The 554,097-nt window shown below is 44.0% G+C and overlaps 7 protein-coding genes and 1 pseudogene across 31 annotated transcripts in view; 6 read left to right on the top strand and 2 right to left on the bottom strand.

Annotated features, from left to right (window-relative positions):
• Positions 1–116,798: 116,798 nt before the first annotated feature.
• Positions 116,799–338,509, top strand: SCMH1 (Scm polycomb group protein homolog 1). 14 transcript variants are annotated; one of them, XM_050798418.1, is made up of 17 exons: positions 188,510–188,578; positions 189,036–189,059; positions 190,002–190,208; positions 190,752–190,934; positions 197,780–197,922; positions 198,829–198,899; positions 209,609–209,843; positions 225,662–225,750; positions 229,519–229,762; positions 291,119–291,351; positions 295,827–295,953; positions 317,151–317,351; positions 319,458–319,649; positions 328,531–328,710; positions 331,674–331,739; positions 337,008–337,150; positions 337,416–338,509. In XM_050798418.1, exons 5-17 carry the CDS (start codon positions 197,847–197,849, stop codon positions 337,539–337,541), a joined length of 1,983 nt encoding a protein of 660 aa, XP_050654375.1. In that variant the 5' UTR covers positions 188,510–188,578; positions 189,036–189,059; positions 190,002–190,208; positions 190,752–190,934; positions 197,780–197,846; the 3' UTR covers positions 337,542–338,509. The 14 variants fall into 14 exon arrangements, with proteins under 14 accessions (XP_050654344.1, XP_050654385.1, XP_050654458.1 ...); XM_050798387.1 differs by lacking the exons at positions 190,002–190,208; positions 190,752–190,934; positions 197,780–197,922 and adding exons at positions 116,799–117,045; positions 169,173–169,302; XM_050798397.1 differs by lacking the exons at positions 190,002–190,208; positions 190,752–190,934; positions 197,780–197,922 and adding exons at positions 159,157–160,286; positions 169,173–169,302.
• On the top strand, positions 275,144–284,627 carry LOC126960804 (tricarboxylate transport protein, mitochondrial-like). The gene has a single exon (XM_050800471.1). The coding sequence runs from the start codon at positions 277,909–277,911 to the stop codon at positions 278,632–278,634; it is 726 nt and encodes a 241-aa protein (XP_050656428.1). The 5' UTR covers positions 275,144–277,908; the 3' UTR covers positions 278,635–284,627.
• A 2,001-nt stretch (positions 338,510–340,510) lies between the features above and the next one.
• SLFNL1 (schlafen like 1) lies at positions 340,511–350,374 on the top strand. Of its 9 annotated transcripts, none has more exons than XM_050799671.1 (7): positions 340,511–344,788; positions 345,460–345,466; positions 345,552–345,730; positions 345,841–346,104; positions 347,866–348,381; positions 348,639–348,782; positions 349,787–350,374. In XM_050799671.1, exons 4-7 carry the CDS (start codon positions 345,895–345,897, stop codon positions 349,907–349,909), a joined length of 993 nt encoding a protein of 330 aa, XP_050655628.1. In that variant the 5' UTR covers positions 340,511–344,788; positions 345,460–345,466; positions 345,552–345,730; positions 345,841–345,894; the 3' UTR covers positions 349,910–350,374. The 9 variants fall into 9 exon arrangements, with proteins under 9 accessions (XP_050655628.1, XP_050655625.1, XP_050655608.1 ...); XM_050799668.1 differs by having other exon boundaries at positions 345,395–345,466; XM_050799651.1 differs by having other exon boundaries at positions 345,395–345,466; positions 345,552–346,104; positions 349,787–349,925; positions 350,241–350,374.
• Positions 350,375–353,383: 3,009 nt separating this feature from the next.
• CTPS1 (CTP synthase 1) lies at positions 353,384–386,319 on the bottom strand. Of its 3 annotated transcripts, none has more exons than XM_050798772.1 (19): positions 386,137–386,319; positions 382,520–382,698; positions 380,997–381,167; positions 378,521–378,621; positions 377,057–377,173; positions 374,526–374,609; positions 373,930–374,010; positions 369,408–369,559; positions 367,964–368,096; positions 364,415–364,503; positions 363,260–363,354; positions 362,343–362,405; positions 359,429–359,472; positions 357,982–358,078; positions 357,214–357,269; positions 357,035–357,131; positions 356,338–356,482; positions 355,697–355,790; positions 353,384–354,285 (listed from the first exon to the last, which is right to left on the bottom strand). In XM_050798772.1, the coding sequence occupies exons 2-18, from the start codon at positions 382,683–382,685 to the stop codon at positions 355,706–355,708; spliced, it is 1,776 nt and encodes a 591-aa protein (XP_050654729.1). In that variant the 5' UTR covers positions 382,686–382,698; positions 386,137–386,319; the 3' UTR covers positions 353,384–354,285; positions 355,697–355,705. The 3 variants fall into 3 exon arrangements, with proteins under 3 accessions (XP_050654729.1, XP_050654720.1, XP_050654710.1); XM_050798763.1 differs by lacking the exon at positions 386,137–386,319 and adding an exon at positions 385,418–385,683; XM_050798753.1 differs by lacking the exon at positions 386,137–386,319 and adding an exon at positions 383,982–384,112.
• A 46,039-nt stretch (positions 386,320–432,358) lies between these two features.
• LOC126960552 (serine/threonine-protein phosphatase 2A catalytic subunit alpha isoform-like) lies at positions 432,359–434,269 on the top strand (annotated as a pseudogene).
• A 55,227-nt stretch (positions 434,270–489,496) lies between these two features.
• On the top strand, positions 489,497–490,054 carry LOC126960989 (40S ribosomal protein S10-like). The gene has a single exon (XM_050800974.1). The coding sequence runs from the start codon at positions 489,507–489,509 to the stop codon at positions 489,996–489,998; it is 492 nt and encodes a 163-aa protein (XP_050656931.1). The 5' UTR covers positions 489,497–489,506; the 3' UTR covers positions 489,999–490,054.
• A 21,904-nt stretch (positions 490,055–511,958) lies between these two features.
• CITED4 (Cbp/p300 interacting transactivator with Glu/Asp rich carboxy-terminal domain 4) lies at positions 511,959–513,266 on the top strand. The gene has a single exon (XM_050800795.1). It carries the CDS (start codon positions 512,195–512,197, stop codon positions 512,747–512,749), a length of 555 nt encoding a protein of 184 aa, XP_050656752.1. The 5' UTR covers positions 511,959–512,194; the 3' UTR covers positions 512,750–513,266.
• Positions 513,267–534,596: 21,330 nt separating this feature from the next.
• Positions 534,597–554,097, bottom strand: part of KCNQ4 (potassium voltage-gated channel subfamily Q member 4) — a 56,751-nt gene continuing 37,250 nt past the window's right edge. The window contains exons 8-14 of one of the 2 annotated variants that reach the window (XM_050798587.1): positions 553,000–553,088; positions 551,134–551,295; positions 544,044–544,264; positions 541,888–541,987; positions 539,920–540,051; positions 537,253–537,382; positions 534,597–536,736 (exon numbers count right to left, since the gene is read on the bottom strand). In XM_050798587.1, coding sequence (XP_050654544.1) covers positions 536,524–536,736; positions 537,253–537,382; positions 539,920–540,051; positions 541,888–541,987; positions 544,044–544,264; positions 551,134–551,295; positions 553,000–553,088 — 1,047 coding nt within the window. In that variant the 3' untranslated portion in view covers positions 534,597–536,523. The remainder of the gene's footprint in view (positions 536,737–537,252; positions 537,383–539,919; positions 540,052–541,887; positions 541,988–544,043; positions 544,265–551,133; positions 551,296–552,999; positions 553,089–554,097) is intronic. The other variant, XM_050798577.1, reaches the window with a different exon arrangement.

Raw genomic sequence — 554,097 nt, 5'->3', positions numbered from 1 at the left:
CTAGGGGGCGGGGCCTTAACGTTCCCATTGGTCCGCGACTGGACTGTCCCGCCCATGGACTCAACAGGATCCCTCCCAGAAGCGCGTCACCGGTTATTGTTACAACCCGGGGTTTCCCGGGGCAACGGGATGGGCGGGGCTCAGGGCACTGGCCCCGCCTTCTACTCCGGAGAGGACTGCCCCGCCCTCTGTTTCTAGACCCCTGACGTTCTCAAGTCTCCGTTCCAGGAACCTGTCAGGGAGGATACTTGAACTCTACTTTTCTTTGTGCCCTGGACTGGGCTGGGGAAAAAGAATAGGTCAAGAATACTTGGGTTCTAGGCCAGGCTTTGCCACAATTCTCGCTCCTCCATCCGCAAACATGTTCTTCGTGGTGCCTGTGGGCATAGGTTTAGAGCTCCAGTTCTCAAAGTTTAACGCAGAGCAGAATCATCCCCTAGAGCCTGTTAACATTGTTGGACCCCAGCTCCAGAGTTTCTGATTCGGCAGGTCTGGGTTGGGGCCCCAGACTTTGTATTTCTAACCAGCTCCCGAGTGATGCATGAGAGACCACACTTTGCAAACCATTGTTTTAGAGTCTGTGGGAGGTTCTTACTACGGTTGTTGGAACAAGTACTTGTCTAAAGTTCACAGTGTTTGGGGAGAAGCTTCTTATTCAGTTCCTGGATATTTATTGAGTACCTCTGACGCACCAGGCACTGTCCAGGGCTCTACAGTGAGAGCAGCAACTGAAACAAATGAGGTCCCCTGCTGCATAGACTAGTCAGGAGTCAGATGCTAATCAGATCATCACATGAGCTCAGAAGGGCGAGGCTAGCTGAGAGGCTGGTCAGTCCGTGGCCTCATCCTACAGGCTGCTGAGCTAGGTTTCCCAGTCACCACTGCACCTGCTGGCCTTTGCTCAGGGTATTTGTCCCCTCTGCCTAGAACAGCATTTCCCCTCTGCAAGGCCCTCATCAGAGATTCTCCCACTCTTCAAAGCTCCGTGCAAATGTCAACTTAACCCTGACACCTTCTCTAGCCTCAATTCCGAACACTTTTTGTTCTCTGCTTGCCCAGACCGCTTATTGAGCTGCCAGCAACACCTTGTGCCCCTTTAGCACAATATTCCTATTTTGCCAACCAGGAAACCGAGGCCCAGAATGGACAGGTGACTTGCCCTGGTGGCATGGCCAGGACTGGAATCTCAAGCTCCTGACTTCTTTACCAGCCAGTACCTTGCTCCTGGGGAGGCCGGAGATGCAAAGGTCTCTGGGCAGTGGGAGGGCTGAGCCCAGGCCATGGGAGATGGCCTCCTTTCTCAAAAATTTCTTCCTTCCAGTTTAGGACATGAGGAGCAGGGCCAAGGGTAAGGGTAGGGGTGGGGCTGGAGGAGCCCCTCCTCATCCCCCAGGGTGGAAGCAGGTCTTGCTTGCAGATGCCTGGCATGGCATCTGCCTGAGTCACATCACAAGGCAAGGGTGGGCATGGCAAGTGCTGGCTGATGACCACCCCCCCCTCCCCGCCACCATCCATACACATACAGACATCCTGCAGGTGGTTCTGCTTAGAGTCACAAGGAGCCTGAAATCATTGCTGAATCCGCCTCCCCACCACCACATCACTCATATGCCCTCTATGCCTGGGGAGTCCACACTGGGAGCTGCCTGCCTAAGGGACCCTGGACACCGAGCAAGCCTCCTGGCAGTCTGCAGCTCTGGCCCAGCTCTGAGCTGTGAGACAGAGGCCTGCTGAGGGCCATACCAGTGCTGGGAGGATCCTTCGCTGGGGGCCCTGGCACAGGCTGCCACTGTGGGTCTGGGAAGCCAGGTTGGCAGAGATGCACTAGAGGCTGACTCAGGCTCTGTTCAGGCCCCTGCTCTGCCCAGTGTCCACAGCTGCTGCCTAGACTCTCCTCTGAGGCCCATGTCTCATACACTCAGCTCCTACACACACACACACACTCAGACTCACACCCAATAGTACACACTCACATTCTTCTTCACTCACAACTTGGCCCCTACTCACACATTCATTTTGAGGCAGTATAATGTAGCGATTAAGAGTAAGAGCATGGGCAAGTTACGTAACTGCTCAAAGTCACTCTTTCCTACTCTACAAATGACTACCATAATAGCACTACCTTCACAGGATATTTGAAAAATTAAATACGTTTATGAATGTGAGCACCAGGCTCAGAATAAGCGCACAATAAATGCTAGCTGTTTTTATTGCTGCTGTTGTGTGTACATATCTTCCCTTCCTACTTTGCCCAGCCCATACAGTACCACCTGCTCTTACCATGCACACACTCACAGCCGCTCACTCACGTAGGCTCTCTAACAAGCACACTCACCATGTGCCTCACACTTGTGTCCCAATTACACAGACCCATGGTTTCTACCTAGAGTTCCTTTGACCACCAGCTCTCACCCTTCCCTGCTCCCCCAGGCTGGCTCTCAATCTCCCATCCACCCTCCCTACCACGCCCACATTCATTTCTGTTCACAAACAAGCCCCCACTTGCTTCCCCTTTCATTCCTCCTTTTTCCACACACAGGCACATATTCTTCACTCACACCTCCCTGGACACTGGAACATGCTCACATTCCAGTGCACGCACGCTCACTTGCCCACAGGCAGATGGATGTGCGTGTTACCCACTCAACTCGTGCTTGGATCACAAAACTTGTACACATACACTCAAACAATCCCAGTGCATGCCTCAATACCTCAGCTGGCTTGCCCATTCCCAGTGAGGAGCGCACATCACACAATTCTCCTAACACACACTGCCATCGGCAGACACCCCCTGACCCGGGGCTACAGTGGCACTGCCCTCGCCCTCAAGAGACTGTCTCCTCCCTGTCACTTCCCCTCCTCCAGTCTCAGCTCCCCAGCCCCTCCCAGAGCCCAGAATAGCCCCTGCCACCACTGCTGCTGCCACCGCTGAGCCATCAGGGCCCGCCAGAGCCCGCTTCTCAGTGCTCGCTGCCAGCTCTCCCGGCTCACTCAGGGCAAGTGAGGACAGGAGGACGAGTTTCTGTGAGGCCTGATGGGCATAGCTGCACTGCATCCCTAACAGCCCCTTCCAGAGCCCACCTGGAAGAAGTCAGCCTCCTGGGATTGGCTGCTGCCACTTGCTCAGGTTTCACCTGTGTGCCCTGGTCCTCATACCCCTGATTGAAAGCAGAGAGGGCTGCCTCTCAGAGAAACCCAGGTCTGGGAAGGAAGAGGTTTGCTCAAGGAAGCGCAGTGAGTTAGGAACAGAGCCAGACCACAATCAACCCAGTCATTCCTAGCCCATCACGCGGGGGCTTGAGAAGACCCTCCCCTAAACCACATGGTTATCAAGAACCCACACCCTGCCAGCACTGAGCAGAGGCTGGTTGATATTTAATGCCACTGTTGCCAGGAAAAAAAGAATAGCACAGGAGTGATGTCTGGGGACACCTCTGGAGGGGAAGGGAAGGGGCTGGTGACCAGAGGAGGCCTCCAGGGCAGAAAGGGGGAGTGTCTGCAGAAGCCAGAGGGGATATCAGGACAGCTGGGAGCGCCTCCAGGACAGGCTCAGGCCTGGCCCCTGCAGGGACGGTGTTAGGGAGTGGGTGGGGCTGAGCTGAGGAGGCTCGGCTGAGGGCACAGTGCAGCAATGCAGCCCCTATGAGAAGACACAAGGCCCCTTCTGCGGCCTGCACAGACCACAGACCAGGCCTGGGCAGAGAGTTCTGCTGGCCCTGGGAGGCAGCTTACAGCAGCGACTGCTGGGTGCCCAAGAACATGGAGCCCAGGCCCCAAAGACCTTGTACCTTCCTTGTCCAGGAGGCTGTACCACTACTGTACTGGCAGCATAGAGAATGAATGCCAAAGTGAGCTCCTCTTACAGGCCAAGCCCATTCTGCACACCATCCCATTCAATCCTATATTCTTATCCCCATAAGGTTCCCCAAGCACTCACTAAGTGCTGGCCCCTGTGAAGCACCTGACAGGCATTACCCAAAAGAATCAGACTCCTAGGAGCAAGAACTGGGCACATCTCATTCATTGTTGTGTCTCTGGGTCCTAGAGCAGAGGCTGACACAGAGGAGACCTTCTGTAAATATTTGTTGAGTGAAGGGATGTGAGAAGAAATCACAACCACCTGAGAAGCAGAAACTATTATTCCCATTTTCTGGATGAGGAAAGTGAGACTGAGAGAAGGGAAGTGAGTAACTTACTTCCCTGGAAGTCAAACTAGAGTCTAGGTTTGCTTCTTGCATAGCACCGAGGAGCAGGGAAAAAATGAGCTTAGGGGCAAATAACTTCCCTTTTCTAAGTCTCAGTTTCCTCATCTGTGAAATGGGAATGGCTGTACTTACATCAAGATCCCATATGTGAAATGCCAAGCACAAAGCCCTGCAAAGAGTAAATGTCAAACATCACATGTCCTTTGTCCTCCTCCTCTGCCTTAGGTTTGTCCTGATAGTCTAAATTTCGGCAGGACCACAACTGGGATCTACAGTGCCTGTACGTCACTCTCCTTCTGTACCATGGGAAGGAGGTAGATTAATTTGTTAGGACTGCTGTGATAAAGTACCACAAACTGGGTGGCTTAAAACAATAGAAATGTATTGTCTCACAGTTCTGGAAGCTAGAAGTCTGAGATCAAGGTGTTGGCAGGACCACACTGTCTCTGAAGGCTCTAGGGGAGAATCCTTCCTTGCCTCTTCTAGCTCGGGCAGTTGCCGGCAATCCTGCATGTTTCTTGTCTTGTAGACGCATCACTCGAGTCTCTGCCTCCGTCTCAACGTGGTGTTCTTCCCTGCCTGTGCCTTCACATGGCAATCTCCTGTCCGCCTCTGTCTTTCCTCTTCTTATATTGACATCCGCCATATTGGATTTAGGGCCATTCCTTTCTAGAATGACCTCATTTTAACTTAGCTAATTATATCTGCAGATACTTTATTTTCAAACAAGGCTATATTCTGAGGTTCCTGGAAAGGCGTGAATTTTGGGGGGCCACTACAGAACCCAGTGCAAGAGATCTAATAGAAAACATGTAGGATTTGGAGATAGGCAGGTCCAGATTTGAATTCTCCTTCTTCACGAAGAAGCAATTTGACTTTGGCCTTCTCTGAGTCTTGTTTCTTATCCCGTAACGTGAGGACAACAACCTTGACCTCCCAGGGTTGTTGCAGGGAAAAGATAAGTGATGATTTGATGGCAGTGTCCGGCAGAATAAGACCTAGCATCTCACCATGGCCTCACTGCCAGCCATGTCCTGCCCAAATGTCCTCTCCTCTGGATTGCCCTGTCCCTGGGGCCTCCAACAGTGGCGTGAAAACACTGGGCTGCAGTATTCTGCTATTGGCCCTGCTCTTGGCTAAGTCACTTCTCTCTGGAGCTCTGTTTCCTGATCAGTCAAATGGGTGGAGGAGCTAGGCAGATACTCTCAAAGCTTCCATCTGAGGGTGATGTTCACAGAGTCTTGAGACCTCCTTGCAAAACACTAGTTTGGAACTCTAAAGACACAACCGTCACTATAAGAAGTCACTGAAAAGGGAGTGAGCTTTCTAGGAGAAAGTTACCCCTTCCAGCTTCTCTCCTCCCATCAGGCCCTCCCAATCCCCACCAGGTCATGGAGGCAGTGGACTTTCCCAAGTCAGTGAGCCTCCGCCTGTGAGGACCCTCCAGACTTACTGCTCTCCCCTTCGCTGCCATAGCCCCAGCGCTGGTAGGTGACTATGGAAGGAGGTAGCTAGTACCAGCTCCATTAAGGATCCGCTGTGTGGCCATGGAATGATTACTTACCTCAGTTTCCCCATCTGCAAAATGAAGATCACATCTATCCCACTCCCCCAGAGGAGGTACAAGAATGAGAGGAGATAATGAGGTAGGGAAGGAGCCATGTGGCCTCTGAAGAATTGTAAATATTTCTTTCTCTGGCTGACAGTTTGGCCTTGCCCCGTGTCCTCTAGATGTGTGGCCAGCGTCACCACCTCCTCAGCTTGACTCTTGGTCTCAGGGTCCCCCCGCACAGGGAACCCTGGTAGAGAGGCTGGCGCCTCCTGGTGAATTAAGATAATTAGAACCACCAGTCCTGCAGAAGTGGCTGACAGAGGAAGGGAGGGAGGAAAGGCCTCCTGTGTGCCAGGCACTGTGTTGTGTGCTCCCTCTTATTTAATCCTGAGAGCCACACTCCAGAGTAGCCAGAGCTATTCCCATTGCAGATGGGGAAACTGAGGCAGGACTCCTGAGGAAACTTCACAGTGCCATTGTGAGAATGATAATAATAATGACTGCTATGGTCAAAATGTTTAAGTCCCCCCCCAAATTAATATGTTAAAATCCTTACCCGAAAGATGATGGTATTAGAAGGTGGGGCCTTTGGGTGGTGATTAAGTCATGGGGCTGGACTTAATCCAGAATGGGATTTGTGCCCTTATAAAGAGGCCCTAGAGAGACCCCCTTCCCCTTCTGCCATGTGAGGTTGTGGCAGAAAGTTGAAGTCTATGAACTAGAATACAGGCCCTCACCAGACTGAATCTGCCAGTGCCTGGATCTTGGACTTCCCAGGCTCCAGAAAGGTGACAGACACATTTCTATTGATTATAAGCTACCCAGTTATAGCAGCCCAAGTGACTAAGACAATGATGAAGAAAACAATGTATCAAAGCACTTAGTAAGTGCACCCTTTATGCTAAATGAGTCCCTGGCTCTCACTTGATCCTAAATTAACCCTAGAGCCTGGGATTATTTTAGAAGGGACAGCAGAAGCTCAGAGAAGTAAAATAAATTTCCCCAGGTCACAGAGCCAGAACCTCAGCCCTGATTTTCCAGCCCCAAAGCCAACACTTTCATGGCTGCAGCTGCTTTCTCTCACCTGGTTGCTGCCTGCACAGGTGGGTGATGCCAAATAAGTGGGGCACAGACTTCCCAGGCCAAATGGAGCAGACAGGGTGGCAGGGAGGGGGCATGCCCTCTTCTCCCCTTTGTGTTGTGTGAAACATGCTTAGCCCACACCCTCAACTTCTACTTTTAATGACTGCAATTTAATACTTGGGTTAGAGTAAGTGAGGACAAGCCAAAAATGTGTTCCCCACCAATGCTGTCATCCTACCCTTTGTAAACTCTCATCAACCAGCCGATGGTCCCTCAGCTGGCCTGACCACCCTGGGACCTGGTTCCGGCCCCAGGCTGCTTTGCAGTCACTTCTCTGCTGCTCTTCTGGGTGCTAGGCATGACCTGATCTGGAACCCACCACAATGACCACAGCTCTTCCCCGCAGGGCCCAGGCCAGCCACGTGTGCTGCCCACATTCTCCCTGAAGCTGCCATTCAGAGGCACTCTCACCCAGTAGAAAGACCTCATGCCATGCATGCTTATCCTAAGCCTACCTGCCTAACATGCTGTTCCTGAACCTTCGTTTTTATCTCCAGATCTCCTGGCCTCTGTCCCTTAACATGGAGAATACAGGAATTGAGCCCAAAAGGCTTGGGTTAGAAACCCGGCTGTAACTCGGTGACCTTGGACATTTCATCTCCCTGAGCCTCAGTTCCTTAGCAGTAAGGCAGCATTGGCATTGGCAGCAACAGCACAGGACTATTGTGAGGATGATAATAATAATAATAATGACAGCCTGGATGCAGTGGCTTACGCCTAGAATCCCAGCACTTTGGGAGGCTGAGGTGGGTGGATCACTTGAGGTCAGGAGTTCGAGACCAGCCTGGCCAACATGCTCACGCCTATAATCCCAGCACTTTGGGAGCTCGAGGCGGCAGGATCACTTGAGCCCAGGAACTCCAGCCCAGCCCAGGCAACGTCTCTACAAAAAAATCAAAAAATTAGCCGGACACGGTGGCCCACGCCTGTGGTCCTAGCTACTCAGAAGGCTGAGGTGGGCCAGGCGCCGTGGCTCAAGCCCGTAATCCCAGCACTTTAGGTGAAACCCCGTCTCTAGTAAAAAATACAAAAATTAGGCAGGTGTGGTGGTGGGCGCCTGTAATCCCAGCTACTTGGGAAGCTGAGGCAGGAGAATCACTTGAACCTGGAAGGCAGAGGTTACAGCGAGCTGAGATCGTGCCATTGCACTCCAGCCTGGGTGACAGAGCAAGACTCTGTCTCAAAAAAAAAAAGAGACAAAATAAAATAACAATATTTCTCAAGAACATATTAAGTACAGCCTCCATGCTAAGTAATTCCATGGCTCTCACTTGATCCTTCATCAATCAGGAGATTATTTTACTGTCATCCCCATTTCACAGATGAAAAAAGGGAACCAGAAGTTCCTGGCACATAGTAGGCACTTGACAAGTGCTGCTTCTTTCTATGGTTTTTGGTTTTTCAACCATCTAAATTCATAAATTAAACCAACTATTCTCAAGCTGAGCCAGAGTACATAGCAGTTGTTCCTACCTGTGGCATCTGTAGGTGTCCAGCTTGCTCAGTGACTCTAGCTGGGCAAACGGATCACCCAGGCTGGCTCCTTGTTCTGAGATACCTCATCCAAAGATCTCACCCATCCAAACTCATAAAGAGCCTATGCTGGAGTCAGGAGATGTGGGCCCCTGGGCCAACTTGATCAGTGGTTTACTTAACTCCTCTGAGCCTCAGTTTCCTCTATTAATGTTGCAGAGAAGAGTAGTAGGAGTGGCACATAATAGGTGCATAATAAACTTTTGGCTTGACAACCTCTCCATATGCCTTAGTCATTTGAATGAGATATAATTAAAGACCAATTCAAAACACTGACCAGCCAAACACACAAGGGAGCCATAAACACAGTGAACAAATCAATAGAGAGGGGGTGGGCGAGCAAGCGCTCTCCTGATGTCACTGGATGGGCCCTCCGTCCCCACATTGCAATGTGTACAGATATTCTACCTTCTTGCCTGCTGGGAAGCACAGAGTTAAATCTTGTATCAACCACAGGAACTATTCTAAGTGTAAGTTTGTAGTTCATTCTCTTTTCCCATTGGATTACAAAGCTCTGACTTCTTTTCCTTACTTAATGGTTGTATTCTTATTTTATGTGTCATTTTATAAAAATCAGAATTTACCCAAATCCCCCCCCCCCGCTTTTTTTTGGAAGTAGAGGCATAAATGATGAGGGGAAAAGTAGCACAGATACAGGAAGTCAATCCACATATAGGGTGAGACAGAACTCAGGCAGCTTCCTCGCATCCCTGACAAATGCCTTTGAAAGTCAGCTTGCCTGTCACCTCTTCTAAGAAGCCTCCTTGGATCACTTTGGATATGACTTAGGTTTCTCCAGAGAAACAGAGCCAATTGGAGATAGATTAGACAGACATTGATTGATGGATGGGATAGATAGATAGATAGATAGATAGATAGATAGATAGATAGATAGATAGATAGATAGATAATGAGGAAACTGGCTCACACAATTATGGAGGCTGAGAAGTTCCACAGTCTGCTCTTGCAAGCTGGAGATCCAGGAGAGCCAGTGGTATTGTTTCCAGCCCAACCCCAAATGCCTGAGAACCAGGGGAACTGCTGGTATAAATGCCAGTCCAAGGGCAGGAGAAGACCAATGTCCCAGCTCAAGCAGCAGGCAGGTGGGAAGGAGACAAATCCTCTCCTTCCCACCTCTTTGTTCTAATCAGGCCTGCAACAGTTTGGATGATGCCCACCTACATTTGGGAGCTCAATCTACTTTACTGAGTCCACTAACTCAGAGGCTAATCTCATCTGGAAACACCCTCACAGACACACCCAGAAATAACATCTCATCTGGGCACCCCTTGGCCCAGTCAAGCTAACACATACAAGAAACCATCACAAATGTATCAGTCATTCCTCCTATGTTCCCGGTGCATGCTTCTCATTCTCACTCTCTGTTGTAATTACCTGTTTCCAGGCCTGTTTACAGTCTGTGAGTTTCTCTAGCCAGGGTCTTTGCCTCACTCGTTCCTCTGTCAGGCCCAGTGCAGGACCTGAATGGGAGATGGGAAGGAACAGGGAAAGGGAATACAAGAGGCTTCACAGAGGTGAAACATTTGAGCTAGGTCTTCCAGTAATTTTCTGAGCACCTATTATATGCTAGGCATGAAGTGTCCAAGAATAAGAATGCCATATCCATTAAAAAATGTATGTAGGCCAGGCATGGTGGCTCACACCTGGAATCCCAGCACTTTGGGAAGCTGAAGCAGGTGGATCCCTTGAGCTCAGGAGCTCGAGACCAGCCTGGACAACATGGCAAAACCCTGTCTCTACAAAAAAAATACAAAAATTAGCCAGGCTTGGTGGTGCGCACCTGTGGTCCCAGCTACTTGGAAGGCTGAAGTGGGAGGATCACTTGAGCCTAGGAGGTCAAGGATGCAGTGAGCCAGTGCACACTCCATGCTGGACAACAGAGTGAGACCCTGTCTCAAAAAAAAAGAGTACATAAAGGGCCTCCCGTAGTGACAGGCACATGATAGGAACTCAAGACGTGACAGCCATAGTTGTAATAGGAAAACACTGAAGGTCATCTGAAGGAGATTGTGCTATTGGCACAATTACACAGAGAAAAACTACACAGCCCTCAAAAGTAATAAGGTAGACTTCTATGGACTAACACAGAAAGGTGGTTCTAACGCAACACTCAGGAAGAAAGGAAGTGAAGGAAAAGTCACAGTGTCTATTGCATGCTAGGTGCCATGTGTCATATGATTACATGTCTGTAAATACTACACATGTGCATTATACTTGCATGTATATATGCACATATATAGACATTTCTGGAAGGATTCCCCAAATCTGTTAAGAGTAGTTAGTTCCAATCAAGAGTGATATTGGGGATTGGGGAAAGCCTCCCCTTTTACTTTAAATGGTTTTATATTGTTGAATATTTTTATAATAAATTTAAAAATAGCGAAGGAAAAAAGAAGAGTTGCTAGAGGAGGCATGTACTTGAGTTAATACTTTAATTAATGAATAAGTGCTCCAACCAGAGCCTCAGTGAAAAGCCCAGTGACTTGGTGAAGTGTGTGGTCCAGCAGCCTGGCCTTGTGACTTCCACCGCCCCAGGACAGGCCTGATGAGTGCAAGAGATAGGAAGACATGGAGTCTGATGGGGAGGGCCTTGGAGAAGGTCCCAGAGTCCCACACAAATCAGTGGTAGGGGAATTGGCCTCCCTTGAGAAGGGATGTGACTTGGGACCCCTGTGGAGTCACAGGGGTGGCCAGAGCTGCCTGAAGGTGAACGCTGTGCTCAGGAGGCTGGTCCTCTGCCAGAGCTGGGCCCTGATGGAGTCAGGAAGACAGGACCCAATGCTCTGAGATAAAGAGGGAGCCTTGGACATCACTGAGCCATTGCCCCTCCTCCCAGTGTGGGGAGGGGGTCAGGCACATGGGCAGGGGCAGAATTCAGGAATCATGATGTGGAGTAGCTGATTTCCCAGGCTCCCACATGGCTCCCCAGCAGGGAGGGCCTGATGAGTAGGGAGAGCATGAGTCTTAGAGAGAGACACAGGTGGTTTCGGAGCTGGACACACACCCTGTGAGACCCTAGGGTCTCAACTGCCTCCTCAGGAAAATGGAAGCAATAATGCCTCTCTTGAGGGTAATTGTGAGAGTTGGATTAGGTACGAAAGTGGCCAAAGGAAGTCTCTAACTGAAGTAGGACTTAATCCATGGTGTTAAGATGGGTATGAGGGGTGTCTTTAGGAGGGGGTGGGAATTCATGGATAGGGACAGGGTAGCTGGGGCTTTGGACTCTGGTCTTTAGGTCTCATGCATGATATACCTCAGAGAAGGAAATCTACACTCAGCCCCGGCAGTTAAGAACTTGGTCTGGAGTCAGTCTCCAGTGCAAATTCCATTCCCTCACTTCTAATCATATGGCCTCTCCAGGCCTGAGATCCTTCATCATAAAAATGGAGATAATAGTAGTTTCTACCTCACAGGTTTGTTATAAGACTTAAATGAATAAACTCTTGTAAATTACCTAGTACAGTGCCTGACATATTAGGGGTTGTAAGGCAAAGAGGCTCAAATCTTTTCCATCTGAGAGAAAAGGACCCAGAGTTCCCAGTGGACCTCAGGCTGTGGCTTAGAGAAGAGACTGTCAGAAGGAGGAGGTGTGTGACTTTGGTAACCACAGTGCAGAGTGGTGAAGAGAGCAAAGGCCTAAAAGTCAGACAGATGCAAGCCAAATACCAGCACCTCTACTTTCCAGCTGTACTTGTCTAAGCCTCAGTTTCCCTAACTAAAAAAAGTTGATTTTTGTGCCTGTTCGTGCTCTACTAGATATATTAAAGTGAAACTCCAGGCTGGGCACAGTGGCTTATACCTGTAATCTCAGTGCTTTGGGAGGCTGAGGCAGGCGGATCGCTTGAGCTCAGGAGTTTGGGACCAGCCTGGGCAACATAGCAAAACCCTGTCTTTACAAAAATTAGCTGAGCATGGTGGCACACACTTGTGGTCCCAGCTACTCAGGAGGCTGAAGTGAGAGGATAACCTGAGCCTAGAAGGTCGAGGCTGCAGTGAGCCATGATTGTGCCACTGCACTTCAGCCTGGGCAACAGAGTGAGACCCTGTTTCAACAAAAAATTAAAAAATAATAAAGTAAAACTCCAGATACCACATCACCGAAAGCTCCCCCCTTCATCTTTATTTGCCATAGCTCCTTATTTCTGACCACAGTCTCATGGGAGGAGTGAGCACTGGGCTTGGAGTCTCAAAGACTCGCCTTTCAATCCCAGGGCATCCCCGTCACCTGTGGGATTTTGAACAAATCTCTGCACTTGACAGACTCTCCATTTCCATGTCTGGGATAACGGAGAATTCCTCCTTCTTCACAGGGCTGGTGGGAGTGACAAGTGAGGCACTATGTGTGAACACGCCTTGCCCAGTGTCTGCAGAATGCTCGTCTTAGGATTAAATGTTCATTGTGACTTTTTCTTCACAAGCCTTTATTATTATTATTATTTGGATGCCTACATTTTACAGTCAGTTTAAGAACAACTTAGCTTTACTCTCCTTGACCAAATGAACACCCTGAAATGTGGAAAGCATACATACTCTGAGTCTGACAGGCCTGGTTTAGATCCTAGCTCTAGCTCTGTGTCCCTGGCCAAGTCACTTTGCCTTTCTGAGTCCTAATTGTCTTAGCTATAAGGTGGCATTGATAATATCTATTTCGGCTGGGCACGGTGGCTCACGCCTATAATCCCAGCACTTTGGGAGGCTGCGGCGGGCAGATCACTTGAGGTCAGGAGTTTGAGACGAGCCTGACCAACATGGTGAAACCCTGTCTCTACTAAAAATACAAAATAAATAAATAAATAAATAAATCAGCCAAGCATGGTGGTGAGTGCCTGTAGTCCCAGCTACTCCAGAGACTGAGGCACAAGAATCACTTGAACCGAGGAGGCAGAGGTTGCAGTGAGCCAAGATCACACCACTGCACCCCAGTCAGGGTGACAGAGCGAGACTCTGTCTCAAAAAACAAAACAAAACAAAACAAAAAAACCTACTTCACAGGATTGTCGTGAGGATGACAATGACAATAGTGGTAATAATAACAGGGGAGGGGCAACCACTATCAGAGTGGGACAGCTGTGGAGTGACAGATCAGACACCTGGGCAGGTAGAAGGGTCTTCATCTAGCAGGTCACCACCTGAAAAAAACACCTCGAAAGCTGCTGTCACCTGCCTGAGGGTGTCACCTGAGGGAGGAGTGGCAGTGAGGAAGGGCAGGCTTAGGGGCTGCAGCTTAAAACTGGGTTCCTGTGTAACCCTCTGCACATTGTCTCTCTTCACCGACAGCAGCTGCCTCCTGAAGCAGAGTCTCAGTTCAGCTGGGAAAGGTCTTTGGATGAGGTATGTCAGAACAAGAAGCCAGCCTGGGTGATCCGTTTGCCAAGCTAGAGTGACTGAGCAAGCTGGACACCTAGAGACGTCCCAGGTAGGAACAGCTGCCGTGTATGGTTGGTGGGAACGTAAATTAGTTCACCCATTGTGGAAGATGGTGTGGTGATTCCTCAGAGATCGAGGACCAGAAATACCATTGACACAGCAATCCCATTATGGGGTATATGCCCAAAGGAATAGAAATCATTCTGTTACAAAGATGCATGCACACATATGTTCATTGCAGCACCATTTACAATAGCAAAGACATAGAATCAACCCAAATGCCTATCAATGATAGACTGGATAAAGAAAATGTGGTACATATACACCATGGAATACTATGCAGCCATAAAAGGGAATAATATAATCTCCTTGGCAGGGACATGGATGGAGCTAGAAGTCATTATCCTCAGCAAACTAACACAGGAACAGAAAACCAAACACTGCATGTTCTCACTTAAAAGTGGGAGCTGAACAATGAGAACACATGGACACAGGGAGGGGAACAACACACACTGGAGCCTGTAGGGGGGTGGGTTGGAGGAGGGAGAGCATCAGGAAGAACAGCTAATGCCGGCTTCATACCTAGATAGGTGCAGCAGACCACTGTGGCACACATTTACCCATGTAACAAACCTGCACATCCCGCACAGGTACCCCAGAACCAAAAGTAAAAATTTTTAAAAAATAGACCTGGAAAAAAAAAGAGAATAGTGGATTTAATTTATGAATTTAGATAGTTGAGAAACCAAAAGCCATAGAAAGAACCAGCACTTGCCAAGTGCCTACCATGTGCCTGGAACTTCTGTTTCCCTCTTTTCATCTGTGAAATGGGAATGACAATCAAATAATGCCAACCTCTCCGGATTGATGAAGGATTAAGTGAGAGCCATGGAATCACTTAGCATGGAGGCTGCATTTTATAAGCCCTTGAGAAATATTAGTGCGTATTATTATAAGGCATGGGGCAGAGGGGAGGGGTGGTTAATGAGACAGAGATCACAAGAACGGGTGGATGCTTCAGAGGAAGATGATGGATTCAGTTGGAGTGAGCTGAGTTTGTGTGCCAGTGGGTCAGCCAGCGAAGAAGTCCATTTGGCAGGCAGTTGATATGGTGGTGGTCATGAGGCCACAGTCTGGAACCCTGGGCAAAGGTCTGGACAGGAGATGTAAATTTGGAAGTCTTTGGCACAGAGGTGGTGAAACCGTGACTGGTGGGGGGTGAAGACCCCAGGGGTGATGCTGGAGCAGAATATGAAAAGAACAGAGAGCCAAAGGGGGCTGCTGAGGAACACCAAGATGTTAGGGGGAACAGAGCCAGGGTAGACTGGAAGCTTCTGGGAAGGAGCAGCCAGTGAGCTCAGAAAGGGTGAACTCAAGAGAACCAGGAAGAGAGTGGTTAAAGAAGAAGGAACTAGTAAATAGCACATAGGTCATGGACAGGTCAAGAAATCAAAGGCCTAAAAGCACATGTTACAGTACATCCTTTCTCAGGCCAGTGCAGGCCAAAAAGTGAGGCAGTGACTGCCCTAAGTATACACTACCAGCTCCCAGCCAAGTGAGGCCAACCTGTAAAGCTCACGTAAGAACTGTGAGTCAGCCGGGGCCCTCAAAACGGAATCTCAAGGCTCTTGAAAGGCAATGTAGAGGAGGAGAGGGGCTCAACCTCTCTGCCTGAGATTGTGAAACCCTGGCAGGCCTCTAAGCAGCTCTGAGACAGTTTCCTCATCTGCAAAAAGGAGATCATATCCAAACTTTATATCAGGTTGTATAAGAATTGGATGACATCATAAGATACCCAGTATGCAATGGGCACTCAAAGGTTAGTGTTCTCTACTATTTCAATATAAAAATATTGATCCCTAATGATGGTCCTGAATTACTAAGAAAAAGTTACATTCAGGTCAATTGCCATCCTTTTGGAAACACAGGGAAGGATGTAATGTACTTTACAAAGATTCACAGTAGAAGTCACATCTGTCTTATTTTCGAAGATGGTTGGTCTTGGTGATAGGGTACCCCCGGCATGACCACCAGGCTCCCCTTCAGCACCACGATTCAGTGGCTTTTCCTAGAAGGAAACGGGCATCTGCCGATTAGCTCCCTGTTCAGAAGTCATGGGGAGCTTTCCTGACTAGTCCAGAAAGACCCAGATGGCTGGGGGATGAGAGGAAAGCCATGCAGAGCTCACAGAGGAGCCCCAGCGAGGGTTCAGGTTAGGAGAGTCCGGCTAAGTTGTTCTTAAAATGTCTGGTAAAGATCCAGTCACAGTTAACATTTACTCCAAGTACTGAGCCAGGCACGGTCACCTATCACATATCACACAGTCTCAGTTGTCACTGTCACCAACCTCAGGAGGAAGATGGAATTCTCCTCTATCTCACACATGGACACGGAGATTCTATCAAGTGAAGTGATTTTCTCAAAGTCACACAGGTGGCTCTTGGACGGGAAGGAGTGCCTGTGGTCAGGAAGGAGAAGTAAGCTGGATGTGAGGAGCTGGGGAGGAAGCCAATGAGGGAGGAAGCTGTGGGCAGTGTGATGTCTGGGTTTCACTTTAATACTTTCTAGCAGACAGTACCAGACACAGGGAGGGGCTGGGACCTGGCCTCACGACTACCACCATGAAGGGACCGCTCTGCAAGTGACAGACCAGACACCTGGGCAGGCAGAGGCGTTTCCGTCTAGCAGGAGCCCGCCACCTGCAGACACATATCAAAACACTGCCATCATTGTCCTTAGTCTATGACTTAGTGAAGGAGTCACGACAAGGAAGGGAAGAGGTTTGAGGGCTGCGTGCCTGAAATTGAGCCTCACTGGTATCCAATGGTGGCCAGGGGGGCAGAAGCAACCAACATACCAGCTGTGAGTCCACAAGGCCCTGGAGGAAGTCTCAGGGTCAAGTGGGAATGAAACGGAGATGAGAAAACCTACAACACTGGGCTTTGCAAGAAACATGTAACAGCACATGGGGAGCGACCCGGGGAGTTCCTGGTACCGAGCAGGCGCTGCTTTCTTCTTCTCACCTCGTGTTTGTCAGATGAGGATGCTGAGGCCTGGAAAGGAAGAGCGACATCACATACATAGTGAACTAGTGATGAAACCCAGACTGGGATCCCGACTGCCTGCCACCCAGAGGCCCCAACCCTTAGGCACTTGATGACCTGTTCCTCCTGAACCAGAGGGACGTGGCTGCAACACCACAGCAGTTCAGATCGTGTTAACAAACGTAGAGTCTGGACTGCACTGCCCAGCACTGGAGCCACTAGTTCCGTGGAGTCCCCGAGCACTTGAAACGTGGCTAGTCCAAGTGAGATGTTCTGTTAAGTATAAAAACACATCAGATTTGAACATTTTGTAGGAAAAAAGGTTTCAAGTATCTCACAAATGATTTTTGACCCTGATTACATGCTGAAATAATATTTTGACTGTATTTGGCTAAATGAAAATATTTTTAAGTTAATGTTACTGACTTCTTTTTACTTTTTAAAAAAGATGGATGCTTACTGATTATTTGTTTATTGAGATGGGATCTCACCCCATTGCCCAGGCTGGAGTTCAGTGAAACAATCATAGCTCACTGCAGCCTTGAACTACTGCGTGCCAGCAGTCCTCCCACCCCAGCCTCCCAAAGCACTGGGATTATAGGCGCATGCCACCAAGCCCAGATCCTTTTATTAAGGCAGCCACTAGAAAATTTAAAATTATACACGTGGCTCACCTTATATTATCACTGGACAGCACAGGTCTTGTAGTAGGAGATGGGGCTGTCCTCGCCTGTTCAGAGGACTGAGCTGAATTCTAGACTGCACATCTCAGGAGGCACCTAGGCAAAGAGGAGTAGATTCAGAGCCTGAGGAGGGTGGGGAAGGGACTCAGAATGAGGTCACGGTATTGCATAGCTCTAAGGGCACCACCCTTGGTATGGTCCAGCAGGCATATGAGCTATGTCATGTAAGGGACAGTTGAAGAAACTGGACATGTTCCACCTGGAGAGAAGACATGGAGAGGGGATGTGATCACTGTCTTCAAATAGCAAAGGACAGTCACGGGACACTGGGGACAGATGTGTTCTGTGTGGCTTCAAAGAGGAGAGCTGAGATTCAAGGCAGAGCTCCAGGGAGCAGACTTCCACTCTAAGGAAGGCCCAGGGCCCTCCAAAGCCAGGCTGTGCTTCCTTTTCGGGGGGCACAGAGAGGGAGGGAATGGCATTTGGGGCCCCTTGGCGGATTTGCCTTGGGAGGGGTGAAGCACAGAAGAAAGAAATGTGTTAGATTATCTGCAGTGGAAAAGGTCCTCACAGCTTGAGCCTCTGGGGCACCCCTGGGCTGGGTGGCTGCCCCAGGTAGGCCAAACAGAGGGTCTCTCTGAGGTTTCAGCCTAATAATAATAACACTACAAAACTGCTTATTGAGCATCTATTACATACCAGGGGACTTTACACATATGATTACTGTGTCTCTCGCCTACCCTGAGGAAGTGGGTACTATTTCCCAATTATTAGGTGGATAAGGAAACTGAGGCTCAGAGAGGAGGAATGCTTTATCCCAGGTTACACAGCCAGGATGAACTGGGATTTGAACCCAGTCTGGCTGATCCCAGGGCCCACAGGCATGGGGTGGCCTCCTCAGGAAGCGTAGAGGGGCAAGGGCCAGCTAGAGCCCTGGGGAAGCTGGGTTGGTTCTTCATGGGAAGCCAGAGCCCCACTGGGCTCTCCAATTAGCAAGAGCAGAGAAATCAGAGGCAGCAACAAGCTCTGCTAATGAGCTGCCACATTAAACAATGAGTCACACTTCCATACGGTGCCGCTCCAGCCCTAACCCGGAACAAACAAGCTGTGAGAAACAGTTTACAAAACAGCGAGGTGTGACTGTCTCCCTGCTGCCGCCCGCCGCTGCTGCCACCATCACGGCACTGCAGCCACCACCACGCCCACCGCCCATGGGCACACACAGGTGCAAGGGGCAGACCCGGGAGGGGGCTAAAGAGCCAGCCCTGACTTCTGAGCTCAGCGGGAGTACCCTTCTTTGGCAGTGACCCAGGCACAGACTCTCAGCTGCAGCTTCCACTGCATTCTAGCCATCTCCTGGGATGCAGGGATTCTGTCATTTGGTCACTCTGTGACCTAGGGCAAATGACTTAATCTCTCAGGGTCTCAGTTCTCTTATCTGTATTGCGGGGATAATAATATCTAGCTCATTCTTTAATTGTGGAGACTAAATGTGATCATCACATAAACCTACTACAGAGCCTGGCACAGAGGACTTATGCAGCAAACCCCCCCCCAACCCTTGCATCCTTCCCTTCTCCTGTATAGGGAATCCAGCTCAGAGCTAGTCTTGTAGAAATCCCCCATTCATGGTGTCTGCCCCTTTTCCTGACCTATATTTTATCTATTTGTGTCCCTGGCTTACCCCCTACTGAAATATGGGATCCTGTGAGCAGGGACTTGTCTTACTCATTTCCACACTCTCAACCCAGCACAGGAGGTGGCAGGGTGCAGTGGGAGGAGCATTAGGCATTAGGGACAACAACTGTGAGTTCAGATCACTCCTCTGACAGTTATTATCTGTGGGATCCTGAGCAGTTATGCTAAGAACCATTTAAGAGCCATTTATTGAACACTTCGCTGTGCCAGACCCAAATGCTTCATGTGTTCTATCCCATTTAATCCAAAGAGGGGTGTTACTGTCCCATCTCACCAACGAGGAAATAGGCTCTCAGAGCAGCTAGGTAGCATAGTGTGATGTCTTTGTAATGTGTCAACTAGGCTGAGCTGAACTACGTTTCCCAGAATTCCCTTTCCTGTATGTTTCAGGTTAGAATCCCCTAGTGGTTCTGTTTCTGTAATTGAAACCTGACTGATACACATAGCCAAGTTTCTGGAGTATGATAGTAATGGAGCTGGAGTTCAAAATGGGTGTTCCTGTCACCCAGCTGAAGATTGTTAACTACTCACTCTGATAATAATAGCTAATACACAGTAATTATGAGCCAGTTATATATTTACTCATTTAATTCCCCCAGCAATCCTATAGGTCATTTCTATCATTAGCAGCTCAATTCTTACAGGTGGGGAAACTGAGGCACAGAGAGGTTAATTTGCACAAGGTCACATAACTAAGAAGTGGGAAATCTGAGAGTTAAACCCAGATTGATTGGCCACACAGTCCATCTTTTTATCTGTTGCATTCTTCTACCTCTCAACTCTAGTATACTACAACTTAATCCCTAAGACTCAACTTTTCTCATCTATAAAATGGGGATAATCATACCTAATATGCAAGATACTTGTGATAATTAAGTGTGAAAATGTAGTTACAGGGCTTCCGGACAGAAGAAATAACAGGGAGTCGATTCACCCTCTCTCCTAAAGCAACTGAAAACCTAGATAAAATATATGAAACAACAGTTTTCAGACACTGAACATAAGGCAATACAAAACAGCAATTCCTCCGAGACAAGAAACTAATGAGGTAAGCCCTACACTTGCCAGCTTCTACCTGGGGAGAGTTTCCAGGCTGCAGCACAAGGAGTAGCATCCAAGCTATTATAGCTCCCTGAGTGGAGGAGACAGAACAGAGAGGCTGAGAGGCCAACGTGACTAGAGTTCACAGGGCAGAGAACTGGAGAGGAGAGCTTCTCAGAGAGAGAGCTCCAAAGATCTGCAGAGAGTCCTCTTCAAGCCTTCAGGTGAATATTGAACGGTATTTTTATGTGAGGAAACTACCTAGGTTTAAGAAAAGAATATCCCAAAGGAGCAGAGGAAACAGTTTCCAAAGACCTGGAGTGGTTTGCGTCCCTATCAACCAGAGTGGAAAACTTCATAAATCACAAAGCATCAAGTAGATTCCTGAAAAGGGCATTGCTTTAACAGTGGGAGGAAATGTAGTGGTCCTGCCTAAGAACGCTGCAAAGTGAGCCTCAAAAACTCAAACTTTTTTTTTTGAGACGGAGTCTCGCTCTGCCACCCAGACTGGAGTGCAGTGGCCGGATCTCAGCTCACTGCAAGCTCCGCCTCCCGGGTTCACACCATTCTCCTGCCTCAGCCTCCCGAGTAGTTGGGACTACAGGCGCCTGCCACCGCGCCCGGCTAGTTTTTTGTGTTTTTTAGTAGAGACGGGGTTTCACCGTGTTAGCCAGGATGGTCTCGATCTCCTGACCTCGTGATCCGCCCGTCTCGGCCTCCCAAAGTGCTGGGATTACAGGCTTGAGCCACGGCGCCCGGCCAACTCAAACTTTTCAAGTAACTTAACTGCACCCCAGAACAAAGTTTAACAATATTTATAGGAATATTAAAGTGGTCAGCACACGAGGTAAAGTTCATAATGTTTCACATCCAACAAAAAACTACTAGGCATGCAAAGAAACAGGAAAATACAACCGATAATGAGGATAAAAAAATTAAGCAATAGAAACATACCCAGCCAGATGTGGTGGCTCACGCCTGTAATCCTAGCGCTTTGGGAGGCCGAGGCAAGCAGATTACCTGAGGTCGAGAGTTCAAGACCAGCCTGGACAACATGGTGAAATCCTGTCTCTACTAAAAATACAAAAAATTAGCCAGGTGCAGTGGCACGCGCCTGTAATCCCAGCTATTCTGGAGGCTGATGCAGGAGAATTGCTTGAACCCAGAATTGCTTAACCTCCATTTGAACCCAGTGAAGGTTAATCACGCCACTGCACTCCAGCCTGGGCTACAGGGCGAGACTTCATCTAAAAAAAAAAAAAAAGAAAGAAAGAAACATACCCCTAAATAGCACAGAAGATAGAATTAGTATACAAGACATTAAAACAATTATAATAACTATATTCCATAAGCTTAGAAAACTAGAGTTAATGACTGATCTTGTTAAGTAGAGAAAAAGGGGGGAAAAGACCCAAATCAAACTTCTAGATGTAAAAAAAATACAATGTCTGCAATGAAAAATGACACTCGATGGCATTAACAGCAGATTTGAATTAACACAGAAGAAAGAACTAGTAAATTTGAAGACATAGCAATAGAAACTATTTAAAATAAAATACAGAAATATATATATAATTTTTTATATATATATATAAAATGAACAGCTCATCAATGAGCTGTGGGATAATTTTATGCAGTCTAACATATGTGTAGTTAGAGTCTCTCAAAGAGGAGAGGAGCATAAAAATATTTAAATAAATAACCAATAATTTCCCAAATTTGATACAACCATAAACCATGGATTCAAAAATACCAACAAACATCAAGCACCAAGGAATGTAATGATTAAATTGCTTAAAACCAGTAATAAAGAGAAAATCTGAAAAGTAGGAGAGAAAGAGACACATTATATACAAAAGAACAATGAATGACAGCAGACTTCTAATTGGAAATATTTCAAGCAAGAAGACAGTAGAATAACATCATTAAAGTACAGAAGGTAAAAAAATAACGAAAAAACCTGTCAACCCAGAATTCTGTATCCTGTGAAAATATATTTCAAAACAGAGGAGAAATGATTACTTTTTCCGAAATAAAAAGTTGAAAACATTCATCACTGGCAGACCTGATCTACAAGAAATGTTAAAGAAAGTCCCCAAGTCAGAAGGAAAAATGACACCAGATGGAAATTTTAATCTACACCAAGAAATAAAGGGACTCTGGAAAAGTAGTTATGTGAGAAAACATTGAATACTTTTTTATTTCAAAAGTATCTTTAAAAGATAATTTATTGGTTAAAGCAAAACAATAAGTATTCTGTGTTTATAACATATATAGAAATTAAGCACATGACAATAATAGCCTAAAGGTTGTGAAGGAGGAAAGAGAAGCTTGCTGTTGTAAGATTCGTACTCTATGTGAAGTGGTATAATATTACTCAAAGTGGTTTGGGATTGAGGATGTACACTATAAACCCAAAAGTAACCGCTAAAAAATAGTTGTATCTAATTAAGCTAATGAAGGAGATAAAATGAAATCACAAAATATCCAATCCAAAAAAGGCAGAAAAAGAGGGAAAAGGGAACAAACAATACATGGGACAAATAGCAAGCAAATAGCAAGAAGGTAGATTTAAACCTGATCAAATCAATAATCACATTCCATATAAATGGTCTAAATACCACAATTAAAAAGCCAAATTGTCAGATTGTTTATACAGGGCAAGATTCAACTCTATGTTGTGTGTAAGAAATCCACTTTAGGCTGGGCACAGCGGCTCATGCCTATAATTCCAGCAATTTGGGAGGCCGAGTTGGGCAGATCACTTGAGGCCAGGAGTTCAAGACCAGCCTGACCAACATGGCAAAACCCTGTCTCTACTAAAAATACAGAAATTAGCCGGGTGTGGTGGCTACCTGGGAGGCTGAGGCAGGAGAAGCGCTTGAATCCATGAGGCAGAGGTTGCAGTGAGCCGAGATTGTGCCACTGCACTCCAGCCTGGGCAACACAGTGAGACTCCCTCTCAAAAAAAAAAAAAAGAAATCCACTTTAAATATGAAATAAATAAATTAAAAGTAAAAATTATTAGTAAAGATGTACTGCACTAACAATAATCAACAGAAAACTGAAATGGCTATATTAATATAATGTAATACAAAGTAGATTTCAAGTAAAGAATATTACCAGTCATTATGAAAGAGTCATTTCATAATGATAAAATGTTTAGTTCATCAAGAAAATATAACAGACATTTATACACCTAATATATATAACAAACATTTTTTCCTAAATATAACAAACATTTATATACCTAATAGCAGAGTTTCAAAATACATTAAGTAAAACCTGATAGAATTACAAGGAAAAATGGATGGACAAATCTACAATTACAGTTGGAGATATAATTGACAGAACAAGCAGGCAGAAAATCAACAAGAATGTATAGTAAACTTGAACAACACTATCAACCAACTTAACTGACATTTATATAAAACACTTTACCCAACAACAGAAGAATATAAATTTTTCAGTGTACATGAAAACATTTATCAGGATAGACCATATTCTGACCATAAAACAAATTTCAATACATCTAAAATTAGTCAAAGTATGTTCTCTGACCACAGTGGAATTAAATTACAAATCAATAACAAAAAGGTATCTGGAAAATCCCCAAATAGTTGAGAACAAAATAAGATACTTTTAAATAACCTACAAGTTAAAAAAAAAATAAAAGAAATCAAAAGAGGCATTAGAAAGTATTTTGATCCAAGTGAAAATAAAAATGCAACATATCAGAATTTGTAGGGTACCACTAAAGCAGTACTTAGGGGGAAATTTATAGGACTAAACACCTATATTAGAAAAGAAGAAAGGTCTCAAATAGTGTTATCAGCTTCTATCTTAAGAAATAGAAAAAGGAAGAGTGCATTTAACCAAAATCAGCAGAAAAACAGAAATAATAAAGACCAGAGCAGAAATAAATGATATAGAAAAACAAAAAAGCAATAAAGAAAATCAATGCAATCAAAAGCTATGTGGTTTTTTTTCTTTTTCTTTTTTTTTTTTTTTAAGAAGATTAAATGACTTTTGGAAAAATACCAAGTGAATTGTCTGCAGCAGAGCACATGTTTTGGAGTCCAACAGACCAGATTTCAGTTACAGCTTGAGTGTTATTAATTACGTGATTTTGGATTGTCCATGCCTCGGTTTCCTCCTGCATAAAATGTACCTGCCTTGCTATTTCATACATTGCTGATGAGGGTAAAAATGTAAAAAATTTTAAATGCATTTTCCCTTTGACCCAACAGTCCCAGTTCTGGGAATTTATTCTACAAGAAACTATTTTTTTCTTTAACAGCTATTCTAAGATCTGATTCCCATACCACACAACTCACCCATTTAAAGTGTGTAAGTCAACAAATTTTAGTTTGTTTTCAGAGTTGTGCAACCTTTACCACAATTTATTTTAAAACATTTTCATCTCTCCCCTAAAATTCCATACCCATTAGGAGTCACTTCCATTTTCTACCACTTTCTCCAGCCTTAAGCAACCACTAATCTACTTTCTCTCTATATAGATTTGCCTATTCTGAACATGTTATATAAATGGAATCATACACGATCCTTCATGACTGGCCTCTTTCACTTAGCATAATGTTTTTAAGGTTCGTCCGTGTTGTAGCATGTATCAGTACTTCATTTCTTTTTATTGCCAAATAATATTTCATTGTATGAATATACGACGTTTATCCATTCATCAGCTGATGACGCTTCGATTATTTTTATTTTTTTGCTATTATGAATAATGCTGCTATGAACAATCATGTACAAGCTTTTGTGCAATTTTATGAACATGTTATTATTTCTCTTAGTTGTATACCTAGGATAATTTCTGGGTCACATGATAACTCCATGTTAACATTTTGAAGAACTTCCAAACTGTTTTCCAAAGTGGCTGTACCATTTTACATTCCCACCAGCAATGTATTGAAGTTCCAGTTTCTCCATATTCTCATTCATTGTCATGGACTAAATGTTTGTATCCCTTCAAAATGTATATGTTGAAGCTCTATGTCATTGTATTAGGGATAGGACCTGTAAGGAGGTGATAAAGGTTATACCTTTATCATAAAGGTGAGGCCCTAATATGGCTCTTATAAGTGCCCTTATAAGAAGAGGAAGATATTTATCAACCCATGCTCATAGCAGTATTACTCACAATAGCTACAGTGTGGAAGCACCCCAGGTGTCCATCAGTGGATGAATGGATAAGCAAAAGGTGATATGTCCATACAATGGAATATTCCTCAGCCCTAAAAAAGGAAGGTGATTCTGCAATATGTTATAACATGGATGAACCCTGAGGACATTATACTAGCGAAATAAGCCAGCCACAAAAAGACAAATTCTGTATGATTCCACTCACATAAGGTACTTAGACTGGTCAAAATCATAATGACAGAAAGTATAATGGTGGTTTCCAGGGGCTAGGGGGAAGTGGAAGTGGGGAGTTATTGTTTAATGGAGTTTCAATTTTTTAAGATGAAAAGAGTTATGGAGATGAATGGGGGTAATGGTTACACAACATTATGAATGTGTTTAATGCCACTGAACTACATGCTTTAAAATGGTTAAGATGGTAAATTTTATGTTGTATGTATTTTAGCACAATACAAATATTGGAAAAAAGCTGCCAATATATTATTTGTGATCTCATTCAAATATGCAATAAAAGTATAAAAACGTAATTTCAGGTTAGTGGTTAACCTGAGGAGAAGGAGCAGGAAGAGATGAAATTGGGCTTTAGCTGTACTTTTAATGTTTTTATTTTCTACAAAAAGAGAGAGTTCTGAAGTAAATGTGGCAAAATATCACATATTTGTTAAATCAAGTGAATGGGCTATATAGGGGTCAATTGTATTTTTCTGTACTTTACTGTATTCTTGAAATATTTCATAATTTGAAATCTAAAAATTAAGTTGATAAAAATAAAAGAGAAAGAGACACCAGCATACACTTATGTGCTCTCTCTCTGTCTCTCTCTGTCTCTCTCTCTCTCTCTACACATGCAGAGGAAAAAAGGGTCCCAGGTACTCAGTGTGATAGTGGTCCTCTACAGGCCAGGAAGAGAGGCCTCACCAGAAACCAAATCAGCCAGCACCTTGATCTTGGACTTCCCAGACTCCAGAACCATGAGAAATAACATTTCTGTTGTTTGAGCCAACTGGTCTGCAATATTTCGTTATAGCAGCTAAAATGAACTAAGACACTTGTTATTATGTGTCTTTTTGATTATAGCCATCCTAGTGAATGTACAGTATCTCACTGTGGTTTTGATTTGCATTTCCCTAATGAGTAATGATGGTGAGCATCTTTTTTGTGTGCTTATCATATCTTCTTTGGAGCAATGTCTGTTCAAATCTTTTGTCTATTTTTTCAGTTGAGTTATCTTTTTATTGTCAAGTCTACGGAAACTCCTGGTACTCATATTAAATGATACACACAAAGCCTGTTTGTTGCAACACTGTTTGTAATAGCAAACAGATTGGGAACAATCTTGGTCTTCATCACTGGGAACTGTAGTTTATCCATACAATGAAATATTATGCAGCTGTGAAAAAGAGAGAGAAAGGTCATGGAGTACTTTATGGAAAGTACCCCAGGATATATTGCTAAATGAATAAAAACAAGGAAGGTGTAGAACAGAACGTGTAGTATTCTTTTTTCTAAGAAGAGAGAAAAATAAAATATATTATTATTTGCTTACATTTTCTTTGCCTTTTTTTTTTCTTTTTGAGATGGAGTCTAGCTCTGTTACCAGGCTAGAGTGTAGTGGCGTGATCTCGGCTCACTGCAACCTCCACCTTCCAGGTTCAAGTGATTCCCCTGCCTCAGCCTTCAGAGTAGCTGGGACTACAGGCGTGCACCACCACACCAAGCTAATTTTTTTTCTTTTTTTTTAGTTTTAGCAGAGATGGGGTTTCACTGTGTTGGCCAGGATGGTCTCGATCTCCTAACCTCGTGATCCACCCACCTCAGCCTCCCACAGTGCTAGGATTACAGGTGTGAGCAACCATGCCCAGCCACTTATATTTTCATAAAGTACCATAGGAAGGACCCACAATAAATTTAAAAATGTGATTACCCATGTGATAGGAGGTGAGTTAACAGGAACAAGGATAAAACTGAAACTTTTTATTGTATATATTTGTGTATTATTTTGATTTTTGAACCTCTTAAATGTATTGCCCAAAACGACAAAAAAATTAAATTTGAAAAGCTTAAAATTTACATACAGTGACCAGCTCTTCATAGGTGCCTCCCTTGGGCGCAGGCCTGATTCTTTCCCCTGCAGATAGACGTCCTTCATGGCAGTATGAGACTGGGCCATGACCACACAAAGCTCCAAGCTTACGTCATTCTAGACCCCAGAGGAAAGATTAGCATTTTCCTGCCCAGTATTTGTAGATAAAAATCTCAAGGAAGGACTCTGATTGGCTCTGCTTCATCACATGCTCATTCCTGTGGCAAGAAGCAGCAACTGTAATTTACTGAGTCATCTGAGCCACAGCCACAGGAGTGGAGGGGATGAGGGGGTGTCACTTCTTCAAAGAGAAGAAGATGCTGTTATCAGAGGGGGATGGAATGCTGTACAGATCAAAACAACAGGCATCCACCCCAGCAAATGACAGTTCTTAGAGTGTGATACATGCCATGATATAGGTCAACACAGTGGGCTGTGGGAGCCGAGAGGAGGCAGCAGTCTAGCCAGGAAGCCTTCCTGGAAGCAGTGATGCTGTCTAGGTTTTAGGAGATGAGTAGGAGACCTTCATGGGAGAAGAGAAAATGTGGACAGTGTTTGAGGCAGAGAGAACAGCAACATGCAGAAAGATGCAGAGAAGGAAGGTGGCATTATGGGCTGAATTGTAACTCCCAAAAAAATCTTTTTTTTTTTTTTTGAGACAGAGTCTTGCTCTGTCGCCCAGGCTGGGGTGCAGTGGCACAATCTTGGCTCACTGCAACCTCCATCTCCCAGGTTCAAGCAATTCTTCTGCCTCAGCCTCCTCAGTAGCTGGGACTACAGGTGTGCGCCACCACGCCCAGCTAACTTTTTTGTAGCGGTGGGGTTTCACCATGTTGGCCAGGCTGGTCTCGAACTCCTGACCTCAGGTGATCTGCCTGCCTTCGTCTCCCAAAGTGCTGGGATTACTGGTGTGAGCCACTATGCCCAGCCCCAAAAATCATTTGTTGAAGCCCTAACCTAGGGTTCCTCAGAATGTGACTATATTTGGAGATAGGGCATTTAAAGAGGTGATTGATTTAAATTAGGCCCTAAGGTGGGCCCCAATCCAGTTTGACTAGTGTATTTATTTATTTATTTAGGAGGCAGAGTCTTGCTCTGCTACCCAGGCTGGAGTGCAGTGGCACGATCTCAGCTCACTGCAACCTCCACCTCCCAGGTTCAAGTGATTCTTGTACCTCAACCTCCCAAGTAACTGGGACTACAGGCATGCACCACTATACCCAGCTAAGTTTTGTATTTTTTGCAGAGACAAGGTTTTGCCATGTTGGCCAGGCTGGTCCTCGAATTCCTGGCCTCAGGTGATCCACCTACCTTGGTCTCCCAAAGTGCTGGGAGGACAGGCGTTAGCCACCGTCTCTGGCCTTGACTAGCGTCTTTATAAAAGGAGGAAATGTGGACTCAGAAAAAGATACCAGGGCTGGCTCTGTGTGCACAGAAGAAGATCATGTGAGGACACAGTGAGAAAGCAGCCCTCTGCAAGCCAAGGAGAGAGGCCTCAGGAGAAACCAAACCTGCCAACACCTTGATCTTGGCGTTCCAGCCTCTCCAGAATTGTGAGAAAATAAATTTCTGTTGTGTCAGCTACTCAACCTGTGTTATTTCATTATGGAAGACTAATTAATAAAGGTAGCATGATGCATTTAGTAAGACCTGGCTGTTCCATGGGCTGCAAGGTGCAAGGCAGGACTGGCAGGTTCTTGAGCAGGTCAGTGTTATAAGCACAGTTTTGGTCTGGGGAAACACATAGTTTAGTGGAAATAAAATTAGCTCATACTTCCTAAGTGTCTATTCTGCTAGACATTGTGCTAAGCTCTTTACATGCATTAACTTGTTGAATTTTCACAACACTCCTGTAAATACTGTTATCCTCCCAGTACAGTATAGAAAATTGGGCCACAGAGAGGTTAAGTGACTTGCCCAAGATCACACAGCAGACAAGTGATGGAGCTGGGATGGAACCCAGGTCTGTCTGACCCAATCCCTGAGAAAGAGGATTCTCAGGGTCTGGTGACTGCTTGGAAGTGGGTGGAAGTGGGTTGTGAAGGGGGACATGGACAGTGACTGAGGTTTTGAGCCTGAGTACCTGGTGGTGCCACAGACTTTGGGGGAATAATAATGGCATTTTTCCCAAAATACTCCTTAAATAATGGCTAATATTTTTGTTTTCCCGAAAATATTCAGCGCTCATAGCTACTGTTATCATCACAGCTCCGGGGAAGGTGGGGGCACTGTGCTCTCCTCCGGTCTTGCCGCTCCCAGAGCTCCTCCCCCAGTGTTCCTCACCATGGCAATCCCTCCAGGCTTTGGTCCCAGGCCCACTTCCTCCTGGAAGCCCTCCCTCTGTTGCGGCTCAGGGTTAGTCCTCTGATACTTGTTTGAGTGTCTCTGGGGAGCTGCTTGGTCCCCTGGGGTAGTTTGTGCATAGGAGGGAGTCCATTCATGTTCATGGTCTCCCTCCCTCCCTCCTCCCTTCCTTCCTTGTCCCTCTTCCTCTAGAAATCCACGTCATCCTTGCCATCAGACCTCTGCGACGATCCCACCTGGGTGACAAGAGACCCCAGTCCTCACTTCCAAGCACCCTCAGGCACATATTAGCTTACCTAAAAGCCAGTGACGAACTGGAATGGGTGAAGCAGTGGGTGTCGGAGGTGGGTCTCTGAGACCTTGGCGGGGCTGCAGCCCTGCTCCCTCCCGTGAGCTGTCTTGGCCTTAGCTTGGACCCCTTTGCTTCCTTCATATCTGGGGCCTGGCTTCTCTGAACTGTGAGGGTTCTTATTTCCTCCATGTGAGATTTACAGAGTAGGGAATGGGCTGATTGAATGTACAGACAACTCCTCGGGCCGGCCTGGCCTCTGCTAAGGGGTAGGGACCGATTAGGCACCTGCAATGCTGGGCCCTGTACTGAGCACACCCAGGAGAAAAGGGAAGGAGCAGGCAGCCCTCTGTTCTGGGAGGGGACAGCCTCAGGCTGAGGGCAGGGCAGGGAGGTGGGTGGGGGGAACTTGGGGCATAGCCTACTCCCATCTTCTGTGTCTCCATATGGAGAGGGACTAACAGGTTGCTCCCCAGCCTGAGGCCTGGGTCAGACCCAGTGGGGCACACTGTTGGGATGGATTAAGGAAATACTCTGCCAGGGACTTTCAAGCAGCCGCCTCCTGACCACCTGCCCTTCTCTGCCCTGTCTCTGTCACCCTGTCACACACTGTCACACTTATTAAATGAGATAATCTGAGTAAAGCACTTAGCATCCTGACTGGCAAGCAGTGAGCGCTGGATAAATGTGAGGCCCCCGCCCCCACCCAGTCTGTCTGCACATGCTGCATGCATGAGCCCTGGTGGCAGCACTGACACCCCCCTTATGCCCCAACTTGCAGAGACTCACAAACACCCACTCACGGGGGAACCCTTGTTCACATTATACACACCATCTCACCCCCACCGCATTTCTTTCTCTCCATTGAACTCCCTCAGCAGGCTCCTGGGCAGAGGACAAGCGGCCCCTGTGGCAAGGGCAGGACTGGGGAAGACACTTGCTCCCCGTGAGCCAGCCTGGTCCAGAGACTTAAATCTGTAAATCTGAACAAGCTGGAGAAGGGGCCTGGGGCTGGCAGGAAGGATGATGGAGGAGGCTGGAGATGAGCAAGCTGACGCCAGTCTCCTGACAGGGACCAGGAGAAAGCTGAAAGACAGGCTGGCCAGGGCCAGGGAATGGGAAGGATACAGAGAGGCATGCAGAGCCTCTACAGGACCAAAGTCAGCTAGGAGCATCGGTTGGCAATGGCCATCCCTAAACCACAAGGCCTCTTCCTCCTCAGGTCAGAAAGTAGGATCCTGAGGCTTAGTAGCCTAGGGCTGACCAGAGCCTGGGAGGGTTAGAGAGGAAGGGAGCAAGGACTTTGCCTGTTCCAATCTCCACCTCCAAGGGTCATGTATAAGAGCCCTTGGTCAGAGTCAGACATAGGCTTGGAAGAGACAGACAACATATGGAAATAAACAAAACTGGTAGCCTGGGTCATCAGAAGAGTGGGGGAAGGGAGGGGAGCCTGGGCTCCAACAGACACTCTATACCATCAGCACATGTCCACCACAGATTCCCTGCCCACATACAGACACACACAGCCCACACTCAATACCATCAGCACGTACCCACCACGGATTCCCTGCCCACATACAGACACACACAGCTCACACTCAATGCCATCAGCACACACCCACCACAGATTCCCTGCCCACAGACAGACACACGCAGTTTACACTCAGTACCATCAGCACACGCCCACGATGGACTCCTGCCCACATACAGACACACACAGCCCAGAGACATTACCCAGGTTGAACAGACCACCTAACAGCACACAGACACACTGAGCCACACAGTATTGACACCTCTCACCTATCTCTCATATCTGTATATGTACAGTATGCACAATAGTGCCACACTTGCACCAACAGCAAAGCACCCCAACATACGCTGGACATACACTCAAGCCAAAGCCTAACAGAGCCAGCAGAGATTCTCCCCCTGCCCAAATGGATAACCCAGAAATAGACACACATTTTCTTACAATGCAAATGTATACACACACACAGGTCCACATGCTCTCAGGGACATACACACACATACACTGCACATATGTGCCCCGACATGCAGATTCTGCTCCTTCTACTCAGATAGTCCTGGGTTTTCTTGTCTTTCTCCCCAGTGCCTTTCCTGATCTCTATTTCCATCCTGTACGTCTCTTCAAGACTTATTAGGCAAGACCCTGTCAGTCCATGGCTGGCCTCCTTGCCTCACCAAGGATGCAGGCACACACACATGCACGCATGCACACACACGCACACATTGCACATGGTCATGGGATGCCCTGGGGAGCAGCCTTAGCCCACAGGGAATTCTCCTGCCATGCTGGGCAGCAGGAAGATAGGGTAGGGACTTTACGGGGTGATGACCCTACCCCAGGATGGGGCCTCCTGGTTCCTTGTTGGACCTCCCAGCTGCTCTTACTGCTCTTGCTACTTATTTGCAGTTCCAGACCACCCTGTGCCTCTCCCGGCACCTTTGCCTTTGCACATGCAGTTCTCTGCCTAGAACGCCCTCCCTGCTCCAGCTGTCAGTGGCTGTCAGACTTTTGAATTTCATGGATCAGTTAAAAACTTCAAAAGAAAGTTTGGGGAATGATCGAAAGTTGCCAACTTTTCATTTCATTAGCAAAGATATTTAAAATATAACTACCACCCTCTAACCACCATCATTTCATAAAAAGGACGCTTTAATACCAACAAAGTAGGAAGGACATAATCTCAGGATAAAGAGTAATCCTTTACATTGAACACATTTAGCTTTACGTAAAACCCATTGTGTTGTCCTTTTTCTCATTTCACCCCATGAACCACTGGAAACTTTGTCACAGATCAGTGTTTCAAACCACGGAGTCCTCAAGTTCACCTTGGGCCTCCTCCAGGAAGCCTACCCCACAGTCACCCCCTGGCTCCCCCCAGCACCGGTCACTGTCTGCGGGACTCTGTTGCACTCTGCACATATAGCCACAATCATTATTGTTTACCAAGGGCCCACCCAGTTAAGCGCTGCCAGGTGCTTAACATGGATTATCCCATTTTATCCTCATAACCCTGAAAGGTGAACATTTTACAGATGAGAAACCATAAGTGGCTTCCCCCAATCCTGCAACCCCTGCTGGAGGCCTGATTGCTGGAGGGTGGTGGAAAGAATCGCAAAGACAGATCTGGCTGCTAATCCAGGCTCTCCATCCCTACTTGCATGATTTGGGCAAGTCATTTCACCAATCTGGATCTCAGTTTTATCATCCATGAAATAGGAACAATATTACCTACCTGGCAACACTGTCCTGAGGGAGTGCATGCAAATCTCCCAAGACAGCGTCTGGCACACAGAAGACACTGGAAAATGGGGCTGGGCCCCTCCCACATTCCCCGTTCTCCCCTCCCCAAGCCCAGTGACTTTCTCTACACCTCATTCTCCCAATTGTCCGTCTCCCTACCTCTCTTTCTCAGGCTCCTGTGTTAAACTCTATTGCTTGTCCCCTCCTCTAAAACTGGGAGTGGCCCAGGGAACAAGCCTTGGCCCTCTTCCCTCTTCTATCTAGTCTCCCTCACCAGCTGAGCTCATTCTGCCCCATGGCTTTAACTTCCTCCCTTCCTTCCTTCCCTTCCTCCCTCCCTCTTCTCTTTTCTGTTCTGTTCTGTTCTGTTCTGTTCTGTTCTGTTCTGTTTTCTTTTCTTTTCTTTTCTTTTCTTTTCTTTTCTTTTCTTTCCTTTCCTTTTCTTTTCTTTTCCTTACTGTGAGACAGGGTCTTGTTCTGTCACCCAGGCTGGAGTACAGTCATGGCTCAATGCAGCCTCAACTTCCCAGCTTAAGCATTCACCCACCTCAGCTTCTCAAGCAGCTTGGACTACAGGCTATGCCACCACAGCTGACTAATTTCTATGTTTTGTAGAGATGGGGTCACAGTATGTTGCCCTGGCTGGTCTCAAACTCCTGGGCACAAATGATCAGCCTCAGCCTCCCCAAGTGCTGGGATTACAGGCATGAGTCATCGCACCCGGCATCCCCTTGGCTCTAAATATCATCTACACATTGACTCTAAAATATAAATCTCCAGTCCTGATCTTTTCCCAGGATCCAAACCTATATATTCAACTGCCTACTTGACACCTCTCCATATGGCCTCATGGGTCTCCTAAACTTAGTACATATGAAACAGAGACTTGATTCCTCTCACCCCAAACCATTCCTCTACCAGTTGTTCCATCTCAGTAAGTCACACCATCATGGCCTAGTTGCTCAAGCTGACCAGCCTGGCCAACATGGTGAAACCCCATCTCAACTAAAAATATAAAACATAGTGGGCATGGTGGTGCACACCTGTAGTCCCAGCTACCTGGAGGCTGAGGCAGGAGAATCACTTGAACCCAGGAGGTGGAGGTTGTCATGAGCTGAGATCATACTTCTGCACTCCAGTTTGGGTAACAGAGTGAGATTCCATCCCAAGAAAAGAAAAAAAAAAAAAAAAGGGGAGAAGAAGAAGTGCACTTTCAAAGTGAAGTTCTAAGAAGCTTTGAAGCTTCTTCCCAGGCCTCTTGCAATCCTCATACTTGGAGACCCAAGCTGCTATGTAGGAAATCCAACCACCCTGAGGCTGCCATGCTGTGAGGGAACCTAAGCTTACAGAGAGGCCACCTGCAGAGGAGAGAAAGATGCCTAGTCAGCCTCCAATTGTTACATATCACAGACACCCTTGAGTCACCCCAGCTGAGGCCCCAGACATTGTGGGGCATAGATTAGCCATCTCCACTGTGGTCTGTCCTAATTCCTGACCCCAGAATCATGAGATATAATCACAACAAATTATTGTTTTAAGCCACTACTTTTCAGCATAGTTAGCTATAGAGAACTAGATAACCAGCAGGAGGATTACTCTGGGCTTGTAAAATTAGTTGGGGTATGTTCTCTCTCGTGTATTTTCTGAGAGTTTGTGTATGATTGGTATCATTTATTCCTTAAATATTTGATAGAATTTCCCAGTGAAACCATCTGGGTGGGAAATTTTTATATTATAAATTCAATTTCTTTAATAGATACCGTTTTCCAGATTTTCTATTTTCTCTTATAGAATAATCTTCATAAATGCCAATAAATTATACCACTACCCTTATGAAAGCCCTCAATGGCTTCCCTTTGCACAAAAAATGAAACCAAAGTCCCTTCCACAACCTATAAGGCTCTTTATGATCTAGCTCCTACCTACTTTTCTGATCTCACCTAGAATCACATTTCTAATATTTACAGGACTGATTCCTTAATATCATTCATTCATTCATTCATTCATTCAGTTTGTTAGTTATTAAGTTAGTTAGAGATGGGGTCTTGCTCTGTTACCCAGGCTGGAATGCAGTGGCACAATCATAGCTCACTGCAGCCTCAAACTCCTGGGCTCAAGCAATCCTCCTGCCTCAGCCTCCCAAAATGCTGAGACTTAATATCATTTACATTTCAGTTCAGGTGTCACCTCTTTAGGGAAGTCTTTTAGGCCAAGTCAAAATTACCCCCTCAATTGATCTGTTTCATATTATCTATTTAAAAAATTTTATATCACTTATCATTATCTGACATTATCTTTATTCTTAGTTAACTCATCTATTATTGCTATGTATTCACCACACCTTTTAGAATTTCAGGTCCATGTAGGCAGGGACCTTGCTGGTCTTATTCATGGCTGTGTGCTAGGAGCCTAAAACACATGGCCATAGAAGATGGTAACTACATATTTGCTGAATCGTTGACTTGTTGTGCTGGCCCCTGGCCCTGTGCTCTGCTGTGATTAGTCCCCAGACATGGTTAGCATCAGGTAAAGGAATGGGTAGAGTTTCTAGTGGCCACGCCTCCACAGTTTTTGTTTTTATTTTTATTTTTCCTCCTACCAGCCTCTGACTCCAGCCTGACTCTCTTGCCCATCACCAGCAATCAGGAGGCATCTTCAAGGCCATTTAGGAGAAGGGATCCAAGTGTAGCACCTGGACACAAAGCTGTGGCTACTCATTCTAGTTCAGAAGCCTCTGAGTCCATGAGTGTCTTTGAATAAATCACTTCCCCTCTGTCTCTCACCCGACACATTGTAGATGCTCAGTCATTCTCCAGTAAAGATCACTTGACTGTGGGATAGACCCACATTTATATAGTTCTAACTTACCCCAATACCCTTGTTATAGATGAGGAAACTGAGGCACAGAGAGGCTAAGTAGCTCCACTAATGCCACAGAGTGAAAAACTGGAAGTGTTGGAGTTCATAGATTTCCCCCTCGATTTATGATTCCACCAACAAGGGCATCAATTTCAGAAATTAACAGCTTCAAATGATGGCATCAAACCGGACGCCCCAGCAGCCCTCCGAAGTGCATCTCCAATTCAGGTTTATCTTCATTAAGCAAGTAATTCATTACCGGGCAGTAAGCATTCACATCAGAGAGAGAATATTAAAAAAGTAATTATATTTTTTCACAGTGAAGCTTTCTGGGTAAATTGTATGCAAATTGCTGTCTAAATCAGGCTGGCAGATCCCATGCAGGTCTCGGCACCATTTGGGGGAATATTTGGGAGGTTGGACTAGTCACTCTCTGCCCACTTTAGTGAGTGTCCAGCACAGAGTCTGGCATTGAGACAGAGAAGGTTTAAAAATAATAGTCTCTATGATTTCTTAACTTCATCAAAGCTTGGTTTCCCCATCTGTAAAATGGGGCTCTTCCTAGGACTCAATAAGGGAGTAGAGAGGACAGTCTCCAGCACAGGACCTGCCTCGCATGGACATGGGAGGCAGCTGACTTGGGAAATGGCAAGACAACTTCAAGGAGGAACACAGGGTTGTATCAATGAAGCACTGATACCTATGGGCCCAGAGAGAGGGTTGAGATAGCTGCTGGGTTAGGGCAGGGGATGCTGGGGTAAGGCAGTGGGCGCTCGTGAGGGATCAGGAGGCCTGGCTTTCTTCTCATCCTGGCTCAGCCACTAAGTCATGTGTGACCCTAAGTCCTCTGGGCTATGCTTAATACCCAGCCATCTTTAACTATGATAACAATCACCCACCAGGTGCACAGAACCACCATTGCTCCCAGGTCACCCTGACCTCTAACCTGTAGGAACTAGAAGGCCTATGCTTGAAAAGGGAGGCTTGAAGAGCAAAGACATCAATCCTCTCAGTTTACTGATGGGAAAAAGAAGCCCAGAGAAAGGCATGAGTGACTCAGAGTCACACACCAGGTAAGTGATGGAGTCAGAACCAGAAACCCAGGCCAGAGCAGCTCCAACCTGCACTGTCAGTACCCGTCTTGCCATGGGCACTTGCTGCCTGTTCTGGAAGCTGTTGCACATGTGGCTTTATCTCAGGGTTGGGAAGTGACCCCGGGCTTGGGTCTGAGAGAGGTTATTTCCCAACTGAATCTTAGTTTCTCCACTTGTCAGATTAAGCAGTTGGGAGAGACGTCTCTATGGAGCCCTCCCATGAGACTTACTAGGTAGGATTTTTAATGACATCCTTTCCCTTCCCCCATGGCAAAAACTCTGAGGAGAGCCAGGACTGCCCAGAGAACTAGGGGCAGAAGCGCTGGGCCTGGCTGAGGACACCTTTGTGCCAGTTCCCAGCCTACCTTGCCCACACACTGGCCACCAGCTGGTGGTGATGGTTTAGGAAGATGCACAGTGCCCTCTTGTGATGGGGGCCACCGATTACAGAGCTCCAATAGCCCAGGTCACAGGGCTAAGGCTATCCCAGAGGCTGTCTCCAACAGGCCCACACAAAGGTACAGCACCGGCACACAGAGCTGTTGGGAGCTGTGGCTATATCTGGAACTATAGTCACTAAAAGTCCAGCCAGGCACTGTGGCTCACACCTGTAATCCCAGCACTTTGGGAGGTGGGCGGATCACCTGAGGTCGGGAGTTCGAGACCAGCCTGTCCAACATGGAGAAACCCCATCTCTACTAAAAATACAAAATTAGCCGGGCGTGGTGGCACACGCCTATAATCCCAGCTACTCAGGAGGCTGAGGCAGGAGAATCGCTTGAACCTGGGAGGCAGAGGTTGCAGTGAGCCGAGATGACACCACTGCACTCCAGCCCGGACAAGAGTGAAACTCCATCTCAAAAAAAAAAAAAAAAAAAAAAAAGTCTAGCTCCATTCCAACTCACACTTGGGCTGGTACACACAGCTACACCCATGGGACATGCAGACAGGAACAGGTGTCCACAGCAGCCTGGCCAGATACGGCTATACCTGGCCAGATATGGCTGTTTGACGTTGACACACAGCCATCCACAACACCCAGCCACAGTTCAGCCTTGGGTAGTCACCCAGCAGTGGCGCACCACAGACACTGCATTACCCCATCACACCCAGACACCGGCCCCTCAGGGAGAACAGGTAACTCCTCTCTGTCCCAGCTGTTGCTCACAACCTTTCACCTGTGCAGACCGTCGGTTCCTCATTCATGGGTTACTTAAAAAGTCTTCCTGCCACCCGGGGACAGTCAGTTCCCAGGCTGCACACAGAAGCACCTGCTTCTGTGCATGTCCAGACACACGTTATGGCTGCTTCTATATTGGGGAGGCCCTTCTGTTCTCCTGTCTTGCTCAAGCATTGCTTTCGAGCATCCAGTCCTGCAGGGGATTTTAGAGACCAATCAAGGCACAGCTCCTGCCTTCTCCCGACCTTGACATCTCTGAGACACAGCCCCAGCAGCAAGTAATCCCGGGCCTTGCCAGTCAGGCCTCCTCCCACACCCTTCTCTGAGGCTGGGTTCGGGTGGGTTTAGGAATGAGCATGGGCTTGTGGAACTTTCTTCAGGCATGAAACCTTCCCAGGCACTGGGAGTTTCCTTTCTGACTGGCCTTTCTTTAACTTATCTTTCCAGAAGAAATGCAAGGCTCCCCTGGAAGCCTTTCCTGACCGTGCCTGTAGCACTGGCCCCTGGGTACAGCCATGGTCAAGCTTTGACCCAGGAGTCAGGAGCACCAGGTCGAAATCCTGGCTCCTATTCTAATTTCCTGAGTGACCCTGGGCCCATCTAGTCTTTTTTCTGGGCCTCAATTTCTTCTTCTGCACCATGAGGGCAGGGCGGGAGGACAGCATTGAACTCAGCTCAAAAGGACCCTCCAGTCTCATATTTCTCAAGCTGTGCTTTCCCCAAAGACAAGGACTGGTGACTGAGGCAGACAGAGCCAGACCCCACTCCCTGGTCACCTGCTCTAATGTTTTCCCCCCACCCTGGGCTGCTGACTGCAGACACCCCTGGCAAAGGCAGAGCAGAGCAGTGGAAGGCGCAGTGTCATCAGAATCAGAGAGAGTTGCAGGCACGCTGTGCTGCTTGAGGGTGGGTTCTGGACCTGCAGCTTCTTCGGCAGGGCCTGGTGTGCAGGCGTCACTTAACAAACATTTGCTAAAATTGAAACCAATTCACTCCTTCCTAGCTGTGTAGTCTTGGGCAGGGAATCCCATGTCTCTGAGCTTCACTGTCCTCCAGTGTAAGATGGAGATACCAGCTCATTCCCAGTTTTCTGTAGTCATGAGGATCCCTTGAGATGCTGCATCCCTCCAAAAGGCAAAGCTCTCGACCCAGCGGGAGCCCCACCAACAGGTTTCTCTTCCTCCTTCCCCTTCAAGCCTGCGTTCTCACTTGGCTGGCAGAGGAGTGGGACTCCTTAGAGCCCACTGGCCTTGGGGAAGAAGAGTTTGCCACAGGAACGGGTGGGAAAGCAGACAGAGGAGGGGCATGTGTGCCAGCATCCTGGAAATGAGTTTGGCCGGGTGGCAGCAGCCTGCTTCTCACTCTTGCCACACCGAAGGCCCCATAAGGCTCTGAGCAGGCAGCTGGGGTGGGAGGAAAAGAGAGGGAGGCAAACCCCTTCCCCCACAGATACATATAATCCTAGCCGCAGAGGTAAGGAGTCACCAGGTGTCCACCAAGGGAAGGGATCCCCTCTGAAGCAACTCCTCAGTCCTTCCCAGAGACACTTGCTCAGTGCCTTTTAAAACTGTGCATTCCCTGGCCAGGGAGCCCTCACTCTGCTGAGCTAAGCCTGCTCCCAGGCTGCCTGAGTGCATCTGCTCCTTCTGCTCATGACAGCCCAGGACATGCAGACCAGCCAGGTGCCCTGCCCTGGCCTCCACCTCCTAGTCCTCTGCAGGCCAGACAGCAGTGCAGCTGTTACTTCTACCACGTGGGTCTGAATCCTCTCACCCACTCTGATGTGTCCCCGTGTATCTAGGCACATGCACACAGATACACACACACACACACACTCCTACAGGGCCCCCAGGATCCAGTCCACCCAAGAAGGGCACAGCCACCCTCCCCTGCACAGGGGCTGCTCCCCTTCCTCTCCTGAGTCTCCACTGCTGCAGGACTGCCTTGAAAGACAGAGAGCAGGGGAGGTAGGGGGCCCTGAAAGGACACGTCTCCCACTGAGAGCCCTTCCTCTTCCCCACCCCCTGCCTTCTGCCACTTTCCTATGTCAGGGCCATGCTGATGACACCAGAGAATCCATCAAATGCCACCCCCATGTCAGGTCATGTCACAACATAATTAAAGCATTAGATCTTTGTGATGAAGCCGTTGCCATCAATTCTGAGAATGACTGATCCAATCTACAGAAAGGGAAAATTTCTCTCCGCCCGCCACAACTGCCGCAGCTGGCTTCCCCTCCCTGAGAAGGGAGACGGCGGTGCTTGTTCTATTTAGGGCTCCAGACCTCAGTCTGGGAGGCAGGAACTGAGCCATGTAGGGGGAGGGCCGGCCTTGGGGTGTGTGCCCGTCCTGCCTCTGGGCCACTGGGGAACAGCAGTGCCTAGAGGCCTGGGACTCCCTCAGGCCCAGTCACCGAGTCACTCTGACTTTGGGAAAGGCCCTCCCCACCTCTGGATTTCAGTGACCTCTTCTGTAAATGAAAAATGAGGAGGGGGAAGTTTGAAGGGTGGGAGGAAGGTGACTTGGTCTTTAATGACCATGGAGGTCAAAGCAGCAGGAGCATGGGGCCAGGTGGCTCAGGTTCTGATCCCAAATAACTGTTGCAGCTGTGGTCAAGTGAGTTCTCTTTTCTCCTTCCCCTCACCCACAGGAGGGGAAATTATTTCTGCCTCACAGGGATCTGGGGGAAATTAAAGGAGACAGGGAATGTGAAGGCCTAACAGAAAAGAAATACCCCACCCTCTTGGCATCTCCAGCCCCATGCCCTTCAGCTCCTGGCAGGCTCTTGGGCCCAAGATATTGGCCAAAGGCCTGAAGATTTAGGCCTGGCTTTTTTTTTTTTTTTTCAGGAATACTAAGTGTGGACACAAAAATACTGGATCTGCAGTGACAGAGGACAGATAGAAGAGATAGCACAGGCAGGAACAGAAGAGTTGTCTGTGTCACTTCTGAACTGAGATCACCATCAGGAGGTCTAGTGTAGTAGGAACAGGAGCCAGGCCTATGGGAATGAGAGGTCAGGGCTGACCTAAGAGAAAAGGAAAAGCACTGGGCCAAGACCGTCAGTCCGTGGCTGGCATGGCAGGTGAGAACAAGGTAAGTGGCAGAGCCTCCAGTCTGAGGGTGTTGGGGGGAGGTGGAGACAAAGGCAGAAGCAGGGAGACAAGAGTGGGACCACTGCAGTGACCCAGATAAAAGATGATAGTGGCTTGCACTGAGTTTCCTGAGGAGTTGAGAGATAACTCCAAGGTCTTTGGTCAGAGTCACTGAAGAGTTACCATTTTTGGAGCTGCCACTTGTCAAGTTTGAGTCGACTGTGGGAGAAGAAGGTTAGAGGTGGGAGTGCAGGGTTTGGTTAAAGTCTGAGATGCCTTATAGCCATCCAGGTGGAAATGAGCAAACCAATGGATGCACAATCTGGAGCTCAGGGCAGAGGCGTGTGCTGAAGAAATGCACCTGAGACTTGAGAGTCACTGGTGGAGAGAGTCCCTAGAACCATGAGCTTGCAGGAGATCCCTTGGGAAGTAAGGGTAGGCCAGGAGATGAGGGATAGAGACTGAGCCTGGAGCACCGACTGCAACATTAAGAAGGAAGGGAGCTGAGGAGGAACCAACAGTAGAGGCTGAGAGGGCTTGGTCGGGAAGGGAAGAGAAAAACCAGGCCAGTGTGGTGCCCTAGTTGAAAGGGTTCAGGGAGGAAGTGATCATCTGCTTTAAGGAAAATGACAGCCAGGTAAGATGAAGATTTAGAACTGGCTGATAATGACGAAGAGTAAATATTTGTTGAATGAACAAACAGGGAACAAACTGAAAACCCATCAACAGAACTGGGGCATTAGATGGAGTCTGGAATGGGACCTGGCCACGTGGGTAGAGAATAAGGGGATCCCAGTTCAGCAACAGCCAAGGAGCCTTGGGGTCCAGCATCCAGAGCCAGGTTGGATCCCCTAACCCCCTCCAGCCTCAGGCCAGGCAGGATCAGTCCTGGGAACTAGGGAGGAGACACACTGCTGGTGAGTCAGGCAATGATGGCTGTAGAGGGAGGTGGGCCTCAGAGGCCGGTGCAGCCTGAAGGTTGACTCTACACCACAGATTCAGAGTCAAGAGGCAGAGTTTAGATGTCACAAAGCCTGCTGAGATGTGTTCTGTGCCACGTACTGTGAGAAGCATAGAAGGGAGACTCCAAAGGCATAAAACAAGGTCTTTCCCAGAGAGACTCCCATCTAATGGGGGAAAGACAGAGGATGGGGAAGTGGAACACAGGATAATGGTATGTGCCGTCCTTGTACGATTCCTTTAAGTGCCCTGAGAAGCTTCTGGATCCCAGATCCTACCAGGACCCATGGAAAGAAAATCACCTTATATCCGAAGGGCTCTTCCTGGCCATCTAGGTTTTAAGTCTCTGGTTTCTGACCTCACTTCTTGATTCTCCTGTTTCTGGCCTGATCCTCTGGATATGACCCTTGGAATCCACATAAGTGCTGACACTTTAAGGCAGTCATTCAGTCCTTTGCACAGGCCCCTAAAGGTGGGCTGCACACTCCAACCGAGCTCCTGGCTGGCATGCTGGACAGCCACAGCTTGTTCTGAACCTGCCCCCATTCCAGTCCTATCCTGGTCCTGCTTCCATTGTGAGAGTGTATGGCAGACACACCCGACAGCAGTAGCTTCACTTAAGCATACCCGGAGAATTACCCCAGTGGGGGACGCACCGAATGTGTGTTTGGAGTTCTGAGCTAAGGAATCCAGGGAGTGGCCAACCCAGAGATTCATTCTTTATCTACGAGGAACATCTAAACCCCCAGCCTGTCCCATGGAATGCGGGCCCTACAGGGTATCCAGGCCCTTTGTTTTGGGTCCCTTTGTTTTGGGTTAAATGAAGGTGGCCAGGCGGAGGTTGTTAGGGGGAGGGTGCTAAGGGAAGGTGCTATATAAACTGCATGCTTTTCACAGGCGGTGTGGTTCTCCTTCCAGCCCACCCTGCCAGCCTGCTCTGTGTGTAAGTTCCCACTAATTAAACCCCATGTCTTGTTGGCTGGCTCTGAGTCTCTTCCTGGGCCTCTTGAACATGGCGCCATCCCTACTGGATTTAATAAGGGTCTGGCATGACAGCAAAATGTCTCAGGATCCTGGCTTTCTGGGCCACAGAACAAGCTCCTTCACTTCAGGCAACCTCAGCCAATGGACCCCACTCTAGGCAGCTCCTTCAGGCTCAATCTCCAGCCCCCAGATCTGCACCATAGTTGAATCTGAGCTCCTATGCCTTTGGGTCGGCTCTGTCAGGATCTGGTTCTCCTTCCTGGCCACTTGGCCTCTCTGCTCAGCTCTGGGCCCCTCCCACTCCCATCCCCTTGAGCAGCACTCCCACCCCGCCTGACCCAGCCCCAAGGCTGGAAGACAGATGGGTTGTGTTCTAGCAGTGCAGGGTGGGGTGGGGTGGGCAATGGCTGTGAGAGCACAGAAGGCAGAAGAATTGATTCTAGCCCAGGGGCTCTAAGGCTACTTCCTGAACACAGTGCATTTAGGCTGGTGGAGGCTGGGCGCTGGGGGTTGGGGGGTTGGACAAATGCAGATATCGTTGTTGGAGACACAGGAAGCCATCCTGGAGAAGGGGTGAGCATGGTCAAAGGCACAAGGTGCCAGGGAGAGGTCTGCTTGGGAAATGGAGTAGTGAGAAGCCTCTCAGGGTGGGGATGGGGCCTAGGGAGAGAAGGCTGGAAAGGGAGTACGTTACAGTCACCAGCTACAATCTGGAGGCTGCCAAGTGTGGCTTTCAGCAAGAAGCTCCCACCTCTTCCCACAGCCACAGCCAGCCCTGAGACAGACCAGATGCCTAGCAAAGACCTTTTAAGCTGCCCAGGTCTGGTGTTCCTGGCTCAGTGACCCAGTGCCTTCCCTCCAGGAGACACCTCAGTCAGTCTCTGAAGGCCCTTCCAGGTCCCTCAGGTTAAGACAAAGTCTAAGTCTCTGAATAATTTACTGTGGCCTGCATCTTCCTCTTAGCCTAGAGCAAGGGTCATGGAGGTTTGGGGAAAAAAAATGTAATCATCAGCTTAAAGATGATCTTGGAAGGGAAATCACATAAGGGAGAGAAGGAGAAGGCCAGGACTCCTGGCTTCTGTCCAGAGAATTGGGGTGGAGGAAGGGAGTCACTGATGGGACAGGGGTTGAGGAAGAGGACACGTAGACCTCAGGACACAGAATCAGGACTGGGACAGATCTCCAGGGCATCCAGGTCACTCCTGTACAATGCAGGAGTCCCTTCTTGTCCTCTTTACCAAGTGACTGTCCAACATCCATGTGCACACCTCCACTGATGGAGCACTCACTCTCTTGAAGTTGGCCATCTTATTCTTGGACAGCTCTGCATTCTCCTACATGTAAATCTGCAGTTCCAATCAAGGCCAGAGCTCTGTGCTCTTAGGCTCCACAGAAACAATTCCATTTCCCCCTTCACACTACAGCCTTGCAGAGATTGGAGAATGGTGACCTTGATGCCTGCCCGCTGAGGATTTTCTTTCTTACGAGGCTGCTGAACCAACTCGGGGCCATCCATCGGGCTTGTAGTCAAGTCTCGCATCTTGGGTCACCACCTGGAGGGTGTACAGAGTGGTGTTTGTGCCTGTGTGCCTATATTTTTTTTTTGCGCCTTGCACTCCACGCACACTTGTGGCTGGGGAGCTGCAGGTGTGCAGACTAGCTCTGTATCTGGGTGTAGGAAAAGCATTACTTCATATGAGCCTGGGCTGTGGCCATGTGTGAGTGAGCACATGGCCATGTGTGATTATTTATGACGGTGGCTGTGTGCGGGTAAGAGAGCGCATGACAGTCTGTGAGTGAAGGGCTGTGTGTATATGACAAACAGTCATCACAAGTGTGAGTGTGCAAGTGTGATTTTGCACATGAAGGACTGGCCGTACATGGATATGACCAGCCAGGTATGTGTGAGTTTTTGACACTGATTAGATTGTCTCTGAGTGTCTAGTTGTGACTGTGTGTGAAGAGTATATGTGTGACAGATTGCAATTTAATGCATATGTGAGACTGTGTTTGTGACAGATTGTAATTTAATGCACGTGTGAGACTGGCTGAGGCCGTGAGTGTGTGAGAGACTGGTTGCATGCGTGACTGTGCACCGGTGTGTGAGGATGTGGTTGTGTGTACGTGCTTGGATATATCAGTGTAGCTGTGTGTCAGCTAGTGGCTGTGTGTGCTTTTGTGGCTCTCTGTGTATGATGATGCAACGCATGACTGGGACTCCAGTGTGTGTGTGTGTGTGTCTGTGTGTGTGTGAATGGCAGTAGTTAAGTGCAAATGAAGGTGCCTGTGCTTGGAGGTGGAGGTGGGAAGGGCGAGGACGGTGCAGGATAAAAAGGGGACTTGCTCGAAAAGGTCTCCCTAACCCCATTTTAATCAGAAACAGAGCAGCTGTTAGTCTGAATAGACACTGCACAACGGCAGACGTCTTAATCTCTTCTGCATTGTGATTCACTCGGCGAAGCCCTATTACTCAGCTTTTGATAGGAGCTTACTTGTCTCAAGTGTTTTCATTATTGCCCTAATACTATCTATTAACATACTGGAGGGAGCTCGCTGCTGTCTGGAGCTGGCATCACTGGGCTTTTAAAGATTATGGGCCTTGCAAATACATAACGTTTTACTGCCTTGCAGACGTAATTCATTTGGGGTGGGGGGTAGCTCACGTAAATACATAGGTAAATAGATAACCGAGTGGGAGAGAGAGGGCGCTGGAGGGAGAAAGAAAATCTAGGATTCAAACGCGGCTGGCGTCTCTAGCTCAAATAATCGCCTTTTGGGAGGAGGGGCCAGACAGACATCTGTCTCATTGGGGGCAATTCTAGCCTCAAGTCCTTCAGCCCTGAGTATCTTGGGGTGGAGGCACAGTCTGATTCCACTCGAGAAGTAAGACCCTAGGCTTCTCTAAGGGGTGCTCAGAGGTGCACATTGGAGCAAGATGCAGGGAAGATCATGGGATCAGGAGTCCAGGGGCCCATGTTCCAACCCCAGTTCTGCAGCTGAGTTGCTGGATGACCTTTGTTTCCATCGCTTAACTGCAACACAAGAGTCTGAATTAGATGATCTAAAAAGCCAGCTCCAAAGTTCTCAGTTCTGGTGCCAGCAGGTGCTTGAATCACAATGATCAGGTTTAGCTCTATCAACCTGGAATCCTGAGGAAGAAATGGCTGAAGCTATGGCATCTCCAACATCTCAGAACTGGCAAAAAGCAAAAGAGTCATCTAGTCTAACCACCACCTCCCTTTAGCGTTCCTGTCGTGTGAGAGCAGACCTATAGTGACAGGGATCTCACTGCTTTCTTTTCCTTTTTACAACATATATTTCCTTGAAACAACAGAGACATAAAATGAAACATTCATATAAGCCCCCCATCCCAAACTAGAAATTGCAGCACGTGTCAATCAGAAAATTTTAAGGACTTTCTAGAAGATAAAAAAGCAGAGAGAATCAAATTTACAGAGGAAACCAGAATGGTTAAATCAGCACAGAAGAAATTGGCTAAAGAGATGTAAACTGTTCTTTTCAACAGAACCTTGGAGAAACTCCAAGTACAGGGAAGAAGGAGCAGGCCACAGCACGACCATCAGGTAAGGACTATTGAATAAGCCAATGGACCAGCTAGCCTCTTCCTCTCCCAACATACATGGAATGCCTGGCTATGGCTTTTGTCTCTGATCTTGAAGCCTTGTGAACTGAGTTCTGAGCAAAATGGAAGATCACCTTAGGAGGTGTAGTAATGGTTACACTGATGGCAATGAACCACATCTCTTAGTATTCACAGCCTTGTTGAGTCCCCTACGCATTGATCTTGCAATCGGCAATTTCACTTGCTTTGGTCAATGGTCCCTTAGCAAGCATAACGCAAGCAGAGGCTGGATAAGCACATGCACCCTGGAACTTGTCCTCTTGGGACCCAGCCATGGTCTGTAAGGAAGCCCACACTAGCCTCCTGGAGAAGGGCTCTGGAGGATAAAAAGCCCTGTGGAAAAAGAGGCCATCTAGTGGAGAAACTAGGTTCTTCAGCAGACGGCCAGCACGAAGGTCCCAAACATGTGCGTGAATTCTTGGGCCTTTCCACCCAATCCAACTGCCAGCTGAATGCAGCACCGTGAAAAAGGCAAGCCAATGCCACGTGGAACAGAAGAACAAGCCCAGGAAACTCATCAAATCAAAAGAAGTAATAAATTATTGTTGTTTTAAGGCACTAAGTTATGGAGAATTCTGTTATGTGGCACTAGACAGCTGATATAGGAGGGATGACTATCTGGGTGTTGAGGCCAGAGAAGCAGAACTGAGCTAAATTCCTGCAATGGATGCGAGAAAAGGGGGAAAAAGCAAAGCCAATGATACAGTGCTGCTCAGGACTTCACACACAGAGTAAAGTCTGCCTGACTTTGGCAATTGAGAGGCCTGCCTATGTGCTATTCCCTCATTCTTCCTCCCACTCTCCCTGGCACAGAGCTGCAGGCAGTCTCCCTTCAAGGAAAAGACCCATCCTGGAAGCAAGTCTACACAACTAGGAAAGAAACTGACTCCAGTCTCCTAAATACATTCGTCCACCTAGTTTTTAATTTATAAATCTGAATGAGCACCATGGATCACCAGATATTGGAAGCAAATCAAGAATATGAGAAAGACCAAGATGAAAAACCAGCATGATTCATCCTGGAGGAAATGGAGATAAGGTGGGAGACAGAAGGGAACTTTAAAGGAGTTCTAGGTCATATCCTCCCAGAGATCCAAAAGAAATTTGCTTTAATAAAATAAGAGTAGATGATTATGGAAAAGAAGCTATCAAAGAAGAGGAAATTATCCCTGAAAATTAAAAACATGAAGACAAGGTCAAGGAAATCTCCTAGAAGGTAGAGTGAAATTACAAAGAAATACAAAATATGAGAAAATTAAAGACCTACTATTTGCCTCATAGGGATTCTAGGCTGAGATAACAGAGAGACTAGAGGTGATGAAATAATTTAAAATATAATTTTTAAAGTATATTCCAGAGCTAGAGAAAGATCTGAGTCCTCAAACTATAAAAAGACCCACCAAATGCTAAGCAGAAAACACTGAAAAGACACACATCCTGGTGACATTTCTAAATTACAAAATAAAAACAAAATTCTCAATGCTTCTGCTTATTTTGAACCTACAATTCTGTATCAGCCAAACTATCAAGCATGAAAGCAAATCCAAGATATTTTCAGATAATAAAGGACAAAGAAAATTTACTATCCATGCACTGCTTCTGAAAAAATAATTACGTACAGCAGGAAACAAAAAAGAAACCTGAGAAACAGAATTTCATAGGGTTACAAAAATTTGAAAGAAACCAGTAAATATCTAAAGGTCTGGATAATATGTGAAAATGGATCTATAAAACCTCATACAGTGTTTAAGAAACTATTTCTTTTAAAAGTATAGGGATAAAGTAAAATAACATTTATAACTAAAGTTTCAACAAAGTATGAGCAGTAGGAGGAGATTTAAGACACTATTGGAAGAAAAAGTGCTTAAATGACTTTATTTAAAATGTAAGGCACTAGAAAAATAAAATACCAGAATGGCATACTATTCATGTAATAGTGTAATGTGTATGTTGTACAAATATATAATTTGCCAACAAACAGAGATAAATAGAAATAAAGAAAATTTGATCAAACAAAAAGCAGAGGAATAATTCAAACATATCAGAGATTGTAATAAAAGTTAATGGATTTGACTCTGCTATTAAACTACAGAGACTCTCAGAATCAAGAAAGAACCCTCACCAACATCCGTAAGTAGCTGTGCATACACTCAGGTTCACACACGATGCAGATATTTTTTAAAGTCACATTTAAAACAATACGATACAATAACAATTAAAAGAATGAAAAACGAGGCTAAGCGTGGTGGCTCACACCTGTAATCCCAGCACTTTGGGAGTCAGAGGCAGGTGGATCATGAGGTCAAGAATTTGAGACCAGCCTGACCAAGATAGTAAACCCTGTCTCTACTAAAAATACAAAAATTAGCCAGGTGTGGTGGCATGGACTTGTAATCCCAGCTACTCAGGAGGCTGAGGCAGGAGAATCGCTTGAACCCAGGAGGTGGAGATTGCAGTGAGCCAAGATTGTGCCACTGCACTCCAGCTTGGGTGACAGAGTGAGACTCTGTCTCAAAAAAAAAAAAAAAAAAAAAAAAAAAGAGAAATGAATATATGCTAACAAAATAAATGAAGGCATAGAAATATTAATATCAGATTAAATAGAATCTAAACAAAAACCCTACATGGAACAAAGGCGACTTTATAAAACATACAATCTACCAAGAAGTTATGACAATGCAGTGAGTTTCGTAGTAAACAATGGAATACTAAAATATAGAGACAAATAGCTTTAGAACAACAAAGAGAAAGTGAAACTTGCAGTGATACTTGATTTTTACAATATACCTCCCCAGAAATTGATAGATCAAGTAAACAATAAGTCAAGTGATAGGATAATTTGAATACAATAATTTAAAATTTTGGTGTGAGATTTATATAAAAATGTACTAAAGATACACCTTTACACATTCCTTTTTAATATCTATGGCACATTTACAAAAGTGGACAATTCATTAAAATTGGCCACAAGTGAAATCTTAATTCCAAAAAGTGAAAAACATATGGACTGCATTTTCTGACTACAATGTAAAAAGCTAGAATCGATGACAAAAGATAGCAAACCAACATGGCAACAACTTGGAAATTTATAAACACTATTCTATATAACTCTTGGGTTAAAGAGAAACTCAAAATTAAAACAACAGATTATTTTATAAATGAATGCTACTGACAGCACCTTGGGATGAAACCAGTTGTCAAGGCCAATGCAGTATTTGTAGAAAAATGTATAGCCTTGAATACATGTATTAGAAAACAGGAAAGAGGAATTGAATCCAAGCAGCTGGGAAAAAGAAAACTAGAAGGAAAAAAACTATAGAAAGAAGGAATTAATTGAGATAAAAGCAAAATTAATGAAACAAGAAACAAATGTAGACTTGGTAAATAAAACCGAATGTTGGCTTTTTCATTTAGTCATTCCCCTTATGGCTCACGAAGAGGTAAAAGTACTAATAACAATTTTTTAAAAGTCAGATCAGCAAAGATCTACTTCTAAAAATGGTATCAGTCCCACAATGGACTTAAGGGCGAGTTGTATCAAACTTTCTAGGAACAAATACTTTCTGTTATTTAAATTGTTACAGAGCTTAAAACAAATGCAGAAAACTTCCCAATCCCTTCTGCTGGGCTAGCACAACTGTAGTAGGCATCTGTTGTTTTTGCTCCTCATGTTCATTCATCCTTCGAGTAACCACACCCTGATTTTCCGTGGAGAGAACCCACTGTACCCCACTCTGTGTCTGTGCATTTCCAGGGAAGTTGACACCACCCCTAGTTCCAGAACTGGGCCCACAACCTTCAAAAAGCTTTGTTTTTCCCCATCACTGTGATTGATTCAGAGATGGGCATGTAATCTAACCAAGGGCAATGAAACCCAAGAGGTTTTTCAGTGACTTCTGGAAAAAAAGTTGCTCTTGAAACTAAGGCAGTAGATCCTGGAATAGCCATTTGCCTGCCATGTGTAGTCTGAGACTAAAGTGAACATAAAGGGAAAGCAGAACCAAGAGATGGAGAGAAAAACGAGCATTGATTACAGCATTTGAGCCCTGACTGCAGCCATGCCTGAAGTACACCCTACCCCCATACCCTTCAGCTCCATGAACCAATGTTTAAATCAGCCAGGGTTGTCATTTTCAATTGAAGCCACTAACCCTGACATACCAATGTGGAACAAAGATAACACACACGGGAAAGTATAGCCCAATCACAGTTACATAAATATATGACCCATAAATAAAATGGTAGCAAAGTTAATTTAGCTATACATTATAAAACCAATAAATCATGAGCAAATAGGTGTTTATCCCAAGAATTTAGCATAGATCTTAACATTACAAACAAAATTTTATTTTTAAAATTTACTATAGTGATACATTAAAGACAGAATACTAAATTATCATCTCTATAGATGATTTAAAAATTGTAATAAGCTTCCTTAGCCAGATAAAGGATCCAGAGATGGTCAGTTTTATGAGTCTACTTGGCTAAACTATAGTCCCAGTTATGCAATCAAACACTAACCTAGGTGTTGTGAGAATATTTTACAGCTGTGAGTGAAGTTCATAATGAGGTGACTTTAATTAAGGGAGATTATCTTAGACAACCTGGGTGAGCCTGATTCTATCAGGTGAAAGCCTTTATGAGCAGTATTGAGACTTTCCGGAAGAAATTCGACCTCTGGACTACAGTTACAGCTCAAGATCTTCCTGACTGCCTGCCCTATAAGTTTTGGACATGCCTATCCAGCCTCCTCAGTCATATAAACCAATTCTTGAAATAAATCTCTTAATATGTATGTCCTAGTGGTCGTTTGTCTGGTAGGACCCCAACTGATACAGGTCTATAACTGCAGCAAAACATACTTATCTGTGAGACCCAGAAAGCAAGCATTCCTTCTCAGGCAGGGACAAGACAAGATGTCCACTATGCCCAGCATTTTGAAGGGATAGTGTTAATCCATTCTCACACTACTATAAAGACATACCTGAGACCGGGTAATTTATAAAGGAAAGATGTTTAATTGCCTCATGGTTCTGTGGGCTGTACAGGCGTCAGCTACTTGAAAGGCCTCAGGAAACTTCCAATCATGGCAGAAGGGGAAGGGGAAGCAGGCATGCTCTTCACATGGACGCCAGGAGAGACAGCGAGCAAAGAGGGAAGTACTATACACTTTCAAACAACCAGATCTCATGAGAACTTACAGTCATGACAATAGCAAGGGGGAAATCTGCCCCCATGATCCAGTCACCTCCTACCAGGTCCCTCCCCCAACATTGGGGATTACAATTCAACATGAGACTTGGGTGGTGATATGGTTTGACTGTGTCCCCACTCAAATCTCATCTTGAATTGTAGTTCCCATAATCCACACGTGTCGTGGGAGGGACTTCCTAAGAGGTAATTGAATCATGGGGATGGTTACACCTATGCTGTTCTCATGATAGTGAGTTCTCACTTGATTTGATGGTTTTATAAGGGGCTTTTCCCTCCTTGCTCAGTACTTCTTGCCACCATGTGAAGAAGGATGTGTTTGCTTCCCTTTCCACCATGATTGTAAGTTTCCTGAGGCCTCCCCTGCCATGTGGAACTGTGAGTCAATTAAACCTCTTTTCTTTACAAATTACCCAGTCTTGGGTATGTCTTTATTAGTAGCATGAGAACGGACTAATGCCTGGCTAATACAGGTGGGGATACAGAGCCAAACCATATCAGATGGTTAGGGAGTGTTTTAATTGGAAGATACAGTAGACTGAATAATGTGCCTCCAAACTCCAAGATGTCCATATCCTAATCCCCAGAGCCTACGAATATGTTGCCCAACATGGCAAAAGAAACTCTGCTTGTATAAGAAAGTTAAGGATCTCGAGGGGAAAGATGATCCTGGATTATCCAACTAGACTCCATGCAATCACAAGGGTCCTTACAAGGGAAAGGAAGGAGGCAGGAGAGTCAGGATAAGAGCGATGTGGCCATGAGCCAAGGAATGTGGGTGGCCTCTGGAAAGTGGAAAAGTTACAAAAATGGATTCTACCCTAGAGCCCCCAGAAAGAATGCAGCCTTGTCAACCCATTTTGGACTTCAGATCTCTGGAATGATAAGATCGTAAATCTGTGCTGTTTTAAGCCACTAAATTTGTGGTAATTTGTTACAGCCACAGTTGGAGACTAATATAGAAGGTAGTATTTGAATGAAGACCTGAGGGAAGAGCAGGTGCAAGATAAGCAAGTATCTGGGAGAATAGGGCTTCAGATGGAAAGCAAGAGCAAAGGCCCCGTGGTAAGAATGCTAGAGGAACAGCAAAAGGGCAAGGTGCTCTGAGCAGCAGGGCCAGGGGGAGAGACCAGGAGATAGGTCAGCAAGGAGTGATGGGGATAAGGCCAGCCCACTGCGAGCCTGGTAAGTGATTGTAAAGGCTTTGGCTTTTACACTGGACAAGACACCAAGCCTTTTGAGAGCCGAGAGCAGAGCGGTGCACAATTTGACTTACATTTTAAAAGCACCACTGTCTGCTGTGGGTGACCAGGGATGAATTCACCATAAAGCTAATGAAGCTGAAATCCCAGAACTCTATGCTTGCACGGATCCCTTCCAAGACCCCAGTCATGCAATCGGGTGGTCATATGTTTTGTAAAATTTACAAAAGTAAGATATCTTAGCCACAATTAGTTAAGACCACTTCATCTCTTTCTTGACTTTTCTAGCATATCTTCTCTCGGTACTGGAGTGGGCACAAATATTTTTGGGATCCATTTAGGAAAAATTGAGCTGGGGATACCTTTTGCTGGAGTTTACTGAGATATATTTGTGTGGTTCACAGCTCTTTCTATGTTATTGGAAGTTATTACCAGCAGTCCTGGAGCAAGATTGGCTTCTAGGAGCCCTCCCACCGCCCACTCTATCGACATACCCAGGATATTGACGTGAGAGCTTTAATAGAGTGTTGTCAGCTCACAGAAGTTTTTAAATTAGTCACTGTACAAGAAAACTTGAAAAGCCCAGAAATCTTACCGCTCATATACAAAAGAATCTTGATAGAGCTTTCTCAGGTTTGACAATTCTAAAAATTTATCCAACTTTACCGTTAACAAATTGTGAAAGCAAAGGAAACTTTTCTAAGCTATTAATAATAATTTAAAAAATGAACTTTAATCAAATACAGTAGGGGAAACTTTTGTATTCTTTCTATTAAAAATGTATTACAGGCCAGGCACGGTGGCTCACACCTGTAATCCCAGCACTTTGGGAGGCCAAGGTGGGTGTATCACCTGAGATCAGGAGTTAGAGACCAGCCTGACCAACATGGCAAAACCCCGTCTCTATTAAAAATATAAAAATTAGCTGGGTGTGGTGGCACATGCCTGTAATCCCATCTACTAGGGAGGCTGAGATAGAAGAATCACTTGAACCCAGCAGATGGGGGTTGCAGTGAGCCAAGATCGCGCCACTGCACTCCAGCCTGGGCAACAGACTGAGACTCTGTCTCAAAAAAAAAAAGTGTTTCAAATCATGTCATACAAACAATGATGAAATAATATGAAGGCAAAAAATATAAGGGAAGAAGTAATATAGCAATATATCAAGCAATTAATTAATTAAAAATATTATGTTCTTTTTCTGGATTAGGTAAGGTATTTGTGGTATTGTCTGCTTTTAAAAATTTTGTGATTTTCTGTGATTTCTTTGTCATCTTAAATAGATATTTACTTTCATACCTAATTTACTGTTTTTCATTTTTTAATTATCAGTGAGGGCCACAAAAAATTGCATGCGCTTAAGGCCTCACAAGACCTGAATCCCCTGGGGAAGGGCATTTTATGGCTGGGGTTGTGTGCTAGTCCTTGGCGTCTTTGTTTGGATCCATTTCTTACCCTCCTCTTGCCCTATGGCGGGGAACTGACCCTGTGGCCTGTTTCCAGGGATCCTGTGTCTACTGCCTTTTGGCAGCATCTGACCAATGAGAGGCCAAAGGAGACGAGGGGGCTGGGAGAAGGGAGTATTGGCTCTTCCTTCCTCCTTTCTGTAGCTTAGTGGGCATCCCTGGCCTCTGCTTGCTGCCTCCAGCTCCTGTTAAATAGGCCCGCCTGGGTTTCAGCTTCTTTCGGAGTCCCTCTGGGTGTGGGTAATGCCACCTTTTCCTGTCATCTCTACAGCCTCGTGGTGGTCACCACTTCCTGCTGTTGAGGATCGCTGGGCGGCCTCCCCTCCCGTGTTTGGAATCTCAGCAATTCTGTCACCTTGTAACCAGTTTCCAGTATTGCATCCCTTCATGGAATGACTTCTGTTTTCCTAGGCAGATCATGATGGAAAGAAAGAGGTAAGGATCAAAATGGGGAGACCTGTTAGGGGATGAATGTAATCATCCAGGAGAGAAATGAAGGCAGCTTTTCCCAGAGTAACAGCTTTGGAGGTGATAAGAAGTGGTAGAGATAAATGATTTGCTTATAGATTGGATTTGGGAAGTAAGAGAAAGAGAAGGGTCAGAGATGACTGCAAGATATTTGACCTGAGCACCTAGAAGAACAGAGTTAGCCCTTAGTGAGGAGGTGCAGATTTGAGGGGATAGAAGGATCTGAGGAGTTTGCTTTTGGATGCTGGGTTTGAAATGCCTATGAAACATCAAGTTGAAGTTGTACATATGAGGCCTCTCAGGAAAGAGATTTATCTGAGAGGCAGATATACATTTGGGAGTTATCAGTGTAGAGATAGAAGCTCTGTGACCATCGATGACATTAATGGAGCAAGATAGAGAGGAGGTCCTGAACTGAACTGAACCCTGGAGTAAACCAGTGTTTAGAGACTGGGAAATGAAGAGAGTCCAGAGAGGTAGGAGGAGAACCAGAAGAGTGGTGTCCTGAAAGTCAAGTGAGGAAGGTGTGCCTATGAGAGGGGTCAGATGTGTCCAATTCTGCTGACAGGTCAAGTACAGTGAGGCCTGAGATTGACCAGCAAGTTCTGCAATATAGAAGTCATTGGTAAGTGACCCTGACAAGAGCAATTTCAGGAGAATGTTGGGGTTAAGAACTTGGAAGCAAATTTGTAAAGTTTGGCTGTAAAGTGAAGGAGATAAATGGTATAATAGCTGGAAATTAAAGTGGGTCATTTCCAAGTGGGGAGAGGAATATAAAAACATTTTATATATATATATGTATATATATATACGCACACACACATGCATACATATATACACATGCACACATATATAATAACTTTTTGTTAAAGTATAACATACATAGAAAGGAGTGCACAGATCATGAATGTACAACACAGAGAGTTTTCACAAGTTCACATATTAATGTAACCACTACCTAAATTAGGAAGAAAAACACTGCCAGCATCCCAGAGACTCCACATGCTCCTCTCTCAGGGGTTACCCACTCATTCCTTCTCAAAGGTAACCACTATTCTAACCAGAAGTTCACTGTTGTCTGCTTTGAAATTTATATAGTAGAATCACACAGTATAACTTCTTTCACTCAACATTGTTTGTGGGATAGATGTAGCAGCAATGCATTCATTTTCATTGACATATAATATACCTTTGTATGATTATTCCACAATTTATATATCTATCCTATTCTTTTGGGGTTTTTTTGTTTTTGTTTTTGAGATGCAGTCTCACTCTGTCGCCCAGGCTGGAGTGCAGTGGTGTGATCTCAGCTCACTGCAACCTCTGCCTCCTGGTTTCAAGCGATTCTCCTGCCTCAGCCTCCCATGAAGCTGGGATTACAGGCACCCACCACCACGCCCAGCTAATTTTTGTATTTTTTAGTAGGGATAGGGTTTTGCCATGTTGCCCACACTGGTCTCACGCTCCTGACTTCAGGTGATCTGCCCGCCTCAGCCTCCCGATTCTATTCTTGATAGATAGGCATTTGGCCTGTTTAATGATTGTGCTATAGTATTTAATGTTACTATGGATATGCTTCTACTTGTCTTTTGGTACACAAATGTATGCATTTCTGTTTGGTATATACCTACGTATGAAACTACTGGATCATAAGGAAAATTTATTTTTGGCTTTAGTAGACTTTTGCATTGTTGGAATCTGCCATTTGATACTGGAATACATTCTCAAATAAATGTAGTTATGTTATACATCATTTTAATGGGCATTTCTTGCTTTTTTCTTTTTTCTTTTGCTAATGACTTATTACTTCCTGTTTATTTTATGTTTATTTTAGACTGTGGAAATGATGTTAGTCAAAAAGCAAATTCAAGTGATTTTCTTATTCAAGTTCAAAATAGGTCATAAAGCAGCAGAGACGACTCACAACATCCATAACGCATTTGGCGCAGGAACTGCTAACGAACGTACAGCGCAGTGGTGGTTCAAGAAGTTTGCAAAGGATACGAGAGCCTTGAAAATGAGGTGTAGTGGGAGGTGGGAGGCCATCGGAAGATGACAACGACCAATGGAGAGCAATCATCGAAGCTGATCCCCTTACAACTACACGGGAAGTTGCTGAAGAACTCAATGTCGACCATTCTATGGTCATTCAGCATTTGAAGTAAGTTGGAAGGTAAAAAAGCTCAGTAAGTGGGTGCCTCACGAGCTAAGCAAAAACCAAAAAAATTGTCATTTTGAAGTGTTGTCTTCTCTTATTCTACGCAACAACAATGAACCATTTCTCAATCAGATTGTGAAATGCCATGAGAAGTGGATTTTATATGACAGCCGGCGATGACCAGCTCAGTGGTTGGACCGAGAAGAAACTCCAAAACACTTCCCAAAGCCAAACTCGCACCAAAAAAAGGTTATGATCACTGTTTGGTGTCTGCTGCTGGTCTGGGCCCAATTCTTCTGCACTACAATGCCCGATCACACGTTGCACAACCAATGCTTCAAAAGTTCAACAAATTGGACTACAAAATTTTGCCTCATCTGCCACATTCACCTGACCTCTCACCAACCAACTACCACTTCTTCAAGCATCTCAACAACGTTTTGAGGGAAGACACTCCACAATGAGCAGGATGCAGAAAATGCCTTCCAAGAGTTTGTCAAATTCCAAAAGACAGATTTTTATGCTACAGGAATAAATTTATTTCTGGTTGGCAAAAATGTGTTGATTGCAATGGTTCCTGTTTTGATTAATATAGATGTGTTTGAGCCTAGTTACAATGATTTAAAATTCATGGTTTGAAAGCACAATTACTTTTTGCACCAAAAAGTTTTGTACCAATTTCTGCTCCTACAGAAGGGCAATCCAGTTGTTCCCCATCCACCTGGTACTGTTATGAGCCTTTTAAATTTTGGCCATTCTGAAGAATGTATCATGGTGCCACACCATGGTTTTAATTTTCATTTCCTTGATGACCAATAAGGTTGAGCATATTTTCCTACAGTTCATGGCTATTTGGATATTTTATTTTATGAGGTGGTTGTTCAAGTCTTTTGAGGAGAGATAAGAAAGTGTTAAATGGGAGAGGAGAGTCAATGGATTATGGGCTTTACCTGCAACAGCAAGGGTCCACTTGAGCCTAGTGCCCATGAATTTAAGATGAGACTGGTCAGCCTGTCTTGTGCTTTTCTCCAAACTCATTCAGTTGCACAGGAAAAGCAGGGAGCATATGGACAATTGGAATTAACGATGGTCGAGAGTTGCCCAAGTGATGTGAGGAAGTAGGTAAAGGGCACAAGAGTTGAGGAAGTGTGCAAGGGAATGACAATGATGAACCGTAGAATAAAAGCTGGTTAGAGTGGAATATAAGGGCAATAAAAATGTAGAAGGGTCGCTAGATTATAGGTCCTGGTGGGTTGAAGAATTGTCAGAGTAGAAAAAGAGGAATGAGTTGGAAACATTAGAGGTGGCAATCTAAGAGGTAAATTGCTTACACTGAGGTTATAGCGATGTCAGAGCTATTGGTCATGATCAGATCTACAGCAAAACGATGGCTTTGAGTGGATGAAGCAGGGTGGAGGACCAGATTGTAGTGAAAGAGGAAGTCAAGGAACCAAGAGATCAAATGTTTCAGTCTGTTTTGTGCTGCTATAACAGAATACCTGGGACTGCATAATTCATAATGAACAGAAATTTAGCTGCATGCAGTGGCTCATACCTGTAATCCCAGCACTTTGAGAGGCCAAGGCAGGCAGATCACTTGAGACCAGGGAGTTCAAGACCAGCCTGGCCAACATGGTGAAACGCTGTCTCTTCTAAAAATACAAAAAATAACCAGGTGTGGTGGCACATGCCTGTAATCCCAGCTACCCAGGAGACTGAGGCATGAGAATCGCTTGAACCTGGGAGGTGGAGGTTGCAGTGAGCCAAGATGGCGACACTACACTCCAGCCTGGGTGACAGAGTCAGACTCCATCTCAAAAAAAAAAAAAAGTATTGGCTCACAGTTCTGGAGGATGGGAAGCCCAAGATCAAGGTGCCAACATCTTACAAGGACCTTCTTGTGTCATCATGTGGTGGAAGGCTAGAGGGTAAGAGAGAGTGAACCCACTTTTTCAAGCCTTTTTTAATAATGGCATTAATCCATTCATGATGGCTGTGCCCTCTTAATTACCTCTTAAAGGCCCCACCTCCCAACACTATCACATTGGGGATTAAGTTTCAACCTATTAATTTTGGAGGGGACACAAACATTCAAACCATAGCACCAAGGTACCAGACAATGATCTATTTGAATGTTGAAATTACCAAGAATTATGGCAGGATTACAACTGGAGAGAAGCTATTTAAATTTACCAGTAGAAAGCATTAGCAGAGGAATGAACATACACAGCAAAAGACCCATCTGTACATAGGAATCATCTTGTACATAGACATTCATAATTTAAATGAAATGATGTTTCAAAGTAGTGCAGAAATGATGGATTATGCCATAAATAGCATTGGAACAAGTGTCTATCCACTGGGAAAATAATACAATTTTACTTACTTGTTTCTCACACAATCTACAAGGGTAACTTTTAAATGGACTAAAAGAACTAAACATTAGAAACTATGAAATTACTAGAAGAAAATAAAGGAAAATGTTCTTATAATAGTGGGATAGAGAACATTTCCCTAAGCAAGATAGATCTGAGATCACAGAAAATGATAATAGTTAATATTTATTGCACCGTGTCCTGTGGTGATTACCATTCTAAGAACTTCTCATGTGTATTGATTCATTTAATCTTCACAACAACCCTATGCAGTAAGTACTCTTATCCTTGTTTTATGTAAGAAAACTGAAGCACAGAGAGGTTAGGTAACTTGCCGAAGTCACACAGCTAAGATAACTCCAGAACAAACTATAAATAACTGACATGTAACTATAAAACTTTTATATGACAGAAAAAAGTTAGTGAAGTTTAAAGAAAAAGGACAACTGGGAGGCAATATTTATATTACACATGTTATAACTTTTCTTTTTAAACAACTTTGAGATATGATTGACATACAATAAGCTTCACATATTTAAAGTGTACAACTTGATGAGTTTTGACATAAGTATACACCTGTGAAACCATCACCACAATGAAGAATGAGCATACTCATCACCCCTAAAAGTTATTTATAACTTTCCAATGATTATTTCCATGTCATACATACATAAGGAGTTACTACAAATCAATAAAGCAAAAAATAAAAATGGGCAAAGAGTATAACCAGGAATTCACAGTACAAGACACACAAATAGCTAATAATCATATGGAAATATGCGCAACCTTATCCCAGCACTTTGGGAGGCCAAGGTGGATGGATCACTTGAGGTCAGGAGTTCAAGACCAGCCTGACAAACATGGTGAAACCTAGTTTTTACTAAAAGTACAAAAATTAGCCGGGCGTGGTGGCATGCGCCTGTAGCCTCAGCTACTCAAGAGGCTGAGGTGGAAGGATCCCTTGAACCCAGGAGGTGGAGGTTGCAGTGAGCCGAGATCACGCCATTGCACTCCAGCCTGGGTGACAGAGTGAGACTTTGTCCCTACCCCCACCAAAAAAAAAAAAAAAAAAAAGAAAAGAAAAGAAAATATGTACAACCTCAGTTGCAGGGAATGGAAATTAAAATGATGGGTAGCATTTTAAAATGAGTGGTGAAACTTGGCAAGGTTGATGCTATCCATAGTTAGTTAAAAAGAGCAAAGTTCATGAGAGTTTGGCCACATGTGCTCTCTCATTTGCTGCAGTGACAATAGGTATTTGCATACATCTTTTTGGAATAAGACAGATGAACTCCACATCTAAAATACACACGACCTATTTCCTAATAGCTGCATTTTCTAAGAATCCAGCCTTCAGCAACAATCACATAATATGTGCCAAGGTATAATGCAGCACTTTAAATAGAAAAACATTAAAACACTGGTGGGGGGTGGGGAAGCCAAAACTCCCATTAATGATTAAGTAATATTTTCAATGGTATAAGCATACTCTGGAACATTACATAGCTATTAAAAAGAAGTGAGATTGCTACACAAACATAAGGAAGACTTTCACCTTTTATTCTATGTACTTTTGAATTATTTCCATTCTTAACAAGTAGTTTTAAAATAGTGAAAATGAAAAAAGTAGTGCATGCTTGTAGATAAACAAATTCATGTAATACAGAACTTTAGAGAGGAATATGTGGACATCCCTCCCATGTTTATTAATTCATGAAACTAAGAGCTAATTGTGTGCCAGAGATGAGCAAAGCATTGTCCCCGTCTGCACACAGCTTACCTTCTAATAGAAGAAAGGAAAAGCAAGTGTGTTATCTGCATGTAAAAATAGATACCTAATTTAGATTGGAAGGGACAAAAGGCCACTTTGGGAAAGTGAGAGTTAGCTGAAGCCTGAAGGATAAAGAAGAGTTCAGTGGTGGGCACAGTGGCTCATGCCTGTAATGCCAACACTTTGGGAGGTCAAGGCAGAAGGATGATTTGAAGCCAGGAGCTCAAAAGCAGCCTGGGAAACATAGAGAGACCTTGTCTCTACAAAAACTTTTTAAAAAATTAGCCAGTCATGGTGGCACCCACCTGTAGTCCCAGCTACTTAGGAGGCTGAGGCAGGAAGATCGCTTGAGCCCAGGAGTTAGAGACTACAGTGAGCTATGATCATGCCACTGCACTCCAGACTGGGCAACAGAGCCAGGCCTTGTCTTTTTTTTTTTTTTTTTTTTTAGTTAGCAGTAGGGAAGAGTAAATGGGAAAGAATCCATGAAGAGGAAGCAGTGCACAAAGGCTCCAAGGTAGAGGGCAGGACTGTGCGGTGCACAGGAGCACTGGAGGCCAAAAACAGGCCCTGCTCTGCATAAGGGAACATGAGGGAGAAAGAGGAGTCTGGATTTTCAAAGTCTGTTAGCTGCAGGACTATATGGTTTACATTCAGAAAAATTCACCTTTTTTAGGTAGACGGTTTGATGGATTTTGACAAATGTGAACACTTGTGAAACCACCACCGCAGTGAAGTCACAGAGCATTTCTGTCATCCCAGCAAGTTCTCTTGTGCCCCTTTGTACCTAAGCCCCATTCCCCGCTGCCAGCCCCTGCAACCACTGATCTGCCTTCTGTGACAGACCTTTTGCCTCTTCCAGAGATTGTCATAATGGACCTGTATACTACATAGCCTTTGGCCAAAGTTTCTTTGACTCAGTCTCTTTGCTATTCATCCATGCAGATGTGTGTATCTGTAGTTCATTCTGTCTTATTGCTGAGAAGTATTATAATGGAATGGTGTATGGATGCACCACAATAGGTTTGTTCAATTACGAGTTGATGGATGGGTTTGTTTTTTTCCAGTTTGGGACTATTATGAATACATCTGCCTGGGACATTTGCGTACAGGTCTTTGTGTGGATCTATCTTTTCATTTCTCTAAATACCTGAGTGGAATTGTTGGATCATATGGTAAGTGTATGTTTAACTCCCAAACTGTTTTCCAAAGTGGCTGTCCCATTTTGCATTCCCACCATTAATGTGTGTGATTTCTAGTGGTTCTCATTCTCAACAACATTTGATATTATCAGTTTTCTAAAAATTACTATTCCTTTAGCCATTCTAATATGTGTGTGGTGATATCTCATTGAGGTTTTAGTTTGCATTTCCCCAATGATTAATGTTGTTGAGCATATTTTCATATTCTTATTTACCATTTGTTTCTCTCTTTGACAAAATGAGCCTCAGAACTTTCAATTTACATTAAATTCTTTGTAAAACGTCAAAATGTGAAATAATAATTCATAATAAATGCATGTTAAATGAAGTTGGGGGCCAGGAGTCCTAGCTGCTCAGTGCTTCACTGCTGCCTGCCTTGCCCCCCTGCCAAATCCTGGCCTCTGAGAGGGCACCATGGAGCAGTGTTTCAATTACCAGACAAGGATCTTGCTAGCTAGTCTCCAAAGACAGCTCCCCAATGAGCTGTGGCTGAAAGTAGTCATGCTCTTGTGTATTCCCCTCCCACATTGAATTGGGACTGACCCTGTGTAACTAATAAAATGCAATAGAAGTGAGGCCTTGTGACTTCTGAGGCTAGGTCAGAAGAAGCCATAAAATGTCCACCTTGGTCGTCTAGAATGCCCACTCTGGGAGAAGCCAGTTGCCATGACATCCAACTATGCCAAGACCATATGCTATGAGAAAGTCCAAAGAAACCATATAGAGGAGCTGCATGGAGAAAAAGAGAGAGAGACAGCTGGCCAGCCACGATCTGTTCCAGCCATTCCAGCCCAGATGCCAGCCATATGAGTGAAAGAAGACGTCTTGAATGTCCAGTCCAGCCAAGCTTTCAGAGGACTCCAGCCCCAACCACCCTCTGATTACAATTCTACAAGGGTCTGAAAGGTAGAACTACCCATCAGAATCAACCCCAAGAACCATGAGGGACAATAAATGGTTGTTTTAAGTCCCTGAGTTTTGGAGTGGTTTGTTATGCAGCAATAGCTAACTGGCACATGGATGGTGCTCAGGTTTGGGGTCTGCCGACTTGGAAAGGTGGTAAGCCTGGGAACAAGAGAGAGGGCTGCTGGCTGTTGTCATGTTCCTTCTTTTTCCTTCTACATTCAAACTCCCTGGATATCATCTTATATCCTTACACTGTCAGTGCCAGAATTGTGGGTGGCTATGAGAAAACGGAGACTGGCAAGAAACAGGAACTGAGAAAGTCAAAGCAGATGCCAGGCCCAGGAATGAGCCCAACTCCAACAAAATATTAGGAACAGTAATTCTTTACATGTTAACAGTCCTTTGCAGTTTCTAAAGCACCCTGAGATGTGTTATTTGACCCTCATATCAGCTAGGGGATATGAGGGTCAAATAAGATAATACATTTTAGGGTGTTACTACCCCCATTTATTTAACTAGATAAAGAAATAGAGGTTACTCCCGTTTAACTAGATTAAAAAAAAAATAGAGGCTCAGGAAAGTTAAAGAGTTGCAGAGAGCATAGCCCTGGTGTATCGCATGCTGGGAGTTCTTGTTGGAATGAGGAAGAACCAGGATTAATTCACAACCAGCTTGGGTTGGAGACTGGAACAGTAAATTGCTTAGGTTAAGAACCCAGTGATTGGGTACAGTGGCTCACACCTGTAATCCCAGCACTTTGGGAGGCCGAAGCGGGTGGATCACCTGAGGTCAGGAGTTCAAGACCAGCCTGGCCAACATGGTGAAACCCTGTCTCTGCTAAAAATACAAAATTAGCTAGGTGTGATGGCACATGCCTGTAATCCCAGCTACTTGGGAGGTTGAGGCAGGAGAATCGCTTGAACCCAGGAGGCAGAGGTTGCAGTGAGCCAAGATCACACCATTGCACTCCAGCCTGGGTAATAAGAGCAAAACTCTGTCACAAAACAACAAAACAAAACACCTGGTAAGGGCAAAGCCAACGTTTAATTACTTACCGAGCACCTCTTGACACTAGACTACTTTCTTTGGACGCTTTGTGTACTCTTCTTAGTGACTATCTGTAAGGTAGATGCTATTACCATCCTTATTTTGCAACAGGTCTCTGACACCACCACTCAGAGATATTGCCCCCAACACTCACCACTTCAACCTATCATGTCTTCATAAGGGCATTACCAATTCTCTGAACACTGGTTCTGTAGCTGGAACCTAATGCCTACATGATGAGCACAGGGTTCTGGCTGGCCTTCTTACCCCTCCTGTGCACATTGGTGTCCTTACTGCCCTTGAGCCCATTGTGGTCATGTCATTTCTGGGCTCAGAGAGCATCAGGGGCTTCCAACAGACCAGGCTCCTCATCAACCACCCACCCATCAGCCCTGCCCAAAGCTCAGGACCAAGCCTGTCCCTAGTTGTAGAAGTCATTCATTCATACATTCAACAGATATTTGTCAAATGCCTAATGTGTGCCAAGCACCATTTAGGAAGGCCAGCAGAGCATACCATACAATAGACACCTTCCTTGACCTCAATAAGCCTGCAATCTAGCAAGGTATATAGACAACAAGTTCTCTGAGGGCACTAAGGAGATTTGTAGAGTGTACTGCAGAGTGAGGAGAAGGAGGCAGGGAAGTAAAAGGGAGAAAATTGAGAGAGCAGCATGTGCAAAGGCCCTGATGCAGGAAGGTACACTGCATATGCAAGGAGAGGAGAGAGAGCAACTCCTGACGAAGCTTACAAAGCAGACACTAGATCATACAGGGCTGCACAAGCCCTGTGAGGGATTTTAGTTTTGAAATGGGCATAGAAGGTGTTGGGACAGTGATGAGGTTTTGATTAGTAGCTTGAACTGTCCATTGATTCCACTAAGAGGATACAAAGCCTAATCTCAAATGACTGGATCCTAGGTTTGGTCTCCACATGTGGAGCTCTGGCCTTGACAAGTTGCCTGCAGCTCTGTCTTGCACCCACTACCCTCTGGCCCTGGTAGAAGCGTGGTGGAGCAGAGATAATTCATTGCCTACCCAGTATCAACCCGCTTGTTCCTAACAGGAGTCTGCTTGTGTTTAAGGATTCTTCTTCCTATATGGGGACTATATACTTCAGAGCAGCTAGGCCCAGGCCCAAGCCCAGGCCACCCCCAGGGAGGATCCTAGCTGGCATGAATCAGTACTGGCCGTCCCAGCCCCTTTGCCTGGTGCCTTTAGAATGGAAAAGTAAGGAGGAATATGACTAAGCATCTGATGGGGGCTTCTGGGAAAGGTTTCTCACCCAGAGATACCCAGAGGCAGAGTGGATTTTTTTCTCCCTGGCACTGTGGTGTCTGGGGATGCCTGGATCTGGGGCAGTTCTTTTGTGACTATGAAGGGAGCCATCCTAAGGACAGAGTCAGTACACTCAAGATAGCAACAAAAGACAGAACAAACCCAGGCCCTTGATGATATCATTGAGCCACCGTATGGAAGCTCAACCTCCCTCTCTGGAGGGAGTTCCTATTTTGACAAATAGTGCTTTTTTTTTTTTTTTTTTTTTTTTTTTGAGATAGAGTCTTACTCTGTCACCCAACTTGGAGTGCAATGGCACAATCTCGGCTCACTGCAACCTCTGCCTCCCGGGTTCAAGCAATTCTCAAGCCTCAGCCTCCTGAGTAGCTGGGATTACAGGCCTGTACCACCACACCTGGCTAATTTTTGTATTTTGAGTAGAGACGGGGTTTCACCATGTTGGCCAGGCTGGTCTCAAACTCCTGACCTCAGGTGATCCACCCACCTTGGCCTCCCAAAGTGCTGGGATTACAGGTGTGAGCCACCGAGCCTGGCCATGTTTTCTTATTTACGGCTGCTGAGTCGGAGATCTGTTACTAGCATCCAAAAGCATGCTGTATATCTGGACCCAGGTGCCCCCTGCTCCCTGCCTGAGCCTCTGAGCCTGACCCCTGTCCACACAAATTTGTGACGAGCACAGTGTAAGACTCCTGGCCACAGGACCCCTCTTACCTGCTAGAGCATTGTTGATGCTCAAGTTATGGCAACAAAGACTTCTTTCTCTCTCTTCCCCAGAAACCTCATTTTAGATCTTTCACCTCGTCTTGAATCTTGGATCCCTCAAATATAACTTGTACCTTTTGTGAATTACATTCCTGTTCCTGTAACTGGGGATAAACAGGCTCTGCCCAAGTCTTGGGTGCTCCCCAGCTCAGCTGCCCTTTTTCTGCCCCCACCCCCCGGCTTATTCAGCTAAAGATCAGACAGAAACTGTTCTACATGTTGAGCCTGGCAAGGCTATGAGGAAACTGAGTCAAGGTCAGGGCTTGAGAAGACTGGGAAGCAATGAGGAGGGAGATTGCAATATGATGGTTTAGTACTCAGAGCTTGGGAGGCAGGTCATGGAGGAAGGGAGTGTGCAGAAGCCTGTGTGGATGAAAAATGGGGCAGGCTGCCAGTGGAAGGCGCCCCCACCTAACACTCCCTTCCCCTTCCCATCAGCCCGCATCCAGTGTCACGTGTGGATTTCAAAGTTCTCCTTCAGTAAACCTAGACTCTCCACAGTTAGAGTGGTTCAGAATTTGACTCCAAGTCAACTAAATTCCAGTTAATTCAACATACAGATTGCCTACCCCTGCGCTAGGTACTAGAAATGCCTCAATGAATAAACAACCCCTGCCTTCTAGGAGCTCACTGTCATCAAAGTGGTTTGCTGTTCCTGCCCCAAGTCTTGCATAGTCTGTCCCTATCCCCACCATCCTTAAAATCATAAGATTCTCCTCTTCCCTCTGCATCCTTCTTTCCTTCTGATTCCCTTGAATATTCACCACTGCCAGGAAGAGTTCCCTGACTCTCACCCTCGGGTGCATCCAGCAACCCTTGGAAATTTCCTGTTGAGCTCTGTCTAGCTGGGTTTATAGCATGTATCGTTTCAGTCTTCAAACATGAGTGTGAGTGTGTGGGTGGGTGTGGGTGGATGGGTGAGTGTGTGTGTGCACGCGTGCTCACATAAATGTGTTTTCCTCATTCCAGCCAAATGCCACCATCCCAACGCATTGTCATCTGAATGCATTTGGAAGGCAGCCCAGGCCAATGCCCTCCTGCCCTTTACTGTCCTCTGAGCTCTTGTCCGGCTTTTCTAGATGTCTCTCCTTGATGTTCTGCCAAGACCTCAGACTCATTGCACCCAAAACTGTCCTTCCCAATCTGCTTTCACTCCTCTTTTCCCTTTCTTGATTTGTATCCACATCAGCCACCCAGACACACCAACTCAAGACCTCTAACTCATTCTCCAATAGACACAGTCTTGTATAGCCAGAAACTCAGTCTTGAAACTTGAGTTTCATCCTTGTGAAGAGCCACACCCAGTCCTATTTAACACAAAACTCACACTCCTACAACATTCACACAATTCAGTCACACAAAAATAAAATCAGAACCATACAGCGAGCTCTGCAAAAAGTCACTCTCCTGCATAGTCCCAGCAAGGCATGTATGGTGATAAATACATGCACACACTCACACATACACAGTCCTGGGTGACAAGCTTTTCACCAGGAACATCTGGGGAAATGAAACATCATAAAATCCAATCATCTTGAACCCAGACCCAGGACCTGAATCCATCAATCCTTCTGGGGAGGATGGCGGGCTTTGCCTTTCCCCTGTTCCTGACAGCCCTGTGATTTGTGCCTGCTCCATGGGTGCTGGTGCCATAATTCACCTTCAGTGCCCACAGGATAACTACCCAGCCTGGCATTTTGCCTGACACAGGCTCTGGATTTGCCTGTGCATGTCCTCCTGGCCTCACAGCCAAGCTGTGTCCCTCAGCTGGGGATGGCATGGGGATCTCAGGTCATATAAGGCTGTGTCTCCCAGGAAACAGCAAGGCTGCAGGGTGGACCACAGAGATGTTTCCATCACCCTGTGTCTTCCAGGATCCTCTGTGCGAGCACTTGGTCAGAGAACTCCAGGACAAACCCCTCTCTCTGCCTAGACCACACTCAAATCCAACCTGCCTTAAACAAATTGGCAAAGAGGATTCAAGCAGCCTGAACCTGGGGCATAGGCACCGATTGTGAGAATCCAGGCTTCTTCCTGCACAGGCAACCTGGAAGCTGCAGTTCCCATCACCTAGCCTTCCCTTTTCTCCATCGCCAACATACACACAGGCTGCCATGACTCTGGGCTGCCTTCCAAGGGGGTGCATCCTAAACCATCTCTGGGGGTCCCTGCCAGCACAAGTAGCAGCTTTGGTGAGAAAGACAAGATTGATTACATATATGTTGATGTGCTAGTATGGAGGGTCTGGATGAGTGGCTGGGGGGATAATAGGGGTGAGGTTAGAGGACAAAGATCCAAAGTTACAAGGCTATTGACTTCAAAATGGGAAGGACAGATTTTCTTCCTAATTTCTGAGATCTGGGAACAAGGCTGACTTGCACACGAAAGGCTCCTGAAGGGGCTTTGTAATACTGCAGGGCCTGGTTCATCTCACCCAGCACCCTCCCGAGTCTCCACCCATGAAGGGCAAGCAGAACTACAGTGAAGAGGGGTCCCCCCAGGGATTCACTCCTAACAGACTCTGCAGAATCCTGTCCAGAATTGCCCTTTGACCCATGAGCACCCCTTTCTGTCTGGGAACATTACTGATTTGCCCTTGTTCCTTCTCCAGTTCTCATTGGGGGAAAGATGGAAAATCAAATGTTGTCAGGATAACTGACCAACCATTTGGAAAACAATAAAGCTGGAATTGTCCTTCACTCTTTACACAGAAATAAACTCAAAAGGATAAAAACAAAGTGTAAAAAGTGAAACCACACGAGTACTAAAGCAAAGTGTGAATATTTGTATTATGGGCCTTTCTAAGCACAACACAAACTCTAAAAGCAGTAAGGGAAAAAACACTATAGACTTAACTGCATAAAAATCAAGTACTTATGCAGGACAAAAAATACATATGGTTGAAAGTCAGGATGAAGTAGAAAAATATAAGGAATACTGTCTTTAACATACGAAAGACCTCCCACAAATAAGAAAAATACAAATATTCCAATAGAGAAATGGGCGAAGAACATGATCAGACAACTCACAGATGAAGTAAGAATGTCCATCTGTCCATTAAGAACCAAGTACATGCGCTAGTTCAGTACTGATGAAAAATGCACGTGGAAGGAGGTATCAATTGTCACCTATAAGGTGGCAAAAGTTGTTTGTTTGTTTGTTTTTGTTTGTTCGTTCGTTTTTTTGTTGAGACAGAGTCTCACTCTATCGCCCCAGCTGGAGCGCAGTGGTGTGATCTTGGCTCACTGCTACCTCCGCCTCCTGGGTTCAAGCAATTCTCCTGCCTCAGCCTCCCCAGGAGCTGAGATTACAGGTGCCTGCCACTGTGCCCAGCTAATTTTGTATTTTTAGTAGAGATGGAGTTTCACCATGTTGCTAAGGCTGGTCCCGAACTCATGACCTTAGGTGATCCACCCACCTCAGTCTCCCAAATTTCTGGGATTACAGGCGTGAGGCACTGGGCCCAGTTTTTTTAAACTGACAATGGTGTAAGAAAGGGGGCTTTCTCCCACACTGCTGATGGTGGAAGAGATGTGGGAAGGTTCATTGTATCTGGAGGCAAGCAGGCCAATGTCCCCACAGCAATAGCTAATACATATAGCTTTTATGACACACCAGACATTGTTCTAAGTGCTTTGCATATTAGGAATTTATTTCATCCAAACAGTAATCTCATAAAGTAAATCCAGTTATTATTCCCATTTAACAGATGAGGAAACTGAAGCCCAAGAAGTTAAAGATAATTTTCCCAAGATCTTTTTGCTAGGAAATGGCAAAACTGTTATTGAATCCAGACATGTGACTCTCCTATGCTGTTCCATACCAAAATGTTAATTGTTCAAATCTTTTGTCCTAGAAATTTTACTTCTGGGAATTAATCTTAAGGACTCAATTAGGCAAGTACACAGAGATGTATACACAAGAATGTTGCTCTGTATGTCAAATATATCAGTGAAAAAATGGGAACAATATAAATGTTCAATAGGAAATCCATTGACTAAATTATGTTACTTCCATAAAACAGAATGCTATGCAACCATTAAAAAGTATGATGTATATTTATATTCACTGATATGGAAAGATTTCGACAACATATTGTTGAGTGGAAAAGCAGGTTGCAAAACAGCATGCATAGTATGATCCCATTTAGGTAAAATTATATATATATCACTCAAGATCTGAGAGGATGCTCACCAAACGCTAAAGGTTATTATCTTGAGATGGCAGGGATTTCAGGGAATTTTTATTTTCTCCTTTCTTCCTTTCTTGTGTTGTTTGGATTTTGTACAGTGAGCATATATTATCTTTGTAAACAGAAAAGGCAATTTTTTAAAATTAGCCTCCTGGAATTGGCATCTCCTTATTTGTATCTCTCAGTGCTTTGTTCAGCCAACCTGTAAAGAGACCCTACTACGTGTTAGGCACCAGTTAGGAGGAAAAAGAGAAACAGACACTTAGAAGGCATCAGGGGCAGAAGCAAGGCCACAGTGGCCAACATGGGGAGAGAGGCACATATGTCTGCCTGGTTGCAACAGGAGCCGGGCCAGAGGCAGAAAGGCAGAGAGAAGATGGACCAGCGAGGAGGAAAGACGAGGAGGTGCAGACCCAGGTACTTGGTATGAACGCCATGTCTTGGCTCCCAGGTTGGCTAATGCTGTCCTGTTAATGAAGTGAGTGATTAATAGCCAAGGGGATAGAGAGCTGGTATATGAGATTAATCCCAGTTAATGAATCCATTGTTAGCGGCATTAAATAGCAACAGGGGGGAGGGTGGAGGCAGCCTCCTCTCTCCTCTTGGCGCATCCAGACCTGGGCTGACTCTGCAGCCATGGGAGAGGGAGGCTTTTGGCATGTGGTGGGGAGAGAGTAGAGAACAGGAGGAAAAGAAAGGAGCATGTATCACATCCCTGCTGGAAATCAAGTGCTTTTGCACACGCTGTCTCCTGCTGAGCCTCAGGCAGGCGCACATCACCCCGATTTTGCTGGGCCACGGAGATGACAGCTTGCTCCTGTCCCTGGCTGCCGGATCCTCATCTGCCTGACTCCTGGCCAGGTTCTTACAATCAGGCCACACTCACTTTCGAGGGAAGCTGAGTGACAAGGTCCAGGAAGGGGGAATGAGAGCGAAAGAAGGGGAGTGAGGGTAAAAGAGGGGAAGTGGTCAGTAGCCACTGGAGACAGGTGAAGATGAAGGGACGTCGGAAGCTCTTCAGGAACCAGGACAGGAAGAGTCCTGTGGTGGAACATGGAGGCAGAGACAGAGTGGGCAGCAGAAGGGCTCGGGGAACAGCGGGAGCCCAGGGGTGAGGCAGCCTTGCCGGACATTACTTCCCTCCCAGACTTAAGTCTCAGGGGCATCCTGAGACAAGGCATCAAACAGGGACATCTGTCTGCCCAGCTGCCCCTGCCAGGTTTCCAGCTGACAACCTAGCGCCATCTGAGAGGACAGAAACCACTCACTCCTGCCTGCCCCAGGGCTTCTTCGGGGATAGATGGGACATTTCCCAATCCCTGCCTGTCTAGGCACTGTTCCTAAAAGCTGAAAACATGCTAATTTGTTTGACCATGAAAACCCTAAGCAATTGATGTTGTTGTTCCCATTTTATGGAAAAGGACACTGAGGCTCAGGGACAGACACTCTCGCCCAAGATCACATAGCAAGTTGGTGGGACAGCCTGGTTTGGAAACCGGTTCTACCTGGCTCCAGAATCTATGGTCTCGCTGCAAGTCTTTCTCCCCCTGGACCAGTCATCCTCAAAGTGTTGTCTCCCCAGAACCATGGGGCTGGGATTAGAAATCTATGTTTCCATAACCCTTAGTGCTTCTGAGAACCCCTGCCCTGCACAGGCTTCCCTGCCTGGATAGAAGAGAGCATCTTTCCCAGGGAGATGCCAGACAAGTCTCCTGAGAGGATACATCTTCCAGACCTACAAAGGCCAAAGCACCTAGGAGCCTCTTCTGTCCTCCAGCTGCACGCTCTCCCTGGGCGATATCATCCTATCCCATGGTTTTCCACAACATTTATATGCTGACAATGTCCCAATTTATAGCTCCAGTCCTGACATCTCCCCTGAATTTCCATCACATACATCCAGCTGCCCACCTAACATCTCCATTTAGATGTCTAAAGCCATCTCAAAATCAAAGTGAATCCTAATTGTCCCCAAACCTGCTCCTCCACCATCTTCCCCATCTCAGTAAATGGCACCGACATTTACCCAGTTGCTCATGACCAAAGTCGTGGAGTCATGCTTTACTCCTCCCTTTAGCTCATAGTCTACATTCAATCCAATAGGAAACCCTGTTGCTTCTGTTTTTGAAATATATTTCAAAGCTGACTGCCGTTTACCACCTCCATGCTGCCACTGTGCTCCGTCTTTCTCTTCTCACCTGGACGTGTACAGCAGCTTCCTAATTAACCCCTCAGCTCCCAGGCATGCTCCCTACAGTCTTATCTGCACTCCATGGCCAGAGTGATTGTTTTAAAACCTAACTCTGAGATGGTGTCACACCTCTGGTGAAATCCCACGAACGACTTCTCAACCCATTTAGAATTAAATCCACAGTCTTAGCTTTGACCTCCAAAGTCCCATATAATATACATGTCCATATCCTTCACTTCTCTCCAACCTCAGCCACTCTCTTACCACACCTGTTTTCTTTCCTTCCTCAACCCAGCCCCGCTTACAGCAAGCATGACCCCTACCCCCACCCCAGGGCCTTTGCACAGGCTATGCCTCTGCTCAGGATGGTCTACATGGGCTTCATTCAGTTCCCTGCTTAAAAGTCAGAGTGACCTGGCCAGGCATGGTGGCTCATGCCTGTAATCCCAGCACTTTGGGAGGCCAGCTAAGTTTTATATTTTTAGTAGAGACTGGGTTTTGCCATGTTGGCCAGACTGGTCTCAAATTCCTGGCCTCAAATCACCTGAGGCCTGGAATTTGAGACCAATCTGGCCAACATGGCGAAACCCCGTCTTTACTAAAAATATAAAAATTAGCTGGGTATGGTGGTGGGCACCTGTAGTCCCAGCTACTAGGGAGGCTGAGGCAGAAGAATTGCTTGAACCCAGGAGGTGGAGGTTTCAGTGAGCCGAGATCACACCACTGCACTCCAGCCTGGGCAACAAGAGCAAAACTTCATCTCAAAAAAAAAAAAAAAAAAAAAATTCAGAGTGACCTGTCCTACCACCTCCTCATGCTCTTGATCTCCTTACTCAGCTTTGTTTCCATATAGCACTCATTATCACCTGTCATAACCCCAAAGATTTGTTAGTTTCATTGTCTATCTCTCCTGTCAGGCTGGCTGTACACTGCATGGGGGCAGGGACTTTTCCTTCACTCAACAACCAGAATGGTGTCCACATGGAAGCTGTTCAATGAGTATTTGCTGAATGAATGAGTGAATGAATGAATTTCTCAGAATTTTTTCCTTACCTGAAAAATAGGCACATTCATCTCATAAAATTCCTGAGAAGACCAAATAAATACATTAAAATACCTAGCTCATGATTGGCATAATGTGGGTCCTAATCAAGGGTTTTTGTCACTTTTAGATCTTCTCTTCCCTCTGCTGCTGAAGAATCCATGCTGGCTCTGTGTCTCCTAGTACCTTGAGTGTGGGCCTGAACCTGACCAGGCTGGTAAAGGGTTGACTAGCGTTCACCAAGCATTGGCAAATAGGTAGACTGTGGTCAAGTCTATGTCTCATTGTCCCCTGGGAGAAACCGACAGCAATGAATTCACATCTGTATGATACCTTAGTTTCCTCTGTCCTGACATCAATCAATCTTCACCACCATCTAGTGAGATACCCACTATTATCCCATTTCCAGATGAGGACACTGACAATGCAAGTGATTTACCTAGCACTGTAGCTTCAGGATGTGGCCAAGATGGGAATCAGCCCCTAGACATCTGATGCCAAGACCTCTGCTCTTTCTCCTACCTCAGGACTTCCCTGCCTGGAGCGTACTTCCTCACTTCCGAGTTTTCACTTGCGTTTGGACTGCTCTCCTCTCTGCTTCAAGTCTCTGACTTCTCTTCATCTTCTGAGATCCAGCTTACCTTCCTCCTCCTCCTGGAAGCCCTCCTGACTCTCCCTCTCTCCTCCAAGCTTTTCTGGTACTAGATTCTATACTCTCTGCCCTGTTCTCCGATTGTCTCCTGTATGTTTTCTCTCATCAACTATAACAATAGTGACACAGAAGTTTTGTCTGTTTGTTTATTTTTATAAAGTCTCACTCTGTCGTCCAGGCTGGAGTGCAATGGCACTATCTCAGTTCACTGCAACCTCTGCTTCTTCTCCAGCTCAAGAGATTCTCATGCCTCAACCTCACGAGTAGCCGGGACTACAGGTGTGTGCCACCACGCCCGGCTAATTTTTATACTTTTAGTAGAGATGGGTATTTGCCATGTTGGCCAGGCTGCTCTTGAACCCCTGGCCTCAAATGATCCACCTGCCTCAGCATCGCAAAGTGCTGGGATTACAAGTGTGAGCCACCACGCCTGGCCAGAACTTTTCAATTACATTTGCTATACAGGCAAGCAGATGAGAGATACATAGAAGAAAAAAAATAAAAGTTCCCCTTCACTGCCTTGCTCCCCAGTCCCATTCCCACTGTCAACAGTCTAGCCTGACCATACATGCACTCACATGCTGAAAATCATGCCTAATAGATAGGATCATATTGTATCCATTCTTCAACTTGATTTTTTTCACTTAGCAACATGTCTTAGTGCGTGTGCCCTATCAGCACACATAGACGCCCTTTTTAAGAGCTGTAGGTCTATGGATGCACAATGACTCATTTAACTGCTTCTCTATTGGTGGGCATTGGGGTTGTTTCCAAGTTTCACTATTACAGGGCAGCCTGCAACAAACAATCCCATGTGTGCCTCTCTGAGCACATGTGTATTTCTATGGGAGAGAGAACCGGAAGTGAAGTCATGTGGGAGGATTGCCCCTTCAAAGAAGCAGAGTCCATTTACATTTCATCAGTGGCATGACACACCCACCCATTCCGTACTCTGAATTTACAAAGCAACTCCACAGCACCATCTTATTTGCCTTTCACAAGAACCCTGAGAGGTAGTAATGTTAGCACCATTTTACAGGTGAAGACTGGAATTCAACTCCATCCTGCCACTCTCCAGGGCTCAAACTCACATGTGGTCCTTCCTGCGGACAAGACAGGTCCCCAGACCCTGGGAGTGGAGGCAGTGGTGGGTGTGCGCTCAGGAGTCCCAGCAGGGTCATGAATATTAGAGGATCGTGGGGGATATTTGGGGTGGGGGGAGGGAGTATACAGGTGAGGGCACTTGGTAGGGGCTCAAAAGCCTGAGGAGGGGCTTTCTTCCCACTCCTTCCATGGCTCAGAGGAGCCTGGGCTCAGGCTGAGAAGCAGGGCTGCTATGTTGCCATGGAAACAGAGGGTTCCTCTCTTCCTCACAGCAGGAATCACGGTGATTGGGGGATGGGGGGTGGGAGGAGGACGTTTCCCTGGCAGCACCAAGGGTTGGAGCTAGGAGGCCGGTCATTCCTCTCCCTCCTCCCATTCCTCCCTTTCTCCTCCCCACCCCACTGTCCAGGCGGGCAGCCAGCAGGAGGTGTCAGTGGTGGGGCTGGTAGGGCTGGTATGCACCAGGAAGGGAGACACAGTCTGCTGTTGGGTGGGGTGAGGGGTCCGGGTCTTCCCAAAGAAGCTGCAGAAGGTCCCTGCTTTTAGGCATCCCAAGTGCATTAGGGGCACACATACACCCTGAGTGCTGCTAAGATACTTTCACAGGACAGAAGCCTCCTCTCACGGTCACTCAGAGAGTCACAGAGTCAACCCCACACTCCAGCCCAGCATGCCCAAGCTTACCTGAGGTACATGTGCATATGAACTTCTCAAAAACACACACACAGAGCCAACCACTTACAGGCAGAGTCACACACTGACATGCTTATACATGGATGGGCTTGCACCCTCAGTCACACACAGTCACACCTACACATACACACCGCATGCACCTGCTACCTGATGCATGCTTGTGATTACATATTTATGTGCGTGCAAATATGTGCATGCACACACGCACCTCCTTCTGCCTCTGTGAGTGATTCTCAGTTCCTGGAAACACTTTTCCTTTCTCTTCACGCGTCATCCTACTCACTCCTCCTCCTCTTCCCTGTGTCTCCCCCCACCCCACTGGCCCTCAGCTTGTCCTTGGCAGGAGCCCTGCCCTCTGAGCTTAGCCCTGGAAGGATATGCTGTCATTTCCAAGGCAGCAGAGTCTCAGATGTAGACAGCGCTCAGCCTTGAAGACACAGAAAGGGCTACGGTTGGTGTTGGCGGGGTGGGTGATGAGTTTAATACCCCACTCATCTCCCTCCCCTTCCAGATGATACTCCTGCCCGATCCTGCACTGAATTTAACAGCAGCAAAAGCCACCCCGCTTCCCAAACAGAACAAAAACCTCCTACAAGCTTGCCACAGTAAGTAAAATTGTGAATATCCAAATAACCATGATTAATAGTAACAGGCAGCTAAGTAGCTGTTTACTGAAGGCTTGAGCACCAAGTACTAAGTCCATGGTCCCACTTATTCCTTATATCAACCTTCTAGGTGCGGAGTGTTATATCCATTTCAGAGAAGGAACCTGAAGATTAAAGAGCTCATAGAACTTCCAAATGATGGAGATGGGCCTCAAACTCGGGTCTGCCAGATCTGGATGATTCCTAACCAAGGGCCCCCTAAACTTGCACTGCCAAGGTCGCATTCACTGAGCTCCTCACTGTGCAAGGGCACTTTGACAAGACAGCCAGAGTATCCACAGGTTGACTGACACCAGGAAAGCAGACACCTCCTGGTGGAAATGGAATACCAGACCTTCCTCTCCCTGGGGCCCTTTGCTCATTCTCTGCCTCCCACCTGAAGAACATTTGCTGCTCATCCCTGGGACTCTCATCCCTGCCCTGGATCTGGACTTTCTTTCAGCATCTCCTCTTCATGTCACCAGCTTGCTCAGCCTTCCAAATCCCCACTGCAAATCAATTCTTTTGCAGAGAATTATTCTAGTTCCATTTCCCTTCTGGCCCGCTCTGGCCAGACCCAGAGAGCAGTTTGGTACAACCACAATGGCTCATCAAAGTGTTATGCTAAACACAGCTCACTTAATTCCTAAGAGGAATTGTATTCTTGGTTACTATTTTTTTTTCTCTCCACTACACTGAGATAATATCCCCCTAGCTTTTTGAAGATAAAATGTTCTTTTTTTTTTTTTAAAGTGTTCATACTTGGCAAAATTTTAAGTTGCCAGACTCTATGGGTTCTCTTTTTTTCTTTAAATAAAATGGCCTGGGAACTAGTGATTGCCTACTAATCTAATCCAATCCCTCATTTTCACAGGCTGGAAAAATGAATCCAAGAGAAGAGGCTTAACTTGTCAAAGAATCAGCTTTATTTGTGAGCTGCACAGACTCTGAGGTCAAAAGACCTGGTTCGAAGGCAGCCCAGCTACTGTGTAGCTAGTAGTTTGCCACAGTTAGGAAGTCACCAGATCTGTGAGTCTCAGTTTCCTCATCTATAAAGTGGGTTGAGAATCAATTAAAATATTACATGGTTATCACTTTGAAACCATAAAATACTATCAAGTGTTAGCTGTCACCTAATTCTTCAACTGCAAAGCTGGAGCAGAAGCCAAGCCTCCTGACCCATGTCCTGTTATTCCTGTCTTCCTCGGTGTGTTCAAGCAGGACGAGGGTAAGCTGCAGAGTCAGAGACCTGGCTGGAACCCCAGCTCTACTGTTCACAAGCTGTGCAACTGTAGGAAGAATAACCCACATCCTCAGTGGTTCTTTATCTGCAAACAGGGGATGATCATAATAAATTTCTGGTTGATGGGATGAACTAAGTTAATATACAGGAAGGGGACTGCGCAGTGCCTAGCACATGGCTGGCTGACAATAAGTGGGTGTTCTCTCCCCTTCCCCTCAATCCTTTCCCCAGCTGTCATTCTCTGAATTTCCTCCATGGTGACCAATCTCTCACTTCCTTTGAAGGAGGATTTGATTTTGGAAAGAGCCCAAGGTCCCCGAGAGGCTTGACTGGCCAGGGAGGCAGCCAGTTAGTAATGAAGCCTGGGAAGGAACACCCTTTGGATGTGCAGATGAGTTTCAGCTCTACAGGGGAGAGGAAGAACTTCTGCAGTGGCTCAGGAGCCAGCTCAGAAGGAGGCCGGTCTCGCTGGGGGGCCTGCCAGTCCACCTCGAGGGAAGCAGGTCTGCATCTCCCAAGACTGGGGCCATCAAGTGCGGGCAGCTCCGAGGGGCTGGTTCTGGCCTTGATGACTGCCTCTCAGTTTTGCCGAGCCGGGTGTCAGAGCCAGAATGACACATCATCTCGTCTACTCCCTCGTGTGTGTTTTTTAATGAGGGAACTGAAGCCTTTCCTTCCTCGACCTGTTCCCCTGATGGACAGAAGGGAAGCTTCAAGTGCAACTCAGAATGTCCACGCTAGAAAGTGACTTTGGGGCCGGGTATGGTGGCTCACGCCTGTAATCCCAGCACTTTGGGAGGCCGAGGTGGGCGGATCACGAAGTCAGAAGATCGAGACCATCCTGGCTAAAACGGTGAAACCCGTCTCTACTAAAAATACAAATAAATTAGTCAGGCCCGGTGGCGGGCGCCTATGGTCCCAGCTACTTGGGAGGCTGAGGCAGGAGAATGGTGTGAACCCAGGAAGCAGAGCTTGTAGTGAGCCGAGATCGTGCCACTGCACTCCAGCCTGGGCGACAGAGCGAGACTCCGTCTCAAAAAAAAAAAAAAAAAGTGACCTTGGTGCTATCCAGCCCAGCCCTCCCCTTCTCCAACGTTCTCTTTCCTGCCCACCCCACTTTACAGGTAAGGGAAGCAAGGCCAGGGAGAGAAGAGCCATGAGCCCTAGGTGGCGACAGAGCTGCCAAACACCTACGTCTCCTCACCCTTGCCCTGTGTTTTTCCACTGCCCCGGGACACAGCTCTTCATATAAGAAGCAAATGATTGCTCCCTTGGCCTTTCCTGAGAGTGTCCACGGAGCAGGAAGGAGGGTAAGCCCAAAAGGAGATGCCGAAGGGGGTTGGGCCACCAGCTAGGAGAAATTGACCAAAATCAAAGCCGTGGCACTACATACTGTCTGCAGAGTCCTGCCAGGGAGCAACTTCTCCGCAGACAGCCCAGCTCCACAGCAGCTATTCCTGCCCTGACGATGACCGGGCAAGCCCCCCACTGTCTAACCTTCCACTTCCTCATCTGTGAAAGAGTGGGCGCTATACTGTATACACCCCTGGCCTTCATACCACAACTCCAGGGACTGCAGCCAGCACCCCACAGCAGGATCTGGTGGTCAGGGCAGCCAGAGTGCCCGGCATCACTAATCTCCACAGTGCCCATCGGAGGAACAGCAGGAATCCTCAGTGCAGGCTTTTACCTCAAACTTCCACTTTGCCCCTCTGTCTCCCCCAGATCTTCCAGCCCCCTTTGGCAGCAGCTGCTGGGAGCTCAGTCTGGGAAAACTGCACCACCTAGGGGCACTCAGCCCCCACTGCAGCCTGGTAGAGGAGGAAGGTGCGATCCAGGGTTCCCCTCTCCTCCCAGAGCTCTCCCAACCCTCCTCTGCCTTGGGGTCCTCACTGTCACCTTGAGAAGGGCAGACAGAGCAGGGATTTTGAAGACAGAGAAACTGAGAAGGTGAAGCAACAATGATGTGGCAGAGTTCAAACCAGAGCTCAGGCGTCCTGATTCTAGCAAGCTTTTTCTTCCCCCATCCCAACCTCCAGTCCAAGTGAACATCTAGGTGGGGTGACAGTTAACACGTAAGAGATTAGTAAAGGTCGGGCACAATGGCTCACACTTGTCATCCCAGCACTTTGGGAGGCCGAGGTGGGCAGATCACCTGAGGTCAGGAGTTCGAGACCAGCCTGACCAACATGGTGAAACCCCATCTCTACTAAAAATACACAAATTAGCCGGGCGTGGTGACAGGCACCTGTAAGCCCAGCTACTCAGGAGGCTGAGGCAGGAGGATCGCTTGAGCCTGGGAGGAGGAGGTTGTAGTGAGCGGAGATCGTACCCCTGCACTCCAGCCTGGGCAACAGAGCACGACTTCATCTCTGAGAAAGGCTGGGTACAGTGGCTCACTCCTGTCATCCCAGCACTTTGGGAGGCTGAGGCAGAAGGATTGCTTGAGGCCAGGAGTTTGAAACCAGTCTGGGCAACATAGTGAGACCTCTGTCTCTATAAAATTTTTTAAATAGTTTTTTTAAAAAAAGTTAAGTCTTCAACAATCACTCTTTGGTAGGACAAAGGTTATCTTAAATCACAGAGAAACTTTTTGTTTGCTTCAATAAGGATTTAGGATGGGACAGGTCTGACAACAGGCAGTGAAGTGGCCTTGTGGAAACACCAGGGGCTTTTAGGGTTAGGGTTAGGGTTAGGGTTTTGGGTGCCTGACAGACTGGGGACCAAGTCCTGGCTCTATCAGGAACACAGCTGGGCCATCCCTATCTCCCCTCCAGGAACAAGTCCCTGAACTAGCTGCAATGCAGGATTAACTTTCTTACTGATTTCTTGGGAGGATTATTAACAAATTATGTGACTCCTGACACATGGCTAGTGTCAGTAGGTCTGTCCTACATGCCACGGCTGGAACTGTCTCGTCTCTTCTCCACTCAGAACCCTCCACAAGCCTCCAAGCCCAGGGCAACAGCCAAAGTCCCCACTGTGACCTGCCTGCCTTTACCTCCCCCCCACCCAACCCCCACCGACAACCTTTCTCCTCCTTCTCCACCCACCAACCTCACTTCCTGCTCTGTCCCCTTCCCACCACCTACCACCCACCACTGGCCTTCTCGCTGTTCCTGAACACCCTGGGTATGGTGTTTGCTGCCCCCTCTGCCTGAAATAACACCCGCATAACCTGCTCCCTTACTGCCTTTGGGTTTTTACTCAAATGGCACCTTCCAAAGAGGTGCTCCCTATCTAAAATTTCAATATCCACCCTCCTCCACATGACCACTTCTTCCCCCTCAGCCTTTGTGACCATCTCACCTACTACATTGAATGTAATTCACTCATTTATTATCTCCTCCCATTTGATGTGCTCATTGCTGACTTCTTGGTATATAGTGGGAGCTTGGTAAACATTTTGTCAAATGTGTGGATGACTATTCAAATAATAATTTTTTTAAAAAAGAAAAAACTCTGACCTTCAATGCCCCTTGGAAACTCAGAAGATAGGTAACATGTATGATATTTTTCCATTTACAATATCTTTTCCTGTGAAATAATAAATGCTACCCCAGGACACTGTGAAAAGACAGGGAAGGGATGGCCATGCCCTTCACGGATAAGGAACCAGAAGCTCTGTGGATCGAAGGGCTTCTGCCCGGGTCTTCCTGCTGCTAAAAGCAAGATCCAGGAGAACCCAGTCTTCAGGCTGAGAGGCTGCAGAGCTGTCTTCCCACACTGCAGGTTCCGTGGAGCGGGGGACCTGGAAGTACTTATGCTGAAGCACTTGCTTGAAGTATTGTTCTTTGAATAGGCACAGTACTTAAGTGGCCACCCAGTCAGCTTTCAGAGGGCTATCCCAAGGAACAAGCAGAGCCTTTCTTAACATGCATGAAAGCTGACTGGGCACCAACTCTTGCCTTAGCAAAACCAAGAGACGAATCCAGGGCAGAGAATGCCAGACTGATCAAAGCAGCATGGCTAGCCTCCCAGAGCAGAAGCTGCTTCCACCAGAGGAGCCAAGTCATGGAGCAAAGAAAAGGGATGCTGAGATTGGATCCCAAATCCATTGGGAAATGGCCTTCCGCCCCCCGCAGGCCCCATTCCCCAGAGCCCCTCCTGTCCTGCCCACTCCCCACTCTGGGCCGGCTGCTGCAGGACGCTCAGCTCTGTGGATATGTTGGCTTGCCCCTCTCCCTAAGCCAGTGCTTCTCAACTAGGAGGAATCTGACAGGGACCATTTGGCAATGTCTGCAGACATCTTTGGTTGTCACAACTAGGGGGATGTTACTGGCATCTAGTGGGTAGAGGCCAGAGATGTGGCTACTTACAATGCACAGTGCCCCCAGGAATTATGCAGCCAAAGTGTCAATAGTACTAAGCGGAGAAACCATGCTCTGGACCATGAGTCCCTGGAGGGGTGGGAAGTGTCAGAGCCTTTTCTACACACCCAGGGCACAATGTGGCACCTGTAAAGACACCTGTAAGAGTTTGCTGATGGACACAGGCCAGGTCAGAAGAACTTTTGGTCTGTTCTGACTCTGGGAGTCTATGATTTAAACCCTCTGACTCTACCCTGCAGGTCTCACACTCCTCATTGGCAGGGCTGATGGCTCTGGGGCTGGAGGTCAGAGGCATCCGCAGGAGAAGGGGGTTCCCTGTGGCGCCATGTCTCCCTTAGGTTCACAGCCCCCAGCTCTGCCCCCACTCACACCTGTTCTCAGTGGTGATGCTGGGCTTTGGAATGAGACCAACATGAGTTCAAGTCTTATCTGTCCGTGCACTCACTCTGTGTGCTCTTGGGAGTCACTTCTCTTCCTCATCTGTAAGCCAGGGGCATAATCCCTGCTCTACCCCACTGGGGCTTTTGGGAATATTCATAAAGTGCTGAACCAGCATGAAGAAAATCTTACTACTGGAGGTGACAAGCTGGCAGGTTGCAGTTGGAGAATCCTGAGCTTCAGGGACCCCAGCTGGAGAAGACAGCTTCCTGAAGAATCTCTGCTTACCATGGCACCCGTCAAGCTACGGCCAACTGAGATGTCCCAGGAGCAGGAACCCCCACATCCACACCCACAGTCAGCAAGAGACCAGCCCCAATGAGGCAATCCAGAAGATGTCTCCCCAAAGGAACCCCATGTCGCACCGTAGAGAGAAAAAGGGAGCCAGCCAGGATTCTCACTTACACCCCACCCCCACAGCCATGTCCTAGCCAGTGTGAGGAGTCCCCAGTGGGCACCTACCACATTCTTGGCAGAGCTTCTGGACTGGAGGTCCAGGAGTCTGCCCCTCTCACCAGCAACCTCTGAACTCTATTCCAGAGGCCCTGATAGAGGCGAAAACCCTTAGTGAAAGGATGCGCCAAGCAGGGCATTCAAAGCCATGTGCCTCCATCCGATATTCCTATTCCATCTCCTGCCAGTCTCTTCAAATACCTACTGTCCCACCTCACCAGGACAATTTGCTGTTCCTAGAATTTTCTGGCACCTCACACCTCTGTGTCTACACGCTACTCTCTCCACCCAGGAATATCTTTCCCCATCTTGTTGGCCACATAAATTCCTTCTCACCTAGACCAACTTACATGTTAGGCCAGTGCCTGGGGCCAACGACACTGTTAGAGGTCCACAGAAATATTTTAATTTCTTTTAAAATTAGAAGAAAAGAATAAAATTTTAGGTCATAAACACGTTTTAATATGTAATATTAGGCTGGGCATGGTGACTCATGACTGTAATGCCAGCACTTTGGGAGGCTGAGGCAGGTGGATCACTTGAGGCCAGGAGTTCGAAACCAGCCTGATCAACACAGCAAAACCTGTCTCTACTAAAAATGCAAAAATTAGCTAGGTGTGGTGATACACTCCTGTAATCCCAGCTACTTGGGAGGCTGAGGCAGGAGAATCGCTTTAACCTCAGAGGCAGAGGTTGCAGTGAGCCAAGATCGTGTCACTGCACTCCAGCTTGGGCGACAGAGCAAGACTCTGTCTCAAAAAAAAAAAAAAAAAAAAGTAGTATTGATATATTTGTTTCTATACCAAGGAGGTTGTAAATATACCTTTTAGGGATGTGTGTGTGTGTATGTGTAGGAAAGGGCCCACAAAGTTAGAATGATTTAGGATGCAAGAAAATCATAATGTAGCCCTGTCCTCAACCTTCAAACCTTCCACACCCCCAACAAAACTGCCCTTTCTCTGCATCCCCCTATCCATCCATTGTTGTGCTCAGCACATGATATCACACTCATGTGCAAACCTGTCTTTCCTGTAGATGGTGAGCTCTGTAAGGAAAGGGGCTCTACCTTACACCTTCCCGTCACCCTTGCACCTAGCTCAGGCTAGCACATGGCAGGGACTCAGCAAAGGCTACTGAATTCAGCTGATGCTCCTTGGAACTAAGGAACAAAAGCTTTACTTCCTCAGGTCACACAATAACACAATAAACATCCATAGCAGAGCTGTCTCCAATCATGTATTCATGCAAATCTGCCCGTGATATGCCAGGCACTGGCCTAGGCAGCAAGAATCAGTCAGCATTAAGAAAACAAACACGATCCCTGCCCTCACAGAACTTCTGTTAGTACCTCTTGCCAGTCTCTACTCCTTATAATCTCCCATCATCTCCCCATCCTGCCCCACCACAGACATCCTCCCAATGCTGGGGGCAAGGAGAGAAAACAGTGAAACACAATCCTGCTTCCCCCACCTGCACCAGCCCCTCCCAGGCCCCACCACCTCTCCCAAAGGCACTGCATTCCTCTCTCTGTCTTCCCGGAAGGTGACTACTCCAGCTCCCGCATGCTCATTAATTTCACGCTCCGTCTCCTGTGTGACTGACCTACTTTCTGCTCTTTCCCCACGTGGCTGCCCAGTGTCTCTCCCACACCTGGGGCCGGGCTTCCCTCAACCGCTCCCTCTTCCCTGCAGCCAGGTGTTCCCTCTGAGGCCTCATCCTCCCTACCCCATTCCTGGAGCAGAGGTTTCCGTGGCCCTGGAGAAGGCAGTAACACAGGCCTTAAGTGGGCTCTCTGACTCTGGATTCAAATGTCAGCTCCCTCCCTCTCAGGTGCAGAGTGCTGAGCAAGCCACTGCCCAGTCTGAGCCTTCACTTCCTCATTTATAAATAAGCCTGCTATGCAAGATGGTTGTAAAAAGATGCCATTGGGAAAAGGATAAGCATCACAGGTATGGATTCAAAAATATCCCTTGTTGCAACCCCACCCAAGGGTCCCTGCCCCAGCTGGAATTCCACAATTTCCGAGGAAGCCCGCCACAGCCTCCTCTGCTCCAGGGGTTCTCCTGTCCTTCCCAGCCAAGCCCCTTTCTTTGCCTACTGTCCTCCTTCAAAGCTGTTCCGTGAAAGGGCCGTATATGAAAAGCACCCTCAAATACTGAAGGAGCCGAGAAACCAAAGGCAACAGACAGATCCAGTTTGTCAGTATTGTGAAATTGATTGTGGGAACTTATAGACAGAAGCATGGTCTTGGATGGCCACAAGATAGGTGGATCTCCACCCTGCAAGCCCCGAGACCCAGAGCTTCTATACCACAGGAAAAGGGTATGCGTGCTTCAGCAAGACTATTAAAGGTAGCCCTCTAAAACAGGCAAGATGCTGTATGTGTGATAGCTTATAATTTGTGTGGTAACATCAAGGTTGATGTTCTTACACGAAGGACAGTAAATAAAACAGGAATCAGGGACATTCAGAGGACTGGGGCTAATCAGAAGTCAACATGGCGGATTAGCATCCAAGATGGAGTCACTTTTGTCTCCACAGAGGCCAAGCACAGGGTGCTCCCTCTGAGCAGCCCTCCCATGTTCACCATATTCACCCCCCCCGATCCCCTCACACAGTGGCCTGTGTTTCTTTATACCTCCCACCTCACTCGGGGACAGACTTGAGGCAGGGCTTTTAATTGGTAATCCCATTTGGCATTCATCACAGAGACTTACATCTGGGTTTTTCTGGGAGAGCCCTAATGTCAAATAACCTGCATCTCGGAATAAAAACAACAGTAGCTAACATTGGCTGTGGGCTACTTTAGACAGGCACTTCACCAAGACTTTACACGAATCTATTTGTTCAATCCTTATGATGATCCTATGAAGTAGGTAATATTATTACTTCTGCTTTTCAGATGAGGAAACTGAGGCACAGAGAGGGAAAAAACTTGCCCAAGGTGCCCAAGGCACACAGGGCCCAACCCCAAACCATTACTGAAGCAGCTGAACTGTTAACTGCTGCTTGTATTCAGAACTGGCTCAAAAATCCCTTTGCAAAAAAAAAAAAAAAAACATGTCCCACACACTATATGTAACTTTCCATATGGCAAATAGGATTGTTGATCCTCTTCTCTCAGGCAGGAGTTAATGGCAGAGTTGAAGCTTCTAGAACTCCGTGCTCTTTCTAGTACATTGGGCTGGAACCAGGGAGCTCTGGGTTTCATGCACACGGTCTGGAAGGCCAGTGTCTGTGCTAGCTCCCGGCAGGGGTCAGAATGTGTGACTGCTCTGTGCACTGGGTGTGTGCTGGGAATGCAGGGGCCACAGGGATCATCTGATGAGGGGAAACAAGGACACTGTTTCACAGGATGAGGCAGTATCCCGCCTCGGAAATGCAGTGCATAGTTGTGGGGACATCAACCAGGACCTGCCCATTCTGCAAATCACATTTGAAAATATGGCCGGGGGGCAGGGACAAGGCAGCCATCAACTGCAATGCAGAGCATGGCTTTCCACCCACCTGGCAGGGGCCTGAGCTCAAGGAAAAGGGCCTGGACAGTGGTTTGCCCTTCCATGGAGTTATGGGGAACAGGAGGTGCTGAATCCCTATAACACCCCTTGAGTAAAGGGCTGTAGACATGACGTTTGTCCAATAGAGTTCATTTAGTTTTAATAATGCATATTTGTTTTCTGATTATAAAGATAAAATATGCTTATTGTGAACATCAAGAAAAATTTAAAAAGTCATCTGCAATCCCACTATTCAGAAATAAGAGCTAACACTTTGATTTTTTCTCTTAGCCATTTTTCCATGCCTGTGTATTTTTGTATCATCAGAGTTCTAACAGTGCCATATACCACTCTGAAAACTATCCAAACCATGATCTCTAATGACTTTGTAATGTCTGGTCATATAGGACATCCTATGATATATTTAATCATTCTCGTTGAATATTTAGATCACTTTCTATTAACCCCATTTCAAAACCGCAATGGCTGTTATAGGGCAAGAAGTTATACTGCCCAGTTACATACAATGAAGAAATAAATGAATAGGGTCAGTCCAGATGTTTAAGGGTGTGGACAGCCAGAGAGGGAAGTTTGGATCTGATGCCGTGGTCACCAATGGGGGTGGAAGGTCTTGAGCAGGCCATCAAAATGCTCTTTGAACCCTCCCAAGGTAGGTGCTACAGGGAAAGCCTTGGCTTTGAGAATGCAGGCAGAGGGGCACTCCCCACCGAGGACTGGCCTAAGGGACAAAGCTCAGCAGGAACCCTGGGGGAACTTGCCAACCTTGCTTCCCTGGTGGTGCAGGACTGAAAAAGGCACTCGCTCTACTTTTTACAGCATTCAAAAGCAGAACTGTCAAAAGCTGGCCCCCAAATGCTCATATTATGTGGGAGAAAGTCTTGGGGAGAAAATGAGGAAGGAGGGGAATTATGCAATTGAAAACATGTACCAATCCAGACAGAATAATGAAGCACAGACACAAGATTCTGCACTCAATGGAAATTGCATTTAGCCATGTTTTGTGGTTTGAGAAAGAGAGAGACTGACTCAGAGAGACAGATGGAGACACACAGGGTGAGGAGAAAGAGAGGGGAAAAAAGGAAAGAGACAGATGCAAACAGAGTCCGCAGCAGCCAGATGGAGTCCCACCGAGGAGAGGATTGGGAGCAGAGAGGCTTGGGGCAAATGGCTTTGTCTTCTCTCTGTCTCTCCTGTCTTTGCACCTGGGTCTTCAGAGGGTCAGCCCAGGGCCTAAGCCGCTTCAGACATGGGCAAGAAGGAAACCAGGAGACTTCCCTCCTCCTAACTGGAGGCTTGAGTTTGTTTTGATTTTTTTCTATTTTTTTTTAAACATTTTCCGTGTTTCCAAGTGTTTAAAAAACAGATCACCCACGGAATACTACTTAACAATAAAAAAGAATGAACTATGGATACACAGGACACCTTGGATGGATCTCATGGGCATTATGCTGAGTGAAAAACGTCAGTCTCAAAAGGTTTCACACAGAATGAGTCCATGTATATGACATTCTAGGAATGACAGCATTGTAGAAATGGGGAGCAGATTAGTAGTTGCCAGGGATTAGGGATGGTGGGAGAGAAGGCGGTGGCTGTGATTAAAAAGGGTAACATGAAGAAAACCTTTGTGGTGATGGAAAAGTTCTATATCTTGATTGCAGTGTGGTTATGTGAATCTATTCATGGGATAAAATGACAGTGAACTATACACACACAAGGTACCAATGTCAGTTTCCTGATTTTGATATGGTACCATTAGGGACAACTGAGTGAAGGTCATGGGAGCTCTCTGTATACCATTTTTGCAACCTCTTATGAACCTATAATTATTTTAAACTAAAAGTCACCCCCCCCAAAAAATGACAAAAAATAGATCATGTACTATTCTTATAGTCAAAAAGTTATCCTAAAATGTTAAGTAACACACAGATGAAAGCTAAAATAGTTATGACAAGATACCGTAATTGAAGGGTGATAATCCATATAGAAAGTCTTAAGCAAAAATCCACCCGGTTCAGAAGGCGGAAGAGAAACCAACGGGAGGATGTGGAGAGTGTGGTGGAGAGGGAAGTGCACTCTGCCTCTTCTTGGCTGTGTGACTTCGGTGGGTCACCTCACCTCTCTGGGCCCAGATTCCTCATCTGTACAATGAGTTGCTGTGCAGATGAAAGGAGACAGCACTTGTGAAGCAGACAACATTCAATAGATGTGAAGTCCCTTCCTTCCTCAAGCCAGCCAAGGGCCTTGACAAGTGCACTGGCCTGGGAGGCCCCTGCCTTCACCTGCTGGGACGAGGAAGGGAGGCTGGTGCTGAAAGGCCCTTAGAATCCCATATATGCCACCAAGCATGCTATAAAAGTTTTTCAGCCCTACAACAGTTGGGAAAAAATACCCATTTTTCCCTGAGAAGGTTTTTCTAGAATTATATTTATCTTTAAGAATAATTTTTAAGGCCATCACAAATGTGGTGGCAGTGAGAGAAAAATCGTATGGCTTCAAAACAGAAACAGACAAAAACAGTAATTCCATTAGTATTTTTAAATGGTAAAAGATGAAGATAAATCTTTCTGCTATGGTAACTGTAAAACACAAGAGACAACTCATGTTCTGTTTTGAAGGGCAGTCATGCTGGCAGGTGGGGGTCACCTGATCAGAACAGGCCATATAGGTAGGTGCACACACAGGGGTGACCTGAGGAGGTTTTGGGGAGCAATGGAGAAGACCGGCACTGCATGAACTCTGCAGGCTGAGAGCCACTAGGTTTGAGTGGCTGATTCACAGATGACACCCAAAAAAAGAATGATGTGCCTCAAGTCCTCAGGGCCTGCATGTGGCAGCTCAGGCCCTGCTTCTGGAAAGACATCAGCTTAGGGAGTGAGGCTGGCTTTCAGAGGAGCAATGTCTCCTCTTAGAACCGTGATAGCATTTCAACACTTTTCAGTGTACAAAATGCTTCTAGAGAGCTGTTTCCTTGGCTTCTCCCTCCTGCTTTCAGACTCCCTCCATCCAGGGCCCTGCCTGGTTCCCAGTGGAAGGTCAGCCATCGGCCGCTTCAGCTCCTCAGTGACAGCAGCCCACTCCTTGTTGGACAGCTCCTGTCGTCAGAAAGCTCTCCTCACCAGCCAGGTGTGATGTCTCTGACCCAGACAATCAACCCCACACACAGCCTGTCACTCCGCGATTTGAATTCCACGCCTGTACATTTTAAAGATGAAAACATCTTTATGAGTCCCTTGTTGAAATGCAAATATGGCCGTGAACACCTAAAGCCCCACGTCAGTGAAGACCTTTGAGGTGGAGTGTTGGCAGGAAGCCTTGTGATGGAGACTGGAGGCCAGGAGGTCCAAAGACACTTTTTACAGGGGCTCTTTATATCCTCCAGGGCCTGAGTCACCTTGGGGAATAAAAGAGAAGGATCCAGAAAGGCAGATTCCTTTCTTTCTTGTATCTGTAAGCCTGGATGCTGGGGGGAAAAAAAAATCCTATCTGCAGTCAGAGACTGTCTTCCCTGGGGAGATTCAAGGGTCCAGAAACTTCAGATCAAGATGGTGCTGTAAATTCATGCACCAAACTCACAGCAATTATATAAAAAGATAGATTCAAAACAGGAATAGCCATGCTCGAAATCAGAATCAACATTTTTGTGGATCAGAATTTCAACAGAAACACAAGGGGCTACATAATGTGGAAGCCAGGGGTCTGGCACCAGAAGCAGGGGAAGCAGCCAGGAGTTTGACTCCCTCACTGCATGAGGGGCTAAATGAGACCCTTGTGAGGCCAGGGCCAAACCTCATGATGCTGGTTCAGTGACTGGACATGTAAAATTCCCACCACCATTACAGGATGAAAGCCTTGAGTCAGCAGCTTAAAACCTGGCTCTAGACAGGGTCCCAGGAGTGTGGGGAGAAGCTATCAACCCACTAAGCAGAGTGAGTATGCACAGAAAAATAAGTCCCACTTAAGAAAAGCCTGCAAACTCAAATTCCAAAACACATGAGGAAGATGAATGCAGATGTAGACAGTCAACAAAACTAATAATTGGTACAATGAATCCACTACAGACAAAAGTAAAATAATAGAATTATCTGAAAACAATTTCAAAATAAATACGTTTAGGCTCTTCAAATAAAGTCAGGAATAACACCCATACATACAAAAGAATAATAAATTATAAATTAAAAACAAGCAGAAACTAAATAAAGCCATTTAGAAACACTGGGAATGAGAAACACAGTTGTTGAACTATACTGGAGAGACAGAATAAATCTAGATTACACATGGTAGAAGATAGGATTAATTATTTGGAAGCAAATGAACTGGGCATTCCACCTACGTTGCAACAAGAGATACATGATAGGAAAGAGCATTGTAGAAGTTAGATGAGGGGGAATACAGCAGACAAATTGCAGACACTGTTAATGCCCAGCCCATATTCCCTTGGCTGACCCCAGCAGTCACCTGAAGATGGGCTCTGTACACAATGACATCTTCCTGCATCTCTGCCTAAGTGTTTCTGGTCACGGGAGGATGCTCAGCTTGCACAAGGCCAGGTGAACTCCTGCGGGAGTTAGTTCCAAAAAAGACCCTCAACCAGTAGGGGCATTAGTTCATGATAAATACTCCAGCTTCCTTTCCCATTGGTAGGACAACTATGTGGCCTGTTTCACATAGTCTCCCACAGGCTCCACAGCGGGGCTGAGCCTCTGTTGGCCACCAGCAGCAAACTGCTCATGTTCAAATCTTTCACTGGCTTTTCTCCTTTTGTTGCCTCGCATCCCCACTTCTTCACTGCACTTCCCAAATAAACTACTAGCCTCCAAATCCTTCTCTTGGGCCCTGCTTTTGGGATACCCAAACTAAGAAAGCAAAATAACCATGGCTCAAGCAAAATACAAGTCCATTTCTCTCTCATGGAATGGTCCAGCACTAGGAAGTTTAAAGCTAAGAGGGCTGTTTCAGCTGGGCGCATTGGCTCACGCCTGTAGTCCCAGCACTTTAGGTGGCGGAGATGGGCGGATCACGAGGTCAGGAGATCGAGACCATCGATCTCCTGATGGTCTAACACTGAAATCCTGGCTCTACTGAAAGAAAAATACAAAAAATTAGCTGGGCATGGTGGTGGGCCCCTGTAGTCTCAGCTACTCAGGAGGCTGAGGCGGGAGAATGGCGTGAACCCGGGAGGTGGAGCTTGCAGTGAGCCGAGATAGCGCCACTGCACTCCAGCCTGGGTGACAGAGACACACTCTGTCTCAAAAAAAAAAGAAAAAAAAAAAAAACTAAGAGGGCAGTCCATCAAAACTCGGGCTCCTTCTATCTGACTTCTACCCTATGGTCCAAGATGGCTGCACCAACTCCAGCCAGCTCAGCACCAACTCCAGCCAGCTCATGTATTTTTCAGATAGTAGGAAGAAGGCAGAAAGAATAGCATACTACCCTGCTTAAAAGACATTACAAGGAAGTTCCACAAGACTCCTGGCTATACTCATTGTTCAGAACTCAGTTATATGCCCGTATGTAGCTAAGTGGAAGACTCAGAAATGTTGTGGTTTTTTTTTTTTTTTTTTTTTTTTTTTTTTTTGGAAACAGAGTTTTACTCTTGTTGCCAAGGCAGGAGTGCGGTGACGCGGTCTCAGCTCACTGCCACCTCGGCTTCCTGGGTTCAAGTGATTCTCCTGCCTCAGCCTCCCGAATAGCTGGAATTACAGGCACCCATCAGCATGCCCAGCTAATTTTTGTATTTTTGGTAGAGACGGGGTTTCACCATGTTGGCCAGGCTGGTCTCAAACTCCTGACCTCAGATGATCTGCCCACCTCAGCCTCCAAAAGTGCTGGGATTACAGGCATGAGCCACCATGCCCAGCCAAGAAATGTCATTTTTAACCCAAGTGGGCATGTGCCTAGCTGAAAGTTAGAGATTCTATTACTAAGGAAAAAGTGGAATAGACACTGGGAGACAACTGGCATTCTATAGAATGCCAAGCAGTTACGAAACACGGAGTAGAGACTGACAGACTGTTATGTAGGAGTTCCAGAACAGAGGGAGTGCAGGAGAAGCAAGATTACAGAAATAAGGACTGAGAATTGTCCAGAACGAGAGAAAGACATTGCTTATATTCAAAATATGCACTCAGTGCTGAACAGAACAAATAAATTTACACCTAGACACAGCGTAGTGAGACGATAGCATATCAAGAATAAAGAGAAAACATCAAGGCTATTGCAGTAAAAAAAGGCCTTAGATGTAGAGGAAAACTAATTACTCATTTATCAACCAGCAAATATGTATTGAGTGCTTTCTTCAAGTCACGTCTATTCTAGGGGTGGCCATCCAGTCCTGACCTAGACAAATAAGTTTAAATATCTATCATTTATTATCAGATAGGGATTGAGGCCCCCGGAGAAAAAATAAAGCAGAGCAAGGAATAAAAGTGATGGAGGGTGGGAGTGGGTAGGATGTCTTAGGGAAAATGCTCAGGGGAGGCCTCTCCATAACAGTTGAGCCGAGACCTGAATGAAGTGGCACAGCAAGTTATGCACATTTCCGGAGAAGAGCATCCCAAACAGCGAACAGCAAGTACCAAGGCCCTGAGGTGTAAATGTGCTTGTTATGTTCGAGAAACAGCAAGAAAGCCAGTGATCCAGCAGAGTGAACAGGGGTGGCAGAATAAGCAGGTTGTCTGGAGAAGACGTCTGGGCCAGATCTTATGTGTGGGGCCTTGGTGCAGCAGTGCGTTGGTGTCAACTCAGACTGGCTCTGTCTTGATTCTTTGCATCCCTTCTTAACTCTGAGCTCAGTGATATCAGCTTAGAAGCTTGAAATCGGCCATGGAGGGGAATATGCACCACAATTAACAAATGCTACAAATCAGGGCTCTCTGCCTCTGCGAACTGGTTGTTACCAGCACAGCACCGCTCGTAGTTGTGGTGAGAAATTCAGACGTTGTTTGAATTGGAATCAGAAGCATTGGAGAGTTTTGAATGGCAGAATACTGCAACTTGGTTTCCTTCTCACAAGATCACTGTAGAGAACAAAGCCTAGGGTGCAAGAATGGAAGCAGGGAAATGGATTAGGAGGTTGTTGGGGTGGACCAGTTGAAAAAGGAATGGGGACAGTCTAGGAAGGCTACGGGGAGGAGGCAGTTTTAATCTGGTGTTATATTTTCTGGTACGATCTCCCTTACATCCTATTTAGCCTCTGTTGATAGACTGATTCCACTGGCTAGGAGGAACATATTGTCCTGGAAAGAGCATGGGATTTAGAATTAGTGGGCCTGGATCTACTTCTCAATAGCATCCCTTGAGGAAATTATTTAACGTCTTTTGAGTCACAGTGTCCTGTGCGTAAAACTGAATACCTGAAAAGGTGGCTGTGAAGACTAAATGAGATAAGGAGTGTAAAATTCCCATTTATCCTCTGCTGGGGCAAAGAGCCCTCATCCTCAGCCCCCCAGGGTCCCTCCTGTAAAGATCCATGCCTAGAAGCACAAAGAATGAAACTGCCAGGATCAGATTCCCAGGGGCTGGTTGCTGGTCTCTGCCTGTTCCCAGGTGGGCCACCAGCGCCACCTCGTGTCCGGTCTGAGTTATTGCAGGCCAGCCTTTCCCTGGATGATGATTTGATCCTGAATCACCTCCGTTGCCAGATGCAGCCAACAGTGCATGAAGTGTCCTAACATTCATTGTCTGACCTGCCAACAAAGTGTGCTCTCTGCTCTCCCCCGAGCCTCCCCTGCATGTCAGTCTCACCTCCACATCCAGATTGTAGAGGGCACAGGGCCTGTGTCTTCAGCATCCATTCCTTTTACTTGAGCAATTACTTTGTGCCACTCATTCTGACATAACCCTTAAGGCAATTATATCCTTATTCCTTTTCTGGGGAAACTGAGGCCAAGACATAGAAAGTGACTTGCTTGAGATCACTGGGCAAACAATTGAGGTAAGATTTGATTCCAGGACTTCTCAATGCAAACCCAAGGTTTTTTCCCACAAAAACATCCAGCACAATGTGGGTACCCAGAAGATACTCAGTGGATCATTTCATTTTTTAGGCTTTTTTAAAGAAGTGAGGCAAAAATAACTGAACAGGAGCCAGGGGACCCATTCTTAGGACTCAGATTCAAGCTCTGTCTTTTACAACTTGCTGAATAACGTTGGTTGGATCTGGGTAACTCTGGGGCCTTCCGTACTCCATGAGGAAAGAAAAGGGATTGGACTAGGTGGTCCCGAAGTTTCCCTCGGGTCCTGATGTTTAACAGTGGCAAAGTTGAGGAGAGGGCTCTAGACAGGGGTTAAGATTGTGGGCTCTGAGGTCACTGCTTGGGTGAGTCCAAGCTTCACAATAGCTATGAGGCCTTCAGCAAGTTATTTATCTCAGCCTCTGTTTCCTTGTCTGGAAAATGAGGATGATGAGAGGAATCATCTCTACCTCATAGTGTTGCTCAGTTATCTATCTATTAGACCCTCTTAAAACTGTGCTTGGTACACAGTAGGTAATATATTTATGTTCATTTTTCAAAAATATTGATTCTGGCTGGGCGTGGTGGCTCATTGAGGGATGATGACATTGAGGGCCATCTGCTTCACTCAGTCCACCAATCCAAATGCTAATCTCTGCTAGTTAGACATATCCAGAAATAATGTTTCATCAACTATCAGGGCATCCTTTAGTACAGTCAAGTTGATATATAAAATTTACTATCACAAGATCTATGTGTAGATATAGACAGATAAAGCTGCCCACACATAGATACTATTATGGGATTATTCCCCAAGCAGTGGCATGGAGTTGTAAATAGAGCACAGAGATTGGGGTCAGGAGTTTCAAGTATTAGGGTGGGGAATTGTATGTATTGTGTAATAAATTGCCACAAACACAAAGTCTGGTAACAACACATGCTAGGTATCTAAAAGGTTCTATGGGTCAGGGATCTGAGCTAAGTCTTCTTCCCATGGTCTCACAAGACTACAATCAAGGTGTTTCCCAGGGCCAGAACCTTGTCTGAGGCTTGGCTAGGAAAGGATCTGCTTCCGTGCTCACTCAGGTTATTGGCAGAATTCAATTCCTTGTGGTGGTAGGCTTAAGAGCTTCAGTTTCTTGTTGGCTACCAGTCAGGGTCCACCCTCAGCTCCTAGAGATGCCACAGTTTCTTGGCGTGTGGCCTCCCAACATCGGCAGCCTGCCACATGGCAGCTTGCTTCTTCAAAACCAATGGAGAGGCACAGAGAGACTCAGCAAGACAAGTGCCACACTTTCATGTAATATACCCATGTCATCGCTGACATGGCACCATCTATCCCACCCACCTCATCACCTTTGCTGCATTCTACCAGTGAGAAGCAAGTCACAGCACCACTGTAGCCACCTCCCCACCACTCAAATGGAAGGAATTACAGAAAACCATGACATCAGCAGGTGGGATGGTGAGCGACCTCCCCAAGAGCCTGTCTGCCACAGGAACTGAGAGGAACCTTGTGAAGGATTTTCCTTGTGAGGCTAGTAGACACAGACTTGTGGGATAATAGAGCTCTGAGGAATCATGTCTCACCATTTCACATTACCTAGAAGAAAACAGAAATCCAGACAGCAAAGTCAGACTAGAATCCAGACCTTCTGACTTCCAGTTTCCAACATACTCTACTGGTTCCATTTCTACTTATTGTCAGGACTTTGAAGCCACAAGCTGGAAAGTTAGATGGCACTTTGAAGTTATAGCTCAGTGGATATTGGAATATCTTAGAATACCTTCAGAATAAATCCAAATCCTTAGCATAACATTCAAGGCCTTTTTTTTTTTTTTTTTTTTCTCACCTCTTGCCATTCTCCCCTGGTATGATGGCGCCATGTCAGCGATGACATGGGTACATTACGTGAAAGTATAGCATCTGTCAACAGAGAACTATTTGGTGCTTCCTGGTGGTGCCTCCCTCCCTTTACATATTCTCCACCAGCAATGCCCCTCATTTTCTATGCCTAGAAAATAAACAAAGCGGGAAGTGGCCAAGATGGCCAACTAGAAGCAGCTAGCGTGAGTGGCTCTCGCAGAGAGGTACAGAGGGGTGAGTAAATACAACACCTTCAACTGAAACATTCAGGTACTTGCATTGAGATTAATCAAGGAAACAATTTGACGCACAGAGAATGAAGAAAAGCAAGACAGGACGATGGCCCACTTGGGAACAACACAGAGCCCGGGGATCCTCCCTCGCCCAGGGAAGCTGTGAGTGAATGAGCGATCCTAGGAAACCATGCTTCTCCCACAGATATTTGCAAACCTCAGATCAGGAGATATCCTTATGAACCCACACAACTACAGCCTCCAGTCTTCTGTCTGACAGAGCTATGTGGAGTCTTGGTAGAGCAGCTGCTCAGGCATGCATAGAAACCCTGGAGCCTTAGATACTTGGGCTTTCCAGCAAAAGTAGCTGCAGCTCTAGCAAAGTGGGAGGTTAGACTCCTGTACATACCCATAGGAAGGAGGCTGAATCCAGGGAGCTAAGCAGAAACAGCCCACAGGCCCCACTTCCTTGGCACCTCACAAGATAAGACCCATTGGCTTGGAATTCCAGCAAGCTACCAATAGTGATTGCATCTCCCTAAGAAGGAGCTCCCCATGGGAGGGGTGGGCCGCCATCTTTGCTGTTCAGGCATCTTAGCCGTTCCAGCCTTCAGGCTTTGGAGAGTCTAAGCCAACCTGGGGCAGAAGAGATCCCCCAGTACAGAACAGCAGCTCTACCAAAGTGTAGCCCGACTGTTGCTTTAAGCAGGTACCCCATCCAATTCCTCCTCAGTGGGTGGGAACTTCCAACTGGGACCTCCAGCCACCCCTACCTGAGCTCTCCAGCCACCAGAGATCTGAATTCCCCCAGGACTGTGCTCTTAAAGGGAGGGGTGGGCCACCATATTTGATGTTTGGGTGACTTAGCTGTTCCAGCCTTTGGACTTCGGAGTGTCTGAAGCAACCAGGGGCTGAAATGGATGCCCTGCACAGCACAGATGCTACACCAAAACATGGTCAGACTGCTTTTTTTTTAGTAGGTCCTGATCTGATCCCATTCCTCCTTGCTGGGAAGAACCTCCCAACTGGGGTCCCCAGTCACTTCCTACAGGTGCCTTTGGGCCCACAACAGGCTTGTACCTCTCTGGGACAAAGCTCCCAGAGGGAGGGACTGGCTGCCATCTTTGCTATCTTATAGCCTTCACTGGTGACATCTCCTGGTTCTGGAAAATCCAAGGCAACTGGGAACTGGAGCAGGCCACAAGCATACTGCAGCAGCCCTGTGGAAAAGTAGCCAGAGTGTTAAGTGGGTGCCCATTCCCATATCTCCTCACCAGGCAGGTTCTTGAGGCCTGGGCCTCCAGCCATCCCCTGCCAGAGCTATCATACCAGTACCAACTCAGCAACTCCCTGCACAGAGCCTCCAGGGGCAACTGATAGCCTCTCAACTATGCCTCTGCAGTGGAACTGCCCTTGCCATCCTCGGACTAATGAATGGGCAAAGACCCTAAGTGCCTTATCCATACCTCCAAGCTGTAGTTGACCCAACGAGATGAGGCCAGTCCATCTCCTATGGGTCCCACACACCCACCACAGCTTGTCACCAGACAGGGAACCACTGGCTTCAGCCCATAGCACAAACCCTGCATCTTGGGCTGACTGCGCTGAGTGATTACTGACCTGCATTTCCCTGGGGTGGAGCCTCTAGGAGACAAGCAAACGATCCTTGGCCACAACTACTACTAAGATCTCTTCCTCTGTTGCCTCTAAGCTGGGGAAGAAACATTAACACTGAGATCTCCCCAGAGCTGCAGTGGGCAGCCCAGGAGTGTCAAGTCATGAGCTACAGCCAGCACTCAAGAAGGAGAGGAACCCACACTTTCAGAGCACTGAGAGGAAACACAGCTGCAAATCTTAGGAAACATAGGGGAGCCACACAACTAAGCAAAAGTCTACCAACTGACCAAGAATCCCAAATGCCACCTGCTGGCTCACACCCCAAAGCTCCAACACCAAAAATACCTCACTAACATATCCCCCTCTGAAACCAGAGACAAGAAGTCAACTTCAAATAAAGACCCTATGCAAAACCTTGACCCAGTAGAAAAATCCAGAAAAGAAGTCTATTTTCTGTACTCAATCTACACTGCAGTTAAAGGAACACTCACAATGCAGAGATGAGAAAGAACCAATGCAAAAACTCCAGTAACTCAAATGGCCAGTGTCATATGTCCTCCATAGGACTGCACCAGTTCTTCAACAAGAGTTTTTAACCTGGCCAAACTGGCTGGAATGACAGAAATTGCATTCTGAATATGGATAGGAACAAAAATAGGAACAAGGATGGCAAAACCCAATTCAAGGAAAATAAGAATTACAATAAAGTGATACAGGAGCTGAAGAACAGAATAGCTAGTACAAAAAAAGAACCTACTGAGTCTGACAGAATTGAATAGCACAATACAAGAATTTCACAACGCAATCACAAATGTTAACAGCAGAATAAACCAAGCTAAAGAAAGAATCTCAAAACTTGAAGACTAGTTCTCTGAAATCAGACAGAAAAAAATTAAGAAAAAAGAATAAAAAGGATTGAACAAAACCTCTGAGATGTATGGGATTATATAAAGAGGCCAGATATATGAATCATTGGCATTCCTGAAAGGGAGTGGGAGAAAGAAAATCAACTTGGAAAATATATTTCAGGATATCATCCATGAAAATTTCCCCAACTTTGTTCCTGAAAGATTCTATACAAGATCATCCCAAAGACACATTATCATCAGATTTTCCAAGGTCAGAATGAAAGAATGAATATTAAAGGCAGCTAGAGAGAAAGGGCAGGTCACCTACAAAGGGATCCCCATCAGGCTACCAGCAGACCTCTCTGAGCTGGAACCATACAAGCCAAAGGAGATTGGGGGCCTATATTCAACATTCTTAAAGAAAAAACTTCAACCAATCATTTCATATCCAGCCAAACTAAGCTTCCTCAGTGAAGGAGAAATAATACCCTTTTCCAATAAGCAAATGTTGAGGGACTTCATTACCACCAGACCTGCCTTATGAAAGGAGAACTAAATATAGAAAGGAAAGATCACTACCAGCTAATACAAAAACACACTTAAACACACAGACCAGTGTCACTCTAAAGCAATCACACAAATAAGCCAACATAATAACCAGCTAACAGCACAATGACAGGATCAAATCCATACATATAAATATGAACCTTGAATGTAAACAGACTAAATGCCCCATTTAAAAGGCACAGAGTGGCAAGCTGGATAAAAAAAAGTAAGACCCAATGGTATGCTGTCTTCAAGAGACCCATCTCACATGTAATGACACTCATGGCTCAAAATATTAATAAAGGGATGAAGAAAAATCTTCCAAGGAAACAGAAAACATAAAAAAGCAGGGGTTACAATCCTGATTTCAGACAAAACAGATTTCAAACCAACAAAGATCAAAAAAGACAAGCAAGTGCATTATGTAATGGTGAAGGGTTCAATTCAAGAAGACCTAATTATCCTAAATATATATGCCCCCAATGCAGCAGCACCCAGATTCATAAAGCAAGTTCTCAGAGACCTACAAAGAGACATAGACTCCCACACAATAATAGTGGGGGACTTCAACATTCCACTGACAGTATTAGATCATTGAGGCAGAAAATTAACAAAGATATTCAGGACCTAAACTCAGCATTGGACCAAATGGATCCAATAGACTTTTACAGAAGTCTCCATCCAAAAAGAACACAATATACATTCTTCTCATTGTCACATGGCACATACTCCAAAAATGACCACATAATTGGACATTAAACAATCCTCAACAAATGAAAAAAAAACTGAAATCATACCAAACACACTCTCAGACCACAGTGCAATAAAAGTAGAAGTCAACACAATGAAAATCGCTCAATTAAATGGAAATTACCATACAATTACCAGAAATTAAACATTGTATCCTGAATGACTTTTGGGTAAATAATGAAATTAAGGCAGAAATAAAGACGTTCTTTGAAAATAATGAGAACAAACATGTAACATACCAGAATCTCTGGCACACAGCTAAGACAGTGTTAAGAGAGAAATTTATAGCACTAAGTGCCCACATCAAAAAGGTAGGAAGATCTCAAGTTAACAACCTAACTTCACAACTGAAGAAATTCAAGAGGCAAGAACAAATCAACCCCAAAGCTAGCAGAATATGAGAAATAACAAAAATCAGAGCCGAACTGAAAATACCAAGACACAAAAAACTGTTCAAAAGATCAATGAATCCAGGAATTGGTTTTTTGAAAAAAATTTAATAAAGGAGACAGGCTACTAGCTAGACTAATTAAGAAGAAAAGAGAAAATCCAAATAAACATAATTAGAAATGACAAAGGGGTTACTACTGACCCCACAGAAATAAAAGCAACCATCAGAAACTACTATGAACACCTCTACACACACAAACTAGAAAACCTAGAAGACATGGATAAATTCCTGGATACATACACACTCCCAAGACTAAGCCAGGAAGAAACTGATTCCCTGAGCAGACCAATAACAGGTTCCAAAATTGAATCAGTAATAAATAGCCTACTGACCAAAAAAAAAAAAACAAAAAAAAAACAAAAAAAACCCAGGACCTGATGAATTCACAACTGAATTCTGTCAGATGTACAAAGAAGAGCTGGTACCATTCCTACAGCAAATATTCCAAAAAATTAAAGAGGAAGGACTTCTCAACTCATTCTATGAGGCCAGCATCATCTTGATACCAAAACCTGGTAGAGACACAACAAAAAAAGAAAACTTCAGCCCCAACATCCTTGATAAACATCAATGCAAAAATACTCAACAAAATACTTGCAAGCTTCATTCCTGGGATGGCAGGTTGGTTCAACATACAAAAGTCAATAAATGTGATTCATCACATAAGCAGAACTACAGACAAAAAACACATGATTATTTCAATAGATGCAGAAAAGGCTTCTGATAAAATTCAGCATCCCTTCATGTTAAAAACTCTCAATAAACTAGGTACTGAAGGAACAAACATCAAAATAATAACAGCCATCTATGACAAATCCACAGCCAACATTATCCTGAATGGCGAAAGCTGAAAGCATTCCTCTTGAAAACCAGCACGAGACAAGGATGCCATCTCTCACCACTTCTATTCAACATAGTATTGGAAGTCCTGGTCAAAGCAATCAGGCGAGAGAAAGAAAGGACATCCAAATAGAAAGAAAGGAAGTCAGACTATCTCTGTTTGCAGACAACATGATTCTTTTTTGTTTGTTTGTTTGTTTTGTTTTTTGAGACAGAGTCTCTCTCTGTCGCCCAGGCTGGAGTGCAGTGGCATGATCTCGGCTCACTTCAAGCTCCGCCTCCCAGGTTCACACCATTCTTCTGCCTCAGTCTCCAGAGTAGCTGGGACTACAGGTGCCCGCCACCATGCCTGGCTAATTTTTTGTGTGTGTTTTTAGGAGAGACGCGGTTTCACCATGTTAGCCAGGATGGTCTCGATTTCCTGACCTCGTGATCCACCCGCCTCGGCCTCCCAAAGTGCTGGGATTACAGGCGTGAGCTACCGCGCCCAGCCAACATGATTTGGTATCTAGAAAACCCCATAGTCTTGGCCTGTGAAAGCTCCTTCAGCTGATAAATAACTTCAGCAAAATTGCAGGATACAAAATCAATGTACAAAGATCACTAGCATTCCTATAAACCCACCAACTAAACTGATAGCCAAATTGGGTAGGCAATCCCATTTACAATTGCCACAAAAAAATAAAATAAAATACCTGGGAATACAGCTAACCAGGAAAGTGAAAGAGCTCTACAATGAGGATTACAAAACACTGCTCGAAGAAATCAAAGAAGACACAAACAAATGGAAAACCATTCCATGCTTACGGTTAGGAAGAATCAATATCATTAAAATGGCTATACTGCCCAAAGCAATTTACAGATTTAGTGCTATTCCTATCAAACTACCAACAACATTCTTCACAGAACTAGAAAAAAAATATTTTAAAATTTATATGGAACCAAAAAAGAACTCAAATAGCCAAGGCAATCCTAAGCAAAAATAACAAAGCTGATCATCCTGATACCAAAGCCTAGCAGAGACACAACAAAAAAAGAGAATTTTAGACCAATATCCCTGATGAACATCCATGCAAAAAATCCTCAATAAAATCCTGGCAAACCGAATCCAGCAGCACATTAAAAAGCTTATCCACCATGATCAAGTGGGCTTCATCCTTGGGATGCAAGTCTGGTTCAACATACGCAAATCAATAAACGTAATCCAGCATATAAACAGAACGAAAGACAAAAACCACATGATTATCTCAATAGATGCAGAAAAGGCCGTTGACAAAATTCAACAGCCCTTCATACTAAAAACTCTCAATAAATTCGGTATTGATGGAAAGTATCTCAAAATAATAAGAGCTATTTATGACAAACCCATAGCCAGTATCATACTGAATGGGCAAAAACTGGAAGCATTCCCTTTGAAAACTGGCACAAGACAGGGATGCCCTCTCTCACCACTCCTATTCAACATAGTGTTGGAAGTTCTGGCTAGGGCAATCAGGCAAGAGAAAGAAATAAAGGGTATTCAATTAGGAAAAGAAGAAGTCAAATTGTCCCTGTTTGCAGATGACATGATTGTATATTTAGAAAACCCCATCATCTCAGCCCAAAATCTCCTTAAGCTGATAAGCAACTTCAGCAAAGTCTCAGGATACAAAATTAATGTGCAAAAATCACAAGCATTCTTATACACCAGTAACAGACAAACAGAGAGCCAAATCGTGAATGAACTTCCATTCACAATTGCTTCAAAGAGAATAAAATACCTAGGAATCCAACTTACAAGGGATGTAAAGGACCTCTTCAAGGAGAACTACAAACCACTGCTCAGTGAAGTAAAAGAGGACACAAACAAATGGAAGAACATTCCATGCTCATGGATAGGAAGAATCAATATCATGAAAATGGCCATACTGCCCAGGGAATTTATAGATTCAATGCCATCCCCATCAAGCTACAAATGGCTTTCTTCACAGAATTGGAAAAAACTGCTTTAAAGTTCATATGGAACCAAAAAAGAGCCCGCATTGCCAAGACAATCCTAAGTCAAAAGAACAAAGCTGGAGGCATCACGCTACCTGACTTCAAACTATACTACAAGGCTACAGTAACCAAAACAGCATGGTACTGGTACCAAAACAGAGATATAGACCAATGGAACAGAATAGAGCCCTCAGAAATAATACCACACAGCTACAGCCATCTGATCTTTGACAAACCTGAGAAAAACAAGAAATGGGGAAAGGATTCCCTATTTAATAAATGGTGCTGGGAAAATTGGCTAGCCATAAGTAGAAAGCTGAAACTGGATCCTTTCCTTACTCCTTATACGAATATTAATTCAAGATGGATTAGAGACTTAAATGCTAGACCTAAAACCATAAAAACCCTAGAAGAAAACCTAGGGAATACCATTCAGGACATAGGCATGGGCAAGGACTTCATGTCTAAAACACCAAAAGCAATGGCAACAAAAGCCAAAATTGACAAATGCAATCTAATTAAACTAAAGAGCTTCTGCACAGCAAAAGAAAGTACCATCAGAGTGAACAGGCAACCTACAGAATGGGAGAAAATTTTTGCAATCTACTCATCTGACAAAGGGCTAATATCCAGAACCCACAAAGAACTCAAACAAATTTACAAGAAAAAAACAACCCCATCAAAAAGTGGGCAAAGGATATGAACAGACATTTCTCAAAAGAAGACATGCATACAGCTAACAGATACATGAAAAAATGCTCATCATCACTGGCCATCAGAGAAATGCAAATCAAAACCACAATGAGATACCATCTCACACCAGTTAGAACGGCAATCATTAAAAAGTCAGGAAACAACAGGTGATGGAGAGGATGTGGAGAAATAGGAACACTTTTACACTGTTGGTGGGATTGTAAACTGGTTCAACCATTGTGGAAAACAGTATGGCGATTCCTCAAGGATCTAGAACTAGAAATACCACATGACTCAGCCATCCCATTACTGAGTATATACCCAAAGGATTATAAATCATGCTGCTATAAAGACACATGCACATGTATGTTTATTGCAGCACTATTCACAATAGCAAAGACTTGGAATCAACCTAAATGTCCATCAGTGACAGACTGGATTAAGAAAATGTGGCACATATACACCATGGAATACTATGCAGCCATTAAAAAGGATGAGTTTGTGCCCTTTGTAGGGACATGGATGCAGCTGGAAACCATCATTCTCAGCAAACTATCGCAAGAACAGAAAACCAAACACCACGTGTTCTCACTCATAGGTGGGAATTGAACAATGAGATCACTTGGACTCTGGAAGGGGAACATCACACACCGGGGCCTATTATGGAGGGGGAAGGGGGGATGGATGGCATTGGGAGTTCTACCTGATGTAAATGATGAGTTGATGGGTGCTGACAAGTTGATGGGTGCAGCACACCAACATGGCACAAGTATACATATGTAACAATCCTGCACATTGTGCACATGTACCCTAGAACTAAAAGTATAAAAAAAAAAAAAAAAAGAACAAAGCTGGAGGAATCACATTACTCAACCTCAAGCTATACTACAAGGCTACAGTGACCAAAACGGCATGGTACTAATACAAAAACAGGCACATAGCCCAGTGGAACAGAATAGAGATTCCAGAAATGAGGTTGCACATCTACGACCAACTGATCTTTGAAAAAGCTGACAAAAGCAATGGGGAAAAGACTCCCTATTCAATAAATGGTGCTGGGACAACTGGATAGCCATATGTAGAAGATTGAAGCTGGACCCCTTCCTCACACCATATATGAAAATCAACTCAAGATGGACTAAAGACATAAATGTAAAACCCAAAACTAGAAAAACCCTAGAAGACAACCTAGACAATACCATCCTGGACATAGGAACGGGCAAAGATTTCAAGACAAAGACATTGAAAGCAATTGCAACGAAAGCAAAAATGGACAGATGGAATCTAATTGAACATAAGAGCTTCACAGCAAAAGAAACCATCAACAGACAACCTACAGAATGAGAGAAAATATTTGCAAATTATGCATCTGACAAAGGTCTAATATCCAGCATCTATAAAGAACTTAAACAAATTTATAAGAGAAAAACAAACAACCCCATTAAATAGTGGGTAAAGGACATGAGCAGACACTTCTCAAAAGAAGAAATAATGCAGCCAACAAACATATGAAACAAGCTCAATTATCACTGATCATTAAAAAAAATGCAAGTCAAAACCACAATGAGATACCATCTTATACCAGTCAGAAAGACTACTGTTAAAAAGTAAAAAAATAACAGATGCTGGTGAGGTTGTGGAGAAAACCCTTATACGCTGTTGGTGGGAGTGTAAATTAGTTCAACCATTGTGGAGAGCAGTATGGCAATTCCTCAAAGAGCTAAAAGCAGAACTACCATTTGATTCAGCAATCTCATTACTGGGTATATACCCAGAGGAATATAAAGCATTCTACCATAAAGACATATGCATGCAAATGTTCATTGCAACACTGTTCACAATAGCAAAGACATGAAATCAACCTAAATGCCCATGAATGACAGACTGGATTTAAAAAAAAATGTTGTACATATACACCACAGAATATTATGCAGCCATAAAAAAGAATGAGATCATGTTTTTTGCGGGAACATGAACAGGGCTGGAGGATATTATCCTTAGCAAACTAATGCAGGAATAGAAAACTAAACACTGCATGTTTCCACTTATAACTGGGAGCTGAATGAGAAGAATTTATGAACACAAAGAAGAAAACAACAGACACTGGGGTCTACTTGAGCAGGGAGGGTGGGAGGTGGGAGAGGAGCAGGAAAAATAACTATTGGGTACTGAGCTTAATACCTGGGTGAGGTAATAATATGTACAACTAACCCCCATGACACATGTTTATCTATGTAACAAACCCTGACATGTATCCCCAAACCTAAAATAAAAATTAAAAATAAACCAACAAAACAAATGGAAAAATAAAACTGCTTATCCTTTGAGTCTCAACTCAAATGCCACCTTCTTTGTGAAATCTTTCTTAATTCTTATAGGCAGAATTAATCCCTCCCTCCATTTTGCTCTTAGAATCTTGTACAGTTTCTGTATAGCCCTTTTCATATGTATGACAGTTGTTTTTGAATTCTGTCTCTCTTATGACATTAGGACCTTAAAGCAGGGTTGTTAGAATGATGTGGAACTAATTTGGTTTAAACAAGTCTATCATGCCAGCTGGCCCTGTCAAGAGACTATCAACAGCTTCTCCTGCTGAGCTGAGACACCAGCAAAGCTAATGAGAGTATTTATTTCAAAGCAGATGTCCCCAGAAGCTGATAGCAAGTCAAGGAAAGGCTAGCTCAATCCCCAGCACTGCTCCATATAGTAAATCTTTACTGATTGATTGAATAGGATTGTCATTCAAGAATAATTCAATCTCTTGTGTACAGTTAACCCTTGAACAACATGGGTTTGAACTGTATGGGTCCATTTTTACACAGACTTTTTTCAATACACTGAAAAATTGTTTGGAGGTTTGAGACAATCTGAAAAAACTCAGACAAACCACGTAGCCTAGAAATATCAAAAAATTTAAGAAAAAGTTTTATGTAATGAATGCATAAAATATATGTAGAAACGATTCTATTTTATCACTTATGACAACAAAATATATAAAAATCTATTGCAAAAAGTTAAAATTTGTCAAGCATGGTGTAATCCCAGAACTTTGGGAGGACTAGGTGAGAGGATCGCTTGAGCCCACGAGTTCAAGACCAGCCTTGGGCAACAAAGTGAGACCTCGTCTCTATGAAAAAATCAAAAAATTAGGCAGGCATGGTGGTGCATGCCTGTAGTCCCATCTACTCAAGAGGCTGAGGTGGGAGGATCACCTGAGCCCAGGAGATTGGAGTTGCAGTGAGCCGTGACTGCATCACTGCAAGCCAGCCTGGGCGACAGAGCAAGACCGTGTCTCAAAAAATAAAAAATAAATAAAACTTATCAAAACTTATGCACACAAACATTTACAGACCTTATGTACATAGTGCCATTTGCAGTTGAGAAAAATGTAAACAAACATAAAGATGCAGTATTAAATCATAACTACAAGAAGTTAACTGCAGTCCATAAGGTACTACTGTAATGATTTTGGAGCCACCTCCTATTGCCATTGCGGTGAGCTCAGCTGTTACGAGTATCCCTTAAAACAACCTATGACGCTAATCATCTCCATGTGAGCCATTCATCTCTCCAGTAAACTGCATATCGCAGTAAAAAGTGATCTCTTGCGGTTCTCAAGTATTTTTCTTCGTGTTTAGAACAATATCGTAAATCTTGAATAACGCCATGGGACCTATACGAAGTGCCACTAGTGATGCTGGAAGTGCTCCCAAGAAGCAGAGAAAAGTCAGGACGTGACAAGAAAAAGTTGAATTGCTTGATATGTGCTGCAGATTGATGTCTACAGCTGCAGTTGCATGCTATTTCAGACAGATGATTCACCTTGTAAACAGACAAAGTAAACTTATGGTATCAATAAATACAGTATAGTACTGTAAATGTATTTTCTCTGTTATATGATTTTCTTTTTCTTTTCTTTTTTTTTTTTTTTAAGACGGAGTCTCGCTCTGTTGCCCAGGCTGGAGTGCAGTGGTGCGATCTTGGCTCACTGCAAGCTCTGCCTTCCGGGTTCACGCCATTCTCCTGCCTCAGCCTCCCAAGTGCTGGGACTACAGACGCCCACCACCACGCCCGGCTAACTTTTTGTATTTTTAGTAGAGATGGGGTTTTACCATGTTAGCCAGGATGGTCTCAATCTCCTGACCTCGTGATCCGCCCGCCTTGGCCTCCCAAAGTGCTGGGATTACAGGCGTGAGCTACCACGCCCGGCCTGTTATATGATTTTCTTAATAACATTTTCTTTTCTATAGCTTATTTTATTGTAAGAGTGATAAGATTATGTTATGTAAGACTGATAGACTTTGTTATCAGTAAGGCTTCTGGTCAATAGTAGGCTATTAGTAGTTAAGTTTGGGGGGAGTAAAAAGTTATATGCAATTTTCGACTGTACAGGGGGTTGACGCCTCTAACCCCTACATTGTTCAAAGGCTAACTATATACAAAAGGCTGGGCTTATACTAAGAGTTCAGGTTACAGAGATAAGAAAAAGGAATGAACAATCAAAATCACAGGGGCTTGGGAAACAAACAAACCTGATTCAAAGCCAGACTAGTAATTTACTAGTTATATGATCTTGAGCAAGTTATTTAACTTCTCTGACCTAGTCTCATCAGTTAAAGAGGGGTAACAATACCTACACCATAAGGGTTGCAGTGTGGATTACATAAGACGATATACACACCTGGCACATTGCAGGTGCCCAATAAATGTTAGTGCTGTGCCCCTTATCAATTTGTAGACAATCAATAGTAACACAGGCAATAATTATCATACTCTATGATCAATGCTATAATGCTAAGGAAGCGTAGATGACAGAGGAACTTGTTTTATTGAGCAGAGAAGAAGAAAAGGGAAAACTTCAGAGGATGAGCAGGAGCTGGCCAGGAGGACCTTCTGAGGGAACAGTGTGGACCAACGCGTGGCTCTCCTGGCTCCAAGTCTTCCTTTTTGTCTACTTCCAGATGACGTGGCATCTAGGGCCTAAAGTGAGCCATCTCTTCCTTCTGTGACAGATGACTGACATTTTCATTTCTTTGCCATACTATAGAAAGTGTCTCCTCTCTCAACCAGAAATATGAACTAATCCAATTTGCAGATGAGTTAATGCTGAGACTTGAAATGCACTGAATTCCAAAGTTCTGATTCCAAGAAGAATGTCAAATGAGTATCACTCTCAATGCATGTGACACATTTAAAAAAATATATTTTAGGTGGATTTGATGCTGTTAAATTGAGACATAAACTGTGAGTGATATAGTTGCTGTGGGAACCCTTGAAATCTCCTAACATTTTTACATCCACAATTTCATGATCTCAATAACTTAAGACTCCCAGAATCCCAAAATGTTAGTAATAGAAGACCCCTTAGAGGCCCAACCTTCACATCTTCCTGATGGAGAAATGTACGCCAAGACACAAAGAATGACCTGTCCAAAGCTATATAGCAAAATCTTTAATTTCTGACACTGGAATGTAGGCCTCTAAGTTGGAAACCCAGCTCTCTTTCTCCTGTAGTATAGTTACTCCTGAAGGACTGTTTAGGGTAGGGTCTTTTTAATTGTACACTTCAGTAACAGATGTTCATTTTGAGGAAGATTCACTTCTTTTGGGGCCAATTGGTGCTTTTAACAAAGTCAAACCTCAGATTCTTAACCATCTCCATCATATATATATATAAGATATTTGATATACAATATATTAAGTATATATCATAATATATATCAAATATCTATCAAACCTCAGGTTCTTGACCATCTCCATAATACTATGACCTAAAGGTGACAGAATCATAGAGTAAGAATGAGGTTTTTTTTTTTTTTTTCTTTTTTTTTTTTTCTTTTTTTGAGACGGAGTCTCGCTCTGTCGCTCAGGCTGGAGTGCAGTGGCACAATCTCAGCTCACTGCAAGCTCTGTCTCCTGGGTTCATGCCATTCTCCTGCCTCAGCCTCCCGAGTAGCTGGTACTACAGGTGCCCACCACAACACCCGGCTAATTTTTTGTATTTTCAGTAGAGATGGGGTTTCACCGTGTTAGCCAGGATGGTCTCAATCTCCTGACCTTGTGATCCGTTTGCCTTGGCCTCCCAAAGTGCTGGGATTGCAGGCATGAGCCACCGTGCCCAGCCAAGAATGAGATTTTAGAGGTTGATCTGGTTCAATTCATCTTCTACCAAAGAAATACCCTTCTTAAATGTATCCAGTGATGTATTCATTTCCCCAAGAGAATTATCCCACTGTTTGCCCATGAATGCTAGCTTCATCAAGTAGAACTCTGTTTCTCTGTCTACTCTATCCATTAAGAGAAAGGGAAGGAAGGGAATGGTGTTCACTTACTGAGCAACATTTGGGTACTAGACACATGTTAGGGTCTTGGATATGTTATTTCACTTGATTCTTGAAACATCCCTCTAAAGTAGACGTTCAATTTACAAACTAAAAAAAAAATAGTTCAGAAAGTTTAAATAATGTGCCCAAATTTACCCATGGTCAGTGGAACAGTCAAGTTCACGGACTCTCTTTGGTATGCTGAGAGGTCTTGTCTTCCCTGCCTCCTGTCTCTCTTCAGTGTAGCTCTTTCAGCAGGCTGTGCTAGAGATTTCCTTTTAAAATAAAAATCTGCTTAAAGGCCTTTGATGGCTCTTCAATACCCACTCAAGGTAAATAGTTCAATACCCACTCAAGGTAAATAGTCCAAGCTCTTTAGCTTAATAATCAAGGCCCTTGACAATCTGGCTCCAATCAAATATTGCAGGCTCACTTCCGGCTTCTTTTCCGATGCATCCTAGGTTTTCCATGAGGATGCCTTTTTGTCTTTGTTCATGCTGTACTTGCTGCCTATGTGCCCTTCCCCTCCTTCTCTGCCTAAAAAAAAATCCTAGTTTTCCTTTAAGGTCCACCCAAATGTCACCTTCTTGGTGAAGTCTTCCCCAGTGTCTCTGGGTTCAATGAATCCTCCTCTGCCTTCTCCATATTACAGAGGACATTGTAAAGTCCTCTGTAATAGCCCCTTTTGCATTGTCATCGTCCTTCATAGACTAAGATCCTTAAAGACAAGGATTGTACTTTACATTTATTTGTATTCCCAGTTCCTGGCACATAATAGGAGTTCCATAGATATATGTGGAATAGAATTGAGGCCTAATCCTTTTCCACATGTTAGCCCTTCAATTATTTGAAGACCCTTCTAAGGCCTTGCCCTGCCCCACTCTACTCCTATTAATAGTTATTTCTTCTGCAGGCTAAATGTTCCCAACTCCTTTCAGCTGCTCCTTATAAGGTCTGATTTCCAGATTCCTTATCTGGTCATTTGCTTCTGGGTGATAATTTGTCAACATCATCCCTCTTTTAAAATATAATGCCTAGGATAAACTTAATAGCCCAAAGTCTGGCCATAGCAGAACAAAGTGAGGGGATTCCAATCTGTGATTCCAATCTATGACGTTTTCTTAGCCATTACTGTGTTCCAGGAAGCTCTGCCTACTCTATTTTCTTTCACTCTTCAATAATCTGGTGAGGTGGGTGTCATTTCTCCCATTTTACAGATGAGAACATAAGCCATCTGGTAAGGCACTTTGAGAATAAGTTAAAGTCACAATCCCAGAGCACAAAGGTAACTTGTGATCAACTGATACCTTCAGATCATTCTTACATCCACTGTTGTAAACTTATTATTTTTTCCAGTTACCAGCCAGCTAGTGACAGGCTTAAGGGCAACTGAGGACAAAAAGAATCAGTACCTTTAGAAGGGTGTGAAACCAAAGCGCAGAGAAAAGGCAGGTTGGATTAATGACCAACTTCCTAACAATAACAGCCTTTATCTAGGAGCTCAAACAGAGACTGGAATGTCTTAACCACACAGCTTCCTGGAACTATTTTTACTTTGTATTTTACAAGACGAGCAACAGCAGAAGCGTCTTAGATAAACAACAATGTTTGGGCTCAGCACATGTCTGAATCTGAACAGCCAGTGGGGCCCTGTGGTCACAAGGCAGATAATAAGGAGACTGCCTCTTTGGTCTGTGGCTTGGGTCTGAAAGGGTCCTACTGTGCACATTCATTCTATAAATATAGACTGATCACCAACTGTGGTCCAGGCATGGTGCGAGGTGCTGTGGATGTAATGAAGAAGAAAGACAGAGTTTCAATCTGTGGAGCTTACAGTCAGGTGAAAGAAAAGCATAAATGAAAATGATATGCACAGATCCTAGTAAATGCAATGATGAATGAAGGTGCCAGGCTACAAGGACAGCAAAAAGAGGGGCATTTAATTTATCCTGGGGTGAGGATGGAAGAGAAGGTATCAGAGGAAGTTCCTGGGGAAGGTAGTCTTAATTGATGTGTAGGACTTAACATGCTGAAGGCTCTTATGTATTTCAATGCATCCCCCCCACACCCCACAACACACATACTTTATTTAAGCATCAGAAACCATCTTTCCCATTTCCTTCACTATCTCTTCCACTGGGTCATCGACAACATGGTAACAAAAAACAAAACAAAAACTACTGTTTCCTCAACCGTCAGTGCCAGAATAATCACTCCTTTTTGCTGTACTGTAATGTAGAAAAGAGCAGACCTGGAGTTTCCTAGCATACCTCCTTTAAAAAAAAATACATCCTGATTAACTTGCCTATTTCTTCCCTCTCCATTGCCTCTGTATTTCTTGGCTTCCCCACACCTGTGACCCAAAGGTCACAGGGTCTGTCACAGCCCAATTCCATTCTCCAGTTGCCTCTTGGTTTTTAACCCCCCTTTTTAAAATCCAAACATTAAACAAATAATAACACCCATGTGTAATTAGCTCTTTAATTGAACAGCACAGAACTGTTAATACGTTGTGCTGTGCCCTGGGATATTAAATGGAATAAAAGAAAAGTACTATATTCGAGGAAACTACAGTCTAACTTGAAATACTACAATGGGATACATTTCACACAGAGATTTTTACTAAGTGACAGTGGAGAGGAGGGAGAAATGAGTTCTTCCTGAGAAGTGTCAGAGAAGTTCTGAGCTGGATCTAAAAAAGAAGCAGGAGGCCAGGTGTGGTGGCTCATGCCTGTAATCCCAGCACTTTGGGAGGCCAAGGAGGGTGGATCACGAGGTCAGCAGATTGAGACCATCCTGGCTAAAATGGTGAAACCCCGTCTCTACTAAAAATACAAAAAATTAGCCGGGCATGGTGGCAGGCACCTGCAGTCCCAGCTACTCGGGAGGCTGAGGCAGGAGATTGGCGTGAACCCAGGAGGCGGAGCTTGCAGTGAGCCGAGATCGCGCCACTGCACTCCAGCCTGGAAGACAGAGCGAGACTCCATCTCAAGAAAAAAAAAAAAAAAAAAAGCAGCAGGAATCCAAAGGACAATACGCATACTATTTATTTATTTATTTTTAGCAGATGTGGGAATATCACCCTCATGCCAAGACTTATCTAAGGCTACAGGTGTGAATAAGGTTCCTGATCTCAAGAAGCTTTCAGCCTAGAAAAGAGGTTTAGAAATATACCCCAATAATGGCAACATATATTGTGCCATGGACAGAGTTACAGAACAAACTGCTAGGGGAGTTCATAGAGAAAATGTTAAAGAGAACATTTCTCACTGGATGTAGTAGGCAGAATTCTAAGGTAGCCTCCTAGATTAACCTTCATGTACACCTTCTGCATAGTCCCTGAGACAGTGGCTATGATGAATTTTACTCCTGTGATTAGGGTATGTGATGTGGCACAGGTGACCTTAAAGTAGGAAGATTAGCTAGGTGGGTCTGACCTAATTACAAGTCTTTTAAAAGCTCACCGTGTTCTCTGACTGGTTGAAGAAGGGAAATCAGAGATATTTAATGAATGAGAGGATTGACATGAGGTTCTCTGTTGATGAGATAAAAGGGACCATGTGGCAAGGATCTGAGAGTGGTCTCCAACAGAGATCTGGCAAAACAATGTAGCTGTGGGATCCTAGTCCTACAGGGACATGAATTCTGCCAACAGCCTGAAGGAGCCTGGGGCAGACCTTTCCCTCGCAGAGCCTCTAGACATCTTGATTTCAGCCTATGACACCACGAGCAGAAAACCCAGCCACACCATGCCAGTTTTCTGACCTACACAACTGTGAGTAAATCAATGGGTGTTGCTTTAAGCTGCAAAATTTGGGCTAATTTGTTACGCAGGAATAGAAAACTGGTATGAGCACTTACAACACTGTGCTCTCATTAGCTATTGACATACTAGTTTCCCCAACTATGGGCTCCTTAGATTTAGGCTCTAATTATCCTTGTAACCTCAGGGCTCTTCATGAGACAGGTACTCCCCAAAACGCCATGGAATAAAAGTTTAAATTAGACACAGGGATGCAGATCAGAACCTGGATAGATTCTGACCATTTCCATTTCTCAAGAATGGGCAGACGGATACTGAGACCAACACCAGGATAAAAGGAGGCAGCCCCTCTTCAGTCCAATGCTCTAAGACCTATTCCAGAGGCAAGGCAAGTAACCCAGGCTCAGCTGTCCCGTCTGCTGCTCCAGCCTTGCTGAGGTGGACTTCCCTCCAAGGAGCATTGTTCATAGAAGTATCATTAACAAGACATTCCTGTGTGACCTGAAGATTGCCATGTTCTAAGTGATGCCACACCCACTCCACATCCAGCTCAGCAGAGGTTTCGGGGTTTATATTGCACTGTATTTTCAATAGCCAAAATAGAAGTCAAGACTTCGGTTTCCTAAGCTGCTAAAATGATGTGGTGGTTAAACTAATTGTGTGCCAGGCGCAGTGGTTCACGCCTGTAGTTCCAGCGCTTTGGGAGGCTGAGGCAGGAGGATCACTTGAGCCCAGTAATTTGAGGTTACAGTGAGCTACGATGGCGCCACTGCACTCCGACCTGGGGGACAAAGCGAGGCTCCACCTCTAATAAAACAAAAATAGAATTGTGTAGCCAACATTTTTGGTGGGCCTGAAAGAATGAGCCTGTGCACTCAGTGCGTACCTGTTGAAGGGATGACCGCAGGGACGACTGAGGACGCTGACACTCACTAGGGCATCCAAGCGCTAACTCGACTCTCACCTACCCTCTCGGTGCAGTGCTATCCTGTTGGAGAAGAGGCCCCTGGGTGGCGGTGCGAAGTAACTCGCCCAAAGTCACCACACGGCCAGCCACTAGCCGGGCGGGGGTCGCCAGAGGTGAGGGCCACGTCAGTCGGTCTTGGGGGCCCGACCGGTGGCTCCTCCACCAGCCCCACGCGGCCTCGGAGTGGGCTACTGGCAGCCCCGGGATTCGAATCCAAGTCCTCGTCCTCGCCCTCGCGCCCTCTCAGGCCTCAGTTTACCCATCTACAAGACGCGTACCCGAGAGCTAGCCCGGGCGCCAGGGGGGCCCCCGGACCGGGGTCTGCAGGCCGGCGGGGTAGGGGCGGGCCAGGTCCCTGCGCGCCCTCCCTCCTCCAGCGCGCCGCCCCGCCCCCCGCGCGAGCCCAACGGCCGAGGCGCGCGCCACCTCGCGGCGGGAGGCGCGGGGGAGGGGCCGGGGAGTCCCCGCCCCGCCCCCCGCCTCAGCAGCCTTCGCCAGCTCGGTGGAGCCCCCCGCCGCCCGCCCGCCGCTCTCCGGAGCCGCCCGCCCGCCCCCTTCCCGCGTCCCCGCTCCCTCCCTGCGTAGCGGAAACATGGCGGCGGGAAGGGAGTGAGCCGCCCCGCGCCCCCGCCGCGCCCGCAGGTAAGCGCCTCGCGGCCGCCTCCGCCCGCCTAAGAGCTTGCGCCCTGAGGGGCCGCCTGGGGCCAGAGGGCGGTGGCGGGACCTGCGCGGCCGCTGCGGCCGCCCCGCCGGGCCGGGTTAGCCTGTCCGTCTGTCTGGCCGGCCTGCCAGTCTGTGGTCCGCGCGGGGCCGGGCCCTCTTTCGGCCGTGTCAGCCGGGTCCCGAGCCCGGAGGCCGTTCTGCATCTGCGGTCGGGCGGGCGGGGCCCACGGTCCGGTCGCGGCCCTGACGCGGCTGGGACGGCCCGGGGGCCCCGGCACGGGAAACCCAAGGCCGGGGGCCCTTTGGAGGGTCGGCGTCAGGGTGGTCAGTGTGGGTCGCCGTGTCCTGGCCGGCGGGTGCGGGTGGGCCGGGGCAGGCTGGCTGGGGGCCGAGGGCCGGGCGGCGGCGCGACCCCGTCTGCGCTGGTCAGTCGGACACCTCCGGCGCCAGAGGTGGGAATGCCTGTGCTTCTGGCCGGCCGGGTCGCGTTCGGGGCAGGCAGGGACAGAGGTCGGCGGGGCGGCGTGGCCCCCACCGAGAGCAGGGGCGCCTAGGGCCCGGAGCTGTCAGCAGCGTCCTGGAGGCTGGGCCCCGGCCGGCCGACTCAGGTGTGCCGCCTGCCCCGGTGCCCCGCCGGAAACGGGCAGGGAGAGCGGCCCCGCACCGAAGTGAGCCAGCGGCCCAGGGGGCCAGACACGTGGGCACAGCTGTGGGCCAGCCCCGAAAGCATCGAAAGGGGTTTCCAGCCGATGGGTGAACTCCGGAATATCTCCTGACTGGAAGGGAATTTAAAAGTCATCTAGGGACTCTTTCTCCCATCCCCTGCCAAAGTATCTTTGAAAATCCCCAAATCCCCCCTGATAATTTGACGAGCCCGTTTGGAACCTCTTCCAGTGTTCCGAAGCGAATGTCTTTAAAGGAAACCCATTCTGTTCCTGGACAGATGTGCTTATAAGTTGAAAGAAACAGCTGGCTCCCATCCTTCCTAGTTCTTTTCCCTTATGGGCAGCTGTTAAGGTATCTGAAGATAGTAACCATGTCCCCTGAGTCTTCACTTCCACTTCCTTCAGTTGTTTCTCATCTGCTGTGGTTCTCTTAAACTGTCCTCTGGATGAGCTTTAGTTTCCCCCATATCACCTTAAAGGAGAGTTTCTTAAAAGTGAGCATGGAGGCAAAACCTACTAAGTTTCTCTACGAAACAGCCCCAAGGATTGACCTGCTTAAATCAAAAGTACTCTAGATTCCCTTCCTCATTTCTGTACTGTATTTTGAACTTAAAAAAAAAAAAAGAAAACATTTAGTAGTGTTTGTTCAAACAAACTAAAAGACATCTTATTTTGTGGAAATTTGGGGGTTTCCTTCCTTTTAAAAAATGTCTATAAACACTTTATCGAATGTGCTAATTAATGTACATCAAAATGTTTTATTAAAGTGTAATGTGCCATGCAAATAGAAGAGCTCTTTTTTTTTTTTTTTTTTTTTTTTTTTTTTTTAAACTCTGAGAAGGATTGAGACCCAGTTTAGTGCCAAACTGCAATTTTAATATTTGGTTGCAGAAGGAAATGCTTTATTACATTGAACTCTTTGCTCTATTTCTAACTGCAAGCAGAAGGCCCAAAGTTACTATGAAAAAGAACACTTTGTGTTGCTTACTTACCAACCTCCTAAACTCTTGCCTAAGCAACTCTGCAGGTTAGTAATGTTTTAAGCCCAGTAGAGATGAGATGGCCTTGTAGATAAAATGCCAAGCTCTTACATCTGGGATCCTGTTTAAGTACTAAGCAAAATTTCACTGTTTTTACAACTTAGACAAGCACATACCAGCAGTCAAAATTGGTTATTTTTGTTCTTATGCCTTCATTTTTTAGATTGGTCAGTAGTTTTGAACTTTGTAGCACATATGTCAAGTTTTGATTTTTGTGCAAATGCTGTTCCCTTTTATGTAAGTTGGGTAAACATTTGCATAGCACTATTCTCAGTGAAACTGTACAGATCCAGAGGAAAGGCCCTGATTCCTTCCTTGCAAAGGACTTGGAGTGAAAGGTAGAGGATACTTAACTGTGAGAAAGAATTGATGTGAATATCTCACTGAAAATTAAAAGACTTAGGCCTGGATGCAGGGGTTCGTGCCTGTAATTCCAGCACTTTGGAAAGGTGAGGCAGGTGACTGAGGCCAGGAGTTCTGGACCAGCCTGGGCAACATAGCAAGACCCTGTCTCTACAAAAAATAAAAATGAAAATATAGCTGGGCATGATGGTGCATGCCTGTAGTCTCAGCTACTCAGGAGGCTGAGGCAGGAGGACCGCTTGAGTCAAGGAGTTTGAGGCTTCAGTGAGCTATGATCACACCATAGCAAGTGACAGAATGAGACCCCCATCTTTTAAAAAAGAAAATTTAAACTTGGTATGTTCTAATCTTCACTGTACACTTATGTACCTACTATGGGTCAAGCACTATGCTATGTACTGTGCTTAGCACAAAGATTTCCAATCTCGTGGAGCTGGTAAATGGATTATCTCAGAATAAAAGGTGAGAACTACACATAGGTGAGATATGGGAGTAAAGGTTGCGAGTAAAGGTTACCCAAAGGTGAGTGCACTTAGACTAGCCTAGGAGTTAAAGGAAGGCTTTGGTAAGAGATGATATCTGACCCAAATCTTAAATGATAGGTAGGAGTAAGCTAGGCAAACATGAGCAGAAAGTGTCCTTCAAACAAAGAAAATAGCTTGAGCAAAGGCATCAATGTGAGAAAAGGAATAGCTTGCGTAGAGAACCACAAACAGTTTGGGACTGCTAGGAATATAACAATAGAGATATAAGTGGTAAGTTATAAGGCTGGAAATACGGGCAGAGGCCATGTCATGGTGGACCTTGTATGCATAAGTATCCTGAAATCAATTCAGTAGGTACTGTGTTTTTTTTTTTTTTTAATTTTTATTTAATTACAGAAAAGTGTCTATCAGACATGGTTGAAGTAACATTTTAAAAATGTGGTCGTAGGGATGAAGAGAAAGAAATGAATCTGAGAAAATGTATAAGGTTTTAATGATTGATTGTATGTGCAGGTGAGAGGGTGAGGAGTCCCGTGTGATGCTCAGGTTTTTGCCTTGGATGATTAATGGTATGTTGGTAATTTTAACTGAGACAGGAAACAATTAATGATGAGTTCATTTCTGGACTTGAAGATTTTGCAATTTCTTGAGTTAGATCAACGAGCAAATATAGTGGAAGTAAGCTGAGAAAAAAAAAGGTGTGGTCAGAAAGTGGAATATCGGAGTTGTCTGATATGGGATTGTTCTAGGTGACAGCGAGGTCTCTATGGGTAGCTAAAATACAGCAGAGGTGAAGGTCAGTAAAGCTGAGTATGACAAGGAATTGCGAGGCTAGTGTATTGAATGAGTCATCTGTGTGGAGAGTGAAGTGATTGAGGATGATGGGATGTGGGGAAGAGAGAAAGATGTGACCCAGGTGCAGTAAAGATAGGGGATTAATCAGGAGGGTGGTAGATGACAGATGAAGAGGTGGGGTAGAGAGTGATATAGCCAGATGGTGCAAACCTCGAAGGAGGAGGGGTTTTTAAACACAGAGTGAGAAGGTAATAGTTTTTTTTTTTTACTTTTCCTTCCTGGAAGCAGAGTTCTGATCTCTTTATCTTTATTTAGTACTCATATTAATCATTCTGTTTGCTCCGAAGAATCTGTTCTTAGTCTTGGAAAGTGGGGGGGCACATACCTCATATTGAATCCTTTCTGCTAATACTTAATGACAAAGGGCAGTGGAGGTTTTTTCCTCTGATGATCATTAGTGGGTGGGTAGGGATCAATCAGATAAAGCAGTGAGGAGATATACCCATGGTTTTCTAGACAGAATATAGTGGAAAGAGCCTAGGCTTTGGAGTTAGAAACACCAAAATTCAGATCTAGACTCTGTCATTTATGAACTTTATGACTGTAAACAAATTATTTAGCCTCTGTGAGCTCAGTGTCCTTATCTGTGAAAAAATTGTACTTCATAGGATATCACAAATATTACATGAAAAAATATATACATACATACCATACACATAAAATCACAAGAAAAGCAATTAGTGATTCATAGATACAAAGTAAATGTTAGTTTCTTTCTTCCTTTCTTTAAGGGGCTTATGCTCTGCTAGCTGAAATAAACCTTTTACATGCTTACCTAAATTATAAAATAGAACATAGTGAGTACTCTAAGGGAGGTAGTAGCAAAGTGATAAAGCAATTCAGAGGAGGGAGCTGTCATTTCTAAACATTTGGAAACAAGGTTGGGCTTCATTTTCAAAATGAATTTTACTTGGGCCATGAACCAATTTCAATAGAGTAAATAATTTAAGTAGAGATATAAAATAGGGAAAGCATAGGGTATGGTATCGTTGTTAAAAATTAACAGCTACTACAGGTTTGAGTATTGTATTTGTATAAGTTAATAGTAGGAAATATGGCTAGAGAGATAGGCTGGGGCCTTGGTATTAAAGATCCGAAACTGTGATGCAGTTTGGAGTTGATTCCGGATACATTAGGGAGCCACACATTGGATGTCCTCTTTCCCTACCTCAGTTTACTATCTGTAAAATATTTAGGCATCAATTCAGGAACTTCAAATTTTTGTTTGCAATAAGCCAAATAAGAAATCCCACACTTGAAAATAAGTTCCTGTGTAGACCAATTTTAGGTTAAAAAAATCTAAGATTTGTTTTGTAGTTGTAGGTTAATCTTTGCAATAATCTTATTTGATTGACAGGCTTAGTGAGGTTAAGAAACATACAAGATCTCACTGGTAGAAAGTGACCAAAGAAGCTCTAATTTCAAATTCTGTCTTTTTCATTCCACCATACTAATTAAGATTTGAAAGGAAACCTGAGTTCCTCAGGGTCACTAAAAATTAACTGCAGAACCCCGGCAGATCACTTTTACTTTGTCGTTTATAAAATGAAGGAAGATGTAGCTGTAAGGTTTAACTAAGATAAGGTGCAAAGTACTTTACATAATGTTGGTCACATATCAGGCCCTCAAATATTGGGTCTTTCTCTCCCCGTCTGTGAATGAGGGAATTTAACCACAGCATTGCAAGGCCTTAGTGTTAACTCTCTAGCCACCAGTAAACTGCTAGAACTAATTACATTTGGCCCTCTGTATCCATGGGTTCTGTATCTGTGTATTCAACCAACTATGGATTGAAAATATGGAAAAAAAGGGATGGTTGCATCTGTACTGAACATGTACAGACTTTTTTCTTGTCATTATTCCCTAAACGATAGTATAACAACTATTTACATAGCACTTGTATTGTGTTAGGTTTTATAAATAATCTAGAGATGTTAAAATGTATAGGAGGATGTGTGTAGATCATATGCAAATATGATTTTATATAGGGACCTGATCATCCCTGGAAATTGGTATCCAAAGGACTGGGGGGCCCTGAAACCTTTTGATAACCTTATAGCCAGATAAACCCAGCAAGACTTATCACCTGTTATCTTTATCCCAGAATCAAACAGTCTGTCTTCCGTACTGTTATTCTTGTTCTGACCTGGCTTCCTTTTACTCTCTTACAGCCCTGCTTTTTTGCTCCTTCCATTTGTTCTCTCAAACTCCTGTTTCCCTGTTTCCTACATTGTTAACCATTTTATTGGATGTCTCTTTGTGTGTCCTGGCCTTAAGTGGAAGCCAGGCTCTCTCCTGAGTCATGGAGAACATACTACTTCCTCTGTAGTCCTTTTAAATGAATGCGACTCATTCTCCTGCACCCCTCCCATCCCAAAGAAGAGAGGTGAGGATAACTGTGTTTTTTTACCCACCGCTATGTCTGGACCATTACTTCTCCATCTTCTTAAAACCCCTGTGCTCTTTGGCTATACACGCCCTTGGTTTCTGATATATTCTTATATAATATCTCTTAAGATGAAAATGCACATAAACTACAATCTAGCAATTCCACTCCTAGGTATATACCCTTTGGAAACTCTCCAATGTATGCATAAAGGGATGTTCAAAAATATTCATGCAACATTGCTACAAGCAAAATTTGAACTAATCTAAATGCCTGTCAATAAAAGAATGAAAATATTGTGGTATATTTACTTAATAGAATTCCATACAATAGTGAAATGAGTGAACTAAATCTATATAGAAACATGAGCAAATCTCACAAATAAGGGGTTGAATGAAAAAGGCGAGTTGCAGAACACATTTATATAAAGCTTAACATGCATGTATTATTTAGGGAGGCATACTTATGTAATAAAGAACTACATGGTAATTATAAATACCAAATTAAGGATAATAGGTGTCTCCAAAGGGTAAGTTGGGGAGAAAAGACCAGGAATAATGCAAAGAAGGGCACACAGGGAGCTTAAATTGAGTTAGTAAATGTTTTTCAATTGAGTTGTGGATATGTGGGTACTATTAATTATTCTTTATGCCTTTTTATATATCTGAACTTTCATTATATGTGTTTTTTGTTTGTTTGTTTTTTGGGACAGAGTCTCACTCTGTCTCGCAGGCTGGAGTGCAGTGGCGCGATATCGGCTCACCGCAGCCTCCAACTCCTGGATTCAAGCAATTCTGCCCCAGCCTCCTGAGAAGCTGGGATTACAGGCATGCACCACCACACTTGGCTAATTTTTGTATTTTTAGTAGAGACGGGGTTTCACCATGTTGGTCAGGCTGGTTTCAAACTCCTGACCATGTGATCTGCCTTGGCCTCCCAAATATATGTATATTTTTAAAGAATAGATAGCATTCCACTCTTGTTATGAGCATAATACAAGGAGGGAGGGGATAGCAGAAGTATAAAGAAATACTAATATTAGGGTGAATCATAAAATTTTTTTTTACCACTAATATTAGAGTGAATCATAAAATTTCTGTTTTTGTAAGTCTAAAGTGATTTTATATAGGCAGATTCAAGTGGCCTATTCAATCTAATTATAACTAATGTTCTGGTTGAAATATATTCAAAATGCACTGGGCGTGGTAACTCACACCTGTAATTCCAGCACTTTGGGAAGCCAGGGTGGTCAAATCTCTTGAGCCCAGGAGATTGAGACCAGCCTGGGCAACTTGGTGAAATCCTGTATCTGCAAAAAATACAAAAATAATCTTGGCATGGTGGAAACATATTCAAAGTACTATGGGAACACTAGGGCAGGAACAACTGATGGCCAAGGCAGAAGGAGGGAAGTGACATTTGGAAAGGTTCCAGAGAGAGAGAATGACATTTGAACTGAATGTTTTTTATTTTTTAAGTTTTTGTGAGAGACAGAGTTTTGCCGGGTGCAATGGCTCACGCCTGTAGTGCCAGCACTTTGGGAGGTTGAGGCGGACAGATCATGAGGTCAGGAGATCGAAACCATACTGGTTAACACGGTGAAACTCCATCTCTACTAAAAATACAAAAAATTAGCCAGGCGTGATGGCAGGTGCTTGTAGTCCCAGCTACTCGGGAGGCTGAGGCAGGAGAATGGTGTGAACCCGGAAGGCGGAGCTTGCAGTGAGCCGAGATCGTGCCAACTGCCCTCCAGCCTGGGCGACAGAGCGAGACTGCATCTCAAAAAAAAAAAAAAAAAAAAAAAGGAAAAAAAGAAACTTTGCTCCGTTGCCCAGGCTGGAGTGCAGTATTGTGATCATAGTTCAAGTAATCCTCCTGCCTCAACCTTCCAAGTAGCTAGGATTGCAGGTGTGTGCTCATGCCCAGATAATTTTTTAAAACTTTTCAAAATTGGGAACGATTGTATGTGGAATTATTTAAAAGAGCAGAAAGAAAAAAAATAGGGGTCTTGCTATGTTGTCAGGCTGTTCTCAAACTCCTAGCCTGAAGTAATCCTCCCACCTCGGCCTTCCAAAGTGCTGGAAATTACAGGCGTAAGCCACCATGCCTGGTTTTAAACTGAATCTTAAAGATTGAGAAGGAATTCACCAGATAGAGGGTGAGGAGATAAAAGAAACCCTTCCAGACAGGAAGAGGTAAAGACCCCTTTTTAGTGGGTGGAATCTGCCAGGTGGAATATGTGGAGGTTAAAGAAACACTAGAGGAAGAGACTAAGGAACAATAATAACAACACATACCTTTATAGTACTTACTAAACAAGCACCAAGTTAAGTAACCTGTGAAAGATCACAGGGATAGCAAGTGGTAGAGCCAGGATTTGAACTCTGGCAGTCTGAGTCTGCAGTCTGTGCTGTTGTCCAGTAAGCTATATTCTGAATCACATTACCATAAGCATAATCAGGAGAAAGTGATGTTTTGGATGCCTAGAGAACAACAGTAAGTTTCAAAAAGATAGGAATAGTCAGCAGTGTGAAAGGCCCTAAAGACATGAAATGGGAATCCTAAAAAGAGAAGATCATTGGATATTTAAAAAAAATAATAATTTTGCTCTAATTTACAGTAAGGAATACCAGGATGATAGAGATATGGATATCTCAGAATAATAGCGATTCAGTCTGTCAGTTTTGTGGGCCAGTGATTATAATTTCTTTTAATTGTGAAGAAGATATAATCAGGGACTGTTAAAAATAGATCATCTCCATATTTAAGTACTTGATATATTAACATGATAGAAAGACTTGATCTTCTGCTATCTATAGTCATCGTTACTCTTAGGTAACTATGATTGATAGGGACAATTTTGTTTATTCTTCTATACTTTCTGGTTTTTATAAAGAAAAAACTTAGCCTGCTAGTTTAGTGGATTTTTCAGAATGGGATGATATTCTAAAGAACAGTAGTAGTTCAATCCCAAATATTTCATAGACAAGAAGGTGAAAGAGACCTTATAAGCTGCATGGTATGTGGAAAGAGTTATATGGCTTGGTGATTAAGAGTCCTGATTCAAGTCCCAGTTTGCCACTCACTGGCTCTGTGGTTTGGGCAAGGAGTTGCAGTGAATGATTTCTAAGATCTCTTCTAACTGTCAAGTTCTGTAACTGTTAAGTCATTTATTCAGTAAAGAAACTGAGGCCTAAAGAAGGGACTTGTTTGTCCAGGGCCAAAAACCGGAATCTGGTTCTCTTGACTCTTGGTCCTGGATATCTGATGGAAGAATCATCAAACATTGGAGGAGCTGCCATGTATTAGACATGTACTAGGTGCTTGAAAAAACAAAAGGCATGTGAAATTGTTTCAGAATTCATTTGTCCAATTTGTGAAAGTAACAATCAGCATCTTCTGTGTTTGTTTATACATATGTTGCCTTATTCCAAAATGTATTTAAAGCAGACCTACTCTATATAAGGTACTGTACTAAGAAAGGAAATAACCCTTTTTTAGTATCTGTCAGATACGTTGAAATATATAGACATGTTATTTTTACCCACCTGCATATAGGTATTATCACCTCTATTTTATACATAAAGAAATTGAGACTTAGAGATAGCTGGCCAAGATTATGCAGTTTATAAGTGATAGGACTCGGTTTCAAGCCCAGACCAGCCTGACTTCAACCACAGTCTTCTTTTCATTTCACCATGTATGTGCCCCACAGCAGTGTTATATAATTCTGAGACTTTATCAGTACAGGAGGCAAGGTTTACCTGCAGGAATTGACACATATATTTTTGTCTGAATATATCTTCTATCTCACCAAACAATGTAGGCAAACAAAAGATCCCTGGATAGAAGAATGAAATGGTTTAGCAAATCAGAGTCATAATTATTTTTTAATTTGAGCATATATATGACTAGATTCCTTGTTAGGATCAGTGCTCATATTTTAATAAATCGTAACATTTCTGTACCCCTTCAACCTTTGGTTTGCATCCACTTTCTACTTTTCAACATTTACCAGCTACATACTAAGGATAAAAAGGTGCACTTTGGGAGGCCGAGGCGGGCAGATCACGAGGTCAGGAGATGGAGACCATCCTGGCTAACACGGTGAAACCCCGTCTCTATAAAAAAAAAAAAAAAAAATTAGCCGGACGTGGTGGCGGGTGCCTGTAGTCCCAGCTACTCAGGAGGCTGAGTCAGGAGAATGGCGTGAACCTGGGAGGCAGAGCTTTCAGTGAGCCGAGATCACACCACTGCACTCCAGCCTGGGCGACAGAGCAAGACTCCGTCTCAAAAAAAAAAAAAAAAAAAGATATGGTTTCTTCCCTCAGTGGGTTTTACTATTTAGGTGACAGGTGTAATAACTTTACCTAAGCTCTCTTCCTCCCCAAAAGCCATAACCTGAGTCTAATCATGAGAAAACATCAGATAATCCCAACTGAGGTACGTTTTATAAAATTTCTTTTTTTTTTTTTTGAGACAGAGTCTCGCACTATCACCCTGGCTGGTGTGCAGTATGTGTGACCTCAGCTCGCTGTAACCTCCACCTCCTGGTTCAAGCGATTCTCCTGCCTCAGCCTCCTGAGTAGCTAGGATTACAGGTGCCCACCACCACGCCCGGCTAATTTTTTGTATTTTTAGTGGAGACCGGGTTTCACTATATTGGCCGGGCTGTTCTTGAGCTCCTGACCTCATGATCCACCTGCCTCTGCTTCCCAAAGTGCTGGGATTACAGGCATGAGCCACCACGCCCAGCCTATAAAATTTCTAATACTCTACAAAACTGTTAAAGTCATCAATCAAACAAGGAAAGTCTGAGAAAGTGTCAGCCAAGAAGAGGCTAAGAAGACATAGTGACTAAATATAATGTAGCATAGTATACTGGATGGGGGTCCTGTCACAGAAAAGTAATCTTAAGTAAACATTAAGGAAGTCTGAATAAAGTGTGGACTTCAGTTAATAAGATATCAGTATTGGTTCATTAATTGTAACTGTCTTAATTTTATTTAATAATTGTCTTAATTTAATACTTAATTTAGGAGAGCTAAATAATTAAACATGAGGCCAAAGTACATAAGAAAGCAGCAGTCTTTTATTGCAAATATGCACACACTCTCGGGCGAGGTTCTCCGGTCCTCAGGTATGGGGCCAGGGAAGTCGCGCTGGGGCTCTCGGGTGAGGTTCTCCGGTCCACAAGTAGGAGGGGCTGAAGAAGTCACGCCGGCTCCTGCCGGCAGCGGACTTTTATGCATTGGTACTGGAAGGGGGAGAGCAGTGGGCGGGATAAGGGCGTGATAGGGGCGTCTCCATAGGCGTGGCAGGGTAAGTTTCCATCTCTTCGGATTGACATCACCTGGTGCATGCTCGGTTGATCTGCATCTTCCTGAGTGTGGGCTGCATTTTCCCGTGTGTGGGAAAGTTGGTGAGGAAGAAACCGGAAGCAACGTGGATTGGGCCTTCTTGTTCACCTTCCTCCATCTTGTCCTTTCTCCCTCACCCAAACAGTAACAAATACACCATACTAATGTAAAATGTTAGTAATAGGGGAAATGGTACAGGGTTTGGGAACTATCTGCAGTTTTTCTCTAAGTCTAAAACTGTTCTCATAGAAAAAGTTTATTTTTAAAAAGTTATAATAAAATTAGAGTAAGTTTAGATGTTATTTCTTTGAGATTTAATTAAAACCCATTTCTTCATAAAATGATGTGCGTAATTTAGTTGACTCATTTGATGCGACTGACAAACTGCAGTCTGTTGATAGATGCATTTGCCAGAATGTATACTAGGTGGATGTCATATGAACTTTTTCTGCCTCAGTCTCTTATGCATATAGTGTCAAAAACATGCCAAGTCCTAGTAATAGTGAATCGCAGTACAAAATAGACCACAGTTTGATCAGCCGTCTCGTAGCACATTTTAAAGATGGCCAACCTCTCAACATGGTATATAGAATTCTGTACTGTTCTGTTCTCAACTTTGATCCAGTCAATTCTGTGTTTTAGGGACTATCATTTGTGCCATTCCCACAAACCAATTTCTAATCATATGAGGTTCTTTAATTTGCAAGCAATAATAATCTACTCTGGTTAACTTTGTCTGTAGCAGAGTCCTAAACCTTGTTGAATATCAGAATCACCTGGAGATATTTTTAAAATTAAAAGTATCATGTGCCTATACACCATGGAATACTATGCAGCCATAAAAAAGGATGAGTTTGTGTCCTTTGTAGTGACATGGATGCAGCTGGAAACCATCACTCTCAGCAAACTATCACAAGAACAGAACACCAAACACCACATGTTCTCACTCATAGGTGGGAATTGAACAATGAGATCACTTGGACACAGGAAGGGGAACATCACACACACCAGGGCCTATTGTGGGGAGGGAGGAGGGGGGAGGGATAGCATTAGGAGATATACCTAATGTAAATGACGAGTTAATGGGTGCAGCACACCAACATGGCACATGTATGCATATGTAACAAATCTGCACGTTGTGCACATGTACTCTAGAACTTAAAGTATAATTAAAAAAAAATAAAAGAGATAGGGTACAAGAAATCTTCAAGTGTGAAAATCCTGATAGAATAAAAATAACTGTTACAACAACAACAACAAAAAAGGGTATTATTTGGAGTGGAATATTTTATTCTATTATTCTATACTAACTTATGCCAATAAACTGTCTACATTTATCAAAATAACTGAAAAAAAAAAGTACCATGTGCCAAAAAAATTATATTGAATTGGGATCTCTAAGGGGATAGAACATAGGAATTAATATTTTCTAAAAGCTCTTTAAGTAATTCTGATACTTACTTGTTGTTGCCAGTTTCAGTGAACAGCCCCCTAATTCATCTATTTGTTCAGGCCTAAAAACTGGGAATAGTTTCTTTAATTTTTTTTTTTTTTTTTTTTTTTAAGAAATAGGGTTTTGCTTTGTTGCTCAGGCTGGAGTGCAGTGACGCGATCATAGCTCACTGCTGCCTTGAACTCCCGGGCTCAGGGGATCCTCTTCCCTCATCTTTCTGAGTAGGTAAGACTACAGGCGTGTGCTGTGGAACCCAGCTAATTTTTAAATTTTTGTTTTATAGGGATAGGGTTTTGCCATCTTGCCCAAGCTAGTCTTGAACTCCTGGGCTCCAGTGATCCTCCTGCCTCAGCCTCCTGAAGTGCTGGGATGGTGCCTGGCTGGGAATCATTTGTTAAATTATCTTTTCTCCATTTTTAGTTCATTGCTGATACCCCTTAGGACTATATGCTAAATAGCTAATGAATCTTTCCACCCCTCCCCATCACCACTTCCTTTATTCTAGTCTAGGCCACCATAGTTCTTCTTTTGGACCATTATATCAACCCCCTAAATGGCTTTCGTTTGTTTACTTTTGTACCCTATCCTCCACCAATATGGTCACTACAGATCATATTATCTCTGCCTAAAATCCTTCAGTAGCTTTCCATTGCTTTGGATATACAAATGATATTTTTCCTTGTGGTCTACATGATATGGAGACTACCTTCTTAGCCTCACGTAGTGCCACCATCCCCTAGCTAAGTTCTAGTTACATTGGCCCCCATCTAATTTCCTGAAGATATGAAGCTCTTTCCTGTCTCTCAGACTTGGCACATACTGTTTCATCTGCCTGGGAGAGTCTTCCCCTGACTTTTGATTAATTTTTTTTTTTTTTTTTGAGAAGGAGTCTCGCTCTGTCGCCCAGGCTGGAGTGCAGTGGCGCGATCTCGGCTCACTGCAAGCTCCGCCTCCCAGGTTCACACCATTCTCCTGCCTCAGCCTCCCGAGTAGCTGGGACTACAGGCGCCTGCCACCAAGCCCGGCTAATTTTTTGTATTTTTGGTAGAGATGGGGTTTCACCGTGTTAGCCAGGATGGTCTGGATCTCCTGACCTCGTGATTCGCCCATCTCGGCCTCCCAAAGTGCTGGGATTACAGGCTTGAGCCACCGGGCCCGGCCTTGATTCATTCTTAAACATTACCTCCTCATAGAGACCATACTGACTGCCCTTCCACAGTCACTCTGTTTATTCTATTATAACACTTAATCACAATATGTAATTATTTATTTGCTTGTTAAATTCCATGAGGGCATGAGGGCAGGGGTCTTGCCAATCTTACTCTTTTTTTTTTTAATTATACTTTAAGTTCTAGGGTACATGTGCACAACTTGCAGGTTTGTTACATTTGTATACATGTGCCATGTTGGTTTGCTGCACCCATTAACTCGTCATTTATATTAGGTATTTCTTCTAATGCTATCCCTCCCCCACCCCCCGACCCTCTGATAGGCCCTGGTGTGTGATGTTCTCCTCCCTGTGTCCAGGTGTTCTCATTGTTCAGTTCCCACCTATGAGTGAGAACATGCGGTGTTTGGTTTTCTGTCCTTGTGATAGTTTGCTGACAATGATGGTTTCTAGCTTCATCCATGTCCCTACAAAGGTCATGAACTCATCCTTTTTCATGGCTACATAGTGTTCCATAGTGTATATGTATGACATTTTCTTAATCTAGTCTGTCATTGATGGACATTGGGTTGGTTCCAAGTCTTTGCTATTGTGAATAGTGTCGCATTGCCAATCTTATTCTTACATCTGACTCCTATCACAGTGCATGGCATATAATGGCATTCATTAAAAAGTTAAATGAATGAATGAATCTTTTTTTTTTTTTTTTTTTTGGTAGAGGGTTGGAGTTTTGCCTAGGCTGGAGTGCAATGGCACAATCTTGGCTCACTGCAACCTCCACCTCCTGGGTTTAAAGCGATTCTCCTGCCTCAGCCTCCCAAGTAGCTGGGATTACAGGCATGTGCCATCATGCCTAGCCAGTTTTTGTGTTTTTATTAGAGATAGGGTTTCACTGTGTTGGTCAGGCTGGTTTCGAACTCCTGACCTCAGGTGATCCACCTATCTTGGCCTCTGAATGAATGAATCTTAACTGCCACCAACCTGGTCCAAGCTTCTATCATCTCTCTTCTGAATTGCTATAGTTGCATCCAAACAGTTTGCCTGCAACTGCTGTGGGTCCCCTTCAGTCATTTTCCATGTTGCTTTCAGGGTTAAATATTTAAAATTTTAAGTCTGATGTTTATACTATTCTCCCTACCTTCCTTTTTTTTTTTTTTCCCGAGTCAGGATCTTGCTCTGTCACCCAGGCTTGAGTGCAGTGACGTGATCACGGCTCACTGCAGCCTCCTGAGTAGCTAGAACCACAGGTGCGCACCACCACACCCAGCTAATTTTTTTTTTTTTTATTTTGTAGAAATGGGGTCTCACCATGTTGCCAGGGCTAATCTTGAACTCCTAGGCTTAAGTGATCCGCCCATCTTAGCCTCCCAAAGTGCTGGGATTACAGGCGTGAGCCACCGTGCTTGGCTCCTTACATTCTTTATATGCTTCCTGCTTGTCTTAATGTAGCTTATAGAATGTTTTCTTTAATTATTTTTTAAATTGTGGTAAAATATATGTAACATAAAATTTACCATTTCAACCATTTTTAACAGTACTAAATATAGTCACATTGCTGCGCAACCATCATCACCATCCATCTCCAGAACTTGTTTCATTTTGTTAAACTGAAACTCTATCCATTAAACGATAATTATACCTTGTGGAGTCCCAGTAAGCAAGCAGCAATGAGGAAGGAGCCATAGGTAGGGGAGAACAATGAACAATTGTTCTGAGAGACGGCTAATCACAACCAACCACTGGCACAACTACCTTGTCCTCATAGCCCCCTCCAGTCCTCATAGCCCCCTGTAAAAACTTCCCTCCAGTCCTTTCCTGTTTGTAGACAGCACCTTCTCTGCTGTGCTGCCTGTTGCACCCTTGCAACATATTTTCATACTTTCTCTAATAAATCTGCCTTTTTTTTTTTTTGAGACAGAGTCTTGCACTGTCGCCCGGGCAGGAGTGCAGTGGCCCAATCTCAGCTCACCAGCTCACTGCAACCTCTGCCTCCAGGGTTCACAGGATTCTCCTGCCTCAGCCTCCTGAGTAGCTAGGATTACAGGTGCACACCACCATGCCTGGTTAATTTTTTGTATTTTTAGTAGAGATGGGGTTTTACTATGTTGGCCAGACTGCTCTCGAACTCCTGACCTCATCATCTGCCCACCTCAGCTTCCCAAAGTGCTAGGATTACAGGCATGAGCCACTGCGCCCAGCCAAATCTGCCTTTCTTTACCTGTAACTGTCTTGGTAAATTTCTTTACCACTTGCGACATAGGCCCCAGCTAGTTGCACCCATGGCATACATTCCTCCCTCCCTCCAACTCCTGGCAACCACCATTCTACTTTCTGTCTCTATGAATTTGACTGTAATTCTCCAACTTCATGTGAGTGGAATCATACAATGTTTTCGCTCTTGTCACTGGCTTGTATCACTCAGCATGTCTTCAAGGTTCATCTGTGTTGTAGCCTGTGTCAGAATTTCCTTTCTTTTAAAATTAAAGACTCAATAATATAATTTTTACATTAAATTTGAACAGAGTGACCATGGAAGGGCAGTTGGGGAGTGCTCTACGAGGAGGTGATTTTTTAGCTGAGAAAAAATAAACCAAAAGTCAAAGGAAGACACTGCCAGGCAGAGCAAACAGCATGTGGCAAGTCTCAGAGACAGGAAAGAGCCTCATATATTCAAGAATCAAAAAGGGAGCCAGTGTGACTGGAACTTAGCTAGGGGATTATGGCACCATATGAGGCTCAGAAGGTAGGCTTCATGTCATGTAGACCACAAGGGAAAATATCATTTGTATATCAGTGCAATGGAAAGCCACTGAAGGATTTTAAACCAGCAGAGCTAACATGATCTGTGGTGAGAGTGTTGGTGGGGGATGGGGAATGCAGAACTATCTGCTTTCTATGCATCAGCCTTTTAGTTCTGTGGGCTAGTCATGCCCCATCCCACCTTAGGGTTTTTTCTTATGATTGTTCCTTCTGCCTAGAATGCTCTCTCCCCTTCCTTGTCTATTCATTGTTTAGATTTCAGCGGAGACATAACTTCCTTAGGGAATCCTTCCTTAATCTCCCAGAATCTATTTAAAATAATCTCCATGTTGCACATTTCATAGTACCTTGTGAGTTTGCTTTGTAGTACTTATAGTAGTTTTTTAAATGAAGCCATATTTGTATTTTTGGGTTGATTAATACATGTCAGAATAGCAGGGACCATGTCTTCTGTTCAATATTGTATTCCGAGCACCTAGTATTTAAGTAGGTATTTCAGTAAATAATGTAACATATATAATAAGTAATATTAATATTTGTTGACTAAATGAATTTGAGTCTGGACCTTGATGGCTTAATGTCTTTCTAAAAATCTACTTCCATATCTAAGCCTTTCTTGACTACTTTCGCCTTTTTCTGTGAGCTTAAAAGTCTTTATTCATTGTTTGCCAGATGCTAAACATTTACAGAAGTAATCCTTATGTCATCTGAAATTTTCTTTTTTTTTTCATATTGCTTATGTTTTATATTTGCTAGTTGGTCTTTTCACTCTAAACAGCCACTAGAGTTATTTTTCTAACTTTCTAAGTTACAAATCTCATCATTTGCAGAAATTCTAGTGCATTTATCATCCCTTAAATGATATGTGGTGAAAGGAAAGTTTTATTTTCTGTTTGTCTCAGACTAATAATTTTGTAAGTGTAATAAAAATGAATTATTAGAAAGATGGAATTTTTGAAAAGATGAAGTGTAAACCTCAAAATCTTACTAGATTTAATGTCATAAAATTATTCTGTTAAATTGCTATAGGAAATTTCCAAGTATTTACTCTAAATTCTGTACTTTTCGCAAACAGGAAACAAACATTTTGCTGATGAAGACCACACATTGAATAGTAGCACCACTTAAGGTTTCTGTGCAGGGATACCAGGAGGTTCAGGGTGAGGCAGGGTGGACTCTGCCTCCTTGCTCCCCTTTCACCAGATAAGCTCTGTCTTTATTATTGTTGTATTTTACCTAACAATTTGTTTGCAGATGGTTCTTTGACCAAAAAAGGCTTAAAAACCGCTAGTCTGCCTGGCGTTTTAGAATGGCATTTAACATTCTTCATCATCTGATTGCAGCCCAGTTTTCTAATTCAGTCACTGCTTCTTGCTGTAGATCCTATTCTTGAACCACGTGTCGTTTTCCATAGGCCATCATACAAGCCCTTTTACTACTTATTACTTTTCTACTTTCCTTTACTTAGAATTGACTAAACTTTCCTCTCTGGGTTATGATGCATTCTCCAAGTTCTAATTGAAAAGTCACCTCCTGTGTGAAGCCTCTTCAATTCCTTTGGATGGAATTGGTCACTACTTTTAACATACCTGTGGTAACTATATACTACATTCTGTTAATCGTTAATGTATTTGCTTGTCTTTCTCATATAACATGGTTCTAGTCCTGTCTGTCTTTATATTCCCTAGCGCAGGGACTGGCACATACTCAATAAATGTTGATTGGATAAATTGGGAAAGTCATCAGTATTTGTACCTATCTCAGATATAAAAATGGAAGCTTTTTACTTGGTTTCAGGCAAACTATATGACTGCCTCCTTGCTCACTTCTCCTCACTTTGGGGACCTATCCCTGGATATTGAATATGATATATATACAAAGAGTGAAGTATGTGTCTTAGAAAATGCAAGTAATGAACCTCCTACCCAGGTTCTTGTGTAAACTTGCATTAAAGCTCTGTGTGTGTTGGAAGGTGCACTGAGAAAGTTAAAAGTGGATTATTAATGAAATTGTTTTGATTTAAAAATTTGGAATCTGATCCTTTAAATAGCACCCTTGTTTTGTTTTATTTTAATTGAATTTGTCCTTTCAGTTTTATGAGTGACCTTTAAGTTATCTCTTATTGCCAAGAAAAACTGCCCTCTGGAAAAAGTATAAGATTTAGGGTCACATGACCAAGATATTCTAATCCTAAATCCAGTGATTACTAGCTGTGTGACCTTTACAAGTCATATAAACTCTCTAAATCTTGTTTTCTTCATTTGTAATAAAGGGACAACTGACATTTGTCCTATGTACCCTACAGAATTGTGAGGGCCAAATGAAGGGAATGAAAGTACTGGTAAACCCCAGAAACAGCAAATACACATAAACCTTACAACAGAAATTGTGCTGTTTACTACCAGCTCTATGACTTCACACCAGTTAAATTATTTGTACCTCAGTTTATTCGCCTATAAAATGAGAATATTAATACCTGTATCATTGGGTTTATTGTGAGAATTAAGTTATTTATAAAAAAGTGTCTAGTAGATTGACCTGAGTGTGTGATTATCAGTCAATTTCCCTTTGCATTAGCATCATACCCTTTTCTAGCCTCCACCCTGAGTTAGGGTTTAATAGTAATAATTATAAGAAATGATAGTAATTGGAGATTATTTACTAAACACTAGTGTATGCTTAACTCTATGCTAGTTGCTATAGGGAAAATGGAGATACAGTAATCACTAATCCCTTACATTTCATTTCAGCTATTCAGTATTTAGCACTCACCATGTGTTAGATATAGGGGATAAAGAAATCAACACGAAGCAGCATTACCCCTCAAGGCTCATAATCTAGTAGAGGAATCAGACACAAATAAACTATAATATGGTATAGCACAATAATATAAATGTATACACTTCATGGAAGCGATAATGATTTTATCTGAGAGTATGAGGAAAGCCTCTATTCTATGCGAATTGGGTTTTAAAGGATGAGTAGAAATTTTTTAGGTTGGCTGAGGAGGTGAAAGAGGGGGCATCCAGATGGAAGGAATCAGCATATGCAGTGTTTGGAACTGTATAAATCGTTTATTACTGCTGTGTATTAAGGTTAAGAAGAGCTGACTAGAGGTGAGGCTGAAGAGTAGACAAGGGCTGGATCATCCGAGGATGATTTTTGTACCGTACTGAGGAATTTAAATGTCATTCTGTAGGCAAGAGGAGTCAGTGAAGGGTTTTAAGCAGAAAACAAAGACTATCCCTTGGGTGTTGTAGGAAAACCACTTTGATGGCCTTGCATATCACAGACCAGGGAGCTTTATAGATTACCCAAATGTTTTTATCTAATTCTCACAACAGGTCTTTGAAAGTTGGCAAGGCAGGAATTAATCCCATCTAATATATGATATATGAACCATTGAGAATTAAAGATGGCACTGGAAATTAGCTGGCGTCATATACAATCAGTACTTATTGAGCAGGGATTAAACCTAGGCCTTTTCCAAATCTAGTTTTATTTTTACAATATATTGAAAGATACGGTCCCTGCCCTAAATGAAATTTAACACTTGTCAGGGATGATTGAGGGATAATTTTCCTTAAAAAAAAAAAAAAAGATAAAATCATGACTTTCACACAAATATAGAATGAACAAAATTTTAACTTGTTAATGCATGTGGGAAACAGAAATATAGTACAAAGATGGCTCAGAGAGGACCCAAAGTACCGTATGTTTATTGTCAGGAAATGCTGAACTTAATTCACAAATGGTGACAAAACTCGTTAATACCCATAGGACAGTTATCAGTTGCATTACCTGGGCACAGTTTGCATTTCAATGGACAGGAATTATTTGCATTACTATGAGTTTTCAACAAGTTGAGATATTTCTTGACAAAGCTGTGAAATAGCCTAATTAAAGACAGACCAAGTAACACGTCTCCATACAATCAGGTAATCCTGGAAGTCTCCAGATTCCACTGATAGACTATGCAGTAATCTCTTTTGCCCATTTCAAAACCTCCCACGATTTTATCCAACAGGAATTTAGGACTAATTCTCAGAAAATTCAGGTTAGGGGATAAAGAAATAAACCTGAAGCAACCTCAGCCCACAAGACTCATAATCTAGTAGAGGAATCAGACATACAAATAAATTATAATACAATATAGTACAATAATATAAATGTATACACTTCATGAAAGAGATCATTTCATGTGGACCAGGATCTTCTCCAGTTTTCCCTATTACCGTCTCATCAGAAATCCAGGATTCTTAATCTCAACAAAAGTATCCTTTGAAAAATGACTGCATCATACAGTCCCATATGCAATGTCGGTTTCCATTCTCACTTTCTGTTTAGGTTACCTGCCTAGGACTCTTCTTGAGTGTTTGAATTACTGCTTTCCAGAAATGAAAATCTGCCTCCAAACCCACCAACCTAGTTGTTGGTGGACTGTAATACCCAAGTGAAAAAAGGCTTTAGGGTGTCAGGTGTCTGGATTTTCTAAGCAGTACTTCTGTAGAGTTCCTTGGCATAATGTCATCTTCCCCTTAGCACTGTGATATGTCTTCATACAGTCTCTTTTGCAGTATTATAGATGGTGCATTCCCAGGAAGCCTCATGTTATAAACAGTTAGTATAGTAATAGTTGTTTCAAGGGGTTTTTTTTTCCTATATGAAAGTAAAGGTGCTTATATAGCTGCAAGTATATAACTATAAAATCTAAAAATTTTGAGGAAATCCAGTGTTTGATTTTGTTTATCTTTTGCAAAAGAGTATTTCTTTGCCTGTCTTCACCAATATCACTTTATCACTTTTATTATACATTTTTCTGGCAAAGCACCAAGTCATTTAAAGCAGTTGTTTCATATTTGCAGTATTTCTTTTTCTCTTTTCCTTTCTTTCTTTAATTCCTTCATGCTGTCTTTCTTCTTCTTCCCTTCCCTTGTTTCCTTTTCTTCTTTCTCTTCCTTCCCTTCCCTCACTTTCTCCTTGTCTTCTTCCTTCTCTGTATTCCACATAAAGTATGTTAGAATGATGCAAATAATGTTTCCTAAAACCAGATATAGCTGTATCTCTTTGACTTAATGCTGCCAGTTTAAGATTATTTATCTGTTCATATCATCTGTAGATGGTTCTGCTCTCTCAAGACTTATCATTGCCTAATTGCTTAATGATGTCAATCTCCAGTCCTTTTGTTCCCTAGCTTTTTTTTTTTTTTTTTTTTTTTGAGACGGAGTCTTGCTCTGTCACCCAGGCTGGAGTTCAGTGGCGCAATCTCGGCTCACTGCAACCTCTGCCTCCCGGGTTTAAGCAATTCTCCTGCCTCAGCCTCCTGAATAGCTGGGACTACAGGTGCCCGCCACCACACCTGGCTAATTTTTTTTTTTTTTGAATTTTTAGTAGAGATAGGATTTCGCCATGTTGGCCAGGCTGGCCTTGAACTCCTGGCCTCTAGTGGTCCGCACAGCTTGGCTTCCCAAAGTGCTGGGATTATAGGCATGAGCCACTGCCCCTGGCCCCTAACCTTTTTTTTTTTTTTTTTTTTTGCTGTGAGCGTTTAGCCATGCCTTATTGAATTTTTGTGTCTGTGTGTCATAAAATATATATATAACAAAATTTATTATTTCATCCTTTTTTTTTTTTTTTTTTTTGGTAGAAATGGTGTCTTGCTATGTTGCCTAGGCTAGTCTTGAACTCCTGGGCCAAAGTGATCTTCTTACCTCAGCCACCCAAAGTGCTGTGCCTATTTTAACCATTTTTAAATGTACAGTTCTGTGGCATTAAGTACATTCACATTACTATGCAACCATCACCACCATCCACCTCCAGGTTGCTTTCATCTTCCCCAATTAAAACTGTACCCACTAAACAATAACTCCCTGTTTTCCACTTCCTCCAACTCCTGCAACCACTACTCTTACTTTCTATCTCTGAATTTGACTAAATGGGAACCTCATGTAAGAGGAATTATATAACATTTGTCATTTTGTGACTGCATGCAGTCTTGAAATTTGAAATACGGTATTGATGATGATGATGATGATGGTAATAATAATAATAATAATGGTTACCATTTATTTGGTATTGTTCTTTTGGCCACACATGCTATTTGTTTAATCTTTTCAATCTATGCCAATAAATGACTTTATTCATCCTCATTTGACAATTAAAGAAGATGAGACAAAGAGATTAAGTAATTAATCCAAGATAAAGAATTTAATCTGTGTTCTCTCTAAGATTTCTGCCTTCTATTACACCAAAAGTTGATGGTATTAGTCCTGGTTCCAACCTATGTCAAGATGGCATTGGAAAAGGACTGAGTATGCTTCATGGTTTCCTTCTCCTCTTATACACCAGTTTACCTTGTTCAGATTTCAAAAACGTGGCACAAGATATTTTCCAGTAAAAAGATATGAACTTTATTTTCAGACTCCTTTAGATTATGCACTCTTATCAAAAACAAGGACCATGTCTTCCATTTCTATATTTCTAGCATTGGCCTAGCATGTAGAAGTCACCAAAACATGTGTTAACGAAGCTAAACAAATTGTGTGCTCTGGGCCGGGCGCGGTGGCTCACGCCTGTAATCCCAGCACTTTGGGAGGCCGAGGCGGGCGGATCACAAGGTCAGGAGATCGAGACCACGGTGAAACCCCGTCTCTACTAAAAATACAAAAAAATTAGCCGGGCGCAGTTGTGGGCGCCTGTAGTCCCAGCTACTCGGGAGGCTGAGGCAGGAGAATGGCGTGAACCCGGGAGGCGGAGCTTGCAGTGAGCTGAGATCGCGCCACTGCACTCCAGCCTGGGCGACAGAGCGAGACTCCGTCTCAAAAAAAAAAAAATTGTGTGCTCTGAATCTGCTCCTCCTTTTCTATCCAGATGAGTTGGTTTTTGAGATAGAGATAGCTATAAGTATAGTTCCTGCTTTCAAGGAGCTTAGAGTCTAGTTAGAGATGAGACATTAAAAAATCACCATCATGAAACTCACTTTCTGTTTGAATTGGTTTTGCACTAAATATGTTGGCTTTAAAATGTATTTCAGTCATTTATAGGGCCTAGTTCACATAACATTTTTGGGGAAAATGAACTATTATTTCATGAGTCAAGGAATTGGACGTACTTCCTCTAAACACATATACATAAACTCTAGTAAAACTCCCTCAACCGCTTCCTGCCCACAATGCAATTGGTGTTTACTATATATGGGGTCAGTGAGGAGTGATTAAAGCAGGCCATGGGTCCTCCAACTGGGGATTGTGTCCTTGCCTTGCATGAGCAAATAAGTCCCAATCCCCAAATACCTGGCAAGTACCTTACCTCTTTTTCGTAATAGACATGTCACCATTCATCAGCTCAAAATTATTATTTTTAAGAGAAATAATGAAAAGCCCAATTCTACAAATGAGAAAAAGTTTATGTTGATTAATATATAATGTATGAAAAAGTGGTTATATGAAAGTCAAAGATCTGAAAGACCAAGTGACTTGTATCTTGTATAGTACTTTTTTTTTTTTTTTTTTTTTTTGTGAGATGGAGTCTTGCTCTGTTTCCCAGGCTGGAATGCAATGGCACAGTCTCAGCTCACTGCAACCTCTGCCTCACAGGTTCAAGTGATTCTCCTGCCTCAGCCTCCCGAGTAGCTGGGATTACAGGCACCTGCCACCATGCCTGGCTGTTTTTTTGTATTTTTAGTAGAGACAGGGTTTTGCCATGTTGGCCAGGCTTATCTCAAACTTCTGACCTCAAGTGATCTGCCCACCTCGGCTTCCCAAAATGCTGGGATTACAGGCATGAGCCACCGTGCCTGGCCATGTTTTTGTATTTGATACTTACTATTGAGTATACTGAGCTTCTATAGGACTTTCAATTATGGTATTCTGTTTTAACCCCAGCTATTCTGATGGCATCCGACGTATTTCAATTCAGTTCTGACACCAACCATCCAGAGTTAGAGTCAGACTCCACAAGTTTATGAGAGCGTGGCCTCCAACAAGACTTGCCCCATTTCAGATGCTGGTCTCAAAGTCAGATCCCCAGGCCACCCATACTTCTGACCAGCTGGCTACAAATTTGAGGAGTGCCCACAATCCTGTTCAGGTTTGACAATTGACTGGAACAACTCACAGAACTCATGAAAGTGCTGTTCTTATTATTACAGGCTTATTGTAAAAGATAACAAATCAGGGACAGCCAAATGAAGAGACACTTAGGGTGAGGCCTGGGAGAATCGCAGTTGCAGAACTTCTGTGCCCTCCTTCCATGGAATTGGGGCACATCACCCTTCTAGCATATCAGTGTGTTCACAGATTAGGAAGCAGCATTGAGCTTCAGTGTCAAGAGTTTTTATTAGGGTTTCATATGTAGGCATAATTGATAACTCAGTGTTCAGGCCCCCTCCCTTCCCCAGAGGTTGGGCTTGTTCAAAGCCCCAGCCCTCTAATCATATGGTTTGTTCTTCTGGTAACTAGCCCACATATTGAACCATCTGACTAACAGAAACTAAGGTGTGATCCCAGGGTCTTACGAATAATAAAGCTATTTATATCACTTGGAAAATTCCAGGGGTTTTAGAAGCTGTGTGCCAGGAACCTGGTACAAAGACCAGACAAATTATATAACACATGGTACATAAGAGAAAGTTTAGTGTAATGGTTAACAGTGGTTTAGTAGAAAGTTATTTCTTTTCCTCATGGGGTTGTGGTGAGGTTTAAATGCAGTCACCAGTGTAAAGCACTTAATACCATGCCTGGTATGTACTAAGTCTCAAATAGATATTAACTAGTATTAAGAGGTGTTTTAGTTTCCTAGGTTGCTGTAACAAAGTACCACAAATTGGTTGGCTAGAAAAACAGAAATTTATTCTCTCAGTCTGGAGGCTAGAAGTCTAAAATTAAGGTATTAACTAGGCCATGCTCCCTCAGAGACTCTGGGTAGAATCTTTTCTGGCCTTTTTCTAGCTCAGTCCTTGGTGTTCCTGGGCTTGCAGTTGTATTACTCCATTCTCTGACTCTGATGTCACATTGTGTTCTCCCTATGTATCTCTGTTTTCATATGGTCTTTAACTCTTAAGGACACCAGTCACACTGGATCATGGCTTACCCTAATGACCTCATCTTAACTTGTTTATATCTGCAAAGACCCTATTTCCAAGTAAGGGCAATTCACAGGTACCAGAGGCACACAATTTTAGGGACACAATTTAACACAGTTCACAATTTTGGCCCCCTAAAATTTTTGTTCTTCTCATGTGCAAAATATATCCATCCCATCCCAACATCTCCAAAAGCCTCAACTCCTTCCAGCATCAACTCTAAGTCCAAAATCCCATCTAAATGTAATCAACTCAAAAAGTTCCAAATTTCATCTTTTATATAATCTAAATCAGATATGAGTGAGCCTCTGGGTATAGTCCCTCCTGAACAAAATTTCTTCCCATCTGCTATGAAGCCTAGAAAACAAGTTGCTATTTGCTTCCAAGATACAATGGTAAGATAGGCATAGGAAAGACTTTGCCATTATGAAAGGGAGAAAATGGAAAGAATAAGGGAGTCACTGGTCTAAAGCAAGTTCATAACCCAGCAGGGAAAACTGCATTAGATTTCAGAGCCCGAGAATAATTCTGGCTTGATTCTCTGTCCTCTGGACTGCTGGGGCGGCCCTACCGCTTTAGCCTGAGAACGTCTCATTGGCCCAGACCTCTGCATCTGTGGCTTTGCCCTCAGAGCCAGTCTTCCTGTATGTCATTCCATCTCTGTCCATTTCAGTCATGGCTGGTAGTACTTTTGCTGGTATGAAATTCTCAAAAACCTCGTCAGTCTCCTGTGCAATGCGGGTCCAATCCATCTAACAAGAATGTTCTCCATATGTCTTTGCTACGTAACTGTATCTCTCTATTCCTGGCTTTTGCAGAGATGATTGACTGGGTTTGTGAATCACATGCAAATGATTGTCCAGCTGTACCCTTGCCTTGGCCTTGTTTCCAGAGCACACTATCTGGATAGGCAGATAATTTTCTTTCTTTCTTTTTTTTTTTTTTCTGAGATGGAGTTTTGCTCTGTCACCCAGGCTGGAGTGCAGTGGCGCGATCTTGGCTCACTGCAAACTCCACTTCCCAGGTTCACACCATTCTCCTGCCTCAGCCTCCCGCGTGGCTGGGACTATAGGCACCCGTCACCATGCCCAGCTAATTTGTATTTTTAGTAGAGTTGGGGTTTCACTGTGTTAGCCAGGATGGTCTGGATCTCCTGACCTCGTGATCTGCCCACCTCGGCCTCCCAAAGTGCTGGGATTACAGGCGTGAGCCACCGGGCCCGGCCAGCAGATAATTTTCTAAATTACCAAGTGCTGTTCCTTTTTTGCTTAATATTAATAGTTCATTCCTCAATTTATTTCTTTCCTCTCACACTTTATAAGCACCAAGGAGAACCCAGAACATACTTCCACACTTTGGTTAAAAATCTCCTCAGCCAAATATCCAAGTCTATCACTTGTAAGTTCTACTTTTCACCTAGCGGCTCAACATAATTCAGACAAGTTTGCTGCTGCTATGTAACAAGGTGTCCAATAACATGTTGATCATTTCCTTTGAAGGCTCTACGAGAAGCATCTTTAGTGCTCATATTTCTTCCAACTATCTGTTCAAGGAAATTTAGACTTTTTCTGTCAAGCATCTCAAAATTCTTTCAGCCCCTACCCGTTACCCCATTCCAAAGCCACTTATTTAAGTATTTGTTAGAGTAGTACACCACTCTTGGTACCAAAATCCGTATTAGTTTCCTGGCAGCTGCTAGAAGGTAGAAGAGACGGGGAAGGATCTTCAGAGAGAGCATGACTCTACTAACACTTTGATTTTGGACTTCTGGCCTCCACAACTATGAGAGAATAAATTTCTGTTGTTTTAAGATAGTCAGTTTAGAGTACTTTGTTATAGCAGCCCTGGGAAACTAAAATAGAGATGTTTCCTAGAGGTACTATAGTCATCAGTGCAAAGCAGTGAGTACAAAGTATCTTCCTCCATCCTCAGGTTTTCCTGCCATTTGTCTTTCTCTCCTTAGAGCATATTTGTGTCTAGTTGTACTATAAAGTTTACTTTTGCTATGTTAACAGCTTATGATTTGGCTTTATCTCAAGAGATCAGTCTTAAGTAGGGATGCTCTGGTGCCAAGAAGCCTTCAGCCTTCCAACCTTTGCAGGGGTGGGGGCTTTACTTTTACAGACTTCTTCTGCCAGAATGCCTAATTGTGGCTCTTGGTTTCCTCCTCATGCAAATTCTTGTAATGCCTGCCTTCATCATGGTGAAGGTAGAAGAGTCCTGGTGGTACTTCAGTTAGATAGGCAGCTGACCCATAATTGATTAATCATGTAATGAATCCTTGACTGTAACTTTTAACAGATAGCTATGTTTTTCAATTGAGTTATTTTTCAAAAACACAACTTTTGCCTACCTTAATGAGGAGTTATACTTTTTTGGATTTCCTTTAGTGCTGATCACAATGTTTGCAGATCTCTTAGAAGATGCTCCATAAAAATTGTTTTGCATTGAAGAAGGCTTATCCATGGCACTGCTAGTGAGAGACTAGCTCTAGTGATGAGTAAGAGATGTTAGTTGCCAGGGCTGTCATTTCAATTTGTCTTGGTTTTACTGAGCTCATTAACAAATTGCCACACTGGTAATATGAAAGTAATGAACCTTCTGGAGACCCAGCTGGGGCACAGAATGCTAACAGGGACCTTCAGGGCAACTGCCATTGTTGTACACAATGCAGTTAAAGGGTTTTAGGCTTTTTCCCCCTTTGAAACATTTATATTTGTAATATCCAGATCCTATGTTAACATTTGTATACTTTCTGAGTATATTAAATTGAGCTCAGCAAACATGGATCTGATGCCTGCTACTGTCAGGCAGTGTATTGGATCCCAGGGTTGTAAACATGAATGAGACATCCCTTAGGGCTTCATTATAAAATAGAGAGAAAAAGTGTGTAAACAAATAATTTTAATATGGTATTTAAATGCCATAAGTGTGGGTCAGATATAAATGTAGCATACAAGAGGAAATGATTGTCTAGAGAAAGGAGCAGGAAGGCTGAGGAAGGGGATTCATTGATTTCTGAGTTAAAATTTGAAGAATGGGTTATAGGTTGATGAGTTTGGTGCATAGTAGGAAAAGGGGCCTTATTGCAGATAAGTGGAGGGACTGCAAATCATTTGGAATAACTTAGGGAAATAAGATAAAGAGAAGATTGTCAGCCCTAGCTCCTGAAAAATTAAAATAAAATAAAATAAAATAAAATAAAATGAATAAAGACAAGAAGTAGATGAGGATGGAGACATAGTAAGGGGCCAAATCTTAAAGGATTTAGGTTTTGAAGTGTTATATATACTGTGCCAAGGGTTCTGGTGGATTTTATCTTGTAAGGTACATGGATCCATTGAAAGATTTTAAGCAGAGAAGCCACATGATCAAATTTTTATTTCAGAAGAGTTACTCTGGTTGTCTTTTATAGGATGGAATGGAAGTAAAGAGAGACCAATTAGAAAGCTATTTACTAATTCTCTGTAAGGAACAGCATAGTAGACTGCAAAAAGCATGACTTAGGTTGTTTCAAATCCCAATTCAGCCACCTACAAACTGTAACACTTAATTGTCTCTGAAGCTTCTTCATTAATGAAATGGGAATAATAGTAATGTCTCATTGGATATTATGAAAAAATCACAAAAAATAACATACACATGGAGTTGTTCCAAAGAGCTGAGTATAAATGCTAGCTGTTATATTTCAAATTCTGTTTTTCTTGAGTTTTAGGTAACTTATAACCAAGTTTAGCATTTTGAAGAAGCACTTTCATTTTCCTTCTACCATTCTGTTGCAATGAAATAGAAATCAAGACGTTTTCAAACACTTTATATTTACATTAAGATCCATATTTCAGGATTTACCAAACACTCAAAAAATAATATAACCAAAGCTTTTTCCTTTGGACACCCTGTCAGACCCTCATTTGGAGAATCAGGGTTGGTGTCTTTTTTTTTGAGTCAGGGTATAATGGGAAAAGATTGGAGCCCTGTTTCAACAAATGAGCTATTTAGCTGAGAAATAGCATCAGAGTATGTTCTGCCTCCGTTCCTGCAAGTATTTTTTTTTTTTTTTTTTTGAGACGGAGTCTCGCTCTGTCGCCCAGGCTGGAGTGCAGTGGCCGGATCTCGGCTCACTGCAAGCTCCGCCTCCCGGATTTACGCCATTCTCCTGCCTCAGCCTCCCGAGTAGCTGGGACTACAGGCGCCAGCCACCTCGCCCGGCTAGTTTTTTGTATTTTTTTTTTTTTCCTATTTAATAAGAATAATGTGAATAGTTGTCCTAGCCATTTTACATGTTTATTGTGAGGATCACATTCTTTAAGTAAATGTTTATTAAATAATTACTGTTCAAGGCCCTGTTTCAAAGAATGTAGAAATGAATCAGATCTAGATCCTAATTTCAAGTGAATTACTTGAAATGTAAAAGGTGTATACAAATAACTAATTCAAGTAAGACAATATATGAGTCAGATAATGTTGAAAATTATAAAGGACTTTGACACTTAAGTTATTTATATTTTGTATAATTATTATATATTGTTATATTTTTTAAAGTATATTTCATATTGCTCTCATTATTTAAAGCACCGCCCCAAGTAAAGCAGAGAGAGAGTCACTTTCTTGGATATCTGTAGAAAATAAATAATAAATATTTTTAGATTTCAGGTAGATTTAAAAACCTGTATACAGATTTTTATCCCAGGCTTACCCAGGCTTAATATTCACTGATACTCCAGTAACTTGGTTAAGTTAGTCTCTGAGCCTCAGGTGTGTGCATGTATGTGTGCGTGCATGTACCCATGTGTGTAATTGAGATAATACCATCTAGCTGATAGATTTATTGTGATGAGATGGTCATTATATGTAAAACAGTGCTAACAATACATGTTGGGTTTTTCTGTAGTCTCTTTGCTGTCACCTACTTACCTTTTCAGTGTTGCCCAGTATTGAGCTTTGAGACAGCAGCTTCATTGAAATAATGTAAATAATGTAAATAATAATGTAATTTTTGAAAAAAAAAAAAAAAAAGCTTAAGCAATTGTAGGGGAGGAAAATGTCTTTTCCTCACCTGTCCTAGGTTCATGGCTAAAGTCCCTATAACAAAAGACATATTAACAAGAGAAAAGCATAATCAGTGTTTTCTTAAGTTTTATGTGACACAGAAGGCTTCGTAAAGAAATGAAAACCTGAAGAAACAGTTAAACTTGTATATTTTTATGCTAGATGTGATAATGAAGTAGATAATTGGGGAGCAGTAGAATTGGACAAAGCAAGTATGATCTAATGGTAATAAGTGGGGGGTAATTTAGACCTGTTTGTTCAGATTCTTCTTGGTCTCTCTGTGTCTTTGGCTCCTTTCCTCTGGGAATCTGTCACATGAGGGTCTTACGACTTGCTTCTGGGAGAGTTCAGAAAACCCATAAAACCTGGGAAGGTTTTATGTCCTGCTACAAAGGAGGAGATGGAGGAAGGTGAAGGTTACCTTCCTGCTTCTGTTGTTTTCTCACATTCCTTCAGCTTAAAATATTTGGGGATTACCGTGTCCTGAAGCCCATCACAAACATAAAACAAAAGTGAAAGGATTTATAATGAAAAACATTATAGCCACAACCTAAATTTTACCGATACTTGTAAATATCACATATCTATGTGTCTTCCCTTTACCCACCAGCTGTATACAGATTTCTCTATTGATTTCTTTGGGACTTTTCTGTAAAAGGTTTATAACTAATTTGGAGGCTGAGAATGCAAATGCATTTCAAATATTTGTAATTAAATTGTACTTTAACAACTTACATTGCTTTTTACCTCTGATGAAATTTATTTACCAAGTTATTTATTATTTGGATCTATCTATACTATTTGTGTTCCTACACTCTCATTTGTAGCATGAATTCATTTACTGGCATACAGATCATCCATTGCATTATCCAGAGAATACCTTTAGTTAATCTTTTTTAATGTCATATTTATAGTAGGTTCTTTATATTAGTCCTTGTCTTTTTCTCCTGTGAAACTATATATCTTTTTTTCCCCAGAGTCTCACTTTGTTGCCCAAGCTGGAATAAAGTATGTATTTTTAAAAATTAATTTTAAAAAATGCTGCATATTTTGTGTCTAGTGGCAAACACTGCAGGTAAAAAGCTCTGTTTACATAGAGTGGGTTGCCAGCATGGTCTTAAAATCTTAGGTATCTCAATATTTTCTATCATGACCATTTCTTGTTTCTGAGCTTGGGTTGGTTGGTTTGTTTTTCAGGAAAATGGGACTATTTAATATGACCAAGGATTAAATACAGTCTTTTGCCTATGTTTGGTTAGAGCCTTTCAGCTTTGATTGATGTTCTCCATTATATGTTACAGAAATTTTTGTTTCTGGTTCTTTGATGGCACTCTTTCCTATTTTCTGGTACTGCAAAGTATATACTCATATTTGTAAATCTTCTTTTGTCATCACAATGCATATCTTTTAAATGAGTTTTAATTAGATAGAACATGTCTTTTTATTACATGGATTTCCTTAAGCTGTAAGGACTTCAAAGATTCAGAAAAATCTTTGAAAAGCTAAATTTTTTATTCTTATTTTTCTGAGTCTGCTTCCTAGGGAATGAAAAGCTAAATTGTATTCATGATTGTGTCTCTCAACTCCTTCCATCCACTCATTAACTTTATGTAATGATCCTGTTGAATTTGAGAGTGACTTACAAATACTAAAGTGCCCAATTGTTTTGTTTCATTTTTATTTATTATTTTATTATACTTTTAAGTTCTAGGGTACATGTGCACAACAAGCAGATTTGTTACCTAGGTATACATGTGCCATGTTGGTTTGCTGCACCCATCAACTCGTCATTTACATTAGGTATATCTCCTAATGCTATCCCTCCCCCATCCCCCACACCGTGACAGGCCTTGGGGTGTGATGTTCCCCATCCTGTGTCCAAGTGTTCTCATTGTTCAGTTCCCACCTATGAGTGAGAACATGTGCTGTTTCGTTCTCTGTCCTTGTGATAGTTTGCCCAGAATGATGGTTTCCAGCTGCATTCATGTCCCTGCAAAGGACATGAACTCATCCCTTTTTATGGCTGCATTGTATTCCATGGTGTATATGTACCACGTTTTCTTTATCCAGTCTGTCATTAATGGACATTTGGGTTGGTTCCAAGTCTTTGCTATTGTGAATAGTGCTGCATTAAATATATGTGTGCATGTGTCTTTATAGTAGCACACATATATTTTATAATCCTTTGGGTATATACCCAGTAATGGGATCACTGGGTCAAATGGTATTTCTGCTTTTAGATCCTTGAGGAATCACCACACTGTCTTCCACAATGGTTGAACTAATTTACACTCCCACCAACGGTGTAAAGGCGTTCCTGTTTCTCCACATCCTCTTCAGCATCTGTTGTTTCCTGACTTTTTAATTGCCATTCTAACTGGTGTGAGATGGTATCTCAGTGTGGTTTTGATTTGCATTTCTCCGATGACCAGTGATGATGAGCATTTTTCATGTGTCTGTGCTGTATAAATGTCTTCTTTTGAGAAGGGTCTGTTCATATTCTTTGCTCACTTTTTGATGGGGTTGTTTGTTTTTTTTTTTCTTGTAAATTTGTTTAAGTTCTTTGTAGATTCTGGATGTTAGCCCTTCGTCAGATGGATGGATTGCAGAAATTTTCTCCCATTCTGTAGGTTGCCTGTTCACTCTGATGGTACTTTCTTTTGCTGTGCAGAAGCTCTTTAGTTTAATTAGATCCCATTTGTCTAGTTTGGCTTTTCTTGCCATTGCTTCTGGTGTTTTAGTCACGAAGTCTTTGACCGGGCATGGTAGCTCACACCTGTAATCCCAGCACTTTGGGAGGCCGAGGCGGGCAGATCATGAGGTCAGGAGATTGAGACCATCCTGGCCAACATGGTGAAAGCCTGTCTCTATGAAAAACACAAAAATTAGCTGGGTGTGGTGGTGTGTGCCTGTAATCCCAGCTACTCAGGAGGCTGAGGCAGGAGAATCGCTTGAGTCAGGGAGGAGGAGGTTGCAGTGAGTTGAGATTGTGCCGTTGCACTCCAGCCTGAGCGACAGAGCAAGACTCCATCTTAAAAAAAAAAAAGTAAGTCATGAAGTCTTTGCCCATGCCTATATCCTGAATGATATTGCCTAGGTTTTCTTCTAGGGTTTTTATGGTTTTAGGTCTTAATTAATTTTTGTATAAGGTGTAAGAAAGGGATCCAATTTCAGCTTTCTACATATGGCTAGCCAGTTTTCCCAGCACCATTTATTAAATAGGGAATCCTTTCCCTATTTCTTGTTTTTGTCAGATTTGCCAAAGAGCAGATGGTTGTAGATGTGTGGTATTATTTCTGAGGCTTCTGTTCTGTTCCATTGGTCTATATGTCTGTTTTGGTACCAGTACCATGCTGTTTTGGTTACTGTAGTCTTGTAGTATAGTTTGAAGTCAGGTAGTGATGCCTCTAGCTTTGTTCTTTTTGCTTAGGATTGTCTTGGCTAAGCGGACTCTTTTTTGGTTCCATACGAACTTTAAAGTTGTTTTTTCCAATTCTGTGAAGAAAGTCATTTGTAGCTTGATGGGGATGGCATTGAATCTATAAATTACCTTGGGCAGTATGGCCATTTTCACGATATTGATTCTTCTTATCCATAAGCATGGAATGTTCTTCCATTTTTTTGTGTCCTCTTTTATTTCATTGAGCAGTGGTTTGTAGTTCTTCTTGAAGAGGTCCTTCACATCCCTTCTAAGTTGGATTCCTAGGTATTTTATTGTCTTTGTAGCAACTGTGAATGGGAATTCACTCATGATTTGCGTCTCTGTTTATCTATTATTGGTGTATAGGAATGCTTGTGATTTTTGCACATTGATTTTATATCCTGAGACTTTGCTGAAGTTGCTCATCAGCTTAAGGAGATTTTGGGCTGAGATGATGGGATTTTCTAAATAGACAATCACGTCGTCTACAAACAGACAATTTGACTTCTTCTTTTCCTGATTGAATACCCTTTATTTCTTTCTCTTGTCTGATTGCCCTGGCCAGAACTTCCAACACTATGTTGAATAGGACTGGTAAGAGAGGGCATCCTTGTCTTGTGCCAGTTTTCAAAGGGAATGCTTCCAGTTTTGCCCATTTAGTATGATATTGGCTGTGGATTTGTCATAAATAGGTCTTATTATTTTGAGATATGTTCCATCAATACAGAATTTATTGAGAGTTTTTAGCATGAAGGGCTGTTGAATTTTGTCAAAGGCCTTTTCTGCATCTATTGAGATAATCATGTGGTTTTTGTCATTGGTTCTGTTTATGTGATTGGTTACATTTATTGATTTGCATATGTTGAACCAGCCTTGCATCCAAGGGATGAAGCTGACTTGATTGTGGTGGATAAGCTTTTTAATGTGCTGCTGGATTCGGTTTGTGAGTATTTTATAGAGGATCTTTGTATCGATGTTCATCAGGGATATTGGTCTAAAATTCTCTTTTTTTGTTGTGTCTCTGCCAGGCTTTGGTATCAGGATGACGCTGGCCTCATAAAATGAGTTAGGGAGGATTCCCTCTTTTTCTATTGCTTGGAATAGTTTCAGAAGGAATGGTACTAGTTCCTCTTTGTACCTCTGGTAGAATTCAACTGTAAATCCATCTGGTCCTGGACTTTTTTTGGTTGGTAGCCTGTTAATTATTGCCTCAATTTCAGAGCCTGTTACTGGTCTATTCGGAGATTCAGCTTCTTCCTGGTTTAGTCTTGGGAGGGTGTATGTGTCCAGGAATTTATCCATTTCTTCTAGGTTTTCTAGTTTATTTGCATAGAGGTGTTTATAGTATTCTCTGGTGGTAGTTTATATTTCTGTAGGATCGGTGGTGATATCCCCTTTATCATTTTTTATTGCATTTATTTGATTCTTCTCTCTTCTTTACTAGTCTTGCTAGCGGTCTATCAATTTTGTTGATCTTTTCAAAAAACCAGTTCCTGGATTTATTGATTTTTTTGAAGGGTTTTTTGTGTTTCTCTCTCCTTCAGTTCTGCTCTGATCTTAGTTATTTCTTGCCTTCTGCTAGCTTTTGAATGTGTTTGCTCTTGCTTCTCTAGTTCTTTTAATTGTGATGTTAGGGTGTTGATTTTAGATCATTCCTGCTTTCTCTTTTGGGTATTTGATGCTATAAATTTCCCTCTACACACTGCTTTAAATGTGTCCCCGAGATTCTGGTACGTTGTGTCTTTGTTTTCATTGGTTTCAAAGAGCTTCTTTATTTCTGCCTTCATTTCATTATTTACCCAGTAGTCATTCAGGAGCAGGTTGTTCAGTTTCCATGTAATTGTGTGGTTTTGAGTGAGTTTCTTAATCCTGAGTTCTAATTTGATTATACTGTGGTCTCAGAGATAGTTTGTTGTTATTTCTGTTCTTTTACATTTGCTGAGGAGTGCTTTACTTCCAATTATGTGGTCACTTTTAGAATAAGTGTGATGTGGTGCTGAGAAGAATGTATATTCTGTTGATTTGGGGTGGAGAGTTCCGTAGATGTCTATTAGGTCCGCTTGGTGCAGAGCTGAGTTCAAATCCTGGATATCCTTGTTAACCTTCTGTCTTGTTGATCTAATATTGACAGTGGGTTATTAAAGTCTCCCATTATTGTGTGGGAGTCTAAGTCTCTTTGCAGGTCTCTAAGGACTTGCTTTGTGAATCTGGGTACTCCTATATTGGGTACATATATATTTAGGATAGTTAGCTCTTCTTGTTGAGTTGATCCCTTTACCATTATGTAATGGCCTGAGTCACAGAATACACATTTCACTGGAAGCCGCTTTTTGGTGAGAAAATAGGTAGTCTCAGAGTTTCCCAACCAGAAATGAGTGTCAAGGCAACTGCTTGAGTTGCTCATAGGAAGACAACTAATATAACTTGATAAGTTTCCTTATTTCAATTTTCTGTGAAGCCATAAAATCAGATACTTGCAGAGGTGAATGATGAGGAAACAGGCATGCAGCTGGTTTGCAGTAAATGTGGGACCCACCTGGGAAGGCACTAAGAGAACACTGAGTTCTAACCTTTTGTTTTTCTGTTGAGGAAATGGCAGCCCTGAGGAAGTGACTTCTCTGTGGTAGAATGAACCAGGCCAAATCTGGATCTTTCATCTCAGTTTCTTGATACAGAGAAACCATGTTTACCCTCAAGTTTGTAATTCTGTAGGATTCATACAAGACCCTGGATAATGCCATGGATTTATAACTCCCTCAGTTTTTAAAAGATAAGAATCTGAGACTTTAGAGGGGATTTACAGAATGGTTTATGGATGCTGTTCTGTCACTGAGCTCAAATTACTTTATTTACCCCTCTTCATGGCCCAGATAGTTGAGGATCTAATCTATTGTCAGGGCTCTTTGTCCAAGGAGATAGTTTTCTATATAGGATTCTAACCTACTAGACTCTAAGAGGTTAAAGTTGATCTTGAGATCTCCGGTCCCTTGTAACATTGACATCTTTCAACAGTCTGCTTAGGCAGTGTGTGAACTGATAAAAAAAAAAAAAAAAAAAAAAAAAGGTACAGATTAATAATCTCTTATCTGTCCCCAAAGCCATATGAGCGAGACTTCAGCTTTTCATTTTGTTACCATGAAAAGCCTTTATTAGGTGACTCCTGTTTATAGATGATGACATGCATTCAAATCTTTACTCCAGAAGACCTTAGGGAAAAAGCCATTCTAAGAATGTTCTGGAGAGCTACAGGATTGTTCCATTATAACTTTTAAAGATTATTTTAGTTGGAAATTATTTTAAAATGGATTGTACTCCTTCTTCCCTTTAATTTAGTTTAATGAGACTAAGTATGTGTATGTGTGTGTGTGTAAAGGATACAAAGTTCCATGGGTTTTTAGTATCTATTCCTAACTCTGTTTTCCTTACAAGCATTATTATTATTATTTATTTATATATATTTTTGAGACGAGTCTAGCTCTTACCCAGGCTGGAGTGCAGTGGTGCAATCTCAGCTCACTGCAAGCTCTGCCTCCCGGGTTCACGCCATTCTCCTGCCTCAACCTCCCGAGTAGCTGGGACTCCTCCTGAGTACCTGGGACTACAGGTGCCCCCCACCACACCTGGCTAATGTTTTTTGTATTTTTAGTAGAGACAGGGTTTCACCGTGTTAGCCAGGATGGTCTCGATCTCCTGATCTTGTGATCGGCCTCCCAAAGTGCTAGGATTATAGGCGTGAGCCACTGCACCTGGCCACAAGCATTATTTTTATAGAATTGTGAGGTTTCCAGGAATGTATACAGTTGTAAAAAAAAACACCTAGATTTAAGTCTGTGGATCACAGTCAAAAAAGATATGAAAGCCAGTGCCCTAGGTAGTTCCTTCCTTGCACTAACAATACTTTTTTACATTTAAGATTTGACTATTTGCCAAGCCTCTGTACATACACACTGTATATGGTCTATGATAAGTAAACTAGGGATGGTCTTCTTCTTGTTTTAAACTATACTAGGCAGGCATAAGGAAACCAAAAAGAGGATGGACTTTGAAATCAATCAATCTTTAATTTCAATTTTTATTTTAGATTCAGGGGGTACATGTGCAGGTTTGTTACAAGGGTATATTGCATGATGCTGAGGTTTAGGCTTCCATTGAATCCATCACCCAGATAGTGAACATAGTACCCAATAGGAAGTTTTCAGCACCCTCCCACCCCCACCCCCATTGTGGAGTCCCTAGTGTATGTTATTCTTACTTTTATATCCATGTGTACCTGATATTTAGCTCCCACTTATAAACGAGTACATGTGGTCCCAGAGTACCTTTAATATTAGCTTTTGCATGTAGAAGTTGAATGACCATGGGTACCTTAATCCTTAAGTTCCAAAGTTCAGCTTAAAAAAAAATCTACATGGGAACAGTAATGCCAGAATTGTTGGGTGCTTTAAGTCCAGTAATAAAAACACCTACCAGGAGCACAGTAGATGACTCTCACAAAACAAAATGTTGAGTGGAAGGAAGTGGACATAAAAGAGGCCATATGATGTAATTTCATTTAAATAACGTTCAAAACAGGCAAAACTAACCTATGGTGATAGAAGTCAAGACCATGGCTACTCTTGGGTGGAGGAGTAACTGGGAGGGGAGGGCACAGGGGATATATATTGAGGTGCTAGTAATGTGCTCTTTCTTGGTTTGGAGATACATTATAAAAACTCACTGAGCTGTTTTTTCTGAGACGGAGTCTCGCTCTGTCGCCCGGGCTGGAGTGCAGTGGCCGGATCTCAGCTCACTGCAAGCTCCGCCTCCCGGGTTTACGCCATTCTCCTGCCTCAGCCTCCCGAGTAGCTGGGATTACAGGCACCTGCCACCTCGCCTGGCGAGTTTTTTTTTTTTGTATTTTTTAGTAGCGACAGGATTTCACCGTGTTAGCCAGGATGGTCTCCATCTCCTGACCTCGTGATCCGCCTGTCCCGGCCTCCCAAAGTGCTGGGATTACAGGCTTGAGCCACTGCGCCCGGCCTCACTGAGCTTTTATACTTATGATTTATGCACTTTTGGGTAATAATGTTATAGTTTAATAAGAAGTTATTTTTAAAGTGCCTAATACATAGTTTATTCTCTTCTGCTATGATGGTTCTTTAGGTTAACAACATGAAAGTTTATTTTAACACAATGATCCTAGCCTCTTTTCCTTGTAATCTTTCCATTTCTTTGTTCTGTAATAGTCTCTTTTTCCTAATTCCAGTTTTATACCTTGGCATGTTTAATAAATATATACTGATGATAATCCCAGTTAGTATAGTTGGAGGAGCTTAGGTCAGTCAGTGCCTAACCTTGGGGTAGGCACTATTGCTTCCATTTTAAAGATGTAGAAATTGAGGTCCAGAGGTACTTAGTAACCTGTCCAAGTTTACATAGCTAGTGACAAAGTTGGTATTCAAGCCCAAAGCCCATCTGTACTGCATGCTATGTATAGATAGTAACATTATCCAGAGAAGGAATATGTTTATTAGAAGATAAACAGTTTGGAAACATGTTAACAGGAAGTCATAAAGAAAATTGATAGAGGACGACATTTAGGACTACCCAGGAAAAGGAATTCTGTGGCTCAAGATTGGATTTCTTGAAAGTCCCCATGAAGCTTTTTGTGTTCCTTTTGCAAGATGGCTGAATGAGGCTATCAAACACTGATGCACATCCACCTGTTGCCTTTTTTTAAAATTGTGGCAAAATATACACAACTTAAAGTTTACCATCTTAAGACATTAAGTACATTTATAATGTGTGTAGTTTTCACCATTATCCATCCCTAGAATTTTTTTTTATCATCCCAAACAGAAATTCTATACCCATTAAATATAACTCTCTTCTCTTCACCAGTTCCCTGGTAACCCTTATTCAACTTTCCATCTCTATAAATTTATGTATTATAGGTTCCTCATGTAAGTAGAATCGTACAGTAGTTGTCCTTCTGTATCTGACCAGTTTCACTTAGCATAGTGCCTTCAAGGTTCATCCATGTTGTCGCATTTATCAGAATTGCGTTCCTTTTTATGGCTGAATAATATTCTGTTGTATGTGTATACCATGTTTTGTTTATCCAATCATCTGTTGATGGACACTTAGATTGTTTCCCACTTTTGGCTATTGTGAATCATGCTTCTGTGAACATTGGTGTACAGGTGTCTGTTTGAATCCCTGCTTTCAATTCTTTTGGGTATATAACTAGGGATGGAATTGCTGGATCATGTGATAATTCCACATTTGACTTTTTGAAGAACTGCCAAACCGTTTTCCACAGCAGCCGTACCATTTTACATTCCCACCAGCAATGCTAACGGTTCCAATTTCCCCATATCCTCACCAACACTTGTTATTTTTCTTTTTTTCATAACAGCCATCCTAATAAGTGCGAAGTAGTATATCATTGTAGGTATTTTTGCATTTCTTTAATGATTATTGATGCTGAGCATCTTTTCATGTGGTTATTGGCCATCCGTATATCTTCTTTGGAGAATTGTCTTTTGCCCATTTTTGAATTGGGTTGTTCAAGTTTTTTGTTCTTGTTGTTGAATTATAGGAGTTCTGTGTATATTTTGGATATTGACAGACTACAAACATGATTTGCAAGTATTTTCTCTGATTCTGTGGGCTATCTTTTCACCCTCATGATAGTATCTTTTGATGCACAGAAGTTTTTCATTTTGGTGAAATCCAGTTTATCTGTTTTCTGTTTTGTTGCCTGTGTTTTATTTGTCATATCCTATAGTCATTGCCAAATCTAAAATGTTGAAGATTTTCCCCTATATTTTCTTCTAAGAGTTTTATAGTTTTAACTCTTATATGTATTTAAGTCTTTGGCACATTTTGAGTTAATTTTTTTTGTATATGGTATAAGGTAAGTATTCAGCTTCATTCTCCTGCATATGGATATTCAGTTTTCCCAGACTTGTTTGTTGAAGAGTGTCCTTTTCCCATTAAATGGTCTTGGGACTTTTATTGAAAATTTATTGACTATTTTTGAGCTCTCTGTTCTATTACATTGGTCTATTTATCCTTATGCCAATACTATACTATTTTGATTACTATAGCTTTGTAGTACGTTTTGGAATCAAAGTATAAGTTTTCTAACTTGGTTCTTTTTTTTAAGATTGTTTGAGCTATTTGAAATCCTTTAAGATTCTATGTGAATTTTAGGACAACTTTTTCTATTTGTGCAAAAATGCCATTTGGATTTTGATAGGGATTGCGTTGAATCTGTAGATTGCTTTGGATAGTATTGCCATCTTAACAATATTAGTCTTTCAGTTTATGAACACAGAGCAGAATATCTTTTCGTTTACTTACATCTTTAATTTGTTTCTGCAATATTTTGTAGTTTTCAGTGTACAAGTCTTTAGTCTTGGTTAAATTTATTCCTAAATATTTTATTCTTTTTGATACTATTTAAATGGAATTATTTTCTTAATTTTCTTTACACACTGTTCATTGCTAGTGTATAGAAAATGAACTAAACTTTGTGTGTGACTTTGTATCCTGCAGCTTTGCTGAATTCATTTATTAGCTCTTAACAGCTTTTTTGTGGAATGTTTAGGGTTTCCTACATATAAGATTATATCATCTGCAAACAGAGATCATTTCACTTCTTCCTTTCAAATCTGAATGCCTTTAATTCCTTTTTCTTGCCTAATTACTTTAGCTAGAACTTCCAGTGCTGTGTTTAATAGAAATGGTAAAAGTGGCTATCTTTGTCCTATTCCTAATCTTAGTAGGGGAAAAGCTTTCAGTCTTTCACCATTGAGTATAATATTAGCTGTGAGTTTTTTATATATGGCCTTTATTATGTTGAAGAAGTTCCCTTCTATTCTTAGTTTATTGAATATTTTCATTATAAAGCACATTAAATTTTAATTTTGTCAAATGCTTTCACTACATCGAGATTACCATGTGCCGTTGGTTTTTTTTTTTTTTTTTAACTTCATTCTATTTGTGGTATATTACACTGATTGATTTTCATGTGTTGAACCATCCTTATATTCTGGGAGTAAACCTCACTTGGTAATTGTGTATGCTTTTACTAATTGTGTATGCTCTTACTATGCTACTGAATTTTGTTTGCTAGTATTTTGTTGAGGATTTTTGCATTCTTAAGGGCTGTTTTTGAAATTAAAGTTTTATTGGAACACAGCCATGCCCATTCATTTCTGTATTATCTATGGCTACTTTCATGTTTCAACAGAGGCCACACGGCCTGCTAAGCTGCAAATATTTATTATCTGGCGTTTTTTTTTGTTTTGTTTTGTTTTGTTTTGTTTTGATGGAGTTTCACTCTTGTTGCCCAGGCTGGAGTGCAATGGCATGATCTCGGCTCACCACAACCTCCATCTCCCAGGTTCAAGTGATTCTCCTGCCTCAGCCTCCCTCGTAGATGGGATTACAGGCGTGCGCCACCAAGCCCAGCTAATTTTGTATTTTTAGTGGAGATGGGATTTCTCCATGTTGGTCAGGCTGGTCTTACACTTCCGACCTCAGGTGATCCACCCACCTTGGCCTCCCATAGTACTGGGATTATAGGCATGAGCCACCATGCCCAGCCTATCTGGCTCTTTATAGGAAAAGTTTGCCAACTTCTGAGTTAGGCAAATAACTCCTTACTCTGTTTCCGCACTGCCCAAGAAATCTGGTTCTCATTTGGATTCCTGTGTAGATGCACCTTTAAAGTTGAATGGCCCTGGTCACATACCAATAAATATTTTAGGCGGTTATATTCCTCACAGTAAATTAATAAATTAACATTCTAGTTTACCCATTATTGTTTATGACCTATAGCTGTATCCCCAAGAGTCTGTTCCATTTTTAACAGAATCAGGGTTCTGAACTCACAAAGCTGAGGAAAGTATCCTGGAAATTGGAAACTTAACCAAATTGCTGCCCTTGGGAAGCCTTGTCTGGGTATCCAGCCTTCTGGCTTCCTCTGATAAAATCTAATTTCACTGCATGTCTTCTTTGATCTACAGTAGTTCATATTTCTATTTTTTTCTATCTTTCACTTTTAGATTTCTACGTCGTACTAAGGAAGAATGATTTCCTATATGATATAGCCGAACTATGCAAAAATCAGATCCTTGAAAAGGTCAGAACCTGTATTTATACATAGTAGAAATAGAGAGTTATCCTCTATTTAGGCTATGTATGAATATATGTGTCACAAAAAACAGAGCAAATGAAAAAACTTACCCTTTCTTGACATTTTATTCTGCAATTTTTACAAATTATGTGTGTCTTTATTATCTGCAAACTACTCTACACATATTTATCTCATAAGTATGTGTACTGTTATTAATCCTGTTTTATAGAAACAGTAAAGGTGTAAGAGACTTACTCAAAATCGTGTAACTGATAGCTGTAAGATCAAGTCCCAGATCTTTTGCCTGTAAGTCTTAACCTTTCCACTACATCATAAGTTCGTAATCAGTATCAGAATTTAGTAGACATGTAAGTACGCAAGCTGTATGAACATTGGAAATAATGTATGTAAAAGTCTATGAAAAAGTGTTAAAATCCCTTTATGGATGTTAAGTATCATAAATAATTCAGATCTTGACCTTCAATATCTAACATATAATCTTTGAGATGATACCAGAGTCCTCAATATACAATATACCATTGGCTTAGTATGGCAAGCAAAATTCTTCACAAGGTGCCTCCTTTCTACTTTTCTAGCCTCAGCTCATTCAGTTTCTGTCATTGGTCCCTGTAGCTTACTTTGTCCCTTTTCATCTATAATAAATGGCTAGCATTGTCCAAACACATCGTCCATTTCCATTTCTGTATTCAATTCCACATAATTAGGAAGAATGCCTAAAATGCCTATTTGTCTTTCTTCTGATAATCCTAGCTCAACTTCATCTCCTCCATGAAGCTTTCCTCAACACTCCCCCACCTCTGGCAAAGTTAATCATTCCTTTCTGTTTTCCCAGAGCACTTTTTATAGCAAATCTCTGTATGGCAAAAATCATACGATGATTGTATATTTGAATTGCTATCGTTCCTACTAATCTGTGAGTTCTTTGTGAGCATGAACAGAGGCTTACACTTACTTGTCTTTGTGTCTTTAATATGTTACTACTAGGCTTAGATTTTGTTACTCAGCTCAGATACATTTTGTTTAATGAATGAAATAAAGGTTGCAGTTCTTTCCTTATAAGGATCTGTATGTACAGATATATAAGTGGGAAACTGACCACACAAAAATACCTAGAAACACATAAATATATGTAAAACGATATAGTGTATGCTTGAGGTAGAATACTGGAATGATCAGAGCCAGGTTGAGTTATTTAGGGAAGGATTCCTCTAGGTTAGTAGTTAGCAATCTATGGCCCACAGGCCAAATCCTTCTGCCACCAGTGTTTTGTAAATAGAGTTTTACTGGAACATAGCCATGTTCATTTGTTAGTGTATTATATGTCTGCCTTAATGCTATGATAACAGAATTGAGCAGTTGCAACAGAGACCATATGTCCTGTAAAACTGAAAATATTTGCCATCTGGCCCTTTACAGAAAAAGTTTGCCAACCCCTGGTCTAGGAATGGGCTTTTAATATGAAAAGAAGAGGAATGTGAATTGGTGAAGCATGAGTGTGCATCATAATTCAGTGAAAACCAGCCATAGTAGTAGGTATGCTGGGTAAGAAAGCTCCACTCCAATCCAGTTTGTCAGAGAGACCTATGCTGAAGAGATTAAATGTCAAGAATGTTTGGATTGAGAAAGAGGGAACACAAATCTAATGGAAAGAAATTTTGAAGTAAACACTCCGGGACTGCAGCAAAATAGTTTCCTAAATAGTAGCAAAGGATGATGATGAAGGAGAAGGAAGCAGCAACATAAATTAACATTGACTGAGTGTTTACTATGTGCCAGGTACTGTTCTAAGTGGTGTGTCTGTGTGTGTGTGTCCTATTTAATCCTCTCAACAACTAAATGAGATAATTGCTATTATCATCTTTATTTTGCTGCAGAGGAAACTCAGGCACAGGAGGTTAAGCTAACTTGGTCAAGTTAATACAACTGGTAAGTGATAGAACCAAATCTGAACCCAGGCTGTCGGGCTGCAGAGTCTTCATAATAGAGAAGGGGAAATCTGGAGATATTTGGTAAAAATACCCTTAAGCTTGGAGTAAGGTACTTAGTCCAAGTAATTGGGAAATGTGCTATCCCAACATGGTAAACAAATGAACAGACAATAAAAGAGTAATGATGGAAGGCAGGGTGTGCAATTCGAAGAGTGTACTATGAATTAGGCAGAATGGGCAGGGCAAGGAAACAGATACTTAAGACATGTTATATAGTCATACAGTAAGATACGTTGTATAGTCAGTCATTGCGTTTAACCTTGATGAGACCAGAAAGCAATTAACTTCTCCTTGCACACATGAAAGCTGTCCTAAAATACTTGAAGAGCTGGTATATCCAATTGAGATATAGATTAGCAGTGACTTTCAAGGAGGTAAGGGACATTCAACCTCCCCACAAAAATATACACACCTTAGAACCCCAAGAATATTATAATTGGTGAAGGTGTCAAGTCATAACACACACCATTCTCTCTCATTCTGTCTCCCTAAGAGAACTGGTTCCTGTCCAAGCCTGTATGACTGTTATGGTAAATATTTACCTCTTTGGACCATTTTTTAAAAAAAATACATATATATTGTATGTATGTTAAAGTAATACATATGCACTATGAAAATTTTGCCAGTAGAAGTATACCAAATGAAAACATTGGCTAGAGATGGTAGGATTGGAGATGGAAGGAGGAGGAGACATTAAACTAAATGACTTTCAACATTTCTTCCAAATCTATAGTTCTATGTTTATACCAGCAGAGTGGTTACCAAGCACAAAGGAAAAGACCGCAATGTGACTTTGACATGGTTGGCTTGAACAGAGGACAAAATGGTACAGGAGACAATCCAATATATGAAATCTAAATTTATAGAGCAGATTACTTTGCAGTGAACATTGAACTTATTTTTATAAAGATTGCTTTTAACTAGCCATTTTGGTATGTCCAAATATACTTAATTTTAATAAAAAATTTCATTTACACTTGTCAGTACTATATTTACTGTGTAAAATAAAGCAGGCACACATTGTTCATTATTTCAAAGAAGGAAGAGATTTCAGCCAAGTTCTTTCATGTTGTAGTAGCTACAGTGGAAATAATTGAGCTGGGCCTTGCCCATAAACCTGCAATATGATAGAACTTAAAAGGCGGCCAGGCACGGTGACTCACACCTGTAATCGCAGCACTTTGGGAGGCCAAGGTAAGAGGATTACTTGAGGCCAGGAATTCAAGACCAGCCTGGGTAACATAGTGAGACTTCGTCTGTACAAAAAATAAAAAAGTTAGCCAGGCGCATTGATGCACACTGGTAATCCTAGCCACGCAGGAAGCTGAGGTAGGAGGATTGCGTGAGTCCAGGAGTTTGAGGCTGCAGTGAGCTATGATCATTCCACTGTACTCCAGCCTGAGCAACAGGGTGAGACCTGTCTCTTAAAAAGTAACTAACTTAAAAGATACCTTAAGTATGTAAGTTATGTGAAGTGCCTACCACAGTGCCAGTAAATGGTAGATGAAGACACAGAAGAGAAAAAAGATGATGGTGGTGATGATACTATTGTTATGTCTTCTGTCCCCATATCACACTTATGTAAGGCTTCAGAGAGAAAGTTGGTATTGTATATATTTATATCCACACGTACATACACGCACACACATACTGTCCATGCTGCAAAACCTAAACTTGTACAGTGTTGTTTATAATAATGAAATCAGGACGCAGATTTGGAGTCTTAGATTTGGAAGGAACTTTAAAGATTACCCAGTCCAGCCTCCCTCTTCCTCCTGATGATTTAATATCTTCACCAATAGGTTATTTTACCTCTGCTTTCACATCCTTAGTGATGGCAAATTCATGCCTTTCCTTCCCGGAGAGCTTATCCCACTTTTGGATACAGAGCTCTGACTGGCAGAAAGTTCTTCCTAATAATGTGCTAAAGCTTATCTACCTATAGCTTCCACCCACTAGTTCTAACTCTCTCCCTTGGGGTAATATTGAACAAGTAGAGCACATCTCATCTCTCTCTTACATGAAATCCCTCCAGATATTTGCAAACAGTTCTCATGTTTCCCCTGAGTCTTTCCTTCTAGTTAACCTTCCCTAGTTTCTTAAATTTTCACTCTCCTTGTTGCTTTCCTTTAAATGAGATTGTGCATCTGTATCTCATTCAAAATACAGGACCTAGATTTAAACATAAAATCCTACTTCTGATGTGTTTGGACTGGCAGGAGTGGAACATCCGGGACTGTCATTGTCCTTATTCCAAATATTGACTGAAATAATGATGATGCTGTTGCATTATTTAATGACATCAGATCCGTATATGTCTGCTAGCAACTATGATTTGGCACTATAGGAACCACTGAACTTCTCTGTTCAAGAAGCATGAGCCCGAAGCATTCCAAAAAGCATTAGCTTCTCTTATGCTCTGCCTCACACCTCTGCAAGCTTCTGGAAAGGGTAAACATTATACATAGTTAAAGAATACTAGGACTGCCTGTAGGACAAAGGAAGTCATGGCATTTTCATTAGCCACTTATTGGTAGCTGGATTACTTGTTAAAGGAAGTACTGGTGTTCTCATGGGTTCTTCTCTGCATACACAAAGATGTATAGTTACTACAAAGTAAGGGAAGAGGGGGGAACACCAAAGAGATATGCTCCCTCTTCTTTGTTCATCTCTGCTACATGGAGGAGACAGGATTTATTGCTTTCTTTGAGAAAGAGATTGGCCAGTTTCCTTCCTCCCCCTTCTTCTGGTGGATCATTCCAGAAGAATATTACATCTCATCATACTTATCTCCTAATAAAGTAAAAGTAAATGAAGGAGAGCTGGGGGCAGAGAATCGGCTGAGATGTGCTAGGAATACTTGGCTGGGCACAGTGGCTCATGCCTTGTAATCCCAGCACTTTGGGAGGCCGAGACGGGTAGATCACCTGAGGTCAGGAGTTCGAGATCAGCCTGGCCAACATGACGAAACCCTGTCTCTACTAAAAATACAAAAAATTAGCCAGGCTTGGTGGCAGGCACCTGTAATCCCAGCTACTTGGGAGGCTGAGGTTCACTGGAACCCGCGAGGCAGAGGTTGCAGTGAGCCGAGATTGCGCCACTGTACTCCAGCCTGAGCAACAAGAGTGAAACTCTGTCTCAAAACAAAACAGCAACAACAAAAAAACTTGTTAATCAGAGAGTGGCTGATCAATGGCGCATGCCAGGCGAGTCCCCTGTCTGGTGCATCCCAGACGAATTCCCTGTGTCCTGCCTGCCTGTAGCTTGTCCTTCATTACCTCAGTGAGCAGATGTTCTGCTCACAGCTTTTCCATTTTAATTTCTGTGCATATTGGCATAGTATTATGATTTATCTAAAACTGAGAGTTCTGTCTTTTTGAGTTTTCAGAAGTACATTTGATGCATCTTTTTTTCTGTTTTCCAGTTTCCATTTCTAGGGGAAATATTCCTCCCTTCCTGTTCTTTGAAATACTTAACACGTATCTGGCATGTAGTAAACACTTAAAATGATAGTTATATATTAATAATTTGACTGTTGTTAATATACAAGTGATAATTTGTAACTAAGTTTTTAATTATATCTTAATATATGAAGAATTTTTTTCTACTTTTCCTTGCTTCAAGGGGTGGCCTGTTGTGATTGTTTTATTACATTTTGAAAGGATACTGCCATAGCCTTATGGATTTTTCTACTACCTATTATACTTCTTTCAATGACTTCCAGAAATACGGAGTCATTACATTCTCCAGATCTGCACTATGCAATGAGTAGCCACTACCATGTTTGTCTAATTAAATTTAAATTTAATAAAAATTAAATACAATAAAAAATGCACTCCATTGTACTAGCTACATTTCAAGTCCTAAATAGCCACATGTGGCTAGTGGCTCCCCATTGGACAACAGGAATATTGAACATTTCCATCATTGCCTTAAATTTTGAGAGGCTGAGGCTGGCAGATCCTTGAGGTCAGGAGTTTGAGACCAGCCTGGGCAACATGGCGAAACCCCATCTCTACTAAAAATACAAAAATTAACCAAGCATGGCGGCACATGCCTATAATCCCAGGTACTCTGGAGGCACTGCTTTGGATATTAGTAGTCTGCGTTCTTGTGCTCTTTTCTCAGAAATTGAAGTGGATATATTTTCTAGGGTATTCCTAAGACTAATCTCTTAATGCTTCAGGGTTCTAAACATGCATTTTGAGGATTCACGTTACTGTTCTTATTCCAACCCCTTAGTGCCATTACTATCTTTTGGAATAAATACAAGAACTTTCACATCCTCCAAGAAGATTATTTTATTTTGTTTATTTTGTTTATTTATTTATTTTGAGACGGAGTCTTGCTTTGTCGCCCAGGCTGGAGTGCAGTGGCGCAATCTCAGCTCACTACAAGCTCCGCCTCCCGGGTTCACGCCATTCTTCTGCCTCAGCCTCTCGAGTAGCTGGGACTACAGGTGCCCACCACCATGCCTGGCTAATTTTTTTTTTTGTATTTTTAGTAGAGAGGGAGTTTCACCACGTTAGCCAAGATGGTCTCGATTTCCTGACCTTGTGATCCGCCTGCCTCGGCCTCCCAAAGTGCTGGGATTACAGGTGTGAGCCACCACGCCTGGCCCTATTTTTATTTATTTACTTATTTTGAGACAGTGTTTCTCGCTGTTGCTGAGGCTGGAGTGCAGTGGTATGATCATAGCTCACTGCAGCCTTGACCTCCCAAGCTCAGGTGATCCTCCTGCCTTAACCTCCCAAGTAGCTGGAACTGTAGGTACACACACCACCATGCCTGGCTAATTTTTATATTTTTTTGTAGAGACGGGGTTTTACCATATTTCTGAGTCTCAAACTCATAGGCTCAAACAGTTCTCCTGCCTCAGCCTCCCAAAGTGCTGGAATTACAGACGTGAGCCACCATGCCCAGCCTTACCATAAATTTTAAAGGTCCCAGCCAACAATAAGAGAAAACAAAGGAAGAAGTGGCAAAGTAGAAGTAATTCTAGCAGATATTCCATAGAGTCGTCAGTCAAATTGCGAACACAGAATCCTTGGGTGCTAACTAGTAACAGGTGGTTGTAATGTTCCTTTTGTAAGTACGTTGTATTATTCGAGATCTGACTTTTCCTTGTGAGAAAGGTATTAAACAGCAGTTTTTTCTTTAATAATCCTTGGTATCCACATTGCACACTTTTTATTTTTATGTTTTTTTCTTTTGAGACAGGATCTCTATTGCCCAGGCTGGAGTGCAGTGGCGGGATCACAGCTTACTGCAGCCTCCTGGGCTCAACTCAGTCCTCCTACTTCTGTCTCCTGAGTAGCTGGGGCCACAGGCATGTACCCCATGCCCAGCTAAATTTTAAAAATTTTTTGTAGAGATGGGGTCTCACTGTGTTGCCCAGGCTGGTCTCAAACTCCTGAGTTCAGGCAATCCCCCCCACTTCAGCCTCCTAAAATACTGGGATTACAGGTGATCCTCCTGCCTTAACCTCCTTACAGGTATGAGCCACCACACCCAGCCGTTAAGCACTTTCAAAGCCATTTTTTGTTTGTTATTTACAGCAGCCCAGTGAAGCAGGTAGCATTGGGATTATTGTTCCTATTTGACTAATAAGAAAACTGAGATTCAGTTAAGTTACTGGCCTAAAGTCTTTTTTTTTTTTTTTTTTTTTTGACAAAGTCTCACTCTGTCGCCCAGGCTGGAGTGCAGTGGCATGATCTCTGCTCACTGCAACCTCTGCCTCCCGGGTTCAAGTGATTCTCATGCTTCAGCCTCCCGGGTAGCTGGGATTACAAGCATGTGCCACCATGCTTGGCTAATTTTTGTGTTTTTAGTAGAGATGGGGTTTCGCCATGTTGGCCAGGCTGGTCTTGAACCCCTGACCTCAAGGATCTGCCAGGCTCAGCCTCTCAAAGTGCTGGGACTACGGACGTGAGCCACCGTGTCCAGCCAAGTTACCTGCCTAACACTTAAAGGGAAAATAAACATTAAGGCAAGATAGAGTTGAGATTCAAATCAGGGTAAAATTTTAACGTCAAATTCAGTATGTTTTGTTTTGTTTTTACTTTGTTTTTGTTCTACTTTACTACCACTCTGACTGTAATAAAGAAAAGAGTGAAAGTTCTTTAGGGGAACTGAGGTACTCCCAAAGAATTGCTACAGTCCCATTTGTCCTGTGACCATGTGCTTGGGGTGCCATAACAGAATACCACAGACTGAGTGGCTTAAACAATAGAAATTTATATCCTCAAACTTCTGGGGGCTGGAAGTTCAGTGTCAAGATGCTGGCAGGAGAGGCTAGAGATGAGGTCTCTCTCCTTAGCTTACAGATGACACCTTCTTTCTGAGTCCTCATGTGGCATTTTTTTCTGTGTGGGAGAAAGAGATATCTCATGTCTCATCCTTTTGTTTTAAAGGAACCAATTATATCAGATTAGGGCCTCACCTGTATGACTTTATTTAACCTTAATTACCTCCTTAAATGCCCTGTCTCCAAATGTAGTCACATTGGGGGGTAGGGCTTTGACGTATGAATTTGGGGGAGACACAGTTCAGCGCATAACACAATGTTAATAGGTTTTTAGTGGCTTTTGATATTCTGGCTTAGCCTGGTTAGCTGGAAACTAAATTTAATATTTGCATGGGACCAAATGTAGCAAATATCTGTATTCTTTATTTCTGTGAATATAGAAGCTTAGCTAAATTCAACCTGTGGTACTTGCTGTAACGTACTTTGCAACTCCAGGATATTCTAATAGCAAAAAAATCTGTATCTAAATTTTCTACTTTTCTTATAATGTAGCCTAATTTGTTAATAATTAGAGATCTCAGTACTTTACAGGTAATAAATGTTCCTCTCCTTCCTCCCCACCCACCTTTTTTACAGATGGAGAAATTAGCATACAGAGAAACTGACTTGTCAGATGTCAGAGCAAGGTATTGGTGGATCCAGGGATAAATCCCAAACTTCTTAACTCCTAGACCGGTTTTTAGTCCATTGACTATGCAGCCTAATGGTAAGTATCTTTTTACCTTATCCTGGAAGTAAGAGGGATTAAGAGACCTAGCAAGGACTGGCTTTAAGGAATTCCTCACTACTAATTAGACTACTCGTTATCCTTTTCTTTATAGCCATGATGTCATTTTTGTCATTGGCATGAATTTTCCAGATTGGGAGAGGAGGTTTGAAGTTTTGCTTTTCAAATAGTTAAAAATATTTCTTGGTGGCTCATGCCTGTAATCCCAACACTTTGGGAGGCCAAGGTGGGCGGATCACCTGAGGTCGGGAGTTCGAGACCAGCCTGACCAACATGGAGAAACCCCATCTCTACTAAAAATACAAAACTGGCGGGCATGGTGGCACATGCCTGTAATCCCAGCTACTTGGGAGGCTGAGGCAGAATTGCTTGAACCCACGTGGCAGAGGTTGCTGTGAGCTGAGATCTCACTGTTGTACTCCAGCCTGGGCAGCAAGAGCAAAACGCCATCTCAAAAAAAAAAAAAAAAAAAAAAATCTGTAACAGTTTGGCTACATGATAAATAATTATTAAGAAAGGAAACTATTATTTAATGAATTTGTTCGCTGTGGCAACAGAAATACAATGCAAGCCACTTATGTAGTTTAAAGTTTTCTAGTAGCCACATTTAGAAAGGTAAAAAGAAGAAGGGGCATGGGGGCTCTCACCTGTAATCCCAGCACTTTGGGAGGCCAAGGTGGGCCAATTGCTTGAGCCCAGGAATTGGAGACCAGCCTGGGCAACATAGCGAAACCCCATTGCTGCAAAGAATACAGAAGCGTAGCCAGTCATGGTGGTGTGAGCCTGTAGTTCCAGCTACTAGGGAGGTCATAACACTTTATCACACTTAGGTAACTCTCTGTCTTCTAGACTAAGAGAGGGTGCCTTGTTGTTTTTTTAATCCTTATTACCTAACACAGGGCTGGAACTTAGATAGTCAGTGAATTTTTCGTTTGAAGCATGGATGAATGCAGTTTCAGTATGGAAATATCAAAAATTTTAAGAGTGTTATTTTGAAAATAGTAAGTTGGAAATGGAATTTAAATATCAAATTGTACAAGATTTAATAGGAAGCTACCCTCTTTAAACCTATAATATTACGTTCATTGATTCATTTTATTGACCTAGATATGTGAGATAGTAAGGAACATAAGACATAATCTTTACTAGCAAATAGTTCATAATTAAGATACACATGTGATCAAACACAAATACACACACATAAAATATAGATAGTTGCTACTATAATATCTCAGCTCCTGTAATATTGTTTGATGCTTAGTGAAACAGAATTTCAAGGTCGAATAGGGTCTTAGGAGTTTATCTAGTTATCTCCCTTTATAACCTGTGAATTTTTCTCTCAGCTTGGAAAAGTTTCAGCATCTTTGGTGATAAGTGGTCATTCAGCTTTTCTGCTTGTACATTTTAGTGTATAACCAGTCCTCTACCGGACAATTCTCATTGTCAGAAAGTCTCTCTCTGACATCTGCTTCCCTGTAGTGAATGCTTTGTCGAATGCCTCCAATCAAAAGACTACATTTTGTGAAATCCCTGGTGAGCATTCTAGTAGCAGGTAAACTAGAACAGGGGTTTTCTATCTGATTTGTTTAGTGATATATCTCCAGTGCCTAGAATAATGACTGGCAAACAGTGGTAATAAATGTTTGTTGAATGAATTAATCTAAACATAAGCAGGATTTAGAGCATTATTTCAATTCAGTTTTTTAATTGTCAGATTTACACCCTTTGTGGACTATTACATATCTTTCATTGCTGTTTCCTGATCGGTTCTTTGCCTCTATGGCACAGTTTAACTTATTGAGCCCTAAATTTGTCATCTGTAAGAAGATATTAATAGTACCTGAGGTGGAATATATGAAAATACCTGGCACTGGGCCTGGTATATATAGTAATGGTAAGTATTAGTTGAATCTGAAATGGAATCAGTGCAGCAACCTCTGAACCTCCCCTGACCCTGACATCCCAGGAATGCAAGTTTATTTTTTAAAATTAATTAATTTCAAGAAGTATGCATTAACACAGAATATACCATTTTAATAATATTAGTGTACAGTGACACTGAAGACATTCACATTGTTGTGCACCCATCACCATCATCAGTCTCTAGAACTTTTTTCATTTTGCAGAACTGCAACTGTACCCATTAAAAATGGTAAGTTCATTTTTAATATTAGCTTAGGTAAAGCATGACTGAAATGGTAAATCTGTAGTAGAAAAAATAATACATTCTAAAACTAAATATAAATTACATACTATCTGTAGTTTTAAGTTACCTGTTTTCAGTTATTGTTTATTAACTTGAATAATTGATATCTTACCATCTGGCTTCTAGGTATCATCCTCTATGTCACAATTGTTTTGATGAGAGTGTGCATTGAAATATTGACTTTTTAATATGGATAATTTTTCTCTCATTGCATAACGTTCTGCATGTAGTAAAAAGACAAGTTTTTTTTTGTTTTTTTTGTTTTTTTTTTTCTGCTTGCTGTGTGCCGAACTCTAGGAATACTGACTGGCTTAAGATTATTTAGCTCTGACACTCTGACAGGCATAAATGTAGGAGGTGGCACTACTACTTTGTTTAGGGCTGTCACCAGAAAGCTGTTACAAAATAATATTTGTCCTGGACTGTGAGGAACAAATAGGAATTTCCCAAATAGAGAAAAGGGGAAGGTCCAGAGGTATGAAAGAGTATGAGTTTGGATGCAGTTTACAGTTGTATGAGCTTGGAAAGAATATATGTCTGGATACAGTTTAGGGATTGATCCTTGAAGACTTTTAAATGGGCTAGTGACATGTTTTATCTGATTTGTATTTTAGAAAAATAATACTGATGTATGATTGGAAAGCAGTGAGAACAGACAAAGGAATTAAATAACTGTTTTTATTGATCAATGTGAGAGATAATGAAATCCTAAATTCTGAATAGGGGCAGGGGAGATTAAAGAGAAGAGATGGTTATTTTAGAGGTACAACTGACAGAATTGGATAACCAGTTGGATTTGGAGGGCAAGAGGGATTACAGGTTTCTGATTTGTTGTGTTAACTGGGATAGGGACTGCCAGAGAAGAAAGATAGAAACTGATTATTAAATAGTACCTGTGTACTATAATATACTCTGAAACATGGCCATTATTCTTAGAACACTTTGAAAACATGATAGGTGACTAGCTCCTTTTTTAATGTGTAGAATTCTGTCAGGTGCTGTATTCTCTTTATTTTGGGACAGTTGCCTGACTGAGGGACAGTTACCTGATTCACTGAGTAGTTTATGGCAGTAATTAAAAATTACACATTTTGTAATGCATTTGTTTCTTTTTCTTGAGTACTGCTTTCCATGTTTCAGTAGTTTGTACCAAGAGTCTATTTCTTCCTAGAAGCTAGAAGTTCCTTTTTCATTGTTCTTTTTTTTTTTTTTTTTGAGACAGAGTCTTGCTCTGTTTCCCAGACTGGAGTGCAGTGACATAATCCTGGCTCACTGCAGCCTGGACTTCCTGGGCTCAAGCAATCCTGCCATCGCAGCCTCTTAAGTAGCTGAAACCACAGGTTCCACGCCCAGCTAATTTTTTAATTTTTTTGTAGGGACGGGGTCTCACTATGTTGCTGAGGCTGGTCTCGAACTCCTGGGCTCAGTGAATCCTCCTGCCTTGCCTCCCAAAGTGCCGGGATAGCAGGCATGGGCCACTGAACTTTTTGAACCATTTGATGCCTTTCTGCCCTTAACTATTTGTTATTTTGTTCATTTTGCTGCATAACTGAATATGGATTTTGTTTTCTTTACTGGAATACTTCCTCTTTTCTTTCTTTTTCTCTTTTTTTTTTTTTTTTTGAGACAAGTCTTGCTCTGTTGCCCAAGCTAGACTAATTTTTTTAAATTGCATTGGTTACTTTTGAATACTGTTTTACTGATGATCTTTCAACCTGGTTTCTATTTGTTGTGGCTTCCTTTAATCAATTTTGTGTATACTGGTAGCTCATCTTTACTTAAGCAATATAGTACTAAAAACTTGTATGTAAATGGAATATATATTGTATGTTTAATTTTTAAGAATATATGTTTTCTAATTATGAAAAATTTTAAACATAAATTTAATCATGATCCCCTAATATATTTTTCAGTAATTTTAAAGCCTAATCTAGTTTTTAATCTTTACTAATGATTCAGAGGAAAACAGGCATAGCAGGCTACTAGAAAGACAGGGGATGTAAAAACCAGGAGAGAAGGCAAACAACTGGCCAATGTTGCTGGAATGTAGTAGAAAAGGGAGAAGTCATAACAGATAAGATTAGAGAGGTGGCAGGAATCAAATCCTGCATGGCTTTGTAAAGCACCCTTAACTGAGTATGAAGCTATTGGAGGTCCTTCAGAAGAGAAATGACCTTATCTGTTTTATGTTTTAAAATACTCATTTTGACCTAGTAGTTGGGTTCTCCCCCAAAACAGAAACAATGGGAGCTGGGTAGGTAGGTAGAGAGAGATTTATTGTGGGAATTGGCTCACAGGATTATAGAGGCTGAGAAATCCCATGATATACTATGTGTAAGCTGGTGCCATTAGTCTGAGTCCAAAGACCTAAGAATCAGGGAGCTGATGGTGTAACTCTGCCTTCAGTGCCAAAGACCTGAAAACCAGTGGGGAAGGCAGAGGGGGCTGTTGTAAGTCTTGGGATCTGAGGCTCAAGAACTAGGAGCTCCATTGTCTAAGGGCAGGATAAGATGGATATCCTAGCTCACAAAACGAGAGAATTCACTCTTCCTTCACCTTTTTGTGCTATTTGGACCCTCAGTGGATTGGATAATGCCCACACACATTGGTGAGAGCAATATTCTTTACTCAGTCTACTGATTCAAATGTTAATCTCTTCAAGAAATACAACCACAGATACACTCAGAAATAATATTTACCAGCTATCTGGGCATTCCTTAGCCCAGTTAAATTGACAAATAAAGTTAACCATCACAAGTACTCCTTTCAACTCAGCACCCATATGTATTTCCTTAAAGCCATATTTGATCTCCAAATGAAGATAGTAACAGGGTCATTATTCTACCTAACATAAACAGCTATCTTGCATACAACCGAAAACACACTAACCCCCTCCCCAGGAAAGTGAAGTTCTTCAGTGACGTTTACTCTTCTCCTGATAGTCTGTAACTTAAATATTATGATGTAAAATTAAAAACACTTAAATATTGATATAAAGTCAATACAAGTTTTGTTACATGATAAGAAAAGATAGGAAAGAACGCAAAGATATTTGCTTAATATGTGTATATATACAAACAAACATTCATAATGAAATAAGGAGGAAATACTCAGAACAATTATAGTTGTTTCTGTACTGGTCACATGGTTATTGCTGGTATTTATAACTTACCTATTCTGTATTTTTTTTTATTTTTATTTTTTTATTTTTGCCTTCTGCAAGAACCTCATGATTCTTTACCCAGCAGGGTGACCCAAAGGTTTGGCCCATTTGTAGTTCTGCCTGGATTGCGTTTTTGTAGTTATCCATTGGCCTTAATCACAGAGTGGAGTAATACTGAGAAACACCCTAAGGTATCTCCTGTATTCTAGACATACTCTTCAGTTCTTCCATTGTGGAGTAGTAGTTCAGTTTCTCCTTGATAGTCCGGATGAATCACCTCAGGCAACAACACCGCAACTCCCTCTTTACCTGTTGACTCAGAGGCGTGAGGAACCCAGAGTAGCTAGGTGGCAGTCTTAAAAAAAAAAAAAAAAATTGGAGATTTTTTGGTTTTGTCTTTTATTATTTTTAAACTGAAACATAATTGTACATATTTATTGGGTACAGTGTGATATTTCAATACATGTACATAATGTGTAATGATTGAATCGGTAATTAGCATATCAATCGCTTCAAACATTTATCATTTATTTGTGTTGGGAGCATTCAGAAATACGCTCTTTTTGCTGTTTGAAAATACACAATAAGTTCTAATTATAGTCACCTATAGTGCTGTAGAACACTATAACTTACTTCTTTTATTTAGCTGTACTTTTATATTTGTCCCCCTACCTCCCCTTTTTTCCCTTTAGTAACCACTATTCTGTCTACTATGAGGTCTACTTTTGTAGCTTCCACATATGACTGAAAACATGTGGTATTTCTCTTTCTGTGCCTGGCTTATTTCCTTAACCTGGTGTTCTACAAGCTAATCCATGCTGCCACAAATGACAGAATTTCATTCTTTTTATGGCTAAATAGTATCCCATTGTTTGTATATACCATATTTTCTTTATTTATCTAATGATGGACACTTTGGTTGATCCCTTATCTTGACTATTATGAATAGTGCTGCAATAAACATGGGAGTGCAGATAACTTTTTGACATACTGATTTCCTTCCCTATGGATATATACCCAGTATTGGAATTGCTGGATCACATGGTAGTATTCTTTTTAGATTTTTGAGGAACCTTCATCCTGTTTTCCGTAGTAGCTGTACTAATTTACTATACCACCAACAGTGAATAAGAATTCCCCTTTCTCCACAGTTTTGTCAGCATTTATTTTTGTCTTTTTAGTAGTAGCCACTGTAACTAGGGTAAAATGATATCTCATTGTGGTTTTGATTTGCATTTCCCTGATGATTAGTGATGCTGAGCATTTTTTCATATACCTGTTAGCCATTTCTGTGTCTTCTTTTGAGAGATATCTATTCAGCTCATTTGTTTATTTTTAAATCAGATTATTTGTTGTTTTGTGTTTTGGGGGGAGTTTTTTGGTTTTTGCTGTCGTTTGAGCTCCCTGCATATTCTAGATATTAATCCCTTGTTGGATGAATAGTTTACATATATTTCTCCGATTCTGCACTCTTTTCCCTCTGTTGATTGTTTCCTTTGCTGTGCAGAAGCTTTTTAGTTTGATATAATCTCATGATGTCTAATTGTGTAATTTTGCTTTTGTTGCCTTTGCTTTTGAGGTCTTCTCTATAAAATGTTTGCCCAAATCAATGTCTTGAAGCATTTCTCCTGTGTTTTTTTTTCTAGTAGTTTTATAGTTTCAGGCCTTCATTTAAGTCTTGATCTGTTTTTAATTGATTTTTGTACATGGTGAGAGGTCTAGTTTTATTTTTATGTACAGGGGTCTAGTTTAATTTTTCTGCATATGGATATCCTGTTTTCCCAGTGGAGAAAACTTTATTTCCCAGTGGAGAAAAACTTTATTTATTAAGGAGACTGTCCCTTCCCCAGTGAATGTTCTTGATGCCTTTCTCAAAAATCAGTTGGCTGTAAATACATGGATTTATTTCTGGGTTCTCTATTCTGGGTTCCATTGGTATATATGTGTGTTCTTATGCCAGTACCATGGTGTTTTGTTTACCATGTCTTTGTTATATATTTTGAAATCCAGTAGTGTGATGCCTCCAGCTTTGTTCTTTTTTGCTCAGGTTTGCTTTGGCTATTTGGAAACTTTTATGGTTCCATACAAATTTTAGAATTTTTTTCTATTTTTGTGAAGAATATCATTGGTATTTTGATAGGGATTGCATTGAATCTATAGACGACTTTTGGTAGTATGGTTATTTTAACAATATTAAGCCTTCCAATCCATGAACATGAGATATCTTTCTATTTGTTTGTGTCCTCTTCCATTTCTTTCATCAGTGTTCTGTGGTTTCCCTTGTAGAGATCTTTTACCTCCTTGGATAAATTTATTCGTAGGTTTTTTTTTTTTTAAATAGCTATTGTAAATGAGATTGCTTTCTTGATTTGTTTTGTTGTTGTTGTTGTTTTTACTAATTCATTGTTGGTTCAGTGCCACTGATTTTTATATGTTGATTTTGTGTCCTGCAGCTTTCCTGAATTTGTTTATCAGTTCTAAGAATTTTTTGGTAGAGCTTTTTTTTTTTTTTTTTTTTTTTTTTTTTTTTTTTTTTTTTTTTTTGATGGAGTCTTGCTCTATTGCCCAGGCTGGAGTGCAGTGGTATGAACATGGCTCACTGCAGCCTTAACCTCTCAATAGATCCTCCCACCTCAGCCTCCCAAGTAGTTGGGACCACAGGCATGTACCACCATCCTGGCTAACTTTTTGTATTTTTTGTAGAGATGGGGTCTTGCCATGTTGCCCAGGTTGGTCTTGAAGTTCTGGGCTCAAGTGATCCTTCTGTCTCACCCTCCCAAAGTGCTGGGATTACAGACGTGAGCCACCGCACCCAGCCGTCTTTCCCCTTAATACTGCTTTGGCTGTATCCCATAGGTTTGGGTATGTTATGTTTCTATTTTCATTTGTTTCAAGAAACTTTAAAATTTTCTTCTTAATTTCTTCATTGACCTATTGGTTTTTCAGGAACATGTTTAATTTCTTTGTATTTCTATGATTTTGAAAGTTCCTCTTGTTGTTGATTTCTATTTTTATTCCATTGTGGTCTGAAATGATACTTGATATGATTTCAGTTCTCTTAAATTTGGTGAGATTTACTTATGGTCTAATTTGGAGAATGTTCTATGTTCTGATGAAAAGAATGTATATTATACAGCTGTTGGAAGACAGTAAAAGTACTGTCACCTAGCTGGCACTGTAACTGCATCTTTTGTGTGTGTGTGTGTGTGTGTGTGTGCTTTTTTTTTTTTATTTTTAGTAGAGACGGGGTTTTACCACAAGGCCATTCCATAGTTCTGTCAAGCCAGCTGCTTCAGGATGATGCATGTTGAGATCGTTAATTCCATGAGCATAAGCTCATTGCCATACTTCTTTGTGTGGCTTCTTGGTCAGAAGCAGTGCTGTCTGTAATGGTGGATAAGGGATTTTGTGTGTCTGCAGTTGGTAGTTTTGACAGTAGAATTGCATGCAGGGAAGGCAAATCAATATCCAGAGTAAATGTCTATTCCAGCTGGACAAAATACTGTCCCTTCAATGAAGAAAGCAGTCCATTGTAATCAACCTGTCACTGGGTAGCTGGCTGATCACCCTGGGGAATAGTGCCATATCAGGGGCTCAGTGTTGATCTCTGCTGCTGGCAGATTGGACACTCAGCAATGGCCATCGCCAGATTGGCCTTGGTATGTGGAAGTCCATGCTGCTGAACTTATGCATAATTTCTATGCAAATAAGTAATGGAGGTGCCATTTACTGGGTTGGGGAAGACGAAAAGTAACAAGATGACAGAGGATGGCCTTCTGTTTTAGTCATGTTAAGTTCTTAATATCTGATTGATAACCATGTAGAGATGGCCTACAGGTGGTTGTATGTGAATGTGTGTGGGATTCTAAGATTCCAGTTCTGGAAATGTGAATTTGGAAGTGATCTTAATGGAGTGGTGAGCAGACATACCCTATTTGAATGAGGTGATAATATGGGGTAGTGAGGAGGCAATAACTGTGAGGTAGTCAAGAGGCAATAACTGCAGGTAACTCTTAAGTTTTCCTGTGAAGGAGAGCAAAGAAATAGAGGAATATAATAGGAGGGATATGTGTGGGATTAAGAGAAGGGTGTGAGGTTTTGTTTATTTTAGGTTTTCATTGATAGGAAATAATAGAGCAGTAAGAATGCTGGTGCAAATGATCTGTTAGAAAGGAGGTACTTGATAGTAGGATCAGCAATGTGGCAGAATAGGAAACTCCTGACTCTCCCTCCACCCATGGGTGCACCAAATAAATATCTATTCATGGATCAGTTCTCTGTCAGAGAAAGTCAGAGACTAGATGAAAAATTCCTACCCGTGGGGCAACTGAGGAAACATCCTCATCGAATGGGTAGGAAAAACTGAAGCACACTAGGGCCAGACCCCATCCTGGGCATTGTGCCATAAAATTGGGAAGGGAAGCCCCAACATCCAACTTCTCCCCATGGAGAGGAGGGTTTTAACCCCACATATAGCATCCTAACTTAAGATTCTTCATGGTCTGGTTCTTAATTCATCAACTCTGGGAGCAAAGGGGATTAGACATATGCAAGTCTTTCTAGACCACAGGAAAAAAGCAGCAGTTAGATATGGGCACTTAAGCACTTCAGAGCTTTCATCCCCCAGGAGCAATACATAGAAGGGACTTAAGAAATGAAGCCCCCTGTTTGCCCCCAGAAGGAGTTTATGACACACTATTCCGGCAGCTTTTTGGTTGTTTGGCTTCTAACTAACTTACATTGGGGGAGTTTAGGAGCAGTCAAATATTAACCCGCCACCAGCCTGGGAAGAGTTTGTCCACACATTGAATATCTCAGCTTACACAGCTTCCACCAAGGGTCTACATCCTAAACCTCTCAGCTCTGGGAGAAGAAGGGATTGGCCTATGCAGATCTCTAGACCTCTGCAGGAAAAAAGCAGCAGATTTATACGGGTACAGAAGCACATCCCTGGACTTTATTCCCCAGGAGAAGTGCAGAGAAGAAGCTTAAAATGTAGCCCCCGATTTTTCCGCAGAAGGGGTTTATGACATACTCTTCTGGTGACTACTTGCCAGCCTGGCTTCCAAATAACTTGCATTGAGGAATTAAAGGGGTAGACAGCTATTAACCTGACACCACCCTGATAAGCATATGTCCACATGAGTGCCCCAACTTTTACAGCTATCTCCCAAAGGATTACATCCTAAACATCTTAGCTCTGGGAGCCAAGGGGACTAGGCATAGATGAGTTTTTCTAGATCACAGAACAATGGGATGGCTTTAAATAGGTATACAAATACCTTCAGAGGTCATACCTCTTATGAGCAGTGCAGAAAGGAAGTAGGAACATGTAGGTCCCATTTGTTCTCCAAAAGGGGCTTATAGCACATACTTCCAGTGGCTACTTGACAGCCTGGCTTCTGATGAACTTGCATTTGGGATCTGATGGGAAAACAAACAGTAGTCCTCTAGCTAATCTCAGTGATAAATCCAAGGCTACTCATTCTTCCTCGAAGGAGTTTGGTCATGCCTCAAGTGCCACAACTTCTATAGCTTCCACCCAAGGGACAAGATTTGGGAATCAGTGGAGCTTTGCATTCCTGAGTAGCCTTAGACCACAGCAAACAAAAAGGGGGACGTACAGTAGGACCACTTCTATGAGCTTCTCCCCAGGATCAGAGGGTGCAACCTGAATGTGAGTACAGTTTTTTGCCACAGATCTCGTTAGCTTAGTGCAGGGAGAGTGGGACATAAATGCTCAGGCTCAACTGTGAAGATAGAAGGAAATGGAAAACCCATTCAGTACCTCAACATCTCCAGCTACATCTAGAGATTCTGGCTCCTACTCTATGGTATTGTGGGGGTATTGACAGAATGTGGCACATCCTAAGCTTGAGGGGACCATCATAAAAGAGACAGCAGTCTGAATAAACACAGAGATTAGAGAGTGCCTTAAAATTTTTGGCTGGATGGATTGGTGAGATCCTTCTCCTACATGAAGCCAGTCTGACAAGTTGGGGAGAGGTTATATTCTTATTTAATGCATAGAAGCTAATACAAAAATCAAAGAACAGAGAATCTATTTAAAAAAAAAAAAAAGAGAGAGAGAGAGAAATCTCCACAAGTGAAATAGAGATATGTGATTCGCCTGACAGAGAATTTAAGATAATGGTTATAAAGATGTTCACTGAAGTCAAAAGAGCAATGAAAGAACAAACTAAGAACTTTGACAAAGAGATAGAAAGTATAAAATAGTACCAAATAGACATCAAAGATGTGAAAAGTACTATAACTGAACTAAAAAATTCAATGGAGGTGTTCAACAGCAGATTCGATGAAGCAGAAGAAAGGATCGATGAAATCAAAGACAGGTCATTGAAAAAAATCCAATCTGAGCAAAAAGAAAGCAGAATGAAAAGGATAGTTTAAATAGAGTTTATGAGACCTGTGGGACACCATCAAGTGGACAACATATGCATTATTGATATGTCAGAAAGAGAAGAAATAAAATATATTCAAAGAAATTACGTCAGAAAACTTCCTACGTTTTCTTCCTGGGGAAGGAAATAGAAAGCCAGATCCAGGAAGTCCAAAGAACACCAAATAAGATGAACCTAAAAAGATCCACACCAAGGCAAGTTGTAATCAAATTATAAGTTAGAGAGAGTTGAAAGCAGCAAGCGAAAAGTGAGTTGTCACCTGTGAGGGAAGCACCCTAAGGCTATCAGTGGATTTCACAGCAGAAACCTTGCAGATCAGAAGAGAGTACAATGATATTATTCAAAACCCTGAAAGGAAAAAACACACAAAAACCAACATTGCTAGCAAAGCATGCTATACCCAGCAATCCTGTCTTTCAAAAACAAAGGGATAATCAAGACTTTCTCAAACAAAAACAGAGAATTTATCCCCACTAGACCAGCCTTACAAGAAATGCTAAAGGGAATTCAGAAGAGAACGTTAATGAGTAATGTGAAAACATATGAAAGTATAAAACTCACTGAAAGAGGAGATATTACAACTGGTAACATAGAAATACAAAGGATCATGGAAGACTACTATGAACAGTTATAAGCCAACAAATTGAACAACCAGAAGAAATGAATACATTGCTAGAAATATATAGTTTACAAAGAGTGAATCACAAAGCAGTTAGAAATCTGAATAGTCCAATTATGAGTAATGAGATTCAATTAGTAATTAAAAGTCTCCTATCAGAGTAAAGCCTGGGACCTAATGGCATCATAGCTGAATTGTACCAGACACTTAAGAACAAATACCAGTCCTTCTCAAACTCTTCCAGAAAGTTGAAGAGGAGGGAATTCTTCAAAATTTATTTTATGAGGCCAGCAGTACCTTGATAACAAAGCCAGACAAAGATACGACAAGAGAAGACTACATCTCCCTTTATCTGAATGGTAAGAGGAAAAAGAAGACTGCAGACCAATCTCACTGATGAACATAGATGCAAAAATCTTCAACAAAATACTAAGAAACCATATTCAGCAGTATATTAAAAGAATCATTCACCATGATTAAGTGGAATTTGCCCTTGGGATGTGATGCAGATGAATAAATGTGACTCACCATATAACAGAATGAAGGACAAAAATCACATGATCATCTCAATAGATGGAGAAAATGCATTTGACAAAATTCAACATCCTTTCATAATGAAAACTCTCAATATATTAGTTATAGAAGGAATGTTCCTCAACACATAGCTAACCTTGTCCTCAATAGTAAGAAGTTGAAGGATTTTCCTATAAGATCTAGAATAAGACAAGGATGCCCACTCTTACCACTTCTGTTCAACATAGTATCAGAAGTCCTAGCCCAAGCAATTAGGCAAGAAAAAGAAATAAAAGACATCCAAATAGGAAAGGGTGAAATGAAATTGTCTCTGTTTGGTGACAACATGATCTTACATATTGAAAATCTTAAAGACTGCACCAAAACACCATTTGAATTAGACAAATCCAGTAAAGTTGCAGGATACAAAATCAACTAACAAAAGTCAGCAGCATTTCTATACACTAACAGTGAACTTTCCGGAAAAGAAATTAAGAAAACAATCCCATTTACAATAGCAATCCCATTTACAATACCACTTACTACTTTTTTTTTTTCTTTTTTTTATTATTATACTTTAAGTTCTAGGGTACATGTGCATAACGTGCAAGTTTGTTACATATGTATACTTGCGCCATGTTGGTGTGCTGCACCCATCAACTCGTCAGCACCCATCAACGCGTCATTTACATCAGGTATAACTCTCAATGCAATCCCTCCCCTCTCCCCCCTCCCTATAATAGGCCCTGGTGTGTGATGTTCCCCTTCCCGAGTCCAAATGATCTCATTGTTCAGTTCCCATCTATGAGTGAGAACATGCGGTGTTTGGTTTTCTGTTCTTGTGATAGTTTGCTGAGAATGATGGTTTCCAGCTGCATCCATGTCCCTACAAAGGACACAAACTCATCCTTTTTTATAGCTGCATAGTAGTCCATGGTGTATATGTGCCACATTTTCTTAATCCAGTCTGTCACTGATGGACATTTAGGTTGATTCCAAGTCTTTGCTATTGTGAATAGTGCCGCAATGAACATACGTGTGCGTGTGTCTTTATAGCAGCATGATTTATAATCCTTTGGGTATATACCCAGTAATGGGATGGCTGGGTCATATTACAATACCACTTACTTCTAAGTAAAATACATAGAAGTAACTTTAACCAAGGAAATGAAAGATCTATACGCTGAAAACTGTAAGGCACTGATAAAGGAAATTAAGGATATCACAAATAAGTGGAAAGATATCTAGTGTTTATGGATGGAAAAAATTAATATTGTGAAAATATTTATACCACCAGAAGAAATCTACAGATTTAATGCAACCACCATCAATATTCTAATGTCATTCTTCACAGAAGGAGAAAAAACAATGCTAAAATTAATGTAGAGCCACAAAAGATCCCAAATAGTCAAACAATCTTGACCAAAAAGAGCAAAGCTGGAGACATCACATTACTGTATTACAAAGTTTATTACAAAGCTATAGTAATCAAAAAAGCATGGTGCTGGCATAAAAACAGACAAATCTACTGATGAAATAGGACAGAGAGCCCAGAAATAAACCCGTGCATCTACAGTCAATTGCTTTTTGACAGGAACACACATTGGGGAAAGGAAAATCTGTTCAAAAAGTGGTATTGGGAAAACTGGATATCCACAAACAGAAGAATGAAAGTGGATCTTTATCTCACCCCTCATACAAGAATCAACTCAAAATGGATTAAAGACTTGAAACTATGAAACTGAAACTATAAAACTGCTAGAGGTCTGGACAGAGATTTCTCTGATTTGAACTCAAAAGCATAAACAATAAAAGCAAAAATAGACAAATGGAATTGCATTCAAGTGAAAAGCTACTGCACAGAAAAGGAAATAATAGAGTGAAGAGACAACCCACAGATTGGGAGAAAATATTTGCAAATCATACACTGGAGAAGGGACTAATATCTGAAATATACTAGGAACTCAAACTACTCAGTAACAAGAAAACAGCCCTGTTAAAAATAAGCAAAGAACTTGAATAGATATTTTTCAAAAGAAAACATATAAATGGGCAACAGATATATGAAAAAAAAAGTCCAACATCTCTAATCATCAGAGAAATGCAAATGAAAACCACAGTGAGATACCCTACAGCCAACACCTGTTATGTTGGCTGTTATCAAAAAGATGAAAGATAAATATTGACAAGGATTACAAGAAAAAGGAACCTTTATACACTGTTGTGGATATCACAAATTAGTACAGCTATTTTGAAAAACAGGATGGAGGTTCCTCAAAACACAAAATAGAAATACCATATGATTCATCAATCCCACTACTGGCTATATCCCCAAAGGCAATGAAATCAGTATGTTGAAGGGATAGCTTCATCTGCATGCCTGTATTCATTGCAGCACTATTCACAGTAGCCAAGATATGGGAATAATTTAAGTGTCCATCAATATATGAATGGATTTTAAAATGTGGTGTATATACACAGTGGAATACATTCTGCCTTAAAAAATGGAAATTCTGTCATTTTTGGCAAAGTGGATGAACCTAGAGGATGTAATGTTGAAGTCAGGCACAGAACAACAAATATCATATAATCTCACATGTAGAATCTAAAAAAAGTCTAACTTATAGAAGTAGAGAGTAGAATGGTGATAACCAGAGGCTGGGAGGGTAGGGGTGAGTATAGATAAAAGGGAGATACATTGGTCAACAGGTAGAAAGTTATAGTTAGATAGGAGGAGTAGTTCTGGTGTTCTATTGCAGAGCATGTTGACTGTAGTTAATAATAATGTATTATATATTTCAAAATAGCTAAAGAGAGAATTTTAAATGTTCTCACCACAAAGAAATTATAAATATCTGAAGTGATGGATATACTAATTGCTGTACTCTGGTTCGATCATTCCACAATGTGTATTTGTATTGAAACATCACTTTATACCCCAAAAATATGTAAAATTATTGTTGACCAATTACAAAGAATAGCAAAAAAAAAAAAAAAAAAAAAAAAAAGACGGGGGGATACTTGCAAAGTTTTTGAGAGGATGAGAGACTATGGGACCTGCAGCTAATATGGAGGGTTGGCTTTTGATAAAAACAGACACTTCATCCACAGTAACAGGAGAGAAGTCAGAAAAAACCATGAATGAATAGGTAATTTATTCACCAAACATTTAATGAGTCCCTGTTACTATACTACATACTGGGGATTCACCACTAAACAAGATCAAGTCTCTACCGTCATGAAATGAGTGGAAGGGCTTACTCTTACTTCTGTTTTCTCAATGAATCCTGAATTCCCTGAGAGTGAAGTTGGGGAGAGTATATTTGGAGTTTGAGGAGAGAGAGAAAGATACGAATTTTTTTTTTTTTTTTTTTTTTTTTTTTAGAAAATGGAAAAGTAGTGTAGAAATGTGGTATGATTATTTCTGGGCGGTGTAAAGTGGCATTTGAGAATTATAGCTATGAGTTTAAAATGAGACCAATAAGCTTGCATTTGTTTTTCTTCAGCACTGGTGAGCTGCTGGGGTAGGCACAGTATAGGTCGATACGTGGCTTTAACCAGATTTAGGATTGAGCCTTTAGTAGGTACGTTTGACAAAAAAGAGATGGGAAGGAATTAAGAGTGTTTGCCAGACAATGATGTTAGTGAGGACCATGGAGTCGGAGCTGAACAAGAAGTTAAGTAAAGACATGATAGGTGATTGATGGTGAGAAAGTAGTAGGGTCAGTAGATGAATCTAAATTTTCAACTGAGGAAAATATATTCTCCTTATATGAGTAATGTATCCTCTTTATGGAAAATTTGAAAATATATAAGATTATAAAACAGAAAGTGGGGACGGTGTCAGGGAACCCAGTACTACCACCCAAAGATAACCAGTTGTTTATATTTGCTGTGTTTACTTATATATTTTTTCTAATGATAATTTCCGCAGTTGCATAAGTTTCCAGGGCTGCTTGTAACAAATATCATGGACTAGGTGGCTTAAACAACAGAAATTTATTTCCTCACAATTCTGAAGGCTAGAAGTCTAAGATCAAGGCATTGGCAAGGTTGATTTCTTTCTTCTGAGGCCTCACTCCTTACCTTCTGAGGCTTCTCCCTGTGTTAATTACATGATCTTTTCTCTGTACCTGTGTCCAAACTTTCTCTTCTTATGATAACACCAGTCATGCTGAATTAGTGACCACCTTAGTGACCTCATTTTAATTTAATTATCTCTTTAAAGACCCTTTCTCCAAATATTGTGGGGTCCTAGGAGTGTTGCTTTTCTGGTCAGAAACCTGTGGCCAGTGGTGCCTTTGCCTGAGTTTTGCTTGGGCCCACTGGGCTTGTTCCACTCACTTGGCCTGGCAGGCTGCTTACACTATCAGCCTGGATCCCTCGCCTCCAAGAGAGACTTGAGTTAGGCATGGAGTGGTGAGGAGTGTGTATGAGCGAGCTTGGGGTCCATCTACTGCGCAGTCAGACACACCAGCTCCTGCCACAAGGTGGGCAGCTCCAGGTGTCAGCAGCTCTCTGTGAGGCTGCAGCTGGACCAGGCGCACCACAAGCAGCTTCCCTGGCTGGCACTGGGGAATGCAGTAGCGCCCAAAAGCTTGGAGGAACCACAGGGCCCCAAAGTGGGAGTCACAGCCCTGGCTCCAGAAGCTCCCAGGTCTGGGCTCCCCAAAGGGCTGCAGCTCTTCCCTCCTTCTCTTTGCCCAAACTGCGGCAAGCAGGGGGCATGTTTCAGCCCTGTTGGTGTTACAGCAGCTCTTTTAGCCACGCCATTCAGCAGGTCCTGAGTTCTTGTCCTGCAACCAGGAAGAAGGAGATATGCAGACAAGTTGAGGGTGAGCAAGATGAAGAGGAGCTGTATTGAGCAATAGAACAGCTCAGAGATGACCCACAGTGCCAGGATGTCCCAGTGAGTGTTCAGCCCTAGCAGAAAGGATAGCTCCTCTCTGCAGGTAGGTTGTCCCAACAAGTGTTCACTCAGTTCTCAGCAGAGACGGTGGCTCCTCTCTGCAGCTGGTCATCCCATCATCTGCAGTTCTCTGCAGAGAGGAGGCCCTAGAGTGGGTGGCTCCTCTCTGCAGGCAGGTTGTCACGTCATTTCTGTAGCTCTCAGCAAAGAGGAGGCCCTAGAATGGGTGGCTCCTCCTCTGCTCTGCTCTGGCTGTTCCTAGGGTTTTTATGGACCCCAGAGGTGAGGAAGCGTGTGCCCATTGGTCTGTGGGTGGCCATGGGCAGGCCTGGAAAAGGCACCACAAGTCCCCACTCCAGTCTGCAGGACTGGCAGTTCAGCCCCCAGCCTTCAGACCCTCCCTGGCCTGAAGGTGGGCCTCACCAGGGATCCGCCCTTTTCTGCTTAGGAATCTATCTGCCTCCTGCTGCCATTCATAGCACCCAGGCTCCGCCCTGACTTTGCTCCAAGATCAGAGCGGGTGCCAACAGCAGGGAGAAGCCAGGCAAGGGGAGCAGGCACTTCTGATCCTGCGAGGGCAGAGGGGTCCTTCCTGGACCCCCAAGAGTGCAGGGGTACCTGGGTCTGCAGCCACATTTGGGGGGCTGCAGCTGTGCCCGTCGGGGCAGGGCTCCTTCCTGTTCCATGGAGCAGGAGGTCTGGGTTTGCAGCCTCGGTTTGGGTGGCTGCAGCTGTGCCCAGAATGGCGGGACTCCTGCCTGCTCCCAGGCTCCCACCGGCTCCATGGAGCGTGCATTCCCAGCTGTGCCTCTCTGCTGCAGCCGGCATGATGACAGCAGCTGCTCCAGATGGCCCACCGCTGCCATCACAAATACAGTTACATTCTGTGGTGCTGCGGAGTGGGGACTTTAGCATGAAGTTTTGGAGGATACAGTTGAGCCCATAACTGGGGTGCTATTTGTTTTTAGTGTTTAAAATAATTGTGATCATTCCATGAATATAAAATATTGTTCCCATATTTTACCTAATAACATTGTAACATAAACATTTTCCCATTTGTTCTTTAGCCTTTGTAAAAATTTAATAGCTTCAACATACTTTGTCAAGTGTTTGTATTATCAAATCTTAATCAGTCTTCTATTTTGAAGATTTAGGTGTTCCTTTTTTGTTATTATAAACAATGCTAAAGCTTTTTACATGAAACCTTTTTCTTGTGTTTTGGAGTATTTTTCCCTAGCATAGATTCTCAGAAGTGGATTACTATATTAAAAACTGTTAATACATACTGCCAAATTGGAAAAGTATTTAATCTTATATTTTCTTTCCACATGACTATTTTTCTCTCCCCCTGCAGTGATAGACTGGAATGATGTTAGAAAACACAAATATGGTCACCTATCAGAGTCTGCATCCCAATATCAAGGTAAGGGGGGAAAAAACTCCGTTTGGTGTGGAAAAATTTTACTCAACATCTTCTCCCATAAAACCTTTGTTCTTAGAGGTCTGAGTTACAAGTAACTCACTTGTTATATCAGAAGGAAATATTGCAGTTTACAGAGATATTGGTCATAAGCAATATACTTTGTTTTAGCTGGAAATAGGAAACCTAGATTCTGAGTATAGGTAATGCCAAATTAGCTTCATAGTTTTAGGCACAGTTGCTTAGCCTCTCTGGTTTTCTATAGTTTTTATAGGCTTGGGAATAGGCAAAATTGGGTGGTGTGCTTCCACAATGACTACTAAGAATCTCAGTGTCTTTTAGGATAAGATAACTGAACTAGACAAATGCTCAATTTCCTGTTTTACCCCAGAATTTCACCTTCCATCATATTGGTTGTTTGTCTTAATGACTTATGCTCCAACATTTTTTTCTTTACTAGAAACTGCTGACATCCTGGAGCTAGGTAAGCTATTTTTCTTGTGTTTCTGTTAAATAAGGGTAATTGGTAAACCAGGGATTAGATTATAACCAGTTTTAACCAACTAGGAAAAGAATTCCATGTGTCTCTGTCTCAGAAACCAGTGAATCCTGTGCTCTTGTCTGCCTAATTATCCCATGTACTTCATCTCAGCTGTCACATCAAGTCCTGCTTATCAGTAGGCCACAGACCAAGCTAACAAGAAGGGAGGGAAGGTGGTTAATTACATAGGGTATAGGGAAGAACAGGAACTGAACCAAACTGGAAGTACCATCTTAATTTACTGAATCCAGAACTAAAACAAACCCCTGCCATCCATAAATCAGTGTTTGGTGGGATTTTTCCCCCCCAAAAAATACTTGTAAGGTAAATTGAACTGAAACTAAACCTAAACATTTTCTAACTTTATTCACAAATAAAAACTGAAATATTAAAATATTATCAAGTAAGAAGTCAGACCGATAATTGCATTTGGCTTTCCTCCCTGGTTGGTGTACTTCAGGACTGAGATTTGAGTAATAAAACTAGTTCTAATACTTCTCAATCAGAGTTCCTGCATAAACATCAGTCTTAACATCTTAGAATCCTTTAAAATCCTTTTATATGTTGCATAGATTTTGATATCCAGATACCTTTATCAATTTTTGTTCAAATTATTTTGATATATTTTGTTACAACTTGATATATATTTAGCTCTATTATTATCATTGTCTGTTTGCCTCCTCTTGCCTTTCTTCCCTGCAACATATTACTTTGCATTGCCCAATGACACAGAAGATAACATGAAGTAGTAGAACACTAGACTAGGAGTCAGAACTCCTAGGCTTTTTGAGAGCCAGTTCTGCCACTTAGTAACTTTGTGACTCTGATCCTTAGTTTTCTTATTTGTAAAATGGGGATAATAATCCCATTCTGCCTACTTCACAGGGTTGTAAAGAAGATTACATGAGCTAATGGATGTGAAAACATCTTAAAAACTCTCAAATACTTTTCAACTTTGGAGGATTATTATGATTTTCATTCTGTTCAGCGGCTATACTCAGACTTTACTCTAAGTCAAATCTTCTGACATTCTTTGAAGTGAAGCATTCTATGAATGTGAGCTGAAGAAATGAATGAAATGAAATAATGCAGGTAAAGGTGCCTGGCACTTGATAAATGATAGTTATTTTTTATTATTCTTTAAAACTTTCCTCAAGCTTTTTAAGGTACTGATGTGTGGTAGAAAAAACATGGACATAGGAGTCAGACAGGCCTTGGTTCAAATTCCTATTCTCACTTACCAGTTTTGTGACTTCAGGCAAATTACTTAATCTTTCTAAGCCTATTTCCTCATCTTTAAAATGGGAATAAAACTACTTTGCAGGTTATAATGAACACAGGAGATATTGGACGTAGTCTGGCGTGGTACAGGCAAATGGAAGACAGTGATAGCTGCTGTTTTTGGTTTTGTAGCTAATATGAATGATAATAACAATTGTAACTCAGTGACAGCTTAAGGCATATTGTAAACTGTTGATGGGGAGTTGTGAAATGTGGGTACTCGATTTGACATAGAGTATATCAGTTACTAAAAGATGTTAAAATTTGAAAGTGTATTTTTCCTAGAGCATTGGTTGCATAGGCATATCCTCTGATATATAAGTTAATCCTGCATATTTCGTTTTTACCATCTAGCATAAGGAGCAGCTCCAAATAGCAAACTGAAACAAAATTCAGTAGATCTGTGGAATCTCAAAGTTGGAAAAGACCACAAAATAATGTATTCTTGCCCAGCATTTAAAATTCAACATTTTGAATTTTTTGTAAAATGTCTTACCTTGAACTCCTCAAGTTGTTGAGAACCTAGAAGCTCCTCAGGTAATTCATTTCATATTTAGACATATTTATTGGGCCAAAATTTGCTTTTTGTAATTTCTGTTAGTCATCCCTCTAACTTTCTGGCCATTTGAAACAGGGTTAGCATATTTTTCACTTACCCTGGTTTCTAGAAAGAAGCTCTAGGGACTGCCTTCTCATTGCCACCCTGCCACTTTAATAGTTGAAGCCACAGTCATCTCACACCTAGATTATTAAAACAACTTCCTAACTGGTCTTTTTGCCTCCAGCCCTATCCCCCTCCTGCCCATTCTTTACAGCCAGAATGACTTCACCCCAAAACCTTGAATGCTTCCTCTTCTCAGTAATACAGTATATTGGGCTCTCTAATGCCTGAACACTGCCGTTATCTGTAACCTTTTTTCTAAACTACTTTTTCTTTAAACTCTACCCAGCAGCCATACCAAAAGATCTGCTTTTAGAACTGCTTTTTCTCATGTCTGAGCCTTTATAATGCCTTTCTTTCTGTCTGAAACAAACAAAAAGTGTTTCCTTTTTCTTTGACTCCTGCTTATCCTTTTACACTTTAGCTTAGAAGCCTAGAGCTTTCTTCCTTTGGTAAGCTTCCACAAGCACTCTGGGTGCTCCTATAGCACCCTCTGTCTCTCCAGTATAGCACTTATCATATTATCTTAGTGGTGACTGTTTAGTCTCTGTCCCTCACTAGATTCTCTGTCTGTCACTAGACTGAAACTGTGTGAGGTCAAGGATGATATTTTGATCACAGTTATGTGTCCAGCACCCAGCACAGTGCTTTGACACACACTATCAATATTTGTTGGATGGATGGGGGATGGCTCTGAGACTTCACTTTTTTACTCATGCTAATTGTTCATGTTCCTTCACCTGGTCCTCAGATGACATGGTTTTGGGTCTGTTTACCATCACTAGGTAATCATTTAAACTCAGATTTGCTCTCTCTCAGAGTATAGTTTTCAGAACTATATCCCAGGTATTATTTTATTAATCCAAGAAAGAATAGGATTATTACTTGCGTGCTTCTTTTCATTCACTCAGAAACTCATATTGAGCCTCTATTAAATTTCAGGCACTGTGTTAAACATTTAAATATTTTTAAAATGAATATGAGCCCCCATCCATAAAGAACTTACATAAATAATTATGATTATATAGGAGATAGGGAAATGGTAGAATTTGTCCAGCCTTTCTCTGCAAAGCCTTCTGACAGAAAATGTACAATTTTTGCTGAGCTTTAGTCACTCAGTGTGAGTAACATGAGCAAAGATATGGGACCAAGAAAGCCATGAGTTTTAGGAAACACTAACGTACTTGGTAGCTTGAATGTTAAGATTCTACATCTGTGAAGCCTCCCACATCCAGACGTTTCTCGTATCAGGATATCTGCCTGGACCCTCCAAAACACCTCTGATTTCTCTTCCTTATCTAAGCCTCTCTTTCTGTTGCCTGAAAGTCTGTGTCTTTTCAGAGGGACCTGTGTTACAGTGGAAAGAACACCTTTTCTAGATGCTTTATTTCTATTAAGTAAAAATTCTTCTAGTGACTTTTCCTGAATCTACAAAGAACTCCTAGAGTCTGTGAGAAAACAAAAGAATATCTCAGCATAAAAATGGCTAACTAAAATACAAACTGGCTGATAAGCCTAAAGAGATCTTTGACTTTATTAGTAATCAAAAATTACAAATAAAATTATAATATTATTTTATTTTTTCACTGATAAGATTTGTCAAAATTATAGAAATTGTTAAAACACAGTTTTAGCAAATATGTGGTAAACACACTTGTGTACTTTTGGTAGGAATAGAAATTGAGTCTGGGCAATGTAGTGAGACCTTGTCTCTACTAAAAAGAAAAGAATTAGCCAAGCATTCTGACGCACACCTGTAGTCCCAGCTACTCTGGAAACTGAGCACGGAGGGTTGCTTGAGTCCTGATCGGAGTTACAGTGAGGTATGATTGCGCCACCACACTCCATCCTGGGTATCTGAGTGAGACTTTGTCTCAAAAACAAAACAAAACAAAACAAAACAAAAAAAATTTGGCTTATACTTGTAATCCCCACAGTGTGGGAGTCCAAGGCAGGAGGAGGACAAGTCTAGGAGTTTGTGACTAGCCTGGACTCCACAGGGAAACCCTGTCTCAAAGAAAAAAAAAAAAAAAAAAAAAATCAGTATATTCTTTCTAGAGGATATTTCAGCAATATATATGTTGTATCAAAATCTAAACTGTGCACGCTCTTTGTCCATTAGTCCCACCCTTAGGACAAATCTCACCCTTAGGACAAATCCCAAATCTGTGACTCATACCTGTAATCCCAGCACTTTGGGCAGCCGAGGCAGGTAGATCGCTTGAACTCAGGAGTTCAAGAACAGGCTGGGCAACTTGGCATAGCCCTGTCTCTACAAAAAATGCAAAAATTAGCTAGGCATGGTGGCACACACCTGTAGTCCCAGCTACTAGGGAGGCTGAGATGAGAGGATCGCTTGAGCCCAGGAGGTCGAGGCTGCAATTAGCTGTGTTCACACCACTGTACTGTAGCCTGACACTGACTCAAGGCAAGACCATGTCTCAAAATAAAATAAAGACACTTAAATTACCATCAGTGGCATCTAACAAATATATTGTTATTTAAACTTTGGTACATAGAACACTATTTATACGGTGTTAGTGGAGTGGAATTTCTGATCTAAAGACATTGATTATCCTTAATTGCTTTTAGGAATTTGGGTTCACATTTAGGTTGAACAAAGTGGAGTTCTTTTAAAGGAATGTGGCCAGAACAGTAGCCAGACACGAGTAACCAGCCTGTCAAATGAGGAGCAGTCGAGGGATTTGGGACATAGAGATTAGATATATCTAGGATCAGTAGAGGTTAGAAGGCAGATGTTGGCTGACTATAAAGAGTAGTCTGTCCATTTGTACTGTTGAGTAATAGCTAAATAATGAGTGTCGCATGATTGGAAGTATTTAAGCAGAGGCTGAAAGGACCATTCAAATCTCAACTTTTTTTTTTTTTTTGAGACGGAGTCTCGCTCTGTCGCCTAGGCTAGAGTGCAGTGGCGCGATCGCAGCTCATCGCAACCTCCACCTCCCAGGTTCAAGCAGTTCTCCTGCCTTAGCCTCCCAAGTAGCTGGGATTTACAGGTGCCTGGCACCACGCCCAGCTAATTTTTGTATTTCTTTTAGTAGAGACAAGGTTTCCCCATGTTGGCCAGGCTGGTCTTGAACTCCTGACCTCAGGTGATCTGCCCACCTCGGCCTTCCAAAGTGCTGGGATTACAGGAGTCAGCCACCACACCCGGCCCAAATCTCAACTTTTATATCACCTTATCAAGATGCCTTTTTTGACTGCCCTGCCTAAAATAGCACACCTTTTTTACCTCTTACTTTTATTTTTTTAAATTTCAAAATAGCCAGGAATTGTATAATTAATGTGGTGTCTCTGTTACCGTCTGGACCAGCTGACGTATTTGTTTGTTTGTTTGTTTATTGTCTGTCTTTCCCGTTAGAATGTAAGCTCCATGTGGGCAGAGACTTCGGTTGCACTGTATTTTGCTATATATCACCAGTGCCTAGAACCAGGCTTAACATATAGTAGGTATTCAGTAAATATTTGCTGAATGAATGAAATTAGAGAAAGTGATTCATGCATTTAACTAGGTGATCTCTTGTGCTTTATATTTTATGGGCCAAGGTACGTTAATGCCATTTTTAAGTCCCTTCAGGGCAGGGACCTTTTTTTCTTTTTTAATAATAAATGTAAACATCATGTGGTATGCATCAGAGTTTATAAAAACACTTTTATAAGCATTATTTAGTAAAGGAGATGGCTGACTTTTTCTCATCTGTGAAGTCTTAGCTCAGACATTTCCTCTGAAGAGTATCTGTCCGTAACTTTACTAAGATAGCTCCCAGTCTCTATCGCATCACCTCATTTTATTCCCTTCAAGTTCTTTTCACGGGGCCGGGCGCGGTGGCTCAAGCCTGTAATCCCAGCACTTTGGGAGGCCGAGACGGGCGGATCACGAGGTCAGGAGATCGAGACCATCCTGGCTGACATGGTGAAACCCCGTCTCTACTTTAAAAATACAAAAAACTAGCCGGGCGAGGTGGCGGGCGCCTATAGTCCCAGCTACTCGGGAGGCTGAGGCAGGAGAATGGCGTGAACCCGGGAGGCGGAGCTTGCAGTGAGCTGAGATCCGGCCACTGCACTCCAGCCTGGGCGGCAGAGCGAGACTCTGTCTCAACAAAAAAAAAAATAAAATAAAATAAAATAAAAAAATAAAGTTCTTTTCACTTACTGTCTTGTTTATTTATTATGTGTTAGCTGTGTCTCATCATACACCGGCAAGTAAATGAGGGCAGGGACCCCTGTCATATTGCCGGGCACATAGAGGATAGTTAAATATCTGTTGAATGAATAATTGAAAACATTCAAATTATACTGTTTGAATATTTTGAATTATAATTTTGAATTATAATGTTGGAATAATTGAAAATACTCAAATTTTATATGTTTAAATTATAAAACATTATACCTTTGTTAGTTAATATTAATTTTCACAGTAATCTCTGAGCCCAAGCATGAACGAGGTTTTCATGTTCTGCATTTTCAAGACAACCTGTACTACCTCGTTAACTTTATCATTATCATAACAGATTACTTGTGTTATGTTTATTAATGTCCCTGTTTATCTCTAGACTGAAAGCTCCATGAATTGAGAAATCATGTCATACCTTGTTCCCCTAACATTTAACACAGTTCTTTGTACTTGGAGAAGTTTAAATATTTATTGAATGAAGAATCTGTGTACAATCTTGTAAGACAGATATCGTCTTCATTTTTCAGATGAGTAAACTGAGGCTTGGAAGGATTAAATAATTTACCCAAGATAGTTAGCTGTAGAAACAAGACTTTTATCAACATCCTCAAACTCCCAATATTACATTATTTAAACTACACCAGTAGTAGTTCTTAGTCACAGATGTTAATCCAAATTACCTAGGGAGCCTTGGAAAATACATGTTCTCAGGCCACACTTGGAGCCTACTAAATGAGAACTTCTGAAGGTGGGGCCCAGAATTTTGTTTAAAGAAATGAGACTAGGCCGGGCGCGGTGGCTCAAGCCTGTAATCCCAGCACTTTGGGAGGCCGAGACGGGCGGATCACGAGGTCAGGAGATCGAGAGACGATCCCGGCTAACACGGTGAAACCCCGTCTCTACTAAAATAAAATACAAAAAAATAGCCGGGCGAGGTGGCGGGCGCCTGTAGTCCCAGCTACTCGGGAGGCTGAGGCAGGAGAATGGCGTAAACCCGGGAGGCAGAGCTTGCAGTGAGCTGAGATCCGGCCACTGCACTCCAGCCTGGGTGACAGAGCAAGACTCCGTCTCAAAAAAAAAAAAAAGAAATGAGACTATAAGTATCACATGAGAGTCAATGATTTATACCAGAGGTCTGGCAAACTACTGTTGGGAGGTCAAATTCAGCCCTCTGCCTGTTTGTGTAAATAAAGTTTGAGTGGAACAGCTATGCTAATTTATGCACAGATTGTCTGTGGCTGCTTTCACACTGGAGTAGTGGAGCTGAGTAGCTATGACATAGACTGTATGGCCTAGAAAGCATAAAATTTTTATTATATTGTCTTTAATGGAAAGCTTGCTAACTCTGGATCTATACCTTGGTGCCTGTCCTATTTCTTTTGTGGTTACTTTAGTGCTTGGAGATATGGCAGACATATTATGTCTGGCTTCATCATGGGCATTACAATAGGTGTCCAAACATTCTTACTAAGTCATAAAAATTACCTTATTTTGCAATTCACCTGATAATAAGGAACTAAATCTTAGGTAGCCCAAGAAGTCAAATAAAAGGAAAATACCCTCTAGGTATGGTTCAAGCCAGCCAGCCATCACAGTGGGTGAACTACTTTAAACAGAGGTTCCTTTTCATTCAGTTAGTAATAGAATGTTTCCTAAGTGGTAAAAGGGCTGAGGTTTCTAGCCTATGTACATTACAGAATAGGGATTGATTACCATGGTTGATATGTAAAATGGAGAACTGTAATTAATACCCTAATTACTGTGGTACCCGATGCTACCATTATTCTTAAGACCAAAGTCTCTTGGGTGCTTTTACTCAGAACTTACGCTAATATAAGCAGTTACCCAGGACTGACCAAAATTCTTGGTCTGTGCTTCCTAATACAGTAACTATTAGTTACATGTGGAGATTTAAATTTAAATTAATTAAAATTAATAAAATTTAGTTTCTTACACTACCCACATTTCAAGTGTCCAGTAGTTATGTGGCTGGTGGCCACCTTATTGGCTAGCACAGATACAGAACATTTTAGTCAGCACAGAAAGTTTTACTGGACAGTGCTGCTCTAGATGCCAGAGTTGAAGATTCTCAATCCAGGGAAATCCAAAACTTGCTATTTGATTTAATCTTTCATTTGTAAGGATGGAATAATAAATTGTAATGTTTTATTTTTCTAACAGCAAACAGTGATGAAATGTATTCAGTCCTTGCTTTAGGGCCCTGTCAACTAGGAGCAAACTCTTCATTAAATTCTGATAACGTCTTTAAACCTTGACTTCAGAAAAGAGTCATCTCATTTGCCCTATAGACTAACTGTCTAGTCATGATGATTAATCATCAGCCAGTTCATGAAATAGTTCAGAACTGACTGTGATTTCTGGCCAAATCTATTTGACTTAGTTAAAGATAGTGGGAAAGGAACCAGTTATAAAACAGAAGCTATAAAATAAATAGAGTGTAAAGTCTTGGCATCATCTTTGGAGTGATTTAGATGTCATCATTCAGTGACTCATTTTTATTCCCAGCATCTAGTGCTTTTTGCATGGCCCAAAGGGGCTCTGTGCTGCTCCACTACAGAGGAAGCTTCAAGAAATGCTGGTTTGCTACAGTGTTTTAGCTTGTGAGATTCTCTGGGACCTTCCCTGCTCCATCATGGGGTCACCTCTAGGTGGGTATTAGGGGGAGACTGGTAATTGGTTTAACCTTTAAATAAAGAATTTGATAATCTTTAGTGATCCAATGAGATCCATATCTAATGGCCTACCTTAATATGTTTTCCCTTGCCCCAGCACAGTGTCACCTTGAAGATTGTTTATCTAGGACAGTATTCTTCAAACTTTGAGAGGGTGTAAGGCCAGTTCAAGAGGCTAAACGATTCTACAGACTCCCCAGCTTGTTCTTATTTACTGTCATCAGACATGCTTCCCAGGTCCTACTTTGCTCTAAATTAACAGATCTTTGTCACTTTGTACCCCAGAGCAAGACACTGTGGCTAGGGTGGGGGTGCAGTAAGGGTAGGTGAGAGCCAGTTTTTCGAGTGAGGTTTCAACTATAATCTCACTCATGTGGCTTCCCCTCCCCTCAAATCATCTCGCCCCTTGTCTCTAGACAGCCTTTTCTTCATTCTTCCTGAGCTGAGATGCTGGAATCCAACCATATTGGGTGTTAAAAGCTGCCACTTGACAGCAATGAGGGACCTTTCTGAGAGAGTGTTCAAAAGGAATCTCCCCACCCACTTTCTGCTTCTTCTATTCTGTTTTCCATGAGCTTCCTGGGCAGTTCTTTGAAGTACTACTGATATATCTTGCTTTGGCATTTTGGATCACTTTAGGAATGAGCATAAAGAACACCCTAAGCCATCTTTAGACCATTATTTTAAAACATGAATCTAAAACATCTGCTCAGGTCACTTAGATTCTTCCCCTTAATACTCCTTTGAGCTCAAACAGGAAAAAAATATGTTTTTTATGCTCAAAACCAGTCCACAAATAGCTTACTGTTTAGTGTAGATTATATCCTGAAAACATTTTTTTTAGGAAGTTGACTGTGATATAGATTTCTATTTCCTTTACAGGTCATTTTACCTGGGACAAATACCTAAAAGAAACATGTTCAGTCCCAGCGCCTGTCCATTGCTTCAAGCAGGTAATTGATTTTCAACATCTTTAGTAGGTGGAAGATAAGTCATTTTTTAATGGTTTTTAGACAATCAAAACAGGAGGTGGAAGCCCTTGGGCTTCTTACCTCAGGGCCCCAGAATAAACTTCTATGGGAAGAACACAGCTCAATAAGTGAAATTTGGTCACTGTGAGTTTTGGCAGCAGACATTCTTCCCATCTTCATCCCAAGTAACACCCTTGCCTCCTTCTTTACCTCCTTGAGGATATTCTGTGTTACTGAAAACAGCTGCTGATTTTTACTAGAGCTCTTAATTCAGACAGGAAAGAGAGTTATAGTCCATAGACATTGTTGAAAATGGAGCAGTATTTCTTTCTCTGTACTCAGCACTCCTGTCACAATCTTATCTTTCTACAAGAATGTTGACACTGAGTCCCACTCAGTGAAGCATTTCAGGAGCTCATCAGAGGTCATCAAGAGTTTCCCACAAGGATTAAGTAACCCAGACAATGCACAGATGGTATTGACTGTATCAGTGTATGATATGGCTGATAAGCAAAGAAGTGTTCTGGTGCTAAACAAAGCTAAACATCAGGAAGTTACCTACAATCTTTTCCTTTAGTACTCAAAGGTTATTTCCTCACACTGTCAACATTTTGGGTTGAGTTTGAATTTTGTCTGTTTTCTTTTTCTTTTCTTTTTTTCTGAGATGGAGTCTTGCTCTGTCACCCAGACTGGAGTGCAATGGCGCAATCTCGGCTCGATGCAAGCTCCGCCTCCTGGGTTCACGCCATTCTTCTGCCTCAGCCTCCAGAGTAGCTGGGACTATAGACGCCCGCCACCATGCCCAGCTAATTTTTTATATTTTTAATAGAGACGGGGTTTCACCATGTTAACCAGGATGATCTTGATCTCCTGACCTCATGATCCGCCCGCCTCGGCCTCCCAAAGTGCTGGGATTACAGGCATGAGCCACCATGCCTGGCCATAGAATTTTGTCTGTTTTCTAAGTAGAAATACAAATTTGGGACTTCTGCTCATTTGAAATGAAAGGGACTGAATTTATACTTCCACCTGAAACCATTTTTTTAAAAAGACAGCGTATGTTAATAATGGTTTGGTTTGTTTTGTTTTGAGACAGTCTCACTCTCTCACCCAGGTTGGAGTGCAGTGTCGTGATCTTGGCTCACTGCAACTTCTGCCTCCCGGCTTCAAGCAGTTCTCCTGCCTCAGCCTCCTGAGTAGCTGGGACTACAGGCACACACCAACATGCCTGGCTAATTTTTGTATTTTTAGTAGAGACAGGGTCTCATTGTGTTGGCCAGGCTGCTCTCCAGCTCCTGATTTCAGGTGATCCACCCACCTTGGCCTCCCAAAGTTCTGGGATTACAGGTGTGAGCCACTGGGCCCAGCCAACAATGGTTTTTAAGTCACTAAAAATCATGCAGCCAAATAGTGATCTCTAGATCAAATGAGTTGAGCTGCCTCTATGATTTTCTAGCTTGCTGTCTTAACAGTTTCCAGACCATGGCCCAGGGAAAGGGAACTCATGTTTAGCCCAGCAGACTCCCTAATTGGAAGAAATGGAAGAAAAAAAAAATGAGAGTCCAGAGAAATCAACGTGGCTAGAATTTACAGGATGGAGTATCAGAGAGGAGAAAGCTGCACACAAAACCACAGCGATCTTCAGAGGGTCCAGGAAAAGACTACCATTTTATACATGCATATGAGAAAACTACCTAAGGCCAAAGGAAAAAACTATCTGAAAGGATTCAAAAGAATAGAACCTGGCACTCACACAGGGCTGCGAATAGTTCCTGATCTCACCAGTTAGACTAGAACATCTCATAATTGATTGGGCATTGGGTATAATACTCAGGAAGGTCTTGCTCAGTATTGGAAAATAATTAACACTGAGCATTGAACTTTATATTATTGAGCATTGCTTCAGTCCAGTCTGACAAATCATAAAGGTAAAACTCAAGAGGATCAAACTATTTTATAAGTAACTTAACTGCATCGAGGAACAAAGCCCAAGAAGATTTACAGGAATGCAAGAGTATCCAGTACCCAACAGGTAAAATTCACCAGATCTAACTTTCAATCAAAGACTACCAGGCATGCAAAGAGGCAGGAAAATGCAACCAATCATCTAGGGAATAATTGATTGAAACTGGCTCAGACTCTACACAGATCATAGAACAGCAGACAAACACATTAAAATAATTATTTTAATATATTTGTTATGTTCAGATATTAAGCAGAGACATGGAAAATATTGAAAAGACTCACTGGGCTACTATGTGGGAAATGAAAAATACACTAGATTGGATTAATGCCAGAAGAAATTAGTAAACTTGTAAACATAACAATAGAAACTATTCAAAATGAAACACAGAGAAAAAGGAATTTAGAAAAAATGAGAAGAGCACCAGTGAACTATGGGATAACTTCAAGTGACCAAATAGACATGTAATTGGAGTCCCCAGAGGAGAGAAGTGATGGGGGATAGAAAAAATATTTGAAGAAATAATGGCTAAAATTTTTCCAAAATTAAAAATAACGGCCGGCCACGGTGGCTCACGCCTGTAATCCCAGCACTTTGGGAGGCCAAGGTGGGCAGATTGTGAGGTCAGGAGATTGAGACCATCCTGACTAACATGGTGAAACCCCATCTCTACTGAAAATACAAGAAAATTAGCCGGGCGTGGTGGTGGGCAGCTGTAGTCCCAGCTACTTGAGAGGCTGAGGCAGGAGAATGACGTGAACCTGGGACACAGAGCTTGTAGTGAGCTGAGATCGTGCCACTGCACTCCAGCCTGGGTTACAGAGCGAAACTCCATCTCAAAATAAATAAATAAATAGATAAATAAATAAATAAATAAAATAAAACTCTAGGTCCACAGAATCAAGAAATTCAAGGAATCCCAAAGAATAATAAGAAGAAAACTACTCTGAGGCATATCATAATCAAATTGCATAAAACCATTGATAGAGAAAACTCAACAGCAGCCAGAGAAAAAAGACACTTTATATACAGGATAACTAATGTAAGAATTGTATTTCTTGTTAGAAACAATATAAGCAAGAACAAAATTGAACAATACCTTGACAGTACTAAAAAAAAAAAAAAACCTGTCAACTTGGACTACTGCAGCCAGCAAAGATGTCTTTCAAACACAAAGGTGAAAGAAATAAAGATATTTTTGGATTTACAAAAGCTGAAGGAATTCATCACTCACAGACTCACACCTCAAGAATGTTAAAGGAGGTTCATCAAGCTGGAAGAAAATGATATCAAATGAAATAACAGATCTATACAAAGAAATGAAGGTCACTGGAAATTGTCATTATAAGCCTAGATATATAAGATGTTTTCTTATTTAAATCTGTGTAAAAGGTAATTGTGTAGACAATAATAACCCATATATTGTGAGGATGATATATATAAGTAAAATGTATGATAAGAGTAGCACAAAGGCAGGAAGGGAGGAATCTTAGGTATATTACAAGGTTCTCATGCATGAAGTAGTACTATCTTACTTGATAAGATAGACTGGTAAGTTAAAGATGTTTGTACTGTAAACTCTGATGCAACCACTAGAATAATGGGAAAAAATAGCAAGATGTTTTATTTAAACCCAGCTATATCAGTAATCAAATATAAATGGTCTAAATGTTAAAAAGCGGAAATTGGCAAATTGGATAAAAAGCAAAACCCAATTATATACTGCCTTCAAAAACTTATGCATGTTTTATGTTTCTTTACTATTGAGCTTGCTATGATTGGAAAAATTATGCTTTAAATAGGTTAAAAGTAAATGTATGAAGATGATATACCATGCTGACATTAGCCATAATAAAGGTGAAATGGCTATATTAATATCAAAGTACACTTCAAACCAAATAATATTAACAGGGTTAAGGAAGTTAATTTTATAATGATAAAGGAATCAGACAAATCCTGACATGAAGCAAAAACCAATAGAACTAGTAGGAGAAACAGATAAATCCAAAATTATCTATAGTCAGACTTTTAATACTCCTTTCTATATAATAAAAGAACAAGTAGAGAAAAAAAATCAGCAAATATATGGTGGATTTGAACAACACTATGAACTAACTTGATCTAACTGACATATATAGAATACTGTCCAACATATGTAGAATACACATTCTTTCCAAGTGCATGCAGAACATTTATCATGATAGACCACATTCTGCACCATTAAATGAGGCTTCAGAATTTTTCTTTCTTTCTTTTTTCTAGGGCTTGAGAAATTTAAGAGGATTTAAGCAATACAAAACATGTTATCTGGCCAGGTGCAGTGGCTTGTGCCTGTAATCCCTGCACTTTAGGAGGCCAAGGCAGGCAGATCATCTGAACTCAGGAGTTCAAGACCAGCCTGGCCAACATGGTGAAACCTCATCTCTACTAAAAATACAAAAAATAGGCGTGGTGGCACCTGTAATCCCGGCTACTCGGGAGGTTGAGTCAGGAGAATGGCTTGAACCCGGGAGGTGGAGGTTGCACTGAGCCAAATCATGCCACTGCACTCTAGCCTGGGTGACAGAGTGAGACTCTGTCTCAAAAACAACAACAAAAGTGTGTTCTCTGATTGTAAGGAAATTAAATTAAAAAACAATGGTGGGAAGTTATCTGGAAAATCTCCATGTATTTGAAAACTAAGTAACACATTTTTAAATACTCCATGAGTACTTAGAAACTGAAAGAAACATTAGAAAGTATTTTCAACTCAATGAAAATGAAAGAACATTTCAGAATTTGTGGGGTGGTGCTAAAGCAGCTCAATTAATGACCTCAGTTTCCACTTTAGAAAAGTAGGGAGAAAAAAAGAGCAAGTTAATTTCAAATTAAGCAGAGAAAAGCAAGTAATAAAGATTAGAGTATAAATCAGTGAAATAAAAACATAGAGAAAAAGCCATTGAAACCAAAAGCTGGTTCTTTGCAAAGACAAATAAAAGTGATAAACCTGTAACTAGAGTAATCAAGAATAAAAGAAGACACAAATCACCAACATCACAAATGACAGAGGACCGGGCACAGTGGCTCACAGCTGTAATCCCAACACTTTAAGAGGCTGATGCAGGTGGATCACATGAGCCTAGGAGATCAAGACCAACCTGGGCAACATAGCGAGAACCCATCTCTATGAAAATTTTTAAAAAGTTTTTTTAATTAGCTGGGCATGGTAATGCATGCCTGTGGTCTCAGCCACTTGGGAGGCTGAGGTAGGAGGATTGCTTGAGCTCAGGAGGTCAAGGCTGCAGTGAGCTATCATCACACCACTGCGCTCCAGCCTGGGTCACAGAGTGAGTTCCTGTCTAAAAAAAAAAAAGAGAGAGAGAAAAAGAAATCAGAGAAGTGACTTCACTATAGATTCAGCAGATAATAAAAGAATTAAGGGAGTACTATGAACAAATGTATGCATTTTACTCTGACAACTAAGATGAAATGGATAACTTTCATGAATGACACAAATTACCAAAGCTCAGTCAAGAAGAGAGAAAACCTGAATGGCACTATTTCTGTTACAGAAATTGAATTTGTAGTTAAAAACTTTTCCACAAAGAAAATTCCAGTCAATACAGAATTCGTAATATTTTTTCCTTTAATGTTTGAAACTTTACTGGTGTTTCAAACATTTAAGGAAAAAATATTACGAATTCTGTATTGACTCTTCTAGAAAATTTAACAGAAAAGGATGTCTCCTAACTCATTCTATGAAGGCAAACATTTCTGACACCAAAACCAAGCAAAGACATTGAAAGAAAAGAAAACTGTGCAGCCATATCATACATGAAAATAAATGTAAACATTTTAAGTAAAATTGAAGGGAAAAAATTTAACAATATGTAAAAAGAATAACTCATCATGACCAAGTGGGGTTAATTCTAGGAATGCAAAGTTGGCTTCAATTTCAAAAATTAATCAGTGGAATTTACCATATGTACACATGCTAAAGAAAAAAAATACTATTGTCTCAATAGATGCAGAAAAAGCATTTCACAAAATTAAATGTCTATTACTAAATAAAAACTAAAAACGCTCACCAAACTAGAAATAGGAGGGAACTTTCTAAATCCGAAACTCTAAAGGGCATTTATTAATATCATAAAGGGCATTTAATAATATCATACTTAATGGCGAAAAGGCTAAATGCTTTCCCCTTAAGGTCAGGAACAAGACAAGGATATCTGCTCTTGCCACTTTTATTCAGTATTGTACTACCAATGCAAATAGGCCAGAAAAAGAAATAAAAGGGATCTGGGTTGAAAGATTAGAACAAACACCAAGGAAAATGTATACAGGACAAGAAAGTACATGAATAGAGATGCTCAATACCATTATTTCATTAGGGAAATACAAATTAAAAGTGATTAGTAAGCTATCACTGTACATTTATTTAAATGGCTCAGATTTTCAAAAGGCTGACCATATTAAATAGTGGCAAAGATGTAGAATAAATGGAACTTTCATATGCTGCTGGTGAAAATGCAAAATGGTTCAGCTACTTTGGGTGGGGCAGGGGTGGAACTAACAAATATGCAAAATTTATATAAAGGAAACTTTAGAAGATGCCTGACCAAAATTTTGATTCATTAAAAAAATAGAGTGCACTTTGTCAAACTTAAGAACTTCTGCTCTTCAAAAGATACTGGTAAGAGAACAAAAATACAGGTCACAGACTATGAGAGAATAGGTTTGCATTTCTTAACAATAGGGATATGCTCTAAGAAATGAATTGTTAAGCAATTTCATCGTCGTGCGAACATAGAATATACTTGCACAAACTTGGTTGCTATAGCCTACTACACACCTAGGCCATAGCCTATTCTTCCTAGGCTACAAAACTGTCCAGCATGTTACTATACTGAATACTGTAGGTAGTTGTAACACAATGATATTCGTCTATGTAAACATATCTAAACATGGAAAAGGTACAGTAAAAAAATATACGGTATAAAAGGTATACTAACACTTGTACACCTGTATCAGGCACTTACCATGAATGGAGCTTGTAGGACTGGAAATTGCTGTGAGTGAGTCAATGAGTGAGTGGTGAATGAACATGAAGGCCTAGGAGATTATTGCATACCACTGTCAACGTTATGAACACGTACACCCAGGCTACACTAAATTTGTTTAAACATTTTTCTTCAGTAAGGAGTTAACCTTAGTTTACTGTAACTTTTTCACTTTATAAACTTAAATTTTTTAACTTTTTGACTCTTGTAATAATGCTTAGCTTAAAACACATTGTACAGGTGTACAAAAATAATTTTTACTTTTTTAATTTTAATTTTAATTTTTTTTTTTTACCTTTTAAACTCTTTTTGTTACAAAACTTAAGACAAACACATACATTACCCTAGGCCTACACAGACTCAGGATCATCAGTATCACTGTCTTCCACTTCTACTTCTGAGCCTACTGGAAGGTCTTCAGGGACAGTTACATGCATGGATGGAGCTGTAATTTCCTATGGTAACAATGCCTTCTTCTGGAATACCTTCTGAAGGAGCTGCCTGAGTCTGTTTTTTTAGTTAACTTTTATTTTTGTATAAAGAATACACTCTAAAATAATGATTAAAAATATATATTAAACACATAAACCAGCAACATAGTAATTTGTTATCAAGTATTATGTACTGTACATAATTGTATGTGCTATACTTTTATACAGCTTGCAGCACAGTAGGTTTTTTTACACCAGCATCACCACAAATGTGAGTGATATGTTGCTGTAGGACCTTAAAACAGCTGTAGTATAACTAGGATGCTGGAATTTTTTAGCTCCATTGTAATCTTATGGGACCACAATCTATATATAGTCTATTGTTGACCAGACGTCATTATGTGGAACATGACTATACTTGCAAATGACATAACTGACAGCATTATTTTCCAAATTGATCTGTAGATTCAACACAATCTCTGTCAAAATCCCAGCTCCCTTTTTTGCAGAAATTGACAAATTGGTGCTAAAATTCTTAGAAGAGACCCAGAATAGCCATAGCAATCGTGAAAAGAGAGAACAAAGCTAAAGCATTCACATTTCCTGATTTCAAAACTTACTACAAAGCTACAGTACTTAAGATGTCATGGTTCTGGCAGGAAGATAGACGTACAGATCCATGAATTAAAATTGAGAGTACAGAAATTGACCCACCAATTTATGGTCGATTGATTTTTCACAAGGATACCAAGACAGTTCAATGGGTTTTTCAACAACTGGTGCAGGAACAGCTGCTTATCCACATAGAAAAAAGTGAAGTTGGACCCTACCTCTATGCCATATACAAAAATTAACTTCATGAGGATCATGGACCTAAATGTAAGAGTTAAAACTACAAAACTCTTTAAAAGAAACATAGGAGGAAATCTTCATGACCTTGGATTAGATAATACAACACCAGAAACATAAACAACAAAAGAAAACATAGATAACTTAAACTTCATCAAAATTAAAAGATTTTTGTTTCCACACCATCAAAAAAGTGAAAAGGACAACCCACGCAATGGGAGAAAATATTTGCAAATTATATATCTGGTAAAGGACTTGTATCCAGAATATAGAAAGAACTCTTAAAACTCGGGAATTAGGCCGGGCGCAGTGGCTCACACTTGTAATCCCAGCACTTTGGGAGGCCGAGGTGGGTGGATCACGAGGTCAGGAGATCGAGACCATCCTGGCTAACACGGTGAAACCCCATCTCTACGAAAAAGACAAAAAATTATCCGGGTGCGGTGGTGGGTGCCTGTAGTCCCTGCCTTGGGAGGCTGAGGCAGGAGAATGTTGTGAATCCGGGAGGCAGAGTTTGCAGTGACCCACTGCACTCCAGCCTGGGCAATAGTAGAGCAAGACTCCATCTCAAAAAAAAAAACAAAAAACAAAAACAAAACTGGGAATTAAAAGACAACATGATTTTAAAATGGACAAAGAATTTGAATAGGTATTTCTCCAAATATATACAAATGACCAGTTAGGCACATAAAAGATACTCAGTAGTCATTAAAGAAATGCTAATCAAAACTGCAATGAGATATACATCACATTGACTAGATGACTCTAACATCAAAAAGACAAACAATGGCAAATGTTGCTGAGGATGTGTAGAAACTGGAACCCTCGTACATTGGTGGTGAAATTATGAAATCCTGTAGCTACTTGAGAAGACAGTTCAGAGGTTACCCAAAATGTTAAACAGAGTTACCACATGACCCAGCAGTTTCACTCATAAGTATATGCCTAAGAAAATAGAAAACATGTCCACAGAAAAATATACCATAAATGTTCATCACATCATTATTCATAATAGCCAAAAAGAGGAAACAACCCAAATGTCCATCAGCTGATGAATGAGTAAGCAAAATGTATATCCATACAATGGAATATTGTTTGTCAATGAAAAGGAATGAAGTACTGATACACTCACTGACATGGGTGAAACTTGAATCCATTTTGCTAAATGAAAGAAATTATTCACATATTGGCCACACATCATATAATTACATCTGTATGAAATGTCCAGAATAGGTAAATCCATGGAAACAGAAAGTAGATTAATGGTTTCTAGGGCCTGAGCTGAGAGGGTAGTGGGGAATGACTCCATTGGGGCATGGGGTTCATTTTGGGGGGATTATGGAAATGTTATAAAATTAGATAGGAATGGTGTTTACACAACTCTGAGAATATTCTAAAAATCATAGAATTATATACCTTAAAATGGTTAATTTTCTGTTTTGTGATTTAAACATATACCTACCATATGATCCAGCCATTTCACTCCTAGGTATTTGTGCAAGAAGAAAGAAAGTGTATTTCCCTACACGAAATTTTGTACTTAAATGTTTCTAGCCGCTTTAGCAAACCATATCTCCATCAGCACGGTTATACTGCTCAACAGTAAAAGGAAATGAATTATTAATATGGTTGAATATCAGAGTAGTTATGCTGAGTGAAAGAAGCTAGGCAAAATAGAAAGTACATCTTCTGTGGTTCCTTATAAGACTAGAAAATGCAAAGCAATCTACAGTGATAGAAAGTAGACCATTGGTTGCCTGGGTACAGAGGTCCTGGAGGGGCCAGAAGAAGAGATTACAAAAGAGCATGTGAGAACTTGCCATGTTCATTATTTTTATTGTGGTGATGCTTTCACAGGTTTATATGGTGTATATGGTAGCATGGGCATATACATATGTCAAGACTTACTAAAGTGTATAGTTTATTGTATGTCAATTGTATGAATTGATTAGTAAGTTATTGTCGAAATAAGAAAAAATTAACCCCCAGTAGTCTGTGTGGTAGATATACACATCAATATACTAAAATATTCCACAAAGAGACACAAAGAATATTGTAGTTTAATAGGACGTAGTAGTCCTAAAAAGACTAAAAAGGGACTAAAAAGTCCCTACCTGGAAGGGTAGGGAGTTAGAGAATTATAGGATGAGAAAACATTTAATTAACTGGCCTATATTCTTGTCCTTTTTTTTTAACTGGTATGGGTCTATTTGATGCTTCATTGGAAAGTAATTTTTTACCCTTCATCTTACCTTTCGTTGTTTCTTTTGCATGAAACCTTTCTTAATTGTTAGGGAATAATTCAGTTGGTTGTCCCTGGCCCAGCTATAACCAATCTGAATCCAAAACATGAATTTTGGGGGTTTACTGTTAATCTGTCTAAACCTCATGCCTTGTTTTTCCCAGTCCTACACACCTCCAAGCAACGAATTCAAGATCAGTATGAAATTGGAAGCACAGGACCCCAGGAACACCACATCCACCTGTATTGCCACAGTAGTTGGACTGACAGGTGCCCGCCTTCGCCTGCGCCTTGATGGGAGTGACAACAAAAATGACTTCTGGCGGCTGGTTGACTCAGCTGAAATTCAGCCTATTGGGAACTGTGAGAAGAATGGGGGTATGCTACAGCCACCTCTTGGTGAGTAGGTAAACCCAAACTCTTTCTAGCCAATTATTAACAGTTAGCTTCCAAAAACTGAACATTCTAATATGGGAAAGCCTAGGTTCCCCTGCTTATCCCTTATTTTTCATATAGTCTCCTAAAAAGGCCCACCCAAAATGAAACAAGCTGCGCAATTTGGACATCTCCATCTCTGCATTAGCTTATGATAACCAGACTTCTCCCAAATTATTTCTGACAAGAAATCACACCTTTTGTTCTTCTTGGCCGGTGCCCATTTACCTGAGAGGGAGAATGGAAGGAGGTCTTGCCATTTAACCTATCTCAAAAAGCATAAAGCTTTCACCAAATCCTATCATGATGACAAGAATTGAGAGAAAATCTGCCAGTAGAAAGCATGACTGTTATGAGGATCTCTTATTTCCTTTCTCACTAATTCTCACCTGGTCCTTGGAGTTTTCTCACTTTGAATCCATTATTACATGAAAATCATTTTTTAAAATATGATACCCCCACTAGGTTTTCCTTTCCAGATAAGATTCCCCTCCAGCTTTTGCCTTAATAAATCTGAGGGATTCAGCCCTTCTTTTCAGTTACTGTCAATCACTATTATAGGGAATCTCAATGGGGGACCGAGAGAGTTAGATTATGGACTTCGGCTATATTTTCTCTAAGGAAGCTGTGCTAGATTGAGAGTTGGAGAGCATGTATCTTGGGCTCCCTAGGTACTTATTTAATGTTTTCCCCCGTTAAAAAAAACAATTGTAATGTAAAAATTTCAAACATATAAAAAGGTAAGAGAAAAATGGCATAGTGAATGCTCGTGTAACCTTCATTGTTGAAGTCAATATAGTTTTATCTATACTTATATACACTTTCTGTCCCCACCTCCAATTGTTAAACATAGTATCATTGTATCATGAAGGTATTTAGTATGTCTCTGTCATGGGCAAGGATGTCTTAAACATACCATACTGTTATCACGTATAAATAAGCCAATGATAATTTCTTAATATCAACAAGTATTTTAATGTGTTTAAATTTTCCGAATTGTCTGTCTCTCTCTCTCTCTCTCTCTCCCTCTCTGTCTCTCTCATTTATATCAGTTTTTCAAATCAGAATCCAATTAGAATCCACACACTGCAGTTAGTTGATATGTCCTTTAAGTTTCTTTAAATCTACGAGTTCTCCTCTGCTCTCATTTTTTTCTTGCAGTTTACTTGTTTAAAAACCTAAGTCATTTGTCTTTTAAATTTCCTAAAATTATATTTTGTTGATTGTACTCTTGTGGTATCATTTTTTTTTCTTTTTTTTTTATTATACTTTATGTTCTAGGGTGCATGTGCACAACATGCAGGTTTGTTACATATGTATACATGTGCCATGTTGGTGTGCTGCACCCATTAACTCATCATTTACATTAGGTATGTCTCCTAATGCTATCCCTCCCCCATCCCCCCAACCCACAACAGGCCCTGGTGTGTGATGTTCCCCTTACTGTGTCCAATTAATCTCATTGTTCAGTTCCCACCTATGAGTGAGAACATGCAGCATTTGGTTTTCTGTTCTTGCGATAGTTTGCTGAGAATGATGGTTTCCAGCTGCATCCATGTCCCTACAAAGGACACAAACTCATCCTTTTTTATGGCTGCATAGTATTCCATGGTGTATATGTGCCACATTTTCTTAATCCAGTCTGTCATCGATGGACATTTGGGTTGGTTCCAAGTCTTTACTGTTGTGAATAGTGCTGCAGTAAACATGCATGTGTCTTTATAGCAGCATGATTCACAATCCTTTGGGTATATACCCAGTAATGGGATGGCTGGGTCAAATGGTATTTCTAGTTCTAGACCCTTGAGGAATCGCTACACTGTCTTCCACAATGGTTGAACTAGTTTACAGTCCCACCAACAGTGTAAGAGTGTTCCTATTTCTCCACATCCTCTCCAGCACCTGTCATTTCCTGACTTTTTAATGATTACCATTCTGACTGGTGTGAGATGGTATCTCATTATGGTTTTGATTTGCATTTCTCTGATGACCAGTGATGATGAGCATTTTTTCATGTGTCTGTTGGCTGCATAAATGTACCTTCTTTTGAGAAATGTCTGTTCATATCCTTTGCCCACTTTTTGATGGGGTTGTTTGTTTTTTTCTTGTAAATTTGTTTGAGTTCTTTGTAGGTTCTGGATATTAGTCCTTTCTCAGATAAGTAGATTGCAAAAATTTTCTCCCATTCTGTAAGTTTCCTGTTCACTCTGATGGTACTTTCTTTTGCTGTGAAGAAGCTCTGTAGTTTAATTAGATCCCATTTGTCAATTTTGGCTGTTGTTGCCATTGCTTTTGGTGTTTTAGACATGAAGTCCTTCCCCATGCCTATGTCCTGAATGGTATTCCCTAGGTTTTCTTCTAGGGTTTTTATGGTATTAGGTCTAACATTTAAGTCTCTAATCCATCGTGAATTAATTTTTGTATAAGGTGTAAGGAAGGGATCCAGTTTCAGCTTTCTACTTATGGCTAGCCAGTTTTACCAGCACCATTTGTTAAATAGGGAATCATTTCCCTATTTCTTGTTTTTGTCAGGTTTGTCAAAGATTAGATGGTTGTAGATGTGAGGTATTATTTCCGAGGGCTCTATTCTGTTCCATTGGTCTATATCTCTGTTTTGGTACCAGTACCATGCTGTTTTGGTTACTGTAGCCTTATAGTATAGTTTGAAGTCAGGTAGCGTGATGCCTCCAGCTTTGTTCTTTTAGCTTAGGATTGTCTTGGCAATGCGGGCTCTTTTTTGGTTCCATATGAACTTTAAAGTAGTTTTTTCCAATTCTGTGAAGAAAGTCATTGGCAGCTTAATGGGGATGGCATTGAATCTATAAATTACCTTGGGCAGTATGGCCATTTTCACGATATTGATTCTTCCCATCCATGAGCATGGAATGTTCTTCCATTTGTTTGTGTCTTCTTTTATTTCGTTGAGCAGTGGTTTGTAGTTCTCCTTGAAGAGGTCCTTCACATCCCTTGTATGTTGGATTCCTAGGTATTTTATTCTCTTTGAAGTAATTGTGAATGGGAGTTCATTCATGATTTGGCTCTCTGTTTGTCTGCTATTGGTGTATAAGAATGCTTGTGATTTTTGCACATTAATTTTGTATCCTGAGACTTTGCTGAAGTTGCTTATCAGCTTGAGGAGATTTTGGGCTGAGACGATGGGGTTTTCTAAATATACAATCATGTCATCTGCAAACAGGGACAATTTGACTACTTCTTTTCCTAATTGAATACCCTTTATTTCTTTCCCTTGCCTGATTGCCCTAGCCAGAACTTCCAACACTATGTTGAATAGGAGTGGTGAGAGAGGGCATCCCTGTCTTGTGCCAGTTTTTAAGGGGAATGCTTCCAGTTTTTGCCCATTCAGTATGATATTGGCTGTGGGTTTGTCATAAATAGCTCTTATTATTTTGAGATACGTTCCATCAATACCGAATTTATTGAGAGTTTTTAGTATGAAGGGCTGTTGAATTTTGTCAACGGCCTTTTCTGCATCCGTTGAGATAATCATGTGGTTTTTGTCTGTGGTTCTGTTTATAAACAGAGATATAGACCAATGGAACAGAGCAGAGCCCTCAGAAATAATACCACACATCTACAGCCATCTGATCTTTGACAAACCTGACAAAAACAAGAAATGGGGAAAGGATTCCCTATTTAATAAATGGTGCTGGGAAAACTGGCTAGTCATATGTGGAAAGCTGAAACTGAATACCTTCCTTACACCTTATACAAAAATTAATTCAAAATGTATTAAAGACTTAAATGTTAGACCTAAAACCATAAAAACCCTAGAAGAAAACCTAGGGAATACCATTCAGGACATAGGCATGGGGAAGGACTTCATGTCTAAAACACCGAAAGCAATGTCAACAATAGCCAAAATTGACAAATGGGATCTAATTAAATTAAAGGGCTTCTGCACAGCAAAAGAAACTATCATCAGAGTGAACAGGCGACCTACAGAATGGGAGAAAATTTTTGCAATCTACCATCTGACCCAGGGCCAATATCCAGAACCTACAAAGAACTCAAACAAATTTACAAGAAGAAAACAACCCCATCAAAAAGTGGGCAAAGGATATGAACAGACATTTCTCAAAAGAAGACATTTATGCAGCCAACAGACATACGAAAAAATGCTCATCATCACTGGTCATCAAAGAAATGCAAATCAAAACCATAATGAGATACCATCTCACACCAGTCTGAATGGTAATCATTAAAAAGTCAGGAAACAACAGGTGCTGGAGAGGATGTGGAGATATAGGAACAGTTTTGCACTGTTGATGGGACTGTAAACTAGTTCAACCATTGTGGAAGACAGTGTAGCGATTCCTCAAGGGTCTAGAACTAGAAATACCATTTGACCCAGCCATCCCATTACTGGGTATATACCCAAAGGATTATAAATCATGCTGCTGTAAAGACACATGCACACGTATATTTATTGCAGCACTATTCACAATAACAAAGACTTGGAACCAACCCAAATGTCCATCAATGACAGACTGGATTAAGAAAATGTGGCACATACACACCATGGAATACTATGCAGCCATAAAAAAGAATGAGTACATGTCCTTTGTAGGGACATGGATGCAGCTGGAAACCATCATTCTCAGCAAACTATCATAAGGACAAAAAATGAAACACCACATGTTCTCACTCATAGGTGGGAACTGAACAATGAACACTTGGACACAGTAAGGGGAACATCACACACCGGGGCCTGTTGCGGGGTGGGGGCTTGGGGGAGAGATAGCATTAGGAGACATACCTAATGTAAATGACGAGTTAATGGGTGCAGCACACCAACATGGTACATGTATACATATGTAACAAACCTACACATTGTGTACATGTACTCTAGTACTTAAAATATTATAATAATAATAAAGTAAAAGTAGAATTCTATGATTCAGCAGTTCCATTTCTGGATATATACTCAGAAGAACTGAAAGCAGGAACTTGGGCAGATAGTTGAAAACCCATGTTTAGCAGCATTAGTCACAATAGCCAAAAGGTGGAAGCCACTCAAGTGTCCGTTGATGGAAGAATGGATAAAGAAAATGTTCACACATATGTACACACAGAATGAGAGTGGGGTGGGGAAGAGAGAGAGATGCAATGGGAATATTATTCAGCCTTAAAGAGGAAGGAAATTATAACACATGCTACAACATAGGTGAACCTTGAAGACATGCTAAGTGAAATAAGCCAGTTATAAAAGCACAAATATTGTATGATTTCACTTAGATGAGATATCTAGAGAAATCAAATTTATAGAAACAGAAAGTACAATAGTTATTGCCAGGATCTCAGGGAGGAGGAAGTGAAGAGGTTAATAATAGGTACAAAGTTTCAGCTGGGGAAAATGAAAATGTTCTGGAGATGGATGGTGGTGATAGTTGCCCAATAATGTGAATACACTCAATGTCACAGAACTGTACACTTTAAAATGATTAAAACTATAAATTTGATACGTATTTTACCACAATAAAAAATTACCAGGCATGCAAACAAGCAAAAGAAAAACTAACCAATTATAATAAGAATCCAGAAATCACACAGATTATAGAATTAATAGGCAAGGGCATTAAAGCAGTTGTTTATATTGCATATGTTCAAGAAAATAGAGGAAATTATGAGTAGAGAAATGTAGGATTTAGATTTAAAAGAACCAAATTAAACTTTAGAGGTAGAAAATACAATATAATATCTCAAGTGATGAATAAACTGAATGATCCACAACATATTACTGCTGGAATTGCTGCAGGAGGAAGATCAGCATACTTAAAAACAGCAGTATAAACTATCCAAATGAAACACAGATAGAAAAAGAACTGAAAAAGAAAGCATCAGTGAGCCATGGAACAACTTCACGTTGCCTATAACATATATAACTGGAGTCCTGAAGGAGAGATAGGGAGCACATAAGTAGTTATTAGAAAAATAATGCTTGAAAAATTTTTGAATACTATGAAAATTATAATTTCACAAATCAGAGAAGCTCAATGAACCCCAAGCAGGAGGAATATGAAATAAACCACACAAGGCACATCATCATCAAATTGCTGAAAACCCATGATAAAGAGAAAAATCTTAAGAGCAGCGAGAGAAAAACAAGCATATGATATACAGAAGATCAAAGAATGACAGCAACTTCTCGTCAGAAACAGTGCAAGCCAGAATACAGTGGAGCAGCATTTTTAAGTTCTAAAAGGAAAAGAAGTTGTTAAGCTAGAATTCTATACCGAACAAGAATGTCTTTCAAAAATAAAAATGAAATGAAGACGTTTGCAGACATATACAAAAGCTTAGAGAATTAATCACAAGCATATCAGTACTGCAAGAAGTGTTAAATGAAGTCCTTCAAGCAGGAAGAAAATGATGACATGGAAAAAATGGATCTCTGCAAAGCAATGAGGAAAATTTGTAGGTAAATATAATAAAATTTGTAGGTACATATAATAATTCAAAAATAGCTAGGAACTCCTAAAAGAGCAATGTGCAGAGAGTAATCCCATTAGCTATTAAAACATACTTTAAAGCCTCTATAATTAAAATTATATGGAACTGGCACGTGAATAGACAGGCTGAGCAGTGTAAAGTAAATAGCAAATCCAGAGATAGATCTGACTGTATATGAAAATCTGCTATGTGATAAAAGTAGTGTCGTAGTTTGCTGGAGCTGCCAGTGAAATACCACAGACTGTCTGGCTTAAACAACAGAATTTTTTTTCTCATAGTTCTAAAGGCTAGAAAGTCCAAGGTCAAGATTCTGGCCGGGATTGGTTTCTAGTGAGGGTCCTCTTCTTGCTTGCAGACAGCCACCTTATGGCTGCCTTCTCACTGTGTTCTCACAGGAGAAGGAAGAAGGAAGGGAGAGAAGTAGAGGGAGAGGGAGAGAAGTGGAAGGAGAGAGGGAGAGAAGTGGAGGGAGAGGGAGAGAGTTCTTCCTCTTCTTATAAGGCCATAGTTCTGTCAAATTAGGGCTGTACCCCATGACTTCACTTAACCTTCATCGTCTCCTAACAACCCTGTCTCCAGGTACAGTTATATTGGGGATTAGGACTTCAACATATTAATTTGGGGGATGGAGATTCAGTCCATGATGGTTGGCATGTTAAATTGGATAAAATTGACTTTTTCATAAGTGACATTGGGATAAGTTGATAGCCATTAAGAAAAGATACAATTGAATCCATATATCATAGCATATGTCAGAATAAACTGCACGTGCATTAGAGATCAAAATGTAAAAAAAATGACTATATGAGTACTAGGAAAACAAATTCCTTTATAAACTTGGGGTGGGGAAAGCCTTTTTAAATATGACTCAAAGTCTACATAGACCAATAAATTTTACTTTGTAAAACGTTTTTAGAGAAAAAAAATACTCCAAGCAAAGCTAAAAGACAAATGATAAATGGGAGAAAATATTTGCAACATAAAGCACAGATAAATCTCCCTAATTCATAAAGAACACCCATAAATAGAAAAATTTTTAAAGACTAAAACCTATAGAAAAATGATCTTAAGGCATGAACAGTTGACAGAAGATACACAAATGGTCCTCAGATGTATGAAAATACACACCACCCTTAATAAAATAACTGCAGATTAAAACCACACTGAGACATTCTTTCTTACCAGATTGACAAAAATTCAAAAGCTTGAGGAGACAGCAAGGCTGTGGGGAAATAAGCGTTCTCATTTTTTTGCTGGGAAAATGCAGAATGGTACAATTCACACTGGAGAGGGAGGGCATACAATTCAGCAGTATCTGAGAAAAGCCACATATGCATTTATTAGTTGACCCAGGGATCCCACTTCAGGAATTTGATTTTAAAGATATACTTCCACAAAAATAAAGCAACATACACATGGTTATTTTTTTTGCAACATTAAGAGATTGATTGAATGTAATATAGTACATTCACACAATGAAGTACCATTCAACCATAAAATAGAATGAGGAAGAGCTCTATAAACTAATATGGAGTGATTTCTGAGATATATCATTGATGTGAAAAAAGAAAATTGCTAAAAGTATATATAATACGCTAACTTGAGAAAGAGAAGGGGAAATATGTATGTATACACATATACACACATATATAACACATGAGATTATATATTTTAAATTTATTTCTATAAAAAGAAACACAGGAATATCAAGCCAAAAAATAATGAAAAGGTCACCCATTAGGCATGTCTTGGAATAAGGTAGAAAGTACCGGGATAAGAATCAGGCTTTTGAGAATACTTTTTAATATTCTTTTGACTTTTGAATTAAATATTTTACTTAATAAATAAAATTAACTAAAAAAGATGAACAAAGCAAACTCTAAAATTGGTTAGAAACAAACGAAACTGAATCAAATGGATATCATAACATTGAAAAAACTATTAATTCAAATAAATTTTTAATATAGAAGCCTTCACAGTATACCTTTAATATGGGGCATATTCTAAGGAAAAAATGGACTGCAAAGAAATTCTGACTTCTTAATAATGTTTGTGGTTTTGGCATGGCCATCTGAGACTAATTTTCTGATACTGAAAATAGAGTGAATGAATAAGTAAGATTCTAATATGGAAAAAGATGAGGAAGAACCCTATAGTATTGGATTTGAATTGGAGAGTATCTGTATCTACTCTGGCCTTTAAAATATATGTATGCCTCCTATTAAAGTAATACATATAAGTAACATATGACTTGTATATGTATTTGTATATACATATGGCTTTCCAAGCACTGTTCATTGAAAAGGCCTAGAAGCAATTACATCTCAATAGCAATGAGGACACCTTGAGTTTGGTTTCTGAAAATCACCTGATACACCTGTAATCCCAACACTTCGGGAGGCAGAGGCAGGAGGACCCCTCGAACCTAGGAGTTCGAGACCAGCCTGAACAACATGGCAAGACCCCCATCTCTACCGGAAAACATTAAAAATGAGCTGGACATGGTGTGACACACCTGTGGTCCCAGCTACTTGGGAGGCTGAGGTGGGAGTATCCCCTTGAGTCTGGGAGGTCGAGGCTGAAGTGAGCCATGATCATGCTATTGCACTCCAGCCTGGGTGACAGAGTAAGACCCTTCTCAAAAAAAAAAAATTAAATTAAAGTTGGAGGGAAGAAGTCTCCTTTACAAAATGCCAGCCAATAAATATAGAAAGAAGGAGGCCGGGCACAGTGGCTCACACCTGTAATCCCAGCACTTTGGGAGGCCAAGATGGGTGGATCACATGAGTTCAGGAGTTTGAGACCAGCCTGGGCAACATGGTGAAACTCTGTTCCTACAAAAAAATACAAAAATTATCTGGGCGTGATGACACGTACCTGTGGTGCCAGCTACTCGGAGGCTGAAATGGAAGAATTGACTGAGCCTGGGAAGTTGAGGCTGCAGTAAGCCAAGATCTTGACACTGAATTTCAGCCTGGGGGACAAAGCGAAACCCTGTCTCAAAAAAATATGTAGAAAGAATGAGAGAAAATTACTTTTTTGCAACTATTTAAATAATTGAGTCAGGCAAGAGTAACCAATAAATGCTAAAACCATTAGGTAAAAAAACATACTGAGGAATAGGATATTCACAGTCTCAAAGTTTCTCTCCACTGATTGTCTATTAATTACAAAGGGAAGTTACAGTGAAGAACACTGTCAGTCACCTCTTAACATGTGATCAAATTTTGTATCTTCAATAATTAGACAAACTGACATTATGTGCCTCCTGCAGTATTGCAATGAGAAATACTCCACATCACCTGTATAGTATTTTTTATCCAATCTCTTTAGCAGGCCAGGCCTAGCAGCTTATGCCTGTAATCCTAGCCAGCACTTTGGGAGGCTGAGGCGGGATGATTACTTGAGGCCAGAAATTCAAGACCAGCCTGGGCAATATAGCAAGCCCACCATCACTACAAAAAAATAGAAAAATTGGACAGGTATGGTGGTGCACACCTTTAGTCCTAGCTGCTCAGGAGGATCGCCTGAGCCCAGGAGTTGAAGGATGCTGTGAACCTTGCACCACTGCACACCAGCCTGGGCAACAGAGCAAGACCCTGTCTCTAAATAAATAAATAAATAAATAAGCTCTTTAGCATGAATGTAATTATGAGGAAACAAATCAGAAGAAATCCAAACTATGGGACATTCTGTAAAATATAATCCAGACTCTTCAAAAATGTCAGTGTCATACAAAGCAAACAAAGGGCAACAGGACTATTCTACATTAATTCTACATTAAAGGAGACTGAAGAAACATGACAACCAAATGCAGTATGTAATTCTTGATTGGATCCTGTATTTAAAAATCAAACAGTTTTAAAGAACATTTTAGGGACAAATAAGAATATTTTTAATTAAATTTCCTGAGTGTGATAATACTGCAATTTTGTAGGGGAATGTCTTTTTTCAAATATACTGATGTATTTAGGGGTGAAGTGTCGTAACATCTCCGACTTTCACAGGGGTCACAGGGGTGGAAGTATATTAATATATGTAGATGAAAAGCAGATGTGGGAAAATGGTAATAGTTGTTGCATCTAGTTGAAGGGTACATAGTTGTTCATTATATAGTTTTTGCCATTTTCTCTAGGTTTATAACTTCAAAATAAAATTTAAAAAATAAAATTATATAATTGTACATATGCATGTGTGTTCATGTTCCTCAGGCCGCCTCTGGACTTCTTTCTAGAGTTGCTGAATCAGAAGCTCTAGGTAATGGGGCTTGGGATTCTGCATGGCAAAATGGCTGTCCTGAGATTCTGGCACAACTGGTCTTTATTTGGAAAACATTGCTCTAGAAGAGCATCCTTTTCCATTAAAATCTTGTATGGTGTATATGTATACGTATGTGTGTTCTGTTCTCATAAGGGATATTACTCCCTTGCAGAGGAGTCCTCCAAGGACAAAGCATGTAGTAGAGTAGAATGATTCTCCTCAGTTATCTCAAAGCTGCCACTCTTCTCCTCACAGCTCCGTGTTATTACTGACTGATTCTTCTACTTAATACTGTGATTGTTTCTTCTAAGGAGAGCTGTCTAGAGCATAGTTCTCAAACTTGGCTACCTGTTAAAATCACTTAGGGAGCTCTTAAAATTTTCAGGGTCTAGGCTTTAACTTCAGATCAGTTAAATAAGAATTTCTGGGAGTGGATCTGATGTATTCTTTAATGTTCCCCAGGGGATTCCAGTGTCCAAGTTTGAGAGTCACTGAGCTAGAGTAGAAGTTAGCCTCTATTGAGGCCCCTGGTCAAGTGAGTCAGGATCTCAGTGTAAACTGCTTACCTAGCAAATTTGGTCACATGCTGTAGTATATACAGTGACTTGAAAGGAATCCTTTGTATGTTTCTATCACTGATCAATTCCTGGTGTGAATGCTGTTCTGTTACCTGCCACGAGAGGGCCTGGACTATGATTAGATTATAGTCCTGCTGCTCCACATGTATGTATGTATGTATTGAGGCAGAGTCTCGCTGTGTCACTCAGGCTGGAATGCAGTGGCACAATCATAGCTCACTGCAGCCTCGACATCCCCAGGCTACAGCAGTAATCCTGCATGAGCCTCCCACGTAGCTGGGAATACAAGCACACACCACCACACCTGGCTAATTTTTTCTATTTTTTGTAAAAACAAGGTCTCACTATGTTGCCTAGGCTGGTCTTTAAATTCTGGGCTGAAGTGATCCTCCTGCCTCAGTCTCCCAAAATGCTGGGATTACAGGTGAAAGCCACTGTGCCCGGCCTGCTGCTCCACACTTAAATCCAGTTTCATCAGTTAGCCAGTTTAAATAGATGGACCCTAGCTTATCCAGTGGTCCCATAGTCTTGGGAGCACTTAGAAGCACTTTAGAAATGGTTCTTTATGAAGTTTTAAAAAATAAATCCTTGGTAAACACAGAACACTTGCAGCCTGTGTTTGGAATTAAAAGAGATCTGACTTTGTAATATTAACTTAGCCACTCACTACCTTAGTTGTGTGACTTTACCTTGGACTTTTACAAGGTAAAAGTCGCTTTACCTTGACTTTTAACGTTGAGTTTCAGGGGCCTCGCCTGCAAGATCATTAATAAATTCTGCCCCGTATGGTTTTTGTGGATTAAGTGGAATAACATGATAAAGCATTCATCAATTTTTGGCACTCATTTAATAAATGGAGGGTTTTTTCCTTAATTCAATAAAACTATCAAGGATCTTCTAGTTGGAGAAGGCATACACATTAAACTTTTTAAAAAGAAAATTCAGATGGTGATAAGGGCTAGGAGTAAATAAGAAGGAAGCAGGATAGATTTAGGAGGCTATTTTGGGTAGTCAAAGAACACCTTTCTGAGGAAGTGATGTCTCAGCAAATAACTAACTGTAAAGAGTTGATTAAAAGGTGTTTGAGGCAGAGGGAAACAGCTTGGTATATTTGAGAACAGAAAGACCAATGAATGGGGGTACAAGGGAGTGGTAAGAGATGAATAATGAGGAGTAAGCAAGGTCCAGATCATGTAAGCCTTGTAAACATGAATAATAAAGAGTTTAGATCTGTTTTGTGTTGTGAAATTTAAGCATAAGGTAATGTGACCTGATTTATATTTTTAAAAACTAAACATACTATTCTGGCTGCAAAAGTAGAGGCCTGAGGTCCAATTAGAAAGCTGTTGCAGTTGTCTAGGCAAGGTTTGACTCTGGCTTAGATAGGGTAATATAGCAGTAGAGATGGTGAAATGTGGGTTGATCTAGCATATATTAAGCAGGAAAGCCATCAAGACTTGCTGATTAATTGGGTTTGGTGGGTGATAGAAAGGGAAAAATCAAGGATGACTTCTGGTCTTTTTGGTCTGAGCACCTGGGTTTAGTAGGGGGTGCCACCTATTAAACTGTGATGGGATAACTGGAGGAAAGAACAAGTTTGGAGGGAATAGTAGAATCAAGAGTACTGTCTTAAACTTACTCATTTTATGATTTCTTAGACATCCAAGTAGAGTTATAGACTGAGGTAGTTGGATATGTGAACATGAAACCCAGAGCAGAGGTTTGGGCTAGGTATATAAACTGACAGTGATCATTTAACAGGAAGAAACTGGGGGCCAAGAAGAAGACAGAAGCAATGACTGATCACTGAGGTACTCTACCTTTAGAGGTTAGGATTTCCTCTTACCCACCTGTCCTTTTCCTTATAGACACCGTAGGTCATTGCCTAATTTGAATATAGCCTCAAATTATTGTTTTTATCTTCCTTATTTTCTCTCTTTCATAAGTTTATGACTCCAACTCTTCTTACCTAGAGACAGTGTGGTAAGACTGAGTGATAAAATATTTGAAGATATTAATGTGATGATTAGTTATGAAAGCTCTGGAGACAAAGTAGTTGGGTTCATATCCTGACTCTGCCATTTACTAACTTACTCACTTTGGATATTTTACTTAATTTCTCTAAACCTCAGTTTTTTCATCTATAGTTATAAAAATAATAGCCAGCATTTAACTCCTGCCTATATGCCAGGCAGTGTTTTAAGTCCTTTGTGTGTATTAGCTTATTTAATCCTTAGAACAGCCCATTGATTCTTATCCCACGCTGTTGTTGAGGAAACTGAAGCTAGAGAGAGGTTTTGTAATTTTCCAAAAGTTATATACCTGGTAAGCGGCAAAGCTGGATTTAAACTCAGGCAGTCTGGCACCAGAAACAGTGCTACTCTTCTAGTATCTGATTCAGAATAGTAGTAGTGATCCACTGCAAATGCTTAGCACAAGGGGCTGGCTCATGATATGTATACAATAAACGTTAACTTTTGGAGGCAACGTAGTGTAATAAAACAGATAGTGTAATAAACATAGTGTAATAAAGGAGAACCAAATAAGAAGTCTTGGGGTTCCAGTCTGACACTATAAGATTGGCTTGTGTGACCATGAACAGGTTTCATAGCCTCTTGACTTGGCAGTTTTGTCATCTGCAATGTAAGATCTTTGTACTTCATGGCCTCTGAGGTCCCTTTCAATGTTAAAATTATCTACTATCTATGATTGCCCAAGAATATTGAGATAAATTATGGATATACTTGAATTTGAAGGGATAGAGTCCCATATCACCTAATGGGTTGAGGAATAAGATATCTTAGCAATTTCTTGGGTTCATAATATTCTGCTTTGTCCCTGTACTCTTGAAGAATCCTGCTGGTAGTGAAATATAATAAAGAACCACAAACTTTTTTATCCAACCACCATGTATTGAAATCTGTCTCCACCATTTACTAGCATGATCCTAGACGAGCTGCTTCTCTGAGTTTTCATTTTATATCATCTATAGAGTAGGGATAATAATAGTGCCTGCCCATGTTATTATTTCAAATATTGAGTAAGAAATGACGTATAAAATGTTTACTACATGGTAGGCATTCAATATATATTAACTATTATGATAATATTGTAATGATTTCCAGAGCTGAGAGGATTTTTTAGCTCCTTAAGCTTCAAATGAGATAGAAACCCCTCAGTAACCCCTACCTCAAAAATGGAATTGGGAATTACATGGCTAGGCACTCTACTCATTGATAACTATAGGCATGAAACCTGAATTTTCTAATTGTGCAGGCCTCCGTATACCAAGGTGTACAGACCACTTCTCTAAAACAGTAGTGCCTTGCTTTACCTTATCCGTAGGTGTACCAAACCATTCATGGCAAAGCTGCTCTGGGTTTGGCTTGCTTCAGCCCTCCCTGACCTAAGGAGAGTTGTTTTCCCACATACACACCACGCCTGAATTTCTGGAGGGATTTAATTTTTTAAAACCACAGTCAAAAGAAGAGTAGCAGTTAAAAAGCCAGCTCAAACCAGGTTAGAGAGGGAAAAAAGGAGGAGGCAGGAATTATTAACTTATATAACCAAGAAGTCCAAGGATTTATGTGATGTTGAGTGTCTGAGTACAGGGTTTTAAACACTGTTATGTCTCTCCATTCCATGCCTTACTTTGGCTTTATTCTCAGGTCTGTTCTCCATGTAGCAGTGCCCAAACCACGAACATACTTATGAGCATGTTCTCAGACAAAGATTTTCTTCTCCCATGTCAATCTCATGTCAGAAAACAACTGGCCTAACTTGGGACATAGACACATATACACTCTTGGTCTAGGGGAATTTGATGCTCTTAAAGAGCTTCTTTTTACTCTTAATGCAAAATGAAGATTTTTGGATAGGACGATCCTCTCCAAAGTCATTCCTTGGTCCTTAGTTGTTTAAGTAAACAATGAACTTCAAAACGTATTTTGTACTCGGTGTGTGTATGTGTGCAAGACAGAAAGTGATAGAGAAGTAGTGAGTTAGTTTATACTGAGAGGAACCAAAATTATTTACTTATACATTGGGTTTATCAGTTGACATGTTTGGTTTCTTCTTAAGAGATTATTAGATCCCCTTTCATATTCTACTGTCCAGATCGTCTCTAAATAGTTGTTAATCCTATCACATCATTTTTGGATTTTTCAAGGAAAGTTTTATAGGTATTATGTTGTGTGTTCTGTAATACTTGTCGTAGTCAGGAAACTTGGTTTGGAGACTCTGTCCCACTATTTATAGCATTACCTTGGACAAGTTACATTATCTCTTATGTGCCTCATTTTCTTCTTCTGTCTAATGAGGTGTTTCTTCTTTTTAACCCTTAAGTCCTTTCTTAACAGTCTGTGATTCTGTAACTATCACAGCATAGGAGTAGCTGGATTGCAAAGGCAGAACTTGATATCACCATTCATTTTTGAAACATTTTTAATCTGTTGCCCATTATGCTTGCTGCAGGATTTCGGCTGAATGCATCTTCTTGGCCCATGTTCCTTTTGAAGACATTAAATGGAGCAGAGATGGCTCCCATCAGGATTTTCCACAAGGTATGCTAACCCTCATATATCACCAACTCCCAGCTGCTTAAGGTTAAATATTGAGCCATTGATGTCCACATTTACTTATGGCCTGAAGATGCCTTCTCAGAAATTAGTTCAGAAGGATTTTTTAGTAGCTTATGAAGCAGCAATTATCCCCAGAGGAATATATTAGACTATAAGGTCCCATATAGTAGATTATATGGTCCCAGCTGCAAGTAATCTCTGTCTACCTGTCGGGGTTGTTAAGAAGTTAAAATGTATTATTAGTAGAATGTATGAAATGTAATACAAATCTAAAGGAGCTATTCTTATTATAGATCTTGGAGTTCTGTACAGTTCATGTTCTAAACAGAGAAAAGAAGGAGACTGTTTTTTTTACTGCCTACAATATGTTTAGGAATTTATATATACTATCTCATGTAATACCCACAGCTAACTTTATGAACTAAGAATTAGTATTTCCATTTAAAAATTAAGGAAACAAATACTTTTGAATTGGGAGCTTGCTCAAGATCATGTGGCTAGTAAGTAGCAGAACAGGGACCCAAAACCTGTATTTGTTCTTGCTTCTCAAGAAGTGAGGCAGTGAGTCTATCTGTTGAATTTTCTAATGGGGTAAAAGTTACTGTAAAGTGTATTGAATTAGGTTTGCCTGTGCTGCTAGTTAAGTCTCAACACTAAGAGCATCCTACTTCTGAATTACCTAGCACCTATGTAACTCGGGAGTAGTTATTGTATTCTTTGGGACTAGAAATAAAGATGAGTTTTAGACTTTGCTATGCCAGCTATGCAGTTAAAATCTTAAAGGGATCTGCCAAGACTCCAAGTAGAATGTTTAACTTTTGGATCAGTGGAGGGGGAAAATAGAAGAAAACTCAGTTGATTGAAAAGGAGAAAAAAAGAACTTTGGAAATTGAAATTAAATAAAAATGTAGGCAATAAGATAGTTGTAATAAATTCAGATACATTAATTATCACAAGAAATGAGCTTAAGCTCATTATAATCATACATCAGATTTTTAAAAATCTAGCTATATGCTATGTATAAGAGACACTAAACATAATGACAAAAATGTTGAAAGTAAAAGAATATCTACAGAGAAGGGGGATGATGGAAAACAAATTTTTTAATTTTTAAAAAATAAAAGAATATGAAAGATGTGTCAGATGAACTTTTATCAAAATAAAACTGATATAAACTATATGGAAATCACACAAGACTTTGTACTAAAAGTCTAAATGATGCTAAAAGCATTGAGTCCAGGAATTTGAGACCAGCCTGAGCCACGTGTAGCAAGACCCTGTCTCTAGAAAAAAATTAAAAATTAGCTGCGAGTGGTGGCATGTGCCTGTAGTCCCTGCTACTTGGGAGGCTGAGGTGGAAGAATCGCTTAAGCCCAGGAGGTTGAGGCTGCAGGGAGCTGTGTTTGCACCATTGCACTCCAGCCTGGGTGACACAGCAAGACCCTGTTTCTAAAAATAAATAAATAAAACACATTAAAGAGGTCACTATCTAATGATAAAGTACAGTTCACCAGGAAGACAAAACAGTCATAAATGTACATACTCCTAGAAAATGTAATCTCAAAGTATAATAGAGCAAAATTTGACAAAAGTACATGGTAAAATTAGAAAATCCATAAATCACAGGAATATTTTAAGATTTATCTCTTAACAGTCAAGCACACAAAGAATTTGTAACAATCAAGCACACAAGAATTTGTATGTCAGTCAGCATAAGCTAATAATCAGTATCGAATAAGTTGGTCAATTTTAAAAAATCACTTTATTTGCATTTAAAAATAACAGTTAAATTTGAATGATTTGAAAATAAATTTTTTAAATGCCACTTATGATAGCAATGGAATTGTAATTTGCCTAGAAAAAAATGTTAGTGAAAAAGCATGAGATATTTATAGAGGAAATTTTTAAATGTATGTTGAAGAAATCTGCATTAAAGAAATCTTGGCCAGGCACGGTGGCTCATGCCTATAATCCCAGCACTTTTTGGGAGGCCGAGATGTACGGATCACTTGAGGTCAAGAGTTTGAGACCAACTTGGGCAACATGGTAAAACCCGATCTCTACAAAAAATACAAAAATTAGCCTAGTGTGGTGGCACGTGCCTGTAATCTCAGCTACTTGGGAGGCTGAGGTAGGAGGATCACTTGACCCTGGGAGGCAGAGGTTGCTGTGAGCCAAGATTACACCACTGCACTCCAGCCTGGGTGACAGAGCCAGATCCTTTCTCCAAAAAAGAAAGAACGAACGAAATCTTAGCAAATGGAAAAGACTATCATGTTTATGGATGGGAAGGCTTGATAGTATATAATAAAGGTTATTTCCACCCAAATTTATCTATAAATTCATTGTAATTCCAGTCAGAATTCTAATAGGGTTTGTATATGGAACTTGAAAAACTAATTGAAATGTATATGAAAGATGGAGAATGAACAGCAAAAACAATATTGAAGAATGACAAAGTAGGGGGACTTTTCCTATCAGATATCCATTTAATAGGACTATGTTATTGTTACAGGATCAGGCAGTAAGATTAAGGGAACAGAATAGAATGTACAACACAGTTTTTGAAACTTGATCTGTGTAACTGCATTACAAATTAGCACCCAGGAACTGTCCACAATTCTGGTGAAAGTATACAATGTTACAACCACTTTGGAGGACAAATTAACAATATTTGATAAAGCAGAAGATGTATATATCTGCCCTATAACCCAGGAATTCTACACCTAGATGTATAACCTAAAGAAACCTTCCCACATGTGTACAAAGAAGTGCGAGAATGTTGGTTAAAACTCTTTTAAAATAGTAAACAATTGGGCCGGGTGCTGTGGCTCACGCCTGTAATCCCAGCACTTTGGGAGGCCAAGGCGGGTGGATCACGAGGTCAGGAGATCGAGACTATCCTGGCTAACACGGTGAAACCCCGTCTCTACTAAAAATACAAAAAAAAAAAATTAGCCAGGTGTGGTGGTGGGTGCCTGTAGTCCCAGCTACTCAGGAAGCTGAGGCAGGAGAATGGTGTGAACCCAGGTGGCAGAGCTTGCAGTGAGTGGAGGTCGCACCACTGCACTCCAGCCTGGGTGACAGAGCGAGACTCCATCTCAGAAAAAAAAAAAATTAGTAAACAGTTGGAAAGAACTTTAAGTGTCCAAAGGAGAATGAATAAATTTTGATATATACATACAATGAAATACTATTACAAGTTAAAATGGACTCGAAATACTATTACGAGTTAAAATTTATCAACATGGGCAAATTTCAAAAGCATACTGTGGAACAAAAAAGCAAATTGTACAATGATATATGCAGTATACTACAATTTATATAAAATTTAAAAGCAGGCAAATAGGTATGTACGTATATAGTAAAATATAAAACATGCATGAGTAGCTGTTACCTCCATGGTAGGTGGAGGGGGAATGGAATATGGGAAGGGCACAAAGGGAGATTCAACTTTATCTGCAACCTTTTATTTCCTTTTTTAAAAAGCTGAAGCAAAGTTGTCAAAATGTTAGGATTAATAAAGTAATACTTTAAATATTTAAATATTTTAAATATTTTAAGTATTTAAATATTTTAAATATTTTAAATACTTTAAATAAAGTAATACTGTAATTTAAAAGAAAGGCTATATGTCCATTATAAATCTTATATAGCAGTCACTTTTTAATCATCCAAATGAGATAGTAGTCTATTGGCATAATGGCCTCTTTTTGTGTCTAGGTGTGTATATTTCTGTTTCTTATCTAGGAGCCACCATCACCTTCCCACAACTTCTTCAAAATGGGAATGAAGCTAGAAGCTGTGGACAGGAAGAACCCTCATTTCATTTGTCCAGCCACTATTGGGGAGGTTCGGGGCTCAGAGGTGCTTGTCACTTTTGATGGGTGGCGAGGGGCCTTTGACTACTGGTGCCGCTTCGACTCCCGGGACATCTTCCCTGTGGGCTGGTGTTCCTTGACTGGAGACAACCTACAGCCTCCTGGCACCAAAGGTAAAGGCCCATCTACATGCTCTTGAAATCATGACCCAGATGATAAGGGAGATTACCCAGGTCTGTCATGATCATGTCTTCACCAGTGTACTTCACTAGTATGCAGGGGAGGAGAAAGGGCCAGCAGCTTAGGTAACAACCCAGGTCTACCAGGGAACAATTAGAAACAGTAAGTATTAAGTGTCAAATGAAGCCACATGTGGCATTTGGGATAAAGTAATAATTCCTTGCTCTACATATCCTGGTTTATTCTCAGGCAACTAGCTTTTCATCCCTCTTACTTTTGTCCCTAACCCATTTCAAAGTTTGAGTACTAGTATTCCCAAGGCACACACCTTCCTCTGACCTTAGGGGCTTTGGATAAGAGCTGGAGTAACACTGTATTGTGAAAATAGTTGAGAAGCACTGTAGCAGGATGATAAAAAGAACAAGCTTTGAAGTAAGATAGACATGGGTTTGAGGTCCATCTCTGCCTTTTATCAGTTGTGTAGTTCCTTAAACTACAAATTCCACATCATGAAGTAGAAAACCTACTTCATGAAGTTATTGTGAGGAATAAATGAGATTACATGGGTAAAATGCTTACATCTGATGACTAGCAAGTGCTAAACAAATTTTTATTGTATTACTGTTGCCATTATAGTTATATTCTATATTATAACTATAACATACTATACGATTATTACAATATGCTATATTATCATTATTATAATACTATTATTATAAAACTAACCACTACCAATGAGAGAGTATATATAAAGTACTAGAATAGTGCCAGAGACTAAATGAACAGTAAAATGATACAGATGATGACAGTGGAGAAGATCCAGAATAGATTTCGAGGTAGCTGCTTTTAGTAAAGATAATAATAATAATCTCATCCTCTTAAGTCTAAAAAGTACTGGTGAATCTGAGGGAATGAAAAATCCCCCTTCTTATTGTCTGAGGATCTCTTTTCTAAACCTCTGTTGAATTCATTCATTCAATTAGCCAAATATTTATTGAGCACCTAATTGTAAGCCAAGCTGAGAATACACAAGTGACAAAAATAAACAACATTGCTGTGCTCATGACGTTTCCATTCTAGTTGGCTGAAACAGGTGGTAAACATTTAAATCAAGAAATAAGATAATTTCATATAGATAATTTTTATAGACAGAAATAAAATAATTTCTCCTAAGGAAATAAAGTATGATGGGATAGTGATAGTGAAGGTATAATTGTAAACGGTTTTTTTTTTGTTTAACAGCTCTATTGAAATATAATTGACTTAAGATAAATGGCATGTATTTAAAGTATACAATTTGAAAAGTTTTGACATATGTATACATCCATGAAACCATTACCACAATGAAAATAATGAACATATTTATCATTCACAAAAGTTCTTTGTAGAGGGGAAACTTGTTTAGGTAGAATTTCTTTTCAAGAAATTTGCCTGAAAAGTTGATACTTGAATTGAGACCTAAATGATGAGAAGGAGTCATCCAAGGAAAGAGACTTCCAAGCAGGCAGAAGGAACAACTCATATAATGATGCTGAGACATGAGTGAGTTTGCTGTGTCCCAAGGGCAGAAAGCAGACTGCTCTGGCTAGAATGCATTGCCTGAGCAAGAAAGTGGTACAAGGGGCTGGGTGCAGTGGCTCACATCTGTAATCCCAGCACTTTGGGAGGCTGAGGCAGGTAGATCACCTAAGTCAGGAGTTTGAGACCACCCTGGCCAACATGGTGAAGCCCCATCTCTACTAAAAATACAAAAATTAGCAGGGTGTGGTGGTACGTGCCTGTAATCTCAGCTACTCAGGAGGCTGAGGCAGGAAAATCACTTGAACCCGAGAGGCAGAGGTTGCAGTGAGCCGAGATCGCACCAATACACTGCAGCCCAGGCGACAGAGAAAGACTCTGTCTCAAACAAAAGCAAGCAGTACAAGATGATGTTGGAGAAGTGGGCAGGCGCCAAATCATGTAGGACCTTGTAAACCAGAGTGGGAATATTGGATTTTATTCTAAACATGTTAGGGAACCATTAGAAGGTACTAAGCCAGGGAAGTGACAAGATTTGATTTGCTTTAAAAAAATCACTTGGACTTGTATCCAGAATATAAAAGAACACTTATAACTCAATAAAAAAGGCAACCCAATTTAAAAATAAGCAAAGGATTTGGATAGATATTTCAACAGATAACATACACAAATAGCCAATAAGCACTTAAGATGCTCAATATCATTTGTCATTAGGGAAAGGCAAATCAAAGCCACAGTGAAATACCACTTCACACCCATGGATACAGCTATAAGCAAAAGACGGATAATAACAAATGTTGCTGAGGATGTGGAAAAACTGGAACCCTCTAACATTACTGGTGAGATTGGAAAATACTACAACCACTTTAGAAAACAGTTTGGATGTTACTCAAAACGTTAAAGAGTTACCATGTGACCGAGTAATTCCACTCATAGATATATACCCAAGAGAATAGAAAACGTATGTCCACACAAAAACACATAATGAACATTCATGGCAGCATTATTTATAGTAGCCAAAAAGATAAAACAACCCAAATGTTCATCATCTGATAAATGGATAAATAAAATGTGGCATAACTATAGGACAAAATACTAATTGGCAATAAAAAAGGAATAAAGTACTAATACATTCTACAATATAGATGTATCTTAATAACATTATACTAAATGAAAAAGCCAGTCACAAAATATAATCACTGATGATTACATTTATATGAAATGTCCAGAACTGGCAAAAACATATAGACAGAAGTAGATTCGTGGTTGCCAGTGGCTGGAGGAGGGAAAAAGGGAAATGACTGCTATTGGGATTTCTTTTGAGGATAATGAAAATGTTTTAAAATTAGATAGGGGTGATGTTTGCACAACTCTGTGAATATCTTAGAAAACACTAAAATGTAGGGTGAATTTGTGGTATGTAACTTAATAAAGCTATTATCTAAAAAAAATCACTTGAGCTGGTCTGTGGAGAATGAGTTGTACAGTGGTAATTGTGGACAAGGAAGAAATGAGGTTGCTTGGATTATGATAGTCGCACTGAGGTGGAGAGATCCTGGGGCAGAATGAAAGGGAAACACACTTTTCTTGGCTCAGGAAAGTGCCACTCCTCTCTGTGATGCAAGAAACAAGTACCCTGGGGTCAGTATGGTAAATCCATTGTGAGGAAGCACTGTGAGGTAATAGCTCTATGGAAGCAGCAAGAAGAGAGATTCGTTGGAACTGATAGCAGAGTCATTTTTGTTACTTGAGGCTAAAACAGGATAAGCCTTGGTGCTCTGAGTTTATTCAGTTAATAGGTTGATTTTCTCATTTTCATGCCCAGGGAATTCACTGTTCTTTTGACTAATAAATCTAGAGCAGTTAGGTAGTTCTCCAGAGCCAACAGAGCTGACGGTCTTTGTGTCCAGGTTGCTGGATATGCATTCCTTTCTGGCAGCAAACCTTGCTGATAAGAAATATGACTCACTCTGTGGCTGATGCTTCCAGAGAAGTTTGCTGTTTTCCTCTCTTCTGTGTGTCTCTGGAGTCCTTAGATTTTCAACAGAAGATGGTCAGAGGACCAGGCTCAGAAGGTACAGAGAGGCCTTCCAGGTGACATTTCCAGATTAGGTGCTTCAGTCATCATTCCAGCAGTTAGGTGGTTCCCTCTAACAACTGTTGCCTCCCACACTTTACACCCTCAGTAAGTCCTACAAAAGTGCTTTCTATAACAGCAGAGGTTGGCCGGCAGTCTCAGTGTCCTGGCTAAGGAGCAAGTGATGCAATGTGGAAAAAATGTGGTTACTCAATTCATTTCACAAAACAAGTTGTTCTCTGTGTGTAAGCCTGTTCTCTTTCTAATCATACTGTTTCCTCCTTCTTTCCTACCTTCTGGTCATTAGTATGCAAAATAAAAATTCAGACTAAGATAATGTTTCTTACTCATGGCAAATAGGAAAAACCAATATTTATTTAATGTTCCTTTACACACAGATTTTCATTTTATCTTCTGGTAACTCTGAACAAGGTATAATTATTTTCAGATACATTTTGTTTATGAGAAAACTGAAGCTCAGATAATTAAATGACTTGGCTCTGTTAATATCTGAGTCTAGAGAGTGAGACCATGGAGATCTTTTAGTAGAGCCACCTGTCAGGACCAATATCACTGAGGCATATTGTTTTCACACTTGTCTCGCTGATACTCTTCCCATTCTCCTTTGGCCCTTCTTCAAAGCTTCATTTGAGACCCTGGATTTTGGCTTCCAAATCCTGATAAAAAATAGGAAAGAAGAAATATGGTGTAATATCAGAGCACTAAACTGGGTTCTAGTCCCAACCAGACCGCAAACTTGTTTACGTCATTGAACAAGTCATTCTTACATGTGAGAGACTGAACTACATGATCCCTAGTGGGCACTTTTACCTCTGTAATACTGTATGATTTAATGATCTTGGGAATAGGTAGCAGGTGACTCCTGTGCCTGTGTCTCCTACATGATTTTAGATTCATCAGCTCACCTATCTCTGCCTTTTTGAAGTAATTCCCATGTGCCAGCTGTCTGCTGCCTCTCTTTTTCTCCTTTTCTAAGCCAAGTAGTATCCCTTTTAGCTGCTAAACTCCTGTGACCAAGTGAACTCTGATGGGTAATAACTACCAAGCTTCCAACTAATCCAGAGTACTTGGTTATAAAAGGCGGAAGAGGCCGGGCGCGGTGGCTCACGCCTGTAATCCCAGCACTTTGGAAGGCCGAGGCGGGCGGATCACAAGGTCAGGAGATCGAGACCATGGTGAAACCCCATCTCTACTAAAAATAGAAAAAAAAAAATTAGCCGGGTGCAGTGGCGGGCGCCTGTAGTCCCAGCTACTCGGGAGGCTGAGGCCAGAGAATGGCGTGAACCCGGGAGGCGGAGCTTGCAGTGAGCCGAGATTGCGCCACTGCACTCCAGCCTGGGCGACAGAGCGAGACTCCGTCTCAAAAAAAATAAAATAAAATAAAATAAAAGGCAGAAGCTTTTTACTTTTAGCTTATTTGTGACTTAAAATAAAACTGAAACAGATACATGCTTTACTTTTTAAATTTAAAAAGCAAAATGAAGTATTCAGTATATATGTCATGACTGTGATGCTAATCATACCTTTAGCCATCATAATAATCCACTTGACTTCCTCTTGCTCTGATTTCAGGCTGGGAAAGCCAGTTTCAGATTATACCTTAGCTTCCTATGTAGATCGACAGAAGCAAGGGAACATGAGACCCAAGCTACTTTATATTTTTATTATAAATTAATATAGTGCTATTCTGGATTAGTACATTTGTTTCTTGTGACTTCATATGTTGTTAAACTGGATCTGTCTGCTCTCTACATGCTAATCCAAATACGGGAATCTAGTGGAGGTGCTGCACTTTAGCATACCTGTTAGAGTACATGGTCAACCAGGCCTCTTTTACCCTCTCGGTCTACCCTTTCTGCCTGTGACAGGTTTCTTTGTACAAAGCAAAAATTTCAAAATCAGACTCAACATTGTGGCTCATGTACAGGATTCTTACCCTGGTCTGGAGGGTAATAATTTGATGCTTAAAAACAAAACTTCCAGAATATCTCTTCCTTTTTTTCTTTGGAAAGTGCTTTCCATACTTAAAGAAAGTTCTCTTTTTGTTGTAAAACCACATAGGAAATTATGCCACAATCACTTTGGGATTCTGGGGCAGAAACAGTTAAAATTGTAATCCTAGGCTAGGCGCAGTGGCTCACGCCTGTAATCCCAGCACTTTGGGAGGCCGAGGCAGGCGGATCATGAGTTCAAGAGATCGAGACCATCCTGGCCAACATGGTGAAACCCCATCTCTACTAAAAATACAAAAATTAGCTGGGTGTGGTGGTGCACACCTGTAGTCCCAGCTACTCAGGAGGCTGAGGCAGGAGAATCACTTGAACTCGGGAGGCAGAGGTTGCAGTGAGCCAAGATCGTGCCACTGCACTCCAGCCTGGTGACAGAGCGAGACTCTATCTCAAAAAAAAAAAGAAAAGAAAAGAAAAATTGTAATCGTAGACTACAGAGAGAAAAATGAGGATAGAGGCAAGAATAATACAACTAAGGCTAACTTGTAGGTCTCAACATGAGGTCACCTGATAGACTGATCTTCTTTATCCATCCATTTATTCAAATTCTAACTATCAAGTCATGATTAAGCACTAGTCATTGGTTCAGTTGATGGGGATTCTACCGTTGAGTGTTACAGTTTTGTGAACATATAGACCAATAAAGAATTACGACTTTGGAGGAATAAAGTACAGAGGGACCCCAACCTAGACTGAGGGGATTAGAGGTTGGAAATCTCTATAACCTCCCTTGAGCCTAACAAGCCTAACATGGGCTGCTCTATAGCTATTGGGTAAATGGATGAATAAAGGACAAGACTTCCAAACGAAGGCTTCCAAATGAAGTGATGTCTAAGCTGAAACCTTAAGAATGGCTAGCAGTGAAAACTGATTAGTGTAGGGCCAGAAGTTACGGAAAAAAAAAAAAAGTATGGTCAAGGAATTAAAAAATAGTTAAGGCCAGGCATAGTGACTCACGCCTATAATCCCAGCACTTTGGGAGGCAGAGGTGGGTGGATCATCAGGTCAGGAGTTAGAGACCAGCCTGGCCAATATGGTGAAACCCCGTCTCTACTAAAAATACAAAAATTAGCTGGGTGTGGTGGCTGGCGCTTGTAGTGCCAGCTACTCAGGAGGCTGAGGCAGGAGAATCGCTTGAACCTGGGAGGCAGAGGTTGCAGTGAACCAAGATCGCGCCACTGCACTCCAGCCTGGGCGATGGAGCGAGACTCCATCTCAAAAAAGAACAAAAACAAACAAACAAAAAAAGTTAAATGGCTAGATTGTAGGGTGTAAGGAGAGGAGCAGAAAGAGATAAGGCACAGCAGAGGAAGACACAGAATGCTTCTCTCTTATAGACTGTCTTAAGGATCTGGATTTTTACCTTATGAGCATTGAGAACTGTATTAGGCCATTTTTGCATTGCCATAAAGAAATACCTAAGACTGGGTAATTTATAAAGAAAAGAGGTTTCATTGGCTCACAGTTCTGTGGGCTGTATAAACATGTTGCTGCATAGCTTGGCTTCTGGGGAGGCCTCAGGGAGCTTTTACTCATGGTGGAAGGCAAAGCCAGAGCGGGCACATGGCAGTGTGGGGAGGGGGATGTCACACTTTTATGACAACCAGAACTCACTATCTCAAGGACAGAACCACACCAGGAGGAATCCACCCCCATGACTTAAACACCTCCCACCAGGCCCCACCTCCGATGTTGGGGCTTACAGTTTGACATGAGATTTGGGCAGGGACAAAATATCCAAACTAAATCAAGAACTATTGACTGGGCATGGTGGCTCATGCTTGTAATGCCGGCACTTTGGCAGGCTGAAGCGGGCAGATCACCTGAGGTCAGGGGTTCGAGACCAGCCTGGCCAAGATGGCAAAACCCTATCTCTACTAAAAATACAAAAATTAGCTGGGCATGGTGGCATGCCCTTGTAATCCCAGCTACTAGGGAGGCTGAGGCAGGAGAATCGCTTAAACCCAGGAGGTGGAGGTTGCAGTGAGCCAAGATTGTGCCACTGTACCTGTACTCCAGCCTGGGTGACAGAGCAAGACTCTGTCTCAAAAAAAAAAAAAAACACACACACACACACACAAACCTGTTGAATGAGCTTTTAAGTAATAGAGTTACAGCCCAGATTTGTGTTTTAGAAGGACCATTTTGGCAACAATGAAAGGACGGGTGGCTTCTAGATGCTGGAGTCAGGGATGTCTGTTAACAAGCTGTTACAGTATTCCAGGTGAGAGAGAAAACTGAAGCAGTGACATTGTGGTGAGGATAAGATCGGAGTCAGGGTAGGGGCATATTCTTTGAATAAAGAAGACAAAATGCAAGTTCTTAAAGTGTATCACCTATTGTGACTATTTTATTTATTTAACAAGCCTGGTACAATGTAAAATAAACCAAGTTTTCAGTTTAAGCATTTATGAGTAGCTAAAATTCTCCTTTCTGTCATGCCTAGGAAGTTGGGATTCTTTTCTACCTGGAGTCCATGTTAAATGGAACTAATTTATTAACTGCCTCTTTATGTCCGCAACACTTGGAACATGCCAATTATTACATAATATCTGTTAACTGAAATAGGTTATACTATATTTTCTTATTCCATTTCTATTCATCCTCATCTAAAGCCATTATTCAGATATTCACTTAATTACAAAAAATAAGACGACTACTCACATCTATGACAATTTTGATAGATTAAAAGCTATTTACGGCCAGGCACAGTGGCTCATGCCTGTAATCCCAGCACTTTGGGAGGCTGAGATGGGTGGATCACCTGAGGTCAGGAGTTCAAGACCAGCTTGGCCAACATGGTGAAACCCCATCTCTACAGAAATACAAAAAAATATTAAAAATTAGCTGGGTGTGGTGGCGGGCACCTGTAATCCCAGCTACTTTGGAGGCTGAAGCAGGAGAATCACTTGAACCCAGGAGGCAGAGGTTGCAGTGAACCGAGATTGCGCCACTGCACTCCAGCCTGGGCAACAAGAGTGAAACTGCGTCTGGGAAAAAAAAAAAAAAAAGCTATTTAAACTAATGTTACGGTTTTTAAATTTTGGAAACCTGATGGCCCAAAGTAAGAGTGGCTCAGGGCACTAAGATTTGTTTCCAGAGGCCACATTCACTCACATTTCAGTTACTAAACACATGTACACCTCTATACCTCAACTACCCTCTGCCCTTCCACCTAACTTTTTTTTCTAAAAAGCCACAATGACCAGGAGGGTGTGGTCTCTACAGGTTTGGCAGCTAATATACCCCTCTTGTCTTCTGAGAAGGTGTGTTCACTAGCCACTAGTTGACTGTCAGAAAAGATATGAGCATGTTGGTTAATAAGTGAAGCAAATCCTTTTTTTGTTTGTTTTTATTGATATGTAATGTACATTTTGATGGAGTACCTGTGATATTTTGATACATGCATATAATGCTTAATGATCAAATCAGGGTAATTGGGATATCTGTCACCACAAACATTTATCATTTATTTGTGTTGAAAGATTCCAAATCAAAGCTAACTTTTTGGTGCCTTTAATGAGAATAGCCACTCAGCTACTATTTTCCCTTATATCCTCTCAGGTATATTGTGTCCAGACCTTGCCCTTATTTATATATCATTTCCTCCTTCCATAAACACACATACACATATAGTCTCTGTCCTTATTTCAGCTTTGGCCTTGTGATCTCATCACATCTGGTAAATCTGTCCTTTATTCACCTATCTATCCATAGTTGTAGGCTCATGTAAGCAGTGCTAGGTTTAGTGGAGGTGATAGACAAGTGTCTACCTCCCCAGTTGATTGAATGATTGAAATGAGAAAATTGGTGGCAAATGCATAGCACCATGTAGCACATAGTAGATGCCCACTGTGTGTTACTTGCATCTGAATCAAGATGCCCAGGCTTCTCAAGAATGGGGAACTGCACACAGCGCCAGGAAAGTGCTCTATTTTGGTCAGGAAGAATAAATATGAGATGAGGCTTGTGCAGTCAACCAGTACTCTCATAACTGATTTTTTCTTGATTATATGCTTGTGGTACACAAATAGAAATAGGAAAATGGGGAAGTGAGATGGGTGGCAGTAGATTATGAAGCAGAGAATCTGGGTTCTCCCACTGATTGTAATTAGGTCTCCCCAAGGGACCGGATAAAAAACTCCCATTCCATACCTCTCTTCCAGAATCCTTAAGCTGCCCCTTTGACTCTGCCCATTCTTTCTCTCTCTTGCCCTCACAAACTCCAGATGCCTGAGAATGGTAGCAGTTTTTGACCTGTGTAATGAAGCAATTGGCATCTCTGAAGCTGTTTGAAATAGTGAGATGTGATTTACGCAGTTCATAAATTTGACCACATTTACTGTTTTCTTGGGAATACATAGAACCCATATAGGGTTTTTTTGGCAAGCTTTTATTGTAACACCTACTGTGCCAGCATCAATACATGTCAATTTACAAAATCCCCAATTTTAAATAAGTGTTGATGATTTTCAGGAAAATCTTAACTGAAAACCAGTGATAAATTGTGTTACTAAATTTCTTCCCTTGGACCGGGTACAGTGGCTCATGCCTATAATCCCAGAACTTTGGGAGGCCAAGGTGGATGGATCACTGGAGGTCAGGAGTTCAAGACCAGCCTGGCCAACATGGTGAAACCTCATCTCTACTAAAAATAAAAACATAAAATAAATTAGCCAGGAGTGGTGGCTCATGCCTGTAATCCTAGCTACTCAAGAGACTGACACAGGAGAATCACTTGAACCTGGGAGGTGGAGGTTTCAGTGAGCCGAGATCACACCACTGCACTCCAACCTGGGTGACAGAGTGAAACTCTATCTTTAAAAAAAAAAAAAAATTCTTCCCTTGATTCCCTAGATCATTTTTGAGGAAATATTACAGTTATAAATGAGAATTTCTTAATCTCAATAATGACTTACTAGAAGAAAAACAAAACATAAGCATTTATATATGTTAAGAAGATGAGAAAAGCCTGGCAAACTCAAACCAAGCAAAGAAAAAAGAGGAGGTTATGGGAGTGATATGGCAAGAAGGCAGGATCATGGTTGTAAGCTGTTAAAATTTATTATCTTGTGCTAAGGAAAGCTGGAATGTTTTTGACTGTTTGGCTGACTAGCAGGTGCTTTCTCACCATGTGCTTTCATGCCACTTTTCTGAGTGGCCTAAGCTTGACTAGCCATTAGCAGACCATCTTCTAAGATATAGCCCTCCACTTGCTGAAACTGCTCCTGAATCATCTTACTTACTGCCCTAGAAAACTAAGGTCAGTTGCACCTTTTAGTTTCAGTCATATGAGGCTTTTGAAGTCTGTGATCCTATCATGCATGATTTTAGTTATGTTTTCCCCCACTCTCTGCAGATTTATCAGCCTGAAGTCCCCAGGAAAATGTGACATGTCTTTGTAGTTGCAGAGGTCCTCTACCCATGTTGTAGGAATGAGTCAGGAGGGAAAAAAGGAGCTGGATGTGGAGTACCAAAAGTGTTAAACTGGGCTGGATCGGAGCAGGAGACAACCCATGCTGTTTAAGTGAACTGGAATTTAGAAGACTGGAGTTTCAGCCTTGGCATCAGCCCAGCTGGCAGCACATAGCTGAACCCAGCCAAGTTGAGCAAAGCTAATAAAGAACATATCCTCTAAATTACTGTACCAAGGCCAGTGATACACTGCTGTGAATGAAAAACAAGATTCCAGTCCAGGAAACTGATAAACCAAATGGATTTTCCCAACTCTTTTTTCTTTTCCATTGTTCATCCTCTCCTGTGCCATCTGGACACACACACACGCGTGTGCACGCGCGATAGCCTATTTTACATTTTATTAATTTATTCCCAATTCCCTATGCTGTGTTGTTGCTCTAGAGAAGATAAATCTGATGATAAATTCTTTTGGGCAGTTAAGACTCCTAAGGATTATTTAGAGAAACCTAGAAGGCAGCAGAGGCCTACTGTCCTTCATTATTATAACTAGGCATGTTTAGTTCTTTATATTCTCTCTTATATTCAGGTATACACTCTTGTTTTATTCATTGGTTTCAGAGTAACAGTGGAAAGAACATAGACTTTGGAGACCAAAAGATCTAGGTTCAACTCCTAGCTTTAGCTATGTGGCCTTTGGCCAGTCTTTTAACTTCTCTGAGTTCAGTTTCTTCATTTTAAAGATATCCAAGTATGATAGTTGACTCAGGAAAAAGCATTTGTGTAATTGTTTGAGTTGTAAGCTCAACTAGCTACTTTTTTCATGGAATATTATCTTTGCTTGAAAAGAACAGCTGACTTGGATATTTAGCAGACATTTTCTCCCAAATGAAATGATCTGGTCACTTCAAGGAAGACAACCTGTAAGCATTTTCTGTCAATTATAAATTTAAGGTTTCAAATGAAAATTAAAATTTTGAAAAAATGTGTATCCACCAGCATGAGTATTACTTCTTATCAATAAATACAGACTTCAGAGTTACTCTTTACCATTTCTCTCCCATCTAAAAGTTACATTGGTTAAGAATCAGTTATTTGCGCTACTATTAAATGTGAGATGTGAGGAAAGTAAAATATAGAATCTTAGAGTGCTGGGACTAGAGGAAATCAAATTCAACCTCCCACCTAATTTAAGACTCATCTTGAAACCATCCCTATAAATGCTCATTTGCTCTTACTTAAATGCTTCCACAGACAGAGACTATAACCTCCCAAAGGAGCACTTTTAATTTGTGATAGCTTGAATGTCTAAAAATACTGTTTTTTACTTTAAGCTGAAATATGCTTTCCCCAGTATCTATCCATTGGCTCTAATTTGGTTTTTGTTTTCACATACTCTTGTTTCACTAGGGCTTTTTTTCCCCGCTATTTTTGAGATTGGATAGTTTCTAAGCCCCTCATCATCTTGAGCTCTCTTCTCTTTTTTTTCTCTCCGCTACCCAACCCCAGGTTCAGCTTGATTTTAGAGTTTTCTTTTCTTGATCCATTTAAGTTTAAAATGCTATGTCTAGAATAAACTCTAGACTGCAGGGATAGCCTCATTAGTGTGAAATGGAGAGGCATTCTCATTTCCCTTTAAAAAGGACTATACTGGCTGGGCGCAGTGGCTCATGCCCGTAATCCCAACACTTTGGGAGGCCAAGGCGGGTAGATCACGGGGTCAAGAGTTCAAGACCAGCCTGACCAATATGGTGAAACCCTGTCTCTACTAAAAGCAAAAATTAGCCGGGCGTGGTGGCGGGCGCCTGTAGTCCCAGCTACTTTGGAGGCTGAGGCAGAAGAATGATTTGAACCCAGAAGGCAGATGTTGCAGTGAGCCGAGATGGTACCACTGCACTCCAGCGTGGGCAACAGAGTGAGACTCTGTCTCAAGAAAAAAAGAAAGAGAGAAAGGAAGGAAAGGAAGGAAAAAAAGAGGGGGGGGAGGGAGGGAGAGAGGGACGGAGGGAGGGAAGAAGGAAGGAAAGAAAGAAAGAGAGAAGACTGTACTATGACCTCACATGTTAAAAATAAGGGATTGTGTTTTTATATTTTTATATTCTGTAATGGTCATGGTAGATGTTTTGTGTTACTCCTTTTCTAGTCTCAGCGCAAGTTGAACCAAACTTCGAGACATAATGGCTATGTTAGATGATGGGATTTTCTGGTAGTTAATTTTTTTTGCTACCTAAGGGGTAGAAATGGTAATTCACAAGACTTGGAAAGTACCTTTTTGTTTTTTGTTAGAGATGAGATCTCACTATGTTGCCCAGGCTAAGTGGAAAGTGCTTTTACAATTCTCTTTTACCACAATACCCAGGTTGTGATAAACTTAGTATTTTCCTTAGTAAAAGTTTTCATCAGATACTTCCTCTTCTTTCTCTTGCGATAACTTTTCTTCACTCAAATCAGTAGGGAAAACCGATATTTGCTGTATAAAAACATAGAAGCCTACCTTAGAGTTGAATTCGCTCATTTATATGTAATCAATAATCAGAGTATACCTGTAGACACAGTCTTATTTTGAACTTTCCATGGAAAAGAATGTAGGTCACCAGGCTAGACCATAAAAGTATGTTTAAATTTTTGTTTTTCTCCTATTTAGTACTAAAGTAATCACCTTTTCTAATGTTGTTTAGAGGATATTTATTGAGCATCATCTTAAGAAGAAAGGAAGTTAACATTTAGCAAGCCCATACAAGGTCCTAAAGACACTTTGATACATTACCTGAGTAAACTTCACAAACCTCCTGTGGGATTTATAGTATTTGCCCTTGTTTTACGTAAGGAAACTGGTGTTCAGAAAGGCTGAGGGGAAGAATAAGAAACTAAGATTTATGGAGTCCCTAGGTCATGTCAGACACAGTGCTCATATCCATATTCTCAAACTTTATCTCAGTTAAACTTCATAATAACCCATAACTTAAAGAGGTTATCTGCAAGGACTTGAACCTGACTGCATGGGTTTCTGACTGCAAAGTCTGTGTCCTTTCTCCTATACCATACTTCACTTCTCTATGCCTCAAAGGAGGTTTAGAGATAACCATTAGGTAGATCAGGCTGAGATAATTGTGAATATGGAGTGAATTAATGAATGTTAAAGTCCTTTGAGAATTATGAAGTGTAAGTCTCATATGATAGGTTTCCATCTGTGAATTTGGAAGTGCATACTGAGACCTACAGAAACTCCAGGGCCCTTTTTTAAACCAGCAGCTGGTAGTTTGGATGCATTTGAAATGTGTGTTGGGAGTGGAATGAGAAGACCTAGGAGTGGAAGAGAGATCCTTCAAAGCACCAATGTAACAAGATAGAAAGAACTGTTGCTGATTTGATTTTATTCTGCATCCTGTTTAGATTTGCTATATTTTTATAGTGAAAATTTATACAGTTAGAATTAGCCAGCTGGACTCTGTTTAAGATAGTCCCAGTTTTGTTGGCAACATCCAGAGCATCATAATAAGGAGCCAGTCAAACATCTGCCGCCTTCTTTCCCTCAGGCCTGATCAGGGTGTTGACCACATCAGTGTCATAGAGCTTCTTCACAACCTGTTTGATCTGTTACTTGTTGGCTTTGACATCCACAAGTGTGGTGTTGTCTTCTATCTTCATGACTGACCCAGTGGTCAGGGGGGACTTAATAATGGCATAGTGGTCACGCTTATTTCTTTCTCCTGTGGGTGCCCTTCCGAGGATATTTGGGCTGCCTCCAGAGCTACAGTGTCTTGGGCTACCAGAAGGTTGGTGACATGTAGATTTGTGGGGAGCGGTGGGGGGGTTGGAGTGGGGAAGGAGGGAGTGCCTGTGGTCACTTTTCAGTACTGCCTTCTTGGCCCTCAAACGCTTTGCTTTGGCTTTGGCTTTGGGAGGGACAGGAGCTTCCTTCTTTGTCTTCAGTGCCATCTTGTGAAAAAAGAGCTACATTTGTATATTTTTTCAGAACCATAAAATTCTCACAGAATTTCCAAAATGAAAGGACCTTTTTAGCAATTTACTGTCACTTCACTTAACCTCCCTTAGCAAATGATTTAACTTCCATTAGTCCTTGTTTCTTCATCTCTAAGTTGAGGCAGTAGTAACAGTACCTACTCACAGTGTTGTTGTAAGGAGTTAAGAACATATTAGAACACCTGGCACATACTAAGCATTTAAAAACTGTGAGTTATTTTCCATTCTAATGCTGTTATCTTGTAAATAAGGAAATTGAAGCCTGGTAAAAGGTCACTTTCTCAAGTTTTATTTGTATTAGCTACCAGATGATATATATTGTTTATATGATAATAAGGTGAGTCTTTCATGAGTAGTATATAAAAGTTTCAGTTTATGTGTATTACAGAAGCAGGTGCTTGTGAAATAGTTGTCAAAATAGCATGAAATATTTAAGAGTTACCCAGAAATATATAAATATATAAAGCTCAAAATAATACCATAGAGACTGAATAGGTGAAAAAAGACAGAAGACTGGGGAGAACTTATTGGGATTTGTGTCATTTGCTGAAGGATGTTTAGAGTTGATAACCAGTTCGAGAGGCAGTTAATTCCAGGGGGCTAATGTGCAAGGCACCAGCTAAGAAAAAGAATCATTTCAAAAACTTAAGCACAGGCACTTTATCAAGAAACGGAAATCAGACAGGGTGAAAGAATAGCACGGCTTTTTCTGAATTCACACAGAAAATATTACAAAGAAACCATTGAAGAATTTTAACCAAAGGAGTGACATGATCACGTTTGTGTTTTAGACAGATCTTTATGACCTGTTAGATAAGGGATAGAGGGAATGATGGGTTAGAATAAGTTAGAGGGAGAGAGCCTGGTTAGTTCACCATTTTGGTGATTAAGACAAGGGATTTTGAGGATGTATATTAAAGTTGAGGCGATGGGATTGGAGTGAAAGAAACGAATTTGATTAGCTGGCTGTGGTGGCACATGCCTCTAGTCCCAACTACTTGGGAGACTGAGGCAGGAGGATTGCTTGAGCCCAGGAGTTCGAGGCTACAATGAACTATGATCGTGCCACTGCACTCCAGCCTGGGTTTCCCGTTTCTAAAAAAGAAAAGAAATGAATTTGAGACATTCAGGAGACAGTTTCTCTAGAAAAGACTTATTCTTTTTTGAACCACATTCCTTTAAGCTTTCAGTGCTAGAGAATCCTAAAACTAGATGCAGACTAAGATCAAATGCTAGGGAAACAATGGACTCGATGCCAAACTAAGCAAAAAGAGTAAATGCTGAGTTGGAGGTAGACCATGTCATTAGCAGAATATGCCAGATCTAAACATGAACAACCAGAAAGCTAAGTCTGAAATCAGTCAGCAGAGTTGCAAATTAAGAAGTCTAGTTGTGCAGATGAGTTTCCAGTAAAAGATGCAATTTCTCCTTTCTCCTTAAATGCCAATACTCTGAGCCAGTATCTGACAAACTAACTTGATTTCTAGATATACATTTTACTTCAAGAATACTAAACTAATTATCCATTTATTATTTTAGGTAAAGTATTTTTGCCCTTTTGTATACTTAGACATATTGCACATTGCCAAAGCTCGAGCAGAATTGAAGGGTCCTAGAGTGATTAAAAACTAGCATGTTCTTTGAACTAGTTTGAAAGACTGGAAATTGCTGCTAATATGTGTAATCCCTTTAGCAGCTGGTCCCAGCTAATAGCCTAGTTACTGCCTGTGAAGTGGTAAACATTAGGATTGTTTCATACTAATTATTAGCATGAGAAGAATGAGCAAAAAGGTAGGGAAAGGAGAAAGAGAAAGATACTGCCCTGTCTGCACTTTGTATAGTCTCATGGTGGTCCACTTTAGCCATAGAACAGGATTCCCATTGACTGTACCCTCTACAGGAGCAGAGTTTCAGGGTCCTAAAACAATTAGGGTCAAGAGTATCATTTTGCCCTAGTTGCCTGATGACTGTTTTTTTTCTTTTCCTCTCCAATCTACCCTGCTCTTCACCTCCCACATAGTAACATAGTAGCAGAAAGTTCACTACAGTCAGATGAGAACAAGGCTAAGGTTTATCGAGCGTTCACTATGTAGCCAGTGCCGAATTGGTCCCTTCAATTGTTATTTCATGTAATCTTGACAATAATCCATAGGTAAGTACTATTATCTATTTTACAAATGAAGAAACTACAATGCAGAGAAATGAAGTAACTTCCTCAAAATCACACACCATATTCAAATGTCCAGCTCCACCTTTGCTATTAATTTCCTGGGATATCTTAAGCAAGTATTTTTCCTCTGTATTGTTTAGTTTCTCCATCTGTTTTTTAGAAAGGTTAAACTAGATGACATAAAGTTTCTTCCAACTCTCAGTATTCTAAGACTTTATGTTGGGTAAATCATTCAGTTAATAATTGTAATAAGTCATAAAAGTTCAGTGTCTGTTTTTCACATTATTGCTAGTATTATTGAATCTAGTGTTAACCTGAGCTTCCTACCTTCCTAACCTCTTTTGCTATTGTTAACATTTTGTATATTCTATTCTGGTTTTTATTTTTACAGTTTTTTAAAATGCAGTTTAATCACACTGTATGTTTTACTGTATGCTATCATATTCTGTTTTTCACTAAATATATCGTCTACCTTGTTCTATGTTGTTATACAGTCTTTATAACCATCATTTTCTTTTTTTTTTTTTTTTTTTTTTTTTTTTTTTTTTTTTTTTTTTTTTTTTTGAGACGGAGTCTCGCTCTGTCGCCCAGGCTGGAGTGCAGTGGCGCGATCTCGGCTCACTGCAAGCTCCGCCTCCTGGGTTTACGCCATTCTCCTGCCTCAGCCTCCTGAGTAGCTGGGACTACAGGCGCCCGCCACCGCGCCCGGCTAATTTTTGTGTATTTTTAGTAGAGACGGGGTTTCACCGTGGTCTCGATCTCCTGACCTTGTGATCCGCCCACCTCGGCCTCCCAAAGTGCTGGGATTACAGGCGTGAGCCACCGCGCCCAGCCATAACCATCATTTTCAAGTTACTATGTAAGAGTTGATTGAATGGATATGCAATTGTTTGCTTAATTATTCCCCTAGTTTAATGGTCCAAATTTTCTTTTTTAATAGTAATACGATAAACATACTTAAGCATTTTTCTCAATGCCAAGGAACATATCCTTAGTTTCCCAGAAATACAAGATGGTGTCAAAGAAAGAATATTTTTAAGAATCTTGGCTGCACACAGCCAAATCTGCTCATTTAAAATATATATATTCGCATGTTCAACCAAGAATCATCTGCTTAAAATCGACCAGAATATAGCATCAGAATGGCATGTTTTCATGCTTCCAGCATATTTTTATACAGAAAACATAGACCCCAGGAGCTAGGAGGTCAGCACTGTCATATACCAATTACAGCATTCATAACTACAATAGAACTTAATACAAACGAGAGGAAATAGGTCAAATTTTTTTCCCAATTTTCTACCGCTCAATATGCATGCTGTCACTTGGGAATAGGTTTTACTCAGAATTGTGACTGTGGGACTGCAAATATTCCCTAGGAAAAAGACTGCACATAGTAGATCCAAGGTCTAAAGCTTTGGGGACTACATGAAATATAGGTTAGCCTCTGTTCTGAGAATTTGCAGTCTGCTAGGGAACTAAAACATAAACCACTGAAAAAGCAGTCAAAGCAAAGCAGAATTCTAGAATCAAATGCTAGAGTATGGGTCACATTTATTCACTCAACTAACATTTATTGAGCACCCACCATGTGTAAAGCATAATTATAAGATGTGGACATAACAACATAGTCTTTAAGAAGTTGTATTCTAGTTGAGAGAGACATCAACCGGTAAACTGGTAGCGACAATTTATCTGGAGAAAAATAAAGACAGGTAAAGGAGAAGAGGGGAATAGAGAGTGTCAGGGGTTTGGGATGATGGGTTGGAGGTATTATTTTATATAGGATGATGAGGGAAAGCTTCACTGAAAGGTAACATTTGAGCAGAGATGTGGCTGTCTAGGAAAAATAAATTTTTTTTGGTTTTGTTTTTTTTTTTTGAGGCAGAGTCTCGCTCTGCCCCTCAGGCTGGAGTGCAGTGGTGCGATCTCAGCTCACTGCAACCTCTACCTTCCGGGTTCTAGCAATTCTCCTGCCTCAGCCACATGAATAGCTGGGATTACAGGCACCCGCCACCACATCCAGCTAATTTTTGTATTTTTAGTAGAGACAGGGTTTCATCATGTTGGCCAGGCTGGTCTCGAGCTCCTGACCTCAGGTGATCTACCAGTCTCAGCCTCCCAAAACGCTGGATTACAGGCCTGAGCCACGATGCCCGGCTCTTTTTTTCTTTAAAAAAAAAAAAAAAAAATTATTTTATCTACCACTAAGAAGGAGAAAGAAATTCTTTCCTAGTAAAGAGAGTTGCAAGTTTAAGTGCACCAAAGCAATAGTTTGTTTAGTTTAACAATTCTCAAACTGTGCTCCTTGGATCCTTGGGATCCACAAGACCCTTTCACAGCATCTTCGAGGTCAAGACTGTTTTCATAATGTTAACTCTACTTGCCTTTTTTGCTAGGTTTAATATTTGCATTGTATGGTATAAAAGCAGTGGTAAGTAAAACTGCTGGCACCTTGACACAAATCAAGGCACCAACTATAGTAATAGTAATGATATACTTCATTGCCACGTGTTGCATGGGGACCAAAACAAAACCAAAAAGCAACTCAGGCATAAGCCAAGTTCACTTAACAGTGTCCTTGATGAAGCAGTAAAATTTATTAAGCTTATTAAATCCCAGCCTTTGAGTACATATCTTAACATTCTTTGCGATGAAATGAGAAGTATGACTAGCACAATTCTGGTGCATACTGATGTACTGTGGTTGCCTGAAGAAAAAACACTTATATAATTGAGTTGTCATCTGAACTAGCTACTTTTTTATGAAACTCCATTTTTACGTGAAAGAACGACAAACAACAAATTCGTTATTCAGATTTGGGTGTTTGGCAGACATTTTCTCAAAGATGAACTAAGTGAGCCTGTCACTTTAGAGAAAACAACTAATAGCATTTGTTGGCAATGATAAAATTCAAGCTTTCAAATGAAAATTAGAATTTAGGAAACCCTGTTCCTGCCACCATAATCTTGACAGCTTCCCTGTACTTAAAGACTTTTCTGATGAGATTGTGGTGATACCAACTAATGTGTATTTTGATATGGAATAATAAAATATGCTGATATTTGGAAAATCTGTATAACTCAGTGAAACAGTGTTTTACAAATGACCAATGCATGATGTTACAATATCAGGCATGGATTAAAAATTCATTCAAAGTAAAAGATAGACTAAAAGATTTTAATATTAACAAAATGTGAAAAGTTTATTAGTATTATTTCACATTTCACATTTCAACTAACTTTTTTATTATTATTGTACTTTAAGTTCTAGGATACATGTGCACAACATGCAGGTTTATTACTTATGTATACATATGCCATGTTGGTGTGCTGCACCCGTTAACTGGTCATTTACATTAGGTATATCTCCTAATGCTATCCCTCCTCCTTACCCCCATCCCATGACAGTTCCCCACCCTGTGCCCATCCCATGACAGTTCCCAGAACATCCCATGATGTTCCCCACCCTGTGTCCAGGTGATCTCATTGATCAGTTCCCACCTATGAGTAAGAACATGCAGTGTTTGGTTTTCTGTCCTTGCAATAGTTTGCTCAGAATGATGGTTTCCAGCTTCATCCATGTCCCTACAAAGGACACGAACTCATCCTTTTTTACAGCTGCATAGTATTCCATGGTGTATATGTGCCACATTTTCTTAATCCAGTCTATCACTGATGGACATTTGGGTTGGTTCCAAGTCTTTGCTGTTGTGTGCTGCAATAAACATACGTGTATATGTGTCTTTATAGCAGCATGATTTATCAATCCTTTGGGTATATGCCCAGTAATGGGATGGCTGGGTCAAATGGTATTTCTAGTTCTAGATCCTTGAGGAATCGCCACACTGTTTTCCACAATGGTTGAACTAGTTTATAGTCCCACCAACAGTGTAAAAGTGTTCCTATTTCTCCACATCCTCTCCAGCACCTGTTGTTTCCTGACTTTTTAATGATTGCCATTCTAACTGGTATGAGATGGTATCTCATTATGGTTTTGATTTGCATTTATCTGATGGCCAGTGATGATGAGCATTTTTTCATATGTCTGTTGGCTGCATAAATGTCTTCTTTTGAGAAGGGTCTGTTCATATCCTTTGCCCACTTTTTGATGGGGTTGATTTTTTCTTGTAAATTTGTTTAAGTTCTTTGTAGATTCTGGATATTAGCCCTGTGTCAGATGGTAGATTGCAAAAATTTTCTCCCATTCTGTAGGTCGCCTGTTCACTCTGATGGTAGTTTCTTTTGCTGTGCAGAAGCTCTTTAGTTTAATTAGATCCCATTTGTCAATTTTGGCTTTTACTGCCATTGCTTTTGGTGTTTTAGTCATGAAGTCCTTGCCCATGCCTATGTCCTGAATGATATTGCCTAGGTTTTTTTCTAGGGTTTTTAAGGTTTTAGGTCTAACATTTAAGTCTTTAATCCATCGTGAATTAATTTTTGTATAAGGTGTAAGGAAAGGATCCAGTTTCAGCTTTCTACATATGGCTAGCCAGTTTTCCCAGCACCATTTATTAAATAGGGAATCCTTTCCCCATTTCTTGTTTTTGTCAGGTTTGTCAAAGATCAGATGGTTGTAGATGTGAGGTATTATTTCCGAGGGCTCTATTATGTTCCATTGGTCTATATATCTGTTTTGGTACCAGTACCATGATGTTTTGGTTACTGTAGCCTTGTAGTATAGTTTGAAGTCAGGTAGTGTGATGCCTCCAGCTTTGTTCTTTTAGCTTAGGATTGTCTTGGCTATGTGGGCTCTTTTTTGGTTCCATATGAACTTTAAAGTAGTTTTTTCCAATTCTGTGAAGAAAGTCATTGGTAGCTTGATGGGGATGGCATTGAATCTATAAATTACCTTGGGCAGTATGGCCATTTTCACGATATTGATTCTTCCTATCTATGAGCATGGAATGTTCTTCCATTTGTTTGTGTCCTCTTTTATTTCATTGAGCAGTGGTTTGTAGTTCTCCTTGAAGACGTCCTTTACATCCCTTGTAAGTTGGATTCCTAGGTATTTTATTCTCTCTGAATTAATTGTGAATGGAAGTTCACTCATGATTTGGCTCTCTGTCTGTTATTGGTGTATAGGAATGCTTGTGATTTTTGCACATTGATTTTGTATCCTGAGACTTTGCTGAAGTTGCTTATCAGCTTAAGGAGATTTTGGGCTGAGATGATGGCGTTTTCTAAATAGACATTCATGTCATCTGCAAACAGGGACAATTTGACTTCCTCTTTTCCTAATTGAATACCCTTTATTTCTTTCTCTTGCCTGACTGCCCTGGCCAGAACTTCCAACACTATGTTGAATAGGAGTGGCGAGAGAGGGCGTCCCTGTCTTGTGCCAGTTTTCAAAGGGAATGCTTCCAGTTTTTGCCCATTCAGTATGATATTGGCTGTGAGTTTGTCATAAATAGCTCTTATTATTTTGAGATACATCCCATCAATACTTAGTTTATTGAGAGTTTTTAGCATGAAGGGCTGTTGAATTTTGTCAAAGGCCTTTTCTGCATCTATTGAGATAATCATGTGGTTTTTGTCTTTAGTTCTGTTTATATGATGGATTATGTTTATTGATTTGCATATGTTGAACCAGCCTTGCATCCCAGGGATGAAGCCCACTTGATCATGGTGGTTAAGCTTTTTGATGTGCTGCTGGATTCGGTTTGCCAGTATTTTATTGAGGATTTTTTGCATGGATGTTCATCAGGGATATTGGTCTAGAATTCTCTTTTTTTGTTGTGTCTCTCAATTGACATTTTTAAAGAAACTACCACTTGCTGAGTTTGGGAGTGAGCTTTTTAATTTTTTTAATTTTCAATTTTAAAAATTGTTATTTTTAATTATAGGTATGTAATTGTTATACATATTTATGGAATATATGTAATATTTTGATATAAGCATACAGTGTGTAAGGATTAAATGAGGGTTATTGGGATATCCATCACCTCAAGCATTTATATTTTTTTTTGGTTTAGTATCAAAGGAGAATATCCACAATTACCTGAAAAGGCTATTTGATTACTCTTCCCTTTTCCAGCTACATATCCCATGAGTCTCGAGTTTCTTTGTATACTTCAACCAAAAATTACATATGGCAACAGATTGAATGCAGAAGCAGGTAGGAGCATCTAACTGCCTTCTGTTAGATCAGACATGAAGAGATTTGTAAAAATATAAAATAATATTCTTCTCACTAAACTTTTATTGTTTTGAAAAATATAATTTCATAATAAGGTGTTAACATGTTTTTGTTAACTTAAAACTCGTATCTAAGTTTTAATTTCTAATATGATAAATGTTGATAGATACAACACATAAAAACTCTTTGTGGACCTCCATACATTTTAAGAGTGTAAAGTTTTCTTGACACCAAAGAGTTTGAGAAGTACTAACAAAAAGGAGAATATTGGCCCGGCATGGTGGCTTACACCTTTAATCCCAGCATTTTGGGAGAGTGAGGCAGGTGGATTAGTTGAGGCCAGGAGCTTGAGATTAGCCTGGCCAACATGGCCAAACTTCATCTCTACTAAAAATACAAAAATTAGCCAGGCATGGTGGCACATGCCTGTAGTCCCAGCTACTTGAGAGGCTGAGGCATGAGACTTACTTGAACCTGGGAGGCAGAGGTTGCAGTGATCTGAGATTGTACCACTGCACTCCAGCCTAGGCAACAGAGCAAGACTGTCTTTAAAAAAAAAAAAGAAAGAAAAAAAAAAAAAGACAATATGGTTAGAGTAGAATAATCAAGGGAGGGTGGTAGGAAGTAGGTCAGAAAAGTAATGAGGAATCAGATCATATAGGGCTCCGAAGTTCAGCATAAGGACCTTGGCTTTAGTTCTGGGTGAAAGGGGAAGCTATTGAAGGTTTTGAGCAAAGGAATGGTGAGATCTGAAGCATGTTTTAACAGGCTCACTCTGCTAGCTGTGTTGAAATTAGACTAGAGGAGCAGAGACAAACCATTCAAAAGGCTTATTGTAATAACCCAGATTAGTGATGATGGCAGCTTAGGCCAAAGAAGTATGAAGGGGAGTGATGAAAAACGATCAGATTCTCGATACATTTTCAAATTATAGCTCATGGACTGCTAATAGGACAGGAATATAAGAAGAAGAGAGGAGTCAAGGACAACTCCGAGGTTTTTAGCTTGTGCCATTTGAAAGGAGATAGAAAAGTCTTGGGAAGAATAAGTCTATGGACTGAGATAGGTGAGTCAGAAGTTCAATTGCAGATATACTATGCTTAGAATGTCTAATAGATTTTCGAGTGGGAAATTGTATTAAAAGCAAGAAGTTTAAGGGAAATTTCTAAGCTGGTAATATAAACTTGGAAGTTTTAATTATAGGTAGAATTTAAAGCCATGAGGCTAGAGGAGATTCTAGAGTCATGTTCTGAAAATGTGGTCCTCAGACCAGCAGTATCAACACTGCCCAGAAAAGCAAATTCCCAGAAGCAGAAACTCAGAGGCTGGTGCTCAGCAATCTGAGTTTTAACAAGCCATGCAGACTAACGTTTAAGAACCATTTACCTAAGGACTAGAATGTAGACAGAGAAGATAATCTGTTCAGTGACAGTCCTGGGACATGCTCATCATCTACAGGTTGGTAAATATTTTACATCTCCCTTTTTCTACAGTATGAATCTTAGTTCCCACCAACATCAGTCCTATAATACACATAAAATAGTTGCAGAATTCTGTACTCGTGCCACTATGGAAAAACTCTTTAAGAGTTCAAGATTTGTTTACATTTTTTTCCTCCTTAGATGGTTAAAGTACTTACAGTTAAAGTACTCTGTTCAAAAATTACTTGAATTACTTTTTTTCCTTCAATGTAATTATGTTATTCATTTAAAACACAGTTGTGAATTCGCCAGGCATGGGGACACACATCTGTAGTCCCAGCTAGCTACTCAGGAAACTGAGCTGGGAGGATTGCTTGAGCCCAGGAGTCCGAGGCTACAATGAGTTATGATTGAGCGATTGCACACCAGCCTGGGTGACAGAGTCAGACCCTATCCCTAAAAAAAAAAAATATAGTTGAGTTTATTTGTTTCCATTTGCATTCAGTTTTAGGTTCAGTTTTTTCCTTATCTTCATGGATTTAATTTTATTTTTTGAATATATAGAAAATTAACTTGCTTCCAAGAGTCAAAAATCATACAAAAAATTTACTAAGAGAAGTATCATCTACCCTTGCTCTTCTACCTTATTCCTTCCACCACTACTACCCTCTGTAAGCAATCACTTTCACTGTTTTCTGATTTATCCTCCAATGTTTCATTTTACAAAAGTAAGCAAATTTTTGTGTGTTTTCCTACCCTTCTTACACAAAAGGTAGCACACTCTATATTCTCTTTTGTACTTTGCTTTCTTGTTTTACTTAACAGTATACCTGGGAGTCACTCCATTGCAGGTTCACAAAGAACTCCCTTATTCTAAGCTGTAGTATACTCCATGTTATGTGTGTGTGTGTGTGTATACAATCAATATACCATTGCATAAATATATACACACATACACCAGAAACTATATATATTGTTTATAGTTTATTATATGTAATATATATTGTACAATAATATATTGTATATGTATTGCTTAATAAACTTGTATACATGTATTTTCATATTTGGAGGTGTATTTTCAGGGTAAATTACCAGAAGTGGTATTCTTGTGTCCAGGCAAATATAGTTTTGTTAGATACTGCCAAATTCCCCTCCACAGAGATGTTACCAGTTTTCATTCTCACCAGCAATGTGCCTGTTTTCCCGTAGCCTCACCAACAGAGTATATTATCAAGCTTTTGACTTTTTTGCCACTCTGATGGGTGAGAACTGGTTTCTCAATGTAATTTTAATTTGCATTTCTCTTTTTATAAAAAGTGAAGTTTGACATCTTTTCATATGTCTAGGGTGCCATTTTATCTTTTTTTTTTTTTTTTTTTTTTCTTTTACAGGTTGTCATTTCTTTTGCTCATTTACCCATGTGATTTTAGGTCATTTTCCCTCTCAATTTTAAAAGTCCTTTGTATGTTAGATACACCCTTTTATTGTAATATATATTGTAAATATTTTCTCCCAATTTGTACTTTGCTTATGGTAGTTTTTCATTTGTTTCCCATGCAAAAGTTTTAATTTTACAGTTAAATTTATTAACCTTTCATTATAGGAATTCACCTATATTTTCCTCTACTACTTATATAGTTTTTTTCTTTTTTATAGTTACATCTCTGATCCATTTGGAATTTATTCTTGTATTTGGTGTGATAAATAGATCTAATTTTGTGTTTTTCCAGTGGCCATCCATTGTTCCACTATCATTTATTAATGTCTTCATCTTTGCCCTAGTAATTTGAGATACTGCTTTTATCATATCCCAGATTTATGTGTATAGTTGGGTCTCTTTTTCTGTTCCATTGGTGTGCCTGTCCATTGGTGTACCAGTACCCCAGTTTTCATAATGTAAGCTTTGTATTTTAATGTCTGCTAAGGCTAATTCCCTCAGCTCTCACATTCTATTGTTTTCTTAGTTATTCTTGTGGTTTCTGCTTTGTGTGTTTGGGGTTTTTTTTATGTTTTGTTTTGTTTTTAGAAACAAGGGTCTCATCATATTTCTCAGACTGGTCTCCAACTCCTGAGCTCAAACGATCAGCTTCCCAAGTATGTGGTACTACAGGTATGCACTGCTGCACCCAGCTAGTTTGTTGTTGTTGTTGTTGTTTAGAGACAGCACCTCACTATGTTGCATAGGCTGGTCTCGAATTCCTGGCCTCAAGTGACCCTCCCACCTCAGCTCCCGAGTAGCTGGGGCTAGCGGTGTGAGCTACAGTGCCTGGTTGTGGTTTTTTTTAAATATATATAAAGTTTAATGTCAACTTGTCCATTTCCAGGGGCAGGGCAGGGAAGGGGCAGTGGGGAAAGGTTTCTTTGTATTTTTATTGAGGTTGCATTAAATTTGTAAGTTAACTTAGTGAGAACTAACAACTTGATGATATTGAAAAATAAAAGAACGAGGATAAGAGTTATCTTTTTGTCAAGTCTACTTCTGTGTCTTTCAGCAGGGTTTTGTAATTATTTTCATATGGATTTTTCATATTTCCTGTCAACTTTGTTCCTGAGTATTTCTGCCTCTGTTATCATCTAACTGATTTGCGTATGTGAAGGCTGTGGAGTTTTGTATGTCAGTTACATATTCTGTTACTTGCTCAATTCTTTTACTGTTTCAACTAGCTTCATCACTGATTTTGTAGGGAAGCACTGTCCAATAGAAATGTAATTTGAGCTATATACATAATTAAAACTTTTATAGTACATTTTAAAAAGAAGGCCGGGCGTGGTGGCTCATGCCTATAATCCCAGCACATTGGGAGGCCAAGGCGGGCAGATCACGAGGTCAGGAGATTGAGACCATCTTGGCCAATGTGGTGAAACCCTGTCTCTACTAAAAATACAAAAATTAGCTGGGCGTGGTGGTGGGCACCTGTAATCCCAACTACTCGGGAGACTGAGGCAGGAGAATCGCTTGAACCTGGGAGGCAGAGTTGCAGTGAGCCGAGATCGTGCCACTGCACTCCAGCCTGGGCCACAGAGCAAGACTCCGTCTCAAAAAAAAAAGATACCAGGTAAAATTAATTTTAATACTGTATTTTATTTATAATATCCAAAACATTATCATTTCAATATGTAATCAATATAAGACATTGTTAGTGAAATATTTTACATTCTTTTTCTACTATGTCTTTAAAATCCAGTGTGCATTTTATACTTACAGCACATCTCAGTTTGAACTAGTCACATTGCAAGTGCTCAGGAGCCACATGTGTCTAGTGCTTACTTTTTTGGATGGCGCATATACCCTGTCATGTCATCTACAGACAGAGATTGTTTTGCTTTATCTTTTCCAATTCTTAGGCTTCTAATTTGTTTCTCTTATCTTAATACTTTGGTTAATAACTCCAGTGCAATGTTAAATATTAGTGGAGCTAGTAGGCATCAGTACCTTATTCCTGACCTTAGTGGGAATACCTCTTGTGTTTCTCCATTAAGATGTTTCCTTTAGGATTTTGGCATATGTATTATCATGCTAATCACATAGCAAACTACATTTTCTTGAGTGCTTAATTTTGTCAAAAGCTTTTTCAGTATTAATAGAGTCATCACATAATTTTTTTTTCTTAGACCTATTAATAAGGTCTGTTGATTGATTTCCTAATATTGAACTATCTTTGCATTTATAGTATAGACCCAACTTGTTCATGGTATAGTCTCTTAACTTTTTTTTTTCTTTTTCTTTTTTTTTTTGAGATGGAGTTTTGCCCTTGTCACTCAGGCGGGAATGCAGTGGTGCAGTGTCAGCTCACTACAACCCCTCCCTCCCAGGTTCAAGTGATTCTCGTGCCTCAGCCTCCTGAGTAGCTGGGGTTACAGGCACCCACCACCACGCCAGGCTAATTTTTGTATTTTCAGTAGAGATGAGGTTTCATCACGTTGGCCAGGCTGGTCTCGCGCTCCTGACCTCAGGTGAACAAACTCCTGATCTCAGGTGATCCGCCTGCCTTGGCCTCCTGAAGTGCTAGCATTACAGGTGTGAGCCACCACGCCCAGCCTCTTAACTTTTTATTTAGAAATAATTTCAAGCTCACAAAAAGTCACAAGAATAACATAAAGAGGCCAGGCGCGGTGGCTCACACCTGTAATCCCAGCACTTTGGGAGGCTGAGGCAGGCAGATCTCCTGAGGTCAGGAGTTTGAGACCAGCCTGGCCAACATGGTGAAACCCCATCTCTCCCAAAAATACAAAAATTAGCCGGGTGTGGTGGCACACACCTGTCATCCCAGCTACTTGGGAGGCTAAGGCAGGAGAATCTCTTGAACCTGGAAGGTGAAGGTTGCAGTGAACTGAGATTGTGCCACTGCACTCCAGCCTGGGCAACAGAGCGCGACTGTGTCTCAAAAAAAAAAAAAGTATAAAGAATCTCTTATCTAAATTTACCAATTATTAACAATTTGCCCTATTTGTTCTATCATTTATTCTCTTTATATATACATTTTTAACATTGATACAATATTTTAATCTATCCATATTCCTATTTTGTCAGTTCACTCAATGTGTATTATTTTCTTAAGGTGGTGTTGGAATCTGATCACTAATATTTGGGATTTTTGTGCCAGTATTCATATGTGATATTTGTAATTTTTTGTGCTATCTTTTTCAGATATAGGTATCAGTTTATCTTTGCTTCATAAAAATAATTTGGAAATTTTCTTTTATTTTCTATGCACTGAAACTATTTAGGTAGCATTGAGACTATGTAGTCACTGAAGTCTTGCTAGAATTCTCCTGAAACCCTCTCGGTCTGCTACTTCTTTGTGGGATAGTTTCTTAATAATTCTCTCTATATATATTGCATCAGAGTTTGTGTGTATAAGCTTAAAATTCCCCCTGTGAACCCATCTGGGTCTGCTGCTTTTTTGTAGTGTAGTTCCTTGATAACTTTTACTGCTTTTATCAAAGTTAATCTGTTTAAGCTGTCTAGTTTTACTGGGGTCAGTTTCAGTAAACTTTGTTTTCCTAGGAAATTACCTATTCCATATCGTGTTTAAATTTACCTATATAAAAATAAAAGGGGTTGTTTATGGGTTTTATGAGTTGTTTAGTTGACTTTGGTTCTATCAATTTTGCCCGTTTTCACTTACTGTTTTTATATTTGTGCTGTCTTTAAAAAAATGTATTGATACATAATATTCATTTTTATGGAGTACATATGATATTTTGTTACATGCATAGAATGTATAATGATCAGGTCAAGGTATTGAGGGTATCCATCACCTTGAATATTTATCACTTCTGTGTTTTGGGAATATTTCAAGTCCTCTCTTCTAGTCATTTTGAAATATGCCATACATTGTTGTTAACTATAGTCACCCTGCTCTGCTATTGAACATTAGAACTTATTCCTTCTATCCAACTGTATGTTTGTGCCCATTAACAAACCTCTTTTCATCCTTCTACATCCCACCACACACATACTCTTCCCAGCCTCTGGTAACTATCATTCTACTTTCTACCTCCATGAGATCAACTTTTTTAGCTCCCACATATGAGTGAGAACATGCAACATTTGTCTTTCTGTGCCTGACTTATTTCACTTAACATAGTGAGCTCCAGTTCCATCCATGTTGCTACAAATGACAAAATTTCATTCTTTTTTATGGCCAGGTAGTATTCTGGTGTGTGTGTGTGTGTGTGTGTGTGTGTGTGTGTGTGTGTGTATGTGTATATATATGATTTTGATTTGCATTTACCTGATGGTTAGTGATGTTATGCACTTTTTCATATACCTGCTTATGAAGAAATACCATATATTTTTATGCCATTTTTATGTCTTCTTTGAGAAATGTTTATCCTGTCCCACCTTTTAATGGGATTGTTTTTTTGCTGTTGAGTTCCTTGTATATTCTGAATATTAGTCCCTTGTCAGGTGAATAGTTTAAAATATTTTCTCCCATTCTGCAGTTTATCTGTTTATTGTTTCCTTTGTTGTGCAGAAACTTTTTAGTTTGATGTAGTCCCATTTGTCTATTTTTCTTTTTGTTGTCTGTACTTTTGAGTGCCTAGCCATAAAAACTGCCTAGATCAGTGTCCTGAAGGGTTTTCCCTGTATTTTCTTCTATTAAATATATAGTCTCAGGTCTTAAGTTTATGTCTTTAATCACTTTTCAGTTGATTTTTGTATATGGTAAAAAGTAGGGATCTAGCTGGGTGCAGTGGCTCACGCCTTTAATTCCAGCACTTTGGGAGTCTGAGGCGGGTGGATCACCTGAGGTCAGGAGCTTGAGACCAGCCTGACCAACATGGTGAAACCCCGTTTCCACTAAAAATACAAAAAATGAGCCAGGCATGGTGGCGGGCGCCTGTAATCCCAGCTACCCGCTTGAACCTGGGAGGTAGAGGTTGCAGTGAGCCAAGATTGCGCCATTGCACTCCAACCTGGGCAACCAGAGTGAAACTCTCTCTCAAATAAATAAGTAAATAAATAAATAAATAGGGATCTAGTTTCATTATTCTACACATGGATATCCAGTTTTCCCAGAACCATTTATCAAAGAGGGTATTCTTTCTCTAATGTATATTCTTGGCACCTTTGTTAAAAGTCTTTTGGCTATAATATTGTGGATTTATTTCTGGGTTTATTCTGTTCCGTTGTTCTATGTGTCCATCTTTATACCACTACCATAGCCGTAGAAGATATTTTGAAGTCAGATAATGATGCCTTCATTATCTCCAGCTTTGTTCTTTTTGCTCAAAATTGCTTTGACTATTTAGGCTCTTTTTTGGTCTCATACAAATTATAGGACTTTTTCCTATTTCTGCGAAAAATGTCATTGTCATTTTGACAGGTATTTCGTTGAATCTGTAGATTGCTTTGGGTAGTATGATCGTTTTAACCATATTAGTTCTTCTAATCCATGAACATGAGATGTCTTTCTGTTTTGTTCATGTCCTGTTTCATTTCTTTTTTTTTTTTTAACTTTTATTTTAGAGTCAGGGAGTACATTTGCAGGTTTGTTATAGAGATATATTGTGTGATCCTGAGATTGAACACGTCACCCAGGTAGTGACCATAGTACTCAATAGGTAGTTTTTCAATTCTTGCCCCGCTACTTCCCTCTCCCCTCTTGTATTCCCCAGTGTCTATTGTTCCTACCTTTATGTCCATATGTAACCATGTTTAGCTTACACTTATAAGTGAAAATGTGCAGTATTTTTCTGTTTCTTTCCTGAGTATTTGTAGTTTTCCTCGTAAAGGGCTTTCACCTCCTTGGTTCATTTTATTCCTAGGTATTTTAATTTTTCAGTAGCTATTGTAAATGGGATTGCTTTCTTGATTTCTTTTTCAACTATTTCATTATTGGTATATAGAAATGCGACTGATTTTTGTATGTTGATTTTGTATCCTACAACTTTAATGAATTTGTTTATCAGATCTAAGAGGTTTTTGTTTGCATCTTTAGGTTTTGTTTTGTTTTGTTTTTTAAGATGAAGTCTCACTCCATCGCCCAGATTGGAGTGGAATGGCATAATTATAGCTCACTGCAGCCTCAAACTCCTGGGATCATGTGATCCTCCCATCTCAGACCTCAGACTACAGATTACAGAGATTTGAAACTTACGATTTTCTTTGTGCTAATGTATGATGAGTTTTGTGAATGTTTCATGTTCACTAATATCAGAGTGTAGTATCCTATATATCCATAAGATCAATGTGACATGATTATTTTGCTTAGATATTCTAAACCCTTACTTATCTTTTGTCCACTTGACCTGTCTTATTCTGGGAGTGGTGTCTTAAAGTATTGTATTAGTCATATGTTTCTTTTTCTCCTTGCATCTCTTATACTTTCTACTGTAAGTGATACAATTGTCTTAGTACAGAAGCATTTATAACTAAACATGGCAAAGGTATCATGATTAGGTAGAAGAATATCCTTATTCTAAACAGATGCGTGTTGAAGGAATAGCAGGCCCCAAAAATGAAGCACGGAGAAATTTTTCAAAGTAACATAACAATTTAGTTTCTGAAACAGAACAGTTTACTGTGTTCTGGGCCACTGTTATTTGTATTTTCCCACGGTTCATTGGAATATGAATGCTAGGGATTTGTTTTGTTCCTTCCTTCCCTGAGTTCTTCTCATCTTTTGGATTGGGATCTTCCAGAATGCTAGCTTTACATGTTAGTTTGCCTGAGACCCCAGCTGCCTCTCAAATACATTTGACTTTATTTAATTTGTTTTTAGTGATACAAATTATCAAAATACCAAAGACAACTGTCATATGTTTTCATGGAAACAGCTATAAGCTTTCACTCCTTGTGTCTTATTCCTTAAGAAAGTATTTGTGATTACCTTCCCTGTTTCTGGACAAAATTTAGGCTGACTTTACACACTGACTTTACACGTTGTCCTGTTTTTTAGAGGCTGGAGAACCTGCCCTTTAACACCTATGCCATACCTGCTTCCTCTGCACTACCACCAATTTGATATGTTTTAACAAACTCCTATGTGCCTGGTACAACTTAGGGTGCTAGGATATATGCTATGTAACTTTGAGCATAGGCTCCCTTTAGGATATTAACATAAACAAGGGAATGGTATCAGCAAAATGTAAGTCAAAATCAAATCCTAGGGACCTTCAGCTGGTCATCAAAAACTAAATACTGGAGAGTAGAATCAGAGAGCAAGCCAAGTTCATGAAGCAGACATTAGCAAGGCCTAGAGCCCAAGAATCAGTCTGAGATGAGAACCACCAAGGGCTAGTGACAAATTTCAGGGAGCACATAAAGCATATGGAGGAAGTCCAGATGATGTTTCCCAGACATTGCCTTGCTAGTATAGGTCCAGTGAGCCTGCTATTACAGGTTTGAACCATGTGGCAATATTCCTAACACTGAATAAACATGTTCTGGTTAAATTTTATAGCTAGTTGGAGAGATAAGGCTTGCTATACTGAAAATAGAGTTTTTGTGTGGACATCTTTGGAATGGCCATTCTTCCTGCTAAACACAGTAAAACTTCTAAAAATAACTCATCTGTTGTCACTATTTCTGTTTCTGTCTTCCATTCTATTATTTTCTCAGCTTTCTTGAGTTATTCTTCAACCCCCACTGTTCCAGTGAAGCTGCTCTTAGTAAGAACACATTTGACTTTCCTGTTGACAGAAATTTTCTGCCTTCATCTTGCTCAGCCTCTCGGTAACTTTTCAGTACAACTGATCACTATTTCCTTCTTAAAACATCACCACCTCTTGGCTTCTAGAACATGACAGTTTCTACATTTTCAATTCTTAACTCTGTCTCCTCTGGCTGGCATTCTCCACTTCTCAGCCTCTAGTTGTTGGAGTGCTCCAGGGCTGAGTCCCAGGCCTTCTCCTATTCTACTGTACACAGAGTTTCTCTAAGTCTGGTGCTATGTCTTTATATACTGTCTACATACTAATGACTACCAGGATTATATCTCTATCCTTGAACTTTCTGTGGAACTCTGGACTCATTTATTTGACTACCTGTCATCTCTAGATATCTAAAGGTCATTTAGAACATAAGATAGCTAAAATAGATTTTTGATTCCTAAACTGCCTCCTCCAAAACCTATAGTTCTTGTCATTTTCCCTGTCATAGTAATGACCAGAAACTTAAAATTCACCCTGAATTGCACTTTCCCTCCCTCTCTTTCATCTAGGTTTGCAGTGCCATCAGCTCTGCTTATAAAATGTGCCTTGTATTCATCTACTTCTTTGTACCCTCATGGCTATCATCACTTTAATGTCAGCCCACCATCATCTCTTGGATGGACTTCTACAGTTAGCCTTTTAACTGATGTCTCTGCTTCCATTCTTACCTCTCTATTATCCATTCTTCATCCACAGAGTATCTAGGCTGATATTTTTCAATAGTAATTAGAGCATTTCTTTACCATGACACAGAAGGCCCTGCATGATCTGACCGCATCTACTTTTCTGATTCTATCTTTTACCATTATTTCCTTTATTTACCCAGATGCAATCTCTCTGGCTTTCTGTTTCTTAAACAAGTCAAGTTCATTATTTCCTTAAGACCTTTATACCTGCTATTTCCTCTGCCTGGAGTACTCTGCCCTAAATCCTCACGTGCCTGATTCCTGCTTATCAAGCCAGCCCCAGCCCAGCAGAAACTTTTATTTCCACTGAAAATTAATATTGAACTGTAGTGTATGCAGTAGGACCTACCACATAATATATTCTCAGTACAGAATGATTGTTGGATGAATGAGTAAACAAATGAGTGAATGAATGAATCTTGAATTAGTAAGAGAAAAGCTGTATGTTATGATGGAAAGAGCAAAGACTTTGGAGTAAGACATCCTAGATGTATATTCCAGCCCTGCCTCTTTACTATGTGACTGTGGCCAACTTACTCAAATTCCCATTTCCTCATCTGTTAAATAGAGATAATACATGCTTCATAGGCATGACTTAAACCATTCCCTTAGCTGCCAATATAAACTGCTTTTTATGCAACCTAGTACATTTTAGTGGCAGTGATGATTATCCATACTGCCGTTGCATGTAGTATGACACTTCTTTCATAGAAGGTGCCCAATAAATGTCAGTTCCTTTTAAGCAAAATTAACTCCATCACTGGGGACACCTATGTGCAAACTATCTTCTTCCTCCATTCTTGGTCTTAACAGTTGATATCTTCCTTTTCGTGGCCTTATTGGTCACTGTATGGCCAAGGCAATAAGGATTAGATAAATACATAAATGCACAAATCAGAAGAAATTTGTCAGGGGTGGGAGACCAGTTCTACACATCTTTCTGTGCTACTATCTGCCTTAGATGTGCTTCTGCCTTTACAATGGACCTCACCATTACCTTTTCCATCTATAGGGCTGTAGGATCCACTTTGTGTATCGCGGCAGTGTTTGTGTGTTAGAGCTAAAAAATTCCTTAAATATCATGTGGACTCTTCTCAAGCTGGCTATAGCATTTCTTTCTAACCCCACTTGCTTCTCCTTCTTATGGACTGAAACCACACAGCACTATCCACAAGTCCTCATATAACCATACTTTTTGCAACTCCATGCCTCTCTCCATGCTGCCTCCTCTGTCTAAAGTACCATTACCTACCCTCTATCCTTGTCCTCTTCCTAATGAAAAGCCTATTTATTCTTCAAAGATTAGTTAAAATGCCTCTTACTCTGGAATCTTCCCTGATAAGTCCCACTTGCCTATCTCCCTTATCCCTTCTCCTTCCCTTGCGGAGTTAGTCATTCCCTCCTCTGGGTTCTTATAACCCTGTATATATGCACATTTGGGCACTATGCCCAATGAATCTTTTTAAAGAGTTTTTGTTTTGACATAATTTCAGCTTTACAGAAAAGTTGCAACAGTAATATAAAGAATTCCCTGGCCCGGCATGGTGGCTCACCACCTATAATCCCAGCACTTTGGGAGGCCAAGGCAGGCAGATCACTTGAGCTCAGGAGTTCAGAACCAGCCTGAGAAACATGGTGAAACCCATCTCTACAAAAAATGCAAAAATTAGCCGGGCATGGTGGCATGCACCTGTAGTCCCAGCTACTTGGGAGGCTGAGGTAGGAGGCAGAGGTTGCAGTGAGCTGAGATTGTGCCACTCTACTCCAGCCTGGGCAACAGAGCCAGACCCTGTCTCCAAAAAAAAAAACAAAAAAACAACAAAACACACACACACACACAATTTGCATTTTTTAAACATAATATCCCTTTACTACTAAAGACTTTAGTATTTCTTATTTTTCTTTGTGGTGGTGGTGGTGGTGGTGTTGTGACAGAATTTCACTCTTGTTGCCCAGGCTGGGGTGCAGTGGCATGATCTCAGCTCACTGCATCCTCCTCCACTTCCTGGGTTCAAGCGATTCTCCTGTCTCAGCTTCCTGAGTAGCTGGGATTACAGAAGCCTGCCACCACGCCCAGCTAATTTTTGTATTTTTAGTAGAGATGGAGTTTCGCCATGTTGGTCAGGCTGGTCTCAAACTCCTGACCTCAGGTAATCCACCCACCTCAGCCTCCCTAAGTGCTGGGATTACAGATGTGAGCCACCATAGCCAGCCGACTTTAGTATGTATTTCTAAAAACCAGGGCCTTCTCTTACAGGCATAGTACTATTTTCAAAATCAGAAAATTGGGCCAGGTGCAGTGGCTCGCGCCTGTAATCCTAGCACTTCTAGAGGCCGAGGCAGGAGGATCACTTGAGCCCAGGAGTTCAAAACCAGCCTGGAAAATATAGTGAGACCCCATGTTAAAAAATAATAATTTTAAAAATCGAAAGAGTAATATTTATATAATATGAAAACCTATTCTGTATACCTTACACAGTTATTAAAACCAGAAAATTAATATTGATATTTTACCAGGGGCTAATCTATGAAACTTACTGGTATTTTGCCAATTGACCCAATAATATCTTTTAGGAAAAGAAAATTCTGCATCACAAGTTGCATTTAATCATCATATCTCTTTAGTCTCCTTTAGTCTGAAATCATTCTTCTGTTTTTCCTTATGTTTGATAACTTTAATATATCTTTATAAATATTTGTCCAGTTATAGATTAGCTCTCAATCTGGGTTTGTCTGATGTTATGTTATTATTTGATTCAGGTGGTACAGGTTATGACGTTCTTCTCAAAGCATCATATTGGAGGTACATGATACCTACTTGTCTCATTACTGCAGATAGTAACCTTAATTACTTGGTTCAGGCTGTGTGTGTCAGGTGTCTTCACTGTAGTGTTACTATTTTTTTCTTTGTCATTAATTATCTTGTGGAGAACTTTGAAACTATAAATGTCCTGTTTCTCATCAAACTCTGACCCAGTAGTTTCACTATTCTTTGATGAGGCTTGCCTGCATCAGTTATTGACAAATTATTTCCTAATGTCCTCATTCCTTACATGTTCATTAATTGGAATTCTACTGTAAGCAAGAGATTTCTCTTCTTCCCTGTTTATTCACTCAGTTACATGAGTATGGACTCATGGATTCTTATTTTATTAAGTGAGTTATAATTTGTTTCTGTCATTATTTTTCTGCTCAAATTGTCCAAGATTTGGACAGTAGAAGCTTCTTAAAATTGGCTTCTGCATCCTTTTGACATAGCCTCATTGCTCTTTGAGTATCCCACTACTTTCTGACCAGGGTGTTCTAGGCTTATCTTGTACCTTTCCTACCCCAGTCCATACCCACTGAATCATGATTGATTTTACAAATATCTACCCCCAACCTTCTCAAGATTGTATTCCTCTAGGGCAAGAATCATGTTGAGGTTTTTTTCACTTTAGACACTTGGCAAACCTTGATGCTTAGCATTTATTTAATCTTAAATTGATGTAGTCAGATTAATTAACACATAAATTGCCACTTCCTGGGCTCCTGCCAATCCAGAAAGGTTTATTCCTTCCACCTAGGCTATTTGCTAGAGTGTGTACAATGAAGACTCCAAAGACTAGAATCATGCCTGGCTCTGCCACTTTTACTTCTCTCAGTCTCACTTTCCTCATTTGTCAAAGGACGTGATAAATGTCACCCTTCACAAGATTGTCCTGAAAGTCAAATGAAACCACACATGTACAAGAATTTTGTCTAAAGTATTTTTATTGATTAAGGGTCTAATCCTGTCAACCTCAGTAGCATCGAAATGTGTTGGACAATATTCCTATCCTTCATCTTTCTCTTAAGTAAGGCAGTCATTAACTTAATTATTTACATTTGGAAAAATAAGAAAAGATTGTGTTTAAATAACAAACTCAGGGTCACATCATAAGAGTCTGAATTAAAATTAGATCCCTGGTCTCCTGACATCACCCCAGTTTTTTTTCCAACTAGGATAATTAGATTAGATTGTGGCAGGGCAGGCCTTCCTGATAAAAAGAACGTCCAAATCCTGGAGTCCCTCAGGATAGCTTAAGAAAATCCATTTATTAAAGCAGCTTTTAAATTAGCATGAAGTCTAATCTCAGTGCTAGCTACTCACACATGACATTTGTAAGCTGATTTTTTAGAACTGTTCAGTATAATTGGTTGGTTTCTTCTGTCCAGATCTTTCAAGCCAGAGAGGGCAACCTCTTCGCCAGTTGGCACTGTGGAGTTTTATGTCTAGCCTTAAGGAAAAAGAGAAGAAAAACTATTTTCTGACTGTTAAACGACTCAAGTAAAGCATTGTTCTGTTCTTCTCTTATATCTGACTGGGTAAGAATTTAGTGCCTTGTCATGTGATGGCAGGAATTCCAAAGTGAATCACTTATCTCCCTACCCAGCTTAGATCTGTGGTAGGTTACTAGAGAAATATGGGCAGTCTTGGGGTTTATAATAATCAACTTAAAGTAAAACCATTCAGCATCTTAGGCTTAGGTGTGGAATAGGTAAAGAGTTGAATTTCTAAAAAATACAAAAAACTAGCTGGGCGAGGTGGCGGGCGCCTGTAGTCCCAGCTACTTGGGAGGCTGAGGCAGGAGAATGGCGTTAACCCTGGAGGCAGAGCTTGCAGTGAGCTGAGATCCGGCCACTGCACTCCAGCCTGGGCGACAGAGCGAGACTCCGTCTCAAAAAAAAAAAAAAGAGTTGACTTTAACGAGGGTTGGGGTTTTTTCTAGGCAAGTGTGTTGGAAAAAGAGAAGGACAAGGAAGTGATTATAATTGTAGGTCAGTGGTTCTCAAACCTTCTAGTCTCAGGAAGCTTTTATGTCTTTAAAGACTTCAAAGAGCTTTTATTTATGTGGGATATATATATATATATATATATATATATATATATATATATGTATGTATATATTTATCTCACCATATTGGAAAATAAAACTTAGAGTCAGGCATAGTGGTTCATACCTGTAATTGTAGCACTTTGGGAGACCAAGTTGGGAGAATCACTTGAAGCCAAGAGTTTAAGACCACCCTGGGCAACATAGCAAGACCCCATCTCTCCAAAAAAACTGAAAATCAGCCAAGAATGGTGGGGGATGCTTGTAGTCCAACTATTTGGGAGGCTGATGCAGGAGGATCACTTGAGCCCAGGAAGTCAAGATTTCACCGAGCTATGATCATGCTACTGCACTCTAGCCTGGGCAACAGAACAAGACCCCCAACTCAAAAATAAAAACAAAAATTTAGAACTTTTTAGAGCAGGAATATACAAGCATTCATTCCATGGAAACAAGGCAAATATCCATTGTCAGATAAATGGATTAAGAAAATGTGGCATATATATACAATGGAATGTTACTTAGCCTTATTAAAGAAAGAAATCCTATCATTTGTGACAACATGGATGAACCTGGAAAATAAGCCAGTCAAAAAAAAAACACTGCATGATTCCACTTAACATGAGCTATCTAAAATGGTCAAATTCATAGAAGCAGAGAATAGAATGGTGGTTGCCGTGAGTGGAGGCAGGGTGGATAGGAAGTTGTTAATGGATATAAAGTTTCAGTTTTGCAAGGTGAGTAATTTCTAGAGATCTGCTGTACAACATAGTGCCTATAGTTAACAATATGATACTGTCCATGTAAATTGTTGTCAAGAGAGCAGATGTCCCGTGAAGTATTCTTACCCCACACACACAAAAAAAAAAAAAAAAAAAAAACCCACAGTGGAACGCTTTGCATATGTCCAAACTCGTCAAATTGTATACATTAAATATATGCCTGTTTAGGTACCAACAAAGTGTGCAGGCTGGGTGAGGTGGCTCATGCCTGTAATCCTCACACTTTGGGAGACCAAGGTGGGAGGATCACTTGAGGCCAGGAGTTTGAGACCAGCCTTAACAACATAGTGAGACCCTGTAAATTAGCCTGGCATGGTGGCATGCAACTGTAGTCCCAGCTACTCGGGATGCTGAGTCAGGAGGTTCATTTGAGCCCAGGAGGTTCACTTGAGCCAGGAGGTTGAGGCTGCAATGAGCTGTGATCACACCACTACACTCTAGCCCGGATGACAGAGCAAGACCCTGTCTCAAAGTATGCAAAAAACTTTTTTGTAAAAAAAAAAAAAAAAAAAAAAAAAAAAAAAAAAAGTAATGAATAAGTATATTTCAAGTAATAAATATATATACAAGTGTACATCCCATTATTTGTTAGAGTGATGCCATTACATGTAGCTTCTGGAAAACTCCACTATAAGAGAATGAATGTGGAAAAGGCAAACAATGTTCTATTATCATTAGGTGTATAGTTTTGACCTTACAGACCCTGAGAAGGACTTTGAGGACCCCCAGGAGTACCCAGAACACACTCTGAGAGCAGGTTACTATATAACATTTTAAAAATCTTTTTTTTTTTTTTTTTGAGACAGAGTCTTGCTCTGTCACCCAGGCTGGAGTGCAGTGGCGCGACCTCGGCTCACTGCAACTTCCACCTCCCAGTTTCAAGCAATTCTCTTGTCTCAGCCTCCCAAGTAGCTAGGACTACAAGCACTTGCCACCACACCCGGCTAATTTTTGTATTTTTAGTAGAGATGGGGTTTCACTATATTGGTCAGGCTGGTCTCGAACTCCTGGCCTCAGGTGATAGACCCACCTCGGCCTCCCAAAGTGCTCAGATTACAGATGTGAGCCACCACGCCCAGCCATTAAAAATCTGTTTTATCAACAGTGAACATATGGGTCATTCCAAGTTTCCAGTTACTACAAATAACATTGCTATGAGCATTCTTTTACACATACTGTGGTGTACATGTGCAAGAATTTCTTTGGAGTTTACACCTAAGATTGGAATTACTAAGTCATAGGGTGTATACATCTTCAGATTTATTAGATAATGTGTGAGAGTCTTTCTGAACTCAAACACTTGGACATCACATATTACCTAATACTATTCAGATTTTGCCAATTATTCTAATTTCAAAGTAATTTTTTTTTAACTTCAGACTCCAATACAGATTATATGTTGCATTAGTTGTGTTATTTTAGTCTTCTGAATCTGGAAAGTTCCTCTTTTTTATTTTTCATGATACTGACACTTTCGAAGCACAACAGGCCAGTTGTTATATTAAATGTGCCTGAATTTTGGTTTGTCTGATTCAGGATTATTGATTTTTGACAGAGGTACGACATAACTAATATGGTATTCTCAGCTGGGCATGGTGGCTTATGCCTGTAATCTTAGCACTTTGGGAGACCGAGGCAGGAGGAGGATTGCTTGAATCCAGGAATTTAAGACCAGCCTGGGCAACAAAGCGAGACCCCCATCTCTGGGAAAAAAAAAAAAATTTAATTAGCTAGGCATAGTGGCACACAGTCGTAGTGCCTGCTGCTTGGGAGGCTGAGGCAGGAGCATTGCTTGAGCCCAAGAGTTCAGAAGTTGCAGTGAGCTATGTTCTTGCCAGTACACTCTAGCCTGGGCAACACTGCAAGACCTTGTCTCCAAAAAAAAAGTTTTTAATTAAAAAGCTATGCTATTCTTGGTATATCACATCAGGAGATACATGTCAGTATGTCCCATTTTGGGTAATGTTACCTTTGATCATTTAGTTGAAATGCTGCCTTTCCACCTTTCTTCAAACACTTTTTTCACTTGACTTTGAGGATCTCATACTCTTTTTTTCTTCTGGATTTATGAGCCACCTTTTAGTCTCCTTTACTGAATCATCCTCTTCTCTACAACTTCTGAATGGTAAGACATCTCAAGAACAACTTTTTTCTTGACTATGTCCTCAAACTCCAGGAGCTCTCATCTAGCCTGATGGCTTTACATACCAGTTATATACTGATAATTCTCTGTTTGTCTTCAGTCCCAGCTTCTCCCTTGAATTCCAGGCTCATATATACAGCTGCCTAATTAACATCTCCATATTTGATATCTGATATGTTTTGGCTTTGTGTTCGCACCCAAATCTCATCTCAAATTGTAATCCCCACATGTCAAGAGAGAGACCTGGTGGTGGAGGGGGGATCATGGTGGGCAGGAGGCAGGACTAGATTGCACTTCAACCCAGATGGACAGAGCAGCATATGGAGGCTCGCATCATGAATTTTTGCTCCAGAACAACTGCAATAATAAATCAGAAACCTGTGAGAGGACCCACAAATGCACTGAAGGAAACGAATTGCTCCTGCAGGACCTGGGAGACAACCCAAATACTGTGCTGGTATCCATGGCTGACGGACCCTCAGATGGTTCTCATTACTGGACTGTGCAGACAATGCCCAGTACCAGCCCAGACCCTGGTAGACTTGCTGGGTGACTAGATCTAGAAGAGAGACAATAATCACTACAGCTTGGCTCTCAGGAAGCCACATACATAGGAAAAGGGGGGTATTACTACATACAAGGGAACACCCCATGGGACAAAATAATCTGAACAACAGTCTTTAGCCCTAGACCTTCCCTCTAACAGCCTACCCAAATGAGAAGGAACCAGAAAACCAACTCTGGTAATTTGACAAAACAAGGTTCTTTAACACCCCCAAAAAATCACACTAGCTCACCAGCAATGGACCCAAACCAAGAAGAAATCCCTGATTTACCTGAAAAAGAATCCAGGAGGTTAGTTATTAAGATAATCAGGGAGGCACCAGAGAAAGGCAAAGCCCAATACAAGGAAATCCAAAAAATGATACAAAAAGTGAAGGGATAAATATTCAAGGAAATAGATAAAGAAAAAACAATCAAAACTTGGGTAAGCAATGGACACACTTATAGAAATGCAAAATGCTCTGGGAAGTCTCAGCAATAGAATTGAACAAGTAGAAGAAAGAAATTTAGAGCTCAAAGACAAGGTCTTCGAATTCACCCGGTCCAACAAAGAGAAAAAAGAAAATATGAACAAGGCCTCCAAGAAGTCTAGGATTATGTTAAATGACCAAACCTAAGAATAATTGGAGTTCCTGAGGAAGAAGAGAAATCTAAAATTTTGGAAAACATATTTGGGGGAATAATCAAGGAAAACTTTCCCAGCCTTGCTAGAGACTTAGGCAGCCAAGTACAAGAAGCACAAAGAACACCTTGGAAATTCATCGCAAAACGATCATCACCTACGCACATTGTCATCATGTTATCTACAGTTAGGATGAAGGAAAGAATCTTAAAAGCTGTGAAACAAAAGCACCAGGTAACCTATAAAGGAGAACCTATCAGATTAACAGCAGATTTCTCAGCAGAAACCCTACAAGTTAGAAGGGATTGGGGCCCTATCTTCAGCCTCCTCAAACAAAACAATTATCAGCCAAGAACTGTGTATCCAGTGAAACTAAGCTTCATATATGAAGGAAAGATGCAGTCTTTTTCAGACAAACAAATGCTGAGAGAATTTGCCACTACCAAGCCACCACTACAAGAATGCTAAAAGGAGCTCTAAATCTTGAAACAAATCCTGGAAACACATCAAAACAACCTCTTTAAAGCACAAATCTCACAGGACCTATAAAACAAAAATACAATTTAAAAAATAAAAACAAAACAACTAAGGTATACAGGCAACAAATAGCACTATCAATGGAATAGTACCTCACATTTCAATACTAACATTGAATGTAAATGGCCTAAATGCTCTACTTAAAATATACAGAATTGCAGAATGGATAAGAATTCACCAACCAAACATCTGCTGCCCTCAAGAGACCCACCTAACACATAAGGACTTGAACAAACTTAAGGTAAAAGGGTTGTAAAAGACATTTCATGCAAATGGACATCAAAAGCAAGCAGGAGTAGCTATTCTTATATCAGACAAAACAAACTTTAAAGCAACAGCAGTTAAAAAAGACAAAGAGGGACATTATATAATGATAAAAGGCCTTGTCCAACAGGAAAATATCATAATCCTAAACACACATGTACCTAACACTTGGAGCTTCCAAATTTATAAAACAATTACTAATTAATATGGTTTGGCTATATCCTCCACCCAAATCTCATCTTTAATTATACTCCCATAACTCCCACATGTTGTGGGAGGGACCTGGTGGGAGATAATTTGAATCATGGGGTGGTTCCGCCATATTGTTCTCATGGTAGTGAACAAGTCTCACAAGAGCTGATGATTTTATCAGCGGTTTCCACTTTTGCATCTTCCTTATTTTCTCTTGCTGCTGCCATGTAATAAGTGCCTTTCGCTTCCCACCATGATTCTGAGGCCTCCCCAGCCATGTGGAACTGTCAGTGCCGGTAAACCTCTTTTTCTTCCCAGTCTCGGGTATGTCTTTATCACCACTGTCAAGATGGACTAATACAGTAAATTGGCACCGGTAGTGTGGGGTGCTGCTGAAAAGATACCCAAAAATATGGAAGCAACTTTGGAACTGGGTAACAGGCAGCGGTTGGAACAGTTTGAAGGGCTCAGAAGAAGACAGGAAAATGTGGGGAATTTTGGAACTTCCTAGAAACTTGTTAAATGGCTTTGACCAAAAACCTGATAGCAATATGGACAATAAGGTCCAGGCTGAGGTGGTCTCAGATAAAAATGAGAAACTTGTTGGGAACTGGAGCAAAGGTGACTCTTGTTATGTTTTAGCAAAGAGACTGGCAGCAATTTGCCCCTGCCCTAGAGATTTGTGGAAATTTGAACTTGAGAGAGATGATTTAGGGTATCTGGTGGAAAAATTTCTAAGCGGCAAAGCATTCCAAGAGGTGACCTGGAGGCTGGGCGCAGTGGCTTATGCCTGTAATCCCAGCACTTTGGAAGAGGTGACCTGGAGGCTGGGCACAGTGACTTGCTCCTATAATCCCAGCACTTTGGGGAGGCTGAGACGGGCGGACCACAAGGTCAGGGGTTTGAGACCAGCTTGGCCAATATGGTGGTCTCAGATATGGTGAAACCCTGTCTCTAATAAAAATACAAAGCTGGGCGTGGTGGCACGTGCCTGTAGTCCCAGCTACTTGGGAGGCTGAGGCAGGAGAATCACTTGAACCCAGGAGGCAGAGGTTGCAGTGATCCAAGATCATGCCATTGCAATCCAGCCCGGGTGACAGAGCAAGACTCTGTCTCAAAAAAAAAAAAAAAAAAAAAAAAAGAGGTGACGGGTGCTGTTAAAGGCATTCCACTTTATAAAGGAAAAAGAGCATAAAAGTTTGGAAAATTTGCAGCTTGACAATGTGATAGAAAAGAAAAACCCATTTTCAAGGAGAAATTCAAGCTTGCTGCAGAAATTTGCATAAGTAACGAGAAGCCAAATGTTAATCCCCAAGACAATGGGGAAAATGTCTCCAGGCCATGTCAGAGGTCTTTAAAACAGCCCTTCCCATCCCAGCCCCTCCCCTCCCTTCATCCCAGCCCCTCCCCTCCCTTCATCCCAGCCCCTCCCCTTCACAGGCCCAGAGGCCTAGGAGAAAATGGTTTCCTGGCCCAAGCCCAGGGTCCCCATGCTGTGTGCAGCCTAGGGACTTGGTGCCCTGTGTTAGCTGCTCCAGCCATGGCTGAAAGGAGCCAATGTAGAGCTCAAGCCATGACTTCAGAAGTGCAAGCCCCAAGCTTTGGCAGCTTCCACATGGTGTTGAGCCTGCAAGTACAGAAAAGTCAAGAATCGGGGTATGGGAACCTCCACCTAGATTTCAGAAGATGTGTGGAAACACCTGAATGCCCACACAGAAGTTTGCTTCAGGGGTGGGGCACTCATAGATAACTTCTGCTAGAGAAGTGCAGAAGAGAAATGTGGGGTCAGAGCTGCCACAGAGTCCCTACTGGGGTACCGCCTAGTGGAGCTGTGAGAAGAGGGCCACTGTCCTCCAGACTCCAGAATGGTAGATCCACCGACAGCTCGCACCGTTTGCCTGGAAAAGACACAGACACTCAATGCCAGCCCATGAACGCAGCTGGGAGGGAGGCTGTACCCTGCAAAACTACAGAGGTGGAGCTGCTCAAGACCATGGGAACCCACCTCTTGCATCAGCATGACCTGGATGTGAGACCTGGAGTCAAAGGGGATCATTTTGGAGCTTTAAAATTTGACTGCCCTGCTGGATTTCAGACTTGCATTGGCCCCGTAACCCCTTTGTTTTGGTCAGTTTCTCCCATTTGGAATGGCTGTGTTTATCCAATACCTGTACCCCATTGTATCTAGGAAGTAACTAGCTTGCTGTTGATTTTATAAGCTCATAGGTGGAATGGACTTGCCTTGTCTCAGATGAGACTTTGGACTGTGGACTTTTGGGTTAATGCTGAAATGAGATAAGCCTTTGGGGGATTGTTGGGAAGGCATGATTGGTTTTGAAATGTGAGGACATGAGATTTGGAGGGCCTCGGGTGGGATGATATAGTTTGGATCTGTGTCCCCACCCAAATCTCATCCTGAATTGTACTCCCATAATTCCCGTGTATTGTGGGAGGGGCCCAGTGGGAGATAATTTGAATCATGGGGGCGGTTTCCCCATACTGTTCTTGTGGTAGTGAATAAGTCTCACAAGATCTAATGGTTTTATCAGAGGTTTTCGCTTTTGCATCTTCCTCATTTTCTCTTGCGCCACCATGTAAGAAGTGCCTTTTGCCTCCACCACGATTCTGAGGCCTCCCCAGCCATGAGGATCTGTGAGTCCAATTAAACCTCTTTATCTTCCCAGTCTTGGGTATGTCTTTATCAGCAGCGTGAAAACAGCCTAATACTAATAGACCTAAGAAATAAGATAGACAGCAACACAGTAATAGTGGGGGACTTCAGTACTCCACTGACAGCACTAGACGGGTCATCAAGACAGAAAGTCAAGAAAGAAACAATGGATTTAAACTATACCCTGAAACAAATGGATTTAACAAATATATATGGAACATTCCATCCAATAGCCACAGAATACAGCACATGGAACTTTCTCCAAGATAGAGCATATGGAAGGCCACAAAACGAGCCTCAATAAATTTAAGAAAATTGAAATTATATCAAGCACTCTCGCAGACCACAGTTAAATAAAACAGGAAATCAATTCCAAAAGGAACCTTCAAAACCACACAAATACATGGAAATTCAATAACCTGCTCTTGAATGATCATTGAGTTAAAAATGAAATCAAGATGAAAATTAAATAATTCTTCGAACTGAATGACAATAGTGACACAACCTGTCAAAACCTCTGGACACAGCAAAGGTGATGCTAAGAGGAAAGTTCATAGCCCTAAACGCCTACAGCAAAAAGTCTGAAAGAGCACAGACAATCTAAGGTCATACCTCAAGGAACTAGAGAAACAAGAACAAACCCAAACCCAGCAGAAGAAAGGAAATAACCAAGATCAGAGCAGAACTAAATCAAGTTGAAACAAAATAAACTGTACAAAAGATAAATGAGCCCCTACCTCCCACCCGCCATGGCCACACCCTGCATGCTCTGGTGGCCGCTGAGCCTGTGTCCGGGAAGGCCAAACTGACACACCCAGGGGAGGCGATCCTGGCAGTTGGCCTGGCGGGCGGCATTGACATCTGCATCACCTTCCCCACCAATACGTGAAGACGCAGCTGCATCTGGATGAACACTTGCACCTGCCACAGTACCGGGGCACTGGGGACTGCGTGCAGCAGATGGTCCACAGCCATGGTGCCCTGGGCCTATACTGTGGCCTCAGCTCCCACCTCTGCAGCTCCATCCCCAAGGCAGCCGTCAGGTTTGGAATGTTTGCGTTCCTCAGCAACCACATGCAGGATGCCCAGGGACAGCTGGACAGCACGCACGAGCTGCTCTGTGGCCCAGGAGCCAGCATGGCCAGGGGCCATGGAAGTCGTGTGCCCCACGGAGACCATCAAGGTGAAGTTCAACCACAACCAGACCTCCCCAAACCCCAAGTACACAGGATTCTTCCATGCGGTTAGGGAGATTGTGTGGGAACAAGGGCTGAAGGGAACGTACCAGGACCTCACAGCCACCATGCTGAAGCAGGGCTCGAACCAGGCTGTCTGCTTCTTTGTCATGATCTCCCTGTGCAACTGGTACCGAGGGAACAACCTCAACAAGCCCATGAACCTGCTGATCACTGGGGTCTTCAGAGCTATTGTGGGTGCAGCCAGTGTCTTTGGAAACACTCCTCTGGACGTGATTAAGACCAAGATGCAGGGCCTGGAGGTGCACAAATACTGGAACACATGGGACTGTGGCTTGCAGATCCTGAGGAAGGAGGGCTCAAGGCATTCTACAAGGGCACTGTTCCTGCCTGGGCTGGGTTGTCCTGAATGTGGCCATAGTGTTTATCATCTATGATGAGGTGGTAAAACTGCTCAACAAAGTGTGGAAGACATACGAAGCCTAGAGGCCCTCAAAGGAACCACCCCAGGCACCTCCAGAGTGCCCCAACACCCTTGTCTCACATGATTTCAGTGCAGTAGTGCCAAAAGGCCCCTTGCCATGTCCCTCAAGCTCTGTGGCCTGGTCTCTGCATTGTGGCTGTCAAATCCATGTGTTCCATAGTGCCGTGTCCTCCCTGTGGTCTCTGTGTGACACCACCACTGTGTCCCAATGTCTGGCCCAGCCATGGCTGGGTGTGCATCTGGCCTGTGACCCTGTGCCCACTTGTCCAGGTGCTTACTGTGAGCCCTGTGCCTGTGTTTCATGTTCTGTGTCATGTGACCATGTGGCCTAGGTCCTCAGCCCTATATCACTGGCCTGGTCCCAGTCCACTGCCTTTCACCCTGCCCCAGCATACCACAACTGCCTCCAGGCCTCGACCTGGCTTCACCACATTCCAGGGGCTGCAGCCCCCGACTTCTCCCACTATTGGCCTTAACTGGCCCTTGGGGCCTCCCTCAGCCCAGGACAGGGTGGCATCCGCCACTCTCAGGACCACCCTGCCAAGGCAGAATAAACCAGATTGTGTTGCAAAAAAATAAATAAATAAATGAAACAAAAAGCTGGTTGTTTGAAAAGATAAATAAAATTGATAGACCATTAGCAAGAAGAGAGAAAATCCAAATAAGTTCAGTAAGAAACAAAACGGGAGATATTACAGCTGACACTACAGAAATACAAAAGGTCATTCAAGGCTACTATGAACACCTTTACATACATAAACTAGAAAACCTAGAAGAGATGGATAAATTCCTGGGTAGATACAACCCTCCAAGCTTAAATCAGGAAGAATTAGGTACCCTGAACAGACCAGTAACAAGCAGCAAGATTAAAATGGTAATTTTAAAATTACCAGCCAAAAAAAGTCCACGACCAGACGGATTCACAGCAGAATTCTACCAGATGTTCAGAATTGGTGTGAATCCTATTGACACTACTCCACAAGATAGAAAAAGAGGGAACCCTCACTAATTCATTCTGTGAAGCCAAAATCATCCTAATACCAAAACCAGGAAAGGATATAACTAAAAAAGAAAACTACAGACCAACCAGTATCCCTGATGAACATAAATGCTAAAATTCTTAACAAAGCACTAGCTAACCAAATCCAACAACATATCAAAAAGATAGTCCACCATGATCAAGTAGGTTTCATAACATTAATGCAGGGATGGTTTAACATATGTGAGTCAATAAATGTGATACGCCACATAAACAGAATAACAAAAATCACATGATCATCTCAATAGATGCAGGAAAAGCATTTGACAAATCTAGTATCTTTTTATGATTAAAACTCCCAGCAAAATTGGCATACAAGAGATGTATGTAATAAAAGCCATCTATTAAAAGCCCACAGCCAACATAATACTGAATAGGGAAAAGTTGAAAACATTCCTGCTGAGAACTGAAACAAGAAAAGGATGCCCACTCTCACCACTTCTCTTCAACATAGCACTGGAAGTCCTAGGCAGAGCAATCAGACAAGAGAAAGAAATAAAGGGCATCCATATCAGTAAAGAGGAAGTCAGACTGTCACTGTTTACTGACTATAGGATCGTTTACCTCAAAAACCCTAAAGACTCCTCCAGAAAGCTCCTACAACTGATAAAAGAATTCAGCAAAGTTTCCAGGTACAAAATTAATGTACACAAATCAGTAGCTTTTCTGTACACCAACAGCGACCAAGTTGAGAATCAAATCAAGTACTCAACCCCTTTTACAGTAGCTGCAAAATAAAATAAAATACTTAGGAATATACCTAACAAGGAGGTGAAAGACCTCTACAAGGAAAACTACAAAGCACTGCTGAAAGAAATCATTGACGACACAAATGGAAACACATCCCATGCTGATGGATGGGTAGAGTCAATATTGTGAAAATGACCATACTGCCAAAAGCAATCTACAAATACCCAATGCAATTCCCATCAAAATACCACCATCATTCTTCACAGAATTAGAAAAAACAATTCTAAAATTCATATGGAACCAAAAAAGAGCCCACATATCCAAGCAAGACTAAGCAAAAAGAACAAATCTGGAGGCATTACATTACCTAATTTCAAACTATACTATAAGGCCATAGTCACCAAAACAGCATGGTACTGGTATAAAAATAGAGACATAGACCAATGGAACAGAATAGGGAACCCAGAAATAAATCCAAATACTTAGAGCCAACTGATCTTTGACAAAGCAAACAAAAACATAAAGTGGGGAAAGGACACCCTTTTCAACATATGGTGCTGGGATAATTGGCTAGCCACATGTAGGAGAATGAAACCAGATCCTCATCTCTCACCTTATACAAAAATCAACTCAAAATGGATTAAGGACTTAAATCTAAGACCTGAAACTATGAAAATTTTAGAAGATAACATTCGAAAACCCCTTCTAGACATTGGCTTAGGCAGGAAGTTCATGACTAAGAACCAAAAGCCAATGCAATAAAAACAAAGATAAATTGCTGGGACTTCTTAAACTAACAAGCTTTTGCATGGCAAAAGGAACAGTCAGCAGAGTAAACAGACAACCCACAGAGTGGGAAAAAATCTTCACAATCTGTACATCTGACAGAGGACTAATATCCAAAATCCACAGTGAACTCAAATCAAAAAGAAAAAAGCAAACAATACCATCAAAAAGTGGGCTAAGGACATAAATACACAATTCTCAAAAGAAGATATACAAATAGGCAACAAATACATGAAAAAATGTTCAACATCACTAATGATCAGGGAAATGCAAATCAAAACTACAATGCGATACCACCTTACTCCTGCAAGAATGGCCATAATCAAAAAATAGTAGATGTTGGCATGGATGCAGTGAACAGGGAACACTTCTACACTGCTGGTGGGAATGTAAACTAGTACAACCACTATGGAAAACAGTGTGGAGATTCCTTGAAGAACTGTAAGTAGAACTATCATTTAATGCAGCAATCCCACTACTGGATATCTACCCAGAGGAATAGAAGTCATTATACAAGAAAGATATTGGCACACACATGTTTATAGCAACACAGTTCAAAGTTGCAAAAACGTGGAACCAACCCAAATGCCCATCAATCAATGAGCGAATAAAGAAACTGTGATATAGGGCCGGGCGCCGTGGCTCACGCCTGTAATCCCAGCACTTGGGAGGCCGAGGCAGGTGGATCACGAGGTCAGGAGATCAAGACCATCCTGGCTAATATGGTGAAACCCCATCTCTACTAAAAATACAAAAAATTAGCCAGGCATGGTGGCACACACCTGTAGTCCCAGCTACTCGGGAGGCCGAGGCAGGAGAATCGCTTGAACCCAGGAGGTGGAGGTTGCCATGAGCCAAGATCACGTCACTGCACTCCAGCCTGGTGTTAGAGCAAGACTCTATCTGAAAAAAAAAAAAAAAAGAAAGAAACTGTGAGAGAGGAGAGAGAGAGATATGATTGAATACTACTCAGCCATAAAATGGAATTAATGGCATTTGCAGAGACCTGGATGAGATTGGAGACTATTACTCTGAGTGGAGTAACTCAGGAATGGAAAACTAGACATCATTTCTCACTTATAAGTGGGAGCTAAGCTATGAGGATGCAAAGGCATAAGAATAACACAATGGACTTTGGAGACTCAGGGGTAAAGGGTGGGAAGAGGATGAGGGATAAAAGATTGTACAAATACAGTGCAGCGTATACTGCTTTGGTAATGGTTGCACCAAAATATTGTAAATCACCACTAAAGAACTTACTTATGTAACCAAACACCACCTGTTCCCCAATAGCCTATAGAAATTAAAAAAAAAAAAAAATTATTAAACATGTCTCAGAGAGCTACCCCATAGTCAAATTGTCAGAAGCCAAGAACAAAGAGAAAACCTTGAAAACAGCAAGAGAAAAATGATTCATCATATAAATGAGATACTCAACATGACTACTGGCTTACTTATGATCAGAAACAAGACCAGAAGGCAGTGGGATGACATTCAAAGTACTAAAAGAAAACAAAAAACAAGAACAACAAAGAACACCAGTCAACAGAGAATTTTATATCCAACATATTCTCTCTCAAAGTACAGGTGAAAAAAGGCAAATGCAGGTAAAGACTGAAAGCATGTATTGCTAGCAGACTTTCCTAATACTAAAGTTCTTTAGGCTGAAAAGTGACACCAGATTGTAGCTTGAATGCACACAAAGAAATAATGAGCACTGATTTAAGGTCATCACATAGGTAAATAAAAGATAATATACATGTTTACACTTTTATTTTAACTGATTAAAGATAACTGCATAAAGCCATTTAAAAAAAGAGAGAGATCTGGTAGGAGGTAATTAGATCATGGGGGCAGTTCCCCCATGCTGGTCTCGTGATAGTGAGTTCTCACAAGATCTGATGGTTTTATAAGGGGCTCTTCCCCCTTCGCTCGCCACTCTCTCTCTCACCTACCGTAAGACATGCTTCTTCCCCTTCCACCATGATTGTAAGTTACTTGAGACCTCCCCAGCCCTGCAGAACTGTGAGTCAATTACGGAACTGTGAGTCAATTAAACCTCTTTATTAATTAACAAGTCTCAGGTATGTCTTTATAGCAGTGTGAAAATTGATTAATACCATATCTAACAAGTATCTCATAAGAAACATGTTTAAAAACTGAACTGTTGGTTCTCTTTCCCAATGTTTAACATCCCAGTAAATGGCATCATTTTCTTCCAAATTGCTTAAGCAAATAATATTGGATCATCTATGACGCCTCTCTTTCTTTTAAAAAAAAATTTTTTTAATACAAACAGGGTCTCACTGTCACCCAGGCTGTAATGCAGTGGTGTGATCACAGCTCGCTGCAGCCTTGAACTCCTGGGCTCAAGTGATCCTCCCACCTCAGCCTTCTGAGTAGCTGGGAACACAGGTTCATGCCATCACTTCTGGCTAATTTAAAAAAAAAAATTTCTAGAGACAGGATCTCGCTATGTTGCCCGAGCTGGTCTTGAACTCCTGGCCTCAAGTGATCCTCCTGCCTCCCAGGGTACTGGGATTACAGATGTGAGCCACCATGCCCAGCCCTCCTCTATTTCATTGGATATGATTTTATACTTTTGTGTTTTGTCTTTGCTGATTTTCTTTCACTGACATCCAGTCATGTCAGCTCTTTCTTCCAGTGTATTCTGAATCTAACTAATTCTCATCTTCTCCAATAATATTACTCTCTTCAAAGATTTCAGTTCATCACTATCTTTTGTCTTTTTTGTTTGTGTTTATTTTATATTGATATAAGAGGGTGCTGGATTCATTTCCAACACCCCCAGAAGACTCACTTATTCTCCCTTTTGGTTGAAACCCCACCTGCCCAACCCATCAAACTATCACTACAGATTAGTTTTTCTGTTTTCAGACTTCATATAAAGATAATTATAAAATACATACTCTGGCTTCTTTTGTCTAACATTATTTCTGTGAGATTCATATTGCTGCATACAATAATTGTTCTTTTTAATTTCTCTGTAATATTCCCGTTTATGAATATACCACATTTTAAAAATCTGTTGGGCCTTTAGGTTGTTTCTAGTTTTGCCTCTTATGAAAAATGCAATGGTGAATATTCTAGCACATGGCTTTTGGTGGTCATATCACTCACTTCTCTTGGGTATATACTGAGATGTGGAATTGTTGGGTCATAGGATATACAGCTAAGCAATTTGTCAAAATGATTTACATTCCCACCAGCAATGTTGAATTCTAGTTGCTTCACATCCTCACCAATATTGTCAGTCCTTTAAATTTTAGCAGTTTTGGTGGGATATAGTGTCCCATAGTTTTAATTTACATTTCTGTATTACTAATAGTATTCAACAACTTTTTGTATGCTTATTTGCCATTATACTCATTTTTGTGAAGTGCTTCATCAAGTCTTATCCATTTTTTAAATTGCCCAGTCTTCATTATTGATTTTTGGGCATTCTTTATATATTCTGGATATTATTTTTCTTATGTATGTGTTTTGTGTATCTTTTCCCACTTCCTGGATTTTTTTCATTTTCTTAATATTGTCCTTTGATTAAGAGAAATATTTTGTTTTAATGAGGTCATATATATCAATCTTCAGTCTCTGGTAATTAATGCTTTTTGTGTCCTGTTTTAATAAATCTTTGTCTGCCCCCATAGTTTTGAAGGTATTCTCATTTGTCTTCTTCTAGAAATTAGATGTTTTAGCCTTCACATTAATTTTCGTATCTGGTGTGAAACAGAATTCAAGTTTAATTTTTTTCCATATGGATACCTATTTGACTCACCACAATTTTATTGAAAAGACTATTTTTTCTCTCCACAGAATTGCAAGGGCACATTTATCATAAATCAGATGACTATATATGTGTAGTTAATTTTGGAACTCTCTATTTTGCTCTGTTGATTCATTCATCTACCCTTGCACCAATAATATATGTCTTTTTTTTTTTTTTTAAGACAGTCCTGTTCTGTCACGTACACTAGAGTGCAGTGACACCATCATGGCTCGATGCAGCCGTAACCTCCAGGGCTTAAGTAATCCTCCCACCTCAGTATCCAGAGTCACTGGGACTACAGGTGTGCGCCACCATGCCCAGCTAATTTTTTTAAAAAATTTTGTAGAGACTGGGTCATGCTATGTTGCAAGGCTGGTCTCAAACTCCTGGCCTCAAGCAGTCCTCCTGCCTCAGTCTCCCAGAGTGCTGGGGTTATAGGCATGAGACACCAAGCCCAACCAATAATATATGTGTAGATTACTGTAACTTTATAATGAATCTTGCAGTTTGATGATTCACATTCTCCAGCTTTGCTGTTATTCATGAAGATTGACTTTGCATTTCCTATTAAAATTTAGAATTAAATTGTCAATTTGTATACATACACCACACATTTTTTAGAAACTGCTGAGATTTTGATTGGAATTGCATTGACTCTAGATCAGTTTGATGAGAGTTGACACCTAACAGTGGTAACGCTTTCAATCTATGAATGTAACATCCCTTCATGGCCATGTGGTATCTAGATCTTCTTTAATTTCTCCTATCAATGTTTTATAGTTTTCAGTGCAGATGTCTTGCCCATCTTTCACTGAATACTTGATGTTCAAATAACATCAAGTATTTTGTGGATTTTTAAATAATTTTCAAATTGTTGCTATTTAGAGAAATACATTAGATTTTTACATATTAGATTTGTATCTAGTGACCTTTCCAAATTCATTTTTTTATTTTAATAGATTTGTAGACTTGTAGGGAGGAATATTTACATAAACAATCATGTTGTGTACAAGTAACACTTCTTCCCTTACAATCTATATTTATAGATTTTATTTCTTTTCGTTTCCTTATTGCATTGACCTCCAATACAATGTCGAATAGAAGTGGTGATAGTAGTTATTTTGTTTTATCCCATAATTCAATAAGAAGTGTTCAATAGTTCACCATTAAGAATACTATTGGTTATAGTTTTTTTTATAGATGGCTTTATCTAGACTAAGGAAATTCTCTTTTATTCCTAGTTTATTGATAATTTTTATCATGAATGGGTGTTGAATTTTGTCAAATGCTTTTTCTTCATCTATTGAGATGATATATGGGCTTTCTCTTTCATTTAGTGAATGTATGTGTTCAGCTGATTGTATTTTCCATTGTTAAACAACCTTTGTATTTCTGGAATAAATCCCACTTAGTTATGATATATTATCCTACATGTTATGATATGATATATATATAGGATTATATATCTGATATACATATATAGAGAGAGCTAGATTTAATTTACAAATACTTGGTTAAAGATTTTGCATCTATGTTCATGAGGGATATTAGTCTAGTTTTTTTTCTTTTTCTTGTAACATCTTTGTCATGTTTTGGTATGGGGGTTATGCTGGCCTTATAAAATGAAATGGGAAGTGTTCCCTCTTCTATTTTTCAAAAGAGACTTTGCAAGATTTGTTATTATTTCTTCTTTAAATATTTGCCAGAATTCACCAGTGAAGCCATTTAGGCCTGGGATTTTCTTTGTGGAAAGATTTTTAATTGCAGTTGCAATTTTTTAATTATATATGAGGCTTTTCATATTCTGTTTTTTCTTGTGTCAGTGGTATTTTTTTGCTTTATTTTGTTTTTTAAGAGATGAGGTATCCACTGTATAATCCAGGCTCAAGTGCAGTGGTGCAATATAGCTCACTGTAACCTCGAACTGGGCTCAAGTGATCCTCTCGAGTAACCATTTGTTTTTGTAGAGATGGGGTCTCACAGTGTTGCCCAGGCTGGTCTTGCGTGGCGTTTTATCTCAATTTTCGTATTTATTGGCATAAAGTTATTTATACTATCCTGTTCTCTTACCAATGTCTGATGGATCTATGATGAAACTGTCTCTGCATATTCTATATTTATTAGGTATATGTATCAGGTAGATTGGTTGGTTAATTGGTTATTCATGTTATTAGTTTTCTTTTGGTTAGTGTTTATAGAGTATATTATTTTCATCTGTTTGCTTTTATCTTGCTGTGTTTTTATATTTTGAGTGTCTTTGTATCTCGGGGCCCTCTTATAAACAAATATAACTAGTTCTGAGGTTTCTTTTTTTGGTCTGGTTTTTTCATTTATTCCTACCGATTGTTTTACTTAATCCACCTTTATTTAATATAATTATTTATTTGGGTTTAAGTCAACATTTTGCATTTTGCTTTTTTGTTTTCTATTTGTCCAAGTTCTTCCTTATTTCTTTATTCCTCTGTTCTTGCCTTCTTTTGGATTAATCAAGTATGTTTTATTATTCTACTTCTCTCCCCTTAGCTTTTTAGTAATACATTCTTATCACTGATAATTCTTTAATTAATTGCCCTATGCAAATATGCATATTGGACTTATTAAAATCTACCTTAAGTGCTCTAAACACTCCCAAATAATGCAAAATTCATACCAAAATTTGGCTCCATTTACTCTTCACTTTCATCCTCTGTGCTATTGCTGTCATATAACTTATTAATACATATGTTATAAATGGCACAAGCCATTTTTATTGTTTTAAATAATCAGTATCCTTTTGTATCAACTCACATGTTTACCCTTTCTTATGTTCTTTATCCTTCCTGTAGTTTCATGTTTCCATCTGGAATTACTTTCCTTCAGCCTGAAGAACTTCCTTTTCATTTTCCATAGTTAGGTCTGCTGGTGAGATTCTCTCAGCTTTGATTATCTGAAAAATCTCGTTATTTTACCTTTATTTCTGAAGGATATTTTCACTGGGTGTATAATTCTATCTTTGGTAGTCTGTTTCTTTTAGCCCTTTAAAGATACTATTCTACTGCTTCTTGCTTACACAGTTTTATTGAAGAGACAGCTATCACTCTTATTGTTGCTCCTGTAATGCTGTTTTTCTCTCTGACTGCTTTTTAAAATGTATCTTTGTATTTCCTCCCTGTCTTTTATTTCATCTGTATTTCATCTTTTGTATTTTCAGCAGTTTGACAATTATGTGTTTTGGCATAGTTTTCTTTGCATTTTTCCTACTATGGATTGCTGAATCCATAAGCATACTGAATCTGTGGGTTGATGTCTTTCATTAGTTAGAGATAAAGTCCCTGCTGCTATCTTTTCATGTATTGCTTTTTCTTCATTCTATCTGTCTTCTCCCTCTGGGGTTGCAGCCACTCATATTTTGGACCTATTGACTGTGTTTACTTATCTCTAATGCTCTAAAATATTTTTTCATATTTTCTCACTGTACTTTATTTTGCATGTTTTCTATTTTTTCATCAAGTTTATCCATCCTTTCTGTTGGCTCTTGTCTGCCCTTAAATCTATGCAATGAGTTCTTCCTAATACTGTATCTTTTAGTTATAATATGTCCATTTAATTTTTCTATAGATATTTCTGTGGGTACTATCTATCTTATATTTTGTTCATCTTTTTACATTTTAACATCTTAATTATGATTTTTTTAAAAATCTGTGTGTGTGTTCCATTATTTGGATAATATATGGGTCTCTTTCTATTGCCTATATTTTCTCTTGATTACTTACCACACTGTTTTGACTCTGTTGTGTCTAATAATTTTTGTAGTATGCCAAACATTTTATATTAAAAGAACTGTTGAGGCTCCAACTGGTATCTTCCATGAGAAAGAATTCTTCCTTTCCTCTGGTAGACTAATAGGATAGGACCTGATCACCTCAATCTAATTATGGATTGAGTTAGACTACGTCTGGATTGTGCCTATGGTTTATCCTTGTTTTTTGGACATGGATTGAGAACCTAATTTATATCTTCTTAGCCCTGAAACACTGCAGGAGATTGTCCTACCCTTGAGAGGTCTGGGGCTTAGTTTTATTACCTTTTACCCCTTATAGTTTTAAAATATCTTTAAGAGGAGATCAGCCATGTGTTTGGGGTATACCACCTACTTCTAGTGGAACCTTGTCTCCTAAAACCACAAGATTATAGGAGATTTTATTCTGCCTTTTAAAAGCTTTAAAGTTCCAGTGTGCTGACCCAAAATTCAGCAAATACCCAGTGAGAAAAACTGGCCACATGAAGGGGCTCCTTAAGTTTCCAGTTTGTCACAGCAGCTCTCATTTCTCTTTCTTCCAGTGGAGCCCCTCACCACATGCCAAGCCTGATCCTTAGTTTATGCCAAAATTAGCAGATGCCCTCAGGAAAGAAAACAGTATCAGCTACCTCAGAGGCCATCCCCTGGAATTCCAGTTCATCTAATCCTCATGACAGCTCTGTGCTGTCTTTAAATAATTACTCTGACTTTTTCTAGTTGTTACATCGTTAACATTGTACTACCACAACTATCACTTCCTACCTGGAGGCCTAGGAAGTATTATCTTCTACCTGCCCTATATAATAGTTTATTAACTGGTCTTCCTAATTCTACTCTCGTCCCTCTCACAAAGCAGTCGGAGTGGTCCGTTTAAGTATATCTTGTCCCTCCCCTGCTCAAAACCTTCCAGTGGCTTCCCTTTATATTTAGAGTAAGTTCAGTTCATTTTCACAGGCTACAGTCCTACACAGTTTTACTGCTACGCACTCTCTAACCTAATTTCTCTCTACCCTCCCCTTTGTTCACTCAATTACAGCTCTACTGACCTCCTTTCCATTTCTCAAACACACTAACATGTTCCTGTCTCATAATCTTTGCACTTGTTGTTATACCCTCTCACATCTTCATAAGGCATTGTGCCTTTACCTCTTTCAGGAGCTCTGTGTAAATGTCATCTTCTCAAAGAGGACTTCCCTTAAAATTCTGTTTCCTTACCCTGCGTTAGTTTTAATCACAACACTTAGCACTACCTGACATTTTACTGTATATTGTGCTATTTTTTTAATTTTCTGTCTCTCTCACTAGGAGGTAAGCTCCATGAGAGTGGAAGTCTGGTTTGTTCACTGTTCTATCCCCAGGGCTTAGCACAGTGTATAACTTACAGTAAGTGCTCACTATTTGTAGGATGAATTAGATATCTCTTACCTCAAAAAATTCTCAGTTTAAGGAAAAAATGAATAACTGGAGTAAAATTAAGAAGTACTGTAACATAGATGTCTACAGAATGCTTTGGGAGTAAAGAGAGGGCACTGACTTAGTTGGGACATGGTGAGAGAAGGCCTCAATAAGGAGGTGGCCCTGGATCGAGTGCTGAAAATTTAGTATTGACATGTGTCTGATAAAAAATAATAGCTCAACATATATGGCTACTAGAACATGGGGTGGGATGATAGGAAATGACATTAGTCATAATGGGAGAGCAAGATGGGCAGAGTCAGAAAAGTCCTTAGAAATCAGGATAAAGAATTTAGACCTTACCTTAAAGGTATGAGGAATAAAGGTTTTTAAGAGCAAAGGACTTTAAGGAGAGATGCTATCAGGTTTATATTTCCACATGTTCCTCTACTCCTCACTGCAATAGTCAAACTAAAACTTCAAGTAGATTGATGTAGAAAATCCCTGGCATAGTTATCAGGGCTCAATTTCAAAACAGTTCTTATCCCCAACTCACTATGTAACTTGGGGAGGGCATTGTGTCCTGTTCTGAGCCTTAGACCTTCATTCTTAGCAGGAGAGAATTATAGGTTTCTAAGAGCCCTTTCAACTGTGAGCCTATGATTCTGTTAATATTTATATACTTCAGCTTTGACTTAGGTCACAATACTTGTCTAAAATGCCTTAGGAAGAAAAATTTAATATATTTTTTGCATCTGCCAGAAATAATTTAAAACCTCCAATTCCAGCCAATCTAAATGCAGTTTTCTTCAGAGATTTCCTAAACGTTTAGGTCAAATGCCAGGAAACCAGCTTCTTGGAACAAAACTACCTGAGCAGAAGTGGCAAGTCCTTTTTTCCTTCTGGCTGGGATGAGAATGCATGGGGGAGGGAGGGTGATAGAATGAGTCTTTTTCTTGCAGTTGTGATTCCAAAGAATCCCTATCCTGCCTCGGATGTGAATACTGAGAAGCCCAGCATCCACAGCAGCACCAAAACTGTCTTGGAACATCAACCAGGGCAGAGGGGGCGTAAACCAGGAAAGAAGCGGGGCCGGACACCCAAGACCCTAATTTCCCATCCCATCTCTGCCCCATCCAAGACAGCTGAACCTTTGAAATTCCCAAAGAAGAGAGGTCCCAAACCTGGCAGCAAGGTAGGTAAAATGTGGGTTTCCCAGAAAGGGATAGGGGATTATAAAGGGGTCATTCGGCCAGGCGCGGTGGCTTATACCTGTAATCCCAGCACTTTGGGAGGCCGAGGCGGGTGGATCACAAGGTCAGGAGATTGAAACCATCCTGGCTAACAGGATGAAACCCCATCTCTACTAAAAATACAAAAAATTAGCCAGGTGTGGTGGCGGGCGCCTGTAGTTCCAGCTACTCTGGAGGCTGAGGTAGGAGAATGGCGTGAACCCGGCAGGGGGAGCTTGCAGTGAGCGGAGATCGCACCACTCTACTCTAGACTGGGCAACAGAACAAGACTCCATCTCAAAAAAATAAGGCGGGTGGGGGGAGAGGGGCGGGGGCGGTCATTCATCCATACCCATCTCTCTTGGAAAGGGGCATATCTGGCCCTCTTCTCTATCTTGTATATGCTTGTAAGAGGAATTTCCTAGATCATCATCCCTACTTGCTACTTACCTGAGAGTTGGTAACATTAAAGATAGGATTGTGGAGGATAGGAAACAAATTTTAACTTTGAAAGTTACTCATATTTGAGGAGATTCTGGTCTAGTGTACATGGAAGAAACTGCTCTTTGTTAACCTTTCCAAAGTAGATGTCCATCATGTGGACAGAAAGCACAAATTAACTCTGTAAATGTGTTTTTTTTTTCTTTTAATCAGCTTTTTCAGGTTGAATGTATTTTTTGCTATCTGTACCTCTTCAAAAAAAATTGAATACCTACTATCAGACTCTGTATTAAATGCCAATGCATACATATCCCATGATTTTCATAAAACCCTAGGCGATAAATAGTGTTAATGTTATTTTATTGTAAATTGAGACTTACAGATGTAAAATGATTTTTCTAAGATCACATGGCTAGTAAATGGCAAAACCTACAGAGATTGGTCCTTAGATCTACTTCCAAGGTCACTGGTTCCCTAGCATATATTCACTCTTTCCCACATTTCCTGAGGGACACAACACTTCTAGTATTCTAGTATTGGAAAAGACAGCTGAGTCAGCTTCACTGAGCACTGTTACTGAAAGTACTACCTCTTAGTCATGGCCTGTTTTTCATGGGTATCTTCCCTAAGGAAGGCATTGATATGAAAAAAAAAAAAAAAAAAAAAAAAAAAAAAAAAGACTTCTGTCAGCAGCTTCTCTAGGGCCCCTTTTAGCATCACCTCCTCCACTCATTTCTTAACTGTCAGGAGATTTCTCTGATTCTCCTCCCTGAGTTCCAGTATACAGATGATACCCAGTTCTCCCTGGGCATTCCATCTCAATCTCATTAATTCCTCCCTAGGGCTAGTTTGTTTGTCTGTTGGTTTGTTTTGCTTGTTTATTAGCTTCCACTGACTTCAGTCCTTGTAGAATATAAGCTCCTCAAGGTCAAGAACCTAATCTTTTTCTTTTTTTTCCCTCCTGTGGTGCCTTATATCGTAGTCAGCCTTTTGGGAAATATTCAGAATATGCAAGATGGGTAGGAGGGTAGGTGGGTGGGTGCGTGGATGGATGGATGGATGGATGGATGGATGGATGGATGGATGGATGATTTTAGTGATGATGTTACTAATCTCAGTTGTCTCTTATTTTTGGTTTCGAATTCTCAATATCACCTCCTGATCTTCCTGTGTAACACATAATGCTCCTCTTGATCTGTTACCACTAACCCAGGTCCTAATTCATTTTTGCCTTCATTACCTCATTCTCATGTTGCAGAGGAGAGGCTGAAGGCCCAAAGGATGCAAAGGCCAGAGAAGCCATGCTTTTGATGATGGCTTTTGATGATGACATCTTGAGGACAGTCAGAAGAGGGAGAAAACTTATCTGGGGGGCTCCAAAGATATAACCAGAACCAATAAATGGAAACTCAAGCAGAGAAGCTTTATCTCAACATAAAAGGAACAGTTAAATCTATCCCCAAATGGAAGTAATGAGCCCCTATAACTAGAGGTATTTCATCAGGGACTGGATGACTCTATAGGAGGGATCTTTTAGGGAGAGGGAATTAGAAGTATTGGGTAGATGGTTGGGTTAAATGGCCTTTAAGATCATTCAGAACTCAAAAACTGATTCTGTGATTGCCTCTGCTCTGCTCCCTCAGGAAGTCTTGAACGTAGTAACCAAAGTCCTTTTTCTTTCCAGCCGTCTTGAAAGCAGTCATTCTCATCTTTTCCTGTATTTTATGTCCTAGCATTTGATACTCTAATTCTCCTTTGTGTTCTTTTGCCAACCCCTACAAGTGTATATGCCTTCCACTTCACCTGTGAGCCTTATATCCCTTTTTGTTTGTTTTGCTTTGATTTTTGAGGCAGGGTCTCACTCTGTCACCCAGGCTGAGTGTAGTGACACAATCATTGTTCACTGCAGCCTTGACTTCCTGGGCTCAAGCAATCCTCCCACCTCAACCTCCCAAGTAGCTGGGATTATAGGCATGTGCCATCATGCCCAGCTAATTTTTAAAAATTTTTTTGTAGACATGGGGCCTTGCTGTGTTGCCCAGGCTGGTCTCAAACTCTTGGGCCCAAGCAATTTTCCCACCTAGACCTCCCATAGTGCTGGGATTACAAGCGTGAGCCACCATGGCTGGCTTTATATCTCTTTTTGAAGCAGAGTAGTCTTGTGGATAGAGCATAAGCTTTAAAGCCAGACATACTTAGGTTTAGATCTTATCTCCATATGTTACCATGTGTATGACTTTGGGAAGACTTCTCTGGGTAAAGTCCTGAGCCCATTTTATCACCTGTAAAATGGAAACGAGATAATGTATGAGTACATATAATATTGTACATGTACCTATCTCAAATAGGTTTACATTATTCAGGCACCGAACCTACCAGGCTTGTTCGTTTAGGGACCCAATGAAATCCTACCATCAACTCATTGAAGTTGAGGTGGTATTTCCTTCCTTCCCTGACTCATTCGTTACTTATTTGGATTTTCACTTTTAGCAGTAAAAAAACATGAGCAGATGTTCACTTTCAATGTGTGTTTTAAATGCTTCATGAGAGTTTCATGATTGCTTTCACAGGCAAAGCCATCTTATATATGCCTGCTGTCATCAGAGCTATCTCTTTAGAGAACATACTCCCAGAAGGCAGACAGGTTGATATGGCTCCCAGCAGTTACCCCTACATGAAGCATTTAGTAAAAGTGGATTTTTGGATCTCCGTGATGGTTATGTTTGGCTTGCATTCAGAAAGGCTTTTAGCCAGACGTAGTGGCTCCTGCCTATAATCCCAACACTTTGGGAGGCCAAGGTAGGATAATCGCTTGAGCAGGAGGAAGTTTGAGACCAGCCTTGGCAATATGAGACCTCATCTCTACAAAAAAATTATAAAAGTAAGCCATGCGTGCTGGCACACAACTGTAGTCCCAGCTACTCAGGAGGCTGAGGTGGGAGGATCACTTGAGCATGGGAGGTGGAGGTTGCAGTGAGCCAGAACCATGCCACTGCATGCCAGCCTGGACAACAGAGCAAGACTCTATCTCAAAAAAAAAAAAAAGCTTTTTAGAAAACTGTTTCTTAGAAGAAAACCTGAGATCCTTCTCTCCCAAAAACTGCCCTGAACAGTGTAGGGGAAATAATAGATTTCTCAAATCATCTTTATTATTTCCTCTATTATTTCCTTTATTATACTGCATGCTTCATAAAAAATTTTATTTACACTTATTTTATGCTAAGTACCATGCTAAGAATTGTACTTAGAACCAGACTTTCAAAGAGTTCCAAGTGAATAGGGATACTGGTATGTAAACATATCATGACAATATATTGACAAATGCAACAGTTCAAAAAACAGAGGTAACATAAAAGAGACAATGATTAGAGAAAAACTAGAAAAGCTTCCTAGATAAACAAATTTGTAAAATAAATTTAAAAAGAGAGAGCATTTCAAGTGGAAGAGACATCTTATCATTGTAAAGGTGTGGACCAGGTAAAATTGCAGTTTTTAAAGAAGCAGTACAGATTTACTAGAGTAAGACATTTAAGGGAAAGAAGGGCAGGTAATGAGGTGAAGAGAGAGGCACACAGAGTAAAGTTGTTTGTAGAGTTAGAAGGGTCATTTCTATTTTTTATTTGTTTCCATTTTTAAAGAGACAAAGTACAAAGTAATGTCAAAGCAGACTTAAACTATAGCATATTTTGCTTTTGTCTGCCCAACTAATAAGGGATCTGGAACTTCATATGATAATATTGAATCTAGTATAAAAGATAATACATTAAGCTTTGATCCTACAAAAGACCAGAGGCTTATATATAGATTCAGAAAATGTCTACTAAGCATCTGCTACAGGTATATGTATAGCTTTAAGCCAGATGCTGTATAGAAAACAAAGATAAAACACTATTCCATCCATAAATATATTTTTGCTTCATGAGTGAATTAAGTGCCAAGAATAGAGAATGAAAAGACCTGTCATGGGTAGCAATTTTTTCCCCATTCATTTTGACAGAGGAAACCTCGAACTTTGCTGAACCCACCACCTGCCTCACCAACAACCAGCACTCCTGAACCGGATACCAGCACTGTACCCCAAGATGCTGCCACCATCCCCAGCTCAGCCATGCAGGCCCCCACAGGTAAGAGCAGATGACAGGACTACCTGTGCACAAGCCCCAGACCTAGTGTCTGCACTTGCTTTTGTCTTACACCAGTAATTAGCGCCTTTCCACTTGTAAACCTAAGTAAAATCTTTTAAACAATTTTTATCTTTGGCATTTGAAATAATGTTAGACAATCAAACTTAGGTAAGTTTTCTGTGAACTCAGGGATGGGGAACTAATGCAGGGACAGCACCAAGAGCTCCCTGGCCTAGTTTAGAATAATAACCTTCCTTCCCAGTTAGGGGTATTCCCTTCTGAGTGATCCCTTCTACCTTCCAGAATCCTCCCAGCATTTCAGTAATGGTGCCACCCTTAAAATACGTATGAAATTTCTCTAATTTTTTTTTTTAAACAATCATTGATGGGGACAAACTTTGGTACAATGAAAGTAAACTTGATGTTAGAGATCAACCAATGAGTGGTTGACTCATTGCAAAATCTAGTGGATGAACTGGGTGGGTAATCATCCTGGGTTTTGCATATCTGTTCCCATGTCATAAACTGTCTATGACAGTAACTAAAATAACTATCTGCAGATATACAACCTTCCAAGGGGGTAACTATAAATAAAAATACTCATTTTTTTACTGTGTAAGTTAAGATAAATGTGTGAAACCCTATTCTGTTACTCGGCAGACACTCCGTCTTCTAGGAAGTCTAAGCAATTGGCATGATCCCCATGGAAGTTAGGGTTATCTTTCTCTTAGGAGTTGAGTATGTCTCTAATCAAATCCTAGAATGTAGGAGCCTGAAGGGAAGGCTCAGCCATAGTTTCCTTTCCAATAACCTATAGAAGGTGACAGAACCTGCCATGGTCAGGCTGTAATAGTCTTCACTGATCATTGTGTCGCCATCTCTTGAGTGGGCCTTGATTCACTTTGTGTGACCTTGATATCACTTCCCTATCTGAGCCTCAGTTTATAATCTATACAATGATAGGATTAGTCCAAATAACCTTTATAGTCCATTCAAATGTTAACAGTAAAAGCTATCATAGTCTGAATGTGATATTCCACATTTATATCTTTTACCTACCTTTCATTTTTTTAACTGTAGAGAACTTTTTAAAAGGTATTTTGATTTGTATCAGTTATACACATTCATAGTTTAAAGGAATGAAGGGTCTATACAACTTATTACAAAAACAAGACAAACACACCTCGTATTCCCCTGTCAATTACTATTCCCCAGAGGCAGTCACTTTCAATTTAACTGATGTTTTTATTTACCTCTGTATCTAAATAGCATGTCCATATTGCTATCTTTTTTAGTTATTTTTCCACTGACTACCCACTCTAGAAGATGAGAATTTAACTCTTCTTTATTTCCTTGCCCTTATCTATCCACACATATTTCCCTATTCCAATTCTACGATACTATAATTTTGATTAGATCAAAATTGAGTGTTTTGTTATTATAACTAGTTAAATGCTGTTATCAATTGAGCCATATAGTATACGATGATTACTTTTCCTTTGTTGCTCAACATTTCATTTTCAGGGGAAATCTTGTTGATTTTCTTGTTATGTGTTTATTTTTCTGTGTACTTATTATTAATTCAACCTTAAACTCTCTTCCTACTGTGTACATCTCTCTTTATATCCAAGTATATTATATATTCTATCCATGTCATACTCTAGAAGAAATCTCTCCTGGATCCTTCTTAGTTTCTTGAGATTCTGTTCACCTGTCTTTTTTGGTGAGGGTCTCAGTTTGCTCTTTCCAAGGTCTTTGTTTTCTGTAAATCATTCTTAGATTTACATATTTAGTTTTGTATGAAATCTCTTCATTCTCTTGGAAGTTTCTCTTAATTCCCAGTACCCTAAAATTTCACCTTGGATGTATTTTCACCTACCATACTGGACACTTTCATTTTATAAAATTTTTAAAAATTGGCTGAGTATGGTGGCTCACGTCTGTAATCCCAGCACTTTAGGAGGCTAAGACAGATGGATTGCTTGAGGCCAGGAATTCAAGACCAGCTTGATCAACATGGCGAAACCCCATCTCTACCAAAAATAAAAAAAAATTTTATTTTTGCCAGACATGGTGGTGCATGCCTGTAATCCCAGCTACTCAGGAGGCTGTGGCATGAGAACTGCTTGAACCAGGGAGGTGGAGTTTGCAGTGAGCCAAGATCGCACCACTGCACTCCAGCCTGGATGATAGTGCGAGACTCTGTCTCAAAAAAATAAATAAATAAATCATCATCATCATCAATTATTTTCTTTCACTTCCTTTTCTCTATTCACTCCCATCATACCTGTTTATTCAGTTGTTGAATCTCTTGACCTGGTTCTGTAATAGTCATATCTCTGTTCTTATCCCTATTCTTTGCCTTTTGGTCAACTTTCATCAAGTTTTCCTCAACTATATCTTCCAAACTTTGTATTGAGTTTTTCATTTCTGCCATCTTGCTTTTTAAATTATAATTATTTAGTACTCCAGTGGCATTTTCCAAAGTCTGTTTGGTAGAAACACCAGACCTGCAAAATGCTCTACATAAAAGGATTTTACACACATTTAGTATATTTAGTTATATACATTTAGGAAATGCTTATACTCTACTTCCCCATGGTTGGAGATTTGCATCTTGTTATCAAGAGCTCTTTTTGTTGTTCTTTGAAAATTTTTAATAGACTTTTATTTTTTAGAGCGGTTTTAGATTCACAGCAAAATTGAGTGGTAAATACAGAGATTTCCTATATACTTGCTGCCCCTACACATACATTGTCTCCCATTCATCAACATCCTCCACCAGAGTGGTACATTTCTTACAATTGATGAATTTACATTGGCTCGTTATTATCACCCATGTCCCTAGTTTGCATTTGGGTTTACTCTTGGTGTTTTACTTTCTATGGGTTTTGACAAATGTATAATGACATACATCCACCATCATGTATAATACAAAATAGTTTCACTGCCCTAAAAACCCTCTGGTCTCTGCCTATTCATCCTCCCTCCCCACTAATCCCTGACAACCACTATCTGTTTATTGTCTCCATAGATTTGTCTTTTCCAGAATGTCACATAGTTGAAATCATACAGTATGCCACCTTTTCAGATTGGCTTCTTTCGCTTAGTATTATGCATTGAAATTTATTCCATGTATTTTCATGGCTTGATAGCTCATTTTTTTTTTTTTAGCACTGAAAAATATTTCATTGTCCAGATATTTCACAGTTTATTTATCCACTCACCTACTTATGGGAATGTTGGTTGCTTCAAAGTTTGTGCAATTATGAATAAAGCTGCTGTAAATATCTGTGTGCAGGTTTTTATGTGGACATACGGTTTCAACTACTTTGGATAAATACCAAGGAGGACAACTGCTAGATTGAATAGTAAGAGTATGTTTTGTTTTGCAAGAAACCAAAGGGGCTTCAAGATGGCTGACTAGGGCTGGGCACGGTGGCTCACACCTATAATCCCAGCACTTTGGGAGGCTAAGGCAGGTGTATCACGAGCTCAGGAGTTTGAGACCAGCCTGGGCAACATCATGAGACCCCCATCTCTACTAAAAGTGAAAAAAACAATAGCCAGCTGAGCATGCTGATGTGCACCTGTGGTCCCAGCTAGTCGGAAGGCTGAGTTGGGAGGATCACTTGATTCCAGGGATGGGGCACGGCAGAGGTTGCAGTGAGCCAAAATCACACCACTGCACTCCAGCCTGGGCGACAGAGCTAGACCCTGTCTCCAAAACAACAACAACAAAAAGATGGCTGACTAGAAGCATTTCATATGCTAACCTCCTCCACTTAGAAGAACCAAAAGAGTGTATAGACAATCATACTTCTGATATATTTTCTAAAATAGAACACTGGAATTCAACAGGAAAGTGACAGGAAACACAGAAAGCAAGCAAGGAGAAAGAAGAGAAGCAGCCTACCTGGCTGAGATTGGCTAGGAATCAGCAAGTGACTTCCCAAGGGTAAGTGAGAGACTTCTAGCAGCCCACATCCCCATGTATGGAATCATGCATGCCTGGCAACGAAAGAGCCCTTGACCTTCCCAATCTCTGAAACTGATATAGGGAGCTGCCAGAAGACCAGGAGAGGGAACTGTTCCAGGAGAGGAGCTTGCACTGGGTCACACACCCTTTCTGAGCCATAAGCAGCTGCAGTGACGCACCATTTTCAATCCTAGCCATTGGCAGACTGCATTCTGTCCTGGGGCCTAGCAGCGCCAGGAATGAGGTGTTAGGGAATATTGTGCTGTTACTGCTTGGACTAAGGCAAAAACTGGAAATGGGCTCCCATAGGTAGGACTCATAAGTGAGGCGTGGGCTGCACCTGCTAGTTCTGTGAAGCTAGTACCACCAGGACTGAAACTGGGATGTGAACAGGGTGCAAGGTGCTGCTGGGGCTTATCTAAAATGTCATTGCCAAACCCAAGGTCATCTAGATTTTCTCCTATGCGATCGTCTAGGAGTTTTATAGTTTGCATTTTACATTTAGGTCTATTATCCTTTTGGGGTTACTTTTTTTTTCAAGAGTGTAGGTTCTGTGTCTAGGTTCACTTTTTTACATGTGAATGTTCAGTTGTTCGAGAACCATTTGTTGAAAAGACTATCTTTATTTTTTATTGTATTGCCTTTACTCCTTTGTCAAAGATAAGCTGATTATATTTATGTGGGTTTATTTCTGGACTCTCTATTCTGTTCCATTGATCTGTCTGTTCTTTAGGCAATACCACACTGTCTTAATTATGGTAGCTTTACAGTAAGTCTCGAAGTCAGGTAACATCAGCCCTCCTGACTTTGTTCTGGGTGTTTTGCCTCTTCATATAAAGTTTAGATTCAGTTTGGTTTGCTGTTGTTGTGGATACAGAGATGCACTCTGTTGCCCAGCTGGAGTGCAGTGGTGCAGTTACAGCTCACTGCAGCTTCAATCTTCCTGGGCTCAAGCTGTCCTCCCACCTCAGCCTCCAGAATAGCTGGGACTACAGGCATATGCCACTATACCTAGCTAATTTTGTAGAGAAAGGGTCTCACTATGTTGCCCAGGTCTCAAACTCCTGGGCTCATGCAGTCTTCCTACCTTGATCTCCCAAAGTGCTGAGATTACAGGTGTGAGCCACCACCCCCAGCTGATTCAATTTGTTGCTGTCTACAAAATAAATTCTGGGATTTTGATTAGGAGTGCAGTGAATCTCTACATTGAGTTGGAAAGAAGTGACATCCTGACAATATTAAGTCTCTTATCCATGAACACAAAATATGTTTACTACTTAGTTCTTTTTACATTTCTTTCAAAAAAGTTTTCTAGTTTTCCTCATATAAATGTTATATATATTTTGTTTAACTTATACCTAGGTATTTCATTTTTTGGTGCTAACATAAATGGTATTGTGGGATTTTGTTTTGTTTTGTTTTTTGAAATAGGGTCTTGCTGTGTTGCCCAGGCTGGATTGCAGTGGTGTGATCATAGCTCTCCGCAGCCTCAAACTCCTGGGCAGAAGCAATCTTCCTGCCTCACCCTCCTGGGTAGCTGGAACTACAGGCATGCCACCATGCCTGGCTAATTTTTTTATTTTTTTATTTTTTATAGAGATGGTTTCTCTATTTTAAAAAAAAAAAAAAAAAAAAAAAAAAAAGCCTGGGTTATGTTGCCCAGGCTGGTCTTGAATTCCTGGCCTCAAACAATCCTCCTGCTTTAGCCTCACAAAGCACTGGGATTACAGTGAGCAATTGTGCCTGGCCTGTATTGTGTTTTTTTAATTTTAAATTTCACTTGTTCATTGCCGCTATATAGGAAAGTGATTGACTTTTTATATATTAGCTTTGTATCCTGCATTCTTGTTATAATCACTTATTAATTCCAGGATTTTTTTGGTTATTAAGGATTTCATATTCTCTGCATAGACAATTATGTCACCTGAGAACAAAGTTTTATTTCATCCTTCCCAAACTGCATTCTTTTCATCTTACTTTTTGTCTTACTGCATTAGCTAGGACTTCCAGTATGATGTTGAAGAGGAGTGGTAAGAGAGAACGTCCTTGTCTTGTTCCTGATTTTGGTTGGAAAGCCTCTAGTTTCTAACCATTAAGTATAATGTTAGCTGTAGGTTTTTGTAGATGTTATTTATTGAGAAAGTTTCACTCTATTTCTAGTTTCCAATCGTTTTTTATCATGAATGAGTGTTGGATATTGTCACATCCTTTTTCTGCATCTATCGATATGATTATCTGATTTTTCTTACTTTGCCTGTTGATATGATAGATCATATTAATTGATTTTTGAAAGTTGAGTCAGCCTTGCATACTTTGGATAAATCTCACTTGGTCATAGTATATAATTCTTTTTTATATTGTTCAATTTGATTTGATGATATTTTGTTGAGGACAGTGCTAGCCTCATAAAATAAGTTAGAAAATATTCCTTCTGCTTCTGTTAATAACTTCTAAAAGATATTTTGAAGAATTGGTATAATTTCTTCCTTCAATGTTGGTAAAATTCACGAATGAACCTATCTAGACGTGGTACTTTCTTTTTTGGAAAGTTTGGGTTTAATTAATTCAAATTTTTAATAGATATAAACGTATTCAGATTGTCTATTCTTGTTTGAGTTTTGGCAGACTGTCTTTGAAGGAATTAGTTCATTTCATCTAGGTTATCAAATTGGTGGACATAGAGTTGTTCATAGTATTCCTTTATTATCTGTTTAATGACAATAGGATCTATAGTGATATCCCCTTTATCATTTCTGATTTAGTAATTTGTGTCATCCCTCTGGTTGCTTGTTTTGTTTTTTGTTTGTTTGTTTAGTTAGCCTGGCTAGAGTATAATTGATTTTATTTATCTTTTCATCAAACCAGCTTTTGGTTTCATTGATTTTTATTATTATTATTATTTTTTAGACAGAGTCTCACTCTGTCACACAGGCTGGAGTGCAGTGGTGTGATCTCGGCTCGCTGCAACCTCCACCTCCCAGGTTCAAGTGATTCTCCTGCCTCAGCCTCCTGAGTAGCTGGGGCTACAAACGTGCACCACCACACCTGGCTAATTTTTTGTATTTTTAGGAGAGACGGGGTTTCATTGTGTTAGCCAGGATGGTCTCGACCTCCTGACCTCGTGATCCGCCCACCTCAGCCTCCCAAAGTGCTGGGATTACAGGCGTGAGCCACCGCACCTGGCCCGCTTCATTGATTTTTCTCTATTGATTTCCTGTTTTGGATTTCATTGATTTCTGCTCTGTAATCTTTATACTTTTTTATTTTCTGCTTACTTTGGATTTAATTTGCTCTTCTTTTTCTAGTTTCCTAAGATGGAAGCTCAGATTGCTGCTTTTAGATCTTCTTTTCTAATATCTGCATTCAGTGTTATAAGTCACCCCTTAAACACTGCTTCTGCTCTGTCCCACAAATTTTGATGTTTTATTTTCATTTTCATTTAGTTCCATTTTTTTTTTTTTCCGAGATGGAGTCTCACACTGTCACCCAGGCTGGAGTGCAGTGGTGTGATCTCGGCTCACTGCAACCTCCACCTCCCGTCTTCAAGCAGTTCTCCTGCCTCAGCCTCCCAAGTAGCTGGGCGCATGCCACCACACCTGGGTAATTTTTTCTTTTTTTCTTTTTTTTTTCTGAGACGGAGTCTCGCTCTGTCCCTCAGGCTGGAGTGCAGTGGCCCAATCTCAGCTCACTGCAACCTCTGCCTCCCGGGTTCAAGCAATTCTCCTTCTTCAACCTCCTGAGTAGCTAGGATTACAGGCATGTGCCACCATGCCCAGCTAATTTTTGTATTTTTAGTAGAGATGGGGTTTCACCATGTTGGCCAGGCTGGTCTCGAACTCCTGACCTCGTGATCTGCCCTCCTAGGCCTCCCAAAGTGCTGGGATTACAGGCGTAAGCCAACGTGCCCAGCCTAATTTTAAAATACTTTTAGTAGAGACAGGGTTTTAACATGTTGGTCAGGCTGGATTCAAACTCCTTACCTCAAGTGATCCACCCACCTTGGCCTCCCAAATTGCTAGGATTACAGGCATGAACCACCGCGCTTGGCCATTTCCAAATATTTTTTAAATTTCTCCTGTTATTTCTTCTTTAACCTGTGTGTTATTTAGAAGTGCATTGTTTAATCTCTTAACTATTTGGTGATTTTTTTCATGTATCATTCTGTTGTGTTCTGAAAGAAGACATCATATGATTATTCTTTTAAAATTTGTTCAGGCTGGTTTCAGTGGCTCATGCCTGTAATCCCAGCACTTTGGGAGGCTGAGGCCAGTGGATCACTTGAGCTCAGGAGTTGAGACCAGCTTGGGCAACGTGGTGAAACCCTGTCTCTACCAAAAATTCAAACAAGTAGCCGGGTGTGGTGGCACGCACCTGTGGTCCTAGCTACTCAGGAAGCTGAAGTGTGAGGATCGCTTGAACCTGGGAGACAGAAGTTGCAGTGAGCCAAAATCACACAACTGTACTCCAACCTGTGTGAAAGAGTGAGACCCTGTCTCAAAAAATAATAATAATAAAAATGAGAAAATTTTTAAAATTTAAAAAAAAATATTCAGGTGTGTTTTTTGGTCCAGCATGTGATCTATCTTGCTGAATGTTCTATGTGAGCTTGAAAAGAATATGTATCCTGCTGTTGCTGGATGAAGTAGTCAGTAGATGCCAACTATATTTCAGTTGATTGAGGGGCTATTGAGTTCAATTATGTCCTTATGATTTTATGCCTGTTTGATGTGTCCATTTCTGATGGGGGGTGTTATAGTCTCCAACTATAATAGTGGATTTCTCTGTTTCTCCTTGCAGGTCTGTCTGTTTTTGCCTCATATATCTGACACTCTGTTGTTAGGTATGCACACATTAAGGAATGATATGTCTTCTTGGAGAATTGGCCTCTTATTATGTAATACCCCTGTCTTTCCCTGATAATTTTCCTTGCTGTGAAGTCTATGCTGTCTGAAGTTAATATAGCTACTACAGCTTTCTTTTGATTAGTGTTAGCATGGTATATCTTTCTTTACCCATTTACTTTTAATCTATGTATGTCTTTATCTTTAAAGTAGGTTTCTGGTAGACAACATAAACTTGGGTCTTGGTTTTTGTTGTTTTTTTAATTTTTTAAAATAATCATTTACATTTACACCTTAGCAGAGTTCAAGCTCCTCTCGTCCTTCTAACCTGGTGATCTTTCATTAGCTTTACAAAGACAGTTTAGTTTTGGGGAAAGGCTATTATCGTTTAAACTATAAACTAAATGTCTCCCAAAGTTAGCTTGCCCCAAGCCCAGGAATGATTAAGGGCAGTTTGGAAGTTAAAGATAAGATAGGAGTTGATTAGATCATATCTCTTTCACTGTCATATTTTCTTACTATTACAATTTTTGCAAAGGTGGTTTCAGATGAATTAAGATTAAGAAAAATAGGCCAGGCACAGTGGCTAACATCTTTAATCTCAGTACTTTGGGAGGCCAAGTTGGGAGGATTGATCACTTGAGCTCAGGAGTCACCAACAACATAGCAGGACCTTGGCAACAAGGTCTTGGCACCTAGGCAACAATGTAGCAAGACTTCTCTACTAAAAATAAAAGTTAAAAAATTAAGCATAGTGGCGCATGCCTGTAGCCCTAAGCTACTCAGGAGACTGAGGCAGGAGGATCACTTGAGCCTGAGAGATTGAGGCTGCAGTGAGCTATGATAGCACCACTGCACTCTAACCTAGGTGACAGAGTGAGACCCTGTCTCAAAAAAAGAAAAAAAAGAAAAAAAAAAGTTATAATTTTGTCTTTACTTATTTCTTCTTTGATGCTCTTCCTTTCTTCATATAGATCCAAGATCCAAGTTTCTGATCTCTATCATTTTCCATCTTTCTGAAGAACCTCTTTTAACATTTCTTACAAGGCAGGTCTACTGGCAACACACTCCCTCAATTTTTCTTTGTCTTTTTTTTTCTCCCTCACATTTGAAGAACAGTTTTGCAGGGTACAGAGCTTTAGGTCAGTGGGTTTTTTCCTCTCAGCACTTTAAATATTTCACTCTTTTCTTGCTTGCATGGTTTCTTACGAGACATTGGATATAATTCTTGTCTTTGCCCCTCTATAGGTAAAGTATTTTTTTCCTCTAGCCTCTTTCAATATTTTTTATCTTTGATTTTTTGTACTTTGAAAATGATATGCCTAGGTGTAGATGTTAGGGTTTTTTGGCATTTTTCCTGCTTGGTGTTCTCTGAGCTTCCTGAATCTGGGATTTGGTGTGTGGCATTAATTTGGGTAAATTCTCAGTTATTATTGCTTCAATTTCTTTCTCTTTTTCTTCTTGTTCTAGTATCACCATTATATATAGATTACGTCTATTATAATTATCCCACAGTTCTTGAACATTCTGTTATGGGTTTTTTTCTGTCTTTTTTCTCTTTGCTTTTAATTTTGGGAGTTTCCTTCCCTTGAGATACCTTTGTAAAGGAAAATTAGAAATTCTCTGGACCCCCTAAATTCTTTATGAAACGGGAGAGTTCCCTGACCTACCTTGTAGGACATGTGATAGGGGTGTGGCTTGTCTTTTCAGTGCCGTGCACTCAAACCCCTTACAGGAGGGGGAACACGTAGATGGGCAAGTGCAAGAGCCTGGGTGTGCACTTTTGGGGCACTGGCCCCACAGTAGCATCTAAGGGTGGGTGCCTGTAACTCCTGAAGCCCCCATGGGCATGCTGCTGTGCTTTAGCTCTGCCATCCACAGATGGCTTAAGTGTAAACCAGCTCAGTGCCCTCTTGGTACCCAGGTTCTTGTCTGGCATCCAGGAAGAATCAGGTCACACACAGACTTGAAGAATGGTGTATGTGGGGGTTTTACTGAGTGGTGGAGGTGGCTCTCAGCGGGATGGATGGGGAGTTGGAAAGGGAATGGAGTGGGAAGATGATCTTCCTGGAGTTTGGCTGTCCAGCAGCCAATGTCCTCTCTGACCATCCCCAGCCAGATGCCTCTCGACGTTCAGATGCTCCTTCTCTTCCCTCCTTCTCTGCTGTGCCATTCTGCCACTCTTCTGCTCATCTGCTCATCTGCTCATGGATCCTGGGGTGTGGGGTTTATATGGGTACAGGATAAGGGGGCATGGCAGGCCAAAAGGCAACATTTGGGCACGAAAACAGGAATGCCTGTTCCCATTTAGTGCTGTGGGTTTCCAGGCTTGGGGGTGGGGCCTTTGCCAGGGATCTGCCTTCTTCTACCCAGTATTTCCCTGTCTCCTGTCTGTATCACTTATGCAACAGGGAAGGGTAAACCTGGGGGCTAAGCCATGTAACACCATCTTCCAGATGAATAGCTGTTACTAGCATTATGCATTAGCCAGATCCCCAAAGGAAAGGTAAAAGCCTCAGGCATCCATGAAGGACTGCCTGCACAGATCATTCACAAGTAAACTCTTTGATGGTCTCCCATAAGCAAGGACACACCAGCTGCAACTTTAGGTCTACAATCTAAGTCTAGCTCTTAAACTCCACACTGATAATGTCAGTATCATGTCTTCTCAGGTGCAGAACAAAGACAAAGGGGACCAGTCATTCCTCCACCAACCCAGAGATGTCTGCATAATTGATTCTTACTTTACTCCGTTTTTGCTCTTCAAACATTCACCTTATCTTGTGTAAAATGTAGATTTGCCAAGCACTTACTAAAGTCTCACAAGAATGTAACCATTCCCCTTACCACCTACCTGCCCTCCTTTAAGAAAATGTATAAATAAGGCCGAACATGGTGGCTCATGCCTGTAATCCCAGCACTTTGGGAGGCTGAGGTGGGCGGATCACGAGGTCAGGAGATCGAGACCATCCTGGCTAACACGGTGAAACCCCGTCTCTACTAAATACACAAATAATTAGCCAGGCATGGTGGCACGCACCTGTAGTCCCATCAACTCAGGAGGCTGAAGCAGGAGAATTGCTTGACCCTGGGAGGCGGAGGTTGCAGTGAGCCGAGATTGTGCCACTGCACTCCATCCTGGGTGACAGAGCGAGACTCTGTCTCAATAAAAACAAAAACAAGAAAGAAAATGTATAAATACTAAAATCCTGAAAGTCTCTTTGGAACACCCACAGATGTGTCTGTGACTCGTATTTTCCCCAGACATTCTCTGGAGCTGGCTTAATAAACCTTGATGGATTGAGACTATTTCTTCAGTCACTCATTCAGTTATCATGCTCAAATGCAGCAATTCTTCCCTTAGCCATGTCTAACCTAATAATGGGCCAATGAAAGGCATTCTTCATTTCATTTTTCTTTTTTTTGAGACAGGGTCTCCCTCTGTCTCTCAGGCTGGAGGGCAATGTGCAGTCACAGCTCACTGCAGCCTCAACTTCCCAGGCTCAGGTAATCCTCCCACCTCAGCCTCCTGAGTAGCTGGGACTACAGGCACACGCCACCACACCTGGCTAAATTTTTTGTAATTTTAGTAGAGACGAGGTTTTGCCATGTTGCCCAGGCTGGTCTTGAACTCTTGGGCTAAAGCAATCCACTGGCCTTGACCCCCACAAAGTGCTAGGCGTGAGCCACCATACCCAGCCCATTCTTTATTTCTGTTACATTATTTTTGATCTCTGGTGTTTCTTTTTTATTTTTTCTTGGAATTTCCATCTCTCTGCTTACATTGCCCATCTGTTCTTGCATGCTGTCTACTTTATTCATTAGAGCCCCCAGCATGTTAATCATAGTTGTTTTAAATTCCCAGTCTGATAATTCCAGCATCCCTGCCATATGAGTGTGCGCTTTTTCTTCAAACAGTGTTTTTTGTCCTTGAGTATACCTCAAGGATAACTGGACATGATGTACTGGGTAAAAGGAACCATGGTAGGGCCAGGCGCAGTGGCTCATGCCTGCAATCCCAGCACTTTGGGAGGCCAAGGCGGGCAGATCACTTAGGAGTTTGAGGCCAGCCTGGCAACATGGCAAAACCTCATCTCTACTAAAAGTACAAACAAAAAAAAAAATTGCCAGGCATGGTTGTGGAGGCTGAGGCAGGAGAATCACTTGAACTTGGGAGGTGGAGGTTGCAGGGAACTGAGATCATGCCACTGCACTCCAGCGTGGGCAACAGAGTGAGATTCTGTCTCAAAAATAAAATACAAAAAAAAAAAAAAGCCACGGTAAATAGGTCTTTAGTGATGTAGAGAAATGGGAAGCATTCTACAGTCCTGTGACTAAATCTCAGTCTTTCAGTGAGCCTTTGCCCCTGGACTGTGAACTTAACAAGTGCTTCTGGTCCCCACCCCCACTTCTTTGGGTTGGATAGAATGGCCTGGAGTGCAGTATTTCTCTACTTCGGAATGGAAGGCTAGCGTTGGCTGGAGTTGATTATTTCTCTTCTTCCAGATCAGTTAGGCTCTGAAAAATCCCTAATAGTTTAGGCTGTGGTAAAATAGTTTCTCCTGAGGGAAGACCTTGTTGAGAACAGAGTGCTGTAGTATATTTCAAAATGGTTCCTTTTCCCCTCTCCCTGCCAGAAGCGTGAGGGTATTTTTCTCTTATATTTACTGTGAGAATCTGGTTGAGCTCCTGGAGGCAAAACTCACAAAAGTTTCCCCCTCCTCCCCAGTGACTGGGACTCCCTGGAGTTTTAACCTCAAACTTCTTCACACTGAGCCTCTGACAAGTCATCAAGTACAGTTTAGGTTTTCCTACCCTAGCACTGGTTCCAGAGACTTCGGCTTATTCACCTGTCTGTCTCTTCAGATTTGGGGGCTAATAGTTTGCCCTGAGATCTTACTTCTCTGACATATCTAAGGATTGTTGACTTTTCAGCTTATTCAGCTTTTTACTAGTTGTTAGGATGCAGTGGCAACTTCCAGACTCCTTATGTGCCAGACCCTTCTCTGAATTTTTTTAATAACCTCCAATTAAATCAGAAAAATAAATTCTGATTTAGTGGATCTAGTAAAAAAAAAAAAAAATGACAGTATACACAGATATCCTTATGACCTCAAGATTGGGAAGGATTTTTAAAATAAGACAATAAGCATAAACTATAAAGGAAAAGATCAATATATTCTATATTAAAATGAATACACCTCATATCTGCGCCACATGGCATCAGTTGGGGTAGCTCAATTGGGGCTTATGATAATTCCATTCACATAACTAGCAAAACTCGTGCTGCCTGTTGGTTCTCACCAAAGGATAGCTTGGGCTTTGCCATACTATGGTGGCTAGGTTCCTAGAGCAAGTTTCTCAAGAGATAGGAAGTGGAAGCTACCATTTTCTTAGGGCCTGAGCCTCAAACTTAGCATAGCATCATTGCCACCATATTCTGTTGATCAGTCAGTCCCAGAGCCTAGATTCAAGGGGAGAGGAATAGACCGCACCTCTCAATAGGAAGAGGGTCAAATAATTATGGGCCATATTTTAAAACTACCTCTCTATTCTCTGGACATGGATTATTAACATTTTTCCCACTTGCAGAATTTATTCTTGCCTTCACAAGATTCCCCATCAGAAGTCTCATTCTTTTACACCAGTAGGCTCAAGGTCTAGGATCTCATCATCTAAATCAGGTCCCAGTACACGAGGCCTCTTAGGTGTGGTTTGTCAAGGATACCTCCTTCAGTGTGGTTCTTCTTGTGAACTGACGACCTGTGAACTAAAGAAAAAAGTTGTCTGCTCACTACCTACCTAACACACAGTGGTGCAACAGACACGAGGTAATTTTTATGGATACTTTCTTTTCAAAAGGGAGGAAACCTGAAGACATGCAGCAGTCACTGATGTATAGAAATTCTGGGGCCGGGTACGGTGACTTACACCTGTAATTGCAGCACTTTGGGAGGCCGAGGCAGGCAGATCATGAGGTCTGGCTAAAACGGTGAAACCCCATCTCTACTAAAAATACAAAAAGTTAGCCAGGCGTGGTGGCAGGACTACTCCTGAGTAGTCCCCAGTACTCAGGAGGCTGAGGCAGGAGAATGGCGTGAACCCGGGAGGCGGAGCTTGCGGTGAGCTGAAATCGCACCACTGCACTCCAGCCTGGGTAACAGTGAGACTCCGTCTCAAAAAAAAAAAAAAAGAAAGAAAAATTCTGAAATCCAACTGGGCACATGTTGGCCAACTCCTTAATTAGGTCCAGTGTGACTTTCTGGGAGTTGTTTTCCATGTGTCTTGGTTTTATCCTCTGAATCATCTTTTCTTTTTCATAAGAAAACTGAGATTGCCTTTTTAGTTTTCTTCCTGCCTGTATAAGGTTGGGCATCCAAATGATTTTTTCCATTTTGTACCATCTTTCTTGCTCTTAGTCCAAGCTGTCAATGCTTCTGCCAGAATGATTGTCTTAGAAATTTGAGAGGTTTTTCAGGTAGGCGCAGTGGCTCACACCCGTAATGCCACCACTTTGGGAGGCCAAGGTGGGAGGATTCCTTGAGCCCATGTGTTCAAGACCAGCGTGGGCAACATAGTGAGAACCCTTCTCTACAACAAAGTAAAAATTAGTTGGGCATGATGATGCATGCCTGTGGTACCAGCTACTCAGGAGGCTGAGGTGGGAGGACTGATTGAGCCCTGGAGGCTGAGGTGGCAGTGAGCTATGATCATGCATGCCACTGTACTCCAGCGTGGATGACAGAGCAAGACCCTGTCTCTAATTTAAAACAAAAGAAATTTGAGGGGTTTTCTTTGAACTATCAGAGTTCACTTCATTAGACAAAAGCCACAACTACAAGTCTTTTAATGAAAAGCCATTCTCTACTTTGGGCTTCCTATTCAGCTGCTGTAGGACAATACTCTTAAGATTCTTAAAAACCCATGAGGCTTGCCCTTAAGATTCTTAGAGAACCTTTTAGGCCTGAAAGTCTGAACAGTCTTACATCTTTCTTATATCTTAAAGAATTTTACTGTCCTTTTCTAGAGTAAAAACCCTTTCATAATTTATAGTTTTTTGCCTTAGAGAGAGACTGAAAATAAGAAGAAATTTTATTTGTAAATTCTGCAAGTCCTGGGGGTATGTGGAGGGGTGTGTGTACATGTTTTGAAGCTCATCTCTCGTCTTGCATTTTATCATAAGCAGGGAGAAGCCAGGTGATACTTTCATTACTTTGTCTGGAAATCTCCTTAGCTATTTCCTTGAGTTCATCAGGTATATTTCTTATTTCCATGTTACTGTAGGCAACAATCTTATCAGACTTTCAACACTTCCCCTTTCATTGATCTCCCAATAAGATTTTCTTCACTTGCCCTTAAACCTTCACTGACAGCCTCATTGAGACCCTTTAGGCTTCCATTAAAACTCTCCTCGAGGCTCCTTCTGTTTTCACTGACACTCTCTATGGTCCTTTATGCTTCTTTCTGCTGCCCACGTCCAGAGCCAATGCCATGTGTGTCAGACTTTTGTTACTGCAGCACCCTATTTCTGGTACCAGAATCTGTCCCAATAATCTTTTGCCATGTAACAAACCACCACAAAATTTCATGGTTTAAAACAACAATGTGGGCAGGCCTGGGTGGAGACAGTTTGTCTCTGTTGCATGCAGCATCAGCTGGGGTGGCTTGACTAGGACTGAAGGATCCACTTTCACCACATGGCCAACCAGCTGGTTCTGGCTGTTGATTTATCTCCAAATGGACCTCCCTACAGGGTGGCTTTGCTTCCTCACACATGTTAGTTGGGGTCTCAAAGCAAATGTCCCAAGAAACAGGAAGTAGAAGTTGTCAGTTTCTTAATCCTTGGGCCCAGAAACTGGTACAGTGTTGTTTCCGCATAGTCTAAAGGCTTCATAGTTTTGCCTTTTATATTTCATCATTTAATCCATGTAGAATTTTTTAAAATCATCACTAGACTAGTTATATTATTTCCTTTTTGTATATTTTAACTGAGGTAAAGTTTCTACATTTAGTGAAATGTACAGATCTTAAGCGTACAATTTGGCTGGGCACGTTGGCTCACGCCTGTAATCCCAGCACTTTGGGAGGCCAAGGCAGGCAGATCATGAGGTCAGGAGTTCAAGACCAGCCTGACCAACATGGTGAAACCCCATCTCTACTAAAAATATAAAAATTAGCCTCGCATGATGGTGCATGCCTGTAATCCCAACTACTCAGGAGGCTGAGGCAGGAGAATCGCTTAAACCCGCGAGGCAGGGGTTGCAGTAAGCCAAGATCGCACTACTGCACTCTAGCCTGAGCGACAGAGAGAGACTCCATCTCAAGGGGAAAAAAAAAAAAAACACGTACACTTTAATGAGTTTTAAGCACCCATGTAACTACAACTCCAAGCAAGACAGAAGACATTTCTGCCACCCCTGAAGTTCCCTCATGCCTCCTTATAGTTGGTCTCCACTTCCACCTTTATTCTGATTTTTATCACCATAGATCAGACTTCCCTATTCTTGAACTTAGTATAAATGAATCATACTATATGTACTCTTTTGTATCTGGTTTATTTCACTCAATGTTTTAAAAAGCACCCATGTTCTTGTGCCTATCAGTAGTTCCTTCTTTTTTACTGCCAAGCAATATTCCATTAAATGAATATACACTCACATATTGCTTAATCACGGGGATATGATCAAAGAAATGCATCATTAGCCAATATCTTCATTTTGTGAACATCATAGTGCGTCGATCTTCAACCTTTTTGGCACCAGGGACTGGTTTTGTGGAAGACATGGACCATGAACCAGGGGCAGGGGGGATGGTTTCAGGATGAAATTGTTCCATCTCATATCATCAGCCATTAATTAGATTCTCATAAGGAGCACACAACCTAGATCCCTCACATGCGCAGTTTACAATAGGGTTCATGCTCCCATGAGGATTTAATGCCACTGCTGATCTGACAGGAGGTAGTAGTGCTCACTCGCCTGCTGCTCAACTCCTGCTGTGCAGCCCCTTTCCTAACAGGCTGTGGACCCCTGTATTGGTCTTCAGCCTGGGGGTTGGGGACCCCTGTCATAGTGTACTTACTCAAACCTAGATGGTATAGCCTATTGCTCCTAGGCTACAAACCTGTACAGTATGTTACTGTGCTATAGGCAGTTGTAGCACAATGGTAAATATTTGTGTATCTACATATGCATAAAGATAAAGAGGATACAGTAAAATTGTGATTTAAAAGATTTTTTGAATGGTACACCTATACAGGGTACTTACCATGAATGGAGCTTGCAATACTAGAAGTTGCTCTGAGTGAGTGGTAAATGAGTGGTGAGTGAATGTGAAGGCCTAGGACATTACTGTATACTACTGTAGACTTTATAAACACTGTACACTTTGGCTACACTAAATTTTTTTAATTTTCTTCAACAATAAATTAACCTTAGCGTACTGTAACTTTTTTACATTATAAACTTTTTAACTTTTTGACTTTTAATAACACTTAGCTTAAAATATATACATACTTTACAGCTGTACAAAAATATTTTATTTTTATAAGCTTTTTTCTATTTAAAAAACTTTTAGATTTATTTTATTCTTTTACTTTTTAAACTTTTTTGTTAAAACCCAAGACATACACACACATTAGCCTAGGCCTACACAAGATCAGGATCATCAGTGTCACTGTTTCCTATCTCCATATCTTGTCCCACTGGAAGGTCTTCAGGGACAATAACATGCATGGAGCTGTCATCCTGTGATAACAATGCTTTCTCCTGGAATACCTCCTGAAGGACCTGCCTGAGGGTGTTTTACACTTAACTTTTTTAATAAGTAGGAGTACACTCTACAATAATGATAAGAAGTATACTAAATACACAAATCAGTAACATAGTCATTTATTATGTTACCAAGTATTATGTACTCTACATAATCCTATATGCTATACTTTTTTATATCCCTGGTAGTGCACTAGGTTTGTTTACACCAGCTTCCTCACAGACACACGAGTAATGCATTATGCTATGACTTTACATTGGCTACAAGGTTACTAGGTGATAGGAATTTTTCAGCTCCTATGAGACCACTATCATATATGCAGTCTGCCATTGACCAAAATGTCATTATGTGGCGTATGACTGTACCACAATTTGTATATCTTCTCTTTTTGGTGGATATTTGGGTTGGTTCTAGTTTGGGGTTATTATGAATAAACTATTATGAACATTCTTATAGGTGTCTTTTTGTAGAAACTTGTTTTTGTTTATTACTCTTCTTATCTCTCTGGGTTCCTGCATTTTTAGTTATTTCAGTAAAAGAGTCACATTACTAGATGTGAAAATTCTGTTTCTTAAAAGACTTCAGTTAATCCTTATTTTATTAGATCTACCTCACACTCACCTCCAGAGGCACCAACTCTGCCAGTTCTTAGGCCTTTTGCAAATTATGAGAGCATGGTTCTCATCACTCCCCACTGCTACTTTAAGGTATGCAGCTTTGTTGGGTCTGTTGAGTCAGTCACTACCTTTCCAGTCTGCTTTCTACATTCCTAAATTTTATTGTCATCTCCTCTCTTATCTGGCTCATTTTAGTGAGTTTTTGGAGAGAACATAGTTAAATGTATTTGTTCAATTCATCTTGTTTACCCTTTTCTTCTTTTTTGTTTTTATGTTTCTCCTGTCACTTCCCACATACCACCTCCCTACTTTCTGTTTTCCATTTCTTCTGTCCATGTTGGTTCTCCTTAGAATTAGAATTATGAAGGTGGAGAATCCTCAGAGAGCATCTGGCTCAGTCACTTCATTTTTCAGGCGGTGAACCTGAGACCCAAAGAGAACAACAGTCCATCCACAGGCCACACAGCTACTGCTCTTATCTTTTCTACGTTTAATAGCAAAGAGACTTTTGCCCTTCTACCCCTTCAGCTAGTGAGCCACAACCACACAAGAAAGAAGAGTACTCACTACTCAAATGGGAAACTGGAAAGCATATGGGGGAGAAAATGTCATTCCTGACCAGGTTGCTGTGGGTCCTGAGGAGAAAACAACTCCGGAGACAACTCTGTTAGGATGGCCTTAGTCTCCCATACCCACTGCACCCCTTCCCCACTGCAGTGCCAGGTGGAGGCCAGTAGCTAGGAGAGTGCTTAGCTGTCTTGGGACCCTCAGGCTCTTTTCACTTTTTTTTTTAGAGGGTCTCACTCTGTCATCCAGGCTGGAGTGCAGTGGCACGATTACAGCTCACTGCAGCCTTTAACTCCTGGGCCCAAGCAGTGCTCCCACCTCAGCCTCCCAAGTAGCTGGGACCACAGGCACATGCCACCTAGCAAATTTTTTGTAGAGATGTGGTCTCACTGTGTTGCCCAGGCTGGTCTCAAACTCCTGGCTTTAAGTGATCCTCCCGCCTCAGCCTCACAAAGTGCTGTGATTACAGACGTGAGCCACTGCGCCCAACTTTTTTTTTTTTTTTTTTTTTTTTTTTTTGAGACTGAGTCTCACTCTGTCGCCCAGGCTGGGTGCAGTGGTGCGATCTCGGCTCACTGCAAGCTCCGCCTTCCAGGTTCAAGTGATCTCCTGCCTTAGCCTCCCGAGTAGCTGGGATTACAGGCGCCCGCCACCACGCCCAGCTTTTTTTTTTTTTTTTTTTTTTAATTTTTAGTAGAGATGGGGTTTCACCATCTTGGCCAGGCTGGTCTCGAACTCCTGACCTCATGATCCACCTACCTCAGCCTCCCAAAGTGCTGGGATTACAGGCATGAGCCACCACGCCCAGCCCAACTTATTTTTTTTAATCCAATTTTTTTTTCTTTAATTTTTACTATATTCTTTGGGCATGAATGTAGATGTAGAAGATAACAAAGGGACTTTAAGGCCCAAAACAGAAAGCAAGGCAAATGATCAATGGTGCAACTATTCTAAATCCAATGACATACATACACACATGCACTCACACACACACACACACATATGCCCTTGCTAATATTGCCATTGCCCCACAGCTCCTTACACATATATGGTAAGAGGTACAAAGAATATGTGAGGCAACCAAGTACAAAAAAATTGAAGTATGTACAAGTGGGGAATTGTTTAGATTTTCTTTTCAGTGCACAGAAGACAAAGTGCAAACTCTGTGTCTTGGCCTTTGGTCTGGGCCACTCTTCCAGTCTTCCCACAGACTTTGATCATGCAGTTTGGGTTGGCAGTAGCTGGGCACACAGCCTTTTCTTGACCCTCCACCTCTACCTCCCACAGCATTTCACCAGCTTGGCTGCTAGGAATTCTGTTAGGAACCAGAGGCCAAGGTATAAAAGATGGAATAAGATACCGTTCTCTGACTTCTCTATCCTAGAGACTCTTGAAGCTTCTTTGATTCTTTGTCTCCCATAGTTTGTATCTACTTGAACAAGAATGGCAGCACAGGCCCCCACTTAGATAAGAAGAAGGTCCAGCAACTCCCTGACCATTTTGGACCAGCCCGTGCCTCTGTGGTGTTGCAGCAGGCTGTCCAGGCCTGTATCGACTGTGCTTATCACCAGAAAACCGTCTTCAGCTTCCTCAAGCAAGGCCATGGTGGTGAGGTTATCTCAGGTAAGCACTGTTTGGCTCATATTGCCTCCCAGCCAGAAGGACCCACCTTCTCAACTGGTTGATTTCTTGTAAGGCATCCTGGTTCTCACTTCATACCTGTAGGCTCTGGAAAAACGTGAAGGTATTCCATTCCTTATCTCCAACCCCCCAAGAGCCCCTCTGAGCCTTATGCATACCTCTGCCAAAGAGAATACCCACAGATTCTGTTTCACTGAGCCTCTAAACTGATTCCCCCCCATCTACCTGATTGTCCTATCCATACAGAAAGTATAGGAGAAAGAATCCAGAGGGGGCTATGTTGTGGCAGCAGAGGGGTTTCTCCAGACTGTTGCAGCCTCCCACCTGGTTTCAGGAACCAATGAACTCCTCTCTCATTCCTTTGACTCCTTAGCTTCCTGGTCCTAAACCAGGCCCAGTAGAAGAGAATTAAATCCCAGGGTGGTTGGGGAAAGTCATTTCCTTTTTCTTTACTGCTATGAGAGTTTGATTCAGTGGCACAGTATATTTTGCTCTCACAGAATACTTACTTTTTCTACTGTGCCCTGATTCTGTTTCAGTTTTCCTAAATCCAAAATCCTATTTAGCCACTAAACCTATGAAGACTTGACCTAGAGCCTTTCAGTCTTAACTGATGCTATTCCATAATCCCCTGCTTCTCCTCCCTAGCAGGCTGTAATAACCAGCTTCAGGAAACCCAGCTGGCATGGAAGACCCCATCAATAACCAGACTGTATTATTTTAGCAAACATTTATTGAACCCTTACTATGTATCAGGTGATTGTCAGACACTGGCCAGGAGAAGGGGAGAATAGAAGATGACAGCTTAGGCTCCATACCAGTGAAAAAGAAGAATGTATGTGAGAAGTGCTATAGCTAACTGTGAGAAGTGCTATAATAGGGAAATGTGTACACAGTGGTGTGGGAACCCAGACCAGGGAGTAATTGACTGTGAGGAAGATGGAGCAGACAGGCAGGGAATTATAGAAGACTGGGAACTGGCCAGGTGCAGTGGCTCACACCTGTAATCCCAGCACTTTGGGAGGCTGAGGCGGGTGGATCACCTGAGGTCAGGAGTTCAAGACCAGCCTGGCCAACATGGCAAAACCCCGTCTCTACTAAAAAAAACACAAAACATTAGCCAGGCATGGTGGTGCATGCCTGTAGTCCCAGATCCTCAGGAGGCTGAGGCAAGAGAATCACTTGAACCTGGGAGGCGGAGGTTGCAGTGAGCCGAGATCGTGCCACTGCACTCCAGCCTGGGTGACAGAGCAAGACTCCATCTCAAAAAAAAAAAAAAAAAAAGAAGAAGAAGAAAACTGGGAAGTGCCTGGGAAATTAAGCCTTATGTTGCTTCTGAGGCCCAGGCTACTCCTTGGTCTCTTCTTTGTTTCTGTGTAGTGGTCTGTAGGAACCTAGCCTAACTGCCTCTCTTTAGCTGCTCTCACCTATACCCCCTCTATGGTTCTTCTTCTCCCTCAAAATTGGTTCTTGAGAATGACCTATCTCCCCAAATCTCCCAGTCCTTGCTGCCCTCAGGGACAAATACACAGGTCTTTGCTTTGTAAGGATTATGCTGATACATTTTTACAGAAAAAGATGATAGAAAGTAAACTAACACAAAGCATGAAACAGTTCCAAATGTTGCTAAAATTCTAGTGCCCTTATATAGATCGGAAATTGTGTACCCATACCATTGCTGGCTATGGCTATATTCTACTGTTCTGCCCAGCTTCTCTGTTCTTAGGCAGTTCTTGTGAAAATAGCACCCTAAATGAGCCGATTTCCTGCGGGAGGTCCAGCCAAGTGATGGAGCAGACAGAATTATGTTCACAGTTGTTTTCACAGGTTGAAAAAAATCATTCCAGAGCCCAGGGTGCAACAGACCTGGCCTGGCCACTCCCATATTTGCAAGCCCTTTACAGTTGGAGACAAAAATCAAAGCCCTCGAGGGAGGGAGTTAAAGGGAGGGAGAGAGGAAATGTGGGGCACTGATTCCCTTTGTGTAACCAGGTAAGCCTGAGACAAGCAGTGGGCTGTACTCTTCCTGCCCAGCGCTGTACTCCACTGCCAGGCTGACATGCTTGGCCCTGTTTACTCACTCCACAGCCGTGTTTGACCGGGAACAGCATACCCTCAACCTCCCAGCAGTCAACAGCATCACCTACGTCCTCCGCTTCCTGGAGAAACTCTGCCACAACCTTCGTAGTGACAATCTGTTTGGCAACCAGCCCTTTATACAGACTCACTTGTCACTCACTGCCACAGAGTACAGCCACAGCCACGACAGGTACCTACCAGGTAGGAGCTGGGATGGGGCCTGGGCTGAGAGTGGGGGACAGGGCTAGCAGCAGCACCTGCAGGGGCCCAGGCCTTCAGAACTACTGGCCTGGCACCTACTATCCAGAGGTCTGCTTTTCTGTCCCTTACCTTTGCCATATCTGAGACTTTTCAGCCTCCTCTCATCTACTTTTTCTTCAGGATCTTGTTTTCTGTCTCCAGGATCACTCCTATTTCCTCTAGATCCTTATGCCTAGATAAAAGGTGGTTCGCAGTTCCCCTTCTGAGTTTCAGACTGCATGTGGAGCCACCGAGAAGTCACAGAATGTCTCCCAGTGTGAACCTGGCAGCAAAGGCCTAACACAGATCTCCCTTGCCAGCAGGAAGGTTTAGTCTCAGGCTACAGATTGAGAAATGTGCTCCCTGGTGATTGGCCATCTATTCTTTCCTTTGGCACATGGCCCTAACTTCCAGCACTGCCAGTCTAGCAAGTCAATTCAAGTTCCTGCTATTTCTAACTCGGCTGGAAAATAACTTTCTTAGTTAACATACCAGACCCACAATGGGAAAGCAGATGCCACGTGGCCAGATCAGTGACTAAGTACTTCCGAGAGAGATTAAAGATTCAATGGAACTCTCATCTCTCATCTGGAACCCAGGACACAGAACAAGGGAGGGAAGAAAAGCTCAGCCTTAAACATAGCAAGGTAGGTCATTACTGAGAGGGAGGAAAGGCCCTTAAAAAAGCCTTGCAGATTGTGTCCTGAGCAGAGAAATAGAGAGGGGTGCTGTCATTGTGGGCGCTGTGCTGTCTGTTGATGGGAGGGCACAAGTCTGAAAGGTGTCTTTTCCGACCTTCCTCTACACAAACAAGTCTTGTTCCCACACTGCCTTCCCTGGTGTCTTTTCATCACAGTCTTAACAGAATCACCTCCGATAAAAGCACTGCTTCTAGAGAATGTGCCCAGAGAAGTGACTGTTCCCCCATTCCCCTTCCCCCTTTCCCTCATAGATTCTTCTGTACCCAAATCTGTATTGTTTGTGTGACTTGCAAGCAGGTCAAAAAGATACCTGAATTTTAAATACTCTTTGTGGGGGCCAGACCATCTGATCCCTGCAGCCATTTCTGTGATCCCCTGGCTGATCCTTTTCTGTGGAAGGAATGTCTCACCTAACCCATGCTAGATTGCTTTCTTTCAGTACCAGAGTCTCTGAGAATAGAAAAAGGCATTTTGACTTGCAGTTAGAATGCTGCACTGGGAGTCTGGACTGGGCATGGTAGAGCTGGTACAGACAAAGGCAAGTTGTTAAAATACCTCCAGTTAGGCATTCAGGAACTCTGATCTACATTTCAGATGTGAAAATTAGGCCTACCTGGGATTCTGAAAGAATGGATGCATGAATGGGGGTAGCATATCCATGAGTGTAGCTGCTAGTTTAAAAAGAGATTTCTCCAAGAAATAGGAACTCCGAATTCTTAAATGGAATGCCATCATTAAGAAGTGAGAGAAATATACTGGTAGCAGCATTCAGAGACTGGCAGGGATGTACCTCATGGGCCTGCAGTCCCAAAAGTGGTTTGGGACTGGGGCATGACCTTTCCTGGGAATTCTGCCCCAATTTACATCTCTCTGATTCAGCCACTAGAAAAGAGGAAGCAAACTTTAGCCAGAATCTTCTTGCCTCACCAACTAAGAGAAACAAAGACCAAGGTATCACATTCTGCCATTGGCTGCTACCTCTCCCTTCCCCATTTTCAGACAGATTGAGCCCACCTTTTGTGTCCTCCTCTGCTCTTAAGCTGTTTCTCATCATGGGTGCTCCACAACTTGTCTGCTCTCACTCTAGTTTCTATTTGCTTCCCTGAAATTAGCCTTTAACTATGCCCAGACAAGCCAGAGCCTTGCCTAAACTTCTAATTCCTCTGTGCTTCTTAGTGTATCCTTTCTGCCTGCCTGCCTGCCTGCCTGCCTACCTTCCTGCCTGCTTGCCTGCCTTACTGACCCTTTGCCCCACCTCTGATCTTATCATTTCCTGTGTTTTTCCGATTAGCTACCCAAACCTCTGCCAAAGAGCTCAATCTGTACAAGAGCTGTCTTTTGCTTTGCCCTTTGGATCTGGTATTTATGACTCCTGCCCTTCTGCCTGGCTACACGCTTCTACTAGACATCCATAGGTACCACCTCTGTTATCTGGGTGCTTACTGGCCCTCTGCCTTTCCTATTGCATTGCCTCCAAACTACCCTACCACTTACAGTCCTGGCCCAACTGACCATGCACTTCCGATATAGCCAGCCAAAGCTCAGGGAGATTTCATATCCCATTAAGCTTTCCTACCTAAGTTGAGATTATTACTTTTTTCTCCAATATTTTATTTTAAAAATTTCAAACCTACAGAAAAATTACAAAAATAGAACAATAAGCAACCATAAATTCTTTGCCTACCTTTACCACTTAACTTTTTGCAGTATTTACTGTTTCTCCTAACTATATATACACATATAAATATACATACTTGTTGAATACCTGTATATTTAAAATATGTTTTTCGTTTACTGAACCATTTGAGAATTAACTGCAGATGAGAGATTTTATCCTTAAATACTTTTGTGTTTATCTCCTAAGAATAAAGAACATAATAGTATTATTATGATTGAGAAATTTAACATAAATAAAAACTAATGAGGCCAGGCATGGTGGCTCACGCCTGTAATCCCAGCACTTTGGGAGGCCAAGGCGGGCAGATCATGAGGTCAGGAGATCAAGACTATCCTGGCTAACACAGTGAAACCCCATCTCTACTAAAAATACAAAAAATTAGCCAGGCATGGTGGCGGGCACCTGTAGTCCCAGCTACTCGGGAGGCTGAGGCAGGAGAATCGCATGAACCCAGGAGGCGGAGCTTGCAGTGAGCAGCGACTGCGCCACTGCACTCCAGCCTGGGCGACAGAGCGAGACTCCGTCTCAAAAAGAAAAAAAAATTAATGAAATTTAACATTAATAAAATACTACTAGGCCAGGTGCAGTGGCTCATGCCTGTAATCCCGGCACTGTGTGATGCCAAGGTGGGCGGATCACTTGAGGTCAGGAGTTCAAGACCAGCCGGGCCAACATGGTGAAACCCTGTATCTACTAAAAATTCAAAAATTAGCTGGGCGTGGTGGTGCACACCTATAATCCCAGCTACTCGGGAGGCTGAAGCAGGGGAATCGCTTGAACCCAGGAGGCGGAGGTTGCAGTGAGCCAAGAGTGTGCCACTGCACTCCAGCCTGGGCAACAAAGTAAGACTCCATCTCCAAAATAATAATAATAAATAAATAAAATAAAATACTGCTAGCTATTATATAGTTATATATATAGTTTATATATGTTAGAATTTCCCCCATTATAGTTATATATGTTAGAGTTTCCCCCAGTTGTCACACTAATGTCCTTTATAGCTGTTTTTTCCTAATCCAAGATTCAATAAAGGATCATCCACTGCATTTAATTCTCCTGTCTCTTTAGTTTCCTTTATCTAGAACAGTTATCCAGCTTTTTTTTTTCTATCTTTCACGACATGACATTGGCATTTTGAATAATCCAGGCCAGTTGTTTTACTTTAGGTCATCAAATATTTACAAATACTTACTCTGTGCCCGATTCTATACTAGACTTCAGGGAGACAGAGGTGAGACAGACTCCATCCCTGCACTCAAAGAGCTGAGACAGGGAGAGAGATGTGAACATATATGTGGTCAAAGCAGAGCACAGAGGTACTCTGGCCCAGCAAAGCATGATGAGCAAGGAGTACAGTGAAAGAAGTCAAGGGAGGATTCCTGGGGGAGGCGATGTCAGAGCAGAGTCTCTTCTTCAGAACTATACATGTGGCTGGATCAAGTAAGAGGCTGGTGAAGACTAAGTAAAAGAAGCCCAGCTGGGCACAGTGGTTCACGCCTATAATCCCAGCACTTTAGGAGGCCACGGCAGGTGGATCACCTGAGGTCGGGAGTTCGAGACCAACCTGGCTAACATGGTGAAACCCTGTCTCTACTAATAATACAAAAATTAGCTGGGCGTGGTGGTGCATGCCTGTAATCCCAGCTACTCAGGAGGCTGAGGCAGGAGAATTGCTTGAATCTGGGAGGCAGAGGTTGCGGTGAGCTGAGATTGCGCCATTGCACTCCAGCCTGGGTGACAGAGCGAAACTCCATCTCAAAAAAAAATTTTTTAAATATATATTTTTTTATCACTCTAAAAAATAGAGTTGTGAAAAAGATATTGTCCCTACCTTCAGTATTAGGGACAATATGAACATGTATGTGGTCAAAACAGCACAGAGGTACTCTGGCCCAGCAAGGCATGATGAGCCAGGAGTACGGTGAAAGAAGAGGTCAAGGGAATATTCCTGGGGGAGGTGAGGTCAGAGCAGAACTATGCATGTGACTAGATCAAGTAAGTGGCTAGTGAAGACTAAGTAAAAGAGGCCCGGCCAGGTGCAGTGGCTCAGTATGAAGCAGAAGATTGTATTGATTTCACTGGTCCCAGTGACTATTAAGTTTAGCTGTAACTGAAATCTACCCAGCATTAAACTCTGAGTCTGCTGTTTTAGGATTCTTAGGTTCCTCTCTGTTAGAGGAAGTGGTTCATTGCCCACGACAATGGTACCTTGTGCCTTTCTTTCCAGTTGTCATCCCGGTCTTCTGAGTTAGTTATAAACTGCCAGAATCCCAAGATTCACAGTGGTTAAAGCCAAATAAAAACTGAAATATCAGGATGCACCCTGATCCCCACATAGGTTTCCAACCTAGAATTGTCAGAGTTTTGAGATGATGCAAATGCTCATAATTCATTGAAGCACACTGTCTGGCACACGTCCGCTTTTCAGATGGACCTTCTTGGGACCAGAGCTTAAACTTCAAAGTGTCAGGAAGACCTCCAAGGCTCTCCTCATCCAAAAGAGATGCACCCAATACTGTCTGTCTTAATATCCTGTTTCTTTCCTTTGTTATAATTACAATAGTTGTTAATATTTTTAGCTACCTGTATTTTGTCATCTGCCCCACTATAGTAAATATTCCATGAGTATAGGGACAATATCTTTTTCACCATTCTCAGTATCCATCATCCTAACTGTCACATGGTAAGTATTTAATAGTATTTGTTGAAAGAGTAGTAAAGGATGTGGGAAGTGGTTCCAGAGGGACTTTTTTTTTTTTTTTTTAAACACTGAGAGTAATTTAAGCATGCACAAGGACTGTGCTATGTCTTTGGGTCCTGCGTTGGTGTAAGAATTTTCTTAGATCAACATCTCTAGTTCCTTGGTCACTCAGTTCACACCCATAAAGGGGAAAGCTTGGTTATGAGCATGGAATCTTTGCATCTTGGAAGTGGAAAGTACTCTAGAGATGATCTAGTATCTAGCCTAACACATGAGGGTGGTCGTCTGACCTCTGCTTAAATATTCCTGATAACAGGTTTTCTCTTATCTTTGGCAATTGATTTTATTGTTGGGCAGTTCTGATTGCTAAAAGGCCCTCCTTTTTTGTTTGTTTTCGTTTTTGTTTGTTTGAGCTGGACTTTCACTCTCGTTGCCCAGGCTGGAGTGCAATGGCACAATCTCAGCTCACCGCAACCTCCACCTCCCAGGTTCAAGCAATTCTCCTACCTCAGCCTCCTCAGTAGCTAGGATTACAGGTATGTGCCACCATACCTGGCTAATTTTGTATTTTTAGTAGAGACGAGGTTTCTCCATGTTGGTCAGGCTGATCTCGAACTCCCGACCCCAGGTGATCCACCCGCCTCAGCCTCCCAAAGTGCTGGGATTACAGGCATGAGCCACCGTGCCCAGCCAAAATGCCCTCCTTTTTAAGCTGAAATTTGCCTTCTTACAACTCCTGCCCCCATTCCACTGTCTGTATTCCAAAAGAGCAAATCTACCTCCAATCCTTTTCTTTTCCCATGACTGCCCACAGGGTGTTTCTCTCCCTTGACTTTTCTCCAGACGATGCCTTCCCAGGGCCTTTCCCCTTTGCCATGATCTTGAGGTTCCTCACCACCACTCTGCTCATCCTCCACCAGGAACTCTAATTGTTAAGGTCAGCTTTGCAATGTGATACTCTGAGAAGAGCTGCTTCTCACTGAAAATACATGCATAAGGGCTAGGTCCTTATCCATCTGTTTACCTCTGCATGTACCATAACTAGTATAGTGGCTGTCACACACACAAAGGGTGCTCAACAAATGTTTGTTTGATCCCAGTTGCTCCCATATCTCCAGCATATCAATAGTAAATTTTACACTGACCCTAGGAAGTTTAAGCATTTTTCATCTCCATTTTATAGATGGGCAAAGGAATCCTATAAAAAGGCAGTGATCATTGACTAATCAAGTCTTCCAGCCCCAGTCTTTGATACCTGGGCCAGTGGTTTCAAAGTCTCTTTTGTTTTACCAGTAGAACTCCTTTTTTTTTTTTTTTTTTTTTTTTTAAAGTTTTTGGCAAAGGTAAAATTGTGTATGAAATTTGTACACACTCCAGTGCATAAAAATTAAAACCAGAGAAGCTGGGATGAGGCCCATAGCTCTACTTACTTGGCCTCCCTGTGGAGGGCCCACAGGGCTCTGTAGAGCACAGTTTGAAAGTATTGCAGTCTTCAGGCCGGCTGCAGTTCCTCACACCTATAATCCCAACACTTTGGGAGACCAAGGTGGGCAGATCACTTGAAGCCAGGAGTTCAAGACCTGCCTGGCCAACATGGCAAAATCCCATCTCTGCTAAAAATACCAAAAAAAAAAAAAAAAAAAAATCAGTGGGGCGTGATGGCACGCACCTGTAGTCCCAACTACCTGGGAGGCTGAGGCACAAGAATTGCCTGAACACAGGATGTGGAGGTTGCAGTGGAGTGCAGTGAGATTGTGCCACTGCATTCCAGTCTGGGTAATAGAGTGAGACTCTGTCTCAAAAAAAAAAAAAAAAAAGTATTTGCAATCTTCTATCCTGGCACTGTCCTACCAAAGAGAGCCTCGTTTGATCAGCCTTGTGAGGACTAGGACCTCCCAGAGCTTTGGAGCATGATGCTTTCAGTATATCTCATTAGGATAAGATTTCATGACTTGCCATCAGTCCAGATTTTCAGACCCTTCAACTCAGAATCTGCGTCTCAGTGTTCTTAGCATTGCTGAAAGGAAGAGACACTGAATGGTTTGCATCCGCACCTGGTAAGCCCCTGGCTTTGTCATCATAATTATTCTTCACATCTGTTAGCTCATGTGAGGCAGACAATACTATCCCCAGTCTTAGCTGAATAAAATGAGAACTAGAAGGATGAGGTTACCCTGCTGATAAATGCAGAAATTGGATGAAATATTTTTCTTGAACTATCACAGACAGCTTAGATTTGCCACTTCAACTCCGAATGAAATACAAAATAACAATTTTTCACATTCATAAAGTTCATCTGTTTCTATTTTCTCATTTGATGTTCTCAGCATGATGGGGGATGATTTTTCCCCATTTTACACATGAAGAAACTGGTGCTTAGAGAAGACAAGCTACTTGTCTAGAATCACATACCTAGTGAAAGGCAGGAGCCCAGGTGTAGAACCCAGGTCTCCTATATCCTGGATTGGATTCCCATTCATGTCTCAAAATGGGACGCTGCTAGTCATTTATCCTGGAAAATAGGAATCAGAACCCTTATCTGCAGAAAGGAGGTGGGATATGGCTTAGGTATTATGGACCCTCAAAGACTTATCTTTTCAGAACCACTTCTAGAAAAGGGTTTCAACAATTAGCCTCCTTGATATAAAGGCAAATAGCTGTCTAATCCTAGATTTTACTTTGAGCTTATAGTTGCCAAGCAATTTTAGGTAAGTATTAGAAAGCAGTCCTTAAATCCTAAACCATCTTAACATTGAGGACTTACGGTGTGCCAGACAGTGTGCTCAAAGTTAGTGTTCGTCAGAGGCTCCGAACGAATTCCAAGCATTATCTAAACACTTGATGTCTTTGAAAAATGATAAAGGACAGTGTTATGCTCCAGTACTCAAGACACCCTCCACAAGCAGAGAATGCTGTGGCCTGGGCTGAGGAACTGATCTGGTTTGGGTAGAACCCAATCATGAGGAGTGTGCTTCGGGTTCTTTGTATAGTGATAGGGTGTTGCCGCCTGGTATTGGGCCATGGGACTGGGTAGAGAAACAGCAGGGTAAGATTCCCTTTACAAGGAAAGACTTTCATAGCCATTCTTTTCTGATATTCACAAACTCCTTGGAAGAAAGGGACTTCCCATGTTGTAGATGAGGAGACTAAGATTCTCCGAGAAGCACTCTGCTGAATGGCAGAGCCAGATTATACCCCAATTCTGATCTCTATGCCCAAACTCACCACTCATCAACCGCAGATTCCTTGAAGTGTTTCTGTAGAATAGGGCAGATACAAAATGAGAGATGGAACATAGGAGCAGATTCTTTGCAAACAAGCCTTTAACCAAGCATCAAGAAGCATTTCTGACATGTCCTGCTGGTTGAGCAGAGGGTCACCTTTTAAAGTACCCTCATCTAAGCAAATGTATCCCAGCTCTAGCATGTTGTGTCTAAGGCAGTCTCTTCCATCCTAGAATAGCTCCATTTGTTTAAGATGTTCCTTATCCAGAAAAAGCATAGGGCATCTAGACCAGAAAAAGCCTCAAAGACCATCTAGTCTAAGAGAAAGAATTTCTAAAGAGACTGAAGTCCAGAGAGTGACACTGAGCTTGAATAAGGTCACCTCATGAGAGCCACAACCATGACTGGTACACAGGCCTCCTGAGTCCCTGCCTAGGGCTTTCTCTTTTGCTGTTGCTTGCTCTACTCAAACAGGTACCTGGGAGCCAGCACTCTGGCAGTCCTTCTAAGCTCTAACTCTGGTTTTCCTGTTTTTCAGGTGAAACCTTTGTCCTGGGGAATAGTCTGGCCCGGTCCTTGGAACCACACTCAGACTCAATGGACTCTGCCTCGAATCCCACCAACTTTGTCAGCACCTCCCAAAGGCACCGGCCCTTGCTTCCATCCTGTGGCCTCCCACCAAGCACTGCCTCAGCTGTGCGCAGGCTATGCTCCAGGGGTAAGCTTACCAGAGTCCTGGCCCTCCTTCCCTCCCTCACTCTTTCCTTCACTTCCTTCCTGAGCTCTGGGAGGCCAGACAGGACCTAGTTCTGTTGCCCTCTGCCTGGTGGTGGGACTAGGGGCTGGACTTACTCTTGTGCCTGACCTTGCACCTGGGAGGTAATTGGAGCTCCAGGATTGGCTTGAGTATAACAGAAACTAAGAGCCAAAGACCTAGACCCAAAAGGAGCAGGGAAGGATTCATTCATTCATTCATCCATTAACTATTTATTTGAACTCCATCTGTGTTTGGCATGGGGAAGCAAAAATCAGTCACTTTTTGTCTTCAAGGTATTATGGGGAGACAGACACTATAAAACAATGTCTTGAGTGCAGTGACAGAGATATGCTTTGGGTAATATGAAAATTACAAGGAGGAATACCTAACCCAAGCTTGGTGTTCAAGGGACACTTTCTTGAGGAAGTGATGCTTTGCCTGAGACTGTATAAATGGCCATATCAGGGCTGGTAGAGGAGGGAGAGCTTTCCAGGAAGAGGGGCAACATGAATAAGGGCAAAAGAATAAGAAATAGCACCGATTATACTAGGAACTGCATGCAATTTGGAATTGCTTAACCATAAAGTATAATACTGAGACTCAAAGAGAAAAGCCTGGAAAGGTCAAGGCATATATCATAAAAGACCTTAAATGGGCTTTTACTTAGAGGCAAGACAGGTTTGTGTTTTGAATAGATTATTGACTACTGTGTTGAGCATGAATTTGAGGAGGGACAAGACTAGAGAAACCTAAACAAGTTAGGAGGTTACTCGAGTGGGCCAGATCTGAAGTGACAAAGGCCTGGTTTAGGTCAGAGACCGAAGGTTTAGAGAAGAGAGAATGGATTTGAAAGCTGTTCACAAGGTAAATTTAATCAGATTTGAGGATTTAATCAGATGTGAGGAAGAAGGGAGTGAGGACTGTCTCCCAGGTTTCTAGATGTGGTGGCCAGATAGATGGTGGTACCATCCACTGAGAGAGGGAACCCACCATAGAAGAGAAGGAAGGTCAGGGAGCCCATGGTCATGTAGATGACATCTAACAGGCAGTGACTATGCAGATCCAATCCTCAAGGAAGAGTGCTGGGCTGAAGTTAAATATTTAGGAGTCACCAGTGTATAAACAGCAGTTGAAATTTTAGGGTGAATGATACTCACTTCTCAGAAGTATGCAGTGAATGAAAATAACAGTTAACCAAAGATGAAGTCCTGGGAACCAACAAAGCTTAGGAGGTGAGAACAGGAAGGCAGGCCCACCAAGGAGAAAAAGGAATATTCAAAGTGAGAAAAATCTGATATTGTGGTGGCCAGGACTACAGAGTGTATTTGAAGGAAAGCACAGCATAACAAAGTTCTGGCAAAAAAAGGGACTGAGAAACATCTATTGGATTCCACCATTGTGGGTAATTGGTGGATCTTAGCGAAAGCAGCCTTGGTGCTGTGGTGGAGGGGTGAAGGCAGATTGCATTGGGGACTTTGATGAGAAAAAAAGGCTGGTGATGAGTCAGACTCTAAGTCAAAGAAGATCTTTCAGAATGGGAGCCCTTCAAGCACGTATGTCAGCAGACAGCTTGCACCTTCCAAAAAGCAACAATTAAGAATATAGGAAAGAGGAGAAAGTAAGGCCTCAGGAGTGGTGGGATCAAGGGCATAGGCAGAGGCATCAGTCTTAAGCCAAAAGGAGGCATACTCTCTCTGAGAGAGGAGGGAAGATTGAGTGTGTCCATCAGTGAATAGAGAAAGGCCTGGTTAGGGAACGGGTTAGGAGGGCTGATAGACTGGACTGGTCTTAAAGAAGATGGGGAAAAATGGACCAAAGAAAAGGGGATGATTTGCAGGAAACCTCAGGGCCTAACTATGCTTGGAGACTAGTTGGCCAGTTTGCAAAAGCCATGGTTTTCTTCTATGGTTCTTAGCAACCTAGTAGATATGGGATGAGAAAAGACAGCTTGAGAATTAAGGGGTTTTTTTTGCTGAGCTAGTAGAGCAAGAGCTGGGAGGAAGTGGGGAGAGTATGTAAAGAAATCAGGAATCAGGAAGAGCAGTTTAAATCATCGACCACTAGATCTGGGAAGGCAGTCAGGGTGGGAAGGATACAAGGCTAAATTAGGATAGGGAAAATGGAAAGTTTGACATGCCAAAGAACTTTGTGATATAATGGTTATAGTGGACATAAGTCCCAAGAGAGCTGGAAAGATGGAAGGTTGGGGTCAGAGAACAGGATGCTTAAAATTCTGAAGTGGATTTGTTCCAAGGGATTGCAAGGACCAGACAGTGGTGTTGGCAGTAGGTATTTGGAGTAGAGTGGAGGTGAGAGTCACTGGAGGCATGGTAGCTGAATGGATTGCCTCCAAGGATTAGAGCAGGAGTTGGGGTGGAACAGTGGGTAGTGAGCTAAGTAACAAAAAGTCTTCATTTACCAAGGGGTAGAAATCCAGATATCTATGAGTAACAGTGAGAAGGAAGAGCCAATGGTTGGGTACATGTTTGGCCTCTGAAGAACATGAGCTTTCACAGGAGGATGGTCTAGAAGCAGCAGTGGGGAGCCAGGAGAGTGTAACTTCCACACCCTGATTCCAGCCTCCTCCAGCCCAGGGACACATGAGCGAGGTGTGAAAGTATAGGAAGACTCCATTAGCAAAGCCTGCAATGAAAAAAAGTCACCTCAGCGGAGAGAGAGCTTTCAGGAAGGCTGAGTCATGGGAAGAAGCCTGTGATGCCCCTCCCCCTCCCCTAACCCCAGCAGGGCAGCAAAATGGAATCTAAAGGGGTCTCAAGTAGAGGCAGAGCTGAGGGCTGATTCTAGCCTCGGCTCCCTTGCCTTGAGACTTGGGTCAGTCATCTCACCTCTCAGGTCTTCCTCATATGCAGAATGTTCCTCATGTGCAAACTGGAGATGGTGACACCAACCTGGTCTTTCCACAGGAGTGTTAAAAGGATCAAATGAAAGAAGGGATATGGAATCATTTTGGAAACTAAATCGTTCCCCAGGTATGAGGGGAGTTACTGTTATTTTTATCTTCCCCAAGGCCCTGTTTCTGAGAAGAGTACTTTGTGATAGGCTGCCCTCCTGGCACTGGCCTCAGATGGTACTGTTGTTCCCTAGGCATCTCCTCTCTTCCTTGGAAACACACCATGAGTCTGTCTGCCAGGTCATTGTATAAATCTCTTTGCAGCCTGATGGTCTTCATAAGGCTATGAAAAGATTCATTCGGCTGGCCCTAGAATTGTCTTAAAGAATTTGGATGTTGAGTCTGTTTCCTCTCTTACTGCATTAACCAGGATGATTAGGCATGAGCTTGTTAGTTGGCCTCTTGTGGATGTGCTTCACCTTCCTTAGTCATGCTCAGACTGAGACAACAAGCCCTCCCTGAAGAGTAAGTGCCAGCTGTACACGTTGAGGGGCGATGGGGAGAGCTTTGCCATAGGCTGTCTGCAGAGGGAATAGGAAAAGACAGGGCAAGTCACTTCCTCTCTCTTTTCACTGAATGCCCTCCCCTCTGAACTAAAGATGGTGATGATGCCTCCTTCAAGGGCTATTTTAAAGGTCAAATGAGTTGATAATGGTGGGGGTTCTTTATAATTTATAGAATATTGTTCATATATCAGGTCACTTTTTACCACTGCCACCCTGGTAGTTCATGCCACAGTGGTCTCTTGCCTGGATTGTCATAATGGCCTTTTTTTTTTTTTTTTTTTTTTTAATAGTGTCTCTCACTCTGTCACCCAGTGGAGTACAGTGGCTCAATCATGGCTCATTGCAGCCTCAACCTCCTGGGCTCAAGCGATCTTCCTCTCAAGCTACCTTCCAAGTAGCTGGGACTACAGGCATGCACCACCACACCCAGCTAAGTTTTTGCAGAGACAGAGTTTTGCCATGTTGCCCAGGCTGGTCTCAAACTCCTGGGCTCAAGCAGTCTGCCTGCCTCAGCCTCCCAGAGTGCTGGGATTATAGGCATGAGCCACTGTGCCTGGCCTAATAGCCTCCTCCTTCTTTATTTTATTTTATTTTATTTTATTTTTTTTGAGACAGAGTCTCACTGTGTCGCCCAGGCTGGAGTGCAGTGGCACAATCTTGGCTCACTGCAACCTCCGCCTTCTGGTTCAAGCAATTCTCCTGCCTCAGCCTCCCAAGTAGCTGGGATTACAGGCGGCCGCCACTACGCCCTGCTAATTTTTTGTATTTTTAGTAGATATGGGGTTTCACCATGTTGGCCAGGCTGGCCTCAAACTCCTGACCTCATGATTTGCCCACCTTGGCCTCCCAAAGTGCTGGGATTACAGGCGTGAGCCACCATGCCTGGCCAATAGCCTCCTTCTTAACTGGTCTCTTCATGTCCCCCTGAAGTCTGTTACCAACATAGATAATGAGAGTGATCCTTCTCATTGCAAGTTGGTTCATGTAACTCCTGTGCTCAAAACCTACCTGTTTCACTCAGAAAAGCCAGTGGTTTTCCATGGTATACAGGGTCCTCTGTTATCTTCACTGCCACTTCCCTCCTCTTCCTCAACACACACATCCATGCCTCTCAGTGTTATTTTGTACCACTTTCTCTCTCATTCGCTTTCTTCTGACACATTGGCCTTCCTGCTAAATCCTACATGTGCTATTTGCTCTTCTGCCTCAAGGTCTTTGCTCAAATTTTGTCATTTCGGAGATGTCTCTCCTAATCACCATATAAATTAGCAACTTCCTACCACCTGCCCTCATGGAGTTTATATTCTAGAGGGAGTAGGCTGACAAACAAGCATACAAATATATAGTAGTATTAAATGTGTGGGTCATCTTAGTCCATTTGGGCTGCTGTCGCAAAGTTCCATGAACTGGGTGGCTTATAAACAACAATGTGTTTCTCACAGTCCTGGAGACTGAGAAGTCCAAGATCAAGGCACCAGCAGATTTGGTGTCTGATGAGGACCCACTTCCTGGTTCACAGACAGCCATCTTCTCACTGTAACCTTGTACAGCCAAAGGGGCAAGGGAGGTTTCTGCAGCCTGTTTGATAAGAGTACTAAACTCATTCATGAGGGCTCTGTCCAGAGGTCCCACCTCCTAATATATATCACCATGTGGGTGGGGAGGGGTAGGATTTCAACATAGGAATGTTGAGGGGATACATATTCAGTCAATAGTGTGTGTGTATTTATATATACTATCATATATGTGTGTATACTATCATGTATGTATGTATAGATGACACCTAGCTTCTGATTAGAGGAATTAGCTAAGATGGTCCAAGAAGGACACATTCTTGCATATACACTCTCTCCCCATATCTTCTCTCTGTTCTCCAGAGTCTCTGCACTTGGTTTCTCTCTTAGCATCACAGTAGACTTTTAAGATGGGAGAAGTGAGTGGCTCACAGAGGCCCCTCCAGCTTTCCATCTATTAACACCTCCAAAAAGCCATTGGGATTTCTATGACTCTAAGCAGCCCCTGCTGGCTCTAGCATACCTCTCCCCTGGTCTAGTCAGTGCCCAACTATAAGCTTGAAAAGACAATATGCTAGAATCTCTGCTCTAAAAGGGGCTGGGCTGGGCTGGGCCAGACAAAGTGTACTTTGACTTTTTAGACCCAGAATGAAGACAAATGGGAGGAGATTCTCAGCCTTTGTAGGAGAGAGTTAAATATTAGGCCCTTCTACTTTAACAGGTGTGTGTGGTGGGGGGTTGTTTATTGCTTGTTTGTTTTTGAGACCGGGTCTTACTGTCACCCAGGCTGGAGTACAGTGGCATGATCATAGCTCACTGTTAACCTTGAACTCCTAGACTAAAGCCATCCTCACACCTCAGCTTCCTGAGTAGCTGGTACTATACTAGACCACCATACCCAGCTGATTTTTTTACTTGTTTTGTAGAGACAGGGTCTTGCAATGTTGCAATGGTCTCAAACTCCTGGCCTCAAGCGATCTTCCTTGGCCACCCAAAGTGCTGGGATTCCAGCGTGAGCCACTGTGCCCAGTGTCCAGGTGTGTGTTAGCTCTGCCACTTGAGGTTGAGGGGAACAGGTAGTTTGCAACAAGGCACCACTGGATGCTGCAGATACAGACATGAGCAAGGCAAAGACCCTGCCTCAAAAGAGACATAGTCTGGTTGGAAAGAAAAATATACAAGTAACTATTATCTGTGATCATTCATTTATCTAACAGATGTGTTTGAATATCTACTGTGGCAGACCAGGCACTCTTTTATGTGTCAGCAGCATAGCAGGGAACGAGAGAGAGCTTACATTGTATAGGGAGGAGACAGATAAGAAACATAAAATAAATTAGTCCATGAAATTATTTTACATAACGATGTGTACTGTGGTAGGAAAAAAAAAAAAAACTAGGGTAATTGGATTGTAAAGAACTGTGTGCGGAACTGAGCATTTTTAAAGGAGATCAGGGAAGGCCTCTCTGTGTAATCAATATTTGAGGTAAGACCCAAATGTTGAGAAGTCAGGCATGAAAAGATTTGGGAAAAGAGCATTCCAGACAGAGGAAATTGCATGTCAAAGGATAAATGCTTGGCTTATTCAAGCAGCAGAAAGAAGGCTAGTGTGTTTGAAGCACGGTGAGTAAGGGGTGAGTTGCGGGCAGGGGTTGCAGAGTGAAATGAGGCCGAAGGTAGGAAGGCTCAGCTGATGGAGTGCCTCATAGACACTGGAAAGCACAGGAACGAATTCAGATTTCATTTCATGTGCAAAGGGAGGCCACTGCATTGAGTTTTTAGAAGGGGTTGACATGGTTCAATTACTGCTCTTTTTGTTTTTGTTTCTTTTGAGACAGGGTCTCGCTCCGTCGCCCAGGCTGAACTGCAATGGCGCGATCACAGCTCACTGCAGCCTGGAACTCCTGGGATCAAACCATCCTCCTGCCTCAGCCTTCTGAGTAGCTAGGACTATAAGCATGTGCCACCATACCAGCTAATTTTTAAAAATTTTTTGTAGAGATGGGGATCTTGCTTTGTTGCCCAAGCTGGTCTTGAACTCCTGGGCTTAAGCAGTCCTCCCACGTCAGCATCCCAAAGTGCTGGGGTTATGGGCGTGAGCCACGATGCCCAGCCTAATCATTGCTTTGTAAAGGCTCCTTTACTGCTTCATGGAGAACAGAGATTACTAACGTGGTGTGATGGGGGAAAATGGGCACAGAATGATCTGTAACCAAGAATATACTAAATTCTTTGTGAGACCATTTATTTCAGTATTAGACCAGAAAAGTTTCATAAAGGAACTGATCCTTGAAGCCAAGACCTGCTTAGCTGAGTTGGAGTTTGCCCAAAGAAAATTAAAAATTGAAGGGAGAGAAGGGGACAGATTCCAAGCAGAGAGAGAAAAACATGTAAAAGATCTCTGACAGATGATGGTCAAAATACAGAGATCCCAAATCCCACAGGGGAAACAGGAGGAATTATATCTGAGTCAAATTTGAGATGAAAGCTCCAAGCAAAACACTAAATTAACATTGAGATTCCTGGCAGCTAAAGCAAAAACTTTTCTGGCTGGGCGTGGTGGTTCACGCCTGTAATCCCAGCACTTTGGGAGGCCAAGGCGGGCAGATCACTTGAGGTCAGGAGTTCACGACCAGCCCGGCCAACATGGTGAAACCCCGTCTCTACTAATAATACAAAAATTAGTGCATGCCTGTAATCCCAGCTACTCAGGAGGCTGAGGCAGGACAATCGCTTGAACCTGGGAGGCAGAAGTTGCAGTGAGCTGAGATGGCGCCACTGCACTCCAGCCCCTGGGTGACAGAGCGAGACTCCATCTCAAAAAAAGAAACCAAAAAAACTGTCTTCTGCCTTAGTGTATCAGGCTGTAATGAGGCCACCTATTCTCCAGGCCTTGGAAAAGAATCCAGGGTATTTTTTGCCCACGTGCCAAGGATTTGTCTCTAATCTTACCAGGCTACCAGTCTCTCTAGAAATGGTCTCCCAGAGCCAAGGCAAAAACAGCCCCACTCACCAGTCCCCCCAAGGCACCCAAATAGTCCCCTTACCATGTTGGTACCACTGTCTCAGGTTTGGGCTGAATCATAGCCTCAATGCAAAATTTCTTCTGGCCATTTCCAAAAATCAGATAGACCCTTAAAAAACAAAGATTTGACTTTCCCTTTGTGAGGAAACACTTCCCTCCCTCGGCTATCTCCAGTTCCTCGGCTCATGGTCTAGCACTGCTGTGAGCATCACCTAGAAGGCCACTGAGCTGTGCCAAGAAGAGTGGTGGGGATTTACAAACCAGTCCCCGCCCATTATAGTAGGTGCCCTCCTGTCCTGTAGGGTCGGACCGATACCTGGAGAGCCGGGATGCCTCTCGACTGAGTGGCCGGGACCCCTCCTCATGGACAGTCGAGGACGTGATGCAGTTTGTCCAGGAATCTGATCCTCAGCTTGGACCCCACGCTGACCTCTTTCGCAAACACGTAGGTGCCCCTGCCTGACCTCTCAGTAGGAACGTGTGTGGAGAGCCTCACCTGGTGGGGACAGTAGGAGATGTCTGGGGAGGAGGGATGCTTAGAGACAAAGGTTGAGGAGAACAGGTAGGCTTCAGCGTCACAGCAGGTGAACTGGACTCCCATGTGGCAGGCACTTCCCAGGATGGCCTGTAATCAGAACCTGGGGTGGTCAGACCAACCAGGACTCTGATGGCGCCTCCCCTCCACTTCTGCCCACCTCCCCACCCCCCAGGAGATCGATGGCAAGGCCCTGCTGCTGCTGCGCAGTGACATGATGATGAAGTACATGGGCCTGAAGCTGGGGCCTGCGCTCAAGCTCTCCTACCACATTGACCGGCTGAAGCAGGGCAAGTTCTGAACTGGGAGAGGCAGCCTAGACAACCAAGTGGTCAGCAGGTGGGGGCATTCTTCTAGTAATGAGGGGCATCAGCCCACCCCAGGCACCTCAGTGGGGTTCCGGGCCACCTCAGGACTCCGAGAGGCTATGTGGAGGTACCAGTCCTAGCCACAGCTGCCATGATAATGTCCTTCCATGAAGGACTGAGGAGGGAGAGTGGGGATCCAGGGCTGGTGCTGCTCTTCCCTCAGCTCTGCTGGGGATCTAAGGTCCCTCTATTTATTTCTTAAGCTTGGCTGGCCTCTCAACCAGGAGTTTAGGCTGAATGCCTTCCAAGTGATGGAGGAAAAGGCCAACTTTGTCCTGGTCTTGCTGTGGCACCCCATCACCCCACAGCTCCTACCTTCTCATCAGATTCCCCTGAATCCAAACTCATGGTGCAAACCTCTACCTTTTTACAAAAAGATCTTATTGTTAATTTATTGTTTCTGGCACTTGGGCAAACCCTGTAGTTAATACTCCTTCCACACTAGACACTGGGTTTCAGGAGGAGGGAGACTGCCCTGCCTTGATCCCAGAGAGGCCTTCTCCAGATAGGCGTGGCCCCTCTTCAGAGGACCCTGAAGTGGAGAGACCCATAAAGCCTTGACCACATCACTCCATATGGGGAGAAGGATCCCTGCCACCTTCTCCTCTCTTCATGGGGCCCTTCTGCAGCCCTAGGCCTCATCTGTGGGAAGGGAGTCCCTGGCCCATACTGCCCCCACCACAGCTCCTTGCCCTGGCCAGAACTGCTGTTGAAGAAGATCAGGCCGTATGATCTTAGGCCAAGAAGGCCCTAAGGGGGATGGGAGGGCAGGTTTTCCAGGCTGGAGTCGGTTCCACCCACTCTGCTGTCCATATGCTTCCTTGTAAGCAAGTCAGCAGCACAGCTGCCATCTGGACTTATTTTATGTCAATCTGTTTATAAATAAAAACCAATATAGATACCAGTGTCTTTTTAATCAGTTAACAGCCAAATCACTATGCATTCATTAGACCAGTCATTCCCCTTCTCTTGGTCTTAGTTTTCTCATATATAAAACAAGGCTGGGTGCACTGGCTCATGCCAGTAATCTCAGCACTTTGGGAGGCCAAGGTGGGAGGGTCTCTTGAACTCAGGAGTTTGAGACCAGCCTGGGCAACATGGTGAAACCCCAGCTCTACAAAAACACAAAAATTAGCCTGCCGTGGTGGCGCATACCTGTAGTCCCAGCTGCTTGGGGAGCCGAGGTGAGGGGATGAGCCTAGGAGATCAAGGCTGCAGTGAGCCGTATTCACACCACTGTACTCCAGCCTAGGTGACAATTTGAGACCCCATCTCAAATAAATAGAGCTTAGACAAAATGATTCCTAAGTGTCCTTCTAATTCCAGCAGTCCCTAAAGAACAGGTGGTCTTCCACATGCCTACCAGAGCCCCAGCATCACATAGGCCCCTTGGAAGGTTAGTATGTGAATCCAGTCTCCACCCTCAAAGGGCTTTGCTGTGTGCAGCTAGACAGTAGTAAGCACAGCAGCTATGCAAAGCCACAGCAGGAAGGAGCAATCTTAGGTCAGCAACTCCTACAAGCCTCAGTGGCTGGGCATGTCCTCACCCATATAGGGTAGGGAAAGATGCAGGCCAGTCCAGCCAGGTCAGGCCTGCACTGTACCGCTTGTGCTGACCAGGGGCCAGGCACACAACTCCAGGGCCACACGTTGTGTTTATAATTGGAGTACAGGGTTTGCAGGAGGAAGAGAAGGCATAGGGGGGCAGCAGGTCAGTGCAGTATAACCTGATAATTACAATAACCAACACTTTTATATCACTGTGTGCCACACGAGCTGCTTACATGAATTAGAACTATCTCTCTCACTCTTCGCAACAAACCCATTTTATGGATAAGGAAACAAGTTCAGGTCACACAGGCAGGAAGTGCCAAAGCAGGCATTTGACTGTAAGACTGAGGTTCTAGCCAGCCCACCTATGTGCCAGGAAGCTTTGGGTGGGTCATTTCCTTTCTCTGGGCCCATCTGGCTATGAGGTATTTGCATGAGGAGACTTGTGAAGGCCCTTCCAGCTTTCACCAGTGACAAGTTCCAATATCATAACTAACTTACAGTATCTTTTCTATTTGGCCACTGTGAGGTTCTAACCATGGTCACTGTAAAACAGCCAGGGTCAAGGCAGCCGAACAAGTTGAGGCCCTCATTTTCTACCAACTCCTTGACACTGGGATTTTCTTTTCTTTTCTTTTTTTGTCTGAGATGGAGTCTCGCTGTCTCCCAGGCTGGAGTGCAGTGGCGCGATCTCGGCTCACTGCAAGCTCTGCCTCCCGGGTTCATGCCATTCTCCTGCCTCAGCCTCCCGAGTAGCTGGGACTACAGGCACCCGCCACCATGCCCGGCTAATTTTTTGTGTTTTTAGTAGAGACGGGGTTTCACTGTGTTAGCCAGGATGGTCTCAATCGCCTGACCTCGTGATCCGCCCGCCTCGGCCTTCCAAAGTGCTGGGATGACAGCTGTGAGCCACCGCGTCCAGCCTTTTTTTGAGTCTCGCTCCGTCGCCCAGGCTGGAGTGCAGTGGCCGGATCTCAGCTCACTGCAAGCTCCGCCTCCCAGGTTCACGCCATTCTCCTGCCTCAGCCTCCCGAGTAGCTGGGACTACAGGTGCCCACCACCTCGCCCGGCTAGATTTTGTATTTTTTAGTAGAGACGGGGTTTCACCATGTTATCCAGCATGGTCTCAATCTCCTGATCTGGTGTTCCGCCCGTCTCGGCCTCCCAAAGTGCTGGGATTACAGGCTTGAGCCACCACGCCCGGCCTTTTTTTTTTTTTTTTTTTTTTAAGACAGTGTCACTCTGTCGCTGAGGCTGGAGTGCAGTGGCACGATCTTGGCTCCCTGCAACCTCCGCCTCCCGAGTTCAAGCGATTCTCCTGCCTCAGCCTCCCAAGTAGCTGGGACTACAGGAGCCCGCCACCACGCCCAGCTAATTTTTTGTATTTTTAGTAGAGTTTCACCATGTTGGCCAGGCTGGTCTCGAACTCCTGACCTCAAGTGATCCGCCTGCCTTGGCTTTGCAAAGTGCTGGGATTACAGGCCTGAGCCACCACACCCAGCCAACACTGGGATCTTGTAGACTGTGCTATTCATTCAGGGTATTCCCAATAAGTACCTTGCTGAACCCTAACAACAAACTTCTAGATGTGAGCCTCAAGACACAGGGACTGAAGGTGACACTGGCATATGTAGGCAGGCCAGACATGCTGCAAAGCTGGGCACCCACCCCACCTTACCCTCTTTTCGTCAAGAGTATATAACTTCCTACTGAGCACTGTTTTGAGAACTCACTGTGCTGAGTTGTTTTTGTACAGTATCCCATTGAAAACTCAGAACAGTCCTATAGTGTAACTACTGTTTCCCCATCTCACAGGTGCTTACAGAGGTTAATTCCATAGCTGTTAAGGGGTACAACACGTCCTACTGCCTGCAACTCCCTCCCGTGGGCCTTTGTCTCAGATCCAGCAACCATTCAGACTCAAGATCCCTGCAGGCTACGCTGGGCGTGGCATTTACTTTGAAGGCTGTCAGACAGGAAATGGCCTGGCTGCAGGGCAGCAGGAAGCAGCCCTCTTCAGGGGAGGAGGGCAGTCCTAGCAGAGCCTCCAGTCATCTATCGGTCATGGGAGTTACTCTCCTTGGTTGCCCAGGTGACAGCTCAGGTACAAAGGAATGAGACACATGAGGGAGAAGGGGGTTGGTTCACTGTGGCTTAGAGGCATCATTCCCCAAAGGAGCTCATATCTCTTTGAACAACTCAAGAGGCACAGCTTTCAGGGACCCCATAAGCCACATACCCAACTGAGTCATTACACATAGGAAGCCCAACATTATGGCTTTTTAACAAGTGTTTATAGTTCACACAGAAAACTCCAAGTGCAGATAATTTACAATTAGGAATCATGTTTACCATAAGTAGTGCTGCACTGAAACAGCTGACATACTTTTATCTGGTTTCCAGACAAAACTAGAAAGGTAACCAGATGTCAGGTTCTGCAGGAAGGGAGAGGATTATTCACACTGCCATAACCTCTGGGGTCAAAACTAAATGTTATTTAAGAAGGAAAAAAAAAAACCCCTCAACTTTGGAAATTGTTTCAAAAGCCAGGCTTTCTAATAGTGACCCAGAATCATTAGCAGCACTCACACTGGCCTCAGACCCAGCGCACACATGCTGCAGTGTTGGAGAGACCGTTCCATGAACCCCAGCAGTCCAGTAGCCCACCAAGTGGAAAGGCACAGGTGACAGAGGTCTCGTGGCACCAGCTTCACGTGCTCACCCTCAATGCTCGGACAGGGAGATGATACTGACTTTGCTGAGCTCAGGAGGGAAACACCAAACACTTGGGGAGGTAACAGAGATCTAGGCCCCACCTAAGGCCGAATCAATGGGAGGGCAGGGCATTTTTCTGGAACACTCTGCCCTCCCCAGCCATGGCTCCTCCCTGCCTCCTGGCCGTGGACCGCATTGTCCAGACACTCTTTGTGAGGGTCTTGTGGGACTCCCTAAGATCGATCCCTGAGGTGTAGCACTGGTGGGCCAAATGGACACACTGTTCCTGCCCTCACACTGGTGCTATACTCCCTCGTTGGGAAGAGCCTGAAGGTGAATCCCTCCTTCTTTACCACCAAAACGAAAAGTGTGGGAAACCTTGAGAAAAGGGTCCCGACACTTCTTCCCTCAGGAGCCCTCAGCTTTTTGCAGCCTCTTTACCTAAGTACCCTGAGTCACTGGACATGGTCTTGCCACCACAGTCCGTCAGGGCAGCACCACAGCTTCCAGCCTCCAGCCCAGGGGCAGTCACAGCCGAGCATCAGAACTGTGGCTCTGTGCAGTGCCAAAGCGACTGCAGGTGCCCACAGAGGCTGGCAGCCCACAGTACCCAGGGCACAGACACTAGGATGGAGCCATTCAAGTCAGAGATACTCTGCAGCAGCTGGAGCTGGGCCCTGTCAGAAGCCAGGTGGAGATCCTCAGGCTGAAGGCAGCACACCAGGGGAGGGCTTGAGACCAAGGGAGGCTGGAGTGATGTGGGTCCCAGGACCTGGAAAGCTGTGTCTGTAACTCCCCTCCCCAGAGTTCACTCTTCTTGATCATCATTGTTCTCTCCTGCACCTGCCTGGGCTTATTCCTCTTCCCTATCCCTCTGCCCCTTGACTAACCTTCCTGGGCAAACAGCACAGACTGTGACGTGGGAGCTGTGAAGAGGGGATGGCATCCCTGCTGTGGGTTCAGGGATTGTGGCCATGTGGGCCACCCAGTGGACACTGTCCAGATAACATGAAAAGAGGCCATCCACAGCAGCTCAGCTCTCTGCCCCTCATCTTTGGGCCCCACCTCACATTCATAAAGAGGCTTAAATTCTAGGGTTTTTTCCTTCAGTTCAAGATGAGGTTTGTCAGTGAGGTCACAGACGTCCAGCAAGAGGGTTAGCGGGGTTGCTTATCCCCCAACTCGGAACCCACCACCCCGAGCTGCCTGCAGAGGACCTATACTTTCTAATACTATGACCCAATACTAGAGAGCCAGAGACACCGTAAATAACCGTTATCTTATATTTATGTATTTAAAAGATGGTTCATAAATGTATTTAGTGCTTACCATGTAAGACAATTTTTACCCCCATCTCCAAAACGAAGTAGAACTGATATTCAGCTCACAGAAGGCTGTTAAAGGCACCAGAGAAATACGTGATGCAGTGGCTTCAAGAGACTGCCAGGAAGAGTGGGGAAAGTTTCTGCACTGAAGTCAATTTGGGAAATGTCATACAGATCAGCCACCCAATAGCAAGGCCTCTAGGTAAGTAGGGAGAACGCCTCTGGTCCTGTTCGGGTGTTTCGTCTGTCAAGGTGCTTCTCCTGGCCAGCTGTGTCTGCACAGTTCAACACGACTTGAGTTGGCCATCTCAAAACAGCTATAGCCTCAGTTGCTGTGAGGGCACCTCATGGATGACAGAGGCAAGAAAGGCTTGAGGGAGAGGGGGTGAGGCAGGGGGAGCTTGGAGCCTTCATTCTCTAACCCTAAGAGCTGTGGACACAGAGCCGAGTCCAACCTGGCTGCTGCCTGGGCAGGCAAGGAGAGGGCACCGAACGCACTCCCCCCAGAGCCTCGCACTGCCACCAGTTGAGGCCTGTGCCCCTCTCTTCCCTGCACACCATAGCCTCTCTTCTTGAGTGCCCTACCCAAACTACTGCCTAGGAAACAAACATTTGGTAACATCTTCAGAAAGGCTGCTTGCAAGGAAGGCAACTTCTCTATGCTGTCAAACAGCTTCCTTAGTTGAAGCATCTAACTCTGGCCCCGTCCTTACTGCCCCCAGTCGGGGCTTCCAGAAGCAGTGTGGGCAAGTGCTGCTGGCCTTCTGCAGAATGATGAGCACTGGTCAGTCCTGTGCTGATAAAGGCTGGTGTGTCCCCCATGTCTTGGTTTCTCAAACAGCAGGTAACAACCTCATCTTTCCAAAGAGATAGCTGTGCCTGACCTGTTTTTCAGGGCTCTTCTGGACAGCAGCCTGCTTCCAGCACAGAGAAGGGCCTGGCCTCAGGGGAACCCTGGAGCCCACCATGTGCCTCCTGCTCCATCTTGGGAGCAGCAGGGCCCTGTCGGCACTCAGTAGAGCCTGGGACTGGTGACTGAAGAGGGAGGTGGAGGCTTTAGGCAGCAGCGCTGAAAGAGGTGGCAACAGATGACCTGCATGGGAACTGGGGCCTGCAGAGACATCACAGAGCGGGGGAAGTGTCTTCAGCTCTCGAATTCTGGAAGCTGTCAGGGGAAGGGAGTCCCACAGCCAAACTGCATGGTGGGTGGGCCACTGGGTCTGCTTCCAGTGTGTGGCGGGGCCCACAGGGAGCTGAGTTTTCCTGTTGGATTTCCCACACCCGGCCTGCCTGTGTCTGGCCAAGAAGGCATTGTTGAGCCTCATGAGATCACAAAGGTAGCTGTGCAGGCCCCGCCCACTTCCTATAAGCCTGGTTCTGGCTGTCCCTGTGCCAGGCCTCCAAGTGCCCTGAGAGCTACCGGCCGGGGTCGGGGGGCTATGGGAGCTCAGGGCAGGCACCTCCCATGCTCCCACAGGAGCCACCAGGACATGAAGGTCATAGGCCTCTCCTCTCCTCCTCTTCCTGTTTGACCTGAATGCCGCCAGGCCGACAGCCTCAAGGATTCCATCTGAGAAGATGCAGGCTGGGTGTGTGGGGAGCAGTAGAGGGGCTGGTGTGTGCACATATGTGCACAGCTCAGGAGAGAGGCTCCCTGGACTTGGGGTGGGGAGCGCCAGGGCCCCAACTCTAACCCTCGTTCTGCTCCTCTTGACCTCTGCTCTCTGGACCAAAAATGGAGGACTCATTCTAGACTAGGAGTTCTTACGGTCTAGGAGCCCCCTTAAGTTAAGTGTTTATATGTAAAGGCCATTTTTCTGAGAGGCCATAGCTTTCATCAGTGTGCCAAAAAGCATGAGATCGTCTGCTCTAAAAGCCTCTGCCCCAGCGCTGCCTAGTTTCAGAGCCCCCGATGGTCTCACATTGGGTTTTGGAGCAGGCAGAGAAGCTGCAGTGGGGCCACCAGCCAGTCCTTAGAGTCCTGGGTTAAGGCCTCTTCTCCAGGAGGCCCTTTTTAAAGGGTTTCTCTGTTGCCTGGAGGCAGGAGTGACCTTCCGGTAGGCAGGAAACCCTGAGGGTACCTAGGAGGCCCCTAGCCAGTGGGTTGGGGAAGGAAGACAGGACCCCTGGGGCCACTGAAATCGTGGAGCTCTCAGAGACCTGAGTGCCGGTCCCTTCTGCCACTCTTTGGGCAGATCCCCTGTCTTCCCACAGGCCCTGTGTCTTGCTCAGTCCATCTGACTCCGCTTTCCCATCCTAGGCCTCAGGTGGGTGGCAGGCCCTTTCCTGCTTGCCCTCTGCCCTCCCTCTCTCTGGCCCTGCCCAGCCTCTGCCAATCTTTGTGCCTCCCAGGAGCCGGGACACTCCCTGAGTCCTCTGGGAGCCCTTAAGCCACACTGAAAACACAGACCCTGGGAGAAGCAGCCAGCAGTGAGGAATCCTGGAACCCCTTCCCAGGGAGAGCCTTCCCATGACCCCCATGAAGAGATCGGTGCAAACACAGGTGTCAGAGCCCTTCACGGAGTCCTGGGGTGAGGAGTCCCTGCCAGAGCTCCCCACAGAGCAGTCCCTGACCGAGTACTCTGACCTCGAGGAGGCTCCCTCGGCGCACACTCTCTATGTGGGCCATCTGAACCCCCAGTTCTCAGTGCCGGTGCTCGCCTGCCTGCTGCGAGACACCCTGGAGCGGCTGGAGATGCCGGTGGCGCGGGAGCACATCGAGGTGGTGAGGCGGCCGCGGAAGGCCTATGCGCTGGTGCAGGTGACTGTCCGCAGGGACACCCTCGCCTCCCTCCCCTGGCGCCTGCAGACGGCCCTGGAGGAGCACCTAATCCTCAAGGAGCTGGCAGCCCGTGGGAAGGAGCTGCTATTGAGTGAGGCCCAAGGGCCCTTCAGCCACAGAGAGGTAAGTGGGACTTCTCCCAAGCAAGCTCCAAAGCCTCACCCCAAGGGAGAGAGACTGGGTGGGAGTGGCCTGCAGAGTGGGGACGGAGGGGTGTCTCTGGGGAAGCAGGGACAAATCTGCAAACTTGGGGGCTGCTACTCAAATGACCATGGCTTGTCACTGGTACTGCCAGCTTTCTCTGGAAAAGACACTGAGTTTGCCTCAAGCCTGATGCTTGTGTGAAGAAAGGCCACGAGGGGGCCTCCTCCTTGGGTCCTTTTACATTCCAGCCTCTGGGCCTGGGAGACCCTAGAAGACACAGGGGCCCTAATTTTCCCCTTGGCCCAAGTCATTTGTTCAATTAACAATCATGAACACCCCCTCGGTGCCAGGAGTTAAGGCAGGGATGAGAGGCCCAGCCAGGCCCCAAGGAGCCCTGCATCTGTGGCCAGAGCCGGACAGCCACCCACAGAGCTGCAAGGTGGCTGCGCTCAGAGCTGTGAGAGGACACAGGAAGGTTTGCCCTGCTCTCTGGGGACAGATTCACAGGGCAAGTGAAATCCAGGCTGGGAATTAGGGCGTTGGACAGGAACTTGTGGGGGAGGACATTCCAGGCCAGGGACACAGAATATGCAGAGGAACCTGGGGGCTTAGAGGGACTGTGGTGTCTGCAGAAGGGCAAACCATTTGGTGGCCCTGGAGCTCCCACTAAAGGCTGCAGGGGGTGCTAAGGAAGGAAGTTGGGCCAGAAGGTAGGGTAGGGGCCAGGTCACCAAGACTATCCAAGGCAAGGCTGAACCGCTGGCTTTACTGGGTGGGACATGGGACGTTAGGGTAGGTCACTCCACGAGACAGGTGATTTTGGTTTCTTTTTGGTGTGAAAATGATGGTGTTTAAACTGTTGCAGAACTAAAAGGCTCTGTGGCTTACATTTCAACTCAATTTCACATTTGTATGACGTTTATCCTGTTTCTAAGACTGATCAATTCAACTTCTCTGGGGAGCTGCAGGGCTGGTAGGGAGGTGCCCTGGTCTCCTCACCCCAGCCCATGCTCATGAAAGGATTGTGAGGAGTAACAATCTGCCTTGAAGTTAGTGTCACTAAGGAGGGTTGACAGGAAAGGGTGAGCCTGGAAGCAGGGAGGTCAGAGAGGGGCTGGCTGGGGAGGCCCAGACTAGGAAGTGGCCCCAAGGAGGCTCACACCGAGCCCTCGAGCAGAGCCCAAACCACGAAAGGTGATTCCGGAGGCGCAGAAGGAAGTGGAGATTAGGGTGGACTTGTCAATAGCCCAGAAAGTAGTGGGCAAAGGTTTGAAATCAGGAAGTGGGTGGGTACCTGGGAGTCCCTCTCCATTCAGGGTCCTGCAGCTCTGTCACAGGGTGCTGAGATACCTGCTGGAATGATCTGGCTCTGGGCCTCAGGGACCTGTCTGCAACCCAAGTAAGAAAAAATGGGCCCACACGTGTCCCAGCACCCAGCCCTGGGAAGCAGAAATCTCTTCTTCCCCACCAGGCATCCCACAGCTCACCTGGGAAGGGCCCAGCTCGGCAGGGAAAGGAGCGCTGACAGGAACCCTCGATCCAGCAGGGTTTCCTGCCTCGGCTGCAGGAGGGTGGGCAGAACCAGGCCTCTCAGCCTGGTGAGCAGCATCAGGATGCCCATGAGAGTCAGGCCGCAGCAGGGGCCGGATGGGGGGTTCTTGCAGTCCTTCTCAAGGTCAGGGCTCCCATTTTCTGGCTTGACCCTTACACTCATACACTCATTCTTGACTCCCACCCTAGGAGGAGGAGGAGGAAGACAGTGGCCTGAGCCCCGGCCCCAACCCAGGCTCTGGCGTCCCGCTGCCCGCCTGGCCTACACACACGCTGCCTGATAGGCCCCAGGCCTGGCAGCTGCAGAGCTGCCAGGGCCGGCCCAGTGGCGTGTGCTCCGACAGTGCCATTGTGCACCACGAGATCGTGGGCAAGGACCAGCTCTTCCAGGGTGCCTTCCTGGGCAGCGAGACCCGCAACATGGAGTTCAAGCGGGGCAGCGGTGAGTACCTGAGCCTGGCCTTCAAGCACCACGTGCGGCGCTATGTGTGCGCCTTCCTCAACAGCGAGGGCGGCAGCCTGCTCGTGGGAGTGGAGGACAGCGGCCTGGTGCGGGGCATCCGCTGCAGCCACCGTGACGAGGACCGTGCACGCCTGCTGGTGGACTCCATCCTGCAGGGCTTCAAGCCTCAGGTCTTTCCCGATGCCTACACTCTGACCTTCGTCCCTGTGATCAGCACCTCGGAGACCAGTGTCCCCCTCAAGGTGAGCCTGCAGGACAGGAGGGCCTCCAGGCCTGTCATCTGTCATCACTCAATAAGACGATGGCCTGCGCTCCTGCCAGGCAGTGCTGGGGCAGGGACGGGACTGGGGGCCACAGGAGAAGAGGCTGGTAATGGCCCTTGTGCCAGCCCTGCCGGTCTGCCCTAAGGAAGCAGTGAGCAATGCTGAGCGGCCTGGCAGGATGGCGGCTGCCGACTGTGAAGGGTGGCGCCTCCAGAGCTGCTGTTGCCCCTTCCAAGGTGATCCGCCTGACCGTGCACACCCCCAAGGCCCAGAGCCAGCCACAACTCTACCAGACAGACCAGGGGGAGGTGTTTCTGCGGCGCGACGGGAGCATCCAGGGCCCGTTGTCCGCCAGCGCCATCCAGGAGTGGTGCAGGCAGGTACGGAAGCTGAGGCCAGTGGGTGGGGTGGGGCGAAGCTGACCCCAGGCCCCTTCAGTCACACAGAGCAGCCCAGGGCAAGCCACCATGGTTCCCTGGGCCCTGCATCACCCCGTTTAACCCAAGGGGTTGGATTAAAATCACACCACATTCCGTATTCCACTCGGTAGGCAGCTGGTGGGAAGAGGCCCAGGCCCTCTCTTTTTAAAAATCTATGCAGTGGCTGGGCTCAGTGGCTCACGCCTGTAATCCCAGCACTTTGGGAGGACGGGGTGAACAGATCACAAGGTCAGGAGTTCGAGACCAGCCTGGCCAATATGATGAAACCTCATCTGTACTAAAAATGTAAAACTTAGCCGGGCATGGTGGCAGGCAACTGTAGTCCCAAATACTCGGGAAGCTGAGTCTGGAGAATCGATCGAATCCCGGGGGCAGAGATTGCAGTGAGCCGAGATTGCACCACTGCACTCCAGCGTGAGCGACAGAGCAAGACACCTCAAAAAAAAAAAAAAATCTATGCAGTATCCCCTTTTCAGAGGTGCCTGAAACCCCTCACCCTCTACTTGGGCAGTTAACGCACTCGATCGTGAGTGGCTGAGACAGCAGGGAGATTAGAATGTTGAGCCATCACCAGAAAACCCCAATAACTATACACTGCATTTTAGGGGAGGCCCTAAAGGGGTGGAGGGGGCAGGACACAGTCCCAAGGAAGAGCTTTTTCAAGAGGGAAACGGAGAATGGAGGACAAGAGGGCCAACAGTGAGGAGGGACATGGCCTGCCCAGCATGCAGGAGGCTCCCTTCCAGGGTTGGCAGCCGGCAGCTTTCAACCTTCCTGGTTGAAGGTGGCAGCAGGCCAAGGGGCCTGACTTTCCCCCTAGCTGAGAAAGCTCCCAGGCTCCCGGGCTTTCCCTTCCTCCCTCAGTTCAGCCTCAGGTGGAGGGGAGGATGGACAGGCCCAAGACCAGGTGGGCTTGGCCACATGCTTTTCCCATGTCCCCTCAGAGGTGGCTGGTGGAGCTGGGCAAGCTGGAAGAGAGGGTGAAGGTGCTGACGATGGAGAAGGAGCAGCTCCAGCAGCAGCTGCAGCAGCACGGGCCTATGTCCTGCACCTGCTGTGTCCTGTGAGGGCCCTGGAGAACAGGCAAGATGGCGCGGCGCTCTCCACCTGAGACCCAGGAATTTCCTGTTTGAGCCTAAGGCCGACCCAGTAAAGCCCATGCAGGCTGCTGAGAGGCGGACAGGGGCTCCTTCAACATGACACAGGAGCCCATGTGGCTTCAACCCTGACAGCCCCCAGTCTGTGTAGCCAAGAAATTGCTCTCAGGCCTGTCCCCAAACGACCTTTCTTTTAGAAAGAACGTGGATTGTCCCTCTCCCTAAAACGCTCATTTGGCCCAGGCTGAGGCCTGTGACTCCAGCTGGCTGGACAGTGCCAGAAGGGAATCTGTCGTTCCAGGAAAGCCCCTCACAGATGGCGAGGCATATTTGGTGACTGTGGTTACAGGGCAAGAGGCCACCCTGCAGCCCCCACCCCTGACTTGCTGGAACTTGTGATTGTCAAAGCTCCGTTAATAAATTACATGCACCTGGGACAAGAATGGTTCTTTCTAGGACACTGGGTCAGCCGGTCAGATGCTGCAGGGTCATGAGTCCCAGGCCCAGCCCACCTCTGTCCAGGAGGCAGAGAACAGACCAGAAAGGCAGGGAGCCCAGCCTCACACTCCAGTCCAGCTGTGTCTTAAAGACCAGGGACCGTGGGGCAAAGTGCTATGCCTCTGTGCTATAAGACAGTGACAATGGCCGGGGGCAGGGGCATTTTGTCACCATCAGGCCAGTGCCCTGTGTCTATGCCAGCTGTGGCACAGAGCAGCACCTCACACTAAGGGTTTCAGTTCCTTTCCAAGACCCCTCTGGTCCAGTAAGACCATTAGCTTAAAACAAACAAAACCAGACGACTCCTGCGGCTTCCTGCCTCTGGTTTCTCCTGCTGTCTCCACCAGCCAAGCCAGAGGCTGTAAAGCCAGTTTGATAACACTCATGCTGCGCCTATGCCCACAGCCCTCCAAAATCTCCACTTCAAGAGCAAAGCCCAAACGATGGCCTGCATGGTTCTCCACGACCTAGCCCACCCCACCTCAATGTCTTCCGCCCCTTGTGCAAGCCACTTCAGCCACGCCCACCAACTTGTTTCATTTGCACTCCTGCCTCGGGCCTCTGCGCTAGCCTGTTTCCTTTGACTCCACCTTCAAGTCCATGCTTAATTTCCCACCCATCCTATTTTAAAGACACCACCTCCCAGCACTGCCACTCCCCTGCTCACTTCCACCCTTGGTCTCCATCTATGAACTGCCACACTCTGTAGCTTGTATTTGGTGTTTCCCCCACTAAATACCTGCTCTGGGGGACAGGGGTTTGGGTATGGCTGGCATGTGGTAGATAACCAGTAAATACCTGCTGGTGAGACAATTAAGGATACTCCTAAATTTGAGGTCTGAGCCACCAGAAAATCACCAAACCGTGTTGAACAGGGCATTTCACAGGACCGGTGTTCCATAGAACACACGTCAGTTATCTCCTAAAACTTGAGACCCCTGGCCATATCCACAGAGCAGATACGGATGAGAACTTTGGAACCCCCAGCCCCTCCGCTCACCAGCCAGGTGACATCTCCTGGGCCATCACAACTGCTCTGAGACCTGGTTTTCCCACTTAGCAAAGAGCACACAACCCCTGCCTCGGCTGCCATTCATGCTGGTTCTAGGGACCAGTGTGATCACGGACACCTATACTGTGGCAGGTTCCCAGACTCCTGCTGCTCACCCCCCAAGCTGCCCCAAGGTCACCAAGGCTGCTTGAAAACTATACAAATGTGTTACTCAAGAAGGTGGAGGACTGGCGTTTCTGAGCACCTTCCACAGTCCCGGTACCATTGCTAAACACTAGTCCAGGCACCACAATCCTTGGAAATGTTTTTGGGGGGAAAAACAGCAGATTTCTACAAAGGAAGGGTGAAGTCAGGCTTCAGCCCAGCTGCTCCGGACTGCTAAGAACCTGCCCAGACCCCCTGGACTGAAGGAAGTTACTGAAGGGAAGTTACGCATAGCTGTGCCTATTGTTAGGTCACATTAAGAAAGGAATGAGGAATGTGACCAGCTTTCCTCCCCACCAGGGAGAAGCCTCTGGGGACGGGTCAGTAAACACTGGGCATACAGGTTGCCCTCTTGTAAATCCAGCTTCAGCCCTATCCTGTCTGCCACAGGCAGGCTGGCAGGGCTGCTTGGGCTTTGCAAGCCCTGGAGAGTCATTTGGGATCTCTTTTCTCAGAAACCTTACATCTGTGGCCAGCACTTGACAACTGATCAAAGTGATCTTAAACGTAGGGGCAGGAACATAATTACTGGGAGGCTTTTTCACGCCACCCACACACCCAACCATTGTGGGGAGCCACGACGTCACCAATCGGCATGTTAGACCCTCAGTTTGGGGAATGTTTTTTAAAAAAAAAGGGCCAGATGCGGTGGCTCACACCTGTAATCCCAGCACTTTGGAAGGCCGAGACGAGCAGATCACAACAGGAGTTCGAGACCAGCCTGGCCAACATAGTGAAACCCCATCTCTACTAAAAATACAAAAAAATTAGACGGGCATAGTGGCAGGCAACTGTAATCCCAGTTACTTGGGAGGCTGAGGCAAGTAGAATCACTTGAACCTGGGAGGTGGAGCTTGCAGTGAGCCGAGATCACGCCACTGAACTCCAGCCCAGGCAACAGTGCGAGACTCCATCTCAAAAAAAAAAAAAAAAAAAAAAAAAGGACTACTGACCAGGTGCAGTGGCTCATGCCTGTAATCCCTGCACTGTGGGAGGATCGCCCTGAGGCCAGGAGTTCAAGACCAGCCTGGCCAACACAGCGAGACCCTGTCTCTCTCTATATATAAAAAATTTAATTAGCTGGGCATGGTGACGTGAACCTGTAGTCCCAGCTACTTGGGAGGCTGAGGCGGGAGGATCTTAAGAGCCCAGGAGGTCTGCAGCAAGCTGTGCTTGTGCCACTGCACTCCAGCCTGGGCAACAGAGACCCTAACTCAAAAAATAAATAAAATTTAAAATGAAGAGTATCTCCTGGTACCACCAGGTGGAAGAAGAGGTTAGAATTATGCTCGATCAGCCTCATTCAAAGTACCATAACAAGCAGTTCTGCTGGTGAAGATAGTCTGGCCCGCGGCTCACTGGCTGTGTATATGGGGTACCCACATCCAGTGCCTGGCAGAGGAGACGACCACCTTCCTAAACCATGCTTATCCCTCCCCTTTCTCAGTCATGAAGCAGCATAAACAGCACCCATGCACCTTTTCATCTCGCTCTACATGCTGAGAACCCGTATTTGAAGCTTTATGAAAAATTCTGGTTCCTATTAAAAAGAAAGCCTCATTTCTTAGTTTTTAAACAAATTCTCAGGTCGTCTGCTGACTCAAGGCTGCTCACCTGCAGGAGCACCCGGCACTGACAATTCAGGTGACCGCACACAGGCACACCAGCTCCGTGCTCAGACGCTTCCCATCTGGCCAATGACATAAACAGAATGAGAAGCAAAGCATGTCTCTTGTTCTGCATTATTTATTTATTTCTTAAGTTAGAGTACACATTGAGTCTGGCCAGAATATAGGAGCACATAGCTGTGCCTATCGTTAGGTCACATTAAGAAAATAACTTCATATTGCCCTTTCAACTGCAGTAACACCATCCTGGAAGAAAAACGTACCCTCGAGTCAAAGCTGTCTATATATGAGAGGGTTTTAGAGGAAGTTTCCCCAAAAGACTCTGTTCTGTAAGTGACCCCTTGATGCAAGGAGTGTTTCCCAGCCCTAGCAACAGGAAGCGCAGCCACAGGCATGGGGATTTTAAAATCACGCTTCAGAGACAGACATCTTGGTGTTTCATGTGACACCAAACTGACCGTCCCTTTGGATGACGAGGACCAGCCACAGTTGGCACTGAGAATCCCCCCAACTCAGGGCAGTATAGAGATTTTGTCTCTGGTTTCATGGCTTAGTGGCAGGCAACACCCTGAGGTTCCCAGCACCAAGTGTTCAAATCCTAGCTAAAATCCTCTCTCCATGCTCAGTAAGTCCATGTGGCACACTTTATAACGGTCTAGGCATCCAGGGGAAAGCGACAGGCAACGCGCTAGCATCTGCAATGACGCGAGGTAGTTGAGAAACCAGGTGACCGATGGGGCACTCTGCAGCCCCACCCACCATCAGTTCCCATCCCGATGTCTGCCGCAACTCAAGAACTGCAAGGAGAGTGTCACGCAACAGGCAGACACCACGGAGGAGCCAGTACACATGATGGGACATGCAAGTGACAAGTTTCCCAAATACCTTTCCGCATAATAAAATAATCTTAATAAAAACATAATTTAAAGAAAGTGTCCAAAGCCGAGTGTAAAGTCAGAGCTGTAAACTCTACCCAAGTCTGAAGGGTCTCCTGAAGAATCATCCTGTTTAAAAGAAAAAAAAAAAAAAAAAGTGGGAATTATATGATGTACATTAAAGTAGAAAAGTTAGAATTTCTAGTCAGCTGCCATGGGAAACGAAGCCTGTTTTTCATGGCAGAGCAGTAGAAGGCGCCTAATAGGAATAATTAGACACTACATTTATAATTCCTACAGAATCACATTTTCAAGACCTCACACATCGACTTCTACAACCACCCAATGCAAGCATTCTTTCTCCACAGCACCTCATCAGAGTGTCACTACTGGGCAATTCTCTACTTGCGAGGCAGTCAGAATTCCATGTAACGGACCAAATATCTGCCTCCTTTACTGGTAACAATTCTTGTTATACCAGCTCCTTAGACTGTGAAACAGCCTATAGCAAACCCCCTGGTCAGAGGGTTCATGAGTCCATCTGTGTTCAATGCTTACCTAGCACACAGGCTCTCCTCCTGTCACTAACTTCTCATGCTACCCACCACCTATTTAGGCTATCCCAGGACAGGGGTCAACCAACCAAGGCAGGAGGGAAACAGCTGTGATCAGCAGATCAGACCGGCATGGACCCAGCACCAGAGACCCACTGGTGATGAACACACTGTGTGCAGGATTCAGGGAGGTCCCCCTGCCCAGGCCTTAGGGCAGGAGCGGTGGGGCCACACCCATACCCCTGGTTCTCCTTCCAGACCCCAGATTCCCAACTGACACTTCCTCATTTGATACCTCACCAGCAGAACGCGTACTTCTGCCAACACGGTCCACACAGTTATCCTAGAGGACATTTACGTTTCGTGGCAGTGCCCACAGTTACTGCACTTCATGAACCTACAAGTCTTGTCACTTAATAGGCAAACATTTGACGTCTGTTTGGCAATTGTTCCAACTTTGAAGGAATTCCAGAAGCAGCAGCAATCAACAAAAAACTGTTCTCTAAGCAGTGTCAGTTTTAAAGTACTTCCTGATGAAAACCTGAGGCTCTGCAGAAATGACAAGTGCCACACTGTCATATCTGTCTCTTCCTTCAAGATCTCCAAATTTTTAGCTACGTCAAACAATAGGGCCTAAGAATTCAGACCCTCCCCACCCCCGGCCCCAGAACTGGTCAGACTGGCACCAGAATGTAGTAATCAGTATTGAGACAACTGCCCAGTGACCGTGCTCCCCAAGCTGTCATCCCCAGGGCAGGACTGGGAGGTGCACGGCAATGTGAAGGAAGGACTGCCCATTTGATACCCGCACTGACCTCACTCCTTTCTTTCTTTTCTCTCTCAACCTATGGATTATATTCAAGACCTCACCACTATCATTCCTGACAGATAAAAATTTTCAGCCCTCAACTTCCACGATATTCTTGCAATCACAATGTGCCATCACCATTTTTTTAAAAAAACTAAAACTTTAAAATAGCACTTACACTACAAGATCAGTCATGATTTATTGATGGAAACTTCAGTTCGGTGATTTCAGAGTCAGGGGAGCTGCTTCCACTTCTGTCACTGTAGGTGTCCCTGTAGAATTCAGATGCATCATCTCCCACCAAAAACTCACTTTACGTCCCTGTTTTTACAGCCACAGTTCCTACAGGGACACTTGTCTGCACATGGCAGGAATTAGAAAGACTGTTTGCTACATATTTAGTATGAAACTACAGAAGGATTTCCTTCTTCTAGCTACAAAAGATATACATTCAGTCACACACCCTACCACCAACTCTGAGTACTGGTTCTGGATAAAGGTGGCAATGGGACATAAACCTCCCCGGGTTGTGGCTTACTTCCCGGGAAAAACTAGTTCCCCTTAACATGGACCAGAGGGTCCTACGCCAAGTGTGATCTGGTCAGTACCACCAGAGCTCAGATGCTGCAGAGAGGGGACCTGGCCAACACGCCAGGGAAGCACCGTGAGAAAGCTCCGGAAAAGGAGAGGAAACTTTCACCCCAGGCGCCTGTGGCTTTTTTTTTTATGACTGACTGTGACATTTTGCTGTAATGAATCAGCGACCACCTAAAGGACTAGAGAAGACGAATGGATTACTGAAGCAAAGAGTGCACCTACCTGGGTGAGAGCCTGCAGCCTTTCTGGAGGTAATGCGAGAGCCGCCCCACAGAGGCCAGGAGGAGGCCAAAGTATGGTGGGGAGGGCTTGATAGGTCTGGACAGGAACTCAGGGTGGTACTGAACACCAACAAAAAAGGGATGATCTGAAACAGACTCAAAAGAAACAGCTTCATTGTGAAGGTTATGCACAAAGTGCAAAAGAACAAAATCTGCTTAAATGTTTCCTGTTTCCATAGGCCCTAAAATAATCTGAAAATGACTTTCTCATTTCAATCTAGGTAAAGGTAACCTCAAAGCATGAGTGATCTGACACCCTTTCTCCAGCACTGCTTGTGCTGTCCCCTCCTGGCTGAAGGCCTCCTGTCCAGAGTCCCATCCCAGACCCTGGCTCCCGGGACTTCTGTAGACTGAGGTCTTGCGGTTCAGGAGAGGGCTAAAGCAGCTTTAGTACCAACTCCAAGCATTTTGGAGAAGGAGAAACTGCAGCCAGAAGTTAAATGGTTCCCTGAGTAAGGCCATGTACCAGAAAGAACTTTCCAGGATCCAGACCCCATGTTTATCAAGACCCCTTCCCTCATGAGACAGTGCTGCTTCCTAATTCTGTTAGGTCAGGAGCAACAAGATAACATTTTTGTATTTTCCCATATGCCAAGATTACTAAGTTTTCCATTAAATAAAACTGCCCGAATAATCACCTTCTAACTCCACAATTTCCATTCTCTCTCCTTCGACATCTTGGCCAACAAACTTCAAGCCTTGTTCTTCCAAACACTTTTTCCAGACTGGATTCACCTGTTGAGGCATGAACAATAATTCTGCTGGTCTCTCAGCTCACGGTCTTTCCAGAGTACCAGGAGCAAGCTGGAATCCTCACCTCAAATCGGTGCCGGTGCCTCTCTTCCAGGTAGTCTGCGTCTCCATAGAGTTTCCCTGGCAAAACAAACGGGCTGCATGTAGAGAACTTTATCTCACAGGATGATGCATTCACAAAGACATCCTCCTTCCCACTTTACTTTTCAGCATCTACACAGCCAAGTCTTTTGAGGGCTATTTCTATGAATCTGCTAAGGTCACCTGCTCTTAACAGCACAGTTTACACTAATTCTTGGGCTTCTGACTCTTTCTGACAACACTAAAGAAAGCCGTAACAGAAACAAGACTCTCACCACCACCTTCAAGCACGTGAGTGCAAAGCATCGGCACTCTGCTGCTAGAAAACTGCCTTGGAAAGCAAATCAGGATGCATGAAACGGCATTATTAGAACAGAATCTACTTAGGCTGAATCATATGAAATTGCCATTTTTGTGTGACAAAAATTGCCAAACATCAGCAATTTATATGGCTGGTCTTAACAGGAAAGTAACCAATTAAGGATGAATGTAACCTCACTGCCTCACTGTGTTGAGGCGCCCATGCCTAGGAGTCTGACTGCACTGCCAGTGGCGTTTCTAAGACCCACACTGCTTCTATGGCTATTACAGTGCATCCTAAAAGGGTATGAATAAGAGAGGATAGAAAGAACTTCAAAAGCAAGAACGAAACAAAAAAAAGCCAGCCTGCTCCTCGAAGCCACGGCACCACCCTAAGACAAGTCCTGGGCGCGCAGAGCCAAAGGCTGGGCCAGCGCGAGGCAGCTCTTACTCATGACTGAGTTCTTGGTCTGGAACAGGGTTCTCCTCTTGCCCAGCCTCATGGTTCCGCCCATCTGCCCTGGGTTGTGTTCTGGCATGTCTACGACCTGGAGATGTTCAGAAAACAGACACCAACTACAGAACTCTGCTTCCGCTAGAGAGAAACCTCCCTGGCTGAGTGGGTGGCAAAGGCTTGTGAGTAGGCTCTAATTCTCCAGGCTTTCCTTATGAGACGTTTTGTCACAGGAGAAAATGCCTCCCAGTTGGCATTTGTAACCTCGGTTGGGTGGAGGCTCTGTCCTTCAGCCTGTCCTCCTGATCTGCAGACAGGACCACAGCAGCCCCTCCTCGGGCTAGTCCCGCCCCAGCACTGTGGACGGTAAACATCACATCCTCAGAAAGACTGATACAGTAGCACAGACACAGACTGGATGTGTCATAACATGTCTGTCATCATCCCAGCTAGCCCGATGACTGCTCAAAGGCAAGTGATGCAGAGTTAGCACCCTGCAGCTTAGCAAGCATCTGAGGACCGGGTGGGCCATACACTGATGGCCCAGTCCACCTCTCAGCCCAGCGTTCCCAGGCACCTTCTGACCTCCAGGCTCTCTGTGCCCTGCTCTTCCCGACCCCAAAGCCCCATGCTGCAAAATATCTGCTGGTCCACTCCTGAGGCCTTAGTATCTGCAAAGTTCAATTTCAGGTCAACAAACACACAGTGATGCTATCTAAGTGCCGTGAGATCAAGAACCTTGTCCATCTCATTTAGCACAGTGTCCATTTAGCACAGTGTCCTCGGTGACAAGGGCAGTCCCAGCACATAGTACGCATCCACATTTGCTGAATGCTGAAAAACGTAAATAAGTGCCCTTTCCTTTACATCCCTGTCACCCTGGTCTGAGAATTCAAAGGTGAATAAAGGCATCATCCCTCCTCCATGTGCGTAACAGTACAGCGGGCTGAGAATGCCATAGGCCTTCGGCGTGAAATCCAACGCAAGGTACGCCAGCCCGGAAGAGCTTTGGATACGGTTAAGCCAACCAGTGCTCCATTTCAGCAGTTCTCCCAGGACTGTGGCTGGGGATCCCATGAATTAATATGTAATAGACAGATGAAAGCAGTGAGAGCAGCAGTTAGCACACAGTAAGCACACATGCAGGCTCTCATATTAGTATCTACACCGTGTTCTAGGAGTTGAGGGGAGGAGGGATGGAGAATAATTTTAATCAGGAATCCCCTCCAGTTTCCTGGGCTGGTATCTGTCTTAAAAACTTGCTGTGGTCAATTGGAAAGATTAGGGGGGAATTACGTAATGAAAACGAAAACTTTTTCCTATCTCAGGGTTCTTTGGGATGGACTCAAGTGGTCTCACATCCTGTCTCTAATCATCAATCATGTTCATAAACGCCCCCTCCACACCCTTCTAAGCCCTGTGGAGGTTCAAACACTTGACTCACCACGGGATGACTGGTCGTAGGGTCAAACTCTGTAGAATTGGCATCTGAAATACCAAAATACTTATGAAAACAGTTACAAACAAAAGTGATTAATAGTTTCATTGCTAAGCTCTAAACACAACTTCCCTCCTCAGTTTAAGATCATTGATTATAATAAATACTGAAGATAGCATCCCCCTGACCTCATCCCCGTACGAGATCTCACTGTTGTCCAGGCTGGAGGGCAGTGGTGCCATCAGAGCTCACTGCAGCCTTGAACTCCCAGGTTCATGCAATCCGCCGGCCTCAGCCTCCCAAGAAGGTCAAACTACAGGGGCACACTACCACATCCAGCTAATGTTTTTTCGTGTTTTAGAGAGACAAAGGCTATATTGCCCAGGCTAGTCTCAAACAGCTGGGCTGAAGCAATCCTCCTGTGTTGGCCTCCCAAAATACTGGGATTACAGGTGCAAGCCACCAGACCGGCAATAAATAGCATTTTTAATACATAAAATGCTCAGCCCACACACAGTTGATTTTTTTTCCATTAAGTATAACTCTTTCTGGAAAGTCAATCAGTACAAAATGGGGAAATTAAAACTAATGGCATAACCTAGTAATTTTTAATTAGATACTGCATCTTTATGTCAGTTTTTTTTTTTTTTTTTTTTTGAGACAGAATTTCACACTTGTTGCCCAGGCTGGAGTGCAATGGTGTGATCTCAGCTTACTGAAACCTCTGCCTCCCGGGTTCAAGCAATTCTCTTGTCTCGGCGTCCCGAGTAGCTGGGATTACAGGCATGCGCCACCATGCTCAGTTAATTTTGTATTTTTAATAGAGACGGGGTTTCTCCGTGTTGGTCAGGCTGGTCTCGAACTCCCAACCTCAGGTGATCTGCCTGCCTTGGCCTCCCAAAGTGCTGGGATTACAGGCATGAGCCACCGCACCCAGCCTGTGACAGTTCTTATTATTGTTTGCTTGTGTTTTAAGACAGAGTCTCGTTATGTCACCCAGGATGGAGTACAGTGGCACAATCTTGGCTCACTGCAACCTACACCTCCCGAATTCAAGTGATTCTCATGTCTTGGCCTCCCAAGTAGCTGGGACTACAGGCGCACACCACCACACCTGGTTTATTTGTGTATTTTTAGTAGAGATGGGGTTTCTCCATGTTGGCCAGGCTGGTCTCGAACTCCTGGCCTCAAGTGATCAACTCATCTCAGCCTCCCAAAGTGCTGGGATTACAGGCCTGAGCCACTATGCCTGGCCAAGTTTTTATATTGTCTTAATGTTTCAGACTCTGTCTCTCCAAGATGAACAAGTACTATTTCTTCTAATACTTCTTTCATCTTTAGCAGCTAATACAATGCCCAACTCAACTGTTTCACTCAATAGCTCAGTCAGAAATGACCTGATTTCAACTCAACCTTTCTGTTCTTCATTGAACTTACCATCTAACCAAAGCAAAACCACTAAAGACCAAAAGGCAAAGGACCAAGTTCCTTTTACTATGTGAATGCTGGGCACTGTTCTCCTGGCCAGGGTCCAGTCTCAACTGAAGTGTAAGCTCATCACCAAGGCACTTACCCATTTGGGAACCTAAGTGAGAGGCAGAGGTCTTCGGCTGTGAAGGATCCAGGGAGCCCAGAAAGGCAGCTCTGGGGTGGCGGGTGGTAAGACAGTGCCTCCTAGGACTCAGAAGCCAGCACTCAAGGGCATGCCATCTACCAAACTGGGCCACACCCCCAGGTCACTGTGAAGCAGCCTCTCAGGGAAAGGGTGAATGAAACCCAGCCCTAAACCATATGCTGGCCACCAGAGTCACTTGTACTTTATAAAGTCAAACTGCTTTTACATTCCTTCAGGTTACTTTGTTTATTTTCCACAGAATTTACAAGGTCTTTCTGAAAATCTAGTATTTGTCGGGTGGGTTACAAAGAATAAATGGGCTGTGATGGACTAGTCCATGGGTGGCCCCAATGCAGCATGCTCAGTCTTCACACTCATGTGTGTTCCCCTGCCCCCTGAGTCGGGGCTTGGCCACATGACTTGTTTTGGCCAACGTGGTATCAGCAGGCCTGGTAAGTGCCTGCACAGTAGGCCTGTCATTTTGGAAGCCAGCTGCCCGCCCTGTGTGAGGAAGCTTGGGCTGGATTAATGAATGATGAGCCACTAGGTGGAGAGAGCATCCTGACATCCCTGCTGGGCTGAGCTCACAGCTGAAAGGAAGGCAGGAGTGTACGATCTCAGATACTACACCACGTGCAGCCAAAACCCATGCACTGAGCCAAACCATAGAATACTGAGTTGAGAAGTCACTGCTGTTGGGAGCCACTGAGTTTTAGGGAGGTCTGTCACGTAGTAATACACATCTAGGCGAAGAGCTGATATTATCTGAGCATTTCCCTATTTTCCAGGCACTGCTAGAGACTATTTACATACATTATCTCCCTTAATCATGTGATGTGCGTACCATCATTACTCCCATTTTACAGAAAAAACAGAGACCCATAAAGGCTAAGTAATTTGCTTAAAATCATCCATAAGTGGTAAGGTTGGAATCTGAGCCCAGGTTCAATAGCTCCAGAGCCCAAGTTCTCATAATAACTGCCCAAGCCTCACTTAGGACGACGACTTCTCACCAGGCACCAGCTTCAGGATGGCGGCCACCGTGATCAAAGTGACAGAATCTCAAGAATATGAACACAGGGGCAGAAGGCAAAGTAGGGAGTCTGGCTGTGCTCCCTCCTTCCTGCGTGGAGCAACCATGCTGTTCCTCAAGAGGCAAAGCAGCTCCCTTACAGCACACCATGAGGTGCTGGGAACCCAGGCCTGTCCTTCTCCAAAGTTCCTCATCACCCAGGCAGCAACAGGCCTCATATCCTCCAGAAATACACAAGTGGGAATTGAATGAGTGTCTTGATGCACACTTACCTCGCCATCCCAGCACGTTTCTTGAGAATTCAACTACTGCCAACTGCATTCCTAAGCACACACCTTCCAGTCGGGGGGAAAACAAACAAAGCTCCATTGAAAAGGCAGCTCCTACTTTTCCCAGCAGTCTCTGCAATGGCCTTTGTGTCCTTTATTCGGAGAAGTATAATCGCAAACTCATAACTTCCTGCTATGAACAAGTACCCTCTGCTGTTACACTTTACTTGTATTAGATTTCAAAAACTGCATGTAAAGTAGATAAAAATTCTAGATTTGCAAAGTCATCTGATTTTAGAAGTAAGTGATATTCTATTCAGTACTTTTTTCTTCCCAGACAGGGTCTTGCTGTTGCCCAGTCTGGAGTGCAGTGGAGCAATCTTGGCTCACTACAGCCTCGAATTTCTGAGATCCAGCAATCCTCCTGCCTCAGCCTCCACAAGGGTTGGGTTTACAGGTGTGAACCACCGTGCCTAGCCTCAGTACTTTAAAATTCAAGTTTTCTTACCCTAAGTTTTTATTTACAGTTGTTCAAGTTGAAAATTACTAAAATGTACAGCACCAGGAGGCATCCAAAATCATTTTGTCCAATTACAGTCAGCTGTTGTGCCAAGTGAGCGGATGTAAAACTCAACATCACGTGTGCTGCAAACAGCTGGGTTCATTAAATGGACAGGAATTCACAATTCATTCTCTCAAAATTCCACAACATCTACATGTAAGCTCATAAGCATAAATAAGCTTTCCATTTTAAAAGACTGAATTTGTCTCCAAAGAGAAACATGAAGGCTTCTGCTGGGGCTCCTATCCACAAAGACAGCACGTTTCAGTAACCCCCCACTTTGTTCATCGGCCCCCATGTGGCACCGTTCCCCAGTCTTTCCTACTCTAAGTGAAGACTGCACTGCAGAGCTCCTTACCCAAAAAAGGCTTTTTCTGATTTCGAGCCCAGGCAATTGCTTGGATTTTTCCTTCGGTTCCTCGAACACCAAATCCTCCTGGAACCAGCACTCCACTGCACAAAAGAACAAACCACAAAGGCAACTCCCCTTTTCTACCAGCCCAGCTTGCAATAACCACCTAAGGGGCCATTACCAAGACACTGAAGCCATGAATTAACCCCATACATTGTGCTATTAGGACAATGAATTGTATGTAAATACTATGAACTTAGAAACTGCATACAAAACTATGGACTTTTCTTGTAACATAAGAACATGCTTATTGCAAGGGAAAAAGATAGTACACATAACTGCAATACTGCCCCTGCACTATCTTTGGTACTCAGTTGTCCACAATTATTTTTTCTTGAGACAGGGTCTCACACTGTTACCCAGGCTGGAGTGCAGTGGTGTGATCACAGCTCACTGCAGCTTCAATATCCCAAGGAGCTGGGACCACAGGCATGTGCCAACACACCCAGCTGGTTTTGTTGTTTTTGTTGTAGAAACAGGGTCTCCCTATGTTGCCTGGGCTGGTCTTAAACTCTTGGGCTCGAGCAATCCTCCTGCCTCGGCCTCCCAAAGTTTTGGGATTACAGGCATAAGCCACTGCACCCAGCCCATAATTTTAAATACATATATTAATATAAACAATTTATTTTACCTCTTGGCTTAAAATGCTCCCCTAAGAAGGGGGCCTTTCTTCATCAGCTTTGTGTGCCGTACTGACCAAGACACTCAGAAGAAGGTGTACACCTCCGTAATATTCAACTGTTCTGGTGAACCAGAAACTCTTGCTAATGTTTTTACTATTATAAATAACAGCTGCCAAAACAATTTATGAGATTCTACTGATGGGTACTCATCAAATGTTCTGGATGAAAAATCGTTAAATAAGCCTCATCAATAGATGCATATGGCAAACAGTATCAAAATCAAAACAGCTTTTCAGATCCAATGATATTGACACACTGCATTTTTAAAGGATTAAATCAGACAGCAGGTAGTCTTTCCAATAATTAAAAAATATTTTAACAAGTCAATTACCTACTATTAGCACATGAAAACAGAGGACTCTGTCATTAAAACAAACGAAAAGAACCCCGGAAACCCAGGGCAGTGAACTCTACTCACTGAGCACTACAGAGCTTCTGCCAAGCTTCGTGGTAGCGCACGGGGTCTTCCTGCGAGGTGATGGGCTCCAAGTCCATAGAATCTATGTACTGGACAGCGTTCAGACAGGGGAGAAAAGCAGGCTCGTGACTCGAAGCTGTGCTTTCTTAATTTTTAAATAATACTATCATTTTATCAAAGTTCTGTCTTCCTTAATTCTGGCTTTAAAGTGATCACCTTGATACATTTAATAACTTGAAATTTTTTTAAATATGAGATTTTAAAATACAACAGTTTCCTTCAAAATCATTAAATTCCCAAATCTCTCTCTCTCTGCACTCTACTCTGTTCAGGATCTGGCCTCTGCAGCAGACTCTAGAGGGCTTTCTGTTCAATGACACTCTCCTCAGCCTATCTTCTGCCCAGCTTTTGTGGGTTTTTTCTTTTTCTTTCTACCATATTGAAGCATAATTCACATACAATAAAATACAAGCATTTTAAGTGCATACTTTGAAGAGTTTTGTCAAACATACACATGAAGGTGTGACCACCACCGCAACCAAGACATAGAATGAGCCAGGTGTGGTGGCTCACACCTATAATCCCAGCACTTTGGAAGGCCGAGGTGGGTGGATCACTTGAGGTCAGGAGTTTGAGACTAGCCTGGCAAACATGGTGAAACCCCATCTCTACTAAAAATAAAAAATAAAAAAAATAGCTGGGTGTGGTGGCGCACACCTGTAGTCCCAGCTACCCAGGAGGCTGAGGCAGGAGAATTGCTTGAACCCGGAAGGCGGAGGTTGCAGTGAACGGGGATCATGCCACTGCACTCCAGCCTGGGTGACAGAGCGAGACTCCATCTCAAACAAAAACAAAACAAAATGTAAGTTACCATCTTCCCAGAATGTCTCCTCTCTACCACCTACCCCAAACAACCTCAGATCTAATTTCTATCATCACAGATTCATTTTGCCTCTTACAGAACCTCATATAAATGGAGCCAAATAGTATATAACCTTCTGTATCTGGCTTCTTTTGCTTAGTGTTTTTGAAGTACATCCATGTTGCTGTGTTTATCAGTAGCTTGTTCCTTTTCTTTTTTAACTTTTTTTTATTTTTTATTTTTGCAGAGATGGAAGTCTCGCTATGGTGACCAGGCTGCTCTCAAACTACAGGCCTTAGGTGATCCTCCCACAGCAGAGCCTCCCAAAGTGTTGGGATTATGGGCTTGAGCCACTGTGTTCAGCCTGGTTTGTTCCTTTTCATTGCTGAGTCGTTTTCTACTATATAAATAAACCATTACAAATTTATCCATTGGCAGGCTATATTTAGGTTGTTTTGAGATTTCAGCTATTACGAATAATTTGTCCATTTGAATAAAAATCTTTTTTTGTGGACATATTTTCAAGTCTCTCAAGTGAGTATCTGGGAATGGACTTATTGGATCACATGTCTACCTTGATAAGAAACTACAGACTGTTTTCTAGTGTGGTGGTGCCATTTTACACTCCCAGCAGCAAGGTAAGAGCTCCACAGCCTCTCTAACACTCAGCCGCTCTAGTGGGTATGCGTCACGATCTCATCGTGACTTCATGTGCATGGATTTCCCTGACAACTAGAGGTGCTGAGCACCTTTTCGTGTATATCACCTACACCTTTTTTTGGAAGTGTCTGTTCAAATCTTGTGCCCACTTTTTAAATTAGGGTGTTCACTATTTTTTTACACTCTCCTACCTAAACCCTGCAGTTAGTTCCCTGAACCTCAGGGTAAGACCCAGATTTGGCCCAGTTCATGGAACTGTGGGCAGGCCCTCACACCAGCCTATCTCCAGACAGCCTCCAATTCACAATTTCCATCCACAGTGTTTCCAACGGCTCCACATCTCCAAGCCCTTGAACGTGCTCTATCTATTCTAATAGGAATGCCCCTTCCAAGCCTTCTCCATCCTACCCAACCCGACCTGGTGTCCCTCCATGAGGAAGTCTGCCTTCCTCATGTGTCTGCCACGGCAGGTTCAGCCTCTCCTATGTGCTCCTTCCTACCTAAGAGACTCAATATTCCTTAAAGGCAGAGACTGTTGCCTTTTCATCCATCTCTCATCCTCTGCCACCTAACAAACACATGGCAGCCACAGACTAACTCCAAGTGAATAAAATAAATGAATGATGGAAAGAACTAGCAAGAAAGAAGTCAGGCCTGTAGAATGGGATTTAAATTCTTAAAACATGTACAACAGGTCATTTTGCAGGAACCTGTCCAGCAGCACAAAGCAAACTAAATTCTCACGCTGAGAAACACCTGGGAAGTAGAAAGCAAACCCTAATGTGGGGACAGCTACATGGGGCCCGGTTTACAACCTCAGCACTGAGCCCCAACTTTACCTCTGACCTTCATCTCCTCCTGAAAAGCTCCAGCTTATGGGCTGGGAAGAAAAGGAATAAAGAGGACAGGCAGAAGGGAGGGTTTTCAAAGACAGCTGACATAGCACTTACCATATGCCAGGCATAAATCTCAGCACTTTGTATTCATGAACTTCTTACAACCACCCTAGGAGGAAGGCCCCATCACCATCCCTTTTTAAAGACGTGGAAACTGAGGCACAAAGAGGGTTAAGTAAGTTGTCTAGGTCTCACTGCTTGTAGATGACAGAGCTAGAATCTAGTCCTGGTCACCTGGCTCAGGCATCCATGCTTTTTTTTTTTTTTTTTTTTGAGATGGAATCTCACTCTGTCACCCAGTCTGGAGTGCAGTGGTGCAATCTCGGCTCACTGCAACCTCCACCTCCCGGATTCAAGCAATTCTCCTGCCTCAGTCCCCTGAGTAGCTAGGAATACAGGCACACGCCACCACGCCTGGCTGTTTTATATTTTGAGTAGAGACGGGGTTTCACTGTGTTAGCCAGAACACTCTCAATCTCCTCACCTCGTGATCTGCCCACCTCGGCCTCCCAAAGTGCTGGGATTACAGGCATGAGCCAACGCGCCCAGCCACAGAATCCATGCTCTTAACCATGACACTCTACTGCCACCCATAGATAAGTAGGGCCATGCCCCACCATTCCACCAGCTCAGCTGCTGCCCGCCATGGCACAGACCAGAACACAGTAACTACCATTTACTGATGCAGTGCCCGCCCTGCATCCCAGAGAAACCTCACAGCTCTATGAGGTCAATACTGTCATTCCCACTCTGCAATAAGTGAGGAGCACAGGTTAGGAAAGGCAGCCCACATGCCAACAAAGTCTTTGAGAGCCTCCAGCTGTCAACTGTGCAGCATGCCTGTGGTCCACCAGCGGCCCCCATTTCCACAGGGCATTTTATTTGGTTACCTGATAGTCAGAGCCAAGAACTCAAGTCTCTCTCACCCTCTCCTCTAGCCATCTCTCCCCTTCATTAATTCCTGAAAATGCTCTACTGTCTTCTCGAAGCCAGGAAGCAACCACAAATCTTTTTAATCCCTAAAAAGTAATTCCGAGCTCCAAAAACAGAAAGCAGATATGAGGCGGCACCTAGGAGACTACAGACTGCTTCCTGCTCATCTGTCGGCTGTACCTGTGCCACCCTCCTTACCTTGATTTCCAATTTGTGGTTGATGGCCAGTGCAGAATGCTCCAGAGCCTTAATGACAGAAGCATAGGAGTCTGAGAACTTCGTGTATTTGCCCACAAGGGCAATAGAGCAGGTCTCCAGCAAACGATCATATCTATCAAACAAACGTCAAGAAATACCCAGTTACTCAGAAGGTACACGCTATCATGAGACCAAAATAGCTATTTTAAGAGAAAAAAAAACACGTCTGGCCAGGAGTGAGCTCACGCCCATAATCCTATAATCCCAGCACTTTGAAAGGCTGAGGCGAGGGGATCTTGAGCCCAGGAGTTGGAGGTTACAGTGAGCTGACTGTACCACTGCACTAGAGCCTGGACAACAGTGAGACCTGCCTCAAAAACCCCCATAAAAACACATCTGGGAAGAATATAACGGGAATGGCTATTATCTGAGTTCTGTGTAGAGACCAGTAAAGAGGAAGTAATTTTCAGATCAACATGGCAGGCTTTGTAAAGAAAGATTTTTTTTTTTTTTTTTGGGAAACTTATAAAGAGACAGTTTCAGTACCTCACACAAATTTGCCTACAAAAACTTTTTTTCATACCAAAGGCCAAAAAAATTAACAGACATAAACAGACAATTCACAAGAATTAATGGGATGAAAGCAAGTGTCAAACAAATTATGGGACATTCACAAAATAGAAAAGTCCCCACTCATTAAAAGTTTTCATTGTAGAATATAATAATAGAACAAAATGCTTATAATGTTTTATGAAAAAAGATGATAAAACTGTGCGATTCTGGTAGCTACATATAAGCAGACAAAGACTGAAGGGAAAATGTTAAAATGAAAAACGATTCTCACAGAGCAATGGAATGAGTACGCCCTCTCCAAATGCTTCTAGGCCGTCATATTGATCTTGCAACTAAGATAAGGCCTGCCCATTGCTCTAAGACACGAAGTGAAGATCTCTGAAGGGATGTGACAGAACCACCGAGCCTTAAAAGAATGTAGTGGAGTAGGCAGCAACACATCCCCTTCCTGATGTGATCCCTTTCTGGTGTGGGGTGAGACACACATTCCCTAACACAGCTCAGATCTCTGGGGTGGTACCCAGGAGTGCTCCAGCCACTGTCAGCCATTCATGTGGGCTTCGGGTATGCACATTCACCCGCTGCCACCGGGATGCCTGTTTGCACTGATCTTGGGAAGGGACAAGTGTGTTAAGACATAACCCGAATTCAATGCCTGCAGGCCCAGCACCTGGCCTGGCCCTATCAGGATCTCCTCATCTGTGCCACAGCAACATGATAGTTAAGATTCTTTCTGAACATGTCTTACTACAAAGGCCCTTCTAATGTGTGGATGGCAGAAGTGCAAAAGTGCTAGGGCTAGAGTCAGCTTCACCAGCCCTACAAAAAAGTAAAGGAGGCTAGAGCTCCCAGCTCCTCATTGCAGGCAAACCTGTCAGCCATCTCTTTCCATTTCATCAGCATTTTTCTTGGCTGCCTCTCAATAGGAAGGTCAAGTCTTCGAAGAAAATAATCTACAACCCCTTGCTCCTCTAACAACAAGGGGACTCGGTAGATGGATGAGACATCGTGGACGCAGATCACCTGTTTAGAAAAAAGCAAGTTATTAAATAAAAGCAAAAACTTACCAGGCTTATAGCCTCCTACTAGCTATGTGACCTTGTAAAAATATTATGTATTTGAAAAGAGAAAAAAGGACAATTTTCTAGATAAAGATAAATTACTAAAACAGACTCAAGAATAGAACAGAAAATTAGTGGCCAATCTATTATGAACATGGATGCAAAAGTCCTTTAAAAAAAATTCGGCCGGGCGCGGTGGCTCACGCCTGTAATCCCTGCACTTTGGGAGGCCGAGGCGGGCGGATCACGAGGTCAGCAGATCGAGACCATCCTGGCTAACACGGTGAAACCCCGTCTCTACTAAAATACAAAAAATTAGCCGGGCGCGGTGGCGGGCGCCTGTAGTCCCAGCTACTCGGGAGGCTGAGGCAGGAGAATGGCGCGAACCCGGGAGGCGGAGCTTGCAGTGAGCCGAGATGGTGCCACTGCACTCCAGCCTGGGCGACAGAGTGAAGACTCCGCCTCAAAAAAAAAAAAAAAAATTCATGGCTGGGCAAGATGGCTTATGTTTGTAATCCTAGTACTTTGGGAGGCCACGGCAGGAGGACTGCTTGAGCTCAGGAGTTCGAGACCAGACTGGGCAATGTGATAAAACACTGTCTCTACAAAAAATACAAAATTTAGCCAGGCATGGTGGCACGTGCCTGTAGTCTCAGCTACCTGGGGGGTAGCTGAGATGGGAGAATCGCTTGAGCCTGGGAGTTTGAAGTTGCAGTGAGTTGAGATTGTGCTACTGCACTCCAGCCTGAAAAAAACACCCAAAAATTAGCTGGGTGTGGTGGCATGTGCCCATGGCCCCAGATACTCGGGAGGCTGAGGTGGGAGGATCACTTCAGCCTGGGAGTTGGAGGTTGCAGTGAGCCAAGATCGCATCACTATACTCCAGCCTGGGCAACAGAGCCAGAACCTGTCTAAAAAAAAAAAATTCATGATCCAAACCACAAATGTAGTTTAAAAAAATCATGTCCACGAACCCATGAATAGTTTAACTAGGAACAGTGGTTCTCAAACTCAGCTGCATACTGGAATCATTCAGAGCTTATAAAAGGTCAAAAGCCCATGCTGCCCCGTAGACCACTTGAATTAGGATCTCTCGGGGTAGGAGGCAGGCAACAGTACTTTTAAAGCTCCCGAAGCGATTCCAGTGTGCAGTCAAGTTTGGGAACTACTGCATTAGGAAATTTAACAGTGGAATTCACCACATAAATAGAAAATTGATTAAGGAAGAAAAAATTCCCTCAGTAGATGCAGACTTGATAAAAATTCAAAACCAAATTCATAATAAAAATGATTGGTAAATTAAGATTAGGGAAAATTCGGCAATATAAAAAACCCACAGTAAACATCACATGGTTTAATATTAATGCTTACTATTTAGAGTCCAGAACAAGGCCAGAATGGTCACTTTCAATACTTCTATTCAATGATGTACTGAAGATACTAGCAATTATCATTAGATAAGAAAAAAAAAAAAAATGAACCAGAAAACAAGAAGCGGTTGCCACTGAATAAGGCATACAATATCACTGCTTATCCATAAAAACCAAAAGAATTTACAGGTAAACAATCAGTACTAATAGAATTTTAGTAAGGTTGCTAGGCTATAGATGAATGGACAGAGGTCAGCAGGGTCTCCTATACATGGGCCATAGCTAATCAGAAAATGTAATTTTTAAAAGTTCACAGTAGTAATGAAAATTATGAATAGCTATAAATAAATCTAAACAACTTTATAAAGATTAGTAAATCTATAATGTACCTTTATTTTTAAAAAGTATAGAATAGTATCCAAGGATAGTCTTTTCAACAAACAGGGCTGAGACAAGTAGATATCCACATGTAAAAATCTCAACCCTTACCTCACACTACTCACAAAAGTTAAGCTAGAATGGATCCTGTAAGACCTAAAACTAACTTTTACAAGAAAATCTTCATGACCTTGGTTAAGCAAGGAGTTCTTAGATACGACAGTGAAAGCACAATCCATAAAAGAACAAAACAGACTGGACTTCACTGAAATTTAAAAGTGTCTGTGCTCTAAAAGACACTATTAAGAAAATGAAGGCCAGGTGTGGTGGCTCACACCTGTAATCCCAGCACTTTGGGAGGCCGAGGCAGGCAGATCACCTGAGGTCAGTTCGCAACCAGCCTCGTCAACTTGGCAAAACCCCATCTCTACTAAAAATACAAAACTTAGCCAGGCGTGGTGGCACACGCCTGTAGTCCCAGCTACCCGGGAGGCTGAGGCAGAAGAATCACTTGAACACGGGAGGCAGAGGATGCAGTGAGCAGAGATCATGCCACTGCACTCCAGTCTGGGCAACAGAGCAAGACTCCATCTCAAAAAAAAAAAAAAGAAAAAGAAAAGAAAATGAAAAGACAAGGCACAGTTACGGAGAAAGTATGTGCAAATCACATACCTGATAAAAGAGTTGTATTCAGACTATATCAAGTCAATTCAGTAAGATAAATATTCCGATTAAAAGAATAAGCAAGGCTGGGCATGGTGGCTCACACCTGTAATCTCAACATTTTAGAAGGCTGAAGCAAGAACACTGCCTGAGCCCAAAGAATTCAAGACCAGCATGGGCAACATAGCAAGACCTCATCTCTACAAAAAATAAAATAGCTGAACATGGTGGCTTCCGCCTAAGGTATGAGCTACTCAGGAGGCTGAGGCAGGAGGGCTGTTTAAGCCCAGGCTGCAGTGAGCTATGACAGCACCACTGCACTCTAGCCAGGGTGACACAGCAAGACCTCGTCTATTAAAAAAAAAAAGGCAAGGCCGGGCGTGGTGGCTCACAGCTGTAATCCTAGCACTTTGGGAGGCCGAGACAGGTGGATCACTTGAGGTCAGGAGTTCCAGACCAACTTGGCCAACATGGCGAAACACCATCTCTACTGAAAATACAAAAATTAGCTGGGCGTGGTGGCAGGCGCCTATAATCCCAGCTACTCTGGAGGCTGAGGCAGGAGAATCACTTGAACCCAGGGGGTGGAGGTTCCAGTGAGCTGAGATTGCTCCACTTCACTCCAGCCTAGATGAAAGAGTGAAAACTCCATCTCAAAAAAAAAAAAGCAAAAAAATTTAAACTTAAACTTAAATATGGAAATACTTATTACATTTTTAATAGTGAATAATTTTAAGACTGGGCGCAGTGGCTCACGCCTGTAATCCCAACACTTTGGGAGGCTGAGGCAAGTGGATCACCTGAGGTCAGGAGTTTGAGACCAACCTGGCCAACATAATGAAACCCCATCTCTACTAAAAATACAAAAATTAGCGGGGAGTGGTGGTACACACCTGTAATCCAAACTACTCAGGAAGCTGAGGTAGGAGAATCGCTTGAACCTGGGAGGTGGAGGTCACAGTGAGCCAAAAGATCGCGCCACTGCACTCCAGCCTGGGTGACAGAGTTAGACTCCGTCTCAATTAAAAAAAAAAAAAAATTGAGCAATTTTAATGACAACCTATTCTGCTACAGAATTAAATTTCCTTCACTTGCTAGGACAGAAATATCTAAAACCTGGCCAAAGCTACATGCTCAACGTATCACCACTGGAATTTCCATACTAAGCACCACACTTAGATACATTACAGGTTCCAAATTTTGGATTTCCTGCATCATAGGTGCAGTAACAATAACACTAACATCTCTGTGACAGCCTACAACACCCTAGACACCAGGCACCAGAAACATCAAGTTGAATGAGGTGGCCCTTGCCCTCCAGAAGCTCAGAGTCTGTGAAGGGAGATACACACCACACATGTACACACACACGTGTACACACGCGCGCGCGCACACACACACACACCCCCACACACCAGAAAGATGGGCCCACTGGCAGCATACGTGAGACACCACACAGGAGCCCAGAGAAGGACGCAGTTAACCCTGAAGGCCAAGGGCCAGGAGGTTTGGCAGTTAAAGCTTCTCAAACAACACTGTCTTCGCTAGAACCTGAAGGATGAGAGTGAGTAGGAGACCGCCAAGCCAACAGGAAGAGGGGGACATGGGTTCTTAACAGAAATAGCCAGTGCAAAAGTACAATCACAGGGACAGTGGGGGTACTAGGGGAACCGAAAGATACTCCACCTGGCTGGAGCACAAAGTACAACGAGGCACGGAGAAGAGGCAGGAAGGACACAAATGTGTTTGGGGAACCAGGAGAGGCAAGGAATGGCAAATCAGAGCCGATGGCGATGGGTTCTTCTGGAACAGCCCACTATCTCTAATTAGAAAGTAACACAAGCCTCATGAAACTCATCAAGAGGCTTTAGAACAATTAAAAGCAAAAAACAACTTATTAGAGATGGGAATTTCTACTCACTTGTTCAGGCTCAACATGGCAGAACATTGATATTTTCTCCTTCACTGATGTGTCAAGTGGATTTGAGCACCTGCATACGACCTAGCAGTAGAGAACAAGATGGCTTAGACAGAAGGAAAAGATGACAAAAGTAGGGGTTTTCCCTGATTGAAATTAAAACAGACTTCACATCGTTAAGATGAACGAAAATGTTAATCTCAGCACCAGGCACATAATCCATAAAAATATTATGACCCGTTTCAAAGCTAACATCTCTAAACACCAAACTGGAGAAATATAAGAGAATGGCAATACAAATGAATACATTAATGAACTACAAGAGCTCTGGGGTTTTCCTCCATTAGTGTTCCCAGGTGGGAGTAAAAATGAGAATAAAAGGACTGAGAGGAAAAATAAGGTCTGGGGAGTACAAGACCTAACACGTGCCAAGCAGGAACAAGTGGCAAACTAGAGCCCGGTTCAAAGCACTAATCCTATTTTCCCCATCATCAATTATCAAAAGCAAGCCAAAAAGACAACGGTCTTGTCTGTCATGAAAGAGTGATCTTAACTACACATAAAAGATTACACTGAAACCAGTTATCAGGAAATCTTACCAGATCTGGGGAAAGCCCAAGCCCTCGAAGTTCCCGAACACTATTCTGGGTGGGTTTAGTCTTCTGTTCCCCTGTTGAACTTGGCTATTTTACAAAAGGGAAAAAAAAAAAAAAAGTTAGTTTCTCTCTGATAAGGAATTTTCAAGTATGACTTTTCCTTGAACCCCTTTTAAAAAGGAAATAGATCATTTGGTCACTTACATAATTTAGCTTTTATGTTTGTCAAAGTTACATGTGCATGCATTTTAGAGTCAAATGGTTCTACCGAGCTTGTAAGCAGTATCGGCCCTCACCCACTCTCCCCTTTCCAATCCCTAGAAACCACCGCTCTTCAATTCTTAACTGATCTTGCTGGTGTGCCACTTCTTCACATTTACTTGGAGCCATTTTCTATTGATTTCCCTGTTAAATGAGGATCCTGCCCCCATTAGACACTTTCCTGTGCCTGCAGCCCTCTTTCGGGTTTACATCCTTTTGAAGTATTTAAATACTGTTCCCAAACCACGTGCCACACTTTTCCTTTCTGGACTAAATTATCTTTATTCTCCTCTCACACTTAACAGATAGACGTTACATACGGACTTGTAGGATGGAAATCATTTTCTGTTGGACTTTTTTTTAAAATAGACACAGGGTCTTGTCACATTGCCCAGGCTGGTCTCAAACTCACAGGCTCAAGCAATCCTCCCACCTCTGCCTCCCAAACTGCTGAGATAACAGGTGGGAGCCACCATGCCCAGACTCCACTAGAATTTTTAATGAAATCGCATCACTGTCTTTTAGCTTCCAGTATTGTTGCTGAGGGGTCCAATGGCACAATGATTCTTGATTTTTCTCTTTAGAGCCTTTTAGAACTTCTGCCCCATTAGTCTGAACCTTCACAATAATATGCCTTGGTGTGGGTCATCTGTCATCCAATATGCTAGGCACCAAGGGGGCCCCCTTTCAACCCAGAAACTGATGTCTAGAAATTTCCTTGAATTGTTCAGATAAGGGGTCAGAAATTTTTTTCTGTAAAGGGCCTGATGATAAATATTTTAGGTTTTGTGGGCCACACAGTCTCTGCCACAAGTATTCAACTCTACTGTTCCAGTGCAAAAGCAGCCACAGACAGCACATAAACAAATGGACGCAGCTATATTTCCATAAACTTGATTTCCATAAAGCGGGGGTAGGTTCCTGTGGCCCATAGGCCATCGTTTGCTGACCCCTGGGGTTCAGATTATACTTCCGTTTCTCTGTTCTTATTTTTTGGAACTCCTATTATTTGGAAGTTAGAACTTCTGAGCCGGTCCTCTAATTTTTCTTACCTTTTCTCCTATTTTCTATCTCTTAGTCTTTTTGCTGTACTTCCTTAGGTTATCTCCTCAACTTACTTTCTCTTAACTTTTTCATTTCTGCTACCCAATTTTTAATTTCCAAGGATTCTTTTATGTTCTCTCAATGTTTCTTTCTTACAGCATCCAGTTCTTATCTAATGGATATACCTTATCTCCTTTTAATTTTCTAAGAATAGTAATGACTGCTCATTTTTGGGTTTTTTTGTTTTTTTTAAAGTTTCCTCTGCTTGTAGAGCCTCAGTTCCCTGTAAGTTGCTTTCTGTTGCTTGGTCTCTTACCTATCAGATGCTTTCTCCAAGTGTATGGAGGCCTGCTCCAATGCTACCTGTAAGTTCTGTGTGAGTGGGTAGGCTTGTCTTGGTGAAAATCTGGCTGGCTTATTTCACGGGGAGCCCCCAGAGCCAGTGTCTTTTATCCTGGGCTATCCATACCCCAGAGGACAATCTTACAATCTCCCACGTGGAATGGCCAAGCCTGAACATGTCAATTCTGGGAACCGAGTGGTGGAAGAAGGCAAGGAGTGTCAACAGCGTAACATTACACACAACCCCATGTTTGTAGTCCAGTGTTACCGCCCTCAACTGTCCCTAGTGTCTGCTCATCCAGGAACCCTCTCCAGAGAACAAGCCTCCAGTCTTCTGCCAAGGTGGGAGGAGGTTAATGCCCAACTGTGCACTTTAGGAAAAAGATGTCAGGGTCTGAGTCTTCTGAAGCAGTAGTTACATAAGGTCCACCCTCATCCCGCTCCTGAGCTTTGGGTTCTGCAGGGCAAACAGGGTAGCTTCTCTGCTTTCATTGCTGCAGGCATAAGATCTGGCACTCAAGGTCAGCTTAGTCGGTTTCTATGCATCCATCTGCCTTCCAGCTTCCTAATTTTTGTTACTATTGACTCCTCTCCACAAGATTTGCTTTAAAAACAGCCTCTTTACTCTAGTTCCACCATACTGTAAAGACAAATGCACACGGCCAATCTACATCTGCAAATGCAACTGCCCTGATTTTTCAAATGTTTTCTATTTGATCTTTTCAAAAAAGTATGATTGTAACAAATTTAAACTTACAAAGTTCTTTATTCTCTGCTTCCTGCACCTCAAGTGAAAACTACTACACAATAAGTAAAAACCATTCCAGTTTACCTTTCCTTCCTCCTCTCCATCTCTCCCAGAGTAAAACTTTCAATGTCTTACTTACCTGGGGAACTAGACTGACATGGATGTTACAAAAGTTCTCTCTTTTGACCTTGAACTGGAACTGACGGAAGGCCTCAATAAAGGGCATGCTTTCTATGTCCCCCACGGTTCCACCAAGCTAGAAGAACAAAGTTGTTTCAGAGGTTAGGCACTAAACCCTTCTCTGGCAATTTAGTTTTCTAACAACTGTCTGTCTTCCTGATTCAGTGATGCGTAATTATGTAACGTGGACTCTCTAACCCTGTATAATGTTAGTTAACAAGAATTAGACATCTCTTTGTACTAAAAGGTTACTCTTTTGGACAGGCTCATCGTTCCCAAAGGTTATTGTGGAACTTTCCACATCATTTCAAGAAAAAGGTCAGCTGAGAGAGGTGTCAGGAATGTTATCTGTATCGCAGTGACAAAGCAAAAAAAAAAAAAAAACCTAAATCTTATCTCCTTAGTTAACCATAAATAATTTTTTTTTTTTTTTTTTTTTTTTTTTGAGACGGATACTGTCACCCAAGCTGGAAAGCTCACTGCAGCTCCGGCTCCCGGGTTTACGGCTCAGTGGCTCACATCTAGAGACGGGGTTTCACCGTGTTAGCCAGGATCGATCTCCTGACCTCGTGATCCGCCCGTCTCGGCCTCCCACTTTACAGGCTTGAGCCACCGGAGGCCCCAAGAAAAGCATCAGTTGGCTGGGCACAGTGGCTCACATCTGTAATCCTAGCACTTTGGGAGGCCAAGGCAGGCAGATGGCTTGAGCTCAAAAGCCATTGGCAAAATGGTGAAACCCTGCCTCTCCCAAAAAAGTACAAAAACTAGCCGCGCATGGTGGTGCACACTGTAGTTCCAGCAACTCGGGAGGCTAAGGTAGGAGAACTACGTGAGCCCAGGAGGTCAAGGTTGCAGTGAGCCATGACTGCTCCACTGGACTCCAGCCTGGGTGACAGTGAGACCCTGTCTCAAAAAAAAAAAAAAAAAAAAAAAAAAAAAAGCATTGGTTATAAACAAACTGCTGGAACTTCTGAGTCTCCTGTTATCTGAGGAACACTGAGATCTAACAGCTAGGATCAGCACAGCAGGAGTACAGATACTGAAACCAAATGAAGCTCATTTGGAGATGAATGCTCTTGCCAGAAGAAAGCAAAAGATCTGCTGACTTGCTTAAGAGACAGATGAAAATGTGTCACACTACTCATGGGAATAGTCAGTACTAAGTAAATCTATAAATGCTAAAAAAAAAAAAAAAAAAAAAAGAAAAAGAAAAAAAAAAGGAGCACTCTTTGGGCAAAGTACGGTTTTCCTTTGCATGGCCATTCCACATGACTGTTACTATGCCCTTACCTGCCACATTGCAACATACTGCACCAACACAGATAGGAAGGCCAAGGGCTCCACTGGGAAATGTCTTATCAGTTGTTGATGGCTGACTAAGGAGATGAGTACACTTGTTCACATGTGCAAGAATCATACAAACCTCAATAACACACACTTGAGGTTCCAGGCCATCTTCATCTACAGGTATTAGCGCCTGTCTCATTACCCACTCCTGGATTGCATCTGTGATATGAGGGACAACTGGGAAAGAGAAAACAAACAGGGAACTTACGCTTGTCCATCTACATTGATCGAGACAAATGCACTGACTGTGAAAACAAACTGCGGCACTCTCTGCCTGGAGACAGTAGCAACAGGGTCATAAAAATACTTTTGAGGCCCCCTTTAACTGGTCTCAACAAATCTCTGAGCTCACACTTCCTGCAGCCAGATGTCCAAGTTGTTGCTGGAAGCCCTGCAATAGAGCAAGGCTGAGAGTAGTGTCCTGAGCCACACGGGCACATATGCCCCTGTGCAGAGTCACACATCAGTATGGCCAACCCTATTGCTCACAGATGAAGGTGGGCACACTACACTTCAGTGCATTTCCAGGAACAAGAGACTTCTGGGACCCTGTTCCATATGTTTCCAGTTTACCAAAGGGTAAACAATCTACTGCAGTGAGCCAGCACAGCACAGCAGAGTCGTTAGGAGCACAGCACCCGGGGTCAGAATGTCTGGATTCAAACCTCAGTCCCATGACTCGTTAGTTGTGGATCTTTGGGTCAATTATAGAACCATTTTAAGCTTGTTTTAACCATTTTAAGCTTAACAACATGTTAAGTTGTGGAAATTTTGTTAGACAGCACCTGTAAAATGCTCGGTAGAGCACCTGCCATGTCAGTGCTCAAAGAATGCCAGCAATTGCTCAACACTTCAAAAATCATAGTTGCTGGGCACAGACTGCAAGTTCCTAAAAGGTGAAGATTACTGTTTAACTCCAGGTCACTCCAGTTACAGCAATGCCTCATGCACAAGGATATTCATTTGCCTCACGCAGGAGAATATGCATTATCTACTCCACACGTGGTGTCAAAGTGATCTTTTCAAATTCAAGTCAGAATTCATCACTCCCACGCTTCAACTTTTCGGTGGCTTCCCACTTCTCTGAGTACACTCCGAGCTTCTTGCTGCAGCCGAGACTGGGTAGAACCTGGCTGTGGCTACCACCCCCGCTCTCTGACCATCCCCCTCGGTCACTTTGCCTCAGCCATGCCGGCCTCCCCTCCATTCCTGGACCAACCAAGCCTTCGTAGCCCTGCGCCTCCACACTTCTCATTCCACTCTCCCTGTGACTGGCCTCTCAGCTCAAATGGCCTCTCTTGGGAGGCTCCCCAACCACCTGCCCAAAGTGGCTTTTCCCAGTCATTCTTTCTGTCATCACCCCACTTGGATTCTTCACTGCTTCTGACAGACGTCTCGTTTTGTTGTATGTTTGTTGTTTGCCTCCCCCACAGGTAACCTCCGTGTGGGCAATGACCTCTCTGGTCTTGCTCATCACATGCATTACCAGCACCAGTGAGCGTCTGACTGCAGTGAGCATTCAATGCAAATTTGATGGATGATGAATAAACAAACAGCAAACTGTATAATCAAAACCATTCTAATTCCCGATTCCTTTCTGTGTGTCAGGAAGTCAGGGAACACTTCATTGACTTTTACTTCCTTTAATCCTCCTAACAACCCAGAGAGGTAGGTGTTGTTACTGTCTCCATTTTACAGAAAAGGAATCCACATTTCAAAGAGGTTAATTTGCCCATGTTCACAAAGCTAGTGAGAGGGGAAGCTAAGATCCAAATATGACCCAATTAGCCCAGAATCTCGCCAGGGCAGCCCCAGACCAGAGCCAGCTGTCAGTGTGACCCTCAGCTTTCAGGCCAGTAAAGTCTAAAGCCAAAAGCAGATTTGCTCTCATAACTCAGATTAAAGCCACTTTTCAGCAACCCCTCCAAATTTGGGCCACTGCCATTATACTAGATCAGTAGTTTTCCATCCCCACCTTTTTAAAGCAGCAAAACATTTTCCTTAAATGAATGCTTGTACAAAACCCCGAAACAGCAAATAGATGTAAGCGAAACTGTGCCAGTGAAAGCTTGGGAGGACCCAGAAACCCACTTCTCAGGCTCCTCCTAGGCCATATGGCATTGACGGCCTGGAAACCAGTATACACAATGGATGCTCATTTCCTTCTCACTTCTATACATAGTAAGTCCCAGATGCACACATACATGCCATCTGGCTTAATGCCCTAATCGAGTTGCCTTTACCACTTTCACACTCATTACTGTGTAAAAACAACAGTTCTCTGGACTCATATCATGCTGCCTTGGCAGGACTGACAAGCTTCAATGAAGAAGTGGTTCTTCAAATTCTTTTTTTAGCAAACAACAATATAATTCTGATTTTTCAACTGAAGGCATATTTCAGTAACAATACCTTGTGAGTTTCATGCTGAAATCACATACGATGTAAACTTTTCTACTCAAAAGGGAATTATACATCTGTGTAGAGGTGGGAGGGGGGAAGAAATTAAACTGGTTAAGACTTTTAAGCTCTAAAGGTAAATCCAGTATTACCTTGGACAGTTTTCCCCAAGTAATCTCCTTTCCGTTCCTTGTTAATGACATACTGGTATATCTTTCCAGTGGTCAGATTATTGTCCTTGGTGAGGCGGATGTCAAGGAAACGCTCATAGTTACCCAGGTCAAGGTCTACTTCCCCCCCATCATCCAGCACAAAAACCTCACCTGCAGTGAACAGAGAAACCATTTAGGTTAAGTGAAAAATACCTATACCGTGGCACAACTGCAATTCTGAAATAAAACACTCATAACAACGTGTGCAATTACATGATAGGAAGCACAGAAATTCACTTCTAGAAAACTAAACATGACACACAAAAAGAAAAATTACCAGATATTCTCTAAAAGGTAACTTCATACTTCTAGTCTGTCAACAAACTCATTCTTAAGAAGAGTTATAAAATGGCAAGGGATGGGAGGGAATGACGGGCTGTGCGTATACAGGACCCTACAGTAGTATATAGCATCTGCTGCCTAGGGAAAAAAGAGCCTTCAGAAAAGTCTCCTAATTAAGCATAATATGGTTTAAAGTGTGATAAAAATATTTGATTCAAAGCCTGGATATATGCATATTAAGTTTGTGCTGATTACAAAAATCAGCTTTTGAGCTCTGCTTTTGTTCTAAACAAATTTGTGAAACTGCACACATTTCCCCCATTCCTTTGTTGCACATTCATTCCATGAAACTTCACTCTAGAAATTTTGCCCAGAATGATTCATTCCTACCACTACAATAGGAGACAAGCTCAAACACAGGAAAGGAAAAAAATGTCTCATTTTCTCCCTCAGAGAGATAACTCATCCTCTGCTCAAGAATTCTGTATTAAATATCACTCAAGTGTACGGATCTTTTCCTGCTGCTATTTGTTACATGAGGATTTCTGCACTAGTGACACTTAATGCTTGTAGATTTTCACCTCAATGCTAGAGAGTAGGAGTATGAATGCAGAATTTTAAAACAAGAGCTATGTTTTAACATCTCTCCCAGTTTTAAGCAATTAATCTTTGAAGTAACAGCCACAGTCGCATGTCACACAGTTGATAGGTTCTCAATAACAACAAAGAAGTAAAATGCAATCGGGCATGGTGGCTCACACGTGTAATACCCAGCACTTTGGGATTACAGTGGGAGGACCCAAGACCAGCCTGGGCAACATAGTGGAACCCTACCTCTACAAAACATTTAGAAATTAGCCAGGCCTGGTGATTTACACCTGTAGTCCTAGCTACTCAGGAGGCTGAGGTGAGAGGATCGCTTGAGCTAAGGAGGTGGAAGCCACAGCAAGCCATGATCACACCACTACACTCCAGCCTGAGGGACAGAATGGGATCCTGTCTCAAAAAAAAAAAAAAAAAAAAAAAAAAGAATTCTTCCTGTCTAGGTGAAAAAAGTATCATTCTGCTATATTAAGGGACCTGTTAGAAGGCAGAAAATAAAAGTTATGCAAACTGCACATAATTCCCAAGTGCTGACATCTTCCACATGCAATTATTATGAAGAAATCCACTGTGCTTACCATGCTCATAAGGAGAGAATGTTCCTGCATCAATGTTAATGTAGGGGTCAATTTTGATTGAAGTTACATGTAAACCACATGACTTGAGTATTGTGCCCACACTGCTGGCAATGATTCCTTTTCCAATTCCTGATATAACACCACCAGTAACCAGAATATACTTCATTTTACTCTTTGACCTGGAAAAGAGAAAAATTACAGATGAAATAAATATATCTCAACAAACCAAACTCATCTGGGTTCAAATACTGGCTCTGCCAATTATTAGCTATGAACCATCTTGAAGCCTTAGTTTCTCTGTCACAGGACTTCAAAAGGTTGTCTTCAGGTTTAAATAGGATCGTAACAAACATCTCTTGGATCACTGAATGGCTTTAGTCAAATATGTGTAGAAAAACAACTGCTACTCTAATAACATAGTTTTTTGTTTAAAGCTTTGACAACTAATAACCTTCAGAGTCAACCTAATAAAACCAGCTCTAAGCTGGTTGATGTAACACTACAACCCACATGTCTGCTGACATCCCTGCCAGACACTGAGATACCAGGCAGGTGCCTCATTGTTTTCCCTACATGGGAAAAAAATTCAAACTTGGATAAGCACTCCAGTTCTCCAGGAAATAAATAATGTCTTTGGCTAAACTACAATGTATCATCAAGAAAACAAAGCTCCTCTAGGTTATAAAAGATAGACTAAAAGGAAAGAACATCAACACTGAAAAGTGGTTGCAGTTAAACCAAAATTCCTATAATTAAAAGGAATTCCCCGGCTGGGCACGGTGGCTCATGCCTGTAATCCCAGCACTCTGGGAGGCAGAGGCAGGAGGATCACTTGAGGTCAGGAGTTTGAGACCAGCCTGGCCAATATGGGGAAACCCCATCTCTACCAAAAATACAAAAATTAGCCAGCTGTGATGGCGCACGCCTGTAGTCCCAGCTACTCAGGAGGCTGAGGCAGGAGAATCGCTTGAACCCAGGAGGCAGAGGTTGCAGTGAGCTGGAATCACGCCACTGCACTCCAGTGTGCACGACAGAATAAGACTACCTCAAAAAAAAAAGTAGTTCTCTTCTATAATTTAACAATAACTTGATCCTTGTCAGAAATCTCTCCCAGGCATGCAATGAAGAGAGACTGTAAATACTGGGGGAGAGGGACATCAGATAAGAAACGAGTCTGAAGCACATGATGGGCGGAGGACTCAAAGAGAGGGGAGATGAGATTAAATCCCAAGAGTGTGCCACAGTGGCAGGGAAAGGAGAGATAAAAGAAGATGTAAGGGCAGCAGAGTCAAGACACAGGTGAAAACAGCATTGACAAGAGGTGAGGAGACTGTGACAGGCTCATCACGGAGGATTTATCACTGGTCCCCAGCTTCAGAGGTCCAGAATCGTCCATTTGGTCAGCAAACCCAAATGTGACCAAAATGAAAAACACAATAGGAAAGTAGCAGAAAATGCTTACTTTGGCATGGTCAGGACATTTTCCTCCTCAGGAACGTTCCATGTGAAGCAAAATTATGATAAAAATAAACTAAGGAACAAGAAAAGTAGGGAGTTGTGCTTGAAGCATTCCCCCGCCCCACCCCCTCCCCAGAGCAGGAAAGCACACACTTGGCAGGGAAGGAAGAATGCTCAGAAGTCTTCCCGGCTCCAAAGGCTCTTTCCATCCTCTGCTGCAGCATTTCCAAAAGCATGCTCCCTGCTTTCAACAAAATGCATATGGGATTCTCAAAAAGGGTTTTATGGATATACATCAGAGAAATGCTGATTAAACCAAGTCATTTAACGCAAGAATCCTGGGAGTGTTTAGTAAGTAAATTCGCACTATCATCACTGCTATACAGTATGCGGTGTCTCCAAGCTTATCTGACCCTAAGTCTCTCACTTTACAGTTCCTTATTGACACATGAAAATCAGATTTAGGTACATTTTACATATGTTCTAACCAGACATATCTCTTACTGAGACTATACCCTGGTCTCCCTAAGTTTTGGATGATCCCAGAAATTCCTCTGCCACTCTGAGTGAGTTACTTCTACAAAAGATTCATCTTATCCAATTACATTTGATTTGTCCCAATTTTACTCTAAGAGGGTAACATCTCTCTTTACGTTCTTTAGATTCTCTCTCTAGATTCTTGCAGTCTCAGTGCCTGGCAATAAATACGCCAATGTACACAAAGACCAGGCGGGAGGCTCATTCATTCATCCTTATGGGGTACTGACTTACATGACAGCTACTGTGCTTGGGGACTATAAACATTAATCAGATTTGGGCCCATATCTCAACTTTCTGGCAGTCCAGTTGGAGAGATGAAACATTAACAAATAAATGAGTAATTCAGTGATGGTGGAAGCAGACAGAAAACATGTTTAGACTATAAAGGGGGACGAAGAGAGCAGAAGCTTTCAGTACCATGGCATCAGAGGAAGGTAAGAGAAGTCCTGGGGGTAGTGGGCGGATCCAGGCGGCTTCTGTTTTGTAGATATGACTTGCAATGGGCCTTGAAGGACTGACTGCAAGACTCAGAGCACAGGAAAGGGAACAGGGTGAACAGGCAGGTGCGGGGCAGCTACAGAGAACAGAGGTTAAGGCCAAGAAGCAGAAGACGGGGAGGGAGGGATATATGGTGGAAGACAAACCGGAAAGGTAGGCAAGGGCCAGATCATGTAAAAACTGGCATGCCCAATCTGAACTTAATTCTGAAGGTGACGGAAGGTGCAAGAAGGTTTTCCGGCACGGAAGTAACGTATATCAAGACACATCCGAAAATTCAACAAAGATTGAGGGGGGGAAAATGCTTTTTCTTTCAATGTTATGAGATGAAGTGCCAGCCCCCATCACTCGTGTGCAGACCTCAGTCATGTCACTTGAGCTGCCTGCAAGGCGCGTTCTCACCTCAAGAAATGGGGGTGAGAATCTCCACGCCGCCCGCGTCACAGGGCCGCTGAGGATTCGAAACTGCAACGAGTGTGGACGGAAGGGCGCTACGCAAACGTGGTGAGCTCTATACACTGCCAGCGCCCCGACTCCCGGCCGTCGGGAAGGGAGAAAGCCGTGGGGCCCAAAGGCCAGCCGCGGGGCCCAGGGCCGGAGAGCTTGCAGGCCCCCTCGTCCTACGGCGCGGAGCCGCCCCGCCTAGCCCCAGGCGGCTGAGCCCGAGGCCCGAGGCCCGCACCGCCTGAATGGATGGGCGGCTGCCGGGCTTCCTCGCAAACGATGAGCAAGGACGGGGTTGGGGGGGCGCTCCACGCCCCTACGGCCTAATCCGTCCGACGAGCCCGGCAGAGCTGATTCGGCGCGGCCCAGCGCGGCGGCTCAAGCACCGCAACCTCTGAAGCCACCCCGCGCCCCGCGCCCCGCTCGGCCCCTCTCCCCAGCACCGCCCGGCCACGAGGCCCGCGCGCGGGAGCCAGCAGCTCGCCGGCCGGGGCGCCCGCCCCACTCCCGTTAGGCACACAGCCCATTGGGCAGGACGCCGAGTCACCTCGCCCCTGATTGGTAGGAGCGACGTCCGTCACCCCGGCGGCGGGGCTATTCGGCGCCGGGCTCAGCTCGCGCCGCTGACTCCTGCGCGGGAGAACAGTTTCCCCCTGGGATCCCTGGAGTCGGCCTACCTGCGGCCGGCTTCAGATCCTCCCGTCAGCGACAGAGTCGGGCCGGCGACGCGCGCGGAGCCCCGGACAGCCAGTGAACAACCCCGACCGCATGCGCCCGGCAGTCTTTCACGGAGGCGGGCTGTAGGCTGTGCGCACGCAGAAGGTGGAGGGCGGGGCGGGCCTGGAGGGCGCGGGGCGGGGCGGGGCGGGGCCCGGCGTGCGCAGGCGCGGGGCCAGCGGACCTCCTGGCCGCCTCGGCTGAGCTGAGTCGCCGGCGGTTCGAGGCCGGGCGAGGTTCGGCGTGTCTGCCCCTCTGCTTCCGTCCCAGCCTGTGGCCCAAGCTTCCTCTCTTGAAGGGGAGAATGCTGTTTGGGGACTCACACCTGGCCTATTAGTCGCCTGGCCTCGCGTCCTCCCACAGCGTTCTCCTGGAGTTCTGGGCGTCGCCTTCCATCCAATAGTTTTTCACTGTGGGCTCCTGGCGGTGACGCGCCAGCGCATCTCTGCCTCCGGGCGAGGGACAGCGGCAGCGCCACCCCTGGCCTCCAAGACGGAAGTGCGGAGAGCCGCGCGGCGCTGGCTCCTCGTCGGCCTCCCTCCTCCCCACACCTGCCCCGAAGGCGGCTGCTTTGGATGGACTAGGATCCCGAAAACTACGGTTTCATCTAGCTATCGCTCCCTAAGCACCGACTGTGCCACGCACTGTGCCGGGCACCGAGGGACCCTCTTTTCGGACTAACGATGTAGGGAGGCACACTGAGCAGCTCATTACACTTCATGGTTGTCATGGGTGCTTGCTGCAGAGATGGCTGGTGCTGGGGCAGTGAGTGCCCAGCTCGGGACTGACCAAGTCCGGTGGGGGTTGGGAATTCAGGCGGGAAGCCCCCTCCTGAAAAAGTGACTTTGAAGCAGAGACCTAAGTAGACTGGCAAAGATGAGAAAGGGAGAGGCGGGGATAAGAAAGTGAGGCATGCTTGAGCCCAAAAGTTCGAGACCAGCTTGGGTAACATAGCGAGACCCCGTTTCGTATAAAAATAATAATAATAGGCGGGCGCGGTGGCTCACACCTGCAATCCCAGCATTCTGGGAGGCGTAGGCGGGTGGATCACAAGGTTAGGAGTTCAAGACCAGCCTCACCAATATGGTGAAACCCTGTCTCTACCAAAAATACAAAAATTAGCTGGGCGTGGTGGCGGACACCTGTAGTCCCAGCTACTCAGGAGGCTGAGACAGGAGAATAGCTTGAACCTGGGAGGCGAAGGTTGCAGTGAGCTGAAATGGCACCACTGCATTCCAGCTTGGGCGACACAGCGAGACTCTGTCTCAAAAAAATAAAAATAAAAATAAACAGTAATAATAATTTTTTTAAAAAGTGAGGCAGAAGGAAAAGCCTGTGTGCAAGACCAAAGAGGCCGGCACAGCCGAATTGGAAGGCCGGTCTAGCCAAGTCCGTGAGGGCCAAAAGAAGCGAGATTAACATGAGATCAGGTTGAAGAGTTGGGTAGGACCATACTGTGAAGAGCATTATAGACAAAGCAAAGGCTTTTCTTTCTCCTAGGGATAGCGGAAAGCCATAGAAACTTTTGAGAGGGTTTTGACCTTCCTTTGGGTAGTGAATTTATGTAAATTGTTATAATTTTTCCCCAAACACTACACAAGGGTATCCATGAAAAGTAAATCTCTTATTTCTGTACCCCAGTGTTCCTGTTTTGTTCCCTAAAAGCAGTTTGCCACAAGTTCTTAACTATCTTTATTGAAGGAATTAAAAAAAAAAAAAAAAAGATGTGATGGGATCAGATTTGTGTTCCAGGAAAATCGTTGAAACAGATGGATTCCCAGAAACCAGGTCAGGAGGCTCCTGCAGTGGCCTCTTTTAGAGGCTTCTGGCTCCTTCCAGATCTGGATCACCAGTGCTTCAACCCTAACAACCTGCCCATGCTGCATTCAGCTCCAAATCTAAAAAATGTTTGGAATGACAGGCATAGTGACTCTCACTTGTGATCCTGACACTTTGGGACGTTGAGGCAGGGCAGGAGGATCTCTTGAGTCCAGGAATTCAAGACCAGCCTAGGCAATATAGTGAGACCCCATCTCTACAAAAAATACAAAAATTAGCTGAGCATGGTGGCATGCATCTGTAGTCCTGGCTACTCCAGAGCCTGAGGCGGGAGGATTGCTTGAGTCCAGGAATTCAAGGCCAGAGGGAGCTAGGATCCCATCACTGCACTCCAGCCAGGGCAACAGAGTGAGACTCTATCTCAAAAAAAAAAAAAAAAAAAAAAAAAAGTTTGAGATGTCTTTGAAGGTACTCTACAGTCACACCTTCTTTCAAGAAGCGTTCGATGTTTATCAAAGTGCCTGGAAAATAATAGATGCTGAGAACGTACTTGCTGAGGTAATGAAGATGCTATGGGAGATGGAAAAATGAGCCATTCACCCAGCCACTCCTCTGAATGACCACTTGACATTGTCTTCTTCCTCAAAGCTCTTCCATCTCCCCCCCTCAACCATATTCTCCTCAGCTGGTGGTCTTGCTTCCCATTTCACAGGAAAATAGAAGCCGTCGAGATTTTTCATACCCACCAACCACTTTCATCTGTGCACACCAGCTCTGCGTTGTCTCCTGTTACCGTGGACAAACTGCCCACACTCCTACAGGTCAACCTCCTCTCTTGCTCCAAGTGCCATACCCATTTGTCAACTCAAAGAATGTCTAGTATGCAAGTGCCGTATCCTTTCATCAACTCAAGAATGTGTAGTAGAATGTCCCTTCCTGCATCATCAGTCTTTCCCTCTCTAGTAGATCTTAGTGTGATGCAAACATGCTGCAATTTGTTCCATCTTAAAACCCCTCTCCTGACTCTGTGCCATTCTCCAGCTTCCCCTCCATTTCTCTGTTTCACTTTTCAGCACAACTCCTAAAAAATGTTGTTTGTACTTGCTGTCTCCAATTTCTTTCCTCTCTTGAACTAATTCCAATCAGGATATTTTGCTTATATAATTTCACTGAAACTGATCTCGTCAAAAATTAACCTCCATGTTCTCAAACCTCTTCTTTGTACATCAGCTTAGACTCCAATCTCTAATGTCCGCAGGTGCCAAATAAAGACAACGGTGGGCTGGGCACGGTGGCTCATGCCTGTAATCCCAGCACTTTGGGAGCCCAAGGTGGGCGGATCACAAAGTTAGGAGTTCGAGACCAGTCTCGCCAATATGGTGAAACCCCGTCTCTACTAAAAATACAAAACTTAGCCAGGCATGGTGGCAGGCGCCTGTAGTCCCAGCTACTCAGGAAGCTGAGGCAGGAGAATCACTTGAACCCAGGAGTCAGAGGTTGCCGTGAGCCAAGATCGCACCGCTGCACTTCAGCCTGGGCGACTAGAGGAGACTCTGTCTCAAAAAAAAAACAAAAAAAACAGTGTGACTGTATGTGCATGGCATGAATGCATGTGTGTGTGTGTGTATGTGCACATGCACATGTGTATGTATTTACATATTTGGGCTGCATCTCTCCCCAACCATAGGCCCAGTCTCCTTGTGGGCTCCTGGGTGCAGCTATACAGCCCCAGAGCTGCCCCCAAACTGACCACTTCCCTAACAGCATTTGTCACAGCTGATCATTTCCTCCTTAAAACATGCATGTCCTTTGCTTGGCTTCTAGGAAACCACCTGCTGTTCATTTTTTCCTATTTCACAGGTTTCTCCTTCTAGGTCTCCCTACCTAGATCCTCTCCTTTTCTTCTTCCTGAACTATAAACATTGCCCCAAGTCTCAGTTCTAGGATCCCTTCTTTCTACAGTCATTATCTAGTCATTAAAACCGTCTGTCCTGGACGCAGTGGCTCACATCTGTAATCTCAGCACTTTGGGAGGCTGAGGCAGGCGGATCACAATATCAGGAGTTCAAGACCAGCCTGGCCAACATGGCGAAACCCCGTCTACTAAAAATACAAAAATTAGCCAGGCGTGGTGGCGCAGGTCTGTAATCCCAGCTACTCGGGAGGCTGAGGCAGGAGAACCACTTGAACCCTGGAGGCGGAGGTTGCAGTGAGCCGAGATTGCGCCATTGCACTCCAGCCTGGGCAACAGAACAAGACTCTATCTAAAAAGAAAAAAAAAAAATCCTTATTCTGACTACTACCAAATTTATGTTCCCAGGCTGGATGTGTCCTGAACCCCAAGTTCCCTTCCAAACCCAGGTCTTGAGGCAGGCCAAATGCCTCGCCTACACGTGGGCCAACTCTGTGATCCCATTGGTGCTCTAGAGCTCCCGGCGGGATCAGGCTGAGGCAAACTTCCTGAAAAGAACCAGTCTGTATTTTAGGCTTTGTGGACCGTATGGTCTCTTGCAGTCACTCAACTCTGCCTTCATGGTGCAAAAGTAGCCATAGATAATATATCGATTAAATGAATGTGACTTATTTCAATAGAACTATAGCTGTGTTCCCATAATACTCTTTTTTATAGAAATAGAGCTTGGGTCTGAAGGCCAAAATGTACCAACTCCTGAGCTAAACAAATATCTTTTTCTCACTTCTTCCCCGCCCCATTCTCCCCTCGCTCCCTCACAGACTTCACCTGAGGATATTCCTCAGTCACTCGCTGACTCAAGAACCCACCTCCGGCTTTCTTCCTAGGGAACCCAGGCTAAGATAGGGCGCCTCCCACACGTCCGTGGCACACCCAGTGCTTCCTCTGAGGGATTTATCACAGCCTGCTGAGATTGCCTGTTCACTTATCTGTCTCCTCCATGCCAGATTGGAATCTCTTTGAGGTTACTTAGCCTTTCTGTGTGTCACTTTCCTTATCAGGTACAGTCTTGTTGACCTTTTAGTAGCCAGCATCTAGCATCCATAACTCCCACTACTACCCTATAATGCAAATGCTGTCATTATTACTATATTACAGACGATGGAGCCGAGACTGAACACATGTAAACACCCTCCTGAGAGCACACGTGAAGGCTCGCTTCAGATTGTCTTTCTGTTCTACCCCTCTTTCTGCCCATCATCAAGTCTTGCTTATTGTATCTTCTCCAGGACTTCCTTCAGTGACTTTCCACTTTTATATGAATACGCTGTCACTATAGTCTGGCATTCTAATGGATTGTCTGGGTGAGAAATGGGGCAGAAGGCAGCCTACAACTAGTGAACTAGTGACAGATTTGTTGTGTTTTTTTTCCAGATTGGGACTATTTATGTTTTCTTTAGTTTCTAATAGATATTTAAATGGCACAAGATTCGAGTGGTAAAAAGGAATACATAGTAAAAGCCCTCCTTCCATACCTGTTCCCCAGCCACCGAAGTTTCCTCCCAGAAGCAATCACTATTACCAGTTTCTGGTTTATCCTTCAAGCACACGCTGCATGTGTAGATATTCTTTTTGGCTGTATGTTATTTTAATATAACTCTATGATGTTGGATTTTCATGACTTGAACTGGCTGTAATTATGTTATTTAGTGAATTTGTTGGTTTATGTCCTCACTTTGTTCAAGAAAGGATTTAAAGCCACTTGTGTGTGTGTCTATAAAATGTGAGCAAAAAATGAGGCAAAGGAAAGGAAGAATCGGAATTATCTAAATGACACTCCATTACCTTCAGGATAAAGTTAAAACCACACTATGATGTATGAGGCCATGCACAAATTGGCCTCAGTTTACCTCTCTAGCCACATCACCCACCCCATGCTCCAGCCACAATGATTCTTTCAGTTCTCTGAATATGCCATGTTTTATTTTCCACATATGGATCGTTGCATAGACCTCTGCTGGCTCTCACCTATCCCCCTGCTTCCTGCCTTTTTCTTGCTAACATCACATCACATCTCAACTTGGTCTCCACTTCCCCAAAGTAATTTTTTTGGGCAGCCTCTCTCCCTCATTTGGGGTTAGCACTTCTCTCCCATTCTTTTATTGCTGCTGGGACTTCGCAGAGCATAGCACTTACCGAATTATATTTTAAGGGAGGTGGAGGGGAAGGCGGTGGTTAATGTGTATAAAAAATATATAGTTAGAAAGAATGAATAAGACTTAGTAGATTGGGCGCAATGGCTCGCGCCTGTAGTCCCAGCACTTTGGGAGGCCGAGGTGGTTGGATCGATGGAGTCCAGGCATTCAAGACGAGCCCAGGCAACATGGCAAAACCCCATCTCTACAAAAAGTACAAAAAAATTAGCCGAGCCTGGTGGTGCACGCCCATAGTCCCAACTACTGGGGAGGCTGAGGTGGGAAGATCGCTTGAGCTACAGAGGCAGAGGTTGCAGTGAGCCAAGATTATGTCATGGCACTCCACCCTGGGTGACAGAGTAAGACCCTGTCTCAAAAAAAAAAAAAGCAAAAAAAAAAAAAAAAAAAACAAAGACTTTATATTTGATAGCACAACAGGGTGACTATAGTCAGTAATAATTTAGTTATACATTTTAAATAACTAGAAGTGTATAATTCGGCCAGGCACAGTGGCTCACGCCTATAATCCCAGCACTTTGGGAGGCCGAGGAGGGCGGATCACAAGGTCAGGAGATCGAGACCATCCTGGCTAACACGGTGAAACCCTGTCTCCAATAAAAATACAAAAAATTAGCCTGGCGTGGTGGTGGGTGCCTGTAGTCCCAGCTACTCGGGAGGCTGAGGCAGGAGAATAGTATGAACCACTTTGTTCAAGAAAGGATTTAAAGTCACTTGTGTGTGTGTCTATAAAATGTGAGCAAAAAATGAGGCAAAGGAAAGGAAAAATAGGAATTTTCTATCTTAATGACACTCCATTATCTTCATGATAAAATCAAAACCACACTATGATGTATGAGGCCATGCACAAATTGGGAGGCGGAGCTTGCAGTGAGCCGAGATCGCGCCACTGCACTCCAGCCTGGGCGACACAGCGAGACTCCGTCTCAAAAAAAAAAAAAAAAAAGACAGAGTATAATTGGATTGCTTGTAACACAAAGAATAAATCCTTAAGGGGATGGCTACCCCATTCTCCATGATGTAACTGTTACACATTGCACGCCTGTATCAAAGTGTCTCATGTACCGCATAAATATATACACCTACTATGTACCCACGATAAATTTTTAAAAGAACAAATTTTATTTTAATAATCCACTTCCTTGCCCAAATCTCCCACTTGTCCACAAGCTCTGTGAGGTCAGGGACCTGCTTATCTGATTTTCTGTGACATGCCCAGTGCCTAGCTGCTTGTGGCACACAATAGTCACTTGTTCCACACATAAATGAGTCCAGAAATTCAATTAGATCACAAACCCTTTCTAGAGGAGAGTCACAAATTTGACTTTTAACGTCCTAGGAGCCAAAGTGAAGATGATCAATGTGACCGTACAATTGCTCAGGAGAAATACCACTTCCTCAAATAACCCTTCATTGACCCCAGGTCTCTTTCCCGACTCCAAGTCCTCACTAATTTTCCTAGCAGCATTTATCAAAGTTGTAACAATTGATGGAGTAATCGGATAGTTGTTTCCTGTCTTCCCCACCAGTCTGTATTTCATTTACGAGTGTATCCCCAGCAGCTCTCATATGGCCTGCTTGTAGTAGATGCTCAGTAAATGTTTATTGAATTAATTAAAAGCACTATTATTTCTGCTACTGAGCTCAGAAATCAATTCCTCCTGTGAGTCTTCATGGAGAGGATATAGGATATACAATGTAAGGATGAAAAGTCTCAATAGCATTTATACAGTGGACATACAGGCAAGGGTCACAGGCCTGTTCCTTAAAATGACTTCCTTTTTTTTTGGTGGGGGGAGACGTAGTTTCACTCTAGTTGCCAAGGCTGGAGTGCAATGGCATGATCCCGGCTCATGGTAACCTTCACCTCCCAGGCAGAGTTCAAGCGATTCTCCTGCCTCAGCCTCCAGAGTAGCTGGGATTACAGGCACCCACCATCACGACCAGCTACTTTTTTTTTATTTTTAGTAGAGACATGGTTTCACCATGTTGGCCAGGCTAGTCTCAAACTCCTGACTTCAGGTGATCCACCAGTCTTGGCCTACCAAAGCTGGGATTACAGGCGTGAGCCACCACGCCCGACCTAAAATGATTTTCAGTAAAGGCTGGTGACAGTGTCACAAAAACAAGTATGATTTTGTTGTTCTCCAACCTGAGTGCTGGGGAGATTTGAGGGGCAGTGAATTAAATACTACACTCTGAGAGATACATGGAATGAAGCTATTCTGAACATCAGATTAAATTCAGAGGCTGTCAACAAGCAGATGAGCTTGGGGGTAAAATTCATCTTCTCCTCAGAACTAATTGATGTCCTTCATAGGGAACATGATGCAATGTCAGAATAATCTGACAGAGACATCTGTTTCATATAGGGCCTATAATAGTGTATATTACTATTATATATGAACATACAGTATAATTATACATGAGTACCTCAATAGCACATTCAGGGGAAAATGTAGTAAAAGAGAAAGAAATAGTCAGGTGTGATGGCTCACGCCTGTAATCTCAACACTTTGGGAGACAGGCGGGCAGATCACCTGAGGTCGGGAGTTTGAGACCAGCCTGACCAACATGGAGAAACCTCGTCTCTACTAAAATTACAAAATTAGCCAGGCATGAGGGCACATGCCTGTAATCCCAGCTACTCAGGAAGCTGAGGCAGGAGAATAGCCTGAACCTGGGAGGCAGAGCCGAGATCGTGCCATTGCACTCCAGCTAGGCAACAAGAGCAAAACTCCGTCTGAAAAAAAAAAAAACGAGAAAGAAAAAGTCACTTTTTAAAATATGCTGTCAAACATAAGAAGGAATTCTTAGTTGAAAAATAGACCATTAACATCACCATACAACCCATATTTGGTGAGCTAGTTCTGATTTCTCGGAATGTAGTTAGTATTAATAAAATATGTGTACATATGTAACTGTGATTTTGTTATTGTACCCCTATGAGACTTACTGAAAATGAATGGGCCAGGCACATTTACAGTGCCTATAATCCCAACACTTTGAGAGACCTAAGTGGGAAGATAGCTTGAGCCCAGGAGTTTGAGACCAGCCTGGACAACAGAGTGAGACTTCATTTCTTCAAAAACATTTTTAAAAAGATTAGCCAGGCCTGGTGGCAAGTGCCTGTAGTCCCAGCCACTTGTGAGACTGAGGTGGGGAATCACTTGAGCCCTGCAGTAAGCCATGATCACACTACTGCACTGTGGCCTGGGTGACAGAGCAAGAAAAAAAAAAAAAAAAAAAAAGAAAGAAAGAAGGAGAGAGAGAAAAGAAAGAAGAAAAGAAAGAAAAGAAAGAATAAGGAAATGAATACTTTTTATATCATATATTCTGATTTTGGGGTTCAAAAACACATGGCAGACAAGACTTGTTTCAGCAACACCATCTGGGGGAACCCCTCCAAGGCTCTCTGGCTAGTTAGGTACCCCTCACCTGATCTCCAGAACCGCCTCTTTTGTTTTCTTTCTTGAAACACAGTCTCATTCTGTAGCCAGTCTGGAGTGCAATGGTGCGATCTCAGCTCACTGCAATCTCCACCTCACGGGTTCAAGCGATTCCATGCCCGGCTAATTTTTTGTATTTTTAGTAGACACGGAATTTCACCATGTTGGCCAGGAAAGTCTCGATCTTCTGACCTCGTGATCTGCCCCCCTCGGCCTCCCAAAATGCTGGGATTACAGGCATGAGCCACCACGCCCAGTCCAGAACCGTCTCTTTATTCTTTGCCGCAAGATTTAAAACATCCTATTGAGGTGATCTGCGCTTGCCACTTTCTAGATCAAAAGAAAGAACTGCCCCTTTTCAGCTTCAGTAGCCCCAAGAAGGGGTGGTAAAACCTCCATAAAACTTCCATAAGCCCCGGGAGAACCACCTCAAACATACAATCAACATAAAAACTGCACTCATTATGCAAACAGAGTTTCAAGCTTCAACTACCCACTTCCAACCAGACTGTGGTTGGAAAATCTTCAGAAAGATTTTCATCCAGCAAGCAGTTAATGGAGCCATAATATGTGCATAAAACTCAATAGTTATAATTTCAAAATCTAGGGCCAACCACAATATGTTTTTAAAACTCGATAGTTATAATTTCAAATTCTGGGTCTCCAGACATCTGTATCCAAGGTCTGTCTAAGAGATACATTGCTGCCTCCAAGAGCAACAACTCATCCCCTGTCATGAATATGATGATCACGTGAAAAATACCTTTTAAATCTGTGAAAAAATATGGACTCATAGGGTATCCAACAACCCCCACGTTTATATAATTAGCACCTTGATTCCTGTTGTACATAATGAGAGGTTTTTTTTTTTTTTTTTTTTTTTGAGACGGAGTCTTGCTCTGTCGCCCAGGCTGGAGTGCAGTGGCCGGATCTCCGCTCACTGCAAGCTCCGCCTCCCGGGATTACGCCATTCTCCCGCCTCAGCCTCCCAAGTAGCTGGGACTACAGGCGCCTGCCACCTCGCCCGGCTAGTTTTTTGTACTTCTTTTTAGTAGAGACGGGGTTTCACCGTGTTAGCCAGGATGGTCTCGATCTCCTGACCTCGTGATCCGCCCGTCTCGGCCTCCCAAAGTGCTGGGATTACAGGCGTGAGCCACCACGCTGGGCCCATCCATAATCAGGGTTTTTTAAGTGACCCAACCTTTTAAAATAAATGCATTCAATATGTATTTAATCTGAACTCAAGAGGCTATGAAAAAAAAACCCACCCATCTGTTTGCAGATTTAAAGATCTGGAAAGACTGACAAGCATGATGTGATAGAGATGATGATGTTCTGGAGAAAGAGGTTTAGGAAAGATTTATGTTGTAGTTTTGCCATTTAAAAAATGTTATATTTTGTACACTTTTTTTGAAGTATAACAGACATACGATAAGTGTAAAATCATAAGTGTACAACATGATGAATTTTTATATATTTAGCCACACTCATGTAACCAGTACCCAGACCAAGAAACAGAACATTGCCCACACCCCAGATGCTCCTACTAGTTCCTCTTCCAATTACCACTTCCCCAAGCATAACCACTATCTTGACCTTGAATACCATAGATTAGTTTTCTCAAGGCTCTTTTTACAGCTAAACTTAGAATAGTATGGTCATCTATTAAAGTTCTGAGAGTCTTTTTTTGGTGGGGGTGGGAAGAAGGGGGATGGAGTCTCGCTCTGTCACCTAGGCTGGAGTGCAGTGGTGCAATCCTGGCTCACTGCAACCTCTGCCTCCCGGGTTCAAGTGATTCTTCTGCCTCAGGCTCCCGAGTAGCCGGGACTACAGGCGCACACCACCAGGCCCGGCTCATTTTTGTATTTTTAGTAGAGACAGAGTTTCACTATATTGGCCAGGCTCCTGACCTTGTGATCCGCCTGCCTCTGCCTTCCAAAATGCTGGGATTACAGTTGTGAGTCACTGCACCCAGCTGAGAATCATTTTTTAAGAATAGTAAAATTCACAACATTTTACTTGGCTCCTTTAAGTTGTACATGTTTCCTCTCTCCCTCCTGCATGCCAGATCCTCTTCCTTTTTAGGTAAACATTATCTTCCTCTGATTCTCATTATGCAAACAAAGCAAAGGAGTCTGCAGAACGGGTATCTTTTTCATTGGTTCATTTACCAAATATTTATTGGCATGGCTCATATTCCAGGCATTGTCGCAGACACCAGGGTTACAAAGACAGTTACAGTACTGAGAAGGGAGCAGTACAGTAGTGGGGGAAGGTGGTGGGGTGCTTTAGGACTCGTAGGAGGGGTACCTAACACAACCACAGCACCAGAAAAAGCTTCCCAGAGAACTGCCTCTAAGGATCGGCAGGCATCAGTATAGGGAAGAAGGGAGGCCAGGCTGGCAGGGTAGGGGCTTGCGGGGCACAATAGAGGGAGGGGTGATCATGTGCTGAGTCACAGAGGCAGGAGGCTCAGTCTGTTTAGGAAACTGCAAACAGACTGCGCCTGGTGACTCACACTTGTAATCCAAGCACTTTGGGAGGCTGAGGTAAGAGGATCACTTGAGGCCTGGAGTTCAAGACTAGCCTGGACAACATAGCAAGACCCTGTCTCTGCAAAAACATTAAAAATTAGCCAGGCATGGTGGTGCATGCCTGTAGTCTCAGGTACTTGGGAAGCTCATGCAGAAAGATGGCTTGAGCCCAAGAGTTTGTAGTTACAGTGAGCTATGATCGCACCACAGCACTACAAGCTAGGCAACAGAGCAAGGCTCTGAAAAAGAGCAGCTCTCTAAGAAATTTAAATACATATATTTTTTGAGACAGAGTCTTGCTCTTGTTGCCCAGGCTAGAGTGCAATGGCACGATCTCGGCTCACCGCGATCTCGGCTCACTGCAACCTCCGCCTCCCAGGTTCGAGCGATTCTCCTGCCTCAGCCTCCCGAGTAGCTAGGATTACAGACATGCACCATCATGCCTGGCTAATTTTGTATTTTCACTAGAGACAGGGTTTCTTCTTGTTGGTCAGGGTGGTCTTGAACTCCTGACCTCAAGTGATCTGCCTGCCTCGGCCTCCCAAAGTGCTGGGATTACCAGCGTGAGCTGCTGCTCCCAGCCTTAAATTTTTTTAATTTAAAAAGTTAAAAGAAAACCAATAACTGTAAACAGCCTATTGCATACGAAGGAAGACAGAGTGTTGAGAAGACTGCTGGGTCAAGATGGTAGACTGAACAAACATTGAATTTCCCTACCCTCTGAAACCTCACTAAAACTATAGCAATGTTTTTTAAAAACATAGATCTCTAACAATAAATAAATAAATAGCCAAAACCCCAGCCAGCAGTGGAGAAAACTGAGGACCACTTTGATTTACATGGCTGGGATGAAGGATTGATAACAGGAATTAGACTTTGCACACCTGAGGAGGTGATGGTCTGGAGTGGGAAGATGGGGGATCACAGATGGAGTGAGTCACAATCCTGAAGAACTACCATGGTGGATATGTTGGAGCTTGCTGAGAATCTAAGAAGCCAGGTGCATTCAGTCACTGAAACGGGGAGCTTGTGGAGAGGTCTTTGGGAAACAGTAGACCCTGGGTAGCTACCTCTTCAGTAAGTCCAAGTCTCTGGTGGCGGGCCTGGGGCCATCGTGGTCAGCAGGCCCAGAATTGGGGAAGAGGTGCTGAACGTGGGGCAGAGGAAAGCAAGGACAAGCTGGAGCCCGCCAAGCACCTCTGCATCTGTCTGTCACCAAATTTCCCCTTCAGGGAATAATGGCTGTTCCTTCACTTCCACCTCCCCAATCTCATCCCAGTTCCTCTGTGGGCCAGATCCCACTACATAAGGAGGGAGCTTCTGACAAATATAGGTCCTGCTTAACCAAGTGGAAAATAAAACTTGGACCAACACAAGCAACAAGACAGAAGCAGCTCAGGCCCTGCCACCAAGGAACAACCATACCAGACCCAGACTCTGCTCACACGTGGACACTTGGGCAAGAGAGAAATAATTTCTACCTTGCTTAAGCTACTGCAAGTCTGGGTCTCTCCTTATTCAGCTGAATGCATATCCCAACTAAAACACCATCCACGTTTCCACTTGTAATTGTCAAGATAAATTCCAGTCCCTCCAGGTTGTAGATCTGCTACTTGCCTTTCATTCTCTGGCAGCTTCTATGCTTCCCATTCTGGTGGGCAGTCCCGCACCCACAGCCAGTGATAGACTAAGCCTTGCTACTGCTCACAGGGGCTGCTGCAGCCCTCACCTAGGTCTTTCTTCCAGGCAGAAGAGAAACTGCCGCCCCTTGTGCCTTCCCTCAGGGTGCTGTCCTCATCCGCGTGGTCAAGGCTGGCTTCCTGCCATGTCTGCGTTCACATCTCCGCAGGAATGAGGAAAGGAAGCAGAGGAAGGACAATATCCTTTGAAGTAAGTAACGGAGAAGTTTTCCACTCCCCTTCTGTCACATTTAGGCAGAGGGCCACATCTTAGCCGCAGGGGAGGCCATGAAATGTAGTCCCTAGCAGGGCGATCACCTCCCGAGGTCAAGTCTGTCAGTATGGAAGGAGTGGGGAATAGATTTGCCGAGACAGCTAGAAGTCCACAGCAGCCTGACCCCACCTCAGGCCTAGAGGACAATCACTCTTTTCTGCTTGCCACAGCCCACTTCTGATAATAGTCCTTCCCCATCCTAGATTCCTTTTAGGGTCTAGCCAGAGATTTTTCTCCCAAAACGTAAAAATCAAATTAGCTGGTGTAGCAGAGGCTGTTATCTCCTTGCCCATGTCCTCAGTCCTCCAGGGCACATCACCCTGTCCAAGTCCATTCCTGAAATCTTCACCTCTGGCTTTCTGTGGCTGCCAGAGCCTGCTGCTCCCACAGGACAGGCCTGATGAGCTAGGGAGTTAACACCCCTCCCCAAGCCCAATTCACTTCTGTTCATCTCCACCAACCCAAATGCAGGCCCACCTGTTCCTGACTCTGTGCCAGGCACCCGGGAGACAAACTAAACCTCAGCTCCCTTGAGCACATGCCGTATGCCAGATGCAGTCCTGGATGCTTTACCTACGTCCATCGTTTAAGTCTCTTGATAGCCCTTTAAGGTTGTTTCTCTCCTCTCCATTTCATGGATGAGGAAACTGAGGCTTAGGAAGGATAAACACCTTCCCAAATCCCCGGCTTATAATCAGCAGAGATGGGGTTTGAACCTCCATCTATCTGTCTGTCTCCAAAACTGCTGCTTTTTTCAGCTAATGACAGATGCTACTTGCCCCCAGGGCCTCTGGTCTGGGAACTGGGAAATAACTAATAATACATGTCAAATGCAACAATAAAAGTACTCAAAACTAGATAGATGATGGTTTCTTTTGCCTTCTGCTGGCCGGATGCATTCTAGTGATGAGCTACAGAGACAGGCCCTCATCCCGGGACTACTTAACATTTGGATTGTGACCTGAGAGGGAAATAAAATTCTGTTTTGTTTTTTGTTTTTTGGGACAGAGTGTTACTCTGTCACCCAGGCTGGAGTGCAGTGGCACGATCTTACCTCACTGCAACCTCCACCTCCTGGGTTCAAGCGATTCTCCTGCCTCAGCCTCCAGAGTAGCTAGGATTATGGGCATGCACCATCAGGCCCAGCTAAATTTTTTTTTTTTTTTTTTTTTTTTTTTTTTTGAGGTGGAGTTAAGCTCTTGTTGCCCAGGTTGGAGTGCAGTGGCGCAATCTCAGCACATTGCAACCTCCACCTCCCAGGTTCAAGCAATTCTTCTGCCTCAGCCCCCCAAGTAGCTGGGATTACAGGTGCCTGCCACGCCCAACTAATTTTTTGTATTTTTAGTAGAGATGGGGTTTCATCATGTTGGCCAGGCTGGTCTCAAACTCCTGACCTCAGGAGTGATCTGCCCACATCAGCCTCCCAATGTGCAGGGATTACAGGCGTGAGACACCACGCCTGGCTGCCCGGTTAATTTTTTTTTGTGTGTGTGTTTTAAGTAATGACAGGGTTTCACCACGTTGGTCGGGTTGGTCTCAAACTCCTGACCTCAAGTGATCCACCCACCTCAGCCTCCGAAAGTGCTGGGATTACAGGCGTGAGCCACTGCACCTGGACATAAATTCTGTATTTTTAAGCCACCATTAGTTTGAATCTTTTTACAGCAATCAAACTATTTTAACTCAGTGCTTTCCAACATTTTTCACACCATGGGACGTGTGGAAAATGGTAGTGTTTATACAACACATTAGGATAAATTCAAGATTTGGGAATGTCTATAAAAAATTTGGCAAATGCTGGGCATGGTGGCTCATGCTTGTAATCCTAGCACTTTGGGAGGCAGAGGCGGGCAGACCACAAGGTCAGGAGTTTGAGACCAGCCTGGCCAATATGGTGAAACCTTGTCTCTACTGAAAATACAAAAATTAGCCAGGTGCGGTGGACGTCTGTAGTCCCAGCTCCTCAGGAGACTGAGGCAGGAGAATCGCTTGAACCCGGGAGGTGGAAGTTGCAGTGAGCCAAGATCACGCCACTGCTCTCCAGCCTGGAAGACAGAGTGAGACTCTGTCTCAAAATATAAAAATAAAAATAAAATAATAAAAATAAAAAATACTTGGTGAAAAAGACTAATTACATTTTCTGTCTTTTTTTTTTTTGTGAGACAGAGTCTTGCTCTGTCACCAGGCTGGAGTACAGTGGCACGATCTCAGCTCACTGCAACCTCTGCCTCCCAGGTTCAAGCGATTCTCCTGCCTCAGCCTCCCGACTAGCTGGGACTACAGGCGTACCCCACCACATCCAGCTAATTTTTGTATTTTTAGTAGAGACGGAATTTCACCATGTTGACCAGGCTGGTCTCGATCTCTTGACCTCATGATCTGCCTGCTTCAGCCTCCCAAAGTGCTGGGATTACAGGCATGAGCCACTGCGCCCCGCCTCTGTCTTTATATTTTTAAGAGACTGGGTTCCTTATTTTGGCCAGACTGGTCTCAAACTCCTAGCCTCAAGCAGTTCTCCCACCTTGTCCTCCCAAAGTGCTGGGACTAGAGAGAGGCATGAGCCACCACGCCTGGCCTACATTTTCTTCATAGTATGTAACCATGAAAAGAAATAAAGTACAAAGCATTTAAGAAGAGAGTAAACATTTAATTAGAATAAAACTTCCAAATAACATCTTTTCAAATTTTATATGAGAAATCAGCTTTCTTCCATGAACGTGCTTTTTTTATATTAGATTTTTTTTAACTTGAAATGGCTACAAAATTCCTGATTTTGTTTTTCTAATTATGCTCTATTCAAATTCATGATTATCACCATCAACAAGAAACTCTGCACAAGTAGGTGCTGCAAAGGACAGTGATATCTACCATCTTCTTCAGTCAAAAACTCCTTTCTTGGCCAGGCACAGTGACTCACACCTGTAATCCCAGCACTTTGGGAGGCCGAGGGGGGCGGATTACCTGAGGTCAGGAGTTCCAGATCAGCCTGATCAACATGGAGAAACCGAGAAACCCTGTCTCTACTAAAAATACAAAATTAGCCAGGAGTGGTGGCATATACCTGTAATCCCAGCTACTCGGGAGGCTGAGGCAGGAGAATCACTTGAGCCTGGGAGGTGGAGGTTGCAGTGAGCCTAGATGGCGCCATTGCACTCCAGCCTGGGCAATAAGAGCGAAACTCTGTCTCAAAAAACAGAAAAACGGCCGGGCGCGGTGGCTCACGCCTGTAATCCCAGCACTTTGGGAGGCCGAGGCGGGCGGATCACAAGGTCAGGAAATCGAGACCACGGTGAAACCCCGTCTCTACTAAAAATACAAAAAATTAGCCGGGCGCGGTGGCGGGCGCCTGTAGTCCCAGCTACTCAGGAGGCTGAGGCAGGAGAATGGCGTAAACCCAGGAGGCGGAGCTTGCAATGAGCCGAGATCGCGCCACTGCACTCCAGCCTGGGCGACAAAGCGAGACTCCGTCTCAAAAAACAAAAAAAAAAAACCAGAAAAACAAACAAACAAAAAAACTCCTTTCTTGTCCTTAATAAAATTAGGATCCTCTGAATTGTACTTTAACCATGTAATTATTCTCTCAATCTAATAGCTCTGCTTTTTCTTTTCTCTTTTTTTTCTTTTTTTCTTCTTTTTGAGATGGTTTCTCACCCTCTCTCCCAAGCTGGAGTGCAGTAGCGTGATCTAAGCTCACTGCAACCTCCATCTCCTGGGTTCAAGCGATTCTCCTGCCTCGGCCTCCTGAGTAGCTGGGGTTACAGGCACACACCACAATGCCCAGATAATTTTTGTATTTTTAGTAGAGACAGGGTTTCGTCATGTTGGCCAGTCTGGCCTCGAACTCCTGACCTTAGATTATCCATCTGCCTCGGCCTCCCAAAGTGCTGAGAGCAACAAGATGTAATGTCAAAGTTTCTTGTAATAATATAAAGGGTTTTAGAATACAATAGTGTTTTTTCCATGTCAAGTATTTTCAAATCATGATTTTTTTTTTCAACCATATGCAGATATTGCTCTAGTAGCCTTAATAATTTTTATTTAGGATTCAAATAATAACTTCAGCTTGGTTCACTGGTAAGCCATTTGTAATTTCACTTTTGCAAAGGTGAATTTTTTTCTTTAAATCCATAAATGCTGTTGGCACATATTAATATTGTGTGAGGAGCTCAGAAAAGCTGTTATACTCGTGGGTTAAATTTATTACAATGAAAGGATACAGATTAAAATCATAAAGGGGATGGGCTCGCACCTGTAATCCCAGCACTTTGGGAGGCCAAGGTGTAGCAGGACAAGCCACAGACAAAACCCCTCAGACACCAAGTTAAAGAAGGAAGGGTTTTATTTGGCCGGGAGCTTCGGCAAGACTCAGATCTCCAACAACCGAGCTCCCCGAGTGAGCAATTCCTGTCCCTTTTAAGGGCTCACAACTCTAAGGGGGTCCACGTGAGAGGGTCGTGATTGATTGAGCAAGCAGGGGATACGTGACTGGGGGCTGCATGCACCAGTAGTTAGAATGGAACAGAACAGGACAGGGATTTTCACGGTGCTTTTCTATACAATGTCTGTAATCTATAGATAACATAACGGATTAGGTCAGGGGTCGATCTTTAACTACCAGGCCCAGGGTGTGGCGCCGGGCTGTCTGCTTGTGGATTTCATTTCTGCCTTTTAGTTTTTACTTCTCCTTTCTTTGGAGGCAGAAATTGGGCATAAGACAATATGAGAGGTGGTCTCCTCCCTTATTCCCCCACTTTGAGACTCTCACTCAGTAGTGGGAGTTCTCACTTTCATTCTCACTACCCATGTCTTCTTGCCAGACAGATCGATAGTGATTCATATAGTACACCTGAGCTGAAGCATTTTGGTGAACTAAGGTAGCAATGAAGCTTTTTATCATTTGAAGAAGTACAGGTAGCAAACAAGGGAGCAGTAAGCAGGTTTCCATTACTATTATAACTCCTATTATAAGTGTTTAAAATCTTTTTAGTGCTGGGAACCATTTTCCAAACATAGCCCCAGGATCAAATCCATGCCACACTTGCACAGGCACATGTGCCAGTTTTGTCATATCTCTATGTCTTCAACTACTTGCCCTTGATCATCTATGTGTAGATAGCAATTAGTAAGGTTAAATTTTTTACAGACCCTTCCTTTGGCTGCTAGCAAGTAGTCAAGAGCCAATCTATTTTGATAGATAGCATTTCTCTTCTGAGTTTCTTGCCAGGCCAGAATAGTCAAGGCTCTGCCGGTCTTATTAGTGATTGTTTCTAAGACAGCTTGTAACCATATGATTCGGTTGAGCATGTAAATGGGGGTCCGGTATCTCCACGAGCCGTCTTGTGCCCAAGTACCAGGCCAATAATATTGTATGATTCTCTCAGGGGGCCATTTGTCATCTTTTTAATTTTTTATAGCTATGCTTCTCTTTTTGCGGGAAGCACGGACAGGGAAGCCCAGGAATTCACCTGTCTTTATGGACAGTAGGAAGAAAGATGGTTTAATAGTGCCAATAACACAACTCCCTGCCCACTGGTCAGGTAATTTGGTGTAAGCTCTATGCCCACATATCCAGTATAATCCAGTGGGGGTTGTCCTGTGCTGATGGGACTCTGGGTGGGTTCACACAGTTTGCAACTTTGGGAATTTACTAAATGGATTTTTCTTAGTGTGGTTTGAACTCCACTAGGTGGCTGTTTTTGTAGTATTATTATACAGTTTTTGCCCAAGGCAGCTGAGTCTTCCCACAGGAAAGGTGAAGACCTTGCCCACTCTTGCTATACAGTATTGTCTAATGATTGAGGCTTTTAGGACCCAGAAGTTATCAGGGTGATTCTTTTGAGCTGGGAATTCATCAGGAACTGGGTCTGTAAGTACTAATTCTCGGGCTTCCCATGGCCATTGATCTCCCATTACAGCTTCTCTACATACATAACATGAAGTGACATTGAGAGACTGGGCTACATGCTCAGCTAATTGCAAAAACAAATTTCTTGTTTTTCTTGGAATCTCTGGTACTGGCACATTCAGTTTATCACAGAAGGTTTGAAATACTGGCTCAGGAGAGCGTTTATAAACTTCTCCTCAAACCACAATACTTACTCAAGGATCCAGTCCAGTTCCATCGATTCCTAGGGTTACATGCTCCCCTTTTTTCCAGTGAGGATTAAGGGGGTTGGTTATTACAGTTCTAAGGGGTTACACTGGTACAGGAAGGGCCACTTTTTCCTTTCTGAAGGTGGACAGGATCCTTTTAATTTTTTATCTAAGTAGCCTAAATGACACAAGACCAGTATTCACATTCATTTCCACACAGTTCTAATTCATGACAAATTTACTTGTTTTCTGCCATGTAGCCTCTTTCCTGATTAAAAGAACCACATCCTATTTCTAACTTATTACTATTAATGACAACACAGGCATCAAACTTCAAGGTGACTTGTTTGGGCACCCCTTTTTCTTCTGTTTTGGCTAACACTTTACTCATATCGTTTATGAGCCCCCACCAGTCCTCAGTCCTTAATCTTATTTCAAAAACTGTGGTCATGGGAGGCTCAGATGGATCATAGCACACATCAGGTTGGTCATTTCCTGGGCTACATACATTGCATAGAATAACATTATACAAACAAGTTTTTTTTTTTTTTTTTTTTATAGAGTGCCGGTACCTTAGAATAATCATAAAATAATAGGACTGCAGCAACTTTTTGTCCTACCTCAGTGACTTGATGTATACACTGGGAACAGTCCTCAATCTGAGGAAGGTCAGTTAAAGTCATTACTGTACAAGTCCAAATTTTAAGGAAAATGAGGCCCGCAATGAGTTTCCTCATGCTTCAGCCACGTATGGACCAGTTAGCTTCTGGGTGTGACTGGAGCATGACTTGTCGTCTTCTTCAGAGTCACTTTGCAGGGGTTGGTGAAGCTGCTCCCATCCACGTACTGCTCACAGTCTACTGATGTTCAAGGACGGTCTCGGAGGTTGGGCCCACTAGAATAAACTGAATCCAACACCCCTACACAGTTATGTTCAACTGGGCTCTCTGATACCGGGAGCAAGGTGGCGGGTTTAGGGTGTTGCAAACTTCAGTGGTTATGCGGGGATTTTCACATAGCAAGCTTTGGTACTTGGTTAATCTAGTATTTGTTAACCAATGATGTCCTTTGGTAGTCATTAAAGTTACCACAGAATGGGGGGCCTTTATATTCAGGTTTTGCCCAAGGGTTAGTTTATCTGCTTCTTGTGCTAACAAGGCCGTTGCTGCCAGGGCCCTTAGACATGGAAGCCAGTCTTTGGAAACTCCATGTAGTTGTTTTGAAAGACAGGACACTGCCTTGGCCAGGGCCCCACAGACTGGGTTAAAACTCCAACTGCCATTTTTTCTCTTTTTGACACATAGGGTTTTGCCAGGTCAGGTAGCTCTAGGGCTGGGGCCAACATGAGTTTTTCTTTTAACTCATGGAAAGCTCATTGCTGTTGGTTGTAATAGATGTAGTTTATCCAATTTGCATTTTTATTAACTGTCATCCACCAAAATATTGACTGAAATCCTGCAGCTATTTGATTTCAAGTTTTAAATTGATCTGGTATTCCCCATGGGACTTCAATTGTGTCTAAATGGACATGAGAGTCGAAAGACCCACAAGGGGCTTTTCTTGCTTTACAACGTCTTATTTTTCCTCCCTCTGGCTGATGAAATGCCATGGTGAAAGGGATAGCCAATTGGACTAAAGTACAAGTGCCACTCCAGTTATTCGGCAGAGTGCCCAATAAATGTCCATCACAGTACCACTACACATCTGCTCAGGGATGAACAAGGGCTGGCTGATTGATAAGCTCTTGAAAATTTTTAAGCTCACTGCATCCTTTCAGGTCTCCAAGGAATGTTAAGTTTCCTTCCTGTTGTGAGAGACATGAAGTGAACTTAGTGTTGGGAGACGGAGGCTGCATGGCCCTCGGGGACTGACCCGCAAGGTGCCGGACTTTGGGATATAGCAGAGAGAGCTGGGCACGACTTATTACTCCAGGCTGTAAAATCCTGGAAAAGAGCTACCATGCAGCCCATGCCTGGTCGACTGGAGGACCACCTTAGTGGAAAGGGGACAATCTGGGCATCTGGCCTGCCATGTGCACAAGCATAACAACTGTTTTTGTTTAATGTGTGGATGGAATATTTGATCCATTCCAACCAGGCATTTGCATCTTGGTATGCTGTCTTAATTGCCAAAGTTTGTTTTAAGTCTTTAACTTCTATGATCCTCTAGTAAAACGAATGTATGATTTTGGGAAATTACAAAAACCAGTTGGGGCAGTCCATCCTTGCTCGTTAGTGGTCTATGGAATGTTGGACCAACTATGGCATAAAAGATCTACATTGGGGAGCAAGACTCCTGGTTGACAGTGGAGTCTTTATCGAAATTTCCCCGGATTAAATGATCCTAATTTACTAATGCCCTGTCTCAGGAGAGTCAGGAGGGACAGAAGTACTTTTCTGAAGTAGAGAGTTGTCTTTGACTTGATAAGTCCCCACAGGGTATAACAAGGCAAGCATTAAATGCAATAGTTTGAGGTGAAATCGACTTGGTTATGTTAATAACCACATGGTCAGCAATAGAGTGAGGAAAGAAGAAAGAGTAATAGAATAGATGAAAGAGTTAAATATTTCTTAGCTTTAGTTTGGTAGAGTTTTCCCCTGGGACTGTGGCCCACGACTCTGGAGGGGGTGGCTCTTTGACTTGGGTATGATGAGTCCATCCCTTTTCCACTGTATGAACAGCAGCTTCGGTGATTAGCAGCATAAGGTAGAGTCCTTCCTAGGCTGGCTCGAGTTTTTTTTCTTTCCACCCTTTGATAAGAAGGTGATCTTCAGGCTGGTGCTGGTTTACTGGAAATTCTAGGGGTGGTATCTGTGCTAAAAGACTTTTAGTTTTCAGGGAAAGGAAAGTGGAAGATAAACCAAGTATATAATTTCTAAGAAATGACTTTTTGCTTTAAATACGAGGACATCAACAGTGGACTTTATAGTCTTTGGTGCCTTCTTACTGAGAAATTTCCTTTAGCACCTATTTTTATTAGTTTTTAGACCAAAGAAAGCCAAACACCATTTTATATTTAATAAAGCTTCTTTTATGATTTTTATACCAGATAAGCTAAATTTCACCTTTATATTCGTGTGCTATTAACGTTAAACTTAGTTTTAGTAAAACTTTGTATATATATTTATTCAATTTTTAGTGTCTTATGGTCTATAAGGTAAGATTTTTATAGACTCTTTCTAACCTTTTATAATCTTTGTTAAAGAACAGGTTAGTGCTTTCAGAAAAACCCGTTGTGTTTTTACTTTAATGTCAGTTCACAGAAAAACTGGATGATACCCCTTTAACTTTAACTTATATGTTTACACACAGAATTTTTTAAATTAATGTTTTAAAACTTGTTTAAACCTTCAAAACAAAATTTTTTTAACCTTTTAATGTAGGTAAAAATTTACATTCTTTTGCCTCCTTATAATCCTTTTACCAAAGGTATATTTTGCTTTCCTTATACACCTTGCACATAAACTGTTTTTTTTTTTTTTTTCAATAGTTTTACATTCAGGAGGCCTAGTTACTTTTAAATTATACAACATTTCTCGCATAAATTTTTTTATAACTTTTTTCACGACTTTCGCAGACATTCTTCGACATGCCTCAACTTTCTGACTTACTACAAACATTTCTGTCTTTAAACAACCAGTTAATTTATTTCAGGACAAGAATTTACCATATAACACTCTTTTTACATAAATTCTGCCCTGCCTTTTTTTCCCCCCTTTTTTTTTCAAAGATGATAACCATTTTTTTCCAAAGCAAACTTCTTTTGTGTCTGTGGACTAGACTGTCTAAGGCCACAAGATTAGAAATTACTATAATACATGTTACGCTGTTAACTTTTAGCAAATTTTACTTTTGTTGAAAACCTTGTAAGTTTGGGATTTTAATTATCCTTTTCTATTAATAAGACCTTGTTTTGTCCAAATTAACTTAGAATTGGTATAGATGGCTTTTTTTTTTTTCCCCCTTCAATTACCTGGGAGGAACCGCAGATCCTCCTGTCCTGAAGGGAGTTCCTCCTAGGTCTGGTCAGACCTTTGTATGGTAATTAAGATTTAGAACCCCTGTTAGGAAATCTGCTGGGTTAAGGGACTTTTCAGTGGTTAATGTTAAATCATCCTTTGTTTTTTGTTTTGTTTTGTTTTTTCCTTAGGATACTTCTGAACTGGTGAGGTGTGCTCACAATGAGGTTTCCTCTAAAAGTTTTTTTTTTTGTTTTTTTTTTTTAACTTTTTTCTGTTAGCAAAGCAGTTGCTGCTGCAGATTGAATGCATTTAGGCCATCCGCGGGTTACTAGGTTAAGGATTTTTGATAGGAAGGCCTCAGTGCTTTCGGATACACCCTTGTTTACACTGACAGCAAAGTGGTATTGGAGTGTTACAGGGTTATGGAGAATACCTTCAATTATCAATTATAGGTTTTAAATTTATCTTGGCTTTTAAAGGAATAGGGTACACTTTTTTTTTTTAACTACTTGTATATTTCTTTCTTTCTTTCTCTTCTTTGATTTGCTGTCTCTTTTTCTCTTTGACTTTCCTTTTGCCTCTGTCTCTTTCTCTCTCTCTGCCTCTCTTTCTCTCTCTCTTTCCTTGACTCCCTTGTTGTCTCTCTGTCTCTTCCTCTTTCTCTCTCTGCTGGTCTTTCCTTGCCTCTGCCAGCCACTTATGCTGCTATTCTCTCAACCACTGGGGAGGTGAGGGCTGTCTAAAACCAGCTGTAACCAAGTGTCTATGTATGGGAACTGGTCTAGGTGCCCTGGCTTACAGGTTACCTTGTGCCATACCTTTGAAACAAGGGACCTATCCAGGCTTCCTTCTGATGACCAACCCACCTCTAATGCTGGCCAGTCTATCTTACACAAAGCTTTAAGTTTTCCTGGGGTCATAGTACTCCATAGTCTCCTTTAAATCCTTTCTTGAAATTTTTCAACATAGTTCCTAGTGGGGTAGGCTCACCTTATTCCTGACCCATGCTTCTTCGAGACAAAACACCACACTCACACCACACACACACCATAAAACAAAGAATGGGTAAAAGGGGCACACACACACACTTTCACAGTTTATGCCAAACTAGAATCAAAACCAAAATCAGAGTATCAAGAAATCCAAGCCAGGTCAAAACCAAAACCAAAGTATCAAGCAATCCAAGTCAAGTGAAAAACAAAAACCAAAGTTCCAGTATAGGCATGTCATGGGTGATCAGGCCATGCTTCCACTCAAATGGAGTGGGCAAGTTCCAAAGACCAGTCTTACCAAGTTTCAGATGTCCAGACTCCAAGTGCCAGTTCCTTCCTGGCGTTCAGCCACTGTGTTGATCCTTCATGGGGGCCTGCCACGCACTGCTCTGGCAAGGCGTTCCACCGGGGCAATTGCCTACCCTAGCACGCTCTCAGGATCTGCATCGCTCAATCCGGAGTCCCCCGCAGGGATGCTCCACAAGGCAGGCCTAAGCCACCTAAGGGGCTGCCTTGACTGTCTATTATAATCACCTCACTTTCCGATCAGGGAACCAAGAAATGTAGCAGGACAAGTAACAGACAAAACCCCTCAGACACGGAGTTAAAGAAGGAAGGGCTTTATTCAGTCGGGAGCTTCAGCAAGACTCATGCCTCCAACAACCAAGCTCCCTGAATGAGCAATTCCCATCCCTTTTTAGAGCTCACAACTCTAAGGGGGTCCGTGAGAGGGTTGTGATCGATTGAGCAAGCAGCGGGTACGTGATGGGGGGCTGCATGCACTGGTAATTAGAACAGAACAGGACAGGGATTTCTCACAGTGCTTTTCTATACAATGTCTGTAATCTATAGATAACATAACCAATTAGGTCAGAGGTCGATCTTTAATTACCAGGCTCAGGGTGTGGTGCCAGGCTGTCTGCTTGTGGATTTCATTTCTGCCTTTTAGTTTTTACTTCTTCTTTCTTTGGAAGCAGAAATTGGGCATAAGACAATATGAGGGGTGGTCTCCTCCCTTAAAGGCAGGCAGATCATTTGAGGTCAGGAGTTCGAGACCAGCCTGGCCAACATGGCAAAATCCTGTCTCTACTAAAAATACATAAATTAGCCAGGCGTGGTGGCACACACCTGTAATCCCAGCTACTCAGGAGGCTGAGGCTGGAGAATCACTTGAACCTGGGAGGCAGAGGTTGCAGTGAGCTGAGATCATGCCACTACACTCCAGCCTGGGTGACAGAGCAAGACTCTGTCTTGAAATAAATAAAATAAAATAAAATAATGAAGGGAAAACACGCCTGGGAGAAGTCCAGGAGAAGTCCAGGAGAAACCAGGCTCAAGGTTCTCACTGTCTTCCAGTGGAGCCACATAGATAGCACCTAATTCTCCCAGCAATGATATTTGAAACATGGACAAAGCATTGCCCACCAGGGAATCTCACCTAGCTTTGGTGTCTAGGATTTTTACTTACGTATTTTTATTTTTTATTTTTGAGATGGAGTCTTGCTCTGTCTCCCAGGCTGGAGTGCAGTGGCATGATCTTGGCTCACTGCAACCTCTGCCTCCCTGGTCAAGTGATTCTCCTGCCTCAGCTTCCTGAGTAATTGGGATTACAGGCGTGTGCCACCATGCCTGGCTAATTTTTTGTACTTTTAGGAGAGATGAGGTTTCATCATGTTGGCCAGGCTGGTCTTGAACCCCTGACCTCAAGTGATTCACCCGCCTTGGCCTCCCAAAGTGCTGGGATTACAGGTGTGAGCCACCACACTCCACTGTGTTTTTAATTAAGTGTCAGTCACACAGGGATGCAGAATCTGCAGGGCTGATCTTAGCTCCTCAGTTTCCAGCCCCCAGAGGTCAAATTGATACAGTGTTGTTCAAGGTCTCAGCATTCAAAAACACTCTTATGGGGTAGGATATTCCAAGGGCTCACAGGTGATCTTCCAGGAGCTGGCCAACAGATGGGTCCTGAAGACCTTTGGCATGTGTAAGGTTTGCGAACCCCAGGCAGTTAACCTTTTTTGCAAAAATAGACTTTCATATGATTTTAAACTTTTGATTAGGATCATTCAGAGCATCAAAAATGTCAATTAAGTATGTCAAATTTTGAAGTCAATTACTATCTTTCAAAGAAATTGCAAAGTAGGTTGGGTGTGGTGGCTCACACCTATAATCCCAGCACTGTAGGAGGCCAAGGTGGGAGGATCGCTTGAAGCTGGGAGTTTGAGACCATCCAGGGCAACATAGGGAGCCCTCATCTCTACAAAAAGTAAAAATTAGTCTGGCATGGTGGTGTGCACCTGTAGTGCCAGCTACTCCAGAGGCTGAAATGGGAGGATCACTTCAGCCTGGGAGGTCAGTAAGCCATGATCATACTACTATCACCCAGCCTAGGATGACAGAACAAGACCCTGTCTCAAAACAAAAAAACACTGCAAAGTGAGAGTGACTCACAATTTTTAAATTTTATTTTTATTGTTTTTTAAGCTCATAACTCCTTTTTTTAAAATTATTATTTCTTAAACTCATGCACTCTTAACAAAACTGTTTCTTTGGAGGATCAACCCATTTCTGTATGAAACAACAGATAATAATTTTATTTTCTTATTTCTTCACACAAGGTTGAAAACATACAGGGCTGAGAGGCTTGGATTTTAATTCACCATTTTTTATCACATCATCTATTGCGGAATTCAGATCTTTTAGGAAACCTTTATGATAGCATGTCTGTGAATAAAAGAATGTGTGGTGAGGTTTGGGCTTCTGGTTAAATTTTTTTAAAAAAGAATATATTGCGGCTGGACACAGGGGCTCACACCTGTAATACCAGCACTTTGGGAGGCCAAGGCGGGCAGATCATCTGAGGTCAGGAGTTTGAGACCAGCCTGGCCAACGTGGTGAAACCCCATGTCATGCGTGTCCGTGTGAAGAGAGTCCACCAACAGGCTTTGTGTGAGCAACAAGGCTGTTTATTTCACCTGGGCTAAGTCTGATAAAAGAGTCAGCAAAGGGTGGGATTATCATTAGTTCTTACAGGTTTGGGATAGGCGGTGGAGTTAGGAGCAATTTTTTGCGGGCAGGGGGTGGATCTTATAAAGTACATTCTCCAGGGCTGGGAGAATGTTACAAAGTACCTTCTTAAGGGGGCAGGGGAATATCACAAAGTACATTATCACAAGGGCGGGGAGGGTGTATTGTCATAAGGTCACTTGATCAGAGGGTGGGGCAGGAACAGCTCACAATGGTGGAATGTCATCTTTTGTGGTTCTTCGGTTGCTTCAGGCCATCTAGATGTGTACGGGCAGGTCACAGGGGATATGATGGCTTAGCTTGGGCTCAGAGGCTTGACATCCCATATCTACTAAAATACAAATTAGTCAGGGTGGTGGTGTGCACCTGCAATCCCAGCTACTCGGGAGGCTGAGGCAGGAGAACTGCTAGAGCCTGGGAAGTGGAGGTTGCAGTGAGCTGAGATTGCACCACTGCACTCCAGCCTGGGTGACACAGCAAGACTCCATCTCAAAAAAAAAAAAAAAAAAAAAAGAGAATGTATTACTTCAATCGCAGGATTTTTGAAATGATCTTGTGAAACCTTGATACCTTGTTGTAGCCACTGGCTGCAAACACAGACTCATCCAGTGTAGACACAGATCTTAGTCTATTCAAAATGCTCATTTAGGCCAGGTGCAGTGCCTCACACCTGCAATCCCAACACTTTGTGAGGCCGAGGAGGGAGGATTGCTTGAGGCTAGGAGTTTGAAACCAGCCTAGGCAACATAGCAAGACCCCATCTCTATTTTATAGACTTTTGTTTTTTAATGCTAAAACGAAAAAGTACCAGATTCAAACAGAGACAATTTCCATCCTTCCACAACGTGACTTAACTTCTTCACTTGTAACCACTGATCTGACTTTTATCACTGTGGGTTAGATTTGTCTGTTCTAGGACTTTGAATCAATGGAATCATACAGTACTTACTCTTTTTTTGGCTTTTTTCTCTCAATATCATGTTTGAGAAATCCATCTTTGTTGTTGTTTAAGGCCAAAGTTTATTTCTTTTTATTGTTAAATAGTATTCCATTGTATGGATATACCACAATTTTTCATTCACCTTTATTCATTCACCTGTTGAACATTTGGGCTGTTTCTAGTTTGGGGCAATAATGAATAAAACTGCTACACACATGCTTGCACATATCTTTTTGTGGGCATATGCACCTGTTGCTATTGAATGAATAGTTGGAACTAGAAACACTGGGTCAGAGTAGGTATATGTTAACTTTAGAAACCTTTTTTTTTTTTTTTTTTTGAAGCAGGGTTTCATTCCCATTGCCCAGGTTGGAGTGCAGTGGTGCAATCACAGCTTACTGCAGCCCCAACTTTCCAGGCTGAAGTGATCTCCCCGCCTCAGCCTCCTGAGGAGCTGGGACTACAGGGACGCACCACCACACCTGGCTAATTTTTGTATTTTTTGCTGGAGACAGGGTTTCACCATGTTGCCCAGGCTAGTCTCCAACTCCTAGGCTCAAGTGATCTGCCCACCTCAGCTTTCCAAAGTGCTGGGATTACAGGTGTGAGCGACCGCAACTGGCCCATTTTTCCATTTTTAATAGCAAACAATAACTCATCCTGAAATTCCATCAAGAATCAAACTGTAGGCGGCTGGGTGTGGTGGCTCACACCTGTAATCCCAGCACTTTGAGGAGGCCAAGGTGGGCAGATCACTTGAGGTTAGAAGTTCAAGACTAGCCTGGCCAACATGGCCAAACCCTGACTCTACTAAAAATAAAAAATGAGCCGGGTATTGTGGTGCGTGCCTGTAATCCCAGCTACTTGAGAGGCTGAGGCAGGAGAATCCCTTGAACCTGGGAGGTGGAGGTTGCAGTGAGCTGAGATCATGCCACTGCACTCCAGCTGGGGCGACAGAGTGAGACTCCGTCTCAAACAAACAAACAAACAAACAAAACCCAAATACATACACACACAGAAAGAAAACAAGATAGGATTTGTCACATGGAAGACTGGCAAACTGGAAAAAGCTTTATAACACCCAGTGCATTTGAGTGGGAACAGGAATAGGTGCTCTCACAGAATGTGGGAGGCTGTGTAGATCTATAACTCTTTGAAGGGAGTGTTGGTTACGGATGATGCCCACTGGCATGTAACAGAAAGCCAGACTTCATCAAATAGGGATTTATTAACTTTCAAAAAAAGATGCTAAGTCTAGAGACAGGCATCCCAGGCTAGTGCAGCCTCTCTGCGACATCACCAGGGTCTCAGGCCCCTCCACCATGCTTAGTACGAAGCTTTTACTCTCACATTTGCCTCATTGTGACCTCATCGTTACAAGATGACTGCTTTACCCCCAGCGTCGGGTTCACATTCCAGGCAAAAAGAAGGAAGTGGCGAGGAGAAAAATGTGGTGCCTCTATCAGGAAATCAATGCTTTCTCAGATGCCGCCAGCTGACTTTTATTGACATCTGAGTGTGTGGAACTGCATCCACCCCTAGATGCAAGGAGAGCTGTAGATTTTTTAGCTCAGCACATTGCCTATTTGAGTGAAATCAGATATTGGTTTACCTGATCTGGCCTCAGCTGACTATCTCTTCTCTTATGATTCTACTCTAACTTCTGTTCTTCAACCTCACTGACTTTCACAGGTACTGTTAGCATTTTACCCAGATCCTTTTAAGATCCCCTTTTCCTCCATGTTGTGTGTGCCCCCAACTTTGCTAAGCTTTTTCTCTTAACACTTAGTACTTAGTACCCAACACCTAGTACCTAGTACCTATGGCTCTTTGGATAGGGCCCTACTGGAGCCCACTTTGCCCAGAGGAAGTGCCTGAGAATTTACTTGAAAAAGCTCCCTGGGATGACCCTAGCCAGGTGTTGATGGGAGGAGAGTTTGAAAGTCTCAGCAACCTTGCCTTAGGTTGGAACAAACACTGAGGTGTAACTTATGTGCCAGCACTCCCCTTCCTACCCCACTCTACCTTACCCCGCTCCGCCCCTCCTCCGTAGGATCAGGCTGAGACTACCTTCCTCTGGATTTTGCATGAAATCACACGCTTGCTTGGTCTCCTCCTCTTCCCTGCCCTGCTTCCCCTACGCCCTTGCTGGTTATTCCCCACCCTACCCCTAAGGGAGCACTAATGAATCACTTATACAGGAATCCTCTCAGAGTCTGCTTCCGGATCCCCTGACCTAAAACACCAGCCAACTTGCAGTTTCTAGAGCATGCTAAGCACGTTCCTATCACAGGGCCTTTGCACGCTGCAGGAATACCTCCCCCCAGACACACGCACGGTTCACATCTGCACTTTGTGTCTTTGCTCAAATGCTACCTCATCGGTGAGTATTTTCTTTTTTCCCTTTTTTTTTTTTAGACGAATCTTGATCTGTTGCCCAGGCTGGAGTGCAGTGATGCTATCCCGGTTCACTGCAACCTCCACCTCCTGGGTTCATGCGATTCTCCTGCCTCAGCCTCCTGAGTAGCTGGGATTACAGGTGTGTGCCACCATGCCCAGCTTATTTTTGTATTTTTAGTAGAGAAGGGGTTTCACCATGTTGCCCAGGCTGGTCCCAAACTCTTGACCTCATGATTCACCCGCCTCAGCCTCCCAAAGTGCTGGGATGATAGGCGTGAGCCACCACGTCCGGCCATCAGTGTGTATTTTCTTAACCACACTGCCTGAAATAGAACCACTCCATCAACTTCTATCCTTTACCCTGCTTAATTTCTCTATGCCATTTAGCATGGCTTAACAGTATTTAATACACAGTGTTTTGTTTATTGTCATTCTCTCTTACCATAAGGTAAGCTCAGAGGCCAGGAACTTCATCTTGTTTTATTTTCCTCTGTATCCCCCTCACTGGGATTGACTAATGCCTTCCAGAAGAAAGGCCTTGACTAGGTGTGGTGGCTCACACCTGTAATCCCAACACTTTGGGAGGCCCACCTAGGTGGGCGGATCACCTGAGGTCAGGAGTTTGAGACCAGCCTGACCAACATAGAGAAACCCTGTCTCTACTAAAAATACAAAATTAGCCGGGCATGGTGGCACATGCCTGTAATCCCAGCTACTCGGGAGGCTGAGGCAGGAGAATCGCTTGAACCCGGGAGGTGGAGGTTGCGGTGAGCTGAGATCATGCCACTGCTCTCCAGCCTGGGCTCAAAACTCTATCAAAAAAGTAAAAAAAAGAAAAAAGAAAAAAGAAAAGCCTCAGGTATATTTGCTGGTTGAATAAATTATTGAATATCTAAGGAGCTATGCAGACTTAGGTAGTAGACAGTGGGTTTTAGCTTTGAAGAAGGAAAACAGCTTTGTAGATTCCAGCATTTATTGATACACCAAAGCTGAGTCAGGAGCCTGAGGGAGCTCATGGTCTCAAGGAGGACCCAGACCCCACTCCATAGTGGCCTGTGCACTAGGCTATACAGACACAAAGGAAGAAACAATCACTTTTGCCTAGGAGAATCCAGGAAGGCTTCATGGAAGAGGCCATATTTGACATTAAAAAGGATCAGTTTCTCCGGAGGAGAAGGTGGGGTTGCAGTCCTGTTAGCAATAGCTTCTAGGAAGGCATAAAGTCCATGACCTGTCTGGTATGGACAAATTAAACAGTGCCTGAGGAGAGCCACAGGATACTGCAGGACAGAAAGCGGAGAGTCACCAGAGGACAGCCAAGGACCTTGAATACTGAGGTTTGTCCAGAGGGCAGTGGAGAGCCAAGTGCGGGGCTTAAGCTGGGAGAGGCGCAAAGGCGAGTAGGGTCAGAGCTGGGTTTTAGCAAGTTACTCCTGATGGTGACATGGACGAGGTTGAGAGGGGAAAACCAGGGGCTAGGAGGTCGGTTGAGGTCTCCCTTGATGTCACCCGTCCAATTTCAGCTCCAGGTGCAGAGCTGAGATGTTGGCACCAGAGGGCGCTCTGACCCAGAACACGGCCCTCCTGCCATTCCCGGACTGCTCCCGCTGGGCACTCACATGGCCCTCTCAGAGACAGTTCACACCTCCAGCCCGGGCGCGACCTGTGGGCTCAGCACACAGGCCTTGGGAAATCTTGTACATTACGTCTTGTTATTTGACTTTGTCTTTCCATGTAATGGCTGAGACTGTGAGGTGCTGCTGGAGGTGCAGTGGGGAACAAATAGGCAAGATCCCTGCTGTCCTAGAGCATGTGGTCTAAGCCAGTGGTTCAAAGTGTGTTCCCCGGGCCAGGAGGCCTGGCATCTCCTGTGAATGTGTAGAAGCACACATTCTCAGGACCCACTGCAGACCTGCTGAATCAGACACTCTGGGGCCCGTGGCCAGCAATCTCTGTTCTAACAAGCCTCTGTGGTGATTCTGATGATGTCAAGGGTGAGAGTTGCTGGTCTAAGAAAGCACTGCACACTATAGCAAGTGCCTTCAAAGGACTGATCCAGCAAGCTGTGGAAAGGCACTGACTCAAGGGAGTCAAGGGCCAAGCACAGAAGGCTTCCTGGAGGCAGTGTCTAGGAGTCAACCAGATAAAAAAGGGAGAGAAAGTCATTCCAAAAAGACAGAACAGTCTGGGTGCAGTGGCTCACACCTGCAATCCCAGCACTTTGGAAGGCCAAGATGGGAGGATCGCTTGAACCCAGAAGTTTGAGACCAGAATGGGCAACATGGCAAGGCCCTGACTCTTAAAAAAAAAAATAAAAATAAAAATAAAAAAATTTTTTTTTTTTTTTTTAATTAGCCTGGCATGGTGGCTGGCGTCTGTGGTCCCAGCTACTCTGGAGGCTCAGTTGGGAGGATTGCTTGAGCTCAGGAAGTTGAAGCTGCAGTGAATCATATTCTTGCCACTGCACTCCAACCTGGGCTAACAGAGTGAGATCCTGTCTCAATCAGTCAATCAAGCAGTTCAAAAAGAGAGAACTGCGCCAAGACCCAGCAGGAGAGCTTAGTCTCTTATTGAACTCCAGCTCGAAGGGGCCTGACACAGAGGGGCTCAGTGTTTGTCCCACAAAGTTCGCTCTTGTGACTTCTAAGTATGGTCTCACGTTTTCTTCTTTTTAGATTTTTTATTTGTTGTTTTTAGTTGACCTTAAATACTCTCCTATCCAAGAGGTCTCATGTTTTAAAAGATGTTGCTAGCCTGGGCAATCTAGTGAGACCCTGTCTCTATAAAAAACAAAAATTAAAAAAAAAAATTAGCTGGGCGTGGTGGCTTGCACTTGTACTCCAGATACTCAGAAGGCTGAGGTGGGAGGATTGCTTGAGCTCAGGAGGTCGAGGCTGCAGCCTGGGCAACAGAGCGAGACTCCATCCCTATTTGAAAAAAGACATCATCTTCCAAACAAGCTGCCTTAAATAATTAATCATTCACTTATTTCCTACTATTTATGAATCTATATATATATATAGCTCCTATCAGAGTTTTTGATTAGCATGAGATGTTCAGACTCCCTCTTCTGCATCAATCATTATAGCAACTACCATTTGCGGAGGGCTGACTCTGGGCCAGCCTCCGTGCCAAGTGCTTTACATGTACTAGCTCATTCAATCACCACTAGAAACCTCTGAGTAGGGTCTTATCACCCCCATTTTACTTAGGAGAAAACTGACACTCAAAAGAGGTTAAGTCACTTGCTTAAAGGCACATGACTGACTGTGGTCTAACCCTGGCCTGTCTTCCTGTAGAGTGGACTTGATTCAAACGCTTCCCTGTTCCTTGGGAGTGATGGAGTTCCAGCCCAATAGAAAGATACCTGGCCTGTCAGCACATACAGTTTTATCCTAAGTAAATGCTTATGCATTCTTGTTATGCATTTAGAAGTCCTAATATAGTTCATGGTACCCATTCTATCTTGAGAATTCTCTAGGGTTCTGGGACTCCAGGTCAGAATCACTAAGCTAGTCCAACCTTTTATCTCTCCTTTTGCCATACTCAATATACAGATAAGAATGCGGAAGCCCAAGGAGGGGCAGTGAAGTGGAGGCAGCCTTCCAGGAACCCCCTCAAAGGATCCCCTCATGTCATAAAACTAGGAAAGACCTTCCTCAGCCAGACACGGTGGCTCACGCCTATAATGCCAGCATTTTGGGAGGCCAAGACAAGAGGATTGCTTGAGCTCAGGAGTTCAAGACCAGCTTGAGCAACATAGTGAGACCCTGTTTCTACAAAAGATTTCTTCTTTTCTTTTCTTTTTTTTAAAACAAATTTCCAACACTTATTTTAAGTTCGGGGATACATGTGCAGCATGTGCAGATTTGTTATGTAGGTAAACGTGTGCCACAGTGGTTTGCTGCACAGATCATCCTATCACTCATGTATTAAGTCCAACATCCATTAGCTATTCTTCCCGATGCTCTCCCTTCTTCCACCTCCTACCCTCCGACAGGTCCTAGTGTGTGCTGTTGCCCCCCTACCATGTGTCTATGTGTTAACATAATTCAGTTCCCACTTGTAAGTGAGAACATACAGTATTTGGTTTGCTGTTTCTGCATTAGTTTGCTGAGGATAATGGCTTTGAGTTCCATCCATGTCCATGCAAAGGACATGATTTTATTATTTATTTATTTATTTTTTGAGATGGAGTCTCACTTTTCGCCTAGGCTGGAGTGCAGTGGCATGATCTCAGCTCACTGCAACCTCTGCCTCCCAGGTTAAAGTGATTCTCCTGCCTCAGCCTCCCAAGTAGCTGGGATTACAGGAGCCTGCCACTACACCCAGCTAATTTCCCATATTTTTGGTAGTGACAGGGTTTCACCATATTGGCTAGGCTGGTCTCGAACTCCTGACTTTGTGATTTGCCTGCCTCGGCCTCCCAAAGTGCTGGGAGTACAGGCATGAGCCACCATACCCAGCTGATCTCATTCTTTTTTATGGCTGCATAGTATTCCATGGTTCTACAAAATTATTTTTTAAAAATTAGCTGGGTGTGGTGGCACACACCTGTAGTTCTAGTTACTTGGGAGGCTGAGGCAGCAGGATTGCTTGAACCCAGGAGGTAGAGGCTGCTATGAGCCATGATCACACCACTAAACTCCAGCCTAGGTGACAGAGCAAGACCCTGTCTCAAAAAAGAAAGAAAGAAAGAAAGAAAGAAAGAAAGAAAGAAAGAAAGAAAGAAAGGAAGGAAGGAAGGAAGGAAGGAAGGAAGGAAGGAAGGAAGGAAGGAAGGAAGGAAGGAAGGAAGGAAGGAAAAGAGAAAGAAAGGAAGGAAGGAAGGAAGGAAGGAAGGAAGGAAGGAAGGAAGGAGCTCCTTGGTCCTTCTGTCATTTTCCCTGTCTCCTCCCTTTATCCTCCCTCCTTACCTCACTCCCTGAATTCCTTCCTTCTCAAGCTTCTAGTGAGCCCCTGCTCTGTGCCAGGCCCCTGGTGCTGGGGACACAGGGTCGAACAAGAACTTCTTGCCATTCTTTCCATTTCTTCTGGGCTGTAGCACAGTGCCGCACATGCTACATTATTAAGTTATCTCCACCACAAACGCCGTTTCCACCAGATGCCATCAGTGGCAACACGATCTTCAGTCTCACTCACTGGCGTTGCAGGATAGAATACAGCATAGCCCGCACCCACCTCCCTACCCCTCCATCCCTACCTACCTCTGCCCTCCTTCCTAAAAAGGGCAGACGCCATTTCCATTAGCCCTGTAGGGGGCACTGTCTGCCTCCTCCCTTTTTTAAAAGGGACCAGCTGGTAGACAGACTTTGTGTATCTGCCTTTTCTCCTTCATGCTTTCCTGCCATTGGTGACTCATGGCTAATCAATTTTCTCTCTTCCTTGTGCCAGTTTTATAGCCAGGCTTTGCCATCTGCCTGGTGGGCGAGTTGTGTTAGTCTGTGTTTGTGTTAATAAATTAGTTCGAGTAACATTATCTGTGCTGGCTCCTAGGAATACAGACAACAGTGAGCCCTGGTGTCTGCCCTAGGGAAGCTCACAGTATGGTGTGGGAAGGCGAGGTTGCTATTCCCGCACTCTGTGAAAAGGCTGCTGGATAGGGTAGCTTCATTGTTAAGCGTGGGCTTGCACTGCATTTAGGGCCTATTTACTACGCCCCAAAGAGCCCTGGGCAACCCAAGGGCCCCTTTGGCTCTCTTGGCTCTGAAAGGAAGTCAGGAGTCTTGGTGGGAAACCTTTAACAGCCAGAGGAGGGAAACGTGGCCCAGGAGAAAACCCTATTTGTTAGCAGTCTGGGAGTCATCTGTCCTTCCAGACCGACTTTTAGTAAGCATAACATCAATTAAAATAATTTTTTTTTTTTTTGGACACAAAGTCTTGCTCTACTGCTCAGGCTGGAGTGCAGTCGTGGGAGCTTGGTTCACTGCAACTTCTGCCTCCCGGGTTCAAGCAATTCTGCTTCAGCCTCCTGAGTAGCTGGGATTACAGGCGTGCACCACCATGCCCAGCTAATTTTTGTATTTTTAGTAGAGATGGGGTTTCACCATGTTGGCCAGACTGGTCTCAAACTCCTGACCTCAAGTGATCTGCCTGCCTTGACCTTAAAATAATTTTGAATAAAGATGTTCTTTAACACTGTTACAAAAGTAGTAATGTGCTCAATGAAAAAATTTCAGTGATAGAGAAATAAAATGAATTTCAATCTTTGCCTTCAATCTATCTCACTGTCAGCACTTTAGTATGTTAATTTCCAGGTATACATAATACATATTATAATCATATAGATACATATGTGTATGTGTTTTTATATACAAATATATGTGGAAAGAGCTAGAGAGATTATTTTCTTTCTTTTTTTTATTTTTTGAGACGGAGTTTCACTCTTTTCACCCAGGCTGGAGTCCAATGGTGTGATCTCAGTTCACTGCAACCTCCACCTCCCAGGTTCAAACCATTCTCATTCCTCAGCCTCCCGAGTAGCTGGGATTACAGGCGTGTGCCACCATGCCCAGCTAATTTTTGTATTTTTAGTAGAGATGGGGTTTTGCCATGTTGGCCAGGCTGGTCTTAGAACTCCTGACCTCAGGTGATCTACCCCCCTTGGCCTCCCAAAGTGCTGGGATTACAGGCATGAGCCATTGCGCCTGGCCAATAGATAATTTTCAAAATATAAGTAAAAATATAATGAAATATTAGGCTGGGAGTGGTGGCTCACACCTGTAATCCCAGCACTTTGGGAGGCTGAGATGGGTGGATCACCTGAGGTCAGGAGTTTGAGACCAGCCTAGCCAACATAGTGAAATGCCATCAAACCCCGTCTCTGCTAAAAATACAAAAAATAAGCTGGGCATGGTAGCAGGCGTCTGTAATCCCAGCTACTTGGGAGCCTGAGGCATGAGAATCGCTTGAACCTGGGAGATGAAGGTTGCAGTGAGCCGAGATCGTGCCACTACACTCCACCCTGGGGGTTAGAGCAAGACTTTGTCTCAAAATATATATATATATGTATGTGTAATAATAAACATATAAAAATACCTGTTATAACATGTTATCTATATAATAATACATCTTATAGATATATAATATATGTTATTCAAATTGCTTTGTCTTCCAAACAGAGCACCAAGACGGGCACATCTTTCCACATTGGCAGGTGTAGATGGATCTCCCTCATTCTTTTTATCAGCTGTATAGTATGGACATACCATGAAGTACCCAATTCTCTGGTGATACACATGCGATTCCTGTCTTTTGTTATTATAAACAATGATGCAAAGAACCCCTATATATTTATCTTTGCTCACTTTTGCCATTATTTCAATAAAATAAATTCTCAAAGGTGGAATGGATTTGATCAAAGGGCACATGAATATAAAGTTCTGATGAAATAGATGAATTTCTTTCCAAAAATAATGTTGAAATTTGCATTTGCCCCAGGACTGATGAGAGACCAACTGACACTCTCCCTAGCACTGGGTGCCTTTTGATTTTTGCAGAGTCTGATACATACATGAAATATATTATTCCATTGTTGTTTTCATTTGGATTTCTGTAGAGTCAAACATCTCTTCCTGAGTTGATTGGCCATTTGAATGTCATCTTCTATAAAGTGTATTTTCCCATGTCATTTGTCTATTTTTCTTTTCTTTTTTTGAGACAGTCTCACTCTATTGCCCAGGCTGGAGTGCAGTGGTGTGATCTTGGCTTACTGCAACTTCCTCCTCCCAGGGTCAAGCGATTCCCCTGCCTCAGCCTCCCAAGCAGCTGGAACTACAGGCGCCCACCACCATGCCTGGCTAATTTTTGTATTTTTGGTAGAGACAGGGTTTCACCATGTTGCCTATGCTGGTCTTGAACTACTGACCTCTATTGATCTGCCCGCCTAGGCCTCTGTAAGTGTTGGGATTACAGGTGTGAGCCACCACGCCTGGTCATATTTTTCTTACTCATGGTTTTCTTCCTTCCTTTGTACTTTTTAAATTTTTAAATATAATTAATTATTATTATTATTTTTTTTTTTTTGAGGCAGAGTCTCACCCTGTTGCCCAGCCTGGAGTACAATGGCGCGATCTCGGCTCACTGCAACCTCCACCTCCCAGGTCAAGTGATTCTCCTGCCTCACCCTTCCTAGGAGCTGCGGTCACAGATGCATGCCACCACACCCGGCTAATTTTTTGTATCTTCAGTAGAGACAAGGTTTCACCATATTGGCCAGGCTGGTCTCGAACTCCTGACCTTGTGATCTGCGTGCCTTGGCCTCCCAAAGTGCTGGGATTACACGCGTCAGCAACTGTTCCTGGCCTGTACTTTTTTTTTTTTTAAGTTGATTTGTAGGAAGTCTTTGCATATCATCTGCCATGTGGAAAGCAAATCAATACTTTTTATAGTTTAGTGTTTGTCATTTGCCTTGCATATGTTTTTTCCCCCTACATAAGTTTTAAAATATTTATGTAGTAAGATCTGTCCATCTTTTTTTTTTTTTTTTTTTTTTTTTGAGATGGAGTTTCACTCGTGTTGCCCAGACTAGAGTGTAATGGCGCGATCTCTGCTCACTGCAACTTCCGCCTCCCTGGTTCAAGGGATTCTCCTGCCTGCCTCAGCCTCCTGAGTAGCTGGGATGACAGGCATGTACCACCACACCCGGCTAATTTTTGTATTTTTAGTAGAAACAGGGTTTCTCCATGTTGGTCAGGCTGGTCTCGAACTCCCGAACTCAGGTGATCCACTAGCCTCAGCCTCCCAAAGTGCTGGGATTATAGACGTGAGCTACCACGCCCAGCCTGACCATCTTTTCCTTGAAAACTTCTGGGATTTGTGTCATATTTTAGAAAGATTTTCTCCACTCCATGATTAGGAAAACATTCTCTGATATTTTCTTCTAGCATGTTTATGGTTTTGTTTTTTACCTATGCATACTTAATCCATCTGGAATTTATTTCAGTGCATGCAGTAAGTTAGAGATTCAGTTTGGCTTTTTTCCAGAAGGCTCATCAACATGTAGTTTCCCCCTACATATGTGAAATGCCACCCTTATCGTACACCAGATTTTCTTATGTGTTTAGGTCTATTTGTGAATTCAATTCCACTCTACTTCTTTGTCTTCAGTTTCTGAGCTAACACGCTTTAATTATTGTAACTTTTAAGATGCTCACACTCTTTTCCAAACCTTTCTTACTATAATAGCAACAAATCTCCTGAGAAGCTGCACACCCTTTCTTTGGCTCTGTTAATGTCTCTACAATGAGGTCAAACCGTCTCCTCAAGGTGACTGTAAATCTTTCTGCCCACTTTCCTTTGTTTATTCCACACTGAGCACCTGCTCTGTGTCTTGGCTGTGTGGGATCTGCAGAGACAGAGGGAGCAACACAGACGCAGACCCAGCTTTACATGCTGACTTCAGTGATTAACCCTCAAGGCCACCGTAATTTCCATGATGACAAGTTCAGGGACACTTCACTGTTGCTCCCAGGGACTCTCCTGGAAACCATGCCCAGATCTCATTGCTTTCGGATGCCCTCGAGCCATGGCTCAGCCAAGGCCAGTGGTAACAGAGCCAAAAGAAGTTAAATTTTAAATAAACCTGACTTCCTCTCCAACATTGTTAGAGAAACCCTGATCCAGTTCATTCTGTTCCCATTAGATAAGAAAAAGCCAAAAAAGATGCAGTCATTGGGAACTGTGGTATGCTGTGAGCTTTTGGAAATAGACCTCTTTCTTTCTTTCTCTTTCTTTCTTTCTTTCTTTCTTTCTTTCTTTCTTTCTTTCTTTCTTTCTTTCTTTCTTTCTTTCTTTCTTTCTTTCTTTTCTTTCTTTCTTTCTTTCTTTCTTTCTTTCTTTCTTTCTTTCTTTCTTTCTTTCTTCTTTCTTTCTTTCTTTCTTTCTTTCTTTCTTTCTTTCTTTCTTTCTTTCTTTCTTTCTTTCTTTCTTTCTTTCTTTCTTTCTTTCTTTCTTTCTTTCTTTCTGTCCTTTGTTTTTTTCTGGAAGGGAAGAAAATGGAAGAAAGACTCTGAGAAGCTAACTTATCTGGAAATGGTCTTTGAAGCTCAGCAGTGAGAAGACAGCATGGAATGGGTCTGGTCCTGTGACCTTGAGCACGTCATTGAACGTCTCTGGGCCCCATTTCACAAACATGCAGGTGCAACAAACAGGCGCTGTGCCAGAAGCTTTATTTACGTACAGTCTTATTGGATCCTCAGAACATTCTTATGAGGTAGAATCATTATTCCCCGGTTTACGCACAAGAATACCAAGATTCAAAAGGGAAATAGACAGTATGCCCGAGGCCACTTATTTGGAAGGAGCAGAGCCAGCACAGGGTGCTTCTCTGTGTTACTGGGCAGAGTAGCGGGGGTGGGGTGGGGCGGGGTTCCTCATCCCTGCCAGGAATCAGGACTCACGATGAAGCTACAGCCATTAAGACAGCATGGTATCCACACAGGGACAGACACGTTAACCCCTGAGAAAGAGTAGAGAGACCAGAATCAGTTCCACATATATATGGTATGTATATGCGGCAGGGGCGGCACATCACAGTGAAGAAAGGGAGGATGGGCCAATAAACAGAGCTGGAAAAATTACTTCACAGCATAAACAAAGATCCGCACTAGTTGGTTAAGGACCTAAATTTCAAAAATAAAACTTTAAAACTCTTAGTAGAAAATATAAGTGGTGTGCCTGTGGTCCCAGCAACTCGGGAGGCTGAGGTGGGAGGATCACCTGAGCCCAGGGAGGTTGAGGCTACAGTGAGCCACGATCGTACCACTGCACTCTAGTCTAGGGGACACAGCAAGTCCCTTAAAAAAACAAAGCAAAACAAAACTTCTACAATTCAGTAAGAAAGAAAAGTGGACACAAAAGGTATAAGCAGGCGTTTTTTGTTTGTTTTTTGTTTTGAGACAGAGTTTCGCTCTTGTTGCCCAGGCTGGAGTGCAATGGCATGATCTCGGCTCACTGCAACCTCCATCTCTGGGGTTCAAGTGATTCTCCTGCCTCAACCTCCCGAGTAGCTGGGATTACAGACATGTGCCACCACGCCTGGCTAAGTTTTTGTATTTTTAGTAGAGACGGAGTTTCTTCATGTTGGTCAGGCTGATCTCGAGCTCCCGACCTCAGTGATCCGCCTCCCTCAGCCTCCCAAAGTGCTGGGTTTACAGGTGTCAGCCACCGCGCCCAGCCGAGCAGGCATTTAAGAGAAGAAGAAACACATACAGCCAGTAAGTTTAAAGAGATGTCAAACATTGTTAGTGATCAGGAAAACGCAAACCGAGACTCAGTGAAACACCATTTTACATCCCTTCAATTTGCAACAGTTTAAAGTTTGATAATATGGAGTGTTGGAAGGATGTAGAGCTCCAGGATCTCTTGCATGTTGCTGGTGGGAATTTAAACTGGTGATACCATTATGGAAAAGTCTGGCATAGTCTTCTAAAACCAAACATTCTTATAGCTTATGACCCAGCAGTTTTACCCTAGCTACGCTGTCCATGCAGTAAAACTGGAAACCACCGGGGATTCGTTGCATTTGCTCATAATTATTAATTCCCTCTTCACCTTGCTAGGCCTCTTTGTTGGAAAAAGACCTTTTCCTAGCAGAGCTGCAGCTGACTCTTGGCCTTACAGAATAAGAACTAGAAATAAATGTTTGGTACAAGAAGCCATTGAAGTATTGGGGTTGTTTTTTTTCTATAGGAAGGGATGAAAACACACCCTATGGCAAATGCGATGGGAGAGTGATGAATAGACCTTGATACGCTCATGTATGGTACACAATAGACAGCAATCAAGATGAATGAACTACAGAGACATGCCTCAGATATGAATTAATCTTGCCAATCTGATAGTAAGCGAGAAAAGTAGATCTCAAAAGATTATAGGCCAGGCACAGTGGCTCATGCCTGTAATCCCAGCACTTGGGAGGCTGAGGTGGGCGGATCACAAGCTGAGGAGTTGGAGACCAGCCTGGACAACATAGTGAAGCCCCATCTCTACTAAAAATACGAAAAATTAGCCAGGCACGGTGGTGGGCACCTGTAATCCTAGCTACTCGGGAGGCTGAGGCAGGAGAATTGCTCGAATCTGGGAGGCGGAGGTTCCAGTGAGCCAAGATCGTGCCACTGCACTCCAGCCTGGGCGACAGAGCAAGACTGTGTCTCTGACAAAAAAAAAAAAAAAAGAAAAGAAAGATTATATTATTTCGTGAAGTTAAAAATGACTAACATTAAAAATACTATTTTGAGCCTTCGAGCAACAGCAACACAAGATGGTAGTCAATTTATGAAAACAGAATATGCAGCTATAACAACAGAATATGGACCTAAATACTCCACAGCACCTCCCTTTGTAAGGCTTGTAACAAAAATTAATAAGAATGGAGTTAGTAGTTCTAATGGAGTGGTGGACCAAGAACCTTATTAGTGCTAGCAAAATGACAGAATCCATGTAACATCAAAGTTATCCTGCAAGAGCTTCAGTGTCTAATGAAGTCTAGTGAAAACATGAAATTCCCTCAGCCGCCTGAAGGACAGCATTACAGCAATTATCCAAAAGAAAAACCACAGGCCCTTTTCCTTCGAGCCCCTGAAGTTTGCTTTAAACGGCTTCATTTTCCACAGTAGTAAATTTTCTAGATACATCTTGTAGACCTCAAAGTACAGGAAAAGAAGCTCATTCAAAGGAAATTTATCTTAAGATACTGTAAATGATACTAATTTTTGTCCGTTTGAAACATGTAAGTTGTGCTATAATCAAAAATGTACTTTTAAGGAATATATATCCTTGCAAGAAATTATAACAAGGAAAATGAGAATGGTTAGCGCCGGACCCAGGCTGATGGGGACCTGGCGCCAGGGAAGGAAGGCTGACTCATCCATGAAGCACCATAGGCACCGTGCCTAGGGCCCACAATACTTTTAGGGGTCCATAAGAATGTGTTTTTTGTTTTGTTGTGTTGTGTTTTTTGAGACAGAGTCTCACTCTGTTGCCCAGTTTGGAGTGCAGTCATGTTATCTTAGCTCACTGCAACCTCCACCTCCCAGTTCAAGCGATTCTCGTGCCTCAGCCTCCTGCGTAGCTGGAACTATAGGCATACGCCACCATGCCTGACTAATTTTTAATTTTTGTATTTTTTGTAAAGACGGGGGCCTTGCTGTGTTGCCCAGGCTGGTCTTGAACTCCTGAGCTCATGATCCACCCGCCTCAGCCTCCCAAAGTGCTGGGATTACAGAAGTGAGCCACCGCCCCTGGCCGTTATTATTATCTTTTTAATCAAAAGAAACTAATGAACTTTTTAGGTCAAAGAAAATGTTTTACTATATAACAACATATTCTTTATTACCAATGCAATCATAAAATATACGTATACATATATATTTTTGTACACGTGTGCTATACATATATTTTTTGTGCACGTGTATATGTGTGTTTACGAAGAGGCCCACAAAAGCAAAATGTCCAGGATCCATGCTGCCCGGATGCATGTACAGTTATTTGAACCTAGAAAGTCAAGGTACTAGCTTTGGTTTGGGGTGAGATGTTACATTATTATTATTTGTTTGTTTTTGAGAAGTGGTCTTGCTCTGTCCCCCAGGCTGGAAAGCAGTGGCACAATCATGGCTCACTGCAGCCTTAACCTCCCAGGCTCAAGCTATCTGGGTCTACAGGCCTGTGACACTACACCCAGCTAATTTTTTCTATTTTTTGTAGAGGTGAGGATCTCTCTGTGTTGCCTGGGCTGGTCTCAAACTCCTCAAGCGATCCTCCCACCTTGGTGTCCCAAAGTCCTGGAATTATAGGCATGAGCCACTACCAGGCCTGGCCTCTTTTTTTTCTTTTCTTTTTTCTTTTTCTTTTTCAGAGACAAAGTGTTTCTAGAGACAGGGTCTCACTTTGTCACCCAGGCTGGAGTGCATTGGCACGACCACAGCTCACTTCAGCCTCGAACTTCTGGGTTTGAACAATCCTTCCATCTGGGCCTCACAAGCAGCCAGGAATATAGGCTCATGCCAACACACCCAACTAATTTGTTTTTATTTTTTGTAGAGACAGGGTCTCCGTATGTTGCCCAGGCTGGTCCTGAACTCCTGGGCTCAAGCCATCCTCCAGCCTCAGCCTCCTAAAGTGTCAGGCTTACAGGCATGAGCCACCATGCTGGCCCTGGACCTGTTATGAACGTGCCATTGCCCAGGTGCGATGACTCATGCCTGTAATCCCAGCACTTTGGGAGGTCGAGGCAGGTGGATCACTTGAGGTCAGGAGCTTGAGAACAGCCTGGCCAACACAGTGAAACCCCATCTCTACTAAAAATACAAAAAAAAAAAAAAAAAAATTAGCCAGGCATGGTGGCGTGCGCCTGTAATCCCAGCTACTCGGGAGGCTGAGGCAGGAGAATCACTTGAACCCAGGAGGCAGAGGTTGCAGTGAGCTGAGATCGCACCACTGCACTCCAGCCTGGGTGACATAGTAAAAGACTCTGTCTCAAAAAAGAAGATTATGCCATAAACCAAGAATTATAATCATCTAATTTCATGGGCCTGGGATCCCCTTGAAAAACAATTAGCAAAGATATTAAATGTTGAATTTGTAAATACTTCCAAATAAAATCTTTTCAAAAGTTTTATTTAGAGATCTGAGCTTCCTTCTGTGCACATCATTTTTTAGATTTTGTGTTTGAAACAGCTACACAAAATTCCTGAGCAAAATTTTAAAATGAAATTGAAATTTTAATGAAAGACTCTAACAGTACTTGCTTTTCTGGCGTGAATGAATGAAAATTGCTCGAAATGATGTAAGTGGACTTTGAACTCAATTGAACTTTGTTGTGTCAAGTATTTCGAAATTCTCACCATTTCAGAGAACCAAGCTGTGCAGCCAGAGTGAGTAGGGAAGAGACACAGCAGTTGTTGGCCGAGCACTGTGGAGAGTCTGTGGGCCAGCACCAGCACCCAGCAACTGTCAGTGGCCACAGATGCATGTGGCCCGTGTGCAGCAGCCAGCTCGGACAGGTGGCATCATGGATGAGGTGTTCTCCAAGGAGCTGGACCAGTGGATCAAGCAGCTGAACCAGTGAAAGTAGCTATCCAAGTCCCAGGTCAAGAGCCTCTGCAAGGAGGCCAAAGAAATCCCAACAGAAGAATCCAATGCGCAAGAGGTTTGGTGTCCAGTCACTGTCTCTGGAGATAAGTGTGCGCAATTTCATGATCTCATGGAACTGTTTAGAAAATTACCAGATGGCCAGGCGCAATGGCTCATGCCTGTAATCCTAGCGCTTTGGGAGGCTGAGGTGGGTGGATCGTTTGAGATCAGAGTTGGAGACCAGCCTGGCTAACTCGGTGAAATCCTGTCTCTATAAAAATACAAAAAATTAGCTGGGCGAGGTGGCGGGCGCCTGTAGTCCCAGCTACTCGGGAGGCTGAGGCAGGAGAATGGCGTGAACCCGGGAGGCGGAGCTTGCAGTGAGCTGAGATCGCGCCACTGCCTGGGCGACGAGCGAGGCAAAAAAAAAAAAAAAAAAAAAAAAAAAAAAAAATTAGCTTCCCAGCTACTCAGGAGGCTGAGGCAGGTGAATCACTTGAACTGGGAGGCGGAGGTTGCAGTGAGCCTAGAGCGTGCCACTGCACTCCACCCTGGGTGATGGAGTGAGACTCCGTCTCAAAAAAAAAAAAAAAAAAAAAAAAAAAAGAAAGAAAGAAAAGAAAAAAGAAAATTATCAGATACAGGCTGGACGTGATGGCTCACACCTGTAATCCTAGCACTTTCAGAGGCCAAGGCAGGTGAATTGCTTGAGCCCTGGAGTTGGAGACCAGCCTGGGCAATATAGCGAGACCCTGTCTCAAAAAAAAAAAAATAGAAAATTACCAGACACAAATTACTTGTTTACAGGAGATTATATTGACAGAGTATATCATTTAATTGAAATAGTTATGTTGCTCCTAGCCCTTAAGGTTTCTTACCGTGAATGCTTCACCATTCTTCCAAGGGACCATGAGAGCAGGCAGATCACACAAGTTTATGGTTCCTATGATGAGTGTTTAAGAAAATATTGAAATGTTTATAAATATTTTACAGATTTTTTTTTCAAAGACTGGGTCACCCAGATTGGAGTGCAATGGCACAGACCTGGCTCACTGCAGCTTCAATCTCCCTGGCCCAAGTGAGCCTCCTACTTCAGCCTCCCAGGTAGCTTGGACTACAGGCATGCACCACCATGCCCAGCTAATTTTTTGTATTTTTTTGTAGAGATGAGTTTTTCACCATGTTGCTTAGGCTGGTCTTGAACTCCTGGGCATAAGTGATCCACCTGCCTTGGTCTCCCAAAGCGCTGGGATTACAGGCATGAGCCACCGTGTCCGGCCTTTACAGGCCATCTTCCTCTCACTGCCTAGGTGGATGGGCAGCTCTTCAGTCTCCATGGTGGCCTGTCACCATCTGGAGATACACTGCATCACATCAGAACACTGAATTGCCTACAGAAAATTCCCCCGTGAGAGTCCAGTGGGTGACTTGCTATACTCAGATCCAGATGACCATGGTGACTGGGGTGTATTTCTTTGAGGAACTGGATACAACTTTTTGCAAGATACTTCTGAGACATTTAATCGTGCCAATGGCCTCAGGTTGGTGTCTAGAGCTCACCAACTCGTGACGGTGGGACATAACTGGTGTCATGACTGGAATGTAGTAGCTATCTTCAGTACTCCAAACTATTGCTATCATTGTGGTAACCACACTGCAATCATGGAACTTGATAATACTCTAAAATATTCATTTTTGCAGTTTGACCCAGCACCTCACGGAGGCAAGCCACATGTTACTCATTGTACCCCAGATTACTTCCTGTAATGAAATTTTAAGCTGAGCGTGGTGGCTCACACCTGTAATCTCAGCACTTTGGGCGGCCAAGGTGGGAGAATCACCTGAGGTTAGCAGTTCGAGACCAGCCTGGGCAACAAGGGGCCCCATCTCTACTAAAAATATAAAAATTAGCTGGGCATGGTGACATGCGTCTGTAATCGTAGCTACTGGGGAGGCTGAGGCAGGATAATCGCTTGAACCCAGGAGGTGGAGGTTGCAGTGAGCTGAGATCCTGCCATTGTACTCCAGCCTGGGAGACAAGACCAAAAATCCATCTCAAAAAGAAAAAAGAAAAGGAAAAGGAAAAGGAATTTTAAATTTGAACAGGATTGCCGTGAATTGTATATTGACTTAATGGAAATGGGAACTGCAACAGTAACTCCAAAGTGTAAGAAAATAGTTAACATTCAAATAATTTGTTTTCACATGGACCAAAAGCTGTGCCATATAAAAATACAAAGCTTTTTGTCACCAAGCCGTGATCACTTTAGAATGAACCAGTTCATTTTGTGCTGGAGCAACATGGTGTTTGCAGTTACTTTTGCTTTCTTTGAGAGACCGCACATAATAAGATGTAAATTCACTTTGTGAATACAATGTAACCTCCATCTAGCTATAGCTTTACTCAGCATGACTGTACATAGGGTAGCAGAAAACAATCACTGGATCTTAATGAAATTTCAAAAAATAAATGCCAAGCCCTCCCCTCTACTTGAGAGTTTTGAAACCGTTCTGTTTATTTTTCAGGGATACCGTTTAATTTAATTATGACTTGCCTGTGCTCAGTTTGTCCCCTTCTCAAATCTCAGCCCCATGTTATTCTTCGTTATTGTCAGAACCTGGTGAGTAGTTTTGAACAGAGCTGTTTTTGCCCCTTCCTGTAAAATGATGTTTTATTGCACAAGAGCACTGCAGAGTTTTTCATAATAAACTTGCGAACTCAGAAAAAAATACTCATGAAGATCTTATTTGCAGTGTTTGTTATTAAAGCAGTCACCCTAAAGACTGTAACCAGCAGGGACAGATCCAGGTTTTGTGAAAGCCTGAGGTTTATATAATTTTGTGTGTGTGTGTGTGTGTGTGTGTGTGTGTGTGTGTGTGGTAAGGAGGGCTCCTTATGAAAAAGACTGCAAAATTATAAGTACAAAATTAGGTACTACAGGAGATTGCATTACTGGACCCAATACTTCACCCCTCGTTTTGTCTACATTTTTGCCACATGACTTTGCAGTTTGGGCCACTAAAGAGTATATTTCTTGACTCTGGCCTTGGCTATGTAACTTGCTTTGGCCAATGGAATTGAGTGGAAGTAACAGCATGTTACTTCTGAGTCTGGGTCTTGCTTCCTTGTACCTTGTCATCAACATGAGGGCATTCACTGGTTAGCACAGTGGTCCCAGGAGGAAGATGAGGGGCACAGGGAGCAAAGCCATCCAGCTGACCCAGCCTAGATAGCCTAGCTCCCAACTGCTGTGGCCTAAAGCGGCAGCATTGCATTCCAGCTGATCTGCAGATCTGTGCCAATAAATGCTTGTGAGCCGCTGAGTTTGGGGGCCGTATGTTACACGGCAGTGCTGTACCAGTAACTAACAAATGCAGGTATAAACAGGAAAGTTTCTTTGTAATGGGAAAATAAATCACAGCAGATAAGATTTCAGCAGCTGACAAATAGTTCAAAAGTGACAGAATCCAGAAAAGTACATACATTTTTATTAATTGCCTGTCTGACATACCTCTGTAATATCCTATATGTTGGCTACATTTTCTTTGGTTGCTTCTCCAATATAACAACTTTTAACTTTTAATTTTTTTTTTTTTTTTTGTAATTTTGTGTTTCTACAGAGAGGAGGGAGAGAGGATTCTCTCTTTCTTCTGGCATGGTTTGTTGAAAAATACTTTTTAATTGGTAATTTAATAAAGTTTCTTCTAGCATCATAACAGGCTTTGGGTCATGTTGTTTCAATTTTTAAGATTGTTGCCAAAGTTGTGAAAACCTCTGTCAAGTTTCTTTCAGGACGTTTTCAATTTTCTTGTGTAACAACTAATTGTAAATCTTTTAATTGATTCTCATTATCCTGTTTGTCATCAATGTCCTTTTGAAGTGGTATATTATAAATTTTATGCTTTCTTAGTTCAGTAATGTGCGTCAACTCAGCAAAAAATTAACTATTTTTTCCATTGTGTCCATGATCTGCTCCTTATTATTATTTATTATTATTATTATTATTTTGAGACAGAGTTTTGCTCTTGTTGACCTGGCTGGAGCGCAATGGTGCTATCTTGGCTCACCACAACCTCCGTTCCCACGTTCAAGCAATTCTCTTGCCTCAGCTTCCTGAGTAGCTGGGATTACAGGCATGCGCCACCACGCTCAGCTAATTTTGTATTTTTAGTAGAGATGGGGTTTCCCCATATTAGTCAGGTTGGTCTCCAACTCCTGATCTCAGGTGATCTACCAGCCTCGGCCTCCCAAAGTGCTGGGATTACAGGTATAAGCCACCGCGCCTGGCCTATTTTTATTATTTTTAGACAGGGTCTCACTTTGCCACCCAGGCTGGAGTGCAGTGGCACCATCATAGCTCACTGTAACCTCTAACTCCTGGGGTCAAGTGATCCTTCTGCCTCAGCCCCCAGAGTAGCTAGCTGGGACTGCAGGTGCATGCCACCATGCCTGGCTAATTCTTATTTTTTATTGTTTTTGAGAGGGAGTCTTTATGCCATATCTTATGGGCTAGAAATAAATGTATTTAAAAATAAAATAAAGGAGTTGAGGGTCCTTGCTACGTTGCACAGGCTGGTCTCGAACTCCTGGGCTCAAGTGATCCTCTCACCTTGGCCTCCCAAAGTGCTAAGCTTACAGGCATGAGCCACTGTACCCAGCTATTCCTTTTTAGTAATTGGATTACCAAAGACTCCAGAAGGCTATTCATACCTGCTTTGCAAATGTATCTTTTCCTCCTACTGAGTTACTGCTTTTGGAATGATCTGAAATTCTTTTGTTACCATTTTCTTCCATCGATTTTCTATTGATTCCTACTGGCTTCATTGTTCATTTTTATGGCCTTTATTTTATGCTCTATTAAGCTTTAAATATTTTATGTCAGCTATTTAATATATAAATTTAAGGATAACAAAAGGAAATGTGTAATTTCTTAACTGTTTTATTGGAAATCAGATGTCTGTCCTTCAGAGAGGCCTTGACCACTCAAATTGTGGAGCTCTTCCCAGCATTTTTCAACCCTTGGTTTGACTTTCTTTTCCTTTACAGCAGTTGATCTGAGGTCAAATTATGTACTCACGTGTTTGTTGTCTGTCTCCTCCAGTTATAAGCTGAGGAATTAGCTCCTTGAGCCCTAGAACATTGACAGATAAATAGATATTTGTAAAGTCAATGAATGAATGAGTTCCCTAAGTGACAACCAGTGTCCACACTGTGATTTCTGTCCAGCTGCTTGACCCACTTCTAGGACTGGTAAGAGTCAGTGACTGCTGAGAATCCACTGTGCCCCAAACCCTACTAAAACTCCCCACCCCCATCTCCTTTGTACTAAACTGGGTCTCCATTTGTAACATCTTTTCCATTAAAAAAAATAAAAGTGTGGCCTGGAGTGGTGATCCCAGCAATTTGGGAGGCCAAGGTGGGAGGATCACAGGAGCCCAGGAGTTTGAGATCAGACTGGGCAACATAGTGAGACCCTGTCTCTAAATAAATAAATAAATAAAAATTAAAAAGGGACAGACTCAGCCTTTTTTGATATATTATGCAAGTTATTTCTCTCTCAACCCAAAGTCTCTGTTCAACCTATAGTTACTTTGCCTACTTTTATATTCTTAATATAGCATGATTTGGTTTCCTGTATTATTCTCACTCCCTTAAATGAGTAACCCCATTTGCAGCCTCCAACTCAGCATATCCTAAACTGAATGCATCACACCTCCCTGCATGTGCGTGGGTTCATCGTCAGTTGCTCAGCCGCTCAGGCCGAGTCCAGATGCATTCTCAGCAGTTCTCTCTTCCAATCGCCGCCCATTCTCCATCAGTCACTTATTTCTATCATTTCTTTGATCTCTTCACCATTTCTCTCATGCTTGCATTTCTCTCCTTCCCCACAGCCAGCACCCCAGTCCAAACCCCTGTCTTCTCTCACCTGGATCAATCTCCTACTGGTATCCTCTATCAATCTCTGAAATGGTTTGTTAAGATGCAGATACGATGTGGTCACTGCTCTGGTTGAAACCTTCAACGGCTTCCCAGTGCTCCTGGGATAAAACCCTCAGTCCTCACATGCCCCGCCAGGGCCTGCACGGTCTGCCCCCCTCTGCAAATTCATCTTCTACCTCTGCCGTCTGGTTCCCTGCACTTTTGCCGCTCTGGCCTTCTCTGAGTTCTTCCAAAATGCCAAATTATTTCCTGACTTAGTATCTTTGCACACACTGTTCCCTCTGCATGGAATGCCCTTCCATCTCCTCTTGGCCTGGCAACTGATGCTTATCCTCAGTCTTAGTTTAAATGGTGCATCCTCCAGGAAGCCTTTCTTGAACCTTGGGACAAGACTGGGCCATCTGTTTTGTACTCCCATTGTGCACTGTACTTTTGCTTCTCAACATGTATCAAAAACATAAATAGGAAAACATAAATAGGGCCAGGCACAGTGACTGATGCCTGCAATCCCAGCACCTGAGGAGGCCTCGGCAGGAGGATTACTTGAAGCCAGGAGTTCGAGACCAGCCTGAACAACACAGTAATAGTCACTATACAAATTTTTAAAAACTTAGCCAGGCATGGTGGCTTAAACCTGTAGTCACAGCTGCTTGGGAGGCTGAGGCAGGAGAATCGCTTGAGCCCAGAAGATTGAGGCTGCAGTGAGCTATGATTGCACCACTGCACTCCAGCCTGGGCTACGGAGCCAGACCTCATCTCTAAAAAATAAATAAATACATACATAAATAGTTACTTGTATAATAGGTTATTCAATGTCTGTCTTTCCTGTTAAACTAAACTCTGTGAGGCAAAGCTGTCTATTACAATAACAATCGCTGACACATCTATAGCTCTTCCTATGTATTTGGGTCTGTTCTAAGCACTTTTTATGTATCATCTTATTGAATCCTCACAGTAACCCTTTAAGACAAATACTTTATCTTTCCCTGTTTTATGAGTGAGAAGACTGAAGCACGAAGAGGTCAAGTAACTTGTTCAGGGATGCATAGCTAGTAAGTGGCAGAACCAGGATTTAGAAGCAAGCTGTCTGTCCCAGAATCCTAGCTTTTTCCTACTTCCCTTATTGCCTTCCAGGTTTGTTGGGTTTCCCATTAGGCCCCCAGCATCCAGCACAGGACACATGATAGGTGTTCAGTAAATATGGTGGAATGTATGTCTAAGCACGCATTTACTGAGCACTTACTAAGTGCAAAGCACTGTGGAGAAACCAAAAATATGGACCTTACCCTTAGCGACCTTTTACTCTAACTAAAATCATGAGGAAAACAGATTTGATTTTTGATTTTTGATTTTTTACCTGACTGAGGAATACAGAAAAGGTTCTCAGAGGAAATGTTTTTTGGTGGTCCCCTGGGGACAGATAGGGCTCAAATGGATCTTGGGAGGGAGCAGGAGAACAAGGGAGGCCAGACGCTGGGGAGGCGAGAGAGTGAGGGCTGGCAGCCCTGCAGGAATGCTCACAGTGCCGGGTTGGGAGAGCAAGGGTGGGGCAAAGGACACAGACTGAGGGAGCCCAGGGGAGAGAGTCAGCTCCACCAACTGGAGGAGGGGTCGGCCAATCTGGGCCTCCTGTGATGAGTAAACAGGCGCTGGGGAGGAAGGGCTTTGTGGAAAGAAAGACTGGCCTGTGCAGAGCATGCAGGCAGGAAATTGCAAAGGGTGTTCAGGAAACAAAAGCATGTCCTGTGGGATATTAATGGGATTCTACAGTCAAACTAACTTGGGAAATTCTGCACTGAACAAGAGTACACAAATTTCTTTCCTGCAATGTTTCTTAGAACCCTTAATATGTTAATGTGCATTGGGTCTACAAGGCAGGGGTGTATGAGTGACATTTCCAAGAATGGCTTATTAACTTGACAGCACATTAGTTAGAAAAGGGTGGCACAAAAGCTGGCGGGTCAGACAGCTTGGGGCAGGTGAGGAGGGTCCAGGATGCCAAGCCAGGGAATATTCACATTAGCTTAGAGAGCACTGGAAGAATAAAAGATTTTTTAAGCAGGGTGGTGACGTATGCCCGACTGAGAGCTAGCAAGCTGCCTCCAAAGTCGGTGTGGGGATAGATGTAAGAAAGGAAAGAGACTAACATGTTGATATAGTTTGGATCTATGTCCCCACTCAAATCTCACATTCAATTGTAATCCCCAGTTTTGGAAGTGGAGCCTGGTGGGAGGTGATTAGATCATGGAGGTGGGTTTCTCATGAATGGTTTAGCATCATTCCCTTGGTACTGTCCTCTCAATAGTGAGTGAGTTCTCCTGAGCTCTGGTCATTTTAAAGTGTGATACCTCCCCCCAACCTCTTCCTCCTGCTTCGGTCATGTGACATGCTTGCGCCCCCTTCGCCTTCTGACGTAATTGTAAGTTTCCTGAGGCCTCCCCAGAAGCCAAGGAGATGCCAGCATCATGCTTCCTGTACAACCTACAGAACTGTGAGTCAATTAAACCTCTTTCTTTATAAATTACCCAGTCTCAGGTACTTCTTTTTTTTTTTTGAGACGGAGTCTCGCTCTGTCGCCGGAGCTGGATCTCAGCTCACTGCAAGCTCCGCCTCCGGGGTTTACGCCATTCTCCTGCCTCAGCCTCCCGAGTAGCTGGGACTACAGGCGCCCGCCATCTTGCCGGGCTAGTTTTTTGTATTTTTTAATAGAGACGGGGTTTTACTGTGTTCGCCAGGATGGTCTCGATCTCCTGACCTCGTGATCCACCCGTCTCGGCCTCCCAAAGTGCTGGGATTACAGGCTTGAGCCACCGCGCCCGGCCTCAGGTACTTCTTTATAGCAATGCAAGAATGGACTAATACATGTGTATTGTTGACTTATGCTGTTCAGCTACTGTGCTAGCACTTCATGTATATATGTGCATTTAATCTTCACAACTCTGCAAGGGTAAATGCTATTGTCTCTACTTTAAAAGCTGGGAAAACTGGCCAGGCGTGATGGCTCATGCCTGTAATCCCAACACTTTGGGAGGCTGAGGTGGGCAGATCACATGAGCTCAGGAGTTCGAGACCAGCCTGGCCAACATGGTGAAACCCCATCTCTACTAAAATTACAAAAATTAGCCTGGTGTGGTGGTGGGGACCTATAATCCCAGCTACTCAGGAGGCTGAGGCCAGAGAAGTGAACCCAGAAGGTGGAAGATGCAGTGAGCTGAGATTGCGCCACTACACTCCAGCCTCAGTGACAGACTAAGACTCCGTCTCAAAAAAAAAAAGAAAAAAAATTGAGAAAACTGAGGCTCTGAGAGGCTGCGGGGCCACCTGCCCACCACTTATTGAAATGTGTGTGTTAATTCACTGTGCCTCAGCATCTATCTACTTGGGGAAATGAGCCAGTTCCTGAATCTAGGTCAGCCAGGGAGCAAAAGTGTGGGCCTGGCTAGGGAAGGAGCTCTGGGTGTGGGAAGAAGAACTGGATTCTGAGACCCTGAGCACTGTGGCCCTCTCCAGGACCTAAACCCAGGAACCAGCTGGGGCCTGAGGGAGCTGAGCATGCGGAGCTCCCCAGAGAGGCTGGAGAATTCACCCATGGGTGACACGGGCATCCTCACCCCAACTCCCCAAGAGAACAGAATCAGAGCCCCCATGGGCTGGCAGAAGGGACCTTGGCCTGGAAGAACCCTTTCTTTGGTCCTCTTGCCTGCAATGCACTGCCTGAGAACTGACAGACGGTCATGGTTCCAGCCAGCTCTGCCACCAACCTGCTGGGTGACCTGGCCGGTCACTCCCCTTCCCTAAGCCTTGATTACCTCATGTGTCAACAACATGATCCCTTTTGTTCCTCCCGGCTCTGAATGCCCTCTTCGGAACTCCTGTTCACATAGTTGCCATGTTGTGGAATCCTGGCTCTGGTCCTTCTTTCAGAAATTTTGGGAACTTCCTGTCATGTATCTGACAGATCAGCCTCACCTCATCTTATCTCTCATAACAACTCCACGGTACATCCATTCAATGAGTATTTACCAACTCCCCACCCTTTGCCAAGTGCTGTTCTGAAAGCTGGTGTTCTGTGCTCACGGAGGTCCATCTTATGAAGCAGATATTGCTATAAATTCCATTTTTCTGATATGTTTGTTTATTTTAGAGATGAGGGGCCTCGCTATCTTGTCCAGGCTCATCTCAAATTCCTGGCCTCAAGCCATCCTGCTCTCCAGCCTCCCAAATAGCTGAAATTACAGGCATGAGCCATCGTGCCCAGCTACCCAGTTTTCCAATATGGAGTGTTGCCCAAAGTCTTGCCCTGAGTAAGACTTGAAATCAGGTCCATCTACACCAACATCCCAGCTCCTGACCACTCCGTGTCACTGCCACCCATGTAAGCCCAGGCTCGGGGCTGGAGCCCATGCCTGCCAGAGCAGGGATGGTGAGAGAGAAGGGGGCATGTTATGACCTCGCTGTGCCCGGGGTCATTCTTGGTTCTGCCACCTCCTAGCTGGGTCACATGGGGCAAATCACCTCACCTCCCTAAGTCTCAGTTTTCTCATCTGTGAAATAGCCCTACAGTACTTACCCCAAAGATTTGTTGGGAGAATCAAACGACGTCATGGATATCAAGCTCTTAGTACAGTCAATATTAGTTTTTCCATTTTAAAAATTTAATTTTCCCCAAAATAACCTGCCCCTTCTCATACTCATTTCCAAAGGCTTGCAATGAGTGATCCAGAAACAAATGAATAAATAAAGGGATTTCCTAAATTTCCTAAACTCTGGTATTGGAGATGTGCTGCCTCATGTATCTTTATATGGCCTGCATGACAATGATGACTCACACTTCTTGAGCATATCATATGCTCTAGAAACTTTCCTGGGTGTTTTACACACACAGCTGTTACAGACCAGAGCTAGGTGGTTTGTTGTTGTTGTTGTTGTTGTTGTTTTGAGACAGGATCTTGCTCTGTCACCCACGCTTGAGTGCAGTGGTGCCATCTTGGCTCACTGCAGCCTCAACTTCCTGGGCTCAAGTGATCCTGCCATTTCAGCCTCCTGAGTAGCTGGGACCACAGGCACACACCACCATGCCTGGCTAATTTTTAAAGTTTTTGTAGAGGTGGGGTCTCACTGTGTTGCCCAGGCTGGTCTCAAACTTGTAGGCTCAAGCAATCCTGCCAACTCAGCCTCCCAAAGTGCTGGGATTATAGCAGTGAGCCACTGAGCCCAACCAGAGCCAGGATTTGAACCCACAAAGTCTGACTCCATGGCCTGTGCTCTTAACCACTCTGCTACTTTGTTCAGGAGGTCCAATATAAACTTCTGTGTATTAAACTGTGAGATCTCAGAGTCACAAACCATGCCTTATGTGGGATCCAGCATAGGCCTGGCCCTGAGTGAGTTTCAGAAGATTCTTTCATTCATTCACTCACATTCACTCAACCAGTATTTCTGGAGGACCTTTGCAGGTCAGACTGTTCTAGGAGCTGGGGATACAGCAAGGAAGAAGGTAGCAAAGACCCCCTGTTCCCATGGCAACTATTTCCAGTAGAGATCCAGGGTTGCATGGCATTGAGTGACTGGGTGGCTGCTCTTATTGGGTGGTCAGGATGGCCCTTCCAAGGAAGGGATGTTTAGCTAGGACCTCAGTGATAACAGGGAACCAGCCATCTGAAAATCAGGGGGAAGAGCATCGAGACAGAGGGAACCGCAAGTGCAAAGGCCCTGGGGTGAGAAAAAACTGGGCATATTTGAGAAACGGAAAGAAGCCCATTGTGGAGTGTCAGTTGGGGAAGGGAGACAGCAAGGCAGGGGCCACATTATGGGGACTCCATGAGCCACAGGAAGGAGTTTTATTATGTTGTTCAAAGTGCAATAGGAAGCCGTTGGAAAGTTTTAAACAGGAAAATGACAAAATCTGATTTTTAGAAAATTAATAGACTTTATTTTTAGAGTAGTTTTAGGTTTATAGAAAAATTGGGCAGAAAGTACAGAGTTCCCTCTCACCCTCTACTGTGCACACATGCACACATACCACAATTTCCCTTAGTATCAGCATCCTCCATTAGAGTGGCACATTTGTTACAGTTGATGACCCAATACATTATTATTAACTAAAGTCCACAGTTTACATTAGAATCTGCTCTGTATTGAACATGGGTTTTGAATAATGTATGACCTGTATCTCCTATTATAGTAGCATACAGATTAGCTGCACTGTCCTAAAAACCCCCTGTTGCTCCACTGATTCCTCCCTCCTCCCAATGCCTTGGCAACCACTTTTTTTTTCTTTTGAGACCAAGCCTTACTCTGTTGCCCAGGCTGAAGTGCAGTGGTGTGATCTTGGCTCACTGCAACCTCTACCTCCCAGGTCCAAGCGATTGTCATGCCTCAGCCTCCCAAGTAGCTAGGATTACAGACGCGTGCCACCACGCCTGGCTAATTTTTGTATTTTTGGTAGAGATGAGGTTTTGCCACATTGGCCAGGCTGGTCTTGAACTCCTGGCCTCAGGTGGTCTGCCTGCCTCGCCCTCCAAAACTGCTGGGATTACAGGTGTGAGCCACCACACCTGGCCACAACCACTGATTGTTATACTGTCTCCATAGTTTTTGCATTTCCAAAATGTCATATTTGGAATCACATAGTATGTAGCCTTTTCAGACTGGCTTCTTCCACTTGATCTGATTTTTTTTTTTCTTTTGAGACAACATCTTACTCTGTTGCTCAGGCTGGAGCACAGTGATGCAATCATGGCTCACTGAAGCCTCAACCACCCAGGCTCAAGCAGTCCTCCCACCTCAGCCTCCTGAGTAGCTGGGACTATAGGCACATGCCACCATACCTGGCTAATTTTTAAATATTTTGTAGAGATGGGGTCTCCCGAAGTTGCCTAGGCTAGTCTTGAACTCCTGGGCTCAAGCAATCCTGCTTCCACCACACCCAGCTTGATCTGATGTTTTAAAAGATCAAATTGGCTGTATTGTAGGAACAGATTGGAAGGGGACAAAAATAACAACAGGAAGACCAGTTAGGAGACGAAGCAGTCATCCAGAGGCTCAATGAAGTGGTGGGCCAAGCTGGTGGGGAGAAGTGTGTGGACCCGGGGTGCACAGTGGAGACCCAGCTCTCGGGAGCTGCTCATTGAGTGAGTGCAGGGGAAGGTCAAGGATAGGAATGATTGATGATGACATCACCAGGGTTAAACCAGGTCTGCACAGAGTGGGGTTTTCAAGTTTTCATATATATTGCTGTGGTTTTTAATCCACTTAAATACCCTTGATATTCTCTTAGGAATTGAAGAATCAGGTCCAGAGGGATCTCCTGGACGGCCTAGGATCACAGAGCAAAGCAGAAACCACAGCTGTCTCGGAGGACGGAACTCCAGCTCTTCACCGAGACACAGTCGTTGGATGGTGGCTTCAGGGCCCACTAGGGCCTTTGTTACCAGTTTTCTCTTCCCCGTGGTCCTTTTGTTGCATAATCAATAAACCACTCACAGAAATAACAGGCTTCCAGATTTATACGCTGCTGATTCCCTGCCTGGAAAACCTTCCCCTCTGCCTTCCTTAAAACCTCATGGCTTCTTATTGCACATAGCACCTGGGGGAAAATCCACTTAGAATTTCATCTCAGTGAAACTGCTTGTTAACTTACCCGACCTCTGAGTTAATTCAGCTTATTTTGGTCTCAAGTAACCACCTTAAGGCAAAACAACAACAACAACAAAACAAACAAACAAAAAACAAAAAACAAACAAAAAAACCTGGGAGGGATTGGTGGGGATGGACATCTTGGGAGCCACTGAGGCACCGCACAGACTGAAGGAAGAGGAGTTGAATCAATGATCCTCTGAAGAACAGGTCTAGCATGTCTTCAGGGATCACTGCAGTAGAAGCCTGCCGCCCTCAGGGTACCAGGCTACCGTGACTCCAGATGCTGCTTCGCTCCACTCTATTCAAGCTCCCAGAAGGCCTTGGATGATTCCGGCTTGTTCAGGAGTGCCCCTCCCCCGCTACTGAGATCAGTTATGTCTTGGTGGGAGCATAGCACCACACGGTACAAATGGAGTGGGATGGGACATTTCCAGGCAAAATCTTCATGAGAAATGAAGCTGTTAATGGCCCCCCAGCCAGTGTTAGTCATTCTGTCCCTGGTAACCCTATAGCTCAATCACAGCACTTCACAGATTGTCTTATAATGATTCGCCCAGGCTGGAGTGCAGTGGTGCAATCATAGTTCACTGCACCCTCTATCTCCCCGGCTCCGGCGATTCTCATGCCTCAGCCTCTGGAGTAGCTGGGATTATAGCACACACCACCATCCCCAGCTAAATAAAAAATTGTTTTTCATGTTGCCCAGGCTTGAACTCCTAGGCTCAAGTGATCTTCCTGCCTCAACCTCCCAAAGCTCTGAGATTACAGGGGTGAGCCACTGCGCCCAGCCAATTTCTTGACAGTGTATGTCACTTTCACTGGGCACTGGGTTCTTACAGGATTGTGGCCTTGACTTACTTAATCTGTTATGCTGCAGCGGTTTCCCTGTTGCTATTCTTCCTTCTTCTATATTAATAGGGACCTATTTTTGGCCGGGCATGGTGGATCACGTCTGTAATCCCAGCACTTTGGGAGGCCGAGGCGGGTGGATCACCTGAGCTCAGGAGTTTGAGACCAGCCTCGCCAACATGGCGAAATCCTGTCTCTACTAAAAATACAAAAATTAGCCGGGCGTGGTGGTGCACACCTGTAGTCCCAGTTACTAGGAGGGCTGAGGCAGGAGGATCGCTTGAACCCAGGAGGCAGAGGTTGCAGTGAGCCAAGATCGTGCTACTGCACTCCAGCCTGGTGACAGAGTGAGACTCCGTCTCAAACAAACAAAAATAAATAGGGACCTATTTTTAGCCAGGCTAATGGCATCCCAAAGTCCTGACATGTCTTAGTCTAGCTTGCAGCTAGGGGTGTCCAAGCGACAAGGTTCTGGCCAAGGCATAAGGAGGGAGGTGGTGTAAGCAATTTCGGTGAGACCTTTCCTGGAAGGGGCATGCCCTCCGCTTCCCGTCCTCACCCTGCTGACTGGAACATAGACATGGTGGTGTGCCCCATAGGACCATGTGGAAAAAGGTAACTCCCTAGAAATGCCACAGCCACCCCAGAGAGGGAGCTGTGGTCCCTGACACCCTGAAGCTGCCACATCGACTTTGAACTGCTTCCCCGCTGAATGTTCTGAGAGGCACTAAAACCTCTTTTCTCTTTAAGTCTTCCTGCAGCCTAATACAATCCACACGAATAGCCATACGTGCCTAACATGCTGACCGACACTTAGTAAGTGCTTAATAAATTATGGTTGAGTTATTAAATCAATGACAAAGAGAGAAACCCTCAACGCCAGCATTTAACACATCGACACTTTGCATATTCTCTCTACTCCTCTCTATATACATTTAATATTTTAACAGAGGTATAATTAGAGCAGAAATAGAATTTTACATCCAGCATTTTTCCAGTAATAGTAATTACATAATAAACATTTTCCGTGTCAAGTCATATTATCATCATTCTAAATGAATGTGTCATTTTCTTTTCTTTCTTTCTTTCTTTCCTTCCTTCCTTCCTTTCTCTTTCTTTCTTTCTTTTTTTTTCTTTCTTTCTTTCTTTCTTTCTTTTCCTTCCTTCCTTCCTTCCTTCCTTCCTTCCTTCCTTCCTTCCTTCCTTCCTTCCTTCCTTCCTTCCTTCTTTCCTTTCTCTCTTTCTCTCTCTCTCTCTCTCTCTCATCTCACTCTATTGCCCAGGCTGGAGTGCAGTGGTGCGATCTCGGCTCACTGCAACCTCCGCCTCCCGGGTTCAAGCAATCCTCCTGCCTTGGCCTCCTGAGTAGCTGGAATAACAGTCATCCACCACCACACCTGGCTAAGTTTTGCATTTTTAGTAGAGACGGGGTTTCGCCATGTTGGCCAGTCTGGTCTTGAACTCCTGACCTCATGTGATCCACCCACCTTGGCCTCCCAAAGCGCTGGGATTACAGGTGTGAGCCACCAATCAACCAAAATTTATGTAATCACCCCCTTATTATTTAGTATATACATTTTCCCCATGTTTCCTAATTACATAGAATGCTGCAAGAAAGTTACTTCTTTTGCCTCTTCCTTTTGACAAGTCCCTTGAGAATGGGATTGTTGCCTTTTCTAATATTTTAGAACACTCTCTACCTTCACCGGCCACTCCTATTTCATAATTGCCAATTAAATTCTGAACAATGGTCATGACGAGAATAACAATTACAGCAACAACAGCTGCTGGTTACTGATCACTGACTATGTAACCATATCATGCTAGGCACTTTTCATCTTTTTGTTTCACGTATCTGCATATAGCTATACATACTTTCTCGTAATCTCTCTCTCTCTCTCACACACACACACACACACACACACGGGAAGTGGTACTTAAAAGTGCAAATTCCAAGGTCAGACTAAATTCAAATCTTAGTAAAAACGACTTCTTCACTATGAGACCCTGTGTAAATTACTTAACCTCTCTGTGCCTCCATTTTCTCATCTATAAAATGGAGATAGTAATACTTTTTTCATAGGGTTGCTATGAGGACTAAATGAGATAACACAATAATAGCTGCCTTTTCTTGAGCACCTACTAGGTGCCAAGCACTATGCTAAATAAAGGCTTTACGTTAACTCACTTATTTCTTGCCAGATCATAAGAGCTAAGTATTTTCAGCCTCATTTTGCAGGGAGCTGAGCAATTCTCACCTGGGTCACACTGACCTCACAGCCTCAGGCTCCTCCCAAAAGATTCTTCTCTTTGAGCCAGAGTCTCAAATGCTCAACTTCTCCAGCATAACCTCTCCTTCCGCCAGTACTCCCATCCCACAAGGTGCAGCCTTCTCTCAGGCATCCCCTCCCCACCATCACGATTGCAGCATGGAATGCCACAGAAGCTCAGTTAGAAACAATCCCCATTTATCAAGCACTTCCTCTGGGCCAGACCCTACGCTTGGTGCTTTATGTCATTATCTCATTTAATCCTCAGACAGTCCTGGAACATAAGCACCATTATCCCCGTGTTACAAGTGAGGAAACCCAGGCCCAGAATGCTAGAGCAAACTGCCCAGTGTTGCAGGACTATTGCATTCAGGAGCTGAGACTCCCAGTCAGGCTGAGAAATGCAAGTCTAGCATCTTGCTGCCCTCACCCATAGCTGCCTGCGATGGTGGTTCCCAGGGGATGGGGAAGATCGTGCTGTGATCGTTCCAGATGGCCTGATGGATCCCCCTGCCTGAGGGCAGCCATGCAGAGAGTGCCAGCACAGTGTCCACTAGAATCTCCCGGCCTCTTAAGGCCCAAGGCCCAAGGCAGGGCCGAGATCCAAGGGAGAGCTGTCGGATGAGCTTTCTGTGCCACCCCTGAAATAGCCAGCTCAGCTCCCCAGCTCCTGCTCTGCAACTGCAGGCGGATCCCGGAATAGCTCTTTCCTCCTGCAAGGTGACCTAGTTATCAGGTTCCTCTTGTCATGTGAGGTTGGCTGAGCAAGACATTTACCTGCCTCTCTGTACCCAGAGAAAGCCTGATCCAACACTTTCCTCTCCTCCTTCTCCCGATGCTGTTCCTGATTCTCTCACTGTTCACTCATTCTAGAAGTTCAGGAAATGGATGATAATGCACTAAGTGTGGTGCTTCAGGGCCTCAAACCATGTTCACAGACATTATCATACTTCCTTCTTACACCAGGCTTGGAGGGTGAATCTATTACCAACCCATTTCACAGCTGGGGAAATAAAGGTGCAGAGAGGGTAGGCAACATAAGCAAGGACACACAGCTGGGAGGAGGCAAAGCCAGGACCTGGACCCAGGCTCCTGACACTCAGACCAGTGTCCTTGCAGTGCTTTGAGCTTCCCTGGTTGTATGCACCTCTCTGAGGAGCCCCAGTAACTAAGCCTTCCTCACCTACCCACTGCCTGTGATGGATCTCCTGAACACCTATCTGGTTGTAGAACTGGGTGCAGAGGTTGAGATCAAGGACTTGGAGGTCCACCAGCCTCAGGGTGGAGCTGGGATTTGAGTTTCAGCATTTATCAGCTCTGTGGCCTCAGGCAAGTTGCTTTGCCTACCTGAGACTCAGTTTCTATATCTGTAAAATGGGCATAATAATCAAACCTGTATCCTAGGATTGCTGTAAGGATTAAATAAGATAGTGTACATAAAGTGCCCAGCAGCTTCCTTTCATTTTGTATATTTTTGATAAAATAGCTATTGTTGGCCAGGCATGGTGGTTCATGCAAGTAATCTCAGCACTTTGAGAGGCCCAGGCAGGCAGATGGCTTGAGCCCAGGAGTTTGAGATCAGCCTGGGCAACATGACAAAATCCCATCTCAACAACAATATAAAAATTAGCCGGGTGTGGTGGTGCACAACTGTTTGCCAGCTACTTGGGAGGCGAAGTTGTGAGGATCACTTGAGCCTGGGAGGTTGAGGCTGCAGTGAGCAGAGATCACAGCACTCCAGCCTGGGTGACAGAGTGAGCCGTGTCCCGGAAAAAAAAAAAAAAAAAAAAAAAAAAAAAAGCTATTGTTGTTATTATTATTGACATCCTGAATTTAACCCAAAATGGAACAGCTTAAGATGGGCTGGTGCCAGTGAAGAGTTGCTGTAGTAAAGGCTGTTATGACTATTCCCATGCCATCATGCACAGGCCTGGAAGAAAGAGTCATATTGACAATAACATAACTCTAGCATATAGCAGCTTCTTCTGAAGCGTTGGCCCCTAGTTCCACTGGATGGCTGGTGGCTCCCTGTAGAAACTCACTGCAGGAGAGTAGAGAGGTATGGGCAGCCTTGGCTGTCACCCTAGGGGTGCTCATTCACTCTGCAAGTGCCACATCCCCCTGGCAGGGGGCATAGAGAAGTGCAGGGTGGCTACTCTGGTGATCCCTGGGTGCTGAGGGTCATGCAGAAGTGAAGATGGGGAAGGAGATTAGGGGCGGGTCTGGGGACCCCTGAGGACCATGATCAAATTAGCTAAAGGCAGAAGTGGCTGAGGGCTAGTGAGAATGAAGCTGGACTTGGGGGATCAGATGCTGCATTCAAATCCCGCCTCCACCACTCCTTATATGTGAGCCCACAGATAAGTTGCTTAACTGCTCCAAGCCTCAGTTTACCCATCTGTAAAAGCTGGGCATAATTTACGAACCTCATGGGAAGGTGGCAAGGCTTAGATGAGTTACCTACGTGTGGCACCAGCACAGTGATGGGCATGACGTGGGGGCAGAGTACATGTTTGAGAATTTGAACTTGAAGTCCAGTCAAGCCCCAAGACCCAAAGTACCATCTTAGGAATTTGGAAGAAGAGATGAATGTGGTCTGGGGTAAACAAGGAAGGCTTCAGAATGATGGCATGACTGGCCTTGGGTCTTGAAATCTAAGTATAACAAGGATGCTGGAGAGGCTTGGGGAGGTCATTCAGACAAAAGGCCCAGCGGGATGAAGCTGGGAGGAATGGGCATAGCACACAGACAGGACAGTAGCTTTCCATCACACCCCGTGGAAGTTTTTTTTGTTTTTGTTTTTGTTTGTTTTTTTTACTTTTCTTTAGAGAGAGTCTCATTCTGTCACCCAGGCTGGAGTGCAGTGACACAATCTTGGCTCACTGCAGCCTCAACCTCCCAAGCTCAAGGGATCCTCTCACCTCAGCCTCCCAAATAGCTGGGACTACAAGCATGCACCACTACACCTGGCTAATTTATATGTATACACACACACACACACACACACACACACGTATGTGTATATATATATATGTAAAAAATACATAAAATGTATAATGTGCGTATGTATACACACACACACGTATATACATATACACACACACAAAATTGTAGAGACCAGGTTTCGCCATGTTGCCCAGGCTGGTCTCAAACTCCTGGGCTCAAGCAATCCACCCGCCTCAGCCTCCCAAAGTGTTGGACCACGCCTGTCCCTCAGAAAATTCACTCTTCACCATGGCCCTTCCTCTGTGACCTCAATTCCCAGCCCTTCTGGTCACTGTGCTCACTCTACCTCAGTGGCCTCTTCATGGTTCCCACACATCTATATCATGCCTTATTCTCTTGACTTGTGTGATTTTCTTCAGAGCACTTAGCATACTCTGATACTATACAATTTGTCATTTGTGTACATGTTTATTGCCTGTCTGCTCCAAAGAGACTATGAGATCCTTGAGGGAGGGGGCTCCACCTCATTCACTGCAACATCTCCAGTTTCCAGAGCAATGGCAGCACATAATATAGGCTCAATAAACAGGGTTAAAGCAGGTGGATGGATAAGCAGTAGAGAGTCCAGCAGAAGGAGGGGTCACATGGGATGCGGTTGGGCAGGCTGATGCCAAACAGAGGGCTGTGAAGTCCAAATTAAGGAGTTTAAGTGGCTTCCAATAAGAACCAACAGAGCTTATAACCAACCCGGTATTGGGTTGGTCAGGTTCCAGGCCTGGGTGACTGGGAAGGTGGTAGCGCCATTCGCAGAAATTGGTTAATTTATTCCTTGAGACTGGGACATGCCCCTCTAGACCTATTTCTGGGTTGGGCACAGGTGTACAGCCTCACCTTGGCAGGCTCCCATTCTAGCAGGGCTCCATGGAACAGTGGGCATTCGAGCAGGACCTTGAAGTGGGTTTTAGCACTGAGAGATCTGGGACTGGACCTCCCATGAGTAATGACCGGGTAACCAGGGTGATGGGCAACAGTGCCCAAGCTCGGGAAAGAGCAGAGAGGAGAAGGGAAAAGGGTGGGATGTGGAGGCCTCCTCCAGGAGCTGGAGTGTTGTTCTGCCCCTGCTTTCCTCTTGGGTCCCTGGGGAAGGAGCCGTGGCCTGCTGCCTCCTACCTGAACTCCTCTCCTGAGGGCAAGGACACGGGGAGGGGGAGGGTGACGTGCTCAACAAAGGGGCATTCTTCTAGCCAAGATGGAGAATCAATAGAGGCTTGTTTGCCGTGCTCCCTGGGGAGCAGCCAGGCATGCTGACGGGGGACCTGGGCGGCCCGGGAGGAAAGGAACGCGGAGTCCGGCTGTGCCAGCCTGGAGCATTGTTTTGACCCCAGAGTAGCCACACCTGTGGCTTGGAGTGCTAAGCCCATGGCTGGAGACAGTATGGGGAGGAACTGGGCCACCTTCTTGGTCCCTCTTCCCTACTAGCCCAGCCCATGTTAGAGGAGATAGTCCCCTGCCTAAGGAGTGAATACCACAGAGTACCAGTCCAGCATTTTATTAAAAAGGGAGGGTTGGGACTGAGTTTTAAAAAAAATAAAATAAGGCCGGGCATGCTGCCTTACACCTGTAATCCCAGCACTTTGGGAGGCCAAGGTGGGTGGATCACCTGAGGTCAGGAGTTCAAGACCAGCTTGGCCAACATGGTGAAACCCCATCTCTACTAAAAATACAAAAATTAGCTGGTCCTGGTGGCGCATGTCTGTAATCCCCACTACTCAGGAGGCTGAGGCAGGAGAATCGCTTGAACCTGGGAGGCAGACGTTGCAGTGAGCCGAGATCGTGCCATTGCACTCTAGCCTGAGTGACAGAGTGAGACTCTATCTCAGATAGATAGATAGATAGATAGATAGATAGATAGATAGATAGATAGATAGATAGATAGATAGGGAAGAAGCCTCCAGACGGCATGAAGTTCATCTTCACCTGCAGGCAGAGCTTCTAGGCTCAGGACGGTGATTTGCTCACGATCACTTGACAAGTTTGCTATGGGGCCTAGTTTATCTAGAGCAGCAGCAGCAGCTTGGATTCATTAGAAACATTGATTGGATCAGGAATAAGAGACCTGAGCCCGCCAGGCCCGGTGGCCCACATCTGTAATCCAGTACTTTGGGAAGAGAAGACCCGAGTCCCAACTCTGCAACCTCTTTCAACTCAGTTTCATCATCTGAAAGATGGAAATAATTATACCTTCATCACAAGTAAGAATTGTTGGGTGGGTCCAAAGAGGCTTTTGTGTGCAAAATGCTTTGGAAACTCTAGAGCGTCTGCACGTGTTAGGAAAGCTGGAAAGATAGGCTCCATGGGAGAACTCTGCAGAGAGGGTGACAGCCTCGTCCAAGGCAGCGAGGCGGCCAAGTGGCAGAGTGTGTTCACATGGACATGACCCACGCTGAAAGCCCAGTGCTTTGGGGAAAAGAGTCTCACCTTTAACCTGCTCAGCAAGCTGGGCTTCCTGAGACCTTTGCTTCTAGCACCATCTCCTCTCTTTGCCCCAGTCAGTCTCTGATCAATATTCTTTCCTTCCTACACTGGCTATTTCAGACTGAGATTTCTTCGGGTTGCAAAGAAGCGGCAACAGCTCCCACTACCGAGAGCTCACTGTGCGAAGCAGTGAGGACATGAGCTCAGTGAATCCCACAGCAACCTTAGGAGCTGGGCCCCATCACCATTCCCATCTTACAGGAGACGAAACTGAGGTTCAGACATACAAGTGGACTTGGCTGATGTCATCCGCTAGAGTGTGTCTGAGCCTGAAGTGAAAACACAGATCTGCAGACTCCAAGGTCAACGAATGCAGTTCCTCCCCAACCCAAAATCTGCCCCTTTCTCCCTAACACCTCTTCTCAGCTGCTGCCACATACCCCAGGTAGAGAGGTGGGCTGTCTCCTAGGTCAGCCTGTTTTACTGTTGGATAGCTTTTTTTTTTTTTCTTTTGAGATGGAGTCTCGCTCTGTCACCCACACTGGAGTGCAGTGGCGCAATCTCGGCTCACTGCAACCTCCGCCTCCCGGGTTCATGCCATTCTCCTGTCCCAGCCTCCCAAATAGCTGGGACTACAGGCACCTGCCACCACACCCAGCTAATTTTTTGTATTTTTAGTAGAGACACGGTTTCACTGTCTTAGCCAGGATGGTCTCAATCTCCTGACCTCGTGATCTGCCTGCCTCGGCCTCCCAAAGTGCTGGGATTACAGGCATGAGCCACTGCGCCCGGCCGGATGGCTTTTTTTAAAAATAATTTTTTTAAATGTACTTAAAAAAATTTTTTTTAGAGATGAAGATCTCGCTGTGTTGGCCAGGCTTGTCTCAAACTCCTGGACTCAAGAGATCCTCCTACCTTGGCCTCCCAAAGTGCTGGGGTTACAGGCGTGAGCCACTGTGCCAGCTCTGGACGGCTTTGTTTTAACTCTTTCTTATCTGGAGACATAATCGGCCCCTAGAAAATAGACTTGGGTCAGGTTTGAGGCAGGACACAGGATGGATGAGGGGGCAGGAGGAGGGGAAGGGGTGCAGCTCAGGCTGGCAGGGCCCATGGGAGTGCTGGGAGGGTGCGCTGAAGATGCCCAGGGTGACCTTTGGGTGTCTGGTTGCTACGGAAGCACCCTGCCCAGGTGGTGTCCTCTTCTGCCTCCCTAGACAATGGGGTGCTTCTGGAAAGCCAAAAATGAGAGAGAAGGATGTGAGGTTGGACTCACCCATTCTGTCATATATTACTGTAATTCATGTTTGTGCCCCCAAAGTGGGTCCTGGCATCCTGGCAATGTCATGATAGATCCCTGGCTCAATCACCCTCCCCGGTGACTATTTCCTACCTTCTTTTCCCTCCTCCATCCTCCACCCTCCACCCAGCCTCCCTTGGCTCCCCGGTCTCTGTGAAAACAGCAACTAACAGCATTGGTCCCATGATCAACAACGGGACAAACAGGGAAATGCATTGACTTGGGTTCCCATCTGCTACAATCATTCAGGAGGACTGAGACCAATCACGTGGCTTCCAGAGGCCTCAACTTGATACTTCAGGACTAGGAACGGTCCCAGCTCCCCTCTCAGGTTTTGGGAAGGGATGGCTAGAATAAAAGGCTTTATAATAATGGCGGCAATTGTTACTCTTGTTGACAAAGTGATGACTTTCTCTGATGCCCACAGGAGACCTGCCCTGGGAAAGCTGGGGGCCTCGGTGTTGATGCAAGTTCAGTGGGATCCCCTGGCCACCCTAACCATGTCCCCCATCTCTTCCTAAAGCACTAACTCCAGAAATCAGTTTTCTTCCAGGCCCCATGAGCAGAGCAGCTGGCTCAGATTCATTGTATGAATTGCTCATTAAAAGGTAGATTTCTAGGTCTTGACCCAAACTTGCAGAACCCAAATCTCAGGGCATGCCTCAGGAACCTGCCATGTGGGGCCTGGTGAGGCTGAGAACCACTGCCATAAAGCCTTTCCCATCACAATCAGAGACAAGGAGTGGAGCCAAAGTCTGGCAGAAGGAATGAGGATTGAAACTCACATTCAGGTGTAAATGACTGTTCACTGATCCTTTACCCAGACAGGATCTTTTCTTCCCCCACACTACACTGATGTACCAGACAGAATCTTGTTGGATTTGCTGAGGGCAGATGGAAAGGAGACAGAACTTGAGGGAACTAAGAAAAAATGAATCAGGAAGAGAAGAAAGGGTGTGGGAGGTGGTCACAGCCGAAGACTCCTAGTCCTGAAGACTCAGGCAAGGATTTTCTTTCTTCATACTTTCTTGGTGCCTTTATGCCTGTCAACTTACCTGATCCTCATCATAACTTTAGAAGTAGAGAGAAGAGATTATTGTCCCCTTTTTTCTTTTCCTTCTTTCTTTCTTTTCTTTTTTTAATAGAGATGGGGTCTCTCTATGTTGACCAAGGGGGTCTCGAACTCCTGGCCTCGAGCAATCTTCCCATCTTAGCCTCCCAAGATGCTAGGATTACAGGCATGAGCCATTGCACTCGATCCCCTTTTTTCAAGTGAGGAAACTGTGGCTGAGAAGCAAACCAGCTGGCCTGCCTAAGAGCATTTGTTCATCAAATATTTATGTGCATCTAGTCGGGCACCAGTCCTGGGACACAGAGCTGAAAGAGGCCTGGCCCAAAGCTTAACCCAGGTCAGCAGACCAAAACCAAGAACCTACCCCACCAAGGCACCCTGCTGCAGCCCAGTGGTGTCATGTCTATCCCTGCCAGGTCCCATCTGAGATGAGTTCATTCTCCAACCTTGTCTCTTTAGCCATTCTCTTCTGCCTTCAAACCCTGGAGACTCTGTTTTATGTTCGATGAAGTGGGGGTGGGGGTTATGTTTACTAATGTCCAAAAAAAGGGCATAGAAAATGAATCTCCATGAGAGGGAAGCATTATTTCTTTCTGTCTCCCACAGGCAAACCCAAGAAAAGTAGAAGCCAAGGTGCCTAAGGACAATGTTTGGTTTGGAGGGAAGGGTGATGGGCCTGAGGTAGGAGGAGCCAGGCGGTCCCTGCATCACTCTGCCCAGGGAGGAGGGGCAATGGGGAGGCATGATGAGAAAGCTGGGCAAAGGTAGGATGAGGGGTAATAGGAGATGGGGGGTTGGCAGCCAAGAAGGAAATTCTGGGGCAAGAGGAGAAAACAGAGGTAGCTAATCAACATTTTTATTAAGTTTTACTCTGCAGTGTGCAATGTAACTCTGTCTTCGCTCTTCTGATGAAATCTTCAGTAAAACTGGCTTTATGGCCTTGAATTAACTGTCGGAGTGTTGGATAATGTGCTAGGCCCTCCTTTAGGATGGGTGTCGGTTGCCAACAGAGGATGTACCTGGGGCTTTCAAAACTGGTTTCCATCTCCAAATAATTTTAAAATGTTTCAGCATAGAGCAGAAACAGAAAGACCTTTTGTCTCGAAACACAATGAATAATGAATGTTCCATGTGTCATATGAGCGATCCTCAAAAGTGATACTGCTTTTCCATAAGACTGGAGCTTTTTGGTGGCAGGTTATTTTTCCTCCTAGTTCTGTTTTTCCTGGCTGCCACCTCATCAGTAGAAGTGACTCTCTGTACCCTCTGCTTGCTCAGAGGACCACACCAGCCCAGGCCCTTCCAAATACCCAGATGCTCTGGCTCACTGCACACAAAGGGGCTTTGTGGGTTCCCACGTGAACTAAGCATGAATGGGTGATGGGGATGAAGAAAAGCTTGGTGATTTGGTGTGCCAAGTCTTGCCAAGTCCCCATTCCAGATGTCGCTGTACCCTGGTGAGGTGATATGGCAGAAGGTCATTGTTACATGCTTCTGCACTGAAAAAGAACTCTCAAAGTACCTTCCTTCTTTCTTTCTTTCTTTCTTTCTTTCTTTCTTTCTTTCTTTCTTTCTTTCTTTCTTTCTTTCTTTCTTTCTTTCTTTCTTTTCTTTCTTTCTTTCTTTCTTTCTTTTCTTTCTTTCTTTCTTTCTTTCTTTCTTTCTTTCTTTCTTTCTTTCTTTCTTTCTTTCTTTCTTTCTTTCTTTCTTTCTTTCTTTCTTTCTTTCTTTCTTTCTTTCCTTCCTTCCTTCCTTCCTTCCTTCTTTCTTTTGTTTCTTTCTCTCTCTCTCTTTTCTATCTCTCTTTCTCTTTTCTTTTTTTTTTTTTTTTTTGAGACAGAGTCTCTGTCATTCAGACTGGAGTGCAGTGGCACAATCTTGGCTCACTGCAACCTCTGCCTCTCCGATTCAAGTGATTCTCATACCTCAGCCTCCTGAGTAGCTGGGATTACAGGCATGTGCCACCACGCCCAGCTAATTTTTGTATTTTTTCAGTAGAGATGGGATTTCACCATGTTGGCCAGGCTAGTCTCAAACTCCTGGCTTCAAGTGATCCTCCTGGCTTTGCCTCCCAAAGTCCTGGGATTACAGGCATGAGCCACTGTGCCTGGCCTCAAAGTACTTAAAAAGATTTCTTTCTTTCTTTCTTTCTTTCTTTCTTTTTTTTCTGAGACGGAGTTTTGCTCTTGTTGCCCAGGCTGGAGCGCAGTGGTATGATCTTGGCTCACTGCAACCTCCACCTCAAGCGATTCTTCTGCCTCAGCCTACCAAGTAGCTGGGATTAAGGCTCCTGCCACAACGCCCAGCTGATTTTTGTATTTTTAGTAGAGACAGGGTTTCACCATGTTAGCCAGGCTGGTCTCAAACTCCTGACCTCAAGTGATTCGCCCAAGTGTTGGGATTACAGGTGTTAGCCACCATGCCTTGCCAAAAATAATGTTTTCATATACATATTTTTAATTGAGACAAGGTCTTTCTATGTTGCCCAGGCTGGTCTTGAACTCCTGGCCTCAGGTGATCCTCCTTCCTTGGTCTCACAAAGTGCTGGGATTACAAGTGTGAGCCACTGCTCCTGGCCTAAAATTGTTCTTATTTGAATTGAATTTAAAGTGTTGAGCAGGGGACTATGACTCACGCCTGTAATCCTAGTGCTTCCAGGGCCAAGGCAGGAGGATCACTTGAGGCTAGGAGTTCAAGACCTGGCTGGGCAACATAGAGAGATCTGTCTCTGCAAAAAGCAAAAAAAATTAGTCGGGTCTGGTTGCACATTCCTGTAGTGCCAGCTACTTGGGAGGCTGAGTTGGGAGAATCACTCGAGCCCAGGAGGTTGAGGCTGCAGTGGGCTGTAGTCATGCCATTGCACTTCAGCCTGGGCGGCAGAGTGAGACTTGTCTCTATTTTATTTATTTATTTATTTTTTAAAAATAGAGACAAGGTTTCACCATGTCGCCCAGGCTGGTCTCAAACTCCTGGACTCAGGTGATCCACCTGCCTCGGTCTCCCAAAGTGTTGGGATTACAGGCATGAACCACTGTGCTCAGCTGAGGGACCTGTCTCTAAATATAATACAATTTAAAAATAAATAAAAAGGCTGGGCGTGGTCGCTCATGCCTGTAGTCCCAGCACTTTGGGAGGCCGAGGTGGGCAGATCACCTGAGGTTGGGAGTTCGAGACCTGCCTGACCAACATGGAGAAACCCTATCTCTACTAAAAAAAGTACAAAATTAGCCAGGCATGGTGTGCCTGCCTGTATAATCCCAGCTATTCAGGAGGCTGAGGCAGGAGAATTGCTTGAACCTGGGAGGCAGAGGTTGTGGTGAACCAAGATTGCACCATTGCACTCCAGCCTGGACAACAAGAGCAAAACTCCATCTCAAAAAACAAAACAAAATAAAATAAAATAAATGTGACTTGAGTACCCCCTGGCGAGACTGGCACAAAGTCCAGGATCATCCTTTGTGAGCAGTGCCTCTCCCCCCTCAACACTCTGACAATTCGGGTCATTCAAGAACAGCCAGAACTTCTAAAATCCAAGAGAAGTGAACCTGGTCTTTCGCTCCCAAAAGGGGGAAAAGAGTCTTAAAGCCCATGGGGCAGTCATCTGATGCCACCTTCACTGTCAGGGGGCACGGCTCCAGCTCTCCAGTGTGGTCCTCCTCGCTCTGATGAACTCTCCATCATGCTCTAAGCAGCGAGAGCTGACGGGGCATCAGCCTGGGCACCACGCTGGGTCCTGGCTGGGCCTCTTAGTGTCGCAGGACCCATAGTGTGGAAGTGAGCCTCTCTTTCCCACCTTCAAAGGTGTGAGCAACTCCTCTTCAACAATAGATCCTGAGTTGCCCCTAAGCAGGACCCAGAACTTAGAAACAAAAGGTTCACCTGTGGGGATGGAGGTGGGTCACAGAGGATCCACCTTGCTTCCCGCCTCACCCTTGGTGGGAGAGAAAAGGGGGAGTTTCTGGAACCTTTTATGCTGAACTAGAAAAAAAAAGTTTTTAGCAGATTACTCCCACTTTCATTTTTTATGAAAGAGAAGTCCTGCTTTTTTCTTTTTTATGTATTTATTTTTTCTCTTTTTTAAAAAAGTTTCTTTTTGTAACGGTTTGTTATCTTCAGAATTTTAGGAAGTTTTGCGACATCTAGCAAAGTGGACCAGACAGTAATTCTCAAATGGGAATGTTACAGGAAAGGGGTCCCAATCCAGACCCCAAGAGAGGGTTCTTGGATCTTATGCAAGAAGGAATTCAGGGCAAGTGCACAGTGTAAAGCAAAAGCAAGTTTATTAAGAAAGTACAGTGGCAAAAGGACAGCTACTCCCTAGAGCAGGATGTTCCTGAAAGTAAGAGGAGGAATGCATCCACCTTACGGGCCACGCTTGCATGTATGAGGAGATGTGCTCTGTTATAAGGGTTTGTGACAAATAATTAATTTTCTTAATTACTATGTTTTGCAAGAATCAATTTTATTATCTTTAAAACAAAATTAGGAATGCCTTCATTCTCCAGATATTGGGATATCTGCACACTCCCAAGTCTGGGTCTGCTTTAGTAAATATTGTTAATTCGCTCCCTTAACCTATCTAGAGGCGGGGAATGCCTGATTTTCTGGGAAGGCAGCCCAGCAAGTCTCAGCCTCATTTTCCTCGCCCTCACTCAAAATGGAGTCACTCTGGTTTGAACACCTCTGACAGGGACCTTGAGACAGTGTTTTGGGGGAAAGTATTGTCCAGTGACTATTTCTGAACAGTCGTACCTTGTCAGTCAAGTATCTTAAGATATCCAATGTTTGTTTCTGGGTAACTACATAAATCTGTTTTGTTTTGTTTTTTCTTTTTTTTTTTTTTTTTGATCTGTCTTCCTCTTGCTGTAAAGTTAGAAAAATAACTATCCAACCCTCCTGGTATCAGAATGTTTCATCAAGTAGCCAAAGGCCTCTGTCAGGTCTATATCAGGAGCTCCCAACCTGCAGGCTGTAGAATTCTGGAAGGCTTAGAATTGTTGCAAGGGATTAGAGGGTGCTCTCATGTATTGCATGTTTATTATAGAGGTGCTGACGCCAGGCTGCCTGGGTTTGAATCTCAGCTCCCCCAACATTGTATCTGTATAATTTTTTTTTTTTTTTTTTTTTTTTGACAACGTCTCACTCTGCCACCTGGGCTGGAGTGCAGTGGTGTGGTCTTGGTTCACTGCAACCTCCACCTCCCAGGTTCATGTGATTCTCCTGCCTCAGCCTCCCAAGTAGCCGGGATTACAGGCGTGAGCCACTGAGCCCAGCTGTGTGTGATCTTAAAATGTGTTACTTGAATTCTCTGAGCCTCAAGTTCATTATTTGTAGAGTGTGGGTGATACTAAAGGCATCTAACTCATAGATTTAATGTGAGAATTAAAATAATTAACATATGCAAAATGTTTAGCTCTGAGCCTGACATGGTAACTGGTCAATAAATGTTTATTACTACTATTTTATCATTAATAGCACTACCATTTATCAAATAGCTATTTTTCCCAGGGACTGTGTCAGAAACTTCACATTTATGATCTCAAATCCTCATGACATCTCCATTTTGTATAAAATGAGCTTATGCGACTTGCCCAATGCTAGACTGTTCCAGAACTTGTATTCCATACTAGTTTTCAAAACCTACTCTTACTGGTTCTAAAGACTGCTTTCTCTGAACCAAATCAAACTATGCCTGAACCAAACTGTAGACTGATTATTTAATATGTCTCGTTTTGGCCAGTTGTGGTGGTTCATGCCTGTAATCCCAGTATTTGGGGAGAATGAGGCAGGAGGATTGCTTGAGCCTGGGAGTTCAAGACTGGCCTGGGCAACATAGTGAGATCCCGCATGTACTGAAAAAAAATAAAGCCAGGCATGGTGGCGCATGCCTGTAGTCCTAGCTACTCAAGCGGCTGAGGTGGGAGGATCGCTTAAGCCAGGGAAGTTAAGGCTGCATTGAGTTCTGATCATGTCATGGGACTCCAGCCTGGGTGACAGAGAGAGACCCTGTCTCAAAATAATAATAATAAAGGGCCAGGCATGGTGGCTCACGCCTTTAATCCCAGCACTCTGGGAGGCTGAGGCGGGCGGATCACCTGAAGCTGGGAGTTCGAGATGAGCCTGACCAACATGTAGAAACCCCATCTCTACTAAAAATGCAAAATTAGCTGGGCCTGGTGGCACAAGCCTGTAATCCCAGCTACTCGGGAGGCTGAGGCAGGAGAATCGCTTCAGCCCGGGAAGAGGAGTTTGTGGTAAGCCAAGATCACGCCATTGCATTCCAGCCTGGGCAACAAGAGTGAAACTCCATTTCAATAATAATAATAATTAATGTGTCTTGTTTTGTGGATACCCAAAACTTGGACACTAGTCAAGTAATTAACAACAATTCCAGCACAGGATTGACCATCAGAATGGAGGCTGGCCCAACCCCAAGCTGGGAGTGAGAGGCGGGCAGTATTCTGGTCCTGAGCCAGGTGTGCTGCTTTAGTTACTGGATCCTGGGGAATACACAAAATAGTGCCAAAGCCCATGTCCTCGCCTTAATGATATAGGGTGATATGTTCTTTTTCTTGTTCATCTAATAGTAATTATGCTGGCCATTCTCTTTTCTCATAAAGTGTCCCTTCCAGGAGTGGATCTTTGGATTGGCCCACTAGAGACCTTTCCCCTTGCAGCAAGATTGTAATAAAACTCTGACATGTACTTGTGTCGGAAAAAAAAAAACCAAAAAACAAAAAAACGTGTTTTTCTCCTACTCTCACACACCACAACAATCAACACAGAAGACTTCTGTGATCAAATGTGAGGGGAAGTTTTCCTGACACACCAACCAGCAGATAGCAGCTGGATGTCCTCTAGTTAAATTCCAACACTGTCTCTTTGCAGATAGCGTGAGATCCCACGGTTGAGAGCTCAGTCCCCAAGACGGTTCCCCCATCCCTAGATACTAGTTGCAAGTCCGAGCCTCCAAAACTTCTTGAAGTCAGTGGGAGGACTGGCTTCAAGCTGTGGTCCCATGACCCCCTTTTTGGGTTGGATTAATTTGCAGGAGCGACTCACAGAACGCAGGGAAACACGTTAACTGCTTTATTATAAAGGACGTTACAAGGGATACAGACAAAGAGACGTGGAGGGCAAGGTATGGGAGAAGGGACTCAGAGCTTCCAGTCCTCCCTGGGCATGTCACCCTCTAGGAACCTCCACATGTTCAGCTACCCGGAGCTCTCCCAACCCAGTCCTCTTGGGTATTTTTGTTTTTTTAGTTTGTTTGGTTTTTTCTTTTTATTTTATTTCTTTCTCTTTCTTTCTTTCTCTCTCTCTCTCTCTTTCTTTCTTTCTCCCCCTACTTTCTCCTTCCTTCTTTCCTTCCCTCCTTTCCCCTTCCCTTTCCTTTCCCTCCCTCCGTCTCGCCCTCCCTTCTCTCTCTTTCTTTTTTTTTTCTCTCTCTCTCTCTCTCTCTTGACAGAGTCTCACTCTGTTGCCCAAGCTGGAATGCAGTGACGTGATCTCGTCCCACTGCAACCTCTGCCTCCCAGGTTCAAGTGATTCTCCTGCCTCAGCCTGCCGAGTAGCTAGAACTACAGGCACCCACCACCACGCCCAGCTAATTTTTCGTATTTTACTAGAGACGGGGTTTCACCATGTTCAGCAGGCTGGTCTAGAACTCCCGACCTCAGGTGATCCATCTGCCTTGGCCTCCCAAAGTGCTGGGATTACTGGCATGAGCCACCGTGCTCGGCCATGTTTTTTCTTTTTTTGTAGACAAGTTCTTGCTCTGGCCCAGGCTAGAGTGCAGTGGTGTGGATCACAGCTCACTGCAGCCTTGACCTCCTGGGCTCAAGCGATCCTCCTACCTCAGTCACCCAAGCAGCTAGGACTAAAGACTTTTGCCACCATGCTTGGCTAATTTTGTAATTTTTTTTTTTTTTTTTTTTTTGGAGAGGCCAGATCCCACTATGTTGCCCAGGCTGCTTTCAAACTCCTGGGCTCAAGCCTCCCACCCCAGCCTTCCAAAGTGCTGGGGTTACAGGTGTAAGCCACCACGCCTGGCCGTTTTGGGTTTTTTTAATAGAAGCTTCATGACGTCAGCATTCCTTCCCTCAGTGTGTACAGGGTCTTAATACCCACAGGCAGAAAGGTGGGAGTAGATTAGAGGCCCACCGTGGGGCAGATGAGAGGAGGGCAGAAGAAAGAGAGATTCTGTTTCCTGAGGCCTGCCCCAAGGCCTAACACGCCCAACATTATAGCAAAAGATTGTAACAAGGACTGTGGGAGTTATGAACCCCGAACTGTGCACAAAAACCAATGCATGTCATAATACCACAGTGCACCCAACAGAAATGTCTAGAAAATTGTTTTTAACTATGGAGTGGTTTCCCAAGAGTTGGGCAGAAATGGGACTTAGAACACAGTAGGGACAGAAGTCTTTCAGTAATTCAAAGCTAATATGGCCACAGGTCCCAGCTCTGAATCAGCCCTGAATACAACACATTTTACATTCATCTAGACCATGTAGATTTTATTGTGGTTAGTACAATGTAAGACCTGATTTCACAATAGCTTGTTGACATTATATATTTTGTCATACAATGGATAATATGACATTAGTTATGTTAAAAAGGCAAGATCCACTGATGAATGCTAAAAGAGTGAATGAAATGTTAAGGAGCAATAGAACATTTGGATAGCCTCAAAGCATTTTCTTCAAAATATTAATTACCATGGTAGTTTTAACGGATGTCCACAAATTCTTTGATACACCTCCTCCGGGAATTGGGACTTAATTCTTTTCCCCTTTGGTGTGGACTGGACTTAGTGACTTGCTTCTGGAATATGGAAAGAGGAAAAATGGCAACTTCACAATGGAGAAACTTGGCAGACATAACCTTAACCAAGTGATTAAGGTTAACATCACCAGGAACAAGTTACGTTGATCTCATATATCCCCAGATATGATTCAAGGTGAGGGGCGCTTCCCCTCTGTGGCATTCCCCAAAATCCATGACTCCAGTCTAGTGAGAAACATCAGACAAAGCCTCAGGGACATTCTACAAAATTCCCAACCGGTACTCTTCAAAAGTGCCAATGGGACTGGGCGCGGTGGCTCACACCTGTAACCCCAGCACTTTGCGAGGCTAAGATAGTAGATCACTTGAGGTCAGGTGTTTGAGACCAGCCTGGCCAACATGGTGAAACTCCATCTCTACTAAAAGTACAAAAATTAGGTGGGCGTGGTGGCACGTGCCTGTAATTTAAAAAAAAAAAATTTTTTTTTTTAAATTAGCCGGGCACGGTGGCACGTGCCTGTAACCCCAGCTATGTGGGAAGATCCCTTGAGCCCAAGAGTTCTAGGCAACAGTGATCTACGACTGTGCTACTGTACTCCAGCCTGGCTGATAAATTGAGACCCCATCTCTAAGGAAAAAACAAAAACAAAAAAACACCAAAGAAAAGTGCCAAGGTCTTGAAAAATCAAGACCAGGAAATTGTCACAGATTGGAAGAGAGTAAGGAGATATGGTGGTTAAATGTAACATGGTATCCTGGAGGGAATCCTGGAACAGAAAAAGGACATTGATGGAAAAACTGGCAAAATCTAAATAACGTTTGTAGTTGTGTAGTTAATAGTGTTGTGCTAGGCCGGGCGCGGTGGCTCAAGCCTGTAATCCCAGCACTTTGGGAGGCCGAGGCGGGCGGATCACAAGGTCAGGAGATCGAGACCACAGTGAAACCCCGTCTCTACTAAAAATACAAAAAAAATTAGCCGGGCGCGGTGGCGGGCGCCTGTAGTCCTAGCTACTCAGGAGGCTGAGGCAGGAGAATGGCGTGAACCCAGGAGGCGGAGCTTGCAGTGAGCCGAGATCGCACCACTGCACTCCAGCCTGGGCAACAGCGTGAGACTCCGTCTCAAAAAAAAAAAAAAAAAAAAAAAAAAATAGTGTTGTGCTAATGTCAATTTTTTTTTTAAGATAGTCTCACTCTGTTGCCCAGGCTGGAGCGCAGTGACACAATCATAGCTTACTGCAATCTCGAACTCCTGGTCTCAAATGATCCTCCCGCCTCAGTTTCCCAAAATGCTGGGATTACAGGCGAGGGCCACTATGCCCAGCTGGCAATGTCAGTTTCTTAGTTTTGATTTTCCTGCCATGGCTATGTAACAAAAAGGGAAGATGGGTGAAAGTTATATGGGAACTCTCTGTTCCTTTTTACAACTCTTCTGTAAATCTGAAATTATTTCAAAATAATGGGTTAAAAATACCAACAGGAAACCTGGTGCGGTGGCTCACATCTGTAATCCCAACACTATGGGAGGTTGAGGTAGGCGGATTGCTTGAACCCAGGAGTTTGAGACCAGCCTCGGCAACATACCAAAACTCTGTCTGTACAATAATGATAATAATAATAATAATACAAAAATTAGCTGGATGTGGTGGTGCTCGCCTGAAGTCTCAGCTACTCAGGAGGCTGAGGTGGGAGTATCTCTTGAGCTCAGGAGGCAGAGGTTGCAGTGAGCCGAGCACCACTGCACTCCAGCTTGGGTGACAGAGTGAGAACCTGTCTCAAAGACAAACAAACAAACAAAAACAACAACAAGAATAATAAAATTACAAAGCCTTCAAATTTCCCAATTAAACAAACAAGCAAACGAAATGTTTTCACAAATACTGGGACTGCAGTTTACCCAACATGCAAATAGCTAGATGAAAGACTCCAACAATAATACTAACAAAAATCAGTAGGTCACGCAGATGTTGCCAACCATCCCAATGCATGTGCAGCCGAGTGCAATGGATGTCCTCCTTCTTTTTTCTTGAGACAGGGTCTCACTCTGTCACCCCGGCTGCAGTGCAGTGGCATGATCTCGGCTCACTGCAATTTCTGCCTCCTGGGCTCAAATGATCCTCCCACCTCAGCGTTCTGAATAGCTGGGACTCCAGGTGCTCACTACCATGCCTGGATAATTTTTTTTTTTTTTTTTTTGTATTTTTTTGTAGGAATGAGGTTTTGCCATGTTGCTCAGGCTGGTCTCAAACTCAAGTGACCCAGTCACCTCAGCCTCCCAAAGTGCTGGGATTCCAAGTGTGAGCCACAGCATCCAGCATGATGGGCTGGCATTATTCACACTCAGAACTGTGATCTAGGGTGAGAGGCCAGCATGGACAAGTCCAAAGCTTGAGGTTTCTCAGTGGGTCAGGGTGGGAAGACGGAAGGTAGGTCTGTGTGTTCCAAAAGGAATGGAGGGAGGCAATGGATTAAAATAATTAAATAAAATAATTAAATTAAAATAATTCACACATGGAAAGTGCTTAGCCCTGTGCCTGGCATAGTAACCAGTCAATAAAAGTTAATTATTATTATTATTATTGTTCTTTTTGAGATGAAGTCTCACTCTGTAGCCCAGGCTAGAGTGCAGTGGTGCGATCTCGGCTCACTGCAACCTCCGCCACCTGGGTTCATGCAATTCTTCTGCCTCAGCCTCCCATGTAACTGGGACTACAGGCATGTGCCACCATGCCTGGCTAATTTCTTGTATTATTAGTAGAGAGAGGGTTTTGCCATGTTGACCAGGCTGGTCTCGAACTCCTGACCTCAGGTGATCCCCCCACCTCAGCCTCCCAAAGTGCTAGGATTACAGGCTTGAGCCACTGCGCCCGGCAATAAACATTAATTATTGTTATTAGTAGTAGTAGTACCATTTATCAAATACCCATGATTTTCTAGGCACTGTGCCCAAAACTTTACATCCATTATCTCAAATCCTCACGACATCCCTGTTTTACATAAAGTAAACTTACATGACTTGCCCAAGTTAGACTGTTCCAGAACTTGGATTCAATACTGATTGCATAGTGGCCTCCTGGGCCTCAGTTTATCAAAAGGTAAAAGGCCAGAAATGGCCCCAGAAAAGTGGGATAGCCTAGTGGGAAAACTTCGGGCTTTGAAGTCAAAGAGACCTTCCTACCTGCTTCACAGGAATGTTGGAGGGAAAAACAGAGCAATTGCCTCCCTCCTTAACACATCCAAGCACGTAGTACTCAGTTCACAGTAGTAGAGCAGGGTCGTATTTGGAGCTTTTTAATTGAGCATTTTTCTTCCTCACCAACTTTTTTTTTTTTTTTTTCTGTTTAATAGCCCTTCACCCATTGTCTGAGGAGGCACTGGAGTATAGCCTGAGAGAAAGAAGTCATTGTTCAGCCCTGAAAGTCAAATGGGACTCTTTAAGTCCAAAGCAGAATTATATTAAAGATCCAGGCACTCAACTACAAAGTCAATATATATAGGAGAGACACATTTTTTTCAAAATCTTCTCTTTAGATATCAAGAGATTTATTAACAGACCAAGAAGGATAAAAAGAAAAAGAAAAAAAAAGAGAAAAAAAAATCAAGAGATGAAACTTGGATGACCCAAGGACTGAAAGTTTTCCTGAAGTCATCGAGTAGGTAATTTCTCAGACCAGGCGAGAAACTCCTCCTGGATGGACTGAGAAACACGGAAAAGAGAGCGAGTGCCCGGGATTCGGGTCTCACCTGCTCAGGGTGAATACCCAGTGGAAGTAGTAGAAGACCAAGGAGTTAAGGGGCGTGTGCCTCCTCCCGCAGCAGGTGGAATGGTTGTGAGGCCTATTGAGGGAGAGAGAGAAGCAACGCTCCCTCTGGCCCAGCCCCACGCCTCCCCATTCCCTCCACGTACCGGTTCTGAAGTATCAGCCCTTGTCCCCAAACCCAACCTTGTATGTGCCATCTGGTGAAGCTGGGGCTGGCATTGGGGCCCACCCTATTTCTGTTCTGCCAACTGTTTCCAGGATAGGTTCTGCCAATAGGGGACCCTACAGAGTGCAAGGCAGTCCCAGAAAGAAAGGTCTCAGCTTGCCATTCCATCCTGTCACCATCACCTCAGCGATGGCCCTTCATTCACCCTGGCAGAGGAAATTGATTCCAGCAGCAAGGGGTTCTAGTTTCTAGGTTTTCCCCACATTCCCAGAACCAGCCTCACTGTGGCCCCTTGGAGACACCAGCAGCAGTTACAGCCATACCCTCCTCCGAGTCTGGGTCCCAGCTACTAGGTCCTGACACCTAACTTCCTCCCTTGTTCTCCCTTCACTAGCGGTGGTGTCTGTTTCCTGCAGTTACTACCTCTGCGCTCATGCTGTCAGCTTTTCCATCTGTCAATTAATGTTTAGTCAATTCTTTTTTAAAAATTTAAATTTTTTTTTTGTTTTTTTTCTTCTCCATCAAAACTCCTGTTGAAATAGGCAATTCTTTCTATTCAATTCCCTCTCTTTTTTTTTTTTTTTTTTTTTGAGGCGGAGTCTCGCTCTGTCGCCCAGGCTGGAGTGCAGTGGCGCGATCTCGGCTCACTGCAAGCTCCGCCTCCCGGGTTCCCGCCATTCTCCTGCCTCAGCCTCCCGAGTAGCTGGGACTACAGGCGCCGCCACCACGCCCGGCTAATTTTTTTGTATTTTTAGTGGAGACGGGGTTTCATTGTGTTAGCCAGGATGGCCTCGATCTCCTGACCTCGTGATCCGCCCGTCTCGGCCTCCCAAAGTGCTGGGATTACAGGCTTGAGCCACCGCGCCCGGCCTCAATTCCCTCTCTTAAAGCAACCAGTCTGCTTTCTGTGTTCCTGATGAGACTGACTCATACGAACGCCTGACTCCCCTGAGGCCTTTGTGGGACGTGGGTAAGCATCAGAAGTTTCCAGTAGGACACATCTAAGCCCTGAGGAACCTGTGAGAGGCTTGGGGTCAGGATGAGGAGGGCTCAGAGCACACAGCTTTGGCAACAGACACCGTGGCTGGAGGCTTCAGGAGTGACACATGCCCAGGCCCAAAGCCAGAAAGGACCAGTGACACCAGCAGAGAAGCAATGGGGAGAAGCTGGCACCAGACACCACAGAGAGCAAGGCAGCCCATAGGGCCATCAAGCCCGGAAGCCTACGCCCAAGCCGATGGGTGTTAGGTAAGGCTCCTCTGCCGCCCGATGTAATCCTTGGGCAGAAGGAGAAGGCACTACTGAGAGACAAGCAACCCTAATCGCAAATTCAGATCCTGAGCTGACGATTTTTCCAAACAAGACTAAATATTTCTGTCTAAATTTTTTGGTATTGACATAATTTCAGATTTATAGAAAAGTTGGAAGAGTAATGCAAAGAATTCTGAATCCCTTCATTGAAATTCCCTAAATGTTAACATTTTACTACACCTGCTTTATTCTTCTGTTTGTGTGCACATGTGCATGTGTATTTTTTTCTGAAATGTTTAAAAGTTGTCCACATAGTGCCCTTTTACTCTTAAATACTTCAGTGTGTATTTCCTACAAACAAGGACATAACCCTACATATCCACAGTACAGTTATCAAACTTGGAGAACTGGCCGGACGTGTTGGCTCACACCTCTCTAATCCCAGCACCTTGGGAGGCTGAGGCAGGCCAGGAATTGGAGACCAGCCTGGCCAACATAGTGAGACTCCCTATCTTAAAAAAAAATTTTTTTAGGCTGGGCGTGGTGGCTCACGCCTGTAATCCCAGCACTTTGGGAGGCTGAGGTGGGCAGATCACCTGAGGTCAGGAGTTCAAGACCAGCCTAACCAACATGGGGAAATCCCGTCTCTACTAAAATACAAAAATTAGCCAGGCATGGTGTGGGTGCCTGTAATCCCAGCTACTTGGGAGACTGAGGCCACAGAATTGCTTGAACCTGGGAGACGGAAGTTGCAGTGAGCCAAGATCACGCCATTGCGCTCCAGCCTGGGCAACAAGAGCAAAACTCCGTCTCAAAAAAAATTGTTTTTAATACAAAAATTAAAAATTGGAGAATTAACATTATACAAGACTATTATCTAATCTGTAGACTTATTTCAGATTTTACCAATTGTCCTCAAATGTCCTTTAAAGCAAAAGAAAATGCATGCTCTCCCACTGCATTTAGTTGTCATGAAACAAATACATTTTAACCCAGAAATAAATCAAGGGAAGAGGAGTTGTGATCGAGTTGGGTTCAGTTGTGGAAGGAAAGTTTTATTTCTGCAAATCTGAATCATACAGTATAAATGCTGACCCTGCTATGTTAGTGATTAATAATAGCGTTAATGATAATAGTAATAATAGTTCATGACCCTTTCTGTCCTGGATCTTTATCTGTTTGAGACACATTTGTAGTCATTTGGCATCAGCTAGTTGCTCCATGACAAAAAGGTTTTCTGAGACAATATAGCATACGGCAAACACAGGAGTTGCAGAGTTAGACAGACCTGGGTTGAAAACTGGCTTTGCCTTGCTGGTGGTATGACCTTGGACATGGTTTGAACCTTACTGAACCTCTGTTTCCTTGCCTTTAACATGGAGGAGAGGTAGGATGTGGAGTCCAACAAATCTAGGCTCACATCTTCGCTCTGTGCTTACTAGTTCTGGGCCCCTGGGCAAGTGCTTTCATCGGGTTGCATTTTGGTCTACTCATCTGTAAAATGGGCACCTTACTGGGATATTGGGAACAGAGATGATTTTTGTATGAAATGGACCTGGTTCATAGCAGGTTCCCGGTTCATAGTAGTTCTTAGTGAATGGTTATTTTATTTTTTTGATAGGGTCTAATTCTGTCACTCAGGCTGGAGTGCAGTAGTACAATCATGGCTCACTGTAGCCTCGACCACTGGAGCCCAGGTGATCCTTCTACCTCAGCCTACTGGGTAACTGGGCCATCACACCCAGTTAATTTTTGTATTTTTTGTAGAGTCAGTTTTCACCATGTTGCCCAGGCTGGTCTTGAACTCCTGGGCTCAAGCGATTCACCCACTGAGGCCTCCCAAAATGCTGGGATTACAGCCATGAACCACCACACCTGGCCATTAAAAGTTAATTCTATCAGCCTTTCTGAGTTTGGGCATGTGATTCTTCCTCTGTGAGCCTCAGTTTCTGCATCTGCAAAACAGAGCCAGTGGTACCCATCTCTCGGTGTGAAGAATGAAAAGTGCAGGTAGAAGGGCTTGGTGCTCTGAAAAGCCTGGTGCCTTGTGGCCCTGGCAGAGTGTGTGATTGGTGGGGCAGTGACAAAAACAGAAAGTGCTTTGGAATCCTAGGGCCTGCCAGGAATGTGGGCAAACCTGTTCCATCCACTGCTGCCCCAAGCTCCACACTCTCCCATCCTCTCCCCGACTCAGGTTCCCTCCCCCATCCTTTGGGTGCGTCTTGGCTTGTCCTGCCTGTCTTCTTCTAGGAAGCCACTCAGTCCTGCCTCAAAGAAGGGAGGAAGGATGTCACCTTGTCCTGGGCAAGTTATTGGGCAAGACCAGGCAGCTCCAGTGCTAATTTAATGCTGGGAAGAGAGCCGGGGAACCTGCAGCTCCGGCCAGCTTTCCCCCAAGGAATCCCAGCCCTACCAACCTCCTCCCAGTCTCTGGCACATACCAGTTCACAGCCAGACCAGTAGAGCAGAGGTGCACAATGGGGAGGCTCTGGCCTGGGAAGAGGAAAGCCCCTGAGAGCATTCAAAGGGTCAAGAAAGGACTGAGGCAAGACCTCTTGGGTAAGAGAGCCCCAGAAAGACAGCCAACCCTGGGACCAGCCAAGGGAGGCAAGAGGTGAGTGTGTTTCCAGAGTGGACAGACATCCATTCAACCTCCTACCTCAATGGTGGAGCCATACAATGGGCCAGGCCCTGTGCCGAGCTCTTGACATGATACACATGATACCTTTTGGAACCCTCATACATCCTAGGATCCCAGGGCACTATCCCCCTTGGATAAAGGAGGAAACTGAGGCCCAGAGAGTGAAGCTTCCAGTTCTAGTTGGTGTCTGCTCAGGGGTTGGAACCTGAATTGGTTCAACTCCAAAGTCCATGTTCAGCAGGTTTGCTGTAGGATGGAGAAGGATCAGGAGCAAGGCCTAGGCTGCCCTTACCTTCAAGGGCTAACACTTTTCTGGATGCAGCCCTGTGACTTTGTCAAGTTATTTATGTATTCCTTCCCCCGGACTGACACATTCTGGGGATCCCGGAGCGGGCAGGGACTGTCCACATCATCTAGCCCTTCTTAAACGTATCTGTAATTACAGGCCCTTATGTACCTTCTCCCCACCCCACCTGACTGTGGGTTCTTCCAGGCACTGAATCCAATTAGTCTATTTATCTGTCCACATACCAAGCAAATGCCAGGAATGCATTTGGTGTTTATTGAATGAAGGTACGAATGAGGTGGAGTTAAACCTCCTTGCTTCTCAGAGGAAGTAACTAAGACCCAGCGAAGGAGGGAAGGGGCTTGCCCAAGGTCACTGTCCAACTTCCATCCAGGGTACTTTCCCCTCTATGACTCAGTCCTGGTGTGGGCCCAGGGTTTTGCCAAGAAGGGCTGCCTTTGGGGAGCCCCATGGGAAACCAGAGACCCCATCTGGCACTTAAAGCTCCTCCTCTCTGTAAGATTAGGAGCAAGGTCGTAGCAACCCAAAGGAGGCTGGGCAACTGGAGTTCAAGATGTTCACCTTAAAAGGTACACTCAGTTGCCCGTGAGTCTGGAGTTTGCTGACCTGGAGAAAGAGAACCGTACGATAAACAATTTGTGTTCCATCTCGTCAAAAGTATAGCGCCTGTGGGGGCTGGGCTGGTGTTTTGTGGGATCTTGATGATTCTCTGACTTGAAGTGCAAGGACTGGGAAATAGTTCCATGTCTGTAAGAAAATGCATCCTGAAGATTCCAGTGTTGTACCCTATCCATTCATTTATTCATTCATTCATCCATTCACCCACTCATTCATCAACATAGTATTTCCCAAATGTCACTCATTCCTGTGCTAATTTCATCATTTTCTACAATCTGTAAGATATTTTTGCTTTGTGTTTTTCTTTATTGGACTATTTTACTTAAATAAATTTAGCCTCAGCCTAAGCAACAGTACAGTTTGTTTAAATATAGCTATTACAATAACACCATGTTTGTCCATGTATCACCTAAAACCCTCTTCTGTGCCTCCTTGGGTATATCTGCATTCACTCATCCTCTCCTCTCTGCATCTCAGGTCCCACAAGCGAGTGGTGGAGGGCATTCGGATGCAATGATCTTTCAGCCCTAATATTCTGGAAGTCTGATTCAAAGAGTCACACCCAGCAAAGGAAAACACAGAGACTAGACGGAATCAGTGAAGAGGTAGCTGGTCAAAAGCAGCAAATGTATCATGTTTTCAAGGCTGAGCAGTGACTCAGGAAGGCAAGACAGGAAGTTCCCTGGGAATGGTCTGTAAACCAGGGCCAGGGACTAAGAAAAACAGGTAGACGAGTCCCCAGGAGCCTTAAATAGCCCCAAAGCATGAGCTACACACACGTCACTACACTCTGTCAGAACCTTCTAGAGCTGGCCAGGCATGGTGGCTAACACCTGTGATCCCAGCACTTTGGGAAGCTGAGGTGGGAGGATAGCTTGAACCCAGGAGTTTGAGACCAGCCTGGGCAACATAGCGAGACCTTCTCTCTACAAAAAATAAAATAAATACATAATTTAAAAATAGGCCAGGAGTGGTGGCTCACACCTGTAATCCCAGCAGGCAGATCACTTGAGGTCAGGAGTTAGAGACCAGCCTGGCCAACATGGTGAAAGCTCATCTCTACTAAAAATACAAAAACTAGTCAGGCAAGGTGGTAGGCATCTGTAATCCCAGCTACTTGGGAGGCTGAGGTGGGAGAATTGCTTGAACCTGGGAAGCGGAGGTTGCAGTAAGCTGAGATGGCGCCACTGCACTCCAGCCTAGGTGACAGAGTAAGACTCCATCTCAAAAAATAAAAATAAAAAAATATTTAAAAATTTAAATTAAAAATAACTTTCCAGAGTTTCTAGAGGCACTAAGATACTAAAGTGTCAGAGAAAGCCATTTTACTCCTGAAGAAGTTCAGCACTGGGAAATTACTGGGCAGAAACGTGGCCCACCTGACCTCCTCCTAGTCCCTAGGGCAGGCCAAACTGAAGTAGGTTTCTTCAGTTTTCTTCAGGTTTCTTCAGTAGATACCTGCTCAGCCCACAAGCCCAGGGAGTCTCCTGGGTCCTTGGTTCTTCTATGCAGCCCAGCCTCTTTGTCCAGTTAATTGGGGCAGAAGTGGGCACCTGACTCACAGGGAACCACTCCAGAGGCCAGGCTGGGCCAGTCAGATTCCTGAACTTTGGAATTAGGACAAGGAGAGGCCAGACTGCTCGCCACAGGTCCTGGATGGGTAAGGAAATATATATTTGCCAAGGAGGACTGCTTGGGACACGTGTCTGAGAGAAAGGAAACTGGTGTTTTGAGAGAAGTGGAGGGAAAGGTGGGCATTTCCTCAACACCAGTCCTGAGTGTAAGGTCCTTGTGTGACTTGCCTGCCCTTGAGATCTGTGAGATAGTTCCAACGCCTTATATTGAATTACATTTTTTGCTTAAACTAGCTGGAGTGGGCTTCTATTTCATGTAAACAAATCAATCACTGATATAGTGAGGACTGACCTTCAAAGTTTCCAGAATTAGACTTGGCAAGCCAGCATGATGGTAATGATGCTAATGACACCCCTGATGTTTGATTGGTGTTTTATAATTTAAAAGTCCCTAACATAGGGGTCATCACTCCAGCCTGGGATGACTTGCCCCAGACCTACCTATGCTCCAGACTTGTTGCAAGGGCTCGCTCTCCCAAGAGCATAGCGGGAAGAGCCCAACTTTGAAGCCAGGCAGACCTGGGTCTACCTTCTCATTTACCCATCACTTACCACCTATATGACCTTGGGTGAGTTATTTGACCTCTCTGAGCCTCACTTCCTCATTTCTGAAAGTTCAAAAGTAGGACAGTGTGGACCCTGAAGCCAGTTCCTGGCTCTGCCACCTGCTGACTGATGATCTTGGGAAATAGCATCACTCCTAAAACTTGCAATGTCTTCATCAATAAAGTGGGGTTAATAAAGCCTGTTTTACATGGTTGTTGCAAGGTTTGAATGTGGTATGCAAAGTATTTAGCACTTTGGCACATTGTAAAAGTGCTCAGTGTGTGGTAACCATAATAGCAATTTATTATGTAAAAGTACCTAGATGAGGCTAGACACATAATTACTAATCAAAAATTATGTAATATAAAGTGCATACTGATCAGTGCAGAGGATCTGACTTGACCAGACTTAACAGGATCACTTGTAAAGCAAGGGGTTTTAGTTGATCATTTTATGTGAGCTTTATGTGAATCAACAGAAACCATCACAAAGCTAATGTGATCTCAGGCCATATTAAGAAAAGTTTTATCTCTAGAAGATGGGAGATGTTAGTCATGTCCATCTCAGTCCCTATCAGACAACACCTAGGGGTAGGGAGGGGGCAGGCTCTGGGAAGAGGACATGTGACCTCACAACTTTCCAAGAAAAATAAAATTTCTTTCTTGGCAAGTACGCTTGTACATATAGATGCTCAAAAAACATTCCTCTATTTTTTTTTTCCTTTTTCACTTATGCCTTTGTCTTGGAGTAGTTAGAGAAAGCCACTGCAATCAAGACAGTGTGGTATTGTTATAAAGATGAACAAATTTAAAATGCCTGCCCTTTGGAAGACACAAGAGAATGCAAATACGATCTACAGACTGAGAGAAAATATGTGCAAATTATGTATGACACAGTTTGGTTTTGTGTCCCCACCCAAATCCCATCTCAAATTCTAATCCCCACATGTCAGAGAAGGGGCCTGATGGGAGATGATTTGATCATGGGGGCAAATTTTCCCCTTGGTGTTCTTGTGATAGTGAGTTCTCATAAGATCTGATGGTTTTAAAGTGTGGCTGTTTCTTCCCTCGCTCTCTCTCTCTGTCTCTCTCCTGTCACCATGTAAGATGTGCCTTGCTTCCCCTTCGCCTTCTGCCACTATTGTAAATTTCATGAGGTCTTCCCCGTCACGTGAAACTGTGAGTCAATTAAACCTCTTTTCTTTATAAATTACCCAGTCTCAGGTAGTTCTGTATAGCAATGTGAAAATGGACGAATACAGAAAATTGGTACCAGGAGTGGGGTACTGCTGTAAAAATTCCTGAAAATATGGAAGTGACTTTGGAACTGGGTTGTAGGCAGAGGTTGGAACAGTTTGGAGAGCTCAGAAGAAGACAGGAAGATGTGGGAAAGTTTGAAACTTTCTAGAGACTTGTTGAATGGTTTTGACAAAAATGCTGATAGTGATATGGACAAGGAAGTCCAGGTTGAAGTGGTCTCACATAGAGATGAAGAACCTTTTGGGAACTGGAGCAAAAGTCACTCTTGCTATGCTTTAGCAAAGACACTGGTGGCATTTTGCCCCTGGCATAGAGATACATGGAACTTTGAACTTGAGATAAATGATTTAGGATATCTAGTGGAAGAAATTTCTAAGCAGCAAAGTGTTCAAGATGTGGCTTGAGTGCTCCTAACAGCATACAGTCATATGCATTCACAAATAGATGGTCTGAAATTGGAACTTATGTTTAAAAGGCAAGCAGAGCAAAAGTTTGGGAAATTTGCAGCCTGACCAAGCAGTAGAAAAGAAAAACCCATTTCCTGAGGAGAAATTCAAGCTGGCTGGATAAATTTGCATAAGCAACAAGGAGCCAAATGTTACTTGCCAAGACAATGGGGAAAATGTCTCCAGGGCATTTCAGAGATCTTCATGGCAATCTCTCCCATCACAGGCCCAGAGGCCTAGAAGAGAAAAATGGTTTCATAGGCCAGGCTCAGGGCCCCTGCTGCTCTATGCAGCCTTGGGACATGGCACCCTGTGTCCCAGCCACTGTAGATCCAGCTGTGGCTAAAAAGGGGCCAAGGTATAGCTAAGACCGTGGCTTCAGAAGGTGCAACTTCCAAGCCTTGGTGACTTCCGTGTGGTGTGGTGCCTGCAGGTGTGCAGAAGGCAAGAGTTTAGGAGACTCCGCCTAGATTTCAGAGGAGGTATAGAAACATTTGGATGTCCAGGCAGAAGTCTGCTGCAGGGGCAAAGCCCTCATGGAGAACCTCTGCTAGGGCAGTATGGAGGGGAAATTTGGGGTTGGAGCCCAACATAGAGTCCCTACCAGGGCACTGCCTACTGGAGCTGGGAGAAGAGGGCCATTGTCTTCCAGACCCCAGATACACTGACAGCTTGCACCATGTGTCTGAAAAAGCCACAGGTACTCAATGCCAGCCTTTAAAAGCAGCTGTGGAGGCTATACCCTGTAGAGCCACAGGGGTGGAACTGCCCAAGGCCTTGGAAACTCACTTCTTGCATCAACGTGCCCTTGATGTGAGACATGGAGTCAAAGGAGATTATTTTAGAGCTTTAAGATTTAATGACTGCCCTGCTGGGTTTTGGACTTGCATGGGGCCTGTGGCCCTTTTGCTTTAGTCAGTTTCTCCCATTTGGAACAGAAACATTTAACCAATGCCTGTACCACCATTGATTTTACAAGCTCATAGGCAGAAGGGACTTGCCTTGTCTGTAATGAGACTTTAGACTTGGACTTTTGAGTTAATGTTGCAATGATTTAAGACTTTTGGGGACTGTTGGGAAGGCATAATTAGTTTTGCAATGTGAAAGGACATGAGATTTGGGAGGAGCCATGGGCAGAATGATCTCATTTGGCTCTGTGTCCCCACCCAAATCTCATCTGGAATTATAATTCCCACGTGTTAAAGAAGGGGCCTAGTGGGAGGTGATTGGATCAAGGGGGGCGGGTTCTCCCTTCCTGTTTTCATGATAGTGAGTTAGTTCCCCTGAGATCTGGTGGTTTTTAAGTGTGGCAGTTCCCTACCTCACTCTCTCCTCGCCATCATGTAAAATGTGCCCTTGCTTCCCCTTTACCTTCTGCCATGATTTTAAGTTTCCTGAGGCCTCCCCAGCCATGTGGAACTGTAAGCCAATTAAACCTCTTTTCTTTTCTTTTTCTTCTTTTTTTTCTTTCTTTTGTTTTGTTTTTGAGATAGAGTCTTGCTCTGTCACCCAGGCTAGAGTGCAATGGCATGGTCTTGGCTTACTGCAATCTCTGCCTCCCGGGTTCAATCGAGTCTCCTGCCTCAGCCTCCTGAGTAGCTGGGATTACAGGCACCTGCCACCACACCTGGCTAATTTTTGTATTTTTAGTAGAGATGGGGTTTCACCATGTTGGCCAGGCAGGTCTCAAATTCCTGACCTTGTGATCCTCCCACTTCGGCCTCCCAAAGTGCTGGGATTATAGGGATGAGCCACTGTACCTGGTCAACCTCTTTTCTTTATAAATTACCCAGTCTCAAGTAGTTCTTTATAGCAGTGTAAAATGGGCTAATACAATATATTTGATAAAAGTCTTGTATCCAAAATATAAAAAGAACTTCCAAATGCAGTAGTTAGAAAATAAGTAATGCAAATAGGGGCAAAATATTTGAACAGATACTTCACCAAAGAACATATCTAGGGACTGGGCATGTTGGCTTACACCTATAATCCCAGTGCTTTGGGAGGCTGAGGTAGGAGGATCACATGAGCCCAGCAGTTCAAGGTTACAGTAAGCTGTGATCATACCACTGCATTTCAGCCTGGACAACAGAGCAAGACTGTCACTGAGAAAAAAAAAAGAGGAGGGGATAAAAAAGGGGGGGGCTAAACTAAACAGACCCTAAATCAGACTCTGTTCTTAAAGATCACCCAGGTTGGTGGGGAAGACAGGTGGGTCATCAATCAGTTCATTATGATCCAGAAAACCAAGGGAGAGACAGAAAGTGACAGGACACAGGGTGGAGAGGAAAAAAGCCCAGATCCAGTCTCCAGCCCTGGACTCGGAATTAGTTAGCAAATAATATATGCTAGGTGCTGTACATAATCTGCCTCTTTTAAATCTTACCACAAACCCACCTGTCAAGTAGGTGTCTTGAGTCTCATTTTACAGATAACGAAAACTGAGGCTCAGAGAAGCTAAGCAGTCCAGGGTCAGACCATTTGTTAAACCTCAGAATCCGGATTCCAGCTCGTCTGATTCCAAAATCAACCATGCTCTCCTGCCTCCCATTATAAAGTGTTGCACACTATAATTATACTTCTGAACCTTGACTGAGGGAGAAAGTTTATAATTTTTACTCTTTCCTTCCCAAGAGTGATCCTTTTTTAAGTAAAATAGAGACAAGGTCTCACTATGTTGCCCAGGCTGGCCTTGAACACCTGGGTGCAAGCCATCCTCCTGCCTTGGCCTCCCAAAGTGCTGGGATTACAGGTGTGAGCCACCATGCCCAGCCCCAAGTGTTATTATTCTTTAAAAATATGTATACTTTTAGTTTATTATCAGCTTCAATAAAGCCCCCTAAATAAACAATGCATCTCATCCTCCAGAAAGGCTTCTCAGCGTCCCCAGTCCCAGTCCCCCCAGCTTACCCCAACACAGCACCAGCCCACTGTCAGCTACTAATTGCCTGTTGACTGGTCTGATTTCCTGATGTGAGTTCCAAGGGAGCAAAATCCATGTCAGGGGCTAGTAGGTCCCAGTAAGTATAAGTATTTGAGGAAGGGAGGAAGAGAGAACAAATTGAAGGCAGGGAAGAATTTTTTTTTTTTTTTTTTTTTTTTTTTTGAGACAGAGTCTCACTCTGTCGCCAAGGCTGGAGTACGGTGGCACAATCTCGGCTCACTACAACCTCAGCCTCCCAGGTTCAAGTGATTCTCCTGCCTCAGTCTCTCAAGTACCTGGGATTACAGGTGCCCACCGCCATGCCAGGCTAGTGTGTGTGTGTGTGTGTGTGTGTGTGTGTATTTTTAGGAGAGACGGGGTTTCACCATGTTGGCCAGGCTGATCTCGAACTCCTGACCTCAAGTGATCCACCCGCCTCAGCCTCACAAAGTGGTGGGATTACAGGCATGAGCCACCGTGCCCAGCCTTTAAAACCCATCATCATAAACACCATTGATTGAATATTTGCCCTTTGCCAGGCTCTAGCTCTACACTCCACTGTATGCATGATCTCCTTTAAACCTTTCAATCTGATGAGATGGATGATATTTTCATCCTCGATTTAGATTCGAGGAGACTGAAGTTCAGAGAGGGTGTCTCCTGCCTAGGATTGCACATCCAGGAAATGTTTGCTCTTAACCATTGCATTGCAACTTTGGGGCCATTTCCTCATGCCCTGGTAGGAGCAGAGGGATTAATTCATGACGTTGTTACAAGACATTCTAAATTGTGCCATCCCAAGTCCTCTCAGGCTCTTTGGGAGAAAAGACTCAATCTTTCATGGCTTCTTAGCCCTGTCTGTCCCTTCTTCAGGGTGACATCCGAAGGGGAATGGAGTCGGGGGCTTGGATAGTCTTATGGTTGGGGAAGGAGCCTGTGACCCAGTACTGCCTCCTCTTTCAAGCGTCTGCCTTCTGCAGTGTGGCTGAGGCACACGTCCCCTCTGTCCTCTGGGCAGGTCCCCTAGCCTCTGCTGCCCATAACTATGTTCCTGGTCACAGCCTTCACACCCTGTCCTCTGACCCCAGCCTTCTTCTTGCCCACCATCTTCCTGAGCATTTCCATACCACCCCCCACCTCCTGGGATTCCCTCTTCACACCTCCATCCTGGAGGGCATGGGCTCTGCGAGGCTGCCCCTGGGACTGAGAACAACCCTTACATCAGGGCTATTCAAGGTGTGGTTGGTATTGGAGCTAGGCTCGGTGGCTCATGCCTGCAATCCCAGTGTTTTGGGAGGCTCAGGCAGAGGGATCACTTGAACCTAGGAGTTTGAGACTAGCCTGGGCAACACAGCGAGATCCCACCTCTACAAAAAAAAATTTTAAAAATTAGCCAGGTGTTGTGGCACGTGCCTGTAGTCCTAGCTACTCTGGAGGCTGAAGCAGGAGGCTTGCTTGAGCCCGGGAGTTTGAGGTTGCAGTGAGCTGTGATCAGGCTACTGCACTCCAGTCTGGGTGACAGAGCTAGACTTTGGCTCCTAAAAAAAAAAAAAAAAAAAATGTGGTTCATATCACCTAGGAAGTTGTTAGAAATGCAAATTCTCCAGCCCCACCCTGGAGCTACTGAATCAGAAACTCTGCAGGTGGGGCCCAGGCAGCCATCCCTGCTGGAACAAGCCCTCCAGATGATTCTGATGCACACTCAAATTGGAGAATCACCGCTTTGTCTCCTACCTTCCCTCCCTCCAGGGCTCATAGTAAAAAGTCCAGGCCCCAACTTGGCCAGACTCCAGATCTTGACATTGATTTTAGTTTTATTTTTTTTTTTTTGAGACAGAGTCTCACTCTGTAGCCCAGGCTGGAGTGCAGTGGCACCATCTCAGCTCACTGCAAGCTCCGCCTCCCGGATTCAAGTGATTCTCCTGCCTCAGCCTCCCAAGTAGCTGGGACTACAGGCACCCGCCACCATGCCTGGCTAATTTTTGTATTTTCAGTGAAGACGGGATTTACCATGTTAGCCAGACCGGTCTCAACTCCTGACCCCAGGTGATCCACCCACCTCAGCTTCCCAAAGTGCTGGAATTATAGGCGGGAGCCACTGCGCCCAGCCCAGATCTTGACGTTTAAAAGGAGGTTTTGGGGTTCAGAAAAAAACTCTTTATGTCTCCCAAGTGTGTAGGCCTTTACATTGAAACTCTGGATTCTGACACTATTAGGTCTCCTCTACTCTTTCAAAAAATCCATTTAGAAAGGCAAAGCTAAGGAGGGGCTGCTCGTCTGCTGCTGAACCTGCCCCCACTGGAAGCAACAGATGCCTCAGCAGCAAGGGTGGAGAAGGTAGGAACATGGCTGGGAATTCAAAATGCATGGAATAGCTTTCTTAGAATCTCTTTTCCCTATATATACAATGTGTTTTCAAGTCTCAGTTCATTTAATCTTCATGTCAACCCCCAGAGGTCTCACAATATCAACCTCACCCCCTGGTGCAGCGTCAGCCTGCGGACCTGAAGCCCATCTGTCAGGTCCTTGTTTTCTTTCGTTCCCTCCTCTTCCCATTCTCTGCTGTCACTGCCTATATTCTGAGTTCATTATCCAAATTCAGCCACTTACTAGTGTGTGACTTTGTGCAAGTTTACTTAATCTCCTGTGTCTCAGTTTCTGTAGCACACGGATTCCATAGTCAACATTCAAAAGAATGTATTGGGCACCTACAATACTTTAGGCCCTGGGGATATGGCAGTGAAGCAAATAAAGAAAAATCTCTGTCCTCGTGGAGCTGACATTCTAGTGGGGTGAGGGGAGGGGAGGGAAGGAGAGAGGAGAAGAGGAAGATAATAAACCAGAAAGTAAAATACGATGTATAAAATGTTTCAGATGGTGACATGTGGTATAAACAATAAACAGGGAAGGGGATACAAGGTGTCTGGGTAGGGGAGGAAGGTGAGGTTTTGTTTTGCTTTTGAGACAGGCTCTCACTCTGTTGGCCAGGCTGGAGTGCCGCAGCAGGATCATGGATCACTGCAGCATCAACCTCCTGGGCTTAAGGGATCCTCCTGCCTCAGCCTCTAGAGTCACCGGGACTACACGCTCGCACCACCACGCCTGACTAATTTTTAAATTTTTTATAGAGATGGAGGTATCCTTATGTTGCTCAGGCTGGTCTCAAACTCCTGGCCTCAAGCAATCCTCCCACCTCGGCCTCCCAAAGTGCTGGCATTACAGGTGTGAGCCACTGCGCCCAGCCAAGTTGTTATTTTTAATGGGTGGTTAAGGAGGATCCCACTAGTAAGATGACATTTGAACAGAAATTTGAAGGAGAAAATGACATGGATATCCGGAAAGATAGCATTCTAGGTAGAGGGAACAGCAAGTGCAAGAATTCTCAGGCTAATGGGAAAGCTGGCAAGGGGGTCAGTGTGGCTGGGGTAGAGTTGCGGGGAAGCATGTGGGAAGATAAGGGGCTGGGGAGACAGGGACTGGATCATGTTGGGATCTCTCTGCTATTCTCAGGACTTTGACTCTAGAGAGCTGGGAACAGGTTTGAGCAGAGGAGGAACCTGATCTAGCTTTTTATGTTAAGGCCACACTAGCTGCTGCATGAAGAATAGGTTGAAGGGGCAGAGGCCAGGAGCCCATCAGTAATGCAGCCACTGCAGTAATCCAGGTAGGAAATGGTGGGGGCTTGGCCCACCTGGCAGCAGTCTGGAGGAGAGGGGTGAGCAGACCGGAGGGTATGTACTGAAGTTAGAACTGATGAGATCTGCAGATAGATCAGATGTGGGAAGTAAGAAGTGGAGGGTGGACAGGGATGACTCCAATGTTTTTAGCCTGAGCAACTGGAAGAGTGAAACTGCTATTGACTGAGATGGGGAAGACCGAGAGAAGCAGGTTTGGGGAGATCGTTTTTGGACTTGCGAAGGTTAAGATTCGATTGGACATTCAGTAGAGAAGCCAACTGACTATTGCACATATAGGTCTGGAGTTCAGAAGGGAGGTTCAGGCTGGAGATAGAAATATTGGAGACTTTAGTGTATTGATGACATTTCTAGAAGGAGCTCATGAGAAAATCGACTTCATCTGGGTGTTGTGGGAATTAGACAAGTTAAGCACCTGGCACATAGTAGGCATTCAGCTATCACCAAGATCACTTTATGTTCCTTGCACTCCCCCACCGGCCTCTCACCACGGCCACCTCCATGCTGCCCTCCACACTGCTGGTCAGAGTGAGCTTTCTATAGCATAGACCTGATCATCCCTCCCTGCCCAAACCTGCAATGGCTCCTTATTGCTTACAGAATAAAGTGTGCATACTTCATAGACTTCACAGACTGTCCCTAAAGCCTTCCCTGATGGAGTCACTGTCACCCACACCAGCCCCAATTTCTGCCACCACCCCCCACCTCCCACCTCATTCTCCAGCAGTAATAGGGAGCCCTTTGTTCACAGCTTGTTATCTTTGAACATGTGGCCACCTATGCCTTGACTTGTCCAGCAGCAAACCCAAGTGATTCTCACATCCTCTAAGAAGCCTCCCTCTCCACTCAGAGGCTGTTCCCTCTTCCCTGCAGACCTGCCTCCTACCCTTACTAGTGTTCCTTCCACTCCTGTTCCTGCAGCACCAAACACTGAGCCTGACACAGGCAAGGGGCTGGGGGAGGGTAAATGAACAAAGGAGGAAGAGCTGATTTCCCATGATTTTTATTTTTAGCATGTTTGAGTTCATGAAGACCCAGAGAGGCGTAGGCACTTGCTCAGGTCACTCAGCTGGTGAACTCTGTGGCCAGGAGTGGACTCCAGGCTTGTCTGATTCAAAGCTCTTGGCTCAAGCGCATGTGCATGCACAGGCACGCACACAGGAAAACGCACACACCCACGCACGCACACACACAGAACAATCTCAGGGCAACTGGTGGCTGGGGGTTCTCTTGACCTTCCAGTTGTTCCCTTCTTGGGAATGGATCCAGGGAGAGGGTTAAGGATTTAGATTCAGAATAGGCATTCACTTGGTCGTTTAAAAAAAAAAAAATTGTAGAGACCCAGTCTCCCTATGTTGCCCAGGCTGGTCTCAACCTCCTGGGCTCAAGTGATCCTCCTGCCTCAGCCTCCCAAAATGCTGGGATTACACACATGAGCCACTGCACCTGGCCAGTAGTCACTTGTTTATTCAGTAAGTCATTCGCTCGTTCGTTCTCTCACTCACTCATTTACAATCAATCATTTGTTCTACTTCCAATTTTTACTCACAGCAGATTAAGACCCTACCTCCTAAGAGCTGAATCTGAGGAGAGCCTGGTCAGGAAACAAGGCAGCACAGGGCCAGGAAAGGAACACTAAGGGCTAGTGGAGGACCTTGAAGGGTGAGAGGAGTTTACCAGATGGCCTTGGAAAAGGATATCCTGACATGTGGCTGCAGCATGTGCAAAGACCCAGAGACTTGAAACCACCACTGAAAGGAGGGCACCTGGGGTGGTGGGAGGAGTGGCAGATGATCACTGCGGGCAGAAGGTTGGAGACATGGGCAGGGGTCAAGGTCAAGATTAATTTGGAAGTTAGGTATGGAGGAGCAGGGTTAAGGTTTAGGTTGGGTTTAGGATTAGAGACTAGATCTTGAAATCAGATCATTTCTTTTTAACCTGCCTTTTCCAGAAGGATTTCATGTGGCTTGTATCAGTGATAAAGATCTAGGGTTATGATTAGGCCTGCCAAGAACCTAAGGATCAGGAATGGGCTTTATAGTTGGGATCCAAGGTGCAGTAAAAATGAGGTACTTGAGGGAGCAAAGCCAATGCTTGACGTGGGCATAAGTTTTCATTTTCTTTTTTCTTTTCTTTTTATTTTTGAGACAGGGTCTCACTCCGTCACCCAGGCTGGAATGCAGTGACACAATCTCGGCTCACTGCAACCTCCGCCTCCTGGGTTCAGGCAATTCACCTGCCTCAGCCTTCTGAGTAGCTGGGACTACCTGCGCACACCACCAATGTTTTTGTTTGTTTGTTTTGAGATGGAGTTTTGCCCTTGTTGCCCAGGCTGGAGTGCAATGGTGCAATCTCAGCTCACTGCAACCTCCGCCTCTCGGGTTCAAGCGATTCTCCTGCCTCAGCCTCCCGAGTAGCTGGGATTATAGGTGCCTGCCACCACGCCCAGCTAATTTTTTTGTATTTTTAGTACAGATGGGGGTTTCACCATGTTGGCCAGGCTCGTCTTGAACTCCTGACCTCAGGTGATCCGCCCGCCTTGGCCTCCCAAAGTTCTGGGATTACAGGCGTGAGCCACCGAGCCAGGCCTGTTTTGTACTTTTTGTAGAGATGGCGTGGTGGGGAAATCTGGGCCTTGCTATGTTGCCCAGGCTGGTCTTGAACTCCTTAACTCAAACAATTCTCCCGCCTAGGCCTCCCAAAGAGCTAGGATTACAGTTGTGGGCCACTACTCCCAGCAGGTCTTCATTGTCCTCCTTTCTGAAGCATGCCATCTCCTGGCTGCCTAGTCTTGAGACTTAACCTCTGGGCCTCCTGATGCCCACCTACTAAACTGCTATGCAGATGAAGATGCTATTCGTCTTGCACATCTCCTCTGGGTCAGGCACCACTGGGCAGGACGGATGTTCTCACCTACTCCCGCAATGCCCCAATGTTGAGCCGTAATGGAACAGTTTAATCCACACCACCGGCATGCATTAGGTGCTCGGTCCAGGCTAGTTCTCTTCCCTTCACTCATTTCCCCACAAAGCCCCTTCGTGGCTGGGGCCTCCCAGGTGTGCTGACTCACCTGTCTAGAGGAACAGACTGCGCCAGGGCCTGTAGCGCTCGCTCGGGCCCCACCACCCCCTGTCCCCGCCCGTCCCGGGCCAGCGCGGTGCAGCCGGGGTCCTGAGCTGCCCCAGGCGGGGAGCAGCGCAATTATCCTAATTACAGCCCGGCCTCCGCTGTGGTGGCGAGCGCGGCCACGCCGTCCCGAGAACGCCCCCGACCCAGGGCCCGAGCGTGGGAACCGCCGTGCCCTCTGCCCCGGGCGGCGGCGGCAGCCGCGTCGGGGACCCGCCCGCCCGCCAGGCCGCGATGGGCGATAAGCCCGCCCCGCCGCTCACACTCGCGGCTAATGACCTGGCTGCGCTCGGCGCGCTCTGCCCCCCTTTCATCTGCCCCTTTCATCTGCTCCCTCCCAGCGCCCTGCGCCCATCAACTCCGCATCCCCATACCTGGGTGGGGACAGCGACGGGGCCCGCAGCCCCTACTGCCAGGAGCAGCGAGTGGCCAAGCGCGCGAGGAGGTTCCAACGCGCCCAGGGTGCAAAGGAGGGAGACTCCGGGTGCCCGGCCCGCAGGGTCCACGCACACCCGCTCATTCATTCATCCGTTCGTTCGTCCACGCACCCACTCACTCAGTCACTCGTTCATTTATTCACGACACAAACGTTTTCTAAGTATCCGCTAGTGACTGTTTCCTTTTCTGTAAATTGGGAATAATAATACTATGTAGGCCAGTTGTGGTGGCTCATGCCTGTAATCCCAGCACTTTGGGAGGCCGAGGCGGGCGGATCACGAGGTCAGGAGTTCGAGACCAGCCCGGCCAACATAGTGAAACCCCGTCTCCACTAAAAATACAAAAATTTAGCTGGGCGTGGTGGCGAGTGCCTGTAATTCCAGATACTCAGGAGGCTGATGCAGGAGAATCGCTTGAATCCATGAGGTGGAGGTTGCAGTGAGCCGAGATCATGCCATTGCACTCCAGCCCGGGCGACAGTGCATGACTCTGTCTCAAAAAATAAATAAATAAATACATACATACATACATACATAAAAATAATAATAATATGAACGTCACAGGATCATTCTAAAGGTTAAGATGGGCGTGGGGAGGAAAGAGATGGCTCATTTATTAAGTACTTGTTCTCTCCAAATACTCACTAGCTCACACTTCTCACAGCAGCCCTGAATTAGGTAAAACCCCGTTTTACAGACCTGGAGACTGAATCGCCAAATAACAGGAGTGTCAAATAACAGGAGTGTCAGACTTTTGTCCTTTGAAGCAGCTCCCACTACACCACAAAGTGAGTACGCAGTTAATGTCTGTTGCACCAAATAAGAAAAATAATCACTATAAAAAAGAAAAAACATTAAAAAAGAAAAAGAACACTATTGACTTCGACTATAAAAAAATTAGAGCCGCCGAGGTGTTGATGCCTAAGAAGAACCGGATTGCCATTTATGAACTCCTTTTTAAGGAGAGAGTCATGGTGGCCAAGAAGGATGTCCACATGCCTAAGCACCCGGAGCTGGCAGATAAGAATGTGCCGAACCTTCATGTCACAAAGGCCATGCAGTCTCTCAAGTCCGGAGGCTACGTGAAGGAACAGTTTGCCTGGAGACATTTCTACTGGTACCTTACCAATGAGGGTATCCAGTATATCCGTGATTACCTTCATCTGCCCCTGGAGACTGTGCCTGCCACCCTACGCCGTAGCCGTCCAGAGACTGGCAGGCCTCGGCCTAAAGGTCTGGAGGGTGAGCGACCTGTGAGACTCACAAGAGGGGAAGCTGACAGAGATACCTACAGAGGGAGTGCTGTGTCACCTGGTGCTGACAAGAAAGCCGAGTCTGGGGCTGGGTCAGCAACCGAATTCCAGTTTAGAGGTGGATTTGGTCGTGGACATGGTCAGCCACCTCAGTAAAATTGAAGAGGATTCTTTTGCCTTGAATAAACTTACAGCCAAAAAACCTTAAAAAATTTTTTTAAATTTTAAAAAAATTAAAAAGGTCAAGCACAGTGGCTCATGCCTGTAATCCCAGCACTTTGGGAGGCCGAGGCAGGAATATTGCTTGAGCCCAGGAGGCTGAGGCTGCAGTAAGCCAAGATTGCACCACTGCACTCCAGGCTGGGTGACAGAAGGAGACCCTGTCTCAAAATAATAATAACAAATAAATAAAATTTAAAATACATTAATAAAAAAGAAATATACATATATATATATATATATATATATATATATATATATAAAAGAAAAACAGCCAATATTTCTGGAGCATTTATGCTGTGCCAGGCACTGTGCTAATTACTTTCTATGCATTATCTCATTTAATACTTGCAAAAACCTCAAAAGCTGGGCATCATTATGGTATTACCATTTTACAGATGAGGAAACTAAAGCTGAGAGAATATGTCACTTGCTCAAGGCCACACAGTTAGCAGTGGCTGAAGCCAGGTTTGCACCCACCCAAGCAGGCAGGGCCACCAAGGCTCTTCGCTATGCAGTTGAAATACGGCAGCCCCACTGTTGGGCGCTTTGGCTCACACCTGTAATCCCAGCACTTTGGGAGGCTGAGACGGGCAGATCAGGAGGTCAGGAGATTGAGACCATCCTGGTTGACATGGTGAAACCCTATCTCTACTAAAAATACAAAAAAATTAGCCGGGTGTTGTGGCAGGCTCCTGTAGTCCCAGCTACTCGGGAGCTGAGGCAGGAGAATGGCGTGAACCAGGGAGGCAGAGGTTGCAGTGAGCTGAGATCGCGCCACTGCACTCCAGCCTGGGTAACAGAGTGAGACTCTGTCTCAAAAAAAAAAAAAAAAATAGAGCAGCCCCTCTCCTCCCCATCTCTCGGTGTCCCTTCCAGCCTAAGCTTAGGCACAGAGCCACTGAATGCCTTCTCTTTGGCCCAGCTGCTTCTCTCCCCAGGGACCAGCTCAAAATTCTCAGGGTGTTCCCTGAGATCTGGTTTTGAGATCTGGTGCAGAGGAAAGGCATGAGATAGAGATGGGTAGCCTGAACTTTTAAACTCTCCAGGCCTCCATTCCTCAGCTACAAAATGAGGTCAGCAGTCCTTGTTCTGTTTCCCTCACAGCACTGTGGCCCATTTGTTGTTCTTTAGTTTGCTAATTTCCTTCATTTACTGGGAACATTTCTTTTCCTTTCTTTTTTTTTTTTTTTTTTAGACAGAATCAGTCTGTTGCCCAGACTGGAGTGCAGTGGCGCAATCACGGCTTACTGCAGCCTCGACCTCCCAGGTTCAAGTGATCCTTCTGGCTCAGTCTCCTGAATAGCTGGAACTATAGCCACGTGCTACCATACCCGGCTAATCTTTTTATTTTTTGTAGAGATGGGGTCTCCCTGTGTTGCCCAGGCTGATCTCAAACTCCTGGGCTCAAACAATCCTCCCACCTCGGCCTCCCAAAGTGCTGGGATTACAGGCATGAGCCACCATAACTGTCCTACTTAGAACATTTATTGAGTGCCAACTATGAATTTGGTGCAGGGCTAGGGAGACCAACCATCCAGGTTTGCCCAGGACTGAGGAGTTCCTAGGACACAGGATGTCCTGAAACTGAGACAGTCCTCAGCATACTAGCATGGTGGGTGTGTACTGGGTACTGGGGATTTGTGCTGGGTACTGGGGATTTGAGGCACATCATGGCCTGGGCCTGGCCTGGTCCCTCTGGAAACTGGAAAGGCTCCTGCCCACAAGGAGGGATGCCCCATACAAGCTGTTGGCACTGGGAGCAGGGAGAGGGTGAGGTACCCTGGCAATGTGCTGTGCTCAGCTTTTTCCCAGTTCCCTGGCTCCAGGCCCAGGCGGATTCGGCAAAGCTATCCTACCCATTGCCTGGCTGGGAAAGTCAAGGCTGGAAGTGGCTTTACCACAGCAGCTGCCATGAGTCAGTGCCCAGGGGCAGGGTGGTCAATCCCACCTCCAGTCACCCACTCCCCATGTGAGCAGGCCACTTTCTCTCTCAGAACTGCCTCCCATCCTTACCTGGGGGTGGAGAGGAATGGGACTGGGTGATCACTAAGCCTAGTAGTGACCTTCTGTTTCAGAAGGCCTTTCCAGGAACCCTCCACTTCACCAGGAATTCAAAGGCATGGGTGCCTACCAAGAGCTTGGTCGCGGCTGAGTTTTTGGCAATAACCAGGTGAGGACATGTCAGAAAGCACCTAGAAAGATGGGCTTTTGAAATCAGACAGAACGAACCGTAACCCCAAATGGTCACTGAACCTCTCTGAGCCTCATTTTCCTCCTCTGTAGAATGGGAGCAGTACCACCTACCTCTCACGCTTGGGGGAGTGAATGAGATCCTGAAGATGAGGAGACAAACCAGATGCTCAGGACACACCAGTCCCCTTCCTGCCCCTCCACCGTCTTGTACTCAGTGCCCCAGCTGGCCTGGTCTCAGCCTGATAGCCCCTTCGTCCACTCTCTGCCTTCTCCTCTATTCACTAACAAGCCTTCACTGGCTGCCTACCATGTGCTTGTCTTTTTAGGAACTCAGGTGAAGCAGACAGATTTTTTTTAAACAGACTCTCTGGCTGGGCACAGTGGCTCAAGCCTATAGTCCCAGCACTTTGGGAGACAGAGGCAGGAGGATCTCTTGAAGCCAGGAGTTCGACACCAGCCTGCACAACAAAGGGAGACCTTGTCTTCATTAAAAAAAAAAAAAAAAAAAAAAAAAAAAAGGAATCTCCTTTCCCTTTCTTATAGGGGAAGTCAAGGCAACTTCTGGGAGGAGAAAGAGCAGCAGTGGCCATGGCCCCTGGGAAAATAGGAGACCAGTTCCCTCATACTGCCCCTTTCTTGGACTGTCACCCTCTTCCTGGAGGCCCTTTCCCTTCAGCTGCTGTCCCTCATCATCACTAACATCCCCCACCCCCAGCCTCCCCACCCCACTGCTCCTTCTGTTCAGACGTCTCCTCCCCCAGGGAGGCCTGCCCTGGGTCCCCAGGCAAAATTAACTATTTCTTCCCCCATGAAGTCTCAGCAAAGTTTCTCCTTCCCAGGGCCTCTGCCTCTTGTCTTTGTAGCTTGCAGGGTCTAGCTCATTGTTGGCAGCCATGAGTATGGAGAGAGGAGAATCAGAAGGTAAGGGGTGGGCCTAAGTCTACGTTGCAGTTTGGGAAGTTAACAAAAGAATTCCTGTCCGCTCTGTGCCCAGTCTGTGACATTCCCTCCAGAAAGGGAGAAGGTGACAGAGGAGAGGAAGTCGCCAGGGTAGGGTCCATTCTACGTCCTTCCAGTGTCTTCCTGTGTAAAAGGAAGGTGTAAAACCCCTTGCCCCTGTTTTACACCCTGAGGCTGGCTGTCAGCAGCCCGTCTCCATTGGTGGGAGGCTGCTGGAATGGGGGAGTTTCCCAGACTGGGATGCACACGTGAGGACATCAACTTTGCTAGGAGCAGTGGGTCTCCTCGAGGAAAGTCATTTCCTTGTGTGTGAGGGGCTTGACCAGATGTCCTGAGAGTCCTTCCAAAGGCAATCTTAGGATGCAGAAATGCTGAGATTTCTACATCTTCATTTCCAGAATCTGTGGTCTGAAATGGTTCTGTCCAATGTTATAGCCATGAGTCACATGTGGCTATTGAGCTGTTGGTATGTGGCTAATAAAAATTGTGGTGTAAGGCTGGGTGCAGTGGCTCACACCTGTAATTCCAGAACTTTGGGAGGCCGAGGCAGACAGATCACCTGAGGTTAGGAGTTCGAGACCAGCCTGGCCAACATGGTGAAACCCCATCTCTACTAAAAAATACAAAATTAGCCAGGCGTGGTGGCACATGCCTGTAATCCCACTACTTGGGAAGCTGAGGCAGGAGAATCGCTTGAACTCAGGAGGCGGAGGTTGCAGTGAGCCAAGATCACACCACTGCACTCCAGCCAGGGCAACAAGAGTGAAACTCCATATATAAAAAAAAAAAAGGTGATGTAAGTAAAAAATACACATTGAATTTCAAAGATCTAGTACAAAAACTGTGAAATGTCTCATTAATCGTTTGTGTATTAATTACAGGTTGCAATGATTAATTACAGATTGCAATGATATTATTTTGGACATACTGGGTTAAATAAAATTTGTTATTAAAATTATTTCACTTGTTTCTCTTTACTTTCTTAAGCGTGGCTACTAGAACATTTCCAATTTCATATGTGACTCACATTTATATTTCTTTCTTCTTCTTCTTTTTTTTTTTTTTTTGAGACAGAGCCCAGGTTGGAGTGCAATGGTGTCATTTCGACGCACTGCGACATCCGCCTCCCAGATTCAAACGATTCTCATCCCTCAGTGACATGAGTAGCTGGGATTACCGGCATGTACCACCACACCCAACTAATTTTTGTTTTGTTTTGTTTCGTTTTGTTTTTTCAGTAGAGATAGGGTTTCGCCATAATGTCCAGGTTGGTTTCAGACTCCTGGGCTTAAGATTCGCCTGCCTGTGGCCGGGCGCGGTGGCTCAAGCCTGTAATCCCAGCACTTTGGGAGGCCGAGACGGGTGGATCACGAGGTCAGCAGATCGAGACCATCCTGGCTAACACGGTAAAACCCCGTCTCTACTAAGAAATACAAAAAAAAAACGAGCCGGGCGAGGTGGCGGGCGCCTGTAGTCCCAGCTACCTGGGAGGCTGAGGCCGGAGAATGGCGTGAACCCGGGAGGCGGAGCTTGCAGTGAGCTGAGATCCGGCCACTGCACTCCAGCCTGGGCTACAGAGTGAGACTCCGTCTCAAAAAAAAAAAAAAAAAAAAAAAAAAAAAAAAGATTCGCCTGCCTTGGCATCGGAAAGTGCTAGGATTATAAGTGTGAGCCACTGCACCTGGCCCACATTTATATTTCTATTTCACAGCAAGGTCACCCAACTAAGCCAAGACTTCCCTGGGCTCCTATTAGCTTTGGGGGTGTGAGAGTATTATTCTCTTCCTAGGAGAGAAACACCAAACCCTGATACCTTATGAGAAAGTGCTGTTTCCTCCTCCCAAATAAAGACTACCCCAATTCTCCTCTTCTGCCTTAAGGCTAGTTGCTGGGGAGGTGAGGAACAGGACCCATCTTCTCATGCTATTCTCCCTCCCTCCACAAAGAAAACAGAATTCAGGCCAGGCACAGTGGCTCAGGTCTGTCTCTAATCCCAGGGCTTTGGGAGGCTATGGTGGAGGGATCACTTGAGGCCAGGAGTTTGAGTCCAGCCTGGGCAACAAAGTGAGACCCTCACTGCTACAAAAAAATAAAAAATAAAAATAATAATTAGCGGGGCATGGGGTCACTCTCCTGTAGTCCCAGCCACTCTTGAGACTAAGGAGAGAGGATCACTTGAGCCCAAAATTTCGAGGTTACAGTGAACTATGACCACATCACTACACTCCAGCCTGAGTGACAGAGGAAGACTCTGTCTCTAGAAAAAAAAAATAAAAAGAGAAAACAGAATTCAGACAGGACTGGGAAATTCCTTCCCAGGCTTGGCTTCCAGCCCAGCAAGAGCCAGGCTGTCGCACCCAAAGGAAACCCCCAGCTGCCCCTTCCTGCCTGGCCCAACCCTGCCCCCAAAGTCTAAGCCATGCTGGGAGGCCCCTGAGGAACTACAGGAAGCGTCCTCCCAGCTCCCCCATCCCATAGGCCCCAGCCAGGACAGTACAAGGCTGAGCATTTAAGAGGGCACATGACTCTCCCCCCAGGGAATTTACACACCAGCCAGGGGGGTGGGGCCAACCCACAGAGTAACTGGAGATGATCACACAGTAGCCTCCATCTGCTGGGAAACAGCAGGCCTTTAATGAAATGTGGGTAGATGCAGGCACTGTGTCTCCCTGCCCCACCTCCACCAATATTCTTTTCCTCATTTTGAGAAGGAAATGAAGACAGGGCACAGTGGTTAATAGCAAAGCCTTAGCACTCAGTCAGGCATAAGTTTAAACCCCAGTTCAGCCGTTGCTTGTTGTGTGACTTTGAGCACTAACATCCCTAACTCTGAAGAAATTCCTACCATTGAACTGAAACCCATTTTCCAGTGGTGTCCACCCACTGATCCCAGATTTGTTTTCTGAGGTGACCCAGAACCTTCCACTGACATTGCCTAGTGAGAGTCATTTAGAGGCCTGAAGACAGTGAGATCAAGGGCCCCCAGAGGCTTTCCTTCTCTGGGTTAGCATTCCAGATATTTCCTTGGAGTGCCTCCATCCTGCCCACCCCTCACTCTACTGGAACCCCCCCAGGAACTCAGTATGAGAGGCAGACCATTGTGGTTATTAAGTGGGTGGATTCTGGAGTCAGACAGCTGTGGTGTAAGTCCTGGTTGCACCTCTTTTTAGCTGTGTAGTCTTGGGCAAGTTACTTCACCTCTCTGTGGCTTGTTTTCAGTTTCCTCACTTCAAAACAGAGACAATAATAGCTCTGATGGGATTGTTGTATTGTGAGGATGAAGTCAGTTAACACATGTTAAGCCTTAAAACAGTGCTTGGGATATAGTTTTGCTCATATGTCATCTATCATGTGCATTGTGATGGAGTGCCCTCCCCACTCCATTACAGTTGATTGGTCCAAGGGGAGGCTTGACCTAAGCTGGGCCAATGAGTCTTTTCCCAGGGATTTTTAGATCTGAGATGCAGAAAATGGAATCAGTTTTTCACCATTATCTTGAAGATGCAAGCTATAAAACTCAAACTTCTTCTCTGCACCATGAAGAAAATCAACGTGCTATGAAAGAGAAGGAAGCTAATATGCAGAAAAAAGGAAAGACATGAGACAGAACAAGAGAGTCCTGGTTTCAGTTGCTCCTAAATACCAGCTCAATCCCAGCTCTTCTTAAAACGTCATTGTTTGCAACAGTGTTTGCTGTATAACAAGGACTTCAAATTGTTACGGCTTAGGGCTTAAAGCTGGAATTGTTTATTAGCTCATGATACTATATGCTGCAGTTTGGCTGGGCTCAGTTGGGTGATTCTTCTGCTCTTATCTCCTGGGCTCATTCATGCAGCTGTAGTCAGCTGATGGCTTAGCTACAGCTGGATGGTCCAGGGTGGCCTGAAGGTGACCTAGCATTTACCCCATGTTCTAGGTCCTATGGGGATACCAGAGTAGAGAAAATTAATATTTACCAAGTCCTACTTTGTGTTAGGTCAATGATGGAAATTTTAGTTGCATTATCTCATTTAATCCTCTTAATTGCCTGGTCACATAACTCTGGTTAATATCACCCCCATTTTACAGATGAGGAAACTGAGGTTCCAAGAGAAATAATTTGCCTAAAATTTCAAGACCCAGAGGCACAGAGTTGGAATTCAAGCACAGGACTCCTGAGTGTCTGCAGAGCTCATGCTCTTGCACTGCACCATGCTGCTCTTCCCACACCAAAGAGTAAAACTTAGCTCTACCTGTTTGCATAGTGTCTCAGAAAACAAAAACAAAAACAAAAACAAAAAAACTTGGCTCTACCCTCATGCTGCTTAAAGTGTGGCCAAGTAGACTGAGTGGATCCGACATCCAACGGTGTCAGATTCAATGACATTCATTCAGTAAAGGTTCCCCCATACCTATTTTGTACTGGGCATCATGTTAGCTATTAAGGATGAGGAAATGACTCAGACACAGGATGCAGCAGCAGCAGCAGCAGCGTGGAGGAGGAAATGATTAATCCTGCCTGGTTTGGGCTCAGCATTGACTCGTTTATCAGCCTGACTCTTAAGGAATGGGTGATGCTGGTGAGGAAATGCAGTTCAGAGCAAACTCCCCTTTCCACAGATGTGCAAGAAGGTCTCTGAGTCCCAGTTATGTGGTAATCAGAGGTCAAGTTCATCACCTGGCCAGATGCAGTGGCTCATGCCTGAAATCCCAGCACTTTGGGAGGTTGAAGCATGAGGATTGCTTGAGGTCAGGAGTTCAAAACCAGCCTGGTCAATATAGTGAGATCCTGTACCTAAAAATAATAATAATAATAATTTTTAAAAGAGAGAGAGAAAGGAAGGAGGAAAGATGAATTGGTCCCAGCCAATTACTCCACAGAGTCAGTCTCATATTGAGGCAAGGGGACCAGCCTTTTATACCCCTCACTAGTCTGTCCCCAGGACTGGCAAGGACTAGGGCTGGAGAGATGGGAAACTTCTATTTGGCTGAGGACAATTCTCAAGAGAAGGGGGCAGCTGTGATTGTTAGTAGTCTACATCATGACAGCTGGGAAAGGGGATCTGGACAGGGCAGCAACAGCATCCATTCTGGGAAGTCTCGGTGTACTTACATTGTAATTCACACAAACAACTTTACAGGCACAAGCCAACTCACTTTTCTCTCTTTTATGTATTTAAATGCAATATTAGGGGGCCGACGCAGGAAAATTGCTTGAGCTCGGGAATTTGAGATCAGCCTGGACAACATAGCAAGACCTCATCTCTACTACAAAAGAAAAAGAAAAAGAAAGGATAAGAAGAAAGAAAGAGAGAGAGAGAGAGAGAAAGAAAGAGAAAGAAAGAAGGAAAGAAAGAAAGAAAAAGAAAGAAGGAAGGAAAAGAAAGAAAGAAAGAAAGAAAGAAAGAAAGAAAGAAAGAAAGAAAGAAAGAAAGAGAGAGAAAGAAAAGAGGGAGGGATGGAGGGAGGGGAAAAAAAAAAGGCTGGGTGTGATGGATGGTGCATGCCTATAGTCCCAGGTACTCCAGAGGCTGAGGCAAGAGGATGGCTTAAGCCCAGAAGTTCAAGACTGCAACTTGTGCCATTGGCATATGATTTTTCCACTTGGCATATGATTGTGTCATTACTCCAGCCTGGGTGACAGAGCAAGACCCTGTCTCAAAAAAAAAAAGAAAAGCAATATTAAATTATACACTTTGTACTTTGTATATAGTGTAAATATATGCTTTTTCCATATACTGCATATATGTTTTTTCATATACTGCATATTACTATGTAGCATACGTAAAAACATACCTATTACTATAAGGATTGAACTCACAAAAATGTAATATGCTCCTTACTGAATTTTTTGGTTTTTTTGAGACAGACTCTTGCTCTGTCACCCAGTGGCATGATCTGGGCTCACTGCAGCCTCTGCCTCCTGGGTTCAAGCAATTCTCCTGCCTCAGCCTCCCAAGTAGCTGGAACTCCCAAGTAGCATGCCATTACATCTGGCTAATTTTTTTATTTTTATTTTTAGTAGAAATGGGGTTTCTCCATGTTGGCCAGGCTGGTCTCGAACTCCTGACCTCAAGTGAGCCACCTACCTCAGCCTCCTAAAGTGCTGGGATTATAGGCATGAGCCACTGCGCCCAGCCTCCTGACTGAATTCTTAAGGACTGCACATGACTTTGCCTTACCTGCTGATTTTAGAACTTAATGCCCTTGCCTCCTTTACATGTGACTCTACTACAGCTGATTGAGCCCCTCCTGACTTCCCTAATCTCCCTCTTCCACAGGGTCACAGGGCTTTGGTCCTGATGGGCCATGCAGGGTGACTTCCTGGCTCCAGTGGCTTACCATCCCACTTGAGACACAACCCAAACTCTTGATTTGGTGCCCCAGTGATCTGACCCTTGCCTACCTGCCTGATGGTCGATGCTCAGCTCACCGCCCTCCAGCCTCAGGGCTGTCATTCAGTTCTTCAAACCTAACAGATTTTCCTACCTGGGCACTTGCACACACTGCCTTCTTTGCCCCAAACATCTTCCTTCTCTTCATGGCAGAGTTGGCTCCTCCTCCCCGTCAGAGTTCAACCTGTTGACCCCGCTCTCGGAGGCCTTCCCTGACCCTTCTTTCTAACATAAGTTCACATCACCTTGCTTGTTTCCTTCCCAGCCCTTGACAGTTTGTAATTGTTTGGGTTTTTTTCCACTCGGTTCTTGACTCTCTTGTCACTAAATTGTAAGCTCCATGATATCAGGGAGTGCCTGGCGCACAGTAGGAGCTCAGCAACTGTTCTTTTGAAGGAAATAATGAATGAATGAATGAATGAATGAATGAATGAATGAATGAATTCACTGCCATGCCCCAGCAAGTCACCTCAAATCCATTCCATACTTTCCACTGGCAAAAGAGAAAGTTCCGATAGAGGAAGCATCCCTTTCCCGCTCGGAATGCTTCCATTGTCCCTCCCGACCCACAGAGGCAAGCTGACAATCACTTGCCTGAGCAGGCAAGTGTAGGGCATGAGGTTAAAAGACCCCGGTTCAAGTCCCACTCTTGTCACTTGCTAGCGAGGCAACAATAGCCAAACCAAGCCTCTCTGAACGTCAGTTCCTTTCTGTAAAATGGGGGAAACACCTCCTGCCATTTCTCCCTGGGTTGCAGTGAGATGACACAGAAAGCTCTGCACAGATGATTTTCAGTGTTCTGAGTCCTGACTTTCAAAGGTCTTCACCCTTCACGACTGATCTCTCCCTCTCTCAACACCCATTTTTCCTGCCTCACCCAGCTACTGGTACTTCCTGAACGTCACTCTGTACATTCACACCATGGTGCGTTCCCTCAAAAGCTGTGCTGTTTGTTTGGAGAGCCCGTTTCCTGCCTTCTTCATCTGTCCAGATCCTGACCATCGTGAAGTTCCCCTGCCTCTGGGCTCACTTTATCTTTGATGTCTGCTTTACACCAGTGAATGTCTTCCTCACTGCACTCTGAGCCCCTTCTCTGGGTCCTAACTGCTAATCCCAACACCACACTGTACTGCTCCATCTGGACTAGGTCCTGTGCTCAACGATGGGACTTCACAGTGGAGGAAGACCCCCCTCCACCTTCAAGAGGGCCACCATCTATTGGGATCAGAGAGGCTGAAAACCACTTGACCACTTATTTGCAGGCTAGGAGAGCCGAGTGGTTAGGTACACTTGCACTGATGTCAGACATACCTGACTTTGAATCTCAGGATGTGTGGAACAGAAACCTAACTAAAATGGCTTCATTAAATAGGGGGTGATTTTTTCAAATAGTTAAGAAGACCAAGGTAGGAATCCAGGGCTGCTACAGAGTTTCCATGGCACATGGAGGGTTCAGGCTTCAACTAGATTTCCCTCTGCCTTCCTTAACATGGGCCATCATTTTTCTTCTCTGTACCTGTTTTCTCATTTATAACATGGGAATAATAGTATCTTCCTTATAGAGTTGTTGTAAATATTAAATGAGTTGATGTATGCAAAGAACTTAAAACAGTACCTGGCTCTATATTAAGTGCTCTATAAGTGTTAGCTGTTATTGTTACTATTATTCTGTCCTTATGCAGAAAAAACAGCTGCTGCTTTTCTAGGCATCACATCCTCATCCCTGGCAGATAGAGGAAAGGCAAAGCACAAAAAGTTAGTGCTGGCTGAAACCATCTTTGTTTTTCCCTTCAATTGAGGGAAAATCTATGTAATATAAAATTAGCCATTTAAAAATGAACAATTCGGTGGCATTTAATACATTCAACATGTGTGTGCAACCACCAACTCTATCAAGTTTCAAAACATTTTTTATCACCCCTAAAGGAACCCTTGTATGCATTAAGCACTTGCTCCCCATTCTCCCTTCCTCCCAGCACCTGGTAACCACCGGTCTGCATTCTGTTTCTGTGAGTTTACTTGTTCTGGATAGTCCCATTTGTTTTCAAAGAGCTTTCCAAGAAGCCCCACCCAGCCTTTTCTGCTCAGACCTCATTGGCCAGGAATGTGTCTGATTTTTAGGTGGGCAAATTGATGCCCTAGACAAAATCAGCATCTGTCATTCTACTTTTTTTTTTTTTTCCCTGAGACAGAGTCTTGCTCTGTCACCCAATCTGGGGTGCAGTGGCACGATCATGGCTCACCGTAGCCTCAACCCCTTGGGCACAAGCACTCCTCCTGCCTCAGCCTCTCAAAGCACTGGAATTACAAGTGTGATTCACTGGGCCCAGCCTGATTTACTTATTTATTACGTTTAATTGTTTATCTCTCCACCATCAGAATATTAGCTCTACACGGGCAGGGAACTTTGCCTACTTCATTTAGACACCTAGACCAGTGCCTGATTCATACTGTGTCTCATTAATATGAAATGTTATCAATTTTAAAAGATTATTTATTTTGAGACAAGGTCTGTCTGTGTTGCCCAGGCTGGAGTGCAGTGGCACAATCTCATCTCACTGTAACCTCCACCTCCTGGGCTCAAGCCATCCTCCCACTTCAGCCTCCCAAGTAACTGGGACTACAGACAGATGCCACCATGCCCAGCTAATTTTTTAATTTTTTGTAGAGACAGTATTTTGCCATGTTGCCCAGACTGGTCTCCAACTTTTGAGCTAAAACAATCCACTCACCTCGGCCTCCCAAAATACTGGAATTGCAGGGATAAGCCACCATGCCTGGCCTAAAAGATTTTTATTTTGGAAAAGTTAAAGTGTGAAAAAAGATTTTTGTGTCTTAGAATCAATAAAATATGGTTGTAGGTTCTCTAAGTATTAAAATGTGGAATGAGGCAAAGCACAATGGCTCACGCCTATAATCCTAGTGTTTTGGGAGGCTGAGGCTGGAAGATTGCTTGAGCCCAGGAGGTCAAGGCTGCACTGTGTCACTGTACCCCAACCTGGTTGACACAGTGAGACCCTGCCTCTAAAACAAAACAAAACAAAACAAAACAAACAAAAAGTTACTTAGTGTGTTAGTCAATGATAAATGCTGAGAAAAAATAGAAAGTAGAGCAAGGTAAGGCTCATTTGGGGGATGGAACAGAGACAGGTTGCTATATTAATATACAGTCGACCAGTATCTGTGGGTTTTGCATCTGTGAATTCAACCAATCTCAAATTGAAAAAAAAAAAAATTGTTTTAAATTGTGTCTAGGCCAGGTGCAGAGGCTCATGCCTGTAATTCCAGAACTTTGGGAAGCCAAGATGGGAGGATCACTTGAGCCCAGGAGTTCAAGACCAGCCTGGGCAACATAGCAAGGCCATGTCTCTACAGAAAAGAAAAAGAATTAGCCAAGCATGGTGGTGCATGCCTGCGGCCCCAGCTACTCGGAAGTCCGAGGTGGGAGGATCACTTAAGCCTGGAAGGTTGAGGCTGCAGTGAGCCATGCTCATACCACTGCACTTTAAGACCCTGTTAGAAAAATAAATAAATTATATCTGTACTGAACATGTACAGACTTTTTCCTCTTGCCATTATTCCCTAAGCAATAGAATATAACAGCTACTTACATAGCATTTACATTGTATTCAATATTACAAGTACTCTAGGGATGATTTGAGGAACACCAAAGGATAATGCACAGGTTATATGCAAACACTATGTTATTTTATATTGAGAACTTGAGCAAATGAGGATTTTTGTATCCATGGGGAGTCTAAAACCAACTCCCCATGGATACCAAGGGACAACTATCTATTGCTGTGTAACAAATTACCCCAACACTGAGCAGTTTAAAACAACATACACTTAGTATATCGGTTTCTGTGGGTCAGGAATCCAGGAGTAGCTTAGCTAGGTCATTCTGGTTCAGGGTTTCTCATGAATTTGCAAACAAGATGTTGGCTGGGGCTGCAGTCATCTGAAAGCTTGACTAGGGCTGGAGGAGCTGCTTCCAAGATGGCTCACACATACAGCCATTGGCAAAAGGCCTTAATTCCTCTCTGACTAATGGCAAGAAGCCTCAGTTCCTTGTCACGTGGGCCTCCACATAGGCTGCTTGAGTATCTTCACAACATGTCAGCTAACTTTCCCCAGGACAAGTGATTCCAGAGTGAGAGCAAGGAGGAACCCACAATATCTTTTATGACCTAGTCTTGGAAATGAGACCATCACTTCCGCAGTATTCTCTTAGCTGGAAGTGAGTCACTATGTCTATCCCACATTCAAGGAGAGGGAGATTTAAGGGAGAAGTATCAAAGAATTTGCAGACATATTCGAAAACCACTACAATTAAATAGGGTGCTCAACATAAGAGAAAGGCAATATTGGCCAAGCAGATAGGGAAGGCTCTTTCCTCTATCTAGCATGCTCTCCTACTCACCTCCATGTCTGCTTGGCCAATTCCCTCGCCTCCTTTAGGTTTTTGCTCAAATGTCACCTTTCTCTTATGCTGGTATTGTTGGGGCAGGAGTGCATGCAGGTAAAGGGGAAGAGGAAAGTGCCACCTGAGAGGCAACTAGCAGAGCTGCCACATGCCTGCCCTCCATCACTAGCTGTGTGGCTCTGTGGTCAATTTCCATTCTGAGTTCCAGTTTCCTCCTCTGTGTAATGGGAATGACAGTAGTAACTATTCACAGGTTTATTATGAGGATTAAATAAGACAGTATCTGTAAAGCATCCAGGCCATGTCTGGTATACTATATTCAGTAAACATTAACTAATGTTATTCTTGTTACAATCAGGTGCTGTAGCCTCAATCTTTTTACATGTTTTTTATTATTTATTTGAGACCGGATCTCACTTTGTCAGCCAGGCTGGAGTGCAGTGGTGTAATCATGGCTCACTCCTGGGCTCAGGTGATCCTCCTGCCCCAGCCTCTCCAGTAGCTGGGACTACAGGCATGAGCCACTGCGTCCAACCTGTAGCCTCATTCTTCTCATCTGAGCCTCAGGTACAATGGTGCAGATCATCAGCTGGGGTCTCTTAGAGGACAGGGCCCTTGGGGGATGTGGTAGAAATATCTCCCCTCCTCTGCAACACAGAGAAAAAGTGGCAGAGGAGACAAACTCTGCCTGCCAGTCAGCCCAGACCTCAGCATCAGAGAAGCCACCAGGTCTGAGTGTAAGTCTGCTAAGCTGCCTGGGGGTGTTGGGAGCCTGGTCAGCTATGGACCAGGAAACCAATTCAGAAGTTCAAGAATGAGATCCTCCCCACACCCTCTCCTGAGCCCTCCAGTCTCAGTCAATCTCTAGACAGTATTTGCTGAGGCCTGTCTGAGTCCCTTGCTGAGTGCTGGAAATGCGGCAGTCGGCAAGAGCAAAACCCAAGAGGTATCAAATCAAGTGCCCACGCCAGTCAGCACCTGAGGTCTTTGAGGGAGGAAGAAGTCACCTAGGGTGGATCCTCCAGTGTGTCCTCAGAAGGGGGACTGGACACAGGGAGGGAGAGGAAGGGACTGCATCCTCGCCCCGCAGCACAAGACAGAGCTCAGGGCCCAGTGCCTTTCACTGGGTCAGTACCCACCTGGGCCAAGGTCTACCATGGTCCTGTCTACTCGTGCTTGTAAAGGTGTGCTTTACAGTAAAAGCAGCTTAGGTCAGTGTGAAAGGCTCTGCTCCAAGGGCTACAAATGTTGCTTCCACTCCTGATTCCACCGCACACACACCACACATATATACCTCAGCAATTCCAACCATTTTCTGGGTCTCAGTTTCCTTCTCTGTCAAAAAGTCTTTGCTCAAACATAAGGACAGTAAGGATAAGGATACTTACCGTGAGTCTTGGGATTACAGTCATGAGCCACAAGGATAGCAAGTTTTTCTGTGCCTAATTTATTCATTCAGTAAATACTTATTAAGTCCCTACTGTGTGTCAAGCACTGTTCTGATGCCTTGGAAAGACAGTGCAGAGCAAGATATTCAATGTCTGTGCTCACTGGGAGCCGACCCAGTGGTGGGGAATCATTCTGTGAAATACAGTCACGAGTCACTTAACAATGTGCATATGTTCTGAGAAACATGTTGTCAGGTGATCTTATCATTGTGCAAACATCATGGAGTGTACTTACACAAACCCAGATGGCACAGTCTACCACCCACCTAGGCTATACGGTATAACCTATTGCTCCCAGGCTACGAACCTGTACGGCACGCTATGGGCTGAACCTTGTAGGCAGTTCTAACACAATGGTAAGCATTCATGTACCTAAACATAGAAAAGGTACAGTAAACATATGGTATAAAAATACAGTAGGCCAGGTGTGGTGGCTCACACCAGCACTTTGGGAGGCTGAGGCAGGTAGATCACGAGGTCAGGAGATTGAGACCATCCTGGCTAACATGGTGAAACCCCATCTCTACTAAAAATACAAAAAATTAGCCGGGTGCAGTGGTGGGTGCCTGTAGTCCCAGCTACTTGGGAGGCTGAGGCAGGAGAATGGCGTGAACCTGGGGGGTGGAGCTTGCCATGAGCTGAGATTGCACCACTGCACTCCAGCCTGGGTGACAGAGCAAGACTTGGTCTCAAAAAAATAAATAAAATAAAATAAAATAAAATAAAATAAAAATACGATATAGGACAGGCACAGTGGCTCACGCCTGTAATCCTAACACTTTGGGAGGCCACGGCTGGTGGATCACTTGAGGTCAGGAGTTTAAGACCAGCCTGGCCAACATGGTGAAACCCCGTTTCTACAAAAAATACAAAAATTAGCCAGGCGTGGTGGCAGGTGCCTGTAATCCCAGCTCCTTCAGAGGCTGAGGCTTCAGAATCTCTTGAATCCAGGAGTTGGAGGTTGCAGCAAGCCGGGTTTACGCCATTACACTCCAGCCTGGGCAACAGAGAGAGATTGTGACTCAAAAAAAAAGGAAAAAAAAAAAAACAAAAAACAGTACAAAAGATTTTTTAAAACTGGTACACCTATATAGGGCACTTACCACAAATGGAGCTTGCAGGACTGGAGGTTGCTCTGGGTAAGAGAGTGAGTGGTAAGTGAATGTGAAGGCCTAGGACATCACTGTACACAACTGTAGACTTTTTAAGCTACACTAAATTTATAAAAAAATATTTATTTCTTTAATAATAACCTTAGCTTACTGTAATGTTATATACTTTTTAAAAACTTTTAAACTCTTTTGTAACAGCACTTAAAACACAAGCACATTGTATAGCTTTTCCTTCTTTCTCTTTATTTATTTATTTTTTTGAGACAGAGTCTTGCTCTGTTGCCCAGGCTGGAGTGCAGTGGTGTGATCTTGGCTCACTGCAACCTCTCCCTCCTGGGTTCAAGTGATTCTCCTGTCTCAGCCTCCCAAGTAGCTAGGATTATAGGCACGTGCCAACATGCCTGGCTAATTTTTGTATTTTTAGTAGAGATGGGGTTTTGCCATGTTCGCCAGGCTGGTCTCGAACTCCTCACCTCAGGTGATCCGCCCTTCTGGGCCTCCCAAAGTGCTGGCACTACAGGCATGAGCCACCGAGACCAGCTTTTTTTTTTTTTTTTTTTTTTTTTTTTTTTTAAAGACAGGGTCTCACTCTGTCACCCAGGATGCAGTGCTGTGGCACAATCCTGGCTCACTACAGCCTCAACCTCCTAGACTCAGGCGATCTTCCCACCTCAGCTTCCCAAGTAGCTAGGACTACAGGTGCATGCCATCATGCCTGACTAATTTTTTTTATTATTGGTAGACACAAGGATCTTGCTATGTCGCCCAGGCTAGTTTCAAACACCTGGGCTCAAGTGATCCTCCTGCCTCAGCCTCTCAAAGTTGTGATTACAGGCGTAAGCCACCACACGCAGCCCACTTTTGTTCTTTACATCTTTATCCTATAAGCTTTTCTTTATTTTCAATTTTTTTTAAATTATTTTTTTGTTAAAAACTAAGACACAAACACACACATTAGCCTGGGGTCAGGATCGTCAATATCACTGTCTTCCACCTCCACACCTTGGCACACTGGAAAGTCTTCAGAGGCCGTAACATGCAGCTGTCATCTCCTGTGATAACAGTGCCTTCTTCTGCAATACCTCCTGAAGGACCTGCCTGAGGCTGCTTTATAGTTAACTTTTTTTTTTAAGTAGAAGGAGTACACTCTAAAATAACAATAAAACATATCGTAAGTACATAAACCAGTAACATAGTTGTTTATCATCATTATCAAGTGTACTGTACATAACTGTATGTGCTATACTTTTACATGACTGGGGGCGCAGTAGGTTTGTTTACACCAGCATCACCGCAAACTCGTGAGGAATGTGTTGCGTTATGACGTTAGGGTGGCTACAAGGTCACTAGGTGATAGGAATTTGTCAGCTCCATTGTAATCTTATAGGACCATCGTCTTGACCCAAATGTAATGCAGTGCATGACTGTATGGTGGTAGGTGCTAAGGACAGAAGCAAAACAGAGGAAGGGGACAGAGAGGATAGAGGGTGGTCAGGGAAGGTCCTGTGGCTGTTTGAGGGAAGGGCATTCCAGGCAGAGGGCACAGCAAGAGTCCTGAGAAGCGAATGTGCTTGGGGCATCCAAGGAGCCTCGAGGAAGCAGTTTATGGAAACTCTAGAAACAAATGAGGTCCGACCATAGCGACTCTTTCAGAGCAAAAGCCAGATCATGTCACTCCTCTGCCAAAGTCCTTGCAAGGCCTCAATGCAGTTGGCCTCCCTCCTACCCTCCCGGCCCCACTTCGCTCTGTCCACACTCCCTCAGGGCTGCGGCTCACCCCTGCCGAAGGCTTCCCCCTAACTCAGAGGTCCTTAACCAGAATCACCCGCAGGGCTTATTAAAACACAGATGCTGAGTTCCAGCCCAGTTTCTGATGCAGAAACTGATTTGTGGCTGGGATACGGCCCTAGAATGTGCATTTCTAATGGGGTCCCTGGTAAGGCTGACACTTCAGGACTTATTGCTTCAGTTTTAGAAGTGCTGCTCCAGCGTTCCCTTGCTGATACCGCTTTTTTTTTTCTTTATTTTTTTTTTTTTTTTTTTTTTTTTTTTAGATAGAGTCTTGCTTTGTTGCCCAGGCTGGAGTGCAGTGGCGCCATCTCGGCTCACTGCAACCTCTGCCTCCTGGGTTCTGGCGATTCTCCTGCCTCAGCCTCCTGAGTAGCTGGGACTACAGGTGCGTGCCACCACACCCAGCTAATTTTTCTACTTTTTGTAGAGATGGGGTTTCACCATGTTAGATAGGCTGATCTCAAATTCCTGACCTCAAGTGACCCGCCCACCTCAGCCTCCCAAAATGCTGGGATTACAGGCGTGAGCCACCACACCCAGCCCACTTTTGCCCCAGATAACCCACTTAGTACTACAACTTGCTCCCCTCCTCCCCTGCACCCCAACCTCCTTCCTACTCTATTTTTCCTTTTTCTCTTGTCTTTTCTCTCTTCCTTTCTTTTTTTTGTTTTTTTGGTTTTGTTTTGTTTTGAGGAGTCTCACTCTGTCACCCAGGCTGGAGTGCAGTGGCACTATCTCGGCTTACTGCAACCTCTGCCTCCTGGGTTCAAGCAATTCTCCTGCCTCAGCCTTTCAAGTAGCTGAGATTACAGGTGTGTGCCATCACACCCAGTTAATTTTTGTATTTTTAGAGACGGGGTTTCACCATGTTGGCCAGGATGGTCTCAAACTCCTGACCTCCGGTGATCTGCCTACCTTGGCCTCCTAAAGTGCTGGGATTACAAGCATGAGCCACCATGCCCGGCCTAAAGAACATCTTAAACATTAGTCATACACACTTTTTTTTAAAAAATGGAAAATCATCTGGTGGTGCAATGGCTCCCAAATGCTGGTGTCCTAAGACCAATGATGGCAGAATAATTTTTTTTTGTTTTGTTTTGTTTTTTGAGAGAGGATCTCGCTACATCGCCCAAGCTGGAGTGCAATGGGTTGATCACAGCTCACTGCAGCCTCGACTTCCCAGGCTCAAGTGATCCTCCCACCTCAACCTCCTGAGTAGCAAGGACTACAAGTGCACACCACCATGCCAAGCCAATTTTTTATTTTTTATTTTTGCAGAGACAGGGGTCTCAAACTCCTGAGCTCAAGGGATCCACTTGCCTTGGCCTCCCAAAGTGCTGGGATTACAAGCGTGAGCCACTCCCCTGGCCTGCTTGTTGATTTTTTGAGACAAGATCTCTGTCGCCCAGGCTGGAGTGCAGTGGCACCATCATGGCTCACTGCAGCCTCCACCTCCAGGGCTCAGCTAATCCTCCCACATCAGCCTCCTGGGTAGCTCAGAATACAGACAGGTGCCACCATGCCCAACTAATTATTTAATTTTTTATAGAGACAGGGTCTCACTATGTTTCCCAGGCTGGTCTTGGACTCCTGGGCTCAAGCAATCCTCTCACTTTCACCTCCCAAATTGCTGGGATTACAGGTATGAGCCACCGTGCCCAGCCCAGAGTGATTTTTTAAAATACAGATTCTTGCGGTTTAAAAATACCCTTGGAGAGTCTGTGTCAGGAAGTTAGGGTTGGGCAGAGATTTTTTGTCTTTCTCAAAGCACCCACTCACCCATCTCTTACCCCCCACATCTCCAGATAAGTGTGAGGTATGGCCAGGTTTAGGAATTCCTGTGAGAAGCCTTACCTGTAGAGAAAGATTCGGGGGAATAAATTCCAGGGTGTAGCTTTTTACACTTTGCAAAAATGTGACCACACCCATGGTCATTTATCACTTCCCACAAGCTCTCCGGTTGGCCAGGCAAGATCACCATCTCCCTTTCACAGAGCAGAAAGCTGAGGCCCTGGGGTATCAAGTGATACTCCCTGCTCAACACTCAACAGTCACAGCTGGTTGGTAGTGGAGGTCACATACCTGCGGGTGGCAGAGATATGATTAGAGCTTGGGCCTCTGGCTGGGCGCAGTGGCTCATGCCTGTAATCCCAGCACTTTGGAAAGATGAGGTGGGAGGATCACTTGAAGCCAGGGATTCAAGATCAGCCTGAGGCCCTCCTCACTTCCCCATGCCGCCCCCACTCTCTCCTCTATTTTAAAAAATAAGAAGAAGAAAGAGGGGAAAAAAAGACCTTAGGCCTCTGAATTCTCACTCTAGGGCTCTCCCCTCTCCATCACCTGGATAAACCCAAGTTCCAGGAAGTTTCGAGGACGCCACTGAGGGAGGAAGGGCAGAGAAGGGAGAGAGAGTGTCAAATGCGTGGAAGGCAAGGTTCTGGGAGGCTGTTTCCTGGCCACGGGAAAGACTCCAGTTGCCCTAAGGACTTGGAAAACACATGGCATTCACAAGGTAACTCTGACTGCCTGTGACCTCTGGACATCCACTTTCTCTTTGTGTGCTTCTCCTCATCACCAAAATGGGGCTGATAATCCATGTCCTGCCCCCGACAAAATACTTGTAGAATGTAAAGCACTCCAAAAGTCCAAGTTATTATTGCTGTTATCAAGGGAAGGCCCTTTGGGACAGAACTTAAACAGCCTTTCTTTCATCTGAGGGACACTTTTGAGCATCTACCACGTGCCAGGCACTGTGCGTGTCACTGTACACACATGCCCTCACTTACCCCTCACAAAGGGCCAGTGCTGCTGTTCTTTACCTTTTACAGATGAAGAAACTGAGGCTCGCTGAGAGTTGCAATTCATTCCATCATTAATTCATTCACTCAGCTTTTACTAAAAGCCTGCTCGGGGCCAGGCTCTGGGCCAAGTGCTGAGAAGAAGAAGATGAACAAGTCCTTCAGGAGACGTGCCCATAAATTACTTTAATAACAACTTAGTACATGCTTCAACAGACAAGGTGCAGTGGGAACTAGAAGGGGAACAACAGGTTCTCCTGGGGGTTATGGGGATGGACAGCTGACCTCCTTCGAGGACCCTGCACCGCTAAGGTGCATGCGCCCTCTGTAGCTGTGCAATCACAAAGGCTGGGCTCGAGTCTCACTTGGATCAAGGCTTTGCTGTGTATTTCCAAGAAGCCTCTTCCGCCACTGAGCCTCGGTCTCAATCTGGAAAGTTAAAAGGTTGCGTAGGCCTGACATCCTGAAGCTCTCGAGGGGCCAAAAACTCTGGCCCTCCCACCCCACCTTCTGGTCAGTTCAAGCTCGACCCCAGCCAAGCCTCATTCCGAAGCCCTGAAGGCCAGACTGAATCCCTCGGAAAATGCCAAATACCCCTCCCCAGGGCGGTGCTCAGAGCCTGGGGCGGGGCCGGGGTACCAAGGGGGGCGGGGCTCCAGCGGGGGGCGGGGCCAAGACCTAGATGCAGACGTGCGCGGCCCGCCCAGAAGCGTCTCTCCCAGCCAATGAGCGTCCGAGGGCGGGGAAGCCCCGCCTCTGGGTATAAGAATACGCCGAGCCCCGGTACGCGGCGCGGAGGTTTCGGAGCGCTACACCGTGCGGGCCTTTGTGACCTGGCGCTGCGGCTGCAAGGTGCGCAGTAGTGGGCTGGGCCGGGGCACCAGTCGGGTTTGGTTTTGCTCCGCCTGGCCGATCTGCAGGGACCGCACGGTGCCCGGGTCTCCCGCCGCAGAGGAGCTGCTGGCCCGGGCCGGGGGAGCCGGCGCTGACCACCGCGCACTGTCCCCGCAGGCAGCCGGCCCGCCGCCATGGCCGACCACCTGATGCTCGCTGAGGGCTATCGCCTGGTGCAGAGGCCGCCGTCCACCGCGGCCGCCCATGGCCCTCATGCGCTCCGGACTCTGCCGCCGTACGCTGGCCCAGGCCTGGACAGCGGGCTGAGGCCGCGGGGGGCTCCCCTGGGGCCGCCGCCGGCCCCGCAACCCGGGGCCCTGGCGTACGGGGCCTTCGGGCCGCCGTCCTCCTTCCAGCCCTTTCCGGCAGTGCCTCCGCCGGCCGCGGGCAGCGCGCACCTGCAACCTGTGGCGACGCCGTACCCCGGCCGCGCGACCGCGCCCCCCAACGCCCCGGGAGGCCCCCAGGGCCCGCTGCCGGTGCCTAGCGCCGCAGCCCCGCCGCCGCCCGCGCTCGCCCTGGGCGGCATGGACGCCGAACTCATCGATGAGGAGGCGCTGACGTCGCTGGAGCTGGAGCTCGGGCTGCACCGCGTGCGCGAGCTGCCCGAGCTCTTCCTGGGCCAGAGCGAGTTCGACTGCTTCTCGGACTTGGGGTCCGCGCCTCCCGCCGGCTCCGTCAGCTGCTGAGCGCGGCCGGCGCCCGCCCGGCGTGCCCGAGAGGAGAAGCGGCCCGACTGCCCGCCGGACCCCGCACGCGGCGACTGGGCCCCGCGCGCGCCCTCCGCGAGGGTGGAGTCGGCGGCTGTGTGCTCGGGGCCGGGCACCGGGCTGGGACCCTGGCGTCCCTCCAGGCCCTGCCTCCTGCCGGAGGACAGTTTGGCTTCACTTCTCTGACCCCAGCCTCGGCGGTAAAGTGAAGGAGACTGGACCAGCTTCAGCTTTCGGACTCCGGTTCTTGGATCGTGTCCTCTCCCCCTCGCCTCCCTCTCCCCCCAATCTGAGCCATTGCAGGCCTCTGCCTGCTGCCCTCTCTCTCCTCGGAATCGGGTCCCCAGAGCCACCATCTCCTGAGCCTCCCACCCCGCTGCCTGGGCCCAGCCGTTGCTGGGCCTCCCACCTCAAGGAGGGGAAGATTGTACAGCCCGAACCCGTGGAGCAATGCCCTATCTGGCCAACAAAACCAAAATAAAACTGGGTCACTTTACAGTCTTGCCGTTTTCATTTCCTTATCACCCCGAGCCCTGACTATATTTAGCTTCCAAAGTCCCAAGGCTGCTGAAGACACTGGATGGCATGGGGGCCACAGTCCCCAGCAGTGCCCAGGAGAGGAAACCGACAGTTTCTTTCAAAAATATCTTGTGGGTTGTGCAATTGTTAATGTCACAACCTGGAGGGCAGAGGCTGCCACTGGGTGGTGGGGCAACCCACTGGACTTCCCAGCTCCTAGGGTGGGGGGAGCTTGGTGCTCTGCCAGAGAGGAGCTGGGCGGCACCGGGTTCAGACAGCCTAGCTTTGGACCTTGAGTCTCCCTTGCCCAAGACACCATCCGTTCTGATTTCTGAGGCTGTTTCCTAGAGGGAGATGGTCCGCGTCTCCTCAGGTAGTTATGCTGCCGTTAGTACAGTGCCAAACACCTGGGCAGTTCTCAGTAAGTGACAGCAATTATTATTCTACAAATTGGTGCTGATTTTATTCCAGGCCCTGTGTCAACTTGGTGCATGCTCTCATAGAATCACAGTCCAGGTGGGAGAAGGCGGCTAACAGGCCTGGAAATAAACTAACCTTGCTGCAAGGAAGACTGTGATGAGTTCTAGAAAACAGCGCTTAGGCAGCACTTTGGGAGGCCGAGGTGGGCAGATCACGAGGTCAAGAGATTGAGACCATCCTGGCTAACATGATGAAACCCTGTCTCTACTAAAAATACAAAAATTAGCTGGGCGTGGTGGTGCGTGCCTGTAGTCCCAGCTATTTGGGAGGCTGAGGCAGGAGAATCGCTTGAACCCAGGAGGCAGAAGTTGCAGTGAGCCAAGATCATGCCACAGCACTCCAGCCTGGCAACAGAGTGAGAGTCCTCAAAAAAAAAAGAAAAGAAAAGAAAACAGTTCGGAGGAGATGGGGGAGGGGGATTGTACAGCCAAGACAATAGACTGGCCAAGCAGGCACACCCAGAGGAGGGAGCAGTTTCAGCTATTAATAGTTGAGGTTGGGGTCAGTTCAGGCTTCAGGGAAGCAGTGACATTTGATATGATGAACAGACCCTTGAGTGATGAATATGTTTTTAGGAGAGAAGAGCCTGTTTCAAGGCAGGAAGGCACACAAGTACAACAAATGTTTGGGGAAGGTGTGGGGTGTCTAGAAGGTACAAGAAAGGTCAGATGACTTTACGACAACTTTGTGAGGCAAGCACAGTCCTCATTCTACAGATGAGGGATGTGGAGTGGGCCCAGGCCTGGCAGGATTTGCCCTCGGAGTCCTGAGCACCAGCGTGAGTTCCTGGCCACCCTCTGCTGTTCACTCTGGAAAAATCCCTAGGTGCTTCTGAGATGTGGGGAGAAAAGCTGGGAAAGAGATTGAAGGCAGGGAGGAGGCTGGGTCAGAGACGCTGCGGACAGTGCTAGGACGGGTCGTGGGGCACTCTCTAGGAAAGCATGGATTCCAGGGACACTGGAGAGGAACACCAGGCCGAGACCTTCTGTCCCCAGCAGCTGGGCTTGGTTCTCAAGCCAGGCTTTTTTGTGGATGTGACCCTCCATCAGCCTGTGAGTTCTCCCAGGACCTACTGTGCTCTGAAGCTACGAGGATGGGCATGTGGCTGATGACAGAAGGTGTTTGGCAAATGAGTAAAGGTCTCCCTAAGACCATGGGATTTCTGGGGCAGGATGAAGAGAAAAAGGAAGAGAGGCTTCTGGGAAGGGACTGGCCTGAGCTCTGGGCTCAGAGAGGCTGGCGTTTGCTACCCCGCCGCCCCGCTGCTTTGCCCAGAACCCCAGGCCAGAGACAGAAACCATGGGGCTGAATTAGGACAGGAGGGTTTAGCCCTGAGCTGGACACTTCCCTGATTCCCTTCTCTCTGGTCCTCAGTTTCCACACCAGTAAAATGGGGCTAATATCCCTGCCCTGCTACATTACAAAGCAATAAGCCTCACAATTAGTAAGGAACAAATTCAGAGATGGGTTGATAAGCAGTTGGTAAACTTTGAAGTGCTCTCCATATGGAAGGGATTACAACGAAAACCCCAACACCTGCCTCTTTCCAGAGTTAAAGGGGAAGCGGAGGAGGGAGTCCAGCTGCTGAGCTCTTCCCTCCCCCATCCCTCCAAAAGAGACTGCTGAGAAGTTGGACAGCAGACCGATGGACACGGGAGAAGATGAGGCTGGGGCAGCCCACCGCCTGGATCCCCAAACCCCTGACACTGTTTGGAGACTTCTGACCCTACCATCCCCTACCAGGGGAAGAGAGAGTATGTATAGAGGCAGTGAGGAGAGCAATGGGCTTGTCGTCTGACAGCCTCAGGGTCCAGTTCCAGAAGCGACTCTTACCAGCTGACTGACCTCAAGCAAGCCACCATACCTCCCGAGTCTTGGCTCTCCTAAGATAGTCACACAAGCTTCCCATGGTGCCGTCAGGGTGTTGTTCATGTCTCCCCCAAGGCTGCCCCCTAAAGCAACCTGTTGCCTCTGTGGTGCTGTGGATTTCACTCTTACACCTAAGCTGGATCTTTGGGGTCAGAAATCAGGCTTCCTCAGGGTTGGGAACTGAGTCATGACACAGATAAGTCATTTTCCCATCCTTTTGTTTTGTTTTGTTTTCCTATTCATATGAAAGTTTCCAGGCTGATGTTCTTTATTTTGAATTATCTTTTGATTGACTGGATTTTATCAACTGCCATTTGTGGGTTTGTTTGTTTGTTTGTTTGTCCTTCAAGAAAAGTGCAACTTCCCTTGAACTCATCTTTACAATGGGGATGCTAATAGTACCACCCTGTAGAACCGCTGTGGAGATTAAACAAGTTAGTGCAGGTAAAGTATTGAGAGCAGTGTGGTTTGTAGTAAGTGCTGTTGTTATCCCTGATAACAGCACTTTTTGGAGATACCTTTGTATTAGAATCTCAGGAAGGCTGTGTTTTAACCAGCTAGAAAGAGGTTACTCCAACAGCGACACTATTGCAGTTTGGGTTCCCCGGGAAGCAGACTCTGAGATGACATTCAGCTAGCAAGAGGTGTGTTAGGGAGTGCCTTCAGGATCCGCACCTGCAGAAGGGAGAGGACAGAAGCCGGAGCCAGCTAAGAGGCTACAAAGCAGGCCCAGCCGAAGCCTCGGCCAGCCCCATTGGGAGCTCTGGGGCTAGAAGGGCCCTTCAGAGTTGGCCTGAGTTGGACCATTTTAATCCTGTATACTCCTGCCTCCATCAGTCACTGGATGTGAGCCACCCAGAGAAGTGGTGTGACTGTGGGCAAGGCCGCTGTCCCCAGCTAAGCCCATCCCTGGAGGAGCTGCCAGGGGACGGCTATCTACCAACAGCACTCCTGGGGGCTAGAGCAATAATTTTTTTTTTTTTTTTTTTTTTTTTTTTTAAGACAGAGTCGTCTCACTGTGTCACCCAGGCTGGAGTGCAGTGGCGCGATCTCTGCTCACTGCAACCTCTGCCTCCCAAGTTCAAGTGATTCTCCTGCCTCAGCCTCCTGAGTAGCTGGGGTTACAGGTATGCGCCACCAGGCCCGGCTACCTTTTGTATTTTTAGTAGAGATGGAGTTTCACCATGTTGTCCAGCCTGATCTCCAACTCCTGACCTCAAGTAATCCGCCTGACTTGGCCTCCCAAAGTGCTGGGATTACAGGATGCGCCACTGTGTCCAGACTAGGGCAATGGTTTCATAGAAGGTGGCTCTGGGCAGCACATCACAGTGTTCACCACAAGCAATGGGGTGGGGACTCTGGTCCCCAAAAGCAAGGGTCTCCTTAAATTTATGCCCTGGGTATCTCTTTTGCCTCATCTTGGTCTCAGATCTGACCAGCACCTTCCCTATTACAGAACAACAACAAAATTTAAACATATCAACCTTATAGGTTTGATGTGATGAGACTCTATACAAAATACCCCGCTCAATAACTGAGCGCTGCCATCACTATCATCATCATCATTGTCATCATTATCATCGTCACTCCAGGTCAGATAAGTGTTCAACAGTCATTTATCAAATAAATTAATGAACAGTCTGATCCTAGCCTTTTCCCAGGCAGCTTAAGTGGTTTAGCTGATTACTAAGTAATCCTCTTGAATTCCTTAATCCATCCTGGCCTAACTCTTCATGCCACCCTGTTGTTAGAAGTGTGTTGTTAGAAGTGGCACAAGATTCGTGCCAACTGTAAGACCAAATAAGTGCTTACTGAGTGCCTGCTGTGTGCAGGCATGGTGGGAACTGACAGGGAGTGCCCAGTGGGCGCTCTTTCTTTTCCAGTCTCTTTAATCACTGCCCAACGCTGTAAATAGCACTGCTAGGTAGTTTATCCCCATTCCAGAGGTCAGAAAACTGGGGCATGCAGAGAATTACTCCAAGTCACACCCCAGTAAGAGGTGAGGTGAGCATGTCCACCTCACCATATCTGGGGCCCGTCCCCTCCCCAGGCTGGATCTGGCCAAGGACCTGAGCCTGGGTGGCTTAAGAGCAGAGTCTCAGAGCTGGTCTGCCACTCTGAGGCCGTGAGATGCAGAGGAAGTTACTGAGCCTCCTTAGGCCTTGATTCCTTCTTCCATCCAATGGGGAAAATAATTCCAACATCCGAAGAATGTGTGTGCAAAGATTCACGTGAGGCTGGGTTTCTGAGAGCACACTGCAAGTGGTGCGGTGCTGCTTGGCCAAAGTGGGTTTGTGGGTGAACAACCATGGCCCTTACCCTGTAGCTGGTCTGGGAAGAGGACACCTGCATAGACTCTGGGGCTTTAGATCTGGCCAGCCTGGAGCGTGCAACGTAGAGTCTCATGTTGAGGGTTCCAAGGAGGCACTGCTGAGCAGCTCAGGGTCTGGACGGCCCTGAGGGCTGGTGCTGATAAAAGAGGGGAATGTGGGTCAGCTTGGGGAGGACGCACAGGTTGGGAGACTGGGCATGAGTAAAGGCCCAGGGCCCAAAGTGTGCCTTGATGGATAGAAGAAATAAAGGAAGTTACTCTGAGTGCAGTCCCCTCATCTGTCAAATGGAGACATGACAAGCTTCTTGTGAGAATGAACCAAGGTGATGTTAAGTGCCTGACCTGTGAGCTGCTCAGGTGGAGCTGTGGCTGGGAAATATGACCACAGGGACGAGGAGGACAGAGCCCTGCCCCACCCAGCCTCCAAGTGCCTTCCCATCCTCAACTCCATCCACCCCAGGCTCCTCATGCACGATGTTCCTCGTGCCGCCAAGCCTCTATTCCTTTGCCTGTGCCATTTCCTCAGCCTGAAATGCCCTCCACGGGGCCTTTTCCACATCCAAAGGCCTATTACCTTGTGTCTCAGAGTTGCTGAGGGGTCTTTCTCCACCAGACTGTAAGGCTTACCATCGCCCCCACCTCCACCCACTGTGTGGCTCAGAGGGCATTAGGAAGTGCTGGGCCAGGCACGGTGGCTCACACCTAGAATCCCAATCCTTTGGGAGGCTGAGGCGGGAGGATCACTTGAGTCCAGGAAAATTGTAATACATTTTAAATTTAAAATTTCATTTTTTATTTATAAGGTCTAGTTAACTCTAAGGTTGGCAAAACAAATTTTCAAAATAATTTTTTAAAAATAAAAATAGGCCGGGCAGGTTGCAGTGAGCTGAGATTGCACCATTGCACTCCAGCCTGGGCAACAAGAGTGAAACTCTGTCTTAAAATAATAAAAAATAGGCCGGGCGCAGTGGCTCAAGCCTGTAATCCCAGCACTTTGGGAGGCCGAGACGGGCGGATCACGAGGTCAGGAGATCGAGACCATCTTGGCTAACCCGGTGAAACCCCGTCTCTACTAAAAAATAAAAAAACTAGCCGGGCGAGGCGGCGGGCGCCTGTAGTCCCAGCTACTCGGGAGGCTGAGGCAGGAGAATGGCGTGAACCCGGGAGGCGGAGCTTGCAGTGAGCTGAGATACAGCCACTGCACTCCAGCCTGGGCTACAGAGCGAGACTCCGTCTCAAAAAAATAAATAAATAAATAAAAATAAAAAATAAAAAATAAATAATAAAATAAAATAAAATATTATAATCCCATTTATATAAAAAAGAGATGTGTATTATGTATATGTATGTAACATACATGTAATATAATAGAATCGTGTGTGTTTGAAAAATCTTGTGGAGGGGGTCTCTGACTTTTTGTGCTTTCTACATTGTTTGCAAATTATTTTGTCTTAAGTGCATATTTATTTTGACCAAAAACATGTGTTTGTTTAAAACAAAATGATTGGCTCACACCCTGTCTTAAGCTAGGGCAGTCTGCTGTCTCACGTGCCCATTTCATGGCAAAGCCCTAAGCCTGAGCTCCTCTGTGGGAAGTGGTGTACAAATGAGCCCCGCCGGAGACCACCCTCTAATGGGCTGTGGAGGACTCCCTGCTCCGTCCCTGGCCACACTTCTGCTTCACGGAGATACCTGGACTTGATGTTCGTGGATGTCTACCCCCTCCCCGACTCTACAAATGAGAACAACCCCCCGCCAAGTGTGGTGGCTCACGCCTGTAATCCCAGAACTTTGGGAGGCTAAAGCGGATGGATTACTTGAGGTTAGGAGTTTGTGCCCAGCCTAGCCAACGTGGTGAAACCCCGTCTCTACTAAAAATACAAAAATTATCCAGGCATGGTGGCAGGTACCTGTAATCCCAGCTACTTGGGAGGCTGAGGCAGTCAGAATTGCTTGAACCCAGAAGCAGAGGTTGCAGTGAGCAGCGATCACACCATTGCACTCCAGACTGGGCAACAAGAGCGAAACTCTGTCTCAAACAAAAAACCTTAGAATCTTGAGTCTCACACAGACTTCAATGGGCCCTGTGCTCCGCTCCCTATTTTAGTGTGTGGGGGGGCAGGGGGCTGGGTGGGGGGGGTTGCCATGTTGCCCAGACTGGTCTCAAACTCCTGGGTTCAAGTGATCTGCTCACCTCAGCCTCCCAAAGTTCTGGGATTACAGGCAGGAGCCATGGCACCCGGCCGAGCTTCTGGATTTAAACGAAGGACAGGGGTGGTCCGGCTCTCCTCAGAGACGTCTGTAGAGTGGTGCTTCTGCCCTTAATGAGACAGCAACACAGACAGACTAGCAGCAGGGTCTGAGAGACTTGGCGTCAGACCTGGGCTTGTCTCTCAGGCCCTGCTGCTAGTTTGAATCTTTCAGGCCCTTCTGGGTTTGAATCTGGCTCCAAACTACATACGTGACATTTGGCAAAGCCACTTTACCACGGTTAGCCTCTGTTTTTGTTTCTAAGCTAAAATATGTTCCAATACTTACACACTCAACAGATGGGATTAAACGAGCTATTGGCTGATGTACTTAGCACAGTGCCTGGCATGCAGTAAGTTCCCAACAGCAATAGCTGTTTCCAACTTGGCACAGCAGTGCTGAGTCAGCAGTAGCTGTGAGCATGTCCAGAGAAGAGGTCCAGGGTGGGGAGGGAGGACTTCGAACCATGTCCCATGCAAATGACTGAAGGACGGGCTCTTCAGCCACAGAGAAAGACCCAAGGGCAGAGGTAGGCGTCCGCTATTTATGCCTTCCAGGATTTAGTCACCCTTCTCCTGATAAAAGGTTTCCCCAAAATTCTTTTGGGAAACCACCTCTCCCTCATTTATAGCCCGTGTAGCCTGGGTAAGTTTGCCTGTTCCCCTGTATCTGATTCAAAATAAAATACTACTAAGCTGTAAAATCAGTGTAAGGAAGCCCCAAATCTTTCCATGACTATTTTGCAATAGCGGTACTTTATCTCCTTCTCCTCCTCCTCCTCCTCCTCCTCCTCCTCCTCCTCCTCCTCCTCCCCCCCTTTTTCTTCTTCACATCAAAGTCTTTCGAATTTGCAGCTAATACCTTAAACACATGAGCTGTCTCTTGTTAGGTCGTTCAGTACTGACTCATAATATCTCACGTGACTCGCAGTAATCTAAGTTAGCGCATTATTATTCCAGGTTATATAGAGATGAGGGAACTGTGGCTTATAAAGATGAAATGACTTGCCTGCTTCCACACAGCTAGTAATTTATTGAGTTAAAATATTTAACATAATTGGGATGGTGCCTCGCACATAGTAAGAAATATTTAAGTGTTAGCTGCTATAACAAAGATAACAAGAAAAATGGATTTCATTTTATTTTGTTTTGTTTTGTTTGAGACAGAGCCTCACTCTGGAGTGCAGTGGCACAAACACAGCTCACTGCAGCCTTGAATTTCTTGAGCTCAAGCAATCCTCCTGCTCCCAAGTAGCTGCGACTACAGGCACACGCCACCACATCCAGCTAATTTTTTAATTTTTGTAAAGATGGAGTCTCACTATGTTACCTAGGCTGATCTCAAACTATTGGCCTCAAATGATCTCCCTGCCTGGGCCTCCCAAAGTGCTGGGATTACAGACATGAGCCACCGTACCCGGCCCAAAAAAATGTTAAAGTGGCTTGCAGAGCAGAAAAGACTTCTTTCTGCTTCCACTCAGTCATCCAGACCCAGACTGCTTGCTTCTTGTTGCTCTGCCTTTCATGACTCCAGCCTCGTGGGCCAAGATGTCTCCTCAAAGTCCAAGCTGGCTTTCTTTGCTTGTCTATCTTTTTCTGCAGAGGGGAATCTGGGTCATGGACACCTTTATGTCCGGCTCTCAGGAAGATGAGACTGAGGAGGTGAGCACGCCCAGTGTTCTAAGGCCCAGTGATGCACGTCACTTCTCAGATTTTCTTGACAAGAATGTAACTACATGACCACACTTTGCTGTAAGGAAGGCTGGGAAATACAGTGTCTAGCTGGCGACCATATGTTTATCAGTAACTCACTTACTCTGGAAGAGGGGAAATGGATTTTGCTAGACAACCAGCAGCCTCCACCACAGCCAAGCGACGGTAATAAGTGGCTCAGTTGAGATTAGAACTCAAGTCTCCTATGCCCCAGAGTACTTGGTGCAGGTGGGGAAGGTATCAGAGGCCTGAGTCCTACATCAAGAGAATTGTTGGCTGGGCACAGTGGCTCATGCCTGTAATCCCAGCACTTTGGGAGGCAGAGGAAGGCAGATCACCTAAGGTCAGGAGTTCGAGGCCAGCCTGGCCAACATGGTGAAACTCTGTCTCTACTAGAAATACAAAAATTAGCCAGAATGGTGGCACGTAGTCCCAGTTATTCGGGAGGCTGAGACTCGAGAATCGCTTGAACCCGGGAGGCAGAGGTTGCAGTGAGCCAAGATCGTGCCACTGCGCTCCAACCTGGGTAACAGAGCAAGACTCTGTCTCAAAGAAAAAAAAAAAAAAAAGAACTGTTTGGATTTAGTAGACCTAGTAGTAGTCAGTCATCACTATGAATACTTATCTGTGGCAACTCACATTCCTTCTCTGAGTCTTAGTTTCCTTGTCTGTAAAATGAGGATAGTAAGGGGCCTTACCCGTGAGTTGCTGCTGTGAAAACATTGACCACAGTTCATGACACATACTAGGTACTTACATAGTGGGAAGGATGGGGTAGAATTTGAACATGAGCACGTGAAAGAAGGAAATTCCAAGGGAGGTGACAATGTGTGCAAATGCCAAGTGACATGAATGAATAAGGCTTTACTAGGAAAGGCAACAAGTCTAGGGTGGTTAGTGTGTAGGGTGGATGGTCAGTCGGGGAAGGGGTGTGGTTGGAGTAGGCAAGAGTCCAAAAGGAGTGACCCTTAGTGGCAGGCTGAGGAGCTTGAACTTGATGCTGTTAGTAATGGGGAGTCATGGACGACATGAGCCAAGTGTAAATAGTTGGGTTTGTGTTTTGGAAAGGTCACTTTGGCTGTGGTGAGTAGAATGGATTTGAGAGGGACACGTGGGAGAAATGGAGAGCCCTGAGAAAGCATAAAATGCAATGTCTAGCATAAATGAATATTCTTTTGTTGAATGAATGACTCTATCTTGATTACTTAGCATTAGGCACGTGGCTTTGAGTGACAGAAAAACAGTAGCTTAAATAAAAAGAACCAGGTAGGTGGTCCAGAATGGGTAGTTATCCAGTGTCAGCATCCAGACCCCACAATCTTGTTGCTTTGTCATTTGTGGGTTAGACCTCATGATCCGAAAAAGCTGCTTGAGCTACCATATCAACATTCCAGCTAGAAAAAAGGAGAAAAGAGGAGACGCGCGCTTTCTGGAGTTATCCGCCGCTCACCACAAAAGAGGCTCAGAAATGTGGTCTTTATTCTGGGTGGCCACGTGTGTAAGTAGAATTCAGAGTTCTGCTACTGAGGAAGAAGATGGAAATGGATCTTGCAGTCACAATAATGACCCCCTGATGTGAAGGCTACAGGAAAGGAGCCGAAAATGATTCCCAGGGGTGTGGCTTGGGGCACAGAGTGACTCTTCCATGAGGTGAGTCCTAGCAAGAAGAGCAGGCTGTAGGGAGCAGGACAGATCAGGATGGACACATTGGGCCATCCAAGGTGGACGTCTAAGAGGAAGAGGGCCAGGTAAGTGGGTCCGGAGCGCAGGAATTAGGTCCGGACTGGCAGTAAGTTTGTTTGTGGGGGGTATTAGCACATCCATTGTTGCCTTGGGAATTATGATGCCTAGTGATAAAAGAAGGTGGCCAAGGACAGAACCTTGGATAGAGGCTGAGAAGGAGCAGCTGGGGGGTGGGAGAGAAACAGCAGAAAGGTGTCCTGAAAGCCCAGGGAGATGTTTCGCAAAGGAGGGTGTGGTCAGGGGTTCCTAATGCTGCTGAAAAGTCAGGTAAAGTGAGGACTAAAAAGAGGCTGTTCAACTGGGCAATCAGGAAGTCAAAATTACTTTGCCAGAGCAATTCCAGGGGAGTGGAGAGGCAGGAGCCAGGATGCCAAGGTCAATGGGAAATGGGAAAAGAGGAAGTCAGGTCAACAAAGGTAGATGAATTGTTTAAAGGATCTTTTTGGACCTCAGTGTTTCCATGGGTCCAGTGACCCACGTCTGGGGCTTCTTTGCTGTGCTTTTTAGTGGACTTAAAAGCGTTGAAAAGGTCTCTACACTTGGGTTCGGCCTGGACGGCGCCTGCTTGAGATGGGATGCAACACCCATCTTTGCTCGGCAGGTGGCAGCACCACACCAAAGGGACACCACCTGGACCAACACATGACCAACACCAAATCCACATCGCACATCAATGTATTTTCAGGGAAATGAAGCTTAGATCCCCATACAGCAAAGCTTTGGGTGGTTGTTGCTGTTGTTGTTGTCTGTTGTTGTTGTCATTTTGGATGGAAGCGTTGAGTAGAGAAAACTGAATGGAACTTTCTGTTCAAATCCTGGCTGTGTCGCTTACTGGCTGTGCAACCTTCAGCAAGCCCTCTCACACAGGCAAGCCTGCTTCCCGGTTGGCAAATCAGGGATGAGAACAAACCCAAAACCACCTCATGGTGTCACAGTGAGTCTGTAACAAGCGCACTTGCTTGTGTCGATGTTCCTGTGGACAGACTCAGGGCGGGGGTGGGCAAGCGGGGATGGGTTCAGAAGCAGAGGGAGGGGGCCAGACCCGCACAGTCATGGGGAGGGGGTGCCTGTGGTCTTTACAAAGACTGCACACAACAGTGCTGCTGGAGTCAGGAAAGTTGGGTTCAGATTTTGCAGGTGAGGGAACCAAGGCTCCCATATGACTCTCTGCCCCTCAAATAGGCAAAGCAGAGGCACCAAAACCAAACTTCAGAAGAAGAATTTGATGCATAATATTCTTGAAAAAAAAAGACTCAGAATTGTAGCATGGGAAAAATCTGAATTTCGTGAAACTTCTTTCCCATAGCAAGACAGGTGCTGCATCCCATCTCAATAACCACACAGCAGTGTGGTTTTGTGTTGTTTGCTGCACTTCACTCCGCTGGTCCCTGTTTAATGCCCACATTCTGAGAGCACCCCTGTATCTGCTCCTTCCCCCTAAGATAACATGGGGGAGGTTAAGGATGTGAGGGGAGGAGAGGAGGAAGCCATCCAGCCATCTGGAGGTCGAGAGACTCGGGCTCAGCTCTGGGCTCTGCCTTGGCTTACTAGGCCTCAGTTTTCCCATCTGCAAAATGAGGCTATGGGACCAGTGGTCCCTTGGGAGCTTTGGCAGCTCTGACTTTTTATGAAGACTTTGGTTTCCCCTTGAGCTTCCCTGACCATCTCCCTGGAAGATACTCCCTGCAACACAGTCACTATTCCATTTCCATTTTATTTTCTTCATGGCACTTATTACCCCATGAAATTATCTTGTTTTTTGTTTGTTTTCTGTCTAGACAGTAATCTACTGTCTACTCCATGTGAGCAGGGACTTTGTGAGTGAGCTGCTATGACCTTGGCACCTAAAATAGTGCTTGGCATGTACTAGAAATGAACAAACAATTGTCGAATAAGTGAATGAAGGGCAGAGAACATAGCCCCTTACTCTCTGAGATAAGCCCTTCTGTCAACTCCTCAGTTCTGCCACCCCTATTTCTCTCTCTCTCTTTCAGACGTGCTGAACCTAACTAAAGCACCTTCAGGTGAGGTGTCCTGGCCTCAAAAGTCCAGCCTCTTTCTTGGCTCCAGACAACTCCAAGCCGAGGCCTTTACTGACGCCTTGTGGCCATGGGGACACATAACAGGGACTGGGAGTATTCTCAGTGGGACATGATCAATCCCAGGTGGCCCTGCTTCCCTCCCTTCCAGCCAGCATATATGAATCACCTGTGTGCCCAGCCTTGCTCTGGGGACAGTGATGACCCCAGCAGATGTGTATCTTTTCTTTTTTAGAGACAGGGTCTCACTCTGTCGCCTAGGCTGGAGTACAGTGGCACGATCATAGCTCACTACAACCTTGAACTCCTGGTATCAAGTGATTCACCCTCCCCCGCCTCCCAAAACGTTGAGGTTTACAGGTGTGAGCCACCGTGGACTGGCCGCAGATGTGTTTCTTGCCCTCCAGGAGTTGAAGTCACACCAGGCTAAGGAGAGAGATCGTGGGGTCCAGGAGAGGATTTAGGGGAAGTCTGGCAGGGGTGAGTGGGAAGTAAGGGCAGACCCTATCCGAGTTCTGGGCAGACAGGGCAGCTTAGGTCTCAGGCCTCAGATCCTCCTGCCAGGGTATCTGTTTGACAGCAGTCTTCCCACCTCTTCCAGGAAATCCTTCACGCCTCCCACTCATTTTAGAGCCTGTTTGGGAAAAAAAGAAAGAGAAGAGGACATGCCTGGTGCCCAGAGAAGCCATTTGGGACAAATACAAAGTTGTTGAAGGAGTATTTTTAAAATCCTCTGTGATGTATAATCTAAATCTTCTATGATATTGCTTCCAGTAAAATCCACCTCTTAGCTGTCTTCACCAGGTCTTGCTGTGATAACACCATGAAGAAAACAAACCCCTGATCTCAGTGGCCTACAAAATCAACGATTATTTCACACTCCTAAGTCTCCAAGTCAACTGCAGTTCAGCTGATGCTGGCTGGGCCAGGCTGGACTCTCGAATTCAGTCTAGGTCGGGTCTGCTCCACATGCCTGCCTCTGGACCCAGGATGAAGAAACAACGGCGATCCGAGGCTTTCGAGGTGGAAGAACTTGCCATGACTCTATGGCCTCCACTTGAAAAAAGCATACGGTCCTTCCTACCTACCTTCGCTTGGCCAAAATACATCCCATGACGAAGCCCAAAGTCAGGGGGTTGGTAGAGTGGATGCTATGGGGCTCCACCCAGATCCACCCTTCAGAGCCTGCTGGGAATCGTCTGCTGGCTCACAACTGTGTTTCGCATTGGGAATTGCCCTTGGCCACAGGGAACTGCTTCACCCAAAGTCATGGCCATGATTGGCTGATGATTGGCTGACGGTTTCCTTTGAAGGAAAACAAAGGCCTGCCTTCAGTTTAGCACAACTCTTCAGGGATAGATGAGCTCCAGGGCTCCTGAGGATCACCAACCACCTCAGTTGCCATCGCATAGTAGATCAGACTCTCCTCCCGCCTTCCTTATAGATGAATCTCCTGAGCACACTCCCCTGAAAGCCTGCATACTACTCTCTGTCTCGGAATTGGTTTCCAGGAAACCTACTGTAAGACAGATAGGCAAGTACACACCATGCAAGGGTAACCATGGCAATGGCAAGGAAGAAGGAAGGTAGACTTTCAGACAAAGAATACAATCGACTACAATAGTTACAGAAAGGATGCATCATGGAGACAGAGCTCTTTTGCCTGCAGCAAAACGCTAGGCACATGCTCAATGTGTATGGAAGGGGAGAATTGAGGCCATCTCTGGGAGTTCCCCATTTTTGATTGCACTGATTATATTTTATATATTAGTATTCCAAATAGGTTATGCTGTAGCAAAGGTTCCTGGGCCTTCAAAAAAGGGTTTTCAAATCACTTGGTTCCATGATGTCTACACCTCTGTTCAGCTCTGCCAGTTGGAATGGGGCAAACCTGAGTGATTCTCAGATCCTGTGCATTTACAGCAGAAAATGGGTCCTGTCGGTGGGTGAAACCCCCACTGCAGGTGTCACTGGCTGAATAGCATCCCTCCAAAATTTATATGCTGAAGCCCTAACCCTCAGTACCTCAAAATGTGACTGCATTTGGACACAGGGCCTTTCAAGAGGTGATCGAGTTAAAATGGGTTTGTTAGGGTGAGCTCTAATCCAATATTACTTGTATCCTTATAAGAAGAGGTGATAGATACATCGACAAGCAAAAACCAACCCCATTAAAAAGCAAGCAAAGGGCCGGGTGCGGTGGCTCAATCCTGTAATCCCAGCATTTTGGGAGGCCGAGACGGGCGGATCATGAGGTCAGGAGATCGAGACCATCCTGGCTCACACGGTGAAACCCCGTCTCTACTAAAAAAATACAAAAAACTAGCCGGGTGTGGTAGCGGGCGCCTATAGTCCCAGCTACTCGGGAGGCTGAGGCGGGAGAATGGCGTAAACCCGGGAGGCGGAGCTTGCAGTGAGCTGAAATCATGCCACTGCACTCCAGCCTGGGCGACAGAGCGAGACTCCATCTCAAAAAAAAAAAAAAAAAAAAAAAAAAAGCAAGCAAAGGATAGGAACAGACACTTCTCAAAAGAAGATATACAAGTGGCCAGAAAACATAAAAAATGCTCAGCATCAGTCATCACTAATCATCAGAGAAATGCAAATGTAAACTACAATGAGATACCATCTCACACTAGTCAGAATGTCTATTATTAAAAAGTCAAAACATAACAGATGTTGGCGGGGTTACAGAGGAAAGGGAATGATTATACATTCTGCGTGAGAATGTAAATTAGTTAAGCAATTTGGAGAGTTCTCGGAGAACTAAATATAGAACTACCATTCCACTCAGCAATCTCATTACTAGGTATATACCCAAAGGAAAATAAATCATTCTACCAAAAAAAAACACATGCACCTGTATGTTTGTTGCAGCACTCTTCGCAATAGCCAAGACATGAAATCAACCTAGGTGCCCATCAGTGGTAGACTGGATAAAGAAAATGTGGTGCATGTATCATGGAATACTATGCAGCCATAAAAAGAATGAAATATCCTTTGCAGCAACTGGAGCAGCTGGAGGTCATTATCCTAAGCAAACTAATGCAGAAACAGAAAGCCAAATACCGCATGTTCTCACTTATAAATGGGAACTAAACATTAGTTACCCATGGACATACAGATGGCAACAACTGACACTGCAGACCACAAGAAGGGAGAGGGAGGGAGGGGATCAAGGGTTGAAAAACTACCTGTTGGGTACTGTGCTCACTACCTGGGTGACAGGTTCTGTCGTATCCCAAACCTCAGCATCATGCACATCATGCAATATACCTTAGTAACAAATCAGCACATGTATCCCCAAATCTAAAACAAAACTTGAAAAAAGAAAAGAAAAAGAAAATTAGGAACACAAAGAAGAAGAAGAGGAAGAGCAGGAGGAGGAGGAAGAGGAAGAGGAGATTATTAGGACACGGAGAGAGACCTCAGACCTGTGTACATAGAGAACAAGAGATAATCATGCAAAGATACCAGAAGGCAGCCTCTATAATCAAAGGAGAGAGGCCTCAGAATGAAACCAACCCTGCTGATAACTTGGTCTTGAATTTCCAGCCTCCAGAACTTTGACTCTGTGATCATGCATTTCTGTTGTTTAGAACTCCCAGTCCATGATATTTGCTATGCCAGCCCACACAGACCAACATACCATGGTAGCAGCTATCACGGTCCTGCTATACATAGAGGTGAGTGCTAGGGAAAGATGTGCCCCTCAACTTCTCAGAAGGAAAAATGAAACTGTTTTAACAATTGGAGTTGTCAAAAGTACGTGAAATATGGCCCGGTGCAATGGCCACTGCACTCTGCACTCTCAAAAAAACAAAAGTACATGAAATAAATTATCTAAATAGAGAAATAACTGCATGGGATTTCTTAGATCTGCAAGGGTGTAAACATCGCCACATACTCAGAGCTGAGCCCCTTGGTGAGCTTCTGAGAAGTGAGCTTCTGAGCCTGGGCCTCCAGAGGCCTAATAGCTTCTGCTTTTGCCCTATTGCTGTATGAAGAAGCCCAGTCTAATCTACTGGAGGATGAGAAGCTCCATAGAACAGAGACAAGCCTACTTGCCTGCAGACCAACTCACACCAGATTGCAGACATGTGGGGAAGGCCCTCATGGGCTATCTAGCCCCTGTCGATGCCAGATGATTGCAAGCACATTAGTGACCCCAGGTGAGACCAGCAGAGCTGTTCAGCTGAGTTCACCCCAAATTGCTGACCCACAGAATCAAGAGTAAATAAAATAAAATAGTTGTTATTTTAAGCCATTAAGGTTTTTTGTTGGTGGTTGTTTGTTTGTTTGTTTTGGAGACAGAATCTTGCTCTGTTGCCCAGGCTGGAGTGCAGTGGCATGATCTTGGCTCACTGCAACCTCCACCTCACGGGATCAAGCAGTTCTCTGCCTCAGCCTCCTGAGTGGCTGGAACTACAGGCATGCACCACTATGCCCGGCTAATTTTTGTATTTTTTAGGAGATGGGGTTTCATCATGTTGGCCAGGCTGGTCTTAAACTCCTGGCCTCAAGTGATCTGCCGACCTCGGCCTCCCAAAGTGCTGGGATTACAGGCATGAGCCACCACATCTGGCCTAAACCATTAAGTTTTAAAATAAGTTGTTACAAAGCAATAAATAAATGACACACGAAGCTAAAATTGTATCTGCTGTCAAGGCCGTATTTGATGACAGTTTGGGGACTCCCAGAGCCACCTGCAAACTCTCCTTGCTGAGCTAGGCAAATTTAGAAGATAAACAGTAGCTGTGCATTGGTTAATTGTGCATCTGTCTCCCCCAGGGGCTGGATGACCTCAGGGCTGTAACTGGTTCTCCCGTGTCTGTTCATCCTGTATATTGTGCTGAGCCAGGGTCTGGCATACAGCAGGTGCTCAATAGACGTTTAACTCAATTAGTGAAATGTCATGGGACTTGTTTGGGTTACCAGCACCTCCTGCTCGGGTGACTGCAGCAGTCTCCTACCTGCTCTCCCCACACCCACACTTGCTCCCTCAAATATATTTTCCATCCCAGGAAAAAAAATTCTAAAATGTGAATCTTCCCCAGTGTGCTGCCTGAGAAAAATATTTTGTCTCCCCACTGCTGTCATAGTTAAGCCCTATCATTTTGGAATGATTTATGAAATCCTGCAAACTTTGACCCCTAATTCTAAAGTCCCATCTTGCACCCACCCCTCTCTCCCTTGCTGTCTGGGCTCAGCCACGGGATTTCTTTCTGTTCCTTTCATCCACCACACTCCCTGGTGCCTCTGGACTCTTTCACATGCTGTGCCTTTTCCTGGAACATTACCATCACTGCCACCACCCCAGTTCCCAGGTCTGGCTCCATCCTACCCATCCTTCAGTACATTTGGTTGTCCATTTTGTCTGATTGAGAGATGACAAGAAGTATGGATCTACACTGATTTATGGGCAGTGGCTAATGGTTTGGCTGGATGGTCAGGGGCTCAGAAAGCACAGACCTGGAGGACTGGCCGTAAGAAAAACTGGGAGAGACTAGTAGATGGACTTTCAGAAATGACACAGAATATGAAGATATTTGTATTCCAAGTAAAATCTCACCGAAAGGCATCCATGGCAGAGGCAGCTCTTGATAATTAGATGGACAAGATGGCACATTGGATGGATGTCAGCCAGCCTCTCTCCCCAGTCTCTCCAGCCCATTATCCATATGTTCATGTACGACGTGGTGATGGTGGCCAGAATGGAGACTATTTATGGGTTCAACAACATGAACTGAACTCGTCAAGGCTGATCTTACTAATGCCACTGTATGTCCAACCTACCACCAGCCAAGACAAATGCTAAATACTTAATATGTCATCCCTCTGCAGGGGTCCACCTAGCCACTTGGTGCCAGGTCGATCCCACTGGACCCTTTCCATCATGAAGAAGGCATAGTTTATCCTTTTTGACATAGCCAGGATATAAGGTTCCAGGAATCCAAGGGAGCTGGTGAAAGTGGCTTCTCTCACTATGACACCAATAACCCGCCATATTAGTTTCCTGTAGTTACCATAACAAATTACTGTAAACCTGGTTGCTTAAAACAACAGAAATTTATTCTCTCACAGTTCTGGAGGCCAGAAGTTCAACATCAGTTTCACTGAGCCCAAATCAAGGTGTGTGCAGGGCTGTGCTCCCTTCAGAGCTCCAGGCAAGAATCCACTCCTGGATTCTTCCAGTTTCTTGTGGCTGCTGGCATTCCTTAGCTTGCAGCAGCATCACCCTAGTCCCTGCTTTCATTTTCATATCACCTTCTCCTCTTCTGTGTGATTTGATCTCCTTCTGCCTCTCTCTTAAAAATACATTTGTCACTGGATTTAGGCCCACCAGACAGTCGGATAATCTCCCCGTATCACGATCCTTAATTTAATCACATCTGCAAAGGCCCCTTTTCCTTATAATGTAACATTTGCAAGTCCCAGAGATTAGAACTTGCTATATTTGGATGGCTATTATTTTGCCTACTCCACCCACTCACAAAACTTCTGCCTCTGGTCCCTGTACCATTGAGCTCTGCTAGTTTGGAGGTCTTAGTTTTCAAGGGAAGGGAGGCAACACGGTTTTCATTACATTGGATGTTTAAACTTCAACTGGGCCATTGTGGGCTCCTCATGCCACTGAGCCAGCAGGCATGTAAAGAGTTAATACACTGGCTGCATGACTGATCTTCATTACTGGGGGAGAAATTGGTTGCTGCCACACAACAAGGCAAGGAGGACTAAGTCTGGAACCCAAGGGATTCTCCAAGGCCTTTCTATAATAAGTACTTCCATGTGTGATAGCAAAAGTCAATGAAAAGCTGTGGCACCCACCCGTGCAGGACCACTGAGGATTCAGACTCTTCAGGAATGATTATTTGGGTCACTCCACCATATAAAGATCCTTGGCCAGGCACAGTGGCTCACGCCTATAATCATAGCACTTTCGGAGGCCGAGGCAGGCAGATCACGAGGTCAGGAGATCGAGACCATCCTGGCCAACATGGTGAAACCCTATCTCTACTAAAAATACAAAAATTAGCTGGGTGTGGTGGCGGGCGCCTGTAGTCCCAGCTACTCGGGAGGCTGAGGCAGGAGAATCGCTTGAACCCAGAAGGTGGAAGCTGCAGTGAGCCGAGATCATGCCACTACACTCCAGCCTGGCAACAGGGCGAGACTCTGTCTAAAAAAAAAAAAGAAAGAAAAAAAAATCCCTAAAAGGCTGAGGTGTTGGCTGAGGGCAAAGGAAACATGGAAGGTCAGTGGAAGAAGGAAATTATTCATGCCCACCATGGCACTGTGACCAGAGATACCAGAAGGAGGTCGATTGCAGCTATGCATATTTCCTTCCTTGCTTGGGATGTGTGTGCATGTGTGTGTGCACTGTACATATTATTTTTTCCTCCCTCCTCTTTTCTCCCATATTTTATACAAACATTGTATGTCTAGATCAACTTTAGTGTTTAGTTGTAGGTGGAATTGTGCCTGAGTAAGAGGAATACTTAGCCCAAATATGGATTCAGTGACTAAACCCTGGAGATGGATGCATCTGTTGGACCGTGGGACATTGTGTTTCTCCCATTTGGGGGAGGGGACTAGAGTGTCTTCATTTGTATAAACGACAGTTTCATCTTACTAGGTGGAAGTTACTGTCGTTATATGGCAGTTCAAGTATGTGTGGATTGATGTTTGTGGAAACTGTGTATCCAAGGGGGTGGCCTGTGCCCATGTTATTGTCTTTCAGTTCCAAGTGCAACCTTCTAACTCTGTGATACTGGGGCTGGGACTCTGCAAACCACATCACTCCTTTGTTCCCTAGCTTTGACAATAAGGGGCACTAGGGGAAGATTGGAAGGCAGGAAAAGTGGAGACTTCTCTCTTCCTTTGCTTCCTATCCTTATCAGCGACAGCCAGGTTGCAACAGTTGATCCTAGACTTCGGCTTTTCTCCCGTACTCCCAGACAAGTCTCATTGTATCCCCCAAGAGGTACCAGCACCAGCCAGGGAGTACCTCTTTTTCAGACCTCTGAGCCCCAACACCACCAGGCTCTCTGTCTGCAAGCTTGTGGGTTCTGATAACCCCAACCTGTTTCCTATACTCCTGCAGCTCTAGGAGTGGTAACTGCTTTCTGCAGTTATTTTCTCTAGCTATCTCAGAATCACCTAGAGAAGGGCCGGGCGCGGTGGCTCAAACCTGTAATCCCAGCACTTTGGGAGGCCGAGATGGGCGGATCACGCGGTCAGGAGATCTAGACCATGCTGGCTAACATGGTGAAACCCCGTCTCTACTAAAAAATACAAAAAATTAGCCGGGTGAGGTGGCGGGCACCTGTAGTCCCAGCTACTCGGGAGGCTGAGGCAGGAGAATGGCGTGAACCCGGGAGGCAGAGCTTGCAGTGAGCTGAGATCTGGCCACTGCACTCCAGCCTGGGCGACAGAGCGAGACTCCGTCTCAAAAAAAAAAAAAGAATCACCTAGAGAAAATTCTCTTTTGTTGTTTCAGCCCTCCTGCATCAGTGCAACCCATCACCTATAATAAATTCTTTTTGCTGAAAAACTTAGTGTTGTTTCTGCCTTCCTGACTTGATCTTGACTGATGCAAACTATTAGGAAAGTGGGGCCCACTTTTTACTGGGCACCATGAGAGGTCAGCCTGTCCTGACATGTTTAAGCACCTAGATCTCACTGTGCATGAAACCAAATCTATCCCCTGGACTTCTTAGTTATCTGTGCCAATAAGTTTCTTTGTGTGTGTTTGTTTAAACCATATGGGGTTGGGTTTTTGTTGCATACAACAAAGAGTCCTGACTAATCCAAATCTCCTTGTCCCCATCCCCAAACCAGGAGCCTCACCTCACAGCCGCTGAACAAAACCAAGAACAATCACCTCCTATTGAAAACTTTAATGAAACCAATAAGTTAATAAGTTAACAAAGTGAGGTACTTGCATATCCGAGAACCGAGTTGATGGGGGAACCTCGATCATGGAAGGAAGGAGGGCTTCTTCCCATGTCTTCTTGGTCATAGGGTAATCCCATTCTCCTGGCCTTCTCCACAGCTGTCTCTGAATGGGTGGAGGGGTGGCTCTCTGGGGACAGTGCAGTGCAGGTGGGGTGAGCCAGGAGAGGCTCCATCCAGGGCATGATGGTCACATGCAGAGGGCAGGTTGGGGCAGAGGCTGGGCACCATGGACTGAGCAAGATCCAGTCCAAACCCTGGCGCTGGTGCATGCAGGTCCCCAGCATGAGATGCAGGCAGCGTGGCCTCGGCCCCTTGTTCCCACAGAGGGTTGCCATTGGTCCACTACCCCTCACCTTCCTGCCACCTGCATTGGCTTTGCAGAAGAGGAGCAAAGGGGTGGGGATAAGAAAGTGTTCCTGGGGTGAATGGGGGCTTATGCCCGGATGTGGGGCTGCCAATTGAAGAGAAGAAGTGGGGTATGGAGGGACGGGGGACAGTGCATGTGAAGCCAGATGCATGGTTGGTATAGCTATTAGATGCATTCTTATTCTCTCTGGGAGTGAGAGTGACTAGGAAGGCACAGGCCTGGCTAGAAGCGGGCCTGGGATCTCTCCAGTGGTGTCAGGCCTGGGCTTGAGTTGTGCTGTGGAGACAGGGAGGTGGGCCCTTGGGGACAGGCAGAGGCAGTGGGTTAGGGCTCCTGGACCAGACAGGAGATCTTCTTGAAGAAGGAGAGCAGGTAAAGGTCTGGGTGGGGACTAGAGAGCTCTCGGGTTACTTCAAAGCTCCTTCCCCTGCTCAGATGGAGTTGGGGGTCTTCCTCTTAGTGGACGTCACCCTGCAAGGCCAGTCTGCTGGCATCTGCTGCAGAGGCCCAGGAGCGGCTGAGTGGCTCTGCGCTCATGTCTCCAAGTGTGTCATGTCATTGCATGTTTGAGAGTGAGAGGCTTTCTCCCTGTCTGGAGAAACTAAAAGGCTATGTTTGTGTGATCATCCACGAAGCACTGTCTGGGAGTTTTGGGGAGGATACAGAAACTTGTGTTGACTATGAGTGGTGTCTGGAGGGCCAAGGAGGGGAGTGGCCACCCAGCAGGAGGAGGGAGCCCCCTGGGAGCTGACACTTGCAAATGGGAAGAACGGCCCAGGCACTGCCCTTAGGAGAGGGCAGGGGAGAAACAGGCCCCATGCTAGGAGGGGAAGGAGTGATAAGCCAAAGAATAGGGACAGGGTGGTAGCCAAGCAGCCTGAGACCAGCTACTGCTGGGGGCCCAGCTCCCAACGGGGGAGGGGCAGAGAGACCCCATGGGGGTCCCCAAAGTTGCATATTTGACATGGTTTGCATATATGGTGCCCACCTGCCTTGTGGCAGGGTCCTGTGCTTTGTGGGTACCTGTGGGGGCACCTTGGCCCACCCCCAAGTGGGGCGGGGACTTGGCGGGAGGGGCTTCCCTGCTGTGTCCGAAGGGTGGGCCAGAGACCTCACCTTGCATAGCTGGAAGCTGGGTCAGGGCCCAGGGCCCCAGCGCCCGCTCCCACTCCCGGGGCTGTGCCCCTGCCAGGCGGGCCACATCGGGCCTTGATGGAGTGGGCAGGGCACTGGGGGGCCCAGAGGCCTCGGGACAGCCGCTGCTGCCGCCCTCTGGGCGACCTGGCATCTCACGCTCCTGAGGTGGGGAAGGGGCGCTGGCACCCACAGCAGGTACCACGCCCACCCAGGCAGCTCAATACTGCGTGTGGCCTCTCTCCCCGAGAGGGAGTGAGTTCAAGTACGAGAGGAGTCCGGAAGCCTCAGAGGGCGGTCGGAGCGCCAGGTCGCGGGGCTGGCCGTGTGCTGCTCTGCCCCTGAGAAGTCCCTTAGTCCATGTTGGTGCTGACCGAGCGGGAGATGCTGAGCGTCTGTGCGGAGACGGAGATGTCCTCGTGGTCCACAGGGCTGTGGTAGTCGGAGGTGATGTCGGGGTCGAACAGCGGCACTTGCACAGTGCCCAGGCTGGCCGAGGTGCCAGAGCGCAGGCAGCGCGAATAGAAGCCCAACAGCAGGTCCAGCTTGTGCTCGATGGACTGCACCTGGGGATGGGGCGCAGCTGGGAAGCGGCGCCTGGGACCCGAGGGGATGCGGCCGGGGGCGGGGCTTGGGTCTCCGGGCAGAGCCTAGCTGGTGGGCGGGGCTTATCTGGGGAGCACTAATCCCGCTTGGAAAGGTGGAGCTTGGCTAGAGAGAGGAACGAAGCTGGGCACTGGTGCATAACCGGGGAGTGGTCAGGTGTGATCGATGGGGATAGTCCACGAGCTACGGCGACAACTGAGAGGCGGGGTCAAATGGAGTAAGAGGATCTGAGGTAGGCTTATCTGAAGCCTATGGGCGGGCTTATGCAACCTGGGGGGCGGGGCTTAGCAGGAGAGGGAGGGTTTATGGGAATGTCTGGCGGCGGGGACTGGGGCTTCGGCCGGGGAGGGGGCTCTCAGGTCTTCTCCCGGACGCTTGGGCTGCGGCTGTGGGAAACACACCCTCCCCTTGTCCAGTCACCGCGGCCCCCAGAGCTTCTTGGTATGGCCAGCTCCGCCACCCCATCCTACACTCACCTGCTTCTCCACCTTGACGACGCGTCCCATCATGCTGATTTCATCCACCACCTCCGCGTCGGAGGGCCCCTTGTCGCCCTTCTCCCGGGCCTTCCGGTCCCCGGGCCCCCGACCCACAATTTGGTCCACCCTATGGGTAAGGGAACCATCAGAGGGCCCGGACACACGCCGCCCCTCCCTTCCACAAGAATTCTAGGTTGCCTGATGAAGGAGAAGGCAAGACAGGCAATCTGAGGGAGGGGCCATTGTCCTGCCAGATGGAGGCTGAGTTGGGGGTGGAGGGACTAGTCCCTGCTCTGGGGGTTCTCCATTGGTCAAGCAAAGGCACCACACACAAACCTGACAAGTAAAACAACCGCCTGGTGAAAGGAATGGAAATGGTGGACTGGGAGGCCCAGTGCAGTGGCGCATGCCTGTAATCCCAGCATTTGGGGAGGATAGCGAGGGAGGTATCACTTGAGCCCAGGAAGTTGAGACAGACTAGGCAACATAGCAAGCCCTCCTCTCTACAGAAATAATTGTTTTTTAATTAGCTGGTCATGGAAGCTCATGCCTGTGGTCCCAGCTACTCAGGAGGCCGAGGCTGGAAGATGACTTGAGCCGGGGAGGTCGAGGCTGCAGTGCACTGTGATTGCACCACTGCACTCCAGCCTGGAAGACAGAGCGAGACGCTAGCTCAAAAAAAAAAAAAAAAAAAAAAAAAAAAAAAAAAAAAAAAAGATGGACTGGGAGAAAGGGGAAAGAGGATGGGAGGAGTGGACACATGTGGGAATGTGACTTTTAAAGTGGGTGGACAAGGCTAGAACTGATCTCACCTTATTTTTCTGCTCTCCTTTGCAGCAAAATTCTTGAAAGTGTTATCTCTATCCTCTACCTCCAATTCCTTTCCTCCCCCTCTCTCTTAAACCTACTCCAGTCAGGCTTTCACCCATGCCATTTCACCAAAACTACTGTTGTCAGGTTTTGATCAATTCCTGTCCTCATTTTACTTGACTTACTAGCAGCACTCCACACATCGGATCACCCCTTCTTCCAGCAAACCCTTTCTTCATTTGAAACACCACCCCCTCCCAGTTCTTTTCCTTCTTCCCTGACCTCTCCTTCACTGTCTCCTTTGTTAGTTCCTCCTCTATCTCTGCACCCTGGAAACACTGCAGGATCCAAGGCTCACTCCTGGGACCTCTATTCTCTATTTACTCCACTCACTAAGTGATGTCTTCAGATCCATAATTTTCAATTCCTCTACACTTTTGACACCAAATTTTCATCTCCATCCTGTACTTCTGCTCTGCACTCCACACTTCTCTATCCAACTGCCACATCAACACTCTGCTTGAATGTCTGGTAGGCATCACAAATCCAGCACCTCCCAAATCTCCTGACCCTAAACTTGCTCCATTCATTGCCTTCTCCATGTCAACGAATGGCAACTCAATTTTTCCTCTTGCTGAAGCCAAAAACCTTAGCTTCATCCTTGACTGTCTTCTTTCTCTTAACACCACATCAGAAAACCTTGTCAACTTTGCCTACAAAATGTATCTAGAATCTGACCACTTGTCCCGCCTCTGCAGCTGCCACTCTGTTCCAAGTCTCCCCACAGTCTCATGCATGGAAGTCTGAAGCAGGCTCCTCATTGGTCTACCTGTGTCCACCCTCACTCCACTAAGTCCATCCTCAACACAGCACCCAGGTTGATCCTTTTAAAAGACAATTCAGATCTTATCAGTCCTTTGCACAAAACCCTCCAATGCTCGCAGCTCATCCTGGATGAACACCAGCATTTTGCAGGGGCCTACAAGGCTTTACACTCTCTGAGTGCTGTTAGCCCTCTGACCTCACCTCTTACCTCTCACTCCGGTGCAGCCACACCAGGCTCCCTGCTGTGCTGAAGCCAACACTCCAGCCACTTGCCCCTCTCAAGTCCTTGGCACTTGCTGTTCCTTCTAGAACCTTCTCACCTATTTAAAATTGCAAAGCATAACAGCCTGACCCTTATTTTCCTCCTTAATATTTATCGTCATCTGATATATTCTAATTTTACTTATTTATCACTTCTTCTCCTTCCACTAGAATGAAAGCTCCATGAGGGTGGGAACTCTGCTGAGCTTTCTGCCATATTCCCACAGGCTGGCAAGTAGTAAATGCCCACTGACTATTTCTTGAGTGAATAAATGAATGAGTGGACAGTGAAAATGCAGGCCAGAAGAGAAGAAGGGCAAGGTGCAGGTGACACGGGTTTGGGGGTGAGGATTCTTCCTAATGCTGGGTCTACCGGAGGGATGTGGGAGGATTCCAGAGGCAAGAGGTGGGCGGTGAGGACAATTTGCCTATTCTCTTGGGAGATGGGAGGTCAGTAATTATTTTAGGCTGATTATTTTAGGACCAGGAAACCATTATTCTAAACAAAGCCCCCAAGGCATATGAGTCAACAGGGCTTGCACAGAGGACCCACCGCACAAAGAAACTATGGTTGGGTTGTTTTTCAGCCTTGGGACGGGTGCTGGGTCTGGCCTCAGGCTGGCACTGCAAGCCAGGGACCTCCTCAGTCTAGAAACTCAGCTGCAGCAGTGAGCCCTTGTGGGTGCTCTGGAGCTGGCCTCAGACTTCATGCAGGGCTGGGGCCGCTGCCTCCCTGTCCCTGCCTCCCATCAGGCCCGGTGCACCCACCGAGTTTGCAGGCTTTTGATCCGGCCCAGCATGTCCAGGTGGCCTGCTGAGTACTGCTCAATGACGTCCTTCACGTCGTATGGTCGCAGTGTCTCCTTGAATTTCCTTTTGGCCACCAGGAACTTGAGAATCCTGTTGGGGGAGGGGGCTCAGAGGGAGTGTCCTGTTCGAGCAGGGATTCCTTCCCAGCCCCATCTCCATCTATTTGCTATCCCCTTGTCCAGCACCAGGACAAGGGGTGCTGCGTCTCCCAGCCTCCCCTACCTCCAAGTTGCAGAAACACGGATGAGGTGGAAAGGGGTTAATCCACTAGCCGGGGTGGAGGATGGGCTTCAGAGCACCATGGTATGAGAAGACAGAGAGGAGATTAGCCTCGAGAAGGAGGCTGGGGTGTTCTTTGAAGAGCCCTGAATCCCTGGCGGAGATTGGGCACTGGGACATTGTGGGGCAGGCACATCAATTACTCTGTTGTTTTTTTTTTTTTTAAAGAGATGGGCAGTCTCACTATATTGCCCAAGTTGGTCTCGAACTCCTGGACTCAAGCAATCTGCCCGCCTTAGCCTCCCAAAGTGCTGGGACTACAGGCGTGACCCACTGTTCCTGGCCCAATTACTCTGCTTCAGCATGCTGGCTCTGCCAGCCTATGTGGAGAATACCCTGGATGGGCAAAGGCGTGGGTAGGGAAACTAGCTTTAGGGGACGGGGAAGGAGATACGGAACAGCTTGGAGCAGTTCAGGAGGTGGGGCTGAAAGCCTCCCTGGTCTGAGTCCAGGATGATTGTCATGGCTTGGGCGACCGAGTGGATGGTGGTGCCACTGCCTGAAATGGGTACCGACCCAGGAAGAGGAGCAGGTTTGGGGCATGCTGGCTGAGAGGTCATTGGGGTGGCCAAGGAGAGCTGGCTTGGGTCAGGGGGCAGGTCAGGTACTATGTTCTTGACACCGGGCACATGGAGGGGAAAGAATGGATGGGTGAAAAGGGGCAGAGGCCTCAGACTCTGGGGGGTAGTGGGGACAGGTCCTGCTGACTTTGATTTTATATATTTATCTATTTAGAGACAAGGTGTCACTCTGTCACCCAGGCTGGAGTGCAGTAGCTTAATCACGGCTCACTACAGCCTCAAACTCCTGCACTCAAGCCATCCTCCCACCTTAGCCTCTCAAGTAGCTGGAACTACAGGGGTACACCAACATGCCTGGCTAATTTTTTAATTTTTTAATTTTTAATTTTTTTGCAAAGACAAGGTCTCACTCTGCTGCCCAGGCTGGTCTCAAACTTCTGGCCTCAAGTGATCCTCTTGCCTCAGTCTCCCAAAGTGCTGAGATTACAGGCATGAGCCACTGTGCCCAGCCTGACTCTATTTTTAAAAGGAATACAAAGAAAAGAGGCTTGTGGGTAGGTGTACAGCCAGGGAAGAGAGTGGGGAGCCCAGAAAACTAGGAAGTTGAGGGGGTTTCTGGAGCTAGAGACGCAGGCTGGAGATGGAGGCTAGGCTAGGACTGCACACCAAGGAGCATGGAGGCCAGATCCATGCCTAGGCCGTGGCCCAAGGGCTCAAGAGCCCCTGGTCCCTGCTTAATTTCTGAGGCAGGGGGACAGCCAGTAGAGCAGGGGCTTTCAAACTTTTTTGATCAAGACCCACCATAAAAATACATTTTTTTTTTTTTTTTGGATACAGAGTTTCACTCTTGTTGCTCAGGCTGGAGTGCAATGACACTATCTTGGCTTAATGCAACCTCCGCCTCCCGGGTTCAAGTCATTCTCCTGCCTCAGCCTTCTAAGTAGCTGGGATTACAGGCGTCCGCCATCACGTCCGGCTAATTTTTTGTATTTTTAGTAGAGATGGGGTTTCACCATGTTGGCCAGGCTGGTCTCAAACTCCTGACCTCAAGTGATCCACCCGCCCAGATGGGAAGCAGCAGTGGGTGGCACACGGAGGGGGTACTCACCTCAGGCCTCAGTCTTACCTGACGGAGCGGATGACTGTCTTCACAGCAGGCATGACGTCGTCCACCGTGAGCTCACACTGGTAGCCCTTCTCCTCTGCTACTTCCTCTGAGGGGGCCTCTGAAAAGGCAGGGATGGGGCAAGTGGCCCACAGAAAGGGCCACTCCCAACCTCCCATCCAACCCCTGTATGCCAAACCACCAATAGAGTGTCCAATAGGAAGACAGACGCCCACAAAGGGTCCAGAACCTTCCTGGAGGCTCTTGTGTCTCATACCCCACACCCACCCCCCGCCCCAGGGTAGAAAGCCCCAGTGTGTTGCATGCCCATCTGCCCTGGTGGCCAGTCAGAGTGAACATCTGCCCTGGTGGCCAGTCAGAGTGAACATCTGCCTGGTGGCTAGGTGGGAGCTGCTTTAGGGCACAGCTGGTCCAGTCCAGGGCAAGTTTGTTGCACAAAGCCCTGGAGGAAGCCCCACTGGTCCCACCTTGCAGAACAGTGAGCCCCAGAGAGAAGGGGCTTGATGGCACTGCGTGTAATCATGCACACAGTCTTCTCCTTCAGCTAAGACGGAAGGACACCCAAGCCGCTGGCTCCCTGGCCCAGCTCTGCTACTACGGAAGGCCCTTAAAATAAAACATTCTGGCCGGGCGCGGTGGCTCAAGCCTGTAATCCCAGCACTTTGGGAGGCCGAGACGGGCGGATCACAAAGTCAGGAGATCGAGACCATCCTGGCTAACACGGTGAAACCCCGTCTCTACTAAAAAATACAAAAAACTAGCCGGGCGAGGTGTCGGGCGCCTGTAGTCCCAGCTACTCGGGAGGCTGAGGCAGGAGAATGGCAGGAACCCGAAAGGCGGAGCTTGCAGTGAGCTGAGATCCGGCCACTGCACTCCAGCCTGGGCGACAGAGCCAGACTCCGTCACAAAAAAAAAAAAAAAAAAAAAAAAAAAAATTCTTCCCCTAATGAGAGAAGCTTCTCTGAGGCTAGTGCCTGTGTTGTACAGAGAGGTGATGTTCTCTTCACCCCACAGGAGCAGTGGCAAGAGCCTGGACAGCTTTCAGGACAGGGAAGGGAGGTCCTGGGCACCAGCCATGCCCAGGCTTCTATGGGCAGCACCTCTCAAAGACTGGTCTATGGGGTTCTGTAAACTCTGAGGTGTCAGCCAGGCAGCATCTTGAGAGCGGACACAGCACAGGTAGAAATAACATGGCTGGGTCTCCTCCCTCCAAGGCCAAAGGGGGAGCTGTCCCCATTCCCCATCCTTGTGCGCTCACCCCACCTTTCCCCACCCAGGGGCCTAAAGTATGTTGAAGCTGGGAGAAGTCTTCCAGGGGGGCTTGGTCCAACCCTCTCATTTTCCTGAGGCGGACACTGAGGTAGTGTCCTGCCTAAATCACAGTGCAAGTCTCCAGCAGAGCCAAAACTCAAAAAGTGACATCACCAGGTCCACAGTCTCACATGTGCAGCCTGGGCTGCAGTGAAGAGCGGGAGGCAGAGGGCATGGGCTCTGGCGCTGAACAGGCCTGCTTGAGGAGAGCAGCTCTGCCACTCACGAGCTGAGAGATCACAGTGCCCACGTGTGTAAAGTGGGGACAAAAACAGAACCCACTTTCCAGGGTCGCTGGGAGAAGTAAACAAGATAAGCCAGTGTTGAGCAGTGCACAGTCAGGGCTCATCAAGGATGCATTCCTGCCCCTTCCAAAGTACGTTTGTGTTTAGCTATTTGTTGAGCACCTACTATATTCCCAAAAATTCTTCTGTTCACCTTCCATGGATTATCTCATTTAATACTCACAATAATCCTAGGAAGTGGATGCTATTATTGTTCCCATTTTATGAATGAGAAGAATGAGGCCCAGAGAGATTAGGTCACTTGCCTAAGATAAGTGACAAAGCCAGGATTCAAATCCAGGCAGCTGGCTCCAAAGCCTATGCTGCTAACCACTACGAAATGCCGCCCTCCACATGATTCCCAAACAGTCTGATGTCCATTTTATGGCAGAGCAAATATTATAATGCCCATTTTACAGATGAGAAGACCAGTGCCCAAAGACGGTCAATCAGTTCCAGAGCTGAGACGTGAGCCAGATCTCTCTGCTCCCAGCCCGGACTGTCCCCACCCTGCTGCCCTCAGCCGACCCTCGATCAGTCTCAGCCCCCCCGGGGGCTCACCCTCAGCAGAGGTGCGGGGTTTGAGTCTCAGAGATGCCCGGAAGCGGGTGCGGTCATTGAAGCTCCAGCTCTTCTGCACCTTGGTGGGGCTGCCGGCCTCACCAGCCTGCTCACTGCTCGGGGAGGTGGGCATTGTTGGAGGCGCCAGATGCTGCTTGGAAGGACCCGTCCGCCGCTGGGAGCTGCCCATGCGGATGCGATCTTTGATGCCCATCCGGCTGCTGGCAGGGCAGGCAGTTTGGGAGAGGGCCAAGTTAGCCAGAGCTGGGGGTGGGGTGAGTGGGGACAGCTGACTTAGGACTTGGGGGTGGCTGTTAGGTCTTGATTCCTCACCAAGCGGAGACTTCTTGGGATGGGACAGGGATGTGGTAAGGGAGGCCCTGACTCCTACAAGAGGCGGATTCAGGGTCAGTTGAAGCAAATCCTCTCCCCACCACCCACATCCCACCCCTCATCACCCGGACAGATAAGGGACGCACAGGAGACAGATGTCAGAGTGGAAGGAGTGGGAGAAATTCAAAAAAGAAGTCAGAGACACAGACAGGAGGATGTGGGAGCTGGGCCTGGCCCAGGTGAGTGGGCAGAGGGTGGGGGCGGTGACCCCTTTGGGCACAGACAGGCTGCTGAGGGTCGGAGGCTCACCGGGCCATGCACACGGAGGTAGGCCTCCAGTCCTCACTGTACACAGGGGCAGGCTGTGTGGAGTCGAGGGTGTGTGTGTGTATGTGTGTGAGCACGCACACACACCTTGTGCACACACATGTGAGAGTGTGGGTGTACAGGCACTGGTGTGTATACATATGTTGGCATGTGTGTACATGTGTCAATACATATTTTCGTCCATTCCCCCACTGCTGCGGCTAGCTGATCCCACAATTGTCAGGTCAGGGTTTTAGGGCCTCGTACAGCTGTGCAGGCAGTGCACTGCAAAATAAGGACTCCATCACACAGACTTCCATGCAATGGTGCCCTGGAGGTGTGCAGTGTGATGGCCTACTGAAGGCCTCGGCCCCATGGGTCTAGCTGCTGGGCCCACGCGTATGCCCAGGCCGTGCCTGGTGCCTGCCCTCCCACTGAGGGTCTCTATTTGATAACCTGTTCTTCTGTGGTCTCTCCCACCTAAGTTCAGCCCACCTTAATTGACATTCTGCCTGTGTGGTCTTGGATCCCCCCTAAAGACCTACCCCCGATACTGCCTACTGAGCTCCCTGTTCAACAGCATTTACACAGTCTGTGTGCATGTGAACACATATGTGTATGTCTACACATGCACTCAGACTTCCCTTCCCGCACCCAACTCCCCACCACATTCCCTGAAATGTTGGATGAAGATAAGTTAGCAGAGGCCTCATTCCCCAGGACAAGCCCTGATTAACCATGATCTGGAAGAGTAACTCTGTGTCCAAGAGGTTCAAGGACGATGTTATGGCTGTTTGGGTAGGACCTATGCAAAAGTCCTCCATCCCATGCCCTGTGACGTCACCGCTGCCTCTCCTGCTGTGGTTTGCCACTAGAGATTCCGACAGGTTCAGGTTCAGGTTCAGGGGGGCCCACCCCAAACGTCTGGGGCCCCAGATCAAGAGAGCACCAGCCAGCCTTAGAGGAGACCTGAAGTGGGGCAGGAGTTGGGGGAGGACACTGTGTCACCTACTCTCAGAGGCTTTCAGATCAAGGGTTGAGCAGAGAAGAGATTCTGGTTTCGGTATTGGGTGGGAACTGGGGTCTCCCATGCCCAGGCCATGGGGTGGAGGGGGACAAGCCAAGGTGCTGAAGTGAGGGAGACCTCGAAACCAGGTGCACCTTCTGGAAGGTGGCCAGGATGTAGGGCCATCCTTAGGGGTGGGGGCCTCTGCCCAGAGGGGAGAGGTTAATAGGTCAAGGATGGGGGCCCTGCAGATATCAGGACAGGGACAGTTCCCACTATCCAGCATGCTCTCCACTGGCCCAGGACTCCATCGACACATCCCAAAGACTCCAGTCAAAGTTTGAGTTGGCTCTCCCAAACTTTCCTCTGCAGAGCCATTCCTGCAGCCTCCCTCATGCTGGCAAGCACCCTCCACCCTGCCCAGTCCGTGCAACCCCTTCTCCTGTCCTCCATTCCTCCAAGGGGGAGGGGAAGACGTGCAACCCCTTCTCCTGTCCTCCATTCCTCCAAGGGGGAGGGGAAGAGAGGAGGGTGGAGAAGGCCGTGACACTTTGGCCAAGGGCCTGGAACTCCACATCACTGTGCCCAGCACATAAGGCACCAATGGCGTTCTGGAGAAGAGGGTGACCTCCCTGTCACAAGAAGTAATGCAAGCAAGGCCGAGCTTGCACGCAGCAGGACTTATGGAGGAAGGAGTTGCACTAGAGGCCTTGAAAAGTCCCTTTCCAGCTCTGATTCTGTGATGGTTGAGGAAGCTGCCAGTCTGGTTTGTGGGGTTCTGAAAGTTTCCAGCCAGCCAGAGGCCCTGAGCTCCTTTCTAATGCAAGAAGGCACTGTTCTCAGGAGTGGGCCTGGATTCCAGTTCTTACGGTAGGGCCCAGAAAATGGCTCATATCAGCTCCTCTGAGTCTGAAAGCTAAAAGAAGGTGGAAGGAAACCTGGCACACAGTGGGCACCAAAAAGCTCTTTCCCCTCTCAGGCTCTCAGAACATGCAGGGGCCCATCAGGCTGCGTTAGCTCTTTCAGTCCGCTCAGCCACTGTGTGTGGTGGGCTGTTTTTACCATCCCTATTTTATATACACGGAAAGAGGAGAGAAGATTTGGCCAAGGTCACAGAGCTCCTATGAGATGGAGCAAGAACTGGCTCTGACTTCAGAGTCTGTATTCTTTTTCTGGGTCAAGCAATCAGGATAGGGTATAGAGCAGTGGTTCTCAACTGGAGCAAGTTCCCCCACTCAGGGGACATGTGGCAATGTCTAGTAGGTAGACATCTAGTAGGTAGAGGCCAAGGGTGCTGTTCCACATCCTGCCATGCATGTGATAGTCCCAAGCCACAAAGAATTATCTAATGTCAATGATGCCAAGGTCAAGAAACTCTGGCTAAGGATCTGTTGGTGCCCTGGGAGAAAGTTGGGGTGGGCTTGACTGTGGCTGCCCTGCTGGGGACGCCGAGCTCTGCCCAGGCTGCCCTGCTGGACCCAACCCCTCAAACTCACTTCCACAAGGACTTTCTTTAGGGCCTCATGATTTGCCCTCCCAGGGCCACTCTCACTGGGGAAACAGAGGCAGCCTACCACTTCTGAAGCCACATACAGCTGCTCTTCAGGGACTATAGAAACAGCCTTGCCACTGGCCTCTGCCATGGCTGTGTCCTTCCTGTCCACACCCTCCGCCGTCAAAGGAGGCTTGCAAAGTGGCGGGCCTGACCCAGAGACGCCTTACCTCAACCCTTCAGCTCAAACTGAACCATGTCCATAGCCATGGTTTCTAAGCTATGGTCTTTTTGGTTTCTTTTAATAGGTAAATACGATCTTAACTGCTGAACATACCAAATCAAATAAGGTGAACATTTATTGGAGCCAGGTCCAGTTTTAGTGGAAGCAGACCCTATTTACATCTGCATTTTACATCTGAGGAAACTGAGGTGCAAAGGGGTCAGGTGATTTGCCCAAGGACACATGAATAGTGGGTAGTAGCTAGATTGTGGTCCAGAACCCACATTTCTAGGAAAAAACACCTCTCAGCAGAAGCACACATGGGCAGCCAGGAGCCCTGCCACTCGTCTCCTAGCTCTAGGACCCCAGCCCATAGGGCCCCAGAGGCACCTTTAGAAACCCAGGACTCCATGAACTCAGGTTGCCAAGCATTCCAACAGGGCGAAACTCACACTGGGCTTTTGGTTCTGCATGACCCAGCTCTGCTCCCAACCTTAGCTCTGATGTCCAGTCTCAGGGGGGCCAAACTGGGCTGCCAGCTTTTTTCCCCATGCTGCGCTCCCTCTCGCCTCCTTGCTTGGGTCCATGCTGCTTCGCTGGCCTGGAATACCCTCCCTGAAACCCACTGCTTTTAGGGCTTCCTCTGGGTTGTGTGCCTGACCCGGGCTCCACAGCCCCTGAGCTTCTTCCCTTTGTTGCACGCATCACACTCAGCTGCAATTACTCTTTGCAACTCTCCAAGGACGATGTTTTATTCATCACCATGTCCCTAGTGCACAGAGCAAGGCCTGGCACAGGGCAGGTACCAAGGAATGCCACGGAGATGCAGCTAAAAGAGCTGGGGTCCTGGAGTTGGCAAAGGTGCCAAACCCAGTTCCTTCAGGCATCTGCTAGGTCCCCAGGTGGGCAGCGGGGAGACAGAAAGTTAAGCTCAAGGCCTGGCAAAAGTCAGAGTGAGAAGGACCCTCAGAGGGCCTCTAGTTCAATCTGCCCATTCCACAGACAGAAAACTGAGGTCCAAGAAGGGAAGCAATTTGGCCAAGATCACAGAGGGCATCAGCAGCAGAGCCAGCACACATCCTTAAGGCTCCTGCACGTGCCCCTCCTGGCACTCTGGGCCCATGCCCCTGACCTAGCAGAGGCATCCCAGAAAGGCGAGGGGTTCACCGGGGACCCAAGGCAGATGGCAGGCGGCAGGCACATGCACCTTGTCCTTGTTCCATCCTGTCTCCTCTCCAGCCCCCAAATTGGGTGGGGCAAGGAGGAGTGGGTATGGGAGGAGCAGGCGAGGGGGTACCTCGGTCTCCAGCTGGCGTGGATCCGAAAGAAACTCCGTTTATTATTAAACATCTGGCTGGAAGGTTGAGAACAAGACACGAACAGAGGTTAGTGGGAAAGGACTGTAGGCAGAGTGTGGGGAGCTGCCGGGATGGGGCCGGCCTCCAGTGGCTGCTGGGAAAGAAGGACCCCCACCTAAATCATCCTCCAGCCCCATCGCCAGAATGTAGATGTTCTCAAACTTTGCATAAGGATCCCCTGGGGAGCGTGTTACATATGCAGAAGGCTGTATCTCTTCTCCAGAGATTCTGATCCTGTGGGCTGGGAGACAGGTCCAGGTATCTGCATTTTGAACAAACACCCCATGGGATGCTGATGCAGGAGGTCTGGAGACCATGGTTTGAGAAACTCATCGCAAAACCCTAAAGAGGAGAGGTGCTGGCCCTGGCAGTGCCATCCCACAGGAAGTCCTGCTCCTTTAGCACCACTTCCTGTGAGCACACTTGGCCCAGGTCCATCCCCAAGCACCACCAGAGGTGTGGCCAACTGAGTGTGTATATGTGCGTGTGTTTTTGGTGGAGGGGGATGTCCTGGCTGGTGGTCTAGACAGCCACGATGAATGATATGGCCATTGGGCCTGAGCCTGGTGACTGATCTACAAATCATAGCTCAGCCTCCTGGGGTGCCTGGGAGAAAGGGCCACTTTACTACCATCACCATGTGTCCTAGACACACGCCGAATCCCCTTCCAGGCAGATGGATACGAGGCTGGGAGTTAGTGATAGCCAAGCCCTTAGCAGTAATCTGTTCCTGGGCCCCGGAGCTGGGGAGGTGTCAGGGACCAGAGGAGCCGTGAGGAGTGTACAGGTGCTAGGCCCCAGGCTAATGTCCATTCCTCTTGCCTTCCTATTCAGTCAAGATGAGACCAGAGTGAACTGGAAGCACAGAGAGCCCCGGTTCAGGTCCTGGACAGGATTGCTGGGACACAAAAAGTCTTGAGTTTCTGCCTGGAAACTATGTTTGGTAGGGATGAAGGTAACAATGAGGGACCTATGGGCAGAGAATCTGAGAGGGGCCCTACTCTCCCAGGGAGCTCTCAGCCTGGCCTGGCGGTCATGCTTCCCCTCCCTCCAGCCCCAGACCTGGAGGGACTCTCCCTCTCCACCCACTTCCTGTTCAGCCCCTGGCCCAGAAGTGCCCTCACTGAGGAGGCTGCTCCCTGCATCCTCTGCACCAAAATTCCTCCTGAGGCCTTTTCAGCCCAGAAACTCAAGAGCTCCCAGAGCCCTGATCAGCCTAAACACTGCTGATTTTCCGCCAGGACACACAGGTTCAGAATGACCTGAAGAGTTCCTCCAGGACACACAGCATCGGGTGGCAGAGGCAAGCTTCTACCACGCCTCCCCTGCTGGTCACTGGGCGGCTCACCTCTTCTCCTATCCTTTGTTCTGGGCCTGGGGCTCAGAATGACACTGAAGCTCAAAGGCCAGATGTCCATTTGGCTGGTTCAGGGGTGATGTGTAAAGATGAGACAAAACAAAGAGATGGGTAAAGGCCGGGGGGAAAAAGAATGAGGGGGATTGAACCCCCGACCTCAAAGCTAAACCTCTACAAGAGCAGCCACTTTCCCATGCTGTGAGTCCACAGGCTTCCCTCATCCAAACATGCCTGAAATTCTTCTGTTAAGGAACGTTTATGTAGGGGTGAGCATTGTTTGTTCTTTGTTCTTCTTTCAAGATTTTGTAAAAAGCTCCAGGAGAGACAGTTCAAGGGGAAAGAGATGGCTGCGAGCGCCAAAGTGTACCTCACTAAGGAAGGGAAAAGAACCCCAAGAGGACCCTCTGGGATTAGCAAAGTTGCAGACACAGGCTGCAAAGTAAAGAACATCAGTCACTGGCTGAGTGTAGGCAGCTCCCACAGAGGTCTTAGTCACAGAGCTCTCTTTCCAGCTGGCATCTCGTTCCCGAGAGGCGAGGTCAGTACCAAGCCCCTCCTACAGCAACATGCCGGGGGAGGGGGTTCCCTGCCCTCACACCCCAGGAGGGTGCCCACGATTACCTGAGCCGTAAGCACCTGTGGCCAGTGGCCTCCTCCTCTGTCCAGCTTCCCGGGAGGGATGGGGGGTGCAGGGATGGAAGAGTGAGGGGGACGTAGGAACAGAGAAAGAAAGAGGACAATGCCATGAACGGAGGAGATGATGGGAAAGGATGGCATGGACACCTCTCCCACTCAGACCCTTAGAGCCCCACGGGACAAAAAGGTGAGTCCAGCCTGGCCCCTCCAGAGAGGCCCTCAGTTTGTACCTGTCTGGCCCTCTGACGGCCTCGGAGTCCCCCAAACAGGCCCAGACACCCACGAAGTGGCTGAAGGCAGGTCTGAGAGAGGATGAGGACAGAGAATGGAAGAAGAGGAGGAGAAGCAAGAGGAGGTGGCAGCCGCACGGGGCCCCTACCTTTCCCCAGGGCAGAAGGAGGTGCTGCCCGGCCGGTGGCAGGTGGCAACGGGCGGGTAACGGGAGGGTGCTCCGTCGGGTACCGGCGCCCGCCGCACCTCCAGGGGCCGTAGGCCCCCATTGCGGGCCCGTTGCACGTGCTCAAACAAGAGGGCCAGCTCTCTGTAGGAGAGGGCGCCATCAGCGGTAGACAGGGCCCTGGAACCGCCCCCCTCACCCAGTGGGCACAGAGCTCCTGAGCTCAGATATTGCCAGGTCCTGCCGCTCTAGAGGTGTTCACTGAGAGCCCAGCCAGAATAGGACAGGGTGGACCGTGGGAGACTGGCCTTCCCCACTCCCTTTCTACCCCCAGTTCCCGGGAAATCCCCAGGGATGCCAGGCCTGGATGTGAAGGCTGGCACAGCTCAAGGGCAGTCACGCAAGGAGCTTACTCTCAGTCCATCAAGCTGACTGCCTGAACGTGCCGTGCCTGCTCAGAGGCCAGCAGCGGCCCTGACATCCTTTCCCGCCAGATCTGACTCTGGATTTTAAGGGGAGACGGAGGCTGAGGAGGGCGGTGTGGCAGGGTGGCTAGCCCAGCTTCCTTCCCCTCCAGCACTCACTCCTGCCACTGGGGTTTTGGAGACTAGATTCGGGACTGTGGCTTCTTCCTAACTCTCCAGGCCATTTCCTGCTGCCATGAGCCAAGGAGGGTATCTTCCCTCTCTCCTGCCTGCCTTCCCATTGTACGGATGAGCAAACTGAGGTCCAGGGAGCAGATGCCCAGTGGATTCATAATCTCCAGACTAGGCTCTGTGCCTCTGAGCAGAGGTCCTAGACCATCCTACCACCCCCACCCCCAGATCTCCCCTCATATACATCGTATTTCTTACAAAGCAGCCCTGTCCCACTCTCGAATGCCTGACCTTGAAAAAAAGGCCTCTTCTAATTTAGTCACCTTCCCACTCTGAGGTAGGAGCTTGCCTCTGCTGGGTGGAGAGATGTGGGGGGCACCAGTGTGATGGTGGGAGCCCCTCTTCCCAGCCCCTCCTCTCCTGCGTCTCCCCTGGGAAGCCCCCAGGGCCGGGAGGGCATGGGGATGGGGAAGCCAGGTGCAGGGGCGAGTGGGATCGCGCAACAGCTGCTCCTGGAGAACTAATGAGGCAAAAAAGGCGCCCGCAGAAGCGCTGAGCACAGCATCCTGGCCCAGCCACATGCTTGATGCCCGCCTGCCCGTGGGACTGAACTGGGCTCCATGGTTTTCATTCCTGCCTGAGGGCCTAGCTAGGCACCTGGCCACATGCACCTTCGTGATGCTATTAATAATCCCTCGCGTGGTGCCACCCCCATGCAATCTTAGCGTGGCCCTGGCCAGTGGGGCAGACCCACTTCTGGGCCCTGAGGCTGCTGACTGGCACAGTAAAAGTGGGCACATATTCCCACATGGGAGTCCGGGGTGGGAACATGTACCTAAGTCTGGAACACATGTTTCTGCCCACCCCACACTTTCTCCAACCAGCTGCAATATCCACTAACTCTGTCCCCGACTCAGGACGGAGGGGAGACGAGCTGGCTGTATCACTGCCCTAGGTGGCATCACCTATGGGTGAGCATGCACACTGCCAGCACTCCAGGGGCCGGGGCTCAGCCATGGGCCGGGGCTTCACCAATGCCCTATGTCCAGTGTCCACCCCTTCCCTGGGCATAGCAGAGTAGAATAAAGGACACTCCAGGCTCTCAATTACATAAGATCTGCAGAGCCAGCCCAAAGTGCTTCCCTGGGAGCCATCACCCCCTTTCCACCCTCCAGGGCTGCATCTCAGCCACTTGTCCTCAAAGGGCATTGCTGCCAGCCCCCCACCCACCCCCACCCCTAGCAGGACCTACCTGAAGGATGGGAGGATACTGTCATAGTAGTACCAGGTGGCTGTCAGGTAGGCCCGGCTCATATCAGTGGAGTACAGGCGCCATGCAGCCTGGTGGTATGGGGGACGTGGGGGATGGGGCATCAGTGAGGCCTCTCCGTCCCCACCAGCCCTCTCCCCTGAAAGAACCCAGTCTTTGGTCCAGTTGTGGGTTACCCAGAGCCAGAGGCCAGTTCCAATTCCACAGCCACCGACAGCGGCAGCCAAGAAAGTAAGGCCTAGGGAGAAACGACTTCCCCGAGGGGACAAAGCAGATCAACGTCAGAGCCAGGGACCATAGAGCAGAGAGGTTAAGAGCTGGAGCTTTGTTGTCAGGCAGACATGGGTTTCCAATCCCAGCGCTGCCCCTTATGAGTGAGGACAAATTAAGTAAAGCTTCAGAACCTCAGTTTCTTCACCTGTAAAACGCATGTAATACTACAGGGTATGGTGAGTTGTATATTAAATGCCAAGCTCAGTGCCTGGCATATAGTAGGCACTTCATGCCAGTTTCCTCTGCTAAACACTCCTCTTATTCTCTTTATCACTTTTGATAAATACCTATTCATTGTGTATTTGATTGATAACTTTCTCTCCCCCTAGACCGTAAGCTGTGTCTTGGTTACTGCTGCATCCTCAGTGCAAATATAGTGTCTGGCACATGTGGGTGCTTTGCGAATGTTTGCAGAATGCCATTATTATTACTAGCAATGCCACTCCATCTTTCCCAGCTGCCTGTCACTGCCCGCAGGAATACTAAGGACTGAGAGGGGAGGAAAAGCATTACCTACCAACCCCTCAGCGTCCATGGACTTGCCGAGCTTCCCCTGCAGCAGGAGGGATGAAAGTCAGACAGGAGGAAAGACTCCCGCTCCCTCCACGTAGGAAGAGCCAGGGAGGGACTGTGAGTGTGGCCATCAGTGAGAGCAGGGAGGCATGGAGGCTGCTAGGTGGGACAAGGCAGAGCTGGGCCCTGTATGCCTCCCTTCTTTGGATGCCTCTTGTCCTTAAGGGGCTGCCACCGCTGACCTCACCAGCCAGGCACCCTCCTAAGACAGGAATATTTTTACTTCCTGCTTGC

Source organism: Macaca thibetana, chromosome 1 (assembly GCF_024542745.1).
Source record: "Macaca thibetana thibetana isolate TM-01 chromosome 1, ASM2454274v1, whole genome shotgun sequence".
NCBI classification, from domain to species: domain Eukaryota; kingdom Metazoa; phylum Chordata; class Mammalia; order Primates; family Cercopithecidae; genus Macaca; species Macaca thibetana.
Note: the sequence above shows the minus strand (reverse complement) of the source record. Positions and strands in the feature narration are given on the sequence as shown.

Bases quoted from the DNA above. Each gene is read 5' to 3' on its own strand.
- SCMH1 (XM_050798387.1), top strand. The intron at 198,900-209,608 runs GTAATTGATTTT...TGTTTTTCCCAG, and splicing joins CTGTCCATTGCTTCAAGCAG to TCCTACACACCTCCAAGCAA. The intron at 209,844-225,661 runs GTGAGTAGGTAA...TGCTTGCTGCAG, and splicing joins TATGCTACAGCCACCTCTTG to GATTTCGGCTGAATGCATCT.
- LOC126960804 (XM_050800471.1), top strand. From the start codon at position 277,909: ATGAACACTTGCACCTGCCACAGTACCGGGGCACTGGGGACTGCGTGC.
- SLFNL1 (XM_050799640.1), top strand. From the start codon at position 345,670: ATGACCCCCATGAAGAGATCGGTGCAAACACAGGTGTCAGAGCCCTTC. The intron at 346,105-347,865 runs GTAAGTGGGACT...CTCCCACCCTAG, and splicing joins GGCCCTTCAGCCACAGAGAG to GAGGAGGAGGAGGAAGACAG. The intron at 348,783-349,786 runs GTACGGAAGCTG...ATGTCCCCTCAG, and splicing joins TCCAGGAGTGGTGCAGGCAG to AGGTGGCTGGTGGAGCTGGG.
- CTPS1 (XM_050798753.1), bottom strand. The intron at 374,011-374,525 runs GTAAGATTTCCT...CTCTACTGCTAG, and splicing joins TTGGGCTTTCCCCAGATCTG to GTCGTATGCAGGTGCTCAAA. The intron at 357,132-357,213 runs GTGAGGATTCCA...ATGCCTCAACAG, and splicing joins GGCACCGGCACCGATTTGAG to GTGAATCCAGTCTGGAAAAA.
- LOC126960989 (XM_050800974.1), top strand. From the start codon at position 489,507: ATGCCTAAGAAGAACCGGATTGCCATTTATGAACTCCTTTTTAAGGAG.
- CITED4 (XM_050800795.1), top strand. From the start codon at position 512,195: ATGGCCGACCACCTGATGCTCGCTGAGGGCTATCGCCTGGTGCAGAGG.